The sequence below is a fragment of the Lynx canadensis genome, chromosome A2 (assembly GCF_007474595.2).
Source record: "Lynx canadensis isolate LIC74 chromosome A2, mLynCan4.pri.v2, whole genome shotgun sequence".
In the NCBI taxonomy this organism is placed as follows: domain Eukaryota; kingdom Metazoa; phylum Chordata; class Mammalia; order Carnivora; family Felidae; genus Lynx; species Lynx canadensis.
In genome coordinates this window covers 74,948,909-75,525,624 of record NC_044304.2, presented here as the reverse complement: position 1 = coordinate 75,525,624, position 576,716 = coordinate 74,948,909, and the positions used below count along the sequence as shown (strand labels likewise).

The window sequence follows — 576,716 nt, the reverse complement described above, 5'->3', positions numbered from 1 at the left end:
TATTATCACATTCTGGTATCCAGAAGAGGAACCTGCGGCTTATACAGGTAAATGAATGGTCTCAAGGTCATGGCAGAGCTTTGGTAGGAAGTCAGGCTGTCTGCATAAAAAGCTTGTGCTTTTAACTGCTATGCAATATTACATATTTATTACAGAGAAATATTTTTAAAACTCAGATATGAATACATACATTTGTGATCCGTAACATTTAAAGTTTTGCCCATTGTTTTTTGAGCTGTGCCCAGGTTTAGAACCACTGACGGTGGCTGTCAGGGATGGTTCTTTGGCTACATTTTCTTTCTTTTCTTGTATATATATATATATATATACACACACACATATATATATACATATATATATACACATATATATAATATTTATATTATAATATATTTATATTTATATTATATATATACATATGTTTATTTTTGAGAGAGAGAAAGAGAGCACAAGTGGGGGTTGAGGCAGAGAGAAAAGGAGACACGGAATCTGAAGTAGGCTCCAGGCTCTGAGCTGTCGGCACAGAGCCCGATGATCTCGCGAACTGTGAGATCATGACCTGAGTGGAAGTCAGACGCTTAACCCACTGAGACACCCAGGCGCCCCTTTGGCTACATTTTCAATCCCATTTGTAGCCACTCCCATACCACTACTACAACCACCCTCAACTACAAATCTTCCTGGAATATACTTTATGCTGTTGTTGAAACTGTGCCATCTGCCTTAAATGCCCTTCTTCTTTTCCAGGAGCCCAAGTCCTACTGACTCCTTAGGGTCTAGCTCAATAGTCACCTTCACTCACTGGGAAATGGCAGGATGCTGAAGTATGGGTCTTGAATGACACTGTGAACCTAGCATGTGTTTTGGTGCAACTGATCCTGGTTCGAGTGAAGTTGCACTGGTTTAAGGGGTCCTTGTGTTTGCCAAGTGAGGGCAGACAGTTCTAATTTTCGGCATCCGCTGTAATTCTCTAAGAGCAGAGGAGGATCTCTCTCTGGGACAGGGAGAGGGAGGGTGGCTGCAAACGAGGCAGCGGTGCAATCCTCTTAATTCTCAAGAGAGAAGATTTAACCATGAGGGAGGCCAGTGCGTTCCACATAAGTGGGAAAAGTAGTTTGTCCAATGGGCCATGGGGTCCTCATGAAACTGTTTATACTCTCTGCTCCTTTTCTGCAGTTTAGCTGTATTAGAATGACATAGATGTCATAGATGGCATATTGGGTTTCTGTGCCTTTTGCAAGGAAAAGTAATAAGCATATATATGCATTTGCTTTTTTTTTTTTTATATCACCATCGTTGGGTATCACATTAGGCACCTTCTGTACAGTAATAAGCAAGCCCTAAATCCCAGCGATGTAGACCAAAAAAAACCCCACTTACTTGTACTTACAGATTAGCAGCTGCTCATCATCTTGGCAGCTCTGCTCTGTCAGTCTTTTCATTCTGGGCCTTAGGTTGAAAGAGCAGCCCTCATTTAAGACATACTGTCTCTGGGGGCGCCTGGGTGGCTCAGTCAGTGGGGCGTCCAACTTCGGCTCAGGTCATGACCTCATGGTTCGTGGGTTCCAGCCCTACATCTGGCTCTGTGTAGACAGCTCAGAGCCTGGAGCTTGCTTGGGATTCTGTGTCTCCCTCTCTCTCTCTGCCCCTTCCCCGCTCATGCTCTGTCTCTCTCTCCTTCAAAAATAAGTAAAAACATTAAATAAAAGAGACATACTGTCACTGTGGCAGACGGAATGAGCAAGAGAGTGGTGAAAACAATCAGTTGCTCTTAAAGCTTCTCCTTGGGAGTGGGGTACACCACGCACACTCATGGATCACCGACCACCAAATCAACTCATGTGGCTGAACAGAGGGCAGTGGAGCATGAATGCGGATCCCACCTCCTGGAGCTGCCAGTCAAATTGCAGATGGGGATGCATGCTCTTAAAAGAAGGGTGAGTGAGTAGTTGTTAATGGTTATGCAGACTGCCAAAGCTACTTAGATACTACTTACAATGTGTGTGATGTCTATTGTTAATTGTGATTGGCTGAACTGTGTTCCCTCAAAATTCACCTGGTGAAGTCCTAACTCCTAATACCTAGGAATGTGACTGTATTTCAAGATAGGATCTTTTTTTTTTTTTTTTTAATTTTTTTTTTTCAACGTTTATTTATTTTTGGGACAGAGAGAGACAGAGAATGAACGGGGGAGGGGCAGAGAGAGAGGGAGACACAGAATCGGAAACAGGCTCCAGGCTCTGAGCCATCAGCCCAGAGCCTGACGCGGGGCTCGAACCCACGGACCGCGAGATCGTGACCTGGCTGAAGTCGGACGCTTAACCGACTACGCCACCCAGGCGCCCCCAAGATAGGATCTTTAAAGAAGTGATTAAGGTTAAATGAGTTCATTGAAGTGGGCCCTAATCCTATGACTGGTGTCCTTAGAAGAAGAGGACATTAGGGCACAGACACACAAAGAAGGAAGACCATGTGAAGACAGGGAGAAGATGGACATCTGTAAGTCCGGGAGAGAGGCCTCAGAATGAAACTAACCTGCTGACACCTTGATCTTGGACATCTAGCCTCCATAATTGTAAAAAAATAAATGTCTCTTACTTAAGCCACCCAGACTGTTGTACTTTGTTATAGCATCATCCTATAGGATGATCTTAGGGATGAACAAATTAACATATTTAATGACGTCATTATTTCCTCTTTTAGTCAACTAACACCCGTAAGAATAATAATCCCTAATAAATATTAAGTACTTATTATGTGTTAAGAATAGAATTAAAAATTCTACATATATTATCTGTTTTATTGTCTCAAGACAATTCTATGTTGTAGGTACTAATATTATCCACATTTTGTATATGAGAAAATGGTATACATATGGCCGGGAATAGCACCTGGGTGGCTCAGTCAGTTGAGTGTGGACTCTTGATTCTGGCTCAGGTCATGATCTCACAGTTTATGGGATTGAGCCCTGCGTCGGGCTTTGTGGGGACAGTGGGGAGCCTGCTTGGGATCCTCTCTCTCTCTCTCTCTCTGCCCCTCCCCAGCTCACACACACACACACACACACACTCTCTCTGTATCTCTCAAAATAAATAAATAAACTTAAAAAAAAACATGGCTGGGAGGGTTTCAGTGACTTGCGCCAGTCTGTCCCCCATGTGGAGAGGCGTGATCTCATTCTACGTCATCTGATTACAGAATTAGATTCCTACTGCTGCCATCAAGGGACATTAGGACATCTCATAGTATTATTAATCTCAAGAAAGTTAAAGGAATGTAAAAATGTGAATGAACCACAAAGTGTGTCTTCAGGAGTTGGCTTTCCAGTTAACAAAACAAGAGAATAAAACAGCTATAATCCTAGGGAGGATAAGAAAAATGTTATGTAAAAGGCCCTATCCAGAATTATTTATCACTTGGATGAAGAAATAGATGGCATGATAATAAATGTTGCTGATGATGCAGCTGGAAGGAGCAACGTATTCCTTGGATAACAGACTCAAAATTTTAAAAAGAAGATGAAAGAAAACCGTCTTGTCAGAGAGGAATGATTGGCCAAATCAAAAGGAATGATGTACAATGGATAATTAAAATGAACTCTGAGTCCAAAAAACAGCTGGATCAGAACAAAAGATGAATGTAGACTGTTATGTAAGCAAAGGGCATTCTAGCTTTACTAGCCAGCTGTGTCACTCATTGTGGACTAAATCGTTCAACAAACATTTACAGAGTGCCTCCTCTGTGTTTGGAACCAGAGACAGGAGGATGAGCAAGCGGAACTTAACACTCTCAGGGTGCCGTCAGTCCAGTAGAGACAGAAACAGAAGTACTTCATTATAAAAGAATCTGGTAAGGTGCTCTTGAAGGAGTCTGGATGCTGCATTCACGATATACAGAAGAGAGAGTAAATAACTTCTATAGGGTCAGCGGAGGAAAGTTGGGATGACATTTGAAGTTGCAATGAGAAGGAGCTTGCAGAGAAGGGAGCTCATAATAACCTAGAAGGAAGGACCCCTATGTAACAATTCAACAGTATGAAAAGCTCAGGCTTAGAACAGCTCAAAGTATAGGTTTAATCATGGGCTATGTGATGGCGCTAAAATATTGGGCTGGGGCTGGGTTTTGAAAGACAGTGCCAACTACAACGTTTGACCTTTCTCTAATATGTAAGTAACAAAGGATGATGAAAATTTCGAGAGTAGCAACATCACAACCTTTGAGTTTTTGGAAGATGGTTGTTGCAAGCAATGTAGAAAAAAGATGGGAAGTTGGGTATTTTCACTGAGATCAGTTAAGTGGTGATTGCAAAAAAGTTGAAGCCTGTCTGAAGCATGTTCTGCTAATATTCATACTAAGGTAACAAGAGTGGGTAGGTCCCCTGTCTTGTCTCAAGATGAAGTTTTGAGCTTTTGTTCTCATCTGGCATTACCGATGTTTAAGGGCTGGTTCCTCATACCCCACCACCGTTTATTCAGATGTCCAGGGTTTCACCTTCTTTTAAGGAGATTTAGAAAGTCCTACACTATTAAAAAGGAATGTGGTAGAGTTAAAGTAGGCTGAGTAAAACCTCAGGATATACATTGGTGACACCCCTTTATGGATATGCACGGGTCAGGGTGAGGTGCACACAGCTCTCGCTGAAAGACCTTCATGCTAACATTTCTCCCAGGCAGGATGACAGGCAAGGCTCTGTTGAATGACGATGGGTAGCTCTCAGCATTGGCTTGGCTTCATCACCTGTTCCTCAGTTGGCCATCATGGTCTTTCTTCCAGTAGAGACTGAGTTCTTTCTAAATGTGATCTCTGCTCTTCTCTCTGTGATCTCTCCAGGTTGTTCAGAAGGTCACTCTGACCTCCATCTTTGACAGATTCTCAATCGTCCTATCTACTCCCTGGAATACTGCAGCCCTAATTTATTACTTATAAGCTAATTTTATAACTTGATCTTTTAAATCTTTGTGTTTCGGTTCTCAGAAATCATTCCCTCAAAAAGCTTGGTTCTTATAAATCAAAAGCTTTCAAAACTATCATCTTCAAAAAAATTCACTATTTTTCTTTATGTTGAAACAAAACTTTCCTTAAACTCCCCTCTTCTTATTTCCCTTAGAATGAAGGGCATCTCTGACAGCTTTGGTCCTAAATAGGGACATACATGATCAGGCAAATATTGAAAAGAAAAGCATATTAATTAATTTTTTTCAAAATACAATCTGATTAAAATAATTTTTTTAAATGTTTATTTATTTATTTTGAGAGAGAGAGTATAAGCATGGGAGGGATGGGGCAGGGGCGGGGATGGGGGGGGGGCGCAGAGAGAATCCCAAGCAGGCTCCGTGCTGTCAGCACAGAACCTGATGCAGGGCCCAATCTCACAACTGTGAGATCATGACCTGAATGGAAATCAGGAGTCAGATGCTTAACTGAGTGAGCCACCCAGGTGGCCAGACTATCTTAAAGTAATGATGCCAAGTTTTAAGTGTAATGCCTTCAAGGATCATATATAATTCTCATAATTAAAAACTTGCTCTGAAGCATTGGCTTTCAAAATATCTAGGTGCAAGAATCACTTGGGGACTTTAATAAACATACAAACTCCTGTTTCCCTATCCTCATCTTCTCTTGGAAACTTTGTGGCAGTAGTTATGGAACCGAAGAATCTGAATTTTAAATAAACAGATGCTTAGAGAACCATGCTATCCTCTGAGAAACCTGTCTAAAGCTGTGGTCTTTAATGTGAAGTAAGCATGAAAAATCCAATAGGGTGAGGAAAATAGTATCACTTTGTGGTGGTACTATTTGTTTTACTGATTGACCTGTCACCCTCTCTGAGTCCATAGGTCAGGTGGCCAACCTACACACATGGACTGGCAGAGAAAGGTCCTTGGAGAAAAATATGGGAGCCACCTGGCCCCTCCCTCTCACATTTGCCCTTACATACTGCACTGCAATTTTCCTGGGTTACATTATACAGTTGTTAGTAAGTGAACCCCTACAAAATGGACAAGTGGCATGATTATATTCCTGAATAGAAGCCACAGATGGAAGAGAACACTCCTAATAAGATAATATTTTTCCTACTTGTAGTTCAAAGAAAAGACTTCATCAATCATGTTATAAAACACAAAGATGATCTAACCAGATATGAAAAACATCAGCCCATATAATGTTAAATGATTAAAAAATGTTCCTGGTAGCTAGGAGCCTACACATAGCTTCGACAACAAATCTTACCCCAAGTGTGCATTGTTCCTTGTGTATTAACTAAGAAAAGGATGAGATCATCAGGATACAGGACATTTAAAAATCTAAGCATCTAGGGGCACCTGGGTGGCTCAGTCAGTTAAGCGTCTGAATTCAGCCTAGGTCATGATCTAGTCTGAGCCCCTTGTCGGGCTCTGTGCTGACAGCTCAGAGCCTGGAGCCTATTTCAGATTCTGTGTCTCCCTCTCTCTGCCCCTCCCTTGCTCACACCCTGTCTCTCTCTCTCAAAAATAAATAAACATTAAAACAAATTTTTAAAAAGTCTAAGCATCTAGAATGTTATTAATTTCAGTTATAGATATAACTTATAGATAAATGATAATACATATATTCCAGTTACATCCTAACATCATTTTTCTCTTTTGGCTGATAAGTATGCGTCATCAAAAATGTTAGACTTCTTCTTCAAGCAGGACTTTTCAAAGTGTGGTCCATGGACAGGCAGCACCCATGAACTATGTGTTGCAGGTGTATGATAAATATAGCAATTGAGATTCAGTGTTTAGAAACTTTTATAGTGATTTGACAGAGTAATTTCATGTCTATTAAATCTAACAATAAATAATTTTAACTTGTATCTTGATTGTTTTTGTTTTTTTCATTTCACTTTTTCTAATAATTCCTTTTTATTTTGTTTTAACAAAAGTAACAGTGCATGATGGATCGGAAACTAAGGGGAAAAAGGCCTTTAACCATATATCATTTTCTATAGTATAGAAAAACATGTAAGCTATCTTAACATTTTATAAAGCTAGCATATTCCTGATAACTAAAACCTGACAAGTATCTCACAAAAAGAAATACACCATGGACTATTATGCAACCATAAAAAAGGATGGGATAGTGCTATTTGCAACAACATGGATGGACTTAGAGGGGATTACACTAAATGAAATAAGTCAGACTAAGAAAGACAAATACCATATGATTTCACTTATATGTGGACTCTGAAAAAAAAAACTAAATGAATAAACAAACAGCAGAATCAGACCTATAAATATAGAGAATTAACTTATGGTTTCCAGAGGCAGTGGGGTGGAGGCAGGGGCAAAATGGAGGAAGGGGAGCGGGAGATAAGTCTTCCAGTCATGAGAATAAAAGGTGCAGAACAAGAAATAGTCAATGATATGGTAATAGCATTGTATGGTGACAGTTGGTAGCTACCCTTATGGTGAGCATAGCATATAATGTGTAAACTTGCTGAATAACTATGTTATATACCTGAAACTAATGTAACATTGTGGGTCAGCGACATTCAAGTAAATAAATTTTAAAAAGAAATATACAGATTAATCCTAACTATGTTATAAGTAAAATATTAGCAAACCGAGCCAACCTTAAATTAAAATACTAATAGGCTATGACCAAGTAGAATTTTGGTATTTTTTTCTCTTTATGTTTTGAATTATAAGATAGTTCAATATTAGAAAATTCATCACGATATGTTGTTATAGTTTAAAAGAAACAATAACATAATTATCTTGCTTTTTTGAGAGAGAGAGAGAGAGAAAGAGAGAGGATGAGCTGGGGAGACAGGGAGAGAGAGAGAGAGACAGAGACAGAGACAGAGACAGAGAGACAGAGAGAATCCCAAGCAGGTTCTGTGCTCAGTGTGGAGCCAGACGCAGGCTCCCAGTTCAATCCCTCGACCCTGGGATCATGACCTGAACCCAAATCAAGAGTCATATGCTCAACTGACTGAGCCACCCAGGTACCCCTAATAACATAATTATCTTAATAAATACACAAAAATTATTTCATCAACAAAGCAGATTATTAAACAGTGATGAGTACAATTTTTCATAATTATATATCTAAATATATTTATTTATATAAATGAATAGAAAAACATCTGTACAATTACAAATCAAAATGTTTACAGTGGCTATTTTTGTTTTGGTATATTTCTCCTCTTCCCCCCCCCCACCAACTTCACCAAGATATAATTGGCATATAACATTGGATACATGATGATTTGATATACATATATATTATGAAATGATTGCCACAATAAGGTGAGTTAACACATCCATCACTTTGCACAGTTACCTTTGTGTGTGTGTGTGTGTGTGTGTGTGTGTGTGTGTGTATGGTGAGAACATGTAAGATCTACTCTCTTAGTAATTTTCAAATAAAAAATATAGTATGGTTAACTATAGTCACCATACTGTATATTAGATCCACAGAATTTCTTCATCTTATGACTGAAAGTTTGTACCCCTTGACCAAAATCTCCCCATTTCCTCCACCTCAGGCCTTGGAAATTGCCAATTAACTCTTCTTTCTTTGAGTTCAGCTTTTTTAGATTCCATGTGTAAGTGAGATCACATAGTCATTGTCTTTCTCTATATGACTTATTTTACATAGCATAATATCCTCAAGCTTCATCCATGTTGTCACAAATGGCAGAATTTCTTTCTTTTTTGGGGCTGAATGTTATTCCAGTGTGAGTGTGTGTGTATGTGTGCGTGTAACATAATGTCTTTATCCATTCATCTGTTGATGGACACTTAGGTTGCTTCAATGTCTTAGCTATTATGAATAATGCTGCAATAAACATGGGAGTACAGCTATCTCTTTCAGATACAGATTTCATTTCCTTCAGATATATACCCATAAGTGGGATTGCTAGGTCATATGGTTGTTCTATTTTTAATTTTTTGAAGAACTTCCATTCTATTTTCTATAGTGGCTGCACCAACTTACATTCTCACCAATAGTGTACAAAGGTTCCCTTTTCTCCACATCTTCAGACAAATAAGCATTTGTCATCTCCTGTCTTTTTGATAACAACAATTCTAAAGATGTGTGATGATACCTCATTATGGTTTTTATTTGCATTTCCCTGATGATGAATAATATTGAGCACCTTTTCATGTACTTGTTGGCCGTTTGTATATTTTCTTTGGAAAACTATTCAGAATCTTTGCTCATTGTTAATTGGATTATTATTATTATTGCTTTTGAATTGTATGAATTCTTTATATATTTTGGATATGAACTCCTTCTCAGGTATACAGTTTGCAAATATTTTCTTCATTCTGTGAGTTGTCTCTTCATTTTGTTGATGGCTTCCTTTGCTGTGCAGAGCCTTTAGTTTGATGTAGTTCCACTTTTTATTTTTGCTTTTTTTGCTGTGCTTTTGGTGTCATATCCAAAAATTCATTGCCAAAACCAGTGTCAAGGAGCTTTTTCCTTATGTTTTCTTCTAGGGACTTTACAGTTTCAGTTCTTACATTTGTGTATTTAGTTGATTTCAAGTTAATTTTTGTGAGTGGTATAAGATAGAGGTGAATTTCATTTTCTTGAATGAATGAATATCCAGTTTTCCCAACACTTTATTGAAGAGAATGTCCTTTTCCCATTGATTATTCAGCTCTAATCAACTGGCCATATATGCATGGATTTACTTCTGGGCAATCTATTCTGTTCCATCGATCTATGTGTGTTTTTATGCCCATTCCATACCATTTTGATTACTATAGCTTTGTAATACAGTTTAAAATCAGGAAGTATGACACCTTCAGCTTTGTTCTTCTTCCTCAGGTTAGCTTTGGCTATTCAGGGCCTTTTGTGGTTCCACAGACATTTTAGGGTTGTTTTTCTATTTTTGTTTGAAAATGCCATTGGAAATTAGGTATAAATTGCATTGAATCTATAAATGACTTTGAATAGTATGTGTATAGTAACAATATTAATTCTTCTAATCCATGAACATGGTATATCTTTCCATTTGTTTGTGCCTTCTTCAATTTTTTTAATCAAAGTCTTGTAGTTTTCAGTATACAGATATTTCACCTCCTTGGTTAAATTCATTTTGTTGATTTTGATAGTATTGTGAATAGGATTTTATTTACTTTCAGGATACTTCACTGAGAGTGTATACAAATGCAATTAACTTTTATATATTGACGTTGTATCCTGAAACTTTACTAAATTTGTTTATTAATTCTACCAGGTTTTTTGTGTGTGTATGGAGCCTTTAAGATTTTGTATATATAAAATCATGTCATCTGCAACCAGAAACAATTTTATTTCTTCCTTTCGGATTTGGATGTCTTTTATTTAATTTTTTCTTGCCTAATTGTTCTGGCTAGGAGATTCAGGACATTATACACCAAAATTTTTACTGTGGTTGTTTTTGTTGTGATCCAAATTTTTGATAGCTACTTTCTAAACTTTCTGTAATAAATGTAATTTTAGGTAATAAGTTAAAACAAATATAGAGCTTTGCATATGTATGGAGTTTAAGTTCTCATAAAACATGTAAAGAATTAATGTTACTCACTTAGAAGATTACATATTTCTACCAACTTGTTTCATTTATTTATTTATTCATTCACTCAATTCATTTTTCTTTCATGTTTTATATCTTTATTCTTTTATATGTAATTTTGGGAGAGGGATACCTGGGTGGCTCGGTTGGTTAAGTGTCCAATTCCTGATTTTAGGTCAGGTCATGGTCTCACAGTTTGTGTGATCAAGTCCCACACTGGGTTCCTCACTGACAGTGTGGAGTCTGCTTGGGTTTCACTCTCTCACTCTCTCTCTGTCTCTCTGTCTCAAAATAAATAAATAAAATAAAATAAAATAAAAGAATTTTGGGAGAGACTCTGAGATTGATTTTTCTGTTCTTATAGTCACTCTGCCATTATCTCCATTTTCTTAGAAAGGAGAAGGTATGCATAAAACCAGACTTAGTTTTTAGGGGGAAAAAAAACAACCCTCGTGGAGATTAATCTGGTTTTATGCATATATTTTCTTCTTTAATATCTCAAGGAGTGGACATTGAGGTAGGATGTGAAAAATAGAGGTCTTACTTGGGTTTTAAGAGCTTTGTTCCAAATTCCTGAGGTCCAGCCACTTTTTTGCTATTGGAGTCCTTGAAACACTCTACTATCATTATAATAAATCTCATTTTGCATTTGATACTTCCTAATTAAAAAGGTCTAGTGCAAGTTTCCTGCACCTATCATCTTATTCCATAGCCTCATACTTTGTTTTAAGTAAACTTTTTCTTTTATGGGGTGCCTGGGTGGCTCAGTTGGGTGAGCGTCTGACTTCAGCTTAGGTCATGATCTCGTGGTCTGTGAGTTTGAGCCCTGCATCAGGCTCTGTGCTGACAGCTCAGAGCCTGGAGCCTGCTTCAGATTCTGTGTCTCCCTCTCTCTCTGCCCCTCCCCCGCTCATGCTCTGTCTCTCTGTTAAAAATAATAAACATTAAAAAAAATTTTTAAAAATAAACTTTTTCTTTTAGAGTGGTTTTGGATTTACAGAAAGGGGGTTAAAATAGTTCAGAGTTCTCATATATTGAGCACCTAGTTTCCTCTTTTGTTAATATCTTACATTGGTACAAATTTTGTTAATATCTTACTATGGTACATTTGTCAAACCTAATAAGTTGTCATTGGTATATTATTACTAACTAAAGCCCATAGTCCAGTCAAATTTCCTTAGTTTTTATCTAATATTTTTCTTCTGTTCCAGAATCCCATCTAGGATACATTACTTAGTCATTCTGTCTTCTTATGCTCCTCATGACTAACAATTTCTGAGTTTCTTGTCCTTGATAGTTTTGAGTCGTTTTATAGAATCCCTGAAGTTGGGATTGCCTGATGTTTTCTTCCTAGATAGAAAGGGGGTTTGGGATGTTGGGAAGACCACATTAATTGCTATTCCCACATTTTTATCAAATTACATACTATCAACATACTTAGTACTGACGATGACACAAGCTTGTTTTAGGAGTAAATTTGCTCAATGGCTCGTTTCAATTTTGTTTTCACGAATGGGCAATTTATGACAAAAAAGTAACAAAAAATCTCTTTAGCGTCTCTCAAACTACTATGTTTTAAACGTATTCAAATAACAAGGACTAACTTTTGTTCTCTGAAAATCATCAAGTCTTTTACCTCCCTACATAAATAAATAGTTATGCTGGGGCGCCTGGGTGGCGCAGTCGGTTGAGCGTCCGACTTCGGCCAGGTCACGATCTCGCAGTCCGTGAGTTCGAGCCCCGCGTCGGCTCTGGGCTGATGGCTCAGAGCCTGGAGCCTGTTTCTGATTCTGTGTCTCCGTCTCTCTCTGCCCCTCCCCCGTTCATGCTCTGACTCTCTCTGTCCCAAAAATAAATAAACGTTGAAAAAAAAAAAGTTATGCTTACTTCTCAGATAAAGAGGTCTGGCAGGGCCAGTCTTCTTCCTTTGAAATTTACTTCCCCTACCAGCTCATTTCTGCCTTACATTCCTTACTTACGTGATTGCTCTGAATTTTCTGATGTTTTTTTTTTCTTTGCCACTTACCTACCAAACGCCTTTTCTAGTAGCTCTAGTCATCACTAAACACCTTTATTATTTTATTGGTCAGTTAAACTACATGATAACGTTATTTATTATAAAATCACTAATGCTCTCTATATATTTTGCTTAAACAACTTAGTTCCAGAGTACCTTTACTTCTATGCATATTTATATTAGATTCCTCAAAGAAACCATCATTTCCTTTAGAAAAAATACTTCAGTCACATAAAAAGAAAACCAATAGCTATTGTGTTAAGTGAAAAGAACAAGATGAGAAATTGTGAATATGGTATCGCATCTTCATTCATTCTTTCACAAAAATATTTGCTGAATGCCTGCTCATTGGTCACTCACTGGTCATATCACAATTAAACATAAAATATGGAATCTTTGTCATCAAAGGGCATATATACATGCATATGTACATATATAAAATAAATATCAGGCTGCAATAAAAATAATAAACAGTAAGAGGACAGAGGGTATACTAATTAATCTTTATGTATCCAGATCTACTCATCTGCCTTTTCTCCCTGACTCCTGTAGTTTCCTATTTTCCACTGGGTATGAAAAGCTAACTCCCCTGCTCTTCAGGGATTTATCATTGAGCCCCCCACATGGCTGGCCAAGAAAGTAGAGCCCATGCCCATTAATGTGGCACTTAATCTAAATATAAAAATGGGTGGAGGTATGCAGCTGATAGGACATTTGCAGATTCCTAACAACTCAAGGGGGTCAAAAAACATGGCAGTGGTATGGCATGGTCCAGGAGATAGGTGGCATCTCCAGAACAAAGGAAATAAGGGCGTCTGAGGAGACATAAAAGGTTTATGTTCAATATAGAAGGGTCTCTATAGAGATGCCATTTTAGTCAAAGTCTCACTAAATTGAGAGAGCAAGTCATTCAAACAACCAAGTGAAGAGTATTCCAGACTGAGGAAGCCACATATTCAAAAGAAAGTTTGATGAACAAGAAACTTAATGCAGCTGAGTGAAGTGACTGAGGGGGTAGTGATAGGAGATGAGGTTGGAGACGTATCCAGAGGAAAGCTGCATAGAACCTCTTAAGCTATTTTAGAGATTTAAAAAAAATTATGGGTGAGATGAGAAGCATTTCAAAACTTACAAATTTACCATTTGGGAGTGACAAACTATGATTTGAATTTTAAAACTATGACAGTTAGCTGTGTGGAGCATAGATGGTCAAGGGCAGAGGTGGAAGCCCAGGGACCTAGGACATTACTAGAATACATGAATCATGATGAAGATTTGCATAGGGGTACAAGTGGTTGGAGGTCCTAACTGGTCAGATTTGGAAAAGGTAGAGCCTCCAGGATTTGCTAGTACACTGGAGAGAAAGTGTGAAATTGAGGATGGCTATGATTTTGGCTTGAACATCTGGAAAAATGGGGTTGATGTTTATTGGAATGGGGAAGACTGTGGGAAAGATTTGGGTGAGAAACACAAATTCTATTTTGGGCATGTTGAGTTGAGATGCATTCAGTATATTGAATAGACTTAAAGGATACACAGCTGAATATTTGAATTTAGAGTCAAATGGAGAAGTTAGGGATGAAGATAAAATGGGTTCTGTTGCTGTATGTGGTATATAAAGCCAATTGGGTTGGATAAGATCTTTTAGAGAATAAATGTAAAAAATGAGCACTGAGCCATGGGCATTGAAGCACTGTGAGGATGGGAGCAGGGCCAGCCTCATGGGTGCACAACCTGTGTGGCCACACAGGACACTATGATTCAAAAGGCCCTGTGCTTGGTTCAATGCTCTGCTCTGTCCTGAAGCTGTTAATATATTTTATTTTATTTTATTTTTAAATTTTTATTTAATTTTTTTTTTAAATTTACATCTTCGTTAGCATATAGTGCAATAATGATTTCAGGAGTAGATTCCTTAATGCCCCTTACCCGTTTACCCCCCCCCCCCAAAAAAAAAAACCCTCCAGTAACCCTCTGTTCTCTATATTTGAGTCTTTTATGTTTTTTCCCCCTCTCTGTTTTTACATTATTTTTGCTTCCCTTCCCTTATGTTCATCTGTTTTGTCTCTTAAAGTCCTCATATGAGTGAAGTCATATGATATTTGTCTTTCTCTGACTGACTCATTTCACTTAGCCTAATACCCTCTAGTTCTCTATCCACATAGTTGCGAATGGCAAGATTTCGTTTTTTTTTTTTTTTTTGATTGCTGAGTAACACTCCATCGCGCATATATATATATATATATATATATATATATATATACCACATCTTCTTTATCCATTCATCCATCGATGGATATTTGGGCTCTTTCTATACTTTGGCTATTGCTAATAGTGCTGAAACTGTTAGTATATTTTAAAGAAGGGTCCAGCATTTCCATTTTGTATTGCACCCTGCAAATTATGTGGCAGGTCTTGGTTGGGAATAAGAGGATTCATCAAGGTCTAAAGCCAGTGAAGTAGACTGAAAACCAAGCAAGTATGTTAGTGGTGTCATAAAAGCCAAATAAAGAAATTGTATGGAGATGAGTAGAGCGATCAACAGTTGCAAGGCCAAGTTATCTTTGGCCTTAACAGTGATCACTGGATTTAGCAACCTGGATGTGATTGTTGCTCAGGTTGACCTATGTTGTGGAGAGAAAAAGAGAAGACAGTAAGAACAAACACTGAGCATAGACAACTCTGGCAAATACCTTCTCTGTGAGTGGGAAGGCTTCAAACTGAACAGGACTAGATAGATAGGGGGTCAAGTCAAGGCTTTTCTAAATTGGAGATATGGCATACTTTTCCTCTGGCAATGACCCACTAAAGAAGGGGAGGAAATGACGAGGCAGGAGAGGAAATAATTATAGGAGCAAAGTCCTTGAGGAGAAGAGAGGAATGGGATCCAGTACAAATGGAGGGTTTATCCTAGGAGCAGATGGAAGGAAAATTGCAAGGGAAGATGCCTGTGCCTGGTGTATTTTGGAAAAAAAAAATCCATTCTGATTGCTTCTGTATATGATTCAGTCTTCAGCTGAGAATAGAAAGGAGAAGGGGGATACGGAGGTTTGGGGAAAGAGAAGAGAATGTGAAGCCATCCTCTGTGAAGGGGCTGGAACTGACAGGCAGCACCAAGGTTGCTAAAGGGCTATGTGAAAATACAGATTGATGGTACAATACCCTAAACTGTTGATTTTGGGTAACTCCAGTGATTCTTTCTTTTGCAGTTTTCTGATTCCCTAATAGGCATATATTACTTCCATAATTAGCCTTTTTAAACTGTATGAAGGGGTGAAAAGCAGTACTTATAATGTACAAGAGGTGTTTATGATTTATGACAGGTGAATGGGGAATCAGAAAGAGCACGCAGGTATCATTTTGGTTGCCTTGAAAAGCAATGCCCACATAACAGGTGAAGAGCAGTCCTGTTTTGTTTTGTTTTGTTTTGTTTTGTTTTGCAGAAATGAGGAACAAGACAAAATATCTTTGGCCCTTTTTCAGGCCTTTGGATTTACTCATTTCCAGGCCTGAGCCACCTCTTGTGTTTTCCTAGCTGAGTTTGGTTGGCCTAATGGTTCTTCCCAGGGTCTGGCACCAGGCTGGCTGCCATCCTTGATTTTCCAGCACGGATGTGCCACTCACCCCGGGTCTGGGTCTACAGGGGTGTTATAGAGACAGGCTGAGTGAGGCTCCATCAGGGACTAGCTAGACATCTCTTACACCAGAAATATTTTTAAATGTTCTTGTTAAAAGGGTTAAAAGTAAATGTCCCTTAGAAGTTGAGGTCCTTGATGTCTGCTTTCAGAGTGTCCTTAGTCACTCACTATTTGTCTTGTTAACAGCTATGGCTGCTATTTTTTAAAATTTCAAATCAAGATCATTGTTCCCAAAAGACATTTCAGAGATAATACATCGTTAGGAAGGGGTTGTTACTAATTCCAAAACATTTTCACCCTGTTAGACCTTGTATTATTAGCTCATATGTGCTTTTATTTTGACCCATGATAGATGGGATGATGAGTGGGGAATTTCAGGGCAACATTTTAAAATAAGTTCCTCTGCGCAATTTACCCTCATCTTTCTGTTGAAATCTTTATTGGGATCATAAATCTCAGTTCTCAGAACAAGATGTGAGAATTAGATCCTGTGATTGCTAAAACACCCCATGGAGCTCAGCTGTGTGGGCGCAGAGGCAGTAACTCTGCATGGGGTTGTGAGGTAGGGTGTGTGTTTGGAACCCTGAGGGTGGTGAATGGAAGACCGCAGAGCCAAGGGCAGCCGTGGGAGCCAAGTCCAGAGCTTAACATCAGGGAAAAGGGGTGAATATTTCTCTTGTGGCGGAAATAATATTTAACTTAACCATATGCATTTGCATCATGTTACTCTTCACAAAACGCACCAACTCGTTGATAATTAAGTTCCTTCATAATAAATTTTTTACATAAGAAACCTGTTTGATAAATTTACCTACTATTCATATTCATACCTGAAAGTAAGTTCTTAAAAGGACAGAACAGTTACCTAATATTACTTTATGTATACTGCTATTGAGAACAAAGACAAATTTTACTCTCTAAGCACTGGGGTCTAATTTGAAATACATAGCAAATTAAACATGCCTTATGTTAGTGGAGCTATCTACAAGTCAACCGAAGGGAATTAGGTGCAACTAGGCAGTTCTTTTCCTGAAGAAGTGTCTGTAACTTCTTACATTAGATGGACTGAGATGGGAAGTAAGAGTTGTTGTGGGTGAAAAGTTCAAGATATGCTTAGAAGCAGATGTTTAGAATCTTATGAAGAAAGGTTAAAGAACAGCATGTTCAGTAACTGGAAGTTGATGAGCTGAAGATAAGGAGTTTTCCCGAAGGCACCTGAGTTCTCATTCAGGTTGCCTGGAACTGTTGACAGTCAGGTGAGCTTAAATTGGTGGCTTTGAGGAAAAAAAACAGTGAAGTCTCATTTATCACATTTGTGTAATGAAAATAACACCTACTTTATAAGTTGGTGAGATTTAAATGAGAAGATATTATACACACACTCACACACATCCTGGATATAGCACAAGTTCAAAACCCTGCAGTGTGTGATCAGGTTCATGAGAGATGCCGTATGTGGCAAAAAAAGTCATCAAAGCTAGCCCTCTAGTTGGCTTCAGGGACAAGAGAGGGGTCCAAATACATGCAGCATGTGTGAACGTGCCCTCTCTCTTTTTTTCATGGGTAAAACTGAAATTCTGTTTTGATCGAAAGTCCTTCTCTTCAGACCTGCATTCCTAGGTGCTTTGGGACACCTATGGAGTTTTTCCAACAGTGGTAAAATAAAAGACTGCAGTTCCCTCTTCTTTCTCACAGCTAGCACAGAAAACTGACCTCAGGCTTTTTTTTGGTGGGGGTGGGGGTGGAGGTGGGGGTGGTGGTCTTCATCTGAGGATGAGACCATGTAAGTCACAGAAGACTTTGTCAGTTGGGTGGAGGGTAAATGCAGGCCTTGCATGGCTGGTCGGGGACTCAATCACCGGCTCAACTCCAGCCATCCAGGGGTCTGGCGGTTGAGGAGGATCACAGGGTGATCTGATAGAGAATTGCCGAAGGGGAGGATCAAGTCAACCTCTTCCAGATTCATCACAGTCCCCTAAAGCATTGATGACCTTTTTCTTAATACTTATATGGGGAAAATTTTAGTTCATTGACCTTACAAATAATTATGATTCTTTGGAAAGCTTTTGTTCATGGAAACCGGGCAGCACTTTCAGACATTTCAATGATGTTTATTATCTTAATAGCACCTGTCCTTTACCCTGCCTGCATACTCCAAAAAAAAAAAAAAAAAGCTAACTAAAAGAGAGCATGATTCATTTTATATCCTCATGTTTTCTTATGACCACAGCTGTGGCCACTTCAGTGTCCAGCAAAGTATTTCTTTGGCGAGTGATTTAGGGAGGGGTGGAAAGTGAAATGGAAGCAGTCTCTGGAAAATCTTTAACACCGGGGCGTATTCTCTCCCTGTTTGACTCCAAGGAATTCCCACTCGTGGAATCTGGCCTATCATAAAGAACTTCTCTTTTCTGTGTTTGATTCAACTTCCATAAATTATGTCAACCAACTGTGGCGAATGATGTGTGTCCTTCACGCTACAGAACAATAGTCTTCCTAGTTAAACTTCTGGAAGGGTCTGAATCTATCAGTTCCATTCCCCCCCTGCTGGGCACAGTCTTCTGTGTCAGCTGGATCCGCTTGTTCATAGCCCCTCCCCTAGAACAAGTTCTTCTTTTTTTCTGGCACCTAAGACACCCTGACACTCATCCCTCCTCGAACTGCCTTCGTTGGCCTTAATTCTGAAATAACATCTCCTCAAGATACAGAAAATGACTCGTCATCAAAAAAAGCAAATCCTCAGTGAGAATAATTTGTCTTTTAAAAAAATCATGCCCAAATCAGCCAGATTTAGAAAATGCAGAAACTCTTCCACCCTTTTTATTTTATTTTTTTTATTTAAAAAAAAAATTTTTTTTTTCAACATTTATTTATTTTTGGGACAGAGAGAGACAGAGCATGAACGGGGGAGGGGCAGAGAGAGAGGGAGACACAGAATCGGAAACAGGCTCCAGGCTCTGAGCCATCAGCCCAGAGCCCGACGCAGGGCTCGAACTCACGGACCACAAGATCGTGACCTGGCTGAAGTCGGACGCTTAACCGACTGCGCCACCCAGGCACCCCTCTTCCACCCTTTTTAAAAGTAGGCTTTAGAAAATAAATTTGTCCCATGAAAGAAATGGTAACTGGTGCATGAGATGGTATGAGAATGAAAAGTATTTCCTTTATTCTTATCAATAACAGTCTGTGTGTCTGTTCCAACCATATTGCAAATCGTCCAATTTTGTGCCATCATAGCTGATATATCTGAATCTTTCCTAAATAATCACACTGTTTCCAAAGGTCACAACCCTTTCTTTCTAAACCAAATTTCTCCTGGAGTCTGTGTCCACACAAAGGTTCTCTTACCAATTTTCTTCCAATAACTTTGTGCTTAGTTTGGCTCCCCGCTAAGCACACCCACCAGTATCTCCAACCTCGTACTTCACAACCACTCAATCACGGTCATTGGAATTTTACTTCATTTCATGTCTACCATTTTGTTTTTCTTCTAACTGTTATCATCCTGGCTCAGATATACAGGTGGTCCCCGTGTGCATGGAAATGAGAGACCATTAAAATGACTACACGAACAAAAACCATGCAAAGCAACCTTACCAACCAAAGGAGGGGTGGGGATTACAACTGTTTTGGGACCTTTAAGATTTTTTTGTCGACACATTAAAACCTCTTTTGCTGTAGGTTATAAACCTGTAGGGAAATTTAAAGATAGTAAAACTGATATTTAGTACACTGTAATGTAGTTATGTTTTATTTTAGCACACTGTAACTTAAAACATTAGAAACACTTAGCAGTGAAGTGTTGGCTTTTTCTGTGTAGAAGTCATACTGAGCAGTTTGAGCAGTGCTAACCCTCTTATTCCCATTGTATTGCATACAGTATGGAGTAAGCATCTCCATTAGGCCTTGGCAAACTGTCATACTCTTTTCTAAATTTGGATCGGCTTCTGACTATCCATTGTGTCTTCAATGTCAGGGAATACCTCTGAGAGTTTCTTTAATGCAAGTGTTGTGTATGTGTGTGTGTGTGTGTGTGTGTGTGTGTGTGTGTGTGTTTCCAGTGTGTTTCTTCTGGGATATCTTCATCCTTGTCATTTTCTTCATTTGTGTCACTAAGTTTGCCTTCCCTGAGTTCTTCTGGTTGCACATCTGCGAGTCTCTCACACAGTGACAACTGTCAGCAATTTCTTCCAAATCTCCATTTATGTTCAATTTGAATTTCACTTGCAGCTTTATCAGTTCTTGTATCTTTGTTGCACTTCCTCTCTTAGCCAATTTCCTTTTATGGCCTGTCTTTTCAAACATTGTGTAGGTTCATCCCTGGAAGACAACTGGGTGACACAACTTCATGCTTTGCTATCTGTGAGCTTAGTAATAGATATGTGGTGGCCAATCATGGGTAGACTTTGCAAGAAGTGATGTGACTGGTCACTGATCATGATGTGCATTTCTTATTTATGCAGTGGTTTTCACCTTGATGATGCAGCAATGAAGTTTCTACTTTATGCAATTAGAGTGGTAACTGAAATCTGAACTATCTTATTGGGATACTGGTATCATTTAACTAAACTAGTAATTGAAATCTGCCTATTATTGGAACTGTGCAAAGCAAGGATGGCCTGATGATAATACTAGGACAAATACCTGCTTTCTTTTTTCATCTTTAGTGTTTCTAATACACTTGCTATTCACTGGTCCAGAGTTTCCTCTAGGATAACAACTGCCTTATTCATCATATGGCTACTCAAGGATCTAGCAAAATCTTACATGTAGTTTTTACCCCAACATAGGCGGTGTATAATTATAACCTTCTCCCTGGTTGGCCTAAGCCCCTGTACTTACATTATGAGGTTGCATCACTCTTATGCTCCCGGGGTAACAGGTGTTCCTCAACCCTGCCACAGGATTACAGAATTGAGGCTGCTTTGTTGCTGTTGTTGTTGTTCATGATGACTTCTATAGGAAGTGAGTTAGAGGACTCTTTGCTAAACCTGGGTTTTCTGGCTGTCTTGTTTGAGTGACATCTCCAGTAAGGTGGATCCCAAGAATTGTCTCTTTGGTTTTCGGAACTTCTGCACAAGTCTTGGTCTCCAAATACCCCTGAGACTGTGAGAGTGCTGAGCTCCCAAGTGATAAACACACAGTTAGACTTTTCAAACTTGTTGCTTTGTAGTCAACAGTAACAGAGGTACTCTGTGATGGTTTGAGAGGCCATCTCCCAAACCAGAGTCTGGGAAGAGTAATTTCACCTTGGTTGTTTACTTCAGCTTACACCTCTCTTATGTACTGTTGTAGTGAGGTACAAACGTCTCCTTTTTCATGGTCTCTTTTTGGTTCCTGGGAAACAGGACAATATCCCTGAATTTTTCTTTGTATATACTGTAAAACATCCTCTGAGAACAAGAGGTGAAGAGGAAGAAGCTTTCTGTCTTCTTATTCTGAATGCCCACAGGAACACTTACAGAGTCAAACTGGACAGACCTTTGTGACTATCTCAGCCAATAGAGTATAATGGAAGTGATGCCACATGCCTTCTGAGGCTAGATGATAAGAACACCTTGCACTTGTGCCTTGCCTTCTTATGACACTTATTCTTAGAACCCAGTTGCTATGTATGCTGTGAGGAAGCCCAAATTAGCGCACAGGCAGAGGCCATGCAGAAGTAATTTGGCCAGTAGTCCAGCCAAAGGCAGCATCAACTGCTAGACATTTGAGTGAAGATGTATCCAGATGATTCCCACCCTCAGCTGTTAACTTATCCCAATCTTTGAGTCTATCCAGCTAATGCCCCAGACATGGTACAGCAAACATAAACAGGCTTCCCTGTGTCTGGACTAAATTACTGACCCACAAAATCAGTGAAAACAACTGTTATTTTTAATACAATTATATGCCACTAAGTTTGGGGTGGTTGCAATAGTAACCGGAACAGAAATGCTGGACTCTGTACAACTCTTTAAATGATCTGAGTGGCGAGACAGGTGAATTTGTCTCTTCTTAGCTATGCTTTCTAACATTTCCACAATGTACATGGGTAATGAGTGCAGTCAATAGGGACATAATGAAGTGACTGATTAGATGTGGTTGAGAAAGGGAAGGGTCTGGGATGCTGCCCAGATTTCATGTCCTTGGATGCTAGCAAGAAGAGGCTGTTATGTGTTGTTTCCCTTACCTCATCTATATAAAGGACACTGATAGGACATTATTTCTTGTAATAACTTCTTTAGAAATAGCCCCCAAACTGTAATAAAATGTGATCTGGTAATTTTCCACCATCCCCAAATACTGCCAAGATTTAGAAGTTCCTTATCCCTTGTAACAAAATGGTTAAACAGAGGAAAGGCCCATCTGAATTTTATATACCCCACTCAGTGGTCCAACTGTAGACCACCTTTCATTTTCCCTGTCTCATCTCCTGATTTTGTGGTTGAATTGATACACATGAAGATTTAGGGTCTTTGTGACAAAAATCAAGTGAGTCAGCCAGATAACTATGGCCCTTAGAAGGATACAAACAAAGCCATCCGACTAACAAGTAAGGATCAATTTGACTACTAGTTCACCAAAGTCAAAACATTACCATCCAGGAATAATACAATTGCTAGCATAAGTGCAGGTGCCAAGAGTTGCTGGTTTCAACTAACAGCATTCAGTAAATCATTGCAACTAGATGGCGAGGTGATTCTAAGTACTTCGTTTATCCTTAGTAAGTGAATATAACTTACTCTTCCATCTCATGGGGGGAAAAAGCATTTTTCATCTCTGAAATGGATTAAGAGGAGACCCCCACAGCATCAGCAGAAAACAAACTCCATGGGCAAGTCTCTCGACCATCAGCACTTTAAAATTATATTCTTTTGTTTTTTAAATGTTTATTTATTTTTGAAAGAGAGAGAGAGAGAGAGAGAGAGACAGCGTGAGTGGGGAAGGGACACAGAGAGAGGGAGACACAGAATCTAAAGCAGGCTCCAGGCTCGGAGCTGTCAGCACAAAGCCCGATGTGGGGCTCGAACTCAGGAACCGCGAGATCATGACCTGAGTTGAAGTCAGATGCTTAACCGACTGAGCCACCCAGGCGCCCCAAAATTATATTCTGATGGTACAGTTTAGAAAAAAGAAAGAAGTAAGGTTTTACCTATATGATAAATTAGAGGCCAAATGGTTTCTTTCCATATTCTTATAATCTTAAGGGAGATAGTTTGTGACAAATCTAAAAAGTTCTATCTTGACCATTTGGGCATAAAATAGGTGGAGATTGAAGGCAGGAATGACAAGGCCCTTGGAGGGATAAAAAATGAAAATAACCAAAATTACATCTTTGTTACATGAGTGGCCAAAACCAGAAAGCTCCATACAAGTTTTTTTGTCTTGGCAGAAATTATTGCCCTTACACCATTGAATGTCATTGCAATCATATGGTATCAATAACAAATGAATTGTGGCCAGAATGTCTAAGGTCTGTTCTTACAGACATTAGATCTGAGTTCTCCTTCTCACAAATCTCAAAAGCCTGTTCATTCTGAACTCTGGCCAGTTTTTTGACCTTTCTGCTGACCTGAAAGGGTTATGCAGCAAGGGTAAGACACAAACTAGTGCTTGGAACACCCCTCAGAGTGGCCAAAATATTTTCTTTATGACTATGAAGCAATTTCCAAATCACATTGCTTTCTGTTGCAGAGCTTTCTGGAATTGTACCGTATATCCCAGTATAATGGTTTTCAATTTCTGTCTCAAGACTTGCGTTATGCTCTTTCAAGATGGCCTAAACACTCTACCAATTGATAGCATTATGCTGGGCCTACTGAATTAGATTTTATCCCAGAGGCTAGACATGGAGCCTATGTCTATTACTTACACCATTTTTATTGGTCTTTGTGTGCAGCATGGTTAAGCCATAAAAACTTTCACCAAGGTGGTAGGAATGGAGGAGAGAAAATAATGTGAGAGCTTAATGACATTCTGAATGTGGGCTGAAAGGGAAAAGGAAACAAAGTTGACTAAGTCTTATGGGTAACTGGGCTAATAATAACATACATTAGGTAACCCAGATGATTTAGTTTTGGATAGTCTCTTGCCAAACTAAAAAATAATGTATTATTAATAAATTTTATTAATAATAAATACTATTAACATGCTTTAGCCAGGTCCTAGATTTATTTTAAAAACATCCTTCATATAGCAAAACTGTTGTCAAACACTGTTGTAATTTAAACACCTCCTTCTAAAACAGTGACATATATTTCATGAAGAGTGTATATTCCAGAGTTATTTCCTGCTGGATCTCAAAACTAAACCATCTCAAAATTAGGCTACTCACCAAGTGTTCTAAAACTCAGAGCCAATGAAAATGTCCACACTTCCAGCTTTTATAAAGGCCCCTTTGCTTACTTAGCAACCCCCAGTGCAGGAAATTCTCCTGTTACCACCAAAGACAAACTGCTTTTTATTTATATTTAAAAATACTGTATTCAAGTGAAACTAAACATTTTTAAACTTACATTGATTTAAAACATTGATTAAAAGTCTGTTTAAACATCATACTTACTGGTGAATTATTAAAGGAATTCCCACTGGGAAGAGGAAAAAGTATGACTACTTTCACTGATATTCAATAGTGTTCTGATTTTATTACCAATGTAATATGACAAGAAAAATAAGGCTTATATTAGAATTAGACACAGGGGCACCCGGGTGGCTCAGTTGGTTAAGTGTCTGACTCTTGGTTTCAGCTCAGGTCATAATCTCATAGTTTGTGGGATCGAGCCTTGAGTTAGGTGCCACACTAACTATGTGGAGCCTGTCTGGGATTCTCTCTCTCCCTTTCTCTCTGCCCCTCCCCTACTCTCTCTCTCTCCCTCTTTCCCTCTCTCAAAATAAATACATAAACTTAAAAAAAAAAAAAGAATTAAACATAAATTACTTGGCACTGATATGATTTCCAGGATGTGAAAAAAGCAGTAAGTTAAGGGAACAGATAATACAAAAGTCAGTTCTCAGACTTCCGGGAACATGGAAGAGTAGGAGGATCCTAAATTCACCTCATCCCATGGACACACTTAGATAACAGCCCCAGCAGTGCAATTAACCCAGAAAACAACCCAGAGACTGACAGAACAGACTTTCTACAGTCAGTCATAGAGGGGCCATGGAAAAGAGTAGGTGGGGTAGAGACTCAGTTGGGAACCAAACTCCTGGACAGAATAACCACAAATGGGACAGACATCACAAACATGGAGAAGGGAGAGGAGCACCCTAGGCACCCAAGGTGTGGGGGAACTACACTGAGAAGATGAGCCCCCATAACGTTTGGCTTTGGAACACAATGGGACCTAACTTCATGAGGTTTCACAGTCATGAGGGCTTAACTCCAGATACTTTAAAAATCAGTAGGCTTAACTCTGGGAGCGCTAGTGGGTGATAGGAAACTTAATCCTCACCCTTAAAGGGCCAGTATAAAAAACAACCCTGCCAAGATACAGCATAAAAGCAGAAGTTTGAAAAGTGCCTGGGGTATACATGAGGCAGATTTATTTACTAATCTCAGAACATTCACTGGATGGGCAGGGATCTCTAGGAAACTTTATCAATAACAAAAGAGCAGGTGGGTGCCATTTTTCCTCCCTTACCCTCTATCTCTTGCCTAGATAGCTAGATACTTGTGGGAACCAGCAGTAACACTCCCCACTGACCTTGCTAACACTTGCTATACCCTGCCCTGGCATTCTCCGAAGGATGTATCCCATCCAACCTGCCCCATCATGATGTATCCCTCCAAAGTGGCTCCTGCCCTGGGGAGAGGAGAAGATAACCACACACTGGTGCAACTGCAGCTACAGCAGACTGGGGATGGGCATCTGGTCTGCCAGCCCCACCCATCAATAAAAACCACTCAGGAGGTAACACAGGGAAAGAGCCCTGAAGTTTGGGTAATTGCAGCCCTGGCAGATGGCCTGAGGGCAGGCATCTGGTCTGACTGTTAACACCATACAACTACAAACCCATGGCATTCCAAGACTGGCCCCTTAACAGCACAGGGACCAAACTTGTCCAGTGTGCCTGCTAAAGGCAAACTGGGCCATTGCAACATATTGGACTGAAGATAGGAGACATCCCTAGAGCACCGGGTTCTGATGAACAGGGGACATTGTGCTACAGGGCACATAGAAATGTTTCTTTTTCTTTCTTTTTTTTTTTTTTAATATTTTATCGTTTTTATTTTTTAAAGCTTATTTATTTATTTATTTAGAGAGAGGGAGAGAGAGAGAGAGAGGGAGCATGAGCGGGGGTGGGGGCAGAGAGAGAGGACAGAGAGAATCCCAAGCAGACTCTGTGCAATCAGCATAGAGCACGATAAAGGGCTTGATTTCACAAACTGTGAGATCATGACCTGAGCCGAAATCAAGAGTAGGATGCTTAATTGATTGAGCCACCTAGGTATTCCCAGAAACTTTTCTTTATAAGGCCACTACTTTCAAGATCAGGAGGCATAGATGACTTTCCTAATACATAGAAACAAACAAAGAGAGTTAGACAAAATGAAGAGACAGAGGGATATGCCCCAAATGAAAGAAAAGGATAAAACCACAGCAGAAGAGCTAAATGAAATGGAGATAAGCAATATTCCTGATAAATACTTCAAAGTAATGGTCATAAAATACTCACTGGACTTGAGAAAAGAGTGGAGGATCTCAGGGTAATCTTCAAAAAAGAGATAGAAAATTAAAAAAAAAAGAACCAATCAGAGATGAAGAATTCAGTAACTGAAATTAAAAATTCACTAGAGGGAAGCAACATCAAATTAGAGGATGGAGAATGGATCAATGAGCTAGAAGACAATAATGGAAAGCAACCAAGCTCAACAGCAAAAAGAAAAAAAGAAGAATAAAAAATGATAATAGGTTAAGGGAGCTCAGCAACATCTCAAGTGTAATAATATTTGCATTATAGGGATCCCAGAATGAGAGGAGAGAGAGAGAAGGGAGCAGAAAATTTATTTCAAGAAACAATAGTTGAAGATCTTCCAAATCTGGGAATAGAAGCAGACATCTAGATCCAGAAAGGATAGAGAGCCCCCAACAAAATCAACCCAGTGAGGTCCATACTAAGACAAATAATAAATAAAATGGCAGAAAAGTAGTAATAAAAAGAGAATTTTAAAAGCATCAAGAGAAAAGAAAACAGTTACATACAAGGGAAATCCCTGTATGTAAACTCAGCTATCAGTTGATTTTTCAGCAGAAACTTTGCATACCAGAAGCAAGTGGAATGATATATTCAAAGTACTGAAAGGAAAAAAAACCCTGCAACCTTCTTGGTTGCTCTATCCAGCAAGATTATCATTCAGAATAGAATTAGAGATAGAGTTTTCCAGACAAACAAAAGTTAAAGGAGTTCATCACCACTAAACTAGCCCTATGAGAATTGTTAAAGAGAATTCTTTGAGTAGAAAGAAAAGGCCATAATCAGGAGTAAGAAAATCAAAAAAGAAAAAATTTCACAGGTAAATGCAAGCATAATAAAAGTGGAAGATTAAACCAGTATGGTGGTTAAAGCACAAAGCAGTAAAATCAATTATATCTATAAAAACCAGTCAAATGACTCACAAAACAAAAGGATGCAAAGTATGACATCATATATATAAAAAATGGTGGAGGAGTAAAAATTTAGTGCTATTAGAATGAGTTTAAACTTGGGGCGTCTGGGTGGCTCAGTTGGTTAAGCAGTCGACTTCGGCTCAGGTCATGATCTCGCGGTCCGTGAGTTCAAGCCCTGCGTCGGGCTCTGTGCTGACCGTTCAGAGCCTGGAGCCTGTTTCAGATTCTGTGTGTACCTCTCTCTCTGACCCTCCCCCGTTCATGCTCTGTCTCTCTCTGTCTCAAAAATAAATAAATGTTAAAAAAAAATTAAAAAAAAAGAATGAGTTTAAATTTAAGTGATCAATGGGGCGCCTGGGTGGCGCAGTCGGTTAAGCGTCCGACTTCAGCCAGGTCACGATCTCGCGGTCCGTGAGTTCGAGCCCCGCGTCGGGCTCTGGGCTGATGGCTCGGAGCCTGGAGCCTGTTTCCGATTCTGTGTCTCCCTCTCTCTCTGCCCCTCCCCCGTTCATGCTCTGTCTCTCTCTGTCCCAAAAATAAATAAACGTTGAAAAAAAAAAAATTTTAATTTAAGTGATCATCAACTTAATATAGACAGCTATATGCATAAGATATTATACACAAACCTAATAATAACCACAAATCAAAAGCCTGTAGTATATACACACAAAAAAAAAGTTAAAAAAGAAGGAAAGAATCCAAACATTTCACCTTTTGTTTGGCTTTGTTTTGCTTCTTTTCTTTAATACAAGAGGTCTGGAAAGTTGACACTCAATGAGGAAATATCACTCATAATGTAAGTGGTAATATAGTTGGTACAACATTTTGGAAGAATGTTTGGCAGTATCTACACTTTAAAATGTTCTTAATTTTTAACCTAGCAATTCCACCTGTAGCAATTTTTTCCTACAAAATAGACACGGAAAAATATAAATATATATGGAAAGATGTATAATCACAAAAATTGGAAACTAACTTGCATGTGTTATAATTCATTTCAGCTACAAGTGGCAGAAAAACAAATGTAGCTCAAAGACGAGGGATATCCATTTCTCGCTCATGTGAAAGCTCAGGTAGACAGCCCAGGATAAGTCTAACACTTGATTATCTCAGGGCCCATATTCCTTATATCTTGTGGCTCCACTGTGTAGGCCTCAACTCAATATATTAGGTGGCAATCTGAGATTATAGACAGCAGGATGGAGGAAGGGAGGTAGAAAGGCAGAGGTATAGTCATCCTGTCTCCTAGAAAGTGTTCTAAAATCGGCTATTTGATGCTCTATCTACACTATATTGTCCAGTACTTAGTCACATGGCTACATCTAGCTGCAAGGGAGACTGGAAAGTACAGTCTTATTCTGGGAAGTCATGTGCCTAGCTAAAAATGTGGAGGAAAAAAGGGATAATAGAAAAAAAAAGACAATAAATTTTATGGAACGACTAGCAGTCTCTGCCACGTGACTGGATGACCAATAAGGGGGAACTATGATATAGAATATCATACAGTTAAATATTATACAATTATAACAAAATAAAGTAATTCTGTGTGGATTGACATGGAAGGCTGTTACAGAACTGCATTATTCAACAATTTCAAAAACGCTTGTGTGAGAAATGCCACCATATGTTCACCCAAAGACATGTTAAAATGTTCATTTCAGCATTATTTAAAATAACCCCTCTGGGGAATAAGCTTAGGAATTCCCTGAGCTTGCATCAATGGGATAACAAGGCATAAAGAACTAGAAAGCCATAGGGTATACACACCCAAGTTTGGGTAAACAAGATTAGGTAAATAAGATTAGGTAAATGGGGCAAAAGCCCCTAGTATAGGACAAAGATATAGAAATAGGAAACCTGTGGATGAAAACATCCAAGATTAGGTAAATAAGATTAGGTAAATGGGGCAAAGGCCCCCAGTATAGGACAAAGGTATAGGACAATAGCAGAAAGCTGCTTTCACTGGAAGGAAGGACCAAATTAGGTAAACAGGTAAATAGGGCTATAGATGGCAGCAGGGCGAAGTTGCCCAGAGTGGAGCTAATTAGCAAAAGAAAGGTGCCTTCTTGACCCTGAGGTAGCATGCTCTTTCTTGTCCCCTAGACCAGTTCAGATAAACAGAGGTGGCGCTGCAAGTTTGTTGTAAACAACCTTCCATCCAGCATGAGAATCTTGTTTTCTATTGGCCCAAACCCCTAACACCACATATCTCCAAAACCCCCCTTTTCCCCACATCCATGAGTTAATGTTCATGGTTTCATTGTCTCTTTGTGCACATCCATCATGCTTATAAGCCTTCTATCATGTTTATAAGCCTCTGATCCTAATAAAAATGGAGCAAGGACCCTTACTCTTGTCTCCTCCCAGACATTAGCCTCTCTCACATTTTCAATCCTGCATCCCGCTTTCTTGCTGGACAAGAGAGAACCCCAGACCCAGAGTCTATAACAAACCCCAAAGTGAAAATGCTAAAAATGTCCACTAACAGTAGAATGGTAAGTATGGCATATTTGCCTTGTGAAATGCTATAGGTGATGGGAATGAACACTGTTACCATATGCAAAAATATGGATGATTCTTAAGACACAATGTTAAGCAAAAGAAGCCAGGCACAAAACACATAATGTATATTCCACTTTAGATAATTTCAAAATCAGGATAAAGTTACCTTTAAGAGATGGTAGTGACAAGAAAGGAGCACGGGGGAGACTTTTGTGGTGCTGGTAATATCCTATTTCTTAAACTGAATGCTGGTTATTAGGGGATATTCACTTTCCGAAAATTTACCAAGTTGTACAATTTTTGTGCAATTTTTAGTATACATGTAACATGTCAGTAAGATTTTTAAAAAGCATATGTATATTTGCACATTTGTAGAAAATCTAGACTAGTATAGGCCATATTAGATTAGAAGTTGACAAACTTTTTCCTTAAAAAAACCAGATAGTAAATATTTTAGGCTTTGCTGGCCATACAGTGTCTGTCACAACTACTTAGTTTCACCACTGTAGTGCAAACCAAGCCTTAGACAATACATAAATGAATAGGTATGGCTGTGTTCCAATGACATTTATTTATTAAAAAAAAAAAAAAAAGGTGACAGGCTTTAGTTTGCCAGCCCATGTATGAAATTGTCCATAGTGGTTGTCTCTGGAGCTAGAGGAGAGGAGAAGGATGCTTTTTTACTCTTTCCATGTTTCTATAATGTGTAATATTTTATAATTAGCATTTTATTTAAAGCATCTACTTTTATTAAAAGCTCATTCTTACGAATGTTTTCCTGAAACAAACGAAAAGAAACAGATCTAAGTGCAACCAATGGACACCTTAAGGTAGCAATACAAATCTGGTGCAAGTCAATCAGCAAAGTATTCAGCATATTATTTGTCACCTAAAATGCCCACAAGGATATAGAAAATTCTGTTGCCAATTACTGAGAGAATTAGCATCTGTTCATAATAACAAATCTATTCACCAAGATTCTTTATCTATACTTGTAACATTCCAGTGAATCACAGATATTAGCCATGACATTGCCATAGTGTCAACTTTCCATGTTATCACAAGAAAGTCATTGCTTTTACTCTGTATTTGGAACATGTGTTTTGATCAAGGTACAAGCATGCCAGGAGCATCAATGTGCATATGCAAAGGAAAACTATGATTTATGGGCTAGAAAGTATTCACAAATAAACTCACATTTGCTTTTGAACTTTGTCAAGGTACATTTCAACTATTTTGCCTTGGTAATAGGAAAACAAATGTAAGCCAGAGCCCATGGCTTCTAAGGATTTAAAATCCTCTTACAGACCCAAGATATACACAGACAATAGATAATTAACCTTAGTCTGTGCCTCTTCTTTTGGCAGGTATATACCAGTGCTATAAAAAACAAGAAAGAAAAAATATTGTGACTCAGTGTAGAGGAGACTGACTTTTCAAAGAAGCAAATAAGATTTGGGGAAAGGCAAAAGAAAACCTGATTCTCCATGCTGGGGGGAACAGCAGGGGAAACAAAGAATAAGGTTCCACATGAGCATGACCTCCTCAAAGGACAGTGAAACCAGTTTGCTTTGGGGGAAAGCCAGTTTAAAGAATATAGATATTTTCCAGAGTTCAGTGAGAAGGCAGTGGGAGATTGAGCAAGGAATTAATGAGTTCTTAAGAAGATTAATTTTGAGACTATGTGTACAGCTCATGACCTTCTCCCTCACTCCCTTCCAAATATCCAGCCCAACAACTGTAAAAATTCAGGCCAGTATTTTTAAGCCTGAACCAGAAGCCTAGAGGCTCCAATCAGAATAATGTCAGTACACATGGCTAGAAAGGGCAGGTAGTTTAATTTCCATGTCTGAATGACCAATGCTTTTAGCAAAACTGTCATTGGAGAAAGCAATAGTCCATGCTGATGCCATTCTTTGTCAACTAATTTATTTTGATGTAAGTTTTTTCATCTCTATGATTTCTATCAACATCTCTGACTAAGTTTTATTCAACCTCAAATCTTAAGAACTTCTAACAGGTCAGATCTCTAGCAAAAGCATTTCTTAAGTACGATGGTTTTTTTTGGTAGCAGTTCATTCTTTTACCCCCATAATACACTGTGCCCAGCCTTCTGGACCTGAACAACATTAGAACTAGGCATAGTCTCGCTGAGGCTTCTCTCCTCCCCAGGAAGCTGGTGTTTTGTTTCTAATGTTTTCAGGGATAGTTCTCTATGACAGTAGGAGGTTAACCCAGCTGTTACCTACACTGATATTCTACCCTAAACTACTTAAAATGCCTATCATTCCTAACATGTTGAATCAAGCAAGAACCAGGCCAAGACATTTTGGGGAGGAAGAGGGAAAGGACCTAAAAGAATTCTGTATTCTCTCATTAATATGTATGGTATACGTAGGTATAAATATGAGGGACATTTTGGGGAGGAAGAGGGAAAGGACCTAAAAGAATTCTGTATTCTCTCATTAATACATATGGTATACGTAGGTATAAATACGAGGGTGAAAATACAGAGGGAAATGGAGTCAAAGCATGGCAACAATAAACTTCAGGAAAGAGGCAGTGCAGCCTCTGCAGGGGGGAAGCATATCAAAATGAAGTGCCTTGGGCAAACAGATATGATAGGCTCAGGACGGCAGGGGTGAAAGGGACTGGGTGCAGTAGCGTTTTTTTCGCCCATAGATACACTAGTTTTTCAAATCCTGGGGGAAAAAAAGGTTGTTTTATCTTCAAAGAGGAAGTCTTTTGGAAAGATGAGATGGTGGGAACAAGTCCAAACTGGTTTGCTGTCTTGAGAGACCATGGCTAAACCATCTATTTCAGCCAGCTTCCAGCTTCACATGGCCACATAATTACAGCATAAGGTGATGGTTCAGTTCTATGGGATCATAGCTCTGACCACGGCCCTCACTAACCATTCAACCTCTGGAGTTCCTGCCATTTCCAGGTCCTTATTCCCAGGCTCTTTGAAGGCTATTGTTCATTAGAAACATTTTCCCATTAAAGTTAGGATTGTTTGCATGATATACATTGTTCCATATTTTTACTATTAGATTACCTATATCTATAAAGTGAGTTTCTTACAGACAGCATAGTATTGAGACACATATTTTTATCCACTTTAACAATCTCGGTCTTTTAATTTATCTGGTTAGACCATTGACATTTAATATAATGTCAGTATTTTTGCCATTTTAATTATTTATTTTCTGTTTGTTACCTTTTTATTATGTTTCCTCTTTTCTATTTCTTTAGGGTTATATGAACTTTTTTGGTGTTTAATTCCACCTATTGTGCATTTTACTCTGTCTCTTTGTATAGAATTTTTTTATTGGCTAATCTAAGGATTATAATATACCTACTTAACATTTCACAGTCTACTTAAAATCAGTATCTTATCACATCAAGTGGAAAGTAGAAACAATACAATAATATAGGTTTCACCCTCTTCTCTTTGCATTATAGCTGTCTTATGTATTATATCTACCTAATATTGAAAACTCCATCAGATAGTACGGATGGTCTCTCACTTATGATAGTTCAACATGCAATTTTTTTGACTTTACCATGGTGTGAAAACAGTATGTATTTAGCATAAGCCATAATTAGAATTTTAAATTTTGATTTTTTCACAGCTAGTGCTATGTGTTACAATACTCTCTCATAAGGCTGAGCAGTGGCAACAAGCCACAGCTCTCAGTCAGCCACACAATCACAAGGGTAAACAATCAATATACTTACAACCATTCTGGAACCATACAACCATTCAGTTTTTCGCTTTCAGTATAATATTCAATAAATTACGTGAGATATCCAATACTTCATTATAAAATAGCCTTTGTGCTAGGTGATTTTGCCCAACCATAGGCTAACATCGGTGTTCTGAATATGTATAAAGTAGGCTAGGCTAAGCAGCAATGTTTGATAGGTTAGGTGTATTAAATGCATTTTTGGCTTATGATATTCTCAACTTATGGCTTTATCAGGATGTAACCCCATCATAAGTTGCTCTCAACCATCAAATAGATTTGAATGAACTCAAGAGGAGAGAAATAATCTATTAGAATTACCCAGATATTTACCATTTCTGTTGCTCTTCTTCCATTCCTGAAGTTCCAAGTTTCCTTCTGATACTATTTCCTTCCATCTGAAGAACTTTCTTTCGTAACTCTTTTAGTGTAGGTTTGATGGGAAAGAATTCTCTTCGTTTTCTCCCAGCAGATAATGCCTTACTTCATCTCCATTCTTGGAAGATATTTTGCTGCATGTTGAATTCTGGATTGACAGTTCTTTTCTTTCAGCACTTGAGAATTGTTAGGTCACTTTTGCTTGCTTTCTCCATGGTTTTTGATGAGAAATCCAATTATTAAAATTACTGTTTCTCTGTAGATGATATGCTATTTTTCTCTGGCTATTTTTAAGACATTTTCTTTGCCTTTAGTTTAAAAAAAAATTGGTTATGTTGTGCCTGGATACGGATTTTTTTGTTTCTCCTGTCTGTACTTTGCTCAGCTTCTTGATTCTATACATTTATGTCTTACACCTAATATGGAAAATTTTCTTCAAATACATTATCTTCAGATGCTTTTTTTGTACTGCATCTTTCTCTTCTCTTTCGGTTTCTTCAGTGACATAAATGTTAGACCTTTTGGTATTATCATTCAGGTCCCTGCAAAATTTTTCTTTTCAATTTTTTTTTCTCTTTGTTATTTGATCTGGATAATTCCATTATTGTTTTTATTTTCAAGTTAATTGTCTCCTTCCTCTGTCACCTCCATTTGACTACTGAGTTCATCCAGTGAATTTCAAAAAGTTTATTTTATTTTTAGTTCTAAAATTTCCATTTGGTTTTCCTCTGTATCTTCTATTTATTTGCTGATGTTTTCTATCTTTCCTCATTCTAAGAGTATTTGCCCTTACTTTCCAGAGAATTTTTATAACATATGCATTAAAGTCTGTGTTAGATAGTTCCAATACTCGTGTCATCTCAGCACTGGCATCTGTTGACTGTCTTTTCCCGTGTGAGTTGAGATTTTGTTTCTTCACATGCTGAATAATCTTGGATTGTATCATGAACACTTTGAAAATTATATTATAAAATTCTGGGTCTTGTTTAAGTCCTATGGAGAATGTTGGTATTTTGTTTTATTAGGCAATTGATTGGTTGGATTCATGTTGCAAGATCCAAGCAGTCTCCTGTGGTTTCAACATCAGTTCCATTTTTAAAACCTTTGCAAAGCTATTTAGGTCTGTCTTGAATGTGTGCCACCCAGCGGCCAGTTTGGGACATGGGCAGTGGCCTATATCTCTTCATTCAGTTCTTAACTGAACAACTGTTGGTGGGCTATTTAGGATCAGATTCATGTATGTGCAGCTTGGGAATGAGCCCAGGAGTTCATAAACTTACAGGGGTCACTTACCCAACTCCTCCACCTCCATGATTTATCTATTACTTTTTGGTCTTCTGTGGCTCCCTTTTCAGTCCTCCAGACAGAAATCCAGGGTTTTATCTTCCCTATTCTGCTGTACACTTTCCACAGCTCAACCATATTTCAGCTAAGAGGTAGGAGAACAGAGAATAAAAAAGCAATGGGAGTTCACCCCACTCTCATTGCCGGAGTCCAGCTCCAGCAGGTCCAGGGGTTCCCAAAGGATGAACGGCGTCGGCGAAAAAGTGAAAATAAAATAAAACAAAAATAAAATGGACACAGACAACAGCAGTGTGTTAGACTGGCCGCTTTATTGTGGCAAGCGTGGCATTATATGTGTTTGCAATTTCCTTGTAGCATGCGTCATCTATGTTTTCTGGCATTACCTAATTCTAAAAATGTTCCTTTGTGTAATCACCCATTAAGGAACAACATGGTTATTTTCTTGTAACATTCCTTCCTGCCCTTTGCTTATTGATTAGTTTCTTTCATTGTTTTCATTATGTATCTATGTTTATCTATAATCTATAAAGCATTTGCTTTGCTATTTTCATGAAAGGTCATTTATCTCTCAACACCTCAAGCGAACAGTTACAGGGACACGACCTCTTAGTTGTTTCCCTGAACCACTTGTGGCTTGAGGAACAAAAGTGTTCACCTCAGTCTGAGGTTTCAGGAGGGAACCAAGAGGGCCTTAGGAACCCATGCCTTACGCATTCTCAGAGAGACAATGCACCTAGGAACTAATGAACCATTCTGTAGCTTAACCGACTAGGTTCAATCATCATCTAGAATGCCTCCTGGGGGCCAAGTGGGCCTAGGGGTTGGAGTAACTTGTGCCCATAGATACACTCCTTTGCCAGAGTGGGGCTTTAAAAAAAATTTTTTTTTAACGTGTATTCCTTTTTTTTTTTTTAATTTTTTTTTCAACGTTTTTTATTTATTTTTGGGACAGAGAGAGACAGAGCATGAACGGGGGAGGGGCAGAGAGAGAGGGAGACACAGAATCGGAAACAGGCTCCAGGCTCCGAGCCATCAGCCCAGAGCCTGACGCGGGGCTCGAACTCACAGACCGCGAGATCATGACCTGGCTGAAGTCGGACGCTTAACCGACTGCGCCACCCAGGCGCCCCAACGTGTATTCATTTTTGAGACAGAGAGAGACAAAGCATGAATGGGGGAAGGTCAGAGAGAGAGGGAGACACAGAATGTGAAACAGGCTCCAGGCTCCAGGCTGTCAGCACAGAGCCCGACGCGGGGCTCGAACTCACGGACCGCGAGATCATGACCTGAGGCGAAGTCGGACGCCCAACCGACCGAGCCACCCAGGTGCCCCCAGAGTGGGGCTTTTAAATCCATTTATTCCTTCCTTGGCTGGGAAATGTATGGGGCTATCCTTCTTTTGGGTAAAGGAGTCTTTATAGGGGGTGGCGAGGGCTAGATGTAGGGCTGCACAATTTCCTTGCGGAAACTTATTTCCTTCCCCAATGGTTCTTTTCCCAGGGGACCTGTCAAGGGCAATTCCCCAACAGACAATTACCCAGGCACTTTTCTTAAGGCCAAATTACATAAAAGCGGGAGTACAAGAAGCTTCACTGTCGGTGGGTCGCCCTGCAGTCCCGATCCATCCACCACCCGGGCCCTGCCATCAGGCTGGTTGGATAGCTTGGCTTCTGGCATCTCATGAAACCACAGGTCTTCTCATTGGAGAGTAACATCCCCTTCCCTCAGAATTTAAGACACCTGCAGATCTCTGCTGCTCTGGCTGTCTGTCCCTACTGTCATTGCCATGGAAATGGGATGTGAGAGAACCAAAAAATAAGACAAAAAGAAAGAAAAGTAAGGAATTTTCTCCACTGTCCCTGAGGTCTCAGAGATCCCTTTCTCATGTCTTAGACCAGATCTGGAGGATTTCTCCTGAGCTCATTCTGTGTCAACATCCACCTCTGGGTTTTAGGCTGTCTTGAGTCCAGGCTGGGGGGTACTGGAGAACAAAAGAATTCATTACTGGTTCTATAGTATTCCAAATTTTGGTCTTCTCTAATCTGCCTGCCATTTTACACTTTTGGAATCTTCAGACAGCTGCTCCAGGCATTCTGTACAGGTTTCATGGGTTCATTCAGTTAGAGAGATAGGATGGATTGTATTTTGTCTCAGTCCAATATTTTTTTTTAATAACTAACATGACACAGCATAAAAACAAGGATGAAGTGAACAGTGTTGCATACCAGATTTAGTTGCAAGTAAAAAATTGACATTTTAGTTCTAGGTGCTAAAACTATCTTAATGTTTTTTCTTCTGCACGGTAAGTGGTGACAGGAGCCAGATCTGGATTTCCTAGTTCCACAAGGCAGTGGAATTCTTTATAAAAACCAGCATTCTTTACTCAGGCTTACTAAATTAATTTGTTTGCTTAGGTTTCCTGAGAGTTTAGTCTTGCTTTGGATCTGCTCTACGCTGGGCACTTTCACATGCCAGAAATCACTTGTTAATCACAACTCCCTGATTAGGTGGTGGGAATCGCCTTCAGATTAAGTGACTTGCTTATTAAGTGACTTATTAGGTGAAAAATGCTGCCAGATGGATGGGGGGGTGTGACTGACCTACTGAGTGGAAATGTGGAAACTAGGTAACTAAGCCTTTTTCTCATCCCCTGAATGAAGTGGGATTTACTTGTTGGCATTTACTTTCTATCATCATGAGCAATCCAGATGCTGCAAACAGTATAAATGGATAAAAAACTAACTACCTCTACCAGATCAGAGTGTGCTGACCTTGCTCACCACCCCAACTTGTCCTTATACTTCTAGACTCTAAACTTTCCATGTCTGCTAGCTTCTCTCTGCCTTAACTTGATCTGCCTTTCCAGGTGGTCGACTTCTCTGGCACTAAATGCTACTCAGTACTTAGTATTTTTTCATGGTCATTTGTGTTTAGTGTTTAATAAGAAAAAGAGACCACTCTAGGTTATAAGTAGGTGTTTATGAAACCAATGAAAGCCTAAAGTAGCAAAAGTCAGTGGTTTTCAGTTTAGGGTTATAGACAGACAGCGTTGCTGCCAGTCAGCAATCTTCAGAAATCTGCCACAGGTTTCAGAATCCCTTCATGGCATCCACAATGGTGAATGCTGCTACAAAAACTCGTGCTTGGGAAATCCACCTGAACCCATGGTCACAGAGTAGAGCATGAAAATACATCTCACTGGTGGGATCTTCAATAAACTCAATACCCTGCTGGCAAGGGAATCTTGGAAGTGAAGCTCCTTCCCAGGGTTTCCAGTCCTGGCCATTCAAGAAGAGAACTAAAGGGGTATGAAGAATATTGAGTGCCAGCAGTGAGTAAAACTAATAATGTTTAATTCCAGGATGCAGTATTCTGTTATTGGTATTAAATGATCTGTCTGCTACAAACTGGTGTAGAAGACCTCTAAAACACAAGGGGTCTATAATTGAAATTATATTTCTGGAAAATAGTGGGAAACACCTGAATTCACTGTAAATTGAGTTAATGTGGATATTTGTGATAGAGAGTTTTATTTAAAATTACTTAAAGAATAAAATGCACCCAGAGTTCATAGTAAAATACGCTAATTATAGAAGTACCATAAAGAAAGCATGATGCATGTGCACATGTTTTTCTGTAAATAAGGGCAGTATTTTTTTTTCAATTTTAAATATCTGAGCAACAATAAAAGAAAAATATTTTAACTTGTGGGTATTTTATTCCTATAGATGTGCAAATTCCAATAGATTTGAGTAACCCTCATATCACATTTGAATTTAACCATTTAAAATCTACCATGGTTTAAAATCATGATGAATTAAAAATAATTAAAAATTATTCTAGTGGCCTCAAAATGAGTATTCCAATCCTTTAGCAATCTTCCAAAACAGGACAGTTATTCATTTTCTATTATATAAGAGAATTATTGAAACATTTAGTACAGAATGGAATACATATGTACATGCAGGTGAAGCATTATGAAATTAAAATACCTTCTGGAGGAATGTTAATACTGAAAATAAGATGGAAGGATTTCACTTACTACATTAGAACAGTATAAAATAACATAAAGAGTGGATACCATATTACTAAATGTATAGGCACGTTTATTTTTTAAAAGGGATTATAGCAAAATAAAACACAATTTGTGTTTCTATAGGTCAAAGTAAACTAAGCAATGGACAAGCATGTAAAAACTGTAGTTTGGTGCAAATATGTTCTTAGACTTTAACTTCAACAAAACTATACACAGCTTATATATTGACTTAATTGATCTTGGCAGTTTGTTTATTCAACACGATCTTCACCGTAAAATTGTCTCCTGAAGTCATTTCATACTGTTTGCCCTAGCCACTCTACAGAAAGTGTTGAATGATCATTTTCTACTATGCATTACTAAAAGACTAGGTGCACCATACCTTCAGCAAAGAGCTGATGACCATTACATAGAAACTGTTATCCAAGTTAGAAAAACAACAACAACAACAACAACAACACCCTTCAGGATACAAAATATCAACCAAGACAGTACTAACTAAATCTGACCTTATAAAAATTTTCTTAAGTTAGTGTATCGTAATTCATATTTTTTTATTTTAAATTATTTTAAGTTTATTTTTTGAGAGAGAGATACAGAGAGAGTGAGCAGGGAAGGGGCAGGGAGAGAGAGAGAGAGAGAGAGAGAGAGAGAGAGAGAGAGAATCCTAAGCAGGCTCGATGCCAGGCTTGAACTCATGACCGTGAGATCACGACCTGAGCCGAAACCAAGAGTCGGACATTCAACTGACTGAGCCACCCAGGCGCCCCGTATTTCATATTTTGAACTTTAACTTATGCCTCCTAAATCTTTCCACTGTGGTTATAGCTTGGAAACAAGGTTGGCAGAGATGCTAAGATGGCCTACAAAAGGTAACATGTTAATGCACAGAAATAGTATCATATTCAAAATAGAATCTAAGTGGATATACTTAACTGGAACTATTTTTATGCTTCATGCTTCTTTAGTTTTCCCTGTGAAGAGGTCTACACATGCCATACCCACATGACTTGTGCTCTGTCTCTACTCTTCAATATCAGTGGATGGTCAACATCTCCCGGGGTTACAGAGCACGAAACTCAGAATTGAAGGGACTGAATCTTGAAGCTAAAAGTTCTCCTATGACACTCCAATAAATGGTGTGGGTAATCATCATTATTCCTTTAAGGATGGTTGGACTCATGAAAAAAATCTAGCATGGGCCCAACCTATGAATTGTGGTGTCAGTGGATCCCCTAGACAAAATCATTATGTCCTTCGATTTATTGCTGAACCCAAAGACCTTCCTCCTTCATCTGTAGATCTTAGTCCATCCAGGTAGGCAGAGTCCCTCGTGGCCTTACACTATAGGCTTTTACAGCCTCAGCAGTCCTAGCTCTGACCCAGGTCTCCCAAAAGTTTGAAAGCTCTGTTAGCATTGATGGCGGCAAAGAAGAAAACATTTCCAATGAACCGTGTCCTGGTTTTTTCAGAAATATGAACACATAGGTTTCAGTTTGAAGAGCCTTTTCCTCCCAGTTGATTCTGGAGTTATGTGAGGCAGATGTTGGACTGTTTGACAACTCATCCAAGAAAGAGCTGTAACTTAATTATCGTACATGAGATAGTAAATAATAGATGGTCTTGAACCCAGAGCTCCTCACTCAAAGATCTCATGATCTGTCCACCACTGATATCGGTTCTCAAATCTTGTTTCCGTTTTGTTGACTACTCCTATTAAAATCCATGGAAAAGGTATTAATATTTCCCTACTCTACCCTCAAAAATTCTCCTAAGAATTTCTTTGAAGCATACATGAAAACTATCCACAAGTCACAATGCCAATGAGGGATGCTGTTCTATCATATGAGGACACCTCTAATCATGCTTCCACTAGGGCTTGGGGAGTATCTGGAATGTGTGTGTAAAGCCAACAATCGTGGAATTACTGTGGCTAGCCTCTCAGACTTGACACATGATGACCTCCCACTCTACACTGTAAACGGTACTTCACTAAATTCCTGAGTGTCACCTCTTTCCTCTGTAGTTTTAGAAAGTCCTAGAGAGTTCAGAGAATTTGCTTCAATGACAATAGAACTCCTCAGGAACACTGTAATGACATAATCAGAAGGAGCTGACCCTCATAAATAGTTACCTTCTTATACCACAGTGATTATTAATCCATGAACTCTTTTGAGTTTCCAGACCCAAACTAAGTTTTAGTCATGGCCTGCATTCACATCTTGTTCCTACCTTTAATGGGAATATTTCCAATATTTTATTGTTAAGGGAATACTGAATGTTGATTTAAGACTGGCTCTTTATCATGTTAAGAAAAGAGCTCTCCATTCCTAGCGTATGAAGTTTACAAAAGGAATGGGTGTCTTATCAAAGGCCTATTTAGGATCTTGATTGACTCACACATTCGGCTAATCCCCTAATCCTAAACCATTTTAGTAGTAAACCCTTACATAATCTAATTTTCATTCTTTTAATATCCAGCCTCCTTTATGTCATTTGTGACAGCTTCATGAAATAAGTAGGAAACTTACAGATTTTTATATTCTGCAACATTGTCAATATTGGAATTATTACATAAACATTATGAAGAATTCTTCATTAAATCTAACCATGGTGTATTGGGTGTGCTTTTTTGCTACTACTTGTCCAATTTATATTTTCATCATTGCTCATTATTTTCCCATATCATTTCCTGATTCCCATATAATTTTGTTTTCTGAACCTTTTATTTATGCCTAGTTTCAGGCTCTTCTTTTCGGGGAATCCAGGCCAAAACAGGATCTTCCAACATACCACTGGATATTTATTCTTTAGAAATAATTAAGCAAATAGCTTCCTCTGTACCCTGGCACTGTTGAGAAAAAAGTGAGTTTCTATACAGAAAATAGGAGCTTAAATGAAAGTCAACATGATGAATGGTGAAACCTAGAGGTCTTCTCTTTAACTAGGTACCAGAATCTATTACCTTGGCTGATACACTGTATATAGAGGATTGAAAATTTTATTTTATTTAAAAAAAAAAATTTTTTTTAACGTTTATTTATTTTTGAGACAGAGAGAGACAGAGCATGAACGGGGGAGGGGCAGAGAGAGAGGGAGACACAGAATCCGAAGCAGGCTCCAGGCTCTGAGAAATCAGCTCAGAGCCGACGCAGGGCTCGAACTCACGGACTGCAAGATCATGACCTGAGCCGAAGTCGGAGGCTTAACCGACTGAGCCACCCAGGCGCCCCGAAAATTTTATTTTTAGGGAAGATTCTTTTTATGACTAAATTAAAATGCCTACAGATATTGACATTGTGGATTTCTCCAAACACTGGCCAAATCCTGCTCTGCCACCCTTCAGTGAAACCCACATGTTAATGAGTCCTATTCTTATACACATAGCTCACAATCAGCTTTTTAGTGAAATTCCTAAGTAGAAATGGATAGGGACAGACTATCAGGCTATGCAGCACCAGAAAGCAGCACCCAAAAGTATCTAATGTGAAAACAGAGATTAAACCCAACAAGAAAACAGGAAAAATGAATATGGAAGGTCATAGGCAAAATAGAGTGCCCATAGGGAAAAAAAAAACAACTCCAAATAAAATTGTAACATTCTCAAAGATAAGAATATATAGGCACCTGGGTGGCTCAGTTGATTAAGCATCCAACTCCTGATTTCGGCTTAGGTCATGATTTCATGGTTCGTAAGTTTGAGCCCCAAGTTGGGCTCTGCACTGACAGTGTGGAGCCTGTTTGGGATTCTCCTTCTCTCCCTCTCTCTCTGCCACTCCTTTGCTCTTGCAAATGCCCCCACTCTCTCTCTCTCTCTCTCTCTCTCAAAAATAAATAAACATTAAAAAAAGAATATACTGCATCCATAAAACAAGACATAGATGCTATACACATTTTTAGAGAATAATCAGAAATAAGTAAGATATTTTAAAAATTGGTTGTAATACAAACAGAGAAGAAGTGACATAGAAATTATGAATAGAGAATAGGATGGAAATAGAAATGGGGTAGGAGATAGAATAAAAGAAGAGGAGTCAGAGAAATATGGTTAAACAGAGAAAATGAGAAAAAGGGAGAATACAGGGATGGGAGAGGAACAGTGAAGTAATGAGGGTGTAAATCTACAGGGAAGAGAGGAAACAGAAATCAAATGAGGTAAAGAAACAGAGGAAAAGAGAGACAGATGGAGGAGCTGGAACCGATGTGGGAGAGACAAGAAAGGGAGGCAAAGCAGTGATGGGAGAAAAAGAAAATCAGGGAATAGAAATAAGTGTGTATCAGGAGGAAGGGCAGAAAGAGACAACAAAACATGTGGGAAGCAGAGACAGATATTGAAAAAGAAAGCATGAAAAGAGAAAGAAGCATGAAAACAGAGTAAGAAAAACCAAAGAAAGGGAAATCAGAGAGGGGAAGAAAACAGGTAAGGAAAAGAAAAAGAGAGGAAAATAGAGGGGAAAACAGATGGATGGGAACAGATTGAGGGGAGAAACAGAGAGAGAATAGATTGAGGAAAGAAAGTTTTACACACACACACACACACACACACACACACACACGCACCCCATATCCATATATTCTACCAATAAGACTAGGGTATTATTATTATTATTTTTTTATTAACAGAGGGTTGGAAAATGAAGCTGAGGAAATTTCACAAAATGTCCAAAGAAAAGACAAAGATAAGGAAAACAGGAGACAATTGGGATTACAAAGCAACCCATGAAGTGAAACGTGTGAATAATGGAAGTTCCATAAGAAAAAAAAATGTACAAAGGAGACAGGGAGATGAAATTATCAAAGAACTGATACAAGATATTTTCCTATAATCAAATGACATGAACTTCAAGATTGAAAGGGACCACCAAGTGCCTGATATGATAAATGAAAAATGACAAATAACTAGGAATGAATTAAGTAGATCCCTAAATCTTCCAGTGAGATAAAAGAGGTCAAGTTCAAAGGATCCAGAATTAGAATGACTTTCAACTTCTTAACAGCCATCTAGAAGACAAAGTACAAGTGCTTGACAATTTGTGCAAGTGATTTCCAACCTAAAATTCTATGAGCAACCAATGATATTTTGAAATACACACATTTCGTAAGATTTACCTTCCATGTACTTTTTGTCAGAAAGCTACTGGACAATAAACTCCAACTATATGAGGGAATAAACTATGACAGAGGAAGGACACGGTCCAGGACACAGGGAATCCAACAAAGGAAGTAGGCATAGGGAATTTCCAGGATGTGAATGAAGGGAAGCCTTGGGACAACAGTTGTCTACTTCGGTTCTGGTTAAATCCTCCCAGTGGAATTTTAAATAGAGTATTTGTTAGAAAAGTTTTAGACTATAGAAGAACTGAGAAGAGAATACAGAGGATATCTATATATCTTACGCCCAGTGTTCCCTATTATTAATATCCTGCATTAGCATGGTATGTTTGTTATAATCGAAGGACCAATATCGATACATTGTTATTAAGCAATGTCCATATTTTTCATATTTCCTTAGTTTATACCAAGTGTCCGTTTTCTGTTTCAGGATAGCACATTACATTCAGTTGTCCTGTCTCTTAGCTATGGCAGTTTCTTGGACTTTCCTTGTTCTTGATGATTTTGAGTTTTGAGTCATCTTGGGCAGGTATTTCATAGGTTACCCACTATTGCAATTTGATGTTTTTCTTATGATAAAATTGAGATAATGGATTCCTGAGAGAAGATAGCACAGGTGAAGTGCCATTTTTATCACATAATATCAAGGGTACTTATTACCCTACCAGTATGTTGATGTCGATGTTGACCTTGATCACCTGGTTGAGGTAGCATTTTTCAGCTTTCTCCATTGTAAAGCTTCTCACACTGCCTCCATCTTTGGAAGGAAAGCATACTATACACACCCTGATCTAAGGAGTGAGAAGATGTACTCTCTCTCCTTGAAGGTGGAGTACCTTCATAAAATATTTGGAATTCTTTTGCGTGGGAGATTTGTTTTTTCTTCCACATTTATTCATTTATTTGATCATGTATTTGTATCAGTTCAGATTCATGGATATTCATTTTATACTTTAGATTATAATACAATACTACTTTATTAACTTTGTTGCTCAAATTGTTCTAGCTTTGGCCACTAGGAGCTCTTTTTTGTTAACTCCTGTGTACCTTTGACATACCCCCATCAATGCACACGCGTGCGTGTGTTCCAACATTTCCTTACTTGCTGCGTGTGTTTGTTTCCTTACTGCCTCTAAAAATGCTTTAGGCACATCTTGTATATTTTCTGTCTTAGTCCAATATTCAGTCATTCTCTGAGGAGACTTGGTTCCTTTTATTGGAGAATGTTATTAAAAAACAAGATCTGAGCACTAAGTATGCTTTTTGCTAGTGGGTTATCATTTATTTGGGGGCTTTTCAGCTAACAGCACAGAAATGTACATATGTAAACTAACCTGTTGTATATAGACATATCTGCGATTATGTTCTATTTAACTATCTGTATTTATAGTAAGTTAAACATGAGCTCATTCTGATGTCTCCAGCTCTACTCCATTACCACGTGGATCATTCAGGCCTCCTTTGGTTACTTATCTGTAAACTCCCATTGCAGCAGTGAAAAATCTGGCCCCCACCATCTGCCATCCATTTTTTCAGTTGTTCAATTCCAGTATATATGGGTAGCAGTAAGGAAATTGTTAACAGATAGCCCAGTGGGAGAAAACTTCATCAACTGAATGAATATAGTTCTTAAGTGCCGTTAGTCTTATAGACTCCTCTTCCTACCAGAGTTACTTACATCAGCACCTGTCTCCTTCAGCCCTGCAGCGAGATTGTTTCATATGTTTTCATACAGTTAGTTGCTCTTGTCACAGTCTGAATTCCTTCCTAGCATCCCCAAACCTTCTAAGTGATTTTTTAAAAATATCGTATCAGGGCGCCTGGGTGGCTCAGTCGGTTAAGCGTCCAACTTCAGCCCAGGTTGTGATCTTGAGGTTTGTGCGTTTAAGCCCTGCATCGGGCTCTCTGCTGTCAGCGTGGAGATACTGCCTCTGTCCCCATCTCTCCTGCCCCTCCCCAGCTTGCACTATCTCTCTCAAAATGAGTAAACATTAAAAAATATTGTATTATTAATGTTCTTTGTGCTTTTAAGGTCCATGTATTTTGACAAAAGCATTCTCATGTGTCCACCTTACAGCATCCTACAGAACAGTTCTATTGCTCTAGAAATCCCTTGTGCCTCTCCTATCGTAGACCCCTTGGCAAATTCTGATTAGTTTACTATCTATACAATTTTTCCTTTTCCAGAATGTCATATGATTGGATCATACAGTCTCCCTTTTTGTGGTTTGGTAGCTCACTTGGTTTTATTGTTGAATAATATTCCATTTTACAGATGTACCACAGTTTATTTATCCATTCACCTATTGAAGGATATCCTTCAGTTTTTGGCAATTATCAATACGCTGCTATCAACATACGCATGCAGATTTTGTATGGGCATAAGTTGTCAATTCAACTGAGTAAAACCTAGGAAAATAGCCAGGAGCATGATTGCTGGACTGGATTGTAAGACTACCATTAGCATTGCATGAAAGTGCCACACTGTCTTCCAAACTGTCTTTCCATTTCCAACAGGAAAGAATGAGAATTCCTTGTGTTCCACACTCTCACAATATTGTCAGTGTTTGCTACTGTCTGTTTAAATTTTTGCTTCTAATGGGGCATAGTGTTATTTCATTGTCGCCTTAATTTGCAATTCCCTAATCACATGCAATGTTGCATATCTTTTCATAAGGATTTGCCATCTGTGTGTCTGCTTTTTTGGTGAGGCGTTAGTTCAGATCCTTTGCCCATTTCTTAATTGGGTTGTTTGGTTTTTTATGGTTGAGTTTTAAGAGTTCTTTGTATGTTTTGGAAACAAGTCCTTTATCAGATATGTGTTTTACAAATATTTTCTCCCAGTCTGTGGCTTGTGTTTTGATTCTCTTAAAAGTGCCTTTCACAGAGCAGAAGTTTTAAATTTTAATCAAGACAGCACTTTATTTTATGGATTCTGGTTTTTGTATCATATCTAAAAATTCATCATAAAACTCAAGGTCTCTGAGGTTTGCTTCTAGAAGTTTTATAGTATTGTGATTTATATTTAAATTTTTTTAATGTTTTTATTTATTTTTTGAGACAGAGAGAGACAGAGCATGAGCAGGGGAGGGGCAGAGAGAGAGGGAGACACAGAATCTGAAGCAGGCTCCAAGCTCTGAGCTGTCAGCACAGAGCCTGATGCGGGGCTCAAACTCACAGACCATGAGATCATGACCTGAGCTGAAGTAGACTGCTCAACCGCCTGAGCCACCCAGGCGCCCCTGTGATTTATATTTAGATCCACATTTTTAAATTTTTAGTTAATATTTTGTGGAAGGTGTAAGGTCTGTGTCTAGATTTATTTATTTTTGCCGATAATTATTCAATTGTTTCAGCACATTTTGCTGAAAACATTATTATTTCTCCACTGAATTACCTTTGTTCTCTTGTCAAGGATCAGTTGACTTTATCTGTGTAGGTCCACTCTGGGCTCTTTACACTGTACCACTGAACTATGTGTCTATTCTTTTATCAGCACCATGCTGACCTAAGCAAGCTTTGTAATAAGTCTTGACATCGGGTAGTGTCAGTTCTCTGACTTTGTTCCTTAGTATTGCGCTGGCTATTCTGGGCCTTTTAACTTTTCTATATAAACTTTATTTTTATTTATTTATTTATTTATTTATTTATTTATTTATCATTTGTTTATTTTTGAGAGACTGAGAGGCAGAGCATGAGTCGGGGAGGGGCAGAGAGAGAGGGGGACACAGAATCTGAAGCACGCTCCAGGCTCCGAGCTGTCAGCACAGAGCCTGAGGCGGGACTTGAACTCACGAGCTGAGCCGCGAGATTGTGACCTGAGCCGAAGTAGAGGACGCTTAACTGACTGAGCCACCCAGGCACTCCTCTATGTAAACTTTAGAAACAGTTTGTCAATATACACAAAATAGCTTGATAGGATTTTTATTGTGAATAAGTGACAGTGTAGATTGAGTTGGTATGAACTGACATCTTAACAATATTGAGTCTTCCAATTCATGACTGTCTTTACATTTATTTTTTTAATTTAAAAAAAGTTTGTTTATTTTTGAGAGAGAGAGACAGAGTGTGAGTGGGGGAGGGTCAGAGAGAGAGGGAGACACAGAATCCGAAGCAGGCTCCAGGCTCCAAGCTGTCAGCACAGAGCCTGACACGGGGCTCGAACTCACAAACTGTCCTGAAGTCGGATGCTTAACCGACTGAGCCACCCAGGTGTCCCTATTTTTACATTTATTTAGCTCTTTGATTTCTTTCATTAGAGTTTTACAATTTCCAGTATCCATATTTTCCGATATATATATATATATATATATATATATATATATATATATATATTTAATGTTTAGTTATTTTGGGGAGAGGGAGAGGGAAGGGCAGAGAGAGCGAAACAGAGAATCGCAAACAGGCTCTGCATTGTCAGTGCAGAGACTGACCCGGGGGCTCAATCCCACAAACTGTGAGATCATAACCTGGGCCGAAATCAAGAGTAAGAGACTCAACCGACTTACACCTAAGTGTGTCATTTTGGGGTGCTACTGTAAATGGTATTGTGTTTTTAACTTCAAATTCCAATTGTTCATTGCTGGTATATAAGAAAACAATGGCTTTTGCATATTAACTTGTATCCTGCAAACTGGCTATAATCTGCTCTTAGTTCAGGATCTTTTTTTTCTTTTCCTTTTTTTTTTTAACATTTTCTACAGAGACAATCATGTCATCTGTGAACAAAGACAGTTTTATTTCTTCCTTCTCAATAGGTATACTTTTATTTCTCTCTTTGTGTTATTGAGCTATCTGGGGTTTCTAGTACAACAACGAAGGGGTAAGAGAGAACATTTTTACCTCATCCCTGATTAGGAGGAAAGTATCTACTTTCTCACTATTAAGTATGATATTAGCTATACGGGTTCTTGTCAAAAAAAATTTTTTTAAATCATTTTGAGAAAGTTCCTGTCTATTCCTAGTTTGTGGAGAGGTGGTTTTTCTTTCTTTCTTTCTTTCTTTCTTTCTTTCTTTCTTTCTTTCTTTCTTTCTTTTTAATGAATGAATGGGTGTTGGATTTTGTCAAATGCTTTTTCTTCATCACTGAATATGTTATATGATTCTTCTTCTTGTCAGATCTTCAGCATGCAAAATTTGGGGAGATCCTGGAGGTAAAACCCAGGAAAATGTGGGGCAGCCGTGAAGACTGGACTGCCAAGATTCCTTTTTAACTCTCAAGCTAGTCCACATTCAGCCTCCAGCAATTCATTAAAATTAACATTTTGGTCTTGTGTTAAGCACACAGCTGCAACAGCTTCTGTTCTGGAGAGCTGGTCTCTGCTGTTATTCTTTGTATTCACCCGTCTCTTGAGATTTCAGAGTGGCAGCCTCCTCTGTGATCTTAGTTCCCTGATGAGTCTCATGAAAGTCACTTTAGTTTGTTTGATTTTTTTTTTGAAGAATGTTATCACAGTGAATCCTACCAAACAGTGAAAGAAGAATTAATTCCAATTCTTCTTAAACTCTTCCAAAAAATAGAAGAGGATGGTTCAACACCCGTAAGTCGATGTGATACACCACATTAACAAAATGAAGGCTAAGTATCACATGATCAATAGATCAATAGATGAAAAACAGCATTTGACAAAATTCAACATCCATTTATAATAAAAACTCTCAAAAGAATGGGTGTGGAGGGAACATACCTCAACATAATAAAGGACACTTATGACAAACCCACAGCTAATATCATACTCAGCAGAGAAAAGCTCAAAACTTTTCTAAAGACAAGGATGTTCACTCTCACCACTTTTATTTTTTATTTTTATTTTTTTAATGTTTATTTTTGAGAGGGAGAGAGAGACAGAATGCAAGTGGGAAAGGGGCAGAGAGAGAGGGAGACACAGAATCTGAAGCAAGCTCCAGGCTCTGAGCTGTCAGCACAGAGCCCAACGTGGGGCTCAAACCCACAAACCGGGGGATCATGACCTGAGCTGAAAGACGTTTAACCAACTGAGCCACCCAGGAGCCCTGACTCTCACCACTTTTATTCAATATAGTACTGAAAGTCCTAACTAGAACAATTAGGTAAGAAAAAGAAGTAAAAGCCATCCAAATAGAAAAGGAATAAGTAAAACTCTCACTACTTGCAGAGGATATGATTTCACATATAGAAAACCCTAAAGACTCCACAAATGAACTCTTAGAGCTAATAAACAATTTCAGTAAAGTTGCAGGATACAAAATCAATATACAAAAATCAACTGTGTTTCTATACACCAATAACTATTGGAAAGAGACATTTAAAAAAAAATCCAATTCACAAGTGCATTAAAAAGAATAAACTCTCTGGGAATAAATTTAACCAAGGAAATGAAGGACTTATACATCGAAAACAATAGGACATTGATGAAAGAAATTAAAGAAGACACAAATAAATGGAAAGATATTCTGTGTTCATGAACAGAGGAATTAATATTGTTAAAATGTCCATATTACTCAAAGCAATCTACAGATTCAGTGCAATCCTATCAAAATTCCAATGGCATTTTCCACAGAAATTTAAAAAAAAATCCTAAAATTTGTATGGAAACATAAAAGACTCCACATAGCAAAAGCTATCTTGAAAAATAAGAACAAAGCTAGAGACATCATATCCTGATTTAAAACTATATTACAAAGCTGTAGTAATCAAAACAGTATGGGTTGGGGATAGATACCTAAATCAATAGAATGGAATAGAGAGTCCAGAAATAAACCTATACATCTATGGTCAATTAATTTATGACAAAGGAGCCAAGAATATACAATGGGGAAAGGATAATCTCTTCTTTAAATGGTGGTGGGAAAACTGGACAGCCACATGCAAAAGGGTGAAACTGGACCATGATCTTACACCAGACACAAAAACCAACTCAAAATGGATTAAATGCTTGAACATAAGACCTAAAACCATAAAACTACTAGAAGGATTTTTAGGAAACTCCTGACATCAATCTTGGCAACGATTTTTTGGATTTAACACCAAAAGCAATAATAAACAAGTGGAACTACATCAAACTAAAAAGCTTCTGCACAGCGAAAGAAACCACCAATAAGATGAAAAGGCATACTACCAAATGAGAGAAAATATTGGCAGACCACATACCTGATAAGGAGTTTAATATCCAATATATATAAGAACCCATATAACACAATAACAAAACAAACAAACAATCCAATTAAGAAATGGGCAGAGGAAGCGAATAGACATTTTTCCAGAGAAGACATACAAATGGCCAACAGGTATATGAAAAGGTACTCAACATCACTAATCATCAGGGAAATGCAAATCAAAGTCACACTGAAATATCACCTCATTCTTGGTAGAATGGCTATCATAAAAAAGACAAGACAGTAGAGGGAAAAGGGAACTCTTGTGCACTGTTGGTGGGAATGTAAATTGGTACAGCCACTTATGGAGAGCAGTTATGTATGGAGGTTCCTCAAAAAATTAAAAATAGAACTACCTTATGATTTTGTAATTCCATCTCTGGATCTACCTCCAAAGGAAGTAAAAACAAGTTATTGAAAATATATCTGCACCCTCATATTTATTGCGGCATTATTCACAGTAACTAAGATGTGGAAACAACCTTAGTGTCTGTTAACAGATAGGTGGATAAAAAAGATGTAATATATATAATGCAATATTATTCAGCCATGAAAAAGGACATCTTGTCATTTTTAACAACATGGATGGACCTTGAAGGCATTATGCCAAGTGAAATAAGCCAGGCATAGAAAGGCATATACTATATGTGGAGTCTTAAAAAAAAGATAAGTATATGAGGTGATGGATGTCTTAATTAACTAGATGGGGGAAATCTTTCCATAATGTATACATATATCACCATGATGCACACTTTAAATATTATATAATTTTATATATCAATTATACCTCAATAAAGCTGAAATTTTAAAAAGAAAGAAAACTAGAGAATCTGTAGTGACAGTGCTTTTTGGAAGTATTAAGGAAGAGGTGCAAAAACTAGTATAAAGGGTTCATTGATATTTATAGTTGCAGAGGAGTTCTTTCAGTAGCCACAATAGGATGGTGTATCCGTCCTTTGTCTTCATTTCTAATACCCAACTATGGGGAAGACAGAATTCACAGTCTCTCATGGGTGGCCATGATTTTTCCCATCTGGAGCTGACCAGAGCTGATCATCATGATCTAGAGATATAATTGTGATGTCTCTTGGGCTGGAGAGCAGTGAAAATTACACTGTTGCTAATGAGCAGTCAGGAAAACACCAGAGAACCAAGAAACATGTGTTTTCTCAGGCTCTAACCTCTGGAGAATGCTCCTAGATCTACAATGTGGTGATCATTCCAAACACCCCAATATGCTAAAAACTGTGTCAAAAGTGGCTATTGATACATACTTCACATTTCTTGATAAGGCTCCTGGAAATCTAAAGCTGTGATGGTCTTACTTAGATCATTCCAATGTTAAGATCTTTTCCTACCACACCTCTTTTATCCAAAACACTGCTGTACTGTCAGCTCATTTCCTTCTCTACCTTTGTGCTACCTGGAGTCTAATACATTTTTTTCTTAGTGTTAATCATGTAAGGAAAGTTTAGAAAACTAAGGTAAACCTGTATACATTGTTGCTTCTCTGAAATAAAAATCCCACACAGCCCGAGGCAAACCCATTATCTGGTGTTCAGTTCATTCTTCCCAAGATCTTAATGTACCTCAAATATTGATCTCTGATTTGAGTAAAGTTTCTTCAGTCTGCGGTAACACTTGCAATTTGTTTGTTCATTTTACAGCTTCTACATCTTATTCTAAAAAAGCCAACTCTGGAAGTTTGATGAGATAAAATTTAAAGAATCCCAAATACAATCCTGTCACATTCTTTTTATCATATCAAGATAAGTGTCTACTCTGGACTAGCTATAATAGAGAAGGTAGAATATTTTTCAACAAAGATGACATTGTTTCAAACCTTTTATCTTCTGTGTTCTCTTCCAACATACCCCTAAATCACCAGCTCACACACATCTCTTTTTTTTTTGGAAATAAAGTTATGGTATAGGGCAGCCTTTTAGGTGACCATTGAATTTTCCTCAGGTTTGATGCTTCACTGATGGTCTGACTCAGTATTCACAACGCTGTGTCAGTGTTTCAGGGTGTGTTTGGAAAAGAACTTATCCAAATTCTCCATTTTGCCTCCACTCCATTGCAGCTGGTGGTGTCATGGAAATTCTCTTCAAGGTAAACATGAAGAAACCCGAAGGCGATAATACTTGCCCTTCAGTTAGAGTAATTACCTGGCCTTTACCAATTGTAGACCTTGGGTGTTGAGAGGAATCATTCGGCAGGTTCTTTTTAAAATAGGCAATGATTCTTTAAAGGCTGAAACCCCATTTCATAACATGCAATTTTGTAAACCACTCTGTTTGGAAAACCGGGCTCCCTCTGGTTTCCCAGCCCCGGTAGCTCCTCTTGACGCATGAGGTTGGGGCTGCGTCGGTCATGCCTCTTTAGATTACTGGATCTCACAGGATGCTACAAGGCAGACACACCCCAGGCTGACTCATTGAGTGGGAAGTTTAAAAAGATGGTTTTCCTCAGCCATCAATTAGATAAACCACATTTTCCAGGAGAAAAACAGCATCTTGAAAAGTTCTTTACAAACAAAGCTCTCTTGGTCATAATGCTTTTGGTCATGTTTTCTTGTGAAGGGAAGTATAACTTTAACCTTAATTGCACTTACAAATTAGCAAGTAAGATATAATGCCACCCTTTCCTCCCTTCCTTCCTTCCTTCCTTTCCTTTTTTTTTTTTTTCCTCAGAAGGAGTCACTTTCATGATTTTAGCTCTGGTAAAATTAGAGCATTCTCCCTCTTTGCCTTTCCCCTCAAAGCTGTGGTTTTGACCAATCACATGGTGAATAAGTTATAGATGCAGGCCTGAGCTCTGTTTCTTCTCTCCTGGTGACTCTCCTTTATACATTTTTTTTTCTACCTTTTATTGCAACAGTCTTGAAAATACGTGGAGGTGAAGGCATTTATAGATTGTGCCTTTTTGAAAATGGTAGTTTGGATTTCAGATGTATGTCAGGAAGAATCAAGAACCAGATGGTGATTTGAACCTCCTTGTCTCATGTTTTTCCAGGGCTGGCTGCATGTTTGGAAAGTTCTGGGTAAGAGTCTCCAATTGTACTATAAGATTCTGAAGGACATAAGATATGTTTGTGGTTTCTATCTTCTGGTGTACAATGTACCTAATACATACTGAGTAACACATTCAGAAGCAGACCTTCTTTATCATGTAAACGAATAAGAGAAAAACCACACACCCAAATATTCTGCACAAGATAGGACATAGCAGGCACTGTCCTGTTGGACGGTAAGTGGGCAATACAGTCACCTGCAGTGTGTGTTCACCTAGAGGGAAGGGATGACCCAGGGGCATCAGTAGCTCTGCTCACAAAGGACTCCGTGGTGCGATAAGGTCCTGGTGGAGCAAAGGCTGAGCACGTTTTGGAAACCGATTCTGTTCCTCTCCTCCAAGTCCTGAAGGTCTCTCACAGGCTTCTCTCCTACCTGCCTCCATCTTTCTCTCTCTCCCAGCTACAACAATCTACCAAATACTTATGATTAACTGCTACACACTTTCAGGTAGCTTTACAAGACTGTTTTAGAAGTCAATGCTGAACACTATTTTTGATGACTGTTTCATCACAATCATCCTAACATTCTCCAAGGTAATAGATGGATTGGGGGAAATTCATGAATGAGGAAAAGTAAAGGAAAAAAAAATAAAGAAAATCACATTAATATGTTCTAAAATATCACAACTTTAGGGCTCCAGCTTGGATCACAATCTCTTTTCCCCAACACATTAAAGGATTACACAAGCTCTTTTCCCCAACACATTAAAGGATTTTGAGTAACATTATGTTAGCATCATGTTTTCAAAAATTGCTAGGTTCCCTCAGACTCTCTCCTGACTTTTGAGTTAGCATCAATAATTGGTTAAGACATCCACTAAGAGGTAACACGTTTTTTTTTTTTAAAGGTAACTAAGGCAATTTAGCAACGATGACAGCATTATTGGGTCCTTGACCCCAAAACAAAGTAGATAGACATATTATTTAATGCTTATGTCAAGGAAACAAAGGACCCTGATGAGTGACCTAGCTAAGACCTTAAGTAGCTAAGACCGCTGACTGGGTAACTTCTCTTGCTAGTTAGTTAATGGTTAACTTCTCTTCCTAAAGAGTTACCATTCTGGGTCCTAACCTATTTTGAGTTGTCTGTAGAGTAAGTTGTCATTTTTTTTTTTCACAACAGAATTTTGAAGTATCCTGAAAAGCAATACTGAGTAATAAAATGGGAAGAATGAAATAAATATCTGACTGCCCACTCCCCTCCTGGGATTTTTTCTGTACAGACCCTCACCACTGCCCACCCTACCATCCCAAATCTCAGCTCCATCCAGTTACGTGCTCTTGGAAATCTACATCATCAAGACAGCCTGGCCCAATTAAAGCTTCTTGTCCAACTATAGTTTGGTCCTGGATACCTTCTGGAAAAGATGCTCTACTCCCAACTTAGCATTCCTCCTTAGCCATCTTACTTGCCTGCCATGACTGCCATTTTGTTTGTCTTTCAGAATGTATTTTCTAACATGACTTCCTCATTTGTCCTGGAAAAAACTGATACAGATAACATATAGTAAGCACTTTCTATGCTCTAATAGTTATCATCACAATGATGCTTGAGATAGGAACCATTATTACCCACATTTTAGAGATGTGGATGCTAGTTTCTGAAGGGCATTAGTGAGCGGCAGCTGTAAGTGGCAGAGTCGGCTTACTAACCATGGTGTCCCTCTCCAGGATCCCAAGTTCTAAGGCACCTATAAGCGCTACATATCTTTCTTTACTCTCTTTTGATCAAAATAGATATGTCTTCTCTGAGCCCTATAATTGTTACTTATATTTTTACTACACATTTGTTATCAGAATCCTGTTCTCTGAAATTCTTTGTAATTGCATTTGTCTTTCTCTGTGAAGTGATTTCTAATGAGATGCCAGGAATTCTGCCATAGAAGTAGGAATATTCAGTAATCTCTAGCCACTGTTGGTAGAAATTCAGTAAGTATATTCTCTCTCATAGATAATGATGTTGGGTGTAATTTGGTAAAGTAAAAGTACTATGATTCACCTGCCAGTGAATTAGTGTCTCAGAAAATACCAAGAAGCACGTATTTTCCCTGAGTAAAGATGATTCAAAGTCAATAAAAATTTTTCCGCAAAGAAAACATCAGACCCAGACAACTTTACAGAGTAGTTCTACCACACATTCAAGGAAAAAATAATTTTAGCCTCACAAAACTCTTCCAAGAGAAGAGAGAAAGAGAAAATAACATCCCATCTCATTTTATGATGAGCATTTTGATGTTCAAACCTGACCAGAAGAGTCAAATAAATAAAAATTACATAACAACTATACTCTTGAACAAAAATGTAAAATATTAGTAATTAAATAAAATATTAGCCATCTGTATACAGTAAGATATGAGAAGTTAATACATCATAAGGAAAGCTTATCCCTAGATTGCAATGTTGGTTTAATACTAAATCAACTAATATAACTTTTCACATTGCTAAAGGGAGAAAGACAGGTTATTATCTTAATATATGCAGAGAAAACATTTAAAAATTCAATATTCAGGGGCACCTGGATGGCTGTCAGTTAAGCGTCTGACTTCAGCTCAGGTCATGATCTCACAGTTTGTGGTTCCAGCCCCATGTCAGGTTCTGTGCTGACAGCTCACAGCCTGGAGCCTGCTTCAGATTCTGTGTCCCCCTCTCTCTCTGCCCCTCCCCCACTCCTGCTCTGTCTCTCTTTGTATCTCTCTCAAAAATAAATAATAAACATTAAAAATTTTTTAAAAATTAAATATCCATAAAGACCTAACTGTGAAATCTAGGACCATAAAATTCCTAGAGAAAGCATAGGCAGTAATCTCTTGGACATTGCCATTACCAACATATTTATGGATAAGTCTCCTCAGGCAAAGGAAATAAAAGCAAAAATAAACTATTAGGACTACACCAAAGTAATAAGCTTTTGCACAGCAAAGAAAACCATCAATAAAAAAGAAAAGAAACCTAGTTAATGGAAGAAAATTTTTACAGATGATATATCTGATAAGAGATTAATACCTGAAATACATAAAGAATATACACAAGTCAACAACAACAAAAAAGACAATCTGATTAAAAAATGGACAGAGGAACTCAATACAGTTTTCCAAAGAAGACATACAGATGACCAAGATGCTCAATATCACTAATCATCAGGGAAATGTAAATCAAAACTACAATGAGATATCACATCAGTCAGAACTGCAAGTATCAAAAAGACAGAAATAACAAATGTTAGTGAGGATGTGGAGAAAAGGGAACCCTTGTGCACTGTTGGTGGGAATGGAAATTGGTGCAGCCACCTTGGCAAACAGTACAAAGTTTCCTCAAAAAATCGAAAATAGGGGCACCTGCCTGGCTCAGTCAGTTGAGCATATGTCTCTTGATTTTGGCTCAGGTCATGATCTTGTGGTTCATGAGATCGAGCGCTGCATAGGGCTCTGCACTGACAGCATGAAGCCTTCTTGGGATTCTCTCTCTCCTTCTCTTTCTCTTTGCCCCTCTCTGCCACTTGTGCTCTGTCTCTCTCAAAATAAATAAAAATAAACATTAAAAAAATTAAAAATAGAAATACCATATGATCTAGGAATTCTCCTACTGGGTGTTTACCATCAACCCTCCACCAATGAAAATACAATTTGAAAAGATATATGCATCCCTATGTTTATTGCAGTGTTATCTATAATAACCAAGATATAAAGCAACCCAAGTGTCCATCGATAAATGAATGAATAAAGAAATGTAGTATATATACGTACTGGAATATTATGCAGCTATGAAAATGAGATTTTGTCATTTGTGACAACATGGATGGAGCTAGAGGGTACTATGCTCAGTGAAATAAGTCATACAAAGATAAATGCCACATAACTTCACTTATATGTGGAATCTAAAAAACAAAACAAATAAGCAAACAAAATACAAATAACCTCTTTTTTTTTTTTTCAAATAGACTCTTAAATACAAAGAATAAACTGAAGGTTTCCAGAGGAGAGGTACGTGGGGAGATGGACAAAATAGATAAAAGGAATTAAGAGGTACAATTTTCCAGTTATAAAATAAATAAGTCACAGATATGAAAAGTATAGCATTGGGAATATAGTCAATAATATTGTAATAATGTTGATTTATGACCGATGACTACACTTATCATGGTGAGCACTAGGTAATGTATAGAATTGTTGAATAGATATATTGTACATCTGAAACTAATATAACAAGGTATGTTAATTTTATTTTATTAAAAATATTCATTATCTACACATGATCTAAGAAATATATTAGCAAACTAGAAAAGCATAAAAATTCACTAATTTTATAAAAGGCAAACATATAAATAGGGGAGGCTGGGTGGCTCAGTCAGTTGAGTGTCCAACTCTTGATTTCAACTCAGGTCATGATCCCCAGGTCATGGGATTGAGCCCCATGCCTGGCTCCACATGCTGAGTGTGGAGCCTGCTTACGATTTTCTCTCTCTCTCTCCCTCTCTCTCCCTCTCTCTCTCTCTCTCCCCTCTGCCCCTCTCCCCAACTCATGCTCTCTCTCTCTCTCTCTCTAAAAAAAAAAAACAGAAAACAAACCATACAAATAAAAAATGCATAGCAAACATCAAGATGAAGAAGAAAAGGGGCATCCTTTTCTTTTCAGGCATGTTACCATTACTTCTATTCAAGCCACTGACCGTGAGACCTACCTAGTGCAATGGAATAAGAAAAAAAGAAATAAAAGTAATAAAGAAGAAAAAGAAGAACCAAAAGTCTCATTTTTCTGAAGAGGGCATAATTTTTAATCTTAATATAGAAAATCTAAAGAAATTATAGGAAAATTAAGACATTTAATAAGAAGGTTTGGCAAGTTCTGAAACAAAAATCAGTATATAAAATTCAGTTGTATTTACACATTAGATACAAGAAGCTTTAAATCAGTTTTAAGAAGGGCATTTTCAGTGGCAACCAAAAATATAAAAGTACCCAAGGATAAGTATATCAAAAGGCATGCAAAGCCTTAATGGAGCAAATTATTAAATGTTGATAAAAATCATCAAGGATAAGGAGCACCTCGCTGGCTCAGTTGGTAGATTGTGTGACTCTTGATCTCAGGGTTAGGAGTTTGAGCCCCACACTGGGCATGGAGCCTATTTAATAAAATAAAATAAAATAAAATAAAATAAAATAAAATAAAATAAAATAAAATCTTTAAAAAAAATCCTCAAGGGTGTCCTAAACAAGTGGAGAGAAATAACCTGTTCCTGTAGAGTCCGTGATTCCTAAATGATGCTATATAGATGCAGTGAACTTCCAATAAAAGTCACTAGATGTTTGTAGATGGCACTGTGGAGCCAGTCAGCATGTGTCACCAGGAGACACATGGAACTGGATTCTGAAGGTGCTGGTCAGATCATAAAATTGGATAAAGAGGAGTTTTTTGATTTGGGAGCACACTTCTACTGTGTAAGGTAAGTCGTGTAAGACTTAAGCCCTCCACACAGACTGCAGGAAACAGTGGTAATACACAGCTAGGCTAATTCTTGGGTGCCTGGAAAAACCAACAGCGCCCACTAAGTGAAATACGGGTGCCAGAACTGTCATAGCAGAAAGCAGAGGAAGGCGTCAAAAGTTCACAGAAGTAGACCCTCAAAAGTAGATATAGTATAAAGACCAAAAATCCTGTCAACTGACTATTCTACAGGAGGGCCTGGAGAACACTCCATTTATTAGAACAATAAAGAATGTGCTAATGAGACAGAAACCAGCATCACTGAGAAGCTCTTTGATTTTGAGTTAGGAATTGTCACTACAGGACTGGGCTCACAGATAGCAATGGGGATGATCCCAAAATACTACAGGCTAGGAGGTGTGGCTTAACCATCAGAATGGAGGTGAGCACAATTCTCACAAAGGTAGGTTCCCGAGGCAGTCAGGAGAGTCACGGAGATATTTAACAGAATATAGTTTCCCTAGGTGCCCGAGACATGGACACTTCTCTGATCCAGACCCACTGGGCTTAAGCAGAGGCTAGATGGCTAGAAGATAGGACCCCACACCACTACAGCAATCAGTAGTCATTTTTCTAGGCTTCCCTCAAAGGATGTAAAAGCTATTTAGCAGTGGGAAAAGGGGAAAACTCAAACATATAAAGGTCTGTTGGGCACAGGGACTGAATTGATCTGAAGTGGTAAATGGTTCTCCTTTTGGAATGAGAGCATATAGAAGGGAAGTAATAAAAGGAATCTTGACCCAAGTCCAGCTCACAGAGTGTCCACTGAGTCTATGATCCAGTCAGCAGTCACTTCTCTCCATCCTGAATTTAAAATGGAAACAGTATACTTGGTACTTGGCATAACCTTCACATTTATTTTTGATCAAGTTGAAACCTCTGAATGTTCTCTCCTTTCTCCCACCAAAATAGTAAGTTACAAACAATATTGTGTCTTAGAATTGAGGGTGGATGCCAGACATGAGTGCTGCTCTTAAAATCCTAAAGTGTGCAGAGTTGGTGGTCCCTGCCATACACTCATTTAACTCACCTTGGTGGTCCTTCGAAAACTAGATGGATCTTGGTGGATGATAGTTGTCTACTGTGAACTTAACCAAGGCATACTCCCAGTCACAGGTGCTATGTCGGATGAGGTACCTTTGCTAGAGCAGATTAACACAGCCTGAGGTACACAGTATTTTAAATTCACGTGATAACACCTATCAGTGAGCATTCACAATATAAGAAATGCTAAATGGGCAACAGAGGGATGGTGTGAAAAACTGACCACAGCCAGCCTCTGCCATTGGTCATGTCAGTGCTAGCACAATGGGCTCAAGAATGAAGTCATTTTATGGTTGGCAGGGGTGGAAGCTGTGCGTGGGTCCAACAGCGAGTGCTTCTACTCATCAAGGCTGAGCAAGCTACTGCTGCTACCAGATGCCCCACCTTCCAGTAGCAGGAAGCTATCCTGAGCCCCCTGATTCATGGAAAACCTGAGCCCCCTGAGCCATGGAAAACAAGCAGCCACTTGAGGGGCATACTGATTACAGCTGACCTGTTGTGGCTTGAATTGTGGCTCCCAAATATATATGTAGAGGTTCCAATGTGGTATCTGTATATGGGACCTTGTTTGGAAATATGGTCTTTGAGGGTGTAATGAAGATGTAAGTTAAGATGAGGTGGGGTAGAGTGCGTCCTTAACCCAACATTACTGGTATCCTTATAAGAAGAGACAAAGAGACACAGAGGCAGACACAGAGAGAATACATGTGAAGACATAGACATATGGGGGTAAGATGGCTACGTGATGACAGAAGCAGAGATTGGGAGTTATGTTGCTGTAAACAAAAGAACATGAAGGATGGCTGACAACCACAAGAAGCTAGGAGATAGGGTCATGGCCCTGCTGACACCTTGAATACAAACTTGTATGTAGCCTGCAGAATTGTGAGAGAAGAATTTTCTGTTGTATTAAGCCATCCAGAGTGTGGTAATTTGTTATTGTGGCCCTAGAAAACTAACACAGGACCACTTTCACCCTTGACTGGGGCAGCAATTTATCTCATCTATAATTGATATTATGGGTACAGTTCACCTTTCCTATCTGCAGGACTTTGGCCAGCACAACTGAAGGCTCACAGTGACTGGTCAACATAAAACAGAGAATACTATCCACTACTGTCATGGACCAAGGGTTCCACTTCACAGAAAAGACTTTACAACAATAGACATGTCTGTGGGATCCTTGGATCCGATCACAAAATACACTATCCAGAATGTACTGGCCTCGTAGAGCAACTGAATGGTCTTTTGAAGGTATAGGTGAAGCATGAACTTGAAGTTGATACCTAAAAAAGATGGAATGCCATCTTCCAAGATATATCTCTGCAACCCGTAGTTTCTGTTTCCCAAAGGAGAAGTGTTTCCACTACAAAAACAGCTAGAGCTCGATTCAACTTTAAACTATGGATACTGCCCAATCCCTGAAGACTTCTTGTGTCAAGAGAACAGCAGACAAGAAAAAAAGGATAATCAGCTTTAATCACATGCAGGAGGAAGTAGGGCTGTGTTATACAGGTAAGAAAGAACAGATTTGCACTTACGTAAACCACTGTATCATCTTTCGTGACTCCCTTGCCTAATTTTGACAGTAAATGGACAAGTACAGGAGCCATGTCCTAAGAAGGCCTTGATAATCACAGTCTCAGATACTTACGGGCATTAAAAGGCCTGGCCCCTTGGAGCACCTGGGTGGTTCAGTCAGTTAAGCATCCGACTCTTGGTTTTGGCTCAGATCATGATCTCATGGTCCATGAGATTGAGCCCAGCATTAGGCTCTGTGCTGCTGGTGCAGAGCCTGCGTAGGATTCTCTCTCTTTCCCTATCTTTCTGCCCCTCCCCTGCTCTATCTCTCAAAATGAATAAATAAACTTAAAAAAAAATAAAAGGCCTGGCCCCTTCATCTCAATTTAGGACATCTCTGAAGGGAACACCCAGCTCCAGGGTCCCCAGGATATCCACTGAATCCTCTAACAAGCTGAACCACAAAAAAACTTCTCCATTTGCCCCATCTTGCTTGTCTCACTCTTTCTCAGGTATTGACTACAAGGCATAAACTCCTGGACATGAATCCCCATCTCAGAGTCTATTTCCCAGGAAAGTCCAGACCAAGTAAAGATTTACTGTGGAGGAGGGAAAACAAATATTGTTAAAATGTCCTAATTACCCAAAGCAATCTATACATTTAATGCAACCCCTACCGAAATACCAGTAACACTTTTTCACAGAATTAGAACACATAATTCTAAAATTTGTATGGAACCACAAAGACCCTGAATAGCCAAAGAAATTTTATAAAAGAATAAAACTGAAGGTATCACAATCCCAGATTTCAAGATATATTACAAAGCTGTAGTAATCAAAACAGTATGGTACTGGCACAAAAATAGACACATAAATCAATGGGACAGAATAGAGAGCCTAGAAATAAACCCACAGTTATATGGCCAATTAATCTACAACAAAGGAGGAAAGAATATCCAATGAGAAAAAGACAGTCTCTTCAACAAATTGTGTGGGAAAACTCGATGGCTACATGCAAAAGAGTGAAACTGGACCATTTTCTTATACCATACACAAAATAAACTCAAAATGGATTAAAGACCTAAATGTGAGCCCTCACACCATGAAAATTATAGAAGAGAGCACGGGCAATAATTTGTCTGACATTGACCATAGCAACATTTTTCTAGACATATATCTAGAGGTAAGGGAAACAAAAGCAAAAAACAAAAATGAAAACAAAACTATTGGGGCTACATCAAAATAAAAAGCTTCTGCATAGCAAAGGACACAATTAACAAAATGATAACCTACTGAATGGGAGAAGATATTTGCAAATGATATATCTGATAAGGGGTTAGTGTCCAAAATATATAGAGAACTGATACAACTCAACATCAAAACACCCAAGCAAATTAATTACCCAATTAAAAAGTGGGCAGAAGACATGAACAGACATTTCTCCAAAGAAGACAGACAGATCGCCAACAGAGACATGAACAGATGCTCAACATCACTCATCATCAGGGAAATGCAAATCAAAACCATAATGATGTATCATCTCACACCGGTCAGAATCTTGTCATTTGCAACAACATAAATGAATCTAAAAGATATAATGCTAAGGGAAATAAGTCAGTCATGGAAAGACAAATACTATCTGATCTCACTCATATGTGGAATTTAAGAAACAAAAAGACAAAGAAAAAAGTAGTTCATGAGTTTCTGCCCCTTCTCTGCTCCTTCTCTCTCTCTCTCTCTCTCTCTCTCTCTCTCTCTCTCTCTGTCTCAAAATAAATACACTTAAAAAAATACTTACTATAAAAATGTAGGAAAGAAGACAGTATAATTTTGCTACAAATAAAATCCAAGTGGATAATGGTTTAAATGCAGAAGACGAAGATATAAAACTTTCAGACGAGAACATAGGAGAATATCTTTATGAATCAGGGTAGGGAAGAGTTGTCAAAATAAGACATGAAAAGCATAAACCATAAGGAAAAGACTAATAAGTTTGACTATATTAAAATTAAGAACTTCTTGTCCATAAGAGGCACATAAACAAAATGAAAAAGTAATTCACAAATGAGAAAAATATAGATGAAGTCATACAACTTCAAAGGATTACTATCAAAGATATATGCAATATTATACATATTACATATTTACATAATATTTTACATATATACACATAGATATACATATACATATATATACACATATATGTATGTGTATATATATGTTTATTTTGTTCATCTATGTACATTTCTTTATAATTTTCCAGTTATTTCAATCATCATTAAAATATCACCTTAAAAATATTTGTAATATATTATTTAACTGTTAAGCAAAATGTGATTCCATTTCAACTAGATCTCAAGTACCATTCTTCAATTAAAATTAATCAAAATTAATGTAATTAAAATTCTTAAAGTCTTTAAAATTAATTAAAAACTAACATTCTTTCACTGTGCTTACAAATCATACACATACATATGTGTGTGCATGCATGTGTGTATAATAGCTATGAAAATCCATTTTATAAGTTTATATGCTATATATATTAGAATACATGTTTAAACATCAGTCCACAAAGAATTCTTGATTCAGCAGATTTCAAGTATGGTATAAACTACCCAGGAAATATCAACGAGATATGAAGTATTTGACCATACCCCTCTCACTTCTGCACACAATGAATGCCACCTTCGAATGCTAGAAGAGTTTGTTTTTGTAGAAGCCAATCTTATTTTAGTCCTAGTCACTTTAGTCACTGTAACCAAAATTATGTAAACTTTCTAAATAGACTAAATATTCTAAAAATACAGTGAAACACCAACCTCCACACCAACCAAGTCACAATATGGGTGTCTGGCCTAAACCCACAAAATGAGAATGATGGGAAGGTCATTTATCAAACAGCAGTGACCATAACGTGCTCCCACCACTGTGTCAAAAACAAAGGCAACCAAATGGCTATTACTCAAAGTTATTCCGTTATCACTGGGAAAGCATTTCGTCCCTTCATACCCTCAATGCTTATCATATTAGACCTACAACTTAAGTTCAATAATTATAACCATGTGTCTTTGAAACATTTCCCCATACCTTGGAAAATGCTGGAACAGTTTGTAGCTTTGTTACCATGTTTTTAGGATTTCCCTTGAAATATGAGTGTGTTCTGTGCAAAAAGGATTTGTTCCAATCTGTTTGTTACCACTTATAGTGCAGCCTTGGGCATTTTGAACCCTAAATGAGCTGCTTTGACCATTAGGAAGAGTTGTGAAGACACATATGTCAAATGTTATGAAGCAGGCCGTTTGTCCACATTTGCTCCCCACCTGCAAACAATTTCCATAAGGCCTCTTTCTCTAAGCATTAACACCATACCGATGAGCTTATGAACATATCCACTCAGCTGCCATATTCTGACTGCTGTCTTTTTCTTCCTCCTCTCCTCCTCTGGTCTTGGCTACTGGAGGTCCCACTACCGATGCCTTAAAATTTTTGGAGCATATTCAGTAAAATAGAGAAATTAGTTTTCCTTTTTCTTGTCTCTTGCTATTGGAAAAGCAGCCACTTCAAGCTGCTGCCTTTCACCTGCTGTACCATATCTATTTTAAAATAATCCATTTTGGATAATATAATGTATGTGTATAAGCCATCTGCAATCTACAACCTGGAAAAGTTGGTTAACATTTGCAGTTTCCTAACCCTGACTTCACACTTCAGGGTGGGTTGGTTAGCTTTTGAGAGACCCTATCAGGTATCCACTCTCCAGAAAACAATACACAGAATACTTTCAATTGAAGTCAGTTAAGCTTCTATTTTGGCTCAGGTCATGATCTCATGGTTGGTGAGTTCGAGCCCCGTATTGGACTCTCTGCTGTCAGCACACAGGCTGCTTCAAATCCTGCCTCCTTCTCTCTCTGCCCCCTACCCCCCACTGCTCATGCGCTTATGCGCACTCATGCTCTCTCTCTCAAAAATAAACATTTAAAAAATGCAGTCTAAATCTCACTATTGCATTTGCTGATTAGAAAGGAGTTTTCACTGGTGAAACGACAGGTGATCAAGATGTGAGATCACCAAGGAAATTAGTGTGGGCCCCTCTACCCTGTCACAAATAGGGTATGAGAATCGGGTGAGCCCAACATACTAACACTTCTGCAGCAAACAAAGCCTTAGGACCGTGGTAACTCCTTCCGCCACCACAGCCCCACCCTAACATCACAACCACTTAAGGGAGGCTTTTGTCATCTTTGCTGATTGACGAAGAAGCGATCTTGTTGCCAAAATTTTTCTCACATTTCCCTTGCGATAGACCTTTAAAGAAAGGTGCTCTCAGAGTGTGGTAAGGACAGAGAGTAGAAATTTTAGATTGTCTACAGGAACAGCTGCACTGTTCTGGTGACTGCTAATCAGTGCGCATGTGGAAAATTCAGTTCATGATGTTTTCATTGTAACAGGTCACCCTGAGGATGGAGTAAGGCAGTCATAGTTCACTCTCTCCTCTCTGGTTTAAGGCTACTCGGAGTTATCAAAGAATCAGAAATTGTCCCATAACAGTTCTCAACAACTCTTATATGACTATAAAAATAGAAAATGAGTAATAATATCTATTGATGACACAGATATGGTGGCAATATAAATGGTTACCATCTTTTGGGAAAACAACTGAAAATATCTATTAAAATTAAACCTTTGCATACACTTCAGCCCCATAGTCTAATTTTTGGGAATCGATTCCATGGGTATGAGTATCAGAATATATAACGGAAAATACAAAAAAACAAATTATTGCAGCACTGGTTAAGGTGGCACAAAATAAAATGCAAGCCAGATGAATGCCAACACATGGAAAACACTTAAATAAATTATGCATGGACTATTATAAAACATTAGCAATTATTATTAAAGAATAATTAAGTTCTGTGAACTGATGGGCGACTTGGGGGTATTCCAAAATGTGTTGAAGGAGGAAAATGACGTGAATGGAAGAGTATTTAATATTCCACTTTTGTAAACAACGACAAAAAAGTGTATGGAATGCGTCCGTACATTAAATTACAAAAGGATACAAAATGTGAGGAGTGAAAGGGACAATGAGAGCAAAGGATAGAGAAGGTGGGGGAGTAAGGTAAGCAGAAAATTAAAGTCGGGAAGAGACTACTAATGAAGAACCATAATACGATACGATGTGTATGAAATTATAGGTGTATATGCATGCTTACAGAAATTAGAAGAGCAAGATGGATCTCTTATGAAGATGTCCATAACGTATTAAACAGAAAAAAGTAACAATTAAGTAATGGGTACTTTCTGATTCTATTTCAGGATAAAGGAAATAAATAGCATCTCTATACAGATATATCTATGGCTATGTGTTTGCCTGAGCAAGAATAAGGGTTTGGAAAGATACGGAATCAGATCTCCAGGGGATGACCTTGGGATGGGGTGGGTTAATTAAGAATTTGGGCTGCTGGGGCAGGTGAATGTTACCTTTGCCCACTTTTGAACTGCATTATGTTGTTTTACTTATTACAACCCAAAAGTATTACTTTGGCAATTTGAAAAGAAGAAAACATGCAAGTTAGAGATTCTGGATAATTGAACAATTTTCTAACTAATTCATGGGGAAAAATAGTTCTTAAATATTTTTGAATTAATTTTTATTTAAATCATTTATTTTAAACTATTAAAGCTTCATTAAATTCACCAATGTACCGAATCCTTATTGGAAATCCTTAAGTTCCTTATTTTGGTCAAAGAATTAAAGTTACTTCAAATATAGTAATGAAATTCTTAAACATCTATATAACTAAAGCTCGCAAAGTAAATCATATTCACTGTCATTTTTGCATAGGGGTAACAGTTCTGGCTTTTGAGAGCTATCAAAAATAGCATTTCATGGAGCCGTCACTATATGGCAGACATTATGCTTTTATTTTTTTTTTTTGAGCTATAATTTACATACATAAATTTTAAATAAAATTTCCCTTCTATTCCCTCAAGAAACAGATGCCAAGATGAGAATAAGCATACATTATCTTGGCAAAGGTTGTTGTCGTTTTTAATTTTAGCTATTGTAATAGAAGTTTAGTTACTTCCCATTGATAACTTTTACAAAGAACTACATGAGCAGCCCTATTCAGCAGGTGAAATCTCCCCAATGGACTTATTTTAAATAGCTTGCCCATGGCAATTCAGAGCTGGTTTGATCTTGAAAATGCTGCCTGTAACCACATGTGACCTATTGTCTGCAAGGATCCTAAGTCTTTATTCAGTGATGGTTGGTTATGCAGGTGGCTGTTCAAAGTCAGTGAGGCACAGAGTGTATTTCCTGGTTATTTCCTCAGTTTAAGGAGGCGATCAATATCACCTTTTGAAGCTTTTTGCAGGTTTATCTTTGGGTAGTGGGAATACAGAAAATGCAAATAAATAGAAAATAGAGATAAAAAGTCATCCACACCCTATTTAGTAAGCATGTAAGTTTAAACTCAGTTTGATGGAAGTTGAGGGAAAAAAATTATTGAAAAGTAACATCAATCGTAAGCTGAGACTTGTATATAATGAGTTAAGTTTATTAAGGTAAATTTTCTCTCTGAAGTGCTAAGTATGTAGTGAGGACACACTGGCAAAAATCAGTTTTTGTGTTTTAGGACTCTAGCATAACATGAAGAAGAAACAAGGATTGTGAATGATGTTCAGTCCTCCATCTTTATGATTCTGATTTGTGTTACATTAGTAGAAAATTCTACTGAAAACCAGCATGATTAATCACGATGTGACTTTTAAGGAATTCATTTGGTGGAAGGTGGGGTGAAAAGGAAGTTAAACAAAACCTTTGTGGGGTCTTCTTTGATGTTATTTTTTAGTCTTTTGTTTTTGGCAGGGGTTGGAGTGCAGTTAGGGAAAATAAGTGGTAGAGAAAGGGATTGTGTGATTTAGGAATAAATAACTGAGTAATGTGGCCCCAGTGAGACCCAGAGGTTGGGATTGGAGGGTGGGTGTGAGGGCATGTGAACTGAACGTAGTCCATTTTCATTTTTTGTATTTTTGCTTTTTAAATCTAGGGTTACATCTGAGGCTGTATTTATCTCTCTAGAAAATTATCAGTAGAATACAGAAACAAAGAATACAGAAACTAGGCTCTATTTCCACCCTCTTGTGCGTATGTCTGTGTAAACTGGCAAGCTATAAGCTTCCAATGAGCTTAGAAATGGCATACCAGCTTCTATCCTACCATAGCATCAATGTTTATCTACCTCTCCCACAATTAAAATCAGATGTCCGACCACAAGCAAGAGTGAGGCTTTGCTTACCTTAATAATGACTGCTTGTAACCTCACTATTCAGCCACTTAAGTACTGGCCCTATGAATCAAATCAGCAGAGAGGAAGAAAAGTGTCAGTGTCAGAATCCACTTCGGGCATTTAAGCTGACTCCACATTTACAAAAACTTTCATAGAAACAAATTCCAACCTCAAATCTTTTTCTCCGACTTCAAGTCCATCAGATTGCAAGTTAATTACTAATTCTAGTTGACTGCATAAATCAACAGACCAAAAATGTGTAACCATTTGCTTAAAGGGCAAATGATTTGTGAAATTTCACCTAGCTGTTTTTATTCATGTCATGCAAAATTATGTATATTACCATTATTCACCATTTAATCATCAGCCACATTCTAAACAGTTTGAAATGTCAAGTCTAAATTCTCTGAATTTTAAAGTGTTTAATTACACGAGGAATAGCAAAACAGGAAGAAATTATTCAAAGCTAATTTTGCAGATCCTTGCAAGAATGGAAATGGCAACCGTATTTCCAATAGGTCCAAAACCAGAATTTAATTTTATTTCTCATGTCAACAAAACTCTTTTTATTGAAATGCCAATCTGTTCACAGAATTACAAACTTACTGTATGCTAGAAAAAGGCTTAAAGAATGAACACAAACAGTTAAAAGGAAATCGTTGACAAAATACAAAATGAATGCATTCTAGGTAAGTGATTCTATTCAATTGCACATCTAATTGAGATATTTTGGATTCCTAAACATAAGCTTAATTTTTTTCCTCCCAAGTTTGGTCAACTTTGATTTAACAAGCACTGCGTGCCTTGTTCTACCTCTTCACTCTACTCAGATATCAGATTAATGTAAATTTAGTATTTGTTTTAATTCTACAACACACTCTATCTTACAATATCTTCTGTCTTTATGCATTGAGCAAGAGAACTATTTGCAGACCTTGATTCTTCATTAAATGGATGGAAGCATTTCTCCAGAGGGGTCTGATATATGGCAATAATGAAATAATATGACCAATTTGATAAATGTTCACCAAAAGACCTCGAGACATTTACAAGACATGTGCAAGAAAACACAATGCATTATAGAAGAAGAGAAAAAGTAAATATAATGAAAGTAGCTTATATAGAAATAATTGCCTCATTGGTTTGTGTCTCAACGTATTTTAAGGAGGACACTATTTACAATGATCACATAGGATGCTAGCATTCTTTCTAAAGTTAGGGAACCCAGTTTTATTTTTAGCAGGCTCTTAATATTTGTAGAAAAAGAGCTTAGCTACACCCCCCCCCATATTACATAATCTAGACTTATAAATGGAATGACTTCATTTTCAGTGATTGAGGTCTGAAGTTAAATTCATCAGTTTGTTATTCATTATATTTTGTCAAGACAAAAAAAAAAAAAAAAAAAAAAAAGCTTAGTGTGCTGGGGCACCTGCGTGGTTCAGTTGGTTAAGCATCTGACTTTGACTTAGGTCATGATCTCACCATTCCCAAGTTTGAGCCCCATGTCAGGCTCTGCGTTGACAACTCAGAACCTGGAGCCTGCTTTAGGTTCTGTGTCTCCCTCTCTCTCTGTCCCTTCCCCACTCACACTGTCTCTCAAAAATAAATAAACGTTGGGGCGCCTGGGTGGCTCAGTCGGTTAAGTGGCCGACTTCGGCTCAGGTCACGATCTCGTGGTGCATGAGTTCGAGCTCCGCATAGCGCTCTGTGCTGACAGCTCAGAGCCTGGAACCTGTTTCAGATTCTGTGTCTCCCTCTCTCTGACCCTCCCCCGTTCATGCTCTGTCTCTCTCTGTCTCAAAAATAAATAAACGTTAAAAAAAATAAAAAATAAATAAATAAACGTTAAAAATAAATAAATAAATAAGCTTAGTGTGATTCCAAAAGTAAATAACTCATTTTGAGGTAAATCACTGAGAATTTAAAATTAAACTAAAATAGAAGCTTCTGTTTTATTAATGAAATAATTAATAAAGGAACAGTAGTTTTCACATTCTTTCTGCATCACAGATCTCTTTTAGAATAAAAATCTGATGAAATGTCTGGATTTTCCCAGAAAAAAAAAATGTATATTCTAACTAAATTTTGTATATGGTTTCTCTGTAAACTTGTCCTTTCACACCAAATTTTAAAAACCTTTAACTTGGGGTCAAGTTAAAGAATACGTGCATGCAATAAGGATCCTGTCATAATTATGTTTATTGTTACCAGACTGAGCCACAATTTGGCTCAGATTCCTAGCAGCCAGGGGGAAATAGAAAGCCTGGTTATGATGACCTCATTAGAAAAAAAGAAACAGGGAAAACAAAGTTTTGCCTAGCAATGAATTATAAATAATTTCCCCTGGAACTGTTTTTGTAAACTTTACTTTGGAAACTGTGCATAATCTCACTTGCAATAGTAAATTTCATGTAATTTCTTATTTTAGGCACTTAAGAAAATAAGAGGACATAAGATTACTAGGAAACATATAGCCTGTTGGTCGTCTGAACCATAGGAGAATATGCATTCAATTCACATGGTAGTTAGTCAATCTATCCTTAGGCTTTATAGACCTTAGGTTTATATTCCTTAACATTTTACTGCTCATTTAAAGCTGGGCTTTTAATAGGTACAGTTCAGGTATCAGCCCTCTGGAAATCTCTGATACATTCAGCCTTATGAAAGATAGGAAAAGAAGAAACAACATGTGTATAATAAAGTCCCCAAAGAAGAAAACCAAAACAATAAAATGAGATATTTTAAAAATCTATAATAAAAAAAACTTTCCTAAAATTAAGAATATATATGCATAAGACAGTACATGTTGAAAGGACACACTGTGTACCTGGGAAAATAAAATGAGAACACAGGAAAGTAAGGAAATTACTGGTTGTTGACGAAATTGAGTAAATTCTCTTGACATCTGGGAAACATCTTGAAATCTAAGTCACTTATAACTGACAGAAAATAAAATTGTGAGGAATTTTCAATAGCAACATTTTATGCCTTCTAGGATAAAGCAAAAATAAAATCAGGACCAACTGTTTTCTACTCAGATAAGTTGCTTTTCAAGTATAAAGCCAAACTCTTTTCAACATCCCATGAGTTATTCCTGACATATCCATTCAAGAATAACCTTCAGACAATTAAAATGACTGGATAGACATCATTTTAAGGGCATTTGGTGAGCATTAGCATATAGTTAATTATAGAACAGTGAGTAAATAATGGTAATAAGGGAAGAAATACAATATGCAATAATTATAGGTACCAATCCTAATGCTGACATCTCCCCTAAGGGAACAGAGTAAATAGGATGAAGGAACAGGGATAGAAGGTAGACTTCTTTCAATATACCTTGTTCTATGGAATTGACTTTGAATCTGTGTAAGAATTTTATATAATAAAAAATTAAGTCCCTAAAAATTGAATTAAAATGAGAGAAGTGAATCAAAACCGGTAACTAGTGCTGGCATAACCCCTCAGAAATGAATCCAAATATCGTTCATGCTCTGTGTCTCTCTGTCTCAAAAATAAATAGAATATTAAAAAAAAAAAATTAAAAAAAAAAAAACCAAAAAAAAAAAAAAAAACCAAAAAAACAAAAACAGTTTTTGATTGTACATCCCTAATATATGCCTTAAGGACAAAAAAAAAAAAAAAAGCTAGAAAAAAATGGTAGTTTTCAGTAATCATAGTATAGGTGATAGCAATGGTTTTGTAACTCAAAAATGTTGTATGCATAAAGTATAATTCTGCGATATTATAATCCTATTATCCAGTGTCCTTGACAGGCAAGATTCTTGACAAGGGAGAAAGGAAAAACTGATGTCAGAAGGAAGAGATTAATAAGAGCTTTTAGTCCTGAATTTGAAGTCTCAGTATAAACTGACATTTTCTGCTTGAATGAAACTATTTGTAGTTTTTTCAGCTGAAAAGTCTAAGAAACACTGATGCACCCAGTAGCAAAATGTCCTAGAAGCACTCTTGCTCCCCAGGATGTGGTGTTGAAATCCAATTTCCTTCTGAAAGGAACAAGAGATCTTTGGAGAGATGGCTAATTCTAGATTCAGATCCAGGGCAGGAAATATACAAGCTTGTCTTGGAAACTCTTGTCACATCAGATAATGAGGAAGCTATCAAAGATTATTAAGTGTGTGTCAAAAACTTGAAAATCAGCTCTCAGAGACTGTCAAAGATGAAGCAATATGAAGATCAATGAGGAAAAAAAAAACCTTCAAAAGATTGAAATTCACCAGGGGCTCCTGGGTGGCTCAGCCAGTTGAGCCCTGACTTCTGATTTTGGCTCAGGTCATGATCCCAGGGTGGTAGGATTGAGCCCTGCACTGGGCTCTGGGCTGAGTGTGAAGCCTGGGTTTTTTCTTTTCCCCTCCCTCTGCCCCATCCCCACTCATACTATCTCTAAAAAAACAAAAACAAAAACATATTTAAATTCATCAGTTTAAATCCATGAGTTCATAATGATACTTAAAACAATAATTGGTCAGCCATCGGAAGACTCTAATGAACCAACTCATTACTTTGAAAATGTATAAGCAAAGAACCACTGAGTAAATTATGGTAGGTCAGCAAATAAATGAGAAAGAAATGACAGAATTGGAATATCATCCATTTGTAACACAAAATGAGTTCGTGGATGTAGGCATTAAGTATCAATTATTACTAATACCAAAAACAGAAAGAAAACCAGATATTAGGTGTCTCCTGAGAGAGGAAGGAATCTTTCCAAAAAATCAAACCTGAATCTGGTTAGTCTTCCTGATCCATTTATTAAGTCACAGACAAGTCAGAGGAAAAAGGAATATGCTAAACCCTGCTATGGAGATGTAATCAGGACAAAGAATTCTACAGGACACACAATCGAGTTTCTTCAAATAAACTGAAGAGAGGAAAAATAGATGGAAGGGGAACCCCCCATAGGTGAGAAAGGAATATATTAACCAATAATGGCATGTAGGCCTTGTCTGGATCCTGATTCAACCCAGAAAACTTTGTGACATTAAAGATATAGTTGGAAATGTAGACACTGACCAAATATTTGATGGCATTCAGAATTTTTTTATTTTTAAAGCTACCATCATGGTATTGTGGTTATGTAGAAAGAAGAGTCTTCTTCTTTTAGAGTTACACACTGAAATGTTTGTTGACAAAATGAAATGTCTGAAATTTGCTACAAAATCATCCTGGAAGGTGTACATGGTAAGAGGTTCATGTTACAACATGAAATCATTTTATTGAAGCTGGGTAATGGCACAGGGGAAGTTTATTACAGTATTCTATTTTATTTTTTAAAAAATGAGATGTTTAAAATAAAAATGTGCATTTGGTCGCTTTGTCTGAATGGCATTGCTTTGCTCTGATGGCACTTGAGAGACTTGAAATTTTCTGCATTAGGAGAGATTTCTTCTCCCTCCATTTCGGTGCAAAGCAGGCAGTGCTGCATGTGAGCCCAGTGAGAGTTAAAGACAGCTAGCAGCTGATACATCTGGTGAGCATTAGCTATATTAAGGACAAGCCAGCATGAAAAGGTAACCGGAAGAAGCAGCTGAGTACTCTCTGGTCAAGCCTTGAGGTCATCTGAATTAAGGGATTGCGGTTCCCAGTCTAGCAAGGGACGTGTATCATTTCAGCTCTCTGTTTTAAGCCCCAGCACAAGATTCCTTTGGTTTGGAACTGGATCAAAACTGAGACCAAGACTTTTCTATTCTCAATAAGCAAGTTTCAATGTCTTGTATCACACAACACCTTTCAGGAAAGAATGAACAGGATTTACATTTATAGTAACAAAAACTCCATGTCTTTTGGATTTTTTTCCATTGCAAAAACTTCTATTAGCCATATATGTGTATATGACAAGAAACACTTCTTTTGATTGTTGTAGGGATCAAAAGAAATCTGCAGTATTTATTATGTGGTGGCACTGTAAAAAGCATAAGAATTCCTATAAAGGCATGGTAGAATTATCGGTGTCCTATAGCTTCAGGAAAGACAAGACTTTGAAATCAAACTGAAATTGTGTAAAATCTAACTGCCATTTCTCAGCTTGTTGGGTTAGGCCATGTCTATGGTTTAGTTCCCTCACTTACAGAACAGGATTGTAGTGAGGTGTAAAGATAATACCTAAGGTGGGGCGCCTGGGTGGCTCAGTTGGTTAAGCATCTGACTCTTGATTTTGGCTCGGGTCATGATCTCATGGTTGTGAGATCGAGCCCTGCATTGGGCTCCACACTCAGCGAGGAGCCTGCTTGAGCTTCTTTATCTCTCCCTCTTCCTCTGCCCCTCCCTGACTTGGGCTTGCTCGCTTGGTCTCTCTCTCTCTCTCTCAAAAATAAAACGAAATCTTAAGACAACAACAACAACAACAGGTAATACCTAAGGCAGCTACCCCAGAGTATACATTCAGTATGTGGAAGAACTGCCATTTTCACATTTGCTTTCTTATGAGCAGCAATTTCTGCCACTTGCCTTTGAATAAAAGCATGTTTGAGTGAGTATTAGACATCTTTCTCCTTATGTAAACACCACTCCTGGACATTCCCCTAGCCTACCAGCTCAATCTCTCTTGAAGACAAACCTGAAACAAGCCAATAATTATTACAGATTCATTTTCCTTTTATGGTGAAACAATTTTTATTAAAAGCTGAAGGCTGTATAACAATGTGTTAGGAAGCCTCAAGTACTGGTTATTAGGAAGACTCTAATACACTGATAATTTAACTAATACTAACAGAGATGCAAAAATAAGTGTAATAGACATGCTGTTTGAGAAAACGTAGTCCTAATAAACACAGAATACTGAATGTGCCACACTTTGGCCATTTATAGTTTGAGCTAGAAGACGTCTGTCTTCTGGGTGCCTTGTCTTTTACAATTAAAACAGCAGTGAATGATAAAAATGTATAAGCCATTTTGATGTAATCTTAAGGTACATAACCTGATGGCATGCTTCTAACCAGCCATATCTATATTGTAAATTTCACTTGAAATACATGATAAAATGAGCCCATTTCACACATGGTAAAAGCTAAGGCCAACAAGAGTTTTCCATCAACCCGTCAGGTGTTTAAGGTAGGACAGAAGAGGTAGGAAGCAAGAGAGCTGGTAGCTCAGGAACTAGTAAAAGACTGTGAAGTCACTACACAACACTGTGGACCTACTCTCGTTCCTACTAGTCATTTCACTGACTAGAAGCTGGGACATTGGGAAATATACTTTCTTGTGTTTCAGCATATTTATTATATAATCAATCCAAGTCCATTGTAGAAGAATTAGAAGTTGTAAAGAAAAACAAAATTGCCTAAAGCCCTACCATTCAGAGATAATCCCATTATTGCATATTGATGTATCTCTATCTAGATTTTTGTATGAACATATAAATAAATATATATTCCATAACTTATTTTTTTGCAGTTGATATTCTTTTATGAATATTTTCTGTGACACTTGGTAAAGATCTACACTAAGAAGTGTGATAATATGGTATTGTTTTCTGTTGCATATTTGTTTTTGTTGGTTTTTTTCTTTTACAAATGTGCTTGAATATATATCTTTATACGAAGGAAATATGATGTGTGAAAATTCCCACAAGTGATACCTTAGCATGGTATAAATTTGACTTCCTAATATCCCAGCTCGTGCTCCTTGTGAGAAGTAGTCCTTTATTCACTTCCCATGGCAGACTTTCTTATTTCCATAACCGACTTTTCTATGTTGGCAACATAGCAAATTAATGGAAAAGCCCACAGAAGGTTGATGGAAATAGGTATTATTTTTTTTCCATAATCCCTCTTGAGCAGGTTTCCTATTAAGTGAGAAAATATTTCTCCAAATACATGGTGTGGCCATTGGTGACGAAGCTAGGGAATAGACAAGGACACTGAGAGGAGATGCCTGCTGTCTTCACTGTGGCTTCACAGGAGCATCTGAAACCATCTCTGGGTTTAAGAGTGAGTCCATCTGACCAGATATTTTAGCAAGTTTTTCAGCAGCCAAAAGTCCAACTCAGATATAGCTTAGTTTTTCACGAAGCTGACAAACCCTTAGCCATTTTAAATTGTATCTATTAAATGCAATTCATCAGACCTTGCAATGGGTGCTTTGGCATTATACATCTTTGGTTCTTATTCATAAGCTTCTAACTTTCTATTTCTACTCTACCAAAGTCAGTCATTTCCCATGAAGAAAACCAGAATACGATGTCTTGTTTCAATTTCAGAATCAGGTTACATTTCTGGTTTCAGCGAGTATGCACAAGAAATACATTTTGGGTGACTGAAGCTCTGTAATTTTTAGTGACTAACTATAAAGAAAATATTTACAAAGAAAAGTCTTAGTGGATGTCTAAGTAGCTCATATACACTGATGGCCCCCAGAATCTATTCTATACACATTCTCATGTTATAATACATTGCACTACCTACCTCGGGCACCTAATTCAGGAGCAATCCACATGTATAAGGAGTCAGCTTGTGGCCAAAATCAGAATGAGGCCAAATTCTCAACAGGCTGCTCACATGAGCCTCTCTGCTCATGGTTTTGATTCATCTGCATTTGGCAGAAGAAAATAGTGCCAACCCCAGCAGGTGAGGAGGTAAAGGAAGAACCCCAGAGTAGACAAGGATGTCAGGAAACCGGAATATCAGGACAGTACAGAAATGCAGAAACACACATGAACAAGGTCGATGCCAATGTCAGTGCAATCCAGACCTGGTGTCGGAACAGCTGCCGAGATAAAAAGGATCCTTTTTGGAAAAATGCTTTTCCCAGGTCTGCCCTACCTTGTTATATACCACATGAACGCTCAGGGAAAGTCTGACCAACCATTTGCTAACCATTTGTTAGTTGTGTTAACACTGGTCACATACGTCCCTCTGACAATTACTGCTGGGTCATAGGAGGAAATAGAGATGCAGAACTAAACCAAACCAAACCAAACCAAAACAAAACAAAACATCATTCCTCCTGCAAAGGCCAAGGTCCTTTTCAGTCCTGACTGAGTAGTGCACCGGTGAGCAGCTGGGGACACGGGCTGCTTAGCTACGGGAGTCTCTGGGTCTCCAGAAGCACCGCTGGTAGGAGTTTCAACAGAAGGAGGAGTCTCAACAAGTCACGTCAGTCGTTGAGTAGCCCTTGCAGCAGAGAGACACTGGTCATACCTGCTCCTGCTGCTGGCCTCACTTCTAGCATGGTAGAAAAGCAGCGACTTGTGTCAAAGAAAAGGTTAGAAGACATTCAGTGTGTCACCTGGGTAGGTGTGCTTGAAAGGGGGGTGTTGTCACAGTGCAGGCAGTGCTGCAGGTGCCTGAACTGCGGGCCTTGGGATCAAGCACATGTTGACTCCATCGGTGGCAAGGGACCCACAGTGGGAGAAATCCCAGTTAACTATGGGACTGGAAGCTGCAGCCCCTGTAACTTGATGGGTTAACATCATCCTAGAACTTGCTACCAGAATAGAGAATGACGGTTTTGTCATTGACCCACAACATCATGGTGGCTCAAGAAAGGTAGTCAATGACCCAAAGAGGCAGAAGTAGAACTAGGTAAAAGCATGTATGAAGGGTTTTGAAACTGACAAATAATCTAGGTGGAGCCCCTAAAATATGCAATGAACTTGGTGTGCCAAACCCAATCAGGACTTACTTACTGTGCCTCCATTCAGCCCTGATGCCAGTTAGAGATCTGGAAAATCCCCTGGGACCTCCAGGGAGGGAGCTTTATGCCAAGGTAACCACCTGTTGAAATGCAGGGCTCAGGCTGCACTGCAGGTCAGTCTAGGATGACCCAAGTGACGAAGGGGGTGGAAGGATACACACGAGGCTTTATAGAGACCAAGATCCAGGCTGCCACACAGGCTGGGAAGAGATCTTGCACTAGCATTGCTGTAGTGGTGGTCAGTGAGCACTATTATGTAGTAGGAGTGGACTGGAGACAGCCCAGAGGAAGTCTCAGTTAGGGCAGGCCCTGGGGAGCCACAGCTTGTCCAAGCAGAAGAGAAAAATGGAGCCCAGTAGTCAACCCTCAATTTTAGTGGATATGGGGAAGTTAAAGACAGATCCATTTTTGATGATAAAATAGTGAGGATAATCTGCCATAATCTTCCCCCATAACAGTTATACCTCAGTGGGATGGTAGAGCCACCCGAGGACATTTTGGAAATTTTAGGAGGCTTGTATTTCCCTTTTGTCACACTGATTGGGAAATGCTGTGGACATTCAGTGAGATGGGTTAGGGATACAAGGTGTCCTGCAATCAAATAATTGTACCACATCCTGCCCAACCTTCACCTTGTCTCACTAGAAATTTACATCGATGAAAAATCTACCTAGAGCCTACCTTCCTTTATATTAACACAAAGTAGTTCTGTACCGTTTTAATATACATAGAATCTTTGGTAATAACTGTAACTGGAGAGAAGACTGCATTTGGTTTCACGGGAATGATTCCACAAACCGTTCCCCGTCTCAGAAGACCACATCACTAACAGCAAGGCTGCGCGTGACTTTGAGGCCACCCTACACAACATACCTGGGTGGTCAGAGTCTGTACGTGTCACGTTCATGATGATTCTGCACATAGTTGCACATCTGGATGCTTAATTATATGTTACGGTGCAGTCATATCTGAGTCATTATAAATTAAAAGTAACTAAATTAAAAGTAACTAAATTAAAAAGCAAACAAATAGAGAAAATAAAGCCAAACGTTAATTTTGAGAAAAGATTAATAAAATCAATCAACTCCTAGCAGGACTGATGAAAAATAGAGAAAAGGCTCAAAAGACCAATATCAGAAATGAAAAAGGAGTCATCATTAGAAATCATGCAGGCATTAAGAAGGTAAGAAGAGGCTATTATTTAGAACCCTAGGCAATTAATTTGAGATTTCATGTAAATCAGTTAATTTTTTTAAGTTTATTTATTTTGAGAGAGAGAGAGAGAACAGGAGGGGCAGAGAGAGAATCCCAAGCAGGCTCTGCGCTGTCGGCAGAGAGCCCGACGCGGGGCTTGATTACAGGAACCATGAGACCATGACCTGAGCCAAAACCAAGAGTCAGATGCTTAACCAACCTTAACCACCCAGGCTCAAGCTTTTCCTGACAATAGAGAAGAGGAACCCTTCCCAACTTCTGTAATGAGTGAGCATTTCCTTGGCCTCTGTAACAAAAGATCTTTGTTTTTCTAAAAAGGAAAATGTAAAACTAAGCTTTCTCTTCAAGTTAGGTAACAATTCTAAACAAAATAATAGCAAACATAATCAAGCTCTGTATAATAAGGATACTATATCATAACCAAGATGGAGTTATTCTAAAAATATAATGTTCAGTTAACATTTGATAATCAAGCAAAGTAGGTTAGCAATTAACAGAAAAAGGGGAGAAAAATAATAGGTCACCTCAGTAGAGGCAGGAAAAGCACTTGGTAAAACTCAACACCCATTTGTGATAATGACTTCTACAAGAAGTAGAAAGGTCTTCTTTATCTGATAATATAAAAAAAAAAACCACCGACAAATAATATAAATATAAACCAAAAAAAGAATCTTATCATATTTAGATGTGAAATATTGAAAGCTTTTATTAAGAGACTGGGAATGAGACACGGGTTCCTCCTATCACCATTTACTATATTGGGCAATCATCACAAACCCCAGTGTCTGTAAGGTTCATGGCAATAGGGAGGGGTGGGGTCTATGGAATTTGAGAATCTTCTGCCAAAAGTCATTCAAATTCAATTACAAAGCAAAACCAAACAAAACCAAGACAAAACAAAACAAAAATCACTGAGCCAGCCAAATAAAATATCTGCAGGCCAGATTTAGTCTGCAGTCTGCAAATTGGTGAACTTGGTTGGGGTTGTTTTGGGCCCAGCTGATAGGATAATAAACTTCACGTCTTAAGTAAAAACAGTAATCAAGTATATTACTACCTGAAGGAGACCCTGTGTTTTAATAGATGTCAAAGTCTCGAGCTAAACTTTGTGTAATTTGGAGGAGAGCACTGAAAAGGCAAGCCATACAATACTCAGAAGGAATAAACAATACTAGGGTGTCAATGGAAAGAGAGGCTTACATCGTGGGACTTCAGGAGTAGCGATAAACAGCAAAACCACTGGGTTATGAATTATTCCAAGAAATCCCCAGGGCATCTCTGCTTGAATTTATCACATTGTACAAATGTGAAAGAAGACAGATTAAAAAATGCAGTAGTGAGTTGACTGTTTTGGTAAATACTCTCCATTAGAAGTACTTGCATGTAAGAGGCACTGGTGAAATCTTTGAATTTGAATAGTGTTCTTTCCTGATATCTGCTGTCCTAGATGCCCTAGGACATGAATGAATGAATAGGATGAATAGGAATGGTCCTTTATGCCCTTAGACTGGTGTCATCAGCTTGCTCCTGGGCCCAGAGTTGCAGACATAGGAAAGCAGAAGGCAGGCATGCCAGTTTGCTCAGCAAGAACCCCTCTTGGGTGGTCCGTTTTGCACATGTGTTAAGAACTGGCTTGACCCAGAACTGCCTCCCTCATTTCTGCAGGGCGAGGTTTATGGAATCTTTGGTGCAGTGACTTTCTGAATCTAAACTGACCTTGGCTTTTGTGTTTCCTTGGATAACCGTCTCTCCGCTTTGCAAAGCAGATGAGCTCTTTGCCTCCCTTCCAGAATGAGGTGGAGATTGGAGAAGATAACTGAAAGTTTAAACCTGACACCCCTATGGTGCCTTTGCTGCTTGGTGTGGGTTTCCCAGGTCAGCCAGTGAGACAGCTCCAGGAGCTCACCCGGAGTCCTTGAAGGAAATCTTATCCCTGAAGCAAGACTCATGTCAGGGGAGCCTGACAGAACTGACTGCCCGCGCAGTGGTCAGTCTGGCTGTCACCCACATGCCCAGTGCCCAGTCTGGCACCTGGAAATGCCTATTTTCAGAAATGCCAGGGTTTGGGGAGTCCTTGACTGTGTTTGTATTTATGATCACAACTCTATGTTTTAGATGATGTGGCTTGGATTTGTCTTCGTAGTTGTCTTCAGACTTTCCTGCCCTTCAAAACAGGAGCTGCTACCAAGGGCCTAAGGAGGTGATACTAGGAGCAAAGGGAGAGCATTAAATGCTGTTTAAGTTGACAACTCCAACTTACCTTTGGACTCGGTCCTTATCAACCACCTCCAATCATCTCTAATTCATTAAGCTGCTTTTTGCTTCTTCCTGAAAAAAAGGGATAACAGAATAAAAATATTTTTTTCTTTTACTATAAGTTGTTTCAAGAACAGTGCCAGGCAGCACTACCTTGGCTAGGGTTTCTGACACAAGTTAGTTTCAAGGAGTTTATCACATTCACTGTTTTTATTTTATTTTATTTTATTTTATTTTATTTTATTATTTTATTTTATCTTATTATTTGATTTTATTAAGTTTACTTATTTATTTGGAGAGAGAGAGGCAGAGAGAGAGAGAGGGCGAGACAGAATCCCAAATAGGCTCCGTGCTGTCAGCGTAGAGCTGACGCAGGGCTCGAACTCATGAGCCATGAGATCATGACCTGAGCTGAAATCAAGAGTCAGTCGCTTAACCGAGCCACCCAGGAGCCCCACAACATTCACTATTTTAGTTTTTAGGTGGCAGAAACCTTGCCTGGATGTCAGAGTTCATGTGCATGCTCTGTTTACTAAAACATGAGTCACAACTGAGGGTTTCTCGTTGCCCTTTGTTATGAACAGTGTCACTTGTATCAGACCACACTTTCTGGTTTGTGCCTTCAAATACAGCTTTGGTTACCATGAAATACTGAACTTTTGTCGGTGAAATTTAAATTTCTTACATGGGGGAAAATCTAAATCACATCGGCGAGAGAAGAAAGAGATCTGAAGTTGGGGAAAGTCCAGAGACTTGAATTTACTTGTTAATTAATGTATCCTATGCCTAAATAGAGCATAACTTAGTAAATGGTTGCTCAATGACTTATGGTGGGGAACTTTACTTTTGGAATGAAGGTATCTCATAAAGAATCCTTTTGGGGATAAAAGGAGCCCAATACATTAGCTAAATAATTATGGGCCACATTTAAAAAAATCACATGTATTAATACTTTATTAAATAGAAAAACAGAGATTTGAAAAAAAGCACTGGTTTTATTTATTTTTTAAAATTTATTTATTCATTTTGAAAGAGAGAGAGAGTGCATGCTAGTGGCGGAGGGGCAGAGAGAGATGGGGAGAGAGAACCCCAGGCAGGCTCCACACTGTCAGAGCAGAGCCTGATGCAGGGCTCGATCCCGAGAACTGTGAGTTCATGACCTGAGCTGAAATCAAGAGTCAGATTGATTAACCAATTGAGCCACCCAGGCACCTCGAAAAATAGCACTGGTTTTAAATCACCAAAGTTTCCATAGACGGGGGAGAAAACCCAACATGATACACCACAGATTCCAGTGGCCTCTACCCATCAGGAAGTGTGGGAATACCTGAAAAGGAGGCAGATTTCAGTAGTGAAGACAATCTGAGTGTCTTCCAGTTCTGGTAGCTACACAGTGGTGTCAGAAGCACAGCAAACACTTCCCCAGCAATAGATGTTTATCACAGCTCCACTGAGGAAATATTTTGCAATGTTCATCAGCATAGCACCACTTTGGGGAAAGCCCCTTCCACATTCTTTAGTCTATGTGCTTACAGTGGGGCTGACCCCAGCCCCAACTGCACAGGTATGAAAAACTAGAGTCAATCCAAAGACTTTTACCGATTACATCAGAAAAGGGGTGCATTTGTTTGCACTGCTAGGAGGGATCTTAAAAGTTCTCTTCCTGCAAGAAAAGCATCTGTGACTGTGTGTGGCAATGGATGTTAACTAGACGTACTGTGGTGAGCATTTTGCAGCATATACGAAATCCAGTCATTACACTGTACACCTGAAGCTAATACGGTGCTGTAATATCAGTTATATCTCAGAAATAAGCAAATAGGTAAAACTGAAAGATAAAGTAAACAAAAAAGAAAAGGAAAGGGGATGCATCTGTTTCACGGGAGTTGGAGGTAGGAGGAAGACTTGAGTCACTCATGGTCATATCTTATTACTAGGTGGGAAGAATCTTTCAGAGAAGAATGATAATGAAAAAAAAAATTCAGGGGTGCCTGGGTGGCTCAATCGGTTGAGCATCCGACTTCAGCTCAGGTCATGATCTCGCAGATTGTGAGTTCACGCCCCACATTGGGCTCAGCATTGGTGCCCTCAGCCAAGAGCCTGGAACCTGCTTCTGATTCTGTCTCCCTCTCTCTCTCTGCGCCCCCTCCCCCTTCTCTCTCTCTCAAAACTAAATAAACATGAAAAAAAAATTGGGCACCTGGGTGGCTCAGTTGGTTAAGTATCCGACTTTGGATCACTTCATGATCTCACAGTTCATGAGTTCAAGCCCCGTGTCGGGCTCTGTGCTGACAGCTCAGAGCCTGGAGCCTGCTTCGGATTCTGTGTCTCCCTCTCTCTCTGACCCTCCCCTGCTTGTGCTCAGTCTGTCTCTCTCTCTTTCAAAAATAAATGAACATTAAAATTTTTTTCAAAGATAAGAGATGAATACAGATGGTTTTCTGGTCATATTGTGAGAGCATCTAGATCCAGCTATACCTGAAGCATCAGATTTCTGTAGTTTTCATTTAGTGAAAAACTTTTTTAAATCCTTTTTTTTTTTTTCTGGCATTACCCTCTCTGTTGCTCTTCCTCAGTTCTCATCCAACAAGGTAATGTTTTCCTTTAAAAAAAAAGTCAAAAATAATTTTTATACATTACTAACAAACGATCCATGTCTCCATTAGGTACCTTTAATGTTCTACTTTTTATTTTATTATTTTATTTTTTATTTTTTTGGAATGTTTATTTATTTTTGAGAGAGAGCAAGTGGGGGAGGGACAGAGAGGGAGTGAGACAGAGGATCCGAAGCAGGCTCCATGCTGACAGCAAAGAGCCCAGTGTGGAGCTTAAACTCACAAACCATGAGATCATGACCTGAGCTGAAGTCAGAGGCTTAACCGATTGAGCCTCCCAGACACTTCAATGCTCTACTTTTTAAAACAAAATCTCAAGCAGCTCAGAATACTTTTATACAAACTTGTTAAAAATGAGAGTGTGGTCCAGTTCTTTTTAGAAGACGAAGAGCTGTCTGCAGGAATAAGAAGATGAACTTGCATGTAAAAATAGAGTTTTTCTGAATTAAAAGCAATAACATAGGCACTGAAAACATCATTTGCCTTGTAGTCAGCCTGGTATTTTTAGCCCCTCCTACACAGCGTTAGGTCAGGGGAACTGAGAGCTCCATTCTCTCATCTTCATGCATCCACAATTCTAGCATTCATTTAATTTCTGACTAAAAGACACTAACTACCAGTCCAGCAGGCTCTTGAGAGAGCCTCAGACGTTGTTCTTCCCCAGTGTTCTCTAAGGTTCCTGGAGGTGGGACTTCCACTTACCACCCATGGATCCCAGCCTTTCCTCCCTTTGCTATTTCAGCTTCCTTTGAAAATTTGATTCATCTTTACAATTTGGCTGGTTTATTCTCAGCACCTGGCTACCAGACTTGGGAGCTGGTGGGGACGTATCTATTTCTTGTATCACACTGTGCCTCTTTATTTAACCCAAAGCCCTACCAGTTGAAATGAGGGATTGAATAGACAAATTACACTGACGTGACTTGTCTATAAAAATTGCCCCCAAAGAACCAGCTTCTTGCCTTTGGGTTATTGTGTCTAAATCTGTCATTCTCTAGTTCCCTCCTCTCCTTGAGAATGTTGGCATTTGCCTCCAATTCTAGAGAGACTGGTGAGTTCACACCAAAAACATTTCTGAAAAATATGTAAGATGAGCTAAAGATTTAAGTGGTCACGTGATCAGAAGGAAGTTCAGCAAAACTTAACACAGCTTCTCTGACTCCTGGAAGCCATAGTCAAGATCCTGCCCGTGCAAAGTGGCATCTAGCCAGGTCTGAGAGCTTTACTTTACATGTCTAGTTCAAACTAAAGCTTTATGATACTTACGAGGACTTTGAGAATAAGTCCTCTTGTCTTATATTTCTTCTTTAAAAATCTTGGCTCTCTGAAGTCCTTTGCATTTGCTTATTAAGTTTAGATTCAGCCTGTCGAATTAAAAAAAAAAATCCACAAGAGTTTAGATTGCAGCTGATTGAGTGTTTCAATCCCTTCATATTTTATAGCACAATTTAAATTTATTTTTTCTTCAATTTCTTTTAGTGTTTCCAGTTTTCTGCATAGAAGTCTGATACAACTTTAGTTAGATTTATTCTAAGTATATGGCATTATGATGCTATTATAAAAGCATTTACTAAATTTCATTTCCTAACACTTTCCAATATACAGAAATGAACGGATTTTTAAATATTGATTTCCTATATAGCAACCTAGCAAAGCACTCTTTAAGTCTCATGATATATCTGTGAATTATTTAAAATTTTCTTCATATATAAGCAATTACTTCATATAGAAGTTTGCTGTTATTTTTTCCACTTCCAAACTTCATGTCTTTTTTGTTGACTTACTATATTACCACGAACTTGAGCAATTTGTTGACTAAAAGTGATAACATCGTTGCCTTGTTCCCAATTTCAAAGGGAATAATTTCATTATTTCACCAATATGTATACTTGTTGAGGTTTTGTTTTGTTTTTTAGGTATTCGTCGTTAGATTATTAAATGTTCTAACCTGGTTTGCTAAGAGTATTTGTATTCTTCTAAATTATACATGCATGTTATAATTTCATCATGTACATTTTCTGCATCTGTCAAGATTATCATGATTTTGTCCTTCAATTCATAAACGGGCCTATTGCTAGGAGCCAGATACCACTCAAGTGCTGATGGGAAAAAAAAAAAAAGTTCTGCAAAGGGGAAGTGCTCAACTTTGTCAAGGAGAGGCCATATTGTTTGCACTACTAGCAGTTATAAATAAGTGCATGTAAATCAGAGCATCGGTTAGTACAAGGTACTTTTCAAACACCAAAGACCTGGATATATGTGTTGAGAGGAAAAATTACAAAAGCAAAAAGAATGGCATTTTAAAACATGTTATGAGAGAGGGCCTTACTATTATTCTAACTCATTAAGCACTTTCTACATGAATTATCTGACATATCCTCAAAACAACCCTATCATTTCCACTTAAGACACAGGAAACTGAAGCTCATAGTGGTTAAATAACTCGCCCAATGTTACATAGCTAATAAGTGTGATTGATGCAGTTCCAACTGGCTCCAAACCCAAACTCTTAAGTTTCTTTCAGAGGAGGCAACATGATATAGTGGGTAAGGATTTGCACAGGGTTTGGTTTTGATAAATGATGTTTTTTAAGTGACAGTTTTATAGATGGAAATAATAGACAAGAAGGAATTGTACTCTGAACTATTTTATAGAGATTATTCGTGTGCAGAATTATAAAGTCTGAAATTCTTTTGTTCTGGAAACTCTCACATTAAGCTTCTCTAAATGAAAGAACTTAATGGTGTGGCTTTGGGCTGAGCAACGGGTCGAATGTTTGCATGTCTAGTGGTGAAAGAAATTCTTCAGTTTTCCTCATTGCTTCCTCCGTGAAAACTCTAAATGTGCTCGTAGTATTCCCTAAAAAACAGTGTCACTCTGGACACTGTCAACTATGCCAACACTGTGATGATGTTCTATGATAACAACGCATTCTTCTGCTTTTTTCAGCACTTCTGTTCCTTCTAACTTCTTTGTGGGCTGCTCCATCCATCTCTTAAATGCTGATTGATGAACACACTCACTTCCTGGAAATCTCATTATCTTGGGATCTCGTACCTTATCTATCTAGTAGCTGAAACCAGAAAATAAAAGTGACGAAATTTACACATCATTAATACATATGTGTGTGTGTGTGTGTGTGTGTGTGTGTGTGTGTGTGTGTGTTTTCAATCCAAATGGTTATTTATTCTAAAACTGGAAGCTACTTTGCCTACATTTTCACCAGAATGTTTAAATGAGAACAGGGAAGGAAAAAGTTACAAATGTAAACATTGACATAGTTGCTTTTTTAAAAAAATATTAAAACCCTTTTTATTAGCCACTTCCATGAATGCTTTACAGGTTATGCAAAAACATTTACAGGCTCCACATGGTGTTTGCTTTTCTCGCAAGTTTTTCCATCTACTACAAGAACAACAGAGGTCTGACTATATGTGTATTACAACATATAATTATATAATCTGTTAATTGTATAATTATATAACCATATATTTATATGTGTATTATATATAATTATATAACATATTAATTATATATGTAGCAATGTAGAATCAATATATAATATTATTATATATAATACTAATATACACCGACATATTACATACTGATATATACCTTATACTATATATAATCAGTATATAATATTATTTTTTATTTTTTTTTTATTTTTTTTTTAAGTTTTTTTTTTTCAACGTTTTTTATTTATTTTTGGGACAGAGAGAGAGACAGAGCATGAACGGGGGAGGGGCAGAGAGAGAGGGAGACACAGAATCGGAAACAGGCTCCAGGCTCCGAGCCATCAGCCCAGAGCCTGACGCGGGGCTCGAACTCACGGACCGCGAGATCGTGACCTGGCTGAAGTCGGATGCTTAACCGACTGCGCCACCCAGGCGCCCCAGTATATAATATTATTATATATAATCAGTATTATTTTCAGAATTTTTTTTGCTAATCAGGCTTAATTTTTTTGAATTAACTTTTTATTAAGACTTCATTTTTTTTAGAGCAGCTTTAGGCTCACAACAAAATTGAGGGGAATATACAGAGATTTCCCATATAGCCCCATCTCCACAAATGCCTGGCTTCCTCCATTATCAACATCCCCCACCAGAGTGATACATCTGTTACAACTGATGAACCTGTACTGACACGTCATAATCACCCAAAGTCCACAGTTTACATCATGGTTCACTCTTGGTGTTTTACATTCTGTGGATCTGGACAAATGTAAAATGCCATGAACCCATCATTATGGTATCTTACAGAATATTTTCGCTTCCCTAAAAAGCTGTACTCTGCCTATTCATCCTCCCACCCCTCCAAACCCTGGCAACCTGTGATCTTTCTGTCTCTAGTTTTGCCTTTTCCAACATGCCATATAGTTGGAATCATCTAGTATGTAGCCTTTTCAGACGGGCTTCTTTTACTTTGTAATATGCACTTAAGATTCCTCCATGTCTTCTCATGGCTTGCTAGCTCATTTCTTTTTAGCCCTGAATCATATTCCATTGTCTGGATGCACCATAGTTCGTCCATTGACCTACTAAGAGACATCTGGATTATTTACACTTTTTGGCAATTACGAATAACAGTGCTATTAACGTTCATGTGCAGGTTTTTGTGCGGACATAAAATTTCAGCTCCTTTGGATAAGGAGCATGATTATTGGATCCCATTGTAAGACTATATTTCGTTTTGTAAGAGACCACCAAACTACCTTCCAAGGTAGCTGTTCCATTTTGCATTCCCATCAGCAATGAATGAGAGTTCCTGTAATTCTATATCCTTATCAGCATTTGGTGTTTTCAGTGTTCTGGATTTTGGCCATGCTAGTAGGTAGGCAGTAGTATCTCACTGTTGTTTCCATTTGCATTTCCCTGGTGGCATACAATGTACAACATCTTTTCACCTACTTATCTGCCATCTATATATTTTCTTTGGAGAGGTGTCTGTGGCCCATTTTTTAATTTGGGTTGTTTTTTTATTGCTGAGTTTGAAGAGTTCCTAGTATATTTTGGATAATAGTCCTTAATCATATGTGTCTTTGACAAATATTTTCTCCCAGTCTATGGCTGGTCTTCAGTATTATTTTTTATATTCTTCAGTATATAGAATTCAAACATTGTAGAAAATACAAGACAAGAATTACAAACAGAAAAAAGTTTAAGTGCATGAAAAATAATATTATATGTATAACTCTGAGGAGGGAGACAGAGAAATAGGGTCAGTGCATGGGGTTTTAAAATTCAGATTAAAAATTATTGACTAGGGGCGCCTGGGTGGCGAAGTCGGTTAAGCGTCCGACTTCAGCCAGGTCACGATCTCGCGGTCCGTGAGTTCGAGCCCCGCGTCGGGCTCTGGGCTGATGGCTTGGAGCCTGGAGCCTGTTTCCGATTCTGTGTCTCCCTCTCTCTCTGCCCCTCCCCCGTTCATGCTCTGTCTCTCTCTGTCCCAAAAATAAATAAACGTTGAAAAAAAAATTATTGACTAAAATTAGGTAACATTTTATATCAAGTATGTCAGATTACGTTTTTCTCCATTCTTTTCTGTGTGTTTGAAATAGTTCAAAATCTAAGGAGGAAAAAAACTGAAATCAGACCAGGTTCTAGTGTTTTAATACAGATGACATTAGTGAATCCATTACTTCCATCTGATCTCTTTTCAGATGGAAAATAATCTCTTATAATCTTATAATCTCTTATAATCTTATTTATAAGATTTATTTCCATTATAATACTCTGAGAATGCTTTTATGATGGCATGTTTCCCTACTTTCTTTGGTATGTCCTAATTCACAAAATATGAAACTTCAAAAGGTTTGCTTAAGCTGTACATTGGGACACAAGTGTAAGTGAGGACACTTGAACTGAAAAAAGGGAAAAGGAGGGAAAAGAGAGAGGCTATGGCGTGAGAGCACACATCACTGCATATGCCTTTTCTCTGGTCCCCGTGTTCCCACTGTAGTGTGGATCTGAGATGGTTCATGTGCTGATCTCTGATTGTTGGCTCATCATTCCAGCAGGAACGAGTTCTTTTGAGGTCTTTGTTTTCTCTGCCCACCTCTTTCATCTCATCCTCCACTTCTTAAGTTCTCTAAACCATAAAACGTTGATCCTGTCAGAAGTTTGGAGTGCCATGGTAGTCTGCAGATTCAGGGTAGGAGAAACTGTCTTAATTCCTTTGAACTGGGGTTGGAAATGAGGACGGGCAAGAGATAAGACTTTAGGGACACTGAACTAGTGATTGAAATGCTTGGGTATGTTATAATGGGGGTCTGGGCCCAGGACCTAAAGTAGACTTATGCGGACTTAATAAGAGAGAAATCCAATATTTTAAAGCATCACCAACTAATTCTGGGGAACCTGAATTTTAAACATATAGGACACATGCCCACCTACTACCTACTGACTATTCAGTAGGAAGAACTGTCTGTGACTCAAGACTTTGCACAGTCCCGTCTGAACTATCCTCAATAGGAACTTCCCTCTTTTTAATGGTCCAAGACAGCCATAAGGCTTCTTTAATAAGAGGCTGGATCCCTGACATCAAGAAGGGCAGTGGAATTTGGAAGGGGAAAGATGTTTATACGTTTTACTTTTTTTTAGCACTCTGCACCTGTACATGGGTGGTACTATGAAGAACAAACTCTGGGCGTTCGCCTGAGCCAAGAGAGCAATGAAACTCAATCCTGATCCCATAGAGGGTCTGTCATCCTGCCTCCAGACATCCCACTGCTTTCACTATGCTGCTTCACTCAACCTCATGGCTCTATGGGCTTCTCTATGAGTTCCATGAATGGTTCATTGCATTTAGGTTAAAAAATATATACCCCCAAACTGAGAATTTCTCTCTCCCTTGAGAAAACTAGTACGTTTTAAATTTTTTCTTGGGAGTCTATAACTTTCTTCCCCAAAGTAAGTAGTGTAAACAAATTATTTCTGTCAAACCTATATTATTGGTATCTTTAAGAGGTTCCACAGGATAATTGTAAATTCAGCCTGATTCTACAGAAGTAATTCAATACTTCCTTCACTGCCACCCCTGCCTCTGCTGGTTTCTTCTCTCTCCTTCTTTCCTTTCCTTCTCCTTTCCATCCCCACTCAGCTCTTAGAAATTTCAGTACTGACAGTTGGTCTCCAACTCCGGCTTGTCTTCTTGATCTTGCCCTGTCTTCTCCAACTAGACCTAGTGTGTGTTCTCTATCCCAGCACTGACTCTTGGCAGACTCCTGCTTTTGAGTTGCTGGTGTTCTGTGGCCAGTACATGAGTATAATTTTAGCAAAGGCAAAAAGGGGAAAAGTTGTGCACCTGTTTTATTCTTCCTAATCTCTCCCCCAGGAGAAATAAGTCTGGGAAAAAGAATAGGGAGGTGCAATGGAAAAGGTCAGCCCAGACTGCTGTGCTTTCTGAGAACAGAGAAGACAGCTGTACTGGTCCAGAGAAGCTGGCCCCTGAGTTAACCAAGAAAGGCCTACAGCCTTATTGCTGTGACCCTTCCCCAGCCCACCTCCTTGAGTTGCTACTTCTGGCAACGGAGACAGTCAAAGTGATCTATTCAGTAACTGTGTGGCCCTGCTTATTGATATTCCATCACCAGACACTGCATCAACCCAGACCTGGAAAGACTGGACAGATTAATAGCTTCTTCACATTTCTTTGGGTGGTAATACACAGCTATTCTTGGCTTATTGATTAATTACGATGTCAAATTAAGTTAGGATAAACTTTCTAGCTCATATAAAAATTGGCCCCTACTTATTTTGTGTCCATACATCTCTATCAAATAATACCTGGCTACACTGTTATTCTCATCTCTGAGTTGTTCCTGTTTAAGCAGGTATTATGTCTAACAACACTAATAACAGCTAAATGCATAGGACTTTTTATGGGCCAGGAGGTGTTGGAAGTGTTTTACATAGACTAACTCATTTAATACTCATAATAACCCTAAGAGGAAGGTAATTTTATCCTCATTTTATGAACGACAAATCTTAGGAGAGAGGTTAAATAACTCCCAAATCTCCTGCCAATGACCAGTGGTGAAACTGGGATTCAAATTGAGATGGTCTAACTCTGGAGTCTAGATTTGCAATCATTAAGTCATTAAATTGTATTTATATAGTCATCAATGTCTAGCACAAAATGTTAAACAAATAAGTGTTTAATAAAAAAATCTGAGCTCATTATTCTAGTTTGGGGGTATTAATCCTGGGATCCATAGCAAGTGCTTTAACATGACAAATATTTTATTTCATACATTTTCCACCCATATGACAAAACTAAGACTTTGGGAGCTCCAGAGCCCTGACCCCATTGGATGGGATTCAAAGTCATTGTCTAACTCCATAACCAGCACTCTGCCTACTCTGCCAAGTGATCTTTCTACGAGGCCCAAGGAGCTCTGGGATGTCCTGGCTCTTCTGTGGCTGCAAAGGTTGTCCTCTGAGGCTCTCACGCAGTGGATCAGCCAAAGAGCCCACCAGGCTCTCTTTGCATAATGAGGGATAAATGCAGAGGGAGACCCGTGGTTCCCATGTAACTGAGGTGGCCGCTGGCCCTCAAGTGGCCCTGCCTGAGCTTCATCCAGTGGTTTGACTCTCAAATCAAGGTGGGGAAGTCTGGGTTCTGTTCCTACTTCACCAATAATCCTGTGCTCTTGAATCACTCCCTTCTGAGTAAGAGAAGAGAGAAAGAGAAAAATCAGGGCTGGCTCTTCAGCCTCCAATCCTGTTTTTCGGGAACAGGGAACTGGACTACCTGGGCCCCTCAGGAAGGCTTGAACACAGAAGGTGAGACACTCCCTTCCCCTCTCAGGATCCTCCTGAAGACCACTGAGCTAGATGGTCATTTCCAATGACTGTTTTTGCTTTTCACTTAATGACAAACAAATCTTACCAGGCCTAGAGTTAAGATGTATTTTAAAAAATGCTTTAAATCTGTTTAAATCCTCAACAGATATAGCAGGGAGAGTTTCACCATAAGAATAAAGGTACAAGGTTTCTAAGCTACCACTTTCCATGATTTTTGCCAAGTGATATCACTTAATTATTCCTATTTTGCCAGTGAAACTACAACCACCCTAGGTACTGATGAGGGAACATAAGGCAAGCCACAAACACCCCCGACCCTGGTGGGATATGGGTGATATTCCTTGGGCATTCCTGGCTGCCCAAGAACAAAGGAAAGGGGAAAAACAAATGGTTAACTGATAGAGATCATAGTCCTGCAGGACCTAAGTCTCCATCACCCCTCCATAGTGATGTGGGAAACAAAGGCAGAAGGAAATGGCAGATAGAACTAAATTTCCTTATAACCTGCAGCCCACTGATGGATACTGGAGGCTGGCAGAGTAAAACGTTTGTCCAGGAACTCCTTACTGTCTTAATGTTAATGCTCTGCTAGAGGGAAAAACCACCTTAGCTTGACAATAGCTTGGCCTCCAGTATCCCATGAGTCTTCTTTAGCATATGAAAATCTCACTGGAAACTTCCCCTGGGCTTTACCTCCCCCAAGTCCACAGTATATAACCAGTCTCTCCTCATGGTCCCGGGGCAGCTCTTCCAGCCCATGGGTGTTTAATAAAATCACCTTTTTGCACCAAAGACCTCTTCAAGAATTCTTTCTTGGTCATCGGCTCTGGACCCCATGAGCCCCACAATCACCCCCAAACCTCATCATGTACCTCATGTGGCTTGAAGGATGATTGGAGGTGAAGCGTTTAGTTAGCAGTATTGTTTTACCCTTCCACACAAACTCAGGTTTCCCTTCTCCCGGGCGCTCTATGCTCTATTCTTTAGTAAAAATGTTCCATGAATTTTTGTAAAATAGAGAGCCAATAGTTTTGGGGGATTTTATGAGGTGGCTTTCTAATCCAGGCACAGGACTCCAGTCTGGGTCTTTGTTTAGAGAGGAGTTTTTCACAAGCTTTTTTCTCCACAGACAGCACTTTGGTCACTTCACATGTAACCAAAGCTCTCTCTGTGGGGAGACGGATCATGTCGTGGCGCTTCCAGCCAGGCAGTTACATGGCCGTTCTTCCCACTGATTTCAGGGAAGGAAACTCACGTTACAGCTCGGTGTTTTCATTTCAGTCTCCCTACAGGCCCATCACAGGAAGTCTAATAACAAAGATGGGCTAACTGTTAGTTATGGAATGTTAGTTGTAGGAGAGCTAGAAAAGTTAAAACACCCAAATTCAACCACTGGGGGGATATTCTTATAATTTTGTAGCATTGGTGACTATCAGATAGCATTCTATATAAATAGTACTCAAGAGTATATTTTATTTATATATATATATATATATATATATATATATATATATACACACACACATACATACACACTGTATATACATATCAATCTGACTCTACGGGATCCAAAATGTGCTATGTCTCTGTGAGACAGATACATACACACACATTTGAGTGTCTTGTGTGTTTTACAAATACAAAACCTGTATGACCCTCTTATTTCATAGTTTTTTTTCTTTTCACTTAAGAGCACATTACATATTTCTTAGCCCAGGTGTCTGTAAACAGGAGAATGGATGAACAAACTATGGTGCATTTATACAATGGAGTAATCCAATGGAAAAGTATTCAGCAAGGAAGAGAAATAAGCTACCCACGCACACAACAATATGGACGAATCTCAAATAATGAGGAGTGAAAGGATCTTTACCTAAGAGTATATATTGTATGAATTCATTTATTCATATGAAGTTCTAGAACAAGTAAAGCTCAACTTTGATGGAAAAAATCAGAAAAGCGGTTGCCTTGGCAGAATGGGGCAAGGAGAGAGGAAGGGGCAAGAGTGAAGTTTTGGGGTGGTTGTAATGATCTATGTCTTGATAAAAGTTTGGGTTACATAGCTGTATGCATGTGCAAAAACTCATCTAATGGTCCACTTAAGACTTGTACATTTCATTGCATATAAATTTTTACTTAAGGAAAAAAAACAACAAATTCGAACTCTAGTTAATAATATGCATACTAAAGTACTTAGGGGAAGGGAACCGATGTCCGCATTTTACTTGGAAATGCATTTTGAAAAAAGATCAATGCTACATAGATGGACAAATATGATAAAGCGGGTATCGTAAAATGTTAATTACAGCATTTAGGTGGTAGTTCTTTGGGCGCTCTCTGCACAATTTTTTCAATTTTCTGTAGGTTTGTTATTTTTCATATTAAAATATTAGCAAGAGAAAGAACATATGACATGTTCTCATGTCCAATATGCTTCCACAGTGTTTTAAAGGACTGATTAAATCGATATGTATAGACTGGAATAAAATTCAATCACTGTAAAACATTTAGATTGTTTATATTTTTACAGTACAAGCTGTATTACAACAATTATCCTTATACTTGGATATTTGGACACTTGTCTTATTAGATACTAAGGATAAATAAGCATGATTGCCAAGTCTATAAGGAATTAAGGATTTGGGTTCCTATTTTGATCTAGAAGATTTGGCACAATTTCCTCTCTTCTAAAGACATGGATTCTATTTCCTCATATTTTCTTAGAAGATGTCCATTTCCATAAGATTCAGTTCTTTTTTCATCTTTGCTAATCAATCCGACATCTTTAACGGAATATTCTTACAATTTATTTTCTGGTTCTCTCCCACAGCATTTTTAGGTCAAGGGGAAAACGCTTAAAAGAGAAGAGGAGAATTTTCCATGCCCAGTTTTGAACTAACAAACTGAATCATGGACTCCAAACCGTGATATGTCTTCAACCTATTTCCATGATTTGATTTGTACTTAATCAGAGATTGAAAATAAAATCGGTTTCTGGGTATTCTATCTAGTCTTTTCTTTCTGTGAACATCCAATGAAAGTACACAGGATACAAGAACATGGGAGGTGTTTACTCTTCATGCCGTGACATCACTATGCTTTGACAAATTATAATGTGGAGTCGTATGTTCTAGCACCTTTTGGGTTATCAGCAAGTTGCATAAAAACCCAACATACGTTCAGGTTCTAAATGATGATTAGAAGCCAAAGAAATCTGCGCGGCAAATTGGGATGCCAGAAGGAGCAGCACACAAACAAAACATTCACTTGGCTGTTCTTCCAATCCCGCTCATTGTGGTGTGGACTACAGTCCTGTTTTATTCCTTTCTCTTGGCTCCTTCAGCAGTAGATGAAACCACTGAAGCCACTCAGCAGACAAACACGCCAGATCACGGGCCAGAGGACAATTTCCCTTTCCCAGCAGCAGCTCAGGGCCCTTCCCTGGACTTTCCAGATGACCTTTATAGCAGCAGCTGATTTCTTGAATAGTTTTTATTTTGATGGCATACAGCAAAATAACAATGCAACATTGCCTAGTGAAAAGCCTGAGAATCAAATTTTGGGTCTCTCTCTCTCTTATGGCTTTGATTTGAATATAAGAGACTTTAAGAAGGCAGTAACGGTGAATATACATGTGTACTTAACGTCTCATGGAGGTTTAACCAATTGGTGAGCAACAGGTGCATTTTACAATTTCCAAAAATGATACGAAGTGTTAAACAAGTTCTTGACAGTATTCCACTCAGTATCAGCTTTCAAGTGGGTCAGCCCATCTCATCCATTTGAAACTCAAGTTAATGGATTCTTTATAGAAATTGCTACTGTTGAAATGCTGTTGGGATTCCATTTTCTGATTTCCTTAATATTGCACTTTCCTGTTTCCCACCTACTTCCTGCAAAGTCTCTCTTGACTGACTTATTTATTGTAGAACTTATAAATAGTTCTATCCAAATTTCAGTCTTTAGTTTTACATTCTATCTCTACTTTTTTCTATAACATTTTGAGAAAAAAATCAGTTCCACATTGTTTGGACGGGTTCCTAAAGGTGGAATTAAAATTTTAAAACGTTATAATAGGTATCTAAATTGGTATAACTTGTTGATTCCCACCACCTGCAGATAGTAGCAATTTCCTTACATAGTTGTCAAACAAGTCTGTCCCATTCCCAGTGTTGGGTAGATTGATGGATAAAAAAATGCTATCCCATCCAACCAGTTGTATGGACATTCAAGTTCTTTGTCCATTTTAAAATGGATATGTTTATCTTTTCTTATTTATGTCTATTTTTTAAAGTTTTTTTATTTATTTTGAGAAAGCAAGCAGAGGAGGGGCAGAGAGAGAGGGTGAGAGAGAATCCCAAACAGGCTCTGCACTGTCAGCACACGGCCTGATGCAGGGCTGGATCCCATGACCCTGGGATCATAACTTGAGCTGAAATCAAGAGTTGGATGCTCAACCAACTGAGCCACCCAGGCACAAGATAATTTATATAACAGATTACAAAGTCTGATATTACTGAATTAGTTTCTTCTTCAAAATATAGGCAATACTGGGTGAATGACAGAGAACCAGACTGTGACTAAAATAGACTGAAGTCAGTTGCCCATCATGTTATATGAATATTTTAAAAGGCCATTTTTCCGAGTTACTAAAATGTTCCATTTCACTGAACTTCATTCCCATGAACCTTTATAAATGATAAATAACAACTAAATCAATGACAACAATAGTGAGGGGTAGAAAGAACGCTATAACAAGATTCCAAAATCTCAAAATATGGATTTTTTAACAAAAAATTGGAAGAACAATAGTTTCTAAGTGTGGTTGTGAAACTAGGTCATCTATATCTTTTGGGATGTAGAAAGAAACTGTGTTTGTTGAAACAGAGCACTGTGGTGAGAGAAAGATATAGCTAAAGCAAAGAAGCAATGAAATGGTTAATGGAAAAAGTATATGTACAGGTTGAAGACATGGTGTATAGAAAAGTTACACCATGTATCACAGGTTGTTTTAAAATTACTTTTAATCTAGAAAGTTCAGTTTTAATATGATTTACCCAGTTGTGATTTACTTGGCACATTTAGGACTCAGCATAATCTTTGAGTCTGAAAATTGATTTCTTTATTCTGGAAATTTCTCCTTCATGAATCATTTTTATACAGTGTATTAGCATTCTTTCCATTCTTTCTTCATGAAACACCTTCAAGACCTCAGTTGATGCCTCCTGTCCTATTATTTATATTTATTAATGTCTTTTTCATATCTTCTGTTGATCAATCTTCCGAAATGTCAACTCTATCTAGCTGGTAACTTATCCATTGAGGGTGTTTAATTTACTGTAGTTTTCAGTTTTAGTGTTGAATTGTTTGTTCTCCCATTTAGTGCATCTACTGAAGCATCCTCATGGTGACTTGTTTACAAATGTGGTTTCTGATTTTTGACTACGTACCCCTCCCACAGAGGTTGTCCTACAGGTTTTGGAGACATTCTCCAAAGCCTTTGCTTTTATCGGGAGCCCTTATGGGTCAAATGGTTTTAATGTATTTTACTGTTAATTTTTTGGCTTGAGTTTACATGGGTACTATGTTTTATACACTATACCCTAGCATGGCACAGACTTTCTGTTTTAAATTTTTTTTTTTCAACGTTTATTTATTTTTGGGACAGAGAGAGACAGAGCATGAACGGGGGAGGGGCAGAGAGAGAGGGAGACACAGAATCGGAAGCAGGCTCCAGGCTCTGAGCCATCAGCCCAGAGCCCGACGCGGGGATCAAACTCACGGACCGCGAGATCGTGACCTGGCTGAAGACGGACGCTTAGCCGACTGCGCCACCCAGGCGCCCCACAGACTTTCTGTTTTAATGTCTTAAGGTAATTCCCTATTCTATAAGGCCTTAGGCAGATGATAAGAATCTTGTAGTTTCACAAGTTGGTAAGGTAAAATTCTACGAGGGCTTAGCCCTTGAAATAAATGGCCTGGCATGAATCCCACCTTTATGTAGGAACCTCAGTTCTGGCTTAAACTCCTATTCTTAAACTCTAGCTTTGTGTTTCCATTTTCCATTTTTAGGCACCTAAGAATTTTCCTTTCTTGCCCTCAAACTTTGTTAGGTATTTTTAAAAAATGTGTTATTCCAGGCTGTTGTAAAACTGGAAAGCTCTCCAAATAATTTTATGGATTCAGGATAACTTTAAAACTAAAGAGAGACAGAGAGAGAGAGAGAGAGAGAGAGAGAGAGAAAGAGAGGGAGAGGGAGAGAGAGAGAGAGAGAGAGAGAGAGAAAGATTGATCTTATTTATTAATATAGACATAGATGCATAAATTGCACCAAATATTAGAAAATAAGTTTTTTAAATGTAGAACCACAACTACAGTCCTAAAATAAATCCTACTTACTTGAGTTTACTATTATTTTGATATATTGCTAGATTTTATCAGTATATTTTATTACATTAACATTTTTTTTTTAATTTTTTTTTTTCAACGTTTATTTATCTTTGGGACAGAGAGAGACAGAGCATGAACGGGGGAGGGGCAGAGAGAGAGGGAGACACAGAATCGGAAGCAGGCTCCAGGCTCTGAGCCATCAGCCCAGAGCCTGACGCGGGGCTCAAACTCACGGACCGCGAGATCGTGACCTGGCTGAAGTCGGACGCTTAACCGACTGCGCCACCCAGGCGCCCCACATTAACATTTTAAAAGGGAAAATTCATATGAATATAACAACTGGTGGTGAAAATATGATTGTTACAATTCAATAGACATTTCTTCCAGAAATTCTGAGTAAAATTAGAATGCAAGGAAAAGACTAAAATATGACTGACCCTGTAAGTGCATTGACACTGCAAGTATATTTTCCTCTTCCTTATGATTTCCTTAGTAACATTTTCTCTTCTCTACCTTACTTTATTTTAAGAACACAGTATATGATACATATAACACACAAAACATGTGTTAATCAACTTTTTATGTCACCAGTAATGCTTCTGGTCAACAGTAGACTATTAGTAGCTGAGTTTTTGGGAAAGTCAAAAGTTTTGTGCAGATTTTTGACTATGCAGGGAGTTGGCACCCTTAACCCCTGATTTGTTCAAAGGTCAACTGTATATGTATAGATACTGTATGTGTAATTTTCAAATTGTAATTTCCTATATAAATTATATTTATATTTGTATTTTATGCATTTTTGAATATTCGTAAAATCCAATAAAAAACACATGTAAAGGAAAACTATTTACATATTAATTGCATGGTGGGCATATACTAATTTGGTACTCAAAATCCATACCACTATCTTTCTAGTGTGTTCTAGTTTGTAGAGTCTGGAGAATTAAAAACTACATTTTCACAATCCCTTGCCAAATCTAGGATCCTGGATATGAGTTACGTTTGGTTGACCAGATATACTTGTGTAAAAGTTGGAATCTTCTTGGGATATCAGTTTTCTCTATATCTTTAAGTTTCATATATATATATATATAACTTATTATATTACATATATTACATATCAGGTGATATTACTGTCACCCTGATTGCTATTCTCTGAGGTTCTTGAACCTGTGTTTTGGTATCTGTCATTAATTGTGGAAAGTTCTTGGCCATTGCCTCTTCAAATATTTCTTGTGCTCTGTTCTTCCTCTCAACTCTTTTTAGAAATCCAATTACACATGTTAGATCGTTTGGTATTTTTGCACACCTCTTGCACACTCTCTTCTGAGCTTTTTACGTTTGTCTCTGTGTTTTCTTTCCTTGGCTATCGAGACTATTGAAGACATTCTTCATCTCTCCTACTGTGTACTCATTTCTAGCTCTTCCAAATGATTGCTTTTTATTCTTTTCATCTCTTTGCTGAAGTCTCTCATCTGATTCTGCATATTCCACCCTTCCCACTAGAAATTTAAGACATTAATCTCATTATTTAAAACTTTCTATCTGGCAGTTTATAATACCAGTGCCATTTCCAAGTCTGGTTTTATTGAATGTTTTATCTCTTGAAAAGTGTTGTTACTTTCTTGATCCTTTGTAATTTTTGGTAGAAATATGTCCTACACCTTGTGTAGTACAGTATAGACTGAAGTAAACAATTTTTGTGCTGGGAAATGAGCACATTTTTTCTTCTACTAGGGACTTAATATGAGCCCTGTCAATTCTGTAATGAGTTGAGCTAGGTTTAATCTTTGCTGTTGCTATGGTTACTCTCTGTGCACTACAGATTTCAGGTTTCAAATACTTTGTTATAGACCGAATATTTGTGCCTCCACATCCATATGTAAAATCCTAATGTCCAATGTGATGGTATTTGGAGGTGGAGCCTCTTGGAGGTGATTAGGTCATGAGGGTGGAGCCCTATGAATGGAATTAGTGCCCTGATAAAAGAGATTCCAGAAAGTTCTCTTGCCCTTTCTGCCATGGGAGGTTGCAGTGAGGAGATAGCCTTCTATGAAGCAGGAAGTAAGCCCTCACCAGAAACTGAATCTGATGGCACCTTGATCTTGGAATTCCCAGCTTCTGGAACTGTGAGAAATAAGTTTGTTGTTTATAAGCCACACAGACTATGATATTTTGTGACAGCAGCCTGAACAGACTAAAACATACCAGCAGTGTTAATTTGTGGTTAGGATGGAGGCTGGCTTGCTACCTTATTTTCTCAATGTCTGCTATACCCTCAGTGTTAGTTCATCCCTTTATGTCTCTGAGAAGGTCTCCCTTCATGCTTCTGTCCCTCCTCCAGAAATAGACTATTACTGATTACTCAGTGCTTGCTAGCCTGGTCTTGAGGGGTGGTGGATTGGAGGACATCCTCTTATTTTTCCGATTCAGCCTGTGTTTGGCAGGCACTGTGTCCCTTGGTCTCAGTGACTGGACCATGTCTATGATTCTGTTCCACCTCCAAGCTGTAGGAAACGTAATGGTCCAGATCCAGGATGTATTCCTGCCCCTTGCCCTGTTTCCTTCCTCCAGCTTGGGTACTCAGTAGTGTCCTGACAGCACCAGAGTTTACTGTCTTCTTCCCGGTGGCTGAAGTTTGTTCCCCCCGGGCCTCTGCCATAAGGGAAATAGGGAAGAAAAATCTAGTGAATTTCACACCTTTCTTGTAGCAGCTGCCGCACTCCCTCCTGCAGGCCTGCATGGCAAGCATGCTTTCTCGGGAGTGTCCGCCACTCTTAAATTTTCTTGTGAGTGCCCAGTGAGGTTCATGAAGACCCTGACAGTGCAACGCTTCCTCAGGTCTTCAGCTTCCAGTCGTTCTATATGAAGTTCATTAAAAACTTTTCACTGAATCCTTCTTTACAGATCGTATGACATCCAGCGGCATTTGCTCCAGGTAAGCAACTGTCCACATTCAGTCTCTCCCCCAAAGTGCCTGTATTTCCATAAATGTCAGACTAGTTGGTTGTCTTGGGACATCAGCTCTCTGACAGGACTGTCAAAAGCTATGGCTCTGCAGGTTGTCCAGTGTTTTCTTGCTGTACATCCTACACAGAAACCGGAAGCTGTCCCATTAAATTAAAAAAAAAAAAAGGACGTTTACTGCAGAATTCTTAGTAGAAGCATGCACTCTAGTCTATTAGAGTTCTATCAATAGGTTATGAAGAATTTTCATAATTTACTGTTAAGGGAGATAAGTAAGATGTAAAATAGGTGTACACAGTATGATCCAATTTTATAAAACAATGACAAAACCTGTATTTATGTATTTATACATCTATGCATAGTTATAGAGGCATGAAGGAAGTACATACATACTAGGTCACTGCCATAGTTCCTGGGAAAAGGAAAAGGCCTTTATAGGTGGAAGGGGAAAAAGCGGAAGGAAGAAAAGAGAGCTAGGAAAAAAATATGAAAAAAAATTTAATGAAAAATTAAACATTTAAGTTATAATCAAATGTTATTTAAAATAATATATATGTTGAAAAGTATGTGTGACTAATCTAACAAGATGTGCAAATGAAAGACGATCAGAATATTTAAAATATGTCACTGAGTCTGGGAGGCTGGTGGAATAGGAAGCAATAGGAGTGTCTCCCCACACAGACAAAAGTTGTACTGGCAGAATGTGTCTGATGTAACAATTTTAGAACTCTGGGGTATGTTGAAGGCTTGTAACTTCCAGGGTGAGGCATGGATGGTAAATTGTGTTTAATTTCAGTCAACGTTAGCTCTTAGCAGCAATCACCCATACCCTACCTCACCTTCACACCCCCAGCACCATGGCCAGAAGTTATACACATGTTCCTGGAGTAGCTTGCATTAAGCTTGAAGGAGGCACGCTTTATTTGTCCTTCAAACATCAGGGATCTATGTTCAAATATTAGAGATCATTGTTGCTCCCTGTTCCCCATTGTTGCAAGACCTCCCTTCTTTGGCTGAAGCAATTGTAAGGGATTTATAGGGCCAGTATCTATTTTTTCCCCTGCCTTTATATTTTTCTTTCCCCCCTTTTTAGAGACAGACATTAAAGAAGAAGTTGTTCAAAAAGCAACTCATATCCAAGGGAAGTTAAAGGCATTACACATCCTCAGGGAAAGTCGCAGGCTTGAGAGACCTGAGAAGACCTTAAGCTTACACATCAGGCTGATACTTGACATGGGAACAGCCTACAACAACCTAAAACCAAACCAAACAAACCCAGAAAGCAGAAAACCCCAAGGAAAGGGGAGAATCTGATTTCCAGAGTGAATTACCACACTATTAGATTCACATGTCCAGTTTTCAACAACTAGAAAAACAACAAAATCACAAGGCATGCAGAGAAACAGGGGCATATGGCCAATTAAAAGGGAAACAAAATGAACCAACAGAAACTATCTCTGAGAAAATCCAAGTGGCAGACTTACTAGATACAAACTTTTAAAAAAAAATTTTTAATGTGTACTTATTTTTGAGAGAGAGAGAGAGAGAGAGAGAGAGAGCGAGCGAGCAGGGGAGGAGCAGAGAGAGAGGGAGACACAGAATCCAAAACAGTCTCCAGGCTCTGAGCTGTCAGCACAGGGCCCAATGCAGGGCTTGAACCCATGAACCGTAAGATCATGACTCAAGCTGAAGTCAGACGCTCAACTGACTGAGCCACCCAGGTGCCTCATGGACATGAACTTTAAAACAACGCAAGGAACTAAAGGAAGATATGGAGACAGTTCAAGAAAACAATATATGAGTAAAACAGAAGTCACTATAAAGAGATAGAAAGCCAAAAGAAACTACAGAGCTAAGCAGTACAATAACTAAAATGAAATTTTCACCAGAGGGATTTGAGTAGGCAGAAGAAAGAATAAGCAACCTGGAGATCTGGCAGTTGAAATTGTTGAGTCTGAATAACAGAAAGAAAAATGACTGAAGAAAAGTGAGCAGAACCTAAGGGACCTGTGGGGACACTGTTTGGCATACATTCATTTTGGGAGTCCCAGGAGAAAGAGAAGAGAAAGGGGAAAAGGGATTATTTGAACAAACAATGGCCCCAAATTTCCCAAATTTGATGAAATCCATGAATACAAACATGCAAGAAGCCCAAAGAACTTCAAGGAGGATGGACTCAAAGCTATTCACCACAAGACACCTTCTATTCAAACAGTTGAAAGCTAAAGTCAAAGAGAATCCTGAGAGTAGCCAGAGAGAAGTGACTTCTCACATACAAGAGACCCTCAATCAGATTATCAGAAAATTTCTCATCACAAACTTTGGAGGCTGAAAGGCAGTGGACTAATATATACAAAGTGCTAAAACAAAAGAAAAAAAGAAAAGAAAAAAGATCAACCAAGACTCCTATATCCAGGAGGAAAACTGTCCCTCAAAGGTAAGAGATAAATTAAGACATTTCCAGATATTAAAAAAAACCCTAAAAAAAAACAGCTAAGAGAGTTTGTTGCTATTAGAACCACCCTCCAGAAATCCTAAAGGGTGTCCTGCAGGTTGAAAATGAAAGAATAGTATCTTAGAGCCATATGTAGAAAATAAAGACATCAGTAAAAGCAAATACATGGACAACTATAAAAGCTAGTATCTTGACAATTTGTAACTCTATTTTTGTTTTGTACATGACTTAAGAGACTAATACAATTTTTAAAAAATTATTACTCTAAAAGCCAGTATTATTGTAACTTTGGCTTGTAACCCCACATTCTGTTTCTACATAATTTAAGAGACTAATGCATTAAGGAAACAATTATTAGGTTATGTTTTTAGACACACAATGTATATGTAATTCTGTAACATCAGTAACTGAAAAGGATGAAGACCATGCTATAAATGACTTGAGGTTTTCTTTTTAAGTTATTGAAGTTAAGTGGCTATAAATTTAAAGTAGAATGTTATACCTTATAGGATTTTAAGTGCAATGGTCACAGTAACCACAAAGAAAATAGACAAGTGTTATAGAATCCACACACACACACACAAAAAAAAATAGAGAAGAGAATTAAAACATATCACCATAAAAATCAACTAAATACAAAAGAGACATTGATACAAAAAGAGAGGAACAACAACAACAAAAAGCTATATTCCATATAGAAAACAAATAGCAAAACTACAGGAGCCTCAGAACTACAGAAGTCCCTCATTAACAGTAATTACTTTAACTGTAAATGGATTAAACACTTCTATCAAAAGAGAGGTTGGCAGAATGTATTTTTTTAATTGCACCTATACGCTATTTAAACATCCTCATTTTAGATCCAAATGGAATGAAAGTATGAAAAAAGATACCCCATGCAAATAGTAACCAAAAGATAACAGGGGTGGCTATACTAATATTAGACAAAATATACTTTAAATCAAGGAAATGTATAAAACATTTATATATTAATAAAAGCTTCACTACAGCAAGAATATATAACAATTATAAACATTTATGCACCTAATAACAGATTATCAAAATGTATAAAGCAAAAATTGACAAAATTGAAGAGAGAAATAGGTACTTGTATCATAATAACTGAATACTCCAATACCCCACCTTCAATAATGGATAGAACCAGACAGAGATAAGTAAGGAAACAGAGGACTTGACAAGACAATAAACCGCCATATACAGATCTAACTCTCTACCCAATAACACCAGTTTGCACATTCTTCTTGAGTGGACATGGGCTATTTTACATATTGACAATATATTAGGCCACAAATTAAATCTCAATAGATTTGGAAAGATATATGTCATATAAAACATCTTCTCTAACCACAGTGAGATGAAGTTAGGGATCAATAGCAGAAGGAAAACTGGAAATTTCACAAATTTTTGGAAATTAATATAATACACAAACCACCAATGAATAAAAGAAATCACAAGGGAAATTCAAAAATATTAAGGCACAAATAAGAGTACAGCACACCAAAGCTTACACAACGCAGTGAAAGCACTGCTGAATGGGAAATGTATAGCTATAAATGCTTACAGTAAAAACAAAAGAGAAAGATCTCATATCAACAACCTAAGTTTACAACTAAAGAAATTAGAAAAAAAAAAAAAAAGAACTAAGCCCAAGTATAAAAGGAAGGAAATAATAAAGATTAGAACGGAGGTAAATAAAATAGAAAATAGAAAAATAATAGAAAAAAATCAATGAAACAAAAAGGTGGTTCTTCCAAAAGATCAACAAAATTGGCAAACTTTAGCTAGATTGAATAAGGAGAAAAAAGAGAGAGAGAGAGAGAGAGAGAGAGAGAGAGAGAGAGAGAGAGAGAGAAAGCTCCAGGTACTAAAGTCATAAATGAAAGTGGGAACTTTACTACTGACTCTATAGAAATAAACAACATTACAAAAAAGTACTATATACAATCACACTCTAACAAATTGTATAACCTAGATGAAATGGACAGTTTCCAAGAAACACAAATCCCACCAAGACTGAATCACACAAAAATAGGATAATCAAATTGGCCTATAACTAGTTAGGAGATTGAATCGGTAATTAACAAATCTTCCATGAAGAAAAGTTCTGGCCTTGACGACTTCACTGGTGTATTCTACTATTTAAGGCAGAACTAACAACAACACTTCTCAAACTTTCCCAAGAAATTGTAGAGGAGAAAACCCTTCAATAAGGCCAGCATTATGGGTAGCAGAGGGATGGGGGAGGAGATCTTAATCCCACGAAGTGAATCCCCCATACTGAATAGAATCATTACCAACACCCTCTCCTCCACTCCAGGACTTGGTTTTTCTAACTTTAAACTCTGCATAACAGAGTTATTTAGCGGATTAAACTAGGAAGTGAATAAAATTCTAAATTCAGTGTCTGCCTAGAGAGGGTGAAGTTGCATTTTAGTAACTAGTAAAATTTTTATTTCATGTGTTTAAATAGAATGCTTATTTAAAAAAGTTTTTTTTTGCTTGTGGAATATCCAAACACAGAAAATAGTTTCCCATAAAATGTGACTGTCATAAAATGTTAGGCATAATTTTAACTGTCGTCTTCTGCTGTCCTTAGCAGAGGAACAGACTGCATAACTTTTGAACGAAAAATGTCCCTTTAGGCGCTCCTTCTGGGCTACCTCAAATCCTCAAATTCCTTCAACCCAGAAATAAATATGCCAGTTCATCTTCAAAACAGCACTGTGGTGAGATTAAAGGGTTAAGAGCTTCATAGGATATGGTTGACCTGAGTTTGTTATTAATGGCTGGTCACATGGCCTTTGGCAGGCCAAGTGGTAACACTGGCTTCCAGGAGAGAGGATGTTTTGGAAAATGATAATGTATGTGACTATCTGTTCCAGTCCACCCTGTGTTGGCAGTGCCTCCCATCCTCCTGTCTGCTTCCTTTGGTTTGGTTTAACCTATTTTTTAGTATCGTCAGTTCAAGTTCTTTCCTGGACCCTGGGAAGGGAGTTTCACTCTTTGCTTAGGATCATATGAGATTTTATTGCAAAACCTCAAACCATATTAAATTTGATTGTTCTGAAATATGCCATTGACTTTGAGTTCTGGGGATCTGCTTAAATATTGCCTCTTGGTTGAAAATTTCCTTAAAGGAAGTAGACAATTTTTTCAGCCTCCAAAATGACAGACCCAAGTGGATAGGTCTTCGTGTAGAAGCTGCTGTTTATAGAGTTACTTTTGTAATTCTAAGATTTCTGTTAGTCAGAGACATGGTCTTTGGGTATAACATCTCCTACAGTCACCAGAATGTAATCTGGCACTATAGGATAGAAATTGTAGTATTTATAAGGCTCTGTAACAGTTTCCATTTTCTAGGAGCACCTGGCTGGCTCAGTGGGTAGAGCAAGCGACCCCTTGATTTCAGAGTTGTGAGTTCATGCCCTATGTTGGGTGTAGACACTATTTTCCACTTCCTTGTCGCCAAGGCTCATAGAAGATAGGCAGGGGAGTCTGGGAGGGCAATATTGGATTGATCACCTGTCCAGTTTTCATTCATCAACTTAACGACAAGATGTACTGCTACCATCAGTATGAAGCAACGAGAAGGTGAAATTACACTTCAGTATAAGCCCCATCACCTGGACTTAACAATCAGGGTCCAGAAATAATTTCTTTCCCCACAAGTGTCATCTAGCTTAATTATTAGGAGTTTATATATTTAGCAACGACAAGGCACCTCCTATCCTTAGTCATTTTGAGATGATATAGGCATATAGGCAGTCACCTCTAATATAACAAAGCTTATAAGAGATTGAGCATGACAGGCCTAAGCACGGACTATCATACTTGCGCAAGTTTCTTTATCTCCATGGAACCTCATGTTCTTCAACTGTGATGGTACCTATCATTTAAGCTTGTTAAAAAGATTTGGAGTAATATTTATTATTTATGGAATATGTATGAGGGTGTGGGGCATCTCAGCTTGAGTCAGAGGCTGACACATATGTGTGGTTGTTCCTGATGAATCTGTGGGGTAGGGCCAGAAGAAACCCACTGGAACAGGACCATAGTACCTTAAAAAGAGATTCTTGAAGGAAGATTCAAGAATACTCAGCTTGATCCAGTGAGGCAGCCTCAACACTGCATTTTCAAAATCACTTAGAATCATTGAGATACAGTTTTACCTAGCTCACACAGTGGACTCTTATCTAAGAATCTCACTGAGCTCAGGAGGGAAACTCAAAATAAACTGTATCCACTGTGTGCACTCTATCCACTAGTCAAGTACAGTGCAGATACATGATGCAGACTATTTGTGAGTGCACCAGAGGGACTCAGGATTCTCCAAATTACCCACCAGAGAATTTGGATAGTACTAGGTCCTGTGTTAGAGAGACAAGAACATTAGTTAGTGAAATGTGGGCTATCACTGTTTAAACTTATCTAATTTTTACCCATTGGCTAAAAGCCTGGAGTAAATTTTATTATGTGTACAATACATATTATGGAATACCTTGAACATAGATAGACCATGGTATTAAAATGTCATTTCCCATTAATGAATATGTGTTTCATACATTAACTAAGAGTATTTACTCTCCTATAGAACACAAGATAAATGGGATGTATAAAACTTCAAAGTCATGCTAACTATGGATAATAAATAAGTTAGTAGTTTTAAGACATAGGTGAGACTCATAAAATGTGTTAAATAAATAATCAAATTGCCTTTATAACATGGACAGGGGCGCTTGGGTGGCTCAGTCAGTTAAATGTCTGACTTCGGCTCAGGTCATGATCTCATGATTTATGAGTTCGAGCCCTGCATCAGGCTCCATGCTGACAGCACAGAGCCTGCTTCGGATGCTCTGTCCACCCCCTCTCTCTGCCCCTCCTCTGCATTCATTCTCCCTCTCTCTCTCTCTCTCTCTCAATCTCTCTCTCTCTCAGAAATAAACATTAAAAAAAAAACATGCACAGAAGTCCTTAAGTGTCTCAACATAAATTATCAAGTTATTAACTTGTGAGACATGTTAGACCATAGATACAGTAAATAGGGACAGAAGGACCAAGCGGCACCTAATACTTGTGAAACACTAACACAGGAGACGTATTAAGCACTTGGTTATTCACGAGACCTTATATTGATCATTCATTGTTGACACCCATTCTGGCCCCGCTGGCCAACCCAAGAAGTACACATAAAATGGGCAGCTAGCTGCTCATTGGGCTAACTGGTGAACTACAGCTGTGACAAACACTTGTCCTTGTGTCTTTTTGCTGGAGCAACTGTGGGTATGGTTAGCTCTGGGTACCTTCCATATGCTTAGCCCCCCTCGCTCAACCTTAATTCCGGTTCTCATAACTCCAAGATCAACAAAGACTGCTGATGCAGCTAAGGGAGGAGCAAGCCCTACCAATGTCACTTAAATTAGGATCTAAGTTGTGCGGTCATTCTGCCCTGCTTACAACTTTATACTTAATGTGTTAACTTACCACTCATTTTTCCTCTTTTTATGCTTTAAATAATTTAATAAACTGAATGATGCAAGTGTCTGAATTTATTCTGGGAGCCTGTTTGGAGTAGCCTGATGAAAAAGTGTGTTTGGAGACTACTGTTCATCAAGGCAGTTTTCCTCATGACAAGGTTCCTAATATGTGTTAGTAAGTCTCTCTTAGGAGGAGAGACTTAACTAGTAGATTAGAGAATAAACTACAAGTAACAAGAGTCACAAATCAGTCTGAGGTGAGACCATTGGGGTTGAAAAAAAACAATGTGTAGATGTCCTTGCTTCAGTATGTATTGTGGGTCTGTGCTAGTAGAACAGGGAGTTAACTGGGGTTCTTTCTGGTTTTAGAAAAGGTTAGTAACTCAAATCCTCTGATTTAATCTCATATTCACTCATTTCCCTTCAGTCCAAGGCAAGCATTATTTAGATGTGTCTAATAGCATATTATGGCAATTCAAATAACTTATTAGAACAGGCAGCAAAGATGAACATTACTACTACAAATTTGCTAAATGAGGTCATTCCATCATTGAATTTATTATATTTATTCATTATATATAATTATATATATATATAATATTATATTTATTTATTATATTTGCAAGCTCCTCTTTGGTATTCTTACCTTTAATCAACAAAGTAATTCATTTTTTGATCTTTAAATTGAGGTAACATTCAGTTTTAATAACTAACCATGTTAGGGGCACCTGGGTGGCTCAGTCGTTCTGACTCTTGATATTGGCTCAGGTCATGATCTCATGGTTCATGAGATTGAGCCCTGCATCGGGCTCTGTACTGACAGTGTTGAGACTGCTTGAGATACTCTTTCTCCCTCTCTCTCTGCCCCTCCCCTGCCTGCTCTCTAAACAAATGCATTAAAAATTAAAAAATACTAATCATTTAAAAATGTATAGTTCAATGGCATTTAGTATAGCCACAACATTGCATAGCCACCACACCTCCATCAACTCCCAATACATTTCCATCACCCCATAATCCTAATCATAAATAATAATAAATCCCATACTCATTAAGCAGTCACTCCCCTTCTTCTTCCTCCCTCAGCCCTTAGCAATTGCCAATATGCTTTCTGCCTCCAAGGGTTCTGACTTTGGATATTTCATACAAATGGAATCATACAATATGTAACTTTGCATCTAGTGTCGTTCACCTAGGATGTTTCTGGGTCATCTACATTGTAGCACCTACCTGTACTTCATTCCTTTTTATGGCTGAATAATATTCTAATGTACCTATATACCACAATCTGTTTACCATTCATCTATTGCTGGATATTGGTTTTTTTCCACTTCTTGGCTACTGTGAATAGTGCTGCTTCGGATGAATATCTATGTACAAATATGTGTTTGAGTACTTGTTTTGCATTTGGGAGGATAAATAGCTAAGAGAGGAACTGTGAAATCATATATTAATTCTGTGTTTACCTTTTTCAAGAACTACCAAACTCTTCCAGTGATTGCACAATTCTCTATTCCTACCAACAATGTACTGGTGTTCCATTTTCTCTAGCACTTTGCCAACGCTTCTTCTCTCTTTTCTTAATTATTGCCATCCTAGTGGGTATGAGGAGGTATTTCATTGTGGTTTTGACTTGCATCTCCCTCATCATTGTAGTTTTGATTTGCATTTCCCTAATAACTAACTAATGATATGGAATACCTTTTCATGTGCTTATTGGCCATTTGTATATCTTAAAAGATTTTTTTTTAATGTTTATTTATTTTTGAGAGAGATAGAGCACAAACAGGAGACAGCCAGAGAGAGGGAGACACAGAATTTGAAGCAGGCTCCAGGCTCTGAGCTGTCAGCACAGAGCCTGACATGGGGCTCAAACTCACAAACCACAAGATCGTGACCTGAGCTGAAGTTGGACACCTAATCAACTGAGCCACCCAGGCACCCCTGTATATTTTTTTTAAAGAAATGTCATTTCAAGTCATTTGCATATTTAAAATTGGGTTGCTAATCTTTCTGTTGTTGAGGTATAAGAATTCTTTATATACTCTGGACACTAGACCCTTATCAGATATGATTTGTAAATATTTCCTCCCATTCTCTAAGCTGTCTTCCCACTTTTTTAATTATGTCCTGTGATGGACAGAAGTTTTTAATTTTCATAAGGTCTAATTGATCTATTTTTTTCTTCTGTTGTTTATGCTCTTGGTGTCATCTGTAAGGATCCACTGCCAAATCCAAGGTGGGTTGTTTTTTTTTTTCCAGTTCTTCTGTACTATTTTTTTAATTAAGTTTAAAAATTTTAATTCCAGTCTAGTTAACATACAGTGTCATATTATTTTCAGGTGCACAATATAGTGATCCAAAAATTCTATACACTACTTAGTGCTCATAATGGTATGTGTACTCTTAATCCGCTTCACCTTTTTCACCCATCCTCCCACCCACCTCCATTCTGGTAACCACCAATTTGTTCTTTCTAGTTAAGAGTCTGCTTTTTGGTTTGTCTCTTTTTTTCTTTGCTCATTTGTTTTTTTTTCTTAAATTCGTATGGAATTTGTCTTTCTCTGACTTATTTTACTTAGCATTACACTCTCTATATCCATCCATGTTGTTGCAAATGGCAAGATTTCATTTTTTTCAATGGTTCAATAATATTCCATTGTGTGTGTATATGTATGTGTGTATGTGTGTGTGTGTGTGTGTGTGTGTGTGTGTGTGTGTGTGTATGTAGTATACTAAATATACTACATCTTCTTTATCCATTCATCTATCAATGGATACTTGGGCTGCTTCCATGATGTCAGTATTTAAAATTGCAATAAACATAGGGGTACATGTGTCCCTTTGAATTAGTGTTTTTGTATTTTTGGGGTAAACACCCAGTAGTGCAATTACTGGATGATGGGGTAATTCCATTTTTAACTTTTTGAGGAACCTCCATTCTGTCTTCCACAGTGGCTGCACCAGTTTGCATTCCCACCAACAGTGCATGAGAGTTCCTATTTCTCCACATCCTCTCCAACATTTGTTGTTTCTTGTGTTTTTTGTTTTAACCATTCTGACAAGGTGATATCTCATCGTAGTTTTGATTTGTATTTTCCTGATGAGGAGTGATGTTGAGCATCTTTTCATGTGTCTGTTGACCATCTGGATGTCTTCTTTGGAGAAATGTCTGTTTATGTCTTCTGCTCATTTTAATTTTTATTCTTTTTAATTTGATTTTTTAGTGAGAGAGACAGAGAGATAAAGAAAGACAGAGAGGGACAGAGGGAGAGGGAGAGAGAATCTTAAGCAGACCCCACACCCAGTGTGAAGCCTGACACAGGGCTCCATCTCACAACCGTGAGATCATGACCTGAGCTGAAATCAAGAGTCAGATGCTTAACCTATTGAGCCACCCAGGCATCCCTCTGCCCATTTTTAAATGGGATTATCTTTACGGGGGTGTTGAAGTATATAAATTCTTTATATACTTTGAATACTAACCCTTTGTCAGAGATGTCATTTGCAAATATCTTCTCTCATTCAGTAGGCTATCTTTTAATTTTACTGATTGTTTCCTTGGCTGTGCAGAAGCTGTTTATTTTGATGTAGTCCCAATAGTTTATTTTTGCTTTTATTTTCCTTGCTTCAAGAAACACATCTAGAAAAAAGTTGCTATTTCTCATGTTGGAGAAATCATTGTCTGTGCTCTCTTCTAGGATTTTTATAGTTTCATGTCTCACATTTAGGTCCTTAATCCATTTTGAATTTATCTTTGTGGATGGTGTAAGCCAGAGGTCCCACTGCATTCTCTTGCATGTAGCCTTCCAGTTACCTCAACGCCATTTGTTGAAGAGACTGTCTTTTTCCCCTTTGCATATTCTTTCCTCCTTTGTCAAAGATTAATTGACCATATAAATGTGGGTTTGTTTCTGGGCTTTCTGTTCTATTCCATTGATCTATATGTCTATTTTTGTGCCGATACCACATTGTTTTGATTACTACATTTTTGTAGTATAACTTGAGATCTGGAATTGTGATACCTCCAGCTTTGTTTGCCTTTTTCAAGACTGTTTTGGCTAGCCAAATCCAAGGTTTTGAATGAAGATTTACTCCTAAGTTTTCCCTTAAGAGTTTTATAGTTTCAGCACTTGTATTTACTACTTATATATACATTATATACATAATAATGTACATTAAGTTGTGTTAGCCCTTATATTTGTATTACTTTCCGGACTCCTCATTCTATCCTATTGGTCTATATGTCCATATTTATGCCAGTACTACAGTTTTGATTATTGTAGTTTGGTAGTAAATTTTGACATTGTGAAGTATGATTCTTATTTTTGTTCTTCTTTCTCAATATGTCTTGGTAACTGAGGGCCTCTTGAAATAGGATTTGAAGATCAGCTTTTCCATTTCTGAAAAAAAAAGACCACTGAAAATTTGATAGGCATTGTACTGAATTTATAGATGGCTTGCAGTATTATTGTCATCTTAACAATATTGAATCTTCAATACATAGACAAGGATGTATTTCCATTTATTTGTGTCTTTAGTACCCTTCAAAAATATTGCTGTAGTTTTTCAGTGTACATCTCGCACCTTCCTGGTTAAATTTAATCCTAGGAATTTATTCTCCTGGATAGTGTTGTAAATAGAATTGTTTTCTTAATTTCCTTTTTAGATTGCTCATTGCTGTTTTATAGAATTACAACTGACTTTTATATTGACCTTTATTCAGTAATAATTTTATCAAATTCTTTAATTAGCTGTAGTGTTTTTTAGTGTGTGGATTCTTTGGGTTTTTCTTTATAGGATCACGTTATTTGCAAATACAGTTTTACTTCTTCTTTTCCAATTTGAATGATTTTTATTTATTTTTATTGCCCAATTTTTCTGGCTAGAACTTCCAGTACAACATTGAATAGCAGTGGTAAAAGTAGGCATCTTAATCGTGTTCTTGATCCTGGGGGATATTTTTCAGTCTTTCACCACTGAGTACAATGCCAGCTGTGGGTTTTCTATAAATGCCCTTGTCATAGCAAGAAATGTCTCTTCTATTTCTAGTTTTCTGAGTGTTTTCTTTCTTCTATTTTTTAATATTGAATTGTATCAAATAGTTTTCCTGCGTCAACTGAGTTGATCATGTCATTTTTTTCCCTTTGTTGTATATATACGTATTACACTGGTTGATTTTCCTATATTGAAACACCTTTGCATTCTTGGGATAAATCCCACTTAGTCATGGTATATAATCTTTTCAATATGCTATTGGATTCAGTTCATTAGTCAGTATATTTGAGGAACTATATCTGATTTTGGCATCAATATTCATATGGATCATTGGTCTGTAGTTTCTATTTTGTTAATATCTTTGGCTTTGGTATTAGAATAATGTTGGCCTCATAGCACAAGTTAGAAAGTATTCCTTTCTTTTCTAGGTTCTGGAAGAGTTTGAGAAGGACTGGTGTTAATTCTTTAAATGTTTTGTAGAATTTACCAGTGAACCCATCTAATCCTGGGCTTTTCTTTGTTGGAAAGTCTGATTACTCATTCATTCTCTTTACTTGTTATTGGTATGTTCAGATTTTCTATTTCTTTCCTCTCGAGTCAGTTCTTGTAATTGTACATTTCCATCCATTATTCCTGTCCATTATTGAAAGGGGGATATGGAGTCTCCAACTAATACTGTGGAACTATTTCTGCCTTAAACTCTTGCTATTTTGCTTTGCATACTTTGAGGCTCTATTGTTTGATGCATACATGTTTATAATTATTATGTATTCTTGATGATTTAAACTTTTTATTAATAGATAATATCCTTATTTGTCTCTTGCAATAATTTTTGACTTAAAGTCTATTTTGTCTGACATTAGCATAGCCATCCAACTTTCTTTTGGGTACTATCTGCATGCAATATTTTTTACATCTTTTCATTTTCAACTTACTTGTGTCTTTGGATTTGTAATCAGCACACAGTTGATCTCCAACCACAAGAGATGATTTTTAAATCCATTCTGCCAATCTCTGTCTTTTAACTGATTAGTTTAATCTAGTTACACTTAAAGTCATTACAGATAAAGAAAGACTTATTTCTGCCATTTTGCTATTTGTGTTCTATATGTCATATCTTTTTTTGTGACTCAAATCCTCCAATACTACCTTATTTCATGCTAATTTGTTTACTGTATCCTTTTGATCCTCCCTTCATTTCCTTTTCTGTATATTTTTTAGTTATTTTCTTCATAGTCACCTTGGAGATTACAACTAATATCTGGAAGCAAGTCACTACAAAATATAATTAAGATAAATCCCTTCTTTTGGAAATATTGTTCCATTTTGGCTTTCATGATACATTGCCTTTGATCTATTTATTTTCATTTCTTTTAAGCAATTACTTCTTAACTTGACATTTCATTAATAATAACAATAGAAGAAGAATTAAGATAGACATTAATAGAGATCTGTCTACAGTGGCTTAAATGCACAAAGGTTTATATTTATATTTTTTCTTGTGTAATGAGAAGTCTAGCAAGGTTTGCAAATGCTTGCTGGCATGATTCAGTGACTCAGAGATATCAGGATCAAAAGTTCTGCTCTTTTCATCTTTCCCTCATGGTCCAAAAGGGTTCCTATAGCTCTAGTCATAATGTATTTATTCCATGAAAGGGAAAGGAGGAAAAGGCAAATTAAAAAGCATCCTAAATAGCCAATTTAGCCCTCTTAAAGAAATTTCATAAGTTACATCCAACAACTTCCTTTACAGATCATCTGCCATCCATATCTATAAGAGAGATTTGGAAATCTAATTTTTCTTTTAGCTGAGAACATTGCTATTCCTGACAACTCAGGGTTTCCATTACTAAAAAAGAAGGGGAGAATAGATATCAGCAAGGGAACTGGCACATAATTGGTTGTTAACATTTATATAATAGGTATTATGTGTCAGACATAGTTCTAAATACCTTATATATATATTAGCCCATTTAGTAATCACAGCAATCCTAAGGGATAGGTGCTCTTATTATCTCCATTGTACAATGACAAAACTGATTCAACAAAAGGATGTAACTTTCTTTTTTTTTTTTTTTTTCAACGTTTTTTTAATTTATTTTTGGGACAGAGAGAGACAGAGCATGAACGGGGGAGGGGCAGAGAGAGAGGGAGACACAGAATCGGAAACAGGCTCCAGGCTCCGAGCTGTCTGCCCAGAGCCTGACGCGGGGCTCGAACTCACAGACCGTGAGATCGTGACCTGGCTGAAGTCGGACGCTTAACCAACTGCGCCACCCAGGCGCCCCAAGGATGTAACTTTCTTAATGTCTCAGACTTATTAAATATTTGAGCCAGAATTAGAACCCGGCTATCCTCTAGATCTCATTTTTGAAACTACTCTTCTATACTGCTTTGCACTGAATAGGAAACAAACCCAAAATCTAAACATCTTTTTTCCTTTTCCTTTCACAATCATCTGTTAATGTTTAGATGCCACCTTAAATCCAATATGATTAAAAGAGCCTTTATAGCTGGTTCCTTCACTGGCTTCCTACATCTGCAGCTTCCATTGCTATTTTCCTTTATGCATCATGGATTGCTGCCCAAGAATTGTAAGCAACAGAAAACTCATTTTAATGAAAAATGTTCAGGAAGTTGTGGCCCATTAGTTCTTCACTGGCTCTCTCATTGACAGTTGTATTTCTAACATCTATCCTAGTATTTGATCACTGTGATAGCTTCCCACTGGGTACCCTCACCTCCATTCCTGGAAACTTATGTTTAGAACAGTCTAATATATACAGATTAGTTGCTGAGCACTGTGAAGACATTGAATGCCAGTCTGAAAGTGAAGGTCTTCAACTCTTTTTAAAGTTGATTTATTTTGAGAGAAACAGAGCGGGGGGGGGGGGGGGGGGGAAGGAGGGAGAGAGGGAGAGAAAAGGACAGGAAGAGGGGAGGAGAGAGAGAGAGGAAGAGAGAGAATCCCAAGCAGGCTTCACAATGGCAGCACAGAGCCCAAGGTGGGGCTCAATCCCATGAACCGTGAGATCATGACCTGAGTCAAAATCAAGAGTTGGAGACTTAACCAACTGAGCCACCCAGGCAGACACCCCATCTTTCTTAACATATTTTGTAAATCCATCACATGAAATGGATCTTTACTGCTCAGTCAAAATTCCTTGGGTTGAAATTCAATGTTCTAAACTAGGTTCAAATCTTTGCAACTTTATTTTCATTCACTTCTCTTCCTCTAATATATTCACAGTCACCTAGCCTCTCCTAGCAAAAGCATAAAGGTAGAAAGGAATAATTACAACCTCCCCTGTCTGACAACTGCCCCTTCCTCCCAAGTTATTTATTGACCCTCTCAGTTCTTACCATGTCAGCTCATGGCAAAATAGATAATGGTGACAGAAATAACTAGAAAATCAGAAGACAGTCATTGATGCTTTTGAAAAAGCTTTTCACAATAAAAAGTTAGAATGAATTTTCTCACAATAAGGGAATTTTTTTTTTTACTTTCTCTATATCCTCACTAAGAAATACCATTTTCATTAAGTACTATATGTATATTTATTGTTTAAATTTAAGATGAACTGTTACAGGTAACTACTGTTGTATAACAAATGCCTCCCCAAAACTTTGTGGGATAAAACGATGATTTGTTTGCTCATAATTCTGTGACTTGAGCTGTACTTGGCAGTGATAGCTCTTCCTGGTGCCATGTAATTTTGATAAGGACAGCTCAGCTAGCACGTAAGTCACGTGATCCCAGCTGCCTGGAAGGACTTGTGCTGGCCGTCCCTCTTTTTCTCTGTTTGTAATCTCTTTTCTTCCAATGGCTCTCTGTCCGTGTGGTTTCTTTCTCTTGCAGTGTATTTGACTTTTTTAAAAAATATATTTTTTAATGTTTATTTATTTTTGAGAGACAGAGAGAGACAGAGCATGAGTGGGGGAGGGGCAGAGAGAGAGGGAGACAGAATCCGAAGCAGGTTCCAGGTTCTGAGCTCTCAGCACAGAGCCCGACACAGGGCTCGAATTCAAACCGCGAGATCATGACCTGAACCAAAGTCGGAGGCTTAACCGACTGAGCCGCCCAGGCGCCCTTGACTTTTTTTTTTTTTTTTAATATCATAGCTGGTACCCAAGAAGATAAAAATGAATGCTGCAAAGCTTCCTAAGGCCTATGCCCATAAGTCATACCAAACAATTTCTGCCACACTGAACTGATCAAAGCAAGCCAAAGAGCCAACCTAAATTCAAGGGAGAAAAAGGCTCTCTTTCCCTGGGGTAGGAGTAATCACTGACAGCCAACATTACAGACAATCTACCATACAAGTCCTTGCTTTTGATTTGCCTCAAAAAAGACATAACAAAAGTGTTTCTCAACAAAAGAATGGTGTGAAAACCATTATCCTTGCTTTTTTTCTATAGCTACATAGCAGTTTGACTATCAAAGTATATCTTGCTTTGTGTTTCTCAAAATTCCAAATATGTGAAATTTTAGTAAATATTAAATCAGGTAGAAAGGATTCTTTCATGAGTTATGGTTTGAATAACAGCCCTTAAAATTATGTGCCCAAACCTTAACCCCCAGAACCCGTGAATGTGACCTTTTTTTGGAAAAAGGGTCTTTGTAAATGTAATTAAGTGAAGGATGAGAGGTCATCCCGGATTAACTGGGTGGGCCCTAAATCTAATGACAAGTGTGCTCATAAGAAGAGAAGAAGACTCAGGAATACAGAGAGAAGAATGCTATGTGAAAACAGAAGCAGAGATTGGAGTTACACAGCCAAGGAATGCCTGGAACCTCCAGAAGCTAACAAGGCATTCCAGGATTTTCCTTTAAAGCATTGAGAGGGAGTGTGGCCCTGGTGACACACTGATTTCAGACTTCTGGCCTTCATAACTGTAAGAGAACAAATTTATATTGTTTTAAGCCAACCAGTGTGTGACAATTTGTTATGGCAACCCTAAGAAACTAATAGGTAGTTCTTTATCAAACTCTTATTGAAAATATTTTACAACATACTCTTTTGAAAACTTCCACTTCTAGTTCATCCGATTTCAGAGGATATTCATGTTGCAGAAGAGAGTGAAAGGCCGAAGAAGTTGCATTTATCTCAAACTCAATAAGAGCTCTTTTAGCAACAAAATTTAAACATTAACTCCTGAACCGTGCAGATTTCCCTCATTGGCTTTGTGTCTATAGATACAGTATTGAAATCATCTCATCATTTATATTGGCTGGATACTTATACTGATCCATCCAGACCCTCACAAAACCTTTCTTTGTCCCATATAGTATCTCTGTGGTCTCTAATATTTATGGCAAGGAATTAAAGGTAAAATATTTCATCGTTTTCATGGTTTAAATTGGTGGCTGTCAAAGAATGGCAGTCTTACCACCAGCAGCAGCAGCATCACTTGGGAACTTGTTAGAAATGCAAATTCTTGAATCCTACCCCTGCCCTACTGGATCAGAAACTCAGCAATTTGTGTTTGAATAAGCCCTCAAGGCAATTCTGATACCACTAACATCTGAAACTGCTGGGGGTTCTGCTACTTGCTAAGTATGTCTATTATTCCAATTAAACTTTCTGGAACTGAGGAAACAACCAGAGGATGAGACCAGGGACTTACTGGACCCACTGTGAAAGAGACTGGAGCTGAAACTCCATTGATCACTTGATCTCATAAGCCCCTGCTCTGACTGATGGACCACAGTGACATTTTGAGCCTCCATGAATTAATATAGGTTCAGAGGCAGTGTCCAGGAATCTTACAAAAACCTAATTATTTCCTTGTTTCCAATGCGCAGTCAATGCAGGGCGTGGTATCATAGTGGGGTCTGAATGTTAGTTCCTACCACTGGCTGATTGGGCACTCAGCAGTGGCTAAAGTCAGGTCAGTCTTGGTGAGTGGAAGTCAATGTCACTTCCAGGGATTATAGACTTCAAATTTTGAGTTATTACTATCTAGTAACTAATTAAATTTCTTATCTGTGGATATGCTGAACATATGTTTTTCCCCACTGATTTCTTCTTCTTTTTAACCTGCCTCATGTACCAAGTGTTTTTACTAAGTTATGGCTGCTGTCCAACATCTGGTTCTGAAAGAAAACTACAAAAATCCATCAAAACACATTTGCTTGATTCCTGTGGGTTTCTGGGTGGGGAATAAGTTTAAACTCTGTGTGAACCTAATGAGGATAAAATAAGCAAGGACAGAAGAATGAAACGTTAGGTTGGGACTGCAGAAAACCAAACTGTAGGTTTGTGCCCTGAGCCTTTCTTCTATGACAGCCACACTGTTGGGTCCAAAGGAACTGGTGCGCTATGCAACCTATTTTCCACTGCAAACACAGGTATTCATTATGCCATAAATATCCGATAAGCATCATTGAAACCTTTCTTTTTGCCTTTCTGGATGGAGAGACCTACCTAATTAATAGACCCGATCCCATTCACTAGGTGAGTCTACAAAAATAGACTCTCTCTCTCTTCCTCTCAACCCATACTCACTATTTAAGGAATGAAGCACAAGGCAAAATTTAACGGAAACTGGATTTAGAAGTATTGCACAGAAGTCTGACAAATTTACCAAAAAAGTTCCAGAATGTACTACCAATTATGTGAATTATAGGATTCTGTCACTCTCTCCACACTAGATTTTCAATCTAGTTGCTCTGCTTCTAAGAACATATATATAGGAATCATATATCTGAAGACTGAAATAGGAAAATTCATTTCTAAGCACTTGGTAATATATATAGTCCCTTCCAAAGGTTAAGAGTTAATTGATGTTTAGTAATATGTAACAACAAGCTCCAAGTCTACAGCAAAGAAACACTTCATACTTTTTATGTCATCTCTTTATGTGGCAATTTTATGAATCACATTTCACTGAAACTGTGATGCTATCAATTGTAAAATGCATCATTGTTTTATATGTCATTAGAAAGAAAAAAGTTGTCAATTATATCATATGTTATATTTTTATTTTACATTAATTGAAAACTCTCTTAGACATATTTAGAGGTAGAATTTTATCATATGTAACTCATGCTTACATCACAAGAAAATGTTAGCAAAATAAGTTGTTTCTCATTCCTAAAGCTTCTTCCCCTTCAAGTTCAACTCTTCTGAATCAGAGGTGTTGATGCCCAAGCTTTCTCCCATACCACCTCGGGCCATCAGGAGATGCGCTGCTACATCATGTACTAATAAGAGGGTCCACTCTGGTCTCTAGGCTTTTCTTCCACACTACTGATGCTTTTCAAATATTTGATGCTGACAGTAAAACGTCTACTGGAAGAAATCAGTGGAAGGTTTTCAAACAATTGGGTCCCACATTACTTTTTAAATGAGCATTAAATATTTGTTGACTAATGTGTTCAGAGCCACAATTGTCTAGTCTTAACATCGGACATAGCAACAGAGTTATTGTACTTTGTGTTGAGCTTTTCCTTTTGCTCCCCCACTGCATATCAACAAAACTAAACAAAAAGCACGCTTGGGGTGCCTGGGGGCTCAGTTGATTAAGTGTCTGACTCTTGATTTCAGCTCAGGTCATGACCTCACAGTCCATGGTTTAAGCCCCTCATCGGGCTCTAAGCTGACAGCATGGAGCCTGCTTGGGATTCTCTCTCTCCCTCTCTCTCTCTCTATCTCTCTGCCCCTTCCCCACTTGCTGTCTCTCAAAATAAATAAATAAACTTAAAAAAATGTAGCATGCTTGATCAGTAACGGAGGGCCTCTATCCCATGAATTTCATACTTGATAGGTAGGTATCCCACTTCACTTTCTCTCCCACTATGAACCCTAGAGGGGTCTCTTTCTGGTCAAAGAAATATGTTTCTTTTTTCTTGTTCCTTTGAAGGAGGGACTCTATTCTGTCCATTTTTTCTCCCCCTCCACCAGGCTTTTGACTAGTGGTGTATTACTGAAGTGACAAGGTGAACTGTTATGCTCAAGTTCATCCACATGCAGGCAATGACAATTTCTCACCTGCATCCTTGTCCTCAGTAACTATAAGTGACAAGATGCCATCAGCTAGATAGTTGGCATGACTGAGGGCTCCCCATTTTAGATATTAAATGTCAAAATGTGGGGGAAAGTATGAATTTTATATCTGAAAAAAAGTAATTGTTTGATCTTAGATTTCTTCAAGGGTGGTGATCGTGACTTATATATCTCTGTATCCCTGGCATAATCACTGCTGTATTATTCAGAGATCAGTAATTTTATTTGTTGAATGAATTAAGGGTTCACAAATGGGCAGGAAAAAAGTTTATAATGTGTACCAACAAAGCATGACCCTCCCTTTTGCTTCCCTAATGATAGAAAATAACGAGTATTTAAGCCAGATGTTTCTTTAAATAAGAACATTCCTTTCCTATAGCAGTTGTGAATTAAGAGTAGAGATTTATATATGCCATAAATACTATCCTCAAAATTAAGTGATGCAAAGACTTCTGTGAGAAGAAGCCCCTTCCTCTTACAGTGCCCTCCCTCCCCCCCACCCCCCCCCGCCCCCAGCACTCTCCCGACAGGGCCAAACACTATCCAGTTGGCAAGGAGAAATGTTTACAGGGTCCAGCCCAGCATCACAAAGTGGGGCAAGTGGGAGTAGATTTGGAGCTGGCATAGCAGAAGATTATATTTTATTAACATATCAAAACAATCTGGCTAAATACAATTTGTCAAAACATCTCATATATCCTGTGAACTTTCAAGAAAGTTGGACAGAGGCAGATTTCTCCAGATGTTTTCTCACTATTAATATGGCAAGAAAATCCACGTATAACAACGCACTTTTGCAAAACTATTAGCCACAATGATGGCTCTCCAAATTTCCTATGTGGACATTCACTGGTTCCTTTTACTTTTATTCTTAGGGAACCAGGCATTTTTATAGTCAAATAAAACAGTCTTTGTCACTGAGTGTGGGGAGAAATTAATCAAGTTAACCAAAACTCCCTGCCTCACCTTACCCTCAAATAATTTATCTCATTATCCAACCTTCTGTGAATATAGATTTTAACTTACTACAAATTGCTATTTTCAAAGAAAACATTCTCAATTAGTACAATCATTCAGGGTGAAGTAAGAAGGTAAAACTACACCTGTGAACAGGGCAATTTTAATATAAAAACATAGTAATGGGATTAACTACGCAGAGGATTCTAAAAATAGGCAGTGTAAGGAACAGCCACTGGTTTTGGGCTGTGGGAAACAACTCAAGAAAGAAGGAAGCTGAGAAGAGCACCCACCCCACCCCCAAGCACTGACCAGACTTCCCAAGAAGCCACCCACTGGGGCTGGCATCACTGGTCTCCAGCACACCCCTGACAAAGGAGCTGCCCACGTCCAGGAAGTGTCACTGGCAAAGAAGCCATCCCCAGCAGCAATACCCCAGGATCAAGAAGGAAAGCACCAGTATAAGGAGAAGAAGGCCCCTCCTCTTACAGTGTCCCACCAGCACTCTCCTGACAAGGCCCAACACCGTGCTAGCTGGTAGGAGAAATATTCAAGGGTGCAACGCCGGTATCGCGAAGGTCAAGAAGGATGGATTTGGAACGGAAAGACGATAAATTGACAACTGGCATAATTAGCTTACCTTTTTGTTGTTTTACACACAGCACAAAATCTCTACTTTTAGAGCCGTCCAGCACCTGGTGCATAAAAACTGGTGCGGGAGAAGGGGAGATGTCACAGCTTTATAGATCATTGTTACTGCGACTCTATATACAGCATCTATTTCCCCCTGGGCCTTAGCTGCCCAGCAATGCTGTCACATTCATGACCATCCCTTCCCCATCCCCTGAAAATATCCATTTTAAAATGATTTCCTCATGTCTCTACTGTTCAGCAAGACTGAGAAGGTTTTTTTTTTTAAATAAATGATCTTGTTGCTTATTCTAAAGAGAATTAAAGAAACTTCAGAACGAACTGCAACAGGTGCGTCTATTGCCGACCCGTTCCTTTCTTTGTCATAGAGGAGCAGGTGTATTCTTCCATTATGATGCTTATTCTACCACCCAGTCTCTGGACCCCACCCCCTCCCATGCCTCTCTGCACTAGGTCTTACCAGTTTTATTCTTGTTTACTTTCCCTGTGCTGAAGTATTTCTAAAACTCTGGTCTTTCCAATACACACCTCACATTGACCTGGCATACTTACTTAAACACAGATTCCAATGTTCCATCTCAAATCAACTGAGTCAAAAGCTCTGTGAGGCAGAACCCAGAAAACTCTTTTATCTGAGTGTCCTTGACAATATTTGTGCATGCTACATCTTGGGAACTAGTGATATACTATCTTTTTTTTTTTTTTTTTTTTGGCATGCTTACTGCTTCTAACTCATTAAAAATACTTCCTGGTTCTTCCCTCCTCTGATTTTTATTTCATCTTTCTTTTCCCGTTCACAACACAGACTCTTTTGAAAGGCTTGTTCATAGTGGGTTTCAGAGCAGACTAAGAATCACTGTCTGGCTTTCACTTCTGAGATGCTAGAAATATTCTCCCAGGTCATCATGACTTTTTCGTGATAAATTCAAAAGATTTTTTTAAACTTTTCAACTCTTCTGTTGAAGAAAAGATTTCTGAAGTGTTTAACACTGATCTTTCCTTTATCTTGGCTTTTATTTTATTTGTCTTAATTTCTTCCTACTCCTTTATCTTATGCCTTTATTCTATGCCGAAGCTCAGACTTATCTGCCCATCTCTTAAATGTGGATATATCCATCGTTCAACACCTGACAGTTTCCTTCTCTTCCTACACACTTCCTAAGCAATCTCTTAAACCTCTATTTCTGTACCTACCGCTTACATAATAATGTAAGACAAAAATCTCTCTTCTCAACTTCATACCCATATTAAATTCAACTAAATCCTGGAGAGCTTAACCTAGATGCTCCATTTTAAACTCAATGAGTTCTGGTTTTAGGCCTGACTTTCTTCATTCAAGCCCCAATTTTTCTTCCTACACCTTTGTAATTAATACTATAATCCCTTCAGTTGTTAATGCGATCATTAATTATTTCCCCTCCCTAAGCTCACATCCAATAGTCACACAAACTATGAAATCTCTCTTTTAGCTAATTTTTTTGCAATGCCACAATTTTATTTTAGATGACATCATGCGTGTTATGCAGATGCCTACTGAATTTTCTTGCTCCCCAAGCTTCCTCCTCTTCTACTTTCCACTGTCAAGAATTTTTTCTAAATATCAACTGTGATCATGTCACATCCCTTTTTAAAAACTGTTTCCATATACTGTACCAACAACAAATACAAGATAAAATTTTGCAAAGCATACAATTTTCAATATAATTAAAAATATCAAATACCTAAAAATAAATAGTCTGAATGATGTGCAATATCTCTATAGAAAAAAACCTTATGTAGAGAAAACAGATAAGACCTAAAGAAATGGAAGCTATGCCACATTAATGGGTAGGAAAGTTCAATACTTTATAAACTTGTCATTTCTCCCAAAATCAATCCATACATTCATATACACCCAATCAATACTGCAAAGTTGTTCTCTAAAAATTTTACAAGCTGTTTCTAAAATTTATGAAAATATAAAGACTCGAGAACAGTCAAAGCAGCTTAAAGAGCATATCGAGATGAGTTTTTCTACTTTTATTCAAACTCATAAAACTAGAACAAGACAATGGAATGTTAGTCAAAGGACAGAGGGGTATACAATTATTATTTGATGATAAAAACATTTTCATTCTTTCCCGTTCTTAATTTTGGCTAGTTCTGCCTCTCTCTTCCTTTTTTCTTGATCAGTCTTGCCAAAGCTTATCAACTTTATTAGTCTTTTTAAAGAACAAACTTTTGGTTTATTTACTTTCTATTTTCTGGTTTATATTTATTTTCTAATTAATTAAAAGTGAGCTTAATTTGTTGTTCATTTTCTACATTCTTGAAAAAGATACTTAGCTTGTTTTCAGCTTTCTTTTCTAAGTTATATATTTAAAGCTACATCTTCCTCTAAACTCAGTTTTATGTATATGTCATAAATTTGAAGATTTGTATTAACATTTAGTTCCAAATACTGTCCAATTTCCCTTCTGATTTCTTCTTTTAGTCAAGGTTATTTATAAGTATGTTAACTGCACTTCTAAATATTTGGGGATTCTACAGTTACCTTTTGTTATTGATTCCTAGAGTACCTGCAGTGTGGTAGGGGAACATCCTCTGAGATTTAAATCCTTTATAATTTGTTGCAAATTGTTTTATGGCTTAGCACATGACCAATTTTGCCAATTTTGGTAATTGCTTCCTATGCTCCTGAAAAGAATATGCATACTGTCCTTGCTGGGTGCAGTTTTCTGCATATTAGTCAATATGGTTCATCATGTTTTCAGATATTTATATGCGTACCAATTTTTTTAAGGCTGGTCTATCAGCTATTGAGAGAGGCACGTTTAAGTTCACCACTGTAACTATAAATTTGTCTTTTCTCCCTTAAATTATATCCATTTTTGTTCTAAAGCTTTATTAGTTATCAGATACCTACAAATTTTGAATTGTTTTCTTCCTGGTAGATGTACCTATCTAGCAAAATCAAATGTCTCTCTTTGGCTCTATTAATATTTTTTGCCCTCAAGTCCACCTTGTCTGGTATTAGTAGAGCTACACATGGAAAATCTTTTCCTATCCTGCTGCAATCTTTTTATGCCTTTACATTTAAAACTTGCATCTTGTAAGGAATATACAGTTTTATGCTATTTTCTTATTCAGTCTGAAAAATCTTTGTTTTTTAGTTTGACTGTTTAGCCATTCATTGTTTAGTCACATTTATAGTGCAATTTATAGTGTAATGATTAACAATATTGTTTTTATATCTACCAACTTGCTGTATTTCTATTTATACAATTTATTTTATGTTCCACCGATTATTTTATTATTCTAATTTTCCCTCTATTAACCTGTGAGATATGTAAGTACATGAATAGATGTATATATTTTATATACCTCTATATATCTAAATATATTTACATATAGATATATAGTTATGCATTTATGGGGAGAGAGGTATAGTTACACCATATAGTTACACACACACATATATATATACACACACACATATATATACACACACACACATATATATATATATACTTACCTATACATATACCATACATATAGTTATCTCAGAAATTACAAAATGCATCCTTTGAAACCTTCACTCATTATCACCTCATACAATAATTTTTACTACTTAACAATGAGAAAAAGTTATGATTTTTTTAAAGTTCTTTTAACACCCTCAGATATTTTATTATTATTATGCATTTAATTCTATGTATAACATCACAAAATATTACTATTTAATTTTTATTATAAATATCAGTTTATATTTATACGTGTCTTGCTCAATACCAGCGATATTTTTCCTTCTTGCATTTCTGTTTTTCTGTGTCAGGGATCATTTTACTTCTGTCTGAAAAATCTCCTGTAGTGTTAAAATTTTTTTTCTTAAACATTTATTCATTTTTGAGAGACGGAGAGAGACACAGCATGAGCTGGGAGGGCCAGAGAGAGAGGGAGACACAGAATCCGAAGCAGGCTCCAGGCTCTGAGCTGTCAGCACAGAGCCTGACGCAGGGCTCAAACCCATGAACCGTGAGATCATGACCTCAGCCAAAGTCCGACCCTTAATTGACTGAGCTACCCAGGCGTCCTTCCCCTGTAGTGTTTAGTGTAATATTTGCTGATGGTAAATCCTGTTTTTGTCCACATGAAAACTCTTTATTTCACTTTCAATTTAGAAAATCTATTTTCATCTGGTGGAGAATTCTAAACTGGCAGTTATTCTCTTTCATCGTTAAATATGTCATTACATTGTCTTCTGGCTTCCATCATTTCTGTTAAGGAATCAGTTGTCCATCATATTGGTACTGTTTTAAAGGTAATGTATCTTTTTTCTTTGCATACTTCTAATATTTTCTTTCTTTCATTTTCAGCAGTTTTATATGCCAAAGTGTGGCTCTCATTGTATTTATCCTACTTGGACTTCATACACTTCTTGAATCTATTATTCAGTATCTTTGGTCAGATTTATAAAATTCTTGAAAAAATATTATTTCTTCCCTATTGTCTTCTTCCCTTCTGGAACTCCAATTTCTTATAGGATTTACCTTCACTGAAACTTCTTTTAAAAGATGTGCTTCCAGAAGAAGGAAATGCAACCTAAAAGCAGAACTTCAAAAGTAAGATCCAGCAGTAAAATAAAGGAACTGACAAACATTGGGGTTAACAGAAACAAGAATTTACTACATAAAATATTATTATCATTATTATTTACAACTTATTTGAAGAATATAAAAATGGGTCAAAACTAAAATAAGGAAATGTTAGATCTGGGGAATGTGGCATTTAAGTGTTCTAAGAATATGTGCTTTTCAAGTGAGGGATAAAAATGCTGATTAACATTCAACTTTTCAGTCACATATGTGTGTTTAAAATGTAAGACTGTTTATTTAAAGAAGATAAGTAGAACACAAAGCTTTATAAATATTATTGGAGCAACAGGGTTTTTAAATAAAAACAATCTACTAAAAGGTTGAAAGGAGGGGGGGAAATGGAGCACAGCGTAAAAGCAGATAAACAAAAATCACAAAATAAGATGGAAAAAATAAATAATGAATACATCACTTTAATTGAATTTGACAGTTAAATAAAAACTAGGGTTGGATGAAATAAAATGGAACAATCTTCTGTTTAAAAGAGACACATTTCAGTGTGCAGAAAGATTACAAGCAAATGGATGGTAAAATATATACCATGCAGTCAGTAATCAAAAGAAATGTTCTACATTTTTGCAAGAATCAGCAAAATTTTTCTGTAAAGGGACAGATAACAAATATTTTTAGGTATATGTCACAACTACTGAACCCTGCGATTGTAGTAAGAAAGCAGCCATAGACATTACGTAGACAAATGAGCATACATGTCTTCTAATAAGACTTTATTTACAAAAACATGTGACAGGCCATATTTGGCCCACAGGCCGTAGTCTGCTGACCTTTGGTCTATTGAAAGGTCATAATCATGGGCCTGATAGATATACAAAAAAATATTTTAAGATATCATGATTTTATAAGAAAAATCAATCTCAGAAGCTGGACTAGGTATTCAATAAAAATACAGAAAAAGGAATTGAGCAAAAATGGTAGACAGCCCAAGTTTTTACTCTCTTATTCACCTTAACCCATCATTCCTTTTCTTTTCCCTCACTCCCACCTCATACCAGTTCTAGACAAAGTAAATATTAAGACAGGCTTAGGAAAGTGATATCAGATAGAAGAGTTTATCGGAATAGAATCTCCAAAAAGCAGAGGATGGAATTTAGGTGATCTTCTGGCTGACAATTCTGAGGCAGTGCTTCTGAAGCCACCTTTATGATATCACAACTTGTGTTAAAGAGGTCCCCAAAACTGAGCCCACCAGCATCTATGAATAATTATTCAGGAAACTATTAGACGACACTGATCACCCTTTATACTTTGAATTACAATAATAAAGCCTTGGAATAAGGTAAGCAGCAAGACAGTATAAACATGCTGTTTTACAGTTTATTTATTTACAGTTACTTACTGCCTCTGAATTATAATTATTACCACTAGGTGGCACTCATCCAAAGCTGTATTTACCCAGGAAGGTGACTTAGACGTTGCAAACTGACATGGCCCGGCTCTAGCCCACATAATGTGTTTTGATTGGCCCACGATGTTTTCAGAATTTTGTATTACTGGTATATGTTTAATTCCATATTATAAAACTGTATTTCTTGCTTCTCCACCCGCCAGCAGCCAGCTGACTCTACCAGGCCCTTTCTATAGAGACAGTATGCACTCTCACATGAGACCCTGCTTAGTTTTCTCATCTTGTCTGCTTTAATCATTTCTCGTCCCATCTGGCCCCTATAGGTGTTTAACTGTGTGATCTTTACCCTACAGTTGCACCAGAAAATCTCAAGCAATGGCTGTTTATTAAAAAAAAAACAACCTAAGGAAAATATAATTTAATACTGAAATGTATCCTAGAAATATAGATGTAAAGAGAAAAGATATAAGACTGACATTAAGATCTGGTTTCTACCTTACAGAATGAATACTGAATTGGAGAAAGTAAAGGACACTTGGAGTGAGGTAAGCAGTAAGACAGTATAAAAAGGTAAAAAAACCAATAGCATCCAGCAAATGTCAGTTGACTGGGTCCATTACTGGCCTAAGCAACTGATTTAGATTCATGCATTAAATTCTCAAGATCATTCTATGATGTGTGTTCTTCCTTCCCATTATACAGATAAGAAAGCTGAGGCCCAGAGTTATATAAGTTCTCCAAAGTCAAACATAATAAGTGGCAGGAGTGTGTTTACACCCAGGTAGGTCTAATGCAAAGCTCAACCTCTTCTATTCTAAGGTCCTTGATGCAGAAAGATTATTTGGTAATCAGTTTGGCATATAGTTTGATTTGTTCTGCCATTCATACTGTATCTTCCTGAGCCTTAAAACTGACTTATCCTGATGTTTTCTGTTGAGTAAGGAGATCGTTCCTGAAGGAAAACAGTCAATGAGTGTGCTCCCCTGTCTTCTCCATTTTGAAGAAGTGCCATGGTCCAGGTAGACTGCAATCATTCTCTCCCTTTTCTTCCAAGGATTCCCCCTCCTGTGAGATCTTGAGAGCTCCCAGGGATGTTTACCCATGCTTGAAAGAACCAGAAAACCTGGTCCTTCAGTGGCAGAGGCCATTCCTTTTTATAGTTGCTGCCGCATGGTGTCGCTATTGAAACGCAGGGAACACAGCCACCCAGGTAGGGTCCCTGCTACACAATGTTGTTGCTGAGTCCCAGGCAGGTTCTGGGGCTGGAGACCTCCGCAGAGAAAAGCCTTGGTGACCCACAAGCACCACTGCCATCCATCATTTATCTATCATTTTCCTTCTCCGCAGGGAGAAGGCTCTCCTTAGTGTCTCGTACAACTATGATGATTCTATGCCGTTGTAGGCCTGTGTGCCCCATGACTTCTGTCTTTTTTATAAGAGACTATTTGAGTATACACATAAAGACATTTTTACAAGATCCACACTTAATCTCCAGGGTGGCTGAATCTGGAGGTGTTCTCAGTCTCGGCCATGTAATTGGCCAGAATTACCACTCCTCCCTCCCCTCTTCTTTACCAACCCCTAATGTGAAAGAACTTCTCCATGTTTGTCGCAGTGACCATCCCCTTTTTTATACAAGGAAGAACAACATTCCTTTATGGCAATAGTTCACCTTGTTGCAAAAGCATGGTCCATTTAGACTCAGTGACCTTAATGCCTGTAAATCTTTCTACTGCTCATAGAATTACTCTGCATGGATTAAATCACCTTGCATGCATTAAAGCAACATATTTTGCTTTCAGAGATTTGACGTTCACTGACCGTGTGAAGCATCCTCAGCAGTTCAATACCAAGTGGATGATCCCCAAATCCCTTCTTGGTAAAAAAAAAAAATAACTGGTGTCATTATTATTTGCCACTTAAGAGCTAGGGGAGCATGCAATGGAACAACAAATGATATTTAAATAAAGTTTCCAATTCAGCAAAATCTTTCCCTCTTATAATTCGATTGTATGCCAGTGTTCTTTCTCATGAAAGTATTTCTGTGTCGTTAAGTACAGACATGAGATAAAAGAATAAATACGAAGACAATGCTGAACATAGAGTTGAGGATTGCCACATAATTAGATCAGAAACAACCTTGGTAAATTATCCATTTTGCTGTGGACATATAGTAATATAGACATCTGGTCATTCAACTCTCCACTAATCTGAACAGAGAGAAATTCACAAATAACCCAAAGTCAAAGTTCAAACAAACTGTGCGTCATCTTCTGCTGCTTCCCAACTCCCTTCAACCGACCTATAAGCAGCCGATCCCCAAGGTCTGGCTCAAATTTTCCTAAAGCCTCCACCCCAGCTCTGATCCCCTGGGGAAGGGAGAGGGAGTTCCAGTGAACACCAATGGTAACAAGCAATAAATAACCACTGCCTGGGGCGCCTGGGTGGCGCAGTCGGTTAAGCGTCCGACTTCAGCCAGGTCACGATCTCGCGGTCTGTGAGTTCGAGCCCCGCGTCGGGCTCTGGGCTGATGGCTCAGAGCCTGGAGCCTGTTTCTGATTCTGTGTCTCCCTCTCTCTCTGCCCCTCGCCCGTTCATGCTCTGTCTCTCTCTGTCCCAAAAATAAATAAACGTTGAAAAAAAAATTTTTAAATAACCACTGCCTAATTCCTGAGTCCTGCCTCATTATTCCCATAAATAGGAACTCAATTACTGTATCCCACTGTAAGTGAGAAGTACCTGTATCCTAATCTCTAAGATCTTGCAGGGAGTAGAATTGCATATCCCCTCCCGTCAATCAGTTCTAGAGGTAATTAGCCAAGGAAATCATTTTTTTAATGTTTATATATTTTTTGAGAGAGAGACAGAGTGCGAGCCGGGGAGGGTCAGAGAAGGAGACACAGAATCCAAAGCAGACTCCAGGCTTGAGCCTGAAGCGGAAGCGGGGCTCAAACCCACAAACTGCAAGATCATGACCTGAGCCAAAGACAGAGGCTTAACTGACTGAGCCACCCGGGCGCCCCTCAGGGAAATCATTTTTTAAAAAATTAGTATAGTATTAATTTCCCTAAGAACTAAGAAAAATAATTTCCTGACAGGTCATATATTTTTTAAATGGAGGGTATTAAGTAACTAGTACTTTTTACACCAGTGATATAACCCCTCTCTAAACAAAAAGGAAAAGTTTAGAATTTTAGGAAGGTCTTATTGACCATGAAATTCAAACAGTGACTTTTTCACTTACAGATAAGGAAACTCCTTGCCATCAACATTAATTTTCTCATCTGCTAAATGAAGGGCTTCAAAACGATTTGACCTCAATTGCAGAGTTACTTACTGGGGTGAAGAAAAAAAAGCTAAAATTCCTATCTAAGGCACTTTCTATCACCACATGCTGCATTAGAACTAATCAGTCGTTGTCTTCTAAGACCGCATGCCCCTCCCCCAGAAGTCAATGGTCTTCTACATCAGAATTCCAGGATGCAGCGTTTAGAACATTTGGCTGGAGCGGAGAAGGAAAGTTGCTGGCATCGTGGCTATTCTTTTGTGGTCTACAGGCAATCCAAACAACAGTTGTGTGCTGTTATATTTCAATTCTCAAAGACTGGTGGGATCCCATGTTATGGTATGCTTAAAATAAAAACAGAGAGACCTCCTTTCTGAGGCTGTGGGTCGACATGCAGTTTTGTGCCACTTCATCAGAACTCGGTCTTTTGACCAGAGCGTTTATTACAAAGTGCAGCAAAGCACAACACAACCGCAAGAGAAACATTAGAACTCTCTCCCCCTTGGGAATTAGTCTGAAGAGATTTTCCTTCAGAAATCACATGTCTGCCTCGGTGCTCACTACGCCCTGAACTCTTTTCCCTGCATTCATCTCCCATGGGCTTCTGCAAAGAAAAAACCTTGGTGAGTTGGGAACCGGGCAAATACACATTTTATGGCCTCTTTCGTTGAACGTCCACCCTTCTTTGGAATGCCAACTATCTCATCAAGTTATCTTTAGGAGTGAGAGTTGGGTTGGCACAGAGGCACTCTTAGTCCTAATGAAGTTGAGATGTGGGACAGAATATGTAAACGAAGATATCCTTCGGCGACTGGGAAAAAAAAAAAACTGAGCAAGTCTAATATTTTGAAATTAGAAAAACTGAAATAAGGGAACTTATTGTATGTGGAGTTAACTCACCTATGCACAGAAGGCTTCTGAACGTCTGTCACTGGCTTCCCAAACAGCTCCTGTCCCCCTCCTGTTGGTTTAGGTTCAGAACAGACTACTTTGCATCTCTATTCTTTTTCTGTGATCCTGAGAAGGTTAAAGATAGAAAAGGATTTCAATTTGCTTTTTTTATTTTTAATCTCTATTTTCCCTTCTTAAAAAAAGAAACGTTGCACTTGGCTGGAACTTCTATTCCATAGTTGCCTGAGGCTGGGTTGGAGCTGCAAAGTTGCAAAATAAATCAGAACAAGCTGTGCTCTGGTGTTTCTAAATTATTAAACATTTACATTTGACTGGTCAAACAGCGTCTTTTTTCTAAATGTATACACCCTTGATTGAGCGGCAGAGTTTGGTGTCGGTAATTTGGAGGGTAACTCATTCTATCAGAAGACATAGTTTAGGCCCAAGTCAGCTAAACTCTGCTGATGGGATAGAAAATTTAAGTACAAGGGTGGACTTTAAAAAAAAACTTACACCCATAGAGTACATAAACACTCTAAACCAGCAAAGCAAAGAAAATGATGTGTTTATGATGCTAATTACTGAACTTCACCAGCTCAGTCCAAGATATATTAAAAAGTTGCTTAGACTGGCAACGTACCTTGTTCCATTGTTAGGCTTTAGCCTTATTTCCCCCCTAAGGTCAGAGCACTAGCCCTGAAGGAAGAGGCTAGGAAACCTGAATAATGTTATGAAGTGATCCAAGAATAAAAGAATGCTTAAGGTAATTTCTATTCTTTTGGGATCCTAAGGTCATACGCTCTTTAGTTTAAAAAAAGTTCATGAAGCTTTCCAAGATGACAGCTTTGTAACCAAAAGAGAAATGGAGTATGGTGTAGTCAGTCTAGTGTCTGTGTGAGTTGTAGGTGATAATATTTAAGGGTACAATGATGGAAAACCAAAGTAAATGCTAATAATTTGCTCTGGAAGAAAACTCATTTAGATTACCTACTTTCTTGTTGCCATTTTCCAAAAACTTTTTTTGTGAATATTCTACAATTTGCATACTTTGCAGATTGGGAAATATAGTGGTTATCCACAATAGTTAATGAGAACAACCCAAGATTTCCATTTTTTCCATAGTGTTTCAAAACCTCTAGGCTAAGTCATCCTCTCTTTGACGTATCTTTAAACACTACACCTAGTATCAGATTATTCCATCACATAGCATTTTGTTAAAATATATTGAAACAAGTATGTAATATGATATTTCCTGCGGTACAATATTCCCACCTTGCAAATGTTCCCACTAGCGACCACTCGTAATCACATTATGTCCGAGTGGTGATTGAGGGAATGTCTAATAGATTAACTTTCCCATTCTCCTGCACAGTCAGCTGTTCCCAGTCTCCCACTAATGGTTGCTTTTAACCAGATTTCTCTTGAATGATAAGATAAAAGGGGGCAGGGATCAGAAAAGTTGTGAATTGATAACCACTGTACTGCTTTAGCCCCCAGTATGGATCCAGGGCATTGATGAAGAGACAGTTATATGGGACAGAAATAATTCTTTGGGTCTTCATCTTCTGTCCTTAAGCCCCAAAATCAGTCTGTTCAATTTTGGTCTGAAGAAGGCACTCGGGTCTCAGAAGCCATAGATTCCAATATCTCACCCTACCACCACCTCCTGACTTTCCTTTTCTCAGAAGATCTTGTTTTTACCCCAGAGACCTCCCTCTCCTTCATTCCACATCTCCCCTCACCCAAGTGTGCGTGTCCTCTCAATAGTAGCTTTCCTACTGACACTGAATGTCATGATTTACCTTCTCTACCTTCTCACCAGCACCTCCATTTACCTCCAATCTATCCTCCCACTACCCACTCTGCATACCACCTGATCCTTAGATGAAAGACAAGAAATAATCCACCTTTTCTCCTATTCTATCTAGGGGACTGAGCCCTAAATTGAACAACACTGCGAATTGAGGAAACCAAACTTCTGGGCTCTGACTTCACAAGCCATGGGCGCCTCCTATCTGCACTTTTATTAGCTAATGTAAGTTTTCCTTTCCATTCCATGCAATGGCTCTTCTCAATGTACACCATCACTTTTCTGCCATTAAATTCACAGCCTAATTCCTTGTTCTCACACCTCTTCTCAATGTTACCTTCTACTCAGACCATGCTCAAAGCTTTCACTGGTTTATTTGCTTGCTCTTTAGTTTTTTTTCTTCTCATTCTGAACTTTCCATCCTATCTGCAAATGTATTTACCACCAATCCATTTTTACCTTTTTTCCTCTGGTCTAAGTTCTCCCTACTCAGGTGATGGGTCAACCACCCAGCCCTTGACCTCATACACTTCCTTCAATAATCTACTGTCTCTCTTATATGTTCTACTTCTTCTGTTCTACCTGCCTGTTTACCACCCCCCCCCCCCGCCCATTACCATAATTAGTTAATGATCCACAGATCCCACATTGAAGGGTGAGGTGTGCAATATATTTGCCATCTAGATCTGCTGAATTCTGGCGCCCCCTCTCAGCACTCCACTGAAGTTGCTCTTGTCGGGGCCCATAATAACATTTTCACCAAATTGAATAGCCATTTGTAGTTTCTATCTTACTGGATCCCTCTACTTTAATAACACTGCTAATCCTACTCTTTTTAAAATGTGTTATGCCCGTGTTCTCCAAGACATACTACTTTCTTACCTCTATCCCCATTTCTGTAAGTGAATCTCTTTCTTTTACATATTCTTTAACTTTGGATGCTTTTCTCAGTTCTCTGACTTAATCCCAGACCCCCCCCCCAAAAAAAAAACTATGTAAAATTAACTCATATTATGTCATTTTTAACTATCATCAGAGTGCTTTTGACTTCCAAATCTGTATTTCCAGATTTCCAACTCCCTCCCCTTCTTGTGATTTTCACTAGCTAGCTGAACCCGATTATTAATTTTTGAGAGAACCTAAATCCAGTATTTCTAAAACACTGCCCTGCATCCTTTCCTCAAGCCCTTCTGCATCCCCAATACGCACTGGCTATACGGCAGCCACCCTAACTCAAGCTTAAAATCTGACGTACCTTTCAGTCCCCTACTCCCTCGCTGTTTACAGCACATTCTTAACTTAGTCATGGATTATACCTCAAATATTCTGGTACTGGAACCCTCTTCTCCAACTCCACTGTACCTGCCAGGCACCAGGCTGCGATCACAACCTTCTCAGAGATGCAAGAGATTCCTTCACACTCTCTCTGCTACTCGTTTTGTCCCTTCGTTTTCACTGTCCACAAGGGTTCCAATCACTCTTCTTAGATGAAGGCTTATTACTTCATTTTCGTGTTTTGTACCCTTTAGTGACTGTCTACAGAATAATGCCTGGGCAACTTACCGTGGTACTTCTTTAGGATCTAACCCTTGCCTACCTCTTCAGCAATGAATGTCAGAACCCCCTGCCTTGAACCTGCTGCTGCTGCTGCTGCTGCAACATGGAAATGGATGGTATTTCCCATATTCTTAAAACTTTTTCTCTCCTTGTTGCTTTCACTCACATGATGCTTTTTCCTTTTTTCCTTTAAGTGGAGGATTTCTAAGGAGAATATCCGGTTGAAACTGTATTGTGAACGATTTCCATAAACAGTGGGAGTTAGAGGTAAATGTTCTCTGATAATCTTTTTCCCTTTTGTCCTCCAGGATTCAATTATATACCAGCCCTCTATTATTCTTTTTCTGTAAAATGAAGCTATTCAGCAAAAATTTGTCCATCATTTATGTGAGAATAATTTCCCCTAGTGGATATATAGAGTACAGTAATTTTGGCACACACAGGATCTAATACTGATTCAGAAATTATAATCTTCTTCTGAGATGTCTGCTAAAGTACAGATTCTTCAGTACTTGTGGGAGGATGCTAAAAATCACAAGGAGCTAAAAGAAACTATGACAGACTTCCAAGGACAAACGTCCCCACTATAGGTGAAGACAACACGTGTTACTTGTCCCTTCCCTATCTCCTAGTGCTGGTCCACTTTCTCACTGCCATGTTGTGAATTATAACAGCGTTGGATGGATACTGAAATTTGGAGGCAATGCCAAACAATGGCAATGAGAAGGGAATTTTGTGTGTTGTTTTTATATCTTGGTCTAAAATGTATTCCTTTGAAACAGATTTAAGTGTCGTGAGGAACTGTCATCACCTGAGGCTCATTTGGATGTGTTCTAGTCCTTGTAAAGGCAGGTAACAGCAAGCAGGACCTGTCTTTGCTTTTATTAAGCTTCTCTTGTGTCTCGTAGGAACCATAACTGTGGAAGGAGTCTCTCTAATGTCTTTTGCCTGAAATTTCCTACCTCATTCTCTGTATCAGATGCCACTTGTGCCTGCCTTACACCTTCTCAACCTCATGTCTGATTTCAGCCATGTCACGGCAAAGAGCTCTGTGAACATTTTGTCTCATGGCATACTAACGGGACTAACACCTCAAGCACCCAGGGCTTCTCAGTGTCACAACAGATGACACAGAAGACCACTCTGCGTGAATACATTTGCAGCCAAAAGCTCAGGGAAAAAAGCCAAAGTTCCTGTTGAGGAACTGTCAACCAATGGGGGTCAGGGAGGGATGGTGAATCACTGCTCTCTGTTACTCCTCAGGAGGATAATTCTAAGGGCATCTATCACTCCTCAGGGATCCAGCCCCAGTAACTCATGGAGATGACTTACGAACTTTTGAGCGCACAGCAGGAGTGAATGAAAAAAAGAGTGGTGGGACTTCTGCTAAGGATCAGTTGGTGCCATGCTGGCAAAACAGGAAGAATGGGGGGAAACCACATAAAAGAAAACCAGCTATTAGCCACCCCATCTGTCAGTACACTGCATCCTTCCCTTATAATCAAAAGAGAAAGACTGCAGTAAAACATGCTATGTCTACCGAAGGCTCACAGGGAAATGCAAATGAAGATGAGAACAAAACCAGTAATCACGATACATCTGTGGAAAGACTACAAAGCAACGGAGTTAATACAGCAAACTACATGGAACTTTGGAAAATGTATAAATGGAGACAGCTTCCTCCCAGAGAGGCTCAGGAAGACTTTGTACCCCTCAAATATTCAAATAGAGATTTACAGTATTTAAAAGCTGATCATTACTTTAAAAGAATACTCTAGAGATTGGATACCCAGAAAAATGAACAAAGCTAAAAGACAATTAGTGAGCTAAAGATCAAGCTAAGGAATTCTCCCTAAATGAAATCCAAAGGAACCAACTGATAGCATGGAAGAAAGGATAAGAGACATAGCATGTACATCTCTAGAGATTCCAGAGACACTTCCAGAAGAAGACAGCACAGAGGACAAAGTGTGTGTGTGTGGGGGGGAGGGGGGTGGGGGGTGGTGGTGGCACATAAAATAAATTAAAAGAAATAAAAGAAGACAATGTGTGAGAACTGAAGAGGCTTGGTGCAAGATTGAACGTGTCTGCTTAAGTGTCAAGATTAAAAATCTTGATTAAAAATAGATTAAAAATAAATCATACAGAAAGCTCCAGCTTTTGTACACACAAAAGTAAAATATCAAAGCATCAAGGAAAAATTCTAAAATGTAGAAGATAAGGAAATATAAAATATTTGTTATAAAATAATAAGGATTAATTTTCCTAGATGATGAGAGGATTGTGCCTCCTAGAAGACTGTCCTTATTCTTCAGAGGAGTATCCTGAATAATTAAAGGTGAAATCCCATGATGGCTGCAACTCACTTTCAAATAAATGGTTAAGCAAAAGAATGCACACGCGTAGAGAGAGGGGGACACCAGGCAAATAACGGCTAAATGCTCATGTAGGTGGCAGGTACCTGCATATTTCCTATACTATTCTTTCAACTTTCCTATTGATTTGAACAGTTTACCACTATGAAGTTAGGGAAAAGTTCTCAAGACCTTGTTGACTGTCAACTAACCAAAAATTATCTACCAACAACCAGGTGTCGGATTGAAATTAGGCATCTTTCTAGTAACACTAGATACAAGAGGATAATGGTGTGGTATCTCTGAAGTTCTGAGGCAAATATCTTTTGGCTTTCCCAGCTAGGAAAACTATTATTCAAATATAAAGGTGAACTATATTTCAATACAATTAAAATTAATGCAGGTAAGATAAAGTCAAATTAAGCACTAATATGTGGAGTCAGTAAACTATTCATCTAATATCCCTCCTAAAAATCTCCTAAAAATAATATTAGAGGAAAAAAGGTCTAAACTGACAAATACAAAGAGAACATGGGAAGGGGAAGGGGGACAGTAATGGAGGAGGAATTTCCAATCAGTTTCTAGAAAACAACATCTATGGATTTAATGAGACTGAGGAAACTATGGTCACAAAGCCAGACGGTGCATGAAGAGCAACAGTTCACTTGCTAGTGCTGGGAGGGGCTTAGGGTTAGGAGAACCAAAGTACAGAGGCAAGTGATGAGGACACGCAGGGCAACACTGAATTTCTGTGGACACCACAAAGGTTGTACACAGTTAACTACTCCATCCTCCTTCCTGTGCGACCCAGTGAGCTAAGCTCCTCCCATCTCCCGCCTTGGGCAAGAGACTGGCAGCTTCTTCTCTGCAGAGCTTAGGGGTCCTTGGGATATACCTCTACTAATGGTATTTTGTGGAACAAGAAAAACCGTCAATGAGTGAGTAGTCTTCAAGCTAAACCACACGTGGCATCCAATTGGCTTTTCAGAGTCTCTCTATGAAATATTCATGGGAATGAAATTTTAGGAAGCATTTGAGAAAGATGAAAATAGGGAAAAATTTTTTCATATTTTCCAATAGGAAAAAAAACAATCTTAGAGCTTTTTAAGGTTTTCTTCAAAACTGTTATCTTTATTTAATATCCTCAGAGCAATCAGAGAAGATATTCTATAAAACAAGAACACAATGCTATGGAAAATGAATTGAAGAACAAAAAAGGGCTCCTAGAAATAGAACTATTTAAGGACAATCACAGATTTAATTAAAAGATGAAAATTAGGGAAATCTCACAAAAAAGCATGGCCAAAACCCTATGATGAGTGGGGAAACATGATAAAAAAGACAATGAGTTGAAGAGGTCCAATATCTTACTAATGACACGTTCATAAAAAGAGTAGAGAAAAAGGAAAGGGATAAAATTTTAACAGAGTAATGCAATCAAATTTCCTGAAGAAATTTTCCCACATCAAAATGGCCCACAAAGTATCTAGCACAACAGGTGGCCTTTTATTTACTTAATATTTTATATTCAATTAATATGTCAGCAGATATAAAGGAAAAATATTAAGTACATTAAATAACTAAATTTGAATCACTGTTTGTAACAAACTGCCTATGTCTCAAATTAAGAATTATGGTATTTAAAAAAAAAGAATTATGGTATCTTAGCTTTTGAATATCAAAAATTTCAGAAAACTCTTCCAGAGTTAATGAGCTAAAACTTCTAGTCCAAATCCAATCTGCAGTCCTTGTCATACAGCCTAAAGCTAAGAAGGGTTTTTACATTTTTAAATAGAAAAAAACAAAGAAGAATATATGAAAGAAACCATATGTGGCCCATAAAACCTAAAATATTTGCTACCTTGGTTTACTGACCACCTATACTAAGCATAACAATGAAATCTATCTGCTGTCTTTCCATTATGTTAGTCCTCTTCCAGAACATGAAAGAGGTTCTAAAAGACTCCATCCCTAAGACACTGAGAAATAGGGGTATCTTAGATTCACGGATGTCTAAACAGCCTCTGCCAAGTGGTACCTTACACCACAGGGGGTCTGAATACAAATGATTTGGTGCTGGGTTTGTTAGTTACATGAGAAAACGCCTAGGGTTGTCAAATGCCCAGGAGCAGTGGACGGGCCAGTAAGGAACTAGAGAGAACATACCTGAACTAAAGACATTCACATTAAAAACACACAAAAAATGTGCTGTTGCTGACTAATCAACACATCCTATTTGTATAAATTTGTGTGATTTGTACTAAAGTCATTGCCATATGGATGGATGTCAGGTTCTAGAATTTCTGCTGCCTCTGTAACTTAATGTGCTCATTTTCATAGATACCTAAGAATGAAAATTTTGCTTATACTGAGACAATCCCCTCTTCTCATAGATTTGTAAATTTCTTGGATTAAAATATTTCAGGACGAAGATTTTCATGAGATGTGATAGAAAAAATATCTTAAGGCAAAAGGAGATGTGGCTTTGGGCTGAAGCTTATAAGATCTAATGCGATAGACCAACTTCCCGATGACCCCCAATAATCTCTGCCCCGTGCTAGTCACACTCTGTGTAATGCCCTCTGCTGGAATGAGGGCTGGACCTCTGACTTGTGCCCACTAGGCATGGATTAGGTTACAAAAATGATGACTTCTGTCTTGCTAGCAGACTCTCTTGCTGGCTTTAACAACATGTCTGAGAAGCCCACATGACAAGGAACTGTGGGCAACCTCTAGCCAACCATCAGGGGAGAACCAAGTCTTTCAGTACGACATCCAGTGAGGAAGTGAATCCCACTGATGTCCACTGAAATAGCCTAGATTCAGGCCTGCACCAGATGAACGTGGGGATGGCTACAGGCAACATCATGATTACAGCCTTGTGAAAAAAAATGGAACCAGGGGACCTAGCTAATCTGGGCCCAGATTCCCAAATAGAGACTGAATGATAATCAGTACATGCTGTTTTAATTTTGTAAGTTTTGGTGTGATTTGTTACACAGCACTAGATGACTAATACACATTATCATAGGAAGAACATGCTTTGCGTGTTGTTCTAGGACCAGTTTGTGATTCTGCCAGTGTCTCAAGATGGTGAATATTCTACAGTACGTGTGAGGAGCTGTACCACACCAAGTCTTTAGTTCAGTTAAATTCTGCACCCACACATTACTTCCTCTTTGACTTACCCATTTTCTTATTACTATAACCCACATATCTAAAATTTAAAAAAGTAAGAGTCATCTCTAGTCTCGGTGGAAATTCATGTGTCTCTTTGGGAGATGAATTAGTACCTTGCCAGATACCCCTTACCAAATAACAGATCCTGTGATATGTAGAAACATTTATTTTAGAGTATTTTATTACTCTTCAAATAAATAAGGAGATAGTGTTATCAAGTAATATTCATTCAAAACATTTTAATACTGAAAAGTGTTCAGTAATTTTTATTTCCTCAATCACATATTTGAGAGCTTAATAAGACACATGTGACAAAGAGATAATATTATTTTATTCTTTTCTTCTGTTTTAAAAGATTACAGTCCACAGTATGAGACTTCACATGGTTTTGCTTTTTAGATCATGTTTATGTCAGTTTCATATCCTTTAAAATGATATCTTACCTTATTTAATAAGATCCCAAAGTTGATTAAAATTTTATTTAGTGATATGATTCTGTAATTTGCTACAAAATAATGCATGTGGCAGAGGAAGAAAAGGAATGGCTTGGGGGCTAGGTTGTTGAAGCTGGTGGTAGACACATTATACTAAACTCTCTAGTTTTGTATAATATTTGTAATTTTCCATGTGTGTGACAAACTTTTATATAAATATTTCATTTTTCCCAAGGATCCTCCTATTGTAGTATTATGTGGTTTTGTTTTTCTATAAAACCACATGCTGCTTTCAAGTTTCTTGCTACACCAACCAGCAAAACAAACACACTTAACATTCTCTATTTCCAACAAGACTGCTCATTTTGCAGGGGACATGCTGTAGAGGCAGTTTTAGTAACAGCTTTTAATAATGACTAAATTTTATTGGTGACTAACAATGGAACAGACATTATGCTATATGCTTTACATGAATTATTTCACTTGAATCCGCAAAGGGATAGATTTATCCCAGGGGTTAGAGGTGACTAGGAACTTACCTGTGTAATTTACCTGAATAAGTTACTAGTATAACTTCTACGTGAGAAACTTATCTCAGAAGCTGAGTATAAGTCAGAATCTCTGTGAAAGACAGTGTACATTGTAAAGCATTGTACCCTCCACTGTGGCCTTATTTTCTCTTATCGTATAATGCTTCTCTGGAAAGTTCTTTGATGTCCTACCAAGTTTGATACCTTTTCTTTAAATACTTGGCCACTGTGCCTCAAAATACTTCCTGGCACAGATTCTGGTAGATGTTTATATTTTATCTTTGAAGGGCAAAGAACATAAATGATTCAGTAACTATTTTCACTGAGATCCTGCCTAGGGTGGTATTAGAAAATTATACACCTGAATAGTTTGATTTAACATTGGTTAAAAGTCTAGTCAACACAAGAGACCACTAGATTTCAAAATGGTTGAAAAGAAAAATCTGCAACAATAAGAAGGTAGTTGACATGAGGATCTGTAGAATTCAAAGCAGTGAGCAAGCTATTTGGAGAAGCCACAGAATACTTAAATCCTATTATTCTGTATACTGGCATAAAAATTTTGAGTTTGTTTTTCCAAGAAGTTTTCCTATGGTCTGCTTTTGCATAACAAAACACCAGAAAACAATGATGTTTATTTTGTTTTTGTGGGAAATTGTATTGATTCATTGTTTGTTTTCTATAGTTAAACTTACTCATCACCCTTGCAGAATTCAACCCACTGTCTGTGACGTCACTGGTGTTGCTATAATCAACACAACCGCCAATACAAAAGCAGTGTAGATTCTCTAGGAGTTAGAATAAGCACTTGTAAGCTTTTCCTTTCTCCCATATATTGTGACAGATTTGTTTTTTTTTTTTAATTTTTTTTCAACGTTTGTTTATTTTTGAGAGACAGAGAGAGACAGAGTGTGAGTAGGGAAGGGGCAGAGAGAGAGAGGGAGACACAGAATTCAAAGCAGGCTCCAGGCTCTGAGCTGTCAGCACAGAGCCCGACGCGGGGCTCGAACCCACAAACTGTGAGATCATGACCTTGGCCGAAGTCGGACACCCAACCGACTGAGCCACCCAGGCGCCCCATGACAGATTTGTTTTTAAAATACAACGTAAGTTCTCAAACTTTCATCTCCACTTAGTTACAGAGTTTGCTGTCCTAATAAATTATCTGGGTTTGGATCCTGGCCCACCTTATACTCTATGGCCATGGGAAAGCCTCTTGGCTTTTCCAAGTCTGCTTTTCAATCAGTGAAATGAAACCCAGGCCTTGATGTGAAGACAGTTATATGGCATATGGCATAAGAATCATAGTAAATGCTCAAAAAAGATCATTTCCTGACTTCATATAAGGGGCATGTTAATTTTCCTTTTATTTCTGTAGAAACCTTTCTTTTAAACAAATAATAGCAGTGTTTAATAAGGAATTAGAATTCTCATTTAGTTAAAAGATGCTGGGTAGGCAATTCAATATGATTATATTATTATTACGGAAGATGAGGCAGAGGGGAAACTTAATGGGTATGAATCTGATAAATCATCATCCTCAAACTTAAAAAAGATTTAAGGTATCAACTAGACATTCCTTACTTTAAAAAATGGGATAGTTATTTCTAAATACATGTATAATATTTGTAAGTTGAGTGCTCTATTCCTTTTTTTCTCAGAAATATTTCCCTATATTAGCTCAATGTTTCCAAACTTGCCTGATCATGAGGCTCTCCTAAGTTAAAAATAGAGGTTCAGATCCCCTCCCCCCGGAGAGGCTGATACATTGGCGCTGGGGCAGGAATCTGTACGTTTAACTGTGGTTCCAGGTGGTTCTTAGGCTCAGGCAAGGATAGGAAAGAGTGCATCAGCTGATCTGCCCATTTTGCTGATTGAGGGAAAGTGTATACGTGCAAGTCAACCACTAAAATTACATTTTTCCTAAGTCATAGCATACTTAAATTCAAACACTGATTCCTCAGAGTTAACAGCGGGTTAGCAGCCTGCAGAGATGAAAACTTAATTACAGTGAAGACTGAGAAGGTGATTTTGCCTCACGGTCTTTCCAAGCCAGGGTTAGATTTCAGAGTTAATGTACGTGCTTTCCAAGCAATTCTCCCACCCAAGGCTTTCTCACTAGTACACTGAGGACCTCTCTTCCTCCGTCCTAGCATCCTTTCTTCCCTCTGTCCTTCCTTCCTTCCTTCCTTCCTTCCTTCCTTCCTTCCTTCCACCCACCTATTCACCTACCTAGCAAACACTAATGTAGAAATAAAGACTAAAAGAAGCTGTCTTAGTCTGTCTGGACTGCTGTAACAAAATACCATAGACTGGGTGGCTTATAAACAGAAATTTATTTTTCATAGATCTGGATGCCAGGAAGCCCGAGATGAAGTCTCCAGCAGATCTAATGTTCGGTGAGGGCCCGCTTCTTCATAGACCACCATCTTCTCACTGTAACCTCACATGACAGAAGGGGCTAGGGAGATCTGAGGGGTCTCTTTTATAAGGGTACTACTCCCCTCCATTAGGACTCCACCCTTATGGTGGAAGCACCCTCCAAAGCCTCGACCCTAACACCATCACACTGGGCATTAGATTTCAGTATGAATTTTGGGGAGACACAAATATTCGGGTTGCACCAGAAGGCTTTGGCTTCCGTGTCACAGTACAGTCAGGAGACATGCTTACCAAGATGAGATCAACATACAAGAAAGAGACAGGAAGCCAGATAACAAAAGGGAATGGGTAAAGAGTGGCAGGCTCACTGAAACAGAATATACATTCTCTCAAGGCGCCCGCGTGGCTCAGTCGGTTAAGCGTCCGACTTCGGCTCACGTCATGATCTCACGGTTCGTGAGTTTGAGCCCTGCTATGTGCTTATAGCTTGGAGCCTGCTTTGGCTTCTGTGTCTCCCTCTCTCTGTCCCTCCCCTGCTCACACTCTGTCTCTCTCTGTCTCTCGCTCTCTCAAAAATGAAAAACATTAAAAACTTTTTAATAAATAATAAAAAATATATGTTCTGTCAAGTCATGTTGTCCCTCTCCTCCATTCGATCACATATTTATGCACCAATTACCAGTCTGATTGCCCTTTATTAGTAACACCTGTGTATAAATGCCATATTTGTGTCTTGCCAAAGTGCTAGAAAGCCCTAAAGGACATGGCGTCTTCCGTTATTGTATCTGCCTATTGTAGCTACTCGGCAGAGGACCTGGCACATAAAAGATGGTCTTATGTTTTTGCCAATTTTAAAGTGCTACACAAAGTGATTCACATCATTAAATGTGAAACAAAAATGTTAATGATTAACCGTGCCTATCTGGCTCTCACCCTCCACAATCCCCTCTCTTCCCAGGACTCCAATATTTATGGCACTAGAATAAATTCTAACCCTGGCCACAATTCCTTATCTCTTTTGCTAACAGTCTGCTGTGGCAGTTAAGTGATCCTTGATCTTGCTTTGGTTCTGACCTTTTGTCCTGATTCTTATAACTAGACTCCTGTCTTATTCTTTGTTCCCTAGAACATTTCTGTGTAAGCTGACCACTACTTCTCTGGTAACTCTCAGACTGGGTTTAGTCTTTGTTATGGGTTGAATTGTGCACCCTCTAAAGTTATGGTGAGGTCATAACCCCCAAAACCTCAAATGTGTCACCTTCAAGTGTGACCTTATTTGGAAATAGGGTATTGCCAGAATAAGATGGGCCCTTAATCCAGTATGATCAGTGCTCTGATGAGAAAAGAAAGATGACTGAAGACAATACAGAAGGAGAGCACCATGTGACGACAGAGGCGGAGACTGGAGTGACACAGTCACAAGCTAAGGAACACCAAGGACTGTGGCCACTGCCAGAAGCTATGAAAAGGAAAAGAAGGATATTCCCTAAAACTTTTGGAGAGAGCATGGTCCTGCTGACACTTTGATTTCAGGTTCCTAACCTCCAGAACTGTGAGATGAGAAATTTCTATTGTTTGAAGCCACTCAGTTTTGGGGGTACTCGGTTAGGGGAGCCCTAAGAAACTAATGGAGTCTTGTTGCTAGTTTCTTTGTAGACGCTACCGACAAGTGCTGAGTGTTAGCAATTGCTTATGCCTGCTGCGTGCACATACATCAGAACATCCACAACTAATGGAAATCTGGGCGAGAAACCTTTATTCATAGGAGTACTCCTTAGATATCTGCTGGGCAAAATACCTTTTCTTCAACTTCCGCAATGATTGTGTTCTCCAAGTATGTCACAAATTCCACGGCAGGGCGGTAGGGGGGCAAGGTCCAACTCTAAGTCCTCCAAAATATTAAAATAGTGCCTAGCCATGTATCAACACATTTTCTTTTTCCTTGCTGATGTTTATTAGTAGCTTTAAAGTTGGAAGAACAGGAAGAAAGCACACAAGAAAAAGCAACAAATATAAAGGCTCATCTACATGAATGGAAGCCTACTTAGCCAAAGATGGATTTGTAATTCAATAAATAGCTGTCTGTCCTCTAACCTATCAAAATGTGATATGTAACATCTTCATGAATAAATGTGATTTCAAAAGAGAGAGAAAAAAAAAGAAACACTGCATCACTATCTTTGAGAGAATGGAAAGTATTGTATTTTATATGCAGGGAAAATGATAAATAACTATTGCATAGATGTGAAAAATCACAATGCATCTTTTTTTTTTTTTTAATAGTAAATCGAATGCTCCTAGTGAAGTTAATAAATTGATGGCTCAGCACATCTAGGGACTTGTTTACTCTAGTCTGCAATTGTCCTTGCCACAAAGGCTAAATTTTGCTCGCTCATGGTTTGCAGGATATAAGGACATAAAATAGATTTGTAACTCCTGGGTCACAGAAATCCCCTCATTCTTGTATCTAACTATGAAACCCTTAGGACTAGGCTAGTGTACAATACATTCAATCAGTCATGTACATGTGTGTATACATACGTAAGTGCACACTTATATATGTGTACTGTAGTGGTAGCGGGATAATTTCTCTCTTTTTTTAAAAGTTGATTTCAGGAGAGAGAAAAATGCATGCATGCAGAGGGGAAGGGCAGAGAGGGAGAGAGAATTGCAAACAGCTGATGTGGGGCTCAATCTCACGTGAGATCATAACCTGAGCCAAAAACCAAGAGTCCGACGCTTAACCAACTGAGTCACCCAGGCACTGCACCATTTTTTATTTTAGAGAGAGAGAGAGGGAGAGAGAGAGAGAGAGAGAGAGAGAGCACACAGAAGCAGGGGAGAGGGGCAGAGACAGAGAGAGAGAGAGAGAGAGAAAATCTTAAGCAGGACTCATGCTCAGCACAGAGCCTGATGGGGAACTCGATCCCACGACCCTGGGATCTTGATCTGAGCTGAAATCAAGAGTCACATGCTCAACGGACTGAGCCTTTGAAGCGCCCCGAAATAATCTTTTTTTTTAAAAAGTGTTAAAATATATCAACATATAAACATTATATTACATGAAATATAAACACGCACCCAGATGCACACTAACACATCCCACCTACACATACATATGCTGCATGCAGCAAGAATAAAATTATTATTTGAATTTGAATATTATAGTAAATTACTTTTTCATATGAAGAAGACCATGAAGTGATAAAGAAACCAAAGCAATTCCTGTAGAACCAATTTGTCCCACCTGCGAGAACCTCCTCACTGTTTTAAAATAATAGACAAGTTCCTTATCTGAAGACTGACTGAAGGATACCATTCTCACTCTAAAAGCTGACCACATGCTTCTCTGTCCATTCTAGGGCTGAAAAAATGCTTGGAAACTCCTAAAAAGTGGAAGCTCGAGAAACACAGAATCATGTATATTAAACTTCAGGCAGAGAGACTAGTTGAATACCATCCCCCCACCAACAAATCTTCTTGGGCAAATTATAAGTAAATTGTGGATGTACTGCTAGTCATGTTTGAGAAGAGATACATGGGTAGGGAGAAGTAATTGAAAAGGGAGGTAATGATATTGTGATAGATGGATATTTGAAAGCCTGAGCAATGTCAGAAACCTAGAGGTTAAAGCAAAATGGAATAGAAAACTATAAAGGACCTAGCCTATGATGATTAAGATTTAGTGGGAAAGATGGTCAGTCAAAGCATATATATGACTTCTCTTCTCTCTAATGGCATTCTTTTAAAAGTACCCAAGAAGTGTGGGTGTGCATGTGTGTGTGTGTGTGTGTGTGTGTGTGTGTGTGAGAGAGAGAGAGAGAGAGAGAGAGAGAGAGAGAGAGAGAGAGAGAGGGAGAAAGAGAGAGAGAGAGAGAGAAAGAAAGAGCAAAAGAATAACCTGAATTATTAGTACAATAAGTTGATAAGAGATGCCAGCCCCAGGGAACAGACATTTGCTAACAGTCACCCTAGATCTAGAAACCTCAAGAATATTTACTGTACATGGTGCCAATAAGACCAGATTGGAACTGAAACAAATAAACAGAAATGCTCTTGGGTTCCAAAAATGTACTCCAGTTATGAAGGCAAAGGCTGGAGGCAGGGTTTGAAAGACTGAGAGAGACTCAGAACAACTGCCTTGGCCAGGGAGAAGGGGAAATTCAGGGACGACTGGGTAATGAAGTCAGATGCAGCAGAGGCTTTCCTGGGTAGCAGGCAATGGGGGCAGCAGCTCCGGGGTAGTGTCTCAAGTGTCCCTCATTGATTCACTGGCAAGCGCCCTGTTGAAATCAGACCCCAGGGAACAGGCATTTACTAAGAACAGCAGGCCACAGACAATGTAGCAATGACTTTGAGGTATGGTTTTCCCAGGTGATCAGGCTATTTTGCTAATATATTGAAGAACTTCTTGGTAAATTAAGCAGGGGGCTGAGTATTATGTGTAGTGACATCATAAAGCAGGCCATCAGTGGTGGCAGAGTGAGGACCATCTTCCTCAAAAGACAGGGTTGTTCTACACGAGCCAAGAGGTCTGTGCACACTGGGCCTAGATCTGGCAAGGTAACACTGCCAAACAGGAAATGGGTGGCTGGAAAAGGACAAGAACTAACAGATGCATTAATGGTATGGGTCTCTCTCCTACTTGTCCAGGCAATGCTGGAGAACTAAGAGAATGCCTAAGATAGCATGAAAATGGAAAATGAGAATCCAGGAAGAATCCACTTACCTGAGAAGATCAGACCAGGGTAGAAAACTCCCTGAAGAATAATTAGGGGGAAAAAGCAGCCTATGGAAAAGGTTTTGTGGCTTAAAGAGCACCTAGGAAAGGAGATATAAATGACTAAAGAACACAAAATTTTAAGAATACCTTCTCAGTATTAAAAGTCTTTCACAGGAATTACAGAGCCCTTTGTGGCTTAGCACCGTATACTTTCCTGATCTCACCTTTTGCCACACTCAGTCACTTCTGGAATTCTGTCCCCCACCCAATAATAACAAAGCACCCCTCCTTATTCCATAACCACGTAGTGTCAGAGAAGACCCACCGGGGAGTTAGACACTCATCAATTGTGAACGCAACTCAAATGGAATGAAAGAGATAGTTTTAGCAAAGAAATAGAAGATATAAAAGGGTGGAAACTTTATAACTGAAAACCACAATAACTCAGTGTGAGGGATCAACAACTATCCCTTCTGAATAACATACAGAGAACAGAGACTGAAGAAAAAATGATAAATTATTACAACACTGTGGGACAAGATCTTACATTGCTGTAATCAGAGTCCTGGAAGACGAGGAAAAATGTGCAGAGCTGAAAAAGTCAAGAAATAATGGCTTAAAACGTCCTAAATTAAGCAAAATACATACTTCTTACACATCTGAGAGCTGAGGGAATGCCAAAGAGAATGAACCAAAAGAAATCCATACCAAGATATGTCACAGCCAAACTTATAAAAACTAAAAACAAAGAAAAAATCTTGAAAGCAGCAAGAGAGAAGTGACACCTGACTTTTAAAGGAAAAACAATTCAAATGGCAGCAAATTTCTCATCAGAAACAAAGAAGGCCAGGAGGAAGAGACACAACACTTTTCAAGGGCTAAAAGAAAACAACTCAACTTAAATGGTATATCCAGAGACAATATCCCCTTCAAGAGTGAAGGGGAAATTAAAACATTCCCATATGAAGGAAAACTAAGAGAACTGCCCACAGAATTATCCTCAAAGAATGGCTAAATAAAAAATAGAAATGAAATGATAAGAGAGAGAACTTTGGAACATCAGAAGGGAAGAAAGAATACAATAAACAAAAATGTGGGTATGGGGCATCTGGGTGGCTCTCTTGGTTAAGTGTCTGACTCTTGATTTTGGCTCAGGTCACGATCTCATGGTTCTGTAAAATCAAGGTCCCTGCTGGCTTGGGATTCAGCACAGAGCCTGCGTGGGATTCTCTGTCTCTCTCCCTCTGTTTCTGCCCCTCCTGTGCATGCACTGAATAAATACATAAACAAACATTTTTTAAATGGGTAAATACAATAGACTTTCTTTCCTCTGAGTTTTCTAAATGATTTTTGTTGGTGTAATCAAACATAACATCAATGTGCTTTTAAATGCATATAGAGGAAATATTTAAAGCAACTATATTATAAATGGAGACAGTAAAGGGATACAAAGAGAAGTGACTTTTATATTTCACTCAAAGTGATAAAATGATGACACCAATAGATTGTGATAAATTATGTACAAATATAAAGTAATACCTGGAGTAACCACTATAAAGGCTATACAAAGAGCTATACCCCAAAGTACTATAAATAAATCAAAACAGAACTCTTAAAAATGTCCGAGTAACCCACAAGAAGTCAGGAAGAAGGAAACAGCAAAACAAAAAACAAAGACAAACATAAAACAGGAAAACAGAATTACAGACTTAAGCCTTACCATATCAACAATTAGATTAACTGTAAATAGTCTAAATAGGCCAATTGAAAGAGAGACTGTCAGAGTAGACTGAAAAACTTGTCCCAACTGTATGCCGTCTGTAAGAAACTCACTTCAAGTATTAGAAGATAGGAAGGTTAAAAGTAAAATGATGAAAAAGATATATTCTCCAAACATAAATGGAATAAAAGTAGAAGAAAAATAAAAGCGACAGCATTAAGTGGACTTCAAAGAGAAGACAATTAGCAGAGATGGAGAGACACATTTACAAATGATAAAGGGCCAAATGCCATGAAGACATAGCATTCCTAAATGTGTGTGCACCAAGAACTGGTAGAGCCAAAATGAGAGGTAGATAAATCACAAGAATCATTTGAGACTTCAACATCAATCTCTCAAAACTTGACAGAATAAAAAAAAAAATCAGCAAGGATCAGGAATAACTCAACAACACCATCAACCAATGGTATGTAACCAGCATTTAGAAATGACTTGTTTTCAAAAACACCAGAATGCAAGTTCTCTTCAAGTGCACAGGAATCACGTATCAAGTTAGGCCACAGACTGTAAAACAAATCCCAACAAATTCAAAAGAATTGCCATCATATGGAGTGCGCTCTCTGACCACATTAGAATCAAAGTAGAAGTCAATAACAGGAAATCTTGAAAGTCTTGAAAACTAAACAATACTTCTAGACAATTCATAGGTGAAAGAGGGAGTCTCAAGGGAAATTAAAAAGTGTATTAAACTGCATGAAATGGAGATGCACCACATCAAAAATTGAGGGACATAAATAAAGTAGTGCAGAAAAGAAAATTTATAGCATTAAATAATATTAAAAAAGAGGAAAAGTTTTAAATCAATAGTCTAAGGTCCTTCTTCAAGAAACCAGGAAAAGAAGAGCAAAATAAAACTGAATCAAGCAGAAGGAAGGAAATAATAAAGGTAACAGCAGAATTCAATAAAACTGAAAACAGAAAAAGCAATAGAAAACACCAACGAAATAAGAGATGGTTCTTTTAAAATATCACTAAAACTGGCAAACTTCAGCAAAGTTGATAAAGAAAAGAGAGAAAAGATACAAATTATCTGTATCAGGATATCTCTACAAAAGGATAATAAGGAAATACTACAACTGACACTACACTCATAATCTTGACAATTTAAATGATATGGACCTATTCCTTGGAAATACAAATTACCATAACTCACCATTATGAAAGAGTTTGAATAGTCCTATAACTATTAAAGAAATTGAATGTGTAACTTAAAAGAAATATCCAGATCCAGATGGTTTCATTGGAGAATTATAAAGCTACACCAATCAAGACACTGTGTTATTTGTATAAAGACAGACATACAGATCAATGGAGCAGGATAAGGATTCCAAAAATAGACCCACATAAGTAGAGCCAATTGATTTTCTTTTTTTTTTTTATATATATATGAAATTTATTGACAAATTGGTTTCCATACAACACCCAGTGCTCATCCCAAAAGGTGCCCTCCTCAATACCCATCACCCACCCTCCCCTCCCTCCCACCCCCCATCAACCCTCAGTTTGTTCTCAGTTTTTAACAGTCTCTTATGCTTTGAGCCAATTGATTTTCAACGAAGGTGTCAAAACAATTCAATGTGGAAAGGATAGTTCTTTCTTTTTTTTTTTTAATGTTCATTTATTTTTTTGGGGGGGAGCGAGAGCGGGGAAGGGGCAGTGAGAGAGGGAAATGCAGAATGCGAGGGAAATGCAGAAAAGCCCAAGCAGGTTCCAGACTCTGAGCTGTATGCACAGAGCTTGATCCAGGGCTCAAACCCATGAACCACAAGATCATGACCTGAACTGAAGTCGGACACTTGACAGACTGAGCCACCCAGGTGCCCCAGGATAGTTCTTTCAATAAATGGTGGTGGAATATTTGGGCATCCACAAGGAGAGGAATCTCGATCTATAAAAGTTCTAGAGAAAAACACAGGAGAAAATCTTATTGACCTAGGGGTAGGCAAAGATTTCTTATATAGGAGTACAAAGTGCACAAACAAAAAAAATAAGTAAATTAGACATTATCAAGTCATAAAGTTTGGCTCTTCCAAAGACAGTCAAGAAAAATGAAAGGCAAACCACAGACAAGGAGAAATTATTTGCAAAACCTATATTCAACGAGGAATTTATTTCCAGAATATGTATAGAACTCTGACAACTCAGCAATCAGCCAAACAACACAATTAAGACTTGAGTAAAAGATTTAAGCAGACACTTTAGAAAAGAAGACTCAGGGGTGGCTAATGATCACCTAAAAAGAAGTTCAAAGTCATTAGTCACTGGGGAAATGCAAATAAAACCACAATGAGCTATCACTACATGCGTATTATCATGGCCCCAACAAAAATAACCAACTGTCAAGTGAAAGAAATAAAAGATTAGTATAAATTCTTGTACACTGAGCAACTGCAATGTTCACAGATTGCTGATGAGAATATAAACTGTACATTTTGAAAGTTTGGTGATTTTTTATAAAGTTATACAGACAGTCACTATATAACCCAGCCACGTACTCTAGGCATTTACTCATAGAAGATGAAAATTTGTGTTCACATAGAAACCTGCACGCAGATGCTTATAGCAACTTTAATTAACATCCAAAGGGGAAACAACACAAATAACCAAATGGGCCGTTATATACAATAGAATACCACGTAACAAATAAAAAGAGACAAATTAAGGATACATAAAACACTGTGGATTCATGTTTAAAGCATTATGCTAGATGAAAGAAGCCAAATAAAAAGTAGTTCATACAGTATCATTCCATTTTTATGATATTCTAGAAGCGAAAATTATGGTAACAGAAAGCCAATCAGCGGGTGCCAGGGACTAGGGAATGGGAAGAAGGATTAATCACAAAGGGCATAAAGAAACTTTTTGGGGTGACAGAAATGTTCCGTGTTATGATAATGAATATATTTATTGACGTAATCAAGTCTGCACTCACAAGTTGTAAATTTTATGTATATTATATCTCAATAAAGTTAACTCCAACACAAAACAAGTGAACCAAACTCTTCATCAATTTAAAAAACACAACCACATGGGAAAAATATAATCATTTCAAATAATTTTGTAATATATTACTCTGACCAAATACACTGATGCATAAGAATAAATCTTAAACATCATATTGGGTAAAAAAGAGCAAACAGAAAAAGAAGTAATTCACTTATATTACCTTCAGAAACAGAAAAAAACTTAGTTTTGTTAAAGGATATAAACATAGGGGGGATAAAAAGTAAAAAAAAGGAAATAAAGAATTAGTATAAATTCTTATACACGATAATTGCTAAAAAAGGAGGGAAGGAGAATAATCCAGGAAGGCCCCATAAAAAGATTCTGCGGTGTGATGATATATATATATTTTTTTGATCTTGATATTGGTAAAGATGTGGACATTTCACAACTGTTCTTTAAAAGAATGAATATGGTCTCATAAACTTCACTGTAAGAATGTCATATATCTCTGTATTTAAAAAACTTAATTATAGCCATTAAAGAATAGAGATACAATCAATAGCTTCCAAACTAATAAAGGGGAAAAAGTATCATAGAAATTCTATTGATCCAAGGCAGGGAAGGATAAAATAAAAAAAAAAAAAAAAAAAGACACAGCTGAGACTGAAAACAAGATAAACATCTCTTTGAAACAGAAACTGAAAAAAATGCAAGCGGTCAGCAGGACTGAGCCTACGGGCCTGCTGAGCTCTGGGTATGGAAGCAGCAACTGGGAGTTTCAGCTATGTAAGGTGACACACCAGAAAAAGATCCATCCAGCACAAGGAATTAGAGAGCTAGAATCACAATTCAGTGCCAGGGACTGGGGTGGAGTTGCCCTGGTCATGAAAGGGCACTGGGAAGGAAAAAATCAACAAACTGTGGCTGACCAACACAACATGTGGCTACAGCTTTTAAGAAGCTACAGGCATAAGAAAATGGGAAGACACATAAACAGCCTTGTAAACAAGAATGGAAACCAACCACCTGCTGGCTCAGATCATGATCTGCATTCTATCTATGCCACAGGAGAACTTGCGCATTAAGCTCTCATTATATTACATAAGACCTGGTTCTGGACTGGGAAGCCATATGATTCTAGTGGAGGCAACCAAACATGTGAGACTAAGAGACTGAGAGAGAGACAGAACTTCCCACTCCAAATGAAGCTGCAAACTACATCCCAAAACATATGAAATAGCTACACACAGTCAACAAAATCACTAATTAGAGTGTGTTGACAAAAGCTTTAAAATCAGTGGGTTTTGAATGTACCTGAAAATAAAAAGGAATGAAGTTCTCATACATGCTATAAAATAAACACCCCAAGACATTTTGCCAGGTATAATAAACCAGCACAAAAGGACAAACACTGTAGGATTCCACGTAGGTATCTAGAATAGACAAATTAATAGAGACAAATAGCAGATTAGTGATTATCAGAGCCAGGGGGAGGAGGAATAGGGAGTTGTTGCTTAATGGTTACAGAGTTTCTGTGTGGATTAATCAAAGTTTTGCAAATAGCCGTGATGGTTACATAACACTGTGAATGTAATTAATGCCACTAATGCCACTGAATTGTACTCTTCGATACTGTGAAAATTGTAAATTTTATGTTATACATCTTATCACAATAAAAATAAAATATATAAGGCAAAATAGAGCTCAAGGTAGGTATACACATCCACAATTACAGTTGGGGAGGGGGGTGCTTACATGCACATTACCTATCATAAAATGATAGAACTAGTGAACAAAATTAGAAAGGTTATAGTACACTTAAATAACAGACCTAAACTGCTTGATTTGGTATACCTACACACATGTGTATATAAAGATTGCTCCCAAGAAATACATAAAATATATTATTCTAATGTGTACATAGCATATTTAGAAAAGTTGCAATGCTTTGGGTATTCTTTCTTGGTATCTGGTCAAAAGAATCAATAGTGTATAAATTATAATCTCTGCAATAAAATTAGAAATAAATTTAAGATTGTTTAAAAGGAAATTTGCCTATAACCTCCCATATTTGAAACCTTTAAAATGTAAAGAGGATATCATAATAGAAAAATCATAAATGAACACATGTGAAAGTGCTACATATCAAAATTTATCAGATGCAGTTAACTGGGATTTAGAGGTAAATTTACACAATTAAATATATATACATATATACTATGTATAGGTGCATAGTATATACATATATACCTACATATAATCAAGTGATTTTAGGGTGCCTGGGTGGTTAAGCATCCAACTTCAGCTCAGGTCGTGATCTTACAGTTCATGAGTTTGAGCCCTGCATCAGACTCTGTGCTGACAGCTCTCTCTCTCTCTTTCTCTCTCAAAAATAAATAAAATAAAAAATTAATTTAAAAAATGAAATGATTTAAAATTAATTAGTTCAACATCAAGATCAAGACATTAGAAAAGGAACAAGAATAATCTGAAGAAAATAGAATATAGAAAATAATAAATATGAGATCAAAAATCAATGAAATGGAAAATAAAAAAAAACAAGAGGGAATTCACAATCTTTTTTTTTTTTTTTTTTTTTTTAGTTTCAGGTGTACGATTTAGTGATTCATCACTTATATACAACACCCAGTGTTCATCACAAGTGTCCTCCTTAATACCTAACACCCATTTAATACCCCTCCCACCTCCCCTCTAGCAACCCTCAGCTTTTTCTCTACAGTTAAGAGTTTGTTTTATGGTTTCCCTCTCTCTCTTTTTCCTTCCTCCTCCCATATGTTCATCTGTTTTGTCTCTTAAATTCCACATATGAGTGAAGTCATTTAGAATTTGTCTTTCTCTGACTGACTTATCTCACATAGCATAATATTCTCTAGCTCCATCCATATCATTGCAAATGGCAAAATTTCATTCCTTTTTATGGCTGAAAGTAGATTTATACTTTTATTATGGTAACAAATAGTTGTTGAAGTGAGATCTATAAACATATACAGAATTATTACATTTAAATTCATATAGAACAATATTTACATTTTTAAGTTACAGTTTTGAAATCAGAAGACTAAGTACAGCTTAAGTTTGCAAGAAAGAAAGAGAAAAACACAAAACAAAAATAGACAAAGCAGTAAAAACATAACTATCTGTTTCTGATATGTAGAAATGCTCAGAAAGCTACATCTTCTTAATCTTATTGTCCACATCATTAAAATATGGATGATTCAGTGCCATTGTGCCAGAAACTCATTTGGCAGGCATAGACCAACATTTTTGAGAACAGATCCAAGCCATTTCCATCCAAGTTTTTGACACGGGATGCGAGACTTCCTGGTTTCCCCTTGGGAAATGTATTCTTATAGTCCTATAAAGATTCCACTTCTGGCCACACTTCATTATTGAGGGTGGCCAAAGCTCTGAAAATTCTGAAGAGTTAATCAATTTCTGAATCCCCATGGAAAAGTGGTTTCTTAGTTGTTAATTCTGTAAACATGGTGCCTAAACTCCAAATGTCAACTGGAGTTGAGTAGCGAGCTGACCCCAGCATTACTTCTGGAGATCTATACCAGAGCATCACTACCTCATGTGGTATATTCTAACAGGTATTCCAAAAGCTCTGGCAAGGCCAAAATCAGCCAGTTTAATTGTTCCTTTGTCATCAATCAATAGATTTTGAGATTTTAAGTCTCTGTGCAGAACTCTTCTGGAGTAGCAAAACACAGTCCCTTGTAGGATTTGGTACAAGTAACTCTTAACAAGTGAAGATTCCATGAACCGACCAGGAGGGATGGAATCTAAGTATTTCTTGACATCCATGGAAGAGAATTCAAAGATGAGATATAAGCTGGAAACTTGCATAAGTACGTCTTGAAGACGGACTATATTTGGATGACAAAGTTCTTTTAATAGAGAAATTTCCTGAACTGCAGTACTAGAAACCCTTCCTCTTCACTTTCTAGTCTGATTTTCTTCATGGCTACCACTTGACCTGTAGTTTTGTGTCTACCCCTAAACACAACTCCACAGGTACCTTCTCCAATTTTTTCTATTTTGGTATAGTCTTCCATAGTTAACCAGTGAGGTGGTACGTCCCGGCTTTATTATCCCAGGACGAAAGTGGCGGTGGCTACCACATCGGCGTCATTCTCGCCTCAACTTCCAAGAGCCAGGTTTTTCTTTTTTTCTTAAGCACTACGTTTTTGATATAATTGTTTAATCACGAATAGAGCTTAGTGACTGAGAGAAAAACTGTGCCACTGACTAACAACAAGGAAAAGTGTAATTCAGACCTAAAGGGAAAAATGCAAAAACCTTAGCATCAAACAGACCAGGAGTCAAATCTGGACTCTACCATGTCCCATTGGCATGACCTTTAGCAAATATCATTTCTCTGATTCGGAGTTTCCTCCTCTGCAGAGTAAGGATCACACTGCTCACCTCACAGAGAGCCGGGAGAATGAAATGAGAAATCAGGTGTTCAGAGATTGGTCAGCATTACTGCCCAAATCAAGGTAGGGGTTCAACAAATATTAGTTCCCTCCTACTGCCTCCCATGCAACTTTTATCAGCAAGCATCATAAAAGGGTTTGGAAACTGCTAAAATGTATTTCCTCATGTCTGGATTCATATTATACATATACCACAATTTCTTGATCCATTCATCGGTCTATGGACATTTGGGCTCTTTCCATAATTTGATTACTGTTGATAATGCTGTTAAAAACATCAGGGTGCATGTATCTATCCCTTCGAATCAGTACTTTTGTATCCTTTGGGTAAATACTTAGTAGTGCAATTGCTGGGTCGTAGGGTAGTTCTATTTTTAATTTTTTGAGGAACCTCCATACTGTTTTCCAGAGTGGCTGCACCAGTTTGCATTCCCACCAGCAATGCAAAAGGGTTCCTCTTTCTCCGCATCCTCACCAACATCTGTTGTTTCCTGTGTTGTTAATTTTAGCCATTCTGATGGGTGTGAGGTGATGTTTCATGGCAGTGTTGATTTGTATTTCTCTGATAATAGTGATGCTGAGCGTCCTTTCATGTCATATTGCTTTTTAACATTAGTTCGCTAGTTAAAACAGTAAGGAAAAATAAACATAGGATATCAGAATTGAGAAATAAGAGCCCAAACTGTTTGTATTTCAGATTTGACTATTGTCTACATAGAAAATTCAAGAATATCTATAGATAAACCCTTAGAATCAGTAAATGTGGTTAGTGATGCTACTAGACACAAAGAAAAGAATCTACAATCCTCATATATCTCCAGTTATAAAGTAGATTTTTTTTACTACTATTAGGGTAGTAGGAAAAAATATTCCATATATAACAGTGACCAAAATTTATGGGTGTCCAGAAAGAAATCTAAATGATTTTTTACAAAATAAACTACAAAACATTATTGAAGGATGGAAAAGAAAACATAAATTAAGAGGAAAAAATGCCAACTCCAAAAATTGGAAGACTCTCCAGCAAAGACGGAAATTCTCTTCAAATAAATCTACAAATTAAATATAAGCACAAAGCCCCACCAGAGTTTTCCATGGAAATTGACAAAGAACCAAAAATCTCGAAGACAAATTTGAAGAACAGGAAGGGAGACATGTTATAAAGCAACAGTATTTAAGACTGTCTAGTATTAGCCCAGGGACAGATAAATCAAGCAAATAAAACAGAAGTGAGCAGTAGACTCAAAATAGCCCTGCTCACATATGGAAACCATATATAACAAGTATGTTCAAATGGATACACCATTCAATAAAAAGTCTGGTCCAACTGATTATGAATACAGAATAAAATTAGGTTACTACCTAACATAATATACTGAAAAAATCCCAGTTGGATGAATATCTAGCTGCAAAAGACAAACTAGTGTTTTAGAAAAAAAAAGTAAGGTAACATCTTTATGACATTATTGATAGTGATAGTTTTTATTTACATTACAAGTAAAGACTTGGCATAAACCAAGAATATAAGGTAAAATGACATTCTATTGACATCTCACCACTTGCAGATTTACTTTTGAACATGTGGGCTTTAAAGTTGCCAAGAAAGGGGAGTGGAGAGCTTTCAACCGGCTTGGAAGTAATATGTAACTTCCACTTAACACTCAATTAGCCATGATCAGTCCCAACTTAATTGCAAGGGAGCCTGGGAAACATGGGGGTGCACTTGGAACCTGGGTGGTAGGGGTGACTAATACTTGGCTCTTCCACAGGTTCTTGATCTATGATTTCTATATTTCATTTAATCAAGCCCTTATTAATTTTCTATTGCTGCTGTAACAAGTTACCAAAAATTTAATGCCTCAAAACACCTTCAATTTATTGCATTGCACATTTGGAGGTCAGAAGTCCCACATGGATTTCACTGGGCTGAAACCAATATATTGGCAGGGCCATGTTCCATCTAGAGGCTCTATGGGATAATTCATTTTTTCTTGTCTTTTTGATCTTCTAGAGGCTGCCAAAATTCCTTGAACATGGCCCTGACCAACAATCAGATCATTTCAATCTCTGCTTCTATCATCAACTCTCCTTCTCAGACTTTCCTGCATTTCTCTTTCACTTATAAGGACACTCATGATTACATTGGACACACCCAGATAATACAGAATAATCTCCCTGTCTTGGGATCCTTACCTTAATCCCATCTGCAAAGTCCCTTTTGCCAGATGAGGTCACATATCCACAAGCTGTGAGCATTAGGATGTGGCCCTATTTGTAGAGCCATTATTCTGCCTACCACACATGGAATGATCCAATTCTTGTAAAACATACAAACACACACACATAACTGGAAATTTATATGTGCCTATAAATGCAATTCTATATGTGTAACAGGATGTTAAATTTAAAGATGTAATAAATTATATTCTAAAAGGCTTACTATACTATATTCAGAATTTGAAATAGGGTAAGTAAAACTGGTTGAAGCTAAGAGATTTTGTGAGAAAGATTTCTTTAGAACAAACTATGAGTGTTTGTCACATACACACCCAGTGGAAGGGGGGGGGGTATGTTAGAGGGTACTAACTTCTCTCAGGAAGGAGTCCTGTAAGAGCACTTAGAGGGTGTGACATAAGTTTCTTGGAGGTGTGGGGCTGGATGTCACAGAAAACTAATATGTGACAAAGGCCTCAGGATTCTAATGCAGAGGGGCTGTTGCTGTTATCCTGGGGTGGCAGAAGACAGAAAGTGAAACCGGGCTCTGTTGGGAACATGCTAAACTTACACTGACGTGTGGCAAAGGATACAAGAGTATTTCCTGTGGATCAGAACACAAAGGAGAGAGCTAGGCTGGAACCTTTACAACTCCTACTCATGAGGTTGACATTGAGATGGGACCCCAGAAGAACATCGGAATGGAGTGCACGATGAAATAACAGAGACTGAGTAGTATAGCTACCAAAAGATGAGAATGCAATTTTATATGTGTAAACAGGATGTTAAATTTGGAGATAAAAAAACAGGTATATTCCAAATTACTTACTAAGCTATGTACAGAATTTGAAATAGAGAAAGTAAAACTGTCAGTGAATGAAGAACATGTAAAAAAACACCCATGCCCAGGAGTGACACCAGCATGACGGTGGAACAGGAAGTCCCAGTCTCTTATTTCCCCACAGAGATACCAACTCAATGATATACAGACTAAACTGCCTTTGTGAGAACTCAAGAAACCAGTTAAGAATTTGCAGCACCCCTGGGGAGGGCAAAGTCAAGAAGAGCCACATGGAAGCTGGTAAGAAAGTTTGTTGCATTGACCTGGCATATCCCCTCCCCTTCTGCAGCACAGAACATTGGTAGAAAATGCCCAACCTGTGGCTTCTCCCTAAGGAGAGACAAAGAAAAGTGGAACATCTATCAAACACTCTGGCCTTTCAAAAGGCTGTCCGAAGGACTAGTTTTTGTCTCATTTAACTCAGTTCTGACAGGAACCAATATAGTTTGGATGCCTAGGGGCCACTGAGAACAAAGGCTAGCATGGTGGCTTGTTGCAACACCAGAGAGATTGAATTACCATGGGCAGTCACCAGGGAAAGGAAATATTATAAGCTCCTGAAAAGAAACAAGGCAAACTTCTTTAACAGAGAAATCACATGCACAAGCTCAGAGAAGTCACATATGCGTAAGTGAGTTGAGATGCTCCAGAATTTCTAGCCAGCTTGATTTTTGAAGATCTTCCCAGTGCAAAGCCAGTCCATAAAGACCGGGAGAGATGGCTATTTTTTGAAATGCCCAAATTTCAATAAAATCACAAAGCATGCAAAGAAACAGGAAAATACGGCAAAAATCAAAGGAACAAAATAAATCTCCAGAAACCAACCCTAAAGAAATGGGGATCTATGAATTACCTGATAAAGAACCATTAAAAACAGCCTAAAAGATGCTTGATGAGCTAAAAGAGAACACTGATGGACAACTAAATGAAATTAGGAAAACAATGCATGAACGAAATGAGAGTATCAGCAAAGAGATAGAACCTATTAAAAACAAGATCAAAGAGAAATTCTGAAGCTGGAGTATACAAAAAGAGCATTGGAAAATTCACTCACAGGATTCAACAACAGACTTGGTCAAGCAAAAGAAACAGTTAACATGAAGACGAGTCATTTGAAATTATGAGTCAGAATTATAAGAGAAAAAAGAATGAAGAGAAGTGATAGGAGCCAAGGGACTTATGGGATACCCTCAGAAGTATACTACTCCAAAGTGGTAATATATGCATTATGGGAGCCACAGAAGAGACAGGGAAAGGGGTGGATGGTCTATTTGAAGAAATAAAGGCCAAAAATGTCCCAAATTTGAGAAAGGTAATGGATACACAAGCTCAAGAAATAAAAAGAACTCCAATTGGGATAAATACAAAAAGGCTCATGCCAAGACACATTATAATCAAATTGTCAAAAGTCCCAAAGAGAATCTTGAAAGCAGGAAGAGAAAAGTGACTCATTACATATAAGGGAGCTCCTATGAGATTATCAGCAGATTTCTCAATAGAGAGAAATCTTGCAGGCCAGAGGACTTGGGATAATCTATTCAATGTGATGAGAGAAGAAAACTGCCAAACAATACTGTATCTGGCAAAGCTGTCTTTCAAAAATGAAAGGGAAATTAAGATTTTCCTAGGCAAATGAGGGCTGAAAAAGTCCACTGCCACAAGAACTGCCTTACAGGAAATGCTAAAAGGAGTTCTTCAAGTTAAAGCAAAAAGACACTGGATAGCAAATGAAAACAAAATTATAAAGCTCTCTCTCTGGGAAAGATCAATATAAAGACAAACAGTACTGTAATGTTGACATAAATCGCTTTTAATTCTGGCATAGAATTTAAATGACAAAGGCATTAAAAATAACTATAAATCTATGTTAATTGGTACACAGTATAAAAATATGTAATTTGTGGGGCAGCTGGGTGGCTCAGTCGGTTGAGCGTCCGACTTTGGATCTTGTGGTTCGTGAGTTCAAGCCCCGGGTCGGGCTCTGTGCTGACAGCTCAGAGCCTGGAGCGTGCTTCAGATTCTGTGTCCCCCTCTCTTTCTGCCCCACCCCTGCTTGTGCTCTGTCTCTGTCTTTCAAAAATGGATAAACATAAAATTTTTTTAATGTAATTTTGTGACACTGGTAACATAAAGCTGAGTGAACAGAGATGTAAAGCAATAGAGTTTTTCTACACAAGTTAAGTTAAATTATTATCAGTTCAAAACAGATTGATATGGGGGGAGGGGATGAGTGAAATAGGTAAAGGGGATTAAGAGTACTTTAACTTGATGAGTCCTGATAATGTATAGAATTGTTGAAGCACTATATTGCACACCTGAAGCCAATATAACACTGTGTGTTAACTACTGGAATTAAAATTAAAGAAAAATAAAATAATAGAGTAGATTGCTATAACTTTAAGATGCTTCTTGTAATCTTCATAGTAACCACAAATAAAATACTATAGAAGATACATGAAAGAAATGAGAAAGGAATCAAAGCATATAACTACAAAAGAAAATCAATGAAACAAAAAGGAAAGTAGCAAGCCAGGAAGAGGGACAAAATGGCTACCAGACACATGGAAAATCAGTAACAAATGGCCATAGTAAGTCTTACCCTATTATTAATTACTTTAAATGTAAATAGATTAACCTACCAATTAAAAGACATCGAGTTATTGAATGGGTTAAAAAACACAAGATCCATCTATATGCTGTCTACAAGAGACTTAGCTTTAAAATCTAAGAGCACACATAGGCTGAAAGCAAAAAGAGGGAAAAGACATAATGTGCAATAGTAAATAAGGCAGGGGTGAACATAATCATAACATAAAATAGGTAAGTTAAAAACTGTCACAAGAGATAAAGAAGGACATTTTATAATGATAAAAGGATCAATTTATCAGAAAAATGTAAGAATTATAGATACATGCACCTAACATCAGAGCTCCTCAATATATAGAAAAAAGTTGACAGGATTGAAGGGAGAAATAGACAGCAATACAATTATAGTAGGAAATTTCAACAGCCGTCTTTTAATAATGGCTAGAATAACTAGACAGAAAATTAATAAGGAAACAGAAGTCTTGAGCAACACTACAGACCAATTAGACCTAACAGGCATATATGAAACATTCCATCCAAGAACAGCAGAATACACATTCTTCTCAAATGCACACGATACATCCTCCACAAGAGACCCCACGTTGGGCCACAAAACAAGTTTTAACAAATTTAAGAAGACTTAAGTCATGCCAAAGATCTTTTCCAAACAATGAGATGAAACTAGAAATCAAGAGCAAAAGGAAAACTGAACATTCACAAATACGTAGAAATTAATACTCTTAAACAACCAATGAGTCAAAAATGAACACAGTATCTTCAGACAAGTGAAAATAATAGAAAAACAGCATAGTAAAACCGATGGGATGCAGTGAAATAGTATTAAGAGGGAAGTTTATGACAGTAAACAATTACATTAAAAAAGAAGAAATATCTCACATAAATGACCTAACTTTCAACTGTAAGGAACTAAAAAGGAAAAAACTAAATCCAAGTTAGCAGAAGGAAAAAAATAATAATAAATTTTACAGCAGAAATAAATAAAATAGAAAACAGAAATATTGAAAAAAATCAAGAAAATATAGAGTTGGATTTTTAGGAAATCAACAAAATTGGCAAACTCTTAGCTAGACTGAGAAAAAAAAGAGGACTCACATAAATAAAATCAAAAATAAAAGAGGAGATATTACACCTGATGCCAGGATTATAAAAGGAATATAAGAGACCACTATGAACAATTATACACCAACAAGTTGGATAATCTAAAAGAAATACATAACTTACTAGAAATATAGAACCTAACAAGATTGAATCATAAAGAAAAAAAGTCCAAACAGACCTATAATCACTAAGGAGACTGAATCAGTAATCAAAAATCTCCCCAAAAATAAAACCTCAGGACCAGATGGCTTTTCCAGAGAATTCTACCAATATTTAAAGAAGAAAACAACAATACTCTCCAAACTCTTCCAAAAAATTTCAAACTCAGTTAGGACTCCAGCATTACCCTGAGACCAAAACCAGAGACAGACATTATAAGAAAAGAAAACTAGAAGCAAATAACCTTGATTAATATTGATACAAAAATAGTCAGCAAAATACTAGAAAACTTAATTCAACAGCACATTAAAAGCATTCCACATAGTTACAAACAGAGAGGGAGGGAGGCAAACCATAAGAGACTTTTAAATACAGAGAACAAACGGAGGGTTGATGGGGGGTGGGGGAGAGGGGAAAATGGGTGATGGGCATTGAGGAGGGCACCTTCTGGGATGAGCACTGGGCATTGTATGTAAGCCAATTTGACAATAAATTATATACAATAATTAATTAATTAATTAATTAAAAATAAATAAATAAATAAAAGAATTTCATAGTGACCAGGTGGGATTTATTCATAGAATGTCAAGATGGTTCAACACATGAAAACCAATCAATTTAATATACCACATGAACAGAATGAAGGGAAAAAAACACATGCTCGATTAATGAAGAAAAAGCATTTAACAAAATTCAACACTATTTTCACAATAAAAACACTCATAAAACCAGGAATCAAAGGTAATTATCTCAAATAATTAAGGGCATATATGAAAAGCCCACAACTTATATTATACTCAATAGAGGAAAACTCAAAGCTTTTCCTCTCAGATAAAGAACAAGAGAAAGATGCCCATTTTCACCAGTTCTATTCAACATAGTACTAGAAATCCTAGCCAGAGAAATAGGTCATGACAAAAAAAAAAAAAAAAAAAAAAAAAGACATCCAAATTCTAAAGGAAGAAATAAGATCATCTCTGTTTACAAATACATGATCTTATATGCAGAAAACTAAAGATGTGCACACACATACAAATGCTGTTAAACAAATTCAGCAAAGCAGCAGGATTCAAAAACAACAACCCAAATCAGTTCCATTTGTACACACTAACAATGAACAATTCAGAAAGGAAATTAAGAAAACAATTCCATCTACAATAACATTAAAAAGAACAGAATACTTAGAAGTTTTATTTATTTCCACAAATAAATGGAAAGACATCACATGTTCATGAATTGGAACACTTGATAACAATAAAATGTCCATATTACCCAAAGCAATCTACATATTTAATGCAATCCCTATGAAAATCCCAATGACAATTTACAAAACTAGAAAAAAATTCTAACATTATATGGAATCTCAAGGAATCCCAACTAAATCTTGAAAAAGAACAAAGTTGGAGGCCTCACACTTCTTGATTTCAAAACATATTACAAAGCTACAGTAATCAAAACACAGAGTGGTACCATGGAAAGACAGACATATAGACCAACAGAAGAGAACAGACAGGCTAGAAATAAAACCTCATGTATTTGGTCATATTACCTTGGACAACATGGCCAAGACCACACAATGGGGATAGAACAGCATCCAACAAATGATGCTGGGAAACCTGGACATTCACAAGGAAAAGAATAAAGTTGGATCTTTACCTTATAGTATACACAAAAATGAACTAAAAATGGATTAAATACCTACAGGTAAAACATGAACCTACAAAATAGGAAGAAATATTTGCAAATCACAGGTATGATAAGGGGTTAATATATACAATATGCAAAGAACTCCTATAACTCAACAACAGCATCCTGATTTTAAAATGTGCAAAGCACCTGAATAGACATTCCTCCAAAAAGAAAAAAATACACCAACGGCCAACAAGCTTAAGAAAAGATGTTGACCATCACTAATCATCAAAGAAGTGCAATGAGGTGTCAAAAAAATAAACCAGAAAGTAACAAGTATAGGTGAGAATGTAGAGAAATTGGAACCCTATGCACTGTTAGTGGGAATGTAAAGCTTCTCAAAAAATTAAAAATAGAATTACCACATGACCCAGCAATCACACTTCTGGGTATGTATCCAAAAAAATTGAGACAAGGATTGAAGACATTCACACACTCATGTTTATTGTAGCATTATTCACAATGGCCAAAAGGTGGAAGCAACCCAAATTTCCACGGAAGAATGGATGGATTAAAAAAAAGGTGATATATACATACCATGAAATACTATTCAGCCTTAAAAAGAGAAGGAAATTCTGTCATATTCTACAACATGGTTGGGACTTAAGGACATTAAGTCAGTCACAAGAAGACAAATAGTGTATGATTCCACTTACGTGAAATATCCAAAGTAGTCAGACTCATAAAACAGAAAGTAGAATGGTGGTTGCCAGGGGTTGGGGGAAAGGGGAAATGGGGAGCTGTTGTTCAATGGGTACAGAGTTTCAGTTTTGCAAAATGAAAGAGTTCTAGAGAGCAAGTGCACAACAGTGAGAACACAACCCTATGGAATGGTACACTTAAAAATGGTTAAGATGGTAAATGTTACCATTTTTTAACCACAATTAAAATAACACAAAACACCCAGGCCCAGAGACCCTGAAACCTTCTTATAAAATTCATCAGAGTTTAACACTTTCCTGCCTACCTCCCACACCCATCTCCCCTTCTTCCCTATTTCCCATCCCTTTAGATTCAACTAGAGTGGGTCAGATATCACTGCTAGTGACAGGGAAAGAAGTAGCTAGGAAGAGGGGAGAAAAGGGGCAGGTGGTCTCCAGCAGCAGGTGGTCCATTTATAGTGAGCCCTGGGAGGGGAAGGAGGGATGGCTTGAATTTGCGAGATTGAAGTGCTGATCCATACATAGCATTTAGCATTCTAATTTCTAATAGAGGACTATAATTTAGAACTTAAGAGTTAACTAGGAAGGAGCAGATGAGTCAATAGATATGCCCAGTGGTAACCTATTGGCAGAGGAAGAAATTTCCCACTGAGCCTGTTTAAAGAGATAATGGAAAGCAAAAATAAAAAATGTTTTCAATTTATATCCAATGCATTTTACCTGTCCAGTATACTGGCTTCAACTGCTAATGTACATAATGTTAATATAAAGGAAAAAGCTGGGAAGGCTGTACACTAAATGATTAATAGTAGCCATCTGTGGGACTGGATTAAAAAGGGGAGCATTTGGGGGCTCCTGGCTGGCTCAGTCAGAAGAGCAAATGACTCTCGATCTCAGGCTCATGAGTTCGAGCTTCATGCTGGGTGTACAGATTACTTTAACAAATAAATACTAAAAAATTTAAAAATGGAAATGGAAGCATTTGAAAGATTTTTATTCTTCACTCATTATACATCTATAATATTTTAATTATTTGTAAGGAGTCTATTCATATATTATTTATGTAAGTGATATGTAATTTTTATTTATTTTTTATTTTTTGATATGGAATTTTTAAAGTCAGAATTTGGAATTAACATATTATGCAGGTTTATTTCATATATAGGTAATTGGTCTGTCTAAATACTGTCTACTTTGTTATAACCAGACACTAGTGAACCTCTTGGGAAAGACAAACTTTCTTTGAAATTGTTGGTATCCAGCATTAAAAATGAGGCCAGATGTGGGGCACCAGGGGGGCTCAGTTGGTTAAGCATCTGACTCTTGATTTCAGCTCAAGTCATGATCTCACAGTTCATGAGATTGAGCCCAAGTTGGGTTCCACGCTGACAGTAGGGAGCTGGCTTGGGACTCTCTCTCTCTCCCTCTCTCTCTCTCTCTCTGCCCTTCCTCTATGTGCACCCTTGCATGCTCTCTCTCCCTTTCTCAATAAATAAACATTTTTTAAAAAAATGAGGCTAGATGTGAAGACCGGGTTTTCTATTTTTTTTTCCTTTTTCTATAGCAAAAAGAAGAAGAAAGGAGGAAGAAGTAAAGGAAGGAAGGAAGGAAAGAAGGGAGGGAGGAAGGGAGGGAGGGAGGGAGGAAGGGAGGGAGGGAGGAAGGAAGGAAGGAAGGAAGGAAGGAAGGAAGGAAGGAAGGAAGGAAGGAAGGAGGGAGGAAGGGTGAGGTAAGTCCAATCTCCTTTTCCCTATAAATTCTTAGAAAAAACTTACTAACTCTATCAGTTCCTGCTCATAGTGAATATCACAAAGAGTGAATATTAGCATTATAGTGTTCTCTGTATTATTTTTCTCTTTTAAAACATCTTTATGGATAGCACAATCTTATGTTGAAATTTTGAATCAATATGGTGCTTTCTAAAGTTAAGAGTTACTAACAATGTCTTTACTCTTTTTTTTCTTTTAAACACAGAAAGGACATCAGCTTACAGACACACACAAACAAAGACTAGGGGAACCTCCAATTGGTCAAAAAAGCAATGTGGAAAACTTTCTTTGAAAATAATTAATGACAAATGGTAAACATTACTTTCCTGGATATTCTGCCATTATTCTGGCCCTTCCTCATATGCTACCACTAGAATCTTATAGGAGCTGCTTCCTGCCAACATAAGCATTGTGTGAAAACTTTACAAACATCACTGGGAAGAATAAACCAATGACCTCTGTATGACTTCTTAGCAACTTTGCAAGCCAGAGGCCTAATTTGACATGTGGATTTGGTGGTTTGACCAGCCTTGGCTAACATCAGGTCCACATGTAAGAGGGGTGTGCAGTGGCTCCATACCCCAGGGAACCAGCTCAGTCTCATGCGCCATGAGTCACAGTGGAGAGGAGAGCCTCCTTCCTGGCCGTCTTGACTCACTGCGGAGCAGAAGAGGATGCTCATTGGGGTTGTGGTCCCGTTACGCGAGAGACCGCGGTGAGCTAAACAACTGCACCAAGATGCAACCAAATCCCTCAAATTAGGAGAGAACAGGATGAGAACGACCAAATTCACTGATGGTTTGAGTTGGCAAAATTCTATGAAGTTCTAACATTAGCTCTACGCTCATAAATCATGTTTTCCTTGGTCTTCTCAACTTCTAGTAATTAAACTGCTGCACCTCAAGTTGCCTTTTCAACAAATTCTATAGGAATTTATATTCTGCTTAAGAGTGGATTAAATTTAAAAGTCTATCTTGGATCAGACTGGATCAGTCTCAACTTGTCTCAGAACCCATGTCTCTTTGGACGGTACCTATCCCGCCCTTCCCAACAGCCATCCACCATTGGGTTCCTCTCTAGGGTTGGTGGTGTGTTGTTTCTTTTTAATTGAAACCTTGAATCCCAGGTTTTTAACTTACTTACCTATAAAATAGCATCGTTTTATGGGAACTAAACTGTAATGTATCCTAGTGATTTGCCAAATTCCTAAATTACTAGAAGGATTGCCCCTTTCAGATAAACTGTGTACTGTTTTAGTTGCAAACTAATAAACAATAAAGGGGATAGAAGGAAATCATTAGAAGAAAATGTGTTAATCCCTCTTCATCATATGACCAAACATAGCCTCTCTTTGAATCTAAAGTGACTTATCAGCTTAAATCACTCAGGGACCTATAGTTTCATGTACCATTCACTCAAGGCTTCCCTCAAGGTGGCTCACACACTGCTACCTCGACTTCTTTTCCTATAATGCTTGCCCTTCTCTATCTTCTGCTTACTTTCTTACTGCTCTACACCACTCACATCCTTAAAGATACAAGTTACAATTAATCTTGAAGTAAATATTGCCATAGATGCCTCACTCTGCTGGGATTTCTATTCTGTAGTCACTATTTATTATTACTTTTGAAGTATAATTTACACAATGTTATATTAGTTTCAAGTGTAGAACATACTGATTCAACAATTCTATACATTACTCAGTGCTCAGAGAATCACTAGACATATTATTACAATATTATTGACAATATTCTGTGTGCTGTACTTTTCATCAATATGAGTTATTTATTTTATTACTGGAAGTTTGTATCTCTTAATCTCATTTATCTGTTTCACCCCTCCCCCAAACCCCTCTCTTCTGACAACCACCAGTTTGTTCTCTGTAATTAAGAGTCTGTTTGTTTGTGTCATTGTTCATTTGTTTTGTTTTTTAGATTCCACTTACAAGTAAAATCATATGGTGTTTGTCTTTTTCTGACTTATTTCACTTAGCATAATACCTTCTAGGTCCATCCATATTGTCACAAATGGCAAGATCTCATTCATTTTATGGCTGGATAATATTGCATTGTGTGGTGTGTGTGTGTGTATACATATACATATACACACACACAAAAATAGACACGCAGATAAACAGAACAGAATAGACAGCCCATAAATAAACCCATGTTTATGTGGTCAATTAATCAATGATAAAGGAAGGATGAATATACAATGAGGAAAAGACAGTCTCTTCAATGAATGGTGCCAGAAAAACCAAACAGCTACATGCAAAAGAATTAAACTGGATCACTTTTTTTTTGTTAACTTTTTTCATGTTTATTTATTTTTGAGAGAGAGAGAGACAGAGAGAGACAGAACATGAATGGGGGAGGGGCAGAGTGAGGGATACAGAATCTGAAGTAAGCTCCAGTCTCTGAGCTGTCAGCACAGAGCCTGACACGGGGCTTGAACTCACAAACTGTGAGATCATGACCTGAGCTGAAGTTGGATGCTTAACCAACTGAGCCACCCAAGCACCCCTAAACTGGACCACTTTCTTACACCATACAAAAAAATAAACTCAAAATGGATTAAATACTTAAATGTAAGACCTGAAACCATATAACTCCTCCAAGAAAATTTGGGCAGTCATCTCTTTGACATAGGTCTTAGCAACATTTTTTCTACGTATGTCTCCTCAGGCAAGGAACACAAAAGCAAACATAAACTATTGGGACTACACTAAAACAAAAAGCTTTTGCACAGCGAAGGAAACCATCAGCAAAATGAAAAGGCAACTTACTGAATGGGCAACTGTATATATATGCAAATGATATATCCAATAAAGGGTTAATATCAAAAGTATGTAAAGAACTTACCTAACTCAACACCAATAAAAGCAAATAATGTGATTAAAAATGGGTAGAGGACCTGAATAGACATTTTTTTCCAATAAAGACCTACAAATGGCTAACAGACACATGAAAAGATGCTCAGCATCACTAACCATCAGGAAAATGCAAATCAAAACCACGATGAGATATCACCTTACATCCGTCAGAATGGCTAGAATCAAAAAGCCAAGAAATAACAAGTGTTGGTGAGGATGTGGAGAAAAAAAATCCTTTTGCACTGTTGATGGGAAGGTACAGTGGTGTATCTACTATGGACAACAGTATGGAGATTCCTAAAAGAAATTAAAACAAGAAAAACTCTATGATCCAGTAATGCCACGACTTTGGGTATTTACCCAAAGAAAACAAACACTAATTTGAATGGTATATTCTGTATTCTCTTAATTCTTGCTGACTTTGACTTAAATCTTTACCACTCCATCATTTTCAAGACATGGTTTTCTCTAGTCACTCATGACTCTTCTCCTGGCACTTTTCTGAGCTTTGAGTTCACTGTGTCTAAGTTTCCTTTTAGTCTCTTCTGCTCCCACCTACTCCTTAAATGATGGTATTCCCTAGGATTCTGTCCTGGGTTCTCCTCCTTTCTCAATCTGTATTCTCCCTGAGTGATAACAACCTGAAATGTCTATCCTAAACTCTTTAAGTTTATAATCTAGATGCCTACTAGACACACAATTCCAAATGAACCACACCTATTTCAAACACAGAATGTTCAAAGGGGAGTTTATAACACAGACCCTGCCCAATCCAACTTTCCTCCTGAATTTCTAATTTAAGTTAATGGTAAAATTCTCCAACCAATCCCCCTTCTCTATTCTTATTTTTCCAAAGACAATAGTCAGATTTTGTCTATTTTATCTTTTTAATAGCTTACATACATATTCATTGCTTACTTTTCAATCCACACTAATGAATATTACTGATTTCCATTATACACATAACTATTGCAAGCCTACAGGCTTTCATCACATCTCATAGAGACTAACTCATAGTGTCACTCATAGTGACAGTATAGAGGACAGTTTAGATGAGAGCATTGTATTTGCATGAGCATTGTAAAATGCTTATTCATCGTGTCATCATTCAACAAATATTTCTAAGTACCTGATCTGGGACAGAAAAAAGGTATAGCTAGCCAAATGCAAAGCTGGAGGGGGAGGGGCAGATGAGTTGGGCATATAATGGTAGAATTTTCTGCATTAACTTCTATTTTTACACTTACATAGCTTAAGTAGAACAGTGTAAATATGTTCCATGTGATTTAGATAATTCTTCCGTATTTAAAATAGCTATAGGTCTCCCCACTACCTCAAATCCATGGAAGTCTGGGAAAGAGAAGAAAACCCATGTAAACATTTTTCTTTGGGATGGAGACAGGTTACTAAATTGTTAATTATTGAACCAAAGAAAAGTTCACATAACATAAAATTACCATTTTAAAGTTAACAATTCCGTGGCTTTGATTTGATGCATTTCAAATGTTGTGCAACCACCATCTCTATAAAGTTCTAAAACACGGTCATCACCCCAACGGAAAATCTCTCATTTTCCTCTTATTTCCTCAAGCACTTGTTCCTATTCTACTCCTCCTCCCCTAATAAACATAAATGTACATTCTCTCTATCGATTTACCAATTGTGGAAATTTCATATAAATGGTATCATATAATACCTGATCTTTTGTGTCTGTATGGTATCATACAGGATCTTTTGTTTCATTCACATTGTATCATGTTTCGGTACCTTATTCCTTTTTATGGCTAAATAATATTCCATTGCATACATATACACCAAATTTTGTTTATCCATTCATCCATTGATGGATGTTTGAGCTGTTTCCACCTCTTTTTTTAAGTTTATTTTATTTATTTTGAGAGAGAGAGGGAGAAAGAGAGAGAGAGCAAGCACAGGAGGGGCAGAGAAAGAGGGGGAGAGAGAGAGAATCCCAAGCAGGCTCTGCACTGCCAGCACAGAACCTGACACAGGGCTTGATCTCACCAGTTGTGAGATCATGGCCTGAGAGGAAATCAAGAGTCAGACGCTTAACCGACTGAGCCACCCAGGTGCCCCAAGCTATTTCTATCTCTTGGCCATAGTGAATAGTGCTGTGGTGAACATGCATGTACATCTATTTATTATCTTTCTTAATTATTATTTTGTGTCTACACCTAAAAGTAGAAATGTTGGGTCACACTATAACTTTTTGAGGAATGCCAAACTGTTTTTCACAAAAACTGCATCATTTTACATTCCCATCAACAATGGACAAGGGTTCCAATTTTTCCACATCCTTGCTAATACTTTTATTTTCCATTTTCATTGGGGGAGTTGTTTTGTTTGTTTTGTTTGCCATTCTTGTAGGTGTGAAGTGGTACTTCACTGTGTTTTGATTTTCATTTCCCTAATAACTAATGATGGATGTTAAGAGTCTTTTCACGTCTCATTGGCCTAGTATGTATCTTCTTTGAATAAATGTCTATTCAAGTCCTTTGCCTATTTTTTCATTTGGTTGTCTTTTGTTGCTGAGTCATGAGAGTTCTTTATATAATCTGGATACTAGATTCTTATCAGATACATTATTTGCAAATATTTTTTCTACCATTCTGGGGTTTTCACTTTCTTCTCTATTGTTCTTTCAGGCACAAAAGTGTTTAATTTTGATGAAGTCCAATGTATTTACTTTTGTTGTTTTTCATACTTTTGTTGTCAAAGCTAAGAATCCACTGCTAAATCCAAGGACATAGAAATTTACCCCTATGTTTTCTTCAAAGAGTTTTATGGTTTTATCTCTTATCTTTAGACTACTTGCTCCTTTTGAGATATTACATCTGCCTACTATCTATATATCATCTAACTATCTATATCTACCATTGATGTAGGGGTCCAATTCTACTCTTTTGCATACGTATGTCCAGTTGTCCCAGCATGATTTGTGGAAAAGACTATTATTTACCCTATTGAATGGTCTTAGCATCTTTTTTGAAAATCACTTCGCTATAGATGTTTGAGTTTACTTCTGGACTCTCAATTCTATTCTATTGATTATACATCTCTATTCTAGTATCACACTGTCTTGATTATTGTAGTCTTTTATTAAGTTTTTTTTATTTATTTTGAGAGAGAGCACACAAGCAGGGGAAGGCCAGAGAAAGAGGAAGAGAGAGAGAGAGACAATCCCAAGCAGGCTCCACACTCGGCAAGGAGCTGGATATAGGGCTTGAACCCACCAACTGTGAGATCATGACCTGACTCAAAATCAAGAGTTAGACACTCAACTGATTGAGCCACCCAGGTGCCCCTATGGTAGCCTTGTTGTAAGTTTTAAAACCAAAAAATATGAATTCTCCAACGTTGTCCTTTTTCAAGATTGACTTGTCTGTCTGGGCCCCTTGAAATTCTATGTGAATTGGGAGATTAGCTTTTCCCTTTCTGGAAAAAACACTATTGACATTTGGTAGAGATTGTATTGAATCTGTAGATGGCTGTGAGAAGTACTGCCATCTTAACAACATTAAGTTTTCAATCTATGAACATGAGATGTCATTCCATTTACTGAGTTCCGAAATTTCTTTCAGCAATGTCTTATGGTTTCCAGTGTATAAATCTTTCACCTCATTGGTTAAATTCATTCCTAGTTTTTTTCTATGTTTGTATAAATAGAATTCCTTTCTTAATTCTACTTTCATATTTTTACTTCCGGTGTATAGAAACATACCTGATTTTTTGTGTTGATGTTGTACCTGCAACTTTGTGAAGTTCATTTATTAGCTCTAGTAGGGTTTTTAAAACATTCTTTGTATTTTCTACATATAGGGCTATACCATCTTTGAATACCTATAGTTTTACTTCTTCCTTTCCAATTTGGATACCTTTTGTTTCTGCTTAGTTCCTTCCCTACCCAGGGACCAGGGTCACCGACTGGGAACACAGGCTGCCATCTTCAACACCACTACAGAGCCTGGAGGGGCCTGGTCAACGGCAACTAAAAGCACCCAAAACTATTTTATTATTCAAAGTTGCCCCTTCCTTGATTCAGCACATGCTTGTTGCTGTAAACTTTTATCTGTTTTCCAGACTTCTCAGAGAGTTTATTCCAACAGTGTTTGCTTAATTTTTTAATGTTTCTATGGAGGAGTAGGTTATTGGAGCTGCCTGCTCCACCATTGTCACCAATGTCATCCCAAATATTTTTCTTGTGGTGCATGGCACTATTCTAGGCTAAGGAACACCAAAATAATATTATTCACACCTGTCAACATGCTCGATCCATTTTGAGCTATAATTGACTATTTGGTATCGGACCAACTTCCTACCAAGGATAACCACAAGTTTGAAAAGAAAACAGTTGCATCTTAGAGTAACCAAAATAGCCAGGAGAGAGAGCTTAGGTATCTCACCTTAGATAGCCTAGTAGAGATTTTTATCACCAGCAAGTATACTCTAACAAAGAATGAAATAATTTCAAATGTAATCCCAGAAAAGCAAAAAGTACTAGAAGGCAAAGTAAAGTGCATATGCATATATATATATACATATACATATATATGTAAATAAATAAACATGTGTGTATATATATATATATATATATATATATATATGGGTAAATCTAAATTTCTCTATATAAAGCAAAATACTATTTTGTTGGGTTTTTAAATTTAATAAAATTAAAATACATGACAACAAGCACTCAAATCAGGAGTTGGATAAATGAAATTAATGTTCTAAAGTCCTTGAATTGTCCAGAAACTAGAAAAGTATTAACTTGTAGTACATTCTAGTAAGTCAGAGATTCATTTTGTAATAATAAAGTAAGCCACAGAATAAGAAAAATACACACAACACATATAACTGACATAGGAGTCATATCTAAAGTATAGAAAAACCTCTTGAAATCAATAAGAGATGGATAGCCTAATTTTAAAATGGGCAAAGGACTTGAACAGGAATTTCACAAAAGAGAATATCCAAATGGCATACAGACATATGAAACAATGCTAAATTCTTTTTTATCATCCGGGAAATGAAAATTAAATCAACAATGTGATACCTTACATTTGCATCAGAATGTACAACATCACAAAAAAACCTCCATGCTCTTTTCCACAGTGGCTATACCATTTTTACATTCCCACAAACAACATACAAGGGTTCTAATTCCTGCATATCCTTGTCAACATTTGTTATCTTTTACTAACATCTATCCAAACTGGTATAAGGTGGTATTTCATAGTGGTTTTGATTTCCATTTCTCTGATGATTCGTGATGTTAAGTAGCTTTTTATATATCCTGTTTGCTATTTTTATGTCTTCTATGGAGAAATGTCTATTCAAGTCCTTTGCCTATTTTTTTTTAATTTTTTTTTTAACATTTTTTAATTTTATTTTTGAGACAGAGAGAGAGCATGAACGGGGTTGGGGCAGAGAGAGAGGGAGACACAGAATCAGAAGCAGGCTCCAGGCTCTGGGCCATCAGCCCAGAGCCTGACGTGGGGCTCGAACTCACGGACCGCAAGATCGTGACCTGAGCCGAAGTCAGACGCTCAACCGACTGAGCCACCCAGGCGCCCCTCAAGTCCTTTGCCTATTTTTAAATGGGGCTATTTGTGTTTGTTCTTGTTTTCTTTGTTAAATATTTTTACAAGTTCCTTATATATATTTTAGGAAGTGGGGGGAATTAATATCTTATCAGACATGTGGCGTGCAAATATTTTCCTCAGTTTTTAGGTTGCCTTTCCATTCTGCTTTCTCCCTTTACTGAAGGAAGCTTTAGTCTGATGTAGTCCCACTCATCTTCTTTTGCTTTTGTTTCCTGTGCTTTTGATGCCATATCCATATATTCATGAAATTATTGCCAACACTAACATCATGGAATTTTTACCATTTTCCTCCAGAATTTTTACAGTTTTAGGTCTTATGTTTAAAGCTTTAATCCATTTTGGGTTGGTTTTTGTGTATGCTGTAAGGTAGGGGGTTATTTTCATATTTTACATGTGGATATCTAGTTTTCTCAACCCCATTGGTTGAAGAGATGACCTTTTTCCCACTCTGTATTCTTGACACCATTGGTGAAGATTAGTTCCCTATATACATGTGGGTTTATTTCCAGGCTCTCTATTATGCTCTATTAGTCTGAGTCTGTTTTTATGCCAGTATCATACTATTTCAACTATGGCTGCTTTGTAATATATTTTGAAATCAGGAAGTGTGATGCCTCCAGCTTTGTTCTTTGCATTGGCTATTCTGGGTCTTTTGCTCTTCCACATAAATTTTAGGACTATTTTTCCATTTCTGCATAAAACGCCCTTGGAATTTTGATGGGAATAGCACTGAATAGCAAATTGCTTTGGTAGTATGGACATTTTAATGATATTAACACTTCCAATCCGTGAACGCAAGGTGTTTTCCACTTCTCTATATTTCCTTTAATTTGTTTTATCAGTGTATTATCGTTTTCGGTGTACAAATTATTCACCTCTGACATATTTTGGTTTTGATGCTAATGTAACTGAGAACATTTTCCTAATTTCCTTTTTGAGTAGTTCACTGTTAGTGTATGGAAATGCAACTGATTTTTGCATGTTGATTTTATATCCTGCAACTTTTCTGGATTCACTTATTCATTCTAACAGGTGTGTGTGTGTGTGTGTGTGCCTACGTGCATATATGTGTGTGTAATCATTAGGGTTTTATATATACGGTTCATATAATCTGCAAACAGAGACAATTTACTTCTTTTCAAGTTTGGATGCCTTTTATTTCTTTGTCTTGTCTAACTGTTCTGGCTAGGACTTCCAGTATTAAGTTGAACAGAAGTGGTGAGAAAGGGCCCCTCTGTCTTGTTCCTGATCTTAGTGGAAAGTTTTTAGTTTTTTACCACTCAGCATGAGGTTAGCTGTGGGCTTGTCATATATGGACTTCATTACATTGAGGTACATTCTTTCTATACCTGATTTGAGAGTTTTTAACATGAAGTGATGTTGAATTTTATCAAGTACATTTTCTGCATTTACTGAGATAATCATATGATTTTTATGCTTCATTCTGTTAATGTGGTATATCATGTTTATTGATTTGCATTCTGGCATCCCAGGAATAAATTCTATTTGATCACAGTATATGATCCTTTTAATATGCTGTTGAATTCTGATTGCTAGAACTTTTGTCACAAATTTTTGCATCTACTTTTTTTGTTTTTACAGATTTTTGCATCCATGTTCATCAGAAATATGGACCTTCAATTGTCTTATCTTGTAGTGTGTTTTTGTGGTTTTGGGAGCAGTGTAATGTGGGCTTTGTACGATGAGGCCTTGTACCAAGCAAACTACTGCTTCTCTTTAAGTTTTCAGAAAAGTTTGAGAAGGCTTAGTGCTAAGCCTTTAAATGTTTGATAGAATTCACCAGTGAAGCCATCTGATCCAGGGCTTTCCTTTGTTGGGAGAATGTTATTCAGCCTTGAAAAAAGAAGGAAATCCTACCTTGTGTGACATCATGGATGGACTCATTTTTCAAGTGTTTAAAAAGTAGAAGCGAGGGGCGCCTGGGTGACGCAGTCGGTTAAGCGTCCGACTTCAGCCAGGTCACGATCTCGCGGTCCGGGAGTTCGAGCCCCGCGTCAGGCTCTGGGCTGATGGCTCAGAGCCTGGAGCCTGCTTCCGATTCTGTGTCTCCCTCTCTCTCTGCCCCTCCCCCGTTCATGCTCTGTCTCTCTCTGTCCCAAAAATAAATAAACGTTGAAAAAAAAATAAAAAAAAAAGTAGAAGCGAATATTATCTATACCTCTTCATTTGTATCAGAACTTATTTTTCATTTTAAGTGTCCTTTTATCTAAGTAACAACTGCTTTGAAGCAAAAGCAAAAGTGCTAATCCATGCATTTCTGGCCTTCCAAATTTAATTGGGTAACAAATGATCGCATTATCTAGTTCTAATTGCTTAAAAGGCATGGGATAGACCAGTCGCACAATCAGAGACATCTTCCTCTGACACTGTTTTACTTAGTTCAAGCATCACTTTTTCTGTATAGCATCTGTCTTGCCCATACCATTCCTAGGGATTTCTGGAATACAAAATCCAGGGCCAAAACGTATCCTGGCCATCTGGGCAAACATGGATCCCCAGAGCCTGAACCTGGAGGGGGCAGAGAAGTTTTTGGGTTCAGGTTCCAGGTCTGGGGACATCTGAAGTGAGGTCTGAGTGGGGATGTACAAAGAAAGGAACAAAAGGTGACCCAGAGTCACTGTAGCACCTCTTACCTGCTTGTGGTCCCCTCATGATGATTACCCTCAGGGCAGACACTGAAGACCAGACCAGCTTGGGGCTTTCATGAAGTTTGGTGTGAGGAACAGAAGACATCGCATTGCCATGGAAAACATTATGCCTGGAAATAAGTCAGTCACAGAAGAACAAATGCTGCATGATTCCACTTATATGAAGAATCTAGAATAGTCAAACTCATAGATGCAGAGATTAGAATGGTGGTTGCCAGGAGAAAGTGGGGAATTTTGTAATGATTATACAGTTATGGATATATACAAGATGAATAAATTCTAGAGCTCTCCTGTATGACATAGAGCCTACAGTTAACAACAAGGTGCTGTACACTTAAAAACTTGTTGAGAAGCGGGGCGCCTGGGTGGCTCAGTCAGTTAAGCGTCCGACTTCGGCTCATGTCATGATCTCACAGTTCATGGGTTCGAGCCCTGCACTGGGCTCTGTGCTGACAGCTCAGAGCCTGGAACCTGCTTCAGATTCCATGTTTCCCTCTCTCTCTGCTCCTCTCCTGTTCACACTCTGTCTTTCTCTCTCTCAAAAATAAAATAGACATTTAAAAAATTTTAATAAAAAAAAAACCTGTTGAGAAGGTAGATCTCACGCTATGTGCTCTTAGCTAGAACAACAACAAAGGCAAGGGGACGTATAGATGCAACCTTCTGTATATTCAGTTTGCCTCAATAAAATTGAAAACAACAACAACAACAACAAAAAAAACAAACAAAAAAGGATGAGCACAAAAGAAAACTGAGAATATCAAGTGTTGGCAAAGATGAAGAGCAACAGGAATTTTCATTCTCTGCCAGTGGGTTGTAAATTGGTAAACCAAAAAACTATTTGGCAATGTCCATCAACAGTGGACATACGCACATCCAGTGCCATAGTAAGATTACTCCTAGGGATATACCCAAACCAAACGTGTAACTATGTGCAAACACCTAACGTCAAGCAGTATCAGAATAAATGGAGACATCTTGGAAGTATACACAAAAAATAAACTACTACATTCTTGAATATGGATCAATGTTACAAATATATTACTGAGCAAAAAGGGCCACATGAGAGTACACACTATCTTTGTCCATTTACAAGTGTTCAGGCAGGCAAAACTAATTTTGGTGGTAAAATTCAGAATCGTGGCGATTTGTGTGTAGGAGAGCAATGACCAAGATGAGGATGAGGAGAGAGTCTACGTTCCTGGTGAACTTTTAAAATCTTGGGCTAGGGAATGGTTACAGAAGTTCATTCACTTTGTTACCAAGACACGGACACATGATGACTGCACTTCTTTTGCACATGTGTCATCCTTCAAAATTTTTCTTATACTCATCAATTCGGAAAATTTTTTTAATCTTTTTTTTTTTTTTTTTTTTTTTAATTTTAGCAAGGATGCAGGGAAAGAGTTGCTCATATATTACCGGTAGGACTGTAAGTTGTAACAGCTACTTAAAAGGACAAATGAAGGGAATCTACTATGAAGATTTAAAGTGTTCATTCTCTATCCAATACATTCACTTGCTAGTATTTCTACCCTAGAAAACGCTTGGGTATAGGTTCGACTTATGTTGAAGGTAGCGATGCTTCTGATAGAAAAACGAAAAGAAAGGAATTACATATCGAAGGGTAAGGAAGTCATAAACTGCTTCTATTGGTTCTGGACTATTGGTTCTGAGGACTAACGTGCAATAGTTTAAAAGAATGTTGATTGGAAAAAAATACCTACACAAAATGCATAGGAACTAGGGGTCATCCTATAGGGGCTGGGTTTGTAATTAATGCCTGAAAAGGATTTTATTCTAATTTGTAATGTTTCCATTTATTATTCTGTGTAACTTAAAATTAATAATAGCACTTAGAATGTCTCTGGAAGAATATTCACCGAGTAACACTGGTTGCCTCCAATAGGTGAACTGAGTGCCCGAGGAACTAGTAGTGGAAGAATTTTCACTCTGTAGCCTTCTAGATCTTTAAATATTTGAACGTTATAACTGTAGCATCTATTGGTAAAAAGTTCAATTTAAACTTAAAAGTAATTTGAAAAATAACAATAATTAAAAGATGCTCAGTCTCCTGGCCAAACATACAAATATAATTAAATGTGACTACTATTAAGATCCAAGTGTTAGATATGCGACAGGAGCACAGAGAAAAGGTCTCCTAAATAGGTCTGGGGACCTGAGAATTCAGGGTGGAGGTGACGGTTGAACAGAGCAATGTAAGGTCCTACTTTTTAATTCCTGGAGAGCTCAGTGCGAGGTGCCAGGGGCCCTGAAATCCAGGCCACGACTATTTTCCACGAGCCGGAACCTAAATCCCCACCAAGAGACTGGAGGAAAGCGGAAGAAGCAGAATCGCCAATAACGGGAAAGCAGCCTCTTAATAAAACGGCAAGGGACAACAACCGGGCAAGTCCAACCAGCCCGCAGCTCTCAGAGACCGAATTTCAGATTCCCACCCTCTACACGGGCGAGGCGAGCCCGCCCTCTCCCGCCTTCCGGCGTTGCTTACTGGGCGGCAAATGATCGATAGACCCATTCACCAATCGCTGGCTCTGTTACGGGAGGCAGGCGGGCCCCAGCCCAGTCTTTGGTCCCTCGGGCGAGATGGGCTTCTGTGCGTCGACGTCAGCGTGTTGACGTCACGGGCCCGGTACCAGAGGAGGTCCGGGGGCTGCTGGCTGCGGGCGGTGGGCTGCGCGTCGCCTGCTGGGCTTGGTCCCCCGTCCCCGCCCCGCCAAGCCCCGCCCCTCCGCCCGCTAGGGCTTCCGCGGGCTCAACCGCGGAACCGCTGTCCCCGGGCCAGCCTGGGGCTGCCGGCCCGAAACCACCCGATGAGGTAGGCTGGGTTTCTCGTCACCCTATTTGACAGATTGGAAAACTGAGTCACCCGGGATCAGATGACTTGCCCGGGGCTCAGGGGAGACCCGTGAACGGAGGCCAGAGCCCGGGCGTTCGGGTGTTTGCTGAGCGCTGTGCGGTCCTCCGGGGAGGAGGAGGGGCTAGGCGGGCTGTGTTTATAAAGGATGCAAAAGTGAAGTTGCAGAATGCCGAGCCCCACCTCGTTCCACTGCTTGGGCTGGGATTCGGGGGATGGATACAGGTTGTGAGTCTCCATTCCTTCACCCTGCGGACCCCGAGGAGCCCTCGGTGGGGTCCCGCCCCGTGCTGGCGCCATGGGCCCTCCAGAGTCACCAAGAATGGTGACTGGGGTGATGCGTGGGTTATACAGACAAGGTCGATCGTTGACCTCTTTTATTCATTAAAAAAAAAAAAAATCTGTGTTTCAAGCAGAACAAAATGGAAAAAGCGCAAGTTATGAGTGTTCTGGCCACAGTTTCATTTCACTGCTTTGCCCACTCATGGTATCCGGCCATATTTTGAAATCTCAGCAGCATGCTTATTTTTGTTTAGGATTTTCTAGAAAGATCCCCCCCCCCCCCTTTTCGTCCAAATACGGGTTAACATTGTGGAACTTTTCCTTTACCATCCCGTTACTGCACCAGTTATTCACCATGTCATTTGTCTTCTGTTTCACAGATGGAATCACTGAATTCATCACTTGACTCAGTAATAGTTGGGATAAGTTTAGCAAGGTAACAAAGTAACGGGTCTGATCTCAAATATACTGGAATTAGTTCGGTTTGTTTACCTCACAGCCATTGTTGAGAAGGGTTCTGAAAGATAATTCCCATCTATATACCATCTACTCATCCACCCTCTCTTTCTAAAAGCAGGATCTCGAAAAACAAAACTTACAGTACCTTTGCTTTATGTATGGATTCATGCTCGTAAAGTGAAAAAGTGTACTGTACAACATATGCATACGTATATATTTTGTATTTTCATAAAAATGGACTTTTCCTTATGTTCACAGAAGGATGGCAGTTTTAATCATCGGAGTTTATTCTTTGAACAAGTTCATCAGATGAATACATCTGATCCTACATCATCTCTGTGCCACATTTTGGTTTAAGGTGTTGGGAGATTGAGTGCTGAAGAATTTAGGTCAGCTTCCTGCCCTCGCAGGCCTTCCATTTTGGTGGAGAAACGATAAACATGTAAACAAAAATGACAATTCTAGATAATGATAAATGCCAGAAAAAATACTGCAAGATAAGGGGGTAGGGTGTGACTGGGATGTGGGGGGGTGGAGGGAAATTTAGATATGGTGGACGCGGAAGACTTCCTTGAGGAATTGACAGTTTGGCGAGACCTGAGTGTGTGGAATGAGGCAGCATGGGAAGATCTGGTGGACGTTTCCAGGCAGACATAACAGGGCAAAGGAACTAAAGGAAAAATGGGCTTAGCATGTTACCGGGGTAGAAGAGGAGCCGTGTGGAGTGCAGTAAACCTAGGAGACAGTGAGGTGGGGTGGGGCAAATGAGGTGGGCAGGAGCCACAGGCAGGATCATCTGAACCCTGAGTAAGGATTGCAGACAGGCAAAGGAAATAGGGCTTGTGTATTGCCAAGACCCGCTATTTAGTGAGACTCATAGACTGTAGCCAGCTCTCTGCTTTATTTCGGTTATGAAGTCATTGCAGTAATTCATTATGGTTTGTTTTGTTTTGTGTTGTTTCACCAGTAGTCCTCTCTCTCGCTGAAAATCTGTCCTCTTCCCTGTATCCCATGCTGTTGTGTTCCTGGTTGTCATTATGACGTGCAGGACTCTAAGCCTCTGCTGCTTATCATCAGCTCCCTGCTTTTATCCTTCCTTCCTATGAGTCCTCCAGTATTTATGTGCTCACCCTTTTCAAAGGACTGGCACTCAATCCCTGCCATTCTCCATGCTGAGTTTTAGGAAACTGTTGTCAAGTGGATTACCGTTTGCCATCAGGACTTTCATCACTGGCCAGGGACTTAACGTCCACCTTTATTTAGTGCCTATAATGTGCCAGGTGCATTACGTACATTCTAACCCTTCCAGCATATTGCAGAGGTAAATATTATCCCTTCTTGAGCAAAAAGGAAGCGTGCACTGAAGGCCATCCAGCTAGTACTGAGTGAGCGTAGATTTGGGCACTCCAGTAGGCCTGCCCACAGAGCCTCTTCCGTGCCACTCCGCCTCACTGCTTCCCTGGATATGAAGCAGCAGCTATACATCTGCACTATCTGAAATTAAATTTTTTGAAATGGCATTTCAGAGGTCATGATTCAGCCCTCTCAGTTTAGAGGTGGGCCTGTGGAGGGCCATAGATGTTCAGTGATTTTCAAGACTTAACTGCCACCAAATTCTCTCACCTTCCTGATTCGCAGCCTAATTGTTTTTCTGTTATACTACATAAGATTTCTGCATATATGAAAATACAATATTTCAACATGACGGGCTTATTGTCCAAAACTCGTACAAGGTAGTAATGCTCCTTAGGATAAAATAATCCATTGTTTTCTTTCCCTTTTCTCAGCGGCGAGCAGGTGCAAACTTGCTGGACGAATCTTTGCTTTTAGTTAGGAGAAAGACAGTGGTTTCAAAATGACTTTAAAATTTAAGGTTTAATTTCACCTGTCTCTGAAAGGGAACTTAAAGCTTGTTACTGGTTTCCCAGCCTTAATGTTGTGTTTAACAGTATGGGAACATTGCCTAGAGTGGCTGCCTCATAGTTTCTGTTAGCAAGTGGAGTTTCTTCCTAGAATGGAGGAAGCCCTTGGGTTAGCTCAGGAATATAACTTCTCTTTCTTGGTAATTATCATTTGTAAAAAATAAGGAAGAATCAGTTTGTGAATTCTATGGTTCAAAAATGTTCCTACAGTTTATTTATTTATTTATTTATTTTTTAAAGACTATTTTTTTTTTTAATTTTTTTTTTCCAACGTTTATTTATTTTTAAGACAGAGAGAGACAGAGCATGAACGGGGGAGGGGCAGAGAGAGAGGGAGACACAGAATCGGAAACAGGCTCCAGGCTCTGAGCCATCAGCCCAGAGCCTGACGCGGGGCTCGAACTCCGGGACCGCGAGATCGTGACCTGGCTGAAGTCGGACGCTTAACCGACTGCGCCACCCAGGCGCCCCTGTTCCTACAGTTTAAAAAATACCCATTATTTATTTCCAGGCTTTGCTTCTCAGTTATGATTGGGATATGGTAGGTGAATAATAGTAAACTCGCAAATAGTTAAGTTCACATTCTTGTGGCTTTTTGACTCTCCTCTAGCTCAATAGAGATTGCCTTTCATCAGTCAAATTAGAATTATGTTAATGGAATTGCCTTCTTTCTTACATGTGGAAACTACTTAAATTTAGGCAAAAGAGAGCTTTTGCTCTTTAAGCCATTTGCTGGGTATTTTGACCGAGTATCTCCATCCTTCAAGATTGTTGGTGCCACTGATGTCCATGTTCTGGAGATCTGGGCTGTCATGACTTGGCCTCAGACTGTAGTGCCACCCTTCCACCATGAGCCCACTGCCCCAACTGGACTCCTGGCCTTTCCAACTTTGGTGTCTTTGCTCGTGCTCTGCGTGGAATGCCTTCTAGATGGACAGATCCAGCCAAAACTCTGCCCATCCCTCTGTGTCCATCTGTGCTGCTTATTTAACGAGATATTTCCTGTGTCTTTAATGGAAACCTCTTTCCCAGCCCCTCTGGGAGTATTTCTCTGACAGTTTACCAATCCTGGTATCTTTGGTAATACATTCTTTTATACATGGGTGTTAAATATATATTTCTTTGAGCTTAAAAGACACTTATCAATTCATGTTACACATGCAGTTTTTTGTAGATTGTAGAGACCTTTGGTTTTGTTTACACGTTTACGATTTCATCTTTGAGAGAAGCACCATTCTGCTTTTCTTGGCTCTGCTTCAACAGAACCTCTTTCCTGTTTCAGTTAAGGGTCTGACTTACCAAGGGATCCTGTGAGAGGAACTCAGATCTTTGGGTTGTGAATATTTAGGGCACACTGTCCCCCTTGAAAATCATTCTCTGTGTTTATGGTGTTGGAAAAAGTAAAAGCAACTCCACTTGTTAATATTAAGATGAGAAAGGGCCAGAGAGGCCAGCCTGGGGCACCTGTGGTGCTGGGCTGAGAAGCCTGGTTTGTACTCCTGGTTCGCAACAGCCACATGTCCTGGGTTCTGATGCCCGGCATCAGAAATCCTGGCAGCCACTTAAGAGCCTATCAGTGGAGCTTTGGAGCGGAGCTTTGGAGCAGAGTTTTGGAATGATTTCAGTAAATAGCATTCAAAATACATTGGAAAAAGAGATGACCAAATTAATTAATGTGGGGCATTTTGATTAATTGTTTTGTCAGTTATAGTTCATTAAAGATGGAATATTCTTGGCTCATTCAATATCATATATTGAAACTCCAGACATGTGTGTAGACTTGCTTCATTTTGGTTAACAAATACCCAGATCCCATACTTTTATATGATGATATTTGTAATTCATGAATTGAGCAAACAAATCTAATGCCTAACATGTGGCCAGGCATTTCCCTGCCTGCGAAGAATATAGACAGGTCTTCTGGGAGCTTTTGGTATAGTACTGAGAAAAAGACATGTAAGCAATATGTGAAATGTATATGAAAGATTTGAGGTGCCATTAAAGATATGTGGCATGTATGTTATCCAATAGGATTCAGAAGGTTTCTTTGAGGAAGTGGTACTTAAGCTTCCTTGAACAATGAATAGGCTTATTATTGCTGTTGTTGAAGTGCTTGGAAGAAAAGGCTCTCCAGGAAGAGGGAGCATGAAGGAAAAGGCATAGATGGTGAAACCTCCTCCTGTACAGGGAACTTAAAATAGGTCTGTATGGCTAGAGCCCTGGGTGTGAGAGAAAAGGAGTTTTGAATAGAGGGATGAAATGGTTCATTCAGGTTTTCATTTTTAAAAAACTAGCATGATACCAGCATGGAGGATGGTTTGTAGATGAGCGAGTCTGAATTACTAGAGTAATGTGAATGAGTGGTGATTGGGAAAACCGTGGAAAAGTCCAATAAGAGAAATTAGGGGAATGACATGGTCATCAATCAGTTTGGAAAATGGAGCTCACAGCAGAATCAAATTTAACATATTGTCTTCATAATAATGCTGTACACAAGATCTTATGGGTTATTATTGGTTCATTTTTCCTACCTGAGACATTTTTGAAATATTTACAGTTAGTGTATGTTATACATCAATATATGTATGTTTAAGTCTTTCTTATAATTTTCTTTTTGACTTTGTAATTGCTTGTCTCTTACTAAATTATTTGAGAGGAGGGGCGCCTGGGTGGCGCAGTCGGTTAAGCGTCCGACTTCAGCCAGGTCACGATCTCGCGGTCCGTGAGTTCGAGCCCCGCGTCAGGCTCTGGACTGATGGCTCAGAGCCTGGAGCCCGTTTCGATTCTGTGTCTCCCTCTCTCTCTGCCCCTCCCCCGTTCATGCTCTGTCTCTCTCTGTCCCAAAAATAAATAAACGTTGAAAAAAAAATTTAAATTATTTGAGAGGAAATAATAGAGCTGGTTTCAAACCTTTTTTGAGCTTTTTCAAACCTTGTGAGCTTATGGAGATCCTACTACTTTGGTGATATCCTCTGCCTCTGTAACACGCTCTGAGCCCATTCTTATTATGAGGTTGTGATTCTGTTTTCTGGCTGTATTAGCCTGTGGTTGCATTGAGTCTTATAAATTAGTGGTGTGTGTGTGTGTGTGTGTGTGTGTGTGTGTGTGTGTGTGTGTGTGTGTGTTTTGTTTTCTGAAGCACAGGTGAGTCTGACATGCTGATATCTTGAATTTCCTATGTGACCACCTAAGAAGTCTGATGAAAAAAGAAAAGGGTACTGTTTTGTTTTGTTTTTTAATCCAGGCATCAAAATTTTGCCATTGACTTTCCTTATATACCATGTGCACCAAGCAGACCTTCATCCATGATAAAGATTAATAATTATTTTAGGAACTGTGTGCCAGCTTTGTATATCAAAGTATAGGAGAAAGAGCCCAAATGTCTGTCAACTGATGAATGGATAAAGATGTGGTGTATATATATATACACAATGGAATATTACTCAGCCATTAAAAAGAATGAAATCTTGCCATTTGTAATGATGTGCGTGGAGCTAGAGAGTATTATGCTAAGCAAAATAAGTCAGAGAAAGACAAATGCCTTATGATTTCACTCATGTGTGGAATTTGAGAAACAAAACAGATGAACATATGGGAAGGAAAAATCAGGGAAGGAAGCAAACCAGAAGAGACTATAGAGAGCAAACTGAGGGTTGATGGGGGATGGTCTAAATGGGTGAAGGGTATTAAGGAGGGCACTTAATGATGAGCATTAGGTGTTGTATGTAAGTGATGAATCACTGAATTCTACCCCTGAAACCAATATTATACTATATGTGTAATAACTAGAATTTAAATAAAATAAAAATTTGAAGCAAAAAAAAAAAAAAGGGAACTTTCTAATAGTAATGTTACTTAACACAAATAAGGAAACCGAAATTTGGAGAAATTAACTGACTTGTCCAAAGCCATACCACTAGCAAGGACTTCCAAATAAGAAATAAGGGGGCGTCTGGGTGGCTCAGTCAGTTAAGTGTCCATCTCTTGATTTTGGCTCAGGTCATGATCTCATAGTTCCTGAGATTGAGTCCCACATCAGGCTCTGTGCTGACATCTTACCTGCTCACATGCACATGCTCTGACTCTGTCTCTCAAAATACATAAATAAACTTTAAAAAATAATAAAAAATTTAAAAATTTAAAAAACTTAAAAAATAATAAAAAATAAAAATGTTCATTTTTATAATCAGGATTTTCTCAGCAAAAAATAAATTTTCTGGACAGAATAAGAAATATGTCTGATTATAAAAACAAACAAAAACATGTGTAGGAGATAACATGTACCTTTTGCCTGTTGGGTGAAGATGTGAATGGCACTTCCTCTTACTGACTTGCTCTGGTTTGTGAATTAGGAAATTGGCCTTGGATACCTCCAGGGGCGGTTGATGTTTTATCTCCCCTGGCATTACGCTTAGTGCGCCACTTTTGCCAGCTATGGAGCCCCTGCAGGAGCAGTGAGTACAGGATGGGACACTTGTGGGAACCCTTCTCTCTCCTCTTCCATGGAAGGAGTCTTGTGCTTTTGAATGAAGAGAAACCCAGTTCGCCCCTGGATAGCCACCTTAGCTTTGCTGTCTCCTCATCAGCTGGCTACTTGAGTTTAGCTTCTGTCTTCCTGTATAGAGAATATAAGTTTGGGGAGGCCTATGGAGAATGTGCCATGAACACATTCTTAGTTCTAGTCATTGAGATGAAGACAGGTAGTCGCTAAAAGAAGTGAACTCTTGGGATGCCTGGGTGGCTCAGTTGGTTAAGCATCCAGCTTCGGCTCAGGTCATGAGCTCATGGTTTGTGGGTTCAAGCCCCGCGTCTGGCTCTGTGCTGACAGCTCAGAGCCTGGAACCTGCTTCAGATTCCATGTCTCCTTCTCTGTCTGCCCCTCCCCTGTTCACGCTTTGTCTCTCTCAAAAATAAATAAACATTAAAAAATTTTTTTTAAAAGAAAAAAGAAGTGAACTCTTGTAGCCACTTTCCTGTGACTCCTGGCAGATCAGTGAACTCCCTGCCTTGGGATGGTACTGATTTTCACATCTAGGTCAATAAGACCATAGTTCTGTCCTGAGAACTGAAAGCTTCTATTTGAATACTGCTTGCAGTAAGTCCTGGTGCAGAGAGGTCTTCCTTCCAATGCATTGCTAAATATTTCAGGTTTCTTAATTGAGGGACTTTGTTGGTTCACGACTTCCTCAGGAGCTTCCTGGGTGTAATCTGAAACTGGCCCCTATATGTGTAAGGCAGGGAGAGAGTAAAGAAAGAAGAAAGAGGCAGACCACTTCACATTGGTAGTGGCGTCTTCAGGAGCAAAGGAGCTTACTTACAAGGCTGTCTTGAGCACCTGCAAGACAGTGGCTTCTCTCACCCGCCCTCCAGGGTCTGCAAAGTTGATGTAGAGGCCCTGAGTGAGTTCAGTCAGTCATATACCCAGTCCAGATAGCCTCAGCACCACGTTTCTGTTTCAAGGCTGTATCTTAGGAGCAGCTTCTGGGAGGGGGGGAAGGCAAGCAGAGTACACATGCCAAGGCCGGGGAAGGGGGCGGCGAGCCTCCGACTGGCCAGGTCCGGCTCACAGGTTGACTGGCGGTCACATCTTCATCTCCAGCAGGTGTCGTCTGTCTAGATAGTAATGTGACTGTTGACGCCATCGTTGCTAAAGCTGGAGGCACATCTCTAAGAGGAAGCTTGAAATATTCATGAGAATGTGAGGCACTTAGGAGCAGCATGGTTCTCTGAATTACCATATACTGATGGTTGACAGTACTAATGAAGTCCAAATTGGGAAAAATAGTGGTAACTCCATAATAACCACCAAGTATTTTATTACGGATCTCTTGTGATTTTTAAAGAAAGCTAGATGTTCTGGAAAATGGTGGGTAGTCAGCAACCAGAGAAAGCAGTGTTACACCTGTGGAAATGACTCCGTGTGACTCGTGAAGGAAAATGGGATTATGTATAGCTTCTGTGACCTAGAAGATTAAAATAAAGCTGTTTGTAGAGGAGCCGTGTAAGAAATATTTGAGTATAGAAGTTAGAGCTGAAGCTGAGAGAGGGAGAAAAACTGTAATATCTGAGCACCAGAAGAGACCTATTGGAGGAGAATCAGAATTTGGAGAGAGACTGTGGAAGGTAGCTGTAGAGACCCATGTTGTTCCACTCATTCGGGGCCCAGATAGCAGTTTCTGAAAAAGACGAGACAAGTGAAAGAATGTTCTTGTTCGCTAGAGCCCAACTTGAGACAGATTTTTTTTTTTTTTTTTTTTTTTTTTTGGAACAGTGGTAAGATGTAGCCGTAACATGCCAGCCATCTGACTCAGCCAGTGCTGGTGACATAACTGGCTACCAAGGTGTCAATCCTTGCAGAGGTACTGAGCTAACAGCATGAACTACCCAACAAGACTGGCTACTCCGTGGCATGCTGCCATTTTGCCAACCTGTGATCTGTGGAAGAACAAATATACGTTGTCAAGTCCTTGACAGTCTTCAGCTGGCTCATCTTCCCCCGGACCCGGCACCACCCAGGGGCATGGTTATTGTCAAGGGTACATTGATTTCCTTCCTTTCTTTCTCCTCAGTCATTCCCTTCTGTTATCTATCTATCTGTCTCCTCAACTAGATGGAGATTCTGCTAAGAGCATGGGAACTCTTGCATTGCCCTTTGAATCCTTTTAAATGTCCTTGGTATTTTACATTTTGTAGGTGGTCAGTGCTTATTATTTAACAACATGGGAACTTTCAGTGGACTTAAAGAGGGCCCCCCCCTTAATTATTTTCTATTCTACAAATAAAGGCACTTTGTTTTTTCTCCATCTTTTATGGAAAGAAGGGAGAATATTCAAATTTCTGTTCTCTTGCATGGTTTTAACTTCCATCTATATGCTATCAACTCTCAGATTTCTATATCTAGCTCAGGCCTCTCCTCTGAACTCCTGACTTAACGTACTTTACTATTTACTTTAATAATGATCATTGTCAGTGTGGATATTAATACGCATCTCATACTTTACGTGTCCAAACTAAACTGATGTTCTTCCTCAAAGTTGCCCTGAGACTGTCTTCTCCATTGCAGCAAATAGCAACTCCATCCTTCCATTTCCCCAGGCTATAATTGTGAAAGTTCTCCTTTAGTCCTTCCTTTATCCCCCCTGCTGCTCCCCCGCCCCATATCCAGTCCATCAACAAATGCTTTTGGCTCTGTAGTTAGAACCAATCAATTCTTACCGCTCCCACTGCTACCACTGTAGTCTCCCAAGTCAATGCGTCACCTCTTGCCTGAATCGTTGCCATAACCCGTGAATTGGTCTTCCTGCTTCTGTGGTTCAGTTAGAGAGCCTCTTAAAGCTTCAGTTGAATCAGGTTTCTCGCCTAGTGAAAACTTTCCAGTCTTCCTATCTCATCAAAGTCTTTACAGTGGCCTGTAAGATCCTCTGCCCCTTCTTCTCTCTTACCCTCTCATGTTGGTCTCCAGCTCTGTTACTTAGCTCCGGCAAAGCTGAAAGCCATTGACCTGTCTGGACGCCTACACGGCCAACTTCACCCCACCTCGGGATGTTACCCTTATTCTTCCCTCTACCTGCCTTGCTCTCTGCTGGTCTTTGCTCCACCTTCTCAGGGAGGTCATCCTGACCACTCCCAGTTTAAAATTACAATGCTTTTTTGTTTATCTTCTGTCCCCTTACTTTAGAAAATAAGCTCAGTGCTCAGAGGAAGGCCTGACACGGTTTGGGTGCTCAAGACATATTTGTGGAGTAAATAAAGTAGACATGCTATATTCCTGGCAAACTTTGAATTTTCAGAAATTATCAAGGACAATTTTAAAATTTTGTAGTGCCCATCCAGATTCAGTTTCTCGGTATATGTTTTGGTTTGTCTCATAAAGTACAAGAACATCGGTATGCATTTATCCAGCCATCTTTAAATCTAATATTTCTTTTTTTAAAAAATTTTATTTATTTGGGGGGAGGGGCAGAGAGAGGGAGAGAGAGAGAGAATCCCAGAATCCTGTGTGGAGCCTGATCCCATGAACCACAAGATCATAACCCAGGCCAAAATCACTTAGAGAATTAAGTTTTTCTATGGGCACCTTGGTGGCTCAGTCTGTTAAGCACCCAACTCTTGATTTCAGCTCAGGTCATGATCTCATGGTTTGTGAGATTGAGCCCTGCATTGGGCTCTGCGCTGACAGCATGGAGCCTGTTTGGGATTCTCTCTCTCTCTCTCTCTCTCTCTCTCTCTCAAAAATAAATAAACATAAAAAAATTAAGTTTCTCTAAAAACAGGTGTGGGCTTGGGAGATAAATTAGTGTTATTAGAGGACTGACTTAAAAACACCATATTTGTTTTCTGCTTTAGTTTTTCCAAGCCGTTGGTAATTAATTTCTAAATAAATCTTAGTCTTGAAGCATATTGTTGAAAGGTTAAATCCTGCTTATGTACAGTTACTTTGGTCTGCTGATATTAGCAGGAATCATTGAATGAGACAAGGCCGTGAGAAATGACGGGGTTTTAACAGAGAGCCTTGAATGTGTGTGCTTGGGGCAGAAAGTGTAGCAGCGAAGAGCGAGTAGATTTATCAGGATGGAATGAAAGCTTTCCTTATATCCCAAGTGAGTAAAGAACAGTAGAAAATATGAGACCCAGAAAATAAATATTTGGAATAAAACCATGGACATTATATAGAGATATCACTATGGAGCTGGACATTCTAAATTCTTAAAGCGAAGAGAAAGGACAGAAGGACGTGGTGTGGAAGTGTTGGTACCAGTGTTACTATAAGAAACCAGCTGCCCGGGGGCACCTGGGTGGCTCAGTTGCTTGAGTGTCCGACTCCTCATCTCTGCTCGGGTCATGATCTCACAGTTCTTGAGGTCAAGCCCCAAGCCAGACTGCCCTGACAGTGCAGAGCCTGCTTGGGATTCTCTCTCTCCCTCTCTGCCCCTCCCCTGCTCGCTCACTCTCATTCTCCCTCTCTGAAATAAATAAGCTTAAAAAAAAAAAAAAAAAGAAAAGAAAAAGAAAGAAATCATCTGCATGAATAAAACAGCACTGAGGCTGAGCCTCAGTGGATGATGCCTTGTAAAATTCTTTCCTGAGGTGTCTGGGAACAGTTTGGGTACAAATCTGTGGAACCGAATGAAGGACAGATTTGGCTTGGAAAAGCTTACAGAAAAGTGATATCTTACGCACATTTTCATTAAAGACCTAAGCAAACTTTAGATCCTGAATTCTCCCTCAGTATACCCTCCGCTGTTTCATTTAGGCCTCGTGACAACAACAACAAAAAGGCCATTCTTAGGTATTTGACACGAGCTGAAAGTTCAGACAGAGTGACTCCTGTCTACAGTCACAAGCACTTTAGAAGTCTTCAGCCAGTTTTCATTTGTGTGGGGATAATTTGATAGTTATTATATAATGAGTAAAATGATTTGGGGGTCCTGAGCACTTATAGAGGTTTTCCTTTTAGTCTGTCACTGTGTCTCAAACTGTCATGTACAGAAGAATTATTATGCAAATGTGTACAAAATCGAAGTGCATTCTACGTTATAGAAAAACTGGTTTAAGCCGTTTTCTAGGATGATTCTGGTTCCTCTGTACTCAAAAAAGGTAGCCCCCACTGTAGCAAAGTCAATTTAATGATTTTTTTGCAATGAAAATTTGCCTGCTCTCTCTTTAATATCTTTATATGCTACATACGCATATGCATACTGTATATACATTACATGTAAATATATTTGTACCATATGTATCTTTATAGATGCTGGATGGGTGGGTAGATAAATAGAGCAACTTTATTACAGAATATCTTTCTGTCCTTAGTTTTTCTGAACTATTTGTAAGTTAAGCTGTGTACTTCATGACACTTAACTACTCAGGACTTCGTCATGCATTTCCTAAGAATAGGGCCATTCTCCTACATAACCAGAATACTAAGCTATAATCAATTCCCCAATTGTCTTCTGTAACTTCTCTTCCTTTTTTTTTTTTTTTAAATTCAATTTCAGTCTAGGCTCATGCATTGCATTTGATGGTTGTGTCTCTTTATGCTTTTTTTAAGTTTGAAGAGTATCCACAGCACTTTTCCTTTTTTCTGTTCTTTATTTTGTTTTTAACCACATTGACTTCTTTGAACAGTCCACAGCACCTGTCTCGGAGAACGTTCCAAATGCTGTGTTTGTCTGGGTGTTTCTTTATGACTGAAATCAGGTGAAACATTTTCGGTGAGGGTGTATCATAACAGATGATTCGTGTTACGTACTTCCTCCTACTTCATGTCAGAAGATATATAATGTCTGGTTATTCCAGTATTGGTGATGCCGCCTCATTACTCGGTACAGATGGTGGCTGCTAGATCTCTTCACTATAAAGGTGTATTATCCCCAGTGGAATTATTAAATAATCTGAGGGATAATACTTTGAGACTGTGAAGATCCTATTTCTCAACAGCTTCATAATAATTTTTAGCATTCATTGAAGATTCTGACATGATTCTGTTATTCCAACTAAGGGTTACAGATTATTGATTTTTCTCATTTTATTATCTTTTCTTCCTTTTTAAAAAATTTTTTTAATGTTTATTTTTGAGAGAGAGAGAGAGACAGAGTGCAAGCTAGGAGGGACAGAGAGAGAGGGAGACACAGAATCCCAAGCAGGCTCCAGGCTCTGAGCAGTCAGCATAGAGCCCGATGTGGGGCTTGAACTCATGGACCATGAAATCATGACCTGAGCTGAAGTTGGATGCTTAACTGACTGAGCCACCTAGCTGCCCCTTTTCTTCCTTTTTTTTTTTTTAATCTGATATATTTTTCTGTAAAGTTAATAATGTCATTACTTGTTTTCTTTTTTTTTTTTAATTTTTTTCAACATTTTTTATTTATTTTTGGGACAGAGAGAGAGCATGAACGGGGGAGGGGCAGAAAGAGAGGGAGACACAGAATTGGAAACAGGCTCCAGGCTCTGAGCCATCAGCCCAGAGCCCGACACGGGGCTCGAACCCACGGACCGCGAGATCGTGACCTGGCTGAAGTCGGACGCTTAACCGACTGCGCCGCCCAGGCGCCCCTGTCATTACTTGTTTTCATGTTCAAGTTGTCCCACATTGGCCAGTGGGAACCCCTCAAGACAGCCAATATAGTTTTTTAATAATGATTATGGTTTTTTTGTGTCTTCTCTAAGAAATCTTTGTCTACAAATAGGTTGTAAAAATATTCTACTTCACATTCTTAATTTTTGTCTGGTGTTAGGGTTCAAGGTTCGTTTTTGTTTGTTTGTTTGTTTTTCAGTTTTTTTTTTTTAATTTTTTTTTTTCAACGTTTATTTATTTTTGGGACAGAGAGAGCCAGAGCATGAACAGGGGAGGGGCAGAGAGAGAGGGAGACACAGAATCGGAAACAGGCTCCTGGCTCTGAGCCGTCAGCCCAGAGCCTGACGCGGGGCTCGAACTCACTGACCGCGAGATCGTGACCTGGCTGAAGTCGGACACTTAACCGACTGCGCCACCCAGGCGCCCCTGTTTTTCAGTTTTGATGTCTGGTTGTCCCAGCAGCATTTGTTGAACACAGACTTTCTTTCCACCATTGGATTGCTCTGACATCTTTGTCAAAAGTCAAATGATCAAATAAATGCAGCTCTATTTCTAGGCTGTCCGTTATGTTCTGTTGATCTATTTGTTGATCTGTATATTAGTACCACACTGTTTTCATTCCTGAAGCATTATAGATGATCTTTAAGTTAGGTAGTAGGAGTCTTCCAATTTTGTTGTTCTTCCTCAGGATTCTTTGGATATTCTCATTTCTTTGCATTTCTATATACATTTTAGAAATAACGTATCAATTTCTACCATAAAAACCTTGGTGGGGTTATTATTGTAATTAAGCTGACTCTGTAGATCGGTTTGGGAGGAATTAAAATGTTACCACTGAATTCTTCCAATCCATAAATGCTGTATATTTCTCCATTTATTTTCATCTTTATTTCTTCTCTCTGCAATGTGTTACAGTTTTCAGTGTTGGGATCTTGCATATGTTTTGCTAAATTTATTCCTTAAATTTATTGCATATATTTTATTAAATTTATTTTAATGTTTTCAATGCAATTTTACATTTTCTTCTTTCCTTCCCCTCTTCCTTCCTTCCTTTCTTTTTTCCCCTCCCTTCCTTCCTTCCTTCTTTCTTTTCATCTGTCTCTTTCTCTTTAGTTTCTCCCCACTCTCACTGTCCAGAATGAAGGAATTGGTAAATAGGTGAATCACAACATTGTAAGCAAGCTGTTGCTTTAAAAAAAAAAAAATGAGCAAAAATAGTCTTGCTGCAGCATAATAAATGCCGTTATAGAGGTCTATGCTGTTCTCTGCTCAGGGGAGAAAGGTGTGGAAGAGTGGGAGGAAACCAAAGCCTCCCAGAGAAAATGGCGTTTGAGTTAAGCCTTACGGGATGAGTAAGCCAGAGATGTAGGGAGAGGAGCAGTCCAGGTAGAGGGAAAATTACAAGTAGAGGTGCCTGAGAATGTGATTCCTTTAGGGAAGTGCTTGTGATTTTCGGCCTGAAGTGGTTTTGGAGAGGGAGGCAGAAGTAGGCCACGTGTTAGGTTAGGCAAGATTAAGGAGTTTGAGGTCTACCTGAAGGTCCCCGGAAACTATTTAATAAATGATCTCATGAATTTAATTTGCTTCTCTAAAAAATTTACAGGTGCTGGATGAGAATTCTTTTTTATTCAAAAGAAATTTCTTTTCCTTGTGTGCCTTGTCTTTCTTTGCCCATTTTTCTAATTGAATTGTAAGGTCTTCATTGTGTCTTTAATCACGTAAGTTTTACTTCTAATGTGTTTAAGATAGGGAAGCTTTTTATTTTTATGTGTTGAGATCTGTTTCTCTTTATTCTTACAGATTCCTCATCCTAAAATCATGTTATTCACCTGCAGTTTCTTCTACTACATAACCCATGAAGATGGCTTTGTTTCATTAACTTTTATTTATTTTCTAAGTGCTTATTTTTTTGAGAGAGAGAGGAAGACTGTGTGTGCACGTGTGTGCACAAGCAGGGTGGGGGCAGAGAGGGAGGGAGAGAATCCCAAGCAGTCTCTATACTGACAGAATGGTACTCAAACCCACAAACTGTGAGATCATGACCTGAGCCTAAATCAAGAGTCACTTAACCCACTGGGCCACCCAGGCGCCTCTGTTTCATTAACTTTTAAGTGGAACCCTCAGTATATTTTGATGTGTAGGTTTCTTTCTCCATGAGCTAGAATGACTAGTAGTTCTAGTCTCTTGCAGCTGAATTTCGATGGCATCTTTATCATCTGTAGATATTTTTTGCAGAAAAACTTAGGAAAGTTCTGGGCAGATAGTTTATAGGTAATGAGTTTTCCTTGATCTTTAGTAGTTTTATTATTTGTTTAATTGAACTAATACGTGGTACGTGGTCAATTTCCTATTACAATTCAGATTGCTGACTTCTCCTGATAAATCAGTAGTGTGGCACACATATGGCCCCTGAAGATGGGCACACAGTCCTCTCCTGTCTGCCCCTGTTCTGTGTCTCCTGATGCTGATTATCAGTTGTCGCTTTTTCTTCATTTACACTGTTGTCTTTCTTATATCACTAATGTATTTCCTTATGTCTCTTTTAAAACTTGGAGAATAAGAGACTTGAGAGAACCACATTTTAAGGAAAGCGGAAGACAGTAGATGTCTAGATGGAGATGAAGAGTCTCACAAAGTTTGAAGTTATGCCAGTCCCCCCCCCCAATTGAAAACCAGTCAAAATGTGCATAATTTCAAAGCTTTTTGGCCCAAATGAATTATAGGTTGTGTTTATGAATGTTTTTGAAATGCAAAGAAACATTTTAATGGGTGAACAGAGATAATCTGCCTTCTTATTAGGTTTAGTTTTTATTTATATGAGTTTTTACTTATTTATGTGATGTTTCAGGAACATTTGAATACAGAAGATCTACTCATGGGAGCAGTCGCGAGGTTTAAAGGAGTCTAATGTACATTAAAAACTCAGCACTGTGCCTAACTCAGTCTGTGCTACAGAAATGACTCATTTTGCTATTAGGTTAATATGTGGTATATGCAGTGTTATATAATATATAATAAGATGTCAATAGATAGGATTAGTTCATACTTGTGTTCTATTCTTTGTCCCTGTATGTTCTTGGTCAGATAATGTCGGATTATTCTAGCTTTAAGGGTAACCTCACTTTCTTTGTTTCTTTTTTTTAATGTTATGGAACATAACATAACATTTAAATCTTGTAAAATTTTATTTTTTTCCCCCAATTTTGAAATACCTATCAAACTGTCTGACTCTAGTTCCTTTGCCAGGTAATTCTTTGTCAACTTTTTCACTTTTCCTTTTGGGTTCATTCTGGTTGATTCATTCTAGTCAGCCCATCTACATCTTCTTGATGTAATATTTCCAAAGTATTTATGCTTTTCAAACACAGTGAGTGTGAAGTGTCACTTTCTGTTTGAAAAACCACCTCTCCTAATAGTGTTACTTGTATTCCTTTCTTAATCGCCCCCTCTGCAATCCAGGTTTGCTTGTTTGCCCATTTCTTAGGCTTATTTATATATCTTAAACTTATGGAAACGTTTACCCATGTACAAAAGTAGAGAGTTTAGTGTGATGAATCACATTATACCCATCCCCCAGCGTGGAACATTTATCATTCTCCTTTCAGATTTATTTATTGTGTTCACTGTTTTTCTTTTTTCCTTTTTAATGTTTTTCCCTGTGGGATACTTACAGTTTTTGTAACATTATAATTTAAATGCCTCATTTTTAAAATTTTATTCTTTATTTAAAAAGGAATTAAAGCACTTCAAGGAAATGAATTTGATGATAAGCACAACTATGACACCTTTCCACTGTTTTTACTGTCATTATTTTTTTAATTATACAACATAATTTATTGTTTTTCAGAGTAAGATGTGTTACTTCTATTGTATGCATTTCTCATCCCTGATATAGGAGAGGAGAAAAATGGATATTTACACTGAATATTAGAGAGTTTGACATGTTCTTATCTAAATGCATCTTTAATAGAACATTTTTAGAGTTCTTTTATAAACATCTCCCTGTGAACATTTTCCTAAGGTCTTACTGTCATTTTAAAAATACTATTTTAAAAAAATTAAATATATTTATCTCAGTAGTTATTTTAGAAAGTACTGCTATGTTATGAGTGTCTATTATGCATTGTTTTTCTGTAGACAGTTCCTAATTGCAAGACTTACTGAATTAGATATTTTTAGTAGTATAGTTTTATGCTAAATGTTGTAAGCATATCAAAATATGCTCAAAATAGTATATAGTCTGTGATTGAAGGGTTACAAAAAGAATTATCTGTCTTTAAAAAACTTTATTATGTATTCAAATAAATCAGCATCCGTATGTATATCTTCAAGATACCAAATAGGATTTTTTAAAAAATAAACTGTCACACCTTCCATTTTGATCATAATCTATCGTTTACTTAGCTTTTACATTTTCTTTGTTTTTAAGATGCATTTGTTATCTCTGTTCTTTCTGGTAAGGCATACATTATTGATACTGAGTGGTAAATCTTAAACCTGATTTCAAATGTATTACACTTCTCAATTTTTAGAAATACAAACATTAGCTATACTTGCTTAGTTAAGAGGATATATGGCAGAATCTTTAGAGCTTAATTATGAATCTTGAGTTTTTAAAGATTTTGTATACTTACTAAGAACCTCCCTGCTTTTTTTTTTTGGTTATGAATTAGTAATCATACTCAAATACTTGTAAGCAGATTTTAAAATAAGCAAATGTACTGTATTAGCATTGCAGAGTCAAGTTCAGTTATTCTGTATCTGTTTGGAGCCTGATAACTGTGGTGCTCTTAATAATTCACTTACAGAAAATTATTGATAATTGCATGTAAGCTTACAAAGAGATATTGGAAGAGGGGACGCCTGGGTGGCTCAATTGGTTAAGTGCCGACTTCAACCCAGGTCATAATCTCACAGTTCGTGGGTTTGAGCTCCATGTCGGGCTCTGTGCTGATAGCTCAGAGCCTGGAGCCTGCTTCACATTCTGTCTCCCTTTCTCTCTGCCCCTCCCTCGCACATGCTCTGTCTCTCTCTGTCTCTCAAAAATAAATAAACGTTAAAAAAAATTTTTTTTAATTAAAGAGATATTGGAAGAATACTTCAGTAAAGGCACAGCTTTCTATACTTCTTTTTTAAAATGTCACCTCTTGCATATTATACACAGAATATGCTAATATTTTAAAGATGACTAACCCATCACTAAGGTGGTGTCTGAATGGTATCTCTAGATGTTTCCAGAAAGTAGTGCTTTTGAGGGTCATCAGGAGACAGCTAGACATCCATCTCCCAAACAGCTTCATAGTGGCATCACATTGACTTTGTTAGTGTTATAGTCCAGCCCTCTTTCTTGTTGACCGGGAGACCTGATTTGTCCTCATCTGTTTACAGAGAGCCCAGTGAAGAGTGGCTCTGCCTCACATGGGTCAACTCACATCTTAAAACCTTCAGTGAACACTGTAAGTGCTGTGTAGACTGAGTTTGTTTCAATCTGACCAGTCTTACTGTCTCCCTACTCAAACCATGATATTTTAATAAGAAACAGAATGTTTAAAAGGTGGTGGGAAGCATGCAGGGAATTATTAAATTGTTCAGTGACAAAAGGGACTAATGATACCCTTAGCCATCGTATTAATCAGAGGAATAATCTGACTGCTGGACTGGAGATACTTAAAATCCACCAGGCAAGGCACTCCCTCTTGAAGATGCCGGGTTAGGTACAGCCACCATTCGTTTGTGACATTCCTCTCCCTGTGTTTTCTGGACTGACCCATCTCCTCTCTGAAGGGCACATTTCCTCTTCCCCTCCTTACAGCCTAGCTGATGATAAGTCCCGTCAGCACTCTACTATCTTGGACTGCGAGCCCTTTGGCTTCTTGAGGGACACAGTACATCCACTCTGATTCATTGTGTGTTAAATGTATAGTTTACATATACAGAGAGACATACTCAGAGAGCAGTATTATTTTAATTGTTTCAAAATTCTCCCCCGCTTTCCCCCATTGTAGTCCTGATGATATGGGGAAGTCTATAAAAAGCCTTGCAGAGTTTCATACATGCACATAATTTTTTTCTTTCTCTTTTTTAAATAGTCCACTCAGTTGTCAAATTAATAGGTATCTGCTGGCAAAATTTGACTCCTTGACTCAGGAAAGATTTGTTTTTATTTGAAGTAATACCAAACAGTTGGAGGGTTTTATTTAATTCTCCATAAAAATTTTTCACTATTACTTTGAAATAACTGATTCCTCCCCCCCCCCCCCCCCAGATTTCTCTATCTAGCAATCTCCAATTGTTTCTCTCTATCCAGGAATTTCCTCTTGTTTCAACTGATAACTTGAATATGCTATGCAGGTGTTATAAAATCCAATCCGGTATTCATCTGTTTTGTATCTTAAATTCCACATGTGAGTGAAATCATATGGTATTTGTCTTTCTCTGACTTATTTTGCTTAGCGTGGCACTCTTTAGCTCCATCCACATCGTTGCAAATGGCAAGATTTCATTTTTCTTTAATGGCTATAGAGAACAAACTGAGGGTTGAAGGAGGGGAGGTGGGTGGAGGGATGGGCCAAATGGGTGATGATGGGCATTAAGGAGGGCACTTGTCGGGATGAGCACTGGGTGTTGTATATAAGTGATAAATCACAAAATTTTTCTCCTGAAACCATTATTATGCTATATGTTAGCTAACTAGAATTTAAATAAAAACTTGAAGCAAAAAAATAAAATTCAATCCTAGCCTAGATTGTAGAAGTATTTTTCTCAACGTTGTATTTCGTTTGGAAAATACGTGGCGTAAAGTAAGCCAAGACTGTTTGGAAACGTGAACATAATGGTAGTGGGCAGTCTGCTCATAAGTTAAACTTCTTGTAGTGTTTCATAACGCCAGTTCTCCTGCTCAGGAAGCTGCAGGGTTGTACAATGGTGTCAGCTCCTTAACCTTGCCCCCTGCCAGTCTTTCTCAAGCCAGTTTCGTCAGCGTTCTCCCAGGTCTTTACTTTCAGGGTAAGGTTGGCATATGTCACAGCATCAACAGCACCAAGAAGTACAGGACGGGGAATCATACTTGTTTCTTCATTTAGAACATCTGACCTACAAACAACTTTGAAAGTTTTAAAAAATACAAGCAGCTTCATGTAAGCAAGCATTAAGTAGAAAGCTGTTGATTGAATTTGACATGACATTTTTAGGCATGGCAGAACTTTCCTCCCCCCATATTGATAACTTTAAAATATGAAGGCCATGGGGTGCATCAGTGGCTCAGTTGGTTAAGCGTCCAACACTTGATGGCGGCTCAGGTCATGATCTCATGGTTCGTGGGATAGAGCCCCGCGTGGGGCTCTGTGCTGACAGTGTGGGATTCTCTCTCTCACTCTCTCTCTCTCTCTCTCTCTCTCTCTGTCTGTCTCTCTCTCTCTCTGTCTCTCCCCTACTCAATGCACGTACATGCTCTCTTTCTCAAAATAAGTAAATAAACTTAAAAAAAAAAATGAAGATTGCTCTACTATGTTTTTTAATGCCCCAAATTAGCTTTAGCTTCCTTCCCACATCCTCTCTTTCTGTGCATATTTATTCTTTAAAGTCTCTAGGTTTCTTAGTTACCATGCCTCTTTCTCTTACTGGCAAGGCATGCTTGTAAATGTCAGGTTATCTGCTCAGTATTCCCATTCCCCAGTTCTAGCTGTTTCATCTTGGAACCTGCAGGCTCTAGATAGGACTTTTACCATCATAAACTAGGTCTAACATATGCACCTCGCAAGAGGATAGTCAGCTCAGTCTGCTACCTGCTCCCACAGAAACCTGGTCTTAGGGTAGAGCGGGCCCAGCTGAGGCAGCCCGGGTCTTTGGGGAAGCTCAAATTCAATGCCTGCATCCAAGGCCCATTTAAACACCTACAGATGTCCCTCCTGTTTCCTCTTAGAGTGATGGAGAGGAAAGAAGTAAAAGATTTGAGCTTTAATCCTAAAATGTATCTTAAAAATCTCTTTTAGATGGGCACATCCCTATAATCCATGTAGGCCTCAGATTCTTATTTCTTTTTTTTTTTTTTTCAAGTTTAAGCATACATTTGTTTTACAGGCAAGAATAACTTGGTTAACAAAGATGAAGAAAGCTTTGAAACAACATGATGAGACACAGTCTTCAGGCACTAATATGTCTCTTTGCCTGTGAAACAAGGGAGTGGAAATCCATCAGACTGGCAAACTTAAACCCCTCCGAGCTAGGTCGAAACTGAGGCGGAGTGGAAAGTGCGTATTACGTCTAAAGAGGTCAGCAGCCGTACTGCCGTGGTAAGGAAATGCAGGCCTCCTGATTCTGCTTTTAACTTTTCAAGAGAAGCTGGAAGTCTGGAGTTTTATATGAAACTTCATTATTTAAAATGTTGACAGTTAGTTCAAAATCTCGAGAAACACTGTGCCAGACCAAGCAAAACATGTCGATAAGCCAGTTCCGCTCCGTAGGCCTTTGGTTAAGATGACGACCTAAAGGCATTCTGAATTAAATGATTTCAGTGTCTGTTATTCTGGCACTCTCTTGGAGGAGAACATACAGTGTCCTGACTGTAGCCATAAGTAGTAAGAGAAGAAGGCTGGGTGTTGGGGATGAAAGGTGTGGTTTGATGCCCCCAGCTGGTGCCCAGAGGCTCTCTCTAGGAAGGTGCAAGAAACTCTGGGACTTTTGTATGAGGCCAGCAGTGATGACTAGTACTCAGAGCAGCCGCTGTTTAACGTCTGGAGAGTATCGATTCTGTGCTCAAGCAGATGGAGTTGAAGTTTTGGCTCAGCTTTGCACCCAGCCTGGGGACCAGTGCGGTGGAAGAAACCCAAAGATGTAAGCAATTCTTCTTGGAAGCAGAAAGGATCTCCGTTCTTTTCGTTTTGTTTTTGTTTTTTTCCACGTGGGAAGGATATCCTCGTTTAAGAAGCTACCAGCATAGGTGAGACAGAATTTTTCTCCAATTTTAGTAGTGTGGAGTTAAGGAAAGAGAATTAAGTCCACAAGCAGCATGTTCATGCCATTTGAAGTGGCCCTCAGGTAAATGAACTGCAGGTTTTTGCTAACCACACAATCAGAGCACGCATTGGAAGGATTCATATTCATCAGTTAGCCTGCAGTTGCTAGCCTGAATCACTCCAGAGCTCTCCTGGGTCTCCTTTGTGAAGCTGATGAAAGCAGTCATCCCTTTTTCTGGAAAAATGCAGAAAGTAAATATGGTTTCTGTTGTGATAGTTCACCTCTGTCGTCCTAGTGTGAAAGCATCCACAGACCCTCAGAATGGGTGTGGTGGTGTTCTGTTAAAACCTGATACTCAAGAAACAGGTAGCAAGCCATAGTTGACCTCTAGGCTACAGTTTGCCAACCCCTGGTTTAGAGCACTGATAGCTGTGCCAGGCTGGAATATTAACCAGCAAATGTTCACTTGCTTTCTCCTCTCTGGGCAGAGTGTAAATCCCAGCTCTACTGCCTTTGGGCATGGCCTTGAGAGAAGATTTTGGCCAATAGAGTATGAGCAGATGTGATATATACAGAGATTTTAAACGTATTTACATGCTCTCGCTTGTCTCGTGTGCTGTTGCCACTTGCTGTGAAAAGCACGTGACCCAGATAGTCCTGGTCTGAGGAGGAAGACAGAGAGCCAACCTGCATCCAACACGATTTGAAGCCAAGTTGTGCTGCCCCTAGAAGCAGAGTTGCCCAGCTGAGCCCCCACAAGATCAGCTGAACTTCAGGCAACCTGTAGACCTGTGAGCTTGAGAACAAATGTAGATCGTGTTATGCCCTTGAACTTTGGAGCACCTTGTTAATATAGCATAATGAAGAAATGGCTGGCTAATATTACAGTACAGAGGAGGACAGCGATTCATATGAGATTCACGAAGACGTGAATCTCGTTTTCAAAAACTGAAAGAACAAAAAGATTCTCATCTCCTCACGCAAATGCCAGAAAAAGATAAGGGGATGTTTTTCTTTTCTTTTCTTTGTAGTTCTCCACCCTCATCCCCCATATGTTCCCCATGGTTGGAATAAATCTTGCATTGCAGATTTAGGTTCCTGTGTATACAGCTCTTTGGTACTTACCCCCCTCCTTAGAGAGGCTTAGCTTTCCTTAAACCAACCCCAGAGAGGCTCTCAGTACCAAGAACTGAATATTTAGTGCTTCCAAAATTATACCTGGGAGAATATCCGAGCTCTTCCTTGGAAAAAACAGTTGTGGCCTCTCCAGTGCAGAGAATGTGAAAGCCGGCTCTGCGGGTCTCTGTGTGAGGTGGTAGAATTTACTTAGTCGACATTTGTTTTGTTCTTGCCATGTCCCGTGTACTGGGGTAGTCCTTGGGGCACAGGGATGTGCAAATCAAATTCAAGGCCTTCACGGAACACACTGACTAGCAGGAAAGACAGGCGAGTGGATAATTAAGGCACATTGTGGTAAGCAGTTCCAGAAGTGACATAATATCCACGGCCCTAGGGGGACTTGGAGGAGATGTACTTGACCTGCCTGGGGATTAGAATGTGGAGAGCATTTCAGTGATGTCTACTGTAAAGTTTCATACTTGAACCTTTTGGAAGGACAGGGTTAGGATGAAGTCCTGTCATTGTAGAGTAGAAAGGGGCTTTGTGTGGTGTCCTCTTTTACACCTTATAAGGAAGCTCTCTCTCTCTTTCTGCTCACAACAATCTGTGCTTTGGGTAACTATTGCTAAAGGTGTGCAAGTATCTGTAGATTCTAGCTACTTAGCAGTTCTGTGTATGCATCTGAAAGATAACGGAATGATCCTCATTTCTCAGGGAAGGTGTATGCCATTGAATGATGTCAGATTTTAGTTTGAAATAGCCTCAGATTTCTAGGAGTGATGTTTTGCTTTGGGATCCCTTTGTATTCATGAGGAGTGGGCTCAGGGACGGAGGAATGCATGAGCCTGAGAAAAGTGATTTTCTTCCTAAAAACAGCCCTGAGTTTGAATTGTGAATTTGTTGAATCGTCCATATGGTTTAGTAGATTTAAGAGTTTAAATTAATTTTTAGGGGTGCCTGGGTGGCTCAGTCAGTTGAACATCCGACTCTTGATTTCGACTCAGGTCATGATCCCAAGGTCATGGGATCAAGCCCCACGTGGGGCTCTGTGCAGAGTGTGAAGCCCGCTTAAGATTCTCTCTCTCTCTCTCCCTCTCCCTCTCCCTCTCCCTGTCCCTCTCCCTCTCCCTCTCCCTGTCCCTCTCCCTCTCCCTCTCCCTGTCCCTCTCCCTGTCCCTCTCCCTCTCCCTGTCCCTCTCCCTCTCCCTCTCCCTCTCCCTGTCCCTCTCCCTCTCCCTCTCCCTCTCCCTCTCCCTCTCCCTCTCCCTCTCCCTCTCTCTCTCCCTCTCCCTCTCCTTGTGCCCCTCTCCTGTGCACCCATGCTCTTGCTCCCTCTCAAAAAAAAATCATAAAAAATTAAAAAAATGGTTAAATTAATTTTTAAATATACTTGCTAATAGAATAATATTAGATCAGTTTAAAAACTACTTGGGTTCCTTTTTCTTGCTGTAGAATGTGTTGCCACAGAAATATGTCACTATTTATCCAGGTTCAGATTTAGAGAGCATCTCTGGTATCTTTTTGAATTTTGTGTGTGTTTTATCACAGAAAACATAGTTACATTCCTTTTTACTTACTGTCCCAGAATTAACTGTTAGAAGTCTGGCAGAATAAAGTTAGTGTTTTGCAAGCTTTATTTTAAAAACAACTGGACAGGGGAATATGCCATTGGAATCCCTTCCTTTAGGATGGTGTTGGTCTCATTGAGAAAGAAATTGTGTAGAATACTTTGAACTTTTGGAATTTTGTATTTTATTTTACAAAGCACCGAAGTGGACTCCTACTGAGCTTTTCAGAATGCTCAATAGGCTGTTATCTCCTGTCACCCAGATGTGTGAAAGAGGGGGAAGAGCTAATAGAGTCCTGGGACATCTGTCTAGGACTCTACCACAATGATGTTTTAATTTAGTCCCTGTGTTGTAGACACAATATGTGCAAAATAGGAAATACAAAAACATGGAAAAGATAAAAGGGGGAAAATATATCACCAGGCAGAGATAATCAGTATTAGCATTTGATATGTTTCATAGGTACATTCTTTTAAAAATTTGGTTTTATTTTACAAAGTTGTGAAAATGCTGTCTGTGCCTGTGTTCCATTTGATGTTGAGATTTTAGTCTAGTTACTATTATAATGTAATCATTTTTCTAAGTTTTGAGTACCTTATTTAATGACTATACTGTGGTTATACTATGATTTATCTCATTATTCCCTTTTTGTTAGATATTTAGATTGTTTTCTCATTGGGACTATTATACATATATAATGATAAAGTCTACCTAACAGACACACACACACCATTCATACATGCATACGTGTACGTAAGCATACAGCATTTTGAATATTTGCAAGTCAGTGCCCCATTGAAATGACTACCCTACATCAGTAAATTATCACTAAGGGAGCACAGCCATGGTAGCTCTACTCAGGCCAAGAAATGGAATTTGACCAAACTCGTGAGCCCAAGTCTCTGTTCCCTCTCTCTTGCTCATGGGTAATCACTAACATCACTAACCCAACCTCTAGTGACATGCATCAGTTTTTGTCTTGGCCTGGGGTTACCGGACCAGTAGGTATGAATATCTTAAAGCATCTTAGTTCGTATAACCGAACTGCTTTGGAAAATGTTATGTCGTTTTATCGTATGAAAATGTGGAAGGGACTTTTGTTCCTGGAATATGGGAAGGGAAAGAAATGAGGACCATGTGTAGCGACACTGTTCTGGACTGTGAGTAGGACCGAGCGGGACCATGATGCTTCTGGGAGATGTCAGCAGTCTGTTTTCAACTTCCGTTTTACCCACCTTGAAAATGCTCTTCCTTATCTGGACATTGCCAGTCACTGTGGCAGAAGGAGAGGAGAACCAGTGCAGGGTTCTTACGTGTGGACAGAAGCGGGTTAAATTGGCCCGGGGAAACGCACATGAGGTCAGTAGAGCCAGGGGTCTAGTGTCCCCCTATGGGGAAAGGTGCTGTAGAAGGAACACAGCAATACGGTCCACCATACTGTTTCATGACTTTGCCTCCTTCTTGAGGTCAGATCATTTAAGGTTAGTAATCTTTCACTTTTAGCATAGAAGCACATCCTAGCCTTGGGGAGAGGGGGTCTTGGATCTCTAGATAGAGCTGTAACTTGGGTCATCAGCAGAGGTGTTTGCGTAATGCTGATGAACTTTGGGGGTGTGGGTACTTTTCCAAGAAGGGGCCTGACACATGCTTATTCATTAAGACGTAATGGGGGAAACGCTAAGATCAGTTTATTAGATACTTTTGGTGGAAAGCAGTTCCTCTTCAGGAGACAATGTTTTCTGTGTCTAGTTTTCACGTCCTAGTCACACGCTCTCTGGGGAGCTTTCGGGAAATGTTTTCCTGAGTAATGACACACACTTGGAGAGGTTTTCTCCCTGGAAACGCACGGGAACTGGCTTGCTCCAGGTTCTCAGTTACCCCTTCCTCGTGTGGTCAGCATCCTGTCTTCCCTCTTTAGTGCGGCACACTTGCATTCTTCTCTGCTGCCAGTCATGTCTGTACCAGCTTGTTTGTAATATTGAGAACATCAAGAGGCACATCTCATTTCCCTTTGGCTTTATGTCTTCATCAGGACACAGGTGTCTTCAGTGATGACACTGTCGCTCAGCTAGAGAAACAGTTGCGCGGAGGTGGGGTGGCATGGTGGTTTCAGGTGAGCTCTGATTTCACACAAAGCTGTCTTCTCTCCAGGGATGGTGAAGTTGGAGAGAGGCTCCCTTAACCCGCCTCCAGGATGAACCCCCTGCAAGAAGACATGGAGAACGCACTCACCGGGAGCCAGAGCTCTCACGCTTCCTTGCGCGACGTTCATTCCATCAACCCTGCACACCTCATGGCCAGGATTGAGTCCTATGAAGGAAGGGAGAAGAAAGGCATATCTGATGTCCGGAGGACTTTCTGTTTGTTTGTCACCTTTGACCTCTTATTTGTAACGTTACTGTGGATAATAGAGTTAAATGTAAGTGTTTTTCTTCCCCATGACTTTACATAAGAATTGTTTCCAGAGCCAAGAAACAATTTTCTTATTTTTCTCCTCATTTCTGTGTCATTTAGTGAATTCCGTGTTTTTCCAAAGGGGGGGGATAGTGCTCTTTTCCAGCTGATTTTGACCTCTCTTGTTCTGTGCTGTTATTTTTTAAAACAAAGGCTAGTTCATTTAAAACTTACTTTGAAATTTGAATTCATGGTGTTTTGTTCTCTGTCAGGAGTTAGCGAACCATAGCCTGGGGGCCAAATTCAGCTGGCCTGTTTTTATAAAGTTTTATTGGAACACAGCCCTGCCCATCTGTTTACTTTTTGCCTGTGGCTGGCTTTTGTGCTATAGTTGACTTGAGTAGTTGTGACAGAGTCCATCTGGCCCACAAAGGCAAAAGTATCTATTTCCTGGCCCTTCTCAGAAAAAGATTGCTGGTCCTTGCTTCAAAAATGCAGCATGCCTCTGGAATATGTTTTAGATGTTACATCTACTTTTCTAATCCCCATGTTTAAGAGTTTTCTTGCATTTATTCTTTACTTTTTCACAAAGAGATTATTCATCTTTTATTGAAAAAAAATGTTCAGAACCATTTGGAGGTTTGTCTCGATCTTGTCAGGTCTATGCAGTTATATTGTCAACTCTCTAGACTAGTACTATCCAATGGAAATATAATACAAGCCTTGTAGACAATTAAGTTCTCTAGTTGCTACATTAATAAAGGTGAAAATAGGTGAAATACATTTTAATAATATATTTTTTTTAGCCCAATATATCTGTTTTCTCCCAAAGCCTTGACTCTGTTTACAAATAGGTAATCTCTTCCAAATGCTTTCCTCACAGGCAAGAATTGTTTAAAACCACACAAGCCAGTGATATGATGCACTAATTTAGAGTCTCTCTTTTTATTATTTGTTCCACATGTATACATTAAAGAAAACATTTAAATTAACATATATTTCAAAGGAGTAATATGTTTTCAAAACTAGTACCTCTCTATTAAGAAATAAAAAAGAAATACATCTTTTTAATTTATTTAAAAAATTTTTAAAGTTTATTTATTTTTGAGAGAGAGAGAGCAGGGGAGGGGCAGAGAGAGAGGTAGAGAGAGAATCCCAAGAAGGTTCTGCACTGCCAGCGCAGAGCCCAACTCAGGGCTCGAACCCACGACACTGCGAGGTCATGGCCTGAGCCGAAACCAAGAGTCAGACACTTAACCGACTTAACCAGGCACCCCTTATTATTATTTTTTTTTATTTTACTGAGAGAGAGAGGGGTAGAGGAGGAGAGAGAAAGAATCCCAAGCAGGCTCCACGCTCAGTGCAGAGCCCAACGTGGGACTCTGTTCCACAACCCTGGGATCACGACCTGAGCCAAAATCAAGAGTTGGATGCTAAACAGACTGAGCCACCCGGGCACCCCAGAAATACATCTTTCAACAGGAAAGCATAGCAGCAGTTTTAGGGAGCTCACGTAAAAATGATTGTAATGACAGCACAAAATCAAAGCATTTATTGATTTACCACCAAGATCACTACCTACTTTTAAGTGAGGGAAGCCTGGGGGTAGAGCTGTGGTGAGGGGTTTGTAGAATCACACTCACCTCCCTCCTCCCTTCAACTGAGTGAAGTGGACTGAACTCTGTTTTGTTCCTCAGGAGGGATTGGTTGATGTCTGTGTGCGACAGGTTATAAATGAAAAAAATCACCAGGCCTAGCAATTAAGAGATGTATTTTTGTTTAATTTTTTTTTATTGAAGGTAATTAACATATGCAGTGTTAACATTAGTTTCAGGCATAAAACATTTCAGCATTTCTGTACATGACTCGGCGCTCATGCAGTAAGTGGAGTCACCATCTGTCACCAGACAACACTATTGCAGTCTTACTGACTTTGTTTCCTGTGCTGTGCTTTTCATCTCCATGATTTATCTATTTTATAACTGGAAGGTTGTACCTCTTAATCTCCCTTTTCAATTTCTCCCAGCCCCTCCCCGCCAACTCCCCACTGACAGTTTGTTCTCCATATGTAAGAGTCTGGTTTTTGTTTGTCTCTTTTTTTCTTCGTTTGTTTCGTTTCTTAAATTCCATGTGTGAGTGAAATCATAAGGTATTTGTCTTTCTCTGTCTGACTTATTTCACTTAGCATTATACTCTCTACATCTAACCATGTTGTTGCAAATGGCAGGATCGCATTATTTTTTACAGCTGAGTACTATTCCATTGTGTGTGTGTATATAATGTATGTATTTATATTATATGTATAATATATATGTGTGAGTATATATATATATAGTGTGTATATATCTATATATGTCTATAGATAAATAGATATGCACACCACATCTTCTTTATCCATCATCTGTGGATAGACACTGAGGCTGCTTCCATATCCCAGCTTTTATACAATGCTACAGTAAACCTAGAGATGCATATTTCAAATTAAGAAATGTGTTCTAAAACTTTTCCACTGACTGCCAGTTGCCCCAGTTATAAAATGAAAAGATCACACAAGACTTTATGATCTTTAAGATAGCACATCTTGACTTTTTTGGCAAGGTTTGATATTTTGGTTTGTTTTTTTTTTTACATTCAGTTTCTAGTTGTGTTTGATTTAGATTGTCAGTCCTGACCTGGGCTTTTCACCACACACTGTACCATATGTCTTTTCTTTTGTGGTCTGTTTCTGTAATCACTCTAATCACTGAAATCCATTGTTCTTTTCACCTGTCTACACATATACTGAGTGCCAGACATAGGCTTCAGATTTAGGTGTGGCAGGTTCCACAGAAACATTAGTAAGATTTGAAGTTTAGCGGAGCAGATACAGCACATATCTTACACTGCCCTATCGTGCTGGTCTTTGAAAGAGGAAAGAAATAGTGCCAGGGGTGCTTAGGCCTTCAAAAGAGTAATGGGACTATGCAATCATAACAGTAACCCAAGTACTTTGCCTTTATATATGACTTCCAATTTAGCCAATTTTTCTCCTTTCTCCAAGGAAGCAAGATGCTCAGGCCAAAAATGAAGACTCATCCTTAATTAATTTGCTTGTTTTGTGTCTCTCACATTCCCTATCCAGTTGAAAAGTAAGCCCTATGGGATGGGCCTGCAAAATAGATCCAAGTCATGACGTCTTCTCCATTTCTACCGTGGCCACCCTCAAGCAAGCCAGCGTTATGACTCCCCTGGACTCCTGTACCAGGAGCCCAACTGATTAGCCAGCTTCCATTCTTGCCCTCCTAATATCCATTCTCCTCCTAGAAGCCAGAGAGATTTGGGGCGCCCAGGTGGCTCAGTCAGTTAAGCGTCTGACTTTGGCTCAGGTCACGATCTCGCAATTCGTGGGTTCGAGCCCCACGTTGGGCTCTGGGCTGACAGCTCGGAGCCTGGAGCCTGCTTTGGATTCTGTGTCTCCCTCTCTCTGCCTCTCCCCTACCCGTGCTCTGTCTCTTTCTTTCTCTCAAAAATAATAAATAAACATTAAAAAAAATTGTAAAAACAAGCCAGAGAGACTGAAAACAACAGATCAAACAATGTTACTTTCTATTTATAACGCTTCTGATGGACCAGAGCACTTTGGATAAAATCCAAGTGCCATAGCTTGGCCAGCATAGCCCCCAAGGAGCCTCTCCAGCCTTCCTTTTCCACTCTCTGTTTCTGGCCCTCCCGGATAAGCCCAGACTTGCCTCCTGGTCTCAGGACAGAACAAGCTCCCTTCTATCTTGGACCTTTATACTAGTTCCTTCTAAATGAAAATGGTTCATTTCCTTTATCTTGATGCAGATGCTGACGTCTTATGCTGGTATCTGTCAGCTTAGATCTCACCACAGGGAAGGCTTCCACTTAGCGTCCAACCCAAAGAAGTCAACCATCACTCCTGTCGCACTGCCCTGCTTCCGTTCTCTGTACAGCACGTATTTTCTTGTTTGTCATCTCTCACTCCTTGCTAAAACATAAGTTCCATAGAGACAGGGATACTGTTTTGTTTACTGAAGTATTTAGAACCATATTCAACACTTAGCAAGTGTTCAGCAAATATTCGGTGAATGGATAAAGATCTCATGGCACTGGTTTGCCAGTAGGATTACATTAGGGACAGATTGGCTGCGAAGCTGTGAAAGGAATCCCATGCAAAGTGGTGAAAATCGGAAGGAAAAAGTTAATCTTAGAGGCATCCTAAAAAAATAAGTATGCTGGGGGCGCCTGGGTGGCTCAGTTGGTTAAGAGTCCTACTCTTGATTGTGGCTTAGGTCAAGATCTCACGGTTTATGAGTTCAAGCCCCACATCAGGCTCTAGTGCAGAGCCTACTTGAGAGTCTCTCTTTGTCTGCCCCAGCCCTGCTCACTCTCTCTCTCAAAAAATAGATAAATAAACTTAAAAAAAAATTAAAGAAATGTAAGTATGCTGATAGACTTATTGATAAGCTGAGTTTTTTTATCTCCAGTATTCAGGAAGGAGTCAAGATTTAAACAAAATTTTTTTTAATGTTTATTTATTTCTGAGACAGAGCATGAGTTAGGGAAGGGCGGAAAGAGAGGGAGAAACAGGATCCGAAGCAGGCTCCGGGCTCTGAGCTGTCTGCACAGAGCCCGATGTGGGGCTTGAACTCACAGACCGCAGACCGCGAGATCCTGACCTGAGCCAAAGTCGGACACTCAACCAACTGAGCCACCCAGATGCCCCAGGACTCAAGATTTCTAATGATAGAACATAAAAAGAATAGGATCAGCTCTGTCAGAACTGTGGGAAGAGATTCCATGTGAAACTAAAGACAAGTCTATGGGGGACATCTTGAGGTAGAGCCAGAGGTTTTGAAATTGAGAATTTAGAGCACAAGTTGGAGCTCTAGGTAATAGATTTTTGATTTCTCTGTTTAAAGGCCAGCCAAAATCAGGGTCTTTTAAAGTATGCAGATGCCGTGGAAAACCTTTTTCTACTGAAGAACTGTTATCAGCAGCTTGATTCCCGGGCTCTCAGCCAGGAGGGTGGTCTCTGTGCCCTAGGTCACTTAGAATAATCATTCTTTTAGTATTTTAGAGCTTGGTAAGCTTTCTTAGTCTGGACAGACACACTTGATAAGACTACATGGTTGGTTGCCTTTTAATAATTATTTCCTTTTGCTCCCAAGTTTTCTGTTCTGTTTGTTATTAGGGATCTATAGTCAAGCACATCTATAGCCCATGTGCACAAACTCCACAGAAATCTAAACCCCCTTAAGAGATTTTAAAGTACTGACTAGTGTTTATAGTAAACTTTCATTTGAATAACAAATACATATACTTGTAAAAGTATCTAAGCGAAGAGGAGCCTTCCCTTGGGGCAACTTTAATTCCAGTTAGGCCGATTAGCAAACCTCGCAGGGGTGTTCCTTATTAATTTTCTCCCCCTTTGCCCAGGTCTTTGGCTCATCCTCCTTCACTTTGTCCTTTTTCAGATATCTCCATCAGTTTACCAGGACAAACGATGTGTGTACTCCAGATCGGAAATGGGAATTTACTGTTGCACGTCCTGTGCCCTAATCCACGGGCCCTAACAGTTGTGGTGTCTGCTTGGGTGCTGCCGCAGGTGCCAGACACACATTCCATTACTTGATTTTTTTTTAAATTTTTTAGGGCGCCCGGGTGGCTCAGTTGGTTGAGCGTCCGACTTCAGCTCAGGTCACGATCTCACGTTTCATGACTTCAAGCCCCGCATTGGGCTCTGTGCCGACAGCTCAGAGCCTGGAGCCTGTTTCAGATTCTGTGTCTCCCTCTCGCTCTGCCCCTCCCTGCTTGTGCTCTCTGTCTCTCAAAAAATGAATAAATGTTTAAAAAAAAAAATTTTTTTTTTTAAATTTTTTTTTCAACGTTTATTTTTGGGACAGAGAGAGACAGAGCATGAACGGGGGAGGGGCAGAGAGAGAGGGAGACACAGAATCGGAAACAGGCTCCAGGCTCTGAACCATCAGCCCAGAGCCCGACGCGGGGCTCGAACTCACGGACCGCGAGATCGTGACCTGGCTGAAGTCGGACGCTTAACCGACTGCGCCACCCAGGCGCCCCCCAAAAAAAATTTTTTTTTTTAATTTTTTAATGTTTATTTGAGAGAAAGAGAGACAGAGACAGAACTGGAGTGGGGGAGGTGCAGAGAGAGAGGGAGACACAGCATCAGAAGCAGGCTCCAGGATCTGAGCTGTCAGCACAGAGTCCGACGCGGGGCTCAAACTCACGAACCGCGAGATCGTGACCTGAGCCGAAATCAGACACTTAACTGACTGAGCCACCCAGGCGCCCCTACTTGATTTTTAAAACAATATTTTCTATAGTGTAATATGTAGAATCTGAACTTGATCGTTTAAAATTCATCTTGATAGGAGAATCGAGAGAGGACAAAGTTTATCATCTTAGGGCTGATTTTCATCATTCACTGTAGCTTCATCACATTTGATTGTAGGTCTGGTCTTCCCCTTATTTCATTATCTATCAAATGAAAAGTATATATGAAAATTGCTAAGAGGACAGGATTTTCAAATGCCAGGAACAAATAAAAAAGAAAAACCAGAGAGAATATCTGAACCTCTATCTTGTGTCACAGTAACTGCTGTCATTGATCTTTGCTAAGATCAGGGGACTCGTTGGCCTTCCAAGACCTTAAACAGCAGAGACTGGTCAGAAAGTGAGGGCAGGCTTGGAGGAATGTGACTTGTCTTCTTTAAGATTGCACATTGGTATGTTTGAAGATTTTGTCTTAGAAGAGAAAAAGAATCATTTTTTAACATTTTACTTTGCTAAAGTAGGAACTAGTTTTTTACAAGGCATTGTTTTTCATTATATGTTTATATTTGTCGAGTGAATGAATTCAGAATTGAAGTGGGAAATACTATTCAGCATTTTTCTATTAGAGTTGATGCGTGTCTTGTTCCTCCCGTTTTAACATTCCAGGGTTCTGAGATGGTAGGCAGAAAAGTGTATACGAGAACAACCTTACTTGTATATTTTCTTGTATTATTTTCACACGTAAATCTCTCAGTTTTACTTCTCACCATCCTTCCCAGGTGAATGGAGGCATTGAGAACACCTTAGAGAAGGAGGTAGTGCGCTATGACTACTACTCCTCTTACTTCGATATATTTGTAAGTATTTTCTGTTTTCCATTTTATTTCAGATATGATGAATCTGTAACCAAAAGGTAAATTTCCCCTGAATAGATCTCCTAGTCTGTGCCATTCTTTTGTCCTCTCCTGAACACTGTCTTTCCTTTCCCCTCAGTTACTGGCCAAGTCAACGCTCTCTCTCTCGCTGTAAGGAATTGTTTGGTCATAGGGAGGAGAGAAATGAGAGATAAGGGAGGGCAGCAGAAGGAGCCATTCTGTTTTCTTGGAGGAGAGCCTTTATTCTTTCCGTAGAAGCCGTGGATGTGTCCTAATCACTAAAAGGAAAAGTGACCTATTTATATAAGAACTTGATGAAAATGCCATTCCTTTTCTGCCTTGAGATAGATTTCTGAGTGTACTTTTAATAATACTGTTTCGTTTTTCTAGAATAGTTTTTGAGGAAAGTTCCATATTGGTAATCCTGAGCAACATTAGTCAGTTATGGAATTACACAGGTGCAGTTCTCTGTGGATGAGGCCTTCATTTCATTCAAAGAAATGCTTGCATTCTTTCTAGGGCATTCTGTGACTTTCATTGGGCTTGGTACCTCTTCCTGGTATCTCTTTGTAGTGGATGGTGTAAGCAAGTCAGGTTCTAACGTTGTGTTGGATGCAGGATAGGCAATTAATGTTCGCGGTGAGTTCCTCCAAATTGATTTTAACCACATTAATCACTATCTCTAGAAGCTTTATGCACACCGGTTAAGAGTAGGACCCTTCACGTCAGAAAAACCTGGGTTTGATTCACAACGCTATCACTATTTGTATCCATCTTTTAATATATTGGGTCTAAACTTCAGTTTTTCATATGTAAAATGAGATCACCATAGTTCTAAAAAGTAAATAAAATACTGTATGGAAAACATTTAGCCCGAGGATAGATACCTCCAAGAAACTCAGAGAACCACCTGCAGTCACTAATCAACATCATCATTATTTTTGGTCGAGAATTTTAATAATCGGCTGATTATATTTTCTAGTGGTTTTCAAATTATACTAGAAAGGCTTTTGTGTTGTGGTGGTTTTATTTCTGCAGGGGGCTGCAGAAGTGTGTGGGGAAGGAGGTAAAGCTCCCGGGAAGTAGAGGTTAGGGTTCCCTGTCATAGCCCCTTGCAGCCTAGGTGGTTCCATTTTTATCTGTACAGTATGTTTGAGTTCCAGTAGGATTGTGCTGAAAAAGTGTTTGGCTGCTACAGAAGGTTTGGAAAACCACTGATACAATTTAATCCCCTCGTTTGTCACATGAGGAAAGTGAGTTTCATGGTTTCAGCGTCTTCGCCTACCTGCGCCAGGTCATTGAAGCAGGGGGAAAGAGCATGTCACATCCCACATCTCTTGATATTTCTTTCTTCTAAAGCTATTGACATGTAATAGCAAGATTGATTTCTCTTCTCTTATTTCCCTTGATGAATTTATCTTCACATAGCCTCAGCCAGGAAGCCAGGTTCATCTACCAGCTAGACCACCAAGGGTTGTCTGTCCTTTATGCGTAGGGACTTAATGGTCCTGGACAGATAGGTGGAGCCCATTAGCTCAGACTGAAAGGACTGGCATATCTGGCCTGGAAAGTGGACACAGCTTCCAGGAAACCTTGGCACCCAGGAGACTTTGAGATAGAGGGCTGAAGAAGACTCATACTTTTTTTAAAAATATTTTTTCTAATATTTATTTATTTTTTTTTTAATTTTTTTTTTCAACGTTTATTTATTTTTGGGACAGAGAGAGACAGAGCATGAACGGGGGAGGGGCAGAGAGAGACGGAGACACAGAATCGGAAACAGGCTCCAGGCTCTGAGCCATCAGCCCAGAGCCTGACGCGGGGCTCGAACTCACGGACCGCGAGATCGTGACCTGGCTGAAGTCGGACGCTTAACCGACTGCGCCACCCAGGCGCCCCTCTAATATTTATTTTTGAGAGAGAAAGAGACTGAGTGTGAGTGGGAGAGGGGCAGAGAGAGAGGGAGACAGAATCCCAAGCAGGCTCCAGGCTCCGAGCTGTCAGCAGAGAGCCTGACACAGGTTTTGAACTCAGGAACTGTGAGAGCATGACCTGAGCCAAAGTCGGCCACTTAACTTACTGAGCCACCCAGGTACCCCAAGACTTATATTTTTTGCCAAATCCAGAACACAGGGATAGAGTTGGAATGAATAGAGAAGCTAAACTAAGTTTGAGGATTGTTGGAAAACACACTTTTTTACACTTTTCTTTTAAGCTTATTTATTTTGAGACAGAGAATGTGAGCAGGGGAGTGGCAGAGAGAGAGGGAGAGAGAGAATCCCTAGCAGGCTCCATGCTATCAGAGTAGAGACTGACGTGGGGCTTGATCTCACAAGCCGGTCTTTGGACCGGTGGCGGTCTGTGGCAGCCTTCAGCTAAACAGAATGATGAAGACACTTTGGTGGGTTCTTCCTAAAACTCAGTGATCTTATATTTGTATCTATTTTTTTTTTAACTTACCTTGTCATTTTTGTTTTAATCTAGCTCTTGGCAGTTTTTCGATTTAAAGTGTTAATCCTCGCGTATGCCGTATGCAGACTGCGCCATTGGTGGGCAATAGCGGTGAGTATGTCACCACGGTGAGCGGTCTGTCTCCTCCAGTGCTGCTGGCCCAGGCCCCCTCACAACAGGGCTGGGCTGGGCCCAAATGCACCTCTCATCTGGGATGAATTCTACCAGCTTTTCCCGAGGCCCCTTCCTCCACACTTCCGTAGGTTTAAGACCAGGGCTTTGTTCCAGTAGTGATGAGTTCCTACCTTTGTCTCTACGGATACCGCCCCGGTTGAGGAACGTAGGGACCCATCAGTGGTTCTTTGCCATGCACCAACTTGCCCTCTACTGCATTTTACAGATGAGTGATAAGATCAGTACCTCTGTCACAAACATACTTGGAAAATTTCCCCTTTGCTCGTTGGTGATTTTTCGTGACTGACTTGCTGCTTATTTTGATCATTGCTTTTCTTGCTGTTTTATCCCCTCCCCTCCCTCCAGTCTTCTTTTAAAATTTTTTAATGTTTATTTTTGAGAGAGACAGAGTGAGTGGGGGAGAGGCAGAGAGAGAGGGAGACACAGAATCCAAAGCAGGCTCCAGGCTCCGAGCTGTCAGCACAGAGCCTGACGTTGGGCTCGAACTCACGAACCTCGAGATCATGACCTGGGCCAAAGTCGGACGTGGACGCCCAACCGACTGAGCCACCCGGCGCCCCACCCTCCTTCCAGTCTTAAAGGGAAAAGTTCCCACGCTGCCTTTTACTGTTGCCTTCAGGCTTCTTGAAGGCAGTGGTGTTTTTTACTCATCCCTGTTTCTTTGCATCTAGCACAGAGCTTTGGCACATGCTGTTCACCCTCGGTAAATATTTATTGGTTGAAAGAAGAATTATAAGCCATTCTGCCTCAATTATTTTTGCCATGTCCACAGATGCCTGAACACTCGCCTTTTTGAGAGCGCTAAGAAGGCAGGTATATGGGGGGAATGCTGAGCTTCCCAAGCTGGAGTGGCCTGCTCAGGAACAGCCTACAGTTTTGTTTCTGGAGTGAGGCCTCAGTCGGTGTGGGCCAGCGTGGCGTGCCCAGCTGAGGATGGGGTTGTGCTTCTTTCCCGAGACACAGTCCACAGGAGCCACATCTCCCTGGGCCATCTCTTCCGAGCATCCGCAGAATCATAGGGCTGACATCAGGACCGTCAGTTGAACCCCAAGCTAATGTATCTCAGATGTAGGCTGACAGTAGTAGCCAGACTTGAGTCCCTTTCCTGAATACGTTTCTGCTGGTACCAAATAGCTGTGGCAATGGTCTCTTCCCAGTTTTCTAGGGTCTCCTTAATATGCACTAGTATTTGTCAGACCATCTGTCTCAAATTTGTTTCAGAAAAGTGAGTGACATTCACTGATTCTTTAGAAAGTATCTTTAATATCTAAACCAAATTATGAAGGGGCAGGTCATGTTCAGCACATCCATTTGATTGGTTTTGATTCTTCTTTTTAAAAACATTTGCAGGGAGGGACCAGCCAGCTGGAACAGAAGGTCGAGTCACCTGATACCTAAAAACGTACTGTCAGCATACAAAGTTAATTAGTGTCAGAATGTAAAATACCTTCTCTTCCAGGTAGCTCACTCTGGCTGGGGTGTGTGTGTGTGTGTGTGTGTGTGTGTGTGGCAGTTTGCTAACAATGCTGACCCCGCACTTGGTTAATACTTCCTGAGCTTGACACCCATGTCCCCTGACCTCCATTCTGGCAGCCAAGGCTGACTGGGCATCACACTGGTCAGCTGTCACATTGCTAGGATCCTAGTTGGGGGAAGGAGGGACAAGGCCCAGGTCCCGTGGGATTGTCTCTGGGCTCCCCAACCACCAGGGGGAGCCCTGGCTCTGTATTCCAGGGGTCCCTCCTGTGGGGAGAGGTCTTTGCAGGTTGGACCTTGTGGGGGACAAACCTGAGTGTCCCAGCACACCAGCTTGCTAGACCGAGGGAGGAGGGTCGCTGACCTGCTAGACCAAGGGAGGAGGGGTAGCATGAGCAGCCAGTCAGGGATTGGGCACCATGGAGAAGCCCACTGTGGCCCCGTCTGCGTTTAGGGGCTGGGGACAGGGTGATGTGGGAGGGCCCGGGCTGGCAGAGCTGCTCCAGGCCTTAGGTGCTTCTGGCGCCGACAGGTCTCTCTGTGAGGAGGGGGCTTCCCAGCGTAAAATGTCTAACTCGAATAGTGCTGGGTTATGTGTCTTTCAGCTGACGACAGCAGTGACCAGTGCCTTTTTACTTGCAAAAGTGATCCTCTCAAAGGTACAGCCTCCCACGTTTTCTGTACAATTACCGTCTATACTGGCGAAGGCTCGTGTTCCAGTGTGAGCTCCTGGTAACCGCATTTCCCTCTCCTGGTCACATCTGTCCTTCCAGCTTTTCTCTCAAGGGGCTTTCGGCTACGTGCTCCCCATCATTTCGTTCCTCCTTGCCTGGATTGAGACGTGGTTCCTGGATTTCAAAGTGTTACCTCAAGAGGCGGAAGAGGAAAACAGTAAGTGTCTCCCAGGTTAGGCTCCTCAGATGGGCTGGGGACCGAGCCAGAAGGAAGAGCCTGGAAGTCAGATTTGAAGGGAGCCACACTGGGTGGGGTAGGTGGATCTCGGGTCTCCACTGTGCAGAGGACCCAGCAGAAATCCAGAGCAGGGCGGAGGACAGGACAGTGAGAGCGCGTGGCTCCTCTCTGGAGCTGTGAGGCCAGACTTCTCTGGAAGAAAGTGTGAGCCCTGGTGAGAGGGACAGTCAGACAGCAGAAACAGCCAGCACCTCCTTATCCCCAGTGATGGCGGTCCCAGGACACCAAGCACTTTGTGCATCTGAAGAGGACTGTTCCTTAGGGACACAGGGATGGCAGACAGGATAGGCTGAGCTGAGACAGTAAGTCTCAGAGTCCGCGGTCCTGCCAAGTCTCACGTTGCTACCTTACAGCAGGCGGTGGCCTGGAAGGGGCCCCAATTGGCACAGGGGGTGCCTGGTGGGGGAGAGTGCTGGGTGAGTGAGGAACCCAGAGGGCGGGAGGGGGAAGACAGCAGCCAGACTCGTGTGCTCAGCTCAGGGTCCACCTCCCCCTGTGAGTAGCGGAGGGACTCCTAGCGATCTGTGACCATGAGCCCTGCGGGGCGGCCGTCATCTCCTGCGTGGACTCATGTGGATACTGACCAGGAAGGCCCAGTGATGGACTGAGCTGCATGATTCAGTATGGGGCTAGAATTCCTCTCTGCATGATGGCCTGAGTGGAAGCCCATGGGCCACATCTGCCCTCTGGTGGTGACATGTTTGAAACTCAGTACAGAGACCCAGGCCTTTTACCACGTGCCGTGGTTAGGTCCTTCATGCGTCTGGCTCAGATTGCCCTGCAAAATAGGAAAAGTAAGGTCCTATGTCCTAGAGAAAGTGAAGTATGATTGTAACCTCAAGGGATAACGGAGAATGAGTAAACATGTAAATGGATTTATTTTGAGTGATCTCATTGACAGAGTAGAAATCTATAAGAACAGAATTATTATTCAAGAGTGCATTTTAAACACCTGAATCAGACCTAGATAAGTCTTCTGTCGTGTGTCCTCTGTGCTTGTATGAAAACCTGTTGTGGAGCAGGGCAGGTACAGCTAATGGAAGTCGCTTTTGGACTCGTGTATAAACATCAAATCGAGCTTGGGTGAAAGCATATCAGCTGTTAGTGTCACTGGGGCTTGAATGCGAGAGTGATGCCACCACGTTCAAAGGCACTAACAGGGCAGAACTGGCGTCGATGAAAAAGTGGAGCAGCGGGTACGCTCACGGTCAAGAGCAGGCGGTGAGCTCACACCTGCACCCGCGATTCGGCCGCGGCTTCCTCCAGCTTCTCTCGTGTTCGCTCAGCTCCGGACGAGACTCGCCGCCGATGCTCCCTGTGCTCGCGGGCGCCCGACCTGAACTTCCACATCAGTTCCTCCCCTTTTCTGTATTTGTTCAATTCCCTTTTCTGGGGGGACCTTTCCAAATAATAAATCTTTCTTCCCCATCTTACTGACGCTTTCCACATTTATACAAGTCTCTCCACTTATTGTGCCTTACATTTGCTATTTCCCTAATGAAGTGAATACTGGAGGCCATTTGTATGACCTACCAGGTGGTTTTGCTTTGTGCTTTGGTTTTGATTATGGTGATTTCTGCAGGGAGGAAAGTGTTCTCCAGGGAAAGAGGCCACAAATACTGACTCAAAGAATCCCCTGAGTCACAGGCAGGTTTTTAAGTCTGCTGCCACGTGCCCTCACAGCACTGGTTCATAGCGTAATAATAAAACCTATTTTTTGTTTGAAAGATTTTCTTTCTGGCAAGGGTTTTTCTCTTTTTTAGCATAGTAACGACACCATTTTATTGTGCCTAACCTCGCCGAGAAACTACCAGAACCGTGACGTCACTCTCAGCCTCTGAATTTCTTCCCTTCCAGGACTCCTGATAGTTCAGGATGCTTCGGAGAGGGCGGCACTCATACCTGGAGGTCTTTCTGATGGTCAGTTTTATTCTCCTCCTGAATCTGAAGCAGGTAACAAAAATGTGATTATCGTCTGTGTTTTCATCCATCATTCAAAAGCTCAGCCCTCCCTCCCTCTCCTGTCAGAACGCTGCTGAGCAGACATCTCACAGCGCAGGCACGTAGGAGACGGAAATAACTGAGACGTGGTCTTGATGTGGGAGCAGTGGGGAGACACAGAGTGTAAAATACGTGTAACCCGGGGACACAGACCCCGTGTGACCGGCCATCTGCATCTCAGAAGACAGGCAGACGAGGGGAAGGGTCCGCTCCTCTTCTTACCCGTCATCCCCTAGCCCGACCTTCCTCCCGGGTCCCCGTGTCTGAGGGTGCAGCTCTCTCTGAGCTGTTGCCCGTGAAGAAAGCAGAGCCTCCCTGGGGACTCGGCCCTTTCTTAGGCCTCACATCCCTGCCTTCTCCAGGCCATTTCCACCCTCTGTATTTCTGCCTCCTTTACCTCATTCATTGCACCACTTCCTGTCTTCTCCACCTTTCCTTCAGCATTCCCTGCTTTGGTTTCTGCAGCCATTTGCTGCCTCGGTCACCCTCTCCCTGCCCCGCCAGAGCGCCATGTCAAATACAACAATTGCATTGTCGTATGGCTTCCTCAAACCACTCGATGAGGTGGGAGTCTCATTAACCCTATTTCAGAGACCATCAGATTGAGGCACAGAGAGGGGAATCATTTGTGCAAGGTCTCTGGAGGAGTAGGAGGTGGTGGGATCTGAACCCCGGCTCAGTGCTGGAATCCGCGCTCACAGCTGATGCATGTGGGGCCTCTCAGTATTAATGGAAACGCAGCATTGACCACCTCTTCCCCTGCCCAGAAGCCTTCAGTGGCAGAAAGGATTAAGGAAGTCCTGGGTCCTGAGCCCGGCAGAAAGCACCATTTTGACCTCATTACCCAGTTGTCCGACCTCCTGGTACCGTCTCCGTGTGTTCTCTTCTTAGCTTTGCTGAAAACGTTGTGAGCCCAAGCCATCAAGCCAGCGGGCAGCTTGCTTTTTCTGTTTGTCACACTGTCCCTCTGCAGGCCTGCTCTCCACGCACGGGAGAGAAGGCTGTCCCACCGCACCCCCACCCTCTGGCTCCTGGGAGAACATTCTCTGCATTTCCTAGGACATTTCTCCCACCTGTGCGGGCTGCACTGCCTTCAGCCCTGACCTGGCCTCGTTCTATCACTGGGGTGGAAACTTGAGTTAGAGAGACTGCGTTATTTCATTCCCCGCATTGAGCTTAGTAACTATTTGAAACACACACACACACACATAGGATAGTAAAGCAGATTCCAGGCAGAAAGAGGCATGTGAAAGATCAAAGGCCCAGCAATGTGACACAGTGAATCATTGGAACTCGAAGTAACTTGATATCCTGGGCTATTCGTATTTGATATTAAAGCAGGTTAAATCAGGAAAGCATAGGGTCAGATGAACTACAGATGTGAATTGGCAGAATTTCTCTTCTCAGTCAGCAGAAGGTCAAAGAAGTATCAAACTCTCATTACCTCAGTGTGAGGGTTACTTCGGGGAGATATTTTGTATGTCATAGGACTTGCTCTTTTAGCATAAAGGCAGTTCACAGTTTAGCCCGTGCTTTTGCACAGCTGTTATTTTTCTAACACTAGTAAAAGTTCTCAGCACTAATGTATTTACTTAATTAGAAACCCTAACTTGATATTCTCTGGACTATGTTGGATCTAAGCATGGAGTCAGACGAAATACAGATACGAACTAGCAGCCAGTCTCTTTCTCAGGCGGCAGATACTCAATATAAGTATTCAGTTTTTCATTACCTCGCTATGAGGGTTATCTCATTGAGGTTTTTTTATGTCATAGGAGTCATTCTTCTGAAAAAAGGGAGTTCACGTTGTTCATGCTTTTATCTAGCTTTTATTTTTCTAGGACTAACAAAAGTTCTTGGTGCTAATATCTTTACCCAATTAGAAGTTCAGAACAGCCGGATAATGATAATGGGAGGAGTTACACCTTAGACATTCTTCATCAAACCTCCAGTCCTGAATGCATTGGCTTCCTGCCTCTGACTTTTACCCCCACCTAGTGGTGGTTGGGAGCATGACCAGTTCATTGGATTATGGAACTGACCTTGAACATGGTCTGGGTGTTCAGGTAGCTTCTTTGTTCAAGACAAAATGCAGGTGAGTCATAGGCAGAGAAGGAGGGTTCAATGTGACTTACTCTATTGTATTATATTTTCATTGTATGAAGATGCAAGTTAGGAAAGAATTAAAATTTAAAACTATTATTGCAGGGCTCAGTCAGTTGGGTGGCCACCTGTTTCAGCTCAAGTCATCATCTCATGGTTCATGAGATCAATCCCCATGTTGGGTTCTGTGTGCAGGGCATGGAGCTTGCTTGGGATTCTCTGTCTCCCTCTCTCCCTGGCTCTCTCCCTCTCTCTCAAAATAAATAAACATGTTTAAAAAACCTATTATTGGAATTAATGTATCTAGAAAAGAAGCTTCTCCTCTAAAGCATGGCTGGCTCATTAGGCCGGTGGCTAAAAACTACACAGAACAGGAGTCTGTGCTTCTGCTGCCCTGGGAGTGACACAGTGCTGATTGGTGCCTGGGGGACAAGAGGGCATCTGGGTCCTGCTCGCCTGCTCTTGACTTTCCTTCTCCTGCACCCAGGGCAGTGTCGGCACTTAGTAGATTTGTAACTGTGGAAGGAAGGAATGAGGAGGGAGAAAGAAATCAGAGTCACCAAAAATTAAAATGTTAGTATTTTTCCTTGTAAAGGAGTCGCTTGAATTTTAGCATCAGAGAGATTCTGAAAGTTAGAACCTTTCGTGACATGTACTTCTAAGGAATGTAAGGGTGGTTTGTTGGGAGGTTTTTTTGTGGGTCTAACCATGTCCTGCTCACCTGTGTATTCAGTGGGAGGATGAGGAAGCACAAGCCTTGTCAGATGATTGGGCTCAAGTTGTTACGGCGGTCAGACAGCTGAAGTGAACCAGCCGTGATGCTGAGGAAAAGATAGTCCGTCACCTTGCAAATCATCTTCTAAATCATCTTAATACTTAAATTGAAGAATAGCTCAATTGCATTATATAATCTGTGATAATAAGCAAATCTAGAAGAAGACAGTATAATTCAAATTGGACACTTTTTTTTTTTTCAACGTTTTTTATTTATTTTTGGGACAGAGAGAGACAGAGCATGAACGGGGGAGGGGCAGAGAGAGAGGGAGACACAGAATCGGAAACAGGCTCCAGGCTCCGAGCCATCAGCCCAGAGCCCGACGCGGGGCTCGAACTCACGGACCGCGAGATCGTGACCTGGCTGAAGTCGGACGCTTAACTGACTGCGCCACCCAGGCGCCCCCAAATTGGACACTTTTAAAAAAAATTTTTTAACATTTATTTATTTTTGAGAGACAGCACGAGTGGGGGAGGGACAGAGATAGAGACACAGAAAACCAAGCAGGCTCCAGGCTCCAAGTTGTCAGCACAGAGCCTGAAACGGGGCTCGAATCCACAAACCATGAGATCATGACCCGAGCTGAAGTCGGATGCTTAACCGACTGAGCCACCCCAGCACCCTCGTTTGACACTTTCTAATAGCAAGCAGCCATGCATGCTGGTTTGCCCTGGGTAGTCTTGACTTATTCCTGTGGCCCCAAGTAATGATTATTAGAACCGCTTTGATCTATAGGAAATGTTCTTGTTTAGATGATGAATTCTATAGTCACCCCATGTATAATCAATAGATTTGAAAGACAGTTTTTCTAATTTTTATTAAGAATGGTAAATTGTATTGAAACGTCACTGCCGAGGATACTACATAATCTTTATTTAAAAAAAAAAAAGAATAGCTTGACTGAGTTATAATTTTCATACCATAAAATTCATCCATCGTAAGTGTGCAATTGCATGATTTTAAATAAATTTACACTTTTTAAAAAGTGTTTTATGTTTATATTTGAGAGAGACAGAGAGAGAGAGACAGAGTATGAGCTGGGGAGGGGCAGAGAAGAGGTGAAGAATCTGAAGCAGGCTCCAGGCTCCGAGCTTTCAGCACAGAGCCCAACGCGGGGCTTGAACCCACAAACTGTGAGATCATGACATGAGCTGAAATTGGACGCTTAACCAACTGAGCCGCCCAGGCACCCCAAGTAAATTTATACTTTTTAAACCAACTTCACAGTATAATATTAGAGCACTTTTTTCATCCGAAAATATTTGTATCTAAGCCTTGCTCCTATTTGCAGTCCTAGATAAACCACTGATCTCCTTTCTGTCTTGAAAATTTGCCTTTTTTGGGTAATTCATATCAATATAATCACAGAATATGTAGTTTTCTGCATGTGGCTTCTTAGGATAGTGTTCTTGATGGCCATTCATGTTGTACTATGTATAAGTTCTTTGCACGGCTCAATACTATTCCATTGTATGGATATACAGTGTTTTGTTTATTCATCAGTGGATGGACGTTGGAATTGTTGGCAGTTTTGCTGTTATGACTCATCCTCCTATGAACTTTTAAGTGCATGTCTTTGTGGCGACGTTTGTTTTTCTTTTCCTATAGATTCCTAGGACAGGACTCACTGAGTGTTTGGCAAGTTTCTGTTTAACTTTTCCAGTAATTGCCAAAGCGTTCTCCAGAGTTGCTGCACATCTTACACTCCCTCCAGCAGTGTGTAAGGGCTTGCTCTCCTTGTTCTCACAGACAAGCCTCATGGCCGAAGCTGTCTTTTTGATCACAGTTATTCCAGCAGGCGTGAAGTGCTATCTCCTTGTGGTCCTCATTTGCCCATAAGGACTGGTGGCCTCAAGAATCTGTTCATGTGCTAATTAGTTATTCAGATATCTTCTTTGGGGAAATGTCCATTTCACACACACCCCCCCTTTTTTTTAAGTTATGTTGTTTGCCTTTTTACTGAGTTGTAAGAGTTCTTTATACATCCTGGATAAAAACCCTTTATCAGATAAAACTTTCTTCTGTGATGCACAGATACTTCTTTCCAAGGTTGTAGTCTTTTCATTTTCTTCCTGGAGCCTTTTGAAGCTCATGTTTTGTATCGTGATGAAGTCAGAGTTTATCAGAATTTATTCTTTTATGGATAATGCATTTGGGGTCACATCTAAGAACTCCTTGCCTTAACCCTGTGTCACAAAAATTTCCTCCTATGTTTTCTTCTAGAAGATTTTATAGTATTAGCTCTTCCGTTAAGTTTATGGTCCATCGTGAATTAGTCTTCACACATGGAGGAGGTAAGGAATGACGTTCACTCTTCTGCCCTCAGATACCTGGTTGTAGCTGAAGCATTTGTTGAAAAGTCTATGCTGTCTTGCACTGAATTAACTCAGTGCATTTATCAAAGTCCAGTTGACCATAAATACAGGTTAATTTCTGGACTCTCTGTTCTCTTCTGGTGACCCATATGCTCTCTCTGAACCAGGACCACCCTGGCTTAATTACGTAACTGAATTCTGTGAGCTCTGAAATCAGGTGCTCTAAGACCTTGTTTGAATGGCTCGTCCTGCTGTCCCCAGGACCCCAAATTGTGTCAGTAATAAACCTGTTCACACCCTCTGTGTGTGCGGCTTCATCAGTCTCAACATCCAAGTCAAATTTGGGGTGCGCCCCTCCCCCACATTGCTTCTGCAGGGTGACCTTATCGGTTCTCCCAATTGTGTTCCTTATCAAAATGATTTTGCCTGTTCTAGGTCTTTTGTGTTTTCATGTCAATTTTGGCATGAGCTTCTTAATTTTTTGTGAATAAAGCCTGCAGTGGATTTATAGATGAATTTGGGAAGACTTGCCATCACAATAATATTGAATCTTGTAATCGATGAACATGGACCCTCTTTGCATTTATGTAGATATTCTTTAATTTTTCTCTGCGTTGTTTTGTAATTTTCAGCATAGTTTTGCTCTACTTTTGTTGAATTAATTCCAAAGCGTTTTATCCTTTTTAGTTCTATAGTAAATGGAATTGTTCCTTTAATTTCATTTTCAATTTGTCCGTGCTAGTACATAAATATACAACGGATATTTTGTATAGATTTTTTATGGAATTTGTACTTTGCAACAAGGCTAAGCTTGTTCCTTAGTTCTAGTTTTGGTTTTGTGTGCCTGTAGATTTCATGGCATTATCTACATACAAGATTATGTCATCTGTGGATAAAGACTTTTAGTTTTAATTTTCAATCTGTTAGATATCCTTTTTTCCCCTTGTTGCACTGTCTAGAACCTTAATACCGTGTTAAACAGAAATGTCAACAGCAAGGGCACCTGGGTAGTCAGTCGGGTAAGCATCTGACTCTTGATTTCATCTCAGGTCATGATCTCATAGTTCGTGGGATTGAGCCCTATGTTAGGCTACACACTAACAGAATGGAGGCAGCTTGGGATTCTCTCTCCTCTCTCTCTGCCCCTTCCTTGCTCTCTTTCTCTTTTTCAAATAAATAAATAAAGGTGGATAAAAAATTTCAAGAGCAGACATCCTTGTCTTGTTCCTGGTCTTTGGGGGAACACGTTCAGTCTTTCATCATTAAGTACGATTAGCTCTGAGTTTTCATAGATGCCCTTTATCAGGTTGAGGAAGTTTGCTTTTATTCTTAGTGTGTTGGGAGTTCTTATCATGAATGGGCGTTAAATTCTTCACGTGCTCTGTATGCATCTATTGAGATGATAATGTGGTTTTTGTCCTGTATTCAGTTAATATGGTGATGCATTAGATAATATTTGGACGTCAAATCAGCTGTTTATATCTAGGAAAATTCCTACTTGGTCATGCTGGATGATCCACTATTATGTTTCTGGATTTGATTTGCTAATATTTTCTTGAGAATGTTTATACTGATTCTCATGATATTTTACCTTTTGGTCTTGTAGTTTTCTTTTTATGTCTTTGGCTTTAATATCAGTAATGCTGACCTCATAGAATACATTAGAAAGTCTTCCTAAACACTGTATTTTCTGAATGAATTCTTCTTATGAATGATTAATATTGTTTCTCCTTTAAATGTTTGATAGATTCTTCAAAGAAACCATCTGGGCTAAGAATTTAATTATCTTTGTGGGAACACTTCTAATTGCTAATTCTGTATTATGTATAGATGTATTCAGATTTTTTATTTCTCGAGTCCATTTTGTTAATTTGTGTCTTTCTAGGAATTCATTTCTTCTAAATTATGTAATGTTGACACAAATTATAATATTTCCTTATAATCATTTTAAATTTCTGTAGAGTTGGTAGCGATATTCTTTTTTTCTTGATTTTGGAAATTTGTGTCTTCTTTCATTTCTTCTTCGTAACTCTAGGTTGATGTTTGTCAAACTTGTGATTTTCAAAAAAATGGACTTGTTTTCATTGGTATTTCTCTCTTGTTTTTCTGTTTTCCACTTCAGTTATTTCTGTTCCAATTTTTATTTCCTTTATTCTGTTTGGGTGAGTTTAGCTTACTCTTCTTTTCCATGACTGATTTTAGATTTTTCTTCTTTTTTGATAGAGGCATTTAAAGCTATAAATTTTGGGGTGCCTCGGTGGGTCAGTCGGTTAAGCATCTGACTTCAGCTCAGGTCGTGATCTCACCGTTCGTGGGTTTGAGCCCTTTCTCAAACCCTCTCTCTCTCTATGCTCCTCCCTGATTCACAGTCTGTCTGTCTTTCTCTCTCAAAAACAAATAAACATTAAAAAAAAAGAATATGAATTTTCATCTAGGCATTGCTTTAGCGACCTCTTATGAAATTTAATGTGTTACGTTTTCTTTTCATGTGTGCTTGGCTTTCATCAGGTTGCCTATTATGTGTCTACATGTGAATCTGTATACATCATAATCAGTATTTCTTTACTTTATTAAATATCTAGATTATTATCTCTCAAATAAATTGGGATGTTTTAGCCATGAGGGAGTTTAGGCCATTGTTTCTTCAAACATTTTTTCTGTTCTTTTTTTCCTTTCTGCCTCTCTGGGAGTTCATTCCATATATGCTATCTCATTGGTCTCTGAACTCTTTTCAATTTTTCTTCAGTCTTTTTCTCTCTTCCTAAGATCGGATAACTTATACAGCCCTATCTTCAGTTTCACAGATTATTTCTTCTGCCAACTTGAATATTCTTTAAACCCCTCTAGAGAATATTTTGCTTAAATATTATATTTTTCTATTCCAGATTTTACATTTTTAAGTACCTTTTCTGTTTTGTAATTTGTCTCATTCTTTAGAATCTATTTGTTCATTTATTGTGGTCATGTTTTCCTTTAATTCTTTAAACGTGGTTTTCTGTACGTCCTTGAACATATTTATAATAGCTGCTTTGAAGTCTGTCTGCTAGATAAAATACCTAGACACATTCAGAGACAGTTTCTATTGAATTGTTACAGGGTTTTTCCCCCTGAGAATAGTCACACTTTTTGATTCTTTTCCTATCTTTTTTTTTAGTTGAAAAATATTTTGTTGAAAATATATTTTAGCAACTCTAGATTCCAATTTCCCCCCCAGAGGTTGCTTTTATTGTTATGTTTTTGCTTAGAAAATTGCTTAGGCAAAATCTGTGAAATTGTGTCCCTTGCAGTGTGTGAGTATTAACTCTACTCAGACTTTTAATTTTTAATTTATTTTTAAGCTTAGCTGTGGTCGCCAGTGATTAGTGAGTAGACAGAAATTGTGCTCAAACACCTTCATAAGACTTTCATCCTCTGCTAAGTGAAGTAAGTCAGTCAGAGAAAGACAAATACCATATGATTTCACTCACTTGTGGAATTTAAGAAAGGAAAAAAAAAAACCCCACAAATGAAAGACAAATAAAAAAACAGACTCTTAAATACAAAGAACAGACTTTTTACCAGAGGGCAGGTGGTGGGGGTGGGGAGGGATTGGTAAAATAGGTGAAAGGGATTAAGAGTACATTTTTTGGGATAAACAGTGAGTAATGTATAGAATTGAATAATCAGTATATCAGACACTGAAATCTAATCTAATAGTACACATTCATTATACCGGAAATGAAAAAAAGACTTCCATCCTCTGACAAATGGTTATTTGTATATATTGAGTAGCACATTCACATTTTAGGGAATATCAAGTCGTCCTCTGCTTCTACTCTTGGCTGAGTTTTTTCACATCTCCTCTGCCTATGTCCAAGGCCTCGGGATTGACCAGGAGTGTGTGGCCGGCTTGGGCTCTGCTGAGTCTCCGCTAAGTGTGCACACGGCTTCAGCCAAGCACACGTTTGCTGCAGCCACGACCGCAACCTCAGACCAGCACAGCCCCTGCCTTCCTGCCAGCGCACCCCTGAGTCTGTCGGTTCGCCCTCACACCGCTCCCCACTGCCTGTCCTATCTTGGAAGACCCTTCATGCCCAAGCAGGTGGGAGGTGGGGGAAGAATGAGATCAACGCCAGCAAGAGCACCAGTGTGGTTCCCTGAATTCTGCAGTTTTTCAAACATAAACACTTCTCAGATTGTTGTATGTCTTTGGACATTTCCCAGCTGCTGAAATGGTTAGTTTTGCTCGTCTAGTTGAGTGTTACAGTTGCTTTTCAAGGAGAAGGTTTGTTAACTGCACTTGACCATAACCAGAAGGTCTTGTTATTATTTACTTTTGAATTATGTAAAGGATACATATTATTTAATGTACCTATGTTTTTTTTTGTTTTTTTTTTTTTTTTAATTTTTTTTTTCAACGTTTATTTATTTTTGGGACAGAGAGAGACAGAGCATGAACGGGGGAGGGGCAGAGAGAGAGGGAGACACAGAATCGGAAACAGGCTCCAGGCTCCGAGCCATCAGCCCAGAGCCTGACGCGGGGCTCAAACTCACAGACCGCGAGATCGTGACCTGGCTGAAGTCGGACGCTTAACCGACTGCGCCACCCAGGCGCCCCTAATGTACCTATGTTTTAATTAGAAGTTTGGCTTTATTTAGAACTCCCAAATTATTCCAAGACACTTGTCACTCAAATGCTCTTAGCCTGGCAGGTGGAAAGTAAGGTCAGAAACAGGAAGAAAAGGTATGACCATTCTCCTTAGACTCGTTTCAGAGTGAGAACGTGTTAACTGTCCCCAGTGTGTCTACGATTTACAGCAATTTAATAGGCTAGAAAGCGAAGTGTTCCAACCACTATGCCTTTATCTATTTATGTCACCACAAGCTCACCTGGACTGTGTGACATTTATGAGGTTAGGATGTGGGACACAATCTTTTCTTCAGATTCTCCACTGTTCATTCTACTGGACCAGATTTGTTCTTGGCTCTAAAGCAGGCAGACATTCTCAGAAGGGGAAAAAAAATGTGTTGTTTGAGGTGTCTTATCTGACAAAAGGAAAGCAGCTGTGAGGCAGGCTGTTTCCTTTGTGCGTGAGGAGGCCCTATCCCTAACCTGTACCTTGGTCTTCCCACTGCTCCTTTTTTATGTTCCTTCCCTGATTGTGAGAATAACACAGGCCTTTTATAAAAATGTGCATAGAACAGCAACCAAAGAGGGGCGCCTGGGTGGCTCAGTCAGTTAAGCCTCTGACTTCAGCTCAGGTCATGACCTCACGGTTCGTGAGTTCGAGCCCCACGTCGGACTCTGTGCTGACAGCTCAGAGCCTGGAGCCTGCTTCCGATTCTGTGTCTCCCTCTTTCTCTGCCTGTTCCCTGCTCACTCTCTCTCTCTCTCTCTCTCTAAAATAAATATTAAAAGAATTAAAACAAAGAACAGCAACCAAAAAACCTGTCCTTCAAACTCCGTGACCGCATCAGTATTAACAATTCAGTTTGTCTCCTGCTAGTTTTGTGTTTGTAATGTCACATAAGTGTGGCCATACTGCTGATGTTATTTATACCCTTTTTTAAAGATGATAATTTAAAATTTATAAAGTCAGTTTGTTGTATGTATTTTGGAATATCCAGAAGTGATTCAAGTCATCTGGTTATTTTCTTAGAGTCTTTCTTATTGGCACGCATGTATTTAAGTTTTTATTTTTATCAATACGATCTTACGGGATACAGTTTTTTTCATTGTGTATTTGCTTTTACTTTATTATAAAATAGGCACTTCCCATGCTGTTTTGAGCTGTATAAATATAAATGGATACAAGATATTTTGTGGAAATAAGATAATCATTTAACTTTTCTCCTACCCTCAAACATCTAGATTTTTTCCCAGATTTAAAAAAAAAAATTTTTACGTCTACATATTTTTGAGAGACAAAGAGAGACAGAGTGTGAGTGGGGGAGGAGCAGAGAGAGAGGGAGACACAGAATCTGAAGCAGCCTCCAGGTTCAGCTGTCAGCACAGAGCCTGATGAGGGGTTTGAACTCACAAGTCGTGAGATCATGACTTGAGCCGAAATTGGACACTTAACTGACTGAGCCACCCAGGCACCCTTTCCCAGATTTTTTAGAAGTAAAATCTACTTAATGGAAAAAAGTATGATTGCGTCAGACATGTTTCCTCAAGGAATAATTGCAGAATGAAATGGCGGGCTCCAACGTACCAATAATCTAAGGTTCACAAGGCAGGACCCACCGCGGTGTCCCAGTGCTACAGCACTGTCACTCTCGGCATCAGGAAGTCCTCAAAACTCTCACTCACTGGGTACAGCGACTTTTAAAAATAAGTAGGGCGCCTGGTGGTTCAGTTTGTTAAATGTCCAACTTCAGCTCAGGTCATGATCTCGTGGTTCGTGAGTTCGAGCCCTGCGTCGGGCTCCATGCTGACAGCTCAGAGCCTGGAGCCTGCTTTGGATTGTATGTCAACCTCTCTTTCTGCCCCTCCCCTGCTCATGTGCTCTCTCTCTCTCTCTCTGTCTCTAAAGCAAACATTTTGAAAAAATTAAAACAAAGTCATAAAAAAATAAAACAGTACTATATCGAAAAAACCCAAATATAAGTGGACTTGCATAGATCATAACTATGCTGTTCAAGGGTCAACTGTATACCTTAAAAGAACTAAACAGTTAATATGGGAAAGTTTGTTTCTATAGACATATTCGAGCTAATATGTCATAAGCCATAAGATTAACATAGCATTGGGGCACCTGGGTGGCTCAGTGAGGTAAGTGTCCGACTTCGGCTCAGGTCATGATCTTATAGTTTGTGAGTTCAAGCCCCATGTCGGGCTCTGTCCTGACAGCTGGGAGCCTGGAGCCTGCCTTGGATTCTGTGTCTTCCTCTCTCTGTCTCTGTCTCTGTCTCTCAAAAATTAATAAACATTAAAAATAAGTAGATTAAATGATTTGTACCAAAGCTCAGTGTCATCTACACTTGAAAAATACCTAAGCCTGTCAGCAAAGAGGAGGAGGAGGAGGACTAGGAGTAGATAATAATTCTTGCTTTATATGAAAACTTTCAGAACTACATAAGGGAAGTCCATTCAACTGATTAGTATGAGTGATCGATCCTATTTTAAGTGTTTTCTTCCTACGAGAAATAAAGTAAAACTTTATTTTACAGGTACAGTTTTTTAACTCCAACCTTTAATACTGAGGATTAAATGAGCAGATGCACCTCCCACATAAAATTTGATGCCCGTATATTATCATTTCAAGCAAATGGCTTGTGTCCTTAATGGAATCTGATACTTTTTCTCCTTCCCTTTCCCTCCCTTGTAGGATCTGAAGAAGAAGCTGAAGAAAAGCAGGACGGTGAAAAACCACTTTTGGAACTATGAGTACTACTTTTGTGACAGTAAGTGCAACCGAAAGGGTAGCAACAAACTAGTTAAATATGGATCGTTTCTCTGAGTAGATTCAAGGTGAAATTCGAAGAATATGAGTATAAATCCAGAGCCAGCTCTGTCCCATTCACATGAATTTATGGTTACATTTTTCTCATGTGAAATTTCTTACCATTCTTTTGCATCAGTATGAATTTGTAAAGTATAAAAAATACCTCAGAGTTCCCATTTCTTCTTTTTCTAATTGAGGTTAAAATTGGCACATAGCCTTACGCGAGTTTCCCGCCTACGGCATCGTAATTCGATTATTTGCATACACCGTAAATCCCTGCTGCCAAGTGCTGTCATACACCTGCTTCCCATCCACATCTCTGTAGAGTGAGAATGAGTTCGTTACTGTTTACTTAGCCAGAGCATCTCCATGTCAGGTGTTACTCAGTTACAAACCCTACCTAGTGTGCTGAGTGAGGGTAGCAATCCTACGCGACGTGGGTACTGAGCATCTCTGTCTACACCTGGGCAAGTGGGACTAGCGTGGTGAGTGACCGTCCCAGCGGGCACCGCTGGCGAGTGGCAGAGCTGGGACTCAGGCTCGCCCAGTCTGGTACCAGGGTCCGCCCTGGACCTGCACCCAGGTGTCCCCAAGTGCCGTGGAGCTCCCGAGATGAAAGGTGTGGTCCGGCCAGAGCAGTAGCCTGATGGGCCTCAAGGTGGAGCGTGTTGTTCAGCCCCTTGAGGTCATCAAAGGGAAACACTTCCACCCCGGAAATGGCAGCAAATGAACACAAAGTGAATTGTAGTGGCAGCGTGTCCGCCTAATCACGTGATGACGGAAGGAAAGTGGTGCCGGGCTCAGAGCTGCTGAGGAGCTGGGACAGGCAGGGACTAGCCTGGGAGGCAGCCTGGGGGCAGCGAGCGGGCCCTGTTTCTAAAGCCCCTGCGCCCCAGCCCGCTCCAGCCCCGCTTTCTGCATCGGTGCTTGAGAGGCAGCAGAGATGGGGGCACGTGAACAGCCAAATTCAAGAAGGCTTTAAAATAAGTTCTTAAGTGGCCACACCCAGGTCTTCATGTGTTTGTAGCCGCCCAGCTTCACACAGACTTTCTCATCGAAATACAGGGCAAAGTGTAGCACTTTACCTGTTAACACTGCGTCTCAAATATTCGTGTGTTCTCGTCTCTTCTTCCAAGTGTGAGAAATCCGTCACTGAAAGTCACTGGAGGAGGACAAGGACCAGAGCCGGGGTCTTTCCTGTTGCAGGTTGAAGTCCTGACACCCGCCGCTGACTTCAGCGGACGGCCGATAAGGAACTTATTTATTGTAATACCTCATAGACGTCTTACCACACCCACGTACATTTAGGAGCCTGCCTGCGGCAGGTGCATCATGTGATGAGCCACACCGCCTTGGGTGAGACTGAGTCTGATCTGTCCGTGAATACTTGGAGCCGAGTCTTGTGCTGTATTCCCGATCAAAAGACTTCTTAATATATTGGAATAACACTTTTTTAGTAAGCAAAATCTCTTTTTATTTGCTTTGCAGGGTTGGAGGTTTTTTTTTTGTTTCATGTCTCAGATTTCTTTTGTTATTTCTTTTTTTAACATCCTACATTTCCCTCATGTTTTTTAACTCACGCTTACGCGCTCTTTGTACAATTTTAAAAAGTAATAAAATCCAACGTATCTAAGTGGTTCATTTTACTTTCCTTATTTGGCATTATGTATTTGGCTTAAAGTATTGGGATTACCGAATGGGGCACGGAGGGGTGTGGATGCATGTTCGAGCATAACCAGACATTTTGCATTGTTTTCATTATGAAATGGTATCCTTCCCTTAGAAGTATGGTTCTGAAATAACGTGAGAGTCTTCTTTTGGATGAAGAAGAGAAGACCGTGGCCATCATTTCTCTTTATGTGGCTAATTTGAACTGAAATAAACTAAATTACATCATGAACTCCTTTCAGATATGCATGTTCACCTCAATGCCTCATAGAAGGCAGCGTGTCTGTTAGTTTTCTGGTCTTATTCACTGTGTCCTTCAAGAAAAACTCAACTGTGTGTAGTGATGGTGGTGGCAACTGGCCGTCTGTGCAGGTCACGTCAGCTCCGTCTGTGCTCGTTCTGACACTGGACCAGAGGACCAGAGTGCCACGAGGAGGGTTGTGGGAGGCTGAGGCCTAAGCGGAAAGAGGCTCCTGGTGGAGAAAGGGCGAGGAGTGTCTGCAGGGTCTGGCCGAATCTCGAGAACTCAGTGGAGGGGCCTCAGGTAGAATACCCTGTCTCAGGAGGGGAGCCGCATACACACCAGGCCCCCAGATGATGCCTCAGCCGGATGTCCCTGTATATTTACCCTGAGAAAGAGCCCTCACCTACATACGCTGGGCTGAACCAGTAGCACGTGGCCCATGCTCCTAGAAGCCGAGACTCATCCAAGAAGCTGACTCTCAGAGCGCAGACCAAGAGGAATGAAGTCTGTGTTGAGAATGTGCAGTGAAGGCAGACTGGAAGCATAAAAGGCTGATCTCAGAAATCGAGTTCTGCTTTTGCCAGGCACCGGACAGATTGGGTCCCGGGGCTGGGCACCCTCTCTGTACCGTACGCGGGTGGCGTGGAGGTGGGGACACTTGCTCGTTGTGCTCACATTACTGAATGCTCTTCCACTTGACCCCCAGCACACTGTTATCTCCTGTGTGTGTCTGCTATGGAACCTTGCTTAGCTTCATGCTACGGTATTGTGTCCCTTTGGAAGGACTAAGATGATCCAGCACGTGACATTCAATTACACAGTTGACTAAGGGCCTCCATATGTCTGTTCTCATGAGGAAAAAAGTCCCTTCCTGTTGCCCCATCTACCCTCTACCTGTGCTAATAGTTTCATGTGCCCGGGTCTTGTGTCCCCCTGTCCGCACTGACAAAATGAGACCAAAAGTACCACCTGAGGAAATTGTACGCCAGGGAGAAGCACAGATCCTTGGTAGATGTCAGGATTAGCTGGGGCTACGAGAAGTCTGCAGGCTGTTTCCCGCAGAACAGAGGCATCGGACTGGACTGAAGGTGCAGCGTCTCAACAGTCCTGGGCATACAATTCCCAATTCATGAAGCAGCTACTTGGAATGAACTTGGTATAAAATAGGGGAGGGGCGCCTGGGTGGCACAGTCGGTTAAGCGTCCGACTTCAGCCAGGTCACGATCTTGCAGTCCGTGAGTTCGAGCCCCGCGTCAGGCTCTGGGCTGATGGCTCAGAGCCTGGAGCCTGTTTCCGATTCTGTGTCTCCCTCTATCTCTGCCCCCTCCCCCGTTCATGCTCTGTCTCTCTCTGTCCCAAAAATAAATAAACGTTGAAAAATAAATAAATAAATAAAATAAAATAAAATAGGGGAACCCCTCACCCACAGGATAAGAATATGTTTGGCAGCAATCGTATGCGTGTGTGCAGATGGATTTTTCTTTCATTAGCTGTGACCTTTTGGAAGTGAGCAAAGTTGGCTGTGGTTTAACTGCCCTTAATTTATCATGCAGCACCCCAGCCACCGCTTGCACAGCCCCAACCAGTAGGGGCCGGTTTGACTTCAAGCATTTTCCACGAATCAACCACATTTGATAGAGCAAATAGACCAGAAAAACCCTGAGAAAACAAAACACCAGCCCCTTCCTGCCCCCCACACTGTCCCCTGCACCACCGCCCTCCCCCTCTCTGCACCTGCCAGTGCAGAGCAGAGCCCGCAGGGCTGCCCAGGTCGGGTTGGGGAAGGGAGGGGCTGAGGATTGGAAGCCACAGGGGACACTGAAATCAGCCCACACGGCTCTGGGTCATTTGCTAGTCTCCCCTTTGCCTCTGTGCTTTCCATACACAGAAGCAGTTCCAGATCTCTAGAGGCCCAGGTATTTGGTCTAAAGAGGCCTAATTAAATCCCTGAAAATGAAGGATTGGATGAAAATTAAATTTCCTCCTTTTGTGTATTTGGTGGGTCTTGTGCTGTTTCTACCTCCACTTAGTCTCCAAAAGCACCTGTTTCACAGAAACTGAAGCTGATTGTAAATAAACAAAAAAATCCTTCCCAATTTTAAATGAGACATTATTTTATTCTAGTATATAAAAACTTTTACTTTAGGGGCGCCTGGGTGGCTCAGTCGGTTGGGTGTCCGTCTTCTGCTCAGGTCATGATCTTGCGGTTCCTGAGTTCTTGCCCCATGTCAGGCTCTGTGCTGACAGCTTGGAGACTGGAGCCTGCTTCGAATTCTGTGTCTCCCTCTGTCTCTGTCCCTCCCCTGCTCACGCTCTGTTTCTCTTTCTCTCAAAGATAAACATTAAGAATTTTTAACTTTTACTTTATTTTTTTTAATGTTTATTTATTTTTGAGACAGAGACAGAGCATGAACAGGGGAGGGTCAGAGAGATAGGGAGACACAGAATCTGAAGCAGGCTCCAGGCTCTGAGCTGTCAGCACAGAGCCCAACGCGGGGCTCGAACCCATGGACCATGAGATCGTGACCTGAGCCGAAGTCGGACGCTTAACCGACTGAGCCACCCAGGTGCCCGCCCCTTTTTAACTTTTACTTTAAAAGGATTCATTAGAAAAAGAGAAAAACAATCACTAATTTCTTCACCCACCTACCGTGCATTGAACATTGTGTTTTATACCCACATTTGTAGAAATATACATACACATATAAATGAGTGTCATACTTAATAGTATTATTCCCCAGAAATTATGGTCAAAGGACTGGACAAATATTGTACAAAAAAAGAAACATAAATGGATGCAATCTATGAAAATATGGTTATCCTCACCAGAAAAAACAAAACCACGGTGGAATACTACTTTTCACCTGTCAGGTTACCAAAATCCTGATGTTTGACAAGCACAGTCCTGACACTGACCTACACTGTGGTGGGAAGGGCACAATGGCGTTACCTCTGTCGGGGTAAGTTGGCAATACCTTCAAAATTAAAAGTACACATGTCCAATATTATAAAACAAGATTATAATTTCAGCATATTTTATAATAGTAAAAGATTGGAAAGAATCCATTCGTCTATCACAAGGAACTGATCTTACAAAATGTACGTTCACCAGTAAAATACTGTTCAGCTATGTGTCCCTATATATGGACATAAAAAGAGCTGAAGAATATATAAGTGAGAAAAGCAGAATAATGTATGTTGTATACTACCTGTGTGTTGGAAGAAAATGAGACATATTTGTATTTATGTTTATATGTAAACTCATATTTGCAGAAATAACTCGAAAGATGCACAAGAAAGAAAAATGTGACCTGCAAATGTTTGGGAGGTAGAGACAGTGGTTGAAACAAGATTTCTTAGTTCAATTTTTAGAGTGTTTTGAATTTGAAATCATATGAAGGTATAATCTACCAATTTTATTATGGTCCTACCATGTATATTTCTTCAACAACACTTCCTGATTAATTTTCCGTATCTTTAACAATCTGCATTTTTTTGTAGATGCATGTTAGTCCGTCATGTGACATCATTTAGTTTATTTTTCTGGTTTCTTATTGGGCGTTTGAGTTCATTTGCGACTGTTGTGAATGGTGCTACAGCATTGCACGTAAATCTTAGTGTGTTCATTGTGTGTGTGTGTGTGTGTGTGTGTGTGTGTGTGTGTGTTCTCTATTACTTCTAAAGTATATCTGCCAACAGTAGATACAAATGCTATTGAGGATTTACATGTATTCAGCATAAAAACTCATCGCATTCACAAAACTCCAGGAGATGTGTCGCTGTAAGTCTGTTTTATAAATGGGAAAATTATGGCACAGAGAGTTCAAATAGCTATAGACCCAAGATTTAAACCCAGGCACTTGGGGTCCAGAGTCCAAGCACTTAACCCCTCCAGCACCCTCCCTTCCCATGTTAGTGCAGCTCTCATGGGGTTCTTGTGACATCGGGAAACATGGTGCACGTGAGACACTGGTCCAGGTCTGACACACCAGCCAGGCATGCAACATGTTATAGCCTTTGCCACTGGAGTGTCTTAAACCAAATGAGTCTAATTCAGCTGCCTTTTGAAGGAGTAATAACTTGGGCACCTTCACTGGCTGTGGCTCCCCTGGGGACAGTGCCCCAAAGAAGGCATCACAAGGACTCTCTCAGGGAAATAGTTAGAAATGTGGAATTGGCCATGATTACAACCAATGCTGAATTTGAAGGCTCAGTTGTCATGCTGTTCCTTACCTTAGCCTCTCAGATTTCACCAAATGAAAGAACACAGAGATAAAAGTACACTTTTGATTATTTTTATTATGCCTGTTATGAACAACAGAACAAAACTCAGGTAGCAAAGATGGCAGCTTCCAGAAATGTAAAATAAAAGGCCTCCAGGCAGTTATCTGGATACAGAGCCCCAGGGGCAGCTATAGAAGCTGCACGCCAAGTGTACTCAGAGGCGAGAGTGCTGGGTGGCTGACGGGCTGGTGGGCGTGAAGGAGAGAGCGGTGCTGAAGCCCCCGTGGGTGCCCCCCGGCCCCACCCCTGAGTCACGGCAGAGTCTGTTCTTGGTGCAGAGTGACACTTCCTGTTTGCCCGGCGGTTTGTAAACCCATTCTGCAGTGATGACACATAGAAAAAAGACACATGTGAACTGCAATAACCCACACCCAGAAAGAAAGCCCCACTAGAGCCTCAGCAGACACCTTTAGCGACAATAGCCAGTAAAGAAAAGTGGAGCCTTGGGCCACCATGTGTTACAACTCTTCTCATTGCGGCAGAGTGCTGGTCTCCCAAGCAGACAGTAGGTGATGATGATGGTATAGACCATGCTCTTGACGAGGAGGATGACGTAGGTGTAGTAGGCAGAGGTGTTCGCAAGCTGCAGCCATAGGGGGTCTAAAAGAAGCCATCGGTTAGTTTCACCTGTTGTTTTGAAAGGCTAGGACTTATTAATGGGAGGTAGGTTGTATTATGCAATTCTGATGACCTGGGTAGAAGTGACTTTCCTGTACCAACCCAACCCAACAGTAAACGTCTATACCACTGTCACCCCTACCACCACCACCAAGACAACCCAGAATCCAGCTTGCGGGTCAAGTGAATCAACAACTTCTGTGAAATTCACTTAGTACATTCCAAAGTCTTAAAAAGCAAGGTTATGTTTTAGATGAATGAGTCATCCTGAAAAAAGCATTCGTGATAAGTAGCTTTTACCATTTCTTCACCCCCCAGCATGTCTGTAAGCAACATATTGTAAGCTATTAAGCTAATATGATTTAACCACTAACTAAATGCCAAATATTTAATTTTGAGAGTTTTGTGGGCAAAGCTTTAATCTTACTTAATTTTTCAGTAACCTACGAGATTATTATTTTCATTCCCATTTGACAAATAAATTAAGGACAGAGAAGGAATTTGCCGGGTGTCATACAACTAGTATCACAAGCCAGATCTTAATCCCTGCAACACAATGTTCAAGAATACATTCTTACCAACTCTAATTCTGCACCTCCACATGCAATAAGTACCCCCAGCAACAAACAGTTAAGCAAAAATATAATGATGAATTACTGATTTAGCAGCATCTTAGCCATTACACATTGTGCATTAATGAGATTCCTACCAAGTGTAGGAATTTCCACACTCCGTGGAAATTTGGTGGTGTTCACAGTAGGGTGGGTGGGAGGTTTTACAAGAAGGCATTAGTTGTGGAGAGCACTAGGTGATGAATGGAAGTGTTGAATCATTCACTATATTGTATACCTGAAACTAATATTACACGCTAAGTCAACTAACTGGAATTTAAATAAAAACCTAAAAAAATAACAAAAGAAAATAAAGTGGAAGGGAGTAGTTAATCCAAATTCTCTCCAATGTTAGGAGGTCATAACTAACTCCCTTGTCTTTCCTAAATATTCCTCATTGGAGCTATGATGTTATAGAGTGATTGCCTTTACTATCCTTTGAAATTACCCAGGAAATATATGATGTCAAGAAGTAATTAATGACAATGGTTGTGGGACCAACTGACTACTCAATGAACCAGAAGGCAGGGTCTCTTCCTGTGGAAACTTCTTGTACAGGCTTTATCTCCAGAGAATCAGAACTCCAGAATTATTAGTACTTGGTATAAAAAGGGACGTTGAGAGGTGAGGTACTCATAACTTCTTGCCTTTGGTCAGGTAATATGTTAGCTAAGGTCCTTGGTATTGGATATGGAGGGCAGATCAACAGGGGTAGAACCAATGCTCCTCATCACTTTCTTGCACAGATGTGGGGAGAAAGGGACAGAAACTAGTACTTCTAATGTGTCAGCTAAATGAGATACCCTATGCTAGGCATTCCACATATGTGACCTTACGTCTTCAACAACTGAGGGAGGTGTTATTCATGTTATTCCTGGTTGGCTCAGATAATATAAGTAATGTATCCATATTCATGCAACTAATAATTAAAAGGCTGAGGTTAAAAGTCCAGTTTGTGGCACTTGAAGCCCTGCACCCACACCCACGCCCCATGTGTGCACCTGTCTCAGGGCCTTGGCTTTGGAGTTTCTTGCACTATGATGACATCTTAGAGGAAGAATAGAAAACTGAGTAAGTATATGAACTCTTTTCTCCCCCACTTGTTTTTTGAGAGAAAGAGAGCGAGCGCATGAGTGAGGAACAGGCAGAGACAGAGGGGGACAGAGGATCTGAAGTGGACTCCACGCTGACAGTAGTGAGCCTGATGAGGGGCTCAAACTCGTGAACCAAGAGATCATGACCTGAGCCTAAGTCAGACACTTAACCAACTGAGCCACGCAGATGCCCTAAGTATTTTTAAACCCTCTGTGTTGAAGCCTCAGATCTCACTGTGTGGCATGGTGCAAGGGATTTAATTAATTTTTGATCACTGCCCTCTTGTGTAAAATGGGAATAAAATCCTCCATAGTGAGTATTAAGAGAATTAAACAAAATGCACTCACAGTAACACAACGCCTTCTGTACAAGAACCTCTCAGTGTCGGTTCATGTTACTAAATATGAGCAAGAACACAGACTTAAAAAAATGTAGAAGCAACTCGATACTGTGTTTTCCTCAGTAAAAATAAAGACCACAGAAGCGAATGAAGTCTATTGAGGAAAGACTTCAGAGCCCCTCACTGTACGCCTAAGACTATAAAGTCCTCTCATTCCCAAACCAGCATTTATTGTGTGAAGTTGATCCCTGGGAAATGAAGGACTGACTTAAAGTATCACTCAGTCTATTTTGCAAGATCCTGCCATTATGAGGCTTCTATCTGAAGCCAGGGAAGTTCAAAAGTAAAGCTGATCAGGAGGAAAAATGCATATGATACATATGATACATATGATAAAGGCAAAGATACAAAGCCTTACCATTTTCATCTTTCAGAGAAGCTTCTATAGAATCAATGACAGCGAGCTCTACAAGATATAAGAACAAGTATTATTCAATTGTTCATATTCATTATTTGATATGTGTCTGTGTTGGGGCTGAAAAGAAGAAAAGAAAGAAGAAAAAGGAAAAAAAGAAAAAGAATGAAGGAAGGAGAGAGGGAGGGAGGAAGGAAAAGAGAGAGGCAGAAAGAAAAGAAAGGGAGAGAGGGGAAGGAAGGAAGGAAGGAAGGAAGGAAGAAAGAAAGAAAGAAAGGGAGAGAGAGAAAGGGAGAGAGAGGAAGGAGGGAAGGGAAAGAAGAGAGAAAGAGGAAGGAAGGAAGATAGGAAGGAATGAGGAGGGGAAAGAGGGAGGGAAGAAGGCAGAATCTGTCAATCCAGATAGAGCCATTACAAATATGAGCCCCACAATTCCAGAAATGGTTGACCTGATTTTATATAATTCAGTAGATAATTCATAGATTGTGTTTCTACACATGAAGACGTTGAAGTTCATGAATGATGCATTTTTTTTCTTTTTTTCTCACAACTAGTGGGTAATGTCTGAGACTATCTTGTTTTCTTCCTGTGCTCATAGCTCCTAGCACAGTGCCTGCCTCAAAGTAAGTGTTCTGTAAATACTTGTTGAATTAAAATAATAAAAAAATAGAAAAAGTGATTGCTATACAGTCCTCAGCACCCACTGCTGACATGAAGGGATACTACCAAAATAATTCTTCCAACCCTGGAATCCACAGCAGAATTTTACATGTTGGGAGAAGTTTGGTTTACATAATTCTCCCATAGAAGCAAAGAAAAGCAGCCCTACCTTTCAAACCCTGCACTCCCCAGTAACCCCAACTCCTGCACATGATTTTCTGGAGTGGAGCTGTTTAAAGACGTGAGAGCAATGCTAATGAAAGCCAATACCTATTGAGTGATTATGACCTGACCGTGCCAGGCACTGTGTGAAAGGTTCACTTGCATTGTCTCACCTGATCCCTCAGTCACACTGATGTGAGTTGAATCTGGAGGGCTCCATGTTACACACAAGGAAATATGGTTTAGAGAGTCTCACTTGCCCAGACTCGTACCAGAAATTGGCTGAGCCAGCACTCACATGACAATTATGGGAGCTTAGATGAGCTAGAGCAAGTGAGAAGTACCTTGGGACACAATCCACAGAAATCGAACATACCTCCAGCACTGTGGACTCTCAGACATCATCTCTTCTAGTACCTTAATCGTTCTTGCAAGTGACCCTTTTTATAACAGAAGCTCAGCATTTCAGTGCATTCTTTCCGGGGACAGAAAGATACACTGAGTAATAATTATAGTTTTCTGAATATATAAAACCTGAGGTGAGGGTTGTATTTCTCTACAATGTTTAAAAAAAAAAAAAAAAGCCCAACATACATAATAAAACAAAATTCCTTTAAAAAGATCACTGAATCGGGCTCTGTGCTGACCGCTCAGAGCCTGGAGCCTGCTTCAGATTCTGTGTTTCCCTGTCTCTCTGCACCTCCCCCACTCACACTCTGTGTCTCTCTGTCTCTCAAAAATAAATAAACATTAAAAAAAATTTAAAAAGGTCATTGACCATGGGATGCAGGAAGAGAGAGTTACAAGGTTGTTTTTGTTTATCGTTTTTCCACTCGATGTGTCCTTGTCCATACACACATGGTTCTGGGATGCAATTTTACACACTCCACACAATCCTGTTTTGGGGGTGTGCTTAAAAATGGGTTTGAGGTGCAGTCTTTGGGGTAAATCCCCAAAATAAAAATGTTTGTGTAATCATATTTAGATGTTAAAGTATCCTTAAGAACTAATTTAAAAATTTTTTTCAATGTTTATTCATTTTTGAAAGACAGAGACAGAGCACAAGCAGGGGTGGGGCAGAGATAGAGGGCACATAATCTGAAGCAGGATCCAGGTTCTGAGCTGTCAGCACAGAGCCCGACATGGGGCTCGAACTCACGAACCGCAAGATCATGACCTGAGCCAAAGTTGGATGCTCAACCGAGTGAGCCACCCAGGCACCCCTCCTTAAGAGCTACTTTTAAAGTGTCTTAAAAGTCCCTTTCTATTTTATATGGTGCCTTTACTCATTAAAAGAGAAATAAGAATCTCTTATCACCATGCATTGATTGAGGTAAAAGCAGTAAGGTAGCAATTTTTCAAATTAAAATCTGTGTATGTACCCTAGGTTCTCTTTCTCCATGCAAGTTGATTGAAAACTTGGACCAGATTAGTTTTATCTCTTCAAAAGCATGGATTTGTTGTCCTATATATTTTTAGCTTTCATCAAAAATAAAAACAACAAGCAGCAAACCTTTAGCAATAGAAATTTGTTGTAGAATGGTATCAGAAATGCCTTTGTTAGCTTTGTTGCTATGAGAAGACCTTGGGAGACATTCCTTTCAGAAATTAATTCTCAGGGAAAACACATCAAATTAGAACTTCCCTCTTTTCAGTAATCATCACCATGAAACTTACTGTGTTTTTACTTTGATCACTATAAAAATCAATATCTAAAGGACATTAGCCCAAGGGCTACATTAAACTTGTGCTTTGCTCATTTGCCTCCTCTCTGTTTCTTAGCTGTAGAAATTTTAAAAAATTAGGGCTGTTTGCACTCTTACCTCAGTTAGTTTTAGGAGAGGATGCACATAAATACAAGAAGCACATGAATAAATGCATTCATGTTATATTTTCAAAAGCAAGCATTTTCACTGACATGATTGTATTTCTTCTTCATCACAGCCGGGGAGAAAGCAGAGATAAATGTGCAACCCTAATTTGATCATTGGAAACACTAAGGATCCAAGAAGATAAAGATTCATTTCAACAGTTTTAAGCGGTACACAGCAAAGGTCTTTGCACATTTAGTTACGTGCGTGTTCCCCCTGCTTCCAAAGGGCTTGGTAACCACAGAGAAAACTACAAACTAGTCCTGTCCAGTGGGCCCTCTTGGGCCATGGTCTCTTATGTCAAGGCTCAGGACTTGACTTCTGAGTCTAGAGGTTATTGGATCACAGCCAAGTGCCCACGCTATCAAAAAATGATCAGCATTTGTACCAATGGTGATCCTACGGGACACCATGGCTGAATCACAAGTGACCGTGAGTGATTAGAAAACGTGTATTCACTCTACTGTAGTGATCCTCCTGGGGACAGTGGTCCATCCTGCATCCTTTCCAGGCCTGGCACACACTCGTTCTGCAGTGTTTGCTGGGCAGCATTTCCCAGGGGTAGAAATACATCCATTGTGTAGAATGGAAGAATGTTTGTACACATAACCTCATTCATCTCTACTTACCAAATTTCACCTTACAGCAGTACATAAAATTCAAATCTAAAAAACCCAAGACCATACTAAGACCTCAGCAACCAAATTATACTTTTTTTTTTGTTGAGCTGCGCTCTGGCTCTTCAAATGAACAGCATTTTGTCACATACAGCTCGTTGTTTATGGGTTATACTTTGAGTACAGCAAGATTGAAATGAGAGGGACTTGGCTGGGTAGAACATTCTTGAACGATGTGTAATTGTTCTTATTTTCTGATCAAGTAAGATCCTTAGAAATGGACTCTCTTGAACATTTATTGTGTGTGAGGTTGCTAGGTGCCTTTACATGTACTGTTTCATTTAACCCAAACAATGATGCTAAAAACATCACTGTAACCTTAATATTTTGGGTGATGAAACTGAGGTGAAAAGGCTAAATGAATTTTTCTTTTTCTTTTTCTTTGTATGTTCCAAAACCCATAGTATTTTAGTTCTATGGAGAAATAGCAGGGCATTTATGCTACCATTAGGTAACAACATTTAAGAAAGATTTATATTTGTTTCTTTTCATTAATATTTGACAGAAAAGGTAGGCTACTGGAATGTTATATACTATATTATATTATATTATATTATATTATATTATATTATTATACTACATTATATTCTACTTAGATTAGATTAGATTAGATATGCACATACCTTTTTTCATTGAGTGAAAAGCAATCTCATGATCAACCCCTCCTTTATTAGTCTCATGTGTGAAGATACATTTGTGTTCTTTATTTATTGACTTTTTAGTGCGCGTCAACCAGGTGTATTTCATGTATGTGTCCTTCGTCTTCATGGTGTTTCCCTGCTGGGATATCAGAATTCTTTTGCTGTTCTTTTCTTTCCAGTCTATCTTGACAACATCAGGGAAGAAATTCTCAAGAAGACAAAGATACGTTCCAGTCCTATCGAATTTTATTTCAGCCATCGAAGGAAGAAAGAGTGTGGGCTTGGGGGAAGTGTCTGCATCAAGGCTTCTATCTGTGGGGGGAAATGGAATAACAGTTAAAAACATTATTAGAGAAACACAAACATTGTGTGGTTTGGAACCACCTAGCACAGAGTGAAATGAAAGAAAGTTGCCATAGTATTCCTGCTTACCATGGTCTTTCATCCACAGTGGTTATGAGTTGCTCACTTTCTTAGTTTCCATGGGAAAACAGGTACAAGAGGTCATGTAACTTTCCCAAAGTCACAGCTAATAAGTAAGTGGTAGAGTGTGGATAAACATGAGATTTTTTAAAACCGTATACATAGTCACTTTTTGAATGGGAATCTACTTCCACACATACTTGACAATCTATCAAGTTGAACTCTTAGGTTCAAATATGGATCCCATGCCCACTTCTAAAGTAGTGGAATCCTCCTCCTTGACTTCTGATTTTATAGGACAACTCACTATCCCGCCTGAATCACGCAGTTTTTTTGAGTAGGACAATGTTTAAAGCTGCACCTCCAAATTACTTACAATGCCTTGAATTTAGAAGCAACGTGGCAACATATACAAAACTGCTATTAAAAAACTCTGATGGGCGTCTGGGTGGCGCAGTCGGTTAAGCGTCCGACTTCAGCCAGGTCACGATCTCGCGGTCTGTGAGTTCGAGCCCCGCGTCAGGCTCTGGGCTGATGGCTCGGAGCCTGGAGCCTGTAGCCTGTTTCCGATTCTGTGTCTCCCTCTCTCTCTGCCCCTCCCCCGTTCATGCTCTGTCTCTCTCTGTCCCAAAAATAAATAAACGTTGAAAAAAAAAATTTTTTTAAAAAAACCTCTGATTATTTTCAGAAATGCCTTTATATTAGCTTCATGGAATAACACTTACCAGAATTTGGTTTTGCTGTGGAAAATGGTCACTAAAAGCACATTTTGTATTGGAATTTCATTTGAAGTTCAAGTGTGACTAGGAAGACATCGTATTTTGACTCTCAGAGTCTCCACTCAAAGCATAATCTTCCTAGAAAGCTGCTGAACTGTTTACAATGCCACAATAATTGGTGATGTCAGCTGCTGAATAAAGTTTTATGTAAGTAGTGTAGTGTTAACAGTTAGGGTTTTAGAGTTTCCTGTAGACGTAATGGCAGAATTACATAACAAAACATCATAGTTTTCAAGGGCATATGTTGGTATGTTAGTTGATCACACATTTACTATTAATGATTGAAATGATAAATGTTAGAATCCTTTCAAAATTGATTTCCAACTGAAATGCAAATGCTTTACTGATATTCTCTTTGGGCTAGTTTGGAGTTAGTTTAACAGTCCAATGGACAATTTCTTAAGAAAAAAGCAGTCAGATTTCTCATTTGAGAAGTACAAGTAAAAAAATTATTTTTTTGGGGGGGTACTGTTAATACTCAATTTTATTTTTTTTTTTAGGAAAAAAATTTTTTGAAAATTTCTACCTGTGTAACAAAGCTCCTGATTTTTATACTAAGTCAGTAAGCAAAGGATGAGTTTTTATTTGTGCTGCAGGTAGAATTAGGGCATAATGTGCTTATTTTAAGTTTATACATCTTGCTTGTAGTACAAATAGTTTTTTATTCATTATAACAATAAGATACTGTATATTTCTCCAGCCATATACTCTGCTTTTAATTTAAAAAACATGCTAGATAGACAAGATTAATTTTTCAGTTGTACATGACATTTACATAATTTTAGCCTGCAGTCAATATATTAAGGAATCTAATTTTCATCTTAGAAAATTTGTGGGTTTTTTTTTTTAATAGGAATACTTCTGATTCCTGATAGTATACAACTTTAAAATCAAATGATGAACTTGAGAAGTTTCTGGATGGTAACATACTATTTCTAACTATTGTCTCTTTTCCTTTTTTTTAAATTTTTATTTTAAAAATTTCTTTTTAACGTTTATTATTGAGAGACAGAGACAGAGCATGAGCATGGGAGGGGCAAAGAGAGAGGGAGACACAGAATCCAAAGCAGGCTCCAGGCTCTGAGCTGTCAGCACAGAGCCCAATGCGGGGCTTGAGCCCACAAACCATGAGATTGTGACCTGAGCTGAAACCAAGAGTAGGATGGCCAACCTGCTGAGCCACCCACACGCCCCGAGGTTGATAGTTTTTCAAGTCTAACTGAAGAGGACTTGAAACTTCAGAGAAGATGTTTGCAAATCCCACTCTGCCACACAGATGCTAAACATGCGCCATTCAAACGCATTAAAATGCCAGAGCCTAAGGTGAGGTTTACTTCCCAACACAATCCCTCAGGTTGCCTTATGTCCTTGGGCAACGTCCTCAGTAGAGGAAGCTCTTCTACTGCTCTGCTTTGATCAAACAATACTGCTTGGACAAGATATCAACCTGAAATAAACCCAATGCTCGTTTCAGAGGTAGCGCTGGTAACATGGATTTGGCAAATATTACTTGGGACGAAAAGCGCTACACTTTACGCTTACATCGCACAAGTATAGAATAGTGAAGTGAATGAAAAAAATGTTTTTTTAAAAAATTTTGTAAGTGAGTAATTTTCTCTTCAGATAAAAGATCCAGTGACAGCATCATAACGGGATGCCCAAACAGAAACTCGGACCCGGAGACAACTCAGGAATTTGCTCTAAAGTGGATGTTTTAGATGCATATGAAAAGTCTGAACAAAATTTGTAATGAAATGTGAGGGCAGAAAAAGCAATATTTCTGAAGTGATGCTGTACTGATATCATTTTTAACTTTGTAGGTATAATTCAATTAAGATATTAAATATACAAATGAATACTTGACTTTTTATCTATATCACTGTAAGTTTATATATTTAAGTTCTGAAACTTCCTCCCTATTTCTCTATGTCTGGATATTTCCACTGAAAAATGAGAGATCACCTTTTATTCAGGCTAGCAGTCTTTAAAGTGAGGCTTATTACAGTCTCATCATTTTTACAAGCAGGTGACAATGAGTCTTAGAAGTTGGAAGTATTTCATAAATCTGACCATTTGTTCTAAAATGACATGTAGACTAGATGGTAATTAACATATTTTTCTGTACTCCTGATTTCATTAAAAAACTCCAGTGGGGGGGCGCCTGGGTGGCGCAGTCGGTTAAGCGTCCGACTTCAGCCAGGTCACGATCTCGCGGTCCGTGAGTTCGAGCCCCGCGTCAGGCTCTGGGCTGATGGCTCGGAGCCTGGAGCCTGTTTCCGATTCTGTGTCTCCCTCTCTCTCTGCCCCTCCCCCGTTCATGCTCTGTCTCTCTCTGTCCCAAAAATAAATAAACGTTGAAAAAAAAAATTTAAAAAAAAAAAAAAAAAAACCTCCAGTGGGTAGTAATTTGAATTCTTGAAATTGTCATTCTTTATCTCTGACAACCTAATTTTTATAGTAGCTATTTCCATATTTAATTTCATTTAGTCTTTGTAACATCCTCTTGAGATGGTTGTTACATTGATAGAATGAATGGAAGGAAAGATGGCAAATATTAACAGCAATAAGTGTCACTGAAAATTTTTAATTTTTTTCTTTATTTTTCTATTTTCCAATTTTTTCCATGATAAGCATTTATTATTTTTATAATTTTAAGAAAGCAATAATGACTGAATCAAAATTTAATCACTAAAGGATGGTTATCCAGAAAGTGATAGATCCAGATCCACAGTCTATATTTTGTGTACCACATTCTCCTAAAAGACATCTTTCAGGACTCCATGAATTATATCTAGGTCACCATTATTTAATTAGATTGTAAGAATTTACATTGATTACGTAGTCAATTGGAAAAAGGACCAGAAGCTTGCTTTTCAGCTTATGAGTTCATTTGTGCCTATGATCACAGCCATTAAGGAAAACACGATATATCATCTTTCATTTTTTTCAATGTTTTACCACCTTTGAGAAAATTCTTAAAAATTTTTATTTGACTCACCTAGTACGCTAGCCATCCCTGTGAGAAATTCTCCCCCCTCAGGCAAAATTTCATTTCTAAGGCTAATGAAGAATGAACAAATTTAATACTGCATTTAGGGGAAAAAGCCTAACTTTTCACATTTTTAAATATGTTTACACAGGTAAATATTTCGATATTTGATATTAATTATCCTTTGACAAAACACAAGTTTAGCAATTTTTTTTGTTCATCCTTTTTTCTACCATTTATTTATTTTTGAGAGAAAGAGCCAGAGCATGAGTGGGGGAGGGACAGAGAGAGAGAGGGAGACACAGAATCCGAAGCAGGCTCCAGGCCCCAAGCTGTCAGCACAGAGCCCGATGGGGGGCTTGAACCCACGAACTGTGAAATCGTGACCTGAGTGGAAGTCGGACACTTAACCGACTGAGCCACCCAGGCACCCTGTGTTCATTCTTTTCCATTAGTTATTTTTGGATTTAAATGAATAAGATAAACTTCTTTACAAAACTTTCAACACAGAAAACCCAAATGGCCCTAAGATCTCCATCTCTTAGAAACCCCCAGTTGCTGTCGCAAGTTAGCTCCTTGTCAATGTCCTTCACGGGAGCTCAGGTGGCAACTACCCCCAAGGACTGGGACACAGTCACCTACCTCTCCAAGGATCCTGCTGCCATTTGTGACCAAACTGGGACTGAATCCTAGAATTCTGAGCTGGCACCAGCACCTAGCCTTCCGCCCCTGCATCCCCTGCCTCCCCTCCCTACGTTATACAGAAGAATGAAAGAATATTTACCTGTGACCCTGAGCAGTGTGCCAGGACCGAACACTTTGTTGCCCCAGCTATACCAGCCATACCCATCATACCACTCCCACTGTCTGAAAAGCTTGTACAGAAATCTCCCTTTGTGCCACCTTTTAAAATTGTGCGCACATTTTTTCAATATTTATATAAACATATAAAAAGTAGGTCCTGCTAACATTACACAAAGATGAACCTCAAGCAACATCACATCAGAGATGAACTTAGTCAAGAATGGATGAACTGACCTCTCTCTGCCTGGGCAGCTGGGTTGTGTCTTTCCATCTCGCTCACACGCATTGGAGAATATGGTTTTACCTTCTCTCGACATTTTCCTGACCCTTAGAAATCTCTTCCCTTAAAAGACTTTGTCGTGCAATATCGCTTCTTTTATTAGAGTATAATTTGCAGTTATTATTTATTTTGTTTTTGAAGAGGAACAAAAAAGTATTTAATAAATGAATCTTCAATATTTTTACATGTTTTTTTTCTTATTTCTAGGTATTGAGGGGTCGCTATCTTGTTTGACTGTAGGTAAATTCTTTCCAGAATCCAAGCCCCACTGATGGTAGACCAGATGAGTAGTTACAGTCTGAAATATTAATAATAATCTCTTAATCTATTCATTCCTGAAAGACTGCCTGTTTGAACATGAAATTACCCCAACAGTTTCCAGGCATTGATTTAAAATCCTGAGATGCTCATGGGGTGCCAGGGTGGCCCAGTCGGTTAAACGTCCGACTTTAGCTCAGGTTGCAATCTCACAGTTTATGGGTTCAAGCCCCACGTCGGGCTCTGTGCTGACAGCTCAGAGCCTGGAGCCTGCTTCGGATTCTGTGTCTCCTCCTCTCTCTGCCCCTCCCCTACTCATGCTTACTCTCTCTCTCTCAAAAATAAATAACATTACAAATTTTTTTAAATCAAATCAAATCAAATCAAATCAAATCAAATCAAATCAAATGCTGAGCTGCTCATCAGAGGATCCTGTCTGGTCTGGTCTTTTTGCCACTGCCCCGGCCTGAACAGAAAGGCAGCTGTGGGTCATGCGGCCAAGTCCTGCTTGTAGGTCACCTGCTCCAGCTGTCCTGCCCAAGTCAGTGTTTCTGGCGCACTTGGTGCCGATGCGGAAAGAAGACTGAATGCGATGGTGTGGAAAGGACTTGTCATTTTATAGCAATACCCTAAGAATCACATTTTGAAAATCTAATGAATGCGTATTCAGCATGAATTACTGGATATTTTGGGGGGAGGAGAGGCCATTTTAATGCCATGATTGGAAGCAGAAGCATTGTTTTCTGTATGAGGAGCAGTATAATTATGAGCTATTACTAATTAAGCATTCAACTAAAGAGTCTATTTTATTTTTAAAAATTTTTTTTTAATGTTTATTTATTTTTTGACAGAGAGAGAGAGACAGAGCATGAGCGGGGGTGGGGCAGAGAGCGAGGGAGACACAGAATTGGAAGCAGGCCCCAGGCTCTGAGCTGTCAGCACAGAGCCCGACGCGGGTCTCCAACTCACAGACTGCGAGATCATGACCTGAGCCGAAGTCAGACGCTCAACCGACTGAGCCACCCAGGCGCCCCTAAAGAGTCTATTTGAAAGGTCAGGCTGCACATGAGTAAATATCGACATATAAAAACATGGCTAAATGTTTCTAGTATCACATCATGGCCTACACCATGCATTCTGGGATGGACAGGTCTCTGTTGGATCTCACTTTTTTGACATAGTAACTCGCCATGTGAGTTAAGGCAAATGACTGACCTTCTCCAGACCCCACTTTCCACATCTGTGAACTTGGAATACGAGGATTTTCTGTATAGGGCTGTTGAGGAATGAATGAGATAAGGAGCTGAAACTAGTCAGTATGGTATCTGGCCCTCAGTGAAACGTAGCTAATATTATTCTCTTCAAGGGGGTGGTTTCAGGCCATTTTATCCAAATTTTCCACCAAACAAAACATCTGGATTTTATAAGCAATAGGTATTATACAAATTAATAAAGAGAGCTCATGAATCCAAGACTTTCTCTGTCTTACAGCTACATGCCGAAAAGGGATTGTGGCCTGAAGAAGCCACGATCTAGAATACTTGTCCTGTAGACCAAAAGCTTTTTGAGTGTTGGGGCTGTGTCTTTTTTACTCTTCATCTCTAGCATCCAACACGGAAACTGTGTTCAATAAGTGTTTCCTGAGATAATAAATGAACAAATGAAAACGTAAACCCAGGCAGATGGACTTTTTCTATGGACTTTGGAGTTGAAATGGTTTATTGAGCTCACAAAATCCATTAAACTGGACTGTCGCTAGGCAATATCACGAGACTCACAATAGCACAAATTTCGACTAGTCTCAGGCTGCCCTCTAAGAAGCTAGAGTAATAAGAATTAATGGGATTATTGACATTTTGTAGTCATTTACTGTAAGAGTAAATTATTTTTCAACTGCTAAAAGCTGAAAGCAAAAGCAGTTACAGAATTTGGCAGGTTATTAGAGAAAGAAGCACTAGTCATTAAGAACGGAGCACTATTCATACTAAAAGGAACTTAATCAAAGTGTCTGTCTCTTCAGAGACCATCTACAAAAAAAGCAGCTTGAACCATTAACTCACACCAATGGTTTATAGACACAGTCCTAAAAATCATTTTAATTTCAAGACTGAGTCTATTTTTGTGTGTATATTTTTCTAAAAGTAGAAGTTCGCTCCACTTGCAAGCAGAGAAGTTAATAACCGTTTGCAAAGTAGTTTTATTTCCATGTAGAGTGGCTGTAGCTGCGAAATTGCTGCCCATAAGCTGCTCTGATCCTAAATTGTTTTTTTCTAAAAAACATGTATCAGTTTTTTTATTCACACGATCAAAGCAGAACAAAGTTACTTACCCGGGGGAGTTACTATGACCTTAGTTCCTTCTGCAAATACCATGATCCAGCCTGATTCATCACACTGGTTAGAACTTCTACAAAAATGTCAGCCTTGTCCTGAGCCTCATGGCATGACTGGCAAGTAGAAACCTGGTCCTGGCAACTTGATCTTCTGAGTTCCCTTGGAAGTCCTTGAATATAGGCTTCATGGCGTCTGACATTTTATAAATTTTCCTCAGATTAGTTGGCAAAAATGTCTGTTTTCCAAGGAGCCAGTAATTACTGAAAGTGCTGATAGAAAATGGAAACAATGAAAGCACCAGTAAAAAAGAGAGATTGGAAGTAACTAGGCAACCAACCAGTTATCTAAATTACCAGGAAAAGTGTTCAGAGAATTAAGATGTTTTGATTTCCAGGTGTTCGAGTGTGTGAAACTGCTTAGAGATCTCATCAAAGGCAAAAAACCCTTCTGTTCTCACAAACACCAAGCCTGCTCCGTTAGCAATCTGGGATTGTGTTTCTGAAAGAGGAAACTCTTCAGTAACCAGAAATACAAACATACCAACAGAAATATACTCGAGAAGTGTGAACAGTGTTCTCCATTTTAAAATCAGCTACTTTTACCATTTGACAACATGATTCTCTACCACACAGTGCAAAAATGAGAAAATAATTTGTTAGGACATTTTTTCCTGGAATAAAAGAAGAAAATTGTAGAAGTCCGTCTTCTATGAAATACTAGATTCCTATTTAAACCATAATTTGAAAACAAAATCCGGTTCTCTGATATGTTGAAAAAAAGAAGCCTCTTGGAAGTTATTCTGTGGTCTTTGGAAATGCACATGTAGCCCTATCTCTGTGGTTAACTAGCTTTGGACAAGACATTTGCCATCTCTGGGTTCCCATGTCTCCGCTTGTTGTGTGGGCACTGGGCTATGTGTGTCCAACAGGCCCTTCCTCTTCCAACAGCTCATAAACCTGTGATTAAGAGCAGGAAAGGGCCTGCTGTGGTTGCTCAAGTGAGAAAGGAGTTGAGGGTTAGTAATAAAGAAGGTTTTCTTACAAGTCCTTCTGACTCTATGACATTGTGAGATTCCAGCAGGTACACTAGCAGGTATCTTCATCAGACTGGAGGACCTTACTGATTATCAGGTAAAAGACTCTGTTGCCTTTCCCGTGTGTGTACAAGCCAGAAATGGTAATATTGGTTGAGCCATACAGGATTCGTTTCAGAGCCTCTGCTTCTTTTGGTTGTTACTGGTGGACGATGGTCTTCAAGAGAGTAACCCAGACTGCTTACAATGTATATAAACTGTTCTTTCTGTTAGGTAAAGGAGAGTCGATCCTGAGGGATGCTTATTTTGGTGTCTCCATTTGGAAAGCATGGGAGTGAAATCAGAAGCACTTGAACAAGTTGAAAGTGGACATAAAAACAGTGAAAAGACAGTCAACCTACAAGCCCAAGCCAAAGACACACAAATCCATGGGGTTGGCATTGCCAGTAACTAATCAGGACTGGGGAATCAGTGGCAGCCCTCATTTTTCAGAGGCAAGGAAGGAGAGGAAGATTTACTTTAGAACCAATGACATACTTCCTCAGTAAGACCTATGTCAGTGTTATTTTATTATGTTCCTGTATAAAGAAATATGAGATCCCAGAAAACCTCACCAAGACATCTGTGTAATGATAATTCAATATTATCTTCCCTTTGGGGTAAATACCTTCACATTTTTCCTTTAGGTTTTGCTTCAAACACATGTACCCTTAAGCTCTTTTTCATCTCTGAGTTATATATTTTTCACCAAATTTTGTGAGTGTGGGAGCTATATGGCTATCATGAGAATTGGAAGAAAACTCTTACTACTATGTAATAAGAAATGAGATAATAACCCCAAAATATTATGCAGAAGTATCTACATTTTATAGGTCATTAGTTTATAGAAAGTTCCCAAAGCTTGGTGAAATTGAACTAATATTATAGTTACTGCTTTAGGTGTTATGACATTATTGTCCTCTGCTGTGAATGAAGAAAAATCTTGGAAGAAAAATATCCTTTGGTTTATGACCCTCAACTCTTATCCTATTCAAAATTCTTAGCTTTTCAAAATAAAGAAAACTTTACTGTTGTTTGAAGGCCAATGTCAGATGTGACGTTTAATGAGTCCCTGAGCTCCTGTGTTAGCTGAGATGGCTCAGGGAAGCAGTTCAGTTGTAATGGGAAAGGACACTGTGATGTGTTGACCTTGTGCTTGAACTGTCCTGTGTGGAACCTCCTTTGGTCCCCAGCAACCCTATGAGAAAGATTTAGTAATGTTCCTGGATCATGCTGTCAGTTAAGTGGCTGAGCAGGAATTCAAACCCAGGTTTGCATCACTCCAAAGGTCTTGTGGTTTCCATCATCCATCCATCCATCCATCCATCCATCCATCCATCCATTCAAAGTCAGCAAACCATTTTGCACATTGATATGGCTCCCTTCCCAGAAAGCTTCTCATCAAAAGAGAAGTAGAAGATCAGGACATGAACAAAAGCCAGCCTGGGCCCCAGAGAGTAAATAGATGATAAAGTGACCTAACTGAAAGATCATCACAGATTGAGTTCTTAGGCTCTACCGTAAAACCTTGCTGAGGACACAGATGCAGGAGAAAAGTCTTGTATAGATGGTAGCCAGGTCCTTCTGAGAGGCAGAAAGGCGTGGGTATATGTTTTTGGGGGTGTGGCATAGTGGGAGGGCTTCTGTTCAGTGTCAGTGGCACATTTCCATACAGTGGATCCCAGCAGGTGCAGTCATACAGCCCAGCACCTGCCTCATTAACTCAGTGTATCCTCAGGCTCGCTTGGCAAATCCCTCTGTCGTTTTCTGGCTTCATATTTTCCCTCACTACACCTTGTTCGTGGACCACATTTTCACTTGAGGAAATACACAATGCATTTTAGAGGTTGGTCTGGCTTTTGTTGGTACCAGTGTATTATTATACATTCTTCCTTAAGACCCATTTTTATTTGGCATTCAAAAATGTTGTGTTTCCTTTTTTCTTGGTAATAGGTGGTATGAGTTGTGTTATAAAAATGTCTCCACTTGAGGATGGTGTCAGGAGAAGTGGTTGAATACTGGGCTGATCACAGAGCACATGTGAGGGCTGATGTGGTAAGAGGAAGGGGCGCTCTGAGCACACAGCGAGGAACCATAGATGGCAGAGAAAGGGACCCACAGCGTTTACCCCAAATCATCCTGCAAAATAGGACTACTAACCTGTTTTATCAGCAGATTTTTCTCATTACTGTGCATTTGTTACCATCTAATGATATTAGTATAAAGAAGCCATTTTCTTGTTAAAGGACTATCATCCTTCACCAGTTCAAATTAGAGAGTGGGAGGTGGGGGGTAATTCTTACAGTTCTCTTCTTCTATGACTTATGAATTATCTGCTTTCTTTCTCTGCCTCTGTCATATTCTCTCTCTCTCTCTCTCTCTCTCTCTCTCTCTCCTTCTCTCTCTCTCTCTCATCCTTCCATTGCAGTTCGGGTGATTTCTAATGGCCTATCTTTATGTTAACTAATTCTTGCCTTATATCTCTTAAATCCACTGATGAGCCTTTCAGGGCATTCTTCATGTCTGTTACGATGTTTTTTATTTCTTGCATTTCCTTTGATTCTTTCAAACATCTCTCTAATGAAATGATTTGTCTGATCTTGCATCTTGTTTACTTTTTCTATTAGATTAGATCCTTTAAAGTGTTCATCAAAATTATTTTAAGTTCCCTGATGATTCCAACAACTCTGTCATGTCTCAGTCTGGTTCTGGTGACTGGTCTGTGTCCTCACACTGTGTTTCTTCTTGACTTGCTGAGTCAAGAGTCTGAGTGTTTGGCTGGAAGCTGGCCACGTTGTGTGGTAGAATAGATACGGAGGTAAATATATTTTGTGCTTGAAAATGAGCACACCTTTCCACTTTGGCCTTTAGTGTGGGGCTTTCTGTTAACTATTCAGGAGGTAGACTGGGTTTGGAGCTGGTTGTTGCTAAGTTATCGGGTTGAAATGTGTTATTGTCAGAGTCCAGACACTTAAAAATTCTCTAATTGTACTTTGTCTCTTCACTTGTCTTTGAGTCTTCCCTTTGTTCTGATCCCCAGAGAAATTCTGTCTCTCAAAGTTCTCTTAGCTCTATTCTACTGTTACTTTCACTCAAAGTTTGCTACCTTGGAGGTGAAAGGTCACAAAGGGAGACATTCTCTGGTATTTTTAGTAAGTCTCATTTTGAAGCAGATACAATGAAACTGGGTCTTTTTTTTTTTTTAATTTTTTTTTTCAACGTTTATTTATTTTTGGGACAGAGAGAGACAGAGCATGAACGGGGGAGGGGCAGAGAGAGACGGAGACACAGAATCAGAAACAGGCTCCAGGCTCTGAGCCATCAGCCCAGAGCCGACGCGGGGCTCGAACTCACGGACCGCGAGATCGTGACCTGGCTGAAGTCGGACGCTTAACCGACTGCGCCACCCAGGCGCCCCTGAAACTGGGTCTTAATGTCACAGTCTTCACAAGTATTCCTGCCTCTTCTTCAGAGATGGAACATTTTCAATCCTTGTTCCTCTCCTCCCAGGGCAGGAAGTACCCACCTACTTCAGGTCTTGGGTTTGATGCCTATTCTTCTGCAGATGACCTCTTGTTACCTTGGGACATAGGGGAGATGTTCTGGACAAAGTTTTGGTGGTTGCCTCCTTTGCCTTCTCTCAACCGCAGCAGATTCCACCGGCACCTCCCCTGCAGATGAAGTCACCTCTTGTCTCCAGGGGTAATGGGGTGAATGGGGTCTGGGTGGATTTCAGCGGTAGTTGCTGTTTCCCTCCTGCAACACCAAAGGGGGAGCTTTGCCTGGATTGTCCCTGGTCTTCTCTGCAAGAATTTTATGGGGTTCCTCCAGAAGAAGCTTAAAAGGTGATGGAAAACCCCCTGTAGTCTATACTGTCTGATATTTTCTAAGTAAATATGTTTGACAACATCTATCCAAAGTGAGAAATGCTCACATCCTATGTCTCCCTGAAAGTGCCTGTCTGCCTCCAGTTTTTGTGTAAGTCACTTACCTACAACCTCAGTTCTCTGATGGATTCAAACAAAGTATTAAATCTCAGTTTGTCCCGATTTTTTAATGTTTATTTATTTATTTTGAGGGTGGCATGGAGGGACAGAAAGAGGGAGAGAGAGAGAATCCCAAGCAGATTCTGCACTGTCAGCACAGAGCCCGATGTGGAGCTTGACCTCACCAACTGCGAGATCATGACCTGAGCCAAAATCCAGAGTCAGAACGAACCATCTAAGCCCCCTGTTCTGCTTTTTTGAGTGTTTCTGTAAGATGGGAGCTGTGACATTTCCAGCTCTCTGTATCTCTAAGCACATGTGGGTCCTTTTTCTTCCTTTTTTTTTTTTTGGTTTGTTTCTTTAATGTAAATTGTTATTTACATTAAAATTCTTCTATCAGAAGAAGAGAAGTAAATTTCAGTTGAGTTCTGCCCAATTACCATTATATCTCTTTCCAATTTTTAACTGAATTTCTTTTATTATTATTGAGTCTTGAGACTTCTCTCTGTATTCTGGACATCAGTCTTTTCTCTACATGTATTTTGAGAATATTTTCTTTTAAGCTGTGGCTTTTCTTTCCATTTTCTTGAAATGTTCTATTTTCTTTCCATTTCAGTCTTGAATAGAACAGAAATGCTAATATTGAGGAAGTGCAATTTATTAAATATTTCTTTTATGATTCTTGCTTTTTGTGTCCTATATGAGGAATCTTTCCCCAACCCAAGGTTACAAAGATTGTCTCCTATATTTTCATCAAGAAATGTTATTGTTACAGTTTTTACAGTTAGGCCTAGAATCCAGTTTTTTAATGTTTATTGGTTTATTTTGAGAGACAGAGAGAGCATAAGCGGGGGGGGGGGGGGGAGAGAGAGAGAGAGGGAGAGAGAGAAAGAGAGAGAGGATCCCAAGCTGGCTCTACACTTGGCATGGAGTTGGACACAGGGCTCAAAGTCACAAGTTGCAAGATCATGACCTGAGCTGCAATCAAGAGTCAGACACTTCACCAACTGAGCCACCCAGGGGCCCCTAGAATTCATTTTTAGTTAATTTGTATATATAATGTTTGGTATGGATTGAGGTTTATTTATTTATTTATTTTTACATAGATGAACAATTGTTTCATAATCAGTTGTAGAAAACTGTATTCTTTGTCCATTGGATTTCCCATGGATTTTGTCCATCTTTGTTAGGAGTTACGTAAGCACTTCGGTGTTGCCCTATTTCTGGATTCTGTTCCTCTTACCTATGTGGGTATGATTTCACCCAAACCCCTTTATCTTGACCATTGTAGCTTAATAGTAAGTGTTTAAACTCTTTTCAAAACAATTTTGGCAATGCTATGTTTTCTGTAATCCCATAGAAATTTTGCAACCAGTTTATTGATTTCTTTTTTTTTTTTTTTAATTTTTTTTTAACGTTTATTTATTTTTGGGACAGAGAGAGACAGAGCATGAACGGGGAGGGGCAGAGAGAGAGGGAGACACAGAATCGGAAACAGGCTCCAGGCTCTGAGCCATCAGCCCAGAGCCTGACGCGGGGCTCGAACTCACGGACCGCGAGATCGTGACCTGGCTGAAGTCGGACGCTTAACCGACTGCGCCACCCAGGTGCCCCCAGTTTATTGATTTCTATGAAAAGTTTTCCTGGGATTTTGGTTGGGGTTACATTAAATCTATCAGTTCAGAGAATGTTTGCCATCTTAACTATATTGAGTCTTCCAATCTATGAACATGGTACATCTCTTCATTTATTTACTTCTTCTCTGATTTCTGTCATTAAAGTTTTATTGTTTTCAGGGGCACCTGGGTGGCTCAGTTGGTTAAGCGTCCGACTTAGCCTCGGTCATGACCTCATGGTTTGTGGGTTCCGGCCCCAAGTCAGGCTCTGTGCTGACAGCTCAGAGCCTGGAGCCTGCTTTGGATTCTGTGTCTCCCTCTCTCTCTGTTCCTCCCCTGCTCACACACAATCTCTCTCTCTCAAAAATAAATAAACATTAAATTTTTTTTAAAAAGTTTTATTGTTTTTAGCATACAAATCTGTTTTTGCTCAAATTTACTTCTATGTATTATAGAGGTTTTTTGACATTGTTTTTGTTGGTATTGTAAATGATACTATTTTGTAAATTTCTGTTTCCAAATGTGAATTGCCAGGATATGAATTACAATTGATTATTCATCTCACATTCTATTGTACTTTGTATAGTCCTCCGTTAGGTGTATGTGCCATCATTTATTCCACCACTGTCCCTATGTTTGGATATTTATATCATTCCCAACATTTTGCAGTTACACAATGAATAACTTTATCCATTTATATTTTCACATTTTTGAAAGTTGTGCCTTTAGAGTATATTTCTAAAAAGTGTTTTTACTTGACAGATAAATGCATATAAACTTTTGTTGTATATTTCCAAATTTCCCCACAAAATGATTGTATTTTGCACCAATGTATGATTGCCCGTTTTCTCCCACCGCTTCACCAACAGAATGTATTGTCAAACTTTTAAACTCTTGCCAATCTCATGAGTAAGAAATGGTATCTCACTGTAGTTTTTATGGGTACCCAGAAAATCAAGGGAGGCAGCCTTGATTGTGTGCTGGTTTGGGGATGATGAGATTGCCTTATTTCCTTCGCACACCCTGTGCCCCTCCCAGGGTTGCATACAGTACATAGGAAAAGACGCCTTTTGTGTTCAGTATGAAACCTTTCACCTTCTGGTTTCAGGGCGGAGTGATGTGAAACAGTGCAGCAATTTCCAATAACTATATCCAATACTGAGATCCCTATTGATATTGTTTGGATGCCACAATAATTCCAAAGGCGTGAGCAGTAGAATGCATTTAAAAACTTAATTTGGCCCCCACAATACAGATGCAATGCCAGAAAATCCTAATTTCAATGTCCTATTATTCACTTGTTTGGGACAACACCAGATAGACTAGAGTGTAGACTGGGTCATGGCTTGAAGTCTGCCTAGACCTCGTAGCCTCTCTCATGAATATGTCAATACCTAGATCTTCTAGAAGTAATTTTGGTATGGGATAACTACATTGATAGTGCTATTTTTTTTAGCATTTATTATCTTTTAGGTGCCATGCCTTATATATATTATTTCACTTTCTCATCTAAAAGGTCTAGACCTTTGAGATGTTATTATATTCACTGTTGTACAGATGAGGAAAGTGCAGCCAACAGATGTTAACTCGTGTATCCAGAGTCACAAAGCTGGTACCTATGGGAGCCCGGATGCATACTGGGAACTCAGTGAAAAAATTCTGTGGAAAAGGCAAAATATAATGATGACAATATAGGTCTTCCATTATTATAGCACTGTTGGGCAAACACCGTTTTCACTGTGGACCATTTATTTATAGTTTTACTCCTACAGTGTATACATATACAGATACACATAAAATTGTATAATTATATACAGAAAACTAATTTATACACATACATAATTTTAAATTATATGTACACACACACACACATATATATATATATATGTGGTCATTCACATATAGACTTGTATATACAATTTATCTTTATTATGATCTTATGAATATTTTTAGAGCTGAAATTTATAATTCAGTGTACACTTTAACATCTTAAAGTGTGTATTTTTCTTAATAAATTTATAGTAAATCATTTTTAACATTTTAAAAATCAGCAAAAGTGCACAGAAATAAAAATTATCCATCACTGATGGATAATTTACCATCTTAAAACTTTTAAATTTACGTTTATTAATATACACACATTCACATAACTGAGAGCTGACCATATATGCAATTCTTTGCTCTTTTATGTTTCTCAACATTTCCAAGTTAGGATTTTCAACTTTATTCCTTAAAGTCACCATTTTTGGTAGACATCTAGTGTTTCATATTTTGAGTGCAACACTGATATGCTTCACCATTTGCCCACCATGGACACCCCCGGGAGGGTAATGAGAAGCTGATACAGCTTCAACCCTTTTGTATTACTCATAAATGACCCTGTACTTTTAGATCCTGACTTCTCCGACTGTGAAGTACGCAGGGAGCCTGCAGGAACCTTGTGAAACGAGATCGGCATTCAGGAGGCCTGGCTGAAGTTTGATTTTCTGCATTTGTAACAAGCTCCTAGGTGAAGTGAAGGCTGATGGTCCACGAATCAAATGTTGGGCAACAAAAAGTTAGAATACACATCCAAATTATTTCATTTTCAAATAGGCAATAATAACCCATATACTCACTGCAATGCCCCAATATATTGAGCATGAGGCATGCCCCAAGCGTCGTGAGAACTTTATAGATATTATTGACGTTACTTCTCTCAGGACCTCCTTCAGGTTAATATGTTTCCATTTTAAAATAAGGAAAATGAATCAGAGATATGTTATACAATTTATTCAGAATAAGTTCATAGATGGGGAAGGTGGCTATGTAATGAAGGGACATTGAAGAAACACTAAATAATAGGGAAACATATAATAACAATAAATGTCACTCTCAGTGTATCATTCTACAGTGGTGATTGACAAACTTTTTCTGCAGAGGGCCAAATGGTAACATTTTAGGGTTTCTGAGTCTCTGTTGCAACTACTCAATCTACAATGTATTGCAAAAGCCGCTATAGACAATTTATGAACATGTGGACAAGGTTGTGTTTCAGTAAAACTTTATTACAAAGCTAGGGACTGCTGGGTATGAATATAGTTTGCTGACTTCCTGTTCCATGGCAACCATTATGGTTAATTGTAGTGTTTTAGTGTTTTAGTGTTTTTGTGTGTGTGTGTGTGTGTTTTATAGGAGATACAGAGTAGTAATATTATTACACAGAAAATTAAAAATTCATTAACAATTTAAAGTGTGTCTTATAGGGGCACCTGGGTGGCTCAGTTGGTTAAGGGTCTGACTTTTGGTTTGGGCTCAGGTCATGATTTCACAGCTCGTGGGTTCCAGCCCCACACTGGGCTCTGCATTGAAAGTGTGGAGCCTGCTCTGGATTCTCTCTCTCTCTCTCTCTCTCTCAATCTCTCTTGCCCCTCCCCATTTGTGCTTGCTCTCTCTCTGTTTCTCTCAAAATAAATAAATTAATTAAAAAATAAAGTGTGTCATATATACAGGTATATTCTATATTGTTACATAAACAATCTCATCATTAAATGTACAAAATCAATACAACAGTGACTGTTATGTATACATAATAAAAAGCTTTTTGTTACAATGTGCAAAATATCTAAAGGTACCAAGAGAATTAAAACTACCTTTCCCGGGACATCCACTGTTGAAACTTTGAAGAATTCTTTTGTGTTTGTTTTTTTAATGTATTTGAGAGCTTACTATATAAACCATCTTGATGCTTCTTTGCTCAATAAACAGCTTTTGTTATGCCTATCTTCCCTCGTAGAAAAATTCTGGGGACCCAGAAGTCAGAAAAAAATTGACTGCATAATGAAATTCTCTGCAGAAAATTCTCTGCTGATTGTTTCTAAATATACACCACGGGGATCAATTTAAATAACTCTGTGTGGCTCCCAGGGATGGAATATGCTTCATATTTTTAAAAAAAGAATGTAATCATTAAAAGGATGGTTAAATTCTCTATTTCTGTCCAACATGCCTGCTTCAAATGTTTTCTTTGTTTTGCTTTGCTTTGCTCATCAGATTTTGTAATCAGACAGATCTGGACTCAGATTCCAACCTGCTCCTTATTATCAGGGAACTTAATTTATCAAAGTATCAAATTTCTAAAATATCTATAAAATTGAGACGATGATAATAATTAATAGTTATCTCACAATATTGTTATTAGAATTACATAACAAAAAGTATATGAAGTACTTAACACAGCACGTAGTACATAAGGAATGCTCAGTTAACATTAGCTATTAGTATACTTATATCAAAATATCACACTATATTTCTTCATTTTCATATGGAACTGAGCTTCTTTTTTATTTTTATTTTTATTTTTAAAAATTTTTTAAATGTTTTTATTTATTTTTGAGACAGAGAGAGACAGAGCATGAGCAGGGGAGAGGCAGAGAGAGAGGGAGACACAGAATCTGAAGCAGACTCCAGGCTCTGAGCTGTCAGCACAGAGCCCGATGCAGGGCTCGAACTCACGGACTGTGAGATCGTGACCTGAGCTGAAGTCGGAGGCTTAACCGACTGAGCCACCCAGGTGCCCCGGAACGGAGCTTCTTGAGAGAATGAGTACACATTCAACTCTGTACACATAAACTAATTAATTCTTTGTTTTTGGTTTGGATGAACAAAAAAAGAAGTAGAGTCAAAGGAATCTGTTGACCCATCGACTGCAAATTCTATGGCTTTTAGAATAGAACTTCAGATTTTTGGCAATCATTCTGGAACTTGAATTTAGAAGTTCAAAAAAAAAAAAGGCAACAGAACCACAGTAGGCTGGAATGATCAGGTTGTGACTGAAACAGTTAAATACAATTGACTCAAAAGTGACAAAACAAGTAGGTTAAGAAACTACAGAAAAGATGGATCAGGTAAAACAAGGGCGGGAGGTGGATTTTGTTAACATTCTGAAAGTGACAGGCATTTCTCTAGTCTTAGTTATTTAATAAGAACTGGCATTGTTTCACTCCTGTACATTTGTTTATTGTATTAACATCCAGAACACAGAACTGGATACATCATAGTATCAGTTCATAAAGCACTATAATCATTTATCTACACATGGATCTCTTTTATGTTATTTATTTTTTTTAATTTATATGTTGATAACTTACTGAAAAAGTCAATAAATCCATTATTTAACAGAAGGAAAAAAAAACATTACAAATAATCTACATGCTCCTTTCTTAGTTCATCAAATAGAAAGGCACAGAATTTAATGATAATCTCTCAACACTTATCCAGTTTCCTGTTTTGTTACTGAAGGAACGGGGCACATCTTGTTCCGTTAGAGATGGGACCTTGGTGGCTTTGTGGAAACTGAAATGAAACAAACTAGATAAAATCTTCCCCCTACTCCCCAGCTTGTTCTACCAAGTTAGAACTAACATAACCCACTTATTTGACCATCTGCTTGATTTCTTCCTTTTGCTCCTCCAGATGGACTGTCCACCTCCGGTTACCTTGTCCTGGGCGTTACGAGGTGGACCCTCATGGACCGCATGGATGGGTTTCCTTATTCTCTGGTTGCTATTTGGAAGCAGTCAGTGGAAGCATCAGGAGGAGGCTGGGAGTTGGGAGCAGAGTGAGCTCAGGGTTCCCTCCCCGACGGTTGGGTTGGCTGCAGCGTCCCCCGGGGCCCAACATATAAGGTCATCTACCCCAGTGACAGAGCTTTATGCTCAGGAAATAAAAAGGTGCAGGTGGGAGTGGCCATTCCCTTTTATACCAATTAGCCCACTGGAGGAATCTGTTTCTTTTCTCCCAGGGCCCTGGATCCACAGGCTTGGAAATCTAGTGCTCAAGAAGGAATGCTTTTGTCTGGTGACATGGTGATGATTTTTTAAACTTCAATTTGGATTTGCCACCATTAAAGAGAAATCAGAGCAAAGATGCCCATTAGTGGAATACATAGGGGTTAGTCTCAGGGGGTCACAGAGTAGGGTGGGGAAAGGTGGGGGGGAACAGAAGGTTCCAGCAGAATCCACCCTTAATGTCCCTCAGTATCCACACTTGTTCTTTGACTGGGAGACAAATCCACGCCCCCAAAGAAGGGGACCCCCAGAGTCCTAATCGTAAGAGAATGAGGGAATCACCCTCCTGCAGCCCCTCATAAGACACTGGATTCAGACACGTGTCACCCGGGGGAAGGGGGTCACAACTCCGTCACCTGCACTGGCGCTGCTCCCACTGCTCTTCCGTGTCCCTGTCCCCTCCTGACGTCCCTCTGTCTCCCTCGCTGTGCCTTTCTCATTTCCTGTTGCTGTCCATCCCTCTGCGTCTGTCTCCATATCTCCCTTTCCAGCAGGGTCTCCTCCTTTTTTATTTCTATCTCTCCTCTGTCTCCTTCTGATCGCTCTCCCTCTCTCTGTTTCTCTCTACATGTCTCTTATTTGTCTCTGTGTTTCTGTCTCTATTCATCTCTATCTACCACCTAGTTTCTATTTCTATTTCTCTCTCTCTTATCGACTTTACACACTCTCTCTCCTTCTACCTCTCCTTCCATGGTCACAGTAGCTACTTGAAATTCTTCATTATTCTGACATCTGTGTATTTCCCTGTCTTCTGATGACCACTTCCTGTCCTCTCAGCGCCCTCTTCATAGGAGCCTCTTCTGTCCATCGTCCCTTCTTCTTTCTGCTCTTCTCTGTCCCCTAGGGCCTGTGGGATGCAAGCCTGTGGTCTGTGCTAAGGGGGCAGGATGGGCCCAAGCTCACAAATGTACGTTTACTCCTTCAGTGTCTCCTGATGATCGCACCTGCCACATATCAAGTGATCAGAACGATAATGGCAGTGACAGAACTGTCCCCAACATTGCTGCCCTGGGGGACAAGGTCATCACATGCACATGAGTGCTTATATTTCTTTCAGCTGGTTGTGAGGTGTTACCTAGTGACAGTGTGAGAAATAGTCTCTTTATCGTGATTTATTATAATGTCCTACGATTTCATGACCTCGTAATGGGTCTCTCTATGTTGTTTTGTGACCACAGTGAGGCAGGTCAGTAGTGTTCGTAACAAGCCATACCTCTCTGTATGGACTGGTTGACCTCTGGCTGGTTTGTGTGGCCAAAGTGTCCTGGGTGAAGCTCACCTTAGCCAAAAGGAGAAGGGCAGGAGGAAGAAATGACTCCAAACATAGACTTGTTTCCTCCTCCCCATAGGGGGTGTTTCCTCCCTGTACAAGGCCGCTGTCCTCTCAGGATGCACATCAAAAGCACAATGGATCCACGTGGAAAACTGAGATTGACATGGACTTGGGATCACTTCTCATGAGAGTGTCTTCATATTTATCTCACTTCTCTCTAACTAAACGATAATAATCAGATCTCAGAGTCACCCCTCTGTGAAGTCAGGCACTGAGAAGGTGCAGCAAGACGAGAGGGTTCGGTTGTATTAGGAAATGGAGACGACAAATGAGGGGACCACCCCCAAGAGGGAGGGAAGGTGACTTTCTGCCCCCTCAAACCCTCCCCCCTTCACACACTTCCTGCACTTGCTGGAGGCCTTAACCTTGACCCGGGACTTCAGTAGAGGGTCCAGATATTGTTTGGGCTCCTTCACAGACAGGCATGTCTTAAATATAAATCTTCATCCACAAAAACAGAAGCTCATCGAGACAGAGGAAGATTTAGCAAATCTGAGAAACCAATTTACTTCCAATCATTTAGACTTCCCTTCCATTAATCATTTTTGCCAATGCTATTATGTCACATAAAGTTGGAATTTTCAATTGAAAATGCATTTAATTCAGCTTAGACCTCCTCAGAGAGCTTTATCTTCCCCCCACACAGCAGGGCCTTTCTGTTTGGGGCCAGAGAATCAGTAAATAGCTTTTCTTTTCTTTAATTTCTTTTCTTTCTTTTTTCGTTTGGTCAAGAAGTTGACTAACTTTATAAGAAGTTAGTGAACATAGTGATATATTTTTGGTATAATTTTGCTTTAATACAGAAATCAGTCACACAACTGTAGCAGTTAAATCTCCTCACTTTACAGAGGAGAGAACAGAGGTCCAGGGAAGCTGGTCCCCAAATCCCATATGGAGTCACTTTCAAGGAGAAGGGGAAAGCGGAGGGCCTGGGGTCTCCTCCAGGGCTGATGCATGCACCTGCCCTGAGGATCATTTCCCCCGCAGGAGAGTGAGCGCCAGGCATGGGTGAGGGTGCTGCGAAGTCAGCCACACTGTTTCCTGGGCTTCTGATCAAAGAGTCTCTCTCTGCTCAGGAACCAGCGGTGGGCGGGGCGGCAACTTAGAAACTGGAGTCAGGAGCTGCCTTCCAGTCTCGGCTTGCACCCATTTTGTGCGGAATCCCCAGAGAGTCTCTCGGCCTTGAAAATATTTGCACGATATTTTATTCCTGCATTCTTCAGGGGATGTGGTCAGAATCTTAAATGGCCATCCGTCACAGCTCTGTTCAATAGAAATAAGTGTAAGACAGAATTTGAGAGACAAATTAATAATTTCCTAACTGCTGTGTTAAAAACAAAGTTAAAGAAATAATTCTCGGATGAATTTTATTTAGTGAATGATACCCAAAATAGTATTTCAGTGTGCAATCAATACAGAAATTTTTAAGGATATATTTCATCTTTTTTTGTGGTCTCCAGAATATGATTTGTACGCTACACAAGCAGCCCATCTCGGCGTGGACTAGTGCACTGGCTACATTTCTAGTGCTCAGTAGCCACATGAGGCTGGTGCCTGGTGCTCGTGGCTGCTGCCTTGAGCAGCTCAGATCCTGCTCCAGATGCTCCAGAAACACCTCCTTGGAAGATCTTTAGAAAAGTGCCTCTAGGTGGACCTGGGAGGCTCAGTTTGCTAAGTGTCTGACTTTGGCTCAGATCATGATCTCATGGTTGGTGAGTTCTAGCTCCACCTAGGGCTCTGTGCTGATAGCTCAGAGTCCCTCTTGCGCTCTGCCCCTCCCCCAATCATACTCGGTCTCTCTCCCTCTCTCTCCCTCTTTCTCTCAAGAATAAATAAACATTTGGGGCGCCTGGGTGGCTCAGTCGGTTAAGCGTCCGACTGCAGCTCATGATCTCGTGGTTCGTGAGTTCGAGCCTCGCATTGTTCTCTGTGCTGACAGCTCGGAGCCTGGAGCCTGTTTCGGATTCTGTGTGTCCCTCTCTCTCTGACCCTTCCTCTCTCTGTCTCTCTCTCAAAAATAAATAAACATTAAAAAAAAGAATAAATAAACATTAAAAACAAAGTGCCTCCAGACTGGACAGCTCCCTGGTTCTGCACCAGGCTGCCCACCAGGAGCTCCTTAGCCTCTTGGGTTATGCGCAGTGGACCCGTGGAGAGGGCGTGAGTGTCAGGGGTACTGACCGTTGACCCCAGGAAGCCCCAGGGACCCAGCAACCCTGGGAGGTCCGGGCCTGGAGTGCCCTGGGAGAGGGAGACTTTTTGCTCAGGGAGCAGAGCAGGGCGCGGGGCTGTGAGCTTCCCAGGCAGCACAGTAGTACACGCCCTCGTCGCTCTTCTGCAGCTTCTTCACTGACAGTTCACAGCTGTTGCTTTCCTTGCCTTTCTTGGCATCGATTTTGTCCACCTCCAAGCCCCCATACCTCTCCACATATAACCTTGACATGTCCAGCATGAGGATCCTCTTGGGGTCAGTCCCCTCCTGGTAGAGGTACCAGTGGATGTAGCTGACGTAGGCGCTGGCTTGGCAGGACAGGGTGGCCGAGCTGCCCACACGCCCCACGGCCACAGCCTGCTGAGTCAGACTGATCGCTGCCACGCCACCTGCAAGGGGCTCAGCGGTGAGACGGAGAAAGATAGGAGCCTCAGCTCACCCCGCACCAGGGTCACCCTGCACCAGGGAAGGAGTCGGGACCTACCTGGAAACAGGAGGGCGCACAGGAAGGCGAGGGGACCCAGCATGGTTCTGCTTCCCCGCTGGTGGGGAGAAGCCCAGGGTGACCTCCCAGCTGCACCTGCTGGACAGAGACTGACTGGATGGGTGGCAGAGGGCAGGTTAGGCTCTGAGCTCTGCTTCCCTGAGGCACCTGCAGGCACTGGTGAGAGAGAGGCAGGAGGGAGGGGGGAGGGAGGAGCCAGAGCAGGGACAGGTCTGACCACAAGGGGGAGAGGGACCACCAGTGGTCAGGGTGCTAAGAAACATTGAAGAACTTTGGTGCAGTTCTAATACTAATAATAGCACCACTAATAATAGCAATTTTTGATTGGACATTGACTTTGTTTGAGCAGAGCACTAATAGGTTTCTGCTCAGTGTCTCTTCCAAGGCTGCATGCCTAAGGCGAATCATGTGGGATGACAGCCGGGTCTGGCTGGAGACAAATCCTAAGCCTCAAATGGCCACCTGGCACTCACAGAGCAATGGGTGTGTGGCCTGCCTGGGGGGCAGGGACAAGCAGAGCAGCAATGCCCACCTAAAAGGCACCGCTCCCCCCCCCACCAGCTGGCACTGGAGCATTGTCCCAAGGTGGCATCAGAAGAGTAAATGCCCTCACGTAACACGATAGCTGTGCAGTCGTGGGCGAGCTGTCTCTCCTCCTTTTCCTCATCTGTCAAAAGGGACCTCGTTCATTTGCAGGCAGACTGAACAGGAAATGTGAGCAAAGCGTGTAGCCTGTCCCAGGTGCATAGACAAGGCTCAGGAAATGTTGGGGACGGGCATTTCACCTCAACACTGGCCTGGGTGCTGTCGATGATTTCTGGGATCCCCAGAGTGCAAAATTATAGGGAATATTACTCTTTTGGAAAATCAGGGGCATGTGTGTGTGTATGTGTGTGTGTGGCCAAAGGCAGAAGTCTGCGTTGACCCAAGTGGGGTGCAGACCAGGGGGCGGGACCAGGTCCTGCAGTTCCAGGGTCAGATCCTCAGAAATGGTAAAGGCAGGGTGGGAGGGAGCGGAGGGTGGGTGATGGGTATTGAGGAGGGCACCTTTTGGGATGAGCACTAGGTGTTGTATGGAAACCAATTTGACAATAAATTTCATATTTAAAAAAAAAAGAATGGGTTGAATCAGTCATGATCTTTGCCCTCAGGAGCTTAGGGTTCAGAGGAAGAGACAAACTTGAAAACCCATAAATGTCATGCAGTATAATAGGTTTTATATTACATTAAAATTATGTTATTAATAAAAAAAGAAAAGAAAGAAAGAAATGGTCATTCGGGGCCTCGTGAAGGGGCGGCTGAGGAATGTGTCTGAAATGAAATTTTGAGAAGTAAAGGGAGCATTGACTTCCGACTGAAATGAAGCTTCCTTTTCAGTTATGTCCAGTGTACCGGGCCTCCTGGGTATGGTTATGGTAATTAGTTATGCTAATTATAGCCTGACTGCCTGGAGGGAGATGGCAGTGGGGTCTGGCCAGGAAGGGGACTTGGGTGGGCTGCCCACTTGGGTGGGCAGTGGGGTCTGGCCTAGAAGGGGACTTGGGTGGGTCCTTCAGCACCCACTTCCAGAAATGCCAACATGCTGAGCTATAACCAAGATTCAAGGCCCAGGTGTCCGGAAATGCAGGCTTTCATTGTCCTGACCCTCAGCAAAGGGTCACTGTGCCACTGTGTGTAGTACTTCGTGTCTGTCCTCCACGGGGGAAAAGACACACTCAGCCCAAGTACCTACTCCAATTCTCCAAGAACGGACCTGGTCTCTAAGTAGGCCGATGGAGTCAGTGGGAATCAGAAGAGAAAACAGTATTTTGTTTTGTAACAGAGGCAAAAGTTGTTTGAGAAGAGGGGACAAAAGTAGTCCAGACAGAGGTCCATTTCAGGCCTTTCCAACCATCAGATTTCACATGTTGTATCTAAGTGCTCAATAATATGTATGATTTTAAATATTAAGTAATGTGAATTCTTTTTAGAGATACATTTTAAAATACAATTCAAAAGCAATGCAAGTTGGCTATGTGACAAATTAGGGTATAGAAGTGACATAGTAAAAACTATCCTGATCCTAGTGTTTAGAAGTGACCCCTCCAAAGTTGTGCCCTTTCCTCTACCCGGGGCTGTGTCCCTGAACCCATTCTGGGGGCGAAACATAAAAATCACCCGAAAAAATAGTCAACATGGGTTTCCATGCCTAGATACTTTTAGAATTGTGATTTCTAGGAAATGACTCTGAGGTAACAGACATGACTTTTCCACAGTACTGGTGGGTGTGAGCAGTTGGTATTGGATATTATTATACCTATGAAAATTGTGATTTTTTTTGAGGTGTTCTTGGACTTTATTCAGCATTAATTTGATATTATAATGTTGCTTCTATTACTCTAAATCATTGCGTCTCACCCACCTCAGGAATGAAACAAATGACTTGAGCCCAAATCATCAGGATATTTCTTTCGAGCAGCCACCTACGCACAGTCCCCTACCCATGAGGTAATGTGAGACCATCACTAACATTCAATATGAATCTCACTTCAACAGAGACAGAGGCCCTGAATACTCCAATAAGATATTTTTAGTATTTTTACGAATCAGTGTTTTAAACAATCATGTAAGTAGAAATCTTTACTTAAGGCAGGGCTGGTTGGCCTCTGACTAGTTGGCCTTTACTAAGTGTGGCCAAAGTGTCGTTGGTAAAACTCACCTTAGTCAAAAGGAGAAGGGCAGGGGGAAGAAATGACTCCAAATATAGACTTGTTTTTACCTCCAGGTAGAGATTGTTTCCTCTGTGTTCAAAGTCACTGTCCTCTCAGGCTGTAACTCAAAGACACAATGGGACCATGTGGAAAACTGAGATTGACATGGACTTGGGATGACTTCTCATGAAAATATCTTCATATTTAGCTAATTTCTCTCTAAACTATAATAGTCAGATCTCAGAATCACCCCTCTGTGGAAGAGAGACTGAGAAGGTGCAACAATAGGAAAGGATGCAGTTGTATTTGGACAATGAGGAAGATGAATGAAGGAACATCCCCTACAGAGCAAAGGTAAGTTTCTGCCCCCCCCCAGCCCACCCCTTCCTGAGCATGCTGGAGGCCTTAGCTTTGACCCAGGACTTCAGTAGAGGGTGCAGGTCTTTCATAAATCTTGTATTATAAAATCAGAAGCTCAGGGAGATAGACGAGGACTTAGGGAATCTGAGAAACCAACTTTTACCTCAGATCATTTAGACTTTCCTTTCATTAACCATTTTTATCAATGCTATTGAGTTATATACATAAAAGTTGAATTTTCAATTAAAAATTCATTTAATTCAATTTAGATCTCCTCAGAGAGCTTTTCTTCCCCACACACAGCAGCAGTTTTCCTGTTTGGAGCTGGAGGATCTGTAACACAGTGTTTCTTTTCTTCTTTTCTTTTCTTTGTTTCTTTTCTTTTCTTTCTTTTTCTTTTTTTTTTTTTTTGTCAAGAAGTTCACTAACTTTACAAGAAGATGTGAACATGGTGATCTTATTGCCATAATTGTGCTTTAATACAGAGATCAGTCACACAACTGTAGCAGTCAAACCTCCTCGCTTTACAGAGGAGAGAACAGAGGTCCAGGGAAGCTGGTCCCCAAATCCCATATGGAGTCACTTTCAAGGAGAAGGGGAAGGCGGAGGGCCCGGGGTCTCCTCCAGGGCTGATGCATGCACCTGCCCTGAGGATCATTTCCCCCGTAGGAGAGTGAGCGCCAGGCATGGGTGAGGGTGCTGCGAAGTTAGCCACACTGTTTCCTGGGCTTCTGATCAAAGAGTCTCTCTCTGCACAGGAACCAGCTGTGGGCGGGGCGGCAACTTAGAAACTGGAGTCAGGAGCTGCCTTCCAGTCTCGGCTTGCACCCATTTTGTGCGGAATCCCCAGAGAGTCTCTCGGCCTTGAAATTATTTGCGGGATATTTCATTCCCACATTCTTCACTGGAGATGGTCAGATTCTTGAATCACCAGTCCGGCACAGCTCTGTTCAATAGAAATAAGTGTAAGACACAATTTGAGACACAAATTAAAAGTTCCCTAAATGCTGCGTTAAAAACAAAGTTAAAGAAATAAGTAACAAAGTTAAAGAAATAATTCTAGCACGAATTTTATTTAGTGAATGATATCCAAAATAGTATTTCAGTGTGCAATCAATACAGAAATTTTTAAGGATATATTTCATCTTTTTTTGTAGTCTCCAGAATATGATTTGTATGCTACACAAGCAGCCCATCGCGGCGTGGATTAGTGCAGTGGCTACATTTCAAGTGCTCAGTAGCCACATGGGGCTGGTGCCTGGTGCTCGTGGCTGCTGCCTTGAGCAGCTCAGATCCTGCTCCAGACGCTTCAGAAGCTCACCCTGGACGATCTTTAGAAAAGTGCCTCCAGACGGGAGAGCCCCCTGGGTCTACACCAGCCTGTGAGCGGGGGCTCCTTAGCCTCCCGGGTCATGTGCAGTGGATCCACGGAGGGGGGTGTCCTCCAGTGTCCAGTGTACTGTTGGTTGACCCAGGAAACCCCAGGGACCCAGCACCCATGGAAAGTCCAGGACTGGAGCACCCTGGGAGTTGGGGACTTTTTGCTCAAGGACCTGAGCTTCCCGTAAGTCTGTGCTCTGATCTTCCCAAACAGCACAGTAATACACGCCCTCATCGCTCTTCGCCAGCTTCAGCAGCAACAGGTTAGAGCTTGTGCTATCCTTGCCTTTCTTGGCGTGGACCTTGTCTGCTCTCAAGAAACCATCTCTGGTCACATATGAGCTGGACATATCCAGCATGAGGATCCTCTTGGGGGCTGTACCCTCCTGGTGGCGGTACCAGTGGATGTAGCTGACCGAGGTGCTGATTTGCAGGGCAACGTGGCCCAGCTGCCTGCACGCGCCACCACCACGGCTGGCTGCTCCACACTGATCGCTGCCACGCCACCTGCGAGGGGGGACAGCGGTGAGACAGGGAAGGATAAGAGCCTCAGGGCACCCCACGCACCCGCACCGGGGAGGGAGTCAGGACTTACCGGGAAACAGGAGGGCGCACAGGAAGGCGAGGGGACCCAGCATGGTTCTGCTTCCCCGCTGGTGGGGAGAAGCCCAGGGTGACCTCCCAGCTGCACCTGCTGGACAGAGACTGACTGGTTGGGTGGCAGAGGGCAGGTTAGGCTCTGAGCTCTGCTTCCCTGAGGCACCTGCAGGCACTGGTGAGAGAGAGGCGGGAGGGAGGGGGGAGGGAGGAGCCAGAGGGCAGGGACAGGTCTGACCACAAGGGGGAGAGGGACCACCAGTGGTCAGGGTGCTAAGAAACACTGAAGAACTTTGGTGCAGTAAGAGCACCACTAATAATAGCAATTTTTGATTGGACATCGACTTTGCTTGAGCAGAGCACTAATAGGTTTCTGCTCAGTGTCTCTTCCAAGGCTGCATGCCTAAGGTGAATCAGGTGGGATGACAGCCGGGTCTGGCTGGAGACAAATCCCAAGCCTAAAATGGCCACTTGGCACTCACAGAGCAATGGGGGCGCGGCCTGCACAGGGACGATGGGGGCAAGCAGAGCAGCAATGCCTGCCTAAAAGGCCCCCCCCCCCCCCCCCCCGCAGCTGGCACTGGAGCATTGTCCCGAGGTGGCATCAGAAGAGTAAATGCCCTCACGTAACACGATAGCTGTGCACTCGTGGGTGAGCTGTCTCTCCTCCTTTTCCTCATCTGTCAAAAGGGACCTCGTTCATTTGCAGGCAGACTGAACAGGAAATGTGAGCAAAGCGTGTAGCCTGTCCCAGGTGCATAGACAAGGCTCAGGAAATGTTGGGGACGGGCGTTTCACCTCAACACTGGCCTGGGTGCCATCGATAATTTCTGGGATCCCCAGAGTGCAAAATTATAGGGAATATTATTGTTGTGGAAGACAGAGATATGTGTGAATGTGTGTGTGTGTGTGTGGCCAAAGGCAGAAGTCTGCGTTGATCCAAGTGGGGTGTGGACCAGGGGGCGGGACCAGGTCCTGAGGTTCCAGGGTCAGATCCTCAGAAACGGTAAAGGCGGGCCTCCTGAAGGGGCAGCTGAGGAATGTGTCTGAAATGAAATTTTGAGACATAAAGGGAGCATTGACTTTGACTGAAATGAAGCTTCCCTTTCAGTTATGCCAGGTATACCAGGGCCTCCTGGGTGTAGTTATGATAAATAGTTATGCTAATTATAGCCTGACCTCCTGGAGGGAGAGGGCAGTGAGGACATCAATTAAGGGGACTTGGCTGGGCTGGAGGGCTGGGTCCTGCAGCACCCATGACCAGACCCAGCTCCCGTGCTCCTCCTCCTGGTAAAACTGGAGGGCAGACATGCTGAGCTATAACCGGGATTCAAAGCTAAAGTGTCCCAAAATGCAGGCTTTGAGGTTGTGCTGAGATGGTGAGGTGTTGAGTAGATGCTCTGCTAAAAGAATATTCCAGGCCCATCATTCAGACCCTCAACAGGTGTCTAGGGCAGCTGTGCTTATTACGTGTTAAGTGGAACAGAGAGTGACAACGGGGGAGACATCTGACCAGCAGAACGGCAGGTGGAAAGAGTCTCAATATAGAAGGTGAGCAGTGTGGGTGGTGAGAAATTGGGTGACATTTTTCTTCCTGCTTTCTCTATTTCCTGGATTTTCACTGATAGGAAAATCTTACTTTGGGGGAGAAAATCCATAACCTTCTCTTCTTTTATGAAAACAAATCTTATTTCACATTGTCAGCATTCAAAAATCTGTTTCTCTCAATGACTTTTACCATGTTTGTTCAAATACTGCTCAAATTAAAGGCCCAAAATTGTTGGCCATGACCATCCTTAGTGGGTAATGAAGTCTGCCCCAAACCTCCAGCCAAATACTCTCTTGGGTGTGTCAAATGGCAAAAGTGAAACAATTTAGTTTGTAGAGTGTGATGTCCTTTATTGAAAGAAGAATAATCCACGGTTTGGGGCGTTCAGTGCCTCACAAGCAGTGGACACAGTTCCCCAGGGATTTGGGCAAGAGGGAGTCTATAGAGCCTTAGAAGCAGCCAAGGGGGAACAAGCAGGATTAGGTGGGGTTCAGGGATCTCCCTACAAGGCTAGCAGGTCACTGAGGGAATAAGGAGAGAGCTTTTGGCTCAGGTTGATTGGCTGGCGTTGCATATCTGATCCCATTTAGAACAGGGAAATCATTACAGATTCCTGGTGATGGGGACCGGCTGGCTGGGATATACTGTTTCTGGTCAAGGGCAGCATTGACAGGGACAGGAAAGGGACCTACATTTCTGCTTGCTGACCTGGGACCCTGGGCAGGAGCGGCTCCATCCTGGGCCTGGAGATGTATGTCAGCAGGTGACCATTGTTCACCTTTCCTCTACTCTTCCTGCTGTGGGGTGTGTCTACTCTTCTCTAAGTGGCACTAAAGGTCATATTTCTTAAAAGATGCTCATGTTTAAAGAAATAATAGGGAAAACTCTTCAGCAGGAGAGAAAGAGTAGCCACCCTTATGTGGAGAGTGGAGGGTTCTGATCAGGACCCCACTGACTCCAGGAAGAGAGAAATTACGCTGCACTTGAGGGAGCAGGACATCCTGTCCCCCCAGGTCATCCCGCTGCTGCCTGAATGAAGCTGCTCTGATGGCTCCAGACCTCAGCCCCAGGGGAGAGGTGGCTGGGTCACAGCAGGTGTGGACTCAGGCAGACCCTGCGCAGAGGGCCAGGTGCTGAAGCTTGGACCTGCTCGGTTAACCTCTGAGAGGCTGGCGTGCTCGCATCACCTGGGGCAGCTCCCCTCCGCCCCGCAGAGAGTCTGAGATCTCGTCCAGTGTGACCGCTTCCCTTGGTCACCTGGAATAAATGGATGCAGACATGATGTCAACTTTCGGTGAACGGGACAAGCCCGAAAGCCCAAAAGAGGAAAGACATTGATATATTTTGATGAGTGGACTGTCCATAAAATATTCTTCCTTTTTTCTTCCATTTACATGTTTATAACACTTTGTGTTGAATCCACATTTTTTCTAAAATTTGTTTCTCATTTGTTAGATTAATAATCCCATTTTTTAAAAATTAAATCATGGGTAGCATCCTGGACATTCATTCCTTGCTACAGAATCACAGAACTTTAAACACTTCAAGCTGAAGAAGAAAACCCTCATTCCAGATGCCTCGTTGTTTCTCATCTTTAAAGATGAGAGAACAGCTCCCAAAAGCAGGTGATTCCTTCAATATAACAAGATCATGAGCAGCTGAGGCAGGATTCGAACCCCCGTCCCTCCTCAGTACCATGAACACATCACATTGAGTGGACCTGTCATTTCTAATTCTGTATCTACATCAGAGCACCCACTACATCTCAACGCTGGGACCAGGCCCTTTTTCAAACATAAACGTTACTTTCGTAACCCTTGAGAGTTGTAAAATTCTGTGAGGCACACATTAGTATTCCCAGTCAACAGTTGATGACCGTCAGGCTCCTTAAGACATTCCTCACATTGGACTTTGGAAAACAGCTGAGCAAATCTGATAATCATTGAACCAGCTTTATTAGAAGAAATTAGGATCAGTTATGTTGGTCTGCATTGGACCCTTCTCAAAGGTAAATGTGTGTGTGTGTGTGTGTGCACTCATAACAAATTAACTTGATAGAGAATTTCCTCCTCAAGTAAAAAGGCAGCCTCACAAAGGTTGTCAGATTTACAGGAAAGTGAAAAATGCAATGCAATATTTGGACATAAACTACAATGATTTTGTTGTTTACCTGGAATTCAGGGAAATGTAAATGAAATCCACATTGCGCTAGCACCTCAAACCTGATAGATGGCTGTAATCAAAAAGAGTACAATAACAGGTGTCATCGCAGAAGCTGGGAAGAGAGGAAGGGCAGGGACTCTGGCTGACCATCCTCTGCCCAGGGACCACACAGGGGACACGAGGCTGTCGCAGGAAGAGCTCCAAGAGCCGACTGTCCCAGGCAAGCGTGAGTGTCTGCGGTCTGGGAAAATCCCTGCTGGGCCAGATGGGGCATGGTTTCAAAATTAAGAAAGTATAAAACTACCATCACCTAGAGCAGAAAGAGAATCCTTAAAACAAAAAAAGTAGTGAGAAATCTCCTCCACCAGAATGTTAAAGAAGCTAAAGCTACAGCACAGAAAAGAGGGCAGTATTGGCCCCAGAGTTTATTCATGAGCACAAGGTGCCCTAGAGGAGGAGGATGGGGGAGAGAGAGAATGAAAAAATCTTAAATTGCATCCTGTGGGCTTAGTGTTGTTAGTGGTGATTACAATTTGTTTATATTCATATTTTTAAATTCATGTTGAGAGCGTTACTTAGCAAGATGTCAGTATAAGGGGAAAATGCAAATATACAATTTTTAAGGATTAGCAAAACTGTGATCTATAGTTGAATCCTCATCTCTAGAAATTACTCCCTTTGTAAATATCCACTGAGAAAAGTGAAAGCCATAATAACCCGGAACTCTGAGCACTCCTGGCATCAATGCTGTGGGATCAAACACCATTTCTTACCACGAGCACCAGGGCTCAGGTGAGAAATGACTGAAACCAGAAATGACACAATAGTACAGAGTCACCACGTACGTGCCCGTCTCCATACAAAGTATGTTTCAGGACAGCACAGAGCTGACGAACGACAGCTTCACTTCATGGGTTCAGGACCAGCATGTGCAGGAGAAATTAGAGAGAACTGGAGAAGGAGGGAATCGCCCTCCTGCAGCCCCTCATGAGACACTGGATTCAGACACGTGTCACCCGGGGGGGGGGGGTGTCACAGCTCCATCACCTGCACTGGCGCTGCTCCCGCTGCCCTTCTGTGTCCCTGTCCCCTCCTGACGTCCCTCTGTCTCCCTCACTGTGTTTAGCTCTTCACCTTTCTCATTTCCTGTTGCCGTCCATCCCTCTGCGTCTTTCTCTCCACATCTCCCTTTCCAGCTGGCTCTCCTCCTTCTTTATTTCTCTCTATCTCTCCTCTGTCTCCTCCTGATCTCTCCCTCTCTCTCTCTGTTTCTCTCTACATGTCTGTTATCTGTGTCTGCGTATCTGCCTCCCTACATCTGTTTGGCCATCTCTAACACCCAGTTTCTATTTCTATTTCTCTCTCTCTCTCTTATTGACTTTCCACTCTCTCTCTCTACCTCTCCTTCAATGGTCACAGTAGCTACTTGAAATTCTTCCTTATTCTATGCATTTCCCTGTCTTCTGATGACCACTTCCTGTCCTCTCAGCACCCTCTTCATAGGAGCCTCTTTGTCCATCGTCCCTTCTTCTCTCTGCTTGTCTTCTCTGTCCCCTGGGGCCTGTGGGATGCAGGCCTGTGGTCAGTGCTAAGGGGGCAGGATGGGCCCAAGCTCACAAATGTACGTTTACTCCTTGGGTGTCTCCTGATGATCGCACCTGCCACATATCAAGTGATCAGAACGATGATGGCAGTGATAGAACTGTCCCCAACATTGCTGCCCTGGGGGACAAGGTCATCGCATGCACACCTTGTATTTCTATTAGCTGGTTGTGAGGTGTTACCTAGTGACAGTGTGAGAAATAGTCTATCATGAATTATTAGAATGTCCTATGATATCATGACCTTGAAATGGGTCTCTCTATGCTGCTTTGTGACCACAGTGACACAGATCAGTAGTGTTCATAATGACCACATGCCTCTGTATGGAGAGGACTTGGAGAAAGGCTTAGAAAATGCTATATATTTAATATACGTGTATGAGATACCATATGTTTTAGAATATTATTATCAGGGTGTCAATAACACTGAATTACATACTGTGTTCCTTGCATAGAAGATTAGAAGAAACTGTCATGAACAGAATTCTCACGCAGTCTGGGCTGGGACATGGATGGGAACGTGACTTTATGCAAATCACTACTGAACACACTGGACTAAAACAGGGGCTGACAGTGGGGGAGAGAGGAAGCCTCACTAGGGCCCAGTTCACTCCCCCGGGCCCGGTGCTGCTCGGGGCCGCCCGCAGCTTCCCAGAAAGCAGCCCCATCCCCTGCTGGTGCCGGGGTGGGGCTGGGCCAGGGCACTTTCCAGAAGAGTTGAGGGCAGCCCGGAAACCTCAGCCAAAGCTCCACATCCTGCCTGCCTTTCCCACGGGCTCCGTGGCTGCCAGGTGCACGTGGCCTGTAGGGACGTGCCCGTTCAGACGCCTTCACGTGTGGCCAGCCTTCCAGACCCGCTTGTCTGGTGAGTGGTCCAGTCGTGGGGCCCAGCCAGGGGCCCCCCCCACTCTCTGAGCAGCCGACGCTGTAATCTGACACATGGTGGCTGAGGGGAGAGGTCCTTCTCAGCACGGAGCTGCCCAACAGGGACATTTGAAAGCTCTGAATGACACCTCCTGAGTCTGTGAAGATTTATTACATTGACAAGGACAGAATGACAGCTCCAGTCCAAGCCCTGCCACTTGGAGGATGTGTGTCCTTGGGAAAGTCACTGTGAATGGGAATAATAATGCCTACTCTGGAGACATCATCCACTAAGGGCAAGAGATCCGGCCAAGGCGGTTGCTTTGTAAATAAATACGATCAGGCAGTCTTAAGTGTAATTCTTATGACCATTTGTTCCTTGTAATAACACGTCAAGGTACTTCTAACAACCACATCTGACAGATCAACTAATTGGAGTCTGAAGACATTTCACCTGCTCAGGGTCATGCAAGTCAGTCAAGGAGCCTTGACTCAAACCCAAGTCTAACAGAGTCCAAAACCCGTCACAGCATCCACTGCATATAAGTAGAATTCCATGTGTACATATAGTTTCTTTTAAGCTCTAGAAAGTAAACAGCCATAAAGGAAATTCCAAAGAGGTCGCAGAACTCGAGAATTTCTCTCACATGCCAGTAAGCAAAGAGCATGAGCTATTCTTGAAGAGCAGTCATTCGGGTGACAGTGCTGGACTCCTGAACGTAGTAGAGATTCTTCTAGCACTGCTGAATTAGTAGTAGTTTGCTTTTTGTGATGACCAATAGTTTGGAGGTCATAACGGCAATCGTTGATCCCTTAAATAATACCAAATAACCTATTGAATGTCAAACACTGCACATATTCATTCCTTCCTTGCAAGCATAAGTAGGTATTACTCATCCCATTCTGCGGATGAGACAGAGGTGTATTTGAGCTTGCCTAGCTGAGAAAGAGCACAGCCAGAACTTGGAGTCGGCCAGGGTCTCATGGCCTGTGCTCTAAGTAAACTTCTTGGATGTTTGTGATTCGGGGCTTAATTTCTGTCCTCAGTGAGCTGTTGCTTTGAATGCAAAATGTGATGTGGTTCTACTTCCCTCTTTTTCTCAATATTGTGCTTCCTGCTTAAAAACCGTGGTACTTTGCTTGTTACTTACGCTGACTTCTTCCACCCCCTGCTGGCCATTGCAGGTATGTCCTACACGTTATAATCCCTGGATTCCCAGCAAGTGAATTCTCTTACAGGAAAGACTCAGCTTAGCGAGTGGAAGAGCCCAGAAATACCAGGCAGGAGACCTCTTTTTCCACTTGTGTACTCGGTGTGCTGGGAGTTTTAGGTAAGCGGCTCCTTCTTGTAAAATCCCCATTTCTTCAGGCACAAGTGAGAATTGTCTGATATGTTTGGTGTCCTATGTTACTTGTGAAATCTACAGAGAATTTCTTGTGAATAATGCGTCTTTACATCTATATAAACGGCATCGCATTCCCGTCCATCCGTCTGTCCACTAGGCTCACTGCTCCTCTGTGCTGCTCCTTCCGCCGCTGGTTGCAGCCACTGCATGAATCCCTCCACCGCCAGTGACAGGCACTTGTCCTGCTGTGCAAGCCGGCTGTCACCTGTCACTAACACCTCAGGACACATTTCCCTGGGAATGTCATCCGGGGGTCACTGGTGCTGCTAATGTGACTGACACTTGGATGCGAGAGTGATGCCACCACGTTCAAAGGCACTAACAGGGCAGAACTGGCGTCTATGAAAACGTGGAGCAGCGGGTACGCTCACGGTCACGAGCAGGTAGTGAGCTCACACCTGCACCTGCGATTCAGCCGCGGATTCCTCCAGCTTCTCTAGTGTTCGCTCAGCTCCGGACGAGACTCGCCGCCGAGTGCTCCCTGTGCTCGCGGGCGCCCATCCTGAGCTTCCACATCCTGCGGCCTCCTCTCTTCTCTCCCCTCGGAATTCCCTTTGTGGGGTGGAAACTGTTATATTGAATCAATATTTCTTCACCATCTTGCTATCACTTTATGCATTTATAAGATGCTCTCCATCTACTATCTTTTGCACTGGCTTGTCTCTAACAAAATGCACACTATAGGCCACTGGTCTGAGCTGACCAAGTTTTTCATTTGCTTTGTGCTTTGGTTTTGATGATGGTGTTGATTTCTGCAGGAAGGAAGGTGTTCCCCAGGAAAAGGTGCCATCAGTGCTGAGTCAAACAATCCCCTGAGTAACAGGCAAGTTGTCAGACTAGTTGGAATCTGTCTTATAGCACTGCTTCATAGTTTGTTAGCAAAAAAGTTTTTGGTTGTAAGATTTTCCACTTACCTGGGCTGGAATACAGATGGCCTATAACATGCATGACATACCTGAACTGGCCAGGAGGGGGCGCGAGAAGTCAGGGTAAGTAACAAGCAAACGCCTAGACTAGTTTTTTTAAGTGGGAAGCACATCATTGACAATAAATGCAAACTCTAAGAAGATCACATTTTGCATTCAAAGCTACAGCAAAAGGAGGACAGAAAGTAATCCCTGCATCACAAACATCCAAGCCAGTTATGTGGGTCACAGTCTTCAAGAGCCTGGTGGACTTGAAGTTCTTGCTGTGCTCTTTCTCAGCCAGGCAATCTCCAGTACGTCACCTAACGTCCCCAATAAGCCTCTGTTCATCTGCAGAATGGGATGAAGAACACCTACTTTATGCTTACAAGGAAGGAATCAATATGTACAATGTTTGACATTCAATAAAGATTATTTGTTATTATCAAATGGATCAATGATTTCTGTTACGGCCTTTAAAAAATTAGTATTTCACAAAAGGCAAGCAACTAGTAATATGCAAGAGGTAAAAGAATTTCTACTGTGTTCTGAGGTCCAGCATTATTACCTTCATTCAGGTAATTCCTGAAGAGCAGGAATAGTTTATGCTCTTTGCTTACTGGCACCTGAGAGACATTCTTGAGTTCTGCAACGTCTCTGAAATAGTATTCATGGTGTCTGCATATATGTGTATATGCATATACTTATAATTATAACATCTTCATGATCTATATATATATATAATTATAACACATAAAACTTTTTATTTATTAGGAATCGATAGCGTCATGGATTTTGGCATTTATTAGACTTGGATTTGAATCAAGACTCCATTACTTACATGATCTAGAACAGGTGAAGCATTTTAAGATTCTAATTAGCTGATCTGTCAATGCGGTTGTTGTAACTACCCTGACATGTTATTTGAGGAATAAACTGTTATAAGAATTACATTGTATTTAGGCTGATAGGATTTATTTACAAAGCAACCAGTATGGCCCATTCACTGGCCCAGCGTGGATGTTGTCTCCAGAGTAAGTATTATTATTTCCATTTACAGTGACTTTCCCAAGGATGCACATCTTCCAAGTGGCGGGGCTTGGACTGGAGCTGCCCTCTCCCTCCAGGCGGTCAGGCTGTAATTATCATATGTAATGACCATAACTATACCCAGGAGGCCCTGATACACTTGGCATAACTGAAAAGGAACCTGCATTTCAATCAGAAGTCAATGCTCCCTTTATCTCTCAAAATTTCATTTCAGATGCGTTCCTCAGCTGCCCCTTCACAAGGCTCTGACTTGACCGTTCCTGAGGATCTGACCCTGGGACTGCAGGACCTGGTTCCGCCCCCTGGTCTCCACCGCCCCTGGGTCAACGCAGGCTTCTGCCTTTGGACACACACACGCACACTCACACTCACACATTCACACATGCCCCTGATTTTCCAAAACAGTAATATTCCCTACAATTTTGTACTATGAAGATCCCAGAAATCATCAACGGCACCCAGGCCAGTGTTGAGGTGAAACGCCTGTCCCCAACATTTCCTGAGCCTTGTCTATGCACCTGGGAAAGGCTACATGCTTTGCTCACATTTCCTGTTCACTCTGCCTGCAAATGAACGAGGTCCCTTTTGACAGATGAGGATAAGGAGGAGAAACAGCTCGCCCACGACTGCACAGCTATGGTGTTATGTGAGGGCATTTAATCTCCTGATGCCTCCTCTGGGGACAATGCTCCAGTGCCAGCTCAGGATGGGGGCGGGGGGGGGGCGTGCCTTTTAGGCGGGGATTGCTGCTCTGCTTGTCCCCACCCCCCAGGAAGGCCACGCCCTCATTGCTCTGTTAGTGGCCATTTGAGGCTTGAGATTTGTCTCCAGCCAGACCAGGCTGTCATCCCACTTATTTCCCCTTAGGCATGCAGCTTTGGAAGAGTTATGTAAAATACCAGCCAGGTTAGGAATATTCATCCCACAGGGTTATTTTCAGGATTTAATCAAACAGTGAACAGAAACCAATTAGTGCAGTGCTCAAGTGTAGTCCAGGATTATTATTGTGCTTTTACTGCACCAACTTTCTTCAGTGTTTCTCAGCACCTGACCATTGGTGGTCCCTCTCCCCTCCCTCATGTGGTCAGACCTGTCCCTGCCCTCTGACCCCTTCAGTCCCTCCCCCCTCTCTCTCATCACTACCTGCCAGGGCCACCTGGAGGCTAGGAACCTAACCAGCTTTCTGCAGTCACCTCCTAGCAGGTGCCGCTGCGAGGTCACCCTGGGCTTTTGTCCACCTGGCAGGAGGTAGAATCATGCTGGGTCCCCTTGTTCTCCTGTGCACCTTCCTGTTTCCCTGTAAGTCCGGACTCCCTCCCTGGTGCAGGGTGCACAGGGTGACTGAGGCTCTAGGCCTCCCCTGCCTCATGGAGGTCCCCTTTGCAGGTCGCACAGGGGAGGTCAGGCTGGAGCAGCCGGCTGTGGTCGTGGCTCGTGAGGGCAGCTCGCCACCCTTCCATGCCCAGCTGGAACCAAGGTCAGCTATACCCACTGGTACCACTACCAGGAGGGAACGGTCCCCCAAAGGCTTCACTAACTGGCCATGTTCCATTAGGATGTGCAGTGGGAATCTGTCGAGAAAGCAGACAATGTCACGGCCACAGAGGCCAAGGAAGGCAGCACCTGTACCTTGTCGGTGCCGAAGGTGCAGAAGCATGACGAGGGCGTGTATTACTGCGCTGTCTGGGAACGGCACGCTCCTTGCGCTGGCCTGGCTCCCACCCTCCCACCCCCGGCTGCACATAAAGGTCTCTGAATCTGGGCCCTCCAGGCCTGATACCTTCCACCACCTCTGGGTTCCTGGGGTGCCCTGAGTCAGCCCTCAGCACCCCTGGCTCTCCCCAGTGCCCCCTCCGTGGGTCCACTGCACATAACCCAGGAGGCTAAGGAGCCCCTGGCTGGCAGGCTGGTGCAGACCCAGGAGCTGTCCCGTCTGGAGGCACTTTTCAAAGACCGTCCAGGGCGGAGCTTCTGAAGCGTCTGGAGCAGGATCTGAGCTGCTCAAGGCAGCAGCCACGAGCACCAGGCACCAGCCCCATGTGGCTACTGAGCACTAGAAATGTAGCCTGTGCTCTAGTCCACGCCGCGATGGGCTGCTTGTGTAGCGTACAAGTCATATTCTGGAGACTATAGAAAGAAGATGAAATATCTCTTTAATAATCTCTATATTCATTGCATGTGAGAAATGACTTTGGATATTTGGGATTACTAAATAAAAATAGTCCTAATGTGAATTTTACTCATTCTTTTTACTTTTTTAAAAATGTAGCAGCTATAAAATTTGTAGTTTTGGCTTCCACTGGGACCCACATTTATTTCTATTAAAAGCACTCTTATACACTGGCAATTTAAAAATCTGACTATCTGCCCTAAAGAATGTGCAAATAAAATATGGTGCAAATAGTATTAAGGGTGAAGGACTCTCTGGAGATGAGCCACAAAATGTTTGAAAGCTGAGACTGGAATTAAACTCCTGACTCCAGTTTCTAAGTTGCCGCCCCGCCCACCGCTGGTTCCTGTGCAGAGAGAGAGAGACTCCGTGATCAGAAGCCCAGGAAACAGTGTGGCTAACTTCACAGCACCCTCACCCATGCCTGCCGCTCACTCTCCTGTGGGGGAAATGATCCTCAGGGCAGGTGCATGCATCAGCCCTGGACGAGACCCCAGGCCCTCCACCTTCCCCTTCTTGAAAGTGACTCCATATGGGATTTGGGGACCAGCTTCCCTGGACCTCTGTTCTTTCATCTGTAAAATGGGGTGGTTCAACTTTAAGATTATGTGACTGACTTCTGTATAGAGCAAAATTATACAAATAAGATATTACTATGTTCGTTACCTTCTTATAAAGTTAGTCAACTGATTGAAAAGACCAAAACAGAAAGAAAGCAAAGCAAAGCAAAGCAAAGAAAACCCAAAAGGAAAACCCCCACTACTATATGTGGGTGGGGGAGGGAGGATAAAAAAGCTGTTTGGGGAAGTCTGAGTGGAATTAAACCCATTTACAATTGAAATTTCAAAGTCTATATACAGCTTAATGGCATTGCTAACATGGTTAATGAAGAGAAAGTCTAAATGATCTCGAGGAAATTGGTTCCTCAGGCTCACTACCTCCTCTGCCTCCCTTCTGTGTTTTTGGTGGGAGATTTATAATTTAGACATACCTCCTTTTCAAAGAGCCCAACTAAGACCCTGACCTTGTACTGAAGGCCTGGGTCAAGGCCAACACCTCCAACATATGCAGGAAGGGGTGGGAATAGCTGGGGCAGAAGTTTTTCTTTGCTCTTTTCAGGGGATGTTCCTTCATTCGTCTTCCCCATTTTCTAACACAACCAAACCCTTTCCTCTTGTGGCACCCTCTCATTGTCCGACTCCGCAGAGGAGTGACTCCGAGATCTGAGTATTACAGTTGAGGGAGAGAGAAATTAGCGAAATATGAAGGCACTCACGAGATGTCATCCCAAATCAATTAAAATCTAAGATTTCCACATGGTTCCTTAGTGCCTTGGTTACACATACCTGGGAAGGACAGTGGCCTTATGTATGGAGCAAACAATCCTTTGGGTGCAAACACATCTTTCGAGTCATTTACCTCCTGCTCTTCTCCTTTTGGCTAAGGTGAGCTTCACCAAGGACACTTTGGCCACACACACCAAAGGCAAACCAGCCAGAGGCCACCCAGACCTCCTTTCCTAAGTAAATATTTGCCAATGAAATGGTTGTTTAAATGACCGATTCATAAAAACACTGAAAGTATCTTATTAGAATGTACAGGACCGGGTATCGTGGAGGCTCCATCAAAGTCTGTTGAAGGGAGATTGATATTTTGAGTATTACTGAGGGGCCCACGTTATCTCCAGGGTAGGGGATTTTGCACGGATGGAGCTCAAAATGTCCCGAGAATTTGGGCTCAGCTCATTTGTTTCATTCCTGAGGTGGGTGAGACACAAAGACTTTGAATAGTCCGACCAACGTCATATTATCATATCAAGGCTGATTAAGTCTAAGGACATCTTAAATGTCACAATTTTCATAGTTATATTATCCATTACCAACTGCGCCCACACACTAGTACTGTGGGAAAAGTGATGTCTGTTACCTCAGAATCATCTAGAAAAATCAAAATTGTGAAGATTGCCAGGCGCACCTGGATATTCAGGTTGACTGTTTTGTGTTGGGTGCTTTTTATGTTCAGCTGCGAGAATGGGCTCAGGGACACAGCCGGGAGCAGAGGAAAGGACAAGCTTTGGAGAGGTCACCTCTCCACATTGAGCTCAGGATAGTTTTTTCTTTTCTTTTCTTCCTTTTTTTTTTTTTTTAATGTTTATTTATTTTTTGAGAGCGAGAGAGACAGAGTGTGAGCGAGGGAAGGGCAGAGAAAGAGAGAGGGAGACACAGAATCTGAAGCAGGCTCCAGGCTCTGAACTTTCAGCACAGCTCCGATGTGGGGCTCGAACCCACGAGCTGTGAGATCATGCCCTGTTCTCACCCTCATCAACCAGAGAACCTCAGGAGATTCTCCAGGCTAAGAAGTACAAGCCCTTAGATCTGCGGCCCAAGAAGACACGTGCCATGCTCTGCCTGCTGAACAAGTACAAGGAAAACCTGAGGCTCAAGCAGCAGCAGCGGAAGGAGCCAGCTGTACCCCCTGTGGGAGTCCCCGGTCAAGGCCTAGCACAGACATCAATTAAACAAAAAGAGAGAGAGAGATTCACTTAGGTGTTTTTTGTTTTTGTTTTTGTTTTCTTGCTTGCTTGTTTTCCAAAGTTTATTTATTTACTTTGAAGGAGAGAGAGAGTGCATGCATAAGCAAGGGAGGGACAGAGAGAGAGAAAGAGAGAGAGAAAATCCAAGCAGGCTCCGCTCTCAGCGTAGAGCCAGCAGTGGGGCTCGATCCCATAGCTGTGAGACCATGACCTGAACCGAAACCAAGAGTTTGCGGCTTAACAGACTCAACCGTCCAGGGAACCCGCAGGTAGTTTTTAATATTAAAATCTCTGCATATTACTGAGCACTTAGACACAGCAGGTGAAATGTGATGGTTAGAAAGACCTGTAACTGGCTCTGTCTTGATCACGTTTCTCCCCTCTTCTCAAACAACCTTTGCTTCTTTCACTAAAAAATCTTATTTTCTTTCCTGATTCCCATGGACTCCAAGTCAGAGACAAGGGTCATGCTTGGAGAGCTCAGAGTAGGTACTTGGGCTGAGTGTGTCTTTTCCCCTGCGTAGGACAGTACCAAGTACTACGGAGAGTGGCACAAATACTCAGTCTTCTTAGTAACACTGTGCGGTAACTTCCTTGTTTTCTCTATGTATCTTTTTCCCACATGCAGATGCAGGAATGAGATGGTCTCCAGCAGAATCGCACACAACCATAGTTTCCATCAAGTCGATTGGTACTTTTATTGTGTGAAAACGTAGTCTTCTAGCTTTCATGGAAGGTTGCTGGAAGTCAACCTCATGTATCTTCACCTGGTGACAGAGAAGATTGACTTTCAATTAGGACTCTGTGTGTCCCCTTCTTTGAGGGAACCCATTTCTCTCCTAGTCAAAGGACAAGTGTGGATGCTGAGGGCCATAAAGGTGGATTCTCCAAAATCTTCTGTTTCATCCCCAGGATCGAAGCTCCCCATCCTGCTCTGGGACCCCTGAGACTAACCCCTGTGGGTTCCACTAATGGACATCTTTGCTCCGATTTCTATCCAATGTTGGCCAATAGAAACTGAAGTTCAAAGAACCATCACCATGTTACCAGACAAAAGCATTTCTTTTTGAGCCCAAGATTTCCAATCCTGTGGATCCAGGCCCTGAAAGAAAAGAAACAAATTCCTCCAGTGGGTTAATCGGAATAAAAGGGAATGGCCACTCCCACCTACACCTCTTGGGTCCTGAGCATAACCTCTGTCCTGCGGTAGAGGGCCCTATATGTTGGCTCCAGGGGAGGATGCAGCCAACCCAAGCCACCTGTCAGGGAGAGAGCATTGAACTCACTCTGCTCCCACTTTCCAGCCTCCTCCTGATGCTTTCATTGACTGCTTCCAAACAGTAACCAGAGAATAACGAAAACCATCCATGTAGTCCATTAGGGTCCGCCTCGTAATGCCCAGGACAAGGTAAAGAGAGGTAGACCATTCATCTGCAGGAGCAAAAGGAAGAAATAAAGCAGATGGCCAAATAAGTGGGTCATGTTTCCCATTAAATAACTAAAACGGGAGCAGGGGGACCATTTAATCTAGTTTGTTTCATTCCAGTTTCCACAAAGCCACCAAGGACCTGCATCTAACAGAACAGGATGTGCCCTGTTCCTGCAGTAACAAAACAGGAAACTGGACAAGTTTTGCGAGATTATCATTAAATTCTGTGCTCTTCTGGTTGATGAACTAAGAAAGCAGCATGCAGATTATTTGTAATGCTTTTGTTCTTCGGTTACATAGTGGATTCTGTGGTATTTGCTGACATATTAAGTAAGTCATCATCGTGTAAGTAGAATAAAATGAGTAACCTAAAAGAAGTCCATGTGTAGACAAATGATTATAGCGCTTTATTCACCAATGTTATGAGGAATCCAATTCTGTGTTCCTGATGTTCTTTAATATAATACGCAAGTAGGGTAGTGAAACAACCCCAGCTCTTATTAAGTATCTGGGGCTAGAGAAACGCCTGCTACTTTCATAATGTCGACTAAAATATAGCCTCTCTTGCTTCATGATTGATTCGTTCTCCTGTCCTTCCTTTATCTACTTGCCTACCATCTATGAGTCAACAGTTAACTTTTCAATCACAAGCTGGTCATTCCTATGTACTGTGGTTCGGTTGCCTTTATTTTTTTAACTTCTAAGTGGAAGTTACAGAGTAATTAGCAAAAATCTGCAGTTACATTTTGGACGTGGTGGAATTAGCATTGGTATGGCTATCTTGTGTTTTATTTGTACCGCATATCTGTGGGTCACCAGATTTCTTTGACTCTGCTTCTTTTCTTTGCTCAGCCAAACCAAAACGAAGAATTAACTAGTTTATGTGTTCAAAGTTGAATGTGTACTCATTCTCTCAAGGCGCTCGGTTCCATATAAAAATTAATAAATATAATGTAATATTCTGATAAGAACATACTAATAGCTAGTGTTAATTGAATATTCCTTATGTACTAGGCACTGTGTTAAATACTTCACATACTTTTTGTTATGTAATTCTAATAACAATATTGTGAGATAACTATTCATTATTATCATCGTCTCAATTTTATAGATATTTTAGAAATTTGATGCCTCGATAAATCAAGTGCCTTGATAATAAGGAGCAAGTTGGAATCTGAGTCCAGATCTGTCTGATTACAAAATCTGAGCTCTCGATCCAGACTGGTGAGCAAAGCAAAGCGAAACAAAGAAAACATTTGAAGCAGGCATGTTGGACAGAAATAGAGAATTTATTTAACCATCCTTTTTATGATTATGTTCTTTTTTTCTTTAACTATAAGGTATATTCCATCCCTGGGAGCCACACAGAGCTATTTAAATTGATCCCTGTGGTGTATATTTAGAGACAATCAGCAGAGAATTTTCTGCAGAGAATTTTATCATGCAGTCAATTTTTTTCTGACTTCTGGGACCCCAGAATTTTTCTACGAGGAAAGATAGGCATAACAAGAACTGTTTATTGAGCAAAGAAGCATCAAGATGGAACACAAGGATGTGCTTCTTGATTTCTGCCCTTGGTGCTCCACTCCCCCACTCTCAGCCCACTGGAGAGTGCGGACATATTCCTCGGGTGCATGGACAAGAGAGTAAAGGACCTCCAGGTCAATCACGGTGACTGAAGTTGCTTTGACCACTTTGTTTGCTGTATTTGAAATGCTCCTGGACGCACTCCCAGCCCCACTGGTAACAGCCTGATTGTTGCTCAGAAACGGGATAACACTGGTGATGAGAACATGAGCATTAGACCCTATGGTTAATAGTAGGTCATTGTGCCCAAATTTGGAGAGAAGAGGTTCATGAAGGAGGGAGGCACCATGGTAAAAATTCAAGAATGTTTGGAGACCTCTATACAGAGCGTTAATAACTTTAATCTGTAGAGTTCAGACATTCATGATGGAGTGTTCCCTTCTCTACCTTTGAGGACCCTGTTCTCTAGTATATATAGGTGCCCACACAGAACATACAGCTACCACCCGGCTCAACATTCTGAGATCCAGTCCCCCAAGGCATTTAAAGAGGTATAATAAGTGTTCCTACCTCAGAGGGTTGCTGGGAGGTATACTGAGTTTATATATGCAAAGAATTTAGACCCATGCCTGTCACATAGTAAGAGTTCAACAAAACTATATCACTTGTCATTATTATTTGTGGCCCTGATTAAAGAGGGTGCAGATAAGACACAACAGGAGTCCACTATGGTGAGTGTTCCTCCCAGGAGCCTCTTGGAGCTCAGACGTTTGAAAACAAAACAGCAGCCTTGACTCAAATGGCCAAGATATGCTCACTTCCTCTATGGCTGCCAGGGAGGGCCTGGCATGAAATGAGGGACAAGTAGATGTCAGGTCCTGAACTCCTTACTGCATTTACGTAGTTAAGGGCACTGTTAGACAGCCAATAAGTCATGCTGATAACATGCAGAATGGGATTTAGAAGCAGTGGGGATGTCTTTGGGCTCTCTTCTACACTGTGCGCACTTGGCATTAGAGAAATAAGTGTGACTTTCAGTTCCACCATGTACGATCCAAGAAGCTTACATTACATCCTCATCGCTCTGGGAATCACTTGTTGCCTCAAGACAGCATCATTTAGAGAAAACGAGCTGAAGGATGTAGGCATCTTGGAAATTGTAAATACTGTACTAAAGACTTAGCCTTTTATTTTAACAACTGTCATTTGTGCCAATAAGCTGTAGAATATGAATGATCATTTAAGGATAATGAGTATTTAAGGAGCTCTCACTAAAGGGAAGGCACCATGCTAGATGCAGTAGGGATATTGAACAATGACTAAAACGTGTGGCTGACGTAGCAAAAGTGAAATTTAGCACAGGATATATGAAAGTAACAGGTAACAGCCGGTCAAGCAAGGCAGGACCTGTATGTTAACAAAGTGATAGAGTCATTTCCTGTTACACTCACCCAGATGAGGGAGCGAAATCTCCAAGGAAAGCACATTAATGGTGTTGTTCGTTGAGCGAATGGAACTTTTGTGGGTTGGATGTTAATGGGAGTATGATTTTGTCCCAGTCGTGGCTGGCTGAGGCCCACACTCAAAACCATAGAAATAAGGTGTGCCTGTATCCTACAAGAGGGGCCTAAACCTTGATTCTCAACCGGAGGCAATCTCCCTTCCAGAGGATATTGGCAATGTCTGAAGACGTTTCTGGTTGTCACAACAGGTTGGGGGTGCTATAGGCATCTCGTGAGTAGAGGCCAGGAATGATGTTAAACATTCTACTGTGCCCAGGATATCCCACCCCCATGTCAAACAAATACTGAGCCCCCAATGGTAGCAATTTTCAGGCTGAGAAATCCTGACCTAGCTACCTTTCCAAAAGACTTATTGGGAGGTGGACAGAATTCATAATTCCAACCTTTGGCTCTTGCACTACATCCAGCCCAGCTATAAGGGGAGCTTAAATCCTTGGGGACATTGATTCTATGGAGTCTTTCTCTAAAGATACAGTTGGGAGTATCCTGGTTTCTTCCAATGAGGACATGAAGAGACAGCCCTCCCACCTTCACACAAACAAAAGGACTCCCCAGACCCTGGGGCCACCAGAGATTCAGAGCCAAGATCTGTATAAAGGGTCATGGAAGCGTTTGACCTGAGTCCCTAGGGGCAGATGGGCAGAGGGACCAGTGATGACTGTCACCTAGAAAGTCGAAAGGGGATTTCAGGTCATCGCAGACTTGGTAACTGGGGCCAACTTTCCTACTGAAATCAGCAAAATCCTCTTGATGAAATAATAATCTTGCTAATAATCATCCTAGGGGAAACTCTACCTTCGTAAATGGATTGCTTATTTTGGCATCATATACATATGGATAAAATTCCCACATATTGCTGGCCATTTAGAGCACTGTCAGAAATGCCCGATCTGGCATCGGGCCCCGAGTCACCCCTCTCCTGTGCTCACACTCCTGGAGGCTCCCTCTCCTCTTCCTGTTCCCGCGTCCCTGGCTCCTCCTTAGCCTTCTTTGTGGGCAGACAGCCTGAGCAGACAGTATTCACCTGCAAATATAAATTTGTTTCCCTACTTTTCAGATTAGTTGAGTGATACTTTTAAATTTTTAAATTTCGTGTTTTATTTCTTGATAACCTTGGCTTTTCTTGAAATGCTGTTCTTTTGTTTAGATTTGCAAGTGGATATACATAATGGAAGCAACAGAAATATTTGTTTCAATAACGGAAATTATATTTTCACTACAGGGTATCCAGATTTCACTTTTCATGCACACAGGTACCGACAACACCAAATCAGGATTTGTGGATCGAAAACCCTTGTTCAAGATCAATTACAGACAAAGAATCGCAACCACGAGGTGCATAAAATTCTGTCCGTTCTGCTTTGGTCCTTAATATAAAACATGCAGAAGTAGAAGAGGACACGATGACCTAGTAGAAAGGCCCCCAGAAACCTACATTACCATTACACCAAGTTAATAATCACACACACCCCTAATCATGACAGTGACCGCATCCCTCCCAACAACTCTGGCCCCAAGTCCAGACCTCAGCCCTGACTAGGCCTCAGCCTCAGCCTACACTACGTCCTGTGACCTTCCTCGGGTCAATGCCTCAGTCTCAGAGGAAAGAGAAAAGACAGCCTGATGGCTGTCGATTGTACCCCCACAGATGCTACCAACTGTACCCCAGATGTTTGGTTTCACCTAACTTCCTATTGGGCTGGATTCCTATTTGGACACTTGGTATGTTGAAATGGTCTGATTATCTCAGAGAGAAGCAAGGTGCAGTGTTTCACTCCCCAGAGATTTTCAGAAGTGTCAAAAGCTCAGGCTGGCAAAGAACTGCATGGAATTCATATCCATTCGCTCCCCTGGCTGCCACATAATGAGTTGTGTGCATCCAGGAGCTCATGTGATCATCATAAAAATCCTGCAAACGAACCTAATTCATGGAAGAAAGAATTGTTGCTTAGAGAGGAACAGAAGTGTTTCCAAATGCATAGTCCATGCTGTTTCAATTGCGACATTGGGCCACTTTGAATTCCCTTAGTGTTTGTTAACTTCACAAGAACATACTCTGGCATTTGTGGGTGATCATGGGTTGTCCCAGACCTGCCGCCGCACCCAGCCAAGCCGGGGCAGGACAGTAGGAGTGTTACTCATGAAACCATGGCTGGGGCGCCCGGGTGGCTCAGTCGGTTAAGCAGAAACTCTTGATTTGGCTTGGGTCATGATCCCATGGTTCGTTAGTTGGAGCCCTGGTTGGGCTCTACGCTGAAAGTGGAGAGCCTGTTTGGGATTCTGTCTCACTCTCTCTCTACTCCTACCCTGTGCAGTCTCTCTATCTCTCTCTCTCAAAAATAACTTAATAAACAATGAAAAAAAGAAGTCACGTGTAAAGGAATACAGCAGGCACACATCTGGAAGATTTCCCTCTCAGGACAGGTCTGCCACAGGACCCTACCTGCTAATGTCCTCATCTGTGACATGGAGATTAATCACAACAGCCATCTCCTGGGACAGGGGAGAGGATTACATAAATTATACAGGAAAACCTTCAGAAATATGCCTAACAAAAGCAAGTCCACAATGGACATTGGATGTACATTAATTTTAGCACTTACCATTACGTTTGAAACACAACATTGCTTTGAAAATGATCCCACATGTGACATCGTGCTCATGAGACAGTGGCAAGGCCCAGGGCAAGTAGAAGCTGGTTTCCAGAGACTGCCCTGACCCACGACCCCCAGCAATTGCAGCTTACTCCCTTCCTGGAGGCACCCAGATTATAAACGAAATTTGATTTCTCTGAGTCCTCATCTGCCTGGTGACATCACAATTAACTTACAAGACCCAAAGATACTCTGGTGCTTGTTCATGTGGCATATTCAAATCATCGATGAAATATTTCAGTCTCTGATTGTTGTGTTGTTGTGGTTGTTACAGAAGAGTAAAGGTCAGGTTTCCCATCCGAGTCGCGAGTCAACAGCAAATGAGAGGCAGATACACACGGGGGCTGAACCCAGCAGGCATGGCCCCATGTCTCTGGGCAATGTCTCTGGGGTTTGGGATCCCAGGGGGAATGGCTGAGTGGGTGTGAGAACCATCCTGCCCCACCCCAGACAGACACATTGGTACCGGGATCTCTTTCCAGATTGGGTGCCCTCTTACCCCGTCTGCCCAGCACTCATGGGACCCGGAAGCCCCAGAACTGCTCATACCTGTGGTTGATCAGGAAACTCTCTAAGCCACCACTTCTTCTAAATCCTGAACCAGCTCCGCCCTCCTATCACTGGCCTGCCCACTCCTGCTCACGGGGACCTCACTTCTTACCTTGTCCCTGGGGAGCCAGCCTGGCCCGCGGGATGTCACTGCTGGAGGCCGTCATCTTCTCATCTCTCTGGGCCTGTGAGTGTCCCCCAGTCACTTCAGTCTACAGGAGAGACTTGAGAAATTCTTTATTGTTGCCTTTTTCCATATCTTTTGCTCATGGGGATTTCTCTTCTTGGCTTGCAGTTGGCCTTGGGCAGGGGAAACTGGAACAACCTGAAATATCAATTTCCAGAGCAAGGGGGAAGAGTGCACACATATCGTGCAAGATGTCCACTGAGGTCATCGACAGAGCCATACACTGGTACCGGCAGAAGCCAGATCAAGAGATAGAACATCTGACACTCGTCTCAACACAGCCCGTTCGAGTTTCTTTAGGAGGGAAGAGCGACAAACTTGAGGCAAGTAAAAACGCTCACACTTCCACTGCAACCTTGAAAATAAATTTCTTAGAGCAAGAAGATGAGGCTGTGTACTTCTGTGCCTGCTGGGACTGGAGCCACAGCACCAGAGTTGCCAGGAGAAGCTGCACAAGAACCGTGCTCGGGTCTGGGTCCACCCACATCCTTCTCCACATGGGCAACCACAGAGGCCGCACAGCCCGGTGCCCAGCCGGAGCCTCTCCCTCTGCAGTAGTTCCTGACCTTTGCAGGAAGACACTGTAGATTCTGCTTGCACAGTGACCCCCACGTGATACCAGCAATGACGGTCCCCGTGAAAGCAGTTTGACACTGGTTCCCGCTGGATTCAGCTGTCTGGGAACTCTGAAAACACAGTGTGGTTGGATCAGGGAAAAATCCATGTGTCTGTTAATTCACTGTAGAGACAGAGGTTTCTAGCACCCGAGTGGCTCAGAATGAAGAGAGGAAAGGACATAAATATTTCCTGTCATTTTTACTTTCTGATTTAATTCACGGGCATTACAGTTCTTCACAGGTGGAATGATCTGTCAGACGTAATAACTGAGGCCATCCTGAAGGAATCTAGTGACCGTGAAACCCTCAAGTAAGCAACCAGCTCTTTGGGGAATAGGAGACACCAAGGTATAAATTCTGTATCCTGGAGAGATAGACAGTGCCTCACTCCACATCCAGGGATCGATACGGGGACAAAACCAGAGTTGTACTTTTAAACAGCCCTGAGCACCTCACATGCTTCCAACATGGCGGATATGCCTTCAAGACTTAGTCTCCAGGGTTCTACAAAGAGAAAGAAAGATGCTGAATAAGAATCAGATTGGTAACAAGATAGATAATACACAGTCTCTACATCTGTAAAGAAGAGAAAGGCATGTCCTTCACACATCAATAAAACACAAAATAATTATTGAGAATTGAAATCTGTGATTAGTAACTGGATGGCTATGAGTTTTCAAAAATAAGGAAACACACTGTGTTATGTGTGAAGCTATAAAACTCCCTCTCTTGGGGCGCCCGGGTGGCTCAGTCATTTGAGCATCAGACTCTTGATCTTAGTTCAGGTCATGATCAAAGGTCGTGAGATGGAACCCCGAGTTAAGCTCCGCACTGGACACGAGCCTGCTTAGGATTCTCTCTCTCCCTCTCTCTCTGACCCTCCCTCACTTGAGCTCTCTCTCTCTCTCTCTCAAGAAAAACAAAAACAAAAAAACTTCAACTCCTCTCCCACCTCTTTAGAGTTCACTGTCAACGATGAGAAAAAAACCTTTACTTGGCAAAAATTTTGGTACCTTTGGTAAATGTGAACATCTGACCACATAATTGCCATGCACTTTATCCCTGCTTCCTGAGATAATGACAACACATTCATTCTGTTTCTCATTCTACAGATCAGGTGCTTCTATCACGTGCAGAGAGGCTACGGAAACTGAATGTCTTCCTTCCCAGGGGCAAACTCCGGATCTTGTGTCCCGCTTTCTGTCCATCATGATTCCTGACAGTGGTGGGTCCCCAGCTGGAGGACCCGGAGGGCCTGGGTCTCAAAGGGCCTCACCTGTCCCCCAACACGTCTACAGAAGCAACGGTAGGAAGATCCCTGAGGGGAATATAGAGTCAGAGAATGTGAACCGTTTCCAGAAAGAAGGGGATGAAAAGAAGTACCTAGCTTCTTATCGTATCTGTGTCAAATGCTTTACACAGATTATATCACTTAATAATGAGAATAGCAGGGCAGAATTCACCTGAAGTGGCCCCACGGAGACTGATCTCAGGAGGGAGAGCCACCCTGACTTTTCAACACAAAACCACCAGGAACTCCTACAGTGGTGACGGGAGGGAAAGAGGCCATCATCTGTGAGACCTTGAAGTGACAAAATATTATGGAGCCATTAAAAACATGTTTTTTGGATCAACTATAAGAACCTGGAACATATTCACCACATATTCAAGGAAAAGGTTAAACACAGAACTGGTTTATGTAATATGCTTTCAAATACATAAAAAGAACTAACGCAAAGGAATTCTTCAAAGTTTAAAGAGTGGATGTCTCTGGAAAGAGAGGTGCTTTTAATTCTTCTTGGTACATTTAAAGATTTTTTAAAATTTAATAAAAATCTATTATGTATACATAATCCTCAATATTTTATTGATCTATACATTTAATAATGACATTGTGTATATAATAATATAGAATATAGCTATATATACATATGACACACTTAAAATTGTTATATATTTTTCATTTTCTGTGTAATAATATTACTACTCTGTATCTTCCATAAAAAATACAAACCAAGACACTACAATTAGCCATAATGGTTGCCATGGAACAGGAAGTCAGCAAACTATATTCATACCCAGCAGCCCCTAATTTTGTAATAAAGTTTTACTGAAACACCACCTTGTCCATATGTTCATAAATTGTCTATAGTGACTTTTGCACTAAATGCCAGACTTGAATGGTTGCAACAGAGACCCCAAAACCCTAAAATGTTATCGTGTGGCCCTACACAGAAGTAGTTCGTCAATCACCTCCATAGAATGATACACTGAGAGTGACATTTATTGTTACTATAGGTTTCCCTATTTCTTAGTGTTTCTTCAAAGACCCTTCATTACATAGCCACTCTCCCCATTTATGAACTTATTCTGAATAAATTGTATAACATATCTCTGACTTATTTTCCTTATTTTAAAATGGAAACATGTTAACCTGAAGGAGGTCCTGAGAGAAGTAACGTCAATAATGTGTATAAAGTTCTCACGACGCTTGGAGCATGCCTCATGCTCAATATATTGGGGCATTGCAACGATTATATGGGTTATTATTGCCTATTTGAAAATGAAATCATTTGGATGTGTATTCTAACTTTTTGTTGCCCAACATTTGATTCGTGGACCATCAGCCTTCACTTCACCTAGGAGCTTGTTACAAATGCAGAAAATCAAACCTCAGCCAGGCCTCCTGAATGCCGATCTCGTTTCACAAGGTTCCTGCAGGATCCCTGCGTACTTCACAGTTGGAGAAGTCAGGACCTAAAAGTACAGGGTCATTTATGAGTAATACAAAAGGGTTGAGGCTGTATCAGCTTCTCATTACCCTCCCAGGGGTGTCCATGGTGGGAAAACGGTGAAGTTAATTCATGTTGCACCCAAAATATGCAACACTAGGTGTCTACCAAAAATAGGGACTTTAGGGAATAAGGCTGAAAATACTAGCTTGAGGGGCGCCTGGGTGGCTCAATCGGTTGAGCATCCGACTTCGGCTCAGGTCATGATCTCACGGTTGGTGGGTTCGAGCCCTGCATCAGGCTCTGTGCTGACAGCTCAGAGCCTGGAGCTGCTGTGGATTCTGTGTGTGTGTGTGTGTGTGTGTATGTCTCTCTCTGCCCCTCCCCCCACTTGTGTTCTGTCTCTTTCTCTCTCTCTCTCTCAAAAATAAATAAACCTTAAAAATATTAAAAAAAGAGAAAATATTAGCTTGAAAATATTGAGAAAAATAAAAGAATAAAGAACTGCATATGTGATCAGCTCACAGATATGTGAATGATATGTTAATAAAATCAAGGTAAATTTAAGAGTTTTAAGAGTGGTAAAGCCTGTTGTGGATAATATTTATTTTTATTTTTTGCACTTCTTCTGATTTTTAAAAGGTTTACAATGATTTTATATATAATTTCTTATGAAACATACACTGTAAGATGTGTACAAGGGTATATTTAATTATTTATAAATTTCAGCTATAAAAACAATAAGTTCAAAATAAAGCTAAATCGTATAAAGTCTAAGTAAATGACCACTTAAATTATATATATGTATGTGTACATACAATTTAAATTTATATAGGTGTATAATTAGTTTTTTGAATATAATCATATAATTTTATGTGTGTCTGTATATGTATATGCTGCGGAAGAAAAACCATAAATAAATGTACCGCACTGAAAATGGTGTTTGCCCTACAGTGGTATAGTCATGGGAGACCTATGTTGTTATCATTGTGTTTTCCCTTTTTCCACAGGAGTTTTTCACTGAGTTCCCAGGGTCCCGCAGATACCAGCTTTGTGACTCTGGATACATGAGTTAATATCTGTTTGGTGCATTTTCTACATCTGTACAACAGACTATAAGGTCTTCAGACCTTTGAGAGGAGAAAATGAGATAACATACATAAGGCACAGCGCCTAAAAGATAGCAGATGCTCAAAAAATAGTACTATTAATGTTATTCCATACCAAAATTACTTCTAGAAGATCTAGGTATTGACATATTCATGAGAGAGGCTACAAGGTCTAGGCAGACTTCAAGCCATGACCCAGTCTACACTTTAGTCTATCTGGTGTTGTCCCAAACAAGTGAATGATAGGACATTGAAATTAGGATTTTCTGACATTGCATCTGTACTGTGGGGGACAAATTAAGTTTTTAAATGCATTCTACTGCTCATGCCTTTGGAATTATTGTGGCATCCAAACAATATCAATAGGGATCTCAGTATTGGATATAGTTATTGGAAATTGCTGCACTGTTTCACATCACTCCGCCCTGAAACCAGAAGGTGAAAGGTTTCATACTGAACACAAAAGGCGTCTTTTCCTATGTACTGTATGCAACCCTGGGAGGGGCACAGGGTGTGCGAAGGAAATAAGGCAATCTCATCATCCCCAAACCAGCACATAATCAAGGCTGTCTCCCCTGATTTTCCGCGCACCCCCAGGGTGTCCTATCTGGTGTGCAGCCAGCACGGGGTGGCCTGTAGAGACCATGTGACCCACCTGGGTCAGATCACACCCTTCCCCCGCCTGACTGAACCATCTGGTCATCAAGCTTTTGTTTTCCTGCCTCCTCAGCAAGATGTCAGTGTTGGAAGTACTGATGTTCTTCTCCATCTGAGCTCAGACCAGCTCCTCACTCATTTCAACTTTTGGTGGGAGAGCAAAGACATGATTTAATGGTGCATCTTTATAAAGCAGGTGTTCAGAACTCTTTGTTGAGCCCAGTTTGTGTTTGACAGTTTAAGTTGGAGCGATCTGAAATGCTAATCTTTCTGAGAAATATAGAAAAAGTCCAAAGACTGCCTAAGATGATATCCAGCCACTCGTACTGATTGAAGCATAGCCTGACAGATTTTTATCAACCATGAGGCTCTGTCGCCAAAAACAGTGTTCCCGGGTCCATTTTGACCTTGAGAATAAATCCGCAAGAAAAGGAAATGTGGGTATTTACTACTGTGTCAGCTGGACACATAGGTCAAGAGGTGCCCGGACAACCCACACGGAACCTCTTCTCAGGTCTGTGTCTACCCACATCCTTCCCTATGTGAGCACCGTGGCCAGCTTCTTGGCTTGTGCTCAGGGCTGGCCTCCACTTCCCAGGACGTTTTCCTCAACCTCTGAAAACTCAGACTATGTTCAACATCTGGACCAAGTCAGATAACTGTCTGGAGATTACCCAAAAGTTTATGTTGCTCAAATCCAAAGAAGAAATCACTGAGTGCCAGGAAACATGTTGCCAATATCACATATATATTATATTATGTATATTATGTATACATATTACATATATATATAATGATCACAACATTTTTGCAATGTAATATTCATTTTGTCCACTTTATTTTTTAATTTTTTGTTTACTTAGTTTTTAGACAGAGAGACAGAGCATGAGCAGGGGAGGGGAGGGGCAGGGCAGAGAAAGAGAGACAGAAACATAGAATCTGAAGCAGGCTCCAGGTTCTGAGCTGTCAGCACAGAGCCGGATGCAGGACTCAAACCCACGAACCATGAGATCATGACCTGAGCCGAAGTTGGATGCTTAACCGACTGAGCCACCCAGGCACCCCAAGGTGTGTTCGTTTTCAAGCACAAAACATATTTATCTCAGTATCTACTCTACCACACAACGTGGCCAGCTTCCAGCCAGACACCCAGAGGTGTAGAGCAAGTCAAGAGGAAACACAGTGTGAGGACCCAGACCAGTCACCAGAACCAGACTGAGACATGACAGAAGATGTTGGAACCATCAGGGAACTTAAAATAATTTTGATGAACGCTTTAAAGGATCTAATCTAATAGGAAAAGTAAACAAGATGCAAGATCAGGCAAATCATTTCATTAGAGAGATGGAAAGAATCAAAGGAAATGCAAGAAATAAAAAACAGTGACAGATAGGAAGAATGCCCTGAAAGGCTCATCAGTGGATTTAAGAGAAATAAGGAAAGACTATGGGCCACTAGATATTACCCAAATGACAATGGAAAGATATGAGAGAGAAAGAAAGAATGACAGAGAGAGAGAGAGAGAGAGAGAGAGTGACAGACATAGAGACAGAGAGAGGAAGCAGATAATTCATAACTCATAGAAGAAGAGAACTGTAAGAATTACCCCCCACCTCCCACTCTCTGATTTGAACTGGTGAAGGACAATAGTCCTTTACCAGGAAAATGGCTTCTTTACATTAATATCATTGGATAACAAATGCACAGTAATGAGAGAAATCTGCTGATAAAGCAGGTTAGTAGCCTTATTTGCAGGATGATTTGGGGTAAATTCTGTCGGTCTCTTCCTCTGGTTCTTAGCTGTGTGCTCAGAGCACCACTTCCTCTTACGGCAACAGCCACCAGATCTGCGCTGTGATCAGCCCCGTATTCAACCACCTCTCCTGACAAGTGCTGGCAGAATGTGGCTCCTGTCCTGGCTGGTCCTGGTGGCCTCCCTTTGCAGCTGTGAGTGGCTCTACCCACGGGGCATTTCATTCAGTGAAGAAAGGTGATATTAAGCATCGACAATGTAGTGGCCCATGTGGGCAGAAGGCCACCCACATGGTCATTCAAAGTAAACTACAAATTTCACCATGACCTTGAATTCTTCCGGAAGAAAATGTTGACCCCCTGACCCCAAGCTTTTCATTAATGGGGAAGAAAGGTGTATTATTTCAATGAATGTCTAAATTTTGCTAATTGTTGCTTTGGTTTTTCTTTCAGATACAAATGGAGGCATTTTCATAACACAATTCATACCATCCATTACCAAGAAAAAAGGAAACACAGCATTTTTAGAATGCCAAGTAAAAACGGGTGTCTTAAAGAAAAACGTAAATATACACTGGTATCGACAGAGGCCAGACCAGCCTCTAAAACGCATTCTGTATATTTCCTCAAATGAAAATGTGGTCCACGAACAAGGTATTAGTGAGGAAAAATATGAAGCCAGGAAACGACAGAGGGATTTGCCAGCGAGCCTGAGGATACACAAAATTAGTGAGGACGATGCTGGGCTGTATTACTGCGCCTGCTGGGATCCACTGTATGGAAATGTGCCAGTAACACTGAACAAAAACCCTCCCATGACCCCACACCCCTGCAAACACATACACACGCCTTTCTGCCTCCCACAGGGACCTGGCCACTGTCTCTACAGGACTTGTCTCCTGCATCTGTATCCTTAGCAAGGTCTGTGCTAGGAGCCCAAGGATGTAATCTGATGTTTCTTCTAGTTAGGTCACTTTATCATCTATTCTTATCACTCCTGGGGACTGGATGGCTTTTGTAAGTGTCCTGAATTTTCCACTTCTCCGTCTATGAGAAGCTTCCTGGGAAGGAAGCCATATCCAATGTGCAAAATGGTTTGCTGGTTTTGAATGAATAATGAATGAATGAATGAATGAATAGGAGAATGATGAAAACCACAAAGCCTTTGTTGTTTTTCTTTGTTTGTTTGAGAGAGAGAGAGAGAGAGAGAGAGAGAGATAGCATGAGCAGGGGAAGGACAGAGAGAGAAGGAGACACAGGACCCAAAGCACACTCCAGGCTCCTAGCTGTCAGCACAGAGCCTGATGCGGGGCTCGAACTCATGAACCTCGAGATCATGACCTGAGCTGAAGTCAGATGCTTAACCAACTGAGCCACCCGGGGGCCCCCATAAGGCCTTTGGAGTGATAAAAACCTGGATTTGAATTCCCGCTCAGCCACTTAACTGACAGCACGATCCAGGAACGTTACCAGATCTTTCTCATAGGGTTGCTGGGGACCGAAGGAGGTTCCACACAGGACAGTGCGAGCACAGGGTCAGCACATCACAGTGTCAGTTCCCATTACAACCGAGCTTCTTCCCTGAGCCATCTCAGCTAACAAAGGAGCTCAGGGGCTCTTTAAAAGTCACATCTTACATCGTCCTCCAAACAACAGTAAAGTCTGCTTTATTTTGAAAAGTTAAGAATTGTGAATTCTTCCTCCAAGATTTTTCTTCATTCACAGCAGAGTATAGAAACGTCATATAATCTAAAGCAATAACTACATTAATTATTAAATTTCAACAAGCTTTGGGAACTTTCTACAAACTAATGATCTATAAGATGTCCATGTAAATGTACATACTTCTGCATAATGTTTTTTGTTTTTTTTTTTTAATTTTTTTTTCAACGTTTATTTATTTTTGGGACAGAGAGAGACAGAGCATGAACGGGGGAGGGGCAGAGAGAGAGGGAGACACAGAATCGGAAACAGGCTCCAGGCTCTGAGCCATCAGCCCAGAGCCTGACGCGGGGCTCGAACTCACGGACCACGAGATCGTGACCTGGCTGAAGTCGGACGCTTAACCGACTGCGCCACCCAGGCGCCCCTGCATAATGTTTTGAGGTTATTATCTCATTTCTTATTATACAGTAGTAAGAGTTTTCTTCCAATTCTCATGATAGCTATATAGCTGCCACACTCGTGAAATTTGGTGAAAAATCTATAACTCAGGGATGAAAAAGAGCTCAAGGGTACGTGTGTTTGAAGCAAAACCTAAAGGAAAATTGTGGAGGTATTGCCCCCAAAAGGAAGATCACATTGAATTATTATTACATAGTTGTCTTGGTGAGGTGCTGGGATCTGTTGGTTCTTTATACCAGGGACATAATAAAATAACATTGAGACAGGTCTTACAGAGAAGCTCTTTCATTGGTTCTAAAACAAACTTTCCTTTCACGTCCTGGCCTCTGAAGAATGAGGCCTGGCCCTGCCTTCCCAGTCCTGATTCATGCCCCCCTCTTAGAGTCCATTCTGACCAACCACTGGCAATGCCAACCAAATGGATTTATGTGGGTCTTTGGCTTGGGCTCGTATGTTGACTATACCCCCTTGCTTATCTTCTTACTGTTTTTATGTCCACTTCCAATTTATTCAACCGCCTCTGATTTTACTCCTTTGGTTCTCAAATGGAGCCACCAAAATGAGAATCTCTCAGGATCAACTCTCCTCTCCCCAAACACCAGACAGAACAGTTGACATGTGTTGCATGTACTCTGGGGATTCCCTCAAGTAGACCCACTGGTAACAATGAAAAGAAGCAGGGCCCCTGAAACGAATCCTATATCCAATCCTATTAACCAATATTACCTGTAAGACTAGTCCAATTCTGGCTTGGACACAGGTAAGAAAGAAAATGGAGGCTTTTACCTGATAATCAAAAATGTCCTGAAGTCCGATAAGGCCACCTAATATGGTGCCCACTGGGATCTCACAATATCACAGAGTCAGAAGGACCTGTAAGAAAACCTTCTCTATTACTAACTCTCAACTTCTTTCTCACTTGAGCAACCACAGCCCAACCTTTCCTGTCCTTAGTCACAGATTATGAGCTGTTAGAACAGCAAGGGCCCTTTGGACATACAGAGTCCAATGCCCACACAACCAATGGGGATGCAGAGACCCAGTGATGGCAAAAGCTCGGCCAGAGCTAGTTAACCACAGAGAGACGGCTACAAGTGCATTTCTGAAGCTCACAGAATCACTTCTTCTTTTCAACATATCAGAGAACTGGATTTTGTTTTCAAATTATGGTTTAAATAGGAATCTAGTATTTCATGGAAGAAAGACTTCTACAGATTTCTTCTTTTATTTCGGGGGGGGGGGCGGGGAATGCCATTACACAAATTATTTCTCATTTTGCATTGTGTGGTAGAGAATCATCTTGTCAAACGGTAAAAGTAGATGATTTAAAACTAGAGACCACTGTTCACATTTCTCAAGTATATTTCTGTTGGTACTTTTGTATTTTTGGTTACTAAAGAGTTTCCTCCTTTAGAAATACAATCCCAGATTGCTAACAGAGCCAGTCTGGTGTTTCTGAGAAGAGAAGGGCTTTTCCTTTGATGTGATCTCTGAGTAGTTTCACACACTTGAACACCTGGAAATCAAAACATCTTAATTGACTGAACACTTTTCCTGGTAATTTAATTTTTTTTTTAATGTTTATTTTTGTTTTTGAGAAAGAGTGAGGGAGAGACAGAATCTGAAACAGGCTCCAGACTCTGAGCCATCAGCACAGAGCCCGACATGGGACTGGAACTTGGCAAAGGCAAGATCATGACCTAGGCCAAAGTCGGACACTCAACCGACTGAGCCACCCAGGTGTCCCTCCTGGTAATTTAAATGAATAGTTGGATGACAAGTTACTCCCAATCTCTCTCTCTCTCTCTCTCCTCTTTTTACTTGTGCTCTAATTGTTTCCATTTTCTATCAGCACTTTCTGTAATTACTGCCTCCTTGGAAAACAGAGATTTTTATCAACTAATCTGAGAAAAACTTATAAAATGTCAGACGCCATGAAGCCTATATTCAAGGACTTCCAAGGGAGTCCAGAAGATCAAATTGCCAGGACAAGGTTTCTACTTGCTGGTCATGCCATGAGGCTCAGGACAAGGCTGACGTTTTTGTAGAAGCTCTAACCAGTGTGATGAATCAGGCTGGATCAAGATATTTGCAGAAGGAACTAAGCTCATAGTAACTCCCCAGGGTAAGTAACTTTGTTCTACTTTGATCGTGTGAATAAAAAACCAAGAGATGCTTTTTAGAGAAAACAAATGATCTATATGATCAAGTCAGCATACAGAGAGCCATTTTGCAGCTACTGGAAACTCTGTATGGAGATGAATTACTTTGAAAATGGCTTATTTACTTACCTGCTTGCAAGTAAACTGAAATTCTATGTTTTGACAATACGCACATGCACAAATAGACCAAGGCTTGAAATTAAAATTATTTTTAGGATGGTGTCTTTAAACCCTTGGTGTGAGTTACGGGTTCAAGATGCTCTTCTTATAGATGGTCTCTTTAAGAGAAACACTTTGATTAAGTACCTCTAGTATGAATTCTTAATGAGTAGTGCTTCTTTCTCTAATAACCTGCAAAATCTGTGATTGCTTTGGATCTCACCCTTACTGCAGTGCAAAAATTTTTACTCTTACAGTAATTGACCATAAAATATCAACAACCCCTCTTATTTTATTACTCTGGCTTCTTAGAGGGCAGGGTAAGACTATTAAAAATCCGTGCCATTGCGAGTCTTGTGATATTTCTTAAAGATGGTCCAGTTGAATGGAACTATGAACTCAACAAATCATTTTAGCTCCACAGTCCGTGAAAAGAGTCTGTCTGCAGGGCTTTACATTTTCATTTGTTCATTTGTTGTCTCAGCAAACACTTATTGAACACAGTTTCTATGCTGGATGCCAGAAAAGGGGTAAAGAAGACACAACCCCCAAACTCGAAAAGCTTCTAGTCTACAGGACAACTATTCTAGATTGTGCCGTCATTGGGCCCTATGTGTTTCGGCGTGTGGCTGTAGGAGACACAAAACGTCTTGGAATTATGAGCTCTCTTGCTTTTTTAATTTATAATACCTATTGCTTACAAAATCCATACATTTTGTTTTGTGGAATAATTTGATAAAATGGCCTGAAACCATCCCATTAAAGAGAATAAAAATATTAGCTAAGATTCACTGAGGGCCAGATACCATGCTGACCAGTTTCAGCGCCTTATCTCATTCATTCCTCAACAGCCCTATACAGAAAATCGTCTTTTTCCAAATTTGCAGATGGAGAAATTAAGGCTTGAAGAAGTTCAGTTATTTGCCTTAACTCACATGGCTTATTACTATGTCATAGAGGGGGATCCGATAGAGACTTGTCCATTCCAAAATGCATTGTCTGGACCATGATGTGATATTAGAAACATGAAGCCATGTTTTTATAATCTGATATTTACTCATCTGCAGCCTGACTTTTTAAATAGATTCTTTAGTTGAATGCTTAATTAGTAATAGCTCAATTTGTATTACTCCTCATGCAGAAAATGATGCTTTTGCTTCTAATCATGGCATTATAATCGCCTCTCTCCTCCACAAATGATCAAATAAGTCACGTTGAATACATGTTCAAAAATTGGATTTTCAAAATGTGATTCTTAGGGTACTGCTATAAAATGACAAGTCCTTTCCACACCATCACATTCAGTCTTCTTTCCGCATTGGCATCAAGTGCGCTGGAAACACTGACTGGGGCAGCAGAGCTGGAGCAGGTGACCTACAAGCAGGACGCGGCCGCATGACCCAAAGCTGCCTTTCCGTTCAGGCCGGGACAGCGGCAGAAAGACCAGACCAGACAGATTCCTCTGATGAACTGCTCAGGATTTTAGATGAGTTCCCTGGAAACTCTTGGGGTAATTTCAAGTTCAAATAGGTAGTCTTTCAGGAATAAGTAAGTTATTATTATTATAATATTTCATTATTAATATTTCAGACTCTGTAACAACTCATCTGGTCCACTATCAGGGGCGACAGGATTCTGGAAAGAACTTTACAATCAAACAAGATAACTACCCCCTCAATATGTAGAAATTTTAAAAAAACTATAAAAATATTGAACACTCATTTATTAAATACTTTTTGGTTCCTCTTTGAAAACAAAAGAAATGATAACCGCAAGTTATACTCCGGTAAAAGAAGGGATATCATACAAGAAAACCTTTTAAGGGAAGAGATTTGAGCATCAGGAAAATAGTAAGAAAAGGTAAAATCATACTTTTCCAACTTGTGTGACTGAGATGGAAAGACAGAACCAAGCTGACCAGGCAGACAGAGGTCAGTTCCTCAATTCTCGACTGTGTTCATATCTAATGTGATTTTGTTTGAGTTTCATGTTTGTTTAATGGTAGTGGGGCCCATTTTTATGTCTTTATATAAACCTTGAAAAAATATGGGCACAACCTTAAAACTGGCACAAAGGGAGATTGTATAAAAGCTCTTCAGACAGTGTGATCGGTCTGGCTATTGCGAATCCAAGTGTTCGGTCCTGGCACACTGCTCAGGGTTATAGGAACCTTTTCTTTCCATTCTTAGTAAAGTGCAGGGAGGGGAGATGGTGATGCCAGTGCTGGCTCAGAATTCTAGGATTTGGTCCCAGTATGTTCACAGATAACAGCAGGATCCTTGGAGAGTTTGGAGACTCTGCCCCAATCCTTGGGGGTAGTTGCCACCTGATCTAGCGTGGAGGACATTCACAAGGAGCTAACTGGCTAGAGCAACTGGGGGTTTCTAAGGGCGGGGGAGATGTTAGAGCCATTTGGGATTTTGGTCTTGAACGTCTTGTAAAGTTTGTGTATCTTATTTATTTACTTCCAAAAATAATCAATGGAAAAGAAGGAATAAAATATTGCTGAACTTTCATTTTGTCAAAGGATGATTACTATCAAGTATCAAAATATTTAACTGCATAAACATATGCAAGAACGTTAAGCTAGGTTTTCCCCCTCTAAATGCAGTATACTGTATTTGTCCATTCTTCGTTAGCCTTAGAGGTGAAATTTTGCCTGATGAGGGAGAACATCTCACACAGATGTTTCCAGAGCACTAGGTCTTGTCAAATAAAAATTTTTCAAGAATTTTCATAAAGGTGGTAAAACACTGAAAAAATGAAAGAAGTGATGTGGTTTTTTTCCACAATAGTTGTGATCGTAGGCACAAATGAATTCATAAACCGAAAAGCAAGTTTTTCGTCCTCTTTTTTCCAACTGACTACACAATCCATGTAAATTCTAGCAACCCAATTAAACAATGGTGACAGACGTATAATGCATGGAGTCCTGAAAAGTGTGTTTTAAGAGGAGTGTGGTGCAGAGAAAAATCTGGACTATGACTCTGGATCTATCACTTTCTGTATAACCATTCCTTAGCGTTTAGATTTTGATTCAGTCACTATTGCTTTCTTAAAATTATAAAAATAATACATATTCATTATGAAAATAAGAACAGAGAAAAAAATAATGAAAACATTAAAAAAGTTTAGTGACACTTATTACTGCTAATATTTGCTATATTTCCATCCATTGATTCTGTCCCTGTAACAACCATCTCAGGTGGATGTTACAGGGACTAAATGAAATTAAATATGTCAATAGGAACCATAAAGGTTGGGACATGGTCAGTGATAAAAAAAAAAATGTCATTTCAAATTACCATCCCTTGGAGTTCTTTATATTATCAGGAGTACAGAAAAATACGTTAATTACCATCTAGTCTATAGGTCACTTTCGAACAAACAGTTTAATTTGCAGGATGCTTGCAATTTCTATGGCTCATTGTCACCTGTTTCTAAAAATGATGATAATGGAATAAGCAATACCTCCACTATTGCCTGCCAGAACATAAGGTGATCTCTCATTTTTCAGTGGAGAGATTCAGACGTAAAATAAAAAGAGAAGAGATTGTGCAACCTGAATATATAAGCTTGCAGTGATACAGATAAAAAGCCAAGTATTCCCTTGTATATTTAATATCTTAATTGAATTACACCTACAAAGTTAAAAATGATATCAGTACAAAATAAGTTGAGAAATACAGTTTTTTGTGCCCTGACATTTCATCAAAAATTTTGTTCAAACTCTTCACATGCGTCTAAAACGTATACTTTCGAGCACATTTCTGAGCCATCTCAGGGTCCCAGTGTCTGTTTTGGGATCTCCTTATGATGACGTCACCGAATATTTTATCTGAAAAAAAGAAAAAATTACCCACTTACAAAATTTTTAAAAAGCGTTGTTTTCATTTACTCTGTTACTCTACATGTGTGCAATGTAAACATAATGGGTAGAGACTTTGTTCCCAAGTACTGTTTACCAAATCCATGTTAAACTTCTTTATTGTCTTTTACCAGTGCTACCTCTGAAACGAGCATTGCGTTTATTTCAGGATGACACCTTGTCTAAGGAGTATTGTCTGATCAAAGTAGAGCATTAGAAGAGCACCCTCTAAAACGAGAGGTTGCCCAGGACTGAAACATAAGACAACCCCTGTTTCATGAGGGATGATGTTGGGAACGAAAGCTTCACCTCATGTCCCAGCATTTCAGTGTGTTTGAATTCTGCTTGTTTTGTGTTTGTATCGCAGAGCGGGATTTGCCAACATCTTCTCTCAGTTTTCATGTCACTTTGAGTTAGATTTGCAAAACTATCAACCTCTGAAGCTGCAAATGAAACAAACCCTAACGCACAAATCATTTCTCATTTATTTCAACTGCCTATTTCCAAAATCTATTTGAGAAGGCCTAAAATAGAATACACAAGTACAGTGAGGCCATGGAATAAAAAGAGAGGATCAAAAGCACTATGGAGAGCAGACGAAAAAGGTCTGGGATTTCCTAACAGAAAGCACAGGGTAAAATTTAATGTTCAAAAGTAGGAAAAAATGTGGTGGAGTCCATACTTTATATTATCTGATAAAATGAAGATCACCAAATTTTCGTATTTGTTATGTGTTTCCCGCCATAAAATGAGAAAAGGACTTCAACGCGTGAGTCCTTTAGGAGGAATGTGAAGTGAAATAGCGGACATTACTTTCCAGATCCATCTTCTAAAATGAAGAAATGGTCTTTAAACAAAAGCATTTCATGCTACCGCTGCATCATTACTGTGGGCACCATGACATTGAATGTCATTCACAGATGGTGACCTTCAACAGACACACTCAGGCACCAACAAGTTTGGCCTTCATGCTCATATTTATCAGAAAAATGTTTAAACTTTTTAAATATAGCTAGACCTTTAAATAAAGTTAGAAATGTCATACATTTGAAATACATTTTTGTCATTGACTCCGAGTCTAAAGCTCTCTCTTGGCCAGCAAGAGAGAGGATGCAGAATTAAAATGCGAGAGATGGCTCATGTCCGGGAAAAGACATGAGCCCCGAATAAGGATCCTTGCCCTGTATTTATTAAGATCAGAAGGCTTACAAACATGATGGATGTGCCCAAAGAGACAATGAAACTGTGAACCTTAACTCGTGGCCATGAGGGAAAGGGGGTTTTGAAGATATATGGGGTTTGGGGTTTGGGTCAATATAAAGCAAAATCCTGGCACTGGGCAGATGGGCAGATGGTTGTTAATGGCAGACAGGAGGCGCTATGTCTGCTTATCTTAGCTACCCTAGGGGCTAAGACAGAGCATGTAACCTCAGGGTTAACAAGGCACCTTTTCTTTTGCTAATCAGCTCTGCCCTGGGCAGCATCACCTCCAACACACCAGTCTATAGTCCTCTGTACAGTTTTACCTAATTTGGTCCTTCCCTCCTGTGAAAGCAGCTTTCTGCGATAGTACTAAATTGGGGGGCATTTTGGTCCTGAATACCTAATCTTGCTTACCTCATATACCTTTGTATTGGGGGCCTTTGCCCCCCTCTCTATCCTGGGGGCCTTGGCCCCGCCCTACTTTATTCTGGGGGCCTAATCTTATCTACCCAAGCTTGGGTGTGAGTAACCTATGGCTTTGTAATTCTTTATGCCTTGTTAACCCATTGGTGGTTAACCCATTAGGGAATTCCTAAACTTATTCCCCACACATTTTAAATATGAAATAGCTATAATTATTTGTTTAATAAAGGAAAAATTAAAAAAAGAACAGAATTAGATCAACATCAATATGCAGGTTCGAAGTATCACCCTTGCAAATTGAAAATGTAGTTGACACTTTAAAATTTATTTTAAATTTAATAAATTTAATTTATTATTTAATTAAATATATATTATTAGATATAAATTTAATAAATTTATTATTAAATTAAATTTAATTTAATAAAATTAATTTATTTAAATTTATTTAAAATTCATATGGATGCATCTTAAAATATAAATAACTCAGGCTACTTAACTCAAATGTATTTTACGGTTATGAAAATAAATGTATATAAATCTACCAGACAGGCTTATTTGTTTTAGAATCTGGTTTCTATTTTTGCATCATAAAAATGATCTTCATCATAAAAATCACTGTTAACAGGTTTAAAAAAGAATGTTGAAGGAAAAACTATGTAAGATAATTACCCAAAATACAGGCATGAGCCATATATAATCAAATGGATGCTTTAATGCTCAGTTAATTATTCCATTGAGAAAATTGTGGAAGTTCAAGATTCATTTTATCTTGAAAACAGTAAAACATCAAGAATTTGGTTAAGGAAAAGGGACAGAGGGTAAAAACAGTATGCTATCGTCCAGAAATTTATCAAGTTCATCATTTGATTTTTGAGTTCTTCACTATAGTGAATCAGAAGCGGTCCAATAAAAAACCCCACAAATTTTCAAAAATGAAAATTAGTTTCTTTAATATATTGACTAGAGGCTAAAGTCATTTAAATATCATGTACAATTGAAAAATTAATCTTGTCTATCTAACATGCTTTTTACACTAAAAACAAAGTATGTGGTTGACGAAATATACGATGTCTTACTGTTATAATCAATAAAATACATATGCACTATAAGCAAGATGTGTAAACTTAAAAGAAGCACATTATAGGGGTGCCTGGGTGGCTCCGTCAGTTAAGCATCCGACTTCAGCTCAGGTCATGATCTTGCAATCCATGAGCTCGAGCCCCACGCCGGGCTCTGTGCTGACAGCTCAGAGCCTGCAGCCTATGTCGGCTTCTGTGTCCTCTCTCTCTGCCCCCAACTCACTCGCATTCTGTCTCTGTCTCTCTCAAAACTAAATAAACATTAAAAAAAAAAAAAAGAGCACATTATGACCTAATTCTACCTACAGCCTAAATAAGAACTCATCGTTTGCTTACTGAGTTAGTATAAAAATTAGGAGCTTAGCTACACAGGCAGAAATTCTCAAGAATCTTTTTTCAAAAAAAAAAAAGTAGAAAACGAAGAAAAAAAAGAGAGTATATTAAGAACCCCCTGAAAAGAATTTTTTTTTCTGTTCTTCTCAGATGAACTCTTTTCTTAAGAAATTGCCCATTGAATTATTAAACTAATACCAAACTAGCCCAAAAAGAATATCAGTAAAGCACCTGCATTTCCGTTGGAAATCAATTTTAAAATGGTTCCAACATTTATAATTATAACCATTAAATCAGCAGTAAATGTATCAAGTAACGCACCAACATTCAAATGACATGTCCCTGAATACTATGATTTTTGTTATATGTTTTGACATTATGTATGCAGGAAACTCTGGAATCATAACAGGTAACATTACACCAGTTACATATTATTCAGCAAGTGAAATCACCAAATATTGTGAGTTACAAGTTCAGCAGCTTTCTAGGACAGATTCAACTTAGAAGGGAGACTCCGAGAGTCAAAATACGGTGTTCTCTTGGTCATATATAAACTTCAGATGAAATGCTAATAGGAAATATGCTTTCAGTGAACATTTTCCACAGCAAAACAAAAGTTCTGATAAGGGTGTTACTTGATAAGGCTTTAATATAAAAGCATTTCTGAAAAGAATCAGTTTTGAAATAGCACTTTTGGATATATTGCGACTTTGTTTCTAAATTCAAGGTGTTGTAAATAATTTGGAAGTGCAGCTTTAAACATTGCCCTACACGAAGTCCTGACATGGTTCAGACGTGAAAGTGAGATGTTCTATAATTTTTTTAAATGTTTATTTATTTTTGAGAGAGAGACTGAGTGCAAGCAGGGAAGGGGCAGAGAGAGAGGGAGACACAGAATTCGAAACGGGCTCCAGGGTCTCCACAGAGTCCCACTCTGGGCTCGAACTCAAGAACTGCGAGATCACGACCCAAGCTGAAGTCCGATGCTTAACTGACTGAGCCACCCAGGGTCAACTTGATAGGTTGTCAAGTATGCCTGGAAATATTTCCCATTCAAACAAGCGATTGTGTATTGTTTAAAAAAATTCCATGTTTTAATCCCGACTCTGCCACTTAGTAGCTGTGACTTTGGGCAAGTTATGTAACCTCTTGACCCTCTTTTTCCCATGGAAACTAAGAAGCTAAGCAACTCAGAACCATTGTGGAGGAAAGGCCACCATAAGCACTAATTCTATGGCAACTTTTCCTTTCTTTTACTATGTTCCAGGTGGTTCCAACCACACAATGTTTCCATTTCTCTAACAATAGCTTTAATTGCTATTCCATTTTCTCCAACAGATAAAAGCCCTGATGAAGACACTTCCCCCAAGCCCACGGTTTTTCTTCCTTCACCTGCTGAAAGAACACTCCATAAGACTGGAACATATCTTTGTCTTCTTGAGGATTTTTTTCCTGATGTTATCAAGGTAGATTGGAAAGAGAAAAATGGCAAAACAATTCTGAAATCCCAGCAGGGAAACACCGTGAAGACTAAGGACACATACATGAAATACACCTGGCTGACTGTGACAGAAAAGTCAATGGATAAAGAACACAACTGTATTGTCAAACACGAGAAGAATAAAGGAGGGGTTGATCAAGAGATTCTGTTTCCTTCAATAAACACAGGTATGTGTGTATATACCAGTAACCCTTTTGTCAAAGGAAATATCCCACCTTTGCTGTCAAATATTAATGAAAAGAAACAAATAGAAATCTTTCTTAAATGTTGTTACTTTTAATGGTAGCATAAACGTCCTGCTATTTCCCCATAGAACTAAAATAATATTGACTTTGTAACATACAAAGAAAAAAAACAAGAAAAATTCATTTAGCCTTTCTGACCTCAGTTTCATAAACCAAAATGTTAAGGTTACAGTGATATTTTTAGCGTCATTATATGAATTACATGAAACAGTACATGCAAAAGCACCTAGCATCCTCCCAAACAATAAACGCTCGAAAGAGAGTCCACTTTTAAGGATTGTACTTGATGAGGAAATTAGAACAATTATACATATTTAGGAATGTTCTACTCAGCAAAGTCCCTCTCACTTTAATCTTGCTCTACTCAAAGTATAACCCATAAACAATGAGTCATAGGCGACAAAATGCTGTTCATTTTGTGGAGACAGATCACGCTCAACAAAAATAGTAAATTGGTTGCTGAGGTTTTAGTATGGTCTTCTGTTTCTCATATTTGAATTTTACATACCACTCTAAGGTGAAATTTGGTAAGTAAAGACTGTGTGAGGCTAATGTATACAAATATTCTTCCATTCTACACAATGGATGTATTTCTACCCCTGGGAAATGCTGCCCAGCAAACATTGCAGAACGAGTGTGTGCCAGGCCTGGAAAGGATGCAGGATGGACCACTGTCCCCAGGAGGATCACTACAGTAGAGTGAATACACGTTTCCTAATCACTCACGGTCACTTGTGATTCAGCCATGGTGTCCCGTAGGATCACCATTGGTACAAATGCTGATCATTTTTCGATAGCATGGGCACCCGGCTGTGATCCAATAACCATTAGACTCAGAAGTCAAGTCCTGAGCCTTGACATAACAGACCAAGGCCCCAGAGGGCCCACTGGACAGAACCAGTTTGTACCTTTCCCTGTGGTTACCAAGCCCTTTGGAAGCAGGGGGAACACGCACGTAACTAAATGTGCAAAGACCTTTGCTGTGTACCGCTTGAAATTGTTGAAATGAATCTTTATCTTCTTGGATCCTTAGTGTTTCCAATGATCAAATTAGGGTTGAACATTTATCTCTGCTTTCTCCCTGGCTGTGATGAAGAAGAAATACAATCATGTCAGTGAAAATGCTTGCTTTTGAAAATATAACATGAATGCATTTATTCATGTGCTTCTTGTATTTATGTGCATCCTCTCCTAAAACTAACTGAGGTAAGAGTGCAAACAGCCCTAATTTTTTAAAATTTCTACAGCTAAGAAACAGAGAGGAGGCAAATGAGCAAAGCACAAGTTTAATGTAACCACTGTAATCCTTTAGATGTTGGTTTTTATAGTGATCAAAGTAAAGTAGAGTAAGTTCCATGGTGATGATTATCGAAAAGGGAGAAGTTCCTATTTGTGAGATGTGTTTTACTTGGCACTTAATTCTGGAAATGCATGTCTCCCAAGGTCTTCTCAATGGAACAGAGCTAATCAGGGTATTTCTGTTAATGCCATTCTACAGCAAATTTTTAATGCTGATTCTAGTAAGGTTTTTTTGTTGTTTTTGTTTTTGATGAAAGCTAAAAATATATAGAACATGGAAACATGAATCCATGAAATGATTTGGAAGAGATAAAACTATATGGTCTAAGTTTTCAACCAACCTTGATTGAGAAAGTGAACCTAGGGTACACACACACAGATTTTACTTTGGAAAATTGTTACCTTAATGTTTCTACCTCAATCAATTCATGGTGATAAGAGATTTTTCTTTTTCTTTTAATGAGTAGAGCTACTGTATGGAAAAGAAAGAGACTTTTAAGACACTTTAAAGTCCATTTTTGAGGGTATTTTAACATGTAAACATGATTACACAAACATTTTTATTCTTGTGATTTACCCCAAAGCCTATAGCTCAATTTAGAATGTAAGAGCGCCCAAAACAAGATGGTGTGGAGTGAGTAATTTGCATGCCAGAACCGTATCTGTATGGACAAGGACTCATCAAGCAGAAAAAGGATAAACCAAAACATGTTAGGGCTGTCTGTCCGTCCAGCCAACAGTCGATGATCTTTTTAAGGGATTTTGTCTATGTAACTTCAGTTGGTTTTTTTTTGTTTGTTTGTTTGCTTTTTTGTTTTTGTTTTTTTTTTTTTTTTTTTTTACACAGTAGAGAAATACAACCCTCCCCTCAGGTTTTATCTATTCAGAAAACTATGATTACTTGGCCAATCTTTCAGCGCGCACTGAAACGCTGAGCTTTTGCTTTAGCTCATCTAACCCCCCACAACTGCCGTTTGAGTGCTGGCTCAGCCAGTTACTGGCATGGCTCTGGTCAAGTTACTTAGACTCTCTAAACCTTATTGCCTGTTGTGTAACATGGAGTCCTCCAAATTCAGCTCACATCGGTGTGACTGGGGGATCAGATGAGATAATGCATGTGAACCTTTCACACAGTGCCTGGCACAGTCGTAATCACTCGATAGGTACCGGCTTTCATTAGCATTGCTGTCACACCCACGCATACCACGGGGGTGTGCATGGTTTGGAAAGGGAGGGCCTCTTGCCTTTACTTAGGTGAATTTACCTCAACCAGACTCCTTCCAACATGTAAAATTCTCCTGTGGAGTCTAGGGTTAGATGAATTCATTTTGTAGCAACTCCGCATGTCTGCCGTGGGTGCTGAGGATTGCCCAGTATTCACTATTTCCGGTTATTTTTCCAGTAAACAAATACTTATAGAACACCTACGTTGAGGCAGGCTCTGTGCTAGGAGCGGTGAGCGCAGAAGGAAAACAAGATAGTCTCAGACATTACCTTCTAGTTGTGAGAAAAAAAAAAATGCATCATTCATGAACTTCAACATCTTCATGTGCGGAAATAGAATATGTGAATCGATCTACTGAATTACATAGTAACGGAGCAATCATTCCAAAAATTGTGGGGATCATATATGTCTAGGCTCTCTCCTCTTGGTTGCCAAATTGTATGTATGTATGTTTGTATGTGTGTATGTCTGGAAGTATCTATCTATTCATCCACCCACAACTCAGACACATGTCAAATAATGGATATGAACAATTGAATAATACCTTCTCTATTTTCTTTTAGAACTCCCTGCTATTAATTCTACAGAAGCTTCGCTGAAAGATGAAAATGGTAAGTTTTTGTATGTGTGTGCCTTTATGTTATGCTATAGCATTTTTTCCTCCCAATCAACTTAACTGTTGAACTTCCCGGACTTCAGGTAGAAATCTCACAATGGCAGGATCTTGCAAAATAGACTGACTGATAATTTAAGTCAGTCCATCGTTTCCCAGGAGCCATCTTCACATCTTTGTGGGTTTGGGATTGAGAGGACTATATAACTTAGGGGTGCAGTGAGGGGCTCCGAAGTCTTTCAGCAACAGATTTCACTCATTTCTGTGGTCCTTGTTTCTACTGTCTGAGGAAAACAGGATATTGAGTTGCTTTTTTTTTTAAGTCTTTGTTTTTGTTCATAGTTAATAACATGAACTGATATTAAGAGGTTCTTGTACAGAAGGCATTGTGTTACTGTGAGTGCATTTTGTTTAATTCTCCTAATACTCACTATGAAGGATTTCATTCACATTTTACGCATGAGGGCAATGAGCTAAAATGAACTAAGTCCCTTGCACCACACTGCACAGCGGGATCTGAGGCCTCAACATGGACCATCTCAGTCAACAATTGATATGCTTACTTAGTTTGCTATTCTACCTGTAAGATGTAGTCACAGAGCAAGAAATCCCAAAGCCAGGCACCCTTGGGGATGGGTGTGAGTGCAGGGCTTCAAGGGCCACAGACTGGACTGTAACCCCAGTCTTTTAATTATTTGTGCATGAATATGGGTACATTACTTGCATTTTCTGAGCCAACCGGGAATAACACGAACAACACCTCAGTTATGAAAGACATAGGGTCACATGTGGCAAATGTCTAGCATAGGGTATCTCATTTACCTGATGCATGGTAAGTACTGGTTTCTGGCCCTTTCTCCCATGTATGTATAAGGAAGTGACGAGGAGCATTGTCTCCAGCCCTGCCGATCTGCCTTCCATGTCCAATATCGAGGGGCCTCTGGACCTTAGGTAACATATTACCTGACCAAAGGCGTGGAGCTATGAACACATCATCTCTCAGGGTCCCTTTCCACACACCAAGGCCTAACTTGGTTCTTACCACACCAAGGTTCTTACTCTTTGGAGACTACTTTTTTCCACTTTATTTCATTTTATTATTATTTTTTAAAAATTTTTATTTAAGTTCCAGTTAGTTGACATACAGGGTAAGAGTAGTTTCCGGTGCACAATATAGTGAGTGGTTCAACACGTCCATACATCACCCAGTGCTCATCACAGCCAACACCCTCCACTAAAACCTCCCTTCCAACCTGCTATGAACACAACCAAATTTCCATGGACTGCACCGTTAGTAGGAACTTCATTAACGAACAATGTGTGATGACTAAGGTGCTTCTAAATCAGCAATTTATCTTTACACATATTCTTAACTGTTTGTTGGGGGTATTTGTAACCTGTGGAGGTGCAGAATCAGAGTAGGTAAGAATGTGTTCTCGAACATTATGTTGCTGGGATTAAAATCTGGCTTGTATTTACTAACTGTATGACATCAGACAAATTCCTTCTCTGTCCTCAATTTATCTGTCAAATGGGAATGAAAATAATAATCTCTTAGGTTATTGAAAACTTAAGTAAGATTAAAGCTTTACCCTAAAAACTCTCAAATCAAATGTTTGGCATTTAGTTAGTGGTTAATGCATATTAGCTATTATGGTAACTTATAGACAAGGTGGGGGTGAAGAAATGGCAAAAGCTACTGATCACCAATGCTTTTTGCAGGGTGACTCATTCATCTAAAACATAACCTTGCTTTTTAAGACTTTAGAATGTACTAAGTGAATTTCACAGAAGTTGTTGATTCACTTGACCCGCAAGCTGGATTCTGGGTTGTCTTGGTGGTGGTGGTAGGGGTGACAGTGGTATAGACGTTTACTGTTGGGTTGGGTTGGTGCAGGAAAGTCACTTCCACCCAGGTCATCAGAATTGCATAATACGACCTACCTCCCATTAATAAGTCCTAGCCTTTCAAAACAACAGGTGAAACTAAAATAGCTTCTTTTAGACCCCTTACAGCTGCAGCTTGTGACCAGCTCTGCCTACTACACCTACGTCATCCTCCTCGTCAAAAGCGTGGTCTACACCATCATCATCGCCTACCGTCTGCTTGGGAAACCAGCACTCTGCCGCAATGAGAAGAGTTCCTAACCCATGGTGGCCCAAGGCTCCACTTTTCTTTACTGGCTACTGTCGCTAGCGGTGTCTGCTGAGGCTCTAGCGGGGCTTTCTTTCTGGGTGTGGGTTATTGCAGTTCACATGTGTCTTTTTTCTATGTGTCATCACTGCAGAACAGGCTTACAAACCGCCGGGCAAACAGGAAATGTCACTCTGCACCAAGAACAGACTCTGCCGTGACTCAGGGGTGGGGCCGGGGGGCACCCACGGGGGCTTCAGCACCGCTCTCTCCTTCACGCCCACCAGCCCGTCAGCCACCCAGCACCCTCGCCTCTGAGTACAGCCGGCGTGCAGCTTCCATCGTGGCCCCTGGGGCTCTGTATGCAGATAACTGCCTGGAGGCCTTTTATTTTACATACATGGAAGCCTTCATCCTTGCTGCCTGAACTTTGTGCTGTTTTTCATAATAGGCACAATAAAAACAATCAAAAGCTTGCATTTGCCTTTGTGTGTTTTCATTCGGTGAAATATTGCTGAGAGTCCAAGGCCATGGACAGCATGGCAACTGAGCCTTCACATTCAGCATTGATGTAATCATGGTCAATTCCACATTTCTAACTCTTTCCCTGAGAGAGTCCTTGTGATGCCTTCTTTGGGGGCACTGGCCCCAGGGGAGCCACAGCCAGCGAAGGTGCCAGGTTATTTCTCCTTCCAAGGGCAGCAGATTCAGACTCACTTGGTTTAAGACATTCTGGTGGTGACAGTATCACATGTCATGTGACTGGCGGGTGTGTCAGACCTGGACCCGTGTCACACGTGCACCATGTTTCCTGATGTCACAAGAACTGCATGAGAGCTGCACTAACACGGGAAGGGAGGGTGCTGGAGGGGTTAAGTGCTTGGACTCTGGACCCCAAGTGCCTGGGTTTAAATCTTGGGTCTATAGCTATTTGAATTCCCTGTGCCTAATTTTCTCATTTGTTAAATGGACTTACAGTGACACGTCTCCTGGGGTTGTGTGGATGCGATGAGTTAATTGTGCTGGGCACATACAAGTCCTCAAAAGCATTAGCATCTACTGTTAGTAGCTCTAGTTTAGAAATAATAGAGAACACATCCTCACATACACACACGCACACACACACACGCAAATTATGTGCTGAGATTTACATGCAATACCGTAGTGCCATTTACACCCATCCCAAATGAACTCAAATGCCCAATAAGAAAGCAAAAAAATAAACTAAATGATGTTGTATGATGGATTATTATGCATTTACCAAAAAGTGTATATTGGTAAAGAAATGGAAAATTAATCAGAGACTGTCACTGAAGGGGCGGCTGGCTGGCTCAGTCTTGATCTTGGGGTCATGAGCTGGAGCCCCACATTGGGTGTAGAGATTACTTAAATAAATAAAAACTTAAAAAAAAAAAGAAAGTGCTGTTGAAGAAGTATTCATGGCAGGACCATACTAAAATTGTTAGATACCTTCACATGGTTCCAAAAACCAAAACACTTTAAACATCAAACTAGGAAATCTTGCTTCAACCACTGTCTCTACCTCCTCACCTCTTTCAGGGTCACAGTTTTGTTTCTTGGGCATCTTTCCAGTTTTAATGTATACAAATATGAATTTACATACAAAATTAATAAATGCATACAGATCTAATGTTCTTCCTTCTAACACACAGGCAGAACACAACTTACATTATTCTGCACTTCTCACTTATACATCCTTGGGCCCTTTCTATGTCAGTATACAAGGACACTTAGCGGCACAGTATTTCGCTAGTGAATGTTTACCTTATAAAATACTTTCTAAGATCAGTACCCTGTGATCAACCAATGGATTATTTCCTACCATTTGCTATTTTATTTTTTTTTTTATTTTTTTTTCAACGTTTATTTATTTTTGGGACAGAGAGAGACAGAGCATGAACGGGGGAGGGGAAGAGAGAGAGGGAGACACAGAATCGGAAACAGGCTCCAGGCTCTGAGCCATCAGCCCAGAGCCTGACGCGGGGCTCGAACTCACGGACCGCGAGATCGTGACCTGGCTGAAGTCGGACGCTTAACCGACTGCGCCACGCAGGCGCCCCCCATTTGCTATTTTAAAATATGCTAAATTGGGGCGCCTCAGTGGTTCAGTCCATTGAGGTCTGAATTCCGCCCAGGTCATGATCTCACGGTTCCTGGGTTCGAGCCCCGTGGCGGGCTCTGTGCTTACAGCTCAGAGCCTGGAGCCTGCTTAGGATTCTGTGTGTGTGTGTGTGTGTGTGTGTCTCAAAAATAAATAATAAAAAAATTAAAATATGCTGAAATTATAATATTGTTTTATGTCACTTTGGACATGTGTACTGGTCATTTTGATAGTTATTGGTGTCTTGCCATCATGTGAGTACCACAGTGTAGATGAATGTCGGAACAGTACAGTCAAACATCAGGATTTTGCTAATCTGACAGGTGAAAAATAGTATTGCATCATGGTTTTGTTTTTCTCTCATGAGTATAGCCATCTTTTCATATATTGAGTTTATTTACATTTCTTTTTTTGTGTGCAATATTTGCCCACTCCTTGACTATGATTTTTACTGAGTAATAACACTAAGAAATATGACACTCATTTATATTTGTGTGTTTATTTCTACAAACATGAGTGTAAAACAAAATGTTCAATGTATGGTAGGTGGGTGAAGAAATAAGTGATTGTTCATTTTTTCCCTTTTCTAGTGAATCCTTTTAAAGTAAAAGTTTTGACATATTAGAATAAAACAATGTCTCATTTAAAATCGGGAAGGATTTTGTGTTTATTTACAATCAGCTTCAGTTTCTGTGAAACAGGTGCTTTTGGAGACCAAGTAGAGGTGGAAACAGCACAAGACCCACCAAATACAAAAAAGAAGGAAATTTAATTTTCATCCATTCCTTCATTTTCAGGGATTTCAGTAGGCCTCTTTAGACCAAATACCTGGGCCTTTACTTAGAGATCTGGAACTGATCTGCAACTGTTTCTGTGTGTGGAAAGCACAGAGACAAAGGGGAAACTAGTAAATGACCCAGAGCCGTGTGGGTTGATTTCAGGGCCGGGTACTCCTAGCCAGTGTCCCCTGTGGCTTCCAATACCCTCCCTTCCCCAACCTGACCTGGGCAGCCCTGGAGTGCAGACAGGGGGAGGGCCGTGGTGCAGGGGACAGTGTGGGGGGCAGGAGGGCACTGGTGCGGTGGTGGGGTTTTCTTTTCTCCGGCTTTTCTTGTCTATTTGCTCTGTCAAATGTGGTTGATTCGTGGAAAATGCTCGAAGTCAAACCGGCCCCTACTGGTTGGGGCTGTGCAAGGGGTAGTAGGTTTTGTCAGATAAAATAAGGGCAGTTAGACCACAGCCAAGTTTGCTCTTTTCCACAAGGCCATGGCTAATGAAAAGAAAATATCCATCTGCACAAACGTAGGACTGCTGTCAAACATACTCCTAGGCTGTGGTTGAGGGGTTCCCCTGTTTTATACCAAGTTCATTCCAAGTAGCTGCTTCATGAGTTGGGAATTGTATGACCAGGACTGTTGAGACGCTGCACCTTCAGTCCAGTCTGATGCCTCTGTTCTGCGGGGAGCAGCCCGCAGACTTCTAGTATCCCGAGCTCCTGTTTTATATCAAGTTCATTCCAGGTATCTGCTTTCTGAGTCGGGAATTGTATGGCCAGGACTGTTGAGATGCTGTTCCTTCAGTGGTGCAGTAGGTTAAACGTCAAACTCTTGATCTTGCTCAGGTCATGATCTCAAGGTTTATAAGTTCTAGCCCCGCACTGGGCTGGGCGCTGATGGTGTGGATCTTTCGTGGGATTCTGTCTCTCCTCCTCTCTGGTCCTCCCCATGTGCTTGTGCTCTCTCTCTCTCTCTCTGTCTCTCTCTCTTTCAAAATAAATAAATAGACTTAAAATTTTTTAAACCATTTTAAGACCTCCAGAGATACACGTCTTTAATTGACAAGAGTTCAGGTTCACAAAACTGTAATTGTAAAGCCAAGTTTTACTTTTACTTCTTGTAGGAGGAAGACCTTTGGTTAACTTGTGGTAACCTATCAAAATGGATGTCCCTTCTGTACTACTGAAAAATTGTATGCAGACTAAGAATTATTATCTACTGCTCCTCTTCCTCCACCTCTTTGCCAAGAAGTTGGCATGTATTTTTTTCAACCGCAAATAACTGTGAGCTTTGGCACAGTCTAATGTACCTAATTTTAAAAATCGCTGTACCCAGTGAATGAGACCGGTGGGGACTTCTTAATGTCAAAGATTCCAGATGGTCATTGTTGTGTGCACAGTGGCCAGAGAGCGCTGCTATAACCACTGTGGGTCATGCCTCATGAGTCTTATATTAATCATACATGTGACTCTGACATTTCACTCTATAATGGTTTCTTTATGAAATATCTCTGAGGAAATAATAAATAATACTTGCTTTCCATTATGTACCTTTCCCCCCTATAAATAAGGGCAAAGTCTAAATGTCTGAGAGTAGAAGAAAAAATTAAATAAGTGTTATATTTCCACAAAGTATGTTGCATCCACTAAAATTATATTTATATAGTTTAGAACAGCATAGGAAATGCAAATTTTATAGAGTAAAGGCAAATATGTAATGAAAAAATGATATAGCATAGAATCATACTTATGATACTAAATACAGTAAACACATATATGAAGATCAGAAAGATGAGAAGAAAATAATAACCAGATGACTTAAATCGGTTCTGGATATTCTAAAATACGTACAAAAAACTGACTTTATAATTTTTAAATTATAATTATTAAGACAGGGTGGAAATAATATTGGCAGTATGGCCACAATGATGTGAAATTTCACACAGAAAACTAGCAGGAGACAAACTGAACTGTCAATACTAATGTGGCTATGGAATTTGAAGGACAGGTTCTTTGCTGTTCTGTGTACAGTTATTTTTTTTTTATTTTTTAATATTTATTCATTTTTGAGAAACAGAGGGTGAGTGGGGGGTGGGGGGCAGAGGGAGAGGGAGACACAGAATCCCAAGCAGGGTCCAGGCTCTGAGCCATCAGCACAGAGCCCGAGGCGGAGCTCAAACTCACGAACCACGAGATCATGACTGAGCCGAAGTCACTTAACCGACTGAACCACCCAGGCGCCCCTGTGTAGTTTTATATAAAGCATGCATTACTTTCACAATCAGGGAAGGGACAATGAAAGCGAGCAGTAGGAAGGGAAGGTAGCAGGTTAGGGATAGAACCTACTCACACGCAAAAGAAACTGCTTGCCTCACTTTTGCTTTACTTTTTCCAGATAATACACCTCAAATAGGACGTTTCTTCTCCTGAGAATGTCTGCCTGCATTGTAGCCAGGAGCAAATCTGATGCAGGAGCATGAATAGCAGACAAGATTATGTTCCACTTCTTAACCTCATAAATGTCACACATTTGAGGTTAAAGTTGTGGCAAAATAAATAGATCAAGGTATAGCCGTTGGGAGGTTTCAATTTCCAGCATATTAAACTGCCGTAAATCTTAGAGACACTGAGGCAGATTACATGCCTTCTCAATTTGAAATGAGTCTCAGGAGGATGGTCATACCAAGTCTTCCTGTTTCTGGGGTTCCTTTCCACATGTCAGGCTAATGGCATTTGAGCCACATGCCCTGTAATTATTTGGGCATCCTAATTGAAGACAAACTTTTATTTTTTTATTTTTAAATTTTTATTCGAGAGAGAGAGAGAAAAAGAGAGAATGTGAGGAGGGGAGAGGAGAAGAGGCAGGGAAAGAGAGAGAGAATCCTAAGCAGACTCCATGCTCAGCACAGAGCCTGACATGGGGCTCGATCCCACGACCCTGGGATCATGACCTGAGCTGAAATCAAGAGTCAGATGTTCAACCGGCTGAGCTGCCCAGGCGCCCCGAAGACAAACTTTTCATCAAAATATAATAATATGTATGCCTTGCATAATTTAAAAGTGAGATCTAGCAAGGGCTTCTGGCTCTAATCAAGTGAGGTTAACAAATCTTCTCCCTGAAAATCAATATAAAACTGTAGTAAACCAATTAAACCAGCCCTTTCATCCTCAAGAAGTGTCCAAAGGCAGACAATAATCTGAGAAGTGTTTAGTTTTGAAAAGCTACAGAGTGCAGGGAACCACAGTCGTGCTCTGGCCTGGAGTGGATCCCATTCTTCCCCCGCCTCCCAATACCCAGCTCTCTGAGCATGAAGATTCTTCTAGTTGGGACAGGCCATGAGGACTGGCAGCAAAATTACACAGTGTAAGGGAGCTCGGGTAGTCTGGGGTGGCGAGTGATTTGAGGGTGAACTGACAGACTCAGTGGTGTGCAAGGATGAAGGGCTAGAGGCTCTCCTGGTTTGAGATTATGGTCATGGCTGAGGCAATCACATGCTTGGTTGAAGCTGCGAGCGCGCTTAGTGGAGACTCAAAGCCAGCCCAATACTCCTGGTTGACCCTGAGGCCATAGGCATATGCCGAGGCAATGTGAAGAGACTCAGCAAAGTGTATAAGCTGGGTAAGACTCAAAATTGCCTAAAGTATGAAGGGGCTACCCAATACGTACAACATAAAGATTTGGCAGGGGATGGAAGTCTTCTTCAAAGTGCTTGACCACAACCCCTACCTGATCTTGGTTACCACTAGGCTATGTAGACACAGGGGTGATCTCCAGGAAGCTAAGCTTAGAAAGAAAATAACTTACAAAAGGAAACTGAGGAGAGTCATGAGCAGACACATGTCAGTTTGAGGGAGAAAGGATCAAGGTGCTGCAGAAGGGAGGGAGCCCCGGTTGTGGGGGAAGGTGAGAGAGAGCCGAACACACAGGGGAATGCCCAGGAGAACACTTCCCCAAAGCCATTGGCTGGGAAAATGAGAAGAAGTGATTTTCATTTTTGCAATCAGTGGGGTTTAAAGACTGGAGGTTTACAGGTCCCGGGGCTTGGCTGGGATAGAACCCTGAGGGCATTGCCCTGCTCTTGGAGAGAAGGCAGGCAAACAATTCTGGGGCAGATGGTGCAATTCAAAGATCACCTAAGGCACACGGGGAGAGACGGTTGCTCTTCTTGGAGCACATCTGTGAGAGGTGGCATTTGCAGAGACACCTCTCTGGGGACAAAAGAGCCCGTGGGCACCATTTCCCTCTCCTGCCTCTTGGCATAGGTGCAGAGACACCTGCTGGACACTGGCTGTTTAGCTTGCTGTGCTCCAAATCTTACCCCTCTGCGACTGCCCTCATGAATCAACCCTAAATCAGGCCCAGCCAGCACGGTGAGACTGTTTCCTAAGAACCAGTGCAAGCCCCCGCCACACCAGGTTTCCTAAGTTTGGAGTCTTAAAAGTCAGCAGGATTGGGTGGGATAGAGCCCAAAGTGCACTGCACTGCTCCAAGCAGGCAAGCAAACTGGAGGCAGACATCATTAAAAAAAAAAAGCAATCTGAAAACCACCCGGGATGCAGGAAGGGAAATTATTTGCTCTTCTGGGAGTATTTCTCTAAGAGCAAGCAAGCATGGAGACCCTTCTCTGAGGAAAATGGAGCTGGCTGCCACAATTTTCCTCCCCCACCCCTCAGCATAAACCAACTTCAGTAAAGAGCACAGCCCCAAAACTGGCACATGGAACATTATCCAGAATAGATCACATACTAAGTCACAAATCAGGCCTAAACAACTACAAAAAGATTGAGATCATGCCATGCATATTTTTCTGACCACAACACTGTGAAATTGAAGTCAACCACAAGACAAAATTTGGAAAGACCACAAATGCATGAACGTTTAGCAACATGCAACTAAAGGATGAATGGGTCAACCAGAAAATCAAAGAAGAAATAAAAAATATGTGGAAACAAATGAAAATGAAAACACAATGGTCTGAAACCTTTGGGATGCAGTAAAAGCAGTTCTCAGGGGGAAGTTTATAGCAATACAGGCCTACCTCAAGAAGCAAGAACAATCTCAAATAAACAACCTAAACTTTCTAAAGGAGCTCTAATAAGAACAACAAATGAAACCTAAAGCCAGCACAAGAAGGGGGAATAATAATGATTAGAGCAGAAATATATGGTATAGCAACTAAACAAAACCAGTAGAATAGGTCAATGAAACCAAGAGCTGGTTCTTTGAAAAAATTAATAAAATTGATAAAGCCCTAGTCACACTTGTCAAAAAGTAAAAAGAAAGCACCCAAATAAATTAAAATCACAAATGAGAGAGAAGAAAAAACAACCACCACCACAAAAATACAAATTTTAAGAGGATATTATGAGCAATTATATGCCAACAAACTGGGCAACTGGGAAGAAATGAATAAATTCCTAGAAACATATAAACTACCAAAGCTGAAACAGAAAGATATAGAAAACTTGAACAGACTGACAACCAAAAAAGAAATTGAATCAGTAGTCAGAAAACTCCTACCAAACAAAAGTCCAGGACCAGGCAAATTCTACCAAACATTTAAAGAAGAGTTCATACTTATTCTTCTCAAATATTCCAAAAAGTAGAGATGGAAGGAAAACTTCCAAATTCATTTTACAAGGCCATTATAACCCTGATTCCAAAACCAGACAAAGACTCCACTAAAAAAAAGAAAACTACAGGTTTTCTTTCTACACCTGCTGAACATGGATGAAAAATTCTCAACAAAACTATCAAATTGAATCCAACAGTACGTCAAAAGAATCATTCACCACAATCAAGTGGGATTTATTCCTGGGCTACAAGGGTGGTTCAATATTTATAAATAAATTAACGTGATACACCACTTTAATAAAAGAAAGGATCATAACCAAAGGATCATTTCAGTAGATGCGGTAAAAGCATTTGACAAAGTACAACACATCATTCATGATTAAACCCTCAACAAAGTAGGGATAGAGGGAACATATCCAACATTACAAAGGCTGCATATGAAAAACCCGTAGCTAATATCATCCTGAATGGGGACAAACTGAGAGATTCATGTATGGTCAGGAAGAGAGGGATGTCCACCCTTACCACTGTTATTTAACATAGTATTGGAAATCCTGGCCTCAGCAATCAGACAACAAAAAGAAATAAAAGGCATCCAAATCAGCAAAAGAGAAGTCAAACTTTCACTGTTTGCAGACTGCATGATACTCTATATAGAAAACCCAGGGGCGCCTGGGTGGCGCAGTCGGTTAAGCGTCCGACTTCAGCCAGGTCACGATCTCACGGTCCGTGAGTTCGAGCCCCGCGTCGGGCTCTGGGCTGATGGCTCAGAGCCTGGAGCCTGTTTCCGACTCTGTTGTCTCCCTCTCTCTCTGCCCCTCCCCCGTTCATGCTCTGTCTCTCTCTGTCCCAAAAATAAATAAACGTTGAAAAAAAATTAAAAAAAAAAAAAAAAAAGAAAACCCAAAGACTCCACCAAAAAGTTGCTAGAACTGTTACACAAATTCAGCAAAGTTGCGGGATACAAAATTAATCTACAGAAATCTGTTACATTTTTATATATCAGTAATGAAGCAGAAGAAAGTGAAATAAAAGAAGCAATCCCATTTATAAATGCACCAAAACCATAAAATATCTAGGAGTAACCTAAACAAACAAGTCAAGGAACTGTACTCTGAAAACTATAAAACACCGATGAAAGAAATTGAATAGGATGCAAAGAAATGGAAAAACATTCCATGCTTACAGATTGGAAGAACAAATATTGTTAAAATGTCTATACTACCCACAGCAATCTATACATTTAATACAATCCTATCAAAATGTCACCAGCGTTTTTCACAGAGCTAGAACAAAGAATCCTAAATTGTATGGAACCGCAAAAGGCCCCAAATTGCCAAAGCCATCTTGAAAAAGAAAAGCAAAGCTGGAGACATTACGATTCTGGACTTCGAGTTATATTACAAAATTATAATCATCAAGACAGTATGGTACTGGCACAAAAACAGACACTTAAGTCAGTAGAACAGAATAGAGAACCCAGAAATTGACCCACAATTGTATGGTCAACTAATCTTCAACAAAGCAGGAAAGAACATCCAATGGAAAACAGAAATTCTCTTCAACAAATGGTGTTCAAAAAACTGGACAGCACCATGCTAATAAATGAACCTGGACCACTTTCTTACACCATACACAATAATAAAATCAAAATGGATGAAAGACCTAAATGTGAGACAGGAAACCATCAAAATCTGAGAGGAGAACACCAGCAGTAACCTCTTTGACATCAGACATTGCTTTGACATAGCAACTTCTTACTAGATATGTCTTCTGAGGCAAGAGAAACAAAGCAAAAATAAATTATTGGGACTTCCTCAAAATAAAAGCCTTCTGCAGAGCGAAGGAAACAATCAACAAAACTAAAAGGCAGCCTTTGGCATGGGAGAAGTTATATGCAAATGACATATCTGATAAAGGATTAGTATTCAAAATACATAAAGAGCTTATAAAATTGAACACCCCCAAAAATGTTCCAGTTAAAAGTTGGGTAGAAAACACGAATAGACATTTTTCCAAAGAAGACATCCAGATGTCTAACAGACACATGAAACGATGTTCCACGTCACTCATCATCAGGGAAATACAAATCAAAACCACACTGAGATACCACCTCACACCTGTCAGAGTGGCTAAAATTAACAACACAGGAAACAACAGGTGTTGGTGAGGATGTGGAGAAAGAGAAACCCTCTTACACTGTTGGTGGAAATGCAAACTGATGCAGCCGCTCTCAAGAACAGTGTGGAGATTCCTCACAAAATTAAAAATAGAACTACCCTACAACCCAGAAATTGTATTACTAGGCATTTACCAAAAGGATACGAAAATACTGATTTGAAGGGACACATGCACCCTGATGTTTATAGCAGCAGTATCAACAATAGCCAAATTATATAAAGAGCCCAAAAGTCCATTGATTGATGAATGGATGAAGAAGATGTGGTATATATAAACAATGGAATACTACTCAGCTATAAAAAATAATGAAATCTTGTCATTTGCAAGGACCTGGATGGGGCTGGAGAGTATTACGCTGAGTAAAAGAAGTCAGTCAGAGAAAAACAAATACCATATGATTTCACTCATATGTGAAATTTAAGAAACAAAACTGAGGAACATGGGGGAAAAAAAGAAGACAGAGGAGAAAACTGGAAAACAGACTCCTAACTATAGAGAGAAAACTGAGGGTTACTGCAGGGGAGGTAGACAGGGGGATGGGTTAAATAGGTGATGGGGACTAAGGAGGGCACTTGTTGTGAGCACTGAATGTTGTATGTAAGTGATGAAAACACCCAATATTACACCTGAAACTAATATTACACTGCCTGTTAAGTAACTGGAATTTAAATAAAAATTTGGAGAAAGAAAAAAAGTAAAGAAAAGTATGACAACAATAAATTAACAAATAGCGATCTAAAAAAGGAGACAGAAATTACAAAAAAAGAACAGATATTTTTAAATCTGAAATGGAAAAGCGTTATAGTCAAAGTGAAATATTCACTAGGGGGCTTTAAAAGAATAATGCAGTCAGCAGAAGAAACAATCTTAATATCAGGGAACTTCCTCAACCTGATAAAGGGCATCTGTGAAAACCCATAGCTAACATCATACGTAATGTGGAAAGACTGAACACTTTTCCCCAAAGACCAGAAACAAGACAAAGATGTCTACTCTTGACACTTCTATTCAACATGGTATTAAAGGTAGACAGTGAACGTAGGAAAAAGGTAAAGATATCTAACAGATTGCAAAGGAGAAGTTAAAATGTCTTTATCCACAGATAACATGCTTCTGTACATGGATAATCCCCCTAGAATCTACATGCACGCACACACACACACACACACACCCCAAAAGTAGAACTAATCAGCAAGGTTAGCATTGTCACATGGTACACATTCAATTTAAAAACATCAGTTGTATTTCTATATACCAGCATGAAAAACTTGAAAATGAAATTAAGGAAACAGTTCCATTTACAATAGAACCGAAAAGAATAAGACATTTAGGAATTATTTCGACACAAGAAGAACAACACTCCTAGGCTAACAAGTTACAAAACAATGCAGGTAACAATGAAAGAATATCTAAATAAATGCAGAGAAGGCCCATGTTCATGGATTAGGAGATTTAATATTGTCATGATGGCAATTCTTTCCAAGTTCATTAAAGCTTTGTGGGCACAAATTAACAGGCTCGCCCTGAAATTACATGACACCCAATGGACTTTGGATACCCAAAATCATTTTGGAAAAAAAAAAAACCACAGTTGCAGGACAGTTATATGGTCACCCTGCAGAAGCAGTGGGAGGGAGGGGCACACCCAAAATTTGACTTGCATGTTGAGAATGATGAAGCCACACACACACACACACACACACACACACACACACACACACAAGGTGTGAAAAGGTTTATTACTCTTGGTCCTTGGGACAGCAGCACGGACCTTTCAAGCAAGGCCTTATAGCACCTGATTTCAGAGCTCACAGAAGAATTAAGTTACCTACTTAAGCCAGCGTGGTCCTGGTGCAGGGAGAGCATACAGGTCACTAGAAGAGAATGGAGAGTCCAGAAATAAACCCTTAAAATGGTACAGCAACTTTGGGGAACTCTTCGGCAATAACTTAAAAAGTCAAACAGAACCTTGCCAAAACACCCAGCGAATCCTCTCTGAGGAATCTATCTAAGGAAAACAACCCATTTGTTCCCACAAGGACATGTATGTAAGCGTTCACATCAGGATTATTCATAATATCCAATAATTGGCAACAATTCAAACATCCATCCACTGAGGAATAAACAAAACAATATACATGCATAAAATGGAATAGTATGAGCCATATAAAGGAAGAGATGATTTATGCATATTAGAACATGATTGATGGTCAAGAACACTACATTAAGTAAAAGAAGCCACATGCAAAAAATTACATATTCTGTGATATTTATATTAATTGTCAAAAAAGAGCAAATTTTCAAGACAGAAAGAAGAACAGTGGTTTATCTAGGATGAGAAGTAGGAGCAAAGAGTAGCTGCATATAAAGAAATATTTTTGAGTGATAAAAGTGCTCTACAATTATATTGTGATGTTGGTTTAAAAAGCATAAAGTTACTAAATATCATGCAGTTGCACATGTACAAAAGAATTCATTTTATGCTATGCAAATTATACCTCACTAACACTGTTTGCTTGTTTGTTTTCTTTTTTAATCAAGGTTAGGTAATATCCTGCACTATGATGCTTTAATACTTTTCAAAATTTTTATTAAAAAGAAGAAAAATTGTGTTTCAAGTCTATGGACCATACATAGACTCACTATATAATTGATCATCTAAGCAGGAACGCTTCTGAGACATGAGAGGTGCCTGGGTGGCTCAGTCGGTTAAGCATCTGACTCTCGATTTCTGTTCAAGTCATCATCTCAGGGTTTGTGGGATCGAGCCCAGTGTCAGGCTCTGCACTGAAAGTGTGGTACGTGATTTGAGATTCTCTCTCTCTCAGCTATATTCATGTTTATAGTTAGTATATTGATACTAAAATTCAAGCCATTCCATTAAAAGGAAAAATACTAACATTTTAATTTTTGGTGACTCTGATTTCTTTCTCCCTTCTCATTCCTTCCTTCCACAGTTACAAATCTACTAAGTACCGGCACTGCCCTGGGTGCTGGGGAAGGAAAGTCAAGAGCAGGCGAGCAGCCCCAGATGCCCTCTTGTCCCCCAGGCGCCAATCAGCGCTGTGTCAGTCCCAGGGCAGCAGAAGCACAGACTCCTGTTCTGTGTCGTTTTTAGCCACCGGCCTAATGAGTGAGTCCTGCTTTAGAGGAGAATCTTCTTTTCTAGACATATTAATTCCAACAATAAGTTTAATTTTAATTCTTTCCTAACTTGCATATTCAGACAATGAAAATATAATACAATAGAGTAAGTCACATTGAACCCTCCTTCTCTCCCAACTATCTACCTGCATTTTGTCTTGAACAAAGCAGCTACCTGAACACCCGGACCATGTTCCAGGTCCGCTCCATAATCCAATGAACTGGTCATGCTCCCAACCACCACTAGGTGGGGGTAAAAGTCAGAGGCAGGAAGCCAATGGATTCAGGACTGGAAAGTTTGATGAACAATGTCTAAGGTGTAACTCCTCCCATTATCATTATCCAGTTGTTCTGAACTTCTAATTGGGTAAAGATATCAGCACCAAGAACTTTTATGAGTCCTAGAAAAAGAAAAGCTAGATAAAAGCATGAACAACAATGCGAACTCCCTTTTTTCAGAAGAATGACTTCCATGACATAAAAAAACCTCAATGAGATAACCCTCATAGCGAGGTAATGAAAAACTGAATACTTATATTGAGTATCTGCCGCCTGAGAAAGAGACTGGCTGCTAGTTCGTATCTGTATTTCGTCTGACCCCATGCTTAGATCCAACATAGTCCAGAGAATATCAAGTTAGGGTTTCTAATTAAGTAAATACATTAGTGCTGAGAACTTTTACTAGTGTTAGAAAAATAACAGCTGTGCAAAAGCACGGGCTAAACTGTGAACTGCCTTTATGCTAAAAGAGCAAGTCCTATGACATACAAAATATCTCCCCGAAGTAACCCTCACACTGAGGTAATGAGAGTTTGATACTTCTTTGACCTTCTGCTGACTGAGAAGAGAAATTCTGCCAATTCACATCTGTAGTTCATCTGACCCTATGCTTTCCTGATTTAACCTGCTTTAATATCAAATACGAATAGCCCAGGATTATCAAGTTACTTCGAGTTCCGATGATTCACTGTGTCACATTGCTGGGCCTTTGATCTTTCACATGCCTCTTTCTGCCTGGAATCTGCTTTACTATCCTATGTGTGTGTGTGTGTTTCAAATAGTTACTAAGCTCAATGCGGGGAATGAAATAACGCAGTCTCTCTAACTCAAGTTTCCACCCCAGTGATAGAACGAGGCCAGGTCAGGGCTGAAGGCAGTGCAGCCCGCACAGGTGGGAGAAATGTCCTAGGAAATGCAGAGAATGTTCTCCCAGGAGCCAGAGGGTGGGGGTGCGGTGGGACAGCCTTCTCTCCCGTGCGTGGAGAGCAGGCCTGCAGAGGGACAGTGTGACAAACAGAAAAAGCAAGCTGCCTGCTGGCTTGATGGCTTGGGCTCACAACGTTTTCAGCAAAGCTAAGAAGAGAACACACGGAGACGGTACCAGGAGGTCGGACAACTGGGTAATGAGGTCAAAATGGTGCTTTCTGCCGGGCTCAGGACCCAGGACTTCCTTAATCCTTTCTGCCACTGAAGGCTTCTGGGCAGGGGAAGAGGTGGTCAATGCTGCGTTTCCATTAATACTGAGAGGCCCCACATGCATCAGCTGTGAGCGCGGATTCCAGCACTGAGCCGGGGTTCAGATCCCACCACCTCCTACTCCTCCAGAGACCTTGCACAAATGATTCCCCTCTCTGTGCCTCAATCTGATGGTCTCTGAAATAGGGTTAATGAGACTCCCACCTCATCGAGTGGTTTGAGGAAGCCATACGACAATGCAATTGTTGTATTTGACATGGCGCTCTGGCGGGGCAGGGAGAGGGTGACCGAGGCAGCAAATGGCTGCAGAAACCAAAGCAGGGAATGCTGAAGGAAAGGTGGAGAAGACAGGAAGTGGTGCAATGAATGAGGTAAAGGAGGCAGAAATACAGAGGGTGGAAATGGCCTGGAGAAGGCAGGGATGTGAGGCCTAAGAAAGGGCCGAGTCCCCAGGGAGGCTCTGCTTTCTTCACGGGCAACAGCTCAGAGAGAGCTGCACCCTCAGACACGGGGACCCGGGAGGAAGTTCGGGCTAGGGGATGACGGGTAAGAAGAGGAGCGGACCCTTCCCCTCGTCTGCCTGTCTTCTGAGATGCAGATGGCCGGTCACACGGGGTCTGTGTCCCCGGGTTACACGTATTTTACACTCTGTGTCTCCCCACTGCTCCCACATCAAGACCACGTCTCAGTTATTTCCGTCTCCTACGTGCCTGCGCTGTGAGATGTCTGCTCAGCAGCGTTCTGACAGGAGAGGGAGGGAGGGCTGAGCTTTTGAATGATGGATGAAAACACAGACGATAATCACATTTTTGTTACCTGCTTCAGATTCAGGAGGAGAATAAAACTGACCATCAGAAAGACCTCCAGGTATGAGTGCCGCCCTCTCCGAAGCATCCTGAACTATCAGGAGTCCTGGAAGGGAAGAAATTCAGAGGCTGAGAGTGACGTCACGGTTCTGGTAGTTTCTCGGCGAGGTTAGGCACAATAAAATGGTGTCGTTGCTACGCTAAAAAAGAGAAAAACCCTTGCCAGAAAGAAAATCTTTCAAACAAAAAATAAGTTTTGTTATTACGCTATGAACCAGTGCTGTGAGGGCACGTGGCAGCAGACTTAAAAACCTGCCTGTGACTCAGGGGATTCTTTGAGTCAGTATTTGTGGCCTCTTTCCCTGGAGAACACTTTCCTCCCTGCAGAAATCACCATAATCAAAACCAAAGCACAAAGCAAAACCACCTGGTAAGTCATACAAATGGCCTCCAGTATTCACTTCATTAGGGAAATAGCAAATGTAAGGCACAATAAGTGGAGAGACTTGTATAAATGTGGAAAGCGTCAGTAAGATGGGGAAGAAAGATTTATTATTTAAAAAGGTCCCCCCAGAAAAGGGAATTGAACAAACACAGAAAAGGGGAGGAACTGATGTGGAAGCTCAGGACGGGCGCCCGCGAGCACAGGGAGCATCGGCGGCGAGTCTCGTCCGGAGCTGAGCGAACACGAGAGAAGCTGGAGGAAGCCGCGGCCGAATCGCGGGTGCAGGTGTGAGCTCACCGCCTGCTCTTGACCGTGAGCGTACCCGCTGCTCCACTTTTTCATCGACGCCAGTTCTGCCCTGTTAGTGCCTTTGAACGTGGTGGCATCACTCTCGCATTCAAGCCCCAGTGACACTAACAGCTGATATGCTTTCACCCAAGCTCGATTTGATGTTTATACACGAGTCCAAAAGCGACTTCCATCAGCTGTACCTGCCCTGATCCACAACAGGTTTTCATACAAGCACAGAGGACACACGACAGAAGACTTATCTAGGTCTGATTCAGGTGTTTAAAATGCACTCTTGAATAATAATTCTGTTCTTATAGATTTCTACTCTGTCAATGAGATCACTCAAAATAAATCCATTTACATGTTTACTCATTCTCCGTTATCCCTTGAGGTTACAATCATACTTCACTTTCTCTAGGACATAGGACCTTACTTTTCCTATTTTGCAGGGCAATCTGAGCCAGACGCATGAAGGACCTAACCACGGCACGTGGTAAAAGGCCTGGGTCTCTGTACTGAGTTTCAAACATGTCACCACCAGAGGGCAGATGTGGCCCGTGGGCTTCCACTCAGACCATCATGCAGAGAGGAATTCTAGCCCCATACTGAATCATGCAGCTCAGTCCATCACTGGGCCTTCCTGGTCAGTATCCACATGAGTCCACGCAGGAGATGACGGCCGCCCCGCAGGGCTCATGGTCACAGATCGCTAGGAGTCCCTCCGCTACTCACAGGGGGAGGTGGACCCTGAGCTGAGCACACGAGTCTGGCTGCTGTCTTCCCCCTCCCGCCCTCTGGGTTCCTCACTCACCCAGCACTCTCCCCCACCAGGCACCCCCTGTGCCAATTGGGGCCCCTTCCAGGCCACCGCCTGCTGTAAGGTAGCAACGTGAGACTTGGCAGGATCGCGGACTCTGAGACTTACTGTCTCAGCTCAGCCTATCCTGTCTGCCATCCCTGTGTCCCTAAGGAACAGTCCTCTTCAGATGCACAAAGTGCTTGGCGTCCTGGGACCGCCATCACTGGGGATAAGGAGGTGCTGGCTGTTTCTGCTGTCTGACTGTCCCTCTCACCAGGGCTCACACTTTCTTCCAGAGAAGTCTGGCCTCACAGCTCCAGAGAGGAGCCACGCGCTCTCACTGTCCTGTCCTCCGCCCTGCTCTGGATTTCTGCTGGGTCCTCTGCACAGTGGAGACCCGAGATCCGCCTACCCCACCCAGTGTGGCTCCCTTCAAATCTGACTTCCAGGCTCTTCCTTCTGGCTCAGTCCCCAGCCCATCTGAGGAGCCTAACCTGGGAGACACTTACTGTTTTCCTCTTCCGCCTCTTGAGGTAACACTTTGAAATCCCGGAACCACGTCTCAATCCAGGCAAGGAGGAACGAAATGATGGGGAGCATGTAGCCGAAAGCCCCTTGAGAGAAAAGCTGGAAGGACAGACGTGACCAGGAGAGGGAAATGCAGTTACCAGGAGCTCACACTGGAACACGAGCCTTAGCCAGTATAGACTGTAATTGTACAGAAAACGTGGGAGGCTGTACCTTTGAGAGGATCACTTTTGCAAGTAAAAAGGCACTGGTCACTGCTGTCATCAGCTGAAAGACACATAACCCAGTACCATTCGAGTTAGACATTTTACGCTGGGAAGCCCCCTCCTCACAGAGAGACCTGTCGGCGCCAGAAGCACCTAAGGCCTGGAGCAGCTCTGCCAGCCCGGGCCCTCCCACATCACCCTGTCCCCAGCCCCTAAACGCAGACGGGGCCACAGTGGGCTTCTCCATGGTGCCTGATCCCTGACTGGCTACGCATGCTACCCCTCCTCCCTCGGTCTAGCAGGTCAGCGACCTTCTGCTCTCGGTCTAGCGGGTCAGCGACCCACCTCCCTCGGTCTAGCAGGCTGGTGTGCTGGGACACTCAGGTTTGTCCTCCACAAGGTCCAACCTGCAAAGACCTCTCCCCACAGGAGGGACCCCTGGAATACAGAGCCAGGGCTCCCCCTGGTGGTTGGGGAGTCCAGAGACAATCCCACGGGATCTGGGCCTTGTCCCTCCTTCCCCCAACTAGGATCCTAGCAATGTGACAGCTGACCAGTGTGATGCCCACAGTAGCCTTGACTGACAGAATGGAGGTCAGGGGACATGGGTGTCAAGCTCAGGAAGTATTAACCAAGTGCAGGGTCAGCATTGTTAGCAAACTGTCACACACACACACACACAGACACACACACACACACACACACACACACACACACACCAGCCAGGTGAGCTCCCTGGAGGAGGAGGCATTTTAATTCTGACACTAATGAAATTTACAGTCTGACATTAAATGCAATGTAGTACTAACGTGCGTGTGTCACACGCATGACTAACGTGCGTGTGTCATCAAACATCTGACAACCTTCACAATCAGCAATGTCTTCTTACACGAGCCGCATTTTGTTACTTTTCTTACTGACATGTTTATAGTTATAGGTACATAAAACTAATAGATCATATAGAACAGAAAAGTCCAGTCATTGGTCTAATGTTTATACAAGAGAATTCTCAGTATGTTTCATTTTATTAACTTTTTTCCCTACATAAGTCAGTACTCAACATCAGCTCATCAGGAGTGAACATCATGACTTTTCTCCACCAGTGCCCATTCAGTTTTCTTATTGTATTCAGTGTAGAAACAGTACAACTTAGTTTGTCATTTTCCCAGTAACTGAAAACGTCTCTACCGACTTATTTCTGAATATGGTGCAGGGATCTTCTGCGGAAATGCCAGGAGACGCCGAGTGATTGACGAGTTCACAGAAGTCTAGAAACACTAATGCCAGGATCAGCGTGGGTGAAAAATCTCAAACTGAATATAACAAGAAATGGTACAGGGCTTTTATATAATATTGGAGAACACAAGTTTTTTTTTTTAATTTTTTAAAAATTTATTCACTTTTCAGAGACAGAGTGTGAGTATGGGAGGGGCAGAGAGAGAGAGACACACACACAGAATCCAAAGCAGGCTCTGAGCTGTTAGCACAGAGCCGACGGGGCTTGAACCCACGAACCATGAGATCATGACCTGAGCTGAAGTCAGACACTTAACCGACTGAGCCACCCAGGCACCCCAGAAAGATAAGTTTTCTTAAGCAGGACTCCAAATATGCAATGTATGTGGTAAAAAAAAATCTGGCTACAAAATTGAGCATCTCTATTAATGAAAGTACTTTAGACAAAGTTTAGACCATTGATAGATTAGCTGAGGATAGTTGTGAAAGTTAAAACTCATAAAAGATAAATATCTAAGAGATAAATTCATTCAAATCAACAAGTAATTAATCAAGATTCCTAAAATCTTAATTAATTTTAATAATTTAACGTATATAACATTTTATCTTTATTCGTATGGATGACATAGTTGTACTAACATATTATAGTAATATTTGCTTCATGTATATTTGTTTTTATAAGAATAATATATTACTGTTAATAGGAAATATAATTATAACTAACATCTTTATTTGCCTGACACTTTTCTAAGTGTTCTACCTGTATTAAATTATTTAAATTTTAGGGGCACCTGAGGGGCTCAGTTGGTTAAGCGACCAACCCTTGATTTTGGCTCAGGTCACGATTCAGGAGATTAAGCTCTGCATCAGGCTCTGCTTGGAGCCTGTTTGGGATTCTCTCTCTCCCTCTCTCTCTGCCCTGCCCCCACTTGCTCTCTGGCTCTGTCTCAAAATAAATGAATAAATGTAAAATTAAAACCAAAAAATTACTTAAATTTTATAAGCCAATAAAGTATTTGCTGATTTCCCTTTTCGCAGACAAGGAAGCTGAGATTTAGCGCAATGAGAACTGGGTCCGGTCACACGGCCAGGAAAAGTGGGCCCGGCCGTGGGCAGCCTGGCTCCTCTGGGTGCTGTAGCCTCTGCCACCAGCCTCCTTTCTGCTGCACCCAAAGGGCACGGACGGCCAAGTGTCCGAGGGACAGACTTTAGTGGGTGCCAGGTATAAACAGAGACCCTCAGCTTCCTCATCAGCGGCCCAGGGCAATAACCTGCTGGAACAATGTGATCCTGTTTGGTGGCCATCAGGTTGGTAAAAACTATGATGTCAGATAATAAGCACAGTATTTAGAGACAAGGTGTATGTGTATTTCCTGGCAGCCGCAACCCCAGGATGATGTTCCCAGGGAAACGCGACTCCCAGCATGCAGAGACCCTGAGGTGTGGGTGCCAGCCTCGCTGGTGACAGCCAGTACGCGCAGCAGGACAAGTGCCTGTCACTGGCGGTGGAGGGATTCATGCAGTGGCTGCAACCAGCGGCAGAAGGAGCAGCACAGAGGAGCAGTGAACCTAGTGGATGGACAGATGGACAGATGGATTGACAAGAATGAGATTCCATTTGTATAGATGTAAAGATGCATTATTCGCGAGCAATTCTCTGTAGTTTTCACAGCTACATAAGACCCCAAATATACCAGTCAATCCTCTCATTCAAGGCTGGGGAAACGGGGGCCTTGCAAAGAGGAGATGCTGACCTAAACTCCCAAGCACACCTGAGTACACAATTGAAAAGCAGGTTTCCTGCCTAGGTTTTCTGGGCTCTTCCACTCACTAAGTTGAGTTATTTGCTGTAGTAGACTTCACTTACCTGGGCTCCAATGCAGAGCATAAGGTGTAGGACATACCTGCAGTGGCCAGCAGGGAGTGCTAGAAGGCAACATAAATAACATGAACTACTGTAGTGTGTAACCTCGGGAAGCACATTATAGAAAAGGAATGCGAAGTATGACAAGATGACCCTTTGCATTCACAGCAACAGCAAAATGAGGACAGAAATGAATCCCTGAAATACAAACATCCGAGTGGGTTACTTAGGTTACTCAGGGCACAGGCTTTGAGAGCCTGGCAGAACTGAAGTTCTTGCTGTGCTCTCTCTTAGCCAGGCAATCTCCAGGAAGTTACTTAACTTCCCTCATCCTCTGTTTCATCTGTAGCATGGGATGAATAACACCTACGTTACGCTTGCAACGACAGAATCAATATGTACAATGTTTGATGTTCAATAAAGGGTATTTGTTATTATTTATCAGGCCAATGATTTCTGTTATGATCTTTAAAAACAGTCTCTCACAGAAGGCAATCAACTGTTAATTCACAAGTGCTAGAGGAAATTTCTACAGGTTCTGAGGTCCAGCACTGTTAACTGAATGATTGTGCTTCAAGAACAGCTCACGCTCTTTGCTTACTGGCACGTGAGAGTTATTCCAGAGTTCTGCAATCTTCCTGAAATTTTCCTCATGATCCCTACTCTTTAGAGCTTAAAAGAAATGCTCTCTCTCTCTTTCGTTCCTCAGCCCCTCTTAAGGTAAGTTTTGCTGATTGAATAAAATCTAGTACTAATACTATGTTCGTTTCAGGGCTGTAGCTCCATCGTTTTTCTTGAACATTCTGGTGGAGGAATTTCTCTTGTTGCATTTTGTTTTAAGAATTCTCTTTCTGCTCTTGTGTGCTGGCAGATGCATACATTCTTGATTTTGAAACCATGCCCCATCTGGCCCAGCAGGGATTTTCCGGGACCACAGACACGTGTTCTTGCCTGGGACGGTCTGCTCTCAGAGCTGCTCCTGTGACAGCCTCGTGTCCCCTGCACGTGGTCTCTGAGCAGAGGATGGTCAGCCAGAGTCCCTGCCCTTCCTCCCTTCCCGGCTTCGGTGATGACACCTGTTATTGTACTCTTTTTTTTGCTAATTGTCATTATTACCGGTGGGAGATGATGGCTCATTGTGGATTTGCTCGAATTTGCCTGAATTTCAGATAAACAACAAATAATTATGTAGCTTAAAAATAATTATGTGGTTTATGTCCAAATATTGCGTAGCACTTCGCACTTTTTTTTTCCATTAAATCTGGTGAATCTATGCGAGGCTACTTTTTCACTTGAGGAGCCACAAAAATCTTCTCTCAAATTAATGTGCTACACACACACACACACACACACACACACACACACACATATCCATTTACCTTGGAGGAGAGAGAGTCAAATGCAGACCAACCTAACTGATCCTAATGTTTTTCTAATAAGGTCGGTCAATGATTAGCACGTTTGCTCAGCTATTTAAAGGAGTCCAATGTGAGGAACGTCCAAGGAGCCTGACAGCCATCATTTGTAGACTGAGAACACTAATGTGTGCCACAAAGAACTGTATTATTTCCAAGGATGCCGAAACCGAGGTTAACGTTTCTAAGGGGACTGGTCCCGTGCCTCACGCGTAGTGGGTGCTCTGATGTAGTTATTGGTTTTGATATGACAAATGACAGGTCCACTCAATGAGAAGTGCCCACCGTAGAGAGGAGGGAGGGGGTGTCCGGATCCTGCCTCAGCTGCTCATGGTCCCGTGATATTGAATGGTCCACCTGCACCAGGGAGCTATTTTCTCATCTTTAATGACGAGGAACAATGAAACCTCAGGAACGAATGCTTTCTTTGGCCAGGAAGGAAGACCTTCCTCTGCCTGTTGGTCCTTCTAGCTGGACTTGGAATCAAAGTGATGAGACAGATTGATAGGAGAAAATCAAATTTAGTAGGCATAAGCATTGGGAAGTTCCAAAGACAATGAGGCAACAAGAAGCTTAGGGGAGCTAAGGAGAGCAGAGGACACAAAGGGGCCAGGAGCGGGAAGGTGAGAGGAGCTGTTTGGAAGAAAAAGCTTGCCCAATCATGCAGGTAAGTTCCTTAGGTAAAGGGGAGTCTCTGTTAATAGCTCTCTTGCTGGCACAGGCTCCCCTTTCCAGTGTAATTTGCTGTAGTTGAGGGCGAGGCACAGAGATTTTCCTGCATCTGGTGGGTTTTATTACCTTTAATTCAAAATCATCTTTATGGCAAAATAATATTTATGCCATCAGGGGAAGCTTGCCTTGGGCCCCTACACTATTCATCGTTAAGTGTCTAAGCTTCTGGGCTCTCATAGCAAAGTAGGACTCTCCAGCATGCTGCTCAGGGCTTGGTTTTTAAAGAGAAGTTACTCATCTTGGGGCGCCTGGGTGGCTCAGTCGGTTAAGCGTCTGACTTCAGCTCAGGTCATGATCTCACACACAGTCCGTGAGTTTGAGCCCCGTGTCAGGCTCTGTGCTGAGCTCAGAGCCTGGAGCCTGCTTCCGATTCTGTGTCTCCCTCTCTCTCTGCCCCTCCCCTGTGCATGCTCTGTCTCTCTCTGTCTCAAAAATAAATAAAAACATTAAAAAAATAAAAAGAGGTTACTCACCTAAGAAAAGACGTGATTTTTAAAAAAAAATTTTATTCAACACACAGTGTTATAAAGGTATAAGTGGAAGATTGAAGAAAATATTTTATCCACAGTCCACTCATCAAAATATATCAATGTCTTTCCTCTTTTGGGCTTTCAGGTTTGTCCCGTTCACCGAAGGTTGACGTCATGTCTGCATCCATTTATTCCACGTGACCAAGGGAAGCGGTCACACTGGACGAGATCTCAGACTCTCTGCGGGGCGGAGGGGAGCTGCCCCAGGTGAGGCGAGCACACCAGCCTCTCAGAGGTTAACCGAGCAGGTCCAAGCTTCAGCACCTGGCCCTCTGCACAGGGTCTGCCTGAGTCCACACCTGCTGTGACCCAGCCGCCTCTCCCCTGGGGCTGAGGTCTGGGGCCATCAGAGCAGATTCATTCAGGCAGCAGCGGGATGACCTGGGGGGACAGGACGTCCTGCTCCCTCAAGTGCTGCCCAGTTTCTCTCTTCCTGGCGACAGCGGGGTCCTGATCAGAACCCTCCACTCTCCTCATGAGGGTTGGGTGAAAGCTTTGACTACTCTTTCTGCCCTGCTCAAGAGTTTCCCTCTATTATTTTTTAAACGTGTGTCACTGTTGGAGAAATGTGATCCTTTAGTGCCACTTACAGAAGAGCACAGATGCACCACAGCAAGAAGAGAGGTAGAGGAAAGGAAAGCCATTGTCACTTGTTGACATACATTTTTGAGCCCAAGATGGAGCCCCTCCAGCACAGGGTGCCTTGTAGTCAAACCGAGACTTAGGTACCTTTCCCATCCCAGTAAATGCTACCCTTGACCAGAAACACCATTTATCCCAGCCAGCCAGTGCCCAAACACCAAGAATCGAAAATCTAAGGCTCATAAAACTCCCTCTTGCCCATAATCCCTGGGGAATCGTGCTCTGCTGTGTGTGAGGCACTGAAAGCCCCAATCCATGGATTATTCCTTTGAATAAAAGACATCACACTATACAAGATAAATTGTTTTACTTTTGTCATTTGACACATTCAGAGGAGTCCTTGTCTGGAGATTTGGGACAGGCTTTATTAAAGAGTCCTGGCCAACATGGGGCGCCTGGGTGGCGCAGTCGGTTAAGCGTCCGACTTCAGCCAGGTCACGATCTCGCGGTCCGTGAGTTCGAGCCCCGCGTCGGGCTCTGGGCTGATGGCTCAGAGCCTGGAGCCTGTTTCTGATTCTGTGTCTCCCTCTCTCTCTGCCCCTCCCCTGTTCATGCTCTGTCTCTCTCTGTCCCAAAAATAAATAAACGTTGAAAAAAAATTTTTTTTTTTAAAAAAAGAGTCCTGGCCAACAGTTTTGAACCTTTAATCTGAGCAGTATTTGAATAACACTGATAACCATAATTGATAGAAACAGAGTTTTAAATGCGGACCATGTGAAATAAAATTTATTTTCATAAATCAATAGATGGTTGTGGATTTTCTCCCCCAAAGTAAGATTTCCTTACTGGTGACCATGTAAAAAATAGAGAAAGTAGGAAGAAAAGAGTTCACCTGATTTCTCCCCACCTACATTGCTTACCTAATATGGAGACTCTTACCACCTGCCATTTTGCTGTGTACGTGTCTCCCCCACTGTCACTCTCTTTTCCACTTAACATTTTTAGCACAGCTGCCAAGACACCTGCTCGAGGGTCTGAATGATGGCCCTGAAATATTCTTTTAGCAGAGTATTCTACTCAACTCTTCACCAACTCAGCACAACATTACAGCCTGCACTTGGGGACACTTGAGACTTGAATCTTGATTATAGTTGAGTATGTCTGCCTTTCAGTTTTTACCAAGAGGAGTTGCTCAGGAGCTGGGTCTGGTCATGGGTGCTGAAGGACCCAACCCTCCGGCCCAGCCAAGTGCCCTTTCTGGCCGTCCCCACTGCCCTCTCCCTCCAGGCTGTCAGCCTATAATTAGCATAACTAATTACCATAAATATATCCAGGGGGCCCTGGTATACTTGTCATAGCTGAAATGGAGCCTTGATTTCAGTAGGAAGCCAATGCTCCCTTTATTTCTTTACATTTCATTTCAGATGCGTTCCTCAGCTGACCCTTCACAAGGCCCCGCCTTTACCATTTCTGAGGATCTGACCCTGGAACCGCAGGACCTGGTCCCGCCCCCTGGTCTGCACCGCCCCTGCTCTCTTCCCCCTCCCTCCCACTCTCTCTCCTTTCTCTCACCAGTATCTGCTGGCACCACCTGGAAGCAGCAGCTCAGACCCTCTCCTGACCTCTGCCACTCACCCAGGTGGTTTCCTCCCAGCAGGTGCAGCCACTATGTCACCCTGGGCTTCTGTCCACCTGCCAGGACTTGGAGCCAAGCCGGGTCTCCTTGCAATCCTATGCGCCCTCCTGTTTCCCGGTAAGTCTGGACTCCCTCCCCTGTACCCAGTGTGGGGGGTGGCCTGGAGCCTCAGGGGCTTCCTCCAAGCAGCCTTGTGGAGGTCAGACTGGAGCAGCCAACCTTGATCGTGGCACGCACTGGCAGCTCGGCCATCCTGTCCCGCCGGGCTAGAACCAAGTTCAGCTATATCCTGGTACTGCCACAAGGAGGGCAAGTCACAGTGACCTTAAATAATGGGACCAACATTATGTTATCAAATTAATGCTGAATAAAGTCTAAGAATATGTTCAGAATCACGATTTTCAAAGTTACAGTATCCATTACCAGTTGCCCACACATCCTAGTATTGTGGGAACATTGATGTCCATTACCTCAGAGCCACCTGGTAAAATCTCAATTCTAAAAATTTCCAAGCACGCCTGGAAATCCACGTTAACTGTTTTGTATCGGGTCTTCTTCATGTTCAGCCCCGAGAACGGGCTCAGCCCTAACTGTCTCATAGAAATCTTGTATTGCTTTTGAATTTTGTTTTAAAGTGTAGTTTAAAAAGAACTCACGCATCTTAGAATGTTAATAATCACTGCGTAATATTGAACACTTACAGACAACAGGTGATGGTTAGACAATCTGATGGTTAGAAAGACCTGGAACCGGTTCTGTCTTGATCACTTTTCTCCCTTCCTCTCATACAACCTTTGCTTCTTTTACAAAACAGAACCTTTTTTTTGCTCCCGATTCCCACGGACTCCATCAGCCAAGTTAGAGGAAAGGTTCATGCTTGGAGAGCTCAAAGCAGCTTCTTGGGCTGAGTGTGGCTTTTCCCCTGTGGAGGACAGACACCAAGTGCTACAGAGAGTGGCACAAATACTCAGGACTTGCTTTATGTCTCTTTTACCCAAATGCAGATGCTGGAATGAAATCCTCTGAAGCGTATTACACACAGTGATGCACACAGCTGTGATTTCATTCAGCAAATGTGGTCTGGCACCTTTACTGCCTGAAAACATGATCTGCCTCCTTCCGTGTAAGGTTGCTAGAAATTGGCTTCTCGTGATCTTCACCAGGAGACTGAGAAGATAGACTTTCACTTAAGACTTTGTGTATCCCTGTCTTTGCGGGCACTGATGTCTCTCCCGGTCAAAGAACAGGAGTGGGTGCTGAGGGGCATAAAGGGTGGACTTTGTTGAATGCCTTCTGTATTCCCCTTAGAATTGATTTTCCTCATTTCTTTACCCTGCTCTGTGCTCCAGGAGGCTAACGCCCACGGACTACACTAATGGACATCTTTGTTGTGATTTCCACTGAATGTCGGCCAGTGAGAGTTGAAGTTCAAAGGAACCATGACCTCATCATTTGACAACAATTTCCATTCCTTGGGCACTAGACTTCCAAACCTGTGGATCCAGGGCCCTGGGAGAAAAGAAACAGATTCTTTCAGTGGGTTAATTGGTATAAAAGGGAATGGCCACTCCCACCTACACCTCTTGGGTCCCGAGCACAAATTCTGTCTCTGGGGTAGAGGGCCCTATATGTTGGCCCCAGGGGAGGATGCAGCCAACCCAAGGCCACCTGTCAGGAGGGAACCCTGAGCTCACTCTGCTCCCAACTCCCAGCCTCTTCCTGATGCTTCCACTTACTGCTTCCAAATAGCAACCAGAGAATAAGGAAACCCATCCATGCAGTCCATGAGGGTCTACTCGTAATGCCCAGAATGAGGTAAAGAAAGATGGACAGTCCATCTGGAGGAGCAAAAGGAAGAAATCAAGCAGATGGTCACTTAAGTGGGTTATGTTTTCCACCAAATAAGTAAAATAAGCTGGGGAATAGGGGGCCACTTTGAATTTGCTTAATGTTTGTTAACTTTACAAGAATATATGTCGGCATTTGTGAGCAAATTTGGGTTGTCTCAGACCTGCTGCCCTACCCAGTGGAGCCTGGTCAGGACACTATGAGGGCCATTCATGAAGCCATGGCTAAGGGTCACAGTGGGCACGCATCTGAATGAGTTCCTTTGTGGGCATTCTGCCCCAGGACCCTTCCTGCTAGTGGAAGGGAAAAGGCTAACAAAAACCACATATCTTCTCTGTTTAGTGAGCTAGTTTTAGCAGAAAGTGTCAGGGAAAATACATGGAGAGCACTCAAAATCCCATAACCAGACTTAAATAAACACTCACAATGTGCAAAGAGGATGATGCTTTGGAAATCTGTAGCTGGCAGAGTTTTATTTTCCCATATACATCATGTCACTGGGAGCCTTTCTCAGGTTACACCAAACATTGACAGATACCATCCACAAAAGCAGGCAGTGGCCGTGCCCAGAATAAGCTCATTTTAAAAGTTAATTATGAGTTGGGGCGCCTGGGTGGCTCAGTCGGTTAAGTGTCCGACTTCGGCTCAGGTCATGATCTCGCGGTCTGTGAGTTCGAGCCCCGTGTCAGGCTCTGTGCTGACAGCTCAGAGCCTGGAGCCTGTTTCAGATTCTGTGTCTCCCTCTCTCTCTGACCCTCCCCCGTTCATGCTCTGTCTCTCTCTTTCTCAAAAATAAATAAATGTTAAAAAAAAAAAAGTTAATCATGAGATAGTGAGCTTGAAAGTCAAATTTAATTGGAAAAAAAGCGATTTTCTAAATTTCCCAATCTCCTATTTGATACATTGGTATGCAAGCCTAGCCAATTAGGAACACAGAAATTCACTATTGGTGCTAGATGCAGATAAGTGGGGGTGTGGTGTCCACAAAGTTTGCACGCACCCCGAGACGAAAGGCTAGGGGTTAGCATGTGGTGTGAGATGTTGGGGAGAGAGAAAGTGAAGGTACTTTCTGGTTCCCTTGTCTCTGAGAGGCTTGCCCCGCAAAGGATAGAAACTTCTTCAACAGATACCCAAAACCCGGGGTGGGGGGGGGGAGAACCTGAGAATATCTGCCTGATGTCAAGTTCTGGAACACGGCCCTAGAGGAACACCACCATCAGTGGAGACATTGGCACAGACCAGCCCAAACCAGCCCTGACTGTCCCTCCGGGCGGCACGGGCTGGTGACCCAGATGCTTCTTAGCATCTGTGAGAGGGTCAGGGCGCCGAGGGGACCACAGGAGGCAGCAGCCGGGATCTGGATGAGAAGCTGAGTTGGGAGCTTTGCATCCCAAGGCGTGCTGTGAGTCGGTAGGGGTGGGTTCGGGGCTGGTAACTGCACAGGACAATTCAGAGGGAGAGTCTGAATCCAGAGAGCGGGGCCAAGGGCTGGAAGAGGGCGGCAGGGAGACTGTGAGAACTAACTCTCCTCCCGGGTGCAGTGATGGCAGCAGGAGGCAGGGAGACAGAAGGAGGAGGAAGGGGACAAAGGAGACAGAACTAGCCTGAAAGGGGCTGTTCTAAACCAGAGGAAACTGTCTTCAGTTGGTAAGCTTAGTGCCTCCTCCAGCATCAGAAGGAGGAAGAGATGACATGTGTAAGTTCAGCAATGATGACGCTCCCATCCCCTGCCACGCACCAGAGGTGTAGCCTGGGTTTGCTCTAACCACTGCGCCCTGCTCAAGGTGCCTGCGTGAGGGGGGAGGGGGCACCAGTGGGGACCACAATCCATCCCATGCCCACCACCGTGAGCCCATGCCCATGCCGTGAGCAGGGCTGTGTGAGCCTGGAAAAAGTGCCTTTTTCTAATTTTCTGTCCAGGTTGTGCAGTGTTTTAATTAGTAAAAGGAGACTTCTGTGCTAAGGGAGGTCCTGTTTAGAAAGCAGTAACTACATAGAGTTGTGTAGGCAAGATACAGGGTTTTTACAAACGTAATCCATGAAGCTTCCTGAGCCTAAAAAAGATAAACTAGTCTGCAAAAATAATTGTCAAAGAACTAATGAAAATAGTATTGTTTGAATCTGGTAAACCAAACTTTAAATTCCAGAGCACAGAGACAGACTGACAGTCATGAGAAATGTACTAAAACAACAACCACAAAAGCCTGCATTTGCATAGACCCTGGTAACCCAAGGGGGTGCAGTGAGAGGAGGAGGTGAGCTGGAGCTTCTCCAGAACCTTCTGTGGAGCAGAGATGCCAGCACCCACCCCAGGGATGGTGTGAGGTTATGAGATTAGAAATCCAAATGCTTAGCGTGCAGCCTGGAGGAAGGACTTGGCAGTAATTATCAGTATTTCTTGTAATTTTCACTTCTGCCTCCATTTCTTAGAAGGAAATAATTGGGACATTTACACAAAAAAACCCTTCCTTGATTGATTTTGTAATATTGCTATCTGCACAAGAGATACCTGTGTCTACATCTCTGTCTCTGTCTCCATCTCAATCTCTATCTACGTATCTCTATCTTTATCTCTATCTCTATTTTCTAATCTCAATCTCTATCTATGTCTATGTCATTATCTCTATCTCTATTTTTCTCTAGCTCTAGCTCAAGCTCCATCTGTCACCTATGTCTCTGTCCATTTACTCCTGTCTATCTATCCAGAAATGGATTCATGGGATTGATGTTCCCACCACCTGACAAATATTCTCCAGACAAATCAGAAACCTCAGAAACTGCATGGGTGATGCCCCTGCTTCCATGGCAGTCTCCTGCGCCAGCTTCCTGTTGCCCGGATCGCCTCCTGATGACAGCCGCTGTCTGGGCTTGTGGAGAACAGCCGAGTGCGTCAGGGACCCTCAGCAATTCGTCCTGAGATTTCCAGGGAGTCTGGGTGACACAGGCCGCATGACAAAGGGACTGGGATGGAGGGAGGGCAGGCGACTGTGGTCCCAGACGGGACTCGAGGGCCGGGTGCTGCGCCACACGAAGGCAGACGGAGGCTGGTGCTGCTGGGATACAAGTGCCCGGAGGAGCACCCTTGTGTGTGGTTCTGTGACCTCGCCAGGGTCTGCGCGTGCCTGGTCGGTAATGCAGCCTCGGTACCCACTCGCTGAACGGATGTGTGAATAGATGAATCTTAGGGAACAGTACTGAGCAAGCACATTCAGGGTACTTCCTGTGATGAATCCTCAACCGTGCATTCTAGAGCCTTGAGAGACATACGTACACACAGACACATACATACCTGTGTGCACATACATGTAGGCACATTATTATTACAGAGTGGTATGTAACATGTATGTTACACATACACACTATGTTATAATAAGTTTACATGGAAGAGAAAAAGTATCCTACTTAAGACCATAGGTTCCAGACATAGATCCTCTGCTGCATCCAGACATAGATTTTCTGCTGCAAATTACTATATTTTTTAATGTTTTATTTATTTTTGAGAGAGAGAGAGAGAGAGAGAGAGAGAGAACATGAGTGGGGGAGGGGCAGAGAGAAAGAGGGAGACATAGAATCCAAAGCAGGCTCCAGGATCTGAGCTGTCAGCACAGAACCCGATGAGGGGCTCGAACTCATGAACTGTGAGATCATGACCTGAGCCAAAGTCAGACGCTTAACCCACTGAGCCACCCAGGTGCCCCTCCCTCTCTGTTCTAAACCAGTAAAGGACTTCAGTCTTTTAACAGGAAAATGGCTTCCTTATAGTTATATCATTGGATAGTGACAATCACACAGTAATGAGAGAAATCTGCTGATGAAGTTAGTTACCAGCCCTATTTTGCAGGATGATTTGGGGTAAATACTGTGGGTCTCTTCCTCTGGCTCTTAGCTGTGTGCTCAGAGCGCCCCTTCCTCTTACGGCAACAGCCACCAGATCTGCGCTGTGATCAGCCCCGTATTCAACCACCTCTCCTGACAAGTGCTGGCAGAATGTGGTTCCTGTCCCGGCTCGTCCTGGTGGCCTCCCTTGGCAGCGTGAGTGGCTCTACCCACGGGACATTTCATTCAGTGAAGAAAGGTGATATTAAGCATCGACAATCTAGTCGTCCATGTGGGCAGAAGCTGCCCACATGGTCATTCAAACTAAGTTGACAAATTCCACCATGAGCTTGAATTCTTCAGCAAGAAAGTATGAACCTCACACCCCAAGCTTTTCATTAATGAAGAACAAATGTGTACTATTTTAATGAGTGTCAAAATTTCACTAATTGTTGCTTTTGTTTTTTTTTTTCAGATACAAATGCAGACATTTTAATAACACGATGCGTACCATCCATTACCAAGAAAAAAAGGAAACACAGAATTTTTAGTATGGCAAATAAAAACAGGTGTCTTAAGGAAGAATGTAAATATATACTCTTATTGACAGAGGCCAGACCAGCCTCTAAGCCAAATTCTATGTATTTCTTCAAATGCATATGTGACCACAGACAAAGTGTTAGTGAAGAAAGGAAATGAAGCCAGGAAAGGACAGAGGGATTTGCCAGCGAGCCTGAGGATACACCGAGTTACTGAGGCAGGTGCTGGGCTGTATGACTGCACCTGCTGGGATCCACTGTATGGAAATGCACCACTGACACTGAACAGAAGCCCTCCCACTATGCCACACCCCCGAAAACATATACACATGCCTTTCTAGCTCCCAAGGACCTGGCCACTGTCTATACAGGACTTGTCTCCTGCATCTGTGTCCTCAGCAAGGTCTGAGCTAGGAGCCCAAGGACACAATCTGTGATGTTTCTTTCAGTTAGGTCACTCGATTCTTATCACTGTTGGGGACTGAATGGCTTTTGTAAGTGTCCTGAATTTTCTACTTCTCTGTTGATGAGAAGCTTCTTGGGAAGGAAGCCATGTCCAGTGTGCAAAATGGTTTGCTGGCTTTGAATGAATAATGAATGAATGAATGAATGAATGAATAAGAGAATGATGAAAACCACAAGGCCTTTGTTGTTTTCTTTGTTTGAGAATGAGAGAGAGAGAGAGAGAGAGAGAGCATGAGCAGGGGAAGGACAGAGAGAGAAGGAGACACAGGACCCAAAGCACACTCCAGGCTCCTAGCTGTCAGCACAGAGCCTGATGCGGGGCTCGAACTCATGAACCTCGAGATCATGACCTGAGCTGAAGTCAGATGCTTAACCAACTGAGCCACCCAGGGGCCCCCATAAGGCCTTTGGAGTGATAAAAACCTGGATTTGAATTCCTGCTCAGCCACTTAACTGACAGCACGATCCAGGAACGTTACCAGATCTTTCTCATAGGGTTGCTGGGGACCGAAGGAGGTTCCACACAGGACAGTGCGAGCACAGGGTCAGCACATCACAGTGTCAGTTCCCATTACAACTGAATGGCTTCCCTGAGCCATCTCAGCTAACACAGGAGCTCAGGGACTCTTTAAAAGTCACATCTTGGGGCGCCTGGGTATCTCAATCGGTTGAGTGTCCGACTTCGGCTCAGGTCATGATCTCGCAGTTCGTGAGTTCGAGCCCCACGTCAGGCTCTGTGCTGAGAGCTCAGGGCCTGGAGCCTGCTTCGGATTCTGTGTCTCCCTCTCTCTCTGCCCCTCCCCCGCTCATGCTCTGTCTCTCTCTCTGTCAAAAATAAATAGGGGCGCCTGGGTGGCGCAGTCGGTTAAGCATCCGACTTCAGCCAGGTCACGATCTCGCGGTCCGTGATTTCAAGCCCCTCGTCAGGCTCTGGGCTGATGGCTCAGAGCCTGGAGCCTGTTTCTGATTCTGTGTGTCTCCCTCTCTCTCTGCCCCTCCCCCGTTCATGCTCTGTCTCTCTCTGTCCCAAAAATAAATAAACGTTGAAAAATAAATAAATAAATAAACATTAAAAAAGAAAAAACTTAAAAAAAATTAAAAAAAAAAAGTCACATCTGACATCGTCCTCCAGACAACAGTGAAGTGTTGCTCTAATTCTAAAACAACTAACAATTGTGCATAGGAAAAGAGTCAAGGGTAATAAACCAAAATATGTATTTCCTCCAAGATTGTTCTTCATTCACAGCAGACTATAGTAGTGTCATGGCATCTAAACCAATAACTATAGTAATTGTTAGATTTAACCAAGCTTGGGACGTCTGGGTGGCTCAGTCGCTTAAGCGTCTGACTTTGGCTCAGGTCATGATCTCAGGGTTCACAAGATGGAGCCCTTCGTCGCGCTCTCTACTGCCAGCACAGAGCCCTCTTCAGATTCTCCGTTCCCCTCTCCCTCTGCCCTTACCCAGTTCATTATCTACCCCCCCCAACTCTTTCTCAAAAAAATAAACATTTAAAAAAATTTCACCAAGCTTTGTTAACATTCTAGAAACCACTGATCTAGAAAATGTACAAAATTTTGCATAAAGTTGTGGGGTTATTATCTCATTTGTTATTGTGCAGTAACAAGACTTTTCTTCCATTTCTCATGATAACCATATGGCTCTCACGCTCTCACAAATACAGCGAAAAATCTATAACTCAGGGAGTGAAAAAGAGTTCAAGGATAGTTGTGTTTGAAGCAAAACTTAGAGGAAAATTTTGAGTTTATTGTTTCCATGTAGAAGATAACATTGAATTATTATAACATGGGTGCTTCAGTAAGGTTCTGGGATCTGATCATTCTTTATACTGGGAACATAATAAAATAACACTGAGAAGGATCTTACTGAGAAGATCTTTCCCTGCTTCTAAAGCCAACCTTGCCTCCCCCATCCTTGCCTCCTCAGTCCTGATTCATGCCCCGCTCTTGGAGAAAAAACTGGCAATGCCATCTCATGGATTTACACGTGTCTTTCACTTCATTTTGTAGGTTGACTATCGTCCTTTCTTGCCTTTTCACTGTTTTTATGAAACTTTCACTGCTAACTTGCTCACGTGCCTCTGATTCCACTCCCTTGCTTTTCAAATGGAGACACCAAGATGAGAATCCCTCAGGATCAACTCTCCTTAATGCAATATCAGATATTGCACATATGTTGCAAGCTGTCTGGAGCTTCCCTTGAGAAGATCATTGTGCATTGCTACCCCCTAAAATAAGGGGAGCTCCTGAAATAAATCCTATGTGGCTCAGCCACTATTATGTGGAAGACTACGTATTTCCAACTTGGACACAGACAAAGGAGTCTTCTACCTGATAATCAGTAAGTCTTCAGGCCTGATGAAGCCTCCTGCTATTATCCCTGCTGGGATCCCAAGATGTCACAAAGGCAGAAGGAACCTGTACGAAAACCTTCTCCATTACTAACCCTCAACTCCTTTCTCACTTGAGCAACCTGCTCTTAATCACAGGGTCATAAGCTGTTGGAACAGGAAGGGCCCTTGGACATACAGAGCCCAAAGCCCGCACAACCAATGGAGATACGGGAGCCCAGAGATGGCAAAAGCTTACCCAAAGCCCTTTAACCACAGAGGTGGGGCTACGTGTGCATATGTAAATATCGTAGAACAGCCTCCAAGATGCTTCTTCTTTCAACATGTCAGAGAACTGGGTTTGTTTTCATAATAAATTGTATTTTTTAAGTTTATTTCTTTATTTTGAGAAAGAGAGAGAAAGCACAAGTGGGGAAGGGGCAGAGGGAGAGAGAGAGAGAGAGATAGAGAATCCCAAGCAGGCTCTGCACTGTCAGTGTGCAGCCCGATGTGGGGCTTGAATTCACAAACCTCGAGATCATAACGTGAGCTGAAGTCAGGCGTTTAACCGACTGAGCCACCCAGGCGCCTTTGTTTTAATAAGGAGCTATTTTTTTCATGAGAGATAGAATCCTACAAGTTTCTTCTTTTACTCCAGGAAAATAGTGTCATCTCAGAAATTATTTTCTCATTTTGCATTGCCTGGTAAAGACTCATGTTGCAAATAGTAAAAGTGGCTGCTAAAACATGGAGACCATCGTTCACATTTCTCAAGTATATGTCTGTTGGCATGTTTGCATTTTCAGTTACTGAAGTGTATCCTCTTTCAGAAATACAATCCCAAATTGCAATGGAGCAGACCTGTGGTTGTGAGAACAGAAGGGCTTTTCCTTTGATGCGGTCTCTGAGCGGTTTCACACACTTGAACACCTGGAAATCAAAACCTCTTAATTCTCTGAACACTTTTCCTGGTAATTTAGAAAAGTCATTGGTTGACCACTTGGCCTTGATCTCTTCTTTTTTTTTCTTTTCTTCTTTCTCTCTTCTTTCTTCCTCCCTGTCTTCTTTCTTTCTTTCTTTCTTTCTTTCTTTCTTTCTTTCTTTCTTTCCTTTCTTTCTTTTCCTTCCTTCCTTTTTTCCTGTCTGTCTTTCTGTCTTTCCTTCCTTCCTTCCTTCTTTCCTTTTTTTTTTTTCTCTTATCATTTCCATTTTCCATCAGCATTTTTCTGTGATTACTACTTCCATGGAAAACAGATATTTTTCTAAATTAATCTAAGGAAAACATAAAATATCATATGCCATGAAGACTATAATTCAAGGGCTTCCAAGAGAACTCAGAAGATCAAATTGCCAGGACAAAGTTTTTAAGCTGGTCATGCCGTGAAGCTTAGCTGAAAATTTTGTAGAACGTCTAACCTGGCTGGATCAAGATATTTGTAGAATGAAGTAAGCTCATAGTAACTCCCACTGGTAAGTAACTTGGTTCTATTTTGATCTTGTGAATGAAAAACTTATTGATGCTTTTCAGAAGAAAACAATATGGGATCACCCCAGCATATGGACAGCAGTATTCCAGCTCCAGATCACTTTGTATGGAAACAAAACCACTTTGAAAATGGTTTATTTACTTAACCAGTTGGAGGCAGATTGAAATTCTACTTTTAGGAAACACACACAGAAAATAATAGACTCATATTTGAAATTCAAACATCTGTAGGACCGTGTCTGTAAACCATTGTTGTAAGTTATTGGTTCGTGCTGTTTCTCTTGTAGATGGTCTTTTAAGTGAGAAACGCTTTAAGTACCTCTAGTATTAAGAGTGCCCCTTTCTCTAATAACCTGGAAAACCTATATGATTGCTTTTGATCTCATCTTTAACCAAGTGCAAAAAATTTCACTTCTACAGTAAATGACTGTAGAACATCAATAATGCCACTTCATCTTAATACTCTAGCTTCTGAGGGAGTAGGCTGTGACTAGTCAAAATTTGTCCCATTGTGACTCTTGTGATATTGCCTAGAGACGATCCAGTTTAAAGGCATTTGTGAGCTCAGTAAACCACTTCAGCTCCAGAGTCCATCAGAAGTCTGTCTGCATGGTTCATATCCTTGTTTGTTTACATTGCCTCAGCAAACATTCACTGAAGACAGTGTCTATGCTGGATGCTTGAGGTCAAAGGGGCTCCCGACACGGTCCCAACACTCAAAAAGCTAGTAGCCTAGTGGATAAGCATTCTAGATTGTGGCTTGACTGGGCCCCAAGTTTTTTGGCCTGTGGCTGACAGAGATACAGACTGTCTCGGGTTCATCGGCTCTTTTCCTTTCTTATTTTATGTAATACTTATTGCTTATAAAATCCACATGTGTCGTTTAGTGGAAAATTGGGACAGACCAGCCAAAAATTATCCCATTAAAGAGAATAATCATATTAGCTAATATTTATTGAGAGCCAGATAACCACACTGACTGGTTTCAGTGCCTTATCTCCGTCCTCAGCAGTCCTATACAGGAGGTCCTTGTTCCAGTTTCACAGATGAAGGACTTGAAGCTCAAAGAAGTTGTTATTTGCCTAAAGTCACATGGCAAGTTACTGTGGCAAAGTTTGGGACCCAATAGACACTTGTCCATGCCGAAGAGCATGGTTTAGACCGTTATGTGCTATTAGAAACAGCAAGCTGTATTTTTATTTCTGATTATTTACTCTTCTGAGCCTGACCTCGTAAATTGACTCTTTAGTCGAGCGCTTAGCTAGTAATAGCTCATAATTTGTATTACTCTTCACACAGAAAACAATGTTTCTGCTTCTATCATGGCTCTAAAATTGCCTCTCTTCCCAGCCCCACCCCCCCACCCCCCGCCAAAGATCCAGTAGGTCATGTTGAATACACGTTCGTTAGATTTTCAAAATGTGATTCTTAGGGTATTGCTATAAAATGACAAGTCCTTTCCACACCATCGCATTCAGTCTTCTTTCTGCATCGGCATCAAGTGCGCTGGAAACACTGACTCGGGCAGGACAGCTGGAGCAGGTGGCCTACACGCAGGACACGCATGACCCAAAGCCGCCTTTTCGCTCAGGCCGGGACAGCGGCAGAAAGACCAGACCAGACAGGATCCTCTGATGAGCAGCTCAGGACTTTGCATCAGTGCCCTGGAAACTCTTAGGGTAATTTCAAGTTCAAAGGAACAGTCTTTCGGCAACAAATTAGTTAAGTGACCATCATTAAGATTTCAGATTCTTTAACAGTTCATCTGGCTACTATCATGGGAATGGGATTCTGGAAAGAACTGCTTTACAGTCAAACCAGGTCCCTACCCCTCAATACATAGAAACAAACAAACAAGAAAACCAACGTGTTAAAAAATCGAACATTCATTTATTATATATTCAAATATATTATTTCTATTTTTGTTCCTCTTTGAAAATTATAGAGGTAGTACGTGTAAATTACACTCTAGGAAAAGAGCTGATCTGATACATGAAAACCTTAAGAAAAGAGATTTAGAAGACTCAGCAAAATGTTGAGAAAAGGTAAAATCATATTCTCTGTCGTGGGTGAATAAGATGGAAAGACAGAGAGGGGTCAGTCCACCCATTCTTGACTGGGTTCATATCTAATGTGATTTTGCTTGTGATTCATCTTTGTTAGTATTAGCAGGACCAATTTTTATGTGTTTAAATAGTAAAAAATAGAGGTGAGATTTTAAAAGAGGCACAAAGGGAGATTTCTGTAAAAGGTTTTCAGACAGTGGGCTATTATGGATGGGGGATCTACAAAAAAAAAAATCTTCCTCCCAAACCTGAGATCTGGATTACAGGTAAATATTCTTTCATTCTTCCGTATAACATAGGGAGGGGAGGCGGGCGATGCAGGGGCAGCAGGCTAGGTTCTGGTGTCGGCTCAGCATTCTCGGATTCTCCCCCAGTTTGGTCACAAATGGCAGCAGGATCCTTGGAGAGGTAGGTGACTGTGTCCCAGTCCTTGGGGGTAGTTGCCGCCTGAGCTTGCGTGGGTGACATTGACAAGGAGCTAACTTGCTAGAGCAACTGGGGGTCCCTGAGGGGTGGGGATGTTAGGTCCCTGTGGGATTTCTGTGCTGAAAGATGTGTAAAGATATTTGTATTGCTTATTTGATTCCAAAATAACCAGTAGGAAAGAATGAGCAAAAACTTGATAAACTTGTCATTTTGTCAGAAGGTGATTCTTATCCGGTACCAACACATTTACCTGTGCAGACATAATCGGGAATGTCATACGCTGGGTTTGTTTCTTTCTAAATTCAGGCTAGTAAATGTATTCATTCTTCATTAGCCTTAGAGAGGAATTTTTTTCCTGGATGAGGGAGAACATCTCACAGGGATTTTTTGAGCCTGCAGCATCTAGTCAAAAAAGTTTTCAAAGAATTTTCACAATGTTGGTAAAAGCATTGGAAAAATGAAGAAAAAATGATATATTATGGTTTCCTTAGTGGTTTTGATCACAGGCACGAATAAATTCATAAACTGAAAAAGAAATTTCCGGTCCTCTTTTTTCCAACTATCTACTCGGTGTAAATTGCATCAATCCAATTAAAAAATAGTGACACAGTTATAATTCATGAGGTCCTAAAAATATGTTTTTAGGAGAGAGTGGTGCAGACAAAAATGTGAACTTTGAATCTGAATCTGTCATGTTGTGTATAATTATCCTTCAACCAATAAATTTTGTTTCACTGGTCATTGCTTTCTTAAAATTATAAAAAGAATACATGTCTAAAATGAAAAAAATTGGAAAAGAGAAAAATAAAGAAACAATTGAAATCTCATAGCAACACTTATTACTGTTAATATTTGCTATATTTCCATTCATTCGTTCTGTCAACGTAACAACTATTTCAAGTGGATGCGGTTAGAACTAAATGAAATTAAATATGGAATTAGCTCCGTATAGGTTGGGACATGGTCAGTAATAAGAAAAAAGCCAATTCTTCAGAATTCCAATTACCACCCACTGCAGTTCTGCATAGAATCAGGAGTACAGAAAAAAATGTATTAGTTACAATCTAGTCTATAGGACACTTAAAACAAACGGTCAGATTTCCAGAATACTTTTAATTTCTAAGACTCACCGTTCAAATCATTGTAAAAATGATTAGAATGTAATAAGCATTACTTCAAATATTGCCAACTTGAGTCTAAGATGATCTTTAATTTTTCAGTACAAATACCTGGATGTAAAAAGGGGGGGATTTGCAACTCGATCATACAAACTTACAATGACATAGATGAAAAATGAAATATTCATTTATAATATTTTATACCTTTATTGGGTTATACCCACAAATTAAAAAGTATATCTTTTTTATAATATGAGTTGAGAGATCTGTTTTTTGTGCCTTCACATTTCATCCAAAATTTTGTTCAAGGCCTCCACATGCATCTACTCCAGAGCAAATTTCTGAGTCATCACAGGATTGGAGTGTCTGTTTTGGGATCTCCTTATGATAATGTCACTGGATATTTTATTGGAAGAGACAATTGCCTATTTATGAAATAAAAGAAAACTATTTATTTCATTTATGCAGTCATATATTTATGCAATGTAAGCATAAAGTATAGAGACTTTAGTTCCAAGTACTATTTACCAAACCTAATAGTAAACTTCTTTATTGTCTTTTACCAGTGTTCTCTCTAAAACTAGCAGAAATTGAGTTTATTTCAGCCTGATATCTTGCCAAGTAGTACTGTTTCATCAAAGTATACTATTGGAAGAAGCTCTTTTAATATGAGAGGTTGCCCCAGACTGAAACATAAGGCAACCCCTGTTTTGTGAGGGATGATGTTGGGAATGGAAGATTCACCTTATTCTGTGGCGTCTCAGTGTGTTTGAATATCACGTGTTTTGTGTCTCTATCACGGAGTAGGATTAGCAAACATCTTCTCCCATTTTTCATGTCACCTTCGGGTAGACCGTCCTAAACTATCAAGCTCTGGGGCAGAAGAAAAATCAAGCTCTAATGCACAAACTGTTTCTCATATACTTACTCTGCTTATTTCCAGAATCTATTTGAGAAGACCTAAAATAAAATATAGTTAGGCCATGAAATAAAAATAAAAGATCAAAAGCACTAAAGAAAACAGAGGAAAAATGGTCCATGGTTATCTAGCAAGAAACACAGGGTAAACTTTTATGTTCAAAGGTAGGAGAAAAATGTGATGGAGTACATACTTTTTATTAACTGGTAAAATGAGGCACCACAAACTTTCAAATATGTTGTGTCTTTCCACCACAAAATGAGAAAAGTACTTCAGTGCATGAGTCCTTTAGGGGGAATATGAAGTGAAATAGTGGGCATTGCTTTCCATATCCATTTTATAAAATGGAAGAAATGGTCTTCAAACAAATGCATTAGATGCTACAACTGCATCATTGCTGTGGGCGCCATGACATTTAATGTCATTCACAGATGGAGACCTTCAGCAGACATAGGCAGGTGACAGCCTAGGGATCTAACGTGACAATAGGAGGTTTGGAGGACCGGACAACCAGCCATTGATCTGGTCATTCGGCCATGAAGGCCCACTGTGGGAGATTCAAGCCAAACTTTGGGCATGATCTGGAAGGAAGTCAGTTTGAGGTAGAAATTTCTGGTGAAAGCTTGGAATGCACATAGATTATGCCAGTGGTGGGAAAAGAGTCATTTGCTTTGGACCACACAGGTGAAGCATTTCCATGAACTGACCCCGTATTACTAGGCTTTAGCCAATGTTCCCTTTGACTTTTTTAACACTGGAAATGCAGTGGACAAGACAAGTGATTGCCTATTAACTGGTGTGTCAAAGTTACATTTCCAGTGGTGATGGCTCAGTGAATTCCAGACATAGCAGAGCAACCTAGGGTGCAAATGAAGGAATGAGTCTCCATGTTTCATTGACATAGATCTAATTGGTATCCCCCAATATTGTCTTCCCATTAGTAAGGGAAGGTTTGGTCCCATGAGATTAAAATGTGTTGGAGCACACAATCAACACAAACAATTGTTATTAATAATGGTAGCAATTATAATCTCCCCGTGCCATAGCAGGTTTGATCATATCACTTTCCAGATCTTGTTTCATATTCGACTCACTTCAGCACTTGGTGGAGTGTTGAATTGATTCACACTAACATCATCATTTTAAAATAAACAAAGTAGCAAAGATTTTAATTTACTTGATTTGTTCATCCACAGAACTTGTTATAACCAAAATGAATCAGGGGGCACCTGGGTGGTCCAGTCAGGTAAGCATCTAACTTGGCTCAGGTCATGATTTCACTGTTTGTGAGTTCAAGCCCCAAATCGAACTCTCTACAGTCAACTTGGAGCCAGCTTCGGATCCTCTGTCTCCCTCTTTCTCTGCCCCCTCCCCTGTTCATGGCTCTCTTTCTCTCTCTCTTTCTCAAAAATAAATAAACATTAAAGAAACAAATAAAAAAACCCAAATGAATCAGAATCTGAATCCTGGTCTCTTCAATTGGAGGCCATCATAGTTCACTGAATTCAAAGAACTCAGAGAAGATAAATCCACTAAAGATTTGATATGGGTGGAATCACTGTGAAACGATTTTATTCTATTTTTAAGGTTTATTTATTTATTTTGAGAGAGAGTGGGGAAGGGATAGAGAGCAAGGGAGAATGAGAATCCCAAGCAGGCTCTGCACTGTCAGGGCAAAGCCCGACGTGGGGCTTAATCCCATGACCTGAATCAAAATCAAGAGTCGGACGCTTAACTAACTGAGCTACCAGGTACCCCTATGGAATTATTTTGTAAAACTTTTTAGTGATGGAACAACATTTTTTTTCATAGGTAAGTAACAGAAGATGGCAATTTTTTCAAGATAAAAGAAAGAAGGCAAGAAACAATCAAATTGGAATAATATTTAAGAATGTTTAGAAAAAAGAGGATTGGGATGGGGCTTAGATGTGGAAATCTTAGGAGGAGAGATTTTAATGTCAATTCTTATGGTAAAGGTCAGCATAGACAACATTGTGCAAATACTGTAATAGCGTCTGACTTTGTGTCCATGTGGACTATAATAAAATGCTCACATACAACGTGTGTAATTGTCATGAAAGCCCATTTGGCCCAAGAATGAAGTTGATCATTTTAGGTAAGTTTTGTGAGTTGACACATTTCCTTTTCTGATGGTGAAATGTCGCTGTCGGAGAGCTTGGGCTTTGGACTCCGGCTGACCTAGAGGTCTGTTTCCACCACTTACTACATATGTGAACTTGGGTGACTATCTTCTGGCCTCAGTTTCCTAATCCATAAGATGGGATAACAATATGTATTTAGAAGGGGTAGACCAGAATTAAATGAGACTGTGAGTAAAATATTTGGCACATTGTCTGTGAGACATGTGCCAATAGGTACGAGATAGAGGTTGCCCCATTTTGAACCTAAAGGGAGAATTGTATCCAGTATGGAGGATGGTCTGTAGCCAATCATCCTGACAGAGAAGAAATTTGCCAGGGGCCCCAGCTGTACATTTTATTGCTCCAATGGAAATTTAGCTTAGCGTCCACCAATACATGAAAGACTTGAATTTAGAGGTGTTTGTGTCTTTTTAGTGGACTTTTTCCTCTTTTAGCAACAAAAATGAAATTAAGACGTATTTTTTTTGTATTTTTGTAGTTGTTCTATATACATTAAAATTTACCCTTTACCTTAATTGGTATCATCTCTAACACAAACAAGAGTGGGCCTCATGCTTGTATTTACTAGAAAAACAATTAAAGATTGAAAACTATTAAATTAAAAAATTAAAATTAAAAAAATTAAAAAAATTAAAAACTATTAAATTAAAAAATTAAAAAACTATTAAATTAAAAAAAATAATTAGAATGTACTGAGAAATAGAGTTACAGTATGTACTTCTTTTTTCCAATATATGAAATTTATTGTCAAATTGGTTTCCATACAACACCCAGTGCTCATCCCAAAAGGTGACCTCCTCAATACCCATCACCCACCCTCCCCTCCCTCCCACCCCCCATCAACCCACAGTTTGTTCTCAGTTTTTAAGAGTCTCTTATGCTTTGGCTCTCTCTACAGTTTGTACTTTTAAATACTTAGAAATGTCATCAATTTGAAATTCATATTTGCATATGAAATACATATAATTATTTAATAAAAGAATAATGAAAAGACTAAAATAGAGAAAGTTTGAATCAATATTAATATAAAGGTTTGAAATAACACACTGATATGTGGTGGGTATTTGGTAAATTTATATAGAATTCGTATAGCTTCATCTTCACAAAATACATACAACATAGGCAACTCACCTGAACTCTTTTGATTATGAATGTATATAAATGTATTGGACAAGTTTATTTATTGTGCAAACTAGTTTCTATTTTATGCATCGTGACAATGATTTTGGCCACAAAAAAACACTGTTAGTAAGTTTAAAAAAGAATGTTGAAAGAAAAGACATGTCATATAATTATGGAAAATATGAGCACTAACCATATATAATCAAGTATACTACTTAAGGCTCAATTAACTATCACATTGATAACATTATGGAAGTTCACGATTCCTTATATCCTGAAAAGAATGAAACTTCAAGAATCTAGCTCAGGAAAAGGGAAAGGAGGTAAGCGTCATGTCTTACCATCCAGAAATTTTCTTAACTATGATTATCAGAAGCATTCCTAAAGAGCCCAAACTTTCTATTATGAAAACTGGAATCTTTAATGTACTGACTGAAGGCGAAAATCATGACAATATCATGTACAATTAGAAATTAATCTTTTTTAGATTCAAAGGGGCACATGCACCCCAATGTTTATAGCATCATTACTGACAATAGCTTTTAAACTATGGAGAGAGCCCAAAAGTCCATTGACTGATGAAAAATAAAGATGCGGTGTATATATATATATATATATATATATATATATGAATATATATAGTAATAATACAATTTTTCCTAAATATCCTTAAATATCGTTCATATATATATATATATATATATATATAATCAAATATCACTCAGCCATCAAAAACAATGAAATCTTTCCATTTGCAATGAAGTGGATGGAACTAGAATATATTCTGCTAAGCGAAATAAGTCAACCAGAGGAAGACAAATACCATATGATTTCATGCATATGTGGAATTTAAGAAACAAAACAGATGAACATATGGGAAGGGGGTAGAGAAAGAGGGAAACAAACCACAAAAGACTCAATGATAGAGAACAAAATGCAAGTTGATGGAGGGAGGTGGGTGGGAGATGGGCTAGATATGCCCTTGAGAACTATGATGTTTTGTTATATGTTTTGACATCATGTCTGCAGGAAACTCTGGAACCATATCTGTTAACATTACACCAGTCACATATAACTGTATTCAGCAGGTGAAATCGAAGAAAATTGTGGGTATGACAAGTTCAGCAGGTTTGTAGGACAGATCCAAATTTGGGGTAGATGCTAAGCATTGAAGTATGGTGTCTTTTTAGTCATGTGTCAACTTCTAACGAAATTCCAATATAAAATGTGCCTTTAGTGAACATTTTCTAAAGCAAAACAAAATCGAGACCATCACATTACTTGATAAGGTTAGTATAAGACCATTTCTGAAAATAATAATTTTTTAATAGAAGTTTTGGGAATAGTGCCACATTGTTTCTAAATTCAAGGCACTGTAAATAATTTGGTAGTGCAGCTTTAAACATTGTCCTACTCAAAATCTTGGATTGGTTCAAACGTAAGAGCAAGATGATCTACAAAATCAGAAATCAAGGAGAAGAACTTCAGTATCAGAAGTGGGTATGGGATCTGATTTGAAGCTAAAAGTTCAACTTGATATATTGTGAAGTATGCATGAAAATGGATTCCCATTCAAACAAATGACAGTGTATTGTTTTTAAAAAATTCCAAGTTTTAAACCAGGCTATGCCACTTAGTAGTTACGACTTTGGGCAAGTTACATGACTGCTTGAACCTCTTTTCCCATGGAAAGTAAGAAAATAAGTACCTCATAACCCACTGTGGATGAAAAGCCCTGGTAAGCACTAATCCTATGGCAACTTTCCTTTCCTTATACTCTGTTCAGGGCTGCTTCCAAACCACACAATATTTGCATTTCTCTAATAATAGTTTTCGTTGCTATTCCATTTTCCTCCACAGATGAACGTCCTGTTGAGAACATTTCCCCAAAGCCTACAATTTTTCTTCCTTCAATTGCTGAAAGAAAACTCCATAAGACTGGAACATATCTTTGTCTTCTTGAGGATTTTTTCCCTGGTGTTATCGAGATATATTGGAAAGAAAAGAATGGCAAAACAATTCTGGAATCTCAGCAGGGAAACACCATGAAAACTAAGGACACATATATGAAATACACCTGGCTGACCGTGAGTGAAGAGTCAATGGGTAAAGAACACAAATGTGTTGTCAAACATGATAGTAATAAAGGAGGGGTCGATCAAGAGATTCTTTTTCCTTCAATAGACAAAGGTACGTACATATAAACGTGAATATAACCTCCCAGAACCCCCTTTTTAAAATGAGAATAGCCCACCTTTTCTGTCAAGTCTTAATGGGAAATAAACAAAAAGAAATGTTTCTTTAATATTGTTGCCTTTAACGGAGGCACAAATATTTCGCTATTACCCCGTAGAATTAAAATAGTATGGGCTTTGGAACATACAAAGAAAAAGAAAAATTCACTTAGCCTTTCTTGCCTCACTTTCATCATCTGAAATATGAAGGTCATAATGATGTTTCTGAGGATCACTCTATGGATTAAATGAAACAGTACACATGAAACCACCTAACAACATTGCCCACCATAAATACTCAAAAGGAGAGTCCACTTTAGAAAATCTTACTTGATAAGTAAATAAGAACAATTATACATCTTTCAGGAATGTTCTACTCAGTAGTCAAAGTCCCTCTCACTTCAATCTTATCTACTCAAAGTATAACCCAGAAACGTGAGTTATAGGTGACAAAATGCTGTTCATTTGACAAAGCCAGATCGCAGCTCAACAAATAATAGTAATTTGGCTGCTGAGGTTTTAGTATGGTCTTGGGATTTTTAGATTTGAATTTTATATCCCACCATTAGGTGAAACTTGGAAAGTAAGATTGGGTGAAGCTAATGCGTACAAACATTCTCCCATTGTCCACAATGGATGTATTTCTACCACTGGGAAATGCTGCCCAGCAAACACTTCCTGCCGTCCGAGCGTGTGCCAGGCCTGGGAGGGAGGCGGGACGGACCACTGTCCCCAGGAGGACCACTACGTTAAAGTGAATATCCAGGGTCACTCGTGATTCAGTCATGGTATCTCAAAGGAGTCCCATTTTCCAGAAGCTGGACGTATTTAGACAGTGTGGGCAGAGCTGAATGTGCTCTGGCCCAGCTGTGATCCAGTAACTCTGTAGACTCAGAAGTCAAGTCCTGAGCATGGACATGACAGACCAGAGCCCCAAAAAGGAACCAGTTTGTGCTTTCCCTGTGGTTAGGCAGGCCCTTTTTCAGCAGTGGGGAACAAGCACATAACAGGACATGTGAGGAGCTTTCTGTATACAAGTCTCAATTTCTGAAGTCAGTCTTCATCTTCTTGGGTCTGTTGAAAAGAAAACCACAGACCCCAAATGGTAACACTTAGCTTAAGGCCCCAAATCACTAAAACAAGACTTCATACCTAACCCAAGTGCAGTCTCAACCCCCAGAGCAGTAACATTTAATCAGTGAACATGGGAATTTCCTGGTCAGCACTATGAAGGTTTCCAGTTGACCCCTTTTCCCCTTAGGAGAGTTACATTGCCTAGAAAAATGGATTCCTTGCTAATATTTTCCTTTTCTGCACTCCCTGCGCTATTGTTAAAATCTTTTATTCCCTGTGGTCCTTTGGAGCTCCCCTCTACTTGCTAGATCAGATGCTGCCTGATTCATAAATTGATTAATACAGCCATTAGCTCTTTAACATTTACTTGGTTGAATTTTTGTTATTTAACAGATTTGGTGTCGGTGATGGGATCTGAAATGGACTTCCAGGGGCAATCAGAGACAAGGAGACAGCCAGGGGAGGTAACTGTGAGCCCCTTGAGTTCACTGTCCTCCTCACCATTTTCAAGGGCGGTAGGTGAGTTCCTGTTGGTTCTGAGATTCAATGTCTTTGCATTCAGACTCCTGATCTAATTGGCTTTCCTTTACAATGTGGGTCAGCTTGGGCTGGCAGAGGGTTACTGTCAGAGCCCAGTTGAGCTGGCTTCTTTGTCTGGACCCCACTTGAACTGGCATGTTTGCCCAGAGCCCAAGTGAACTGGCAGGTAGGATCTGTCCAGAGCCAAGGCCCCAAACTTTCTGACCACAGTTTCTTGGATGGAAACTTCAGCAAGTTTCCAGGAGAATTATTGATGGCACACAAAGAGTCTTCTTGTGGTCAGAAGCCAGTGACATCTCTTGGTTACTGTGCATACGCTAAGGTGCACATAATTATTTTTCTTGCTTCTTATAGATAAAGGCTACTGCTAACAGGGATCAGAGACTGAAAAACCCACAAAATTGATGGGCGCAATAAGGACTGTTAGACAAAAAAGACTGTGAGGCAATTAAAGACTATTAGAATGCTCACCACCTCAAGAACATGCCCTTGATAGTATAACTTGGTCAGGGAATAGATTGGACTGGCACCAGTTCACCCATCCACCTCAAGAAAATTTCTGTGCAAAGAGCTATACTTTAAAACACACGCAATCCCCAATTCCAGGACACATCACTTTTGGGTATTAGTTCTGCTCTGAGAAGCCCAAAGTCTTAGCTGTTGGGATCCTTACATGCTAAAGGGTCAAGTGCAAGCACCTTCCTGTATACCCGCTTATTTTATGTCTAAAACTGTAGTCCCAGAAGTTACAGATGTCTAGCAAAAATGGCAAAATCTTACTAAGCTTGCCTTGTGTCCTGAGGAACTAGCTTGATAACCCTAAGTTGGAGACCCCAAAACAAAGCCGGACAGAAATGTAGCTACACCTCACTTGTGCAGACATACGGCCGGACTGAAGTGTGGGTTAACTCCATTCAAGGCTAGGGTCCTATGGATCTGCTGCCAGCCCTCAGGGCAATTACAGTCTAGAAATACAATAGCGGGGAATTTTCCAATTAGGGATAAGATCATGTGAGAACTACATTTAAAAGCAAAATTTCTCAAATTAAATAAAATAGGAACTTCTGTTAATGAGCAAGCAGAAGCCTCTAAAAGATTTAAAATTCCAAGGTGGTTTCAATGATACATTCTTTGGAAAAGGCTAATGAGAAATGAAAGACGGAAGAGGTACTAAAACAAAAAGCTGTCAGACTGACCTAATTCCTCCTCTGCTCTTTGCTCCTTTGAGCAGTCATTCAAGCGTGAATTGGCTTTCCTCTCTGAAAAGACTACTCAGTCGTATTAATGGCCTTACGGACACCTCCGTATCTACCTTCAGAGGAGGGTCCCCAAATGAGGCCCTCCCAGAGTTGAGAAACTGGGTGACTTTCTGACACACTGTTACATTAATTCCCTTAAAGAGCCAAGTGGAAATTCTGATAAATACCAAGGTCTGCTGAAGGGTCCTGGGAAAACTGGCAGAACCAGGAAAGGGTGGGAAGTCTTAGCAGAATCAGTTCTCCTTCTGAATCTCTGCCCACATGCCTGGTCCGGAGAGGATAACAAAATTTCCTGTTGTCCCACCCTTTCCAAATCCACACCCATTGCTTATGGATCCTTTCTCTCCCAGAGACAGCCGTTGCCTCCTTGCTGGCGTCATCCTGAATCACTGTTCTTAGCTCTCTGCCTGCCTGGGATGTGCGGCTGTGGGTTCCCTTCCTCTGGCTGTCACTGTGGGTGATCCTGGATCTGGGGAGGGTAATATCCTTAGATAATATTCATCTTACACCCAAGGGGGGTTATTCCGTCTGCCAGAAATACTTAAAAAAACTGTGCACCCAGAGGGAAGGAAGCAAATTGAGGCTCATATGCTTGGATAGGTTGGATCAAACTATGTTGTCATTTCACGAAAATCCAAGTTTTGAGACATTGAGAGCAGCTGTCCTGACAAATGTGAACAGAACTAGAAACGCAGCTGAATTCAGAGCTCCCCTGTCCCTTCACCCACCCCCAAACTTCTCCTAGTTCCAGAAAAAGGCTTATAGATGATTGACTTTAGGAAAGCAAAGTCCTTCTTGGAGGAACCTGCATTCTTCCTCTGTCCTCAAAGTGATCTATCTTGTCGCATCTTTGAAATGTAAACACAGCCCACAAATGCTTGGGACTGAGGGAAACTAAGGGAAAGAGGCCTTTAAAAAAAAATACAAACTGCTAAAGGTCTCTTGTGCCTAAACCCTGGCTCAGTGTCCTTCGTAATTCCAGGGAGGCACCTGGGTGGTTCAGTCAGTTAAGTGTCAGACTCTTGATTTTGGCTCAGGTCATGTCATGGTTCTTGGGATCGAACTCTGCATCCGGCTCCGTGCTGACTGCACGGACCCTGTTTGGGATTCTCAGTCTCCCCCTCTCTCTCTGCGCCTTCTCTGTTCTCTCTCCAAATAAAAAAATAAACATTACAAAAAATTTCAGGGACAAATACAAATCTTAACATTTTCTCCATAAATGCCAGTGACTCTAAGGTCTTTGCAGTGATCTGTGTGTCCATAAATATATGTCATCAATGTGAGATCTTTTCCTCTCCGGATGGTGTCTCAGAAAGATAAAAACTAACCCAAATGCGTTTGAACTTCATATGATCTGGGCAAATATCCAGTTGTTGGTTTAAGTAAAATAGACATGTCTTCAGAATTAGCAGCACTAAAATTAAATTATTTCATGTGCCTTGGTTTACATAAGTAGAGTTGATCTCTTACAAAATATTAAAGAAAATAGCTTGAGAGAATGACAGACTTCATTGTCTCATAAAGTTTTTATGGGTAATTTCAGCAAAAGTGCTAAGAACCAGTAAATTGAATAGATATTTTAAAAATACGTATTTCATTTTAAAAATGAAAAATGTTAAATATATTTTTAAATAGTTTCCCAAATCTTTTTGGTAAACTAAATCCTTCAAATTTTACAGTGTTGGCTCAAGTGTAAAAGTAAATTACATTCATTAAATATCTAGATCTTATCTAGATCATTTCCAAGTAAGAGAAAATGCTAAATTATTAGTTAATGAACATAGGTTTACCAACTTTTGGTTTCCTTATTGCAGAGAAACTGAAAATATACATGGACCTATTCGTAAATGTATTTTGTGCTTTACTGGAAGACTGTTTTATGAAGAAATACACATTTCTAGAACTTTTGAAATGTGTACATTAATTTGCCAATCTAAGAATGCTGGTTAACAGTTCACAATTGCTTACATATTAGCTTTCATTAAAAATGAAAGTTTCTAAGAGTTCAGAATTTTAATAAATGTAATTAAGACCACTGAAAATAATAACGGAAACAACTCTGAATGTAAGGAAAGTAAAATGTGTGTTTTTAGTAAGAAAATGTATGAGGAAGGGAAATGTATTTTTTGAGGTATAAAAAAGGACTTTGTCCTAAGGCAAGGCCGGTCATCTAAAGAGGGTAAACTCAGGACAAATTCTAAATTTAAAAGAGAAACTTGTAAAGATTTGTAAAAATGGGATGATTGGGAGCGCCTGGGTGGCTCAGTTGGTTAAGCATCTGACTCTTGATTTTGGCCCAGGTCACGATCTCATGGTCTTGGGATTGAGCCCCATGTCAGGCATGGCAACTGGCTCTGTGCTGGGTGTGCTGCCTTCTTGAGATTCTCTCTCTCTCTCTCTCTCTCTCTCTCTTTGCCTATCTCCTGCTCATTCTCTCTCTCTCAAAAAGAAAGAAAAAAAGAAAGAAAGAAAGGAAGGAAGGAAGGAAAGAAAGAAAGAAAGAAAGAAAGAAAGAAAGAAGAAAAAAAAAGAAAGGAAAGAAAAGGAAAGAAAAGAAAAAAGAAAAGAAAAGAAGAAAGAAAGGGGGGATGTTTGGAAAGGAAAGTTATGTGTGGTCAGGACTAAAATTGGAATGAAGAATTTTCAAATCAAAAATAAGCAGGTGCAGCATTAGATTTGCTTTTCTTTATGTCAAAAGGACAAAGGGTTTTGTGGGTCTGTTTCTTTTCTTTGGAGATTTGGTCTTCTTAGTCTCCTTAACTGGGAACATTCCAAAGGATTTGCTAAACTAATTGGGTATATTTGATAAGCTAAATTACCAGGAAGCATTGTCAAATAAAAATTCATACTAGATGTTCTTTATGTTGTGTTTGTAAGATTGTGACACATGTAGTTAAAGTCCATTCTGGTTCCACAAAAAAATGGCCCCTCATTGCCAGACGTTTGCTATCCTGATGTTCTTATAACATGGCACCAGTCTCCTTCTGAATCAGGGCATTTAAGATTATTCAAATTATAAATAGACATCAGTTGAAAGACTTCTATAATAAAACAAAACTGTTTACCATCAATGTCTAACCTGTCAGGCCCGTAACCCTGGAAAAATTGTTTTTGTCTCCAGAAGCTTCAGACCTCCTCCCTGGGGACACTTTGAACACCTGCAGCTTCACTTTTCACAGCTACCACTTAGTGTGGCTTGTTAACATGCGCTTGTTACTGTTTGTACATTTTCTGGAAGGGTTAAAGCCTTTCCCTGCTGAGAGGCTGATGCCCTCACTGGAGCAAAGACAGTGTTGAAAATGGGTATCCCCCTTGGGGTGCATCTTCTGTGCGCTCCAGGAACCAACACTCCTACTTCACCAGGCAAATCACAGGCGCCTTCAGGAAAACCTTGTCCGCTTCTTGGAAAGCTCTCAGTGTACAATCTTCTGCTGATCCTTGTGTCTCATGCTAGTCAGACCAGCTACTGTCTCCAATGTCTTATGCTCAAGCTGGTCATCAACAGGTTACAGAAGCGTTCCTGAGTCGTAATTAAAAGGATCCTGTCGGTCACAGTTTACAGCCTGATGATTAGGTATTTTAGACACATCATCAGAGTAAGAGAGCCACTGAACTCCAGTAGAAGAGGACCTTACCGAGTGCTCCTGCTATAACACTCAGGTGCACATCACATAGCTACAGAAGTCTCCACCTGTCACTGGGTCTTACACAGACACTGGACATCTCTGAGTCAAACTGAAAGAAAGTGATGTAGCTGACATGCAGGTAGGGTGTTTTTGCCCAAGACAATGGATCAAGATCTCACACTTCAACCAAATGTGAAACCTTTTCGCCTTCTTTTCTTTCCAACGAACGGCCTGGAAAGATAACTCCCTCATCTGTATCTCCCAGGTCACAGCCAAGGGGGGTGAACTCTGGAATTGAGAGCAGCCTTTTATTTCCGGCTGGGAGAAAATCTAACACTGGTCTTAACTTTTCTCAAGCTAAATAAGACATCTCATTGGTTGATGTCCCTCAATTTACATCCTGAGTTAGAAGGGACCTCCCAGGAAGCTTTCACGACCAGGATTCACTCCTTTGGCTGGGCCTTACTTCCCTGGTCAGGGATCAATGTAAGGGAGATGTGATCAAGACCTTCTGTTTCATTCTGAAAATTGGTGCAGAATCTCTTACTAAAGCAATGGCTGCCCAACAAAAATCCTTAGACTCTGGCCAAAGTAATTCTTGAAAATAAGATAGCCCTTGATGATCTCTTAGCTGAGCAAGGCTGGGTCTGTGCTGTAGCCAACACTGCCTGCTATTCCCGGATTAACACTTCTGGGGAAGTTAAAAGTCAATGGCATTCGATCACTGAGCAAGCCACTTGGCCTAAATGAATGATTCCTTCCGCAAGGTCTTTATTACTTATGTGATTTTCATTGCTTTGAGCCTTGGGAAGCATGGCTTCAAATTGCACTCCAAACATGAGGAATTATCCTGTTTATTGTAATCACAATATGCTGTCTGGTGCCTTATGTTCTCTCAAAAGCTTTAAATGCAAGTTCGGAGCTGGTAACCTGCAAACTAATGATCTCTCTAAGATTAGAATGTCAGAAGAAAAAAAGAAAGAAAGAAAGAAAGAAAGAAAGAAAGAAAGAAAGAAAGAAAGAAAGAAAACAGAATGACCAACTCAAAAACTGTAGAGCTGAAGCGGTAACCTCTGAACATTCACAGGCCAAAAGGTCAAGACCTGTGAATATCACAAGAGCAACCACAAAAACTGTGAGAACCTCAGAGAGGTTGCTGAGTGTGGTTAATGCCTTCAATTGTGATTCCTCCGTTAAGTTAAACCGGGAGTCTGATCAAAAGGCAGGGCTGTTAAAAAGAAAACCACAGGCTCAAAATGGCCTCACTCAACTTAAGGCCCCAAACCAGTAAACCAAGACTTCATCCCTGCCCAGCTGCAGTTTCAACCCCCAGAAATGTAGCCTTAAACCAGGGAACATGGGCATTTCCTGGCTCGCACTAGGGAGTTTACTGATCGACTCTGGTCCCTTTGCCTAAAACAATGTTCTTTGCTAATAATTTCTTTTTCACTCCCTCTCTATCTGAAAAAACTTCCCCACTCCTGCAGCCCTTCCAAGCTCCCCTCTACTTGCTGGATACGATGCTCTCTGATTCATGAATAGATCACTTAACACAGCCAGTTAGGTCTTTAACATTTATTTGGTTGAATTTTTGTTATTTGACAGATTCTTAGTTTGTCCAATGATCAAACTAGGGCCAAACCTTTGCTTTCACCTGGTCGGTGATGAAGAGCAAATGAAATTATCTTGATGACAATCCTTGCTGTTGGAAACATGATATGGATGAATTTTTTCATATATTTATTGCATTTATGTATATTCTTTCCTAAAACTTAACTAAAGTAAGATCACATAGATAGCCATAACTTTTTATGGCTAAGAAACAGGCAGGAACCAAATGAGCAAAGCATAAATTTAATGTAACCACTGGGTTGAAGTGTCCTGTGAGGTTTCAATTTTCTAGTGATCAGAGAAATGTAAAATGTATTTAAAGTTCCATGATGATGATTACGGTAAGGGAGAAGTAAGGATGAGGACATTTCTGTTAATGCAATTCTAGAAAATTTCTATTGCTGTTTCTTGGAAAGTTTTTGCTTGTTGTTTTTGTTTTTGATTAAAGCTTATATATTTTTTAATTTTTTTTTAACGTTTATTATTGAGAGACAGACACAGAGCGTGAGCAGGGGAGGGGTAGAGAGATGGAGGGACACAGAATCTGAAGCAGGCTCAAGGTTCTGAGCTGTCAGCACAGAGCCCGACGTGGGGCTCGAACTCACAAACTGCGAGATCATGACCTGAGCCGAAGTCGGTTGTTTAACCAACTGAGCCACCCAGGTGCCCCAAAGCTTGTATATTTTATATGTATACATACACATGAAAGCACAAAAGAATGAAGTGATTCTGAAGAGAGATTAAACACATCTTGTCCACGTTTTCGACCAAGCTGGATTGAGAAAGAGCACCTAGGACACGCACACACAAATTTATTATGAACATTGTTACCTTACTGTCTTTATGTCGATCAATGCAAGGTAACAGATTTTATTTATCTTTTTTTACCTTTTCATTTGAATTTCTGTTAGTTAACATACAGTGTTGCATTAGTTTCAGGTGCACAATATGATGAATAAAATCATTGTATGGAAAAGAAAGAGATTTTTAAAGCACTTTAAAGTCAGCTCTTGAGGATTTTTTAACATTTAACATAATTATACTAACATTTTCCTTCTTGGAGATTTTTCCCAAAGCCTATGCCTCAAATCCATTTTTTTTTTAAATTTCAAGGTTTTATTTAAATTCTAGTTAGCTAGCATATATGGTAAAATTGGCTTCAGGACTAGAATTTAGTGATTCATCACTTACATACAACACCCCGTGCTCATCACACGTGCACTTTTCAATGCCCGTCACCCATTTCCCCATCCCGCTCCCACCTCCCTCCATCAACCCTCAGTTCCTTCTCTATAGTTGACAGTCCCTTATGGTTTGATGGTTTGCTTCTCTCTCTCTCTCTCTCTCTCTCTCTCTCTCTCTCTCTTTTCCCTTTCCATACGTTCATCTGTTTTGTTTCTTAAATATGAGTGAAATCATCTGGTATTTGTCTTTCTCTGACTGACTTATTTCACTTAGTATAAATACACTCTAGTTCCACCCATGTCATTGCAAATGGCAAGATTTCATTCTTTTCGAAGGCTGAGTAATATTCCATTGTGTGTGTGTGTGTGTGTGTGTGTGTGTGTGTGTATACATCTTCTTTATCCATTTGTCAGTCAATAGACATTTGGGCTCTTTCCATACTTTGGCTATTGCCGATAGCACCGCTATAAACATTGGGGTGCATGTGCCCCTTCGAATCAGTATTTTTGTGTCCTTTGTCAAACTCATTTTTTAAGAGTGCACCAAAATATGATTGTATGGAGTGCATAAAATTGCATACCAGGACCATGTATGTGTGGACAAGAACACATCAATTAGAAAAAAGACAAACTAGGGGTACCTGGGTGGCTCAGTCAGTTGAGTGACCAATTTTGGCTTAGGTCATGATCTCATGGTCTGTGAGTTAGAGCCCTGCATTTGGCTATATGCTGACAGCTCACAGCCTGGAGTCTGCTTTGGGTTCTGTGTCTCCCTCTTTCTCTCTGCCTCTCCCCTGCTCACTCTCTGTCTCTCTGTTTACCAAAAATAAATGAACATTTTTTTAAAAATTTAAAAAAAAAGATAGACTAAAACAGCCTTTCAATTCTTTGTTCCTCTATCCAATAGTCCCTGATCTTTTTAACAAATTTTGTCCTTGTACATATGTTGTACTTTTTTTTTAACACTGTAGATAAATACAACCCTCACCTCAGGTTTTATACATCCAGACAGCTATTAATATGATTTGGCCTATCATTCTATCCCTGCAAGGAAGTGCACTGAAATGGTGAACTTCTACAATTAAAAGGTCATTTGCTAAGAGTAATTAAGACACTGGAAGAGATGATGTCGGAGAGTCCACGATGGTGCAGTTATGTTCTGTTTCTCTTTTTTTATAAGCTTATTTATTTATTTTGAAAGAGACAGAGAGCAAGTGGCAGGGGGGTTGGAGAGAGAGAGAGGGAGAGAGAGAATCCCAAGCAGGCTCTGTGCCAAAGTCACGAACGGTGAGATCATGACCTGAGCTGAGACCAAGAGTCGGACATTTAGCCAACTGTGCCACACCGGTGCCCCAGAGTTATGTTCTATTTCTATGGATTGTTTTACAAGATACTTTCCACACACTCTAGCTCATCTAAACCCCCAGAGTGTCCTCTGAGTGCTGGCTCTGCTGGTGACTGGTATGACTGTCAGCAAGTTCCTTACATTCTCTAAACCTTATCTCTTTGTGTGCAACACAGAGTCCTCCACGTTAAGTTCACATCAGTGTCACTGGGGGATCGGATGAGACAATGCATGTGAACCTTTCATATAGTGCCTGGCACAGTAATAATCACTCAATAGGTATTGACTTTCATCAGCATTGCTGTCACGTCCGTAAACACCTCCACTCCAGAAAATCGAGTGCCAGATCTGGGGATAGTGGGGCATGTATGCTTTGAAAGGTAGGGCTGCTTTCTTTCCTTAGACAGGAAATCCACCTAAACCAGACTTCTTCCAACGTGTAAGATTCTACTGTGGTTTCTAGTGTCTACGAATTTACTTTGGTAGCAACACTTCGTGTCAACAGTGGGTGCTGATGACCATATAGCAGCCACTGTTTCTGGTTATTTTTCCATTCAATGAGTATTTACAGAATACCTACTTTGTGGCAGGCATTGTAGCTAGGAGATACAAGCACACAAGGAAAACACAATAGTCTTAAAAATGACCCTCTAGTTGTGAGAAAAAAAGATACGAATCCATCATTCATGAACTTCAGCATGTTCATGTGCAGAAATACAACATATGAATTGATCTACTGAATTACATAGAATCAGTCCAACCGTTTCTGGAATTTCAGGGCTCATACTTGTAATTCCTCTCCTCTCTGTTGACAAATTGCATCTATCTATCCATCCATCCATCCATCCATCCACAATACACACACGTGTCAAATAATGGATATGAACAATGGAATAATACTTGCTCTCATTTCTTTTAGATCTCACTGCTATTCACTCTACAGAAGCTTCTCTGAAGGATGAAAATGGTAAGTTTTTCTACATGTTTGCCTTTATGTTATGCTATAGCATTTTTTCCTCCTGATCAACTTACATTTTGAACTTCCCTGGCTTCAGATAGAAACCTCACATTGGCAGGATCTTGCAAAAAGACTGAGTGATATTTTAAGTCAACCCATCATTTCCCAGGGGTTGTCTTCACACAGTGCATCCTGGCTTGGGAATGAGAGGACTATAAATTAGGAGTGCGACAAGGGCCTCTGAAGTATTTCAACAATGGATTTCATTCATTTCTGTGGCCTTTGTTTCTAATGACTGAGGACATCAGCTTGCTTCTAGATTTCTTGTTTTGAGTCTTTGCTCTTGCTTGTAGTCAATAACATGAACTAACACAGAGGGGTTATTGTACAGAAGGCATGATGTGCCCTGGAAGTACATTTTGTTTGATTCTTTTAATACTCGCTATGAAGGATTTTATTACCACTTTACACATTATGGCAATGAGCTAAAATTAATTAAGTCCCTTGCACAATGCCACACAGAGAGATCTGGGGCTTCAACCAAGAGCATCTGAATCAAGAGCTCATACACTTACTTGGTTTTTATTCTTCCTCTAAATCCCAAAGCCAAGGCCTTGAGACAGGTGCACACATGGGGGCAGGGTGGGGGGATGAGTGCAAGACTTCAAGTGCCACAGACTGACTTTAACTCCAGTCTTTTAATTATTGATTGCACGAATGTGGATACATTACTGACATTTTCTAACCCAAGTAGGGATAACACAAATAACACCTAACTGAGTTACTGAAGACATAAGGTCCCATATGTGGAATGTCTGGTATTGGGTGTCTCATTTAGCTGACACATTGTAAGTACTGGTTTCTGGCCCTTTCTCCCAACATATGTACCAAGAAAGTGATGAGGAGCATTGACTCTAGCCCTGCTGGTCTGCCTTCCATGTCCAATATCAAGGGGCCTCTGGACCCTATGTAACATATTACCTGACTAAGGGTAAGGAGTTATGAGTGTATCACCACTTGAGGTCCCTTCCACACCAAGGGGGAATAATTCTGGAGTTCTTAACTCTAGAGATAAAGCATGTAAAGCAAATTTCCATAGGAACAGACTTGGCCTTGTTGTTCGTTGAGTAGTCAGTCTGTCCCACCATCATTGTCATTAATTATTTCAACATATATTTCTTTCTAAACTTCAGAGGATAATAAAAGCTATTTTCCTATAATATCATAGCTACAATGAGACTTTCAAGAAAGACAGGTGAATAAGCCATGACCTCCTAAAGTTTCAGAGATTTTGGATTAACCCCTTTCTTTCTATGTAATGTCCTCTTTACAAAAAACTTTCACCCACCCCACTGTGAACACCACCGAATTTCCAAGGATTCCTAGGAATCTCACTGAATGCACAACATGTAATGGCTAATATCCTTCAAAATAAGCAATTCTTCTTTATATTTGTGCTAATCATTTGATGGGTACTTACTGCATGTGGCGATGCGGAATTACAGCACAGCTGAAAATATTGCTTAAATGTCATGTTGCGGGTACCTACTAATGGTATAAGATCAGGCAAATTACTTCTCTGTCTTCAATTCATTCATAAAACGGGAATAAGAATAATAATCTCATAGGTTTTTGAAAAGTTAAATAAGATTAACGTTTTGCGTGGAAATCTCTCAAAGTCAGTGGTGTTTAGTCTGTGGCCAATGTATATTGGCTGTTATTCTTACTCTGAGACAGAGACGGGGTCAAGAAGCTAAAAGCTATTTATCACCAATGCTTTTTCCCCCCCACTGGATCCATTCATTAAAAATGCAACCTTACCATTCATACTTTGGAAAGTTCTAAGTGAATTTTGCAGAGAGTGTTGATTGATTTGACCTGCAAGCTGGATTCTGAGTTGTCTTTGTGGTGGTGGTAGTGCTGACGATGGTGTAGATGTTCTTACAACTGGGTTGTATTGGTGTAGGAGAGTCAATTCAACCCAGATCATTGGAAATGTATAATGTGACCCTGCTCCCATTAATAAGTCCTAGCCTTTCAAAAGAGCAGGTGAAATTAATAAATGGTTTCTTTTTAGACGCCCTGCATCTGCATCTAGTGAACAACTCTGCCTACTATACCTACCTCCTGCTCCTCCTCAAGAGCATGGTCTATTCTGCCATTATCACTGTCAATCTGCTTGGGAAACCCACACTCTTTGGTAATGGGAAGAGTTCCTAACACATGGTGGCACAAAAGGTCCACCTTTTTCCATTGGCTGTTATCCCTAAAAGCCAGTAGGCACCTTCCAGTCATGTCCCCTGGGGCTCTTTAACAAGATGACTTCCTTGAAGCCTTTTAATTTACATACCCTGAGGCCTCTATCTTTGTTAATGAATTCTGTACTGTTTTTCATAAAAAGAACAAGTAAAATAATCAAGACTCTACTCTTGTCTCTGTATTCTTTCATTTGGTGTCATCAAACTGAGAGTCCAAGGTAAGAGACAGCATGACAACCGGGCCTAGAAATTCAGCACTGGTTCTAATCATGGTCAATTCCACATTTCTAATTCTTGCCCTGAAAGAGTCATTATGATGTCTTTGTTGGGGACACTGGCCAGTGAAGGTGTCCAGGTTATTTCTTCTTCAAAGATCAGCAGATTCAGACTCACTTGGTTTAAGACATTCTGGTGGTGACAGTATCACATGTCATGTGACTGGTGGGTGTGTCAGACCTGGACCCGTGTCACACGGGCACCATGTTTCCTGATGTCACAAGAACTGCATGAGAGCTGCACTAACACTGGAAAGGTAGGGTGGTGAAGGGGTTAAGTGTTTGGACTCTGAACCCTAAGTGCCTGGGTTTAAATCTTGGGTCTACAGTTCCTTGAACTCCCTGTGCCATAATTTTCTCATTTGTAAAATGGACTTAGAGTGACACATCTCCTGGAGTGGTATGGATGAGATGAGATAATTATGCTGGGCACATGAAGTGGTCAACAGCATTTTCATCTACTGATGCAGCTCTACTTTAGAAATAATACATACATGCACACACAAACACACACACACACGAAGTATGACACTCATTTATATGTGTGCATACATTTCTACAAACATGGGTATAAAACAAAATGTTCAGGATGTGGTAGGTGGGGAAAAGAATAAATGACTATTTTTTTTCTATTTGTGCTAATGAATGCATTTAAAGTAAAAAATTTTATATCTGAGAATGAAAACAATGTCTCATTTAAAAATGGGGAGGATCTTTTCTTTATTTGCAATCAGCTTCAGTTTCTGTGAAATAGCTGCTTTTGAAAAACGAATAGAAGAGCCTCTGTGGAAACAACATAAGATCCACCAGATACAAGAAAGAGAAAATTTAATTTCCATCTACTCCTTGATTTTTGGGAGTTTGATCAGACTTCTTTAGGCCGAGTGCTTGGGCCTCTACGTAGAGATCTGGAACTGTTTCTGCATGTGGAAAGCACAGAGGCAAACAGGGGAAACTAGCAAATGACTGAAAGCCGTGTGGGCTGATTTCAGTGCTGGGCACTCCTAGCCAGTGTCCCCTGTGGCTTCCAATCCTCAGCCCCTACCTTCCCCAACCCGACCTGGGCAGCCCTGTGGGCTCTGCTCTGCACTGGCAGGTGCAGAGAGGGGGAGGGCGGTGGTGCAGGGGACAGTGTGGGGGGCAGGAGGGCACTGGTGTTTTGTTTTCTCAGGGTTTTTCTGGTCTATGTGCTCTGTCAAATGTGGTTGATTCGTGGAAAATGCTTGAAGTCAAACCGGCCCCTACTGGTTGGGGCTGTGCAAGCGGTGGCTGGGGTGCTGCATGATAAAATAGGGGCAGTTACACCACAGCCAACTTTGCTCACTTCCAAAAGGTCACAGCTAATGAAAGAAAAATCCATCTGCACACACACATACGATGGCTGCCAAACATACTCTTATTCTGTGGGTGAGGGGTTCCCCTATTTTATACCAAGTTCATTCCACGTAGCTGCTTCATGAGTTGCAAGTCATATGACCAGGACTGTTCAGACACTGTACCTTCAGTCCACTCTGATGACACTCTTCTGATGGACCAGCACACAGACTTCTTGTCACCCTAGGTAATCCTGACATTCCACCAATGATCTGCACTTTTTCATGGTGTCTGATTTACCGGGGCTCATACTTCCCATCTAATTTTGTCAGTGTAGGCAGGGTGACAGAAGACTGGGCACGTGAAGCTGTTAGCACAGGTAGAGTGTAGACAGGGTAATAAGGAGGGGCTTCCTTCCTCACAACAACACAGACATATGGAGGCCTTGAGTTCAACTGTGTAATTGAATGTCATGTACTGAATCATCTAAGTCCCTCTACAGGGACAAATGACTGGAGAGTCAAGCTGAGCACAGCTCAATAGAAGACATGCACGGGAGGTAAAAGTGTGCTGGGGGTTGAGCAGAGGAGGGCTGTGCAGCCACATGAGCACAAACAGCAAGCATCCCCACCCCAACCCATCCCAAGCACAGTACAGACAGGGTGCCCAGTCCTGGGATCCAATGTGCCCAGTGCCTGGGGAAACAAAACTCTATTGCTGAGATTATGGATTAGGCTTCAACAGATGGAATTCACAGCATGTTCACACCATAGACTTCACTCCTCTTGGTCTGTTATCAAGAGCCAGTTTCTGGGTGAGCCTTGTCTTCCATGAACATGGACCACACGTTACTGGTTAAGTCCAGCATGTGTAGGAAAGAGTTCTCTCCCAGGGCAAATTATATACTGACATGCAACTCAGGCATCATCAGTGGACTTGGTGTATATGGGGCTCCCCTCCTGAGACAGGATATTCTAAACTGTGACCACACCACTGAGTTCCTGAGGTTTAGTCCAAAGGCCATAATTTTGCAGACCCTCCTCAACTCTTTTTCCACCTTAAGAAACTCTTTCTGGTTAAAATTCAGCCTCCTAAGCCCCTCCTGGTGGCACTTCTGTCATTTGGTCCATTCTCAGAACAAACACAGAGGAAGTGATCTGACCTGCACAAATGCACATTTGACCTTGTCATTACATTCTGTAGTTATTTCTTCAGGAAATATCTCTGACAAAATAATACTTGTTTTCCATTATGTACATTTTCCTTCTAAAAATCAGAAAAAAATCTAAATGTCTGAAAGTAGAAGAAAAGTAAATAATTATTATATTTCCATGAAATATACTGCATCCACTTACAATTATATTTACATAGTTTATTTATTTATTTTGAGAGAGATAGAAAAAGCGAGAGTGTGGAGGGACAGAGAGAGAGGGAGGGAGAGAATCCCAAGCAGGTTCTGTAAACATGAAACCCAACATGGGGCTGGATCTTATGAACTGTGAGATCATGACCTTAGCCAAAATCACAAGTCAGACACTGAACCGACTGAGCCACCCAGAAGCTCCAAAATTCTATATATATATATATATATATATATAGAGAGAGAGAGAGAGAGAGAGATATTATGGTAGCACAGACAATGCTCATGCTATCAAATGAAAGCAAATATGTAATGAAAAATCCGTATGTCCCATAGGATGATATTTATAAAAATAAAAACCTAAATACATATGCACAAATCAGAAAGACAAGAAGATTATAATCGGGTGACTTCAATCATTTCTGGATATTCCAAAATTTCTACAACAGACAGTAAAAATTTTACATTATAATTTTTTAATATATATAATATGGGCAGTACGGCCACAATTCTGTGACATTTACAAACACCAAACTGTCAGGATACAAACTAAACTTTAAAACGTGATATGGACGCAGATTTTGAAGGATGGGTTCTCTATGTGCATTTTTACAAAAAGCATGTATTCCTCTCACAAGCAGGGAAGGGAAAGAAAAAAGGATCTGTGGGAAGACCGAGGGAGCGGGTTAGGGACAGGGTGTCCTCACAAGCAGAGGAAACAGCCTGCCTCACAGTTGCTTTCCTCTTGTCAGATAACACACCTCAAATAGGACATTTTTTCTTCAGACAATGTCTGCTATGTGATAGCCAAGATCAAATCTGGTCCAGGAGAATGAATAGCAGAGAACATTATGAAAGATTGTGTCCCACATCTAAACCCCATAAATGTCACACCGTTCAGGTGACATTTGTGGTGACATAAATAGATAAAGGTATCGCTGTTGGAAGGCTCCCCTTTCCAGCCTATTCCACTGCTGTAGACACACGGGGGCAGATGAAATGCCTTCCCACTTGGACAGGAGTCTAAGGAAGATGGTCTTACCATGTCTTCCTGTTTCTGGGCTTACTCTCCACCTGTCAAGTTAATGGTGTTTCACCATAAAGAGCTGACATGTCTTGGAATTATTCGGGCATCCTAAAAAAAGACAAACTTTTATTTAAAACACAATAATGTGTATGTTTTGCATAATTTAAAAGTGAATGTAAGCAAGGCCTTCTGGCCATGGTCATCAAATCTTCTCCTTGAAAACCGACTACAAAGGTAAAATAGACCAAAACAAAACTAACCATTTCAATGATTGGGAAATGTCCAATTTCATGCAACAATCTGAGAGTTGTTTATGCTTGAAAAGTTGCAGAAGTCAGGGAACAGCAGTGGTGCTCTGGTCTAGAGTGAGTCCCATTCCTCGCCCACCTCCCAACACCCGATTCCATGGACATGAAGATTCTTCATAATGGGCATAGGTAGAGGTGCCATGAAAATACTCAGCAAAAAGTATAACGAGGGAAGACTTGTCATGTAGCACATATGGTCTGTGTGCCCATTGCCCAAAGGAGGAATGAGTTACTCAACACAGATAATGAAAACATTTGGCAGAGGATTGAAATCTTAATTAAGTTACTTGAACACACTTGTTCTTGGCTACCAGTAAGCCATGTAGACACAGTGTGCTACGTAGGAATCTAGGCTGAAAAAGAAAATAATTAAAAGAAGAACACAGGAGAATCCAATCAGCCACATACTGCAGCGGATATAATATCGCAGATTTAACTCAAGCGACATTCTCAACATAGAAACGGCGATGAAAGCAAACTGGGGGCAAATTCACAGTCCAGCGCTGCTGCGATATATTTTCAACAAAACATTTTTCCAGAAAAAAAATAAGACTGGCAAAGAACCAGAAAAGCGTAACTAATATTAGTAGGAAAATCCTGCACAACTGAATACACACTGTCCTTGAGTGTGTCCAGTTACTTTCTTTAGCAAAGACTTCAAAGCCGCTATTACAAATGTGTTCAAAAATTATACAATACCATGTTTAAAGAATTAAAGAGAAGTATGACAACAAAAAGTCAACAAATAGATATTCTAATGCAAACTACTTAAAATGCAAAAAAGAATAGATATTAAAAATCTATAATAGAGAAGGTTTATACCTGAAGTGAAATATTCACTAGAGGGCTTTAAGAGAATATTCAGCTTGGCAGATCAAACAATCTCAATACAAAGGAACTTCGTCTTGATAAAAGGCATCTGTGAAAACCCATAGCTGATGTCATACTTAATGTTGAAAGACTGAATGCTTTTCCCCAAAGACCGGGAACAATGCAGTGATGTCTGTTCTTGACGCTCTTATGCGGCGTGATAATAAAGGTTGTATATAGTGAAACAAGAAGAAAAGTGACGATGAAAGTAAAGGCCCACATGAATTAGCTGTGAGTGTGGGCCGCAGCACTGAGACGGGCTTCAAATCCTAACTCCTCCTCTGACTTTTCCAGTGACCTTGCACAGTGCCTCAAATTGTTCATCTCTGATAGGGATAATGAGACTCCCACCTCATGAGTGGTTTGAGGAAGCCATACGACAATGCAATTGTTATATTTGACATGGCGCTCTGGCGGGGCAGGGAGAGGGTGACCGAGGCAGCAAATGGCTGCAGAAACCAAAGCAGGGAATGCCGAAGGAAAGGTGGAGAAGACAGGAAGTGGTGCAATGAATGAGGTAAAGGAGGCAGAAATACAGAGGGTGGAAATGGCCTGGAGAAGGCAGGGATGTGAGGCCTAAGAAAGGGCCGAGTCCCCAGGGAGGCTCTGCTTTCTTCACGGGCAACAGCTCAGAGAGAGCTGCACCCTCAGACACGGGGACCCGGGAGGAAGGTCGGGCTAGGGGATGACGGGTAAGAAGAGGAGCGGACCCTTCCCCTCGTCTGCCTGTCTTCTGAGATGCACATGGCCGGTCACACGGGGTCTGTGTCCCCGGGTTACACGTATTTTACACTCTGTCTCCCCACTGCTCCCACATCAAGACCACATCTCGGTTATTTCTGTCTCCTACGTGCCTGCACTGTGAGATGTCTGCTCAGCAGCGTTCTGACAGGAGAGGGAGGGAGGGCTGAGCTTTTGAATGATGGATGAAAACACAGACGATAATCACATTTTTGTTACCTGCTTCAGATTCAGGAGGAGAATAAAACTGACCATCAGAAAGACCTCCAGGTATGAGTGCCGCCCTCTCCGAAGCATCCTGAACTATCAGGAGTCCTGGAAGGGAAGAAATTCAGAGGCTGAGAGTGACATCACAGTTCTGGTAGCTTCTTGGCGAGGTTAGGCACAATAAAATGGTGTCGTTGCTACGCTAAAAAAGAGAAAAACCCTTGCCAGAAAGAAAATCTTTCAAACAAAAAATAGGTTTTATTATTACGCTATGAACCAGTGCTGTGAGGGCACGTGGCAGCAGACTTAAAAACCTGCCTGTGACCCAGGGGATTCTTTGAGTCAGTATTTATGGCCTCTTTCCCTGGAGAACACTTTCCTCCCTGCAGAAATCACCATAATCAAAACCAAAGCACAAAGCAAAACCACCTGGGAAGTCATACAAATGGCCTCCAGTATTCACTTCGTTAGGGAAATAGCAAATGTAAGGCACAATAAGTGGAGAGACTTGTATAAATGTGGAAAGCGTCAGTAAGATGGGGAAGAAAGATTTATTATTTAAAAAGGTCCCCCCAGAAAAGGGAATTGAACAAACACAGAAAAGGGGAGGAACTGATGTGGAAGCTCAGGACGGGCGCCCGCGAGCACAGGGAGCATCGGCGGCGAGTCTCGTCCGGAGCTGAGCGAACACGAGAGAAGCTGGAGGAAGCCTCGGCCGAATCGCGGGTGCAGGTGTGAGCTCACCGCCTGCTCTTGACCGTGAGCGTACCCGCTGCTCCACGTTTTCATCGACGCCAGTTCTGCCCTGTTAGTGCCTTTGAACGTGGTGGCATCACTCTCGCATCCAAGTGTCAGTCACATTAGCAGCACCAGTGACCCCCGGATGACATTCCCAGGGAAATGTGTCCTGAGGTGTTAGTGACAGGTGACAGCCGGCATGCGCAGCAGGACAAGTGCCTGTCACTGGCGGTGGAGAGATTCATGCAGTGGCTGCAACCAGCGGCAGAAGGAGCAGCACAGAGGAGCAGTGAGCCTAGTGGACAGACGGATGGACGGGAATGCGATGCCGTTTATATAGATGTAAAGACGCATTATTCACAAACAATTCTCTATAGATTTCACAAGTACATAGGACACCACACATATCAGACAATTCTCACTTGTGCCTGAAGAAATGGGGATTTTACAAGAAGGAGCCACTTACCTAAAACTCCCAGCACACCGAGTACACAGTGGAAAAAGAGGTCTCCTGCCTGGTATTTCTGGGCTCTTCCACTCGCTAAACTGAGTCTTTCCTGTAAGAGAATTCACTTGCTGGGAATCCAGGGATTATAAAGTGTAGGACATACCTGCAATGGCCAGCAGGGGGTGCAAGAAGTCAGCATAAGTAACAAGCAAAGTACCACGATTTTTAAGCAGGAAGCACAATATTGAGAAAAAGAGGGAAGTAGAACCACATCACATTTTGCATTCAAAGCAACAGCTCACTGAGGACAGAAATTAAGCCCCGAATCACAAACATCCAAGAAGTTTACTTAGAGCACAGGCCATGAGACCCTGGCCGACTCCAAGTTCTGACTGTGCTCTTTCTCAGCTAGGCAAGCTCAAATACACCTCTGTCTCATCCGCAGAATGGGATGAGTAATACCTACTTATGCTTGCAAGGAAGGAATGAATATGTGCAGTGTTTGACATTCAATAGGTTATTTGGTATTATTTAAGGGATCAACGATTGCCGTTATGACCTCCAAACTATTGGTCATCACAAAAAGCAAACTACTACTAATTCAGCAGTGCTAGAAGAATCTCTACTACGTTCAGGAGTCCAGCACTGTCACCCGAATGACTGCTCTTCAAGAATAGCTCATGCTCTTTGCTTACTGGCATGTGAGAGAAATTCTCGAGTTCTGCGACCTCTTTGGAATTTCCTTTATGGCTGTTTACTTTCTAGAGCTTAAAAGAAACTATATGTACACATGGAATTCTACTTATATGCAGTGGATGCTGTGACGGGTTTTGGACTCTGTTAGACTTGGGTTTGAGTCAAGGCTCCTTGACTGACTTGCATGACCCTGAGCAGGTGAAATGTCTTCAGACTCCAATTAGTTGATCTGTCAGATGTGGTTGTTAGAAGTACCTTGACGTGTTATTACAAGGAACAAATGGTCATAAGAATTACACTTAAGACTGCCTGATCGTATTTATTTACAAAGCAACCGCCTTGGCCGGATCTCTTGCCCTTAGTGGATGATGTCTCCAGAGTAGGCATTATTATTCCCATTCACAGTGACTTTCCCAAGGACACACATCCTCTAAGTGGCAGGGCTTGGACTGGACCTGTCATTCTGTCCTTGTCAATGTAATAAATCCTCACAGACTCAGGAGGTGTCACTCAGGCTCTCCAAAGTGTCCCTGTTTGGCAGCTCCGTGCTGAGAAGGACCTCTCCCCTCAGCCACCATGTGTCAGATCACAGCGTCGGCTTCCCAGAGAGCTGGGCCCCACGACTGGACCACTCACCAGGCAAGCGGGTCTGGAAGGCTGGCCACACGTGGAGGCATCTGAACGGGCAGGTCCCTACAGGCCGAGTGCACCTGGCAACCACGGAGTCCGTGGGAAAGGCAGGCAGGATGTGGAGCTTTGGCTGAGGTTTCCGGGCTGCCCTCAACTCTTCTGGAAAGTGCCCTGGCCCAGCCCTGCCCCAGCACCAGCAGGGGACGGGGCTGGTTTCTGGGAAGCTGTGGGCACCCCAAGCAGCACCGGGCCAGAGACCGTGAACTGGGCCCCAGTGAGGCTTCCTCACTCCCCACGGTCAGCCCCTGTTTTAGTCCAGTGTGTTTAGTAGTCATTTGCATGAAACAACATAGAGAAAGAGATCCATTTAGAGATCATGAAGTCATACCCCATTGTAATAATTCATGATAAAGAGATTATTTCTCACACTGTCACTAGGTAACACCTCACAACCAGCTGATAGAAATATAAGCACTCGTGTGCATGCAATGACCTTCTCCCCAAGGCAGCAATGTTGGGGACAGTTCTGTCCCTGCCATCATCGTTCTGATCACTTGATTTGTGGCAGGTGCGATCATCAGGAGACAACCAAGGAGTAAACGTACATTTGTGAGCTTGGGCCCATCCTGCCCCCTTAGCACAGACCACAGGCCTGCATCCCACAGGCCCCAGGGGACAGAGAAGAGCAGAGAGAAGAAGGGACGATGGACAGAAGAGGCTCCTATGAAGAGGGAGCTGAGAGGACAGGAAGTGGTCATCAGAAGACAGGGAAATGCACAGAATAAGGAAGAATTTCAAGTAGCTACTGTGACCGCGGAAGGAGAGGTAGAGAGAGAGAGAGTGGAAAGTCAAGAAGAGAGAGAGAAATAGAAATAGAAACTAGGTAGTAGACAGAGAGGAACAGAGACAGAAACACAGAGACAGATAAGAGACATGTAGAGAGAAACAGAGAGAGAAGGAGAGAGATCAGGAGGAGACAGAGGAGAGATAGAAATAAAGAAGGAAGAGAGCCAGCTGGAAAGGGAGACATGGAGAAAGAAGCAGGGGGACGGACGGCAACAGGAAATGAGAAAGGCGAAGAGCTGGACACAGCGAGGGAGACAGAGGGATGTCAGGAGGGGACAGGGACACGGAAGGGCAGCGGGAGCAGCGCCACTGCAGGTGACGGAGCTGTGACCACCCCCCCCCCCGGGTGACACGTGTCCGAATCCAGTGTCTCATGAGGGGCTGCAGGAGGGCGATTCCCTCCTTCTCCAGTTCTAATTTCTCCCTCACGTAATGATCCTGAGCCCATGAAGTGAAGCTGTCGTTCGTCAGCTCTGTGCTGTCCTGAAACATAGTTTGTATGGAGACGGGCGCGTATGTGGTGACTCTATACTATTGTGTCATTTCTGGTTTCAGTCATTTCTCACCTGAGCCCTGGTACTTGTAGTAAGAATTGTGTTTGATCCCACAACGTAGATCCTTTGAGTGTTTTTCTCAGTGGATATCTACAAAAGGAGTAACATTTAGAGAAATGAATTCAAGTTATAGATCACAGAGTTTTGCTAATCATTAAAAATGGTGTATTTGTATTTTTCCCTTATACTGACAACTTGGTTACTAACATTATCAACGTGAATTTAAGAACGTAAATATAAATGATTTATAATTGTCAGTAACAACACTAACAACATTGTCACTAACAGCTAGGCCCAGAAGATGAAATTTAAGATTTTTCATTGTCTCCCTCTCTCTCCCTACTGACCAGGCACCTTGTGCTTCATGAATAAAATTTGGTTGCCAACAGTGGGCTCTTTCCAGTGCTATAGCTTTCTCGTGCCCTTTAACATTTTGGTGCAGGAGACTTCTCTTGATACCTTTTGTTTAAGAATTCTCTTTCCACTCTAGCGTGATGGCAATTTTATACTTTCTTAATTTGAAAATGTGACACATCTGTCCCAGCAGGGATTTTCCGGGACCGCAGACACTCACGCTTGCCTGGGACAGTCTGCTCTCAGAGCTGCTCCTGTGACAGGCTCGTGTCCCCTGCACGTGCTCCCTGAGCAGAGGATGGTCAGCCACACTCACTCCCTGCCCTTCCTCACTCCCCAGCTTCTGTGATGACACCTTTTTTGATGACAGCCATTCTGACAGGTGTCAGGTGACATGTTATTGTCAGTTGGTTTGCATTTCCAAAAGTTTCAGATAAGCAACATGTAATTTTGCAACTTATTCCCACATATTGCATTCCCACCTTCCACTCTCTTTCCATTGATTCTGGCAACCCTATGTGAGGCTACCTTTTTACCTAAGTAGCAACAAAAACTCTCTATGAAATTAACTTGCTATACACACGCATGTGTTCACACACACACACACACACACACACACACATCCATTTACCTTTGAGGAAAGCCAACCATACACCAACATAACTGATCCTAATTTCTTGTAACAAAGCTCATTCTAAGATAATCAGATTTGCTCGGCTATTTAAAGGAGTCCATGTGAGGAATGTCCAAGGACCCTGACTGGTACCAATCTTGACTGAGAATATTAATGTGTGCCTCACAGAATTTTATTATTTTCAAAGTTTATAATTTGAGGTGAATGTTTGAAAGGGTTCTGGTCCCATGCCTGACATGCCGTGGCGCTCTGATGTAGTTATGGAATTTGCAAGGACAGGTGCACTCATTGAAGGGTGCTCACACTGATAGGTAGAATGGGCACTCTACTCTTACCTCACCCACTCATGGTCCTGTTAATACTGAATGAGTCGTCTGAGTTTTGGGAGCTGTTTTCTCATCTTTATAAAATTTTTTGCATCATTTTTAAATTTTATTTTATTTATTTTGAGAGAGAGAGAGAGAGAGAGAGAGAATATCCCAAGCGGGCTCCACACTGTCAGTGGAGAACCCGATGCAGGACTTGAACACGTGAACTGTGAGATCATGAACTAAGCTGAAATCAAGAGTCAGAGGCTTAGATGACTGAACCACCCAGGAGCCCCCGTTTTCTCATTGTTAATGATGAGGATCAATGAGGCTTCAGGAATGAATACTTCCTTTTGCCAGGAAGGAAGACCTTCCTCTGCCCTTTGGTCTCTCTTGCTGGACTTGGAATCAAAGTGACAGAAGAAAATCAAATGTAGTAAGCATAAGTACAGGGAGCCCACACAAACACAAACATTCCAGAGACAATGAAGCAACCGGAAGCTGATAGGAGCAAAGGAGAGGGGCAGGGTCTGAGGACACAAAGGGGCCAGGAGAGGGAAGGTGAGAGGAGCTGTTTGGAAGAAAAAGCTTGCCCAATCATGCAGGTAAGTTCCTTGGGTAAAGGGGAGTCTCTCTTGATAGCTTTCTGTCTGGCACAGGCTCCCCTTTCCAGTGTAAATTTGGAGATTTGAAGGGAAGGCAGGGTTTTATGCTGGGTTTTATGACTTTTAACTCCAAATAACCTTCATGCCAAAGTGGCCCATTGGGGGGCAGCCTGCCCTGGGCCCCTACACTTTTCATCCTTAAGTGTCTCAGCTTCTGTGATTCCAGCAAAGTGGGACTCTCCAGCACGCTGCTTGGGACTTGGTTTTAAAAACGGGGTCACTCGTCTAAAAAAAGACAGATAATTTTTAAAAATTCTAATCAACACCCAGAGTTATAGAGATAGAAGTTTAAGATAAAAGAAAATATGTTTTATCCACAGTTCTATTAACAACATATGTCAATGCCTTTCCTGTTTTGGGCTTTCGGGCTTGTCCCGTTCACCGAAGGTTGCCGTCATGTCTGCATCCGTTTATTCCACGTGACCAAGGGAAGCGGTCACACTGGACGAGATCTCAGACTCTCTGCGGGGCGGAGGGGAGCTGCCCCAGGTGAGGCGAGCACGCCAGCCTCTCAGAGGTTAACCGAGCAGGTCCAAGCTTCAGCACCTAGCCCTCTGCACAGGGTCTGCCTGAGTCCACACCTGCTGTGACCCAGCCGCCTCTCCCCTGGGGCTGAGGTCTGGGGCCATCACAGCAGCTTCATTCAGGCAGCAGTGGGATGACCTGGGGGGACAGGACGTCCTGCTCCCTCAAGTGCAGCGTAATTTCTCTCTTCCTGGAACCTGTGGGGTCCTGATCAGAACCCTCCACTCTCCACATAAGGGTGGCTACTCTTTCTCTCCTGCTGAAGAGTTTTCCCTATTATTTCTTTAAACATGAGCATCTTTTAAGAAATATGACCTTTAATGCCACTTAGAGAAGAGTAGGCACACCCCACAGCAGGAAGAGTAGAGGAAAGGTGAACAATGGTCACCTGCTGACATACATCTCCAGGCCCAGGATGGAGCCGCTCCTTCCCAGGGTCCCAGGTCAGCAAGCAGAAATGTAGGTCCCTTTCCTGTCCCTGTCAATGCTGCCCTTGACCAGAAACAGAATATCCCAGCCAGCCGGTCCCCATCACCAGGAATCTGTAATGATTTCCCTGTTCTAAATGGGATCAGATATGCGACCCCAGCCAATCAACCTGAGCCAAAAGCTCTCTCCTTATTCCCTCAGTGACCTGCTAGCCTTGTAGGGAGATCCCTGAACCCCACCTAATCCTGCCTGTTCCCCCTTGGCCGCTTCTTAGGCTCTATAAACTCCCTCTTGCCAAAATCCCTGGGGAACCGTGTTCGCTGCTTGTGAGGCACTGAACGCCCCAACCCGTGGATGTTCTCTTTTGAGTAAAGGACATCACGCTCTACAGGCCAAATTGTTTTACTTCTGTCATTTAACACACCCAAGGGAGTGTTTGGCCTGAGGTTTGGGGCAGACTTCATTACACACTAAGGCTGGTCATTGCCAGCAGGAGTTGAGCTTTTTAATTTGAACAGTATTTGAAAGAAAATGTTAACAGTAATTGAGAGAAACAGAGTTTTGAATGCTGACAAGGTGAAAAAAAATTGTATTCATAAAACAATAGATAGTTGTGGATATTCTCCCCCAAAGTAAGATTCTCTTATTGGTGAAAATCTAGAAAACAGAGAAAGTAGGAAGAAAAGAGTGCACCGGATTTCTCACCACACTGCTCACCTTCTATCCTGAGACACATTTTACTTGTTTTTCTGTGCAGATGTCACTCCATTGTCACTCTTTTCCACTTAACACTTTAGCATAGCTGCCCTAGATATCTGCTGAGGGTCCGAATGATGGCCTGGAATATTCTTTTGGCAGAATGGTCTAGTCAACACCTCACCAACTCAGCACAACCCCAGAGCCTGCATTTTGGGACACCTGAGCCTTGAATCCTGGTTATAACTCAGCATGTCTGCCTTCCAGTTTTTACCAGGGGGAGGAGCACAGGAGCTGGGTCTGGAAGTGGGTGCCGAAGGGTCCAAGCCTCCCTGGCCCAGCCAACTCCCCTTCCTGGCTGTCCCCACTGCCCTCTCCCTCCAGGCTCTCAGGCAATAATTAGAATAGCTAATTATCATAACTATACCCAGGAGGCAAAATTGAAAAAGAACCTTCCTTTCAGTTGGAAGTCGATGTTACCTTTTTTTCTCAAAATTTCATTTCCGATGCATTCCTCAGCTCACAAGTCCCTGCCTTTACCATTTCTGAGGGTCTAACACTAGAAACACAGGACCTGGTCCCGCCTCTGACCTGCATTGTCCCTGCTCTCTTGGCCCCTCCCTCCCTGCCTCCTCTCCTTTTTCTCACCAGTGTCTGCTGGCACCACCTGGAAAAAGCAGCTCAGACCCTGTCTTGCCCTCTGCCATGCACCCAGGTGGTCTCCTCCCAGCAGGTGCAATGGTGAGGTCACTCTGGTCTTCTGCGCACCTCACAGGATTAGGAGCCATGCTGAGTCCCCTTGCCTTTCTGGGCGCCTTCCTGTTTCTGGGTAAGTCCCAACTCCCTCTTCGTGCCAGGTGTCGGGGGGCTCCCTGAGGCTCCGGCCTCCCTGGCCTCATCATGATCCCCCTTGCAGGCGGCCTGGCGGAAACCAGACTGGAGCAGCCGGCCTTGATCATGGCGCGAACCGGCAGCTCGGCCATCCTGTCATGCAGGGCGAGAACCAAGGTCAGCTACATCCACTGGTACCGCCACCAGGAGGGCAAGGCTGTTCAGAGGCTCCTCATAGTGGCACTGTACAGATCATATGTACAAACGGATTCGATCCTGAAAGGGGACAAGGTCACGGCCAAGAGGGGCACGGATGGCAGCAGCTGTAACCTGTTGCTGCTAAAGCTGGAGAAGAGTGACGAGGGCGTGTATTACTGTGCTGCCTGGGAAGGGCACAGCCCCACACGCCTTCCTCGTTCCTGTACAAAAAGGTCTCTGACTCTCAGAGCCCCCTGGGACTAGCACCTTCCACTGCCTCTAGGTTCCTGGGGTTGCCCTGGGGTCAGCCCTCAGCACCCCTGACTCTCCTGGACGCCCCTTCACATAACCCAAGAGGCTAGGGAGCCCTGGCTCACAGGCTGGTGCAGACCCAGGGAGCTGTCCCATCTGGAGGCTCTTTTCAAAGACCGTCCAGGGCGGAGCTTCTGAAGCATCTGGAGCAGGATCTGAGCTGCTCAAGGCAGCAGCCACGAGCACCAGGCACCAGCCCCATGTGGCTACTGAGCACTTGAAATGTAGCCTGTGCTCTAGTCCACGCCGTGATGGGCTGCTTGTGTAGCATACAAGTCATATTCTGGAGAGTATAAAGAGAAGATAAATTCTCTTTAATGATTTCTATATTGATTGCATATTGAAATAATATTTAGGACCTTGGCCTAAATAAAAATAGTTTTACTTGTTCTTTTAACCTTCCTTTAAGGCAGCGGCTAGAACATTTTTAATTTGTCTCTAATTGGTAACTTACATTTATTTCTATTGAACAGAGCTGTGACAGATGGCCATTTAAGATTCTGACCACATCCCCTGAAGAATGCGGGAATAAAATATCGTGCAACTAATTTCAAGGCCGAGAGACTCTCTGGGGATTCCACACAAAATGGGTGCAAGTCGAGACTGGAAGGCAGCCCCTGACTCCAGTTTCTAAGTTGCCGCCCCGCCCACCGCTGGTTCCTGTGCAGAGAGAGACTCTTTGATCAGAAGCCCAGGAAACAGTGTGGCTAACTTCGCAGCACCCTCACCCATGCCTGGCGCTCACTCTCCTGCGGGGGAAATGATCCTCAGGGCAGGTGCATGCATCAGCCCTGGAGGAGACCCCAGGCCCTCCACCTTCCCCTTCTCCTTGAAAGTGACTCCATATGGGATTTTGGTGGACCTTCCTGGACCTTTGCTCTCTACTGATAAAATAAGGTGCTATATCTGCCAAAATTATGCTAATTATGTATTAAGGCAAAATGATACAAATACGATGTCACTATGTTCACTACCTTTTTGTAAATTTGGTCAACCTTTTAGAAAACCCTCTGCCTCTCTATATGGGGAAGAAAAACGTTCTTCCTGGAGGTCTAAGCTGAATTAAACCCATTTTCAATTGAACATACAAAGTTCAATGACAGCTTAATTGCATTGGTAAAAATCATTACTGAAAGTCTAAATGATCTAAAGGAAATTGGTCCCTCAGATTCACTAACTCCCTGAGCTTCTGTTTTTGCAGTGGGGGATTTATATTTAAGACATACTTGCTTTTCAAAAAGCCCAATACCCCCACCTTCTACTGAGGGCCTGGGTCATAGCTTAAGATCTCTAGCATGTGTAGGAAGTAGTGAGGGTAGAGAAACTTAGCTGTGCTCTGTTTTGGGGGATATCCTTTCATTTGTCTTCCCCATTATCCTAATAAAATCAATCCCATGCCTCTTGTATCCTCTCAGTGCCCAACTCTGTGCCACAGAAGAGTGACTCTGTCATCTGACCATTACAGTTTCGTGAGAGAGAAATTAGCTAAATATGAGGACACTGTCATGAGACGGCATCCCAATTCAATGTAAATCTCACTTTTCAACATGGTTCTATATATCCTGCTTTTGAGTTGCAGCCTGGAAGGACAGTGGCCCTGTGCATGGAGAAACCACCGTATTGCCAGGGGACAAGTCCCACATTACAGTCATTTCCTCCTCCTGCATTTTGGCTAAGGTGAGCGTCACCAAGAACACTTTGGCTACACACCCAGAAGGCCAACCAGCCCTCCTGTCTTAAGTAAATTTTTACCAATGAAATGTTTGTTTAAATGACTAATTCATAAAACCACTGAAAGCATCTTATTAAAATGTACAGAACCAACTACAGTGACAGCTCTCTTAATGTCTGTTGAGGTTGGTTTGATACTTGACCATTATTGAGGGGCCCACATTATCTCTTGCCGGAGGATTTTGCATTGATACATGCTCGAAATGTCCTGATGATTTAGACTCAACTCGTCGCTTTCTCTCTGGCATGAGTGAGACTTTAAATAACAGAACCAACATTATGTTATCAAATAAGTGCTGAGTGAAGTCTAAGAACGTCTTCAGAATCATGATTCTCATACATACATTATCCATTACCGGCTGCCCATATACATACCAGTACTGTGGGAAAAGGGATGTCTGTTATGTCAGAGTCGCCTTGTGAAAATCGTAATTGTAAAAATTTCCAGGCACCTGGAAAGCCACGCTGACTGTTTCAGGTTGGGTGTTCTCTATGTTCAGCCCCGAGAACAGGTTTAGGGACACAACCTGGGGCAGAGAGGAGTGGCCAACTCGGTAGACGTCACCTCTGCACATTGGGATCAGGATAGTTTTTTCCATGTCACTTCCGTGTTCCCCAACTTGTCTCATAGAAACCTTATATTGCTTGTAATTTTTCTTTTAAATTTATTTTAAAAGGAATTCACATGTTTCATAATATTAAAAATCTCTGCATATTACTGAGCACTTAGAGACAACAGGTGAAATGTGATGGTTAGAAAGACCTGTGGTTGGCTCTGTCTTAATTACTTTTCTCCCCTCTTCTCAAACGACCTTTGCTTCTTTTACAAAAGAAAACCTTGTTTTTTCTCCTGACTTCCGTTCACTCTGTCTGCCAAGTTAGAGAAAACTTTAATGCCAAAGAGCTCAGAGTAGCTTCTTGGGCTGAGTGTGTCTTTTCCGTCATGTAGGACAGACACCAAGTAGTACAGAGAGTGCACAAAGAGTCTTTTTATTAACACTGTACCGAAACTTCCTGGATTTCTTTACATCTTATGGTCCAGATGCAGAGACAAGAATGAGATCACCCCAAGCACAGCGTGATGGACAGAACTGTGATTTCATTCAGTGAGGTAGTCTGGCACTTTCATTGCCTTAAAAGATGATCCACTAACTTCCATGGAAGGTTGCTAGAAATCAGGTTCACACGATCTTCACCTGGAGACTGAGAAGAAGATAGACTTCCGAGTAAGACTCTGTGTGTTCTCTTCTTTGGGGGCACTGATGTCTCTCCTGGTCAAAGGACAGGAGTGGGTGTTGAGGGGCATAAAGGGAGGACTTTGCTGATTGCCTTCTGTTTCCCTCTCAGGATTGGTTCTCCTCTTTTCTCTACCCTGCTCTGTACTCCAGGAAGCTAATGCCTATGGATTACACTAATGGATATCTTTGTTTTGATTTCCATTGAATGGTGGCCAATGAGAGTTGAAGTTCAAAGGAACCATGACCTTGTCACTTGACAAAAACATTCCTTCCTTGGGTACTAGATTTCTAGGCCTCTAGTTCCCTGGCTTGGAATTAGAAACAAATTCTTCAGGTGAATTAATTGGTATAAAAGGGAATGGCCATTCCCACCTGTATCTCTTGGTTCCTGAACATAAAGCTCTGTCCTGGGCTAGATGACCCTATATGTTGGGCCCAGGGGAGAATGCAGCCAACCCAAAGCCACCTGTCAGGGAGGGAACCCTGAGCTCACTCTGCTCCCAACTCTCAGCCTCCTGCTGATGCTTCCATTGACTGCTTCCAAGCAGCAACCAGAGAATAAGGAAAACCATAGACGCAGTTCATGGGGGGCTCCCTTGTAATGACCAGGGCAAGGTAAAAAGAAGTGGACAGCCCACCTAGAGGAGCAAAATGAAGAAATGAAGCAAATGGTCAATTAAGTGGGTTATGGTTTCCACCAAATAATTAAAACAATTTGGGGAGTATGGGGAAGATTATATCTAGTTTATTTCATTTCAGTTTCCACAAAGCCACCAAGGACGCATTGCTAACAGAACAGGGCATGCCCTGTTTCTTGGGTGACAAAACAGAAAACTGGACAAGTGTTGACAGATTATCATTAAATTCTGTGCTCTTCTGGCTGATGAGCTTAGTAGAGAGCAGCATGTACTTTATGTAAGACTCTTGTTCTCTGGTTAAATCAGGACTTCTCAGGTTTTTGTCTACTTATGAAGTACGATGTCATCAACTAAGTAGAATAAAACAAATAACTTAAAGAGATCTATGTGTAGATGAATGATTATGGTGATTTATGAACCAATATTATGATGAATCCAATACTGTGTTCTTGGTGGTCTTTAATACAATAAACATGCATACAGTAGTGAAAAAATCCCAACTCTTATTAAAAAAGACGAAAGATGGGCATTTGGGTGGCTCTATCAGTTAAGCACCTGACTCTTGGTTTTGGCTCACGTCACGATCACACTCTGTGAGTTCGAGCCCTGCGTCGGCTCTGCGCTGACATTGTGGAACCTGCTTGGAATTCTCTCTCTCTCTTCCTTTCTCTCTGCTCCTTCCCCTTTCTCTCTCCCTTTCTCTCTCTCTCTGTCAGAATAAATAAATAAACTTAAAAAATATATAAACGAGACAAGAGAAATGCCTGCCACTTTCATAATGTCAAGTAAAATCCAGCCTCTCACTTTACACAGTTTGTTATGCAATGTCTCTGTATCGGAGAACAGAGAAAAGAGAATGTGATGGTTATCAATTTTACCTCACATATAACACCAACTGTGCCCAAAATGTCTGGTTTGACATAATTACATATTAACTTGGATTCCTATTTAGAGACTGTGTATGTTGAAATGGTCTGGTTCTCTCAGAGAGAAGCAAAATGCCCAGAGATATTCAGTAACTGTGAAAAACTCAAGCTGTGGGTGCCGGCAATGATCAAAAGGCAACTCATGTCCTTTTACCTCCATTGGCTGCCAGATAATGTGTGAAGTTGATCAGAATATAAAGTGAAATGAAACGAGAAGAATATAAGACACTATGCATATTGCACCTGTAACTTATCATTATAATGTAGTCCACAAAATAACATTTACATTCATATATCTGTAAAGGAGAAACCTAGAACTTTACACACCATAATGGAAAGAGCTGCTGGTCTTGGTGATATGCTCATGGGCATTTTTATGTTCATATTTATCCTTTTTCTCCAAGTTTCCTCAAAGAAGATCTTTTCCACACGTTCTACGTAGCAGCCCTGTGACTTTCCTAGAGTCATATGTCACTCCTCTTTACCTCACTTTCCTGATCTATGAAATGAAAACTGCAAACATCCATACCATGTGATTGCTGGGAAGATGTAAAAGGTGAAGAATGTTTAGAAAATAAGCCCGACATGGGGCGCCTGGGTGGCGCAGTCGGTTAAGCGTCCGACTTCAGCCAGGTCACGATCTCACGGTCCGTGGGTTCGAGCCCCGCGTCGGGCTCTGGGCTGATGGCCCAGAGCCTGGAGCCTGTTTCCGATTCTGTGTCTCCCTCTCTCTCTGCCCCTCCCCCGTTCATGCTCTGTCTCGCTCTGTCCCAAAAATAAATAAAAAACGTTGAAAAAAAAATAAAAAAAAAAAAAGAAAAAAAAGAAAATAAGCCCGACAAATAAAGAATACTCACTACATATTTGCTCTTCTGAAAGTTAATATTTATTAAACATGTAATATTTTTAAAATATTATACTGAGAAAGAGTACTCATAAAACGGCCCCTGCCAAGTAGAAACCATTCCCATTTCCACAGAAGTCAAGATGCCTCCGGGGCATCTGGGTTGCTCAGTTGGTTAAGCGTTTGACTTTGACTCAGGTCATGATCTCGCAGTTCATGGGTTCAAGCCCCACGTTGGGCTCTGTGCTGACAGCTCAGAGCCTGGAGCCTGCTTCAGATTCTGTGTCTCCCTCCCTCTTTGTCCCTCCCCTGCTCTGTCTCTCTCTCTCTCTCTCTCTCTCTCTCAAAAATAAATCAACATTAAAAAGTTTTTCAAAAAGTTGCCTCCATGGTCCCTTCACATTCATGCCAAACAGTCCTGCAGAGACCACCACCCTATTTTGAGGTGGGCAGAGCAAACATGAGGCCAAAAACATGGTGACCTCAGGCCCTGCAAGTCTGAAGCCAGCACCACAGGGCCAACAACCACCTCATCAACCACTTCCTTCCCCCTCCCTAATTCAGGCCACGCTTTCCTGGCACTGAGGCAGGAGGCATACCCCAGCAGGTCCCCTCTGTCCTGCCTTGTCACTGAACAGAAGCCCTCCCACTATGCCACACCCCTGTAAACATATACACATACCTTTCTAGCTCCTGGAGGGACCTGGCTACTGTCTACATAGGACTGTTCTCCTGCATCTGTGTCCTCAGCAAGGTCTGAGCTAAGGAGCCAAAGGACCTAATCTGTGATCTTACTTTCAGTTATCTTTATCATCCAGCCTTACCTCTTGGGGGCCCAGGCTGGCTTTTGTAAGTGTCCTGATTTTTCTCTCTTTCTCCATCTGTGAGAAGGTTCTGGGAAGGAAGCCTTCACCAGTGTGCAAAATGGTTTCTTGACTTTGAATGAATGAATGAATGAATGAATGATGGAAACTACAAGGCCTTTGGAGTGATATAAACCTGGGTTTGAATTCCTGCTCAGTCACTTAACTGACAGTGTGATCCAGGAACATTACTAAATCTTTCTCACAGGGTTGCTGGGGACTGAAGGAGGTTCCACACAGGGCAGTTCGAGCACAGAATCAGGCTTTACTTCCAATTCTCATGATAGCCATACAGCTGCCATACTTGTGAAATTTGGTGAAAAATCTGTAACTCAGGGGTGAAAAGGAGCTCAAGTATAGTTTTTTTTTGAAGTAAAACTTAAAGAAAAAAAATTGACTATATTGTTCCCAAGAAGTATTTAACGTTGAATTATTACAACATGGGTGTTTTGGTGAGGTCTTCTGGGATCTGATAGTCCTTTGTACCAATAACATAATAAAATAACACTGAGACAGATCTTACTGGACAGTCCTTCACTGGTTTTAAAGCAGATTTTCCTCCCTTACTCTTGCCCCTGAAAAACAACGGTTGGTACTGCTCCCCAGTCCTGATTCATGCCCCCTCTTGGAGTCCTTTCTGACCAGTCACTGGCAATGCCAACTTCACGTGTCTTTGGCTTGAGCTTGTAGCTTGACCATGTTCCTTTCTTGTCTTTTCACTGTTTATACGTCCACTGTCAACTTGTTCACGGGCCTCTGATTCCACTCCCTTGCTTTTCAAATGGAGACACCAAGATGAGAATGCCTCAGGATCAACTCTCCTTTACCCGAACACAAGACAAAACATTGCATATACACTGCAAGCTATCTGGGGTTTCCCTAGAAAAGACCACTGTGTTGTAGTACCAAATAAAAGAAGGGGAGCCCCTGAAATGAATCCTATATGACTCAACCAATATTATCTATAAGATAAGCCCAATTTCAGTTTGGACACAGATATGAAAGACAAGGGAGTCTTTTGCTTGATAAGCAAATAATGTCTTCAAGTCTGATGAAGCCACCTGCTCTTTTACCAGCTGGGCACTCACAATGTCACAAGGCAAAAGGAACCTGTAGAAAACCTTTTCTATTGCTAACCCTCAACTCCTTTCTCACTTGAGCAACCACAGATCATTTCCTGCTCTTAGTCACAGACTCATAAACTGTTGGAACAGGAAGGGCCCTTTGGACATACAGAGCCCAATGCCCACACAACCAGTGGGATGTGGGGCCCAGAAATGGCAAATGTCTTGTCCGAAGGTAGTTAACCCCAGAGGCAGTGGTACAGCTGAAAAATCACGGAATCCCTTCCAAGAGGCTTCTTCTTTCCACATATCAGACAACTGGGTTTGTTTTCAAACTTTAGTTTTAGTAAGAAACACATTTTTCTCTGGGAGATAGAATTCTACAGATTTCTACATTCCAGGAAAATATTGTCATCATGGAAATTATTTTCTCATTTTGCGTTGCCTGGTAAAGATGCGTGTTGGCAAATGGTAAACGTGGCTATGAAAAAATGGAGAACATTGTTCACATTTCTCAGGTACATTTCTGTTGGCATATTTGTGTTCTCAGTTACTGAAGCGTATCCTCTTTCAGGAATACAATCCCAGAGAGAGCCAAAGCATAAGAGACTCTTAAAAATTGAGAACAAACTGAGGGTTGATGGGGGGTGGGAGGGAGGGGAGGGTGGGTGATGGGCATTGAGGAGGGCACCTGTTGGGATGAGCACTGGGTGTTGTATGGAAACCAATTTGACAATAAACTTCATATCTTGAAAAAAAAAAAAAAGAAATACAATCCCAAATTGCTAACAGAGCAAGTCTGGTTTTTGTGAGAACAGAAGGGCTCTTCCTTTGATGCGATCTCTGAACAGTTTCACACACTTGAACACCTGGAAATCAAACATTTTAATTCTCTGAACACTTTTCCTGGTAGTTTAGAAAAGGCCTCTTGATTGGCCATTCAGTCCCTATCTCCTCCTTTTTTTAATTCTTTTTCTTTTTCCTTTTCTTCTCTCTTCTTTTTTCTTTCTTTCTTCCTTCCTTTCTTTCTTTCATTTTTCTTTCTTTTTATTTAGCACTTCCATTCTCTGTCAGCACTTTTCCTTGATACTGCCTCCTTCAAAAACAGACATTTGAGTCAGTTAATCTGAGGAAATTTACAAAATGCCAGATGCCGTGAAGCCTATATTCAAGGACTTCCAAGGGAACCCAGAAGATCATATTGCCAGGACAAGGTTTCTACCTGCTGGTCATGCCGTGAAGCTCAGGAGAAGGCTGACATTTTTTAGAACCTCCAACCAGAGTGATTATCTGTAACCAGGTTGGATTGAGATACTTGGCAAAAGGAACTAGGCTCATAGTAACTCCACTGGTAAGTAACTTTGTCCTATTTTGAGCCTGTGAATGAAAAATTGATAGATGCTTTTTAGAAAAAAACAATGTTGGATCACCTCAGCATATAGACAGCAATTTTGCAGCTACTGGTCACTATATACAAAAGCAAAACTACTTTGCAAATGGTTTATTAGCTCCCCTGCTTGTAAATAGATTGGATTCTATTTGTAGACAAGACACACACACAAGGATAGACTCAGGCGTGAAATTAAAATATTTTAGGATCATTTCTATAAACCATTGGTGTAAGTTAATGGTTCAGGATGCTTTTGAGAAACACTTTGATGGAGTACCTTTACTATTAATAGTGATCCTTTTTAAATGAACAGTGCTCCTTTCTCTAATAACCTGCAAAATCTATGATTGTTTTTGATCTCATCTTTAACAACAGTGCAAAAGCATTAATTCTCACAGTAAATGACTTAAACATCTATAAATGCCACTTTTTCTCATTACTCTGGCTTCTTAGAAATCAGGCTGAGACGAGTCAAAATTTGTGCCATTGTGACTCTTGTGATATTGACTAGAAATGATCCAGTTTAATGGGATTCATGAGCTCAGTAAACCATTTCAGCTCCAGAGTCCATGACAGGGTGAATAGTTTCAGTGTCTTGTCCTGATCCTCAGCAGCCCTATACAGGCGATCCCTTTGTTCCAATTTCACAGATAAAGAACCTGAGGCTCAGAGAAGCTCAGTTATTTGCCTAAAGTCACATGGCAAGTTGCTGTGGCAAAGTGTGGGACCCAACAGAGACTTGTTCATTCCAAACAGCATTGTCTAGACCATTATAAGATATTAGAAACATGAAGCTGCATTTTTAATTCTGATACTTATTTACTCTTGTGTAGACTGACTTTTTTTCATCGTCTCTTTAGTTGAAAGTTTAACTAATAAAGGCTCATAATTTGTATTACTACTCATGCAGAAAACAGTCATGGCACTAAAATGGCCTCCTTCACCCCGTGTAAGTCATGTCGAATATGCATTTATTAAATTCTCAGTGTGAGTCTTAGGGTATTGCTATAAAATGACAAGTCCTTTCCACACCATTGCATTCAGTCTTCTTTCCGCATCAGCATCAAGTGCGCCGGAAATACTGACTCGGGCAGGACAGCTGGAGCAGGTGACATACAAGCGGGACTCGGCCGCATGACCCACAGCTACCTTTCCGTTCAGGCCAGGACAGCGGCAGAAAGACCAGACCAGACAGGATCCTCTGATGAGCAGCTCAGACTTTACGTCAGTACCCTGGAAACTCTTAGGGTAATTTCAAGTTCAAAGGAGCAGTCTTCCAGGAATAAATACGTTTAAGAGGTCACCTTTAAGATTTCAGACTCTGGAATAACTCATCTGGCTACTATCAGTTGGAATGGGGTTCTGGGAAGAATTTGCTTTATAATCAAACCAGATACCCACGCTTCAATATATAGAAAAAGCAATACCTATAAAAATGTTGAACACTCATTAATTAAACAATTATATTATTTTTATTTTTGTTCCTCTTTGAAAATTATAGAAATAGTAACCGTAAATTACACTCTAGGAAAAGAGCTGATATGATGCATGAAAACCTTTTAAAAAAAGAGATTTTGAAGGTTCAGGAAAATGTTGAGAAAAGGTAAAATCATACTCTCCAACTCGTGTGAGTGAAATGGAAAGACAGAACCAAGCCGCCCAGGCAGAGAGGGGTCAGTCCATCCATTCTTGACTGCGTTCATCTCTAATGGGATTGAGATTCATCTTTGTTTAGCGCTAGCAAGACCTACTTTTTATATTTATATAGATATTGAAAATATGGGCACAATTTTATTTTTTTAATATTTATTTATTTTTGAGAAAGAGAGAGAGAGAGCATGAGCAGGAGAAGGGCAGAGAGAGAGGGAGACACAGAATCCGAAGCACACTCCAGGCTCTGAGCTGTCAGCACAGAGCCTGACGTGGGGCTAGGACTCACAGACCCTGAGATCGGGTGCTTAACCAACTGAGCCACCCAGGCGCCCCTGGGCACAATTTTAGAAGGGGGCACAAAGGGAGATTTGTGTAAAAGCTTTTCAGACAGTGGAATGGGTATGGCTGGAAGAACCACAAAGTGTTCGGTCCTGGCACACTGCTCAGGGTTACAGGTAAATATTCTTTCATTCTTCTGTATAACATAGGGAGAGGAGGTGGGCGATGCAGGGGCGGAGGCCAGGGGCTGGTGCTGGCCCAGAATGCTAGGATTCGGTCCCAGTTTGGACACAAAGGGCAGCGGGATCCTTGGAGAGGTAGGTGATTGTTTCCCAGTCCTTGGGGGTAGTTGCTGCCTGAGCTCCCATGAATGACACTGACAAGGAGCTAACTTGCTAGAGCAACTGGGGGTCCCTGAGGGGTGGGCATGTTAGGTCCCTGTGGGATTTCTGTGCTGAAAGGTTTATAATGAAATTTGTGTGTCTTATTTATTTGATTCCAAAAATAAACAAAGGAAAGGAATGGACCAAAATTTGATAAACTTGTCATTTTGTCAGAAGGTGATTCATACCGGGTATGGACATATTTAACCGCACAAACATATCCAAGAATGTCATGAGCTGGGTTTGTGTTTTCTGAATCCAGGCTAGTAAATGTGTTCATTCTTCATTAGCCTTAGAGACGAAATTTTGCCTGAATGTGGGCAAACGTCTTACAGGGATGTTTCTAGCCTGCTAGATCGAGTGAAAAAAAAGTTTCAAAGAATTTTCACAAAGGTGGTAAAAATGTTGGCAAATTAAGAGAAATTACAGATTTTGGTTTCCTTAGGGGTCATGATCACAGGCACAAACAAATTCATAAATTGAAAAGCGACTTTCTGGTCTTCTTTTTTTCAACTGACCACATACTCAGTATAAATTCTAGAAATCCAGTGAAATAATGGTGAGACAGATATAAGTCATGAGGTGCTGAAAAATCTTTCATAGAAGAATGTGGTGCAGAGAAAAATGTGGACTGTGATTCTGGATCTATCACTTTCTGTGTAATCATCCATTTCATTCCATCCATTTATTCTGTCAATGTAACAACAGTGTCAAGTGGATGTTGTGAGGACTGAATGAAATTAAGTATGGAAATAGGTACCACATAGCTTGGGATACGGTCAGCGATTTAAGAAAAGTCAATGCTACAGAATTCAAATTACCACCCACTGGATGAAATCAGGAGTATAGAAAAATGTATTAATTAGTAGCTAGTCTACACATTACTTAAGAACAATTAGTATCTACAGAAACACTTTCAATTTCGAACTCATCGTTACGTGTATCTAAAAATGATTGGGTGTTCTAAGCATTACCTCAAATATTGTTAGCCTGAACGTAAGGTGATCTCTCATTTTCAGCAGAAATATCGAGATGTAAGATGGGACTATGTCACAACTTGGATGTATAAAATTATACTGATACACATATAAATCAAATACTCATTTAAAATATTTAATATCATGTTTGAAATATACCTACAAAGTAAAGATTATATCATTACAAACATCAATTGAGAAATACTGCCTTTTTTGCCCTCACATTTCATTACCAATTTTCTTCAGACTCTTCACATGCATCTAAAACGTATGCTTTGTAGAAAATTGCTGACTCATCACAATGTCTGTTTTAGGATCCTCTTACGAGATCACTAGATATTTTATTGGAAAAGACAATTACAAAATAAAAGCATTTTTTTCCATTTATTCTGTCATTCTATATATGTACAACATAAACATAAAAGTATAGAGACTTAAGTCTCAAGTATTATTTACCTAGGCCATATTAAACTTCTTTATTTTTTAACCAGTGCTGCCTCTAAAGTACATTAACTGAGTTTATTTCAGGTTGATATCTTGTCCAAATTATATGTTTGATCAAAGTAAAAGCACTAGAGGAATGTCTTTTAAAACGAGAGGTTGCCCAGGACTGACCTAATCATAAGGCAGCCCCTGCTTCCTGAGGCATAACTTCGGGAACAAAAGCTTCACCGTGTGCTCTGGCATTTCAGTGTGTTTGAATTCCACATGTTTTGTGTCTGTAGTGCAGAGTGAGATTAGCAAACATCTTCTCCCATTTTTCATGTCACCTTCAAAATTAGACCTTACTCAAGTATCAAGCTCTGGGACAGAAAGAGAAACCAGCTCTGGGTACCTGGGTGGCTTAGCCAGTTAAGCACCTGACTCTTGATTTTGGCTCACGTCTTGATCTCAGGGTCATGAGATGGAACCTTGCATGAGGCTCTATATTGAGCATGGAACCTGCTCAGGATTCTCTCTCTCCCTCTCTCTCCCTGCCCTTCCCCTGCTCGTGTGCTCACGCACTTTCTCTCTGCATCTCTCTTTCTCCCTAAATAAATAAACCTTTCGAAAAAGAAAAAGAAACAAGTTCTAATGCACCACTATTTCTCATTCATTTATACTGTGTATTTCCAAAATCAGTTTGAGAAGGCCTGAAATAAAATACGCAAGTACAGTTAGGCCACGAAATAAAAATGGAAGTCCAAAAGCACTAAGGAAAGAAGAAGGAAAAAAGGCCTGTGATGATCTAGCAAGAAACACAGGTACAGTTTTAAGTTCAATGTAGTAGAAAAATGTTGTGTAGTTGCATCCTTTTAATTCACTGAAAGGATGAAGCCCACCAAGTTTTCAGTTACGTTATGCTTCTCCCACCATAGAATTAGAAACAGACTTCAATGCCGGAGTCCTTTAGTAGGAATGTGAAGTGAAAGAGTGGGCATTGCCTTCCACGTCCATTTTATAAAATGAAGAAATGGTCTTTTTTTTTTTTTTTTTTTTTTTCTCAACGTTTATTTATTTTTGGGACAGAGAGAGACAGAGCATGAACGGGGGAGGGGCAGAGAGAGAGGGAGACACAGAATCGGAAACAGGCTCCAGGCTCTGAGCCATCAGCCCAGAGCCTGACGCGGGGCTCGAACTCACGGACCGCGAGATCGTGACCTGGCTGAAGTCGGACGCTTAACCGACTGCGCCACCCAGGCGCCCCGAAGAAATGGTCTTTAAACAAATGCATTTCATTGCTACAACTGCATCATTGCTTTGGAAACCATGACATTTAGTGTCATTCACAGTTAGTGACCTTCAGCAGACATGGTCATGCAGGTGACGGTCTAGGGATCTAATGCGACAATAGGAGACTTGGAGGACCAGGCAAGCCGCCATTGATCTCGTCATTCCATCATGAAGGCCCACGGTGGGAGATTCTAGCCAAACTTGGGTGATTATTCTCTGGCCTCAGTTTCTCAACTCATAAGGTGGGATAACAGGATGTATTCAGTCAGGAGTCATATAAAAATTAAATGAGAGACTGTGAATAAAGTACTTGGCATGTTGTCTTACACAAAATGGGTGCTGGATGGAGATTGCCCCATTTCTAACCTAAAGGGAGAATTGTATCCAGTATGGATGGTGGTCTGTAGCCGATCCTACTGACAAAGCAGAAATTCTCCAGAGGATTCAGCTGTACTTGTAACTGCTCCAATGGGAAGTTCCCTTGCTGTCCACGGATACACAAATAACTTGAATTTAGAGGTAGTTGCTTCTGTTTAATGGACTTTTCTTCCCTTACTTGGCAACAAAAATGAAATTACAATGTGGGGATTTTGGTATTTTTGTAGTTCTTCAATGTACTTTAAAGTTTTTATTTATTTACTTATGTTGAGAGAGAGAGAGAGAGAGAGAGAGAGAATGTGAGCTGAGCAAAGGAGGGGCAGAGAGAGCAGGAGAGAGAGAATCCCAAGCAGGCTCCACACTGACAGTGCTAGGCTTGCCTGGGGGCCCAATCCTATCAAATGTGAGATTGTTCCCTGAGCTGAAATCAGAAATCAGAGGCTCCACTGACAGAACCACCCAGGTGCCCCATATATACTTTAAATATTAATCCTTTATGTTAATTGATATCATCTCTAACATCAACAAGTTTGGGCTTCATACTTTTTTTTTAGTAGAAAAACAAACTTTTAAAATAGGGTTAGAAAAAAACGTAGAAATATAGCTAAAAATATAGTTAGTACTTTTAAATATGCTTGAAAATTCCATAAATTTGAAAGTCTTATTCACATATGAAATAGCTATAATTATTTAATAAAAGAAAAATTAGAAGGATAAAATAGAGGAATTTTGAATCAATATTAGTATGCAGGTTTGAAATATCACACTTAATTGAAAATACGGTTGCATTTGATTAATTTATGTAGAATTCACACTGCTTCATCTTAATAAAATATATAAAACTCAGGCAATTTACTTCTACTTTTTATTATGAATGTATATAAATGTATTGGATGAACTCATTTTGTAGACTGGTTTCTATTTTATGCACCATGGAAATGATTTTGACACTTCACTAAGTGTCAAAGAGAACGTTGAAAGAAAAACATGTAATATAATTACCCAAAATATAGGCGCTAACCGTATATAACCAAGTACACAAGTTAATGCTCAGTTAACTATCACATTGAGAAAGCTGTGAAAGTTCAAGATTCCTTCTATCCTGAAAAGAAGGAACTTCAGAAATCTAGCTAAGGAAAAGAGGCAGGAGGCAAGCATCGTGTCTCACCATTCGGACATTGAGCAGGTTACTCATTTGATTTTCAAGTTCTTTACTATAATGAGTCACAAATATTCCTATAAAAAATGAAACTTCCTAAGATGAAAGCTAGATTATTTAATGCATTGACTAGAGTCTAAAATTATGTAAATATTGTGTACAATTAAATCATTAACCTTGTTTCAAATAAGATAACTTTTTAAATTAAAATCCACGTATATAGTTGGTGACACATAGAGTATCTTACTATTATGATCAATAAAATACTACTTGCACTATAAGCAAGATATACAAAGTTAAAGCAAATATATTACGGTCTCATTCTATATACAGCATGAGTAAAATGCTCCTCATTGTTTGCTTGCTGATTTAGCATAAAAATTAGATTTGCTGCACAGGCAGAAATTCTCAAGAATATTTTTTCCTTTTCTTCTCAAAGGAGAAGTCCAATTCTTTTCTTACGAAGTTGCCAATAAAATTATTATTCTAACTCCAAACTAGTCCAAAATAAAAATGAGTAAAACGTTTGTGTTTCAGTTGGAAATCAAACAGGAAAGTGTTCTACTATTTATAATTTCACTCACTAAATTAACAATAAATGTATAATCAAGTAACATTCCAACATTCAAGTGACATGCTCTTGACAACTCTGATGTTTTGATATATTTTTTGACATTATGTCTACAGGAAACTCTAGAACCATAACTGTTAACATTATGCCAGTTACATATGTTCAGCAGGTGAAATCAAAGAGAATTGTGGGATACTCCAATAAGTTCAGCAGGCTTGTAGGGCAGATTCAAATTTGGGGGGAGATGTTAAGCATCAAAGTTTAGTCTTCTGGTCATGCTTCGACTTCAAATGAAATTCCAAAATAAAATGTGCTTTTAGTAAACATTTCCTTAAAGAAAAACAAAGTTCTGAATAGTGAATTACTTGGTAAGATTAATGTAAGGGCATTTCTGAAAATAATCAGAAATTTTTTTTTAAATAAAAAATTTGGAACTATTGCCACTTTGTCTCTAAATTAAAGACATTGTAGATCATTGAGAGGTGCAGCTTTAAACATTGTCCTACTCAAAATCCTGACATGGTACAGATGTGAGAGCAAGGTATCTATAAAATCAGAAATCAAGGAGAACTCAGTATCAGAAGTGGGCAAGAGATCCTTATTTGAAGATAAAAAGTCAACTTGATAGATTTTCAAGTATGCCTAGAAATACATTCCCATTCAAACAAGTGACTGTATTGTCTAACAAAATTCCATGTTTTAATCCAGACTCTGCCACTTAGTAATTGTGACTCTGAGCAAATTACATAACCTGTTGAACCTCTTTTCCCATAGAAACTAAGAAAGTAAGCAACTCATAGCCCACTGTGGAGGAAGGGCCACTGTAAGCACTAACTCTATGGTAACTTTTCCTTCCTTTTACTATGTGTGGCAGTGGTTCCAAACCACACAGGTTTGTGCTTCTCTCATAATAGTTTTATGCTATTCCATTTTCTCCCACAGATAAAAGTCCTGATGAGGACACTTCCCCCAAGCCCACAATTTTTCTTCCTTCAGTTGCTGAAAGAAAACTTCATAAGGCTGGAACATATCTTTGTCTTCTTGAGGATTTTTTCCCTGATGTTATCAAGATAGATTGGAAAGAGAAAAATGGCAGAGCAATTCTGAAATCCCAGCAGGGAAACACAATGAAGACGAAGGACACATACATGAAATACACCTGGCTGACCGTGAGTGAAGAGTCAATGGGTAAAGAACACAAATGTGTCATCAGACATGAGAAGAATAAAGGAGGCGTTGATCAAGAGATTCTGTTTCCTTCAATAAACACAGGTATGTGCATGTACACATGACTATAACTTCCCAGAACCCTATTTTTCCGTAATGGAATACACATTTTCTGTCAAGAATTAATGGAAAACAAGCAAATAGAAATCCTTCCTTAGTGTTATTGGTTTTAATAGTAGCAAAAATGTCCTGTTATTTCCCCATAGAATTAAAATAGTATGGGCTTTAGAACATACGAAGAAAAGAAAAAGACTATGGCTCATTGTTATAGCCTTTCTCACCTGTTTATCACCCAAAAATGAAGGTCACAGTGATGTTTTTTTAGTGTCATTGAATGGATTAAATGAAACAATACACATAAAAACACCTAGCAACCCCACACACCATAAATGCTCAAAAACAGAGGGTACTTTTGATAATCTTACTTGATCAGGAAATAAGAATAATTATACATCTTTGAGGAATGTTCTACTCAGCAAAGTCCCTCTCACTTCAATCCTGCTCTACTCAAATTATAACCCATAAACAATGAGTTGTAGGTGACAAAGTGCTGTTCATTTGATGGAGCCAGCTCGCAGCTCAACAAAAATAGTAATTTGGTTGCTGACGTTTTAGTATGTTTCTCAGGTTTGAATTTTACACACCACCGTTAGGTGAAATTTGGTAAGTAAGATTGTGTGAGGCTAGTCTGTACAAACATTCTTCCATTCTCCACAATGAACGTATTTCTACCCCTGGGAAATGCTGCCCAGCAAACACTTACTGCAGTATGAGCGTGCGCCAGGCCTGGGAGGGATGCAGGACAGACCACTGTCCCAAGGAAGATCATTACAGTAGAGCAAGTATACTTTTCCTAATCACTCAGGGTCACTCATGATTCTGGCATGGTGTCCCAGAGGAACCCCATTGGTGCAGATGCTGGACATATTTAGACCATGTGGGCAGCTGAATGTGCCCTGAATGTGCCCTGTGCCATGTGATCCAGCAGCTCTCTGGACTCAGAAGTCAAGTCCTGAGCATTGACATAATAGACCAAGGCCCCCGAGGGCCCACTGAACAGAACCAGTTTATACTTTTCCCTATGGTTAACAAGCACTTTTTAAGCCACAGGGCAAAAGCAACAAGACATGTGATAGACTCAATATACGAGTCTAAAATTCTGAAGTCAGCCTTTGTCTTCTTGTGCCTGTTAGAAAGAAAACCACAGACCCACAATGGCAACAATTAGCTTAAACCCCAAGTCACTATAGCAAGACTTAATACCACCTAACCCAAGCGCACCCGGACCCCCCGGAACAGTGACCTTTAACTAGTGGACATGGGAATTTCCCAGTCAGCACTAGGAAGTTTTCCTGATTGACTCCTACCATTCCCCTTTGGTGGGTGACCTTGCCTAAAACAATGGATTCTTTGCTAATAATTTCCTTTTCTCCATCCCTCTCTATTGTTAATGGCGTTTCCTTTTCTATAATCCTAGAGGTCCCCTCTACGTGCTAGATGGGCTGCTGCCTGAGTCATAAGTCACTTGATTAATACAGCCATTAGCTCTTTAACATTTAGTTGGTTGAAATTTTGTCCTTCAACAGATTTGGTGGCAGTGACAGGATCTGAAGTGGACATCCACGGGCATTTAGAGACAACGCGAAACACAAGGGTGGTAACTGTGAACCCTTGGAGTTCACTATATTCCTCACCGCTTTCAAGGGCTATAGGTGAGTTCTTCCTGGTTCTGAGCTCCACTCTCTTTGCCTTCAGTCTCCTGATCTAATTGGCCTTCCCTTCCAGGGCGGGTCAGCTTGGGCTGGGAGAGGGTTATGCCCGGAGCCCAAGTTGAGCTGGCATATTTGGAGCCCAGCTGAGCTGGCAGAAGCGTCCACCAGAAGCCAGGCCACTAACCTTTCAGACCACAGTTCCCGAAGTGGAAACCTTAGCAGGGTTCCAGGAGAATTGTTGGTGGTACACACAGAGCCTTCTTGTGGGCAGAACAAAGTAGCATCTCTTAGACACCCCCCCATACACGAAGGTGCACATAACTGCTTTTCTGGTTTTGTGGAGATAAAGGCTACTGCTAACAGGTATCACAGAGATGGAAAAGCCACAAAATCGGCGGGCACAGGTCACACATTTAAAGGCTGTTAGAATGAAAAAGAATGAAATCTTGTCATTTGTGACAACATGGATGGCACTAGAGTATATACTATGCAAAGCGAGATAAGTCAGACAAAGACAAATATTGTATGATTTCACTCATTGGTGGAATTCAACAGAACACATGAGCATAAGGGAAGGGAAGGGAAGGAAAAATAAAATAATATAAAAACAGAGGGGGAGGCAAACCATAAGAGACTCTTAAACACAGAGAACAAACTGAGGGTTGCCAGAGGGGAGGTGGGGGGGGGGATGGGCTAATGGGTGATGGGCATGAAGGAGGGCACGGGATGAGCACCGGGTGTTACATGTCAGTGATGAATCACTGGGTTCTACTGGAACCAATGCTACTATGTGTTAACCAGCTTGAATTTAAATTAAAAAAATAATAATAAAGCCTGAGGAACAATAAGCAAACAAACAAACACTGTTAGAATGCTCACTGTCTCAGGAACACTCCCCTGATAGTACAAGTTGCCCAGGGGATGGGTCGGATCAAGCACTAAGTCACCCATCAACCTCAAGAAAATTTCCACACAAAGAGCTAGCTACTATGTAAAACACACACAACCGCAACTCAGGGCACATCCCTTTTAGGTGTTAGTTTGGCTCCAAGAAGCCCAAAGTTTTAGCTGACGGGACCCTGAAACTCTAAAGAGTCAAGTCCACCACCTTCTGGTGCACCTGCTTATTTTACTAACAGCTATAGTCCGGGAACGTACAGATATCTAGCAAAAATGGCAAAATCTGGGGCGCCTGGGTGGCGCAGTCGGTTAAGCGTCCGACTTCAGCCAGGTCACGATCTCGCGGTCCGTGAATTTGAGCCCCGCGTCAGGCTCTGGGCTGATGGCTCAGAGCCTGGAGCCTGTTTCCGATTCTGTGTCTCCCTCTCTTTCTGCCCCTCCCCCATTCGTGCTCTGTCTCTCTCTGTCCCAAAAATAAATAAACATTGAAAAAAAAAATTAAAAAAAAAAAATGGCGAAATCTTACCACGCTCCTTTGTGTCCTGTGGAACTGGCTTGGTAACCATCATGTTGGAGACCCCAAAGTAAAGTGGGACACAAAAACGCCTACACCTCATTTTCGGCTACTTATGAATGGACAGAAGTGTGGGTTAACTCCATTCAAGTCTAGGGTCCCCTGCTGCCAGCCCTCAGGGGAATTACGACCTAGAAATACAATGGCCATAATTAGGAACATTCCAATTAGATAAGGTTATTTAAGAATTTCCAACTAGGTAAGATCATTTAAGAAGTGCCCTTAAAAGCAAGGGTACTCAAATTAAACAGAATAGGAACACCTCCATTAATTGGCAAGCAGAAGGTTTGAAAGGTTTAAAATGCCAAAGTAATTTCAGGTGCCTGGGTGGCTCAGTCAATTGAGTGCCTGACTCTTGCTTTCAGCTCAAGTCATAATTTCCAGGTCATGGGCCCCGAGTTGGGCTCAGCACTGGGCATGCAGCCTTGCTTAAAAATTTCTCTCTCCCTCTGCTCCACTACCTGCTTCTGCTTTCTCTCTCTCTCTCTCTCTCTCTTTCTCTCTCTCATTATAAATAGATGAAAGAAAGAAAGAGAAAGAAAGAAAGAAAGAAAGAAAGAAAGAAAGAAAGAAAGAAAGAAAGAGGGAAAGCAAGCGAGCCAAGTTAGTTTCATTGAAACATTGATTGCAAAAGGCTATGGAAAATTAAAGATGGAAGAGGTACCCAAAACAAAAGGCTGACATAACTCCTCCTTCTCCTCTCTTTGCTCCTTTGAAGACTGATTTCTAGTCTGAAATGTTTTCCCACTCAAAAAGACTACACAGCCATAAAGAGGAATCTGCCAAATTAAAGGCCTTACAGACATCCCTATCTCTACCTTCAAAGGAGGGCCCCCAATGAGACCTTCCCAGGGGTGATGAAACTAGATGATTTTCTGGTAAGCCACCCTCTTAAACAGCAAAGTGCAAATTCTGGTAAATACTGGGGCCTGCAGACGAGGTCCTGAAAAAACTGCCAGAAGCTAGTGAAGGGTGGAAACTCAGCAGAATCAGTTTCTTCTGAATCTCTGCCCAGTGCTTGGTCAGAGAGGATAAGAAAATTTCCTGTTGTCCCACCCTTTCCAAATCCACACCCATTGCTTATGGATCCTTTCTCTCCCAGAGACAGCCGTTGCCTCCTTGCTGGTATCATCCTGCACCACTGCTCTTAGCTCTCTGCCTGCTTGGGACGTGCGGCTGTGGGTTCCCTTCCTCTGGCTGTCACTGTGGGTGATCCTGGATCTGGGGGGGGTAGTATCCTTAGCTCCCTCTCTGGGGACCCATCTTACACCCAAGGGGAGTTATTCCATCTGCCAGGAATACTTAAAACTGAGGGAAAGAAGCACCCAGAGGGAAAGAAGCAAATTAAGGCTCATGAGCTTGGATAGGTTCGGTCAACCTGTGATGTCATTTCACAAAAATCCAAGTCTTTGAGACACTGAGAGCAGCTGTCTTGACAAATGTGAACAGAACGAGAAATGCAGCTCTTGGGTCAATCCAGAGTTCCCCTGTCCCTTCACCCAACCCCACACTTCTCCTAGTTCCAGAAAAGGGCTTATAGATGGTTGGCTTTAGGAAAGCAAAGTCCTTCTTGCAGGAACCTGCATTCTTTCTCTGTCCTCAAAGTGATCCATCTGATCACGTCTTTTAAATGTAAACACAGCCCACAAGTGCCTGGGACTGAGGGAAACTAAGGGAAAGAGGCCTTTTTAAAATACAATCTGCTAAAGGGCTCCTGTGCCTAAACCCTGGCTCAGTGTCCTTCGTAGTTCCAGGGACACATACAAACCTTAACACTTTCTCCATAAATGTCTCCATGAATGTCAGTGACTCCAGGGTCTTTGCAGCGATCTGTGTGTCCACAAATACACGTCATCAATGTGAGATATTTTTCTCTCTGGACAGTATTGTCAAAATTAGTTTGCAAAGAGCTCCATTTCTTTGGTTTGAACTAAAACACTTTCAAGGATTGGGCATTCTAAACATCTCAGAAAGATAGAAACTAACCAAATGTGTTTTGACTTCACATGATCTGGGCAAATATTTGGTTGTTGGTTCAGTAAAATAGGAATGTCTTTAGAGTTATCAGCGCTAAAATTAAAACTTTCACGTGCCTGGGTTTACTAAAAATCGAAAAAATAGGTGTGATCTCTGTTACAAAATGTTAAAGAAAATAGCTTGGGAGAATGATGGACTTTGTTGTCTCATAAAAGTTTTACGGGTAATCTCAGCAAAACTGCTAAGAACCAGCAAATTGAATACACGTAAATAAAGTGAAAAATTTTAAATGCATTTTTAAATAGTCTCCCAAATCTTTTTGGTAACCTAAAACATTAATGTTTTGCTGAGTCAGGTCAAATGTTAAGTTACACTCTTCAATATCTAGATCATTTCCCAGTAAGAAAAAATACCAAATTATTAGTTAATAATTAGCTAATTATTAGTTAACTAATTGTTAATTAATTTGTTAATTATTAGTTAATAAACATAGGTTTATCTACTTTGGGCTTCTTTATTGCAGAGAAACTGATGATAAATTTGGGACTGTTTGTAAACGTATTTTGTTTATGTTTTGCTGGTTAACAGTTCATAATTGCTTGCATTTTGTTTTCATTAAAAATGAAGGTTTCTAAGAGTTAAAGACTTTAACAGATGTAATTAAACTAGTGTAAATGATAAGGGAAACAACTCAGAATGTGAGGAAATTAAGATGTGTATTTTTAGTAAGAAAAAGTTTGAATAATCGATATAGATAGATAGGGGTTTTTTTAAGTTTATTTATTTGGAAAGACAGAGATAGTGAGCAAGTGGAGAAAGGGCAGAGACAGAAGGAGAGAGAGAATCCCAAGTGAGCTACATGCTGTCAGCACAGAGCCTGAAGAGGGGCTTGATCTCAGGAACCCTAAGATCATGACTTGAGCCAAAATCAGGAGTTGGATGCTGAACCAACTGAGCCACCCAGGCACCCGTGAAATATATTTTTTGAGGGGGAAAAGGATTTTCTCTTAAACAAGCCTGGTTATCTAAAGAGGGCAAACTCAGGACAATATCTGAATGTAAAAGAAAAAGTTGTAAAAGGTTTACAAAAAGGGGATGTTTAGAAAGGAATGTTACGTGTGGTCAGGACCGACTAAGATTGGAATGAAAAATTTTCAAATCATAAGTTACTAGGTACAGCATTACAGTTTGGTTTTCTCATTGTCAAAGGACAAGGGTTTTTTTGGGGTTTTTAGGTTTGTTTGTTTTCTTTGGAGTTTTGGTCTGCTTAAGTCTCTTTGACCTGGAACATTCCAAAGAATTTGCTGAACTAATTTGCCTTATTTGATATGTTAAATCACATGGGAACCATTGTCAAATAAAAATTCAGACTAAGTTTTCTTTATGTTGCATTTATAAGATTGGGGCACATGTAGCTAAAGTCCATGTGGTTCTCCAAAAAATGTCCCTCATTGCCAGACTTCGCTGTCCTGATGTGTAACACGGCACAAGTCACTTCTGAATCATAGAAATTAAAGTGGGAAAACAACATCAGTGTATTCAAGAAAGAGTCTGGGCTAAGGGAAAAACCAAGACAATCACCTGGTTCCTCCTAGCTCCTTGGCAAACCCCATTTTCTTGGTTTTTGTTTTTTCATTTCTTCATCCACCATAGGGCATTTAAGATGACTGCATTCACCTAAACAAGGGTCTGAGACTTTATACTCTAACCAAACATGAAATCCTTTCTACCTCTTTTCTTTTCCATTGCTCTGGCAATGGCCTGGAAAGATAACACCCTCATCTGTATCTTCCAGGTCATGGCCAAGGTGGTATAACCTCTGGAGTTTACAACACCTTTTATTTTAGGCTAGGAGAAAATCTAACCCTGCTCCCAGCATTCCTTAAGCTAAATAAACCATCTAATTGGTCGAATGCCCTAAATATACATTCTGAGTTAGAAGGGGCCTAATGACCAGTATTCACTCCTTTGGCAGAGCCCTACTTCCCTGATTGAGGATACATGTAAATGAGATTTGATCAAGACCTTCTCCTTCATTCTTAAAATCATTCCAGCACCTCTTGCTAAAGCAATGGCTACTCAACAAAAATCGTTAGACTCTGATGAAAGTAATTCTTGAAAATAAGACAACCCGGGGCGCCTGGGTGGCGCAGTCGGTTAAGCATCCGACTTCAGCCAGGTCACGATCTCGCGGTCCGGGAGTTCGAGCCCCGCGTCAGGCTCTGGGCTGATGGCTCAGAGCCTGGAGCCTGTTTCCGATTCTGTGTCTCCCTCTCTCTCTGCCCCTCGCCCGTTCATGTTCTGTCTCTCTCTGTCCCAAAAAAATAAATAAACGTTGAAAATAAGACAACCCTTGATGGTCTCTTAGCTGAGCAACGCTGAGTCTGTGCTGTAGCCAACACTGCTTGCTATACCTGGATTAACAGTTCTGGGGAAGTTAAAACTCAACAACATCAGGTCACTGAGCAAGCCACTTGGTTTAAAAGAGTGACTCCTTCAGCAGGGTCTTTATTACTTATTTGATGTTAATTGCTTTGAGTCTTGGGAAAGATGGCTTCCAATTGTACTCGAAACATGGGGAATTATCTGGTTTATAGTAATGATACTAATCTGCCTGGTGCATGGTGTTCTGTCAAATTCTTTAAATGCAACAGCGCTGGTAACCTACCAACAAATGATCTCTCTAGAGATTATTAAGAACATTAAAAACAAACAAACAAACAAACAAACAAACAAACAAACAAAAATAAAGGGAACAGAATGACCAACTGAAAAATCGTAAACTTGAAGTGGTTACCTGCGAACATCACAAGGGTGAATATTTCAAAGAGAAATACGAAGGCTGTGCGAACTTCAGAGCAGTTGCTGAGAGTGGTGTTAATGCCTTCTATTTTAATGCCATCTAGCACTTAAGCTAAGAGTCTGATCAAAAGAAGGAGTTATTAAAAAGAAAACCACAGGCTCAAAAGTGGCCTCACTTAGCTTAAGGCCCTAAACCAGTAAACCAAGACTTCATACCTGCCCAACCCAGTTTCAACACCCAGAACTGTAGCCTTTAACCAGGGCATGGAATTTCCTGGTCCTCACTAGGAAGTTTACTGATTGACACCCTCTGTTCTCCTTAGGAGGGTGACCTTGCCTGAAACAATGGATTCTTTGCTAATAATTTTTTGTCACTCCTCTCTTTTCTGTAGCCCTTTGGAGCTCCCCTTTACTTGCTGGATAGAATGCTGCCCGATTCATTAATGCATCATTTAATACAGCTGGTTAGATAGTTAAAGTTTGGTTGAATTTTTGTTATTTCACAGATTCTTAGTTTATCCAATGATCAAATCAGGATCAAGCATTTACCTTTTACCTGGGCTGTGATGAAGAGCAAATGAAATTATCTTGATGACAATCCTTGCTGTTGGAAACATGACATGAATGAATTTATTCATATATTTATTGTATTTACTTATACCTTTGCCCGAAACACACTAAAGTAAGCTCACACAGTCACCCCTAATTTTTATTCCTACAGCTAAGACACAGAGAGGCAGCAAATGAGGTAAACGTAATTTTAATGTAAGCACTGAGCTGAAGTGGCCTGTAAGGTTTTGATTTTTCTAGTGGTTGGAGAGAAGTAAATCATATAGTAAGTTCCCTGTTAATGACGATGGTAAGGGCGAAGTTCCTGGTTATGACGTGTCTTACCCGGCATTTTTTCTGCAATGAATGTCTCCCAAGGTCTTCTCATAGCAACAAGGCTAATGGGGCCTTTCTATTAATGCAAGTCTACAGCAGATTTCTAGTGCTGTTTCTTGTAAGTTTTTGTTTGTTGTTTTGTTTTCAATAAAAGCTTACATATGTATATACATATACATGAAAGCACAAAACAGGGAAGTGATTCTGCAGAGAGACGAAAACTCACGTGGTCCGTGTTTTCAACCGACCTGTGTTGAGAAAGAGCACCTAGGACACACAATTTTTATATGAAAATTGTTACCTTTCTGTCTATGTCAATCAGTGCGTGGTGACAAGAGATTTTTATTTATCTTTTTTGAAGTTTTTTATTTTCATTCCAGTTAGCTATACAGTGCTATATTAGTTTCAGGTGCCCAATAGGATGAATAAACTCACTGTATGGAAAAGAAAGAGACTATTAGGTGACTTTAAAGTCAGCTCTTGAGGATCTTTTAACATTTAACATAATTATACTAACATTTTCCTTCTTGGGATTTACCACGAAGCGTATCCCACAAACCCATTTTTTTTAAGACCGCACAAAGTTAGATTGTGTGGAGTGCATAAAATTGCACACCAGAACCATGTGTGTGTGGAAAAAGTCACATCGAGCAGAAAGAGGATAAATCAAAATAACCTTGCAACTCTCTCTTCCTGCATCCAAGCGTCCATGGTCTTTTCAAGGAATTTTGTCTTTGTATGTATGTGGGCTTTTTTTTTTCTTTTACCACTCTAGATAAATACAGCCCTCATTTTAGGTTTTATGTATTCAGACAGCTATCAGTGTGAATTGACCTGTCATTCTATCCTTGCAAAGAAGTGAGCTGAAATGCTGAGTTTCTGTAATAAAAATATTCTTCTGTTAGGAATCATTAAGATACTGGAAGAGGCGATGTCTGAGAGCCCACAATGGGGGAGTTATGTTCTATTTCTATGGGTTGGTTTACAAGGAACTTTCCTCATGCTCTAGCTCATGCAAACCCCTGAAACCATCGTTTTGAGTACTGGTTCTGTCAGTAAAGGGTAGGACTCTTGGAAAGTTACTTGGACTCTCTACAGTCTATTTCCTCTTGTCTAACGTGGAGTTTGCCAACTTCCACTCACGTCAGTGTCACTGGGGGTCAGATGAGATAACGCATGTGAACCTTTCACATAGTGCCTGGCACAGTAACAATCACTCAATGTGTATTGGTTTTCACTAGGATTGCTGCCATGTTCACAAACACAATCACTCTCAAAACTCATGTACAGTAATTGGGGATACTGGGGCATATAAGATTTGAACAGTAGGGCTGCTTTCTTTAGTTTAGATGAGAAATTGATCTAGACTCCTTACGATATGTAAGATTCTGTTGTGGATTCTAGGGTTGGAAAAATTTATCTGGTAGCAATCCTTCAGGTCATCAGTGGGTGCTGAGTACTGTATAGCAGTCACTTTTTTTCTGGTTATTTTTCCATTCAACAAGTATTTATAGAACATCTACAGTGGGCACTGTGCTAGGAGCTAGGGGAAGAAGGAAAACAATGATGTCTTAGACATTACCTTCCAGTTGTGACAAAAAAAATGCATCATTCATGAACTTCAACAGCTTCATGTGTAGAAACACAATATATGAATTGATTTGCTGAATTACATAGAATCAGACCAGCCACTTCTGGAATTTGGGGGCTCCTGCTTATAATGACTTTCTCCTCTCTGATGGAAAATTCTATCTATCTATCTATCTATCTATCTATCTATCTATCTATCTATCTATCTTATTCATCTATCCATCCATCCATCTATCCACAACACAGACACATGTCAAATAATGGATATGAACAATCAAGTAATACTTGCTCTCATTTCTTGTAGATCTCACTGTTATTAACTCTACAAAACCTTCTCTGAAAGATGAAAATGGTAAGTTTTTTCATGTTTGCTTTTTAAAAAGAATTTTTTTCATGTTTATTTATTTCTGAGACAGAGAGAGACAGAGCACGAGTGGGAGAGGGGCAGAGAGAGAGGGAGACACAGAATCAGAAGCAGGCTCCAGGATCTGAGCTGTCAGCACAGAGCCTGATGCGGGGGAGCTCACGAACCGCGAGATCATGACCTGAGCCTGAGTCAGTGGCTCAACCGACTGAGCCACCCAGGCACCCCTCCGTATGTTTGCTTTTATGTTATGCTATAGAATTTTTTCCTTCTGATCAACTTAACTGTTGAACTTCCCTGACTTCAGGTAGAAATCTCACAATGGCTGGATCTTGCAAAATGGACTAAGTGACAATTTAAGTCAGTCCATCATTTCCCAGGAGTCACCATCACATAGTAAATGCTTGTATGGGAATGAGAAGAATATAAATTAGGGGTGCAGCGAGGGCCTGTTAAGTCTTTCAGCAATGGACTTCACTCATTTCTGTGGTCTCTGCTTCTAGTGACCGAAGAAAACACGATATCAAGTGGCTTCTAGATTTTTTTTGAGTCTTTGTTCTTGCTTATAGTTAATAACATCAACTGGCACTGAGAGATTGTTGTAGAGAAGACGCTGTGTGTACCGTCACTGCATTTTGTTTAATTCACTTAATACTCATCCATTTTGTTCCTATTTTACACATGAGGGCAATGGACTAAAATGAACTAAGTCCCTTCAACCATGCCACACAGTGAGGTCTGAGACTTCAACCCAGGCTATCTGAATCAAGAGCTCATACACTTACTAAGATTGCATTCTTCCTGTAAATCCAAAGCCAAGGTCCTGAGACAGCTGCACACATTGGGAGGAGATATGAGTGCAGGGCTTCAAGTGCCACAGACTGGATTTTAAACCCAGTCTTTTCACTTTTAGTTGCATGAATATGGGTACATTATTTAAATTTTCTGAGGCAACCAGGAAAAACACAAATAACACCTAACTCCGTTGTTGAAGATATAGGCCACATATGTGGAATGTCTAGAATAGGGTATCTCATTTAGCTGGCACATTGTAAGTACTGGTTTCTGGCCCTTTCTCCCCACGTATGTACCACGAAAGTGATGAGGAGCATTGGCTCTAGTTCTGCCGATCTGCCCTCCATGTCCAATATCAAGGGGCCCCTGGACCTTAACTAACTATTACCTGACGAAGGGTAAGGAGTTGTGAGCACATCACCACTTGAGGTCCCTTCCACACCAGGGGGGAATGATTCTGGAGCTCTGAACCTCTGGAGATATAGCAGATAAGGGAAATTTCCACAGGAACCAACAGCCTTGTGGTTCATGGAGTAGCCAATCTGTCCCACCATCACTGATATCAATTATTTCTTGACATCATATATTTCCTTCTAAACTTCAAAAGATAATAAAAGCTACTGTCTTAGAACATCATAGCTACAATGAGAGATATTCAAGAAGGACAGGTAACTAAGCCATGAACTCCTCAAGTTTGAGAGAATTTGTATTAAACCCTTTCTTCCATGTGATATTATGCCCTCTTAAGAAAAACTTCTCACCCACCCCACTATGAGCCCTACCAAATTTCCATGGATTCCTAGGAATCTGACTCAAAGTACAACATGTAATGGCTAAGATGCTTAAATCAACAAGTCAACTTTATATTTATTCTTAATTATTTGATGCCTTTGGCACTCATTACGTGTAGAGATGCAGAATTACAGAGTGGCTGAGAATATGTGCTTGAATGTCATGTTTCTGGGACTTACTAACGGTATAACATCAGGCAAATGCCTTCTTGGTCCTCAATTTATTTGTAAGGGGGGAATGAAAATATAATCTCATAGGTTATTTAAAATTAAATAAGATCAAAGCTTTGCTTGCACAGCTCTCAAATAAGTGCCAGGTGGATGTGGTTAATGGATATTGGCTGTTATTCTTACTAGAGATGTAGTTGGGGTGAAGAAGGGCTAAAAGCTATTTTATCACCAATGCTTTTTTCCCATTGGATTCATTCATTTAAAATGATACTTTACCTTTAATACTTAGAATGTTCTGATTGAATTTCAGAGAGTTTGTTGAATGACATGACCTGCAAGCTGGATTCCTGGTTGTCCTGGTGGCGGTGGTAGTGCTGATGGGGGTGTAGATGTTTACTGTCAGGTTGTGATGGTGTGGGAGTGTCACTTCAACCCAGGTCGTCTGAAATGTATAATGTCACCCACCCTCCCATTAATAAGTCCTTGCCTTTCAAAACAACAGGTGAAACTAACCGATGGCTTCTTTTAGACCCCCTGCAGCTGCAGCTCGTGAACACTTCTGCCTACTGCACCTACCTCCTCCTCCTCGTCAAGAGCATGGTCTACACTGTCATCACCGCCATCTGTCTGCTTGGGAGAGCGGCACTCTGTGACAATGGGAAGAGTTCCTGACCCGTGGTGGCACAGGGTCCATGTTTCTCCATTGACTATTGTCACTAAAAGTGTCTGCTAAGGGTCTAGCGGGGCTTTCTTTCTGGGTGGTTCATTTCAGTTCACACGTTGTCTTTTTCTATGTGTCATCATTGCAGAATGGGTTTGCAAACTCCTGGGCAAACAGGAAATGTCACTCTGCACCAAGAACAGACTCTGCCATGAGTCAGGGGCGGGGCCGGGGGGCACCCACGGGGGCTTCAGCACCGCTCTCTCCTTCACGCCCACTAGCCCGTCAGCCACCCAGCACCCTCACCTCTGAGTACAGCCGGCGTGCAGCTTCTATAGTGGCCCCTGGGGCTCTGTATCCAGATAACTGCCTGGAGAGCTTTTATTTTACATTTCTGGAAGCTGCCATCTTTGCTACCTGAGTTTTGTTATGTTTTTCATAATAGGCACAATAAAAACAATCAAAAGCCTACTTTTGCCTTTTGGACATTCATTTGGTCAAATCTAACTGAGAGTCCAAAGTAAGGGACAACATGGCAACTGAGCTTTCACATTCAGCATTGCTTGTAATCATGGTCAATTCCACATTTCAAATTCTTTCCCTGAGAGAGTCCTTGTGATGCCTTCGTTGGGTCACTGGCCCCAGGGGAGCCACAGCCAGCGAAGGTGTCAGGTTATGTCTCCTTCCAAGGGCAGCAGATTCAGACTCATTTGATTTGAGACGCTCTTGTGATGACAGTGTGACATGTCATGTGACTAGCATGTTCTCAGACCTGGGCCCATATCTCCCGTGCACCATGTTTCCTGATGTCACAAAAACCCCATGAGAGCTGCACTAACACCGGAAAGGGAGGGTGGTGCAGGGGTTAAGTGCTTGAACTCTGAACCCCACATGCCTGAGTTTAAATCTTGGGTCTATAAGTATTTGAACTCCCTGTACCACAATTTTCTCATTTGTAAAATGGAGTTAAAGTGACCCGTCTCCCAGAGTTGTGTGGATGAGATGAGTTTATTATCGTGGGTAGCAAGTCCACAACAGCATCTACCGTAGGCGGCTCTATTAGAAATAATAGGTGACATACGCTGACATGCACACACATCAACACGTGTGTCACACCTTTACATGTGTGTGTACATTTCTACACACATGGGTGTAAAACAAAATGTCCAGTGTATGGTAGGTGGGTAAAATAAGTGATGGTATACTTTTCTATTTTTGTTAATGAATGCAAGTAAAGTATAAACTTTTATATATTAGAGTTAGAATAATGTCTCATTGAAAATTGAGAAGGATATTTTGTTTATTTAGAATCAGCTTCACTTGCTGTGAAACAGGTGTTTTGGAGACCAAGTAGAGATGGAAACAGCACAAGACCCACCAGATACCAAAAGGAGGAAATTTAATTTCCATCCACTTCTTCATTTGCAGGAATTTCATTAGGCTTTTTCTTTAGACCAAATACCTGGGCCTCTACTTAGAGATCTGGAACTGTTTCTGTGTATGGAAAGCACAGAGGCAAAGGGGAGACCAGCAAATGACCCAGAGCCGTGTGGGCTGATTTCAGGGCCGGACACTCCTAGCCAGTGTCCCCTGTGGCTTCCAATCCTCAGCCCCTCCCTTCCCCAACCAGACCTGGGCAGCCCTGCGGGCTCTGCTCTGTACTGGCAGGTGAAGAGAGGGGGAGGGCGGTGGTGCAGGGGACAGTGTGGGGGGCAGGAAGGGGCTGGTGTTTTGTTTTCTCAGGGTTTTTCTGGTCTATGTGCTCTGTCAAATGTGGTTGATTCGTGGAAAATGCTTGAAGTCAAACCGGCCCCCACTGGTTGGGGCTGTGCAAGGGGTAGTAGGTTTTGTCAGATAAAATAAGGGCAGTTAGACCACAGCCAAGCTTGCTCTTTTCCACAAGGCCATGGCTAATGAAAAGAAAATATCCATCTGCACACGCGTAAGACTGCTGTCAAACATACTCCTACGCTGTGGTCGAGGGGTTCCCTCATTTTATACCAAGCTCATTCCAAGTAGCTGCTTCATGAGTTGGGAATCGTATGACCAGGACTGTTGAGACGCTGCACCTTCAGTCCAGTCCGATGCCTCTGTTCTGCGGGGAACGGCCTGCAGACTTCTCGTAGCCCCAGTTAATTCTGACATCTACCAAGGATCTGCGCTTCTCCCTGGTATGTGATTTCCTCAGGTGGTACTTTCCGTCTCATTTTGTCAGTGCAGACAGGGGGACACAAGACCCGGGCACATGACACTATTAGCACAGGTAGAGTGTAGACGGGCAACAGGGAGGGACTTCTTTCCTCACAAGAGCTCAAGATGTATGGAGGCCCTTAGTCAACTGCATAATTGAATGTCATGTTCTGAATCATCTAAGTCCCTCCACAGGGACAAATGACTGGAGAGTCAAGCTGAGCACGGCTCAATAGAAGACATGCACGGGAGGTAAAAGTGTGCTGGGGGTTGAGCAGAGGAGGGCTGTGCAGCCACATGAGCACAAACAGCAAGCATCCCCACCCCAACCCATCCCAAGCACAGTACAGACAGGGTGCCCAGTCCTGGGATCCAATGTGCCCAGTGCCTGGGGAAACAAAACTCTATTGCTGAGATCACAGACTAGGCTTCTACAGATGGAATTCACGGCACGTTCACACCATAGACTTCACTCATTTTGGTCTACGCTTGCAGGCCAATTCCCAGGTGATCCTTGGCTTCCGTGAACACAGGCTGCTTGCTACTGGTTCAGGGAGCATGTGCGGAAGAGAGCTCTGTCTCAGCTAAATTATACACCGACACCCAACTCAGGCATCGTCAGTGGGCCTAGTGTATATGTGGCTCCCCTCCTGAGACTGGATATTCTAAATGTGACCACACCACTGGATTCTTGAGTTTTGAGTCTCAAGACCATAATCTGAGGACTCTCCTGACTTTCTCCACCTTAAGAAACTCTTTCCAGTTATGCTTCAGCCTCCCAAACCCCTCCTGGTGGCACTTCTGTCATTTGGTCCATTCTCAGAACAAACACAGACGGAGCTGATCCGACCTGTACAAATGCACATTTTGACCCTGTCATTACATTCTGTAGTCATTTCTTCAGGAAATATCTTTGACTAACTAATACCTGTTTCCATTATGTACATTTTCCCTCTAAAACTAAAAAAAAGTGTCTGAGTGTAGAATAAAAATTAAATAATTATTATATTTCCATGAAATATATTGTATCCATTTAAAATTATATTTATGTAGTTATTTAATGTTTATTTATTTTGAAGGAGATAGAAAGGGAGAGCAAGAGCGAGGGAGGGGCCGAGGGAGAGGAGAGAGAGAATCCCAAGCAGGCTCTGCACTGTCAGCACAGAATTCTATGTGCGGCTCAATCTCCCAAACCCTGACATCATGACCTCAGCCGAAATCACGAGTTAGATACTTAATCGACTGAGCCGCCCAGAAGCCCCCGTAAGAGGCTCCTCTAAAGCAGGGCTGGCTCATTAGGCTACTGGCTAAAAACTACACAGAACGGGAGTCTGTGTTTCTGCTGTCCTGAGACTGACACAGCGCTGATTGGCGCCTGGGGGACAAGAAGGCATCTGGGGCTGCTCGCCTGCTCTTGACTTTCCTTCTCCAGCGCCCAGGGCAGTGCCGGCACTTAGTAGATTTACAACTGTGGAAGGAAGGAATGAGAAGAAGGGAGAAAGAAAGACATCAGAGTAACCAAAATTTAAAGTGTTAACATTTTCCCTTATAAAGGAGTGGTTTGAAGTTTAATATCCTAGAGATTTGAAAAATTGTTAGATGCGCTCTGAGAGGCTATATAGGTGGTTGGTTTGCAGGTTTGCGTGTGGGTCTAACCATGTCCTGCTCACCTGTATGCTCCGTGGAAGGATGAGGAAGCACAAGCCTCTGTCAGACGATGGGGTTGAAGGTGTCACGTGTGGTCACGCAGCGGAAGTGAACCAGTCGTGATGCTGAGGAAAAGCTACTTTGTCACGTTCTAAGTCATGGAGACACTGAGAATGAAGACTTTGTATAATACGTAATCTGTGCTAAGCAAATCTGGATGGAGGCATGAAATTGGAATCTGACACCTTCTGAAAGTAACCAGCACACAGGCTGGATTGTCTGGGCCAGTCTGGCTAAGTCCTGTGTCCCCAGGTACTTATTGTTAGAACGCCTCTGAAGTGTTCTTACTTTAATGATCAGTTATAAAGCCACCCTCTATATAGTCAGTAGATTTGAAACACAATTTTTCTTTTTTTTTAATAAAAATTTTGAAAAGTATTAAAACATCATAGTTGAGGATATTACCTAACCCGGATTTAAAAAAAAAGAAAAAACAAGCAAACCGTTTTAGTGAGGTATAATCTTGCACAGCACTAATATCATCCGTTCTAAATGTGTGATTGCATGGTTTTTAGTCAATTTATACTTTTTAAACCAACATTAGCACTACAATATAATTGTAGAGCAATTTTATTATCCAACAACTTTCTTTATTTACAGTTAATCCCTGCTGCTACTTCCAGTCCTAGATTAACCACTGATTGGCTGTCTGTTTTGTAAATTTGTCCTTTGCAGATAATTAATAGAAATTAAATGATACAATATGTAATTTTTTTTACATCTGGCTTCTTCTACTTACCATCATGTTTTTGAGGGTCATTCATGTTGTGGCGTGCAGAAGTAGCTTGTCCCTTTGTATTGCTGAATACTATTTCACTATGACAGCATTTGTTAATTCACCGACAGATAGATACTAGAATTCTTGCCAATGTTTTCTGTTATGATCATCCTGCTATGAACTTGGAAATGCATGTCTTTGGGGACATTTGTTTTTGTTTTTCTTAGATAGATACCTGGGAGAGATTCCCTGGATCTTTTGGTGAGTTTCTGCTTAAGTAATTGCCAGTGTTCTCCAAAGTTCACTTCGGTGTATATATATATATATATATATATATATACACACACACACACACACACACACACACACATATATATACATATACATACATATATATGTATATATATATATGTATATAATATGGACTGTTACTCAGCCATAAGAAAGAAAGAGTGAGATTTTTCCATTTGCAACATGGATGGGCTGAGAGGCTTTAATGCTAAGTGAAATATGTCAGAGAAAGATAATTTACCATACGATTTCACTCATATGTGAATGTAAGAAAGAAAACAAAAGAGAAAAAAAGTCAGTGTGACGTAGTGCCCCCTTGTGGTTTTCATTTGCCCCTAAGGGCTGAATATTGAAAATATTTTCATGTGCTCATTCGTTATCCATATACCTTCTTGGGAGAGATGTGTATTTTAACCCTTTCATTATTTGTTTAAGTTATGTGTTTTTCCATCCCCTTCTTATTGAGCTGTAGGAATTCTTTATACATTCTAGATTACAAGTCCTTTATCAGATAAAAATCCTTTCTATGATTCACAATATTTCTTTCCCAGGCTGTAATATTTTCATTCTGTTTAGGGAGCCTTTTGAAACACATGTTTTTAATTTTGTTGAACTCCAGTTTATCACAATTTATTCTTTTATGGGGGCGCCTGGGTGGCGCAGTCGGTTAAGCATCCGACTTCAGCCAGGTCACGATCTCGCGGTCCGTGAGTTCGAGCCCCGAGTCAGGCTCTGGGCTGATGGCTCAGAGCCTGGAGCCTGTTTCCGATTCTGTGTCTCCCTCTCTCTCTGCCCCTCCCCCATTCATGCTCTGTCTCTCTCTGTCCCAAAAATAAATAAACGTTGAAAAAAAAATAAAAAAAAAACAACAAAAAAAAACCAATTTATTCTTTTATGAATAATGTGTTTAGATATTCAGTGGTGCCCCAAACATCTGTTGATAAGACTACTCATCTTGTGCTGAATCAACTCAGCACATGTGTCAAAATCCAGTTGAGCATAAATACGAGTTTATTTCTGGACTCTCAGTTCTCTTCCGGTGACCCATATGCTTTCTCTGCACCAGGACCACACTGGCTTAATTACATAACTGAATTCTTCTGTGAGCTCTGAAATCAGGTGTTGTAAGGCCCTGCCTGAAAGGCCCGCCCTGCTGTCCCCTGGACCCTAGTTGTGTCAGTATTAAACCTGTTCACACCCTCTGTGTATGCGGCTTCCTCAGTCTAAACATGCAAGTTAAATATGGGGTGCGCCCCCCCCACCCCACCCCCACTGCTTCTGCAGGGTGACCTTAGCCGTCCTCCCACTGTATTCTTTTTCAAAATTATTTTGTCTATTCTAGGTCTTTTGCATTTTCATGTCAGTTTTAGGGAAAGCTTGTTAATTTGTGCCCACAAAGCCTGCTAAATCTATAATGAGCTTGGTAAGAACTGCCATCATGGCAATATTGAATCTCCTAATCAATGAACATGGCCTGTCTTTGCATTTATTTAGATATTTTTAATTTTTCTCTGCATTGTTTTGTAATTTCCAGCATAGAAGGAAGTTTGCACTTCTTTTGCTAAATTAATTCCTAAATGTTTTATTCTTTTTGTTTCAATTGTAAATGGGACTGTTTCCTAATTTCATTTTCACGTCTTTTCATGCTAGTATATAGAAATACAACTGACATTTTGTACATCAAATGTGTATCTTGTGACAATGCGAACCTTGCCTTTCAGTTCTGGTTTTGGTTTTGTGTGCATGTAGATTCTATGGAATTGTCTACATATAGGATCATTTCATCTGTGGAGAAAGACATTTTTATATTTCCTTTTCAGTCTGCTGGGTATCTTTTCTTTTTTTCTAGTTGCACCATCTAAAACTTTTAATACTAGAATGCCTGGGTGGTTGGTTCAGTCAGTTAAGCGTCCAACGTTAGCTCAGGTCATGATCTCACGGCTCCTGAGTTCGAGCCCCGTGTCGGGCTCTGTGCTGACAGCTCGAAGCCTGGAGCCTGCTTCGGATTCTGTGTCTCCCTCACTCTCTGCCCCTCCCCCACTTGTGCTCTGTCTCTCTCTCTCTCTTTCTCAAAAATAAACATTAAAAAAAATAATAAGAAATAGAACTTTTAATACCATGTTGAATAGAAGTGTCGAGCACACATCCCTGCATTGTTCCTGGTCTTTAGGGAAAAGCATTCAGTCTTTCAACATTAAGTATGACATCAGCTATGGGTTTTCACAGATGCCTTTTATCAAGATGAAGAAGTTCCCTTGTACTGAGATTGTTTGATCTGCCAAGCTGAATATTCTCTTAAAGCCCTCTAGTGAATATTTCATTCTAGGTATAAAACTTCTCCATTATAGAGTTTTTAAAAATATCTATTCTTTTTTATAATTTGGGTATTCTTAATTAGAATATCTGTTTGTTGACTTTTGTTGTCATACTCTCCTTTCATCCTTTAAACATGGTTTTGTATACTTTTTGAACACATTTGTAATAGCGGCTTTGAAGTCTTTGCTAAAGAAAATATCTGGACTCACTCAAGTCCAGTTTGTATTGAGTTGTGGGGGACTTTCCCTGTATTAATTTTCCCATTTTTCTGATTCTTTCACTGTCTTGTTATTTTTTATTGAAAAGGGTTCTGTTGAAAATACATTGCAGCAACTCTCCATTGGGATTATTCCCCCAAAAGTTTACTTTCATTGCTCTTTCTATGCTGAGAATGCTGCTTGGGCTAAATCTGATATCATATCTCCTGTGGTACGTGGTGGGTCATGACTCTCTTGTTTTCTTTCATAATTATTTATTTTTCAGCCTTGATTCCTCGGCATCACCCGTGTGCACTTAGAGGTAGCCGAGAGCACTTAGGGATTGTGCTCAAGCAACTTGATCAAGACTTCAGTCCTCTGCCAAATGGTTATTTTGTATGAATTGGGTAGCACATTCGTATTTTAGGTGATTAGCATATAGACTGTTTGTGCTCAGGTATCAATCTTCCCAGCTTATACTCTTGTGAAGCTTTTCATGGCGCCTCTGCGTATGCCCATCACCTCAAGGTCGAACAGGAGTGTGTGGCCGGCTTGGGCTCTGCTGAGTCTCCGCTAAGCATGCACACAGCTTCAGCCAAGCACACGCTAGCTGCAGCCGTGACCTCAACCTCAGACCGGCACAGCCCCTGCCTTCCTGCCTGCGCACCCCTGAATCTTTCGGTTCACCCTCACGTCACTTCTCACCCCAAATTATCTGAGCTGCCTTACACTGTGGGATTTGCTGCCAGTCCTCATGGCCTGTCCTTTCTTGGAAGAATTGTCATGCCCACGGAGCTGGGTATTGGGTGATGGGGGAAAAATAGGAGCCTATCTAGGCAAGAACACCAGTGTCGTTCCCTGACTTCTGCAAATTTTCAAGCGTAAACACTTCTCAGATCGTTGCATGAATTTGGACCTTTCCCAACCATTGAAATGGTTTGCTTTGTTGATCCAGTCCACTTTTGTAGTTGGTTTCCAAAAAGATTTGTTGACCGTGGCCAGAAGGCCTTGCTTACATTCACTTGTAAAGTACATAAAGTATACACATTATGTTTTGATTAAAAGTTTGGCTTTATTTAGGATGCCCAAATATTCCAACACCTGTCAGCTCCTTGTGGCTCATATGCCATTAGCCTGACAGGTGGGGAGTAAGCCCAGAAACGGGAAGACATGCCATGACCATTTTCCTGAGACCATGTGGTAAGGCATTTACTCTGCCCTGTCTCCCTACAGCAGTTCAACAGGCTGGAGAGTGAAGCCTTCTGACAGCTATGCTTTTATCTATTTGTTTTACCACAACTTCACCTGAGCTGCGTGACATTTGTGAGGTTGAGGTGTGGGACACAATCTTGCTTCAGATTCTTTGCCATGTATTCTCCTGTGCCAGATTTGATCTCGGCCATTATGTAGCTGACATTCTCTGAAGAGAAAAATGTCCTGTTCCAGGTATGTTATCTGCCAAGAGGCAGGCTGTTTCCTTTGCCTGTGAGGAGGCTCTGTCCTCAAACTGTGTCGGTCTTCCCACAGATTTGCCTTTATTTCCCCTCCTGATTGAGAGGAATGCATGCTTTTTATAAAAGTGTGCATAGAACGATCATTAGAGAACCTGTCCTGCAAAATGTGGGCCACATCTGGGTTTACGGTTTAGTTCATATCCTCGTTTTGTGTTTGTAAAGTCACATGATTGTGGCCGTACCGCTGATATTTATGCCCTCTTTTCAAAATTATAACTTAAAAATTATACAGTCAGTCTGTTGTAGAAATTTTGGACTGTCCAGAAATGATTGAAGTCGCCTTGTTATTTTCTTCTCATCTTTCTGATTTGCACGTATTTGGTTTTTATTTTTATAAACATGGTCGTCTGGGATATACAGATTTTTCATTATGTATTTGCTTTTGCTTGATAGAGTGAGCATTTTCCGTGCATATAAACTATATAAACTTAATTTGGGTGGCTCAGTCTGTTAAGTCTCCAACTCTGGTTTCAGCTCAGGTCATGATATCAGGGTTTGTGAGATCGAGCCCCACATCAGGCTCTATACTAACAGTATGAGGTCTGTTTGGGATTCTTGCTTTCCTTCTCTCTCTGCCCTTCCCTTGCTCTTGCTCTTTCTCTATCAAAATAAATAAACATAAAAAAACTATATAAATATAATTTTAAGTGGATACAATATGTTTCATGGAAATACAATAATTATTTACTTTTCTTCTGCCCTCAGACATTTGGATTTCTTTTAATTTTAGAGGTAAATTGTACATAATGGAAGACAAGTATTATTTGGTCAGAGATATTTCTGGAAGAAATGGCTACAGAGTGTAATGACACGGTCAAATGTGCATTTGTGCGGGTCAGATCAGCTCCATCTGTGTTTGTTCTGAGAATGGACCAAATGACAGAAGTGCCCCCAGGAGGGGTGGGAGACTGAGGCCCTAACCAGAAAGAATTTCTCAAGATGGAGAAAGGGTTGAGGAGGTTCTGCAGATTCTGGCCTTGGGACCCAAATCTCAAGAACCCAGTGATGTGGTCACAATTAGAATATTTTCTTTCAGGAGTGAAGTCACAAATACAGCAAGCACACAGATAATCCTGAGTGGGATGTCGGTGTATAATTTACCCTGAGAAAGAGCTCTTTCCCACACATGCTCACCTGAACCAGTGACATGTGGCCCATGTTCATGGAAGCCAAGTCTCATCCAGAAACTGGCCCTCAGGCACAGACCAAGAGGAGTGAAGTCTATGGTGTGAATGTACTGTGAAATTCTGTGCTGTAATTTCATCTGTGAAAGCCTACTCCGTGATCTCAGCAATAGGGTTTTGTTTCTCCAGACACTGGAAAGATTGGATCCCAGGACTGGGCACCCTCTCTGTACTGTGCTTGGTTTGGGTCAGGGTGGGGACACTTGCTCTTTGTGCTCACATGACTGCACAGCACTCCTTTGCTGGATCTCTAGCACACTTTTATCTCCTGGGCATGTCTTCTATTGAGCCTTGTTCAGCTTGACTCTCCAGTCATCTGTCCCTTTAAAGGGACTTAGATAAGTCAGTATATGAGATTCAGTTACACAGTTGAACTCAGGGCCTCCATATGTCTGTGCTCTTGTGAGGAGAGAAGCCCTTCCCTGTCGCTCTGTCTATACTCTACCCGTGCTAACAGCTTCATATGCACCCGTCTTATGTCACCCTGCCTACACTAACAAAATTAGATGGGAAGTATGAGCGCTAGTAAATCACATGCCATGGAAAAGTGTAGATCTTTGGTGGATGTCAGGATTGCCTTCTGCTACAAGCAATCTGCTTGCTTTTTCCTTCAGAACACTGTCATCAGAGAGAATGGAAGGTGCAGCGGCTCAACAGTCCTGGTCTTACGATTCCCAACTCATGAAACAGCTACTTGAAATGAACTTCATATAAAATAGGTGCACCCCTCACCCACAGCCTAAGAGTATGTTTGACAGCAATAATATGCATGTGCAGATGGACATTTTCTTTCATTAGCTGTGGCCCTTTGAAAGTGAGCAAAGTTGGCTGTGGTTTAACTGTCCTTATTTTATCATTCAACACGAAGCCAATGCTTGCACAGTCCCAACCAGTGGAGGCCGATTTGACTTCAAGCATTTTCCACGAATCAACCACATTTGACAGAGCACATAGACAAGAGAAGCCTGAGAAAAGAAAACCCCACCACCGCACCAGCACCCTCCTGCCCCCCACTGTCCCCTGTACCACCACCCTCCCCTCTCTGCACCTGCAGCTGCCTAGGTCAGGTTGGGGAAGGGAGGGGCTGAGGATTGGAAGCCACAGGGGACACTGGCTAGGAGTGCCCGGCACTGAAATCAGCCCACACGGCTTTCGGTCATTTGCTAGATTCCTCTCTTTGCCTCTGTGCTTTCCACATCCAGAAACGGTTCCAGATCTCTAAGTAGAAGCCGGGGTATTTGTCCTAAAGAGATCTGATCAAATTCCTGAGAATCAAGGAATAGATGGAAATTCAATTTCCTCCTTCTTGTATCTGGTGGGTCTTGTCTTCTTTCTACTTGAGAACCTCTACTTGGTCTCCAAAAGCACCTGTTCCACAGAAACTGAATCTGATTGTCAATAAACAAAAAATCCTTCCCAATTTTAATTAAGACATTGTTTTTGTTCTAATACATACAAGTTTTTACTTCAAGTGCATTCGTTAGCAAAAATAGAAAAATATACATTTTTTTTACCCACCTACCACACACTGAACATTTTGTTTCACATCCATGCTTGTAGAAATACACACATACATAAATGAGTGTCATACTTTGTGTGTGTGTGTGTGTGTGTGTGTGAGAGAGAGAGAGAGAGACAGAGAGAGAGAGAGAGAGAGAGAGAGAGAGAGCATGTTCTCTGTTATTTCTAAGGCACAGCTGCCAACAGTAAATGCTGATACTGTTGAGGACTTGCCTGTACTTGGCCTAATTAACTCATCGCATCCACACAACCCCAGGAGATGTGTCACTGTAAGTCCATTTAACAAATGGGAAAATTATGGTACAGGGAGTTCAAATCTCTACAGACCCAAGATTTAAACCAGGTACTTGAGGTTCAGAGTCCAAGCCCTTAACCCCTCCACCACCCTACCTTTCCGATGAGCACAGCTCTCATGGGGTTCTTATGACATCAGGAAACATGGTGCCCATGAGACACGGGTCCAGGTCTGACACACCCTCCAGTCACATGACATGTGATACTGTGGCCACCAGAATGTCTTAAGCCAAGTGAGTCTGAATCTGCTAAGGAATAACCTGGCACCTTCGCTGGCTGTGGCTCCCCTGGGGCCAGTGCCCCCAAAGAAGGCATCACAAGAACTCTCTCGGGGAAAGAGTTAGAAATGTGGAATTGACCATGATTACATCAATGCTGAATGTGAAGGCTCAGTTGCCATGCTGTCCATGGCCTTGGACTCTCAGTAATATTTCACCAAATGAAAACACACAGAGGCAAATGCAGGCTTTTGATTGTTTTTATTGTGCCTATTATGAAAAACATAACAAAACTCAGGTAGCAAAGATGGCAGCTTCCAGAAATGTAAAATAAAAGGCCTCCAGGCAGTTATCTGTATAAAGAGCCCCAGGGGCCGCTATGGAAGCTGCATGCCGGCTATACTCAGAGGTGAGGGTGCTGGGTGGCTGACAAGCTGGTGGACGTGAAGGAGAGAGAGGTGCTGAAGCCCCCGTGGGTGCCCTCGGCCCCGCCCCTGACTCATGGCAGAGTCTGTTCTTGGTGCAGAGTGACATTTCCTGTTTGCCCAGGAGTTTGCAAACCCATTCTGCAATGATGACACATAGAAAAAGACAACGTGTGAACTGAAATGAACCACCCAGAAAGAAAGCCCCGCTAGACCCACAGCAGACACTTTTAGTGACAACAGTCAATGGAGAAACATGGACCCTGTGCCACCACGGGTCAGGAACTCTTCCCATTGTCACAGAGTGCCGCTCTCCCAAGCAGACAGATGGCGGTGATGACGGTGTAGACCATGCTCTTGACGAAGAGGAGGAGGTAGGTGTAGTAGGCAGAAGTGTTCACGAGCTGCAGCTGCAGGGGGTCTAAAAGAAGCCATCGGTTAGTTTCACCTGTGTTTTTGAAAGGCGAGGACTTACATGAGAGAGGGGTTGACAGCATACATTTCAGATGACCTGGGTTGAAGTGACTGCCCGACACCACCACAACCTGACATTAAACATCTACACCCCCATCAGCACTACCACGCCACTAGGACAATTCAGAATCCAGCTTGCAGGTCAACTCAATCACCAACCTCTGAGAAGTTGACTTAGAACATTCCCACATATTCAAAGGAACAGTCACATTTTTAATGAGCGAATCTAATGGAAAAGATCATTGGTGATAAAGAGCTCTTAGCACTTCCTCACCCCGACTATGTCTCGAAGTAAGAATAATTGCCAATGTCCATTGACCACAAACTCACCGCTACTTACTTGAGAGCTTCGCATGCAAAACTTTAATCTTATTTAATTGTCAATAACCTCTGAGATTATTATTTTCATTCCCATTTTAAAAATAAATTGAGGATATAGAAGTAATTGCCTAGTGTTCTATCATTAGTACCAGGAGCCAAATATCAAATCCAGGAACATGATGTTCAAGCACATATCCTCAGCTACTGTGTAATTCTGCATCACTTCACATAATACCTATCCAAGATATCAAATGATTAAGCACAGATAGAAAGCTGAATTGCTTATTTTGAAGGATCTCAGCCATTACATGTTGTGCATTCAGTGAGATTCCTAGCAATGGTACAAATCATGGAAATTTGGTGGTGTTCATGGCAGGGTGGGTGAGAGGTTTGTGTTAAGAGGGCATTACATAAAATGGAAGTAAGGGATTAATTCAATTTCTCTGCAACTTTAGGAGATCAAACTCATTCCTTTTTCTCCCTGAGTATCTATCATTCTAGCTATTATGTTATAGGACTATAGTATTTCATATCCTTCGAAGTGTAAGGAAATACATGATGTCAGAAATAATTAATGACAATAATGATGGACCAGGCTGGCTACTCAATGAACCACAAGGCCAAGGATCTCCACAAAGTCAGAACCCCAAAATTATTAGCCCTTGGTGTGAAAGGGACCTCAAGGGGTGATGCGATCAAAACTCCTCGCCCTTGATCAGGTAATATGTTACATAAGGTCCAGAGGCCCCTTGATATTGGACTTGGAGGGCAGATCAGCAAGACTATAGCCAATGCTCCATGTCACTTTCTTACTTTCCCACATATGTTGGAAGAAAGGGCTAGAAACCAGTACTTACAATGTGTCCGCTAAATGAGATACCCGATGCTAGACATTCCACATATGTGCTCCTATGGCTTTGCTAACTCAGGCGTTATTTGTGTTATTCCTGGCTGGCTCAGCAAATGTAAGTAATGTGCCCATATTCATGCAACTAATAACGAAACAATTGGGGTAAAAATCCAGTCTGTGACATCTCCAAAGGGTGCAGCCTGTCTCAAGGCCTTGGCTTTGGACTTAGAGGGAGAATAAAAATTAAGTTAGTGTATGAACTCTGGATTCAGTTGTTCCGGGTTGCAGCTCCAGATCTCATTGTGTGGCATGGTGCAAGAGATTTCGTTAATTTTAGCTCATTGCCCTCAGGCGTAAAATGGGAATAAAATCTTCCATGGTGAGTATTAAGAATTAAACAAAAGGCACTCACAGTGCACGCAATGCCTTCTGAACGGGAACCTCTCAGTGTCAGTTCATTCATTAACCATGAGCAAGAACAAAGGCTTAAAAAAAACTCCAGAAGCAAGTCGATATCATGTTTTCCATAGTCAGTAGAAACAAAGGCCACAGAAGTGAATGAAGTCCATTGCTGAAAGACTTCAGAGGTCCTTGCTGCACCCCTACTTTATGGTCCTCTCATTCCCAAACCTGCATTTACTGTGTGAAGATGATCCCCGGGAAATGATGGATTGACTTAAATTATCACTCAGTCTATTTTGGAAGATCCAACCATTGTGAGGTTTCTATCTGAAGTCAGGGAAGTTTAAAAGTTAACCTGATTGTGAGGGAAAAAATGCTGTACCATAACATAAAGGCAAGCATATAGACAAACTTACCATTTTCGTCTTTCAAAGAAGCTTCTGTAGAGTTAACAGCAGTGAGCTCTGCAAGAAATAATAGCAAATATTATTTGATTGTTCATATCCATTAATTGGCATGTGGCTGTGTTGTGGATGGATGGATAGGTACATACGTATATACATACATAGATGACAGATAGAATTTGTCATCAGAGAAGAAAGAGTTATTATAAATATGAGCCCACAATTACAGAAAGGGTTGGTCTGATTCTACTTAGTTCAGTAGATCAATTCATACATTGTATTTCTGCACATGGAGATGTTGAAGTTCTTGAATGATGAATGTTTTTTTCTCACAACTAGCAGGTAATGTTTGAGACTGTCTTGTTTTCCTTCTGTGCTCATAGCTCTTAGCACAGAGTCTGCTGTGATGCAGGTGCTCTATAAATACTTGTTGGATGGGGGCACCTGGGTGGCTCAGTCGGTTGAGCGTCCGACTTCAGCTCAGGTCACGATCTCGCGGTCTGTGGGTTCGAGCCCCGCATCGGGCTCTGGGCTGATGGCTCGGAGCCTGGAGCCTGCTTCCAATTCTGTGTCTCCCTCTCTCTCTGCCCCTCCCCCGTTCATGCTGTGTCTCTCTCTGTCTCAAAAATAAATAAATGTTAAAAAAAATTTTTTTTTAAATAATAAAAAAAAAATTAAAAAAAAATAAATACTTGTTGGATGGAGAAATAACCAGAAGCAGTGGTACAGTCGTACAGTCCTCGGCACCCACTGCTGACCTGAAGGGTTGCTACCAAAATAAATGTGTCCGACCCTAGGATCCACAGCAGAATCTTACATGTTGGAAGGAGTCTGTTCTAGGTAAATTTTCCATCAAGCAAAGAAATCAGTCCTACCTTTCAAGTCACACACGCCCCACGATGCCCAACTCCCGCATATCATTTTGTGGAGTGGTTATGCTTGTGGACATGACAACAATCCTGATGAAAACCAGTTCCTATCGAGTGATTATTACTGTGCCAGACACTTATGCCAAAGGTTCATGTGCGTTATCTCAGCTGATCCCCCAGTGCCCGTGATGTGAACTGAATTTGGAGGACTCCATGTTACACACAAGGAAATAAGGTTTAGAGGGTTTAAATAACTTATGGAGAGTTGTGCCACTGATGGGCAGAGCCAGCACTCAGGGATGGTCGTGGGGGGTTAGATGAGTTACAGCATGTGGGAAGTGCCTTATAAAACAATCCATAGAAATAGAACATAACTGCACCACTGTGGACTCTTAGACATCATCCCTTCCAGATATCTGAGAAGCTCAGCACTCAGTGCAAAGATAGAATGACAGGTCAAGTCACATTGATAGCCATCTGAATATATAAAACGTGAGGTGACAGTTGTATTTCTCTATAGTGTTTAAAAAAAAAAAAGCACGACATACATACAAAGACAAAATTCCTTAAAAAGATCATTGACAATTGCATGCAGAAAGAGAGAGGTGAAAGATAATTTTGGTTGATTCTTTTTCTGTTCTGGTGAGTGTAATCTTATTTTGGTGCACTATTTAAAAAATGGGTTTAGGGGGCGCCTGGGTGGCGCAGTCGGTTAGGCGTCCGACTTCAGCCAGGTCACGATCTCGCGGTCCACGAGTTCGAGCCCCGCGTCAGGCTCTGGGCTGATGGCTCAGAGCCTGGAGCCTGTTTCCGATTCTGTGTCCCCTCTCTCTCTCTGCCCCTCCCCCGTTCATGTTCTGTCTCTCTCTGTCCCAAAAATGAATAAACGTTGAAAAAAAAATTAAAAAATGGGTTTAGGGCATAGGTTTTTGGGTAAATCCCAAGAAGGAACATGTTAGTATAAACCTGTTAAATGTTAAAAGATCTTCAAAAGCTGACTTTAAAGTTCTTAAAGATCTCTTTCTTTCCCATACAGTGACTTTACATTGAAACTAATATAGCCTGTAAGTATATCAACTAACTGCAATTAAAATAAAAACTTTAAAAAAGATCAATAAAAGTCTCTAATCATCATGCATTGATCAACATAAAGTCATGTGGGTAACAAGTTTCATAATAAAATTTGTGTGTGTCCTAGGTGCTCTTTCTTAATTGTGGTTGGTTAAAAACATGGACAAGATGAGTTTTATCTGCCTTTGGAATCACTTCATTGTTTTGTTCTTTCGCGTATATGTATCATAAACACACACACACACACACACAGCTTTTTTCAAAAACAACAACAACTAACCAAAAACTTCCAAGAAACAGCACTAGAAATCTGCTGCAGAATTATATTAACAGAAATGCCCCATTAGCTTTGTGGTCATGAGAAGACGCTGGGAAACATTCATTTCAGAAATAGGTGCCAAGTAAGACACGTCATAAAACAGGAACTTCTCCCTCATCATACACATCACCATGGAACTTACTATACCTTTTACTTTTCTCCAATCACTAGAGAAATCAAAACTTAAGAGGATACTTCAGCCCAATGGTTACATTAAATTTATGCTGTGCTCATTTGCTTCTTTTCTGTTTCTTAGCTACAGAGCTAAAAAATTAGGGCTGCCTGTGTGATCTTGTTTTAGTTAGTTATAAGGAAGGACATAAATAAATACAATAAGTATATGAAAAAATTCATCCATGGGGCACCTGGGTGGCTCAGTCGGTTAAGTGTCTGACTTTGGCTCAGGTCAAGATCTCATGGTTGGTGGATTCAAGCCCCACGTCGGGCTCTCTGCTGTCAGCATGGAGCCTGTTTCTGATCATCTGTCCCCCTCTCTCTCTGCACTCCCCGCCCCATCAAAATAAATAAATATACCTAAAAATGTTTAATAAAAAACAAAAAGTAAAAAAAATTAATCCATGTTATGCTTTCAAGATCAAGCGTTGTTACTGACATAATTTCATGTGCTCTCATCATAGTCCAGCTGAAAGCGAAGGTAATGTGTGGCCCTAATTTGATCATTGGACACACTAATAATCTGTGAAATCACAAAAATTCATTCGAGTAAATTTTAAAGATCTGATTGATCTATTCACAAAACGGGCAATATCTCATCTGGCAAGTAGAGAGGGGCTCCAAAGAGGCACAGAAATGGGGAGATTTTTAAAGATAGGGAATGAAAAAGGTTATTAGCAAAGAACATTATTATTGCAACGTCACTCTCATAAGGGGAATGGAGAGGGTCGATCAGGAAACTCCCTAGTGCAGACCAGGAAATGCCCATGTTCGCTGATTCAAGGCTACAGTTCTGGGGGTTGAAACTGCAGCTGGGCAGGGATGAAGTCTTGGTTTACTGGTTTGGGGTCTTAAGCTGAGTGAGGCCGTTTTGAGCCTGTGGTTTTCTTTTTAACAGCCCTGCCTTTTGCTCAGACTCCCGGTTTAACTTAGAGAGACACACTTGAAGGCATTAACAGCACTCAGCAACCTCTATGAAGTTTTCACAGTTTGTGTGTTCGCTCTTCTGATATTCACAGGTCTTGACCTTTTGGCCTGTGAATGTTCAGAGGTTACCGCTTCAGCTCTACAGTATTTGAGTTGGTCATTCTGTTCTCTTGGTTTCTTTTATTTTGACATTCCAATCTTAGAGACATCATTAGTTTGCAGGTAACCGGCTCTGAACTTGCACTTAAAGCTTTTGAGAGAACCACCAGGCAGCTTATTGTAATTACAAAATACAGGATAATTCCTCATGTTTGGAGTAGTTTGAAGGGATAGTTCCCAAGACTCAAAGCAATGAAAATCAAGTAACTCTTTGAAGCCAAGAGGCTTGCTCAGTGACCTGATGTTGTTGAGTTTTAACTTCCCCAGACCTGTTAATTGGGGTATAGCAGGTGGTCTTGGTTAGAGGAGAGACCCAGCCTTGCTCAGCTAAGAGATAATCAAGGTCTATCTTATTTTCAGGAAGTACTTTTGCACCAGAGTCTAAGGATTTTTGTTGGGCAGCCATTACTTTAGTAAGAGGTTATGCAACAAATTCAAGAATGAAGGAGAAGGTCCTGAACATACCTCATTTACAATTTATCCTTAACCAGGGAAGTAGGGCCCCTCCAAAGGAGGGATTCCTGGATCATGGAAGCTTCCTGGGAAGTCCCTTCTAACTCAGGATGTAAACTGAGGGAAGTCAACCAATGAGAGGTCTTCTTTAGCTTGAGTAAAGCTAAGACCAGTTACCTTTACTGCTAGTCTGAAATAGAAGTTTCCTCTAAAGTCCAGAGTTTACCCTTGCTAGCAATTACCTGGGAGAAACAAATGAGGGCCATCGCCAGAGAAAAGAAAAAGAGAAGAGGAAGAAAGGGTTTCACGTTTGATGAAAGTATGAAGGGTGATGTTTCTTAAATCTTTGTTTATTTTTGAGAGAGAGAGAGAGAGAGACCACAAGTGAGGGAAGGTCAGAGAAAGAGGGAGTGGGAGAATCCCAAGCAGGCTCTACACTGTCAGTGCAGAGCCGGGGAGGGGCTCAATCTCAGGAACCTTGAGACCATGGCCTGAGCCCAAATCAGGAATTGGACAGTTAACCGACTGAGCCATCCAGGCGCCCTAAAAAATTCTTCCTTCCAGTCTTAATCGATCCTGACCACACATAACATTCCTTTCCAAACATCCCCTTTTACAACTTCTCTTTTACATTCAGGCTTTTTCTTGAGTTTGCCTCTTCAGATAACCAGGCTTGCCTAGGAAAAAAATCTTTTTTTTCCCTCCCTCAAAAACATATTTCCATTTGTCATACTTTTTCTTATTAAAAAGACACATCTTACTTTCCTTGCATTTTAGGTTGTTTCCCTTATTATTTCCAGTAGTCTGAATTACATTTATTAAAATTCTGTTCTTTTAGAAACTTCATTTTTAATGAAAGTTAATAAGCAAGCAATTGTTGGGGAGCCTGGGTGGCTCAGTCGGTTAGCGTCGGACTTCCTCCCAGGTCATGACCCTGTGCTTTGTGGGTTTGAGCCCAGCGTCAGGCTCTGTGCTGACATCTCAGACCTTGGAGCCTGGAGCCTGCTTCAGATTCTGTGTCTCCCTCACTCTCTGCCCCTCCCCTGCTTGCACTCTGTCTGTCTCTAAAAAATAAATAAATATTTAAATCTTTTTATTTATTTATTTTTTTAATTTTTTTTTCAACGTTTATTTATTTTTGGGACAGAGAGAGACAGAGCATGAATGGGGGAGGGGCAGAGAGAGAGGGAGACACAGAATCAGAAACAGGCTCCAGGCTCTGAGCCATCAGCCCAGAGCCTGACACGGGGCTCGAACTCCCGGACCTCGAGATCGTGACCTGGCTGAAGTCGGACGCTTAACTGACTGCGCCACCCAGGCGCCCCTATTTAAATCTTTTTAAATAAAATAAGCCAGCAATTGTGATCTGTTACACCAGCATTTCTTAGATTGGTAAATTTATGGATACATTTCAAAAAGTCTAGAAACATGTGCATCATCATAAAACAATCAGTAAGTCACAAAATACATTTCTGAATAAGGCCAAGTTATCTTCAGTTTCTCTGCAATACCAAAACCAAAAGTAGGTAAACTTATGTTCATTAACTAACAAGTGAGTGTTTTATCTTACTTGGAAATGATCTAGATATTTAATGAATATAATCTAATTTAATACTTGACTTAACTCAGCAGAACTTTAAGGATTTAGGTCACCAAAAATATTTGGGAGACTATTTAAAACATTATCTTTTTTTTTTTTAATTTTTTTTCAACATTTATTTATTTTTGGGACAGAGAGAGACAGAGCATGAACGGGGGAGGGGCAGAGAGAGAGGGAGACACAGAATCGGAAACAGGCTCCAGGCTCTGAGCCATCAGCCCAGAGCCTGACGCGGGGCTCGAACTCCCGGACCGCGAGATCCTGACCTGGCTGAAGTCGGACGCTTAACCAACTGCGCCACCCAGGCGCCCCTTAAAACATTATCTTAAAAAAGTTATTTTATTTACATCTTTCAATTTACTTGTTCATGAAGTTGAGCTGAAATTACCCATAAAAAATTGATGAGACGTGGGGAGGGATGGGTTAAATAGGTGATGGGAATAAGGAGTGCCCTCATCCCAATGAGCACAGGGTGATGTATGAGGTGCTGAATCACTAGATTGTACATCTGAAACTAATAGAACCCTTCCTGTTAACTACACTGGAATTAAAATTAAAACTCAAAAAAAAAAAAAAAAAGTTAGGAAATATCAAAATCCATCATTATCCCAAGCTATTTTCTTTAAGATTTTAAAGAGACCACATCTACTTATTTGACTTTTAGTAAATCCATGCATGTGAAAGTTTTAATTTTAGTGCTAATAACTCTAAAAAATATGTCTATTTTATTTAAAACAACAACCAAATAATTGCCCAGATCATGTGAAGTTGAAACACACATTGGTTAGTTTCTATCATTCTGAGAGGTTTAGAATGCCCAATCCTTGCAAGTGCTTGCCTTCAAACCAAGGAAATGGAGCTCTTTGCAAACTAATTTTGACAATATCTCCAGAGAGAAAAATATCTCACATTGACGATGTGTATTTGTGGACACACAGATCGCTGCAAAGACCCTTGAGTCACTGATGTTTATGGAGACATTTATGGAGAAAGTGTTAAGATTTATATGTGTCCCCGGGATTATGAAGGACACCGAGCCAGGGTTTAGGCACAGGAGGCCTTTAGAAGTTTGTATTTTAAAAAGGTCTCTTTTCCTTTGTTTCTCTCAGTCCTGGGCGCTTGTGGCCTGTGTTTACATGTCAAAAGTGTGATAAGATTGATCACTTTAAGGGTGAAGAAAGAATGCAAGTTCCTCCAAGAAAGACTTTCTTTTCCAAAAGCCAACCATCTATAAGCCCTTTTCCAGAACTACGAGAAGTGTGGGGGTGAGTGAAGGAACAGGGGCACTCTGGATTGACCCAAGAGCTGCATTTCTGGTTCTGTTCGCATTTGTCAGTCCAGCTGTTCTCAGTGTCTCAAATACTTGGATTCACATGAAATGACATCAAAGTTTGATCCAAGTATGTGCCTCAATTGGCTTCCTTCCCTCTGAGTGCATAGTTTACATTTTAAGTATTTCTGGCATATGGAATAACCCCCTTGGGTGTAAGATGGGTCCCCAGAAAGGGTGCAGAGAATATTCCCTCCCCAGATCCAGGGTCACCCACAGTCACAGCCAAAGGAAGAAACCCATAAGCCGCACGTCCCAGGCAGGCAGAGAGCTAAGAGCAGTGATTCAGGATGACGCCAGCAAGGAGGCAACAGCTGTCTCTGGGAGAGAAAGGATCCATAAGCAATGGGTGTGGATTTGGAAAGGGTGGGACAACAGGAAATTTTGTTATCCTCTCCGGACCAGGCATTGTGGGCAGAGATTTAGAAGAAGTGGATTCTCCTTCGAGTCTCCACCCTTGGATGGCTTCTGCCAGTTTTTGCAGGACCCCTTCTGTTGGCCACGGTATTTACCAGAAATCACTTAACCGTTTAAGGAAATAATGTAGCAGTTTCCAGAAGAACCCTCAGTTTCATCAACTCTGGGTGGGGCTCATGTGGAGTTCTTCCTATGAAAGTACATACAGGGGTGTCTGTAAGGCCGTTGACTTGGCTGACTTCTGTTTATAGCTGTGGAGTCTTTTCACAGCGAGAAACATTTCACACTGGAGTGAGGGCCCAAAGAGCAAGGAGGGAAGTGGGGGGGAGTTACGTGAGTCTTACAGTTTTGTTGTTATAGGTACCTGTTCCATCTTTAATTTTCACTAGGCTTTGGCAATGAATGTTTCAAGGAAACTACCTTGGAATTTAAACCTTCTGGAGGCTTCTGCTTGTTAATTAATGGAAGTGTCCTCCTTAATTTGAGAACACTTGCTTTTAAACACACTTCTTAAATAATCTTATCTAGTTGGAAAATTCCCCATGATGTCTATTGTATTTCTAGGTCGTAATTGCTCTGGGAGCTGGAAGCAGATCTGTGGGATCCTAGCCTCAAATTAAGTGAACACACCCTTTTGTTTGGCCATATGTAGCCGCAAATGAGGTGTAGCCATATTTCTGTTTGGCCTCCTTTGGGGGTCACCAACCCCAGTTACAAAGCCAGTTTCTCAGGACACAAAGCAAGCTTCCTAAGATTTTGCCAAGTTTGACAGGTATCTGTCACTTCTGGGACTATGGTTCTTAGACATAAAATAAGCAGGTGTAATGGAGGGTGGTGTACTTGATTCTTTAGAATTAAGGATCCCATAAGCTCAGACTGGGGGCTTCTCGGACCCGAACTAATACATAAAATGGATGTGTCTTCAGATGGGGACAGTGCATGATTTAGAGTGTAGCTCCTTGCAGGGACGTTTTCTCAGTTTGATGAGTTACTTAGTGCCAACTGAGCCCTTTCCCTGACCAAGTTACACTATCAAGGGAGTGTTCTTGGGATGATGAGCATTCTAACAGCCTTTAAATGCCTGACTCATGCCCGCCAATTTTGTGCATTTTTCTGCATCTGAGATCCTTGTGAGCAGTAGCCTTTATCTACACAAAACCAGACAAACAATTATGTGCACCTTAGGGTGTGGGCTGTAAGCAAGGGATGATACTGCGTTCTGGCCAGAACGATGCTCTGTGTGTGGCACCAACAATTCTCCTGGAGGCTCACTGAGGTTTCCACCTGGGGAGCTGTGGTCTGATGGGTTATGGGCTTAGCTCCTGGCAGATCCTTCTGCCACTTTAGTTGGGCTCCAGACAAATGTGCCAGCCCAAGGTGACCCACCCCGGAAAGGAAGCCCAGTGCGATCAGGAACTCACCCGCGGCACTTGAAAATGGTGATGTAGACAGTGTACTTGAAGGGCTCACAGTTACTGGCCTTGTGTTTCTACTTGTCTCTGATTCCTTCTGGAAGCCCACTTTGGATCCCGTCACCAAATCTGCTAAATAACAAACATTCAACCAAGTAAATATTAAAGATCTAATGGCTGTTTTAATCAAGTGAATTATGAGTCTGGCAATATCCCACCTAGCAAGTAGAGGAGACCTCCAAAGGGTTATATAGAAGGAAAGGTTTCCAACAATAGAAGGGGAGTGCAGAAAAGGGGGACAGAAGGAGTCAATCCATGAACTTAATAGTGCTGACCAGGAAATTCCCATGTCAACTGGTTATAGGTTACTGTTCTGGGGGTTGAAATTGCACTTGGGCTAGGTATTAAATCTTGCTTGAGTGACTTGAGGCTTTAAGGTAAGTGCTGCCACTGTGGGTCTATGGTTTTCTTCTTACCAAACCCAAAAAGATGAAGACTGATGTCAGAAATAGACTTGTATACAGAAAGCTCTTCACATGTCCTGTTATGTGCTTGTTCCCCACTGCTTGCGAGGGGCTTGATAACCCCCGGGAAGAGTATGAACTGGTTCCTTCTTAGGGGCCCTCTGGGGCCCTGGTCTGGCATGTCCATGCTCAGGACTTGACTTCTGAGTCTAGAGAGTTACTGGGTCACAGTGGGGCCAGAGCACATTCAGCTCTGCCCACACTGTCTAAATACGTGCAGCGTCTACACCAATGGGCTCCTTTGGGACACTGTGCCTGAATCATGGGTGACAGGAGCGAGAGGAAAAGGATATTTGCCCTACTGTAGTGATGCTCCTGGGGACAGTGGTCCCTCCTGCATCCCCTCCAGGCCTGGTGCACACTTGGACGGCAGGAAGTGTTTGCTGGGCAGCATTTACTAATGGTAAGAAATGTTCATTGCATACAATGGAAGCACGTGTGCACGTGTAAGCTTCACTCAGTCTTCACTTACCAAATTTCACCTTACAGTGGTAGAGAAAAGTCAATGTGAAAACACCAAAACTACACTAAAACGTCAGTGACCAAAGTACCACTTTTTGTTGAGCTGTGATCTGCCTCCCTCAAATGAACAACAATTTGGTTGCCTAGAACTCATTTGTTATGGCTTATGTTTGAGCAGAGCAAGATTGAAGTGAGAGGGACTTTGACTGCTGAGTAGAATATTCCTGAAGGATGGGCAATTGTTTTTATTTCCTGATCAAGTAAAATCATCAAAAGTGGATTCTCTTTTTGAGCATTTATTGGGTACGAGGCTGCTAGGTGCTTTCACATGTACTGTTTCATTTCACCCATACGGTGACCCTCAGAAACACCATTATGACCTCCATGTTTTGGATGATGAAACTGAGGCGAGAAAGGCTAAGTGAATTTTTCTTTTTCTGTTTCTTTGTATGTTCCAAAGCCCATACTATTTTAATTCTATGGGGAAATAGCAGGACAGTTATGGTACCATTAAAGGCAACAACATTAAGGAAAGATTTCTATTTGCTTCTTTTCCATTAATTCTTGACAGAAAAGGTGGTGTATTCCATCGGGGAAAAATAGGGTTCTGGGAGGTTATATTCATGTGTACATGCACATACCTGTGTTTATTGAAGGAAAAAGAATCTCTTGATCAACCCCTCCTTTATTCTTCTCGTGTTTGATGATACATTTGTGTTCTTTACCCATTGACTCTTCTCTCACGGTCAGCCAGGTGTATTTCATGTATGTGTCATTAGTCTTCATGGTGTCTCCCTGCTGGGATTTCAATATTACTCTGCCATTTTTCTCTTTCCAATCTATCTTGATAACATCAGGGAAAAAATCCTCAAGAAGACAAAGGTATGTTCCAGCCTTGTGGAGTTTTCTTTCAACAATTGAAGGAAGAAAAATCGTGGGCTTGGGAGAAGTGTCTTCATCAGGGCTTTTAGCTGTGGGAGAAATTGGAATGGCAGTTAGAACTATTATGAGAGAAACACAAACATTGTATGGTTTGGAACCACCTAACACAAAAAAAAGGAAGGAAAAGTTGCCATCGTGTTAGTGCTTACCAGGGCCTTTCGTAACCAGGGTTATGAAATTCTTGCTTTCTTAGTTTCCATGGGAAAAGGAGTTCAAGTAGTTATGAAACTTGCCAACATCACAGCTATTAAGTGTCAGAATCCAGATTAAAACATGTAATTTTGTGGAGCACCTGGGTGGCTCAGTCCTTTATGTGTTTAGCTCTTGGTTTTGGTTCAGGTCATGATCTCATGGTTTGTGAGTTCAAGCCCCACATTGAGTTCTGTGCTGACAGTGTGGAGCCTGCTTGCTCTCTCTCTCTCTCTCAAAATAAATAAATAAACTTTCAAAAAAAAAGTTTTAAAACATGGAATTTTGTTAAACAATACACAGTCACTTGTTTGAGTGTGAATTATTTCCAGGCATACTTGACAATCTATTAAGTTGAGCTTTTAGCTTCAAATAAGAATCCCATGCCCACCTCTGACACTGGAGTTCTTCTTGATTTCTGAATTTTAGAACATTTTGCTCTCACATCTGAGCCACACCAGGATTTTGAGCAGGACAATGTTTAAAGCTTCACCTCCAAATTATTTACAATGCCTTGAATTTAGAAGCAGTGTGACAATATTTCCAAAACTTCTATGTAAAACAAACTTAACTGATTATTTTCAGAAATTCTCTTATATTAACCTTATCAAATAATGCACTGGTCACAATTTTGTTTTGCTTCAGGAAATATTCATGGAAAGCACACTTTATATTGGAATTTCATTAGAAGTTGACACATGACTAAAAAGACACCATACTTCAATGCTTAGCATCTCCCCCCAAATTTGGATCTGCGCTACAAGCCTGCTGAACTTGTCGTACCCACAAGTTTCTTTGTTTTTACCTGCTCAATAATGTTATATGTAACTGCTGTAATGTTAATAGTTATGGTTCCAGAGTTTCTTGTAGACATAATGTCAAAACATATAAAAAAAACCATCATGGGTTTCAAGGGCCTGTCACTTGAATGCTGGAATGTTACCTAATTATACATTTAATGTTAATGTAGTGATTGAAATTATAAATAGTAGAACCCTTTCCAATTTGATTTCCAACTGAAACACTAATTATTTACTCATTTTCTTTTTGGGCTATTTTGGATTTGGAATAATAATTTTATGGGCATTTTCTTAAGCATAATTGGATTTCTGGATTTCATCTTTGAGAAGAAAAGAAAAAAAAAAATCTTGAGAATTTCTGCCTGTGCCACAAAGCTCCTGAGTTCTATACTAAATCAGTAAGCAAGCAATGATGAGATTTTACTCATGCGGTAAATAGAATTAGCTCATAGTGTGGTTGTTTTAATTTTGTACATCTTGCTTGTAGTAAGAAATAGTATTTCATTGGTTATAATAGTAAAGCACTGTATACTTCTCCAACCATATACTTTGTTTTTATTTTAAAAAGCATATGATGTGAAAAAAGTTTAATTTAAATATTTTACATGATATTTAATTCATTTTAGCCCCCATTTAATACATTAAAGATCTAGTTTTCATGTTAGGAAATTTGGTTTTCTTATAGAAATACTTCTGGTTCATCACAGTAAAGAAAATTTCTTGATGGTGAGACATGATATTTACCTTCTGTCCCTTTTCCTCAGCTAGATTCTGGAAGTTTCATTCTTTTCCAGATAGAAGGAATCTTGGACTCTCATAACTTTCTCAATATGATAGTTAACTGAGCATTAGTAGTGTACTTGATCGTATATGGTTAGTGTTTGTCTTTAGGGTAATTATTTTACATGTTTTTTTTTTTCTTTCAACATTCTTTTTTAAATTTATTAACAGTGTTTTTTATGGCCACAATCATTTTCATTATGCATAAAATAGAAACCTGTTTACACAATAAATAAACTTGTTTGATACCCTTATATAAGAAAAAGAATTTGAGGTTAATTGCCTGAGTTTTATAATTTGATGATGATGAAGCTGTATGAATTCTATATAAATTTATCAAATGTCAACCACAATATTTATAAGTGTGACATTTCAAAGTTGCCTATTGATATTGATTGAAAGTTTCTCTATTTTATTCTCATTTTACTTTTATTAAAAATAAATGATAAGTATTTCATATATAAATATGAATTTCAAATTAATGACATTTCTAAGTATATTTAAAAGTACTAACTATATCTCTATGTTTCTAAGTACATTCTAACTATATATTTTTTTATTTTTTATTTTTTTTGATAGAGATACAGAGCACAAGTGGGGGAGGGGCAGAGAGAGACGGAGACACAGAATCTGCAACAGGCTCCAGGCTCTGAGCTGTCAGCACAGAGTCTGACGTGGGGCTGGAACTCACAAACCGCGAGATCCTGACCTGAGCCGAAGTCGGGTGCTTAACCGACTGAGCCACCCAGGCGCCCCACATTCTAACTATATTTTAGACATGTAATTGTGTTTCTACTAAATACAAGCATGAAGCCCAAACTTGTTCCTGTTAGAGTTTCTATCAATTATGATCAGGGATTAAGGTTTAAAGTACTTAGAACTACAAAGATTAAAAAAAACACATCTTCATTTCATTTTCGTTGCCAAGTAAGGGAAGAAAAGTCCATTAAACAGAAGCAAATACCTCTAAATTCAAGTTTTTTTGTATCCGTGGACAGCAAGGGAACTTCCCATTGGAGCAGTTACAAGTACAGCTGACTCCTCTGGAGAATTTCTGCTCTGTCAGTAGGATCGGCTACAGACCACCCTCCATAGTGGATACAATTCTCCCTTTAGGTTCGAAATGGGGCAACCTCCATCCAGCACCCATTTTGTGTAAGACAACGTGCCAAGTACTTTATTCACAGTGTCTCATTTAATTCTGGTCTACTCTTTCTGAATACATACTGTTACCCCATCTTATGGATTAGGAAATGGAGGCCAGAGAATAATTACCCAAGTTCACATAAACAGTAAGTGGTGGAGCCAGAGCTCCGGTCAGCCTGAGCCCAAAGCCCAGGCTCTCTGACCACACCCTTTCACCATCCGAAAAGGAAATGTGTCAACTCAGAAAACTTACCTATCGTGATCAACTTGTTCTCAGACCAAACACTTTCGTGACAATTACAGATTGCCCATGAGTGCTTTTTTTTGCTCTAAAGTGTACATTTTAGATGCATGTGAAGAGTCTGAACAAAATTTTTAATGAATATAAGGGCAAAAGAAGGAGTATTTCTCAACCGATATTCATAACGATATCGTTTTTAATTTGTAAGTATAATCTAATAAAGATATAAAATATTATCAATGAATATTTGACCTTATAACTATATCATTATAAGTTTATATATTCAAGTTGTAAGACCATCCCACTTTTTTTACATCCAGGTATTTCTACTGAAAAATGAGAAATCATCTCATAGTCAGGCTAACAATATTTGAGGGAATGCTTACAACATTCTAATCATTTACAAACGTAACAATGAGTCTTAGAATTAAAAGTATTCTGCAAATCTGACCATTTGATCTAAAGTGATCTGCAGACTACATGGTAATTAATACATTTTTCTGTACTCTTGTTTTAATAAAGAACTCCAGTGGGTGGTAATTTGAATTCTGAAGAAGTGTTATTTCTGATGGCTGACCATGTCCCAACCCTTGTGGTAGTCATTTCCATATTTAATTTCATTTAGTCCTTGTAACATTTAGTCCTTGAGATGGTTCTTACACTGACAGAATGAATAGGTGGGAATTTAGCAAATATTAACCGTAGTGTCCTTATAAATTTTTAACTTTTTCTTTATTCTTTCTCTTTTCCAGTTTTTTTCCATAATGCACATGTATTATTTTTATAATTTTAAGAAAGCAATAACCAGTGAATCAAAAATTACTTGCTAAAGGATGATTATACACAACATGATAGATTCAGATTCAAAGTCCACATTTTTCTCTGCACCACGGCCTCTTAACATATTTTTCAGAACCTCCTGAATTATATCTCTGTCATCAGTATCTAACTGGATTGCTAGAATTTACATGGGGGTATGTAGTCACTTGGAAAAAAAGAGAACCAGAAACTTGCTTCACAATTTATGAATTCACTTGTATCTGTGATCACAACCACTAAGGGAAGCAGAATATATAATTTCTTTTATTTTTCCAGTGTTTTACCAGCATTGTGAAAATTCTTGGGAAATTGTATTTGATTAGATCTGCTAAGCTAGAAACCTCTCTGTGAGATGTTCTCCCTCATCCAGGCAAAATTGCATCTCTAAGACTAATGAAGAATGAACGCATTTACTAGTCTGAATTTAGAAAAAACAAACTCAGCTTATGACCTTCTTGAATATGTTTGCACAGTTAAACGTGTCCATACCTGATATGAATCACCTTGTGACAAAAGGACAAGTTAAGTAATTTTTTGTTCTTTCTTTTCCACTGGTATTTTTGGAATCAAATAAATAAAATATAAAGTTTTTTAATAAACCTTTCAGCACAAAAATCTCACAGGGACCTAATATCCCCACCCTTCAAGGACCCCCAGTTGCTCCAGCAAGTTAGCTTCTTGTCAGTGTCGCCCACACAAGCTCAGGCGGCAACTACCCCCAAGGACTGGGACACAGTCACCTACCTCTCCAAGGATCCCGCTGCCATTTGTGACCAAACTGGGACTGAATCCTAGAAATCTGAGCCGGCACCAGCACCTGGCCTGCCGCCCCTGCATCGCCTGCCTCCCCTCCCTACGATATATGGAAGAATGAAAGAATATTTACCTGTGACCCTGAGCAGTGTGCCAGCACCGAACACTTTGCGGCCCCAGCCATACCCAGCCCACTGTCTGAAAAGCTTTTACAGAAATCTCCCTTTGTGCCCCTTTTAAATTGAGCCCATATTTTTCAGTATTTAAATAAATATGTAAAAACAGGCCCTGCTAACATTAAACAAAGATGAATCTCAAGCCAAATCACATTAGATATGAACACAGTCAAGAATGGATGAACTGACCCCTTTCTGCCTGGGCAGCTGGGTTCTGTCTTTCCACCTCCCTCACCCGGGTTGGAGAGTATGGTTTTACCTTTCCTCAGTATTTTGCTGAATCCTCTAAACCTCTTTTAAGAGGTTTTCATGTATCAGACCAGTTCTTTTCCTGGAGTGTAATTTACAGATACTATTTCTATAATGTTCAAAGAGGAACAAAAATAGAAATAGCATATTTGAATATTTAATAAATAAAAGTTAATCTTTTTACAGATATTTGTTGTTGTTGTTTCTATGTACTCGGGGTGGGTACCTGGTTTGATTGTAAAGTAAGTTCTTTCCAGAATCCCATTCCCACTGATGGTAGAGCAGATGAGTTGTCCCAGAGTCTGAAATCTTAATGATGATCTCTTAACCTATTATGCTGAGACCCCTCTTTAGACTTGATTATATGTATATAATCAATATATATTGATATATATGTTGATATACCTATATTATATATATTGAATATATATACCTATATATATATACCTATATATATATAACATAGGTATATATTTATATATATTGTATATATAGGTATATAGATATAGATATAGATATAGAGAGATATCTATATCTATATATATACCGTTTCCAGAGCACTGATGTAAAATCCTGAGCTGCTCATCAGGGGATCCTGTCTGGTCTGGTCTTTCTGCCACTGTCCCGGCCTGAGTGAAAAGGTAGCTGTGGGTCATGCGGCCGAGTCCTGCGTGTAGGTCACCTGCTCCAGCTCGTCTCCCAGAGTCAGTGTTTCCGGCGCACTTGATGCCGATACGGAAAAAGAAGACTGAATGCAATGGTGTCAAAAGAATTTGTCGGGTTTTTTTTTTTTTTAAGTTTGTTTATTTTGAGAGAGGAAGAGAGTGAGACAGAGAGAGAGAGAGAGAGAGAGAGAGAGAGAGAGAATGTGTACCAGTGGCGGCAGGGGAGGGGCAGAAAGAGACAGAGAGAGAGAATCCCAGGCAAGCTCCCTGCCGTCAGCGCAGAGCCCGATAAGGGGCTCCATCTCAGGAACGCGGAAATCACGACCTGAGCGGAAACCAACAGTCAGACGCTTAACCAACTGAGCCACCCAGGTGTCCCAAAGAACTTGTCATTTTACAGAAACACTCTAAGAATCACACTGTGAGAATTCAATAAATGCATATTCAACAAGTCTGACATGATCTTTTTGGGGGGAGAGGGACTATTTTAGTGCATTGTTTTTTAAGAAGCATTGTTTTCTGCATGAGCAGTAATACAAATAATAAGCCTTTATTATTAAGCATTCAACTAAAGAGTTGATTGAAAAGGTTAGGCTCAGAGGAGTAAATATTTAGAATTTAAAATATGGCTTAATCTTTCCAATATTACTTAATGGTCTACACCAGACTCTTTGGAATGGTTAAGTCTCCATTGGGTCTCAAACTTTGCCACAGTAACTCCTCATGTGACTTTAAGCAAATAACTGAACTTCTCTGAGCCTCGGGTTCTTTTTTTTAATGTATATTTATTCTTGAAGGAGAGAGACAGAGCACGAGTGGGAGAGGGTCAGAGAGACAGGGAGACAGAATCCAAAGCAGGCTCCAGGCTCTGAGCTGTCAGCATAGAGCCTGATGCAGGGCTTGAACCCAAGGACCCCAAGATCATGACTTGAGCTGAAGTCAGGCGCTTAGCCGACTGAGCCAGCCAGACACCCCTAAGCCTCAGGTTTTTTGTTTTTGTTTTTGCTTTTGTTTTTCTTGTGAAAGTGGAAAAAGAGGGTCTTCTGGGCAGGGCTGTTGAGGATTGAGATAAGGCACTGAAACTATTCAACGTGGTATCTGGCCCTCAATAAATATTTGCTAATACTATTATTCTCTGTAATGGGATGGTTTGGGGCCCCTTTATCCAATGTTCCACTAAACAAAATGTATGAATTTGATAATCAATAAGTAGTACATAAATTAAGAAAGCAAAAGAGCTCATGAACCTAAGACATTGTGTCTCTGACGGCCACAGGCTGAAAAACAAGGGGCCTGACAAGCCACAATGTAGAATACTTTTCCACTAGACTACAGCTTTTTGGAGTGTGGAGACTGTGCCTTACGCACCTTCTATCTCTAGCATCGAATGTAGAAACTGTCTTCAATAAATGTCTGTTGAGACAATAAATGAACACACGAGACTGGAAAACCATGCAGACAGATTCTTTTCATGGATTCCGGAGCTGAAATGGTTTACTGAGCTCACAAGTTCCATTCCACTGGTCCATCTCTAGGCAATATCACAGGAGCCATGAGAGCACAAATTTTGACTAGTCTCAGCTTACCCTCTAAGAAGCTGGAATAAAGAATAAGTGGGACAAAAAAAAAAAAAGAGTAAGTGGGATTTATTGATGTTCTTTGGTCATTTCCTGTAAGACCTAAATTTCATTGTACTGCTCTTGAAGATGAGACCAGAAGTCATCATACAGGCTTTGCAGGTTGGTAGAGAAAGGAGCACTCTTCATTAAGAACGGAGCATCAGAGGTACTTAAAGTGTTTCTCACTTAAAACGGGGTCTACAAGAAAATCTTCTTGAACTAACAATGTACAGCAATGTTTTACACACATATTTTAATTTCAATACTGAAACTATCCTTTTATGAGGTGTGTTTCCTAAAGGTAGAATTTCAACCTTCTTATAAGCAGGGAGGAAAATAAGCTGTCTACAAGTAGTTTTGTTTCCATATAGAGTGACCAGTAGCTACAAAATTGCTGTCCATATGTTGATGTGATCCTACATTGTTTTTTTCTAAAAAAATTCTGTCAGTTTTTCATTCACAGGATCCAAATAGAAGGAAGTTACTTACCAGGAGGAGTTACTATGAGCCTAATTCCTTCTGCAGATATCTTGATCCAGCCTGGTTAGAGGTTATCACACTGGTTAGAGCTTCTAAAAAGATGTCAGCCTTCTTCTGAGCCTCATGGCATGACCAGCAGGTAGAAACCTTGTTCTGGAGATTTCATCTTCTGGGTTCCCTTGGAAATCCTTGGATATAGGCTTCATGGCATCTGGTATTTTATTTTTCCTCAGATTAATTGACCAAATATCTGTTTTTTGGGGGAGCAGTAGACATGAAAAGTGCTGATAAAAAATGGAAATGATAAGAAGAAAGAAAGAAAGAAAGAGGAAGGAAAGAAGAAAGGAAGAAAGAAAAGGAAAGAAGAAAAAGAAAGAAAGAAAGAAAGAAGAAAGAAAGAAAGAAAGAAGAAAGGAAGGAAGGAAGAAGTGAAGGAAAGAAGTAAGGAAAGAAGTAAAGGAAAGAAAGAAATAAGTGAGGAAACAAGAAAAGAGAAAGAAAAAAGAAAGAAAAAAGAAGAGATAGGGACCAGTGGTCTACCAAGGACTTTTATAAATTACCAGGAAAAGTGTTCAGAGAATTAAGACATTTTGATTTCCAGGTGTTCAAGTGTGTGAAACCGCTCAGACACCACATCAAAGGAAAAGCCCTTCTGTTCTCACAAACACCAGGTCTGCTCCGTTAGCAATTTTGGATTGTACTTCTGAAGGAGTATTCACTTCGGTGACTGAAAATGCAAATATGCCAACAGACATATACTTGAGTAATGTGAACAATGGTCTCCATTTTTTAGCAGCCACGTTGACCATTTGGCAACACAAATCTTTACCACGCAATGCACAATGAGAAAATAATTTCAATGATGACAATATTCTCCTGGAATAAAAGAAGAAATTTGTAGAATTCTATCTCCCATGGAAAAATGGATTTCTTATTAACACTAAAGTTTGAAAACAAACTCAGTTGTCTGAGATGTTGAAAGAAGAAGCCCCTTAGAAGCTGTTCTGTGATCTTTAGATATGCAGGTGTAGCCCCACCTCTGTGGGTAACTAGCTTCGGACAAGGTATCTGCCATCTCTGGGCTCCCATATGCCCATTTGTTGTGTGGGCATTGGGCCATGTTGTCCAAAGGGACCTTCCTGTTCCAACCGCTTAGAAACCTGTGATTAAGAGCAGGGCGGTGTCTGCTGTGGCTGCTCAAGTGAGAAAGGAGTTGAGGGTTAGTGATAAAGAAGGTTTTCTTACAGGTCCTTCTGCCTGTGTGACAGAGTAAGATCCTAGTGGGCATGGGAGCAGGTGTCTTCATTGGATTTGAACACATAATTGATTATCAGGTAGAAGATTTTATGTCTTTCTTATGTGTGTCCAAGGAGGAGTTGGGCTTGTCTTGCTTGTAATCTTGATTGAGCCATATAGGATTCATCTCAGGGGCTCTATTTTTTGTTGGAACCAGTGCACTATGGCCTTCTCCAAGGAACCCCTAGACAGCTTGCAACCTATGTGCACGGTTCTGTGTGGTGTTCGGTTGTTGCAGACTCTGAGTCTGGGGTTCTCTCTCTGTCCAGCAAGAGAGTGAATGAAGAATTAAATGTGAGAGAGGCTAATGTCTGGGAGGAGACAAGAGCCCCGAGTAAGGGTCCTTGCTCTGTATTTATCAGGATCAGAAGGGTTACGTGCAGCAAGAGACAATAAAACAGTGATCATTAACTCGTGTGTGAGAGAAAGGAGGTTTCAAAGATATGTGGTGTTATGGGTTTGGGTCAATACAAAACAAAATCCTGGTGCTGTGCAGATGGCTGTTTACAGCAGGCAGCGGGCACCCTGTCTGTTTATGTTAACTTACCTACTGGATAAGACAGATTGAGCATGCTACCTCAGGGTCAACAAGGCACTTTTTTTTTTTTTTTTTTTTTTTTTTGCTAATTAGCTCCAGGCAAGTTCACCCTGCTGTGGAGGTCTATCGCCCTGTTTACCCATTTATCTATTCTGGACACTTCCATCCTGTGGCCGCTTTCTGCTCTAAGCCTTGTTAACCCATTGGTGCAAGCTCAGGGAATTCCTAAACTTATTCCCCACAGTCAGTTAAAAAAAACTTGATCCTGAGACATTCTAATTTTGGTATCTTCATTTAAAAAGCAAAGGAAAGAGGGGCGCTTGGGTGGCTCAACTGGTCAAGTGTCCAACTCTTGATTTCGACCGAGGTCATGATCTCACAGTTCATGAGTTCAAGCCCCCTGTCAGGCTCTGTGCTGACAGTGTGGAACCTGCTTGGGATTCTTTCCCTCCCTCTCTGCCCAACCCCTGCTCACATGAACGTGCACATACTCTCTCTCTGTCTCAAAAATTAATTAATTAATTTTTTTAAAAAGCAAAGGAGAGAAATCAGAGGCACTTGAACAAGTTGAAGTGGACAGGAAAACAGTGAAGAGAGAAGAAAGGAGTATAGTCAACCTACAAACCCAAGCCAAAGATGCACAGAATTACGCAGTGTTGGCATTGCCGGTGAGTACTCAGAATTTTCTCAAAGAGGGGTCTTGAGTCAGGACTGGGGAGGCAGTGGAGGCCTTATTCATCAAAGTACGGGGGAGGAATGACCTTGTCATTAAGATCTGTCTCAGTGTTATTTTATTATGTTCCTGGGATATAGATCTACTGGATTCCAGAACCTCACCAAAACACCCATGTTGTCATAACTCAACATTATCTTCCTTCAGAAGGCAATAACTTCACTTTTTCCTTTAGGTTTTGCTTCAAACACACCTACCCTTAAGCTCTGTTTCACTCTGAAGTTTAGATTTACATCATATTTTGCAAGAGTGTGGGAGATATATGGCTATCCTGAGAATTGGAAGAAAAGCCTTACTACTCTATAATAACAAATGAGATAATAATCCCACCACATTATGCAGAAGTAGGTGCATTTTATATATGGGTAGTTTGTAGAAAGTTTACAAATTTGAGGAAATATTAACAATTACTATAGTTATTTCTTTAGATGCTATGATGTTACTATACTCTGCTGTGAATGAACAAAAATCTTGGAGAAGAAATATCTTTGATTTATTATCCTCGACTCTTATCCTCAACTCTTTCCATATCCACAATTCTTAGCATTTCAAAATGACGCATATTTTATTGTTTGAAGGACAATGTCAGATGTGACTTTTAATGAGTCCCTGAGCTCCTGTGTTAGCTGAGATGGCTCAGGGAAGCCGTTCGGTTGTAATGGGAAAGGACACTGTGATGTGCTGACCCTGTGCTCGAACTGTCCTGTGTGGAACCTCCTTTGGTCCCCAGCAACCCTATGAGAAAGATTTGGTAACGTTCCTGGATTGTGCTGTCAGTTAAGTGGCTGAGCAGGAATTCAAATCCAGGTTTTTATCACTCCAAAGGCCTTATGGGGGCCCCTGGGTGGCTCAGTTGGTTAAGCATCTGACTTCAGCTCAGGTCATGATCTCGAGGTTCATGAATTCCAGCCCCGCATCAGGCTCTGTGCTGACAGCTAGGAGCCTGGAGTGTGCTTTGGGTCCTGTGTCTCCTTCTCTCTCTGTCCTTCCCCTGCTCATGCTATCTCTCTCTCTCTTTCTCTTTTTCTCTCTCTCTCTCTCATTCTCAAACAAAGAAAAACAACAAAGGTCTTGTGGTTTTCATCATTCTCCTATTCATTCATTCATTCATTCATTATTCATTCAAAGCCAGCAAACCATTTTGCACATTGGATATGGCTTCCTCCCCAGGAAGCTTCTTATAGATGGAGAAGTGGAAAATTCAGGACACTTACAAAAGCCATTCAGTCCCCAACAGTGATGAGAATAGAGTGACCTAACTGAAAGAAATATCACAGATTGCGTCCTTGGGCTCCTAGCGCAGACCTTGCTGAGGACACAGATGCAGGAGACAAGTCCTATATAGACAGTGGCTAGGTCCTTGGGAGCTAGAGAGGCATGGGTATATGTTTTCGGGGGTGTGGCATAGTGGGAGGGCTTCTGTTCAGTGTCAGTGGTGCATTTCCATACAGTGGATCCCAGCAGGTGCAGTCATACAGCCCAGCACCTGCCTCAGTAACTCGGTGTATCCTCAGGCTCCCTGGCAAATCCGTCTGTCCTTTCCTGGCTTCACATCTTTCCTCACTAACACCTTGTTCCTGTACATTTTCACTTGAGGAAATACACAGAATGTGTTTTACAAGCTGGTCTGACATCATTCGATACTAGGGTATATCATACATTCGTCTTTTTTTTAAATTTTTTTAACGTTTTTATTTATTATTGAGAGACAGAGAGAGACAGAGCATGAGCAGGGGAGGGGCAGAGAGAGACAGGGAGACACAGAATCTGAAGCAGGCTCCAGGCTCCGAGCTGTCAGCACAGAGCCCGACTCAGGGCTCAAACTCACCAACCGTGAGATCATGACCTGAGCCGAAGTCGGCCATTTAACCGACTGAGCCACCCAGGCGCCCCTATTATACACTCATCTTTAAGTCACCTGTTATTTGGCATTCTAAAAATGCTGTGATCCTTGGGGCATCTGGGTGGCTCAGTAAGTTAAGCATCCGACTTTGGCTCAGGTTATGATCTCGTGGTTCACAAGTTTAAGCCCTGCATCCGGCTCCGTGCTGACAGCTCCGAGTGTGGAGCCTGCTTTGGATTCTTTGTCTCCCTCTCTCTCTCTGCCCCTCCTCTACTCACACTCAGTCTCTATGTCAAGAATAAAAATAAACAAAAAATAAATAAATAAAAATGCTGTGTGTCCTTTTTCTTGGTAATGGATGGTATGAGATGTGTTATTAAAATGTCGCCATTTGTATCTAAAAGAGAAACAAAAGCAACAATTAGCAAAATTTTGACATTCACTAAAATAGTACACATTTGTTCTCTATTAATGGAAAAGTTGGGGTCTAAGATTTACATTTTCTTCCTGAAGAATTCAAGGTCATGGTGGAATCTGTCAGGTTAGTTTGAATGACCATGTGGGCGGCCTTCTGCTGACTAGATTGTCCATGCTTAACACCAGCTTTCTTTACTGAGTGAAACGCCCCGTGGGTAAAGCCACTCACAGCTGCCAAGGGAGGCCACCAGGACCATCCGGGACAGGAGCCACATTCTGCCAGCACTTGTCAGGAGAGGTGGTTGAATACGGGGCTGATCACCGTGCAGATCTGGTGGCTGTTGCCGTAAGAGGAAGGGGCGTTCTGAGCACACAGCTAAGAACCCACAGTATTTATCCCAAAAGTCCTGCAAAACAGGGCTATTAACCCACGTTATCAGCAGATTTCTCTGACCGCTGGGTGATTTTTACCATCCAATGATATTGGTGTAAAGAAACCATTTTCTTGTTAAAGGACTAAAGTCCTTTATGGTTTAACACAGAGAGTGGAAGAGGGAGAGAGAGGGGGGCAGTTCTTCGAGTTCTCTTCTGTGAGTTTTGATTACCTGCTTCCTCTCTCTCTCTCTCTCTCTCTCTCTCTCTGTCTCTCTGTCTCTTTCGTCCTTCCATTGCAGATTGCAGTTTGGGTAATTTCTAGTGTCCTATATTTATCTGATTCTCTAATTCTCTCCTTACATCTCTTATATCTAGTGAGCCTCTCAGAGCATTCTTCATTTCTGTTGCTGTGGTTTTTAGTTTTGCTTTTCCTTTTGGTTCTTTCCCATAGTTTCCATTTGGGACTTTCCATAATTTTCGGTGAATTTACCCGTTTGATCTTCCATATTGTCCATCTCTCTATTGGATTAGAGCCTTGAACATATTAATCATAGTTATTTTAAATTCCTGATACTTCCACCATCTATCTGTAGTATGTCTCAGTCTGGGTCTGGTGACCGCTCCGGGCCCTCACACTGTGTTTCCTCTTGACTTGCTGTATGCCTCCGAGTGTTTGGTTGGAAGCTGGCCACGTGGTGTGGTAGAGTGGATACTGAGGTAAATATGTTTTGTGCTTGAAAACCAGCACACCTTTCCTTCTGCTCGGCCTTTAGTGTGGGGGTTTGGGTTAACTAGGCAGGAGTTAGACCGGATCTGGAGTTGGTTGTCGCTAAGTTATCAGGGTTGAAATGTGTTGTTGCCAGAGTCCAGACACTTAAAAATTCTTTAGTTGTGCTTTGCCTTGGTCCCTTCACTTGTCTTCGAGGCTTCCGTTGTTCTGCTCCCCAGAGAAAGTCTATCTCTGGCTCTCTCTCAGCTCTATTCCGTGGTTACTTTTACTCAAGGTTTGCTGTCATGGGGGTGAAAGGTCAGGAAAGGACACATTCTCTGGTATTTTTATTAAGTCCCACTTTTAAGCAGATACAGTGAAAGTGGATCTTAAGGACGTGGCCTTCATACAAATTCCTGCCTCTATTCCTGAGATGGGACATTTTCTTTTTTTTTTTAATTTTTATTTAAATTTCAGTTAGTAACGTACAGTGTGATATTGGTTTCAGGAGTTCAATCCAAGGATTCAGAAATAAAACATTTTAAATCCTTCTTCCCCCTCCCCCAGATGCTGTGGGTGCCCCCCTACTTCAGGCCATGGGTTTGATTTTGATGCCTATCCTTCTGCAGATGACATCTTGTTACCTTGGGACATAGGGAAGATGTTCCGGCCAAAGCTTTGGTGGTCGCCTCCTTTGCCTTCCCTCAACCGCAGCAGATTCCACCGGCACCTCCCCTGCAGATGAAGTCACCTCTTGTCTCCAGGGGTAATGGGGTGGATCGGGTCTAGGTGGATTTCAGTGGTAGTTGCTGTTTTCCTCCTGCAGCACCAAGGGGGAGGCTTTGTGTGGATTGTCCCTGGCCTTCCCTGCAAGAGTTTTGTGGGCTTCCTGGAGAAGAATCTTAAGAGGTGCTGGGAAATACCCTGGTTATGTTCTCAAGCATTCCCACTCCCCACTAGTCTATACTCAGCTCTCATTATTTCGTTAATAAATTCTACTTGAATCCCGTGACCAAGTGAATATGTTGGACAACATCTGTGTAAGGCGAGCAAATGCTCACATCCTGTGTCTCTCTGCAAGTGTCCGTCTGTCTCCAATGTTTGAGTATGTCAAGCACCCTGCAACCTCACTTCTCTAATGGGCTCAGTCATTAAATTTCAGTTTGTCCTGCTTTTTTTGGATGTTATTGTAAGATGGGAACTGTGCATTCCCAGCTCTCTACGTCTCTGATCACATACAGGTCCTCTTTTTTTTTTTTTTTTTTTTGTATTTTCTTTACATTAAAATTCTATCAGCAACAGAACAGAAGAGATTTTAGGTGACTTCTGCCCACATTCTACTATTTCTCTTTCCCATTTTTTAATTGGGCTTCTTTTCTTAGTATTGAGTTGTGATATTTCTCTCCATATTCTGGACACCAGTCTTTTCTGATATGTCTTTTGAAAATATTTTCTTCTAGGGGTGCCTGGGTGGTTCGGTCGGTTAAGCGTCTGCCTTCGCTCAGGTCATGATCTCATGGTTCATGGGTTTGAGCCCCAGGTTGGGGTCTCTGCTGTCAGCACAGAGACTGCTTCAGATCCTCTGCCCCTTTCTCTCATTGTCCCTTCCCTGCACGTGCTCTCCATCTCTCTCAAAAAATAAACATTAAAAAATTTTTTAAAGTAGAAAATATTTTCTTCTAATCTGTGGATTTTCATTTCATTTTCTTGCAATTTTCCATTTTCCTTCTATGTATAGTATTGCAAAGAGCAGAAATGTTAATTTTTAGAAAGTCCAATTTATCAAATGTTTCTTTTATGACCTTGCTCGTGGTGTCCTATATGAGAAACCCTTGCCTTACCCAAGGTCACAAAGATTTTCTCCTGTATTTTCATCTAGAAGTTTTATTTTTTAGGTTATACATTTATGACTAGAATCCATTTTTAACTAGTTTGTGTATGTGATGTTTCACATCGATTGAGGTTTTTTTCCCCAGATAGATGAACATTTGTTCCAGTACCATTTGTTGAAAAGTCAATTCTTTGTTCATTGGATTTCCTTGGCACGCTGTTAGAAATTAGGTAACCATTTACGTGTTGTCCTATTTCTGGATTCTGTTCCTCTTATCTATCCATTTCTGCTTTTACCCAAACCCCACTGTCTTGATCATTGAGTCTTAATAGTAAGTGTTAGATCTCTTTTTAAAACCGGTTTGGCAATGCTATGTCCTTTGCTTTCCAATATGAAATTTGCAACCAGTTTAGTGATTTCCATGAATAGTCCTCCTGGGATTTTCATTGGGATTATATTGAATCTACTTATCTGTTTGAGGAATGTTTGACATCTAAAATATGTTGAGTTTTGGGGAGCCTGGGTGGCTCAGTCGGTTGAGCATTCGACTTCGGCTCAGGTCATGATCTCACAGTCCGTGAGTTCGAGCCCCGCGTCGGGCTCTGTGCTGACGGCTCAGAGCCTGGAGCCTGTTTCAGATTCTGTGTCTCCCTCTCTCTCTGACCCTCCCCCGTTCATGCTCTCTCTCTGTCTCAAAAATAAATAAATGTTAAAAAAAAATTTTTTTTAAATAAAAAATAAAATATGTTGAGTTTTCCAATCTATGGACATGGTATATCTCTCCATTTATTTAGTTCTTCTTCGGCTTCTGTCATTAAAGTCTTATTGCTTTCAGCATAAGAATCCTTCATATTTTTGGATAAATTTTTCTCTATGTATTATATATGTTTGTTGATATTGTTGTTGTTGCTGTTGTAAATAGTACTATTGGTAAATTTCAGTTTCCAATTGCAACTTGCTAGGACATAAATTGCAATTAACCCTGCATCTCACATCTATTTTACACCTGTATAGTCCACCATGGTGTGCATGTGCCGTATCTGGAACCCACGTTCTTAAACAGGGGACTATTTCTTCCATATACACTTATGAGAACATAATAGATTACATACCACTCTGTAATAATAATGTGCCTACATGTATGTGCACACAGGTATGTATGTGTCTGTGTGTACGTATGTCTCTCAAGGCTCTAGAATGCACGGTTGAGGATTCATCACAGGAAGTACCCTGAATGTGCTTGCTCAGTACTGTTCCCTAAGATTCATCTATTCACACATCCGTTCAGCGAGTGGGTACCGAGGCTACACTACTGACCAGGCACGCGCAGACCCTGGCGATGTCACAGAACCACACACAAGGGTGCTCCTCCGGGCACTTGTATCCCAGCAGCACCAGCCTTCGTCTGCCTTCGTGTGGCGCAGCACCCGGCCCTCGAGTCCCGTCTGGGACCACAGTTGCCTGCCCTCCCTCCATCCCAGTCCCCTCGTCATGCGGCCTGTGTCACCCAGACTCCCTGGAAACCTCAGGACGAATTGCTGAGCGTCCCTGACGCACTCGGCTGTTCTCCACAATCCCAGACAGCAGCTGCCATCAGGAGATGATCCGGTCAATGGGAAGCTGGCTCAGGAGGCTGCCATCCTGCAGGTGCACCTGGTGGCCGTCTGCTTCTTTTCCTCTTGATTCTAGAACTGAGGTACCTGTCAGGGAGCACGGGGTGGGTCTGAGGCTGAGACTGGGACGGGGGCTGAAGTTGCCCACGTGCAAAAGGACCAGAACTGAAGAGAAGACTTGGGGCCGACTTCCTGGCTCCTCTCATACTTTGTACCCATTTGTCCATGGCTCCATCTACTCTGTTCTGTGGACTTTGTAAAAAAGAATCACAGTGGAGGAGACAGGGTGTCTCAGTGCTGCCAATGTATTGCTTTCTTCTGTCTCTGAGCGGGTGTTGTAAGAGACCAAATGTGTATCCGATGCTCTAAAGTCTGATTCATTTTTGTTGGTACCAATTAACGGCTAAGTTAACAGATGCAATGTTGAGTACTGTACATATTGTATTTATCTTTTGTTTTACTGTGTACATAGATATTTCCAGTCGTGTCATTTTGATGACTAACCAGTGAGACAGAGAGAGAGAATAGAGCAGACTTTTCTCCAAATATTCATAGGAAGCATTGAATAATTTCTTAAGATTCTCACACAATCTGAACAGAGCGAAGAAGAAGCTCATTAGCCCAGAAAAAGGACAGACGACTGCTTGTAACTGGTCATCTTGTCTATCCAGGCTTTGCCTCCAAGGACAAGATGGAGACCCGAGAACCCTACTTTCCAGAAGCTTCAGGTCAGCATTAGGTGTGTGTGACAGCTGGTGTCAGGGAAGAAAATAGCGGGTCAAGCAGGGGCCACCCTTCCATCCAAATTCTAATAAGGTTTCTGATTTGTCTGGGGAATATTGGTCAGGTTGTGGCAACAGCAATCCCACCAGCCCATTTCCAGATAGTTAGATTGATGGGGGGGGGGGGGTAAATGGATAGATATAGATGATAGTGATAGAGATAGAGGGAAAGATAGAGCTAGAGCTAGAGATGAGATAGAGAAAAATAGAGATAGAGATAATGACATAGACACAGATACGTAGATAGAGATTGAGATGGAGACAGAGACACAGGTATATCTTGTGCAGATAGTAATATTACAAAATGAATGAAGGAAGGTTTTTGTGTGTAAATGTCCCAATTATTTCCTTCTAAGACATAGAGGCAGAAGTGAAAATTACAAGAAATACTGATAATTACTACCAAGTCCTTCCTCCAGGCTGCACGCTAAGCATTTGGATTTCTAATCTCATAACCTCACACCGTCCCTTCTCTGCTCCACAGAAGAAGGTTCTGGAGAAGCTCCAGCTCACCTCCTCTTCTCATTGCACCCCCTTGGGTTACCAGGGTCTATGCAAATGCAGGCTTTTGTGGTTGTTGTTGTTGTTGTTTTACTACATTCCCTATGACTATTTTCTCAAGGCTCTGAAAGGTAACCTTTGGTTTCTAGATTCAAATAACAGTATTTTCGTTGGTTCTTGGACGATTCTTTTTGGAGACTAGTTTATCTTTTTCAGCTCAGGAAGCTTCATGGACTCAGTTGTTTTTAAAACTCTGTACCTTGTCCACACCACTCTGTAGTTACTTCTTCCTGAACAGGGTCTCCCATAGCACAGAAGCCTCCTTTTTACTAATTAAAACATGGCACAACCTAGGCAGAAAATTAGAAAAAGGCTCTCTTTCCAGGCTCACACAGCCCTGCTCCAGGTACAGGGCGGGGAGGGCTCGGGATGGATTGTGGTCCCCACTGGTGCCCGCTCCCCCTTCACGCAGGCACCTTGAGCAGGGTGCAGTGGTTAGAGCAAATCCAGGCTACATCTCTGGTGTGTGGCAGGGGACAGGAGCGTTGTCATTGCTGAACTCACACGTGTCATCTCTTCCTCCTTCTGATGTTCGAAGAGGCACTAAACTTACCAATTGAAAATAGTTTCCTCGGGGTGCCTGGGTGGCTCGGTCAGTTAAGCGTCCGACTTCGGCTCAAGTCATGATCTAGCAGTTTGTGAGCTTGAGCCCTGCATCGGGCTCTGTGCTGACATCTCAGAGCCTGGAGCCTCCTTTGGATTCTCTGTCTTCTCCTCTCTCTGCCCCTCCCATGCTTATGCTCTGTCTCTCTCTGTCTCTCAATAATAAATAAATGCTAAAAATTAAAAAAAAAAAAGAAAATAATTTTCTCTGGTTTAGAACAGCCCCTTTCAGGCTAGTTCTGTCTCCTTTGTCCCCTTCCTCATCCTTCTGTCTCCCTGCCTCCTGCTCATGCCAGGATCCCATCACTGCACCCGGGAGGAGAGTTAGTTCTCACAGTCTCCCTGCCACCCTCTTCTAGCCCTCAGCCCCGCCCTCTGGATTCAGCCTCTCCCTCTGAATTGTCCTGTGCAGTTACCAGCCCCGAACCCACCCCTACTGACTCACAGCACACCTTGGGATGCAAAGCTCCCACCTCAGCTTCTCATCCAAAGCCTGGCTGCTGCCTCCTGTGGTCCCCTCAGAGCCCTGACCCTCTCACAGATGCTAAGAAGCGTTATGGGTCTCCTACCTATGCAGCCCGTGGGGACAGTCAGGGCTGGTTTGGGCTGGTCTGTGCTGATGTCTCCACTGATGGTGGTGTTCCTCCAGGGCCGTGTTCCAGAAGCTTGACATCAGCCAGATGTTCTCAGAAGTTCCCTCCATGTGTCTAGGATTTTTTTTTCTAAGTTTATTTATTTGTTTTTGAGGGAGGGGCAGAGAGAGAGAGGGGGAGAAAGAATCCCAAGCAGGCTCACCGCTGTCAATACAGAACTGGACTCAGGCCTTTATCTGATGACCAAAAGATCATGACCTTAGTCAATATCAAGAGTCAGACAACTTAACTGACCGAGCCACCCAGGCACCCCAGTTTTGGGTTTCTGTTGAAGAAGTTTCTATCCTCTCTGGGATAAGACCCTCAGAGGCAAGGGAACCAAAAGGAACTTTCACTTACTCTCTCCTCACCATTGAATACCACATCCCGGCCATCAGAACTAGCCCTTTCTCTCAGCGTACACGCTAACCTTGATGACACCACATCTCCCCTTATCTCCATCTAGCACCTCTGGTAAAATCCTGTGTTCCTAGTTTACCAGGCTTACCCGCCAATCTATAAACGGGAGATTTGGAAATTTAGACAATCACTTTCTTTATCGAGTAAATCTGACTTTTAAGCTTAACTATCTCATGATTCACTCAAAACGGGAGCTTATGCTGGCCAAAGCCACTATCTCCTTCTATAGTTGCTATATGTCATGGTTTAGCCTGAACAGAGGAAGGACTCCAGGTGACATGATGTATTAGAGGAAAAAACTGTGCCAGAGACAAATTTCCAAAGCATCACTCTCATTGCATATTTTGTTTGTTTACTGAAGTCTGGCTGCGGGATTTTGAGCGTTCTCCATGTAGTTGACCTATGACACTTTCTGTTAAAACCAGTTCACAAAACAGAGAAGATTTTCTTAGTCTTTCCTCTCCACTTGCAGGAAGAGTCCTGGGGCAGACTGCCCAGAAAGGAACTCTTCCACTGTGACCCGTTGACCATGGCTTCTTGTGTGACCCTCATACTGTCTTGACCAGTATACTGGCCTGGGGAGCAGGTGTGGGACAACCCGTATTTGCCCACAAGTGCCAGAGTGTATTCTTGTAAAGTTAACCTTCACCAAGAATATTTAAAGTGACCTAACAGTGCAATTGAAACACCATGGACAGGGGCGCCTGGGTGGCTCAGTCAGTTGAGCGTCTGACTTCAGCTCAGGTCACGATCTTGCGGTCCGTGAGTTTGAGCCCCGCACCGGGCTCTGTGCTGACCGCTCAGAGCCTGGAGCCTGTTTCGGATTCTGTGTCTCCCTCTCTCTCTGCCCCTCCCCCGTTCATGCTTTGTCTCTCTCTGTCTCAAAAATAAATAAACGTTAAAAAAAAATTAAAAAAAGAAACACCATGGACTATTTGTTTGGAAACATTTCTGTTTCTTTCCAAACATCAATTCTTTCTTCCATGACATAGGTTTATTTGCAGGATTTTTGTGATGATCACATGAGTTTCTGGACACACACAACATCTAGCTCATTATCTGGCAGCCATGGAGCTAAATGGACATGAATTCCATTTCATTCATTCCAATACTTAAATAAGTCAAACCAGCCATTTCAGGACATGGTTAGAGTAACATCTGGGGGTGGGGTACAATTGATAGCCATCACACTCCCTTTCCACCCATACAGAGGCATAACATAACAAGAAATGCATGAAGTGCTTCGTAAGTGCCTATTGCACCAGGAATTCTCATTAAAAAATAGCTATTATTATATTCTAATCAGAATGTTCTATTTATTATGGAACTGAGCTCCTTGAGAGAATGACTGTGTGTTGTATTCTGTAGTTATAAACTAATTAATTCTGGCTTTGTTTTGTTTTTTGGCTGAGCAAGAAAATCCATCAGAGCAATCTGCTGACCCATAGACTGCAAATGCTAATTCTACCACTTTCAGAATATAACTGTAGATTTTTGGTAATTACTTTATAACTTCAATTTAGAATTTAAGAAAATAAAGGTTACAGAATTACTGCAGCTAGGAATGATCAGCTTGTGACTGATACAGTTAAATGTTGACTCATAGATAGCAGGAAAGCAGATAAGGAAGGACAGAAAAAATAGGTCAATTATAACAAAGGCAAGAGACTGGATTGTAGTTGACATTATGAAAATGGCAGATGTTTATCTAGTTTCATTTAATAAGAATTAGGATTGTGTCGCTACTGTGCACTTGTTTATTGTATTAAAAACATCAAGACACAGAGTTGTATTCATTATAATATTGGTTCATAAAGCACTATAATCATTTATCTACACAGAGATCTATTTACTTTATTCATTTTATTCTACTTAGGTGTTGATGATTTAATAAGTTGGCAAAGACCCAAGAAACCCTGCTTTTTCTGAAGGTCAAAAGCATTACAAATAATGTACATGCTTCTGTCTACTAAATTTATCAACTGGAAAAGCACAGAATTAAATGATAATCTGTCAACACCTGCCCAGTTTCCTGTTTCATTACTGAAGGAACAGGGCACATCCTGTTCTGTTAGACATGGCACCTTGGTGGTTTTGTGGAAGGTGAAATGAAAAGGAACTAGATAAAATCTTCTCCCGAATCCCAAATTTTTTTACTTACTTTGGGGCAGACATAACCAACTTATTTGACTGTCTGCTTGAATTTCATTCTTTTGCTCCTCCAGATGGATGGTCTACCTCTCTTTACTTTGCCCCAGGCTTTACGAGGTGGACCCTCATGGACCGCATGGATGGTCTTCCTTATCCTTTGGTTACTGTTTGGAAGCGGTCAATGGAAGCATCAGGAGGAGGCTGGGAAATGGGAGCAGAGTGAGCTCAGGGTTCCCTCCATGACAGATGGCCTTGGGTTGGCTGCAACTTCCCCTGGGCCCAACATATAGGGCCATCTACCCCAGAGAGAGAGTTTGTGCTCGGGACCCAAGAGGTGTAGGTGAAAGTGGCTATTTCCTTTTATACCAATTAACCCACTGGAGGAATTTCTTTCTTTTCTCCCTGGTCTCTGGATCCACAGGCTTGGAAATCTGGTCCCCAAGAAGGAATGCTTTTGTCAGGGGACATGGTGATGGTTCTTTGAACTTCAACTTCTATTGGCCAGCATTCAATGGATCAAGCAAAGATGCCCATTAGTGTGATCCATAGGGGTTAGTCTCCTGGTGCACAAGGCGGGGTGGAGAGAACATGAAGCATGGATCCTGGGGGTGAAATAGAATTTTTGGCAGAATCCACACTTTATGCCCCATCATCCATGCTTGATTTTTGACTGGAAGAGAAATCTGTGCCCCCAAAGAAGGGGACACACAGAGTCCTATTGAAAGTCTATCTTTTTCTCAGTTTCCAGGTAAAGAACACATGGGGCTGATTTTCTAGCAATCTTTCATGAAATGAAGTGGGTCACGTTTTCAGGCAATAAAAGGGCCAAACAATCTTGCTGAAGGAAATTGTGCGCAACGCTGTGGGAAATTCTGCCGGAGACCATCTCATTCCTGGTTTCTGTTCATTGATGACATCTTGCACTAACTGTTGGTTGGACTCTTTCACGGGCAGGCGCGTCCTAAATACAAATCTCCTTCCACAAAACAGAAGCTCAGTGAGATAGAGGAGGAGTTAGTGAAACTGAGGATCATTAGACGTTCAGTAATCATTTTTACCAAAAAAATTTGAAATTTTAACTGAAATTTCATAAAGTTTGAATTTTCAACTAAAAATGTATTTAATTCAGCTTAGACCTCCTCAGAGAGCTTTTTCTCCCCCCCCCCCACACACACACAGCAGCAGGGGCTTTCCTGTTTGGGGTGGGGGGATCAGTAACATAGTTTTTCTTGTCTTTTTTCTTTTCTTTCTTACTTTCTTTTTCTTCTTCTTCTCCTCCTCTTCCTCCTCCTCTTCCTTCCTCTTCTTGTCAAGAAGTTGACTAATTTTATAAGAAGTTAGTGAACATAGTGATATATTTTTGGTATAATTTTGCTTTAATACAGAAATCAGTCACACATTGTAGCAGTTAAACCTCCTCACTTTACAGAGGAGAGAACAGAGGTCCAGGGAAGCTGGTCCCCAAATCCCATATGGAATCACTTTCAAGGAGAAGGGGAAGGCGGAGGGCCCGGGGTCTCGTCCAGGGCTGATGCATGCACCTGCCCTGAGGATCATTTCCCCCTCAGGAGAGTGAGCGCCAGGCATGGGTGAGGGTGCTGCGAAGTCAGCCACACTGTTTCCTGGGCTTCTGATCAAGGAGTCTCTCTCTCTCTGTACAGGAACCAGCAGTGGGCGGGGCGGCAACTTAGAAACTGGAGTCAGGAGCTGCCTTTCAGTCTTGGCTTGCACCCATTTTGTGCAGAATCCCCAGAGAGTCTCTCGGCCTTGAAATTATTTGCACAATATTTTATTCCCACATTCTTCAGGGGATGTGGTCAGAATCTTAAATGGCCTGTCCATAACAGCCAGGGGTGCTGAGGGCTGACTCAGGGCAACCGCAGGGATCCAGAGCAAGTGGAAGGTGCCAGGCAGGCAGGGACCAAGGAATCAGAAACCTTTTTGCTCAGGGAGCGGAGCAGCACGTGCAGCTGTGAGCTTCCCAGGCAGCACAGTAGTACACGCCCTCGTCGCTCTTCTCCAGCTTCAGCACGGACAGGTCACAGCTGTTGCTACCCTTGCCCCTCTTGGCATTGACTTTGTCCGCTTTCAGGCCCCCATCTCTCTGCACAAACTTTCCGGACATGTCCAGTCTGAGGAGCCTCTTGGGGGCTGCACCTTCCTGGTGGTGGTACCAGTGGATGTAGCTGACCTTGGTGCTGGCTTTGCACCACAGAGTGGCTGAGCGGCCTGCCTGCGCCACGACCATAGAGGGCTGCTCCAGGCTGATCGCTGCCCAGCTGCCTGCGAGGGGGACAGAGGTGAGACAGGAAGGCTGGGAACCTCAGGACGCCCCACGCATCCGCACCGGGGAGGGAATCAGGACTTACCAGGAAACAGGAGGGCGCACAGGAAGGCAAGGGGACACAGCATGGTTCTGCTTCCCATCTGTGGAGAGAAGCCCAGGGTGACCTCCTGGCTGCACCTGCTGGAAGGAGACTGACTGGGTGGGTGGCAGAGGGCAGGTTAGGGTCTGAGCTCTGTGTCCCTTAGGTGCCTGCAGGTACTGGGGAGAGAGAGGTGGGAAAGTGGGAGGGACCTGAGGGCAGAGTCAGATCTGACCACAAGGGGGAGAGGAACCATCAATGGTCAGGGGCTGAGAAATGGTGGAGCAAGAGTACCAGCAATAATAGTAATCCCTTCATTGGAAATGGACTACACCTGAGCACCGCACTGATCGCTCGATTAAATGAGATGTCGCCCCGTATATGCTAGAATTGCTACTCTGTAAAAGAGTACAATAACAGGTGTCATCGCAGAAGCTCGGAAGGGAGGAAGGGCAAGGACTCTGGCTGACCATCCTCTGCTCGGGGACCACGTGCAGGGGATGCGAGGCTGTCACAGGAGCAGCTCTGAGAGCAGACTGTCCCAGACAAGCGTGAGTGTCATGGTCCCAGAAAATCCTTGCTGGGCAGACGTGTCATGGTTGACCCTTAAGAAAATATAAAACTTCCGTCACACTAGAATGGAAAGAGAATTCTTAAACAAAAAAAACTAACAAGAGAAATCTCCCCACGAATGTTAAAGAAACTATAAAACTACGGCACAGAAAAGAGCACGGTATTGACACCAGCGTTTGTTTGTGGAGCGCAACGTGTCCTGGCAGGGGCGAGTGGGGAGAGGGTGAGAATGAAAAAAGATCTTCATTTATATCCTCTGGACCTAGGGGCATCTGGGTGGCTGAGTTGGTTAAGCGTCTGACTTCGGCTCAGGTCATGATCTCACGCCTCGTGAGTTCAAGCCCCACGTTGGGTTCTGTGCTGACAGCTCAGAGCCTGGAGCCTGCTTCAGATTCTGTGTCTGCCCCTCCCCTGCTCGTGCTCTCTCTCTTTCTGTCTCTCAAAAATAAATCAACATTAAAAAAAATTATATCTTCTGGGCCTAGCATTATTAGTGGTGATTATAATTTATTTATATTTAGATTTTAAAATTCATGTTGACAGTGTCACCAACCAAGAGGTCAGTGCGAGGGGAAAATGCAAATATACAATTTTTCTTTTAATGTGTGTTCATTGTATTTAAGAAAAAAAGTATGAGCAGGGGAGGGGCAGAAGGGGGGGACAAAAGATCTTAATTGGGCTCTGCGCAGACAGCAGAGCCCAATGTGGGACTCGAACACACAAACTGTGAGATCATGACCTGAGCCCGAAGACAGACACTCAAACTGAACTACCCAGGGGTTTCTGGGCTGGGACATGGATGGGAACGTGACTTTATGCAAATCACTACTGAACACACTGGACTAAAACAGGGGCTGACAGTGGAGGAGAGAGGAAGCCTCACTAGGGCCCAGTTCACTCTCCCGGGCCCGGTGCTGCTCGGGCCGCCCGCAGCTTCCCAGAAACCAGCCCCGTCCCCTGCTGGTGCTGGGGCGGGGCTGGGCCAGGGCACTTTCCAGAAGAGTTGAGGGCAGCCCGGAAACCTCAGCCAAAGCTCCACATCCTGCCTGCCTTTCCCACGGGCTCCGTGGCTGCCAGGTGCACGTGGCCTGCGGGGACCTGCCCGTTCAGACGCCTTCACGTGTGGCCAGCCTTCCAGACCCACTTGTCTGGTGAGTGGTCCAGTCGTGGGGCCCAGCCAGGGGCCCCCCCACTCTCTGAGCAGCCGACGCTGTAATCTGACACATGGTGGCTGAGGGGAGAGGTCCTTCTCAGCACGGAGCTGCCCAACAGGGACATTTGAAAGCTCTGAATGATACCTCCTGAGTCTGTGAAGATTTATTACATTGACAAGGACAGAATGACAGCTCCAGTCCAAGCCCTGCCACTTGGAGGATGTGTGTCCTTGGGAAAGTCACTGTAAATGGGAATAACAATGCCTACTCTGGAGACTTCATCTATCCTGGGTCTGGGATTTGGCCAAGTTGGTTGCTTTGTAAATAAATGAGATCAGTCAGTTTTAAGTACAATGTGGTCCTTATACCCACTTGTTCCTCATAATAACATGTCAAAGTAGTTATACCAACCACATTTGACAGATCAACTAACTGGAATCTTAAAATGTTTCAGCTGCTCAGAATCACATAAATAATGGAGCCTTGATTCAAACCCAAGTCTATGAAATTCCAAAACCCATCACACCATCCATTTTCTAAACATAGAATTCAACATATATATAGAGTTACTTTTAAGCTCTAAAGAGTAAGGAGCCAGGAGGAAATTTCAGAATGATAGCAGAACTCAAGACCTCTCACGCGCCAATAAGCAAAGAGCATAAGCTATTCTTGAAGAGTCGTTATTAGTGCTGGACCTCGAATGTAGTAGAAATTCTAGCACTTGTGAATTAATAGTTGCTTGCCTTTTGTGAGAGACTATTTTTATGTTTATTAATTTTTGAGAGAGATAGAGAGAGAGAGAGTGAGCGGGGAAGGGAACAGAGAGAGGGAGACACAGAATCTGTAGCAGCTTCCTGGCTCTGAGCTGTCAGCACAGAGCCTGACGCGGGGCTCGAACCCACAAACCGCAAGATTGTGACCTGAGCCGAAGTTGGATGCTTAACTGACTGAGCCACCCAGGAGCCCCATGAGAGACTATTTTTTAAAGGCCATAACAGAAAAATCATTAATCCAGCAAATACTTTATTCAATGTCAAGCATTGTACATCTTGATTCCTTCCTTGCATAAAGTAGGTGTTCTTCATCCCATTCTGCAGATGAGACAGAGGCTTAGAGAGGGTAAGTAACGTACTTGAGATTGTCTAGCTAAGAGCACAGCAAGAACTAACTTCAAGACCTTCGGGTTAAGGAAGCACGTGCCCCAGGTAACCTGCTTGGATGTTTGTGATTCAGGGATTAATTTCTGTCCTCATTGAGCTGTTGCTTTGAATGCAAAACGTGGTGTTGTTATACTTAACCATTTGTTTTCAATATTGTGCTTAAAAACTATGGTAGTTTGCTTGGTAGTTACTCTGACTTCTCGCGCCCCCTCCTGGCCATTACAGGTATGTCATACACCTTATAATTCTTGCTGGAGCCCAGAGAAGTGAAGTCTGTTACAGGAAAGACTCAGCCTGGTCAGTGGAAGAGTCCAGAAATACTTGGCAGGAAACTTGTTTTTCCAGTTGTGTACTCACTGTGTTTGGGAGTTGTAGGTAAATGGGTCCTTATTGGAAGCCGTTTTGTTTCTTTGTTTTGTTTTGTTTTTTCAGCCTCAACGAGAGGATTGATATGTTTGGTGTCTTGTGTACCTGTGAAAACTATAGAAATGTGGTTGTTTCTTTTTTTTAAGTTTTAATTTATTTTGATAGAGGGAGGGAGAGAGTGAGCACGAGCAGAGGAGGAGCAGAGAGAGAATCCGCAACAGGTTCCGTGCTGTCAGTGCAGAACCCTACATGGGGCTCAGTCTCACCCACTGTGAGATCATGACCTGAACCGAAATCAAGAGTGAGACACTTAACCAACTGAGCCACCCAGACACCCTGAGATTTGCTTTGAATAATACATCTTTACATTTATATAAACGGCATCCCATTCCCATCAATCTGTGTCTGTCCATCCGTCTGTCCACTAGGCTCACTGCTCCTCTGTGCTGCTCCTTCTGCCGCTGGTTGCAGTCACTGCATGAATCCCTCCACCACCAGTGACAGTCACTTGTCCTGCTGCACATACTGGCTGTCACCAGCGAGGCTGGCACCCACACCTCAGGGTCTCTGCATGCTGGGAGTCGCGTTTCCCTGGGAACATCATCCCGGGGTTGCGGCTGCCAGGAAATACACATACACCTTGTCTCTAAATACTGTGCTTATTATCTGACATCATAGTTTTTACCAACCTGATGGCCACCAAACAGGATCACATTGTTTCAGCAGGTTATTGCCCTGGGCCGCTGATGAGGAAGCTGAGGGTCTCTGTTTATACCTGGCACCCACTGAAGTCTGTCCCTTGAACACTTGGCCGTCTGTGTCCTTTGGGCACAGCAGAAAGGAGGCTGGCGGCAGAGGCTACAGCACCCAGAGGAGCCAGGCTGCCCACGGCCGGGCCCACTTTTCCTGGCCGTGTGACCGGACCCGGTTCTCATTGCACTGAATCTCAGCTTCTTCGTCTGCGAAAAGGGAAATCAGCCCACACCTCACAGGTTTGTGAGGATTAAACAATTTAATACACGTGGAATACTTAGGAGAGTGTCTGGCAAATCAAGATTGTTAGTTATTCTTACAGTTCCTATTTATTTTTTATTTTTGAGAGAGAGTGTGCAAGTGGGGGACAGAGGCAGAGGGAGAGAGAGACAGACAGACAGACAGACAATCTTGAGCAGACTCCAAGCTCAGTGCAAATCCCGATGTGGGTTCGATCCCAAGATCCTGGGATCATGACCTGAGCCAAAATCAAGAGTCGGATGCTCAACCAACTGACCTACCCAGACAGCCTTACATTACCTATTAACAGTAATTTATAAATCTTATAAATACAAAAAATAGATAATTGGGCATTATACAAGTATTGTTATAATACATCATTACAAATAGATTACACATAAAAATAAAGGTAGATTGTATAAACATTAAATAATTAAAATTAAGGTTATAGTAATTGTTCTTAATTACTTCTTGACTTGAATGAATTTGTTTCTCTTTGATATTTATCCTGTGTGAGTTTTAGCTGTTGCAAATATCCTCAGCTAATCTACTGTCTAAACTTCATGAAAGCACTTTCACTAAATAGTGATTCTCAGTTTTGTAGTCAAACGTTTGTATGACTATATCCTTTACATACTTTGAAGTCCTGTTTCAGAAAACTTTTCCCTCTTCAATATCATAAAAGCCTTCTATCATTTCCTGTTATATTCAGTTTGAGATTTTCCTCCACGCTGATCCTGGTGTCAGTGTGTCTGGACATCTCTGAACTCATCAATCACTCAGTCTCTCGTGTATTTGCTCCTTGCACTTGTACATAAGGTCCCCGTAGCAGAGTCCGAACACAGAGAAGATGGGTGGGGACTTTATCGGTTACTGGGGACACAAAGACTGAGTTGTACTGTTTCTACGCTGAATGCAGTAAGGAACCCGGATGGACGCTGGCGGAGACGTGAACTGGTGGGGAATGATGTTCACCCCTGATAAGCTGATGTTGAGTATGGAGTTACAGCGAGAAAAAAAAGAGTTAATCAATCGGAAGATATTAAGAATTCCCTTGTATAGGGGCGCCTGGGTGGCGCAGTCGGTTACGCGTCCGACTTCAGCCAGGTCACGATCTCGCGGTCCGTGAGTTCGAGCCCCGCGTCCGGCTCTGGGCTGATGGCTCAGAGCCTGGAGCCTGTTTCCGATTCTGTGTCTCCCTCTCTCTCTGCCCCTCCCCCGTTCATGCTCTGTCTCTCTCTGTCCCAAAAATAAATAAAAAACGTTGAAAAAAAAAAAAAAAGAATTCCCTTGTATAAACATTGAGTCAGCAATTGTGCTTTTCATTCTATACGATCTCTTAATTTTATGTACCTATAAACATAAACGTGTCAGAAAGAAATGTAACCAAAAAACGCGGCTCGTGTAAGAAGAAATTGCTGATTGTGAAGGTTGTCAGATGTTTGGTGATACAAGGACGTTAGTACTACATTGCATTTAGTGTCTGCCTGTAAATTTAATTAGTGTCAGAATGTAAAATACCTTCTCTTCCAGGTAGCTCACTCTGGCTGGTGTGTGTGTGTGTGTGTGTGTGTGGTGATTTGCTAACACACACTGACTCTGCATTTGGTTAATACTTCCTGAGCTTGACCCCCATGTCCCTTGACTTCCATTCTGTCAGTCAAGGCTACTGTGGGCATCACACTGGTCAGCTGTCACATTGCTACGATCCTAGTTGGGGGAAGGAGGGACAAGGCCCAGGTCCCTTGGGATTGTCTCTGGGCTCCCCAACCACCAGGGGGAGCCCTGGCTCTGTATTCCAGGGGTCCCTCCTGTGGGGAGAGGTCTTTGCAGGTTGGACCTTGTGGGGGACAAACCTGAGTGTCCCAGCACACCAGCCTGCTAGACCGAGGGAGGAGGGTCGCCTGCTAGACCATGGGAGGAGAGGGAGCATGAGTAGCTAGTCAGGGGTTGGGCAGCACGGAGAAGCCCACTCTGGCCCCATCAGCGTTTAGCAGCTGGGGACAGGGTGACATGAGGGGGCCCGGGCTGGCAGAGCTGTTCCAGGCATTGGGTGCTTGTGGCACAGACAGGTCTCTTTGTGGGGTTGGGATGTCATAGCTGGAGTCCACGCTCATAGCTAATCTGTGTGCAGCTTTTCCGTATGAATAGAAACACAACATTGATCATCTCTTCTCCTGCCCCAAATCCTTCAGTGACATAAAGGATTGAGGAAGTCATGGGTCCTTAGCCTGATAGAAAGCATGTTGTCACCACCCTAACGCAGTTGTCCAATCTCCGGGTACCGTCTCCTTGTGTTCTCTCAGTGTTTCTGGAAACATGCATGTCACACCATCAACCCTTTGTCCAGCTTGCGTCTTCCACCCTTCACACTCTTCTCTGCAATCCTCTACATACAGGAGAGAAAGCTCCCCACTCCCCACCCCCTGGCTCCTGGGAGAACATTCTCTGCATCTCCTAGGACATTTCTCGCACCTGTGCGGGTTGCACTGCCTTCAGCACTGACCTGTCCTCATTCTATCACTGGGATGGAAACTTGACTTACAGACTGAGTTATTTTATTCCCAGCATCGAGCTTAGTAAATATCAGAAGCACACCCATACACAGACAGTAAAGCAGATTCCAGGCAGAAAGACTCAAATGAAAGATCAAAGGCACAGAAATGTGACATAGTGACTCGGGAACTACAAGTAACTTGATATTCCAGACTATTGACATTGGATCTAAAAGCAGATTAAAACACAGAAGCATAGGAGCGCCTGGGTGGCTCAGTCAGTTAAGACTCCGATGTCAGCTCGGGTCATGATCTCACGGTTTGAGAGTTCAAGCCCCATGTCCCACTCTGTGCTGGAAGCTCGGGGCCTGGAGCCTGCTTCAGATTCTCTCTCTCACTCTCTCTCAAAAATAAATAAACAATGGGGCGCCTGGGTGGCGCAGTCGGTTAAGCGTCCGACTTCAGCCAGGTCACGATCTCGCGGTCCGTGAGTTCGAGCCCCGAGTCAGGCTCTGGGCTGATGGCTCAGAGCCTGGAGCCTGTTTCCGATTCTGTGTCTCCCTCTCTCTCTGCCCCTCCCCCGTTCATGCTCTGTCTCTCTCTGTCCCAAAAATAAATAAACGTTGAAAAAAATAAAAAAATAAAAAAATAAAAATAAATAAACATTAAGAAAAAAAGGTTAAAAAAACACAAAAGCATAGAGTCAGATGAAATATGGATACGAATTAGCAGAAAATCTCTTTCTCAGCCAGCAGAAACTTAAAGAGGGATTAAACTCTTGATTACCTCATTATGAGAGTTATTTCATGTAGATTTTTTTTTTATGTCCTAGGACTTGTTCTTTTGAAAAAAGGAAGTTCACACTTTAAGTCATACTTCTGCATAGCCTTTATTTTTCTAAGACTAATAAAATTTCTCAGTAGTAACATATTTACTCAATTATAAGTTCAGAAGAGCCAGATAATAGTAATAGAAGGAATAACACCTTAGACATTCTTCGTCAAACTTTACAGTCCTGAATCCATTGGCTTCCTGCCTCTGACTTTTACCCCCACCTAGTGGTGGCTGGGAGCATGACCAGTTCATTGGATTATGGTGCTGAACTTGAACAAGGTCAGGGTGTCCTCCTGGGTAGCTGCTTTGTTCAAGACAAAATGTGGCTAAGTAGTAGGCAGAGAAGGAGCGTTCAAAGTGACTTACTTTATTGTATTATATTTTCATTGTATAAACATGCCAGTTAAGAAAGAATTAAAATTAAATTTATTATTGGAATTAAGGCGCCTAGAAAAGAAGATTCTCCTGTAAAGCAGGGCTGGCTCATTAGGCCAGTGGCTAAAAATTACACAGAACAGGAGTCTGTGTTTCTGCTGTCCTGGGACTGACACAGCGCTGATTGGCGCCTGGGGGACAAGAAGGCATCTGGGGCTGCTCGCCTGCTCTTGACTTTCCTTCTCCAGCGCCCAGGGCAGTGCCGGCACTTAGTAGATTTACAACTGTGGAAGGAAGGAATGAGAAGAAGGGAGAAAGAAAGACATCAGAGTAACCAAAATTTAAAGTGTTAACATTTTCCCTTATAAAGGAGTGGTTTGAAGTTTAATATCCTAGAGATTTGAAAAATTGTTAGATGCGCTCTGAGAGGCTATATAGGTGGTTGGTTTGCAGGTTTGCGTGTGGGTCTAACCATGTCCTGCTCACCTGTATGCTCCGTGGAAGGATGAGGAAGCACAAGCCTCTGTCAGACGATGGGGTTGAAGGTGTCACGTGTGGTCACGCAGCGGAAGTGAACCAGTCGTGATGCTGAGGAAAAGCTACTTTGTCACGTTCTAAGTCATGGAGACACTGAGAATGAAGACTTTGTATAATACGTAATCTGTGCTAAGCAAATCTGGATGGAGGCATGAAATTGGAATCTGACACCTTCTGAAAGTAACCAGCACACAGGCTGGATTGTCTGGGCCAGTCTGGCTAAGTCCTGTGTCCCCAAGTACGTATTGTTAGAATGCCTTTCATTTTTCTGATGTGTTCTTGCTTAAATAAGCAATTAGGAGTCACCATATTTATAGTCAGTAGATCTGAAACACAGTATTTCTATAAACATTTAAAAATTTTTTAATGTTTATTGTTTTTGAAAGAGAGAGAGTAAGCACAAGCAGGAAAGGGGCAGAGAAAGAGGGGGAAACACAGAATCCAAAGCAGGCTCCAGGCTCTGAGCTGGCAGCACAGAGCCCAATATGGGGCTCGAACTCACGAACCCTGAGATCGTGACCTGAGCCAAAGTCGGACACTTAACCGACTGAGCCACCCAGGTGCCTCCAAAATACAATTTTTCTAATGTTTAATAAAATGTTCGAAAAGAATGGAGACATCACTGCTGAGGGTATTACTTAAACTTGATTAAAAAAAAATAGCTTTAAGAGGTATAATTTGCATAGCATACAATTTGTTCCTTGTACATTTGTGATTGATTGCATGGTTTTTCGTAAATTTATACTTTTTAAACAATAAAATTGTAGATCAATTATATCATCCAAAGTAGTTTCTTTATTTCCACTTATTCCTTGCTCCTATTTCCAGTTCTGGATAAACCACTGATCACTTTTTATTTTATAAATCTGTCCTTTTTGGACAATTAATATAAATTAAATTATACATTGTGTAGTTTTTTACATCTGGCTTCTTCTACTTAGCGTAATGTTTTTGAGGGTCATTCATGTTGCATGCATAAGTAGTTTGTCCCTTTGTATTGCTGAATACTATTGCACTGAGTGGATGACAGCATTTTGATAATTCACCAGTGAATAACATTGGAATTATTGCCAACTTTTGCTATTATGATTAATCCTGCTATAAACTTTTGGCATGCATGTCTTTGTGACAACATTTATTTTTATTTCTATTAGACCGATTTCTAACAGAGGATTCCTTGGGTCTGTAGGTTTCCAAAGCTGCTGCAACATTTTGGTTCCCTCCAGCAGTGTGTAGAATGTGGTTCTCCTTGGTATACATGTAGACAATGGAATATGTACACATTCTTAAAAAAGAATGAAGTTTTTCCATTTGCAACAACATGGATGGACTGAAAGAGTGTAATGCTAAGTGAAATAACTCAGACAGAGAAAGGCAATAACTATACTAGTTCACTTATATGTGGACTTTAAGACACAAAAGAAGAAACACAAATGAAACAGACTAACAAAAAACAGATTCCTAAATACAGAGAACAGACAGCTGGTTGCCGGAGGGGGTGGTGGGTGGGAGGATGGGGGAAATAGATAAATGTTATTAAGAACATTTATTGTGATGAGCACTGAATACTTCGTAGAATTGTTGAATTATTATATTGTGCACCTGCAACTAATATAACACTGAATGCTAATTATATTTCATTTTTTAAAAATCTGTTTCTCCCTGTTCTCACTGACACATTAGAGATTGTCTTGTTGACGATAGACATTCTAGCAGGGGTGAGATGGTGTCTCTTTGTGGTTTTCATCTGTGTGCCCCTAATGAATGGTGATATTGAAAATACTGAGAGGTACTTATTAGTTATTTATGTATCTCCTTCAGATAAAGGTGTGTTTTAAGCCTTTTATTGTTTTTTTAAGTTATGTTGTCTTCTTACTGAGGTGTAGGAGTTCTTTATACATTCTAGATAAAAGTCCTTTCTAGATAAAAGTCCTTTATATGATTCACAAATATTTTTCCCCAGGCCGTAGTCCTTCATTTTCTTCATGGAGCCTCTTGAAGCACACGTTTTGAATTTTGATGAAGTCCAATTCATCAGGATGTATTCTTTTATGGATAATGTGTTTGGGGTCATTTCTAAATGTTTTAAATGTTTATGTATTTTTGAGAGAGATAGATACAGAGCACGACAGGGGGAGGGGCAAGAGAGAGGGAGACAGAATCCGAAGCAGGTTCCAGGCTCTGAGCTGTCAGCCCAGAGCCCGACACGGGACCTGAACTCGTGAACCCTGAGATCATGACCAACGCCCAAGTCCACCCTTAATTGACTGAGCCACCCAGGCGCCCCTGCTTGGGGTCATTTCTAAGAACTCCTTGCCTTCATCCTGTGTCAGAAAGATTCTTTCCTATGTTTTCTTCTAGTAGATTTTATAGTGTTAACTCTTCCATTAAGTTTATGGCCCATTGTGAATTATTTTTCATACATGGAGGAGGTAAGGAATGAAGTTCATTCTTCTGCCCTCAGATACCCAGTTGTAGCTGAAGCATTTGTTGAAGAGTCTATCCTGTCTTGCACTGAATTTACTCAGCACATTTATCAAAATCCAGTTGACCATAAATACGGGTTTATTTCTGGCTCTCAGTTCCCTTCCGGTGACCTGTAGGCTCTCTCTGCACCAGGACCGCACTGGCTTAATTATGTAACTGAATTCTTCTGTGAGCTCTGAAATCAGGTGCTGTAAGGCCTTGCTTGAAAGGCTCACCCTGCTGTCCCCAGGACCCCAACTGTGTCAGTAATAAACCTGTTCATACCCTCTGTGTGTGCAACTTTCTCAGTCTCAACACGCAAGTCAAATTTGGGTGCACCCCTGCCTCCGCCAACTGCTTCTGCAGGGTGACCTTATTGGTCTTCCAAGTGTGTTCTTTCTCAAAAAATTTTTTTTTGTTAAATCTAGGTCTTTAGGTTGCCATGTCAATTCTAGGGCGAGTTTATTTTTTTTTTATTTTTTATTTTTTATTTTTTTTAATTTTTTTCAACGTTTATTTATTTCTGGGACAGAGAGAGACAGAGCATGAACGGGGGAGGGGCAGAGAGAGAGGGAGACACAGAATCGGAAACAGGCTCCAGGCTCTGAGCCATCAGCCCAGAGCCTGACGCGGGGCTCGAACTCACGGACCGCGAGATCGTGACCTGGCTGAAGTCGGACGCTTAACCGACTGCGCCACCCAGGCGCCCCTAGGGCGAGTTTATTAATAGGTGTCCACAAAGCCTGCTCATTGAATCGTTAATGAATGTGGTAAGAATTGCCATCATAACATTGAATCTTCTAATCCATGACCATGGGCGCTCTCTGCATTTATTCTGATATTTTTAATTTCTTCTCTACCTTCTTTTATATTTATCAACAAAGAAGATTTGCTCGTCTTTTGTGAAATTGATTCCTAAATGTGTTATTATTTTTGGTTCTATTGCAAAAGGAATTCTTTCATCAGTTTCAGTTTCAATTTTGCCTGTTAGTACGGAGAAATACAACTGAGATTCTGTACTTTGAGTGTGTACCTTGTGATGATGCTAACCTTGTTTACGAAGTGTAGTTTTGGTTTTGTGTGCGTGTAGATTCCATGGGAATACTCACCTACAGGATCATGTCATCTGTGGATACATTTTTGTATTTCCTTTTCAATCTGATAGAGATCTTTACTTGACTGAGTTGCACTGTCTAGAAACTTTAATACCATGTGGACTAGAAGTGACAAGAGCAGACATCTTTGTCTTGTTCCTGGTCTTGGGGGGAAAGCATTCAGTCTGTCAACATTACATATGATTACATATGGGTTTTCAGAGATGCCCTTTATTATGTGGAACAAGTTCCCCCATACTGAGATGGTTTCTTCTGCTCTCTCAATTTAAAGCTCTCTAGCGAATATTTCACTTCAGGTATAAAACGTTTCGATTATAGATTTTATTTATTTTAAACATATGTTCTGTTCTGTAATTTGGGTATCTATCATTAGAATAATTCTTGACTTTTTGTTGTCATAATGTCCTTTATTTCTTTAAGCATGGATTTCTAGAGGGTTTTTTTTCTTGAACACAATTTGTAATAGCTGCTTTGAAGTCTTTGTTAAAGAAAATATCTGGACACACTCAAGGACAGTGTGTGTTGAGTTGTGGGGGCTTTTCCTCCTAAGAATAGACACACTTTTCTGATTCTTTGCCTATCTTCGTAGTTTTTTACTGAAAACTATGCTGCTGAAAATATATTGCATGAACTTCTTTTTCCACAAAAGTTTGTTTTCCATGTTGTTTGTATGCTCAGTGAGTTGCTTGGACTAAATCTGTGATAGTATATCCCCTGACATATATGATTGCTCATGACTCTCTTGTTTTTTTATTTAGTTATTTAGTTATTTAGTTTAGTTTAGTTATTTAGTTTAACTAAACTAAATAACTTTAGTTTAGTTATTTATTTATTTAGTTATTTTATTTTGTAGCCTAGCTTCCTAGAGATCACACCTTTGTCTACATAGCTTAGTCGTAGCCAAGATTAACTAGGGATTGTGTTCAAGCACCTGACTGTGACCCTTACCAAATGGTTATTTTGTATAGATTGGGTAGCATATTCATATTTTAGGCAATTAGCACATAGACTTTATGTGCAAAAGTATAAGTCTTCCCGGCTTAAAATTTTTGTTGAGTATTTTCACAGCTCCTCTGCATATGCCCATCACCTCAGGGTCACACAAGAGTCTGTGGCTGGCTTGGACTCTTTCGGGTCTCTGCTAAGCAGGCACACAGCTTCAGCCAAGCACACGCTTGCTGCAGCCATGATCTCAACCTCAGGCCGGCACAGCCCCTGCCTTCCTGCCTGCACACCACTGAGTCTCTCGATTCATCCTCACATCACTCCCCACCCCAAATTATCTGAGCTCCCTTACACTGTGGGATTTGCTGCCAGTCCTCATGGCCTGTCCCATCTTGGAAGAACCTTCACGCCCATGGAACCGGGTGTTGGGAGGCGGGGGGAGGAATGGGAGTCCCTCTAGACCAGTGCACCACTGTTGTTCCCTGATCTGCGGCTTTTCAGCATAAAAACGTCTCAGATTGTTACATGAATTTGGACATTTTCCAACCACAGAAATGGTCTTTGTTGACCTAGTCCAGTTTGCAGTTGGTGTCCAAGGAGATGATTTGTTGGCCGTGGCCAAAAGACCTGGCTTACATTCACTTTTCGGTTATGCAAAGCATACATTTTAATTAAATGTTTGGCTTTATTTAGGACTCTCAAGTAATTCCAAGACATCAGAATTGGGGCTCAAGTGCCATTAAGCTGACAGGTGGAGAGTAACTCACAAACAGGAAGACGTGTCATGACCATCTTCCCCGGGCTCGTGTCCAAGTGGGAAGGCATTTCATCTGCCCCTGTGTGTCTACAGCCATTCAAGAGGATGGAAAGTGAAGGCTTCCAACAGCCATACCTTTATCTATTTATGTCACCACAAATGTCACCTGAACTGTGTGACATGTATGAGGTTAAGATGTGGGACGCAATCTTTTCTTAAGATTCTGTTCATTCTCCAGTGCCAGATTTGTTCTTGGCTCTAAAGCAGGCAGACACTCTCAGAAGGAAAAAAAAAAATGTGTTGTTTGAGGTGTGTTATCTGACAAGAGGAAAGCAGCTATGAGGCAGGCTGCTTCCTTTGTGCATGAGGAGGCTCTATCCCTAACCTGTACCTTGGTTTCTCATGACAACTTTTTTTTTTATCTTCCCTGACTTTGAGACTAATACATACTTTCTGTAAAAGTGTTTGTAGAACAATCACAGACTGCCCTTCGAAATATTCAGCCACACCCGTGTTGACAGTTTCATTTTTTCCCCTGCTCATTTTTTGTTTGTAATTTCCCATTATGGTGGCCATACTGCCAATGTAAGTATACGTTGTTTTAAAAATGATAATTTAAAAATAATACAGTCACTTTATTGCAGAAACTTCGGAATATGCAGACATGCTTGAAGCCATTTGGTTATTTTCTTCTTGTCTTTCTGATTTGCATGGACGTATTTATGTTTTTATTTTTATAAATATATTCCTATGCAATATATCGTTTTTTTATTGCATATTTGATTTTCCTTCCTAAGTGAATAATTTTCTGTGATGTATAAATGATATAAATATAATTTTAAGTGGATATAGAATATTTCACGGAAATAAAATAATTATTTAACATATTTTTCTGCTCTCAGACGTTTAAAGTTTTTTCTAATTTTTAGAGGGAAAATGTACGTAATGGAAAACAAGTATTCTTGTGTCAGAGATGTTTCCTGAGGAAATAACCATGGAATGTAATGACAAGGTCAAATGTGCATCGTGCAGGTCAGATCAACTCCATCTGTGTTTGTTCTGAGAATGAACCAAATGACAGAAGTGCCACCAGAAAGGGTGTGGAACCCTGAGGCCTAACCAGAAAGAGCTTTTTATGGTGGAGAAAAGGGGAGGAGGGTCTGCAGATTCTAGAATTTGGACTCAATCTAAACAACTCAGTGGTATAGTCACACTTAGATTTTCCTGTCTCAGGAGTGGAGTCTCATATATAACAGGCCAACAGATGCCTATGCTGCAGGTCAGTGTATAATTTATCCTGAGACAGAGCTCAGTCCCGCACAAGGTAGGCTGAACCAGTAGTATGTGGCCCATGTTCATGGAAGCCAAGGCTCACCCAGAGGTTAGCGCCCAAGCACAGAAGAAGAGGAATGAAATCTATGGTGAGATGTTCTGTGAAGTCAAACCTTGAAAGCCTAAAGCACTGACGTCAACAATAGAGTTTTGTTTCCCCAGGGACTGGTCAGGTTGGGTCTCAGGACTGGGCACCCTCTCTGTACCATGTTCCAGTGGAGCAGGGGTGGGGACACTTGCTCTTTGTGTTCACATTGCTGAACAGCCTTCCTCTGCTGGACCCCCATCCCACCTAGCTGATGTGCCTGTCTTCTATTAAGCTTGCTCGAATTAAGCTTGACTCTACAGTCATTTGTCCTGTAGAGGGACTTGGATGAGTCAACATTCAATTACACACTTGACTCAGCACCTCCATATGTCTGTGTTCTTGTGATGAAAGAAGCACCTCTCTGTTGAACATCTACAGCCTACCTGTGCTAGTAGATTCATGGGCACTGGTCTTGTGTCAGCCTGTCTACACCAAGAAATAAGACTAAAAGACATGGGTTTCAGTAAATCACATGCCATTGAAAAGTGCAGATTCTTCGTGGAATGTCAGGATTGGCTAGGGCTACAAGAAGTCTGCATTCTGCTTCCTTCAGAACAGTGTCATCAAAGAGGACTAAAGTACAGCGGCTCAACAGTCCTGTTCGTAAGACTCCCAACTCAGGTAGCAGCTACTTGGAATGAACTTGGTATAAAATAGGGACCCTTCACCACAGAATAAGAATATCTTCGGCAGCAATCATATGCGTGTGTGCAGATGGATTTTTCTTTCATTAGCTGTGACCTTTTGGAAGTGAGCAAAGTTGGCTGTGGTTTAACTGCCCTTAATTTATCATGCAGCACCCCAGCCACCACTTGCACAGCTCCAACCAGTAGGGGCCGGTTTGAATTCAAGCATTTTCCACGAATCAACCACATTTGACAGAGCAAATAGACCAGAAAAACCCTGAGAAAACAAAACACCAGGCCCTTCCTGCCCCCACACTGTCCCCTGCACCACCGCCCTCCCCCTCTCTGCACCTGCCAGTGCAGAGCAGAGCCCGCAGGGCTGCCCAGGTCGGGTTGGGGAAGGGAGGGGCTGAGGATTGGAAGCCACAGGGGACACTGGCTAGGAGTGCCCGGCCCTGAAATCAGCCCACACGGCTCTGGATCATTTGCTAGTCTCCCCTTTGCCTCTGTGCTTTCCACATGCAGAAACAGTTCCAGATCAGTTCCAGATCTCTATGTAGAGACTTTGTCCTAAGGAGGTCTGATCAAATTCTTGAGACTCAAGGAGTAGATCAAAATTAAATTTTTGCTTCCTTGTATCTGGTGGGTCTTACGTAGGTTCCAACTGGGAATCTCTACTTGCTTCAGAAATCTCCTGTCCCACCAAACAGAAGGTGATTGTAAATAAACAAAAATCCTCCCCAGTTTGAAATGAGACATTGTTTTCATTCTAATATATAAACGTTTTTGCTTTAAATGCATTCATTAATGAAAACAGAACATATACAATCACTTTATTTTTCCCCGCCTACCACACCCTGAACGTTTTGTTTTGCACCCATGTTTGTAGCAATACACACACACATAGAAATGAGTGTCATACTTGTTAGTGTGTGTGCGTGTGCATGTGCGTTCTCGATTTTTTCTAAACTAGAGCTGCCAACAGTGGATGCTGATGCTGTTGGGGACTTGCATGTGCCCAGCATAATTATGTCGTCCACACAACCTAGGAGACAGGTCACTGTAACTCCATTTTAGAATGAGAAAATTATGGCACAGAGAGTTCAAATAGCTATAGACCCAAGATTTAAGCCCAAGCACTTGGAGTTCAGAGTCCACGCACTTAACCTCTCCACCACCCTCCCTTTCCAGAGTTGGTACAGCTCTCAGGAAACATGGTGCCCATGAAATACGGGTACAAGTTTGAACACATCTGCCAGTCACGCGATTTGTGATCCAGCAGAGCGTCTTAAAACAAATGAGTCTGAATCTGCTGACATGGAAGGAGAAATAACTTGGGCACCTTCACTGGCTGGGGCTCCCCAGGGGCCAGTGCCCCAAAGAACCCTAACCGGAACAAGGACTCTCTCAGGGAAAGAGTTAGAAATGTGGAATTGACCATTATTACATCAACGCTGAATGTGAAGGCTCAGTTGTGATGCTGTCCCTTACCTTGTACTCAGATCTCAACAAATGAATGTCCACAGAGGCAAAAGTAGACTTGTGATTGTTTTTATTGTGCCTATTATGAAAAACATAACAAAACTCAGGTAGCAAAGATGGCAGCTTCCAGAAATGTAAAATAAAAGGCCTCCAGGAAGTTATCTGGATACAGAGCCCCAGGAGCTCTATGGAAGCTGCACGCCAAGTGTACTCAGAGGCGAGGGTGCTGCACTGCTGACGAGCTGGCGGATGTGAAGGATAGAGAGGTACTGAAGCCCCCGTGGATGCCCCCCGTCCCCATCCCTGAGTCATGGCAGAAATTGTTCTCCATGCAGAGTGACAAGTCCTGTCTGCCTAGCGGTTTGTAAACCTGTTCTGCAATGATGACACATAGAAAAAGAAACATGCGAACTGAAATAACCCAAACGCAGAAAGAAAGCCCCGCTATATCTCCAGCAGACTCTTCTAGTGACAATAGCCAATGGAGAAAAGTGGACCCTTGGTGCCACCATGGGTTAGGAACTCTTCCCATTGTCACAGAGTTCTGGTCTCCCAAGCAGACAGATGGCGATGATGACGGTGTAGACCATGCTCTTGATGACAAGGAGGAGGTAGGTGTAGTAGGCAGAGGTGTTCACAAGCTGCACCTGTCGGGGGTCTAAAAGAAGCCATCGGTTAGTTTCACACATTTCTGATGTCCTGGGTTGAAGTGACTCTCTCACCAGTACAATTGGAGAGTAAACATCTACACCACCATCACCACTAACACCACCCCCAAGACTACTCAGAATCCAGTTTGCCGACCAAGTCTGTAAAAAACCTGTGAAATTCACTTAGAATATTCCAAAGTATTCTAAACGATGGTTGTGTTTGTAATTCATGAACCCAAGGGGGAAGAACCATTGGTGATAGATAGCTTTGAGCATTTCTTCATCCCCAGCATGTCCCTATGTAAGAGTACTAGGCAATATCCATTAACCACAAACTAAATGTCAGTTGAGAACTTTGCCTAGAAAGCCTTAATCCTCTTTAATTTTGCAATAACATATGAGATTATTACTTTCATTCCCATTTTCTTATACTGAGGACAGGGAGAGGAGCAATTTGCCTGATTTCATGCAACTAGTAAGTACGAGAGGCCAGATTTCAATCCCAGATTTCAATTGTTTCAGGACGCATTCTCAGCTACTCTGTCATCCTGGATCTCCACATGCAATGAATACCCAAGACACCCAATGATTATGGATAAATGTAAAGTTGGATGATGATAAGGAGGATGATGACGAGTAGCCAGAGTCCAGGAGCCCCTTGATATTGGACATGAAGACAAATCAGCAGGACTAGAGCCAATGGTCCTCATCATTTCCTTTGTGCATATGTGTGGAGAAAGAGCCAGGAACTACTACTTATACTTAGAATGCACTCACAAGTACTTATTATGTGGCTGCTAAATGAGATACCTGAAGCAAGACACTCCACATAGGGGGCCTTGTGTTTTCCATAACTGAGCTGGGTGTTATTTGTGTCATTTGTGGTTGGCTCAGAAAATGTAAATAAGCTAACCCTATTCCTGCAAATAAATAATTAAGACTGGGGTGTAAGTCTGTATTCTGGCACGCGAAGTCCTGCCATCCCACCCACCCCAGGTGTGCAGCCTGTCTCAGGGCCTTGGGTTTGGGATGTAGAGGAAGAATGAAACCTGAGTAAGTGCATGAAGTCTTGATTCATCTAGCCTGGGGTGAAGCCCGGATCTCGCCGTGTGGCATGATACAAGGGACGTAGTTAATCTCAGCTCCTTGTCCTCAGGGGCAAAATGGGAATGAAATACTCACAGTGAGTGTTAAGAGAATTCAACAAAATGCACTGACAGTAACACGATGCCTTTTGTCCAAGAACCTCTCAGCATCATTTATTAAGTACCAGCAAGAATAGAGACTTAAAAAAAAAAAAAAACTAAAGCAACAGTATATTTTCCTCAGTTAGTAGAAACAAAGGCCACAGAAATGCATGAAGTGCGTTAACAGACGTCAGAGCCCCTCACTGCACCCCTACTTTACAGGCCTCTCCTTCCCAAGCCAGCAGTTACTGTGTGAAGACGACTCCTGGGAAATGATGGACTGACTTAAATTACCACTCAGTCTATTTTGCAAGATCCTGCCATTGTGAGGCTTCTACCCGAAGCCAGAGAAGTTCAAAAGTTAAGTTGATCGGGAGGAAACAATGCTGTAGCCTAACATACAGGAAACAAGTACAAAACTTACCATTTTCATCTTTCAGAGAAGCTTTTGTGTAGTTAACAGCAGCGAGCTCTAAAAGAAATGAGAGCAAGTATTATTCTGTTGTTCATTTCCATTATTTGACTCATGTCTGTACTGTGGATGGTTTGATGGATGGATAGATAGATAGATGATAGAGAGATAGATAATAGAGAGACAGATACACAGATAGGTAGATACACAGATAGATAGAATCTGTCAACAGATAAGAAAGAACCATTACAAATAGGAGCCCACAATTCCAGAAATGTTGCTCTGGTTCCTTGTAATTCTTTGTAGATCAATTCATATACTGTATTTCTGTGCAGGAAGATGTTGAAGTTCATGAATTTTTTTTCTTTCTTCCTCACAACTGGGGAGTAATATCTAAGACTATATCTTGTTTTCCCTCTGTCCTCACAGCTCCCAGCACAGTGCCTGTGGCAAAGTAGGTGTTCTGTAAATACTTGTTGAATGGAAAAACATCCAGAAACAGTGGCTGCTGTAAAGTCCTGAGCACACACCACTCACATGAAGCGTGGCCACCAAAACGATATCGTCCAACCCGAGAATCCACAGCAGAATCTTACACGTTGGAAGGAGGCTGGTGTAGGTCAATTTCCCATGTAAAAACGGAAGCAGCCTTACTTTTCCAAATCACGCACACCCCAATAACCGCAAGTCCCGCACATGATTTTCTAGAGTGGAGGTGTTTGTGGACATGACAACAAGGCTAATGAAAGCCAGTACCCTTAGATGGTTATTCCTGTGCCAGGCACTCTGTGAAAGTTCACGTGCGTTACCTCATCTGATCCTGGTGACACTGACATGAGCTGGATTTGGAGGACTCCATGTTATGCGCAAGGAAATAGGATTTAGAGTCAATAAGTACTTTGCTGAGAATCATACCAGTGACGGGCAGAGCCGGCACTCAGGGACAGTGGTGGGGGGTTAGATGAGCTACAGCGTGTGGAACGTCCCTTGTACAACAATCCATACAAATCAAACCTAAGTCCACCATCGTGGACTCTCATATATCATCTCTTCCGGATACCCTCGTTACTTTTACCAACTGACCATTTATTACAGAAGCTCAGGATCTGGGTGTACTTTCTGCAGGGTTAGGATGATAGGCAAGTCACATCGATAGCTGCCTGAATATATAAAACATGAGATGAGGGTTGTATTTATCTAGAGTATAAAAACAAAACAATACAAAAACAAACAACCAAAATAAAAAACATCCAACATACATACAAAGACAAAATTCCTTAAAAAGTACATTGACCGTGGGGCACCTGGGTGGCTCCGTCGGTTAAGCGTTCGACTTTGAATCAGGTCATGGTCTCACATCTCTGAGTTCAAATCCCACGTCAGGCGCTGTGCTGACAGCTCAGAACCTGGAACCTGCTTTGGATTCTGTGTCTCCCTCTGTCTCTGCCCCTCCCCCACTCACGCCCTGGGTCTCTCTGTCTCTCAAAAAATGAATAAACGTTAAAAATTTTTTTACAAAGTTCATTGACCGGTGGATGCAGAGAGTCATGAGGTTGTTTTGATTTATCCTTTTTCTGTTCAATGTGTCCTTGTCCCTACACACGTGGTTCAGGTGTGCAATTGTATGTCTTCCACACAATCTAATTTTGTCACTCTTCAAAAGATGGGTTTGAGGTATAAACTGTCAGGTAAATCCCAAGAAGGAAACTGTTAGTATAATTACGTTAAATGTTAAAATATTCTCAAAAGCTGAATTTAAATTGCCTTAAATGTCTTTCTTTTCCATACAGTGGCTTTGGTCACCATACTGCGCATCTGGAACTAATATAGCACTACACGAGAACTAACTGGAATTCCAACAAAAACTTTAAAAACGATAAATAAAAATCTCTTATCATCGTGCATTGGTGAGCTACCTCACTTTGTCTCCATCTGATTCAGAAATGTCCAGCGTCTGGGCAGGACCTGGCATCAGGTAGAAAGGGTACTGGTGTGATGTGTGCCCGAGGCTCCATACCTTTAGTGTTACAGCAGGAGCACTGGGTAAGGTCCCTCTTCTACTGGGGGTTCGAGGGCTGTCTTCCTCTGATGACGTGTCTAAAATACCTAGTCCCCAGGCTTTAAACTGTGACCAACAGGATCCTTTGCACTGTGATCTAAGAAGGCTTCCGTAACCTGGTGGTGACAGGCTTGAGCAGAAGACAGGGTAGACGTACACCCTCTGGACAGGCTAGCATAGGACAGAAAGGATCAGCAGAAGGTTGTACACTGAGAGAATCCCAAAAAGTTTGCAAGGTTTTCCTTCAGGCGCCTATTACTTGCCCACTAAAATAGGAGCCTTGGTCCCTGGAGATCACAGAAGATGTGCCCCAAGGGGGAAACCCACTTTTTAAAAGTGTCTTCGCCACAGGGAGGGCATCAGCCTCTCGGCAGGGAAAGGCTTCAACCCTTCCAGAAATGTACAAACAATAACCGGGGCGTGTTGACAGCCCGCACTAAGTGGCAGTGGCATGAAGTCCGGCTGCAGGTGTTCAAGGGGTCCCCAGGGAGGAGGTCTGAAGCTCTTGGAACAAAAAACAATTTTTCCAAGATTATGCACCTAGCAGGTTAGACACTCAGGATAAGTCATTTTGTACTATTATTTAAGTCTTACCACTGATGCCTGTTTATAATTCAAGCCATCTTAAATGCCTCATGGTGGGTGAAAGAGTGAAAACACAAAACTAAAAAAAAAAAAAGCAAGAAAAACAGGGTTTGTCAGGGAGTCAGAAAGAACCAAGTGACTGTCTTGGTTTTCCCTCAACTCCAACTCTTTCTTGAATACACTGCCAGTTTTTTCACCTTGATTTCTCGGATTCAGAAGCACACTGGTGCCATGGTACAAGGTCATTAGGACAGCAAGTCTGGCGTGAGAGGTCACCTTTTTTTTTTCTTTGGAGAACCAGAATGGACTTTATCTACAAGTGCCACAATCTTATAAATACACTGTAAAGAAAACTTAGTATGAATATTTATTTGACAATGCTCCCCGTTAACATATCAAGTAAGCCAAATTAGTTTAACAAATCCTTTGGAATGTTCAGGTTAAAGAGACCTAAGCAGACCAAACTCCAAAGAAAACAAGCAAAAAACCACAAAACCCTTAGCCCTTTGGACAGAGAGAAAACCAAATTCTAATGCTGTATCAGCTTACTTTTGTTTTGTTTCGGTTTTTTTGTTTTGTTTTGTTTTTGTTTTGTATTGTTTTGTTGTTTATTTGTTTGACAGAGAGAGAGAGCAGGAGCAGGGGAGGGGCAGAGAGAAGGAGAGAGAGAGAGAGAATCCCAAGCAGGCTCCACCCTGCCAGCCTGGAGCCCAATTTGAGGCTAGAACCCAGAACCCTAAGACCATGACCTGAGCCAAAACCAAGAGTAGTCTTTTAACTGACTGAGCCACCCAGGTGCCCCGGGATCAGCTTACTTTTGCTTTGAAAATTCTTCATGCCAATAGTAGTCAGTCCTGACCACACATAACATTCCTTTCCAAATATCCCATGTTTGCAAATCTTTACTACTTTCTTTTTTACATTCAGAACTTGTCTTGATTTACCTTATTTATGTATTTGTTTATTTATCTATCTATCTATTTATTTATTTGTGTTTATTTATTTTTGAGAGAGAGAAAGAGCACAGCCCAGGAGGGACAGAGAGGTGTGGGGACAGAGGATTCCAAGTGGGCTCCGTGCTGACAGCAGAAAGCCCAATGTAGGGCTTGAACTCACCGACCCTGAGATCATGACCTGAGCCGAAGTCTGATGCTGACCCAGCTGACCCACTCAGGCGCCCTCTGAATTTACCCTCTTTAAATGAGCCTCCCTTTGGAGAAAATTCCTTTCTTTCTCTTTCTTTCTTTCTTTCCTTCCTTCCTTCTTTCTTCCTTTTGTTCTTTCTTTCTTCCTTTCTTTTCTTTCTTTCTTTTCTCAAAAAATAACTCCATGCATCAGACTTTTCCTTGCTAAAAATACACACCTTATGTTCTTTGCTTTCTGGGTTGTTTCCCTTATTATTTCCAGTAGTCTTCATTAAATTTATCAGAATTCTTAACTCTTGGAAACCTTCATTTTTAACAAAAGTTAATAAGGAAGCAGTTGTGAACTGTCAAACAGCATCCTTTGGATTGGCGAACTTGTGAATACATTTCATAATTCCTAGAAACATCTGCTTCCTTATAAAACAATCTTTCAGTAAAGCACAAAGTACATTTACCAGCAGGCCCAAAAGTATCTTCAGTTTCTCTGCATTAAGAAAACCAAAAGGAGATAAACCTATGTTCCTTAATTAATAATTTCCTATTTATGGGGCATCTGGGTGACTCAGTCAGTTGAGCGTCCAGCTCTTGACTTTGGCTCGGGTCATGATAGTTCCTGGGTTTCAGCTCTGTGCTGGCAGTGCAGAGCCTGCTTGGGATTCTCTCTCTCCCTCTCTCTCTCTCTCTCTCTCTGTCTCCCTGCCCCTCCCCCGCTCACGTGCTCTGTCTCTCTCTCCAAATAAATGAATAAACTTCAAACAAAAGAAATAAAAAATAATTTCCTATTTCTTTTAAGTTTTTATTTATTTTTAAGAGAGAGACACAGAGACACAATATGAGCAGGGGAGACAGAGGCAGACAGAGAGGGAGACACAGAATCCGAAGCAGGCTTCAGGCTGTGTGCCATCAGCACAGAACCTGATGCGGGGCTCGAACTAATGAGGCGTGAGATCATGACCTGAGCCAAAGTCAGACGCTAAACCCACTGAGCCACCCAGATGCCCTAATAATTGACTATTTTATCACACTTGGAAATAATCTAGATAGTTAATGAATTTAACGTAATTTAACAGGTGACCTCACTCAGCAACACTTTAAGGTTTTAGTTCCCCCAAAGCTTTGGGAAACTATTTACAACTTTATCTAAAAATTTTTATTTTATTTACATCTATTCAAGTTACTTGTTCCTAAAAGTTGAGCTGAAATTACCCATAAAAACTTTATGAGGCGTGGGAAGGGATGGGTTAAATAGGCGATGGGAATAAGGAGTGCCCTCATCCTAATGAGCACAGGGTGACCTATGAAGTGCTGAATCACTGGATTGTACTCCTGAAACTAGAGCCACACTGCGTGCCAACTAACTGAAATGAAAATAAAAATACTAAAAAACAAACAAACAAACAAAAACTCATGAAACATCAAAGTCTGTCATTCTCCCAAGCTGTTTTTTTTAAACGTTTTGTAACTGAGATCCCATCTACTTATTTGAATTTTAGTAAACCCAGGCACATGAAAGTTCTAATTAATTTTAGTGCTGACAATTCTAAAAAGATGTCTGCTTTGCTTAAACAACAACCAGACACAGGCCCGACACGTGAAGTTGAAACGCGCATGGCATAGTTTCTCCCTTTCTGAGAGGTCTAGAATGCCCAGTCCTCACAAGTGTTTGTCTAAAAACCAAAGAAATATAGAGCTCTTTGTAAAACAATTTTGACAATGTCTCCAGAGAGAAAAATGTCTCACATTGACGACGTGTATTTGTGGACACACAGATCGCTGCAAAGACCCTGGGGTCACTGACATTCATGGAGACATTTATGGAGAAAGTGTTAAGGTTTGTATGTGTCCCTGGAATTACAAAGGACACTGAGCCAGGGTTTAGGCACAGGAGCCCTTTAGCAGTTTGTATTTTAAAAAGACCTCTTTCCCTTAGTTTCCCTCAGTCCCAGGCACTTGTGGGCTGTGTTTACATTTCAAGGACCTGATCAGATGGATCACTTTGAGGACAGAGAAAGAATGCAGGTTCCTGCAAGAAGGACTTTGCTTTCCTAGAGCCAACCATCTATAAGCCCTTTTCTAGGACTAGGAGAAGTGTGGGGTTGGGTGAAGGGACAGGGGAACTCTGGATTGACCCAAGAGCTGCGTTTCTAGTTCTGTTCGCATTTGTCAGGACAGCTGCTCTCAGTGTCTCAGACTTGGATGTTACTGCGTTCAGGACACAAGACTCCGTGTGCACCACCAACAATTCTCTTGGAACCTTGCTGACTTTTCTAGCAGGGGAAGTGCGGTCTGAAAGGTTGGGGGCTTGGCTCCAGGCACACCTTTCTGCCAGCCCAGCTGGGCTCTGGCCAAATAGGCCAGTTCCACAGGGTTCCAGATAAACATTCCGGCTCAACCGGGCTCTGGGCATAACCCTTGCAGCCCAAGCTGACCTGTCCTGGAAAGGAAGGCCCATTAGATCAGCAGTCCGAAGGCAAGGAGAGGGGAGCTTCGAACCAAGAGGAACTCACCCGCAGCCCTTGAAACCGGTGAGGAGGACGGTGAACTCAAAGGGCTCACAGTGACCACCCCTGTGTTTCGCCTTGTCTCCGAATGCCCCTGTGGGTCTACTTCGGATCCTCTTGCCTCCACCACACCTGTTATAGAACAAAAAGTCAACCAAGTAAATGTTAAAGATCCAGTAGCTGTATTCGTCAATCAATGTGTGAATCAGCATCTCATCTAGCACTTAGACGGGAGCTCCAAAGGAGGATAGGAAAGGAATATTTTAACAACAGACAGGGGGCGGAAAAAAGAAGATTATTAGCAAGGAGTCCACTGATTTAGGCAAGGTCACCTTCATGGGGAAGGAAGGGGTCAATTAGGAAAGTACCTGGTGCTGGCTAGGAAATTCCCTAGGTGACAGGTTAAAGGTTACTCTTCTGGGGGTTGCAATTGCACTTGGATTAGGTATTAAGTCTTGGTGGAGTGACTCAAGCTTTTAAGTTAAGTGTTGCCATTTTGGGACTATGGGTTTTATTGTTTGTTTATTTGCTTAACACTCCCAGAGGACAAAGGACAAAGTCTTAACCTCAGAAATATAGCAAAGCTCTTCACATGTCTTGCTATGTGTTTGTTCCCTGCTGCTTAAAAAGTGCTTGTTAACCACAGAGCAAGTACAAACTGGTTCCTTCTTATGGGCCCTCTGGGGCCCTGGTCTTTTATGTTCATGTTCAGGACTTGACTTCTGAGTCTAGAGAGTTCCTGGCTCACAGCCGGGCCAGGGCACATTCAGCTCTGCCCCCATTGTCACATATGACCAGCCTCTGCACCAATGGGGCTCCTGCAGGACACCATGTCTGAATCACCAGGGACCCTGGGTGATTAGGCAAAGTGTATTCGCCCTACTGTAGTGATCCTCCTGGGGACAGTGGTCCGTCCCACCTCCCTCCCAGGCCTGGCGCACACTCAGACGGCAGGAAGTGTTTGCTGGGCAGCATTTCCCAGGGGTAGAAATATATCCATTGTGGACAATGGGAGAATGTTTGTACACGTAACCTCACCCCTCTCCAGTTACCAAATTTCACCTTACAGTCTTACATAAAATTCAAATCTGGAACACCCAAGACCATACTAAAAACTCAGCAGCCAAATCACCATTTTTACTTGAGCTGCAATCCAGCACCATCAAAGGAGCAGCATTTTGTCACCTGTAACTGTTTAAAGGTGATACTTTGAGTAGACCAGATTGAGGTGAGAGGGAGTTTGTAGAGTAGACCATTCCCTAAAGATGTGAAATTTTTCTTATTTCCATATCAATGAGATCATCAAAAACGCACTCTCTTTTTGAGCACTTATTGTATGCAAGGTTGCTAGGTGTTTTCATATGTATTCTCTCATTTAATCCATACAGTGGTGCTAAAAACCGTCACTGTGACCTTCATATTTTGGATGATGAAATTGAGGCAGCAAAGGCTAAGTGAGTTTTTCTTTTTCTTTTTCTTTATATCTTACAAAGCCCATCATATTTAATTCTGTGGGGAAATATTTGGACTTTAATGTACCATTAAAAGTAAAACATTTAGGGGCACCAGGGTGGCTCCGTCGGTTGAATGTCCGACTTCGGCTCAGGTCATGATCTCACGGTTCATGAGTTCAAGCCCCGCGTTGGGCTCTGTGCTGACAGCTCAGAGGCTGGAGCCTCTTCAGATTTCTGTGTTTCCCTCGCTCTCTGCCCCTCCCCGCCCCTCAGGCTCGGGCTCTCTCTCTCTCAAAAATAAATAAACATTAAGTTTGGTTTTCTTTAAAAAAAGAAAAAAAGTAAAACTTTTAGAAAAGATTTCTCTTTCCCTGTTTTCCATTAATTCTTGACAGGTAAAGTGTGGTATTCCCTTTGAAACAAAGAATTCAGGAAGGTTATATTCATGTGTACATGCCCATACCTTTGTTTATTGAAGGAAACAGAATCTCTTGTTCAAACCTTCTTTTATTCTTCTCCTGTTTAACGATACATTTGTGTTCTTTGCCCATTGACTCTTCACTCACGGTCAGCCAGGTGTATTTCATGTATGTGTCCTTAGTCTTCATGGTGTTTCCCTGTTGAGACGTCAGAATTGTTTTGCCATCCTGTTCTTTCCAATCTATCTCGATAACATCAGGGAAAAAATTCTCAAGAAGAGAAAGATATGTTCCAGCCTTATGGAGGTTTACTTCAGCAATTGAAGGAAGAAAAATTGTGGGCTTGGGGGAAGTGTCTTCATCAGGATTTTTATCTGTGGGACAAAATAGAATAGCAATGAAAACGTTATTAGAGAAATGGAAACATTGTGTGGTTGGAACCACTAGCACATAGTTAAAAGGAAGGAAAAGTTGCCATAGAGTTAGTGCTTACCATGACCTTTAAACCACAGTGGGTTCTGAGTTGCTTCTTTTGTTACTTTCCATGGGAAAAGGGGTTCAAGAGGTTATGTAAGTTGCCTAAAGTCACAGCTATTAAGGTCACCACATGGGTTAAAATGTAGAATTTTTTGAGACAATACATGGTCACTTGTTGGAAAAGGGATCTATTTCCACCCATACTTGACAATGTATCAAGTTGACCATTTAGCTTCAAATAAGAATCCCATGCCCACTTCTGATGCTGGAGTTCTTTTGCTTGATTTCTGATTTTATAGAACATCTCACTCTCACGTCTAAACTATGCCAGGATTTTGAGTAGGACAACGTTTAAAGTGGCACCTCCAAAATATTTACAATGCCTTGAATTTAAATTTTTTTAATGATTATTTATTTTTGAGACAGAGAGAGACAGAGCACGAGCAGGGGAGGAGCAGAGAGAGAGGGAGACACAGAATCTGAAACAGGCTCCAAGCTCTGAGCTGTCAGCACAGACAAATCACAGGGCTCAAACCCACAAACTGTGAGATCATGACCTGAGCCAAAGTCAGGTGCTTAACCCACTGAGCCAACCAGGCACCCCTACAGTGCCTTGAATTTGGAAGCAATGTGGCAATATTTCCAAAACTGCTACTTAAAATTTATTGATTATTTTCACAAATGCTCTTATATGAACCTTATAGTGCAAGTAATGCACTAGTCAGAATTTTGTTTTGCTTTAGAAAATGTTCACTCAAAGCACATTTTATATTGGAAATTCATTTGATGTTGACACGTGACTAAGAAGACACCGTACTTTGATGCTTAGCATCTCCCCCAAATTTGGATCTGCCCTACAAGCCTGCTGAACTTGTGGTTGTACCCATAATTTTCTTTGGTTTTATCAGCTGAATAAAGTTGTATGTAACTGGCATAATGTTAACAGGGTATCTTGCACACATAATGTGAAAATATGTAATGAAATATCATAGTTGTCAAGGGCATGTCACTTGAGGACTGGACTGTTCCTTGCTTATACATTGATTGTTAATTAATCATTGAAATTATAAAGACTAGAACCCTTCCAATTTGATTTCCAACTGAAACACAAACGTTAACACATTTTCTCTTTGGGCTAGTTTGGAGTTAGAATAATAATTTTGTGGACAATTTCCGAAGAAAAGAAAAACTTTATTTCTTCCTTGAGAAGAAAAGGAAAAATATTCTTGAAAATTTCTGTGAGTGTTACAAATCTCCTGATTTTTATACAAAATCAGTAAGCAAACAATGAGTTTTTTATTCATTCTATACATAGAATTAGATCATAATGGGGTTGTTTTAAACTTGTACATCTTACTTGTGCTACAAATATATATATTTTATTGATTATAATAGTAAGAAAGTCTACATTTCTCCAACCATATATGTTGTTTTTAATTTTAAAAGTTTGTTATATAAGAGAAGACTAATTTTTCAAAGTACATGATATTTACATCATTTTTGCCTCTAGTCAATACATTAAAGAATCTAGTTTTCATCTTAGGAACTTGGTTTTTTATAGGATTACTTCTGATTCATCATTGTAAAGAACTTGAAAATCAAAGATGAACATGGAAAATTTCTGGATGGAAAAATATGATGCTTATCTCCTGTCCCTTTTCCTCAGCTAGATCCTGAAGTTTCATTCTTTTCCGGATAGAGGGAATCTTGAACTTCTGTAATTGTCTCAACTGAGCATTAAATAGTATACTTGATTATATAAGATTAGTGCCTATATGTTGGGTAATTATATTACATGTTTTTTCTTTCAATATTCGTTTTAAGCTTACTAACTGTTTTTTTATGGCCACAATCATTTTATTGATGCATAAAATAGAAACGAGTTTACAAAATAAATGTTTGTCCAGTGCATTTGTGCACATTCAAAGTTAAAAAAATTTTGGGTGTAAATTGCCTGAGTTGTATCTATTTTATTGATATGAAGCAGTATGAATTCTATATAAATTAACCAAATACAACCACATTTTCAATTAAGTGTGGTATTTCAAACCTGCATATTCATATTGACTCCAAATTTCTCATTTTATTCAACTATATTCTTTTATTAAATAATTATTTAAAGCTATTTCATATGTAAATATGAATTTCAAATTTATGACATTTCTAAATGTATTTAAAAGCCCTACGTCTATCTATAACTATGTTTCTATGTACATTGTAACTATATTTTCAACCTTTGTTTTTCTACTATTATAAGCATGAAGCCCAAACCTGTTGAAGTTAGAGGTAATATAAATTAAGATAAATAAGTTTTAAAGTACATAGAAGAACTACAAAAATACAATCTTAATTTCATTTTTGTGGCCCAGTGAGGGACAAATCCAGTAAACAGGTACAAATACCTCTAAATTCAAGTTATTTGTCTATCAGTGGACAGCAAGGGAACTTCCCATTGGAGCAGTTACAAGTACAGCTGACTCCTCTGGAGAATTTCTGCTCTGTCAGTAGGATCGGCTACAGACCACCCTCCATAGTGGATACAATTCTCCCATTTGGTGTGAAACGGGGCAACTTCTACCAGCACCTACTATATTTTGCGTGATGTGCCATGTAATTTATCCCCAGTCTCATTTAATTCTCATATGACTCCTGCTGAATGCGTCGTGTTATCCCACCTGATGGATGAGGAAACTGAGGGCAGAGAGTAATCGCCAAATTCACATAAGCAGTACATGGTAGAGATAGGGCTCCAGGTCAGCCTGGGGCAAATCCCGGGCTCTCTGACTACACCCTTTCACCATCAGGAAAGGAAATGTGTCAACTCACAAAGCACATCTGTCATGATCTACTTCATTCTTGGACCAAACCCTTTCGTGACAGTTACACACGATGTACATGAACACTTTATACAAGTCCACACGGACACAAGGTCTGATCCTATTACAATATTTGCACAATGTTGTCTATGCTGACCTTTGCTGTAAGGATTGATATTAAAATCTCTCCTAAGATTTCCACAACCAAACATGCTATGAAAATGAGAAAGTATATTATTATCATTATCATGATTATTAACAATTTCTTTAGATGAATTGTGTGCTCCAACATGACATTTTAATCGCATGGGACCACATCTTTCTTACTAATGGGAATACAGTACTCGAGGTAATGATTGGATCTAGGTAAATCAAGCATGGAGACTCATTCCTTCGTTTGCACCCCACTTTGCTCTACTATGTCTCGATTCACTCAGCCATCATCACTGGAATGTGCCTTTGACACACCAGTTAATAGGCAATCACTTGTCTTGTCCACTGTATTTCCAGTGTTAAGAAAGTCAAAGGGAACATTGGCTAAAGCCTAGTAACATGGGGTCAGTTCATGAAACTGCTTCACCTCTGTAGTCCAAAGCAAATGTCTCTTTTCTCACCAACAGCACAGTTTATGTGCATTCCAAGCTTTCACCAGAAATTTCTACCTCAAACCGCCTGCCTTCCAATCATGCCCCAAATTTGGCTTGAATCTCCTACAGTGGGCCTTCCAGACAAATGACTACATCAATGGTCGGTTACCCGCTCCTCCAAGCCTCCTATTGTCACATTAGATCCCTAGACTATCACCTGCCTGACCTTGTCTGTTGAAGGTCACCATCTGTGAACGACATTAAATGTCACGGTGTCCATAGTAATGATGCCGCGGTAGCATGAAAGGCTTTGTTGAAAAACCACTCCTTCCATCTTATAAAATGGATGTGGAAGGCAATGCCTGCTATTTCACTTCATAGTCCCCCTAAAGGACGCATGCATCGAAAGTTTTTTCTAATTTTATGATTTCAAAGGCATATGAAGCTTCTGTATACTTCATTTTATCAGATAATACAAAGTGTGTGTCCACCACAATTTCTCCCACCTTTGAACATAAAGTTTTCCCATTTCTTGCTAGATCATCCCAGGCCTTTTTCTTCTGCTTTCCTTCGTGTCTTGGTCTTCTATTTTTATTTCATGGCCTAACTGTACTTGTGTCTTTTATTTGAGGCCTTCTCAAGTAGATGTTGGAAAGAGACAGGATAAATAAATGAGAAATCGTTTGTGCATTCAGCCTCAGGGCTTCAGAGCTTAAGAAGGTCTAACTCAGAGATCACATGAAAAACGAAAGAAGAGGTTTCCAAATCCCTCTCTGTGATACAAACGCAAAACGTGTGGAATTCAACCACCCTGAAACGCCAGAGAAGAAGGTGAAGCTTTCGTTCCCAACATCATCCCTCATGAAACAAGGGTTGTCTTATGTTTCGGTCCTGGGGCCACTTATTAAAAGAGGCTCTTCTAATCCATTCAACTTCGATCCAACAATACTACTTGGACAAGATACAAACCTGAAATAAACTTGATGAGACTAGTTTTGGAAGTCGCACTGGTAAAAGACAATAAGCAGTTTAATGTGGATTTAGTAAATCCGACTTGGGACTAAAGACTCTATACTTCGTGCTTCTGTCTCACATACATAGAAAGACAGTATAAATGAAAAGAATGCTTTTATTTTGTAAGTGGGTGAATTGTCTCTTCCAATAAAATATCCAGGGACATCAGCATCTGGGAATCCCAAAACAGACACTAAGACCTTGCAATGACTCAGAAATTTGCTCTAAAGTATACATTTTAGATGCATGTGAATAGTTTGATTAAAATTTTCAATAAAATGTGAGAGCAGAAATAAGCAGTATTCTCAAATGGTATTTATAATGATATAACTTTTAATCTGTAGTATAATCCAAATAAGACATTAAATATTATAAGTGAATATTTAACTCTATATGGATATTATTATAATTTTACATATTCAAGTTGTAAAACCTGTCCTTTTTATATCTCATTTTCCACTGAAAAGTGAGAGATTGCCTTATGTTGAGGCTAACAATATTTGAGATGATGCTTATTACATTCTAGTCATTTTTAGAATCATGCAACAATGAGTCTTAGAAATTAAAGGTATTCTGCCAATACTGACCAATTGTTCTAAAATGACCTGTAGACTAGATCATAACTGATACATTTCCTGTACTCCTGATTCACAAAGTCCTTCACTGGTGATTGTTTGAATTCTATACAATTGACTTTTTAAATTTTTTTTATATTTATTTATTTTTGAGAGACAGAGTGCAAGCAGGAGAGGGGCAGAGAGGGGGAGACACAGAATCTAAAGCAGGCTCCAGACTCTGAGCCGTCAGCACAGAGCCCGACGCGGGGCTTGAATTCACAAACCGTGAGCTCATGACCTGAACCAAAGTCTGCTGCTCAACTGACTGAGCCACACAGGCACACCAGTATTGACTTTTTTTTTTAATCACTGACCCTGTCCCAACTGATGTGGTAGCTATAATTTCATTTAGTCTTCAAAACAAACCACTCAAGATGTTTTTTTCACATTGACAGAATGAATGGATGGAAATATAGCAAATGTTAACAGTAACAAATGTCACTATCCAATTTTTATTTCTTCTCTTTTCCATTTTTCTCCACAATGGCCACGTACTGTTTTTTATCATTTTAAGAAAGCAACGGACAGCTAATTAAAATTTATTTGCTAAAGGATGATTATTCAGAAACTGATAGATCCAGAATCAAAGCCCATATTTTCCTCTGCATCACACTCTCCCACAAAACTTTAAGGACCTCATGAATTATTATATCTCTGTCACCATTATTTAATCAGACCGTTAGAATTTATATTGCAGTCAGATGGAAAAAAAAGAGGACAAGAAGGTTGCTTTTCAATTTATGAATTCATTTGTGTCTCTGATCACAACCACTAAGGAAAACAAAATATATCATTACTTTCATGATTTCATTGTTTTACCAGCATTGTGAAAATTCTTTAAAAGCTTGTAGGTGACCACACCTAGCAGTATAGAAACATCCCTGGGAGGCGTTTTCCCTCATCCAGGCAAAATTTCATGTCTAAGACTAATGAAGAAAGAACACATTTACTAGTCTGAATTTAGAAAAAAACCAACAGAGAAACCAGCTCATGACATTATGGATATGTTTGCACAGTTAAATGTGTCCATACCTGATATGAATCACCTTCTGACAAAATGACAAGTTTAGCAATTTTTTGTTCATTCTTTTCCATTGGTTGCTTTTAGATCAAATGAATAAGTTACACAAATTTCTTTACAAACCTTTCAACGCAGAAATTCCAGAGGGACCTAACTAACATCTCCACCCCTCAGGGACCCCCAGTTGCTCTAGCAAGTTAGCTCCTTGTCAATGTCGCCCACGCAAGCTCAGGTGGCAACTACCCCCAAGGACTGGGACACAGTCACCTACCTCTCCAAGGATCCTGCTGCCATTTGTGACCAAACTGGGGGTGAATCCAAGAATTCTGAGCCGGCACCAGCACCCAGCCTGCCGCCCCTGCATCCCCTGCCTCCCCTCCCTACGTTATACGGAAGAATGAAAGAATATTTACCTGTGACCCTGAGCAGTGTGCCAGCACCAAATACTTTGTAAGCCCAGCCATACCCAGCCCACTGTCTGAAAAGCTTTTACAGAAATCTCCCTTTGGGGGCACCTGGGTGGCTCAGTGGGTAAGTATCAGACTCTTGATACCAGTGAAGGTCATGATCTCAGAGTTCAGGAGCAGAGCCCCACTTCAAGCTCTGTGCTGACAGCTCAGAACCTGCTTGGGATTCTCTCTCTCCCTCTCTCTCCCTCTGCCCCTCCCCCCCCATAAAGAAATTAACTTAAAAAGAAAAAGAAATTTCCCTTTGCACCTCTTTACAAATTGTGCCTGTATTTTTTCAATATTTATATAAGTATATAAAAATGGGCCCTGATAGCATTAAACAAGGATGATTCTCAAGCAAAATCACATTGTATATGAACTTAGTCAAGAATGGATGAACTGACCCCTCTCTGCCTGGACAGTTTGGTTCTGTCTTTCCCATCTTTGAGTAATAATACAAATTATGAGCTTATGAGTTAAGCATTCAACTGAAGAGTCGATTTGAAAGTTAGGCTATAGAAAATTAAATATTCAGACTTAAAATAAAGCTTAATGCTCCTAATACCATAGAATGGCCTAGACCATGCTCTATGGAACAAACAAATCTTTATTGGGTCCCAAATTTTGCCATAGTACCTAGCCATGTGAATTTAGGCAAATAACTGAACTTCTCTAAGCCTCAGTTTCCCCAACAGTGATATTAAAATAAGAGGGTCTCCTGGGCAGGGCTGTTGAGGACTGAGATAAGGCACTGAAACTAGTCAGCATGATACATGGCTCTCAGTAAATAGTAGCTAATATTATTATTCTCTTTACTCAGATGCTTTGGGGCCCCCTTATCAAATGTTCCACTAAACAAAATGTATGGATTTTATAAGCAATAAGTATTACAGAAAGTAAGAAAGCAAAAGGGCTCATGAACCTAAGACATTCTGTGTCTCTGGTGGCCACATGCTGAAAAACAGGGGCCCAAGAAGTCACAATCGAGAATATTTGTCCACTAGACTGCAAGCTTTTGGAGCGTTGGGACTGCGTCTTGTGCCCCTTTTATCTCTAGCGTCCAGCCTAGACTCTGTCTTCAGTAAATGTTTGCTGAGACAATACATGAACAAACAAGAATACTGAACCATGAAGATAGATTCTTTTCTTGGACTGTAGAACTGAAATAGTTTACCGAGCTCACAAATTCCATCACACTGGGCCATCTCGGCACAGTATCACATGATTACAATTGCACAAATTTTGACTAATCTCAGCCTACCCTCTAAGAAGCTAAAGTAATAAGACTATGTTGATTTATTAAAGTTCTATAGTCATTTACTGCATTTACTGCAAGAGCTAAATTTTTGCACTGCTGTTGAAGAGGAGATCAAAAGCGATCATGTGGGTTTTGCAGGTTAATAGAGGAGCACTGTTAATACTAAAGGTACTTAATCAAAGTGTTTCTCACTTAAAGACCCACAAAAAAAAACCCACCTTGAACCAATAATTTACATAAATAGTTTACAGACACAGGCTTACAAATATTTTAATTTCAAGCCTGCATCTGTACTTTTATGTGTATATTTTGTAAAGGTAGAATTTCAGTCTGCTTGCAAGCAGGGAAGGAAAGAAACCCATTCCTTTGGAAATAAAACAAAAGTAGTTTTGTTTCCATCTATAGTGACCCATAGCTCCAAAACTGCTGTCCATGTGCTGAGGTGATCCTACATTGTCTTTCCTAAAAAACCTCTATCAGTTTTTCATTCACAGGATCAAAACAGGACAAAGTTACTTACCGGGAGGAGTTACTATGAGCCTAGTTCCTTCTGCAGATATCTTGATCCATCACACTGGTTAGAGGTTATCACACTAGTTAGAGTTTCCTCAAAAATGTCAGCCTTCTCCTGAGCCTCATGGCATGACCAACAGGTAGGAACCTTGTCCTGGCAATTGATCTTCTGGATTCCCCTGGAAGTCCTTGAATATAGGCTTCATGGCATTTCATATTTTCTACGTTTTCCTCAGATTAATTGATACAAATGTCTGCTTTCCATGGAGGCAATAATGACAGAAAAGTGCTCACAGAAAAAGGAAACCAGAAAAGCAAATGAAAAAAAGAAAGAGAGAGAGAAAGAAAGAAAGAAAGAAAGAGAAGGAAAGAGGAAAGAAGAAAGAAAGAAAGAAAGAAAGAAAGAAAGAAAGAAAGAAAGAAAGAAAGAAAGAAAGAAAAGAAAAGAAAAGAAAAGAAAAGAGATCAGGGCCAAGTGGTCAACCAACGACTTTTCTAAATTACTAGGAAAAGTGTTCAGGGAATTAAGAGGTTTTGATTTCCAGGTGTTCAAGTGTGTGAAACCGCTCAGAGAACGCATCAAAGGAAATCCCTTCTGTTCTCAGAAACACCAGGCCTGCTCCGTTAGCAACTGGGGACTGTATTTCTGAAAGAGGATACGTTTTATTAACTGAAAATGCAAACATGCCAACAGAAAGATCTTCCTTGAAGAAACTTGGAGAAAAAGGGTTAAAGATGAGATAAAAATGCCCACGAACGTTTTACCAAGACCAGTCACTCTTTCCATTGTTGTGTGTGAAGTTCTGATGTCTTCTTTCCTGAAAAAGGGACATAAATAATTTAGTGGAGTGTAAATGAATCTAGCTGCTAAAGGTGCAATATGAATATCATTTTCTCTTCAGCTGGTTTCAGTTCACTTTATATTCTGAGCAACTCCACGTGTCATTGAAGCACCTTTTCGTGTCTGAACCTATGAACCGTTTATCTCTGTCACTTCAGAGGTTCCTGAACCGGTGCAAATTTCTGAATCTCTTTCTGTCTCAAAATCCTCATCTGAAAATAGATGTGATAACAATTCCTATCTCCAAAGTCAATGCATATTAAATAGGTGAAAGTATTTCAGTTTTCTATTAACTGCTAACACAGGTTCTGGAATCTAGTAAAGTTTGGTAATGATTAGCTTTTATTAGTACTGCTATCGTTTCTCAAATTTAACATTCCATACGGCCAACCATGAGTATTTGCCCCAAACTTCCATGGTGAAAATGCTTTCATGACCATTCTTACGTAGGAACCTGGAAAATTAGTCAAACATTATTAGCACTTCAGTTTTCTGCATTTCTTCTCCACATTCCTCGTTTCCTCCAACCTTTGTTCACCTAAGTGTTTGCTTGCTTTTATGATTTTCATACGGTTTTCTCTAAATGTTTGTGTGCATTAAAACTTGAAGCATTTCCGCCTAAAACTTATGTGTCGCCCTGTCACATACCACGTGGAGCCGATGTGAACTCCAGCTTGCATCCTCCTGAGAAAAATAGAAAGGAAGAAGCCAAGATGCCTGGATTTTCCTCCTGAGGCAACTGGCCCATTTTCCCTGCTTTCCAATAACTGCCATTTCTGAAGTGATCAACACCAGGCAGTTTCATGTTGAGGAGGTAGAGGGGGGTAGACCAGAAGGCAATGGCCTACAACTAAGAGGACTGATTCTTCTCAGCAAGACAGTGTGTCCTGGGAATGAGAAGGAGGAGAAGAGAAGGCAGCCATGGTCACTCTGGAGCGAGGTTCCCTGCACCGTCATCACTGCTGGGCATTTCCTTACAGACCCTGTGTGTGTGCATGGGCATGTGTGTGCAAGCGTGTGCCCGTGTGTGCTCGTGTGTGCATGTGTCCCTACGTGAGTGCGTGTGCGTGTGTGTGAAAGGGTGGCAGTTGTGAGGAGTGTGTCTAATTGGGGGAGCCCACACTTTCACCTGAATTTACCTAAAGAATACTGAGAAACATAGTTGGAAGGTTTCCTTCTGATGGTGAGAATGAATTCATTGTTTCACCAAGGCACATAAGGTGGGGATTCCTTGGACACAGCAGAAGGGTTCAGATGTCAGGAACCAAGAAGGGGGATGAATCACCACTTCAGACACATTCCTGGAAAATGTGTCTTGTCTTCATTAATTATTTCAAACAGGGAAGAAAACAAAGGCAAAATTTATCTTTCAATTCATTATTTTAAAACTTTTGGAAAAAAAATAGGTATTTCATTTTCTTATTTCTCATAAAATTGCTCACAATACTGAATTATTCTTATGTGAGGGGCACTTTGCTACAAATATGCTCATTTAATCCTCTCATTTCATCCTCACAAAGCCTACTAAGGGGGTGCTTTTATTATTTATTTATTAATTTATTTATTATTTATTTATTATTATTTCCAATCTTTCAGATGGGAAAAAGGAGGCTTTTGACATACAAGGCATTTGACCAAAGGTCTGATATGAGTAAGTGGCAGAACAGTAATTTACAGCAGAGGATCTGTATCTAGAACCCATGTTCTTAAACAGCAGACTTTATTTCTTCCATATACACTTATGAGAACATAATAGATTACATACCACTCTGTAATAATAATGTGCTTACATGTATGTGCACACAGGTATGTATGTGTCTGTGTGTACGTATGTCTCTCAAGGATCTAGAATGCACGGTTGAGGATTCATCACAGGAAGTACCCTGAATGTGCTTGCTCAGTACTGCTCCCTAAGATTCATCTATTCACACATCCGTTCAGCGAGTGGGTACCGAGGCTGCATTACCGACCAGGCACGCGCAGACCCTGGCGATGTCACAGAACCACACACAAGGGTGCTCCTCCGGGCACTTGTATCCCAGCAGCACCAGCCTTCGTCTGCCTTCGTGTGGCGCAGTACCCGGCCCTCGAGTCCCGTCTGGGACCGCAGTCTCCTGCCCTCCCTCCATCCCAGTCCCTTTGTCATGTGGCCTGTGTCACCCATACTCCCTGGAAATCTCAGGACGAATTGCTGAGCATCCCTGACGCACTCGGCTGTTCTCCACAAGCCCAGACAGCGGCTGTCATCAGGAGATGATCCGGTCAACGGGAAGCTGGCGCAGGAGGCTGCCATCCTGCAGGTGCACCTGGTGGCCGTCTGCTTCTTTTCCTCTTGATTCTAGAACTGAGGTACCTGTCAGGGAGCACGGGGTGGGGCTGAGGCTGAGGCTGGGACGGGGGCTGAGGTTGCCCACGTGCAAAAGGACCAGAACTGAAGAGAAGACTTGGGGCCGACTTCCTGGCTCCTCTCATCCTTTGTACCCATTTGTCCGTGGCTCCATCTACTCCGTTCTGTGGACTTTGTAAAAAAGAATCACAGTGGAGGAGACAGGGTGTCTCAGTGCTGCCAGTTTATTGTTCTCATCCAACTCCTCTCAGCCAGTGTTACAAGAGGCCAAGTTTTATCAGATGCTCCAGAACCTGGTTCATTTTTGTTGGTACCGATATGGCTAAGGTGGCGGATGCATGCTGAGTACTGCACGTAAATGTGTTTATCCTTTGTTCCTCCTGTGGATAGAGATACTTCTGGTTGTCATGTTGGCTACTAACTAGAAAGAGAGACAGAGACAGGGAGACAGAGAGACAGAGAGAGAGAGCACATAAACAGACTTTTCCTCAAAATATCCAGAGGAGGCATTAAGTAATTTCTTAAGGTTCTCACATAATCTGAACAGATATAGGAACAAACTCATTCGCTCAGAGAAAAGTGACAGGTGGTTGCTGGTAAGTGGCCATGTGTCTACCCAGGCTTTGCCTCAAAGCACAAGGTGGAACCTGAGAACCCTGATGGCCAGAAGCTCAGATCAGTGTAAGGTGTGTGACGGCTGGTGTCAGGGAAGGAAATTGTGGGTCAAACCTAGGCCACCTTGCAATGCAATTTCTGAGGTTTCTGATCTGTCTGGAGAATATTCGTCGGGTTGTGGCAACAACATCCCATCAGTCCATTTCCAGACAGTTAGGTAGACAGGAGTCAGTGTAAACACACCTAGATGATAAAGACAGAGACTTGGCTATGTAGATAGTGATGGAGACAGAGACAGAGACGGGGACAGAGACAGAGACGGAGATGAAAATAAAGAGATAGAGACACAGATGTAGGCACAGGTATATCTTGTGCAGAGACAAACTGTTAAAAGTGCCTCGAGGCAGATTTTTCTAATTAATTATCTCAAATATTTTTTGCTAAGGAATGGAGACAGAAGTGAGATTAAAGGAAATGCTGATAATTACTACCAATAATTACTCAGGGCTGCACGCTAAGCATTTGGATTTCTAATCTCATAACCTCACACCATCCCTGGGGTGGGTGCTGGCATCTCTGCTCCGCAGAAGAAGGTTCTGGAGAAGCTCCAGCTCACCTCCTCCTCTCACTGCACCCCTTTGGGTTACCAGGGTCTATGCAAATGCAGGCTTTTGTGGTTGTTGTTGTTTTACTACATTCCCTATGACTATTTTCTCAAGGCTCTGAAAGGTAAAATTTGGTTCCTAGATTTAGTATTTTCATTGGTTCTTGGACGATTCTTTTTGGAAACTAGTTTATCTTTTTCAGCTCAGGAAGCTTCATGGACTAAGTTGTTTTGAAAACTCTGTACCTTGTCCACACCACTCTATGTAGTTACTTCCTCCTGAACAGGGTCTCCCATAGCACAGAAGCCTCCTTTTTACTAATTAAAACACGGCACAAGCTAGGCAGAAAATTAGAAAAAGGCACTTTTTCCAGGCTCACACAGCCCTGCTCCGGGTACAGAGCAGGGAGGGCTCGGGATGGATTGTGGTCCCCACTGGTGCCCCATCCCCCCTCACGCAGGCACCTTGAGCAGGGCGCAGTGGTTAGAGCAAACCCAGGCTACATCTCTGGTGCGTGGCAGGGGACGGGAGCGTCGTCATTGCTGAACTCACACGTGTCATCTCTTCCTCCTTCTGATGCAGGAGGAGGCACTAAGCTTACCAACTGAAGACAGTTTCCTCTGGTTTAGAACAGCCCTTTTCAGGCTAGTTCTGTCTCCTTTGTCCCCGTCCTCCTCCTTCTGTCTCCCTGCCTCCTGCTGCCATCACTGCACCCAGGAGGAGAGTTAGTTCTCACAGTCTCCCTGCCGCCCTCTTCCAGCCCTTGGCCCCGCTCTCTGGATTCAGACTCTCCCTCTGAATTGTCCTGTGCAGTTACCAGCCCTGAACCCACCCCTACTGACTCACAGCACGCCTTGGGATGCAAAGCTCCCACCTGCCACTTCTCATCCAGATCCCGGCTGCTGCCTCCTGTGGTCCTCTCGGAGCCCTGACCCTCTCAGAGATGCTAAGAAGCGTTTGGGTCTCCTACCTGTGCAGCCCGTGGGGACAGTCAGGGCTGGTTTGGGCTGGTCTGTGCTGATGTCTCCACTGTTGGTGGTGTTCCTCCAGGGCCATGTTCCAGAAGCTTGACATCAGCCAGATGTTCTCAAGTTCTCCCTCCATGTGCTTTGGGTTTCTGTGGAAGTTTTTATCCTCCCTTGGATAAGACCCCCAGAGACAGGGAACCAGAAAATACATTCTCTTACCGTCTCCCCAACACATCACATCACATCCCAGCCCCGAGTGCTAGCCCTTCTCTGACCTGCATGCGAACTTGGCTGAACACCCCCACTTTTCTGCATCTAGAACTTCTAGTGAAACTCTGTGTTCCCAGTTTGCCAGGCTTACCCACAAATCTATAAATGAGAGACTTGAAATATAGGGGAAAAAAACAACCATTTTTTTTTCATTTTATTCTGACTTTCAAGCTCACTAGCTCATGATTAATTTTGAAAAGTCAGCTTGGGGAGGCCTGGGTGGCTCAGTCACTTAAGCTTTCGACTTCAGCTCAGGTCATGATCTCACAGTTGGTGGGTTTGAGCCCTGTGTCAGGCTCCAGGCTGACAGCTCGGAGCCTGGAGCCTGCATCAGATTCTGTGTCTCCCTCTCTCTGCCCACCACCCCCCCCACACACACACACGCATACACACACGCACACACTCTCTCTCTGTCTCTCTTAGAAATAAATAAATAAATAAATAAATATTAAAAAAAACTCTTTAACAGAAAAAAATGAGCTTGTTTTGGGCACAGCTTCACACTCATGGAACTAATTCTCATGGTTTTCCCTAAACAGAGGAAGGACTCCCAGTGACATGATGCACGTCTGAGAAGAAAACTCTACCAGCTAAAAACTTCCAAAATATCATCCTCATTGCACATTTTGGTTGTTTACTTAATTCTGACTGTGAGGTTTTAAGTCCTCTCCATGTAGTTGACCTATTATACTTTCTGCTAAAGCAAGTTTACAGAACAAAGAAGATATGTGATTTTTCTTACCCTTTTTTACTCTTCTAGCAGACTGGGTTCCAGGACAAACTGTCTGAAAAAGTAAGTCTTCCAGATATGTGCCCATTGGGACTCCTTAGGCATGGCTTCATGAGTGACCCTCATACTGTCCTCCCCAGGCCCTGCTGGGCAGGGCAGCAGGTCTGGGACAACACATATTTGCTCACAAATGCCAGAGTATGTTCTTGTAAAGTTAAGAGCACTAAGAGAGTTCAAAGTGACCCAACAATACATTGAAACAACTTAGACTGTTTCTTCTCTAAAATCTTCTCTAAAAATCAATTCTTCCCTCCCTGAAAGAAGCACATTTGAAGAATGTTCATGACGATCACAAGAGCTCCTGGACAGACCCAACATCCAGCACTTTATCTGGCAGCCAGTGGAGCAAAGTGGATATGAATTCAAATTTGTTCACTGTCAGCGCCTTCAGATTGAGCTTTTCACAATTACTGAAAATCTCTGGGCACCTAACTTCTCTCTGAGATAATCACACCATTTCAACATACACTGTCTCCAAACAGGAATGCAAGTCAATAGGAAATTATGTCAATCCAGACACCTGGGGCAGGGTTAGGGACATCTGTGTGGGTACATTGATAACCATGAGACTCCCTTTCCTCTCTCCTCTGATAACGAGGCATCACATAACAAGTATGTAAAGTGCTTAATACTGTGCCTAGGACATAGGAGTTCTCAGCAAAAAATACCTGTCATTAAAATCTTATCAGAATCACATTATATTTGTTAATTTTCAAAAAGAACTTAATTCTTTTTCTTGGCCGAGCAAAGAAAAGCAATCAAAGAAATATGTTGACCTATGGGCTGAAGATGCTAATTCTACCACTTTGGGAATATAACTGCAGATTTTGGTAATCAGTCTGTAACTTCAATTTAGAAGTTAAAAGAAAAGACAACAGAATTGCAGTAGATAGGAAGGGTCAGTTTGTGATCGAAACAATTATATGTCGACCTAAAGGTGGCAAGGGAGAAGAGGAAGGAAGGACAGAAAAGATAGATCAATTATAACAAAGGTGAGAGGCTGGGTTGTAGTTGACATTGTGAAGGTTGAAGACAATTCTCTGGTCTCTTTTAATAAGATTTGGGATGGTTTCACTGCTGTACAATTGTTTATTCTGTTAAAGGACGTCAGGAACACAGACTTGGATTCATCATAATACTGTGTCAAAAAGCACTGTAATCATTTATCTACACAGATATCTCTGTAAGTTATTAATTTTGTTTTACTTAGGTGATGATCATTTACTTCATAACTCGACAAATACCTGGAATCCCTGATCTAACTGAAGAATGACAGCATTACAAAAAATCTACATGCTCCTCTCTGCTACGTTTCTCAACTGGAAAAGCATATCCTGTTCTGTTAGAGATGGGACCTTGGTGGTTTTGTGGAAAGTGAAATGAAAGGAACTAGATAAAATCTCCTGAGTCTCCAACTTGTGTTATTTACTTGGAGGCAAATATAACCCACTTATCTGACTGTCTGCTTGATTTCATTCTTTTGCTCCAGTCCAGATGGACTGTCCGCCTCTCTTTACCTCGCCCTGGGCATTACGAGGTGGACCCTCATGGACCGCATGGGTGGGTTTCCTTATTCTCTGGTTGTTGTTTGGAAGCAGTCAGTGGAAGCATCAGGAGGAGGCTGGGAGGTGGGAGCAGAGTGAGCTCAGGGTTCCCTTCCTGAAGGGGGTCTGCATCCTCGCAGGGGCCAACACATAAGGCCATCTACACCAGAGACAGAGGGTTATGCTCAGGAAAACACAGGTGCGAGTGGAAGTGGCCATTCCCTTTTATACCAATTAACCCACGGGAAGCATTTATTTCTTCTCTCCCAGGACCCTGAATCCAAAGGCTTGGACGTCCATCTAATGCCCGAAAAAAATGCTTCTGTCAGGGGACATGGTGATGCTTCTTTGAACTTCAACTTCCATTGACCAACAGTCAATGCATATCAGAGCAAAGATGCCCATTAGCATAATCCCTGGGGACTGGGGCACAGAGCAGAGGGGGGAGAAACATGGCCTGTTGATCTTGGGGAGGAAACAGTTTTCACAGAATCCATGCTTTGTGCCCCACAACATCTACCCTTGTCCTGTTACTGGGAGAGAAATCTGTACCCCCAAAGTGGAGACACACAGAGTCCTACTTGAAAGTCTATCTTCTTCTCAGTCTCCAGATGAAGAACACGCGAGGGCAGTTTTCTAGCAACCTTCCATGAAGGCTAGGAGATCATGTTTCAGGCAATAAAAGTGCCCAAGAACGTTGCTGAAGGAAACCAGGGTTGTGTGCGACAGTGTGTGTGCTTCTGCTGGGACCATCTCACTCCTGCCTCTGCGTCTGGACAAAAGTGACATAAGGAAACCAAAGAAGTTACAGCACAGCATTAATGAGAAGACTGAGTATTTGTGCCACTGTGTGTACTACTTGGTGTCTGTCCTCCACAGGGGAAAAGACACACTCAGCCCAAGTACCTACTCCGATTCTCCAAGAATGGACCTGGTCTCTAAGTAGGCCGATGGAGTCAGTGGGGATCCAAAGAGAAAACCGGATTTTGTTTTGTAACAGAGGCAAAAGTTGTTGTTCAAGAAGAGGGGACAAAAATGATCATGACACAGCCCGTTTCAGGCCTTTCTAACCATCGGATGTCACATGTTCTGTCTACGTGCTCAGTAATATGCAAGATTTTTAATATTAAGTAACATGTGAATTGTTTTCAAAAATATGTCTTAAAATAAAATTCAAAAGCAATGCAAGTTTGCTACGTGACAAATCAGGGTATAGAAATGACATCGTAAAAACTATCATGATCCCAATGTTTAGCAGTGACCCCTCCAAAGTTATGCCCTTTCCTCTACCCAGAGCTGTGTCCCTGAACCCATTCTGGGGGTGAACCATAAAAAGCACCCAAAAAAATAGTCAAGATGGATTTCCAGGTGTGCCTAGAAATCTTTAGAAGTGTGATTTCTAGGAGATGACTCTGAGGTAACAGACATGACTTTTCCACAGTACTGGTGGGTGTGAGCAGTTGGTATTGGATATTATAACTAGGAAAATTGTGATTTTTGAGGTGTTCTTGGACTTTATTCAGCATTGATTTGAAATTATAATGTTGCTTCTATTACTCAAAAGCATTGTGTCTCACCCACCTCAGGAATGAAACAAATGACTTGAGCCCAAATCATCAGGATTTTTCAAGCAGCCATCTATGCAAAGTCCTTTACCCTTGAGGTAATGTGAGCCCATCAGTATATTCAAAATATGAATCTCACTTCAACAGAGATAGAGGCCCTACTATACTCAGTCCTATATACTCCAATAAGATATTTTTAGTGTTTTCATGAATCAGCCTTGAAACAACCTTGTAATGAATAATCTTTACTTAAGGCAGAGCTGGTTGGCCTTTACTATGTGTGGTCAGAGTGTCCTGGGTGAAGTTCACCTTAGCCAAAAGGAGAAGGGCAGGAGGAAGAAATGACTCCAAACATAGACTTGTTTCTTCCTCCACAAAGGGGGTGTTTCCTCCCTGTACAAGGCCACTGTCCTCTCAGGCTGCACATCAAAAGCACAATGGATCCACGTGGAAAACTGAGATTGACATGGACTTGGGATCACTTCTCATGAGAGTGTCTTCATATTTATCTCACTTCTCTCTAACTAAACGATAATAATCAGATCTCAGAGTCACCCCTCTGTGAAGTCAGGCACTGAGAAGGTGCAGCAAGACGAGAGGGTTGGGTTGTATTAGGAAATGGAGACGACAAATGAGGGGACCACCCCCAAGAGGGAGGGAAGGTGACTTTCTGCCCCCTCAAACCCTCCCCCCCTCACACACTTCCTGCACTTGCTGGAGGCCTTAACCTTGACCCGAGACTTCAGTAGAGGGTCCAGATGTTGTTTGGGCTCCTTCACAGACAGGCATGTCTTAAATACAAATCTTCATCCACAAAAACAGAAGCTCATCGAGATGGAGGAAGATTTAACAAATCTGAGAAACCAATTAACTTCCAATCATTTGGACTTCCCTTCCATTAATCATTTTTGCCAATGCTATTATGTCACATAAAGTTGGAATTTTCAATTGAAAATGCATTTAATTCAGCTAGACCTCCTCAGAGAGCTTTATCTTCCCCCCACACAGCAGGGCCTTTCTGTTTGGGGCTGGAGAATCAGTAAATAGCTTTTCTTTTCCTTAATTTCTCTTCTTTCTTTTTTCTTTTGGTCAAGAGGTTGACTAGCTTTATTAGAAGTTAGTGAACATAGTGATATATTTTTGGTATAATTTTGCTTTAATACAGAAATCAGTCACACAACTGTAGCAGTTAAACCTCCTCACTTTACAGAGGAGAGAACAGAGGTCCAGGGAAGCTGGTCCCCAAATCCCATATGGAATCACTTTCAAGGAGAAGGGGAAGGCGGAGGGCCCAGTTCTATTCAACAGAAATAAATGTATTTGAGACACAATTTGAAGCAAAAATTAAAAATTTGCAAACTGCTGCATTAAAAAAAGTTAAAGAAACAAGTACAATTTAAGACTATTTTTATTTAGTGCAATATACCCAAAGTTTTATTTCAACATGTATCTTTTTTTTTTTTTTAATGCTCTCCAGAATATGACTTGTACGCTACACAAGCAGCCCATCGTAGCATGGACTAGTGCACTGGCTACATTTCAAGTGCTCAGTAGCCACATGGGGCTGGTGCCTGGTGCTCGTGGCTGCTGCCTTGAGCAGCTCAGATCCTGCTCCAGATGCTCCAGAAACACCTCCTTGGAAGATCTTTAGAAAAGTGCCTCCGGGGGGGGGGGGGGGGCCTGGGTGGCTCAGGTTGCTAAGCATCCCACTTGGCTCAGATCATGATCTCATGGTTGGTGAGTTCGAGCTCCGCCTGTCTCTGCTGTCAGCACAGAGCCCCTCTCTTGCTCTGCCTCTCGCCCGATCATGCTCAGTGTCTCTCCCTCTCTCTCTCCTTCTTTCTCTCAAGAATAAACATTAAAAAAAAAAAAAAAAAGTGCCTCCAGACTGGACAGCTCCCTGGTTCTGCACCAGGCTGCCCACCAGGGGCTCCTTAGCCTCCTGGGTTATGCGCAGTGGACCCACGGAGGGGGCGTGGGTGTCAGGGGTACTGACCGTTGACCCCAGGAAGCCCCAGGGACCCAGCAACCCTGGGAGGTCCGGGCCTGGAGCGCCCTGGGAGAGGGAGACTTTTTGCTCAGGGAGCAGAGCAGGGCGCGGGGCTGTGAGCTTCCCAGGCAGAACAGTAGTACACGCCCTCGTCGCTCTTCTGCAGCTTCTTCACTGACAGTTCACAGCTGTTGCTTTCCTTGCCTTTCTTGGCATCGATTTTGTCCACTTCCAAGCCCCCATACCTCTCCACATATAACCTTGACATGTCCAGCCTGAGGATCCTCTTGAGCGCAGTCCCCTCCTGGTGGAGGTACCAGTGGATGTAGCTGACGTAGGCGCTGGCTTGGCAGGACAGGGTGGCCGAGCTGCCCACACGCCCCACGGCCACAGCCTGCTGAGTCAGACTGATCGCTGCCACGCCACCTGCAAGGGGGACAGCGGTGAGACGGAGAAAGATAGGAGCCTCAGCTCACCCCGCACCAGGTTCACCCCGCACCAGGGAAGGAGTCGGGACCTACCTGGAAACAGGAGGGCACACAGGAGGGCGAGGGGACCCAGCATGGTTCTGCTTCCCTGCTGGTGGGGAGAAGCCCAGGGTGACCTCCCAGCTGCACCTGCTGGACGGTGACTGACTGGATAGGTGGCAGAGGGCAGATTAGGCTCTGAGCTCTGCTTCCCTGAGGCACCTGCAGTCACTGGTGAGAGAGAGGCAGGAGGGAGGGGGCAGGGAGGAGCCAGAGGGCAGGGACAGGTCTGACCACAAGGGGGAGAGGGACCACCAGTGGTCAGGGTGCTAAGAAACACTGAAGAACTTTGGTGCAGTAAGAGCACCACTAATAATAGCAATTTTTGATTGGACATCGACTTTGAGCAGAGCACTAATAGGTTTCTGCTCAGTGTCTCTTCCAAGGCTGCATGCCTAAGGCGAATCATGTGGGATGACAGCCGGGTCTGGCTGGAGACAAATCCCAAGCCTAAAATGGCCACTTGGCACTCACAGAGCAATGGGGGCGTGGCTTGCCCAGGGACTATGGGGGCAAGCAGAGCAGCAATGCCCGCCTAAAAGGCACCGCCCCCCCCCAGCTGGCACTGGAGCATTGACCCGAGGTGGCATCAGAAGAGTAAATGCCCTCACGTAACACGATAGCTGTGCAGTCGTGGGCGAGCTGTTTCTCCTCCTTTTCCTCATCTGTCAAAAGGGACCTCGTTCGTTTGCAGGCAGAGTGAACAGGAAATGTGAGCAAAGCTTGTAGCCTGTCCCAGGTGCATAGACAAGGCTCAGGAAATGTTGGGGACGGGCGTTTCACCTCAACACTGGCCTGGGTGCCGTCGATGATTTCTGGGATCCCCAGAGTGCAAAATTATAGGGAATATTATTGTTGTGGAAGACAGGGATATGTGTGAATGTGTGTGTGTGTGTGTGTGTGGCCAAAGGCAGAAGTCTGCGTTGACCCAAGTGGGGTGCGGGCCAGGGGGCGAGACCAGGTCCTGAGGTTCCAGGGTCAGATCCTCAGAAATGGTAAAGGCGGGTCTCCTGAAGGGGCAGCTGAGGAATGTGTCTGAAATGAAATTTTGAGACATAAAGGGAGCATTGACTTCAACTGAAATGAAGCTTCCCTTTCAGTTATGCCAGGTGTACCAGGGCCTCCTGGGTGTAGTTATGATAAATAGTTATGCTAATTATAGCCTGACCTCCTGGAGGGAGAGGGCAGTGAGGACATCAATTAAGGGGACTTGGCTGGGCTGGAGGGCTGGGTCCTCCAGCTCCCGTGCTCCTCCTCCTGGTAAAACTGGAGGGCAGACATGCTGAGCTATAACCGGGATTCAAAGCTAAAGTGTCCCAAAATGCAGGCTTTGAGGTTGTGCTGAGATGATGAGGTGTTGAGTAGATGCTCTGCTAAAAGAATATTCCAGGCCCATCATTCAGACCCTCAGCAGGTGTCTAGGGCAGCTGTGCTTATTACGTGTTAAGTGGAAAAGAGAGTGACAATGGGGTGGACATCTGCACAGGAAAACAACAGGTGGAAAGAGTCTCAATATAAAAGGTGAGCAGTGTGGGTGGTGACAAATTGGGTGACATTTTTCTTCCTCCTTTCTCTATTTCCTAAATTTTCACTGATAGGAAAATCTTACTTTGGGGGAGAAAATCTACAGCCTTCTATTCTTTTATTTAAACAAGTTTTATTTCACATTACCAGCATTCAAAAGTCTGTTTCTCTCAATGGTACCATTTTTGTTCAAATACTTCTCAAATTGAAGGCTCAGGAACTGTGGCCATGACCAGCCTTACTGTTTAATGAAGTCTGTCCCAAACCTCCAGCCAAATACTCTCTTGGGAGAACAAGTTAGTTTAGTAGAACAATTTAGTAGAATGTGATGTCCTCTATATAAAGAAGGATAACCCATGGATTGGGGAATTCAGTGCCAGAGATTGGGCCAAGTTGGTTGCTTTATAAATAAATATGATCAGCCTGAATTAAGTACAATGTAATTCTTATAAGCATTTATTCCTCATAACATGTCAAGGTAGTTATAACAACCCCATTTGACAAATCAGCTATTGGAATCTTAAAATGTTTCACTACTTAGGGTCACATAAGTAATGGAGTCTTGATTCAAACCCTACTCTAAGAAATTCCAAAACCCGTCACACCCTCCATTCCTTATACATACAACTGCATATATATGTATGTAATTTCTTTTAATTATAAAGACTATGGAGTCATGAAGAAAAATTCAGAGAGAATGCAGAACCCAAGAATTACTCTCACATGCCAATAAGGAAAGAGCATAAGTTATTTTTTTTTAATTTTTTTTTAACATTCATTCATTTTTTTGATAGAGAGAGACAGAGCCCGAGTGGGGGAGGGGCAGAGAGCGAGAGAAACAGAGAATCTGAAGCAGGCTCCAGGCTCTGAGCTGTCAGCACAGAGCCCGACGCGGGGCTCAAACTCACAGACAGTGAGATCATGACCTGTACAAAGTCAGACACTTAACTGAATGAGCCACCCAGGCGCCCCCAGAACATAAGGTATTCTTGAAGAGCAGTCACGCATTTAACAGTGCTGGACCTCAGAACACAACAGAAATTCTTCTAATACTTGTGAGTTAATACCTCCTTTCCTTTTGTTAGAGACTAATTTTCTTTTTTTTTTTTTAGTTTTTTTTTTTTTTAACGTTTATTTATTTTTGAGACAGAGAGAGACAGAGCATGAACGGGGGAGTGTCAGAGAGAGAGGGAGACACAGAATCTGAAACAGGCTCCAGGCTCTGAGCAGTCAGCACAGAGCCCGACGCGGGGCTTGAACTCATGGACAGCGAGATCATGACCTGAGCGAAGTCGGATGCTTAACCGACTGAGCCACCCAGGCACCCGGAGACTAATTTTCTGAAGGTCAAAACAGAAATCATTGGTGCATTAAATAATAACAACCACGCTTTTTTAAATGTCAAGCATTGTACATCTTGATTCCTTCCTTACATAAAGTAGGGGTTCTTCATCCCATTCTGCAGATGAGACAGAGGCTTAGGGGGAGTAAGTAACGTACTTGAGATTGTCTAGCTAAGAGCACAGCAAGAACTAACTTCAAGACCTTCAGGTTAAGGAAGCACGTGCCCCAGGTAACCTGCTTGGATGTTTGTGATTCAGGGATTAATTTCTGTCCTCATTGAGCTGTTGCTTTGAATGTAATCTGTGATCTTGTTCTACTTCCTATTTTCAAGAAGGAGCTTCCTGCATAAAATCTGTGGTAGTTTGCTTGTTACTTACACTGACATCTAGCACCCCCTGCTGGCCATTGCAGGTATGACCCACACCTTCTACAACGTAGTGGAGCCCAGGTAAGTGGTCTCTTCCAGCAAATACTCAGCTTAGTGAGTGGAACAACCGGAAATACTAGGCAGGAAAGCTGTTTTTCCAATTGTGTACTCAGTGTGCTTGGGAGTTTCAGGTAAGGGGCTCCTCTTTGCAAGACCCCCGTTTCCCCGGCCTCAAATGAGAGGATTGACTGATATGTTTGGTGTCTTATATACCTGTGAAAACTACAGAAATTGCTTGTGAATAATGTGTATTTACATCTATATAAACGGCATCGCATTCCCGTCAATCTGTGTCTGTCTATCCGTCTGTCCACTAGGCTCACTGCTCCTCTGTGCTGCTCCTTCTGCCGCTGGTTGCAGCCACTGCATGAATCCCTCCACCGCCAGTGACAGGCACTTGTCCTGTTGCTCATACTGGCTGTCACCAGCGAGGCTGGCACCCACACCTCAGGGTCTCTGCATGCTGGGAGTCGCATTTCCCTGGGAATGTCATCCCGGGGTTGCGGCTGCCAGGAAATACACATACACCTTGTCTCTAAATACTGTGCTTATTATCTGACATCATAGTTTTTACCAACCTGATGGCCACCAAACAGGATCACATTGTTTCAGCAGGTTATTGCCCTGGGCCACTGATGAGGAAGCTGAGGGTCTCTGTTTATACCTGGCACCCACTAAAGTCTGTCCCTTGGACACTTGGCCGTCCGTGCCCTTTGGGTGCAGCAGAAAGGAAGCCGGTGGCAGAGGCTACCGCACCCAGAGGAGCCAGGCTGCCCACGGCCGGGCCCACTTTTCCTGGCCGTGTGACCAGACCCGGTTCTCATTGCGCTGAATCTCAGCTTCCTCGTCTGCGAAAAGGGAAATCAGCCCACACCTCATAGGTTGGTGAGGATTAAATAATTTAATACACATGGAACACTTAGGAGAGTGTCTGGCAAATCAAGATTGCTATTATTATATTTCCTATTGACACTGATTTATACTCTTACAAATACAAGTAAATACAAATATGCATAATACAAATATTATTTTAATACATTCTTACAAATATATTACAAATGCAAAGAAAGATAAAATGATAGGCACTTTAAATTATCAAAATTAATTAAGATTATAGCAATTGTTATAGCAATTGTACAACCTGTTGAGTTGTACAAATTTAAGTCTCTTAGATAATTATCCTTTCTGAGGTTTAGCTGTTATAAAGAGCCTCAACTAATCTATCAAATGTCTCAACTTTGTCTAAACCACTTACTAAATGAAGAGTCTCAACTTTGTGGTCAAACTTTGTTTGACCATTTACTTCGTGTACTTTGGAGTCCTGGTCAAGAAAACTTGTTCTTCTCTGATACCCTAAAAGCTTCTATCATTTCCTGTTACATTCAGTTTGAGATTTTCCTCCACGCTGATCCTGGCGTCAGTGTGTCTGGACATCTCTGAACTCATCAATCACTCAGTCTCTCATGTATTTGCTCCTCGCACTTGTACATAAGGTCCCTGCAGCAGAGTCTGAACACAAGAAAGGTCGGTGGGGACTTTAGCGGTTACCGGGGACAGGAAGACTGAGTTGTACTGTTTCTACACTGAATGCAATAAGGAACCCGGATGGACGCTGGCGGAGACGTGAACGGGGGGGGGGGGGGGGGGGAATGCTGTTCACCCCTCATGAGCTTACGTTGAGTGCAGAGGTAGGTAAGGAAAACAAGAGTAATCAAATGAAAGACATTAAGAATTCTCTTGTATAAACATTGGGCTAATGACTGGACTTTTCTATTCTATATTATCTATTAATTTCACGTACCTATAAATATAAAATATCGGGAAAAAAACTGACCGAAACTGAGGCTGTTGTGAGAAGACATTGCTGATTATTAAGTTTGTCAGATTTTTGGTGATACATGGACGTTAGTACTAAATTGCAAGAATGTCAGCCTGTAAATTTAGTGTCTGAATGTAAAATGCGTCCTCTTCCAAGTGGCTCACTCTGGCTGGCGTGGGGGGGGGGTGAGGAGGGGGGACAGGGTGGTGATTTGCGGACACATACTTTGCACTCTGTTTATTCTTACTAAGCTTGACACCCATGTCCCCTGACCTCCATTCTGTCAGTCAAGGCTACTGTGGGCATCACACTGGTCAGCTGTCACGTTGCTAGGATCCTAGTTGGGGGAAGGAGGGACAAGGCCCAGGTCCCGTGGGATTGTCTCTGGGCTCTCCAACCACCAGGGAGAGCCCTGGCTCTGTATTCCAGGGGTCCCTCCTGTGGGGAGAGGTCTTTGCAGGTTGGACCTTGTGGGGGACAAACCTGAGTGTCCCAGCACACCAGCCTGCTAGACAGAGGGAGGTGGGTCGCTGACCTGCTCGACCAAGGGAGGAGGGGTAGCATGAGTAGCCAGTCAGGGATCGGGCACCACGGAGAAGCCCACTTTGGTCCAGTCTGCATTTAGGGGCTGAAGACAGTGAATGGGGGGGAGGCTATAATCCTTTTGAAGTGTTCTTGAGTAAATTATCAACTATAGAGTCACCGAATGTTTCAGTAGATCAGAAACCCAATTTTTCAGATTTTTAATAAAAATTTTAAAAAGAATGGAGACATCACTGCTGAAGATATCACTCAATCTTGATTTTTTTTTAAAAAAACAGCTTATTAGGTATAGTTTGCATAGCATCAAATTAGTCCATTATAAATATGGGATTGCAGTTCTTAGTAAATTATACTCCTTTTTTAAAAATTTTTTATGCTTTTATTTATTTTTGAGACAGAGAGAGACAGAGCATGAGCAAGGGAGGGTCAGAGAGAGAGGGAGACATAGAATCCGAAGCAGGCTCCAGGCTCTGAGCTGTCAGCACAGAGCCCGACGTGGGGCTCGAACTCACGGAGTATGAGATCATGACCTGAGCTGAAGTCGGACGCTCAACTGAACCACCCAGGTGCCCTGAGTAAATTATACTTCTTAAACTAAGTCACAGCACAATTGCAGAGCAATTTTCTCATCCAGATAGTGTCTTTGTTTCCACGTAATCCTTGCTCCTACTTCCAGTCCTAGATCAACCACCGACTGGCTTCCTGTTTTATAAATTTGCACTTTCTAGACAATAAATATAAATTAAATCATACAATGTGAACGTGTAGTTTTTTACATCTGGCTGCTACTTAGCATAATGTTTTTGAGGGTCATTCATGTTGCATGCATAAGTAGTTTGTCCCTTTGTATTGCTGAATACTAGTCCACTGAGTGGATGACAGCATTTTGACAATCCACCAGTGGATGAACATTGGAATTATAGCCAACTTTTGCTATTATGATTAACCTGCAATAAACTTTGACCCTCATGTCTTTGTGCGGACTTTTGTTTTCATATTTCTTTTTTTTTGGGGGGGGGGGGGGGGGGGAAGTGCAAGCAGGGTAGGAGCAGAGAGAAGGGGACAGAGGATCCCAGGCAGGCTCTACACCAACAGCCTGACAGCAGCGAGTGGGATGCGGGACTCAAAGGACCACAAGATCCTAACCTGAGCTGAAGTCAGACGCTCAACTGACTGAGCCACCCAGGTGCCGCTCTTGTTGTTTGTCTTAGACAGATTTCTAGCAGAGGATTTCCTGGGTCTTTGGTGAGTTTCTATTTAATTTTTAAGTAGTTGCCAAAATGTTCTACAAAGTTGCTGTCCGTGTTCCATTCCCTCCAGCAGCGTCTAAGTTATTTCTCCTTGGTATCTGTATCTGTATCTATATCATCTATATCTATATCTATATCTCCATTTGTAAGGCCTGCCTTACATCACTATTAAATTATGCAAAGCATACATGTTATGTATTAATTAAATGTTTGGCTTTGTTTAGCCCTCTCAAATAATTCCAAGACGTTTCGGCTTCTTGTGGCTCAAGTGCCATTAACTTGGCAGGTGGGGAGCAAGCCCAGAAACAGGAAGACGTGTTAAGACCATCTTCCTTAGACTCCTGTCCAAGTGGGAAGGCATTTCATCTGCCCCCGTGTGTCTACAGCAGTGGAATAGGCTGGAAAGGGAAGCCTTCCAACAGCCCTACTCTAATCTACTTATGTCACACAAACTTCACCTGACCTGTGTGACGTTTATGAGGTTAAGATGTGGGACACAATCTTTTCTGAAGATTCTCTGCTGTTCATTCTCGTGGACCAGATTTGTTCTGGCTCTAATGCAGCATTTTCAGGAAAAGAAAATGTCCTGTTTGAGGTGTGTTATCTCACAAGAGGAAAGCATTGCCTGTGAGGATGCTGTGTCCCTAACCTGCTCCCTCGGTCTTCCAACGACCACTTTTTTTTTTCTCTTCCCTGAATGTGAGACTAGGACACACTTCTTATAAAAATGTTTGGAGAGGGGCGCCTGGGTGGCGCAGTCGGTTAAGCGTCCGACTTCAGCCAGGTCACGATCTCGCGGTCCGTGAGTTCGAGCCCCGCGTCGGGCTCTGGGCTGATGGCTCAGAGCCTGGAGCCTGTTTCCGATTCTGTGTCTCCCTCTCTCTCTGCCCCTCCCCCGTTCATGCTCTGTCTCTCTCTGTCCCAAAAATAAATAAATGTTGAAAAAAAAATTAAAAAAAAAAAATGTTTGGAGAACAAGAATCAAAGAAACGGTCCTTCAAAATATTCGGCCAAATCAGTGTCGACAGCTTCATTTGTCCCCTACTCATTTTGTGTTTGTCATTTCACATTATTGTGGCCATACCATCCATATATTTATTCACTGTTTTAAAAATTATAATCTAAAAGTAATGAAGTCAGTTTGTTGCAAAAACTTTGGAATATCCAGGCATCATTGAAGTCATCTGGTTATTTTCTTCTTGTCTTTCTGATTTTCACCTATGGATTTGGGTTTTTATTTTTATAAATATATTCCAAAAGGATATAAAATTTTTTCACTGCATATTTACTTTTGCTTCACAGGTGAGCATTTTCCATGATGTGTAAACTACACACATAATTTTAAATGACCGCCGATTATTTCATGGACGTAAAATAATTATTTAACTTGTCTTCTGCTCTCAGACATTTAGATTTTCTTCTATTTTTTGGAAGGCTAAGGTACATAATGGAAAAGAAGTATTATTTTTTTGTCAGAGATGTTTCCTCAGGAATTAACTACAGGGTGTAACGACAGGGTCAAATGTGCATTTGTGCAGGTCAGATCAGCTCCGTCTGGGCTTGTTCTAAGAATGGACCGAGTGACAGAAGTGCCATCAAGAGGGCTGGGGGAACCTGAGGCTTAGCCAGAAAGAGCATTTTATGGTGGAGAAAGGGGTAAGGAATGTCTGCAGATTCTGGACTTTGGACTCAAATCTCAGCAACTCAGTGGTGTGGTCAGATTTAGATTCCCCTGTCTCAGAAGTGGAGTCACATATATAACAGGCCCACAGATGATGCCTAAGCTGGATGTCAGTGTATAATTTACCCTGAGCTGAACCAATAGCATGTGGCCCATGTTCATGGAAGCCAAAGCTCACCCAGAAGTTTGCTCTCAAGCACAGAAGAAGGGAAATGAAATCTATGGTGAGAATGTGCAGTAAGTCAAACCTTGAAAGCCTAAAGCAGCGGCCTCAACAATAGAGTTTTGTTTCTCCAAGGACTGGTCAGATTGGGTCTCAGGACTGGGCCCCCTCTCTGTACCATGTTCCAGTGGGGTGGGGGTGGGGACACTTACTCTTGGGTTCACATTGCTGAACAACCCTCCTCTGCTGGACCCCCATCCCACCTAGCTGATGTGCCTGTCTTCTATTAAGCTTGCTCGAATTAAGCTTGACTCTACAGTCATTTGTCCTGTAGAGGGACTTGGATGAGTCAATATATGACATTCAATTACACAGTCGACTCGGAGCTTCCTTATGTCTGTGTTCTTGTGAGGATAGAAGCACCTCTGTTGTGATGTCCTCAGTCTACCTGTGCTCATAGGTTCATGGGCACTGGTCTTCTGGAAACCTGTCTACACCAAGAAATGAGACTTAAAAATAGGAGCCTCAATAAATCACATGCCATGGAAAAGTACAGATCCTTCGAGGATGTCAGGATTACCTAGGGCTACAAGAAGTCTGCGTGCTGTGTCCTTCAGAATACTGTCATTGGACCGGACTGAAGTTTCAGTGTCTCAACAGTCCTGGTCATACGATTCTGAAGTCATGAAGCCGCTACTTGGAATGAACTATTTATAAAATAGGGGAACCCCTCACCCACAGAGTAAGAGTATGTTTGACAGCAAACGCATACGTGTGCAGATGGATATTTTCGTTCCATTAGCTGTGGCCTTCTGGAAGTGAGCAAACTTGGCTGTGGTCTAACTGCCTTTATTTTATCTGACAAAACCTACTACCCCTTGCACAGTCCCAACCAGTGGGGGCCGGTTTGACTTCAAACATTTTCCACGTATCGACCACACTTGACAGAGCACATAGACAAGAAAAGCCCGAGAAAAGAAAACCCCACCTCCGCACCAGCGCCCTCCTGCCCCCCACATTGTCCCCTGCACCACCGCCCTCCCCCTCTCTGCACTTGCCAGTGCAGAACAGAGCCCGAAGGCCTGCCCAGGTCGGGTTGGGGAAGGGAGGGGCTGAGGATTGGAAGCCACAGGGGACACTGGCTAGGAGTGCCCGGCCCTGAAATCAGCCCACACGGCTCTGGGTCATTTGCTAGTCTCCCCTTTGCCTCTGTGCTTTCCATACACAGAAACAGTTCCAGATCTCTAGAGGCCCAGGTATTTGCCCTAAAGAGGTCTGGTCAAATTCCCGAGAATCAAGTAGATGGAAATTAAATTTCCTCTTCCTTGTATCTGGTGGGTCCTGTGTTGTTTCCCCTTGGGAATCTGTATTTGGTCTCCAAAGCCACCTGTGTCACAGAAACTGAATCTGATTGCAAATAAACAAAAAAAAAAAAAAATCCTTTCCAATTTTAAATGAGGCATTGTTTTTGTTCTAATATATGCAAGCTTTTACTGTAAGTGCATTCATTACCGAAAATAGAAAATATACATTTAGTTTTTTACCCACTTACCACACACTGAACATTTTGCTTTATATTCATGTTTGTAGAAATATTTACACGTGTGTGTGTGTGTGTGTGTGTGTACACGTGAGTGCATGTTCTCTATTATTTCTAAAGTGGAGCTGCCAACAGTAGATGCTGATACTGTCAGGGACTTGCATGTACTAATATCTCAGCTCATCCACACGACTCCTGGAGACGTGTCACTGTAAGCGCATTTTACAAATGAGAAAATTAAGGCACAGAAAGTTCTAATAGCTATAGACCCAAGATTTAAACCCAGGCTCCTGGGATTCAGAGTCCAAGCATTTAAACCCTCCAGCACTCTCCTTTTCCCGTGTTACTGCAGCTCTCATGGGGTTCTTGTGACATCAGGGAACACGGTGCACATGAGACACTGGTCCAGGTCTGACACCGGTGCCCTGAGCATGCCCCGCAGGCTTGCGACTTATTAAACTGTCACCGGGGGAGAGTCTTAAACTAAATAAGTCTGAAACTGCTCACCTTTCAAGGAGAAATGACTTGGGCACCTTCACTGTTTGTGGTTCCCCTGGGGCCAGTGCCCCCAAAGAAGGCATCACAAGGACTATCTTAGGGAAAGAATTAGAGATGTGGAATTGACCATGAGTACATCAATGTGGAATGTGAAGGCTCAGTTGTCATGCTGTCCATGGCCTTGTACTCAGGTCTCACCAAATAAATGTCCACAGAGGCGAAAGTAGACTTGTGATTGCTTTTATTAGGTCTGTTATGAAAAATAGCACAAAGTTCAGGTAGCAAGGAGGAAGACTTCCAGAAATGTAAAATAAAAGGCCTCCAGGCAGTTATCTGGATACAGAGCTTCAGGGGCCGCTATGGAAGCTGCACGCCGGCTGTACTCAGAGGCGAGGGTGCTGGGTGGCTGACGGGCTGGTGGGCGTGAAGGAGACAGCGGTGCTGACGCCCCCGTGGGTGCCCCCGGCCCTGCCCCTGAGTCATGGTAGAAATTGTTCTCCATGCAGAGTGACATTTCCTGTCTGCCTAGCGGTTTGTAAACCTGTTCTGCAATGATGACACATAGAAAAAGAAACATGTGAACTGAAATAACCCAAACGCAGAAAGAAAGCCCCTCTAGATCCTCAACAGACTCTTTTAGTGACAATAATCAAGGAGAAAAGTGGACCCTTGGTGCCACCATGGGTTAGGAACTCTTCCCATTGTCACAGAGTGCTGGTCTCCCAAGCAGACAGATGGCGATGATGACGGTGTAGACCATGCTCTTGACGACGAGGACGACGTACGTGTAGTAGGCAGAGGTGTTCGCGAGCTGCACCTGCTGGGGGTCTAAAAGAAGCCATCAGTTAGTTTCACCTGTTCTTTGGAAAGGCGAGGACTTAGTTTGGGAGCTGGGTCACAACACACATTTCTGATGTCCTGGGTTGAAGTGACTCTCTCACCAGTACAACTGGAGAGTAAACATCTACACCGCCATCACCACTAACACCACCCCCAAGACTACGCAGAATTCGGTTTGCAGACCAAGTTAGTAAAAAAACAAAAACAAAAACAAAACAAAAAAAACCTTTAAAATTCACTTAGAACATTCCAAAGTATTAAAAAATAGGTTGTGTTTAGAATGAATGAGTCCAAAGGGGGAACAAAAGCATTGGTGATAAATAGCTTCTAGCATTTCTTCATTCCCCCGTGTCCCCAGGTACGAATAATAAGCAATATCCATTAACCACAACTTAAATGTTACTTGAGAACTGTGCATGTGAAGCCCTAATTGTATTTAGTTTTTAATAACAGATGAGGTTATTATTTTCATTCCCATTCTCACATAAACTGAGGACAGAGAGAGAAGCAATTTGCCTGATTTCATGCAACTAGTAAGTACGAGAGGCCAGATTTCAATCTCAGCAACCTGGTGTTTCAGGACGCATTCTCAGCTACCCTGTAATCCTGGATCTCTACATGCAATGAATACCCAAGACACCCAATGATTATGGATAAATGTAAAGTTGGATGATGATAAGGAAGATGATGACGAGTAGCCAGAGCCCAGGAGCCCCTTGATATTGGACATGAGGACAAATCAGCAGGATTAGAGCCAATGGTCCTCATCATTTCCTTTGTGCATATGTGTGGAGAAAGAGCCAGGAACTACTACTTATACTTAGAATGCACTCACAAGTACTTATTATGTAGCAGCTAAATGAGATACCCTAAGCTAGACATTCCACATGCGGGGCCTTATGTTTTCCATAACTGAGCTGGGTGTTATTTGTGTCATTTGTGGTTGGCTCAGAAAATGCAAATAATCTGCCCATATTTCTGCAAATAATAATTAAAGGCTAGGGTTTAAGTCTGGATTCTGGCACACGAAGTCCTGCCATCACACCCCCTCCCCTGGGCAGCCTGTTTCAGGGCCTTGGCTTTGGGATTTAGAGGGAGAATAAAAATTGAGTAAGTGTATGAACTCTTGATTCAGATGATCTGGGTTGAAGCCCCGGATCTTGCTGTGTCGCAGGGCACAAGGGACTTAGCTAATTTTAGTTCACTGTCCTCATTTGTAACGTGAGAACAAAATACTTTGTAGTGAGTATTAACAGAATTAAACAAAACCTGTTCAAAGTACACACAACGCCTTCTGTACAAGAACCTCTCAGTGTCAGTTCATATTATTAACTACCAACAAATACAAAGATTTAAAAAAAAACTCTAAAAGCTACTTGATACCATGTTTTCCTCAGTTCGTAGAAACAAAGACCACAGAAACGAATGAAATCCATTGTTGAAAGACTTCAGAGCCCCTCACTGCACCCCTACTTAATAGTCCTCTCATTCCCAAGCCAGAATTTACTGTGTGAAGGCGACTCCTGGGAAATGATGGAGACTTCAGCTGTCACTAAGTCTATTTTTCAAGATCCAACCATTGTGATATTTCTCCTTGAAGCCAGAGAAGTTCAAAAGTTAAGTTGATCAGAAGGTAAATGCTGTAGCATAACAAAAAGACAAACATAGAAGAACTTACCATTTTCATCCTTCCGAGAAGCTTTTGTGTAGTTAATAGTGACAAGCTCTAAAAGAAATGAAAGCAAGTATTATTCCGTTGTTCATATCCATTCTTTGACACGTGTCTGTGTCGTGGATAGTTTGATGGATGGATAGCGAGAGAGACAGACAGACAGGTAGATAGAATCTGTCAACAGACTGGAGACAGCCATTACAAATAGGAGCCCCACAATTCCAGAAAAGGTGCTCTGATTCTTTGTGACTGAGCAGATCAATTCATATATGGTATTTCTGCACATGGATACATTGAAGTTCATGATTTTTTTTTCTTTTTTTCTCACAACTGGAGGATAATATCTAAGATTATCTTGTTTTCCTTCTGGGCTCACAGCTCCTAACACAGTGCCTGTGGCAAAGCAGGAGTTCTGTAAATACTTGTCAAAAGGAAAACCAACCAGAAACAGTGGCTGCTGTAAAGACCTGAGCACACACTGCTCACATGAAGCGTGGCCACGAAAACGATATCGTCCAACCCGAGAATCCACAGCAGAATCTTAGACGTTGGAAGGAGGCTGGTTTAGCTCAATTTTCCATGTAAAAATGGAAGCAGCCTTACCTTTCCAAATCACGCACACCCCGGTAACCGCAAGTCCTGCACATGATTTTCCAGAGTGGAGGTGTTTGTGGACATGACAACAAGGCTAATTAAAGCCATTACCCTTAGATGATTATTCCTGTGCAGGCACTCTGTGAAAGTTCACGTGCGTTATCTCATCTGATTCTGGTGACACTGACATGAGCTGGATTTGGAGGACTCCATGTTACGCGTAAGGAAATAGAGTCTCTAAGTACCTTGCTGAGAATCATACCAGTGATGGGCAGAGCCGGCACTCAGGGACGGTGGTGGGGGGTTAGATGAGCTACAGCATGTGGAACGCCCCTTGTACAACAATCCATACAAATTGAACACAACTCCACCATTATGGACTCTCAGACATCATCTCTCCCAGACATAATCACCACTCTTAGCTAATGACCATTTTATTACACAGACTCAGGATCCCAGTGCACTTCTTTGCTGGGACGGGAACTTGCAGGCCAACACATATCAATATCAGCTCTCTGAATATATAAAACCTAAGGTGAGAGTTGTATTTATCTACAGTGAAAACAAAACAAAACAAATCAAAATAAAAACCACCCAGCACACATACAATTTTATGCACTCCGCACAACCTAATTTTGGGCACTCTTAAAAAAAACAGGTTTGGGGCGCCTGGGTGGCGCAGTCGGTTAAGCGTCCGACTTCAGCCAGGTCACGATCTCGAGGTCCGTGAGTTCGAGCCCCGCGTCAGGCTCTGGGCAGATGGCTCAGAGCCTGGAGCCTGTCTCCGATTCTGTGTCTCCCTCTCTCTCTGCCCCTCCCCAATTCATGCTCTGTCTCTCTCTGTCCCAAAAATAAATAAAAACGTTGAAAAAAAAATTAAAAAAAAAAAAACAGGTTTGAGGTTTAAACTTTCGGGTGAATTCCAAGAAGGCAAATGTTAGCGTAATTATGTTAAAGGTTAATATATCCTCAAGAGCTGACTTTAAAGTGCCCTAAATGTCTCTTTCTTTTCCATACAGTGACTTGAGTCATACTGTGCACCTGAAACTAATAGAGCGCTCTATGTTAACTAACTGAAATTAAAATAAAAGCTTTTTAAAAAGATAAGTAAAAATCTCTTATCATCATGCATTGATTAAAGTAAAGACAGTAAGGTAACAACTTTTCATAATAAAATTTGTACGTGTCCTACATGCTCTTTCTTAGTCGTGGCTGGTCATGCTTGGGCAAGATGACTTTTATCTCTTTTCAGTGTCACTTCATTGTTCTGTGTTTTCATGCATATATATACATATATATATATATATACATACTTATATGTATATATATACACACATGTATATATATGTATATATATATATACACACACATATACAAGCTTTTATCACAAACAGAATAACAAAAATCTTACAAGAAACAGCACTAGAAATCTGCTGCAGAATTGCATTAACAGAAATGCCCTCGTTAGCTTTGTTGTCAAAAGAAGACCTTGGGAGACATTCGTTGCAGAAATAAGTGCCCAGCAAGACATGTCGTAACCAGGAATTTCCCCCTTACCCTGTCATCACCAGGGAACTTACTACACTTGTTACTTTTCTCCACTCCCTGGAAAAATGAAAACCTAACAGACACTTCAGCCCAGCGGTTACATTAAATTTAAGTTTTGCCCATTTGTTTCCTCTCTGTGTCTTAGCTGTAGATATGAACAATTAGAGCTGTCTGTGTAATGTTATTTTCGTTGCTTTTAGGAAAGGATATAAAAAATACAGTAAGTGTAGCAATAAATTCATCCATGCTATGTTTTCAACAGCAAACATTGCCACTGACATAATGCTGCATGCTGTTCATCAGAGCCCAGGTGACAGCAAAGGTAATTGCTTGACCCTGATTTGCTCATTGGACAAACAAAGAATCTGTGAAATAACAAACATTCAACTGAGTACCTTTTATTTTTTATTTTTTTTTTTCAACGTTTATTTATTTTTGGGACAGAGAGAGACAGAGCATGAACAGGGGAGGGGCAGAGAGAGAGGGAGACACAGAATCGGAAACAGGCTCCAGGCTCTGAGCCATCAGCCCAGAGCCCGACGCGGGGCTCGAACTCCCGGACCGCGAGATAGTGACCTGGGTGAAGTCGGACGCTTAACCGACTGCGCCACCCAGGCGCCCCTTTTTATTATTTTTTTTTTCAACGTTTATTTATTTTTGGGACAGAGAGAGACAGAGCATGAACAGGGGAGGGGCAGAGAGAGAGGGAGACACAGAATCAGAAGCAGGCTCCAGGCTCTGAGCCATCAGCCCAGAGCCCGACGCGCTGAGTACCTTTTAAAGATAGAATTGGCTGGTAACGGATCTATTTATGAATCAGGGAGCATCTTATCTGACAAGTAGAGGGGAGCTCCCAGGAGCCATAAGAAAAGAAGTCTTTCAAGATTGAAAGGGAGGGAAAAAGAAGTTATTAGCAAGGAATCCATTATTTCAGGCAAGGTCACCATCCTAAGGGGAAGAGAAGGGGCCAGTCAGTAAACTTCCTAGTGCGGACCAGGAAATTCCATGCCCTGGTTAAAGGCAAAGTTCTGGGCGTTGAAACTATAGCTGGGCAGGGATGAAGTCTTGATTTACTGACTTGGGGTCTGGAGCTGAGTGAGGCCATTTTGAGTCTGTGGTTTTCTTTTTAACAGCCCAGCCTTTTGATCAGACTCTCAGCTTAACTGAGAGATGAGATCAAAATGGGAGGCATTAACATTACTCTCAGCAGCAGCTCTGAGACATATTTGTTGTCCTTCTGTGTGATACTCAGATGACCTTTTGGCTTCACCCTGTAATGTTCACAGGTTACCACTTCAGGTTTACAATTTTTGAGTGGGTTGTTCTCTTTGTTCTTTTTGGATGTTCCAGTCTTAGAGAGATCATTTGTTTGTAGGTTACCAGCTCTGAACTTACACTTGGAGCTTTAGAGAGAACATTACACACCAGGAATATTATTATGATTACCATAAACAAGACAGTTCCAATGTTTGGAGTGCAATTTGAGGCCATGGTCCCCAAGACACAAAGCTATGAAAATCAAATAATTAAGAAAGGCTCCGCTGAAGCAGTCGCATTTTTTACCAAGTGGCTTGCTCAGTGATCTGACGTTGTTGAGTTTTAACTTCCCCAGAACTGTTAATCAGGGTAGAGCAGGTGGTCTTGGTTAGAGGACAGACCCAGCCTTGCTCAGCTAAGAGATCAAGGGCTATCTTATTTTCAAGAATTACTTTGGTCAGAGTCTAAGGATATTTGTTAAGCAGCCATTGCTTTAGTAAGAGATTCTGCAACAATTTTCAGAACGAAGGAGAAGGTCTTGCTCAAACCTCATTTACCTTGATCCCTAACCTGGAAGTAGGGCCTCACCAGAAGAGTGAATCTTGGTCATGAAAGCTTCCTGGGAGGTTCCTTCTAACTCAGGGTGTGAACTGAGGGGCGTCAACCATTGAGATGTCTTCTTTAGCTTGAGAAAAGGTAGAAACAGGGCTAGATTTTCTCCTAGTCTGAAATAAAAGCTTGCCGTAAATTCCAAAGGTTACCCCCTTTGGCTGTGACCTGGGAGATAGAGATGATGGAGTTATCTTTCCAGGCCGTTCGTCGGAAAGAAAAGAAGGTGAAAAGTTTTCACATTTGGTAGAAGTGTGAAATCTTGATCCACTGTCTTGGGCAAAAACACCCTACCTGCATGTCAGCTACATCACTTTCTTTCAATCTGACTCCAAAATGTCCAATGTCTGTGCAGGACCCAGTATCAGATAGAGACTGGAGCTGTGTGATGTGCACCTGAGGCTCAATACCTTTTAGTGTTACAGCAGGAGCACTTGGTAAGGTCCCTCTTCTACTGGGGGTTTGAGGGCTCTCTTCCTCTGATGACGAGTCCAAAATACCTAATCACCAGGCTGTAACTGTGACCTACAGGATCCTTTTAACTATAATCCTGGAAGGCTTCCATAAGCTGGTGGTGACAAGCTTGAGCATAAGACATGGTAGACGTACACCAGCTGGACAGATTAGCATGTGACACAAGGATCAACAGAAGGTTGTACTCTGAGAGAATGTCAAGAAGTTTGCAAGGTTTTCCTTAAGGTTCCTATGAGTTGCCCAGTAAGATAGGAGCCTTGGTCCCTGGAGATCACAGAAGATGTGCCCCAAGGGGGAAACACACTTTTTAAAAGTGTCTTCGCCACAGGGAGGGCATCAGCCTCTCGGCAGGGAAAGGCTTTAAACCTTCCAGAAATGTACAAACGATAACCAGGGCATGTTGACAGCCCGCACTAAGTGGCAGTGGCGTGAAGTCCGGCTGCAGGTGTTCAAAGTGTCCCCAGGGAGGAGGTCTGGAGCCTTTGGAGACAAAATAATTTTTCCAGGATTGTGGACCTGACAGATTAGACATTGATGGCAAACCATTGTGTACTATTCTAGAAGTCTTACTGCTGATGTCGGTTTATAATGAGTCACTTTAAACGCCCTATGGTGGGCAAAAGAATGAAAAAACAAAAATCAAGAAAATGGTTTTGCCATGGAGCCAGGAGGGACCAAATGACTGTCTTGATGTTCCCTTAGTCCAGACTCCTTCTTGAATACACTGCCACTGTTTACACACCTTGATTTCTCTGATTCAGAAGCAGACAAGTGTCATGTTCGAGGACATCAGGACCACAAATGTCTGGCAGAACCAGAATCGACTTAGCTGCATGTGCCACAATCTTACAAACACAACGTAAAGAACACTTAGTATGAATTTCTATTTGACAATGCTTCCCATGTAATTTAACATATCAAATAAAGCCAAATTAGTTTAGCATGTCTTTTGGAATGTACCAGGTCAAAGAGACTTAAGCTGACCAAAACACTAAAGAAAACAAATAAACAAACCCAACCCTTTGCACTTTGGACAAAGGGAAACCAAATTCTAATGCTACACCTTCTTACTTTTGATTTGAAAATCCTTTCTTCCAAACTGAGTCAGTCCTGACCACGTATAACATTTTTTTCCAAACATTCCCTTTTACAAACCACTTTCTCTTTTACATTCAGAATTTGTCCTGAGTTTACCCTTTTTAGATGACCAGTCTTGCTTTAGAACAAAATTCCTTTCTTTTTTTGCCCTCAAAAATATAACCCCATTCATCATACTTTTTCTTACTGAAAACACACATCTTACTTTTTTTTGCATTCTGAGTTGTTTCCCTTATTATTTCTAGTAGTTCTCATTAAATTATTAGATCTGTTAACTCCTAGAGACCTTCAATTTTAATGAAAACTAATAAGGAAGCAGTTGTGCACTGTTAAACAGTATTCTTTAGATCGGCAAATTTATGAATACATTTCATAATTTCTAGAAACCTGTGCTTCTTCAAAAAACAATCTTTCGGTAAAGCACAAAATACATTCACAAGCAGGCCCCAACGTATCTTCAGTTTCCAAAAGTAGATAAACCTATGTTCATTTATTAATAATTAACTATTTTATAATACTTGGAAATGATCTAGATATTTAATGAATGTAACTGAATTTAACAGGTGCTCTAACTCAGCACAGCTTTAAAGTTTTAGCCTTCCAAAAAGTTTGGGGAGGCTAAAACTGTGTCTAAATTTGTATTTATTTTATTCACATTTATTCTATTGTTCCTAACAGTTTAGCTGAGGTTACACATACAAGCTTTATGCTGGGGAATGATGGATTAAACAGGTGATGGGGGTTAAGGAATACCCTTGTCTTGACGGGCACAGGGTGAAGTACAAAGTGCTGAGTGACTATTTTGTACACATGAAACGAGTATAACACCATGTGCTAACTAACTGGAGTGGAAGTATAAAAATAAGAAAAATAAACTTACAAAACATCAAAGTTCATCATTCCCCCAAGCTATTTTTTTTTAATGTTTTGTCACTGAGATCACATCTACTTATTTGACTTTTAGTAGACCCAGGCACCTGAAAGTTTTAATTTTGGTGCTGATAAAGCAATAAAGAAATGTTTCTTTTATTTAAACCTACAACTGAATATTTTCCCAGACCATGTGAAATCGAAACACATTTGGGTTAGTTTCTATCTTTCCGAGAGTTTTAGAATGCCCAGTCCTCACGAGTGTTTGTCTAAAAACCAAAGAAATATAGAGCTTTTTGTAAACTAATGTTGAAAATGTCTCCAGAGAGAAAAAATATCTCACATTGACGACGTGTATTTGTGGACGCACAGATTGCCGCAAAGACCCTTGAGTCACTGACATTTATGGAGTAATTTATGGAGAAAGTGTTAAGATCTGTATGTGTCCCCGGGATTATGAAGGACACTGAGCCAGGGTTTGGGCACAAGAGCCCTTTAGCCGTTTGTATTTTGAAAAGGCCTCTTTCTCTTAGTTTCCCTCAGTCCCAGGCATTTGTGGGCTGTGTTTACATTTCAAAGAAGCGATCAGATGGATCACTTTGAGGACAGAGAAAGAATGCAGGTTCCTCCAAGGACTTTGCTTTCCTAAAGCCCTTTTCTGGAACTAGGAGAAGTGTGGCAGTGGGTGAAGGGACAGGGGAACTCTGGATTGACCCAAGAGCTGCGTTTCTAGTTCTGTTCACATTTGTCAGGACAGCTCCTCTCAGTGTCTCAAAGACTCAGATTTACATAAAATGATATCATGGGTTGATTGGACCTATCCAAGCACATGAGCCTCAATTTGCTTCCTTCCCTCTGGGTGCACAGTTTTAAATATTCCTGGCAGATGGAATAACTCCCCTTGGGTGTAAGATGGGTCGCAGAGAGGAAGCTAAGGATATTACCCTCCCCAGATCAAGGGTCACCCACAGGGACAGCCAGAGGAAGAAACCCATGAGCCGCACGTCCCAGGCAGGCAGAGAGCTAAGAGCAGTGATTCAGGATGACACCAGCAAGGAGGCAACGGCTGTCTCTGGGAGAGAAAGGATCCATAAGCAATGGGTGTGGATTTGGAAAGGTGGGACAACAGGAAATTGTTTATTGTCTTCTGAGACCACACACTGTGGGCAGAGATTTGGAAGGAACTGATTCTCCTAAGAGTTTCCACCCATTGCTGGCTTCTGCCGGTTTTTTCTAGGATCCCTTCTGCAGCGCTCCTATTTACCAGAATTTCCACTTGGCTGTTGAAGGGAATAACAGAGCAGTTTGCCAGAAAATCACCCAGTTTCATCAGCTCTGGGAGAGGCTCATTTGGGGCCCTCCTCTGAAAGCAGACATGGGGTATAAAACCATTAAGTTGGCAGACTTCTGTTTATGACTGTGCAGCCTTTTCTGAGTGGAAAATCATTTCAGCCCAGAGTGAGTGCTCAAAGGAGCAAAGAACGGAGCAGGAGGATTACATCAATCTTACAGACTTTTTTTTAGTACCTCTTCCATCTATAATTTTTCATGAGACTTTTGCAGTGAATCATCCAAAAAAATGACCTTGACATTTTAAAATCTTTTGGAAGCTTCTGCTTGCTAATTAAACTGAGGGGTCCTACTGTCTTTAACTGTAAAACCCTTGCTCTTAAGTGCCCTTCCTAAGTGGTCTTATCTAATTGGAAATTATATCTTTAACATCTGGGACCATAGTTCTTAGATGAAAAATAAGCAGGTGTACTGGAAGGTGGTGGGCTTGACCCTTCAGGACTTGAGGATCCCATGAGCTAAGATTTGGAGCCAAACTGACACCTAAAAGGCATATGACCCGAATTGGGGATTGTGTGTGTTTTACAGTATACGTCCTTGCACAGAGGTTTTCCGGAGGTTGATGGGTGACCCAGTGCTGACCCGACGACCCCTGCCCTCACCAACTTGTACCATCAGAGGAGTGTTCTTGAGGTAGCGAGTGCTCTAACAGTCTTTAAATGTGGGACCTCTGAGATCCCTGTTGCCAGTAGCCTTTCTCTAAACGAAAGGAGACAATCGTGTGCACATTAGTGAATGGGCAATAAGAGAGGCTACTGCATTCAGGACCCAAGAAGACTCCATGTGCACCACCAACAATTCTCTTGGAACCTTGCTGACTTTTCTAGCGGGGGAAGTGTGGTCTGAAAGGTTGGGGGCTTGGCTTCAGGCACACCTTTCTGCCAGCTCAGCTGAGCTCTGGCCAAATAGGCCAGTTCCACAGGGTTCCAGATAAACATGCCGGCTCAACCAGGCTCTGGGCATAACCCTTGCAGCCCAAGCTGACCTGTCCTGGAAAGAAAGGCCCATCAGATCAGCAGCCCGAATGCAAGGAGAGCGGAGCTTCGAACCAAGAGGAACTCACCCTCAGCCCTTGAAACCGGTGAGGAGGACAGTAAACTCAAAGGGCTCACAGTGACCACCCCTGTGTTTCGCCTTGTCTCTGAATGCCTCTGGGGGTCCACTTCGGATCTTCTGGCCTCCGCCAAACCTGTTAAAGAACAAAAAATCAACCAAGTAAATGTTAAAGATCCAATGGCTGTATTCATCAATCAGTGTATGAATCAGAGAGCATCCCATCTAGCATGTAGACAGGAGCTCCAAAGGAGGACAGGAAAGAAATCTTTTTTACAATAGAGAAGGAGCAGAAAAAAGGAAATTTTTAGCAAGGAATCCACTGATTAAGGCAAGGTCACCCTGACAGAGAAGGGAAGGGGTCCATTAGGAAACTTCTTAGTGCTGACCAGGAAAATTCCCTAGTCGACTGGTTAAAGGTTACTCTTCTGGGGCATTGAAATTGTACTTGGGTTAGGTATTAAGTCTTGGTGGAGTGACTTGGGGCTTTAAGCTGAGTGTTGCCATTTGGGGTTTGTGGGTTTTTGTTTTTTGCTTTTTCTTTTTTAACACTTCCGGAGGACAAAGGACAAAGACTTACCTCAGAAATATATAGCAAAGCTCTTCACATGTCTTGCTATGTGTCTGTTCCCTGCTGCTTAAAAAGTGCTTGTTAACCACAGAGCAAGTACAAACTGGTTCCTTCTTATGGGCCCTCTGGGGGCATTTTATATTAATGTTCAGGACTTGACTTCTGAGTCTAGAGAGTTCCTGGCTCACAGCCGGGCCAGGGCACATTCAGCTCTGCCCCCATTGTCACATATGACCAGCCTCTGCACCAATGGGGCTCCTGCAGGACACCATGTCTGAATCACCAGGGACCCTGGGTGATTAGGCAAAGTGTATTCGCCCTACTGTAGTGATCCTCCTGGGGACAGTGGTCCGTCCCGCCTCCCTCCCAGGCCTGGCACACGCTCGGATGGCAGGAAGTGTTTGCTGGGCAGCATTTCCCAGGGGTAGAAATATATCCATTGTGGACAATGGGAGAATGTTTGTACACGTAACCTCACCCCTCTCCAGTTACCAAATTTCACCTTACAGTCTTACATAAAATTCAAATCTGGAACACCCAAGACCATACTAAAAACTCAGCAGCCAAATCACCATTTTTACTTGAGCTGCAATCCAGCACCATCAAAGGAGCAGCATTTTGTCTCCTGTAACTGTTTAAAGGTGATATTTTGAGTAGACCAGATTGAGGTGAGAGGGAGTTTGACTATTGAGTAGAACATTCCCGAAAGACAGGCGATTGTTCTTATTTCCTTATCAAGTAAGATCATAGAAAGTGGACTCTCTTTTTGAGCATTTATTGTGTGTGAGGTGCTTCCTCTGTATTGTTTCATTCAATCCATACAGTGACGCTAAAAAACATCATTGTGACCTTCATATTTTGGATGATGAAACTGAGGCGATAAAGGCTAAGTGAATTGTTCTTGTGCTCTTTCTTTGTATGTTTCTACTTTAATTCTATGGGGAAGTAACAGGACATTTATGTGACCGTTAAAAGTAACTACGTTAAAGAAAGATTTCTATTTGCTTGTTTTCCATTAATTTTTGATAGACAAGGTGTGGTATTCCCTTTGAAACAAAGGGTTCTGAAAGGTTATCATCATGTGTATATGCACATACCTTTGTTTATTGAAGGAAACAGTATCTCTCGATTAACCCCTCCTTTATTATTCTCGTGTTTGACGGTACACTTGTGTTCTTTATCCATTGACTTTTTAGGCACGGTCAGCCACGTGTATTTCATGTATGTGTCCTTAGTCTTCATGGTGTCACCCTGCTGGGATTTCAGAATTGTTTTGCCATTCTTTTCTTTCCAATCTATCGTGATAACGTCAGGGAAAAAGTCCTCAAGAAGACAAAGATATGTTCCAGTGTTATGGAGTTTTACTTCATCAGCTGAAGGAAGAAAAATCGTGGGCTTGGGGAAAATGTCTTCATCAGGATTTTTATCTGTGGGAGAAATGCAATTGCAATGAAAACATTAGAGAAATGAAACATTCTGTGGTTTGGAACCACCTAACACACAGTAAAAGGAAGGAAAAGTTGCATAGGGTTAGTGCTTACTATGACCTTTCATCCACAGTGGGTTCTGAGTTGCTTATTTTGTTACTTTCCATGGGAAAAGGGGTTATGTAAATTGTCCAAAGTCACGGCTATTAAGGGCAGCACCTGGATTAATGTGGAATTTTTTGAAACAATACACAGTCACTTGTTGAAAGGGAATCTATTTCCACCCACACTTGACGATCTGTCACATTGGCCTTTTAGCTTCAAATAAGGATCCCATGTCCACTTCTGATACCGGATTTCTTCTGCTTGATTCCTGATTTTATAGACCATCTTGCTCTCACATCTGAATCACACCAGGATTTTGAGTAGAGTGATGTTTTAAGCTGCATCTCCAAATTATCTACAATGCCTTGAATTTAGAAGTGATGTGGCTAAATTTACAAAACGGCTATTAAAAATTTATTGATTGTTTCCAGAAATGCTCGTATTAACTTTATCAAGTATTGCACTACTCAGAATTCGGTTTGCTTTAAGAAATGTTCACTAAAGTCACATTTTAACGGGAATTTCGTTGTAGTTGATGCATGACTAAAAAGACACCATACTTTGACACTTAGAATCTTCCCCCAAATTCGAATCTGCCCTGGAAGCCTGCTTAACTTGCTTTCACACACACAGTTTTCTTTGATTTCACCTGCTAAATAACATTATATGTAACTGGTAAAATGTTAACAGTTATGGTTCCAGAGTTTCTTGTAGACATAGTTGTCAAGGGCATGTCACTTGAGGGCTGGAATGTTCCTTGCTTATACATTGATTGTTAATTAGTGATTGAAATTGTAAAGCGTAGAACCCTTCCAATTTGATTTCCAACTGAAACACAAACGTTAACACATTTTCTCTTTGGGCTAGTTAGGAGTTAGAATAAGAATTTTGTGGACAATTTCCGAAGAAAAGAAGAATTTGATTTCTCCTTTGAGAAGAAAAGGAAAAAATATTCTTGAGAATTTCTGACAGTGCCTCAAAGTTCCTGATTTTTATACTAATCTGTAAGCAAAAATGAGTTTTTTAATCACGCTATACATAGAATTAGATCATAATGCGGTTGTCTTAAACTTGTACATCTTGCATATACTGCAAATAGTATTTTATTGATTGTAATACTAAGAAAGTCTATATTTCTCCAACCATATACTTTGTTTTTCATTGTGAAAGCATGTTATAGAAAACAAGACTAATTTTTCAAAGTATATGACATTTACATGATTTTTGCCTCTAGTCAATACATTTAAGGAATCTAGTTTTCATGTTAGGAAGTTGTTTTTTTTATAAGATTACTTCTGATTCATCATCATAAAGAACTTGAAAATCAAATGATCTACTTGGAAAATTATTGGACAGGAAGACAGGATGCTTACCTCCTGTCCCTTTTCTTCAGCTAGATTCTGAAAGTTTCATTCTTTTCAGGATAGAAGGAATCTTGAACTCCTATAACTTTCTCAATGTGATAATTAACTGAGCATTAAATAGTGTACTTGATTATATATGATTAGTGCCTACATTTTGGCTAATTATACTACATGTTTTTTCTTCCAACATTCTTTTTTAAACTTACTAGCAGTGTTTTTTATGGCCACAATCATTTTACTGATGCATAAAATAGAAACCAGTTCACAAAACAAATAAGTTGTCCATTACATTTCTATATATTCATAATCAAAAAATGTTTTAAGATAACTTGCCTGAGTTGTAGACATGTTATTAGGATGAAGCAGTATGAATTCTATATAAGTTAACCAAATGCAACCACACTTTCAATTAAGTGGGTATTTCAAGCCTGCATTAATATTGACTCCATATTTCTCAGCTTATTCTTCTAATTTTTCTTTTATTAAGTAAATAAAGCTATTTCATATGTAAGTATGAATTTCAAATTTATGACATTTCTAAGTATATTTAAAAGGACTAACCATATCTGTAACTATATTTCTAAGTACATTCTAACCATATTTTCAACCATTGTTTTTCTACCATATACAAGCACGAATCCCAAACTTGGTAAAGTTAGAGATAATAGAAATTAAGATAGAGGGTTAAGGTTTAAATACACAGAAAAACTACAAAAATACAAAAACAAAACCCACATTTTAATTTCATTTTGTGGCCAAGTGAGGGAAAAGTTCATTAAATGAAACAAATACCTCTAAATTCAAGTTACTTGTCTATCAGTGCACAGGAAGGTCACTTTCCACTGGAGCAGTTAGAAGCACAGCTGAATCCTCGGGCAAATTTCTGCTCTATCAGTATGATTGGCTACAGACCCTCCATACTGGATACTATTGTCCCTTTAGGTTTGAAATGGGACAACTTCTTAGGGCATACCCACTGCATATCCAGCACCCGTTATATGTTAGACAACATGCCAAGTAATTTATTCACAGTCTCTCATTTAATTCTCATATGACTCCTGCTGAATGCCTCCTGTTATCCCACCTGATGGATGAGGAAACTGAGGGCAGAGAATAATCGCCAAATTCACATAAGCAGTACGTGGTAGAGATAGGGCTCCAGGTCAGCCTGGGGCAAATCCCGGGCTCTCTGACTACACCCTTTCACCGTCAGGAAAGGAAATGTGTCAACTCACAAAGCACATCTGTCATGATCAACTTCATTCTTGGAACAAACCCTTTCACGACAGTTACACACGATGTACATGAACACTTTATACAAGTCCACACGGACACAAGGTCTGATCTTATTACAGAATTTGCACAATGTTGTCTACGCTGACCTTTACTGTAAGGATTGATATTAAAATCCCTCCTAAGATTTCCACCACCAAACATGCTATGGAAATGAGAAAGTATATTATTATCATTACCATGGTTATTAGCAATTTGTTTAGATGATTGTGTGCTCCAACATGATATTTTAATCGCATGGGACCACATCTTTCTTACTAATGGGAATACAGTACTCGAGGTAATGATTGGATCTAGGTAAATCAAGCATGGAGACTCATTCCTTCGTTTGCACCCCACTTTGCTCTACTATGTCTCGATTCACTCAGCCATCATCACTGGAATGTGCCTTTGACACACCAGTTAATAGGCAATCACTTGTCTTATCCACTGCATTTCCAGTGTTAAGAAAATCAAAGGGAACATTGGCTAAAGCCTAGTAACATGCGGTCAGTTCATGGAAGTGCTTCACCTGCGTGGTCCAAAGCAAATGTCTCTTTTCCCACCAACAGCATAATCCATGTGCATTCTAAGCTTTCACCAGAAATTTCTACCTCCAACTGCCTTTCTTTCGGATCATGCCTAAGTTTGCCTTGAATCTCCTACAGTGGGATTTCAGGCCAAATGACTAGGTCAAAGGCAGTTGCCTGGTCCTCCAAGTCTCCTATTGTCACATTAGATCACCAGACTGCATGATCCCTGACCCCGTCGGCTGATTATCACCATCTGTGAATGACATTCAATGTCATGGTGCCCATAGTAATGATGCAGTTGTAGCATGAAATGCATTTGTGTAAAAACCACCTTATCCACTATATAAAACGGATGTGGAAGGCGATTCCCACTCTTCACTTCATATTCCCCCAAAAGGACACATGCTTTGAGTGTTTTTTCTAATTTTATGATAGATAAGGCATAACATCTTTGAAACTCTGGTGTACTTCATTTTATCACTTAACACAAAGTATGTACTCCACCACATTTTTCTCCTACTTGTGAACATAAAATTTTATCCTGTGCTTCTTTCTAGATCATCACAGGCCTTTTTTTTTTCTTCTTCTTCTGCTTTCCTTAGTGCTTTTAATCTTTTATTTTTATTTCATGGCCTAACTGTACTTGTGTCTTTTATTTGAGGCCTTCTCAAATAGATGATGGAAAGAGACAGTATAAATAAATGAGAAACCATTGGTGTGTTCGGCCCCAGGGCTTCAGAGCTTAGGAAGGTCTAACTCAGAGATCACAGGAAAAACGAAAGAAGAGGTTTCCAAATCCCTCTCTGTGATACAAACGCAAAACGTGTGGAATTCAACCACTCCGAAACGCCAGAGAAGAAGGTGAGGCTTGCGTTCCCAACATCATCCCTCACGAAAGAGGGGTTGTCTTATGTTTCAGTCCTGGGCCACTTATTAAAAGAGGCTCTTCTAATCCATTCAACTTTGATCCAACAATACTACTTGGACAGGATACCAACCTGAAATAAACTCGATGAGACTAGTTTTGGAAGTTGCACTGGTAAAAGACAATAAGCAGTTTAATGTGGATTTAGTAAATCCGACTTGGGACTAAAGACTCTATACTTCGTGCTTCTGTCTCACATACATAGAAAGACAGTATAAATGAAAAGAATGCTTTTATTTTGTAAGTGGGTGAATTGTCTCTTCCAATAAAATATCTAGGGACATCATCATCTGGGAATCCCAAAATAGACACTCAGACCCTATGATAACTCAGAAATATGCTCTGAAGTATACATGTTAGATGTGTATGAAGGGTTTGAAAAAAAATTTTAATGAAATGTGAGGGCAGAGATAAGCAGTAGTTCTCAAATGATATTTATAATGAGGTAATTTTTAATCTGTAGGCATAATCCAATGAAGATATTAATTATAAGTGAAGATTTAATTTTATGGGTATTATTATAATTTTATGTATTCAAGTTGTAAAACCTCTCCTTTTTTACATCCAGAGGTTTCCGCCAAAAAATGCAAGATCCCCTGATGTTCAGGCTAACAATGTCTCAGGTGATGCCTACTACATTCTACTCATTTTTAGAATCATGTAACAATGAGTCTTAGAAACTGAAGGAATTCTGCCAATACTGACCAATTGTTCCAAAATGACCTGTAGACCAGATCATACTTAATACATTTCCTGTACTCATGATTCATAAAGTACTTCAGTAGGTGATTATTTGAATTCTATAGGATTGCCTTTCTTTTTTAAATCACTGACCATGTCCGAACCTATGTGGTAGCTATTTGTAACTGAAAGTGATAGATCCAGGATCACAGTCCATATTTTTTTCTGCACTACACTCTCCTAAAAACACTTTTTAAAGGACGTCATGAACTGTATCTGTGTCACCATATTTAATAAGATTGCTATAATTTATATTGCAGTCGGGTGGAAGAAAGAGGACCAGAATGCTGTGTTTCAATTTATTAATTCTTTGTGCCTATGACCACAACCACTAAGGAAACCAAAAAATATCATTACATTTCACAATTCCAGTGTTTTACCAGCATTGTGAAAATTCTTTGAAAACCTGTAGTTGACTAGATCTGGCAATCTAGAAACATCCCTGGGAGGTGTTCTCCCTCATCCAGGCAAAATTTCATCTCTAAGGATAATGAAGAATGAACACATTTACTAGCCTGAATGTAGAAAAACAAACAAACAAACAAACAAACAAACCCAGCTCATGACATTAATGGATATGTTTGCACAGTTCAATGTGTCCATCCCTGGTATGAATCAGCTTCTGACAAAATGACAAGTTCAGCAATTTTTGTTCATTCTTTTTCACTGGTTGTTTTTGGAATCAAGTAAATAAGATACACAAATTTCTTTACAAACCTTTCAGTACAGAAATCCCACAGGGACCTAATATCCCCACCCCTCAGGGACCCCCAGTTGCTCTAGCAAGTTAGCTCCTTGTCAATGTCGCCCACGCAAACTCAGGCGGCAACCACCCCCCAAGGACTGGGAAACAGTCACCTACCTCTCCAAGGATCCTGCTGCCATTTGTGTCCAAACTGGAACCAAATCCTAGAATTCTGGGCCAGTACCAGCCCCTGGCCTCCGCCCCTGCATCGCCCACCTCCCCTCCCTATGTTATACAGAAGAATGAAAGAATATTTATCTGTAACCCTGAGCAGTGTGCCAGGACCAAACACTTTGTGGTCCCAGCTATACCAATCCCACTATCTGAAAAGCTTTTACAGAAATCTCCCTTTGTGTCACCTTTTAAAATTGTGCCCATATATTCACAATATTTATATAAATAAGTAAAAACAGGCCCTGCTAACATTAAACAAAGATGAATCTCAAGCCAAATCACATTAGATATGAATGCAGTCAAGAAGGGATGAACTGACCCCTTTCTGCCTGGGCAGCTGAGTTCTGTCTTTCCATCTTGCTCGGGTTGGAGGGTATGGTTTTACCTTTCCTCAGCATTTTGCTGAATCCTCTAAACCTCTCTTCTTAGGACGTTTTCATGTATCAGATCAGTTCTTTTCCTGGAATCTAATTTACAGTTACTTCTTCCATAATTTTCAAAGAGGAACAAAAATAGAAATAATATATTTGAGTATTTAATAAATGAAAGTTAATATTTTTACAGGTATTTTTTTTTGTTGTTTCTAGGTACTGGGGTGGGTAACTGGTTTGGTTGAAAATCAAGTTCTTGGGGCACCTGGGTGGCTCAGTTGGTTAAGCGTCCGACTTCGGCTCAGGTCATGATCTCATGGTCCGTGAGTTCGAGCCCCGCATTGGGCTCTGTGCTAACCGCTCAGAGCCTGGAGCCTGTTTCAGATTCTGTGTCTCCCTCTCTCTCTGACCCTCCCCAGTTCATGCTCTATCTCTCTCTGTCTCAAAAATAAATAAAACATTTTAAAAAATTTAAAAAATAAATTAAAAAAAAGAAAAGTAAGTTCTTTCCAGAATCCCACTCCCAATGATAGTAGACCAGAAGAGAGTCTGAAATCGGAATGATGATCTTTTAACCTATTTACGCTGAGACTGCCCTTTTTCTTTTCTTAATGTTTATTTACTTTTGAGAGAGAGAGAGAGAGAGAGAGAGACAGAGAGAGACAGAACATGAGCGGGGAAGAGGCACAGAGAGAGGGAGACCCAGAATCTGAAGCAAGCTCCAGGTTCTGAGCTGTGAGCACAGAGCCCATCAGGGGGCTCCAACCCATGAATCCCGAGATCATGACCTGAGCCGAAGTCAGACGCTCAACCGACTGGGCCACCCAGGTGTCCCGAGACTGCTCTTTAGACTTGACAATGCCTCTGTCATTTCCAGGGAACTGATGTAAAATCCTGAGCTGCTCATCAGAGGATCCTGTCTGGTCTGGTCTTTCTGCCGCCGTCCCAGCTTAAGCGGAAAAGCAGCTGTGGGTCATGCAGCCGAGTCCTGCATGTAGGTCACCTGCTCCAGCTGTCCTGCCCGAGTCAGTGTTTCCGGCGCACTTGATGCCGATGCGGAAAGAAGACTGAATGCGATGGTGTGGAAAAGGACTTGTCATTTTATAGCAATACCCTAAGACTCACACTGAGAATGTAATAAATGCATATTCTACATGACTTACTCATTTAGGGGGAAGAAAGGCAATTTTAGTGCCCTGATTAGAAGCAGAAGAATTGTTTTCACATGAGGAGTAATACACACAATGAACTATAATTAGTTAAGCATTCAACTAAAGAGTCAGTTTAAAATGTCAGGTTACCGAGAGTAAATATGCAGAATTAAAAATACAGCTTAATGTTTATAATACCATATAATGGCCTAGACCATGCTCTGTGAGACAGGTCTCTGTTGGCTCCAAATTTTGCCATAGTAACTAGCCATGTGAATTTAGGCAATTAACTGAACTTCCCAAAGCCTCAGTTTCCCCAACAGTGATATTAAAATAAGAGGGTTTCCTGGGCAGGGCTGTTGAGGACTGAGATGAGGCACTGAAACTAGTCAGCATGGTACATGGCTCTCAGTAAATAGTAGCTAATATCATCATTCTCTTTACTCAGATGGTTTGGGGCCCCCTTATCAAATGTTCCACTAAACAAAATGTATGGATTTTATAAGCAGTAAGTATTACAGAAAGTAAGAAAGCAAAGGGCTCATGAACCTAAGACATTCTGTGTCTCTGGTGGCCACATGCTGAAAAACAGGGACCCAAGAAGTCACAATCAAGAATATTTGTCCACTAGACTGCAAGCTTTTGGAGCGTTGGGACTGTGTCTTGTGCCCCTTTTATCTCTAGCGTCCAGCCTAGACACTGTCTTCAGTAAATGTTTGCTGAGACAATAAGTGAACACACGAAAATATAAAACCATGCAGGCAGATTCTTTTCATGGACTCTGGACCTGAAATGGTTTACTGAGCTCACAAATTCCATTCATCTGGACCATCTCTACCCAGTATCCCCAGAGTTGCAACAGCACAAATTTTGACTAGTCTCAGCCTATCTCTAAGAACCTAGAATAACAAGAATATGTTGATTAATGATGTTCTTTAGTCATTTACCGTAAGGGTTAAATGTTTTGCACTGCCGTTGAAGAGGAGATCTAAAGCAATCATATAGGTTCAGCAGTTATTAGAGAAAGGAGCACTCTTTATTAACACTAGAGATAATTAAAGTTTCTCACTGAAAAGACTGTATACAAGATAAACATCTGGAACTTACACAAATAGTTTACAGATATGGTCATACAAATAGCTTAATTTCAAGCCTGAGTCTATACTTTTGTGTGTTTATTTTGTAACAGTAGAATTCAATCTGCTGGCAAGCAGGAAAGAGAAAAACCATTTACAAAGTAGTTTTGTTTCCATATAGAGTGACCAGTAGCTGCAAAACTGCTGTCCATCTGCTGAGGTGATCCTACATTGTTTTTGTTGTTGTTGTTGTTGTTGTTGTTTTCTAAAAAGCTTATCAGTTTTTCATTCACAGGATCAATACAGGACAAAGTTACTTACCAAGAGGAGTTACTATGAGCCTAATTCCTTCTGTAGATATCTTGATCCAGCCTGGTTAGATGTTATCACACTGGGTAGAGCTTATATTAAAAAAAATGTCAGGGGCAACTGGGTGTCTCAGTCGGTTGAGCGTCCAACTTGGGCTCAGGTCATGATCTCACAGTTGGTGAGTTCGAGCCCCGTATGGGGCTCTGTGCTGACAGCTCGGAGCCTGGAGCCTGCTTCTGATTCTGTGTCTCCCTCTCTCTCTGCTCCTCCCCTGCTTGTGATCTGTCTCTCTCTCTCTCTCAAAAATAAATAAACATTAAAAAAATTTTTTTAAGTCAGCCTGAGTCTCATGGCATGAGCAGTAGGTAGAAACCTTGTCCTGGCAATTTGATCTTCTGGAGGCCTCTGGAAGTCCTTGAATGTAGGCTTCGTGGCATTTCATATGTCATAAGTTGTCCTCAGATTAATTGACCCAAATGTCTGTTTTCTTTCCTTGGAGGCAGTAGTGCTACACAAAATGGGCATAGTAAGGGCAAATAAAAAAGAAACAAAGGAGGAAGGAAGGAAGGAAGAGTGAGAGAGAGGAAGGAAAGAAGAAAGAAAGGGAGAGAGGAGGGAAGGAAAGGAGAGAGAGAAAGAGAGAAAAAAAGAGATAAAGAAAAGAAAGAAAAAAAGAAGAGATGGGACCAGTGGTCTACCAAGGCCTTTTTTAAATTACCAGGAAAACTGTTCAGAGAATTAAAACGTTTTGATTTCAGGTGTTCAAGTGTGTGAAACTGCTCAGAGACCACATCAAAGGAAAAGCCCTTCTGTTCTCACAAACACCGGGTCTGCTGAGTCAGCAATTTGGGATTGTATTTCCGAAAGAGGAAACTCTTCAGTAACTGAAAACACAAACATGCCAACAGACACATACTTGAGAAATGTGAACGATGGTCTCCATTTTTTAGTAGCCACCTTTACCATTTAGCTACATGAGTCTTTACCAGGCAATGCACAATGAGAAAATAATTTCTGTGATGACAGTATTTTCCTGGAAGAAAAAGAAATTTGTAGAATTCTATCTCCCATGGAAAAATAGATGTCTTACTAAAACTATAATTTGAAAACAAACCCAGTTGGCTCTCATGTTGAAAGAAGAAAACTCTTGTAAGCAATTGTGCTATGTTTAAAAATGCAGGTGTAGTCCTATCTCTGTGGTTAACTAGCTTGGGACAAGACATTTGCCATCTCTGGGCCCCCACAGCCCATTGGTTCTGTGTGCATTGGGCTCTGTATGTCCAAAGCGCCCTTTCTGTCCCAACAGCTTATGACCCTGTGGTTAGAGCAAGTAGGATCTGCTAAAGAAAGACAATGGAGTCTTTTACCTGATAAGCAATAATATCCTCCAGTCTGATGAAGCCACCTGCTATTTGCCTGCTGGGATCTCACAATGTCACACAGACTCAGAAGGATCTGTGAGAAAACCTTCTCTATTACCAACCCTCCACTCCTTTCTCAGTTGAGCAACAACAAATAGCAAAATCCAGCAGGCACAATAGCTTCTCTCTCTCTCTCTCTCTCTCTCTCTCTCTCCTCCCATTGAGGTTGGGTATTTCTAGTGTCTTATCTTTATATTAACTAATTCTTTCCTTATATTTCTTAAAGGCACTGCTGAGCCTTTTAGGGCATTCTTCATTTCTCTTACTGTGTTTTTTAGTTTTGCATTTCCTTTGGTTCTTTCCCATGATTTGCGTTTGGGCTTTCCATAATTTGTGCTGAATTTTCCTGTCTGATTTTGCATGTTGTCCAATTTTTCCACTAGACTAGAGGCTTTATCATATTAATCATAGTTGTTTTAATTTTTTTTAATGTTTATTATTTTTGACAGAGAGAGAGATAGAGCATGAGCGGGGGAGGGGCAGAGAGAGAGAGAGAGAGAGAGAGAGAGAGACACAGAATCCGAAACAGGCTCCGGGCTCTGAGCTGTCGGCACAGAGCCCGACGCGGGGCTTGAACTCATAGACTGCGAGATCATGACCTGAGCCGAAGTCGGCCTGAGCCACCCAGGCGCCCTAATCATAGTTGTTTTAAATTCCTGACACTTCCAATATCTGTGTTATGCTTCAGTGTAGTTCTGGTGACGGCTTTGTGTCCTCAGACTATGTTTCTTCTTGATTTGTTGTACGCCTCCGAATGTTTGGTTGCAGGCTGGCCGTGTTGCGTGGTATAGTAGATAGTGAGGTAAATATATACCGTGTTTGAAAACGAGCACAACTTTGCTGCTTGGCCTTTAGTGTAGGGGTTTGTGTTAACTCGTCAGGAGTGAGACTGCATTTGATGTTGAAATTCTTTGTTGTCAGAGTTCAGACACTTACAATTCTCTAGTGTGTTTTGTATTTCTCTCTTCACTTGTCATTGAGTCTTGTCTTTATTCTGCTCCCCAGAGAAGGTCTGTCTCTCCAAGCTCTCTCAGCTCTATTCCGCAGTTACTTTTCCTCAAGGTTTGCTAGCACGGGGGTGAAAGGTCAGGAAAGGACATATTCCCTGATACTGCTACGGAGTCTCAATTTTAAGTGGGTACATGGAAAATGTTTCTTATGGACTAGCACGGAAGGGGGAGGCTTTCTCTGGATTGTCCCTGATCTTCCCTGCAAGAGTTTTCTGGGCTTCCTGGAGGAGGAGAAACTTTAAGTGCTGGAAAATGCCCTACATACGCTCCCAATGGTTCACACTCTCCCACTAGTCTATACTCAGCTCTTATTATTTTATTAACAAATTCCACTTGAATCTTGTGACCCACCGCTTGACAACATCAGTCCAAGATGAGCAAATGCTCACATCCTGTTTCTCCCTGCAAGTGCCCGTCTGTCGCCAGTGTTTGAGTAAGTCACTCACCCTGCCACCTCAGTTCTCCAGTGAGTTCAAAGTAATTGAATTTCAGTTGGTCCTTCGTTTTTGGATGTTCTTATAAAATGGGAGCTGTGCCATTTCCAGCCTCTACGTCTCTGAGAACATGTGGGCCCTTTCTCCCATTTTTTTGGTATTTTCTTTACATTAAAATTCGATCAAAAACAAGAGAAGTAAATTTCAGATGACTTCTGCCCAAATTCCCACTATTTCTCTTTCCCATTTTTTAATTGGGTTTCCTTTCTTATTATTGAGTGGAGATATTTCTTTCTTTATTCTGAACACCAGTCTTTTCTCTGATGTGTCTTTTGGAAATATTTTCTTTTTTTTTTAAACGTTTATTTATTTTTGAGACAGAGAGAGACAGAGCATGAACGGGGGAGGGGCAGAGAGAGAGGGAGACACAGAATCGGAAGCAGGCTCCAGGCTCTGAGCCATCAGCCCAGAGCCTGACACGGGGCTCGAACTCACGGACTGCGAGATTGTGACCTGAGCTGAAGTCGGATGCTTAACCAACTAAGCCACCTAGGCGCCCCTAGAAATATTTTCTTCTAACCTGTGGCTTTCCTTTCCATTTCCCTGAAATTTTCCATTTTTCATGTCTTTTTTAGTATTGCAAAGAGCAGAAATACTAATTTTGAGGACGTGCAATTTATCCAATGTTTCTTTATGATCTTGCTTTTGGTGTCCTATACGAAAGATCTTTGCCTAATCCAAGATCACAAAGATTTTCTCCTGTATTTCCATCAAGAAGTTTTATTTTTCAGGTTGTACCTTTATGCCTACAATAAATTTTTAATTAGTTTGTGTATATGGTGTTTTGTATTGATTGAGTTTGTTTTGTTTTTGTCTTTAAACAGATAAACAATTGTACCAATACCATCTGTTGAAAAGTGTATTCTTTGTCCATTGGATTTCCTTGGCACCCTGTTAGAAATTAGGTAACCATTTATGTGTTGTCCTATTTCTGGATTCTGTTCCTCTTATCTATCCATTTATGCTTTTACTCAAACCCCACTATCTTGATCATTGAGTCTTAATAGTAAGTGTTAGATCTCTTTTTAAAACTGGTTTGGCAAAGGTGTGTCGTTTCCCCTCCCATATTTATTTTGCAACCAGTTGAGTGATCTATATGAAAAGTCCTCCTAGGATTTTCATTGGAATTACAGTGACTCTACTTCTCTGGGGAACGTTTGACATCTTAAATATAGTCAGTCTTCAAAATCTCTTCATTTATTTAGCCCTTCAACCTCTCTCATTAAACTTTTATAGTTTTCAGCATACTAATCTTTCATATTTTGGGATAATTTTTTTTCTGTATGGATTATATACGTTTGTTGATACTGTGGTTGTCGCTATTGTAAATGGTACTATTTTAAAATTTCCAACTGTGAATTGCTACTGGTATAAATTACAATTGACCTTGCATCTGACATCTATTTTACAACTGTAACGTCCTTCATTGTGTGCATTTGCCATCATTTATTCAACCAACCTCCTGAGTCTGGATAGTTATATAATTTCCAACATTTGGCAGTTACCCAATGAATACCTTTGTGCGTGTATATTTTCATAGTGTTGAAGTTGTGCTTCAGAGTAAATTTCTAAAAGTGTTTTGCTAGGCTGAAAGGTAAATGCATGTGAACTTTTGTTAGGTATTCCCAAATTCCCCCATGAAATGGCTGTATTTTGCATCCTTACAGAAACGTATGAGTGACTATCTCCCACAGCTTCACCAACAGACAGCATCATCAAACTTTTATTCTTGCCAGTCTCACCAGTCTCACCAGTGAGAAATGGTATCTCAGTGTGACTTTAACCCATCTTTATCTTACTGTAAGTGAGGTTGAGTAACTTTGCAGAAGTTTAAGAGCTATTTGTGTATTTCATTTTTTGAATTGTCTTTCCATGTCCTTTGCCATTTTCCTGCAGGATATTTTAAATGTTTTAGCCCCATTTAAAAATATTTTTTTTTATTTAACGTTATTCATTTTTCAGAGATGGAGAGAGATAGAGTGTGTTCAGGGGAGGGGCAGGGAGAGAGAGAGAGACACAGAATCCAAAGCAGGCTCCAGGCTCTGAGCTGTCAGCACAGAGCCCAATGTGGGGCTCGAACCCATGGACCATGAGATCATGACCTGAGCTGAAGTCAGAAGGTTAACCAACTGAGCCACCCAGGCGCCCCAATTTTAGCTCCATTTTTAAATGTATTTTTATTCTGGGGAGAGTTGGTCATTATGTGCTCTACGGGTTGTAAGTACTTCTCATAGTCTGTCATTTGTCCTTTGATTTAGCTTGTCCTACTTTTTGCCGTAGAACTTTATCTCATTTTCATGTAGTGAAATTTATCAATATTTTCTGTTTTTACATCTTGAATTTTAGTTATATTTGCAAATTCATTCTCTTCTTTCTTGCACTGGAAGGGCTGCCAAATGTTTTCTGTAAAGGGTCAGATAACAATATTTCATTTAGGGTTTTGGCCCTAACGTCTCTGTTGTGACTCATCACATCTGCCATTGTAGTTCAAAGCAGTCATAGACAGGAAATGAATAGGTATGGTTGTATTCCAGGAATGTCAGTGGCAGGTGCTGTATTAGAAATGTCTGAAAGGGACAGTTTTTTATTTTCATGTATTTCTATTATTTAAAATTAAAAAAAAAGAAGAGAGCAGGTTATGGTTTTTGTTTTATATTATTCCAAAATAACCCATATAAGCAATATAATGCCTCCCTATATTGAGCATGAGGCATGCTCCAATCACTTGTGAGAAGATTATATGTATTATTTAAGTCACTCTCAACAGTTCCTTCTGGTAAATATAGTTATATTTTCCACTTTCAAAGGAGGAAAATGAATCAAAGATATGTTAAGGAATTTATCTAGAATAAGACAGTTAATATGGGGAAGGTG

General features: G+C 40.9%; 4 protein-coding genes, 5 long non-coding RNA genes, 1 pseudogene and 4 gene segments (V, D, J or C); 6 read left to right on the top strand and 8 right to left on the bottom strand.

Annotated features, from left to right (window-relative positions):
- Positions 1-161,947: 161,947 nt before the first annotated feature.
- On the bottom strand, positions 161,948-162,837 carry LOC115508739 (annotated as a pseudogene).
- Positions 162,838-188,136: 25,299 nt separating this feature from the next.
- LOC115508742 (STARD3 N-terminal-like protein) lies at positions 188,137-244,598 on the top strand. 4 transcript variants are annotated; one of them, XM_030307725.1, is made up of 10 exons: positions 188,137-188,258; positions 197,232-197,496; positions 215,828-216,095; positions 223,147-223,224; positions 225,727-225,804; positions 227,970-228,023; positions 228,138-228,255; positions 230,194-230,289; positions 242,841-242,916; positions 244,094-244,596. In XM_030307725.1, the coding sequence occupies exons 3-9, from the start codon at positions 215,871-215,873 to the stop codon at positions 242,897-242,899; spliced, it is 708 nt and encodes a 235-aa protein (XP_030163585.1). In that variant the 5' UTR covers positions 188,137-188,258; positions 197,232-197,496; positions 215,828-215,870; the 3' UTR covers positions 242,900-242,916; positions 244,094-244,596. The 4 variants fall into 4 exon arrangements, with proteins under 4 accessions (XP_030163585.1, XP_030163584.1, XP_030163586.1 ...); XM_030307724.1 differs by lacking the exon at positions 197,232-197,496 and having other exon boundaries at positions 188,159-188,258; XM_030307726.1 differs by lacking the exons at positions 188,137-188,258; positions 197,232-197,496 and adding an exon at positions 210,275-210,325 and having other exon boundaries at positions 244,094-244,598.
- Positions 244,599-249,148: 4,550 nt separating this feature from the next.
- LOC115508747 lies at positions 249,149-489,602 on the bottom strand. The gene is made up of 7 exons (XM_030307729.1): positions 489,479-489,602; positions 489,074-489,392; positions 469,550-469,614; positions 464,388-464,717; positions 462,770-462,892; positions 454,042-454,089; positions 249,149-249,753 (listed from the first exon to the last, which is right to left on the bottom strand). The coding sequence occupies exons 1-7, from the start codon at positions 489,534-489,536 to the stop codon at positions 249,563-249,565; spliced, it is 1,134 nt and encodes a 377-aa protein (XP_030163589.1). The 5' UTR covers positions 489,537-489,602; the 3' UTR covers positions 249,149-249,562.
- On the bottom strand, positions 258,784-260,171 carry LOC115508752. Its single transcript, XR_003967102.1, has 2 exons — positions 259,836-260,171; positions 258,784-259,589 (listed from the first exon to the last, which is right to left on the bottom strand). It is a non-coding gene; the product is annotated as an uncharacterized LOC115508752 (long non-coding RNA).
- On the bottom strand, positions 278,847-280,933 carry LOC115508746. The segment is given in 3 exon segments: positions 278,847-279,207; positions 280,126-280,545; positions 280,641-280,933. Coding segments are annotated over 2 exon segments (381 nt in total).
- On the bottom strand, positions 284,286-286,063 carry LOC115508740. The gene is given in 4 exon segments (XM_030307723.1): positions 284,286-284,657; positions 285,033-285,518; positions 285,521-285,598; positions 285,687-286,063. Coding segments are annotated over 3 exon segments (831 nt in total). The 5' UTR covers positions 286,030-286,063; the 3' UTR covers positions 284,286-284,657; positions 285,033-285,108.
- On the bottom strand, positions 308,033-317,703 carry LOC115508754. The gene is made up of 3 exons (XR_003967104.1): positions 317,576-317,703; positions 311,088-311,172; positions 308,033-308,919 (listed from the first exon to the last, which is right to left on the bottom strand). It is a non-coding gene; the product is annotated as an uncharacterized LOC115508754 (long non-coding RNA).
- Positions 348,892-351,937, bottom strand: LOC115508744 (STARD3 N-terminal-like protein). The gene is made up of 3 exons (XM_030307728.1): positions 351,389-351,937; positions 351,157-351,274; positions 348,892-349,218 (listed from the first exon to the last, which is right to left on the bottom strand). Exons 1-3 carry the CDS (start codon positions 351,626-351,628, stop codon positions 349,037-349,039), a joined length of 540 nt encoding a protein of 179 aa, XP_030163588.1. The 5' UTR covers positions 351,629-351,937; the 3' UTR covers positions 348,892-349,036.
- Positions 359,334-361,821, top strand: LOC115508751. The gene is made up of 2 exons (XR_003967101.1): positions 359,334-359,493; positions 360,726-361,821. It is a non-coding gene; the product is annotated as an uncharacterized LOC115508751 (long non-coding RNA).
- Positions 369,456-393,939, top strand: LOC115508743. The segment is given in 5 exon segments: positions 369,456-369,863; positions 379,553-379,882; positions 381,394-381,519; positions 391,485-391,532; positions 393,601-393,939. Coding segments are annotated over 4 exon segments (462 nt in total).
- On the top strand, positions 408,094-439,464 carry LOC115508749. The segment is given in 7 exon segments: positions 408,094-408,235; positions 408,323-408,618; positions 419,486-419,549; positions 425,497-425,826; positions 427,368-427,493; positions 436,526-436,573; positions 438,872-439,464. Coding segments are annotated over 7 exon segments (1,131 nt in total).
- Positions 473,895-479,150, top strand: LOC115508753. Its single transcript, XR_003967103.1, has 3 exons — positions 473,895-473,939; positions 474,975-475,107; positions 479,084-479,150. It is a non-coding gene; the product is annotated as an uncharacterized LOC115508753 (long non-coding RNA).
- A 17,224-nt stretch (positions 489,603-506,826) lies between the features above and the next one.
- LOC115508737 lies at positions 506,827-538,142 on the bottom strand. The segment is given in 7 exon segments: positions 506,827-507,431; positions 509,035-509,082; positions 515,319-515,444; positions 517,230-517,559; positions 524,131-524,175; positions 537,593-537,898; positions 537,994-538,142. Coding segments are annotated over 7 exon segments (1,041 nt in total).
- On the top strand, positions 528,957-535,100 carry LOC115508750. Of its 3 annotated transcripts, XR_004343282.1 has the most exons (3): positions 528,957-529,127; positions 532,123-532,376; positions 533,584-535,100. It is a non-coding gene; the product is annotated as an uncharacterized LOC115508750 (long non-coding RNA). The 3 variants fall into 3 exon arrangements; XR_004343280.1 differs by lacking the exon at positions 532,123-532,376; XR_004343281.1 differs by lacking the exon at positions 528,957-529,127 and having other exon boundaries at positions 532,023-532,376.
- Positions 538,143-576,716: the final 38,574 nt, after the last annotated feature.

Excerpts from the sequence above, each read along its gene's own strand:
- LOC115508742 (XM_030307726.1), top strand. The coding sequence starts at position 215,871 with ATGAACCCCCTGCAAGAAGACATGGAGAACGCACTCACCGGGAGCCAG. Across the intron at positions 225,805-227,969 it reads GCCATTGGTGGGCAATAGCG|CTGACGACAGCAGTGACCAG; the intron begins GTGAGTATGTCA and ends TGTGTCTTTCAG. Across the intron at positions 230,290-242,840 it reads TCCTCCTGAATCTGAAGCAG|GATCTGAAGAAGAAGCTGAA; the intron begins GTAACAAAAATG and ends CCTCCCTTGTAG.
- LOC115508744 (XM_030307728.1), bottom strand. The coding sequence starts at position 351,628 with ATGGAGAAGCCCACTGTGGCCCCGTCTGCGTTTAGGGGCTGGGGACAG. Across the intron at positions 351,275-351,388 it reads CAAAAGTGATCCTCTCAAAG|CTTTTCTCTCAAGGGGCTTT; the intron begins GTACAGCCTCCC and ends CTGTCCTTCCAG. Across the intron at positions 349,219-351,156 it reads AGAGGCGGAAGAGGAAAACA|GACTCCTGATAGTTCAGGAT; the intron begins GTAAGTGTCTCC and ends CTTCCCTTCCAG.
- LOC115508747 (XM_030307729.1), bottom strand. The coding sequence starts at position 489,536 with ATGGGAAGCAGAACCATGCTGTGTCCCCTTGCCTTCCTGTGCGCCCTC. Across the intron at positions 489,393-489,478 it reads GTGCGCCCTCCTGTTTCCTG|GCAGCTGGGCAGCGATCAGC; the intron begins GTAAGTCCTGAT and ends TCCCCCTCGCAG. Across the intron at positions 249,754-454,041 it reads TTCTTTGAAAGACGAAAATG|ACCCCCTATGGCTGCAGCTT; the intron begins GTAAGTTTGTCT and ends GGCTTCTTTTAG.